Source organism: Tachypleus tridentatus, chromosome 13 (assembly GCF_004210375.1).
Source record: "Tachypleus tridentatus isolate NWPU-2018 chromosome 13, ASM421037v1, whole genome shotgun sequence".
Lineage (NCBI taxonomy): Eukaryota > Metazoa > Arthropoda > Merostomata > Xiphosura > Limulidae > Tachypleus > Tachypleus tridentatus.
The window spans coordinates 75364394-75941109 of NC_134837.1; the positions used below are offsets into that span (position 1 = coordinate 75364394).

At 34.3% G+C, this 576716-nt stretch overlaps 5 protein-coding genes and 1 pseudogene across 19 annotated transcripts; 5 read left to right on the plus strand and 1 right to left on the minus strand.

Moving 5' to 3' along the window:
* Nucleotides 1-96278: 96278 nt before the first annotated feature.
* LOC143240682 (IQ motif and SEC7 domain-containing protein 1-like) lies at nucleotides 96279-168402 on the plus strand (annotated as a pseudogene). The gene is made up of 14 exons (XR_013021878.1): nucleotides 96279-98323; nucleotides 141231-141440; nucleotides 142877-143756; nucleotides 145169-145825; nucleotides 146135-146358; nucleotides 146696-146777; nucleotides 148194-148407; nucleotides 151286-151425; nucleotides 153301-153426; nucleotides 155029-155129; nucleotides 157009-157130; nucleotides 158001-158211; nucleotides 158807-158859; nucleotides 165393-168402. The product of XR_013021878.1 is annotated as an IQ motif and SEC7 domain-containing protein 1-like (transcript).
* Nucleotides 168403-172070: 3668 nt separating this feature from the next.
* LOC143236572 (sodium- and chloride-dependent GABA transporter 2-like) lies at nucleotides 172071-199383 on the plus strand. The gene is made up of 14 exons (XM_076474870.1): nucleotides 172071-172208; nucleotides 172608-172999; nucleotides 173187-173318; nucleotides 179843-180119; nucleotides 181602-181734; nucleotides 183686-183820; nucleotides 186010-186113; nucleotides 186771-186895; nucleotides 188955-189067; nucleotides 190460-190597; nucleotides 194344-194446; nucleotides 194860-194960; nucleotides 198725-198895; nucleotides 199088-199383. The coding sequence occupies exons 2-14, from the start codon at nucleotides 172819-172821 to the stop codon at nucleotides 199208-199210; spliced, it is 1836 nt and encodes a 611-aa protein (XP_076330985.1). The 5' UTR covers nucleotides 172071-172208; nucleotides 172608-172818; the 3' UTR covers nucleotides 199211-199383.
* Nucleotides 199384-205257: 5874 nt separating this feature from the next.
* Nucleotides 205258-440206, plus strand: LOC143237197 (uncharacterized). 5 transcript variants are annotated; one of them, XM_076476179.1, is made up of 7 exons: nucleotides 205258-206345; nucleotides 260334-260416; nucleotides 381594-381807; nucleotides 426611-426865; nucleotides 431612-431815; nucleotides 434460-434796; nucleotides 437089-440206. In XM_076476179.1, the coding sequence occupies exons 1-7, from the start codon at nucleotides 206262-206264 to the stop codon at nucleotides 438342-438344; spliced, it is 2433 nt and encodes an 810-aa protein (XP_076332294.1). In that variant the 5' UTR covers nucleotides 205258-206261; the 3' UTR covers nucleotides 438345-440206. The 5 variants fall into 5 exon arrangements, with proteins under 5 accessions (XP_076332294.1, XP_076332296.1, XP_076332297.1 ...); XM_076476181.1 differs by lacking the exon at nucleotides 205258-206345 and adding an exon at nucleotides 210948-211948; XM_076476182.1 differs by lacking the exons at nucleotides 205258-206345; nucleotides 260334-260416 and adding an exon at nucleotides 300586-300803.
* A 21748-nt stretch (nucleotides 440207-461954) lies between these two features.
* LOC143236746 (transmembrane protein 243-like) lies at nucleotides 461955-481767 on the plus strand. 6 transcript variants are annotated; one of them, XM_076475228.1, is made up of 8 exons: nucleotides 461981-462107; nucleotides 462492-462568; nucleotides 466539-466606; nucleotides 468792-468852; nucleotides 469422-469519; nucleotides 470742-470792; nucleotides 474312-474413; nucleotides 476163-481767. In XM_076475228.1, the coding sequence occupies exons 5-8, from the start codon at nucleotides 469424-469426 to the stop codon at nucleotides 476280-476282; spliced, it is 369 nt and encodes a 122-aa protein (XP_076331343.1). In that variant the 5' UTR covers nucleotides 461981-462107; nucleotides 462492-462568; nucleotides 466539-466606; nucleotides 468792-468852; nucleotides 469422-469423; the 3' UTR covers nucleotides 476283-481767. The 6 variants fall into 6 exon arrangements, with proteins under 6 accessions (XP_076331345.1, XP_076331347.1, XP_076331341.1 ...); XM_076475229.1 differs by lacking the exon at nucleotides 462492-462568 and adding an exon at nucleotides 464292-465868; XM_076475227.1 differs by lacking the exon at nucleotides 462492-462568 and adding an exon at nucleotides 465776-465868 and having other exon boundaries at nucleotides 461990-462107.
* Nucleotides 481768-489911: 8144 nt separating this feature from the next.
* LOC143236588 (succinate--CoA ligase [GDP-forming] subunit beta, mitochondrial-like) lies at nucleotides 489912-520890 on the plus strand. The gene is made up of 11 exons (XM_076474882.1): nucleotides 489912-490020; nucleotides 493653-493797; nucleotides 495766-495865; nucleotides 497314-497404; nucleotides 501491-501643; nucleotides 509160-509249; nucleotides 509842-509938; nucleotides 511029-511190; nucleotides 512026-512168; nucleotides 515807-515927; nucleotides 516873-520890. Exons 1-11 carry the CDS (start codon nucleotides 489949-489951, stop codon nucleotides 516983-516985), a joined length of 1287 nt encoding a protein of 428 aa, XP_076330997.1. The 5' UTR covers nucleotides 489912-489948; the 3' UTR covers nucleotides 516986-520890.
* A 2708-nt stretch (nucleotides 520891-523598) lies between these two features.
* LOC143236761 (TBC1 domain family member 22B-like) lies at nucleotides 523599-572123 on the minus strand. 5 transcript variants are annotated; one of them, XM_076475273.1, is made up of 14 exons: nucleotides 571969-572123; nucleotides 571278-571380; nucleotides 565893-565934; nucleotides 562281-562414; nucleotides 557457-557636; nucleotides 555287-555484; nucleotides 545559-545629; nucleotides 544447-544575; nucleotides 542844-542909; nucleotides 537444-537564; nucleotides 536736-536918; nucleotides 530876-531003; nucleotides 530402-530496; nucleotides 523599-527600 (listed from the first exon to the last, which is right to left on the minus strand). In XM_076475273.1, the coding sequence occupies exons 2-13, from the start codon at nucleotides 571346-571348 to the stop codon at nucleotides 530443-530445; spliced, it is 1377 nt and encodes a 458-aa protein (XP_076331388.1). In that variant the 5' UTR covers nucleotides 571349-571380; nucleotides 571969-572123; the 3' UTR covers nucleotides 523599-527600; nucleotides 530402-530442. The 5 variants fall into 5 exon arrangements, with proteins under 5 accessions (XP_076331388.1, XP_076331384.1, XP_076331385.1 ...); XM_076475269.1 differs by lacking the exon at nucleotides 530876-531003; XM_076475270.1 differs by lacking the exon at nucleotides 530876-531003 and having other exon boundaries at nucleotides 571278-571396; nucleotides 571969-572112.
* Between the last annotated feature and the right edge of the window lie 4593 nt (nucleotides 572124-576716).

The window sequence follows — 576716 nt, forward strand, 5'->3', positions numbered from 1 at the left end:
ACATCTACTATACATTTACGTCTTCGCATTGATATTTACTACACTCTGGCGTCTTCACATTGTCATCTACTACACACTGGCATACACTGAACGCCGACATTTTTACATATTGAAATATACTGAATACCGACATCTTTACACACTAACATATACTGAACGCCGACATCTTTACACACTGACATATACTGAACACCGACATCTTTACACACTAACATATACTGAACGCCGACATCTTTACACACTGACATATACTGAACGCTGACATCTTTACACACTGATATATACTGAACACCGACATCTTTACACACTAACATATACTGAACACCAACATCTTTACACACTGACATATACTGAATACCGACATCTTTACACACTAACATATACTGAACGCCGACATCTTTACACACTGACATATACTGAACACCGACATCTTTACACACTAACATATACTGAACGCCGACATCTTTACACACTGACATATACTGAATACCGACATCTTTACACACTGACGTATACTGAACGCAGACATTTTTTTCACTGCATACTCTTAACAGTGTAATATAATTGAGAACACAAGATTATTTCAACTGTTGAAAAGTTAAACGTGTTCCTCTAACAGTCTAACATTTACATTAGACTGTGTATATTTGTATTAAGACAGGAAATTTTGCTGTTTAATTATATGAAGACAGGAAGTTTTACTGTATACTTACATTAACAAAGGAAATTTTATTTATACTTACATTAACACAGGAAGTTTTACTCTACATTTATATCAAAGCAGAAATTTTTACCGTATAATTACCCTGAAACAGGAAGCTTTATAGTGAATTATAGAACAATTATACAAATAAATCAATACAATCTAAATAATATTGTTATTTTATTGTGTTTAGAAAAATATTTCAGTTGTAAATAACCGACATTTTGACTTCCTGTTGAGGATTATATTATTTATTTTGTGGAAACATTTGGGTTATAAGCAACTGGAATACTCACCAAGTATCGAAAACTGTTATCTCGCTTATTTTGTGGTAATATTTGAATTGAAACTAAATAGTATTCTCACCATGTGTCGAAGACTGCTTATTTTACTTATTTCTTGTACGGTAATATTTAAGTTAAAGGTAGCCAGTATATACATCATGTGTTGAAGACTGTTTATGTTTGTATTTGTTGTACGGTAATATTTAAGTTAAAGGTAGCCAGTATATACATCATGTGTTGAAGACTGTTTATGTTTGTATTTGTTGTACGGTAATATTTAAGTTAAAGGTAGCCAGTATATACATCATGTGTTGAAGACTGTTTATGTTTGTATTTGTTGTACGGTAATATTTAAGTTAAAGGTAGCCAGTATATACATCATGTGTTGAAGACTGTTTATGTTTGTATTTGTTGTATGGTAATATTTCAGCTGTACTTGTGCAACAGTACAATACCTTTATGTAATATCGTGTTTAGGATCTTTGAAATCGTGGTTGTTTAAGAAATGCAATAACATTTAGTGAAATTCCGCAGCTTTGGCAAAAACTCTGGTCATTTGATTGTTTTATCTTGTTTTAAAGCTAATTAGAACATTTAAACGTATATAATTATCTTTAAATATCTGTAAATTTTACATCACCATATATTTTTGTCACTTGAGAAATCGATTTAATTCTGAACAAAAACTGTATTCGTTTAATGTTTATAGCTTACGTATCACGAATCATTATGTAAGAACAAACTCAGCAACACAGTTTGATGCTCACATGAACGTTGTAGTTATATTGTCAGTGTTTAACAGATTGATACTCTTAAGGACGCTTTAACGATTTCGTGAACATCTTGTTACTAAACACACTGGCAGTCTGGTATTGTGACATAAAAACTGAACTGATCTTACCAGGGGTAGCGACATTCAACTAGCTTGAAATTCTTCGATATTACATGTATAGATATGAAAGACATTGTTAGTTGGGCAACTAGTGACAATCTGTAGTAATTATATTAATACACCATATATACGTATTTGGCAACTAGTGACAAACTATAATGATTATACACCATATATATGTATTGGGCAACAAGTGGCAATCTATAATGATTATACGACATATGTATACGTATTTGGCAACTAGACACAAAGAAAGGTGTATATACGCCATATATTCATGTATTTGTTAACTAGTGACAAACTATAATGATTATACTCCATATGTGTGGGTGTGTGTTGAACAACTAGTGAAAAACTATAATGATTATACTCCATATGTGTGGGTGTGTGTTGAACAACTAGTGAAAAACTATAATGATTATACACCATATGTGTGGGTGTGTGTTGAACAACTAGTGAAAAACTATAATGATTATACTCCATATGTGTGGGTGTGTATTGAACAACTAGTGAAAAACTATAATGATTATACATCATGTGTGTGTGTATGTGTATTGAACAACTGGTGACAAAATATAGAGGTTATACTCCATATGTGTGGGTGTGTGTTGAACAACTAGTGAAAAACTATAATGATTATACACCATATGTGTGGGTGTGTGTTGAACAACTAGTGAAAAACTATAATGATTATACTCCATATGTGTGGGTGTGTATTGAACAACTAGTGAAAAACTATAATGATTATACATCATGTGTGTGTGTGTGTGTTGAACAACTAGTGACAAACTATAATGATTATACTCCATATGTGTGGGTGTGTATTGAACAACTAGTGAAAAACTATAATGATTATACATCATGTGTGTGTGTATGTGTATTGAACAACTGGTGACAAAATATAGAGGTTATACATCATATATGTGTATTGGGCAACTAGTAAAAAATATAGTGGTTATACATCATATATGTGTATTGGGCAACTACAGTAGTATCAAAATATAGAGGTAATGCATCATATCTGTGTATTGGGCAACTAGTTACAAAATATAGTGGTTATACATCATATATGTGTATTGGGCAACTACAGTAGTATCAAAATATAGAGGTAATGCATCATATCTGTGTATTGGGCAACTAGTTACAAAATATAGAGGTTATGCATCATATTGGTGTGTATTGGGCAAATGGTGACATACTATGCTGGTGATACACCATATATTCATACATTTGTTAACTACTAACACACTATAGTTGTTATACACCATACATGTGTATTGGGCAAATAGTGAGAAACTGTAGTGATTATACACCATATATGTGTATTTGGCAGTGAGAAACAAAATGTGGTGGTTGTACACCACATATATGTGTTTAGCAACTAGTGAAAAATTCTAGTGGTTATGCACTATAAATATTTATATACGTTCTTAGCAACTAGTAATAAATTATAGTGATTATACACGATATATGTGTATTGGGCAACTAGTGACAAACTATAGTGATTATACACCATAATACATATTATTTTCTTTCTTATAGGATTGTAGAATGAAAGGTCACTACATGTTAAATTCCGTTTGTTTGTTTTTTTGTCTCCATAATAATTTCTCTTCTTGTGGGTGACCGCTGATCCTCCTGCTTTCATTCACTTCCCTCCCCTTCACTCACCCAACTCGTGTGCCATGATGATAGTCATAAGAAAGTTATCGTGAGCTAGCCATCAATTTATTGATATTGTATTAATAGTACTGTAACAATGTTGTAGTGATTTAGTCATCATTTTGTCGCTTGTTGTATTAATAGTAGAACACGATTGTTGTGGTGATTTGGCCATCATTTCGTTGTTGTTGTTATATTAATAGTAGTGTAAGATTATTGTAGTGATTTAGTCACCATTTTGTTGCTTCTTGTATTAATAGTAGTATAAGATTATTATTTTTATTTAGTCATCATTTTGTTGTTGTTGAATTAATAGTAGTATAAGAACGTTGTATTGATTTAGTCACCATTTTGTTGCTTCTTGTATTAATAGTAGTATAAGATTATTATTTTTATTTAGTCATCATTTTGTTGTTGTTGAATTAATAGTAGTATAAGAACGTTGTATTGATTTAGTCATCATTTTGTTGTTGTTGAATTAATAGTAGTATAAGAACGTTGTATTGATTTAGTCACCATTTTGTTGTTGTATTAATAGTGGTACACGAATGTTATGGTGATTTAGTCACCATTTTGTTGTTGTTGTATTAATAGTAGTATAGAACGTTGTATTAATTTAGTCACCATTTTGTTGTTGTTGTTGTATTAATAGTAGTATAAGATTATTATCTTTATTTAGTCATCATTTTGTTGCTTGCTGGATTAATAGTAGTATGACTAATGAATTGTCCTGCATTTTTTACTGGAAGAAGTAATATTTTCAAGAACTGTATAGTGATTCGATCAACTTTGTTTAGTAATACAGTGCTCAAGACGGTTTCGTATGGTCTAAACTTATTCGAATATTTTTGTGATGCAGGATTCAAGACGGTTTCGTGTGGACTAAACCTTTATGACTGTTTTTTTGTGATGCAGGATCCAAGACGGTTTGATACTACTTAAATCTTTATAACCGTCTTTGTGACGCAGCTTTCAAGATGGTTTCACGTGGGTTATTTTCTGGTCCTGAAACTTAGTGTTTAAATATGTGGCAACCAAGACGAACTTTTAACAAACAAAACCACATAAAACAAAGTCGAGATTGGATGTACAGGGAAGTTGTTTTTCCGTTGTTTTCATTAGATTTGTTCTTTTTCGTACAATTAACTCTTCATTTTGATAGTTAACACATTGTAACATAGCCTTTAAATTTCATATTGAGCCATCTACAAATGTTTTTACTTCTTTTACTGTAAACGAGTTTTCTAATATTTAGAATTATTTACAATACTAATATCAAATACAATGTGTAATGTCTTCGCGCCCATTCAGGGATAAAATGCAGTTATTTATGTTAAGAAATGGCACTGACAAATTTATGAAGGTCTAATGCACTAACAACCAGAAACTTTATGCTCGTTTCAACCGTAATACTTCGATGCAGGTGACCAAACTTACACTTGTTAAATACAGGTTGAGCACCGAACACGCAAAATCCTCGTTACTTCGTGTTTAGGCTTAATCACTCACAAACTGTTTTCTGACAAATTGATTTGTATGCACAAAGATTGTACGTTTTTTTCTCCTTTTCTTCTGTTCTGCCTAGAAAATAATATTACCAAATCATTTTGGGCAAATTTCGTGATTAATTTTTCTAAAAAAAAAACAAAAAAAACTGCTTTATACAGGGTTAAGCAGAAATGACTATACAGTTATTTCATTTAGAATACAGTTAAATACTTAGCTATAACTTGGAAATATATAATGATTAAATTGGTGTCATTTGTCTTCGTAATATTCTCTTTAGTGTGAACTGCGTAGTAATATTTCCCCCACCCTCTGTTTGTTTAAGTAGTACAATAAACTACAACCACTCTATGAATTATGGAAGGTGTGTGAAACGATAATAATATTTTATGGTAGTTTGTGGTCAGTGGTTTAAAATTTGTGTTTATAGATATTTGTTTGTTTTGAATTTTTGCGCAAAGCTACATGAAGGCTATCTGCGCTAGCTGTTCCTAATTTAGCAGTGTAAGACCAGAGGAAAGGCAGCTAGTGATCACCACTCACCGTCAGGTCTTGGGCCTCTCTTTTACCAACGAAAAGTTGGATTGATCGTTACATTATAACGACCCCACAGCTGACAGGAAAGGGTGAGCATGTTTGGTATGATGGGGGTTCGAACTTGTGACCCTCAGATTACTAGTCGAGGGTTACTACACATTTATAGAGACAAAAAATATTTAACGTTTTCAACCTGGAAGACCTGGTCAGAACCTCCAAGGTTCATGTATAACAATTCCTAACTTAGGACTGCTGAAAAGAAAGGAATCAGTGAGTATCACCCGCCGCCTCCGTGACTACTTTTAACCGAATTGTATGACTAGTTGGTTATAACGCGTCCACAGACGAAAGTGCGCAACGTGCTCAGTGACATATCACAGACTCGAACCTCAGACCTTCTTGTCTGTAGCCCGAACTATGAAACCCTAACTAGGCTACGGTAGGCTCTGGCAGGGGACAGAGACATGCACAAAATTTCATACGTAAATACTTAGTGAAATGTCGCGAGAAAGCACGGGTAGATACTTTGTGAAATATCATTAGAAAGAATTATATTTGAGGTCAAAGGTTCAAACTTCATAAAAGTTAAACACCTCTGATAGCATATTATTAACCTCAGTATAAAAGTAGTGAAAGAAAATAAACTCGCGAAGTCATACAAAAGTACTGTGGTCGTTTGTAAAGTGCACTTGTTCAAGAACAAGACCTAAGTAATTCTATCGCTTTGCCTTCAACTTTCTTTATCACTTTTTCTATTAACATCCTGTAATCAAAATATAGTGACAGTTTAATGTTCTTCAACAACATAATGTACTTTTCTTTAGTTTGTTTCCCTTTATTAAAATAAAGCTAACACTTATCAACTTACCGCATTATTAAACACGAGAATTTTAGGGTTAGCTCGACCATGTGAATCGGCTGGTATCAGTGACGAAATCCTTACATAGTTTTGAAGCTGTGATCAAGCAAGTTATGTGAAACGACTTCTGGCACATACAAAACAGTTATTATATCAGGTACAACCTTTTGAAGTTTTTTTTTTGTGTGTGTGTGTCGACAACACAACAGTTTGTTTGTTGTTTAAGACAATGGGTTATCTGTAATGTTCCCATAAATGGTATCGAAATCCAGTTTTTAGCATTATAAACCTTTCGACTTACAGCTGGGGGTGGGGATTTACAGCAGAAGAGAATGAATAATGTCAATCAAGAGTTAAGTATCGCGATGTAGGCATTAAAATTTTTTATTTTTTAGTTGCATTGGTGCATGAACTAACAAATTAAAACGTAATTATAATTTTGATGTTTTATTTTTAAATCTTGTTATAATTTTACCATAGAAGCAAATTAACCTTTAGAAGTAAGTATGCTTAGTCAGACAGAGGTAGTTAGGTTGTGTGATAGTGTTGATACACGTTAGACAGCGAAACCTTTCCGCAAAACTCCTTTGTTTTGTATGGAGAGACTTCATGGAAAAAAACAAACAAAAAACGTAGTAACTCGCTCAGCACTGAGAGCTGGTACACGTGTATCTTGCTCCACAGGTTCGTATAAGAACTTCTCTTCGTGAATGTAAGTCGTAAAACCTCGTGATGAATTTCATAGTCTTCGACAACCGTTTCGCTTTATGTTCTTATTGCAGAAAAACTATCTTCAAATTAAATGTTTCTTGACTTTTACTGATTTATTTTCTATGCAAGAACAGTCGCCGACGAATCACTTTTTTTTTTTTTTTTTGGTCAGATGGTTAGGGCGCTAGATTCCCAATCTGATGATCGAACGTACTCACACATTGCGGGAGGATTATAAGCGACGGCTGATCCTTCTTTTCGCTAGTAAAAGCGTAGCTCACAATTTGGCGGTGAGTGGTAATGATGTGTTGCCTCTTCTCTTGCCTTTCGTTGCAAGATTAGAGGCGGCTAGCACAAGTAGCTCTTGTGTAGCTTTGGGTGAAAATTAAACGAAACCTCATTTTGTTTTAGTATACAACAAGTATATACTCCTTCCCATGAGGAATCTGTGTGGGGACATGCCTTCTTTGTCGATTATAAACTTTCTGTGATGTATTTGCTAATAAAAGAGACACACAGGAGAAGACCAATATTCGCCAGGAACGCCAATTGCTGGGGTAACTCTACCCCTCACGAAGATTGGAAGAACGTGACGATAGAGTACCAGTTTTACGCTTTTATTGCGCATGCTGTAGAGGTCAATGTGGGAACTGCATTATTGCATTTTCACGCTAGAAAAAACTATAGTTTCCAGAACTGTTGGCTCCTACATCTCCAGAAGTTTCACACCTTGATATCCTCCCCATATTAAATCTCAAATTGCGTTTCTAAACCTCGCACGTAGTTCAACCGAGGCTAGTTGTCAGTGCGAGTACTCTTTATCGATTTGTATCAAAACATGAGGTCTCGAATCTGAGCTAGGTAGATTTGTTTTATAAGTCCAGACCTTCATTTACCTCCCATAGAATAGAGTAAGACCAGGCCTACATTTCACAATTTTCACTATATTTGTTTTATAAAACAAGATAAAATCTGGCCTATACTTCACATATTTCGCTAGATTTCTTTTATAGAATAGAATGAGACCAGATCTATACTTCAAAATTTTCACTATATTTGTTTTATAAAATATAATAAAATAAGGCCTATACTTCACGTTTCGCTAGATTTCTTTTGTAGAATAGAGTGAGACCAAACCTACTATTAACATTTTTTCACTATATTTATTTTATGAAATAGAATAAAATCAGGCATATACTTCACGTTTCGCTAGATTTCTTTTGTAGAATAGAGTAAGATCCGATTTACACTTCACATTTTTTAGTAAGATCAGACCTACACTTTTCTTTCCTTGCTGTTCCCCGCTGGTACAGCGGTAAGTCTTCGGATTTACAACGCTAAAATCAGGGGTTCGATTTCCTTCGGTGGACATAGCAGATATACCATTGTGGCTCTGCTAGAAGAAAACACACACACTTTCCTTGCTAGAATTTTGTATAGGGTGGAGACAGTGTGAATCACAATGAAACAATCATTATTTCCACCCACAAATGTGATCACAATAGTGTCTGTGTGTGTGTGTTTGGACGAAAGACAGCATCTATTCTGGAGAGGCTGCTCTGTTTTTAGCTTTCAAGAAATCAAGAAAAACATTGAAATTTGCAAAACAATAAAATAGCAGTGCTTACACAAAATATCGTGCCAGGTCTCTCAAAGTGCATGCGCAACCCACGTGATGTCGGTCATTCCCACTGAAAACAAAAGGGAGGGGTTCTCAAGACATAACCTGACCTGACTTCAGATATAATGCTGGTGTCAATGTTGATTTCATACCTTACACTTAGTATGCACATTGTTGCATAAACATTTCCCATGGGAAGGTAAAAAAAAACGGTCCACAACAAAACCAATTTAACTTATTTTTGACCCATTTCCCAGGTTAAAAGTGCGTACACCTGAAGGGGTAACCAACACAATATGCATGCATACCGCAACATAAACATTGCCTGCTGATTAAAGTGCTTGGCTCGCGATCTGAGGATTCGAATCTCCGTTATCGAATATGCTCGCACTTTCATACCTAGGGGCGTTATAATGTTTCGACCAATCCCAATATTCGCTGGTAAAAGAGTAGCTCATTAGTTGGTGGGTGGGTTTTCTTGACTAGTTGCCTTGTCTCTGTAGTCTTACACTGCTAAATTAGGGGCGGCTAGACCAGATAGCCCTCGTGTAGGTTTGCGTTAAGTACAAAACAAACAAATAACAGGTTTATTTTGAATATAATTCAGTACCTCAGAAACTTTTTTACACTACGTAGAAAAATAAATATAATTCCATGGATACACATTAAATGATTCAGCATTACTTCTTCGAAAGAACGGTAACATATCATCCACACTTTGTAATAAATGTGCTTCAGGTCTTCATGATGCCGTTACATTTCCTGACACTGCATTTTCCTATGCAACACGTTTCTTCGAAGAATGAAACAGCAATCTCAAATCACACACCACAACTCAATTTCCACAGACCTTTCACGATATACGTGGTATTTACCTTCCAAGACGACGTTAAAGTAAATAAAATTCACAAGAATTTACTGGAGTTGAACTGGGTGATTTGATAGGTGTTTGGTAGAGTGGATATCTTGTGATTACAGTTTGTTCGACCATCTATCTTTTGGAAACATCTGTTGATTTTGAAATGTGTATTGAAGCTTGTGGTGTTGAATCTTCTTTTGCTGTTATAATAACTGTATCGAGTTTTATCACAATGGCATATTTGGGTCAGAGGATTATCCTTCTTAATCATGGCGCTTAATCTACGGATCTGTGCATCGTTCCGGATTGCCACTGGAACTGATTCGAATCTTGCTACTATTACTGCGCTAAACGGTTTGTGTGTGTATATGCAAGTGTTTCTAATTTCATGGAAAACAATGAAAGCTGCCCTCCTCGAAATTTTGTGGAAAGTCATTTAACTGTCTTGTTACACAGGAATGTCTTTCCCCAGAAATGACCGGACTGTGACACACACACATCTATCTTTCCAGTTCCAAGTCTACTGATTGCATTGTCGAATAATCGATAACTCGTTGCGGTTCAAACACATAGACGCCGAACATGACAAGCGTTGTATTAGTAAAAATATATGTGATTCTTATGAAGTGTGATTAACCCTTTAAAGGAAGCCACTCACTGCAACACCTGTAACCATGATACAATGTTTGCACAAACCATCTTCTTAAGCCTATATTTCATTTGGTGTATGCTGTTATTTTGTAAAATAAAAATCATTTAATAAGCCGTTGATAACTTGTGGATATATCGACCAAAAGTTTGGGCTGTAATGTGTAAAACAGTGCTTGAAGAAGACCTGATGCTTATACAGGGTGTTCGGAAAGTCACTGTGCAATTTAGAAAGCAGCGATAACAGCATTCATTCAGTCTATTTCAAGCCAGCAACTGATAGCGGTGTTTAGAAACAAAATAAGAAGGATCCAGGCCTGTATTGATGCCAACGGGGGTCACTTTCAACATTGTTCCTAATTGTCATTCATATTTACCTCCTGTATTCTATATTGAAACATGTCTGTTAATAAATATATAAGTGCACAGTGACTTTCCGAACACCCTGTATTTCCAACTGTGTTAAAGAGACAATTTTACCCCAAAGAAGAAAAGTCCATCTTTCGAAAGCGCTCGGGTTATAGGGTTTTATTCATTTCTTAAAGACAGGTAAAGCATTATATTAGTAAGCTTAAATTTATATATTCGAATTTTTAAAATGATTAATATAATTTATCTATCAAACAATCAATTGCACCAAATCCTATCAGATGATGTAGTACTGTTGCTGAAACTGAAAGCAGCTAATTTCATGTAATCGAACCTGTTTCCAAGCAAATTACGTGTAGGTTTCCATATGTGTATAAAACACATTTAAAATATGTAAAACTATCCCCAGTAATCATAAAAATTCATAAAAATGAACCATTATCAGTGAAAATGTAAAAAAAACAAACTTTCAAGGGGGTGGTACCCTTGGACCCTTAGTATGATTTTGACATAAAGTTACTTTTCTCTCTAAACGTAGCGTCATCTTTATAGGTTTCTGTTTACGCCTCTCTATTCAAACTTTCATTTATTATAAAGTAAAAAAGTTGTTTAATAACGTAAATGGCGTTTACATTTTTAACTTTTGAGATTCCGTAAAATTCAAAACAAACCAAACCTACGAAAGTGGGGAAGCGGTAAGGCTAGTCAAGTAATGGATTAACTACCTTTTCATGGCTTCAACTTATTCATTAAAACTTGCTTCTTTTAACTCAGTTCATAACGTTGAGTTACAGTATTTGTAGTTAAAATAGGTCAAGATTCAATCTTGATTCATTAGATTTTCATAAATTTTACGCAAATTCATTAAAGTTTCAAATATTATCTGCTAGAACATGCCTCCAGAAACCCTTATAAATGTAAGCCGGTAGTGCGATTTTTAAACATCGTGTGTTACATTGTTTAGCTGTGATAGTGGGTGGCCTGTCCACTCAAAACCTGCTCCCTACAGCAGTCACTGCAGTCTGATGTTTTAAATTAATGCACGTGTGTATGCCAACCGTTTACATTAAGAGGACGAACTATACTGAAAATATCTGTGTAAGTGTGTGACTTAACGTTTTGGCCGCACCTCAGTGACTAACGGTAAGTCTGAGAGCTTACACCTTTAAATATCGGGTTTCGATACCTATGGTGGATTCAGCACAGATAGCTCATTGTGTAGCTTTGCGCTTAATACCAAGGAAATAAAACGTTTGGGTCGCTATATGTATAGTGATTGTAAAATCCAGATTTGTACAGTATTGCTCAAATATCTGCTGTTTTCAGATCGTGCCGCATCTCGTTTAGTCGTATATACAGTAACGAAGCTCGTGGCGGGCGGTGTTTTTATGTTTAATTATAAACTGTGGAACTTTATACATGGTTAAGTGAAAGTGGTTTGGTTTGATTTGAATTTCGCGCAAAGCTACACGAGGGGTATCTGCGCTAGCCGTCCCTAATTTAGCAGTGTAAGACTGGAGGGAAGGCAGCTTGTCATCACCACCCATCACTAACTCTTGGGCTACTCTTTTAACAACGAATAGTGGGATTGACTGTAACATTATAACAACCTCACGGCTGAAAGGACGAGCATGTTTGGTGCGACGGGAAAAGTGAAAGTGTATTTTAAAACTATTCAGTTCTGTAAATAGAGTCGTCATTACCAAGACAGATCTTCATTCCAACATTGTGCGACTGTTAACTTACTGAAACAGTTTTCGGCATACAAATACTGATTATTAGTTTGGGTGCTAAGTTTAGCCTGGGACGTTTCTCTCAATTTAATGATATGTAGGCTTAATATTTGTGTTGGTATCAAAAGCTAGGTACAAGTTCAGCCTTGTTTATAAAAATATTTAAAGACTTATTCTAATATAGATATCAAATATTTAAATCATCTTTTTAAAAAGTCTCCTGAAGAGAGAGAGGTAAGTTTATGGATTTACAACGCTAAGATTTGAGGTTCGATTCCCAGTGGTGGACAAAGAGAAGATAGCGCATTGTGTAGCTCTGCGCTTAGAAAAACGAGAAAATATTTTAAAAAATTTGTTTGTTCTAGAGCAAAGCCACGTTGAACTATCTGTCCCGTTTCGCGTTGTTGCGAAAATCACTTGAGATCTCCCTGGAGGAGTTTACTAGCTCCTATGTATTGCTATCTGTTATTTAATCGTGAGCTTGAAGTATAAAATGAAGATAGATTTTCGTTATTATACTGATCAGTACTCAATGAATAATTTATTAAGCGATAACAATGACCTGAGTGGCGTATATAAATGATTCAGAACCTAAGAGTCACCAAGATATAGCACGTTAATGAATATATATTTTTAGAACAAAAAGAAACCCATCTAACTGTGCCGGTCACGAAGAAGAATGCTTTCATAACACAAGGTCGTCATAAATAAAAATTTGGGAAACTCTGACATACAACACATCAAATTCAAATCTATAATTATTAAGACCGATATTCGTGTTGTATAAGACAACAAGATTTTCTCAGTGGTGGTGCTTCTAGATATATTTGACGCTAGGTGGAGTACCTGTACAGGTGAAATAATTGTTTGTTTTTAAACTTAGCGCAAATCTATATGAGCGCTATATGAGCTGGCTGTTCCTAATTTAGCAGAAAAAGACAAAAGGGAAGACAGCTAATCATCATTACTCGCCCCCAACATTTGAGGTACTCTTTTACCAACGAATAGTGGGATTGAACGTAACAGTACAACGTACACACTGCTGTAAGGGCGAGCATGTTTGGTGTGACAGGTTTTCGAACCCGCGACCATCAGATTACGAGGCGAGAAAATTGCGCTTTTATATTTTTTCTTGACATAATAAACATTAAAATTGCAATAAAAACACATAAAGGTTCCAGTAGTGAAAAGAAAAAAATATTGTTTTCAATAATTCTATAATTAGTAGTTAACATAGTTTATTCTAATGATGAGAGCTCTGCAACATTGGTAGTTGTACCTAAATTGGATATGAAATTAGAGGGGAATCCAACCCTCTTCATCCTGTATCATTGTGTCATATTTCGTTTGACTGGTCAAGAAATATGGAAATGTGTGATGCACACAGAAACTGACGATGACTTGAATAAACGAAGAAAAATTAATAATATCTTGTGTTTTTTTTTCCATTTCAGTAAATTAGGCACTTGATAAGTGAGGTAAGTCTGTATCATGGTGTAGTTCAACTGTTGAATATTTACTTCAGCCAATAATAAGAATAAAGCATCACGTTAGCAACGAATATTTCATTTACATACCATGAATAATTTTAATTATCGTTAATTTCTGATTAAAGCCACCTACCAACATAGGTCAGAACTAAAAGCTAACACAGTAATTAATGTAACTAATATAATATACTATACTATATAGAGGTGTGAAATGTCACAAAACAAAAACTTCTCACGACTAGAATGCACTGAATTATTAGTAGGACGTTCTCGCTGTTAGAGATATTTTCAGACTTATTAAAACTATTTACCCTTACAATATCGAGAAAAGAATGATCAGAAAACGGACAGGAAACAGAAAAATATAAAATGACAGGAAAATACAGAGAAAAATAAAGTTTATAATCGGGAAAAAGAGGAAGAAGAAGAAAAGCATGTGACGTCTTAATACAGATGTAATGTTAATATAGCATGTGACGTCTTAATACAGATGTAATGTTAATATATCATATCACATCTTGATACAGATGTAATGTTTTGTGGTATATGACTCTTAATTCAGATGTAATGTTAATATAGCATATGACATCTTAATAAAGATGTAATGTTAAATAGCATATGACATTTTAATACAGATATAATGTTAAATTGTATGAAACATCTTAATACAGATACCAAGTTAAATAATATGTAACATTTTAATACAGATACCAATTTAAATTGGTATATGATATTTAATTAACTAAACCTGTTAAGAGTTGTTCCTTGTTTGTTTTGAAACGATTTTTATTTACTTTTTCTTTTAATTCTGTGTTTAGATCTTCTGTAATGACGGATTTAAAGTTTGACCAATGACTTTCTTGCCAGAATGGTTTATTGACGTAAAACACAACGACGATCGAACATGTGTGTAATATATTTTCTTACAGACACGCAAAGATAGACTAGAAGAACGTGAAAGTTATTTATAATGCAAATAGAATCCTTACACACTATTTAAATAGGTAAATAGAATAAAGTTATAGATAAGGGCGAAGATCACAGCATTATTCACGTGCAAGAAATGAACAATTATATCTACAAAAACTGTGTTAACACGTACTGAAAATTTAGACTATCATTAGTTGGAACAACCAATGTCTTTATGAAGTCATTTTCTAAAATAAGTGTAAAGGATAATTTATTATTATTTCAAAAAATGGAAACCTTTACTTTAGGCATTTAGTCTTTCACAGCCTATGAAGATTTTGTAGCTGTTAAAAGTCACAGTGGAAAATTTTAGATAACAACTCATCCTCGCGGGCATGCAGAAAATTTGTTCTAGGTTTTTAGCTCGTGAGATCTTCAAGGACGACTGTAGCTCGTTTTGAATAGTTGGAAATGGTAGTGGAGATACAATAGACTTAACATGTGCGATCGATGTTTATTCAAAGCACACACCGAATTCTATACGGAGACACACCCGAACTCAATACAGAAAATTATTGGCACACTGCCAGCTGTGATTGATTTATTAGCTCGAATTTGAAAAGTTTTGTAGAAATGAAACTTTTTCTTTGTTTGATGTTTAGTAAATAAAATCACCTTTTTTATCTAAACAATAATTTTACTTCTATTCTACCATCTTTTTCTTAAAGAGTAATACTGCGAACATACATAATAATAATAATACCATAAAACCTTTCGTGTTTCGACTGTTACCATACAGCTACGTTTCTGATGTTGAAATGTAACTTTCTCGGGTCAACCAGAGGCGAGTTTGTAAGGTAGACTTTTCAAGTTACTTGTATTTGACATATACAACCATACGACACCCATACTTGAATAAGGAAGCATGTTATGCTATTATAATAACAGGTAAGGAAACAACGATTTATAGGCGTGGGGTAAAGTTTTCTTGATGATGGAGCATACTAAATGTTTGAAAAAGTTACTTCATGATCAGCCTTCATCAGGTATGATTCGTACTAAGCAATACAGAGATTGTTTATGAACAATAGATATCACAAAAACAATTGTTCTTTCACTAAACCATGATAATAGTCCTAGCAACATAGCCGTATTTGGCAATGTCTATTTACCTTTACCTGTATCTTGTCAACTGCTGACGTCATTTTCTTCACATCAGTTCCTTGTGTCTCTTTATTTCTAACCATATATAAACCCCGTATTGCTTACCACAGACCATACATGAAGAAGATAGGCCATGTTCTGTTGAAATATGTAGTATGTTCCATCATCAATGACACTTTTCCTTATGTTTGTAAATTGTTGTTTGCCTACTTGCTATCGTGTTAACAAAACTAATAGCTTTCCACAATATATATATATATATATATATATCTTTCTCAATACATTGTACTGAGCATGCGTAGAAAAGTTAAAGCTCAACTAAAATTATGATGTTCTCAGTAGTTTCGGTGTTGATTTTGGTGTTATTGTCGAAGTGTTGAAAGTCATGGTGTGCTCATACTCCATATTTTTGACACCATTTGTTAGATTTTTCATGTATTTCGCTGAACATAACCTTTTGTTCCTCTTAGTGGGAAGCTAAGTTTGCATATTTACATATTTAGAAAAATGAATTTTTCTTCTGAATTGTGAGGATTAAGTCGATAAATATTGAACGTGTTCCTCTTTCAATCAGTTTGTTTGTTGTTAAGTGCAAACGCACACAATGGACTATTCGTGTTGTGCCTATCATGGATATTTGAAACCCAGTTTTTAGCGTTACGAGTTTACGGCTGAGCCCCGTTAGACGGCTGACTTAGGCAGGCTCTAGCCTTGGATGTATTATTCAGCCGTCGGTACTATTTTAGTAAAATTCGAAACGTTTAAGTGCGAGACGGCACCCAACAACAGATTTCATAAGACTACCTCTTGGTGTTCTTTTTTTTTTACTCTAGTACTATATTGATAACAAAGACAACCGCGTGCTCTCGTTATATTTATCTGTGCTAAATTTAGATGCGTGCTTATTGTCTCGTTCATAAAACATGTTAATGAATGAGTTAGATGTGCACAGCTGGTTTAGATAACACAAATAACCCATATTGTGGCGGGAAAAGGGAACACGCTTCCTTGCTTAGCTGCAAAAGTTTTGTGGGGGGTTTCTCACGTGTCAGTTTCAACCAGTGAGCACGTGCCGAAATGTAGAAATGTACATCCGTCGTTGACAACTTGTCTGCACGTGCTGCGAAATTGTCTTTCTTTCTTGCATTCGCAACATTTTGAATTTTGTGTGTGTCGTCTGTAAGAAAGAAGTGAAAAAAAAGCGTTTCCTTAATTATAATTATATAAGCAACATATTCCTGAATATTTGTGTACATATATATATAAAGCTAAAGTTTGCTAAAGTTCACACTCCAAGTTTTTATTTATTTCATTACAGCGAAACGAAACTCATTGAGATCATTCTCAAACATTATCAACTTTTATGTAAACAATAAGACTCTTCAGTTTGTATACAAAGAACTGATACTTTCAGTATAATTTATAATAAAAATATTAATTCGTGTTTTTCAATACCAGGATTTAGTAATGTTTGCAGTTTTGAAATTCGATATTCTACTTTAATTTAGTATATTAAATTAATCCTATTGGGGTTTTTGGCTCTGAAATTTAATAAACTAGGGACAGAGGTAAAAAAGATAGCACGTAAACATAAAGGAGTAGTAATTTATTTGCATGCGTAAAGTATAATTCTGATGCAAAACACAATTATTGTAATTAATTAAGACACTGTAGTCATTCTTTTTTTATATTTTAATTGGCGAGCAGTATTATGGTTGTAGTAGTGTTTCATGCAATATTATGGTACGACATTTAATATTTTATTACTTTTAACTTCGTACTTGACATCTGTAGAGATCGAAGACAGAGAATTAGTTTCAAAGGTTTTGCTTTTAAACTCTTAGAAATGCCATAGTTACGTTTTATCGGTATACAGTTTTATAAAGAAGTGTGCGAACTAATGATTGATCCGGGTTGAAAACGTAGGTTTAATTAAATTGTATGCTAATGTAATATCTTACCGCTCTGTTTGTACGAAGTCTTAAACTTTCCACAAGGGGGGGGCATATGATCGTCACATATCTTTGCATTACAAGCTAAACAATCCTTAAAACCGTTTATAACTGGTGAGGCTAATTAGGATTACGTATAACTTTAATAAGAATATATGGAAACAAAAAAAAGCAGCGAAAATAAAGTGTATAGTTCCCAAGGGCGCCATAAATCATTTAGGCTTACAGTACATAACTCGCTTAACGCAAAATGGCTTACTATTAGTAAATAGGACGTAGAATACATAGAAAAGCGTAAAATGTTTGTAATGCATTAGCCAACTGTAGTGACTCAAGTGGTAAGTCTAAAGGCTTATGACGGTAAAAACTGGGTTTCGATACTTCTGATGGGTACAGCAGATAGCCCATTATGTAGCCTTGTGCTTACCAAATGAACCGTAGTGTATTAAATACAATAAATTGCTATTAACCGTGAAGGATATTCAAGGGTTGGATCACATCAAAATATGTATTTGTTGGTAGGTAGAAAGCAAACAACAACTAGTAATGCTATACATTATTTATATCTCACAATTACGGTTATTCGTGTATATAATTAATTACAAGAACTAGTAATGCTACACATTATTTAACTCTCATAATTACAGTTATTCATGTATATAATTAATTACAAGAACTAGTAATGCTACACATTATTTAAATCTTATAATTACAGTTATTCATGTATATAATTAATTACAAGAACTAGTAATGCTACACATTATTTAAATCTCATAATTACAGTTATTCATGTATATAATTAATTACAAGAACTATTAATGCTACACATTATTTAAATCTCATAATTACAGTTATTCATGTATATAATTAATTATAAGAACTAGTAATGCTACACATTATTTAAATCTCATAATTACAGTTATTCATGTATATAATTAATTATAAGAACTAGTAATGCTACACATTATTTAAATCTCATAATTACAGTTATACATAGACGTCTATAATGAACTGGAGTTTGACAAGCTTTATTGATTCCCATCGGTGGACTCGGCAGATAGTCTGATGTAGCTTTGCTATAAGGAAAAGACTAACATAAGCTATATTTTTCAGTTTGTGTTTGTTTTGTTTTTCTCAAATGTTATGCCACAGGTTCTTTATAACAGTGTGTAAATGTTCTTCTTGGTTTGGTAGCCATGTGGCCAATGTGTCAGTTTGTAAAGTGTGTTAGTGTTGTTGATACGGTAACTACATGGCCGACGTGCAAGTTTATGAACTATGCTAAAGTTGTTGATACGGTAACTATGTAGCCGATATGCAAGTTTATGAACTATGCTAGAGTTGTTGATACGGTAACTATGTAGTCGATGTGTGCGTTTATTTGTTAGTGTTGTTGTTGGCCAGGTGGTTAAAGCACTGGACTCGTAATCCGACGGTAGCGGGTTCGAATCCCCGTCACACCAAACATGCTCGCCCTTTCAGCCGTGGGGGCATTATAATGTGACGGTTAATACCATTATTCATTGGTAAAAGAATAGCCCAAGAGTTGGCTGTGGGTGGGGATAACTGCTACATTAGAAATGGCTACCGCAGATAGCCCTCGTGTAGCTTTGCGCGAAATTCAAAGCAAACAAAACTATATGATATATCTATTTATGCGTAAAAAGTACTTTAATTATTTTTACTGATTATTACTCTATAAATCTTAAAATAATTACTTCTTGCCTAAAATTTTGGAATGAAATTCTTACTCAACAGAACATGAGTGAGGACAGGTTAAAAATAAACAGATTAAAATTACTTATGACTGTTACGTGATATGGACTTCCTGTTTCGCTTTGATGAATTATCTTCATTGCTTAAAAATAGCTCAGATATTTTATACGGTTTTATGTTGTTGTTTTTTATGTAGATGTGACCACAACCATTTGTTCTAAAAATATGTTCCCTGTAAGGACTGTTAATTATGTTACAGTTATATTTATTACGTTTAAAGCCATTAATTCTGTTTTTCCAGCACTAAATCTTCGGTTAAAATTAACTGCCAGCAGGTAAGTGACAAGAGTTGGACGTCTCCCAATCCATCATCGTAAATATCACCGATTTTCTGAAAGGTGGGAGTTGAATTTAACATCTTTTTGAGGAGTTGACGTTAGAAGCAGTTGATCTTCGAAGAAAGAGATTGATGGCCCGTCCATTAAAGTTGTCTTGATTTCGTTTTCGAAGTTGGATACACTAAAGTCTGAGCAGGTTAACTTACCAGTCTGTTGTTAATAGTTTCATAGGACACTATAGAAAAAATTTCTCATATTCAATACCCAAGATTATTGCTTGTAAATTATGAAACTTTGTGAGACTATGGTTTTGTTTTATTCATAGATATCTCTGTGATGTAATATGGAATCCCGTCGCATACATATATTTTATCACGTTAAAAACAATGGACATCTTGTCATCTGTTTAGTTCTACAGATTAACTGACAGTTGTATAAAGGAACACATATTTTCATATCTTGTCCATCATGTGTGTTTCCCATCTCTCTGTTTGTTTGTTTGTTTTTTTGAATTTCGCACAAAGCTACTCGAGGGCTATCTGTGCTAGTCGTCCCTAATTTAGCAGTGTAAGGCAGCTAGTCATCACCACCCACCGCCAACTCTTGGGCTACTCTTTTTACCAACGAATAGTGGGATTGACCGTCACATTATAATGCCCCCACGGCTGAAAGGGTGAGCATGTTTGGCGCGACGGGGATGCGAACTCGCGACCCTCAGATTACGAATCGCACGCCTTAACACGCTTGGCCATGCCACATCTCTCTTCCATCCACTGATCAATGTTATCTTGTCTTTCATCACATTTTTACCCATGTCGTTGTCTAGGTCGTCTTTATTTATTTATTTTTATCTTACTTCAGTGGTTCATCTAATCTTATGTATCTGTAAACTTAGTTTGTTACAGTAATAGATAATATTTACTTTAGTTATGTAGCAAGGTTTCTCACTCCTGTTTCAAACGTCGAGTAGTTACAACAGCTGTGTCTCCAAATCTGTCTTAATAATAATAATAGTAGAATGTTAAATTTCCCTTTAACTACGATGGCATGTACATGAATCTCCGTTGCTTTTTATTAACAATTTACAATTTTTATATTAAATAACGTTAAATAAGAATTTGTCTCTGTTTTTGTTTTGTTTTTTACGTAAGTGATATTTCAAGTGAATAATTCGCAATGTTATCATAACCCTAACTCACTAGATATCTCACTTCGTTATACAACGACTCGGCCGAGAGATCTATAATATATATAGTTTTTCATTTCCTCCTAGCTCCGCCCCCTACAGGTAGTACCTATAAAAACGGTGGCAGAAAGTCTTATGTTTATATTTTTTATCTAAAACCGTATTATCTTCCCTTCCAGTTTCATGGTGTGTTTCAGTCGTTACATGTGATTGAACGTTTCTCCTGTAAAGGATGTTCTCTTTTCTTACACCTAAACTCTATATTTCCACAATTTGTTTTCGAACATGATATTTCCCAAGCAGATAAACTAGATCGATATGAAATTGTCACATGACCACCATTTTGGATTAGGCTAGACTGAGACGTACCAGCGACGAGTGCACGTGAGGAGGAAGTGGTCGCCAAAGTCTATTATATTACCTATTTCTATCCTCTCGCATGAGCTCGCCGTGTACCTAACGAATGATTCACGAAGGGAAGTCTCATTTTCTCCTCGAGTAATCCATCATGTCGTGTAGACTCCAACAGTGAGATTCAACCTTCTTTGAGTGTGTATATTAAAGTGAATATCCGTGCATTGATTTAAAGAGTTTCATTTCTCATTAAGCCTGAAACTGCTTTGCGACATTGGTAAAATATTTCTTTGTCTCGAAAATAATTTGTTTTTGTTACCAGTAGTGAATCTTTAAACCAAGAGATACCAATGGCAGTTTATTTCTTCAAACACTGTGATGTGATACACATTTCTATACGAACTGTATCCTAAAGGACATTCCTATAGGGATTGTACTCTAACAGAATTTCTATAGGATTGTATACTAACAGACATTCCTAGAAGGATTAAACGCTAATAAATATTCCGATAACAATTGTATGTTAATAGACATTCCTATAAGGGTGACATGCCAAAAACGTTTCTGTATGGGTTGTACGCTAATAGACATTCCTATATGGATTACATACTAAAAAACGTTTCTGTAGGAATTGTACGCTAATAGACATTCCTAGAAGAATTAAACGCTAATAAACATTCCGATAACAACTGTATGTTCATAGAAATTTCTATAAGGGTTACATGCTAAAAACGTTTCTGTAGGGATTGTACACTAATAGATATTTCTATATGGCATATATACTAAAAACGTTTCTGTAGGGATTGTACACTAATAGACATTTCTGTATGGTATACATACTAAAAAACGTTTTTGTAGGGATTGTACGCTAATTTACATTCCTATATGGATTACATGTTAAAAACGTTTCTGTATGGATTGTACACTAATAGATATTTCTATATGGCATACATACTAAAAAACGTTTCTGTAGGGATTGTACGCTAATAGACATTCTTATATGGATTACATGTTAAAAACGTTTCTGTATGGATTGTACACTAATAGATATTTCTATATGGCATACATATTAAAAAACGTTTCTGTAGGGATTGTACACTAATAGACATTTCTATATGGTATACATACTAAAAAACGTTTCTGTAGGGATTGTACGCTAAGAGACATTTCTATGTGGAATACATACTAAGAAACGTTTTTGTAGGGTTTGTACGCTAATAGACATTCATAAAGAGACTCATTTTGCCTGTGCCCCAGCATGGCCAGGTGATTAAAGCACTCGACTCGTAATCTGAGGGTTACAGGTTCGAATCCCCATAACACCAAACATGCTCGCCCTTTCAGCCATGAGGTAAAAAGGTAGCCCAAGAGTTGGCGATGGATAGTGATGACTAGTTGTCTTCCCTCTAGTCTTACACTGCAAAATTAGGGATGGTTAGCGCAGATAGCCCTCGTGTAGCTTTGCGCGAAATTAAAAAAACAACAACAACAACGAAACAAACAGTTTGCTAGAAGTATCTATGTACGTCTAGTTTAATTGTCGAATATTAAAAGTAATTCGTGGGCGTAGCTACGAAATGTTAGTGGAGGGGATAAATTCTAACTGATTTAGATAAACGTTCTTTAGGTCGTGTATATTCTAGATATTTCTAAACTCTTAGTTGTTGTTTGAATCCAAATTAATAACAGGTATTAACTACTCGTATAAAAGCCCGTTAAAACTGATGGGAACTAAAGTCGACCAAGTATGAATACTCTAATATGAATTTGAAATTTTGCTGCCCGTAATAAAAGTAAAGGGTCTTCTGGTTTCGGAAAACCAAAACTATCATGACCAATATCTCATTTACTTAAAACAGTGAACTTCCGCTAGTACAGTGGTAAGTCTACGTATTTACAACGCTAAAATCAAGGGCTCGATTCCCCTCGGAGGCCTCAGCAGATAGCTTGATGTGGCTTTGCTCTAAGAAGACACCCAGAAACAGTGTCTTCCCAGCATTCATTGATTACAGTTATTTTCTAATCACATCAACTGAATTATTACAATAGTTCTCTTAAAACTACATTTATTGTAAATAATCGACCATCGTTCAATAAATTCTCTTTATAACAAAGAATAAATTAATTTCATAAGGTGATAAATAAATTATTATAAAAATTCCCCTTTTTAACAGACTTTATATAGCAGAAAAAGTAGAGAAATTTACGCGCTATTTATGGTTATGTTAGCGATTTAACCTGTTCAGTGCCATAGACAAGATAACTCGTTCAAGCCGATCGGTAACACAGTGCCATGGACGAGTTAATTCGTTTTCAATAATACCTAATTTCAATGCTAGATGTTAGCACCATACATGCATTTGACCTACTTGCAAATTGTTTCACTTTCGATCCAAAATGGCGTCACGAAAAAAGTTACAAAATGAAGAAGCATTAGAGTTGTATTGTAGCAGATGAAATACTTGGCAGTTAACAGGTTAATTCAATTAAAGTGGGAATAGGCAATCAAACGAAGGAACATTATAGGAGAAAAAGTGAAACCTGGACACGTATAATGCACGAAATTCAAAGAAACCGAGAGTGACAACTGACTGACTGACCGATCGACACTTGCCTTTTGTGATTATGATTACTTTTTTATTTCAAGAATTATGTAAAACTGGGAACTGAAACCTTCAACCGCATATCCAGTCGCGAACATCCACCTGTAGATGTGAATTTTGTGTCATGCTATTTCATTGACCTTCATAAATAACTATCTGTTGCTCTTTCTAGGCATGGCAAGTTCTGATGGTTAGGGGACTGTGACTCGCAATCTATGGGTCTCGGGTTCGAATCCATATCACGAACATCATTTCAGGCCTGGGGGACGTTATAATCCCAGTATTCGTTGGGAAAAGACCAACCCAACAGTTGGCGGTGGTTGGTGGTAATTATTTATATTCCCTGTATTTTATCACTGCTAACTTAGGAACGGCTAGTGGAGACAGTTTTCAATTAGCTTTGCGCGAAATTCCAAATAAACCAAACCATTGATCTTTCCACATATGGGTTTGTTTTTCGTCATGTGTCAGTTTAGTACACACTTTGACGTTTCTGTCTACCATAACATGTTTCACGCGACTGAGCCTCGCTACATGAAGTATGGGATAGTTTTGAATTCTGTACTTACTGATGTTTACAGAATGAAGACCCAACTTCACCTTTTGCCTGTGTGACTCTGTCATTTGTGATCATGTCCATGTCTCTGTCTACTTGGGATTAAAGGTTTATTTTTGGCATGACGATATTGATCTGAACTGGGTAATATGGTGATGTTCAGAGCGGACGGTGAACCCGATAGATGGTGATCTTACATTTTTCTATGGTTGTCTCATGTACCAAAGTGAGATTGTTTATTGGAGTTTTTTAATTATAGCTATAGTAATATATTATGCGTTTCAAATGTCCTTGTGGAGAAATTTCATAAAGAAAAAGTGCTTTACGTGTTGAGCTTGTTCTTGTTTTCACGTGACATCTTCAATAAGTCAAGTATCTTTGACATACTACAGATGAAAGACGTAATTTAAAAAGGTGGAGATAGGTCTGTAACACTTGACCATTCAGAACAAGTAACATACGTTTAAATACTGAAATGTAAAAACATTACTCCGAATACAAAATTAATTAACTAGTTAATTACACACACATCCAATGAAAAATTAGATCCAGTGCACAATAACGACTTCTATGAAACGAACATTAAGCGATTAGGTACAAATTTGGGACTTTGCATTCTTTTGGTACCATATAACAAACGGTTGATATTACTTCTTCTCAATAAAAGGCTTCGTATAGTCTGGAGGCTAGGGTAATCTGCGGATCACGGGTTTGAGTCCCGTCACCAAACATTCTTATCCTATCAGCCTTGGGGACGTTACAATGTGACAAGTAATCCTTCTTTTTGTTGATAAAAGAATAGTTAAAGAGGAGGTGGTGAGCGGTGTGACACCCTACCTTCCCTCTAGGCTATCACTGGCACTGATAGCCCTTGAGTAGCTTTGCAGGAAATTCAACAAACAAACCTTCTCATTGATATCGCAATATTGTCACGTGTGAAAAAGAGATTACAATAATCGTTTTTCACTTTAATCAAATGTAATATAATTCTTTGTATACTTTGGAGAAACAGGATAGCTAATCAGCTTATGTACTGGTTTACTCTTGTTTTGCGATGCTTAAAATAGAAAACTCTAACGCATCACTCGATGTAAAGTTTTTCTGAGTTAAAAGACCCGTTCGTAAAGCCGGCCAGTTAGTATATCAAGTGACAAGCCTTAAGTGTTGGCGCCTAACGAGTCATATACACCCCCCCCCGTCTCTTCTACCGTTTTGTTGACAAAAACGTGTGTCAAAAATATAAATAAACAAGGATTCGGTAGCTGAAATAGTCGTTATTTGTAATCAGTTTTCTATTGATTAATCAAAGGTGGCGAAATGCCTTTTAATTTAATCTGAGGATTTGTATTCAAGTTAATTAATCAAAGGTTCCATGATTCGTCTTCCATTACAGTAAAAACTATAAGAAATCTTCGGGCCGTGGATGTATTATAAGAGTGACAGTTGTATTCGTTTCAACAAGAGTAGCCCAAGAGTTAGTGGTAAATGGTATTGGCTATCTGTCTTTATACATGGTGTTCGGAAAGTCACTGTGCAGTTTTGTAATCATATTTTATTCAGTCTATTTCAAGCCAGCAACTGATAGTGGTGTTTAGAAACAAAATAAGAAGGATCCAGGCCTGTATTGATCCCAAAGGGGGTCACTTTCAATATTGTTTATAATTGACATTCATATTTACCTCCTGTATTCTATATTGAAACATGTCTGTTAATAAATATATAAGTGCACAGTGACTTTCCGAACATCCTGTATCTAGTTAACCCATTCAAAATTAAGAACGGCTAGCGAATATAGCCCGTGAGTAATTTTGCAAAACATTCAACAAACAGATCATTCCCAGCCAACGTAAGCACATCAAAATTATGCAAAATTTGCACTCTACGCATGACCGATATGTATCATCTTCTGAAAGTACGGAAAAATTTTCACATCTACATTACTTTCGTAAGGTAAGCCTCGTTAACTGTATGGTAATTTGGAGATTAAAAAGAAATATTAGACATTTTATTTCTTAAAGGTCGTCGCATTTGCTTCATATATCGTTATTTATTACATACCTTTAACTCACCCATTGCAGTTCTGATGTCGCGTGATGATATTTGGTTGTTCTCGTGCAGGAATGAACATGTGTGATTCATGTGTATTTCAGCTGTTGTGAGTTTCCTATTCTGCCGAAGTGGATAATATGAAAATGGAACTCAGACACCTGCATTTGAATTACGGAATTTTATCGCAGCATTTGGAAGCCCTCTAGTGTTATTTTGTTGGAGATAGAGTGCTGGATGTTACGGGGCCATTTTCGTATAAAAGAAATTAAACTACTTTGGCTCTTAATTGAAATAAATGCCGTATCTCGAGTTGATGTTATAAAGAAAGCAAGACCTCGAACTATGCAGAAAATATTTTATTTAGTAACTTAATATTAAAAAAACTTAAAATATGCGAGAAAGTTTTAAACAACCCCCTAATTCACTCTTTATGATTTTCCTCACATATCAGATCGATAGTAATTGAAAGAGGTACAATGAACACAACGTTTATCCAAATATAACAACTTGGTTTCTGTCATTCTCTCCTGTCATCGTCCTCTTCCAATGCGTCCGTAAGATCGTAATTTCGTATCCTGCTTCTCAACTGACATTTATTATTGGTCTCTTGAAACCACTGTAACACGTAAAGCGTGCATAACAGCAACTGTGTAGAGGAGGCTCTTGAAGCTAACAAATCATCTAGTATGTGAACTGTGTAATTGTGAAAACTGCTGGACTCGACCGAACATTCAGAGTTTGTTTCTTTTGAATTTTTGCGCAACGCTACACGAGAGCTATCTGCGGTAGCCGTGCCTGATGTAACAGTGTAAGACTAGAGGGAAGGCAGCTAGTCATCACCACCTACCGCCAACTCTTGAGCTACTTTTTTACCAAGGAATAGTGGGATTGACTGTCACATTATAACGTCCCCACGGTAAAAGGACGAGGATGTTTGGTGTGGCGGGGATTTGAACCCGTGACTCTCAGATTACAAGTCGAGTGCTTTATCCACCTGTCCGTGCCGGGCCCCGCGATAAGGAAAGAAAAAAGTATTTTCACGAAAAGCTCTGTGATGAGAAGTATTAACCTCTTGGTGGAAAACTCATGATAAGAGAAATATGAATATATTAGTGAGAAACTCATGATAAGAGAAATATGAATATATTAGTGAGAAACTCATGATAAGAGAAATATGAATATATTAGTGAGAAACTCATGATAAGAGAAATATGAATATATTAGTGAGAAACTCATGATAAGGTAAATATGAATATATTGATGAGAAACTCATGATAAAATAAATATGAATATATTGATAAGAAACTCATGATAAGATAAATATGAATGTATTGGTGAGAAACTCATGATAAGAGAAATATGAATATATTAGTGAGAAACTCATGATAAGAGAAATATGAATATATTGGTGAGAAACTCATGATAAGGTAAATATGAATATATTGATGAGAAACTCATGATAAAATAAATATGAATATATTGATAAGAAACTCATGATAAGATAAATATGAATGTATTGGTGAGAAACTCATGATAAAATAAATATGAATATATTGATGAGAAACTCATGATAAGATAAATATGAATATATTGATGGAAAACCCAATAATAATGGAAGTTGAATTAAAATATTCACGATAAAAAAAGTTTGATTTTTTTCTATGCTACTACGACCGCAAAGTGCAATGCTCGATTTATTAAGGTAACAAAACGAATCGTGGAACCCTGAAACGGCAGTCCGGCACGAAGTCGTTTAAGCCTCATTCGACACCCGGAGGTGACGTGAGTTGGTAATAAAGTGTGGACATGGATCGGATGAATAAAGTTGGTTTTGAGAAAGATTTTCTCTTTTCTTGTGTGTTTTATGCGACCCCCCAAATTGATAAAAATGTGTTTAACAAATTTTGGTTGTTTGTAGTTAAGTGCAAAACTACACAAGGAGCTATTTGTGCTCTGTCCACCACGGGTATCGGAACCCGGTTTCTAGTGGTATAAGTCTGCAGACATACCGCAATGCCATTGGGAGGCATTTGTTAAAAAAGCGTAATAGATGTAGCTACCTGGACATTAGTAGCTAGTGATCGTCTATATACACTATATGGGTTTTATAGACGAAACCTTTTATATGTTTATTCTTAATGATCAGTATAAATGTATCTAGTTTAAGATTATTTGTTTGTTTTTTGAATTTCGCACAAAGCTACTCGAGGGCTATCTGTGCTAGCCGTCCCTAATTTAGCAGTGTAAGACTAGAGGGAAGGCAGCTAGTCATCACCACCCACCGCCAACTCTTGGACTAATCTTTTACCAACGAATATTGGGATTGACCGTCACATTATAACGCCCCCACGGCTGAAAGGGCGAGCATGTTTGGCGCGACGGGGATGCGAACCCGCGGCCCTCAGATTACGAGTTGCACTCATTAACACGCTTGACCATGCCGGGCCAAGGTTGTTTATTTTTGAATTTCGCGCAAAGCTACACGAGGGTTATCTGCGCTAGCAGTTTCTACTTTCGTAGTGTATGACTAGAGGGAAGGCAGCTAGTCATCACCATCCACCGCCAACTCTTGGGCTACTCTTTTACCAACGAATAGTAGGATTGATGGTCACATTATAATCCCCCTACGGCTGAAAAGGCGAGCATGTTTGGTGTTATGGGGATTCTAACCCGCGACCCTCAGATTACCAGTCAAACGCAATAACGACCTGGCCGTATCGGGCCTCTAGTGTAACAAACGATAATTTTTTTTACTGGTATCAACTATTTGTTAGCATTTTGGAGTGTGGATGGAAATAAATTTCTGGCTAGATTCAATATTTTAAGCTTATTAAATACCGTATTTCCCGGCGTCGAAGACGCTATTTAAAATAATTTCCCAAAATAAGTCACAAAAATTTACGCTGCGTCTTCCAGGCCGAAGGTTATGTTTCTCATAGGCCTAAACATAAGCCTGGAGGAATCATTTCGATACTAGACAGTAATCCAAGCCACTCTATGTGACTCAGAATGAAATGTGTAAGTTACTTTGTATTAAATAACAAATAAACTAGATAATCATAAATGATCACAAAATTTATTGACACTTCCACAGTAGACTAATATAAACCAGTCGATGGTCTAATTTGTCTGTTTTCCACCAAATTATGACATTTTTACTCACCTCAAACGAACTTTGTATTAAGGCAGTATCATAAGAATAGAGGAAAAGTAAAACTGTGGAAACACTACCCAGTAACGGTAGCCATTTGCAAAATATCGTTTGTTTTGGTTACGTTCAGACCATTCTGTTGGATTGTTGTGTAACGAGTTCAAACACAGATCTGTTCTCGATAGGAGTTCTCTGTAACAGTTCAGCTGAATCAATTTTTTAACACAGGCCATATTATGGCCGCTTAAAAAGAAGGACACTCCTAGAATAGGCTTAGAATGTCGTTATTACTGGTAATATTACATATATTCCAGTGGTAATTTCAGGTATACACACATAGCGCACACGAGAAGTTGGCAAGAGGATTTAGATGCCGTAAGTCACTAAACAATCCACAAACATCTTGATAAGATTGGTGGAAGTGCTGCGATCTTATTCTTATGTTTTTCCTTTTTTTCGGAATTTAGCCAATCAAAATGGGGGTGTGGCTTCGACGCCGGGAAATACGGTAACCATGGAAGCGAAAACTAATATAGAAAAACAGAACATAATTACAAAAGATAAGGACTAGCTATGAGATTATATCTGGCGGAGCCGTATAACTTCATAGTTATAGTATTGAGAAATACCACAAAATCAAGGTTGAGTAGTAACACTCGTGTTTATGGAAAAACCCAAGTGATGCAGTGTTCTGTATTTAAAACATTTAACTAGGTTCATTTTACATAGAAACAACGTAAGTATTCAAATTGTAAACAAATGGTATTCTGCGGATATACATAGCTTAGAACTGATTCTTTTTGGGAGTGAATGAGCGTCATCAGATGTACAGAATTAGCCTAGAGTTGATTGTTTGAGAAGAATGGCTTCCTGTTATTGACGTAGAAATGATTATGTGAGGCCAGTGACATTATTTACGTGTATATGATATATCTAGAAATTATTTTTTTAGGAGAATGGCCTTCTTCAGATATTTATGATTGATCTAGGGTGATTGTTTGGAACAAATGGCTTTACTTAGGCATGTATATGATTAATCTAGAAATTATGGTTCGAGAAAAAGGACTTCTTTAGGTATATATGATTAGCCTAAAAATGGTTGTTTCGTTGAGTGTGTGTGTTTTTCTTAAAGCAAAGTCACATCAGGCTATCTTCTGAGCCCACCGAGGGGAATCGAAACCCTGATTTTAGAATTGTAAATCCGTAGACTTACCGTTGTACTAGTGGGGGGGGCTGTTTCGTCGACCAATCGACTTTAACTTATATGATAGCTCACTGTTCAAATAGTTTTGTTCAATACACCTAAGCACACTCATTCGCCCGAAATAATCAGCTTTAGGCTAGTCGTATTCCATTACAGCAGGCACATTTAAGATTTAGTAGTTTTGTCTACAGTCTTCAGATTCAAAATTTTGTTTAAGTAACAAGGTGTTCATTTAATACTGACTTAGATTGGCATACAGTCTTGAGATTCAGTAGTTTTGTTTAAGTAAGAAGGTGTTCATTTAATACTGACTTAGATTGTTATACAGTCTTGAGATTCAGTAGTTTTGTTTAAGTAAGAAGGTGTTCATTTAATACTGACTTAGATTATTATACAGTCTTGAGATTCAGTAGTTTTGTTTAAGTAAGAAGGTGTTCATTTAATACTGACTTAGATTGTTATACAGTCTTGAGATTCAGTAGTTTTGTTTAAGTAAGAAGGTGTTCATTTAATACTGACTTAGATTATAATACAGTCTTGAGATTCAGTAGTTTTGTTTAAGTAAGAAGGTGTTCATTTAATACTGACTTAGATTGTTATACAGTCTTGAGATTCAGTAGTTTTGTTTAAGTAAGAAGGTGTTCATTTAATACTGACTTAGATTGGCATACAGTCTTGAGATTCAGTAGTTTTGTTTAAGTAAGAAGGTGTTCATTTAATACCGACTTAGATTGTTATACAGTCTTGAGATTCAGTAGTTTTGTTTAAGTAAGAAGGTGTTCATTTAATACTGACTTAGATTGGCATACAGTCTTGAGATTCAGTAGTTTTGTTTAAGTAAGAAGGTGTTCATTTAATACTGACTTAGATTGGCATACAGTCTTGAGATTCAGTAGTTTTGTTTAAGTAAGAAGGTGTTCATTTAATACTGACTTAGATTGTTATACAGTCTTGAGATTCAGTAGTTTTGTTTAAGTAAGAAGGTGTTCATTTAATACTGACTTAGATTATTATACAGTCTTGAGATTCAGTAGTTTTGTTTAAGTAAGAAGGTGTTCATTTAATACTGACTTAGATTGGCATACAGTCTTGAGATTCAGTAGTTTTGTTTAAGTAAGAAGGTGTTCATTTAATACCGACTTAGATTGTTAAACAGTCTTGAGATTCAGTAGTTTTGTTTAAGTAAGAAGGTGTTCATTTAATACTGACTTAGATTGGCATATAGTCTTGAGATTCAGTAGTTTTGTTTAAGTAAGAAGGTGTTCATTTAATACTGACTTAGATTATTATACAGTCTTGAGATTCAGTAGTTTTGTTTAAGTAAGAAGGTGTTCATTTAATACTGACTTAGATTATTATACAGTCTTGAGATTCAGTAGTTTTGTTTAAGTAAGAAGGTGTTCATTTAATACTGACTTGGATTGTTATACAGTCTTGAGATTTAGTAGTTTTGTTTAAGTAAGAAGGTGTTCATTTAATACTGACTTAGATTATTATACAGTCTTGAGATTCAGTAGTTTTGTTTAAGTAAGAAGGTGTTCATTTAATACTGACTTAGATTATTATACAGTCTTGAGATTCAGTAGTTTTGTTTAAGTAAGAAGGTGTTCATTTAATACTGACTTAGATTGTTATACAGTCTTGAGATTCAGTAGTTTTGTTTAAGTAAGAAGGTGTTCATTTAATACTGACTTAGATTGTTTTGCAATAATACACAATATTTCAGTTTTCAGACATCTCAGAGAGCAGTGTTTTACCTAACAGTACAGTAAAGGTGTGTTAATCAGGTATATATAAAAGTGTTAAATATCAAATTATTCTTCCCCAAACATCGACACATTCTTTCTTTTTAACTTCTTGAAACTGGAATGAGAAATAAATCATATCACCATGCCATATTCTTAACGATATCACAATAGTCACGCAGTAATTAATCCTTTGTAATGATTTTCTAAAAAAACTCACGAAAAGATAAGATGTAGAGATATAAATCTGGAGAAACACAACCAAAAATCTGCACTTCAACAAGTTCTCAGTTTTGATTTTGTAGGTTAAGCCGGACTGAAAGTTACATATTCCTTCCCTGAATTACCATTCCTTCGATTTGATATATTAGATAGTTGTATCAATTAACTAAAGATGTTTTGCATTTTTTCTTCTTAAATAGTAAAAAATAACTTGTCGCGTTTACAAAAAGAATAAGAAACTTAAGAATTTACCTTTGCAAGGATTTTTTAATTAATCCAAAAATGTAAATTCCGACCAACAGATGGCAGCATAGGTGACAGCCTTGATTATGTTTTATATAAATATCTATATTTATACCACTCACCCACGCCCATATATAAGCTATAATTGTTAAAGTTGTTATGAGCAGTTATTACAAACGTCATCTTTTACAGTCATTTGTGCTAATAAAAAACAAACTAAAACACGAAACGTTATTAACTGAGTATAAGCGACACGAATGAAATATAATACAATCTTTAATTACATACATACGTCTCAGTGTTAGTTCAGCAGATAATTTACTGACATATTATATTAAAACGGGATGAAACGAAAAGAAAGTGTCAATGGTCAAATATGGTTTTAACGTAGAATTTGACTGTATTATAACAAAGCCACGTTGGGCTATTTGCGGTGAATCCCTGGGGTAATCGAATTCCAAATTTTTAGTGGTGAGAACTCGTAAACTATCCCTTTTTCCGAGGGGTGTGGCTGGTGAGGAAAGGGTGATTGAAAATTGAGTGTTTAGTAAGCTACTAGATGTAAAGAATATGAAATGTGGCACTATACGCATCAACATGTTCAGACATTTACCATAAACATTATTGTATTAGTTTGATGTTTCGAGGTATGATTCATTTTAGGTTGTGTGTGTATGTGTGTATGCAGAATTATATACCGAAAATAAGGACAACCTCAAACCGATGTATGTAAACCAACAACACAGTTTCATCAGTGACCTGATGAAGGCCTTGTTGTCTTCAATAGTATAGAAAGAAACCTGCGCTGGATAGGTTACAGGTTCTAGCTAAGTAGTGAGTAATCGAGCTGTATTCTGATTAAAAAAAAAGGATTTTTAAAAGTATTTGCGTTTTACTTGGTTTTGCTATAAAGAGGAGGGGTGATGATCATATGTGGCTGTTATTGAGAGTAGTGATGCTGGATAAGTTACGATTAGTGGTTATGGTGATGATAAAGCGTTCCTGTTAAGGGGGTGATGGTGTTAGTGGAAAGGGTTGTTAGTAGTGGTATTGCTATTATTTGAAGGATTAATGGTGTGATGGTGGAAGAGGAAGGAGTGATGGTTGTGGTGCTGTTGCAGGGAAGAGGTGATGACGGAACGTCGGTGTTACTGGAAGTTGTGAGAGTAGAGTCACTGTTACTGGGAAGGTTGATGGCGGAGCATTGGTGTTATTGGAAACAGTGAGAGTACAGTCGTTGTTACTGGGACGGGGTGATGGTGGAACGTTTATGTTATTAGGTGGGAGTGTTTATTTGTTTTTGAATTTCTCGCAAAGCTACACGAGAGCTGTATACGCTAGCCGTCCCTAATTTAGCAGTGTAAGACTAGAGGGAAGGCAGCTTGTCATAACCACCCACCGCCAACTCTTGGGCTACTGTTTTACCAACGAATAGTGGGATTGACCATCATATTATAACGCCCTCACGGCTGAAAGGGCAAACATGTTTGGTGTGACGAGGAGGGGTTAATGGCGGAGTGTTGGTGTTACTGGGAGGGTTGGTGTTACTGTTGCCAGCTCCAACTTTTCTCTCAAGTAATCTCAGTCAACTGGAGATGGTGGATAGCATATTGTGAAATAAGTTTCAATGCTCCAACTAAAAAAAATATGTGATCTTCCTTAACAAATATTTCCCACTTATTCAGAACCACAGGTAAAGGATCAAGTTTGAGATATTAATAATAATAAAAAGAATATTTTCGCGCAGACGTGTACGTCTGGTTGAAACAACGATTCTCTCTCTTTACATTCATCTGTTGGTACGCAGCGAAATAACGTTTGAGCGTCAGATAAATATAAATAAAACCGGTAACGTAAATATAGATAAAACTAGTAACGACCTTGTACACTTCTCTTATGCATTTTTCTTGTAACGATTCGCATTTTCATGAAAAACCGAATTATAGTTTTCAATTACACAAAAGGTGGTATAACGAAAGCGTTGCTTTATACTATGATCATAAAAAACTTTAGTGCAGATTAGATCGGACGAATGAACGAGTTCACAAAAACAACACGAGTTTTTAACGAAAGGGTATGCCGTCATAATGAAACAAGTACGATAAAAATTAAACTTTATTAAGACAAGAAGAGTGAGATATATACGTCACATAGCTTACTATAGTAATGTAGAAAGTTTAAACGCATTGTCTTATTGGAAAGCCACATCTGGATATCTGGTGTGTCCACCGAGGGGAATCGAAGCGCTGATTGTAGCATTGTAAATCCGAAGAATTGTCGTTGTCTTACCGATGGACGTCAATACTATCCAAAGTATTGAAACAAGATAATCTAAACTATAATGTCGTTGTCTTACCGATGGACGTCAATACTATCCAAAGTATTGAAACAAGATAATCTAAACTATAATGTCGTTGTCTTACCGATGGACGTCAATACTATCCAAAGTATTGAAACAAGATAATCTAAACTATAATGTCGTTGTCTTACCGATGGACGTCAATACTATCCAAAGTATTGAAACAAGATAATCTAAACTATAATGTCGTTGTCTTACCGATGGACGTCAATACTATCCAAAGTATTGAAACAAGATAATCTAAACTATAATGTCGTTGTCTTACCGATGGACGTCAATACTATCCAAAGTATTGAAACAAGATAATCTAAACTATAATGTCGTTGTCTTACCGATGGACGTCAATACTATCCAAAGTATTGAAACAAGATAATCTAAACTATAATGTCATTGTCTTACCGATGGACGTCAATACTATCCAAAGTATTGAAACAAGATAATCTAAACTATAATGTCCTTGTCTTACCGATGGACGTCAATACTATCCAAAGTATTAAAACAAGATAATCTAAACTATAATGTCGTTGTCTTACCGATGGACGTCAATACTATCCAAAGTATTAAAACAAGATAATCTAAACTATAATGCCGTTGTCTTACCGATGGACGTCAATACTATCCAAAGTATTGAAACAAGATAATCTAAACTATAATGTCGTTGTCTTACCGATGGACGTCAATACTATCCAAAGTATTGAAACAAGATAATCTAAACTATAAAAATTGGGTTACTTAATATTAAAAACCTTTTTTCTCTGCGTTGGCAAATCACTGTAATTATGTTAGTTTGAGCCAAACTAGGGATATATTTTTAAAAACATAAGTAACTGAGTTTATGTAGTTTTGCCTTCCTTGTTTCAATACCTTTGTAGCATTAAAACTTTCTGTATAACTGTAGCTAGCTAGGTTAGGTATATATCGATTCCTACTTGTCTCTATAAAATTGAAATGTTCCCAGTGGCACAGCGGGATGTCTGCGGATGTAAAACGTTAGAAACCGGGTTTAGATGCCCGTGGGGAGCAGAGCAGATATAGCCCATTGTGTAGCTTTGTGCTCAAATACAAACATGAAAAACTAACAAAGTTTCAGTTTTTTAACTTGTTTGTTTCCTTTTTATTGGCTATATTTTTTAGTGTTATCAGTAACAAGTGGAGGTGTGTACGTGGACTCAATTCGAGTTTATTTCTCATCTCTACCAACTTTGCTCAAATCTAATTATGTGACCTAAGTAGTGCATCGTTTAATAGATATATATATATACTAGTATTTTTTCCGTACAAGAAAGAAATCATTGGGATCCCAGAGGGAAGAATTCTGTGAAAGAATTAAAGGAATAAAATTCGCCTTTTTATTGCAAGCTTGTCTGAAAAAGTCACTTACTTACTAACTATATATATAACGATTTAGGCGGCTTTATATGTACAATAAGCTATGATTTTTCTCAGCCAATACTACGAAACAAGCGTTGTAAATATTCAGACATTTTAAAGGTGGTTTTAAATGGGTGATTTTTGTGGCTGTCATTTTGTTTCGTCACGATCATCAATTATTAAGTCCGACCGTAATTAACGACATGAGAAAATTACATTGCACAGTAGAACTACCCTACAAATTAGCTGCTGAAAATTTTTAAAATATTTGTTAGAACAATACAGTTTCTTTTGTAGAGAGACCAGAAAGCGAGCAGAGTTGAAAGGGTAAAGGTCACTTTTACTAATGGCCCGGTATGGTCAAGCGTGTTAAGGCGTGCGACTCGTAATCTGAGGGTCTCGGGTTTGCATCCCCGTCGCGCCAAACATGCTCGCCCTTTCAGCCGTGGGGCCTTATAATGTTACGATCAATCCCACTATTCGTTGGTAAAAGAGTAGCCCAAGAGTTAGCGGTGGGTGGTGATGACTAACTGCCTTCCCTCTAGTCTTACATTGCTAAATTAGGGACGGCTAGCGCAGATAGCCCTCGAGTAGCTTTGTGCGAATTTTAAAAAACAAACAACAAACAAACAAACAAACATTTTACTACAACATCCGTTAGGCTTCAACAGTTTACTTCATCACATGCATGACCTTGTATTTCATGTAATAATATGAACCAGCTGTGTGATCGAACAAGAATCCCAATTCATAAACTTAACAACTGCGTGTTTGTGGCAATCCTGACACGAAATTAAAACAGTTTCTAGGGGATCATATAAAAGGATTTTATAAGAGGGGGGATCTAAAGCTTTCGAATTGAAACATCGGAAGGCGTTTGTGTTATAAGACAGATAATTATGTTTATTGTATTTGTAATTCTGGATGCATATACCTCTGTTTATGCTTGTATGAAATTAGCAGTATGTATGTATATTTTAATTTTTCTTTTTAGTTCGTTTGTTGTTTTTTCATATCTTGTCACTTCACATCTAGACATACCGAGTCGGCTTACGAAATCATCAGCTACAAAACATCTGATGAAGCCAACAGTTCCACTTCAGAGTCAACTGTTTGTGAGTTTCCGCAGAATAATGCCTCAAGGTAAGTTCACATACTCTTATCAGATATCAAATGGTTATTACGTGCGTTAAAACTGATAAAATGTTTGAAGGTGGTACGACACATTGCCCAAACTCTGCTGTTTACGCGTACCACACTGGCCAAACTTTTACTCTGTAATAGTATAGTGTCAAGCAGCCCTAACTAGCGCTACATTACATTAATTAAACCACCCTGCCCAAACCCTTGCTCTACAGCGGTATCGTGCCACACTGCTTAATCTAGTGCTGTTGTCTTTCTGTGCCCAAACCATTGCTCTTTGGTAGTATCGGTCCGGCTCCCAGTAGCACAGCGGTATGTCTGTGGACTTAAACTGCTAGAAACCGAGTTTCAATACCTGTGATGAGCAAAGCACAGCTAGCTCTTTGTGTAACTTTCTGCTTAATAATCAATACCAACGTTTTAGCCCTGATATAAACACGTAATTAGGGCGCATGACTCACAATCTGAGGGTCGCGGGTTTGAATCCCCGTCACACCAAATATGCTTGCTTTTCAGCCGTTCGAGCGTTATAAATGAAGGCCATTCCCAATTTTCATTGGTAAAAGAGTAGCCCAAGGGTTGGTGGTGGGTGGTGATAACTAGCTGCTTTCCTCTAATCTTATACTACTAAATTAGGGACGGCTAGTGCAGATAGCCCTCGTGTAGTTTTGCGCGAAATTCAAAATAAACAAACAAACGATCATCATTCCACAGTAATAACTATGATGCTTGTGAAAACGTGTCGTATGAAGCATAGAATATGCCCTTTAAGTATTTAACATAAAAATAATGTTTCGTTCCAGCCACGAACACAAAAATAAGAGCCTAATCTAATGGATTATGACGTCACAAAATAAACTTGTGTTAAGATTCAGGTTTTATTTTTTGGTTCCTTATAAAACAGAATGTTTCAACCAAGTGGTACAGTTACGTTGAGAGCAAAATGAAAACTAGTCGAATTATTAGTACAGAACAATCGCAGTGATTTATAAAGATAACAATTGTGTATTAATACAGACCCAGTTATAAAAAAAGTATTAATACCTATACTGTTGTAACAAAGTATAATACCGATACAATTGTAATAAAGTATTAATACCGACCCAGTTATAAAAAACTATTAATACCTATACTGTTGTAACAAAGTATAATACCGATACAATTGTAATAAAGTATTAATACCGACACATTTGTCATAAATTATTAATACCGATACAATCATAATAGTAAATTAATACCGACACAGTCGTAATAAAGCATTAAGCTTGACACAGTTGTAGGAAAGTATTAATACCGACACATTTTATTAAAGTATTCATACCAACACACTTGTGATAAAGTATTAATACGAATACAGTCATAACAAAGTATTAATACCGACACATTTTAATAAAGTATTCATACCAACACACGTGTAATAAAGTATTAATACGAATACAATCATAACAAAGTATTAATACCGACATATTTTAATAAAGTATTCATACCAACACACTTGTAATAAAATATTAATACGAATACAGTCATAACAAAGTATTAATACCGACACAGTCGTAATAAAGTATTAATACAGACACATTTTAGTAAAGTATTCATACCGACACATTTTAGTAAAGTATTCATACCGACACATTTTAATAAAGTATTCATATCAACACACTTGTAATAAAGTATTAATACGAATACAGTCATAACAAAGTATTAATACCGACACATTGTAATAAAGTATTAATACGAATACAGTCATAACAAAGTATTAATACCGACACATTCTAATAAAGTATTCATACCAAGACACTTGTAATAAAGTATTAATACGAATACAGTCATAACAAAGTATTAATACCGACACATTGTAATAAAGTATTAATACGAATACAGTCATAACAAAGTATTAATACCGACACATTTTAATAAAGTATTCATACCAAGACACTTGTAATAAAGTATTAATACGAATACAGTCATAACAAAGTATTAATACCGACACCGTCGTAATAAAGTATTAATACCGACACAATTGTACCAAAGCATGATATCGACACCCTCGAAACAAAGGATAATACGAGTACAATGGTAGTGATAAGAGAAGTACACATTTTAGTAGGTTTGACAACTTTAACAGGCTAGTACAACTAGCTGTTGAATGAAGAAGTGATTCGTTCAACAGGTAGTTGTGGTATCCTGTTAAAGTTGTCAAACCTAACACAGGAACAAGTACGCATTAAACACTCTCAGAAGCAGAGCTCTCTCTTTGATATCAGAAATTTCGTGTTCATTCAGTATTCTCAGTTATATTAGTTTCATGTGCACCTTAAAATTATCTTTGCTGTTCGTTTGTTATCAGGTGGCTAATTAATGAAATAAAACAATTGTTGAGAAGTAATAATTCAGAGAAGATGTAGCTGGTTGATTGAGAGGGAATTAATAGTGTTGATAAAGCCTATGTTTATATATCTAATTGTGAGAATGTTAGGTTTAGTGGGCACAAATATAAATTTTGGAGGGAAATAAAACATCTTTAGCTAAAACAGGGTTATTGACCCTTGGAATGGGTTGCTTTTAAATGTAGTGGAAGCATTTGTTAAAGGATTTTAATGGAGTGTTTGGTAACTATTTGAATGACAAGCGGTGGCTCTGAGATCGTGTTTGTTTAAGTGTTTAATTTTGACAACCTTGTTGTTGTGGAATGCTGTGTTATATTTTTGTTATGTTGGATATTGTAAAACTTGTTGTTAGTGTTGTAGCTTTTGGGTGTTTAATGGTACGATGAAGAATAATTAAGGTAGCGATTATATATTCGTTTCTCACATTGAAATGGTTCACCAAACATACACAGTTTAAAAGTTTATAAAGCCTGAATCTTTTAACTACAAGTCGTTTGTGAGAAGAAAAACTGATTGTACTCTATACAAACATGAAGTTTATTGCATATGCAATTTTTAGACACAATAAAAGCAAACTTAATATTACTTGTGAAATGAGGCATGGAAAAGTGTATTCTCCTTTGAAATCAAACATAATTTGTAACGCACGAATCAGACACAGACTGTAATTATAGCCCCAAGTGACCGATCTCGTGATGTCACGTTTCAAACGTTGATGACCGAATCAGAGGCCAACAACTTCTAGCAAATTAGAGTAAAAATACACTGGTAGCGTACTCGGAATGAATGTCAAAAAATAACACTTTGTTTAAATGATTACGTACGGTGAATGCCATTAACACATATGTTGCGCGTTTTGCTACTGTATGTAATAGAGTAAGCTGTATGCAACATTTCAAGGTTTACCTGTAATTAAACATTTCTTCAACATTTGATTATGTTTCAGTCAGTCATCATTTCCGTTCACTTTCCTTGTTGAAAGGAAATTCCACATGAGTTGCACATAGGTAATCTGAGAAATGTGCGAGAATGTACAATTCACGTTTCGACGACTCATTTTAGTTAACTGTCAATGGGCAAAAAAATACAAAAAGAAGGTGGTATTGTAAGCAAGTGTGTGTGTTTTATTATAGCAAAGGTGGTATTGCAAACACGTGTGTGTGTTTTATTGTAGCAAAGGTGGTATTGTAAGCACGTGTGTGTGTTTTATTGTAGCAAAGGTGGTATTGTAAGCACGTGTGTGTGTTTTATTGTAGCAAAGGTGGTATTGTAAGCACGTGTGTGTGTTTTATTGTAGCAAAAGTGGTATTGTAAGCACGTGTGTGTGTTTTATTGTAGCAAAGGTGGTATTGTAAGCCAGTGTATGTGTTTTATTGTAGCAAAAGTGGTATTGTAAGCACGTGTGTGTGTTTTATTGTAGTAAAGGTGGTATTGTAAAGCACGTGTGTGTGTTTATTATTGTAGCAAAAGTGGTATAAGCACGTGTGTGTGTTTTATTGTAGCAAAGGTGGTATGTAAGCCAGTGTATGTGTTTTATCAGTAGCAAAGGTGGTATCATAAACGCGTGTGTGTTTTATTAGTAGCAAAGGTGGTATTGTAAATAACACGTGTGTGTGTTTTATTGTAGTAAAGGTGGTATTCAGGCTAACGCCGCGTGTGTGTTTTATTGTGCAAAGGTGGTATTGTAACGCACGTGTGTGTGTTTTATTATCAGCAAAAGTGGTATTATAGGCACGTGTGTGTGTTTTATTGTATAAAGGTGGTATTGTAAAGCCAGTGTGTGTGTGTTTTATTGTAGCAAAAGTGGTATTGTAAGCACGTGTGTGTGTTTTATTGTAGCAAAGGTGGTATTGTAAGCACGTGTGTGTGTTATATTGTAATAAAGGTGGTATTGTAAGCACGTGTGTGTGTTTTATTGTAGCAAAAGTGGTATTGTAAGCACGTGTGTGTGTTTTATTGTAGTAAAGGTGGTATTGTAAGCACGTGTGTGTGTTATATTGTAGCAAAGGTGGTATTGTAAGCACGCGTGTGTTTTATTGTAGCAAAGGTGGTATTGTAAACACGTGTGTGTGTTTTATTGTAGCAAAGGTGGTATTGTAAGCACGTGTGTGTGTTTTATTGTAGCAAAGGTGGTATTGTAAGCACGCGTGTGTGTTTTATTGTAGCAAAGGTGGTATTGTAAGCACGTGTGTGTGTTTTATTGTAGCAAAGCCACATCGGGCTATCTGCTGACTCCACCGAGGGGAATCGAACCCCTGATTTTAGCGTTGTAAATCTGTAGACTAGCGGCGGACTGTAAGCAGGTTCTTAGTAATCGGGAAAGTTAGAAATGTAACTCTGCTTACTGGAGAGATTCATTCTTTCCTGTTGGAGGAATTTTATATATTACACAAGCGAGTAATCAGATATACCCAGAACCAAGTAAAAATATAAATAAGTCAGAGCGTAACTTACAACAGCCATGGGATAAAATTCATAAACATGGCCTTGAAAAGGGTAAATATAACAAAACTGAGAGCAAACATTATAGGCCCCTTTTAAAAACAATAGTTCGAGGTCAAAATGAGTCAAAAGTGCATCTGATCCTCCCAGGTCAACACGAGACCAAAATCCCACTGATAGAGAATGGATTTCCACCCATCCGGCACTGAAGGGCCTGTTGTATGAAGCACGGAACAATGACGTTGAGAATAAAACATTTAAATCCGTTTGGTTTTCTTCTGGATATTTTCTCAAGTATTTTCCCAGTGTTCGTTAAAATAATTTTCATCTGAGACTTCTTTTACTTATACTGATATTCTAACGTGTTTATCGTAACGTACCGAGCTGGTGTGTGTATGTGTATGTATATATATTTATATTTAGATATGCTACACACGTAAATGCTGTTGTTGTTGTTTTTAAATTCCGCGCAAAGCTACACGAGGGCTATCTGCACTAGCCATCCCTAATTTAGCAGTGTAAGACAAGCGGGAAGGGAACAAGTCATCACTACCCACCGCCAACTCTTGATCTTCTCTTTTACCAACAAATAGTGGGATTGAGCGTCACATTATAACGCCCCCACGGCTGAAAGGGCGAGCATATTTGGTGTGACGGGGATTCGAACCCGCAACCCTCAGATTACGAGTCGAGTGCTTTAACCACCTGGCCACGTCGGGCACATAAACTATAAAAACCGTCACAACGATGTATTATCACGTGTCCACGATGATGAAAACAAAAACATTCGAATTAAGAAAAAAATGTACATTCACTGCATAAAGCAGAACAAACAAACAAATGTTTGTGGTCAGCAGTCTTACGTTAGTCACTTGGGTGCTACGGTTCAACCCCCCTTTCCAAATTTATTGATACGAAGGCTGCTTAGCAACCTTAGGATATGTAAAAAATTCACTAAACAAGAATGAGCGTGACATAAGTATGTTAGTTGGAGGGGGTGAGGTTACATTACACCTAACATCCCCAAACAAGTTGTCGCCTATAGTTACTTACACCCAGAAGAAAAAATGGTTTTCACATAACACACTGAATGATGAATATCTTTTGTGTTGTAACACTACGTGTACCTTTATCAGTAAATACCGAAGTGCATGGTTTAAAACTGATAACGCCTTACGCTGAATGCAGTGTCAGTGTGTACCTTAGTCCCATATACCTTGAGATGCAATGCCAAATATGCTCGCTGTTCCTGCTCCTCTGTTAGCACAGCGGTATGTTTGTAGACTTACGCTGCTAGAAACCGGATTTTGATACCTGTGATGGGCAGAGCGTAGATAGCCCTCTGTGTAGCTTTGTGTTTAATAATCAACAAAGTTTATCTCCGCATGTACAGAGGTGGTTAGGGCGCACGACTCGCAATCTGAGGGTCACGGGTTCGAGTCTCCGTTACACTAAACATGCTTGCTCTTTCAGCCGTGGGGTCGTTATAATGTGTCGGTCAATCCCATTATTCGTTGGTAAAAGAGTAGCTCAAAAGTTGGCGGTGGGTAGTGATGACTAGCTGCCTTCCCTCTAGTCTTACACTACTAAATTAAAGACGGCTAGCGCAGATAGCCCTTGTGTAGCTATGCACAAAATTAAAAACAAACAAACGAGATGTAATATATACGTATACTTCTGGGAATCAGAAAATCATGGGAAGGGAGGTTCCGTTTATACTGATAAGTCACGACTCCTTAAATGTGTGTCGTGTTTTAAGTAGATCATTTAATAACTTCACATAGAAAATTAATTCATCTACTACGGTTAATGTTAGTATTGTTAAAACTGGTAGGTTCCCGCAATTTCTTCCACGTGACGTTAAAAATACAGTGGGGCCTCTGAACTGTAACATATAGTGAAATAAGCTTTTCCAACGTGAAAAAATGCAGTTGTCTGGGGTCTTATGGAGGTGAAAAAAAAAGAGAAGACTGGTCTTTTTGGCCTTATTACGTAATTTTTATGAAGTATAATTTCATGAAGATGTCAAATACATGTTGCACATCGGTAGCGCAGTGACATGTCTGTCTACGGATTTATACTGCTAAAAACTGGGGTTTCGGTTTCGACATCTCTGGTGGGCAGAGCACAGATAGCCCGTTCTGTAGGTTTGTGCTTAATAAAAACAACACACAAAGGCTTTTTTTAATTATCTTAATTGGGAGTTGATTATTAAGTATGTTATTAATGATGTGGATCTTATGTTAATCAGGTCAAATCATTCTGTACGTATGTGTCTCAAAATTGGGGTTTAAAATTAAATTTTCAGATAGCCTGCTTGTCACAGTCAATAATTATTTTTTTAAAAATAAATTAAATACATCTTCTCGTGAGTCAAATAGATTATTTTCTTGGTTATATTAACATAAAAAAATTCCTAAACGTGACGTGTGTGTGATTTGAAACGCAATGCTTCTTGCACGTGTGGAGTTTATCGCTAAGGGAATTCCCCATCATTCCTCCCGGATGTTGACACATTGCAGTTTCTTTTTCTTTCTGTCTGTGTCTATCTATCTATCGTAAGGGTTATTTTAAGAATAATAATTACTCTACGCTCAGACTAGCAAATGCGTATAATTTATCTTTGTTAGCAAAACATTATCCGTAATGGAAATCGGAATGAGAGATGAAGAAGTTATACAGTTTCTGATTAAAGGTGGAGTTTAAATAAAATGTTTAGGGTGGGGTGGGGTGGGGTGGTCTAGCTCTTATACTATATATTACTATAGGTGCTTGCCTGGCGCGTCTCAACCTGTAACACTAAGTCGTTAAAGAACAAACGGGAACATTATGGAATGACAGGTTAAACACTGGACTCGGTGTACGTTTACTACTAATTTTATGTATTTTCACGTCTTCGTTAATGAGATAATTCAGTTTAAAATCACAATAAGGCCTAGTGATTAGCGAGGCTGGCTTCTGGTCGAAGAGTCCGCAGTTTGATACTTCATGTCATTGGGCATTCTTCGAGGTTTTCAAATGTAAGGACGTTATAAAAGTGCGAGCCAAATTTGTTATTCGGTTCAAACAGCATGACCAAGTCTTTGTGGCGACGAGTATTACTAGCTGGTTGCCTTTCCTACGAATATTTAGTTCAAAATTAGGGACTGCTATACCTGAATCCCGGGATCTTTGACTTGACTGTTTGATTATCGTGCACGTTGTGGGTGGGAGTACCGTATTCAGTTCTACACCACGTTCACTTTTATATACTCATCCCTGCCCCCCGCTAGTACTGCGGTAAGCCTACGGATTTACAACGCTAAAATCAGGGGTTCGATTCCCCTCGGTGGGCTCAGCAGATAACCCCATATGGCTTTGCTATAAGCAAACACACACACATATGATTATCCCTGTACACTCTTACTGTACATGATATTATTGCGGCTCAACCGAACAACTCATTTATCTAGTTTTATTTAATCGAACACCTTAGTAAAAAAAAAACATACAAAATTATCGTTTTCTTACCATTGTCTGTTTTATTCAGGTATTTTTACACTGTTTTACCATATCACCAGCTTCACATTTAACAATGGTTTGCTATGTATATAGCGTGATAATTCTTCTGGTAATCATTTATTTGAAGTTAGTTATCGTAAGGTTTACAGAGAGAGGAGGGTTGGAAACTTTTACAGTAATGAAAATTCAACTACGTAGTTTCCCCTGACTAGTCAAGAAGCAGAGGTAACGGTTTTGCAACACATCTTCCCAGTTACAGTATATTTATGACAGTTACAGAGAATATGTAATTGTATTTCAAACATATTCGTTTTTTATCGCACATCTGCATAAATAGGCTATCTGCTCTGTGCCTACAATAGGGATTGAATCCTGAATTTTAGCATTATATGGTTTCAAACGTATTGCAGTATAATCGTAAGAGACAGTGAATTTAAAGACAGAACCACTAACACCATGTTAAATATAAGTATATAAATTTACGTTAAGTGTAGCAATCGTTGAAGACATAAAGATATATCTGAAGACGTAAAGATAAGCTGAAAACGTAAAGACTTAGTTGAAGACATAAATACATAGCCGAAGACATAACGACTTTGTTGAAGACATAGCTGAAAATATAAAGACATAGTTTAAGACATAAAGACTTAGTTGAAGACATAAATACATAGCTGAAGACATAAAGACTTAGCTAAAGGCATAGCTGAAAACATAAAGACATAGTTGAGGACATACAGCATAGCTGAAAAAATAAACATATTTGAAGACATACAACATAGCTGAAAACATAATCATAGTTGAAGACAAATACATAGCTTGAGACATAAAGACTTAGTTGAAGACATAAATACATAGCTGAAGACATAAAGACTTAGTTGAAGACATACAACATAGCTGAAAACATAGTCATAGTTGAAGACATAAATACATAGCTGAAGACATAAAGACTTAGCTGAAGACATAGCTGAAAACATAAAGACATAGTTGAAGACAGAAATACATAGCTGAAAAGATAAAGACATAGTTGAAGACATACAACATAGCTGAAAACATAAAGACTTAGTTGAAGACATAAATACATAGCTGAAGACATAAAGACTTAGTTGACGACATAGCTGAAAACATCAAGGCATGGTTTAAGACATAAATACATAGCTGAAGGCATAAGACACATCTGAAGAACCAGTTTTCAATAATAAAAGTTTGGATCCTGCACTGTTTAGACTGATAAGTAATAGAAAGGAAAATGACTTTGGGTTATCATATAGGATGGATACAAGTGTATGAAGTTGGTAATAATTTGTTATAAAGATAATGATACAGCTATAAACGAAACTATCGAATTCAGGGTTAGGTTTGAATAGTCGTTTATAGAAAATAGTACCGTATTAATGACAATGTACCCGTATTTATGTTGTGGAAGATAACACCGTAATGTTGATCGGGCTTTGTACTGATGTTGTGGACGGCAATACTGTATTACTAACCAGGTTTTTGTATTAACGTCGCAATTGTGTTTATGAATCAAGGTCAGGTTTTTAATATTAAAGGTGATAATACTTTATTAATGATTAGGACCTTATGTTAACGCTGTGTGTATTAATACCGTGTTCGTGATCAGGTTCTTATAACTCATGTTGTAGGTTATAATGCTGTATGCAGGATCAGGTTTGGTTGTGTAATGTAAACTATGATTGTATTTTCAGGGTAATTCTTCAAGATAAAAATTGTTCTAAATCGGATTATTTGGGTGACAACGTAAATTTAATAGTTTATTTATGACCAAGGGTTTAGGGTTATGATGTGGACAATCACATATATTCACGATCATGTCAGATTCAATGAACTTTCTGATCAAAGAAAACTACGTATATAGATCATAACTAAACACACATACGTAGTAGTGAGCATATCCAATTAACAATGATGATCAACTGACGTTACTTGATATGATTAGAATACATTCTTCCAGTAACTAGGCACGTCGAATATGTAATTTCGTGCTATAATTGCTCATGTATCGCTTCAGACCGTGTAACATATGTGACTCCAAAGGAAAAAAATATATAATGATTGGATTACAAACATACCAAACTGTACTTTCTATTAACCACATGTACTAGAATATCTTCAATAACATTGCTTTTACTTATCGCTATCTCTACAGCCATCCCAGTGGCTGGGAACAGTAAAGATGCTGTGTAGGAGTGCTGTCTTCAGACATGGGCTTCTCTCAGTACACGTTTGGAAGCGAATACGTGTCATTCTCTGTGTATTTCCTTCCCACGTTTTTTTGAGCAACAATGGCTACGCCCTTCTTTGTATTTACCGAAACTGTGAAAGTTCACCCACCCACTTTGGTTTCTTTATTGTCAAGTACGTATTTAATACGTCTGGGACTTGCGACCGGAATAATCGTTTCTTGTTTCTATGAATTTTACTCTTAAACATTATTGTTAACTAACACATACCTTTCAGGAATCCCTAGTGGTCTTACTCCACTACCAGATTGTATGATATCCGTTAGAAGTCTGTAATGCTTTTATTATATTCTCGAATCGTATGTTTGTTTGTTTTAAAATTTTGCGCAAAGATACACGAGAGCTATCTGCGCTAGCCGTCTCTAATTTAGCAGAAAACGACAAGAGGAAGCTATCGTCACTCTTACAGCCATCTTTTGGGCTACTCTTTTACCAGCGCATAGTGGGATTGATCGTCACATAAAGACGCTTCCACGGCTGAAAGGGTGAGCATGTTTGGTGTGACGGGGATTCAAACCCGCAACCCTCAGAATACGAGACGAACATTCTAACCAACTGGCTATCGCGGGTCTCCGAATTGTATGATATCCGTCAGTCAAACATCTTTAATTCTTTTATTGTACTCTCGAATCGTATAACATTCGTCAGACATTTGTAGTGCTGTTTATACACTCTCGAATCGTGTGATATCCGTCAGTCAGACATCTTTAATGCTTTGTTACGTATTATAATTTATTCCAGACGAGCCTCAAATTTATTATGTTACGTACATTACCTATTACGATTTTAAATAACCGGAAATTTTAATTTTAATGTAGAAGTTAATTAAATGTTGATATGTATTAAATTTATGATATTTGCCAACAAGATTTATACACGCAATTTATTTATAACACAATTATATTTTAATATACAATAATACAATTGATAATAATGGCTATTATAAATAATGGTTTATGTACAATACTTTTACATATTTACAAAAAATATTCAGTCTTAAAAGACTGTATGGTCTGGAACTGAATATTTATTGAGGGTCCAGGTCAACGACTAACGAATTACTTCTGAGTAGATATTATTAAATTTCACTTAAGCTTGACTGGTCTCACGCTGCTTACAAGCTGACATTTTACCGACGAAGATATTTTATGTCCTCGGAGAAATACTGGTGTCCGAAGTTAATTCACTGAAGTTAAACGATTTATAATATTCGAAATCTATAAGCGTTTCTCGTCATATTCTGTAGTTTTGGATTAATAAACGTTAATCAGAATTATACCTTCCGAGGCTTATAGTATACTTAATGTAGCTGACCAACAATATTTTGTTACTGTCTCCCGGCGTGTCGATTTATAAACTTTAAGTGTAGCTCTAGAAAGTTCATTTGACCCAATAGTATTCAAAAATACCCTAGTGCTATCGTAAAACATATATTGTCGATTTTTACACTCGAGAATCTAACAATGTAAGTTACATACATTTCCAAATATATATTAAACTGAAACAAACGTGGAACTTAAAATAATATTAAATCCGTTACATTTTTTACTATAATTTCGAATCGAATGATATCTGCCACACTTCTCAAATTGTTTGATATCTGTTACAATCCTGTAATGGTGTTACTCTATTTTTACTCGCATAATAAGTCAAAAATATCTAGTGATTTTGTTCTGCTTCCAGGTCATATACCATCCTTCAGAAAGATGTATTGCAATTTTTAAAAACTCCGTATTATTTCGGGTAACTTATAAAGATTTTTGTTCAGTTATCAAGGGAAATTTAATTTTTTGTATAAGTTTATGTAATACATGGGTTCCCTCGTCACAAGTATTCACTTGTAATGCTTTTATTTTACTCTTAAATCTCATAATACCAGTCAGAAATGTTCATTGCTTTGAAACAGTGTACCTCCAATTTCTGCGATTTTTTTCAGAAGTCACTGCTGTTTTTATTTGACATTAGGGTGTAAGATGTCTTTCAAGTATTCGGCCCTGCATGGCCAGGTGGGTTAAGGCGTTTGACTCGTAATCTCGGTCGCACCAAACATGCTCGCCCTTTCAGCCGTGGGGGCGTTATAATGTGATTGTCAATCCCACTAATCGTTGGTAAAAGAGTATAAGAATTGGCGGTGGGTGGTGATGACTAACTGCCTTTCCTCTAGTCTTACACTGCTAAATTAGGGACGGCTAGCACAGATAGCCCTCGAGTAGCTTTGCGCGAAATTCAAAATCATACAAACAAACTTTCAAGTATTCTACTTTCAAATTGTGATTTCTTTTTAAAATTCTTATATAAAGCAGTAGCTTTAGTATCAATCAGTATAAAATATTTAGAATTTAAATACTATTTTTTATTTAAACTACAAAATTCAATTAATTATCTGTTAGAGAAACTATTTTTTAAGCGCAAAGCTATAGAACAAGTTATGCATGCCCACCAAGGGTATCGAATCTCGATTCATTAAGTACTATAAGCCCGCAAACTGAGCCACTTGGAGAGGAGACTAACGAAAAAAATATATACCATTAATCTATCGTAATTATCTGTAGTTTAAAATAAAATTAATAATTTTTCAACTATTTCAGTTTCGATTTTTCTATAACAGGTGACGTTCTTGTTAAAATTATTAAAATATATAAAAAATTAGAAAAGATATGAAAACACTTTCTATCTTGTTATACAATAGTGCTTGAAGTACAATTTTTAAAAACTGTATTCCTAATCATACTCATTTGTTGGATATCTGTAAGGTTTTTCACCTGCAATTATTTAAAACTTTTTAAGATCAGAATACTTGTGAAAAGCCCCCCACTAGTACAGCGGTATATCTACGGATTTACAACACTAAAATCAGAGGTTTGATTTCCCTCGGTGGGCTTGGCTTGTGAAAATGTACCATGTAAATAAAAGGGAAAAAATGAATGCGGCAGAGTCAAAATAAAACCGAATTTTCTTCGTTTGTTTAATAATATTCTGTGAGTTTAAACAAGAACATTCTCGATTTTGGAAAGCCAATTTCTTTCCTTTTTATACCGTCATCGCTTGTTCTCTTATTGCGACCCTTTGTTTTCCTTTTGTCTTGCATATAATATCGGTCTGGAATGATTTGAAGCAAATAGCAAACAGCAAGATGACTGGATAAATTAACGTATTTAATTTTTTGTTTTCCTTGTTACACCTTCTCCAGAACTTAATTGTAACCATCACAAACATTCCACATTTTCTATCTTGAACATGCTAAAGCAAATAGAACAAAGTGGAACGGTCTCTCTCTCTCATAAACTCTTCTTCTGAACTACCGTTTCTCCGAGATTTGTTTACTCGTAGTAAATTGTCACGTGTGGTATAACTAGTATCTGGTGAAATGCTATCTCTTGTGCGCAGGATATGAGGGGTGCGGAATTTGCAGTTGGACGGTGCGTGTCACGACATTGTATCCTTGACTGCGACAAATGCCTAGTGTGACGGCAGTCTTGTTTGTTCAGTGCAAACCAAGATCTAATTAACTCATTTTTACTCTCACTTTGATTTATAAATATATTCCACGAACAATTTTAACACTAGCCCCCCAGTGGCTCAGCGGTATGTCTGCGGACTTACAATGCTAAAAACCGGGTTTCGATATCCGTGGTGGGCAGAGCACAGATAGCTCATTGTGTAGCTTTGTGCTTAATTCAAAACAACAATTTTAACGCTGTTATATTTATTTTTACCTGTTTTTGCGTCAAGTGACATTTACGTTCTCTCGATTCCGTAATTCATGATTGTGATTTCATAATTTGATTTTCAGTGCGATTTAGCAGCGTGTAATTGTATTTGAACTGTTATTAGCACATTTGCGTAAGCTGAAACAGGCGTCGTTCAAAGCAGTGAATGTTAACCCGGATTTAAGTTATTACTTTCTTATACGGTTATGTTTTTATTGTGTGAAATGGACGTGATGTGGAACCTTTTTCTCCAGCACTTTGGGTTATGAGTAAACATAACGTATTTATTTCTATTATTTGTACATTTGTTACAGTTTTGTATCTCAGTTGTATATCAGTGATATCTTATCGTAACGCTCCTTTTCACATAACGTTTTCTGTCATCTATTAATCAATGGGAGTTCTATAATGCATGTATATATATGAAACCTAGCCTTCCCCATATAATAAATACTCTGTTACATGACATTCTCTGCCATCCATTAATCAATGGAAGTTCTATAATGCATGTGTGTGTATATATATATATATGTGAAACCTGATCCTCACCATCTCTCTTTATATGTATATACACTCATATAATTATCTATTATATGACATTCTCTGTCATCTGTTAATCTACAACATAATTAAAAATTGTCAATTTGAAACAGGGAATAGGGATCGTCAAAAAAGTATAAAAAATAAAATAAAAATGTAAAGATTATACTATCAAGCCTACAACTAGGGATTGTAAAAAAGTAAACAAACTAGGCTGGAAATAGTGTCAAAATAGGGAAAATAATGCATACACTATTTCTAGTCTAATTTGTTTACTCTTTTTAGAACTCCTGGTTTTAGGCGTTTCTGTGCTTTTGGTCGACCCCTATTTCCCATTTCAAATTTTAAAAAAATACTTATCTTGTTTCTTACGTTTCTTATGTTCATTTATGGAGGATAAATTTTAAACTACATACGTGCATATATATTTAGTTGAATGTTGCGTGTTCATTTCAATAGTTTTCTGCTGAATTGGCTTTTTTTTTTCCACCTAACAATTATTTACTGTGCCAGGTGGTTTTATGCTTGGGGGTTGTCTGTAAACACGAGTTTAACAAGCGAAGTACGAAAATCAGTAAAATAAGTCACCACTCACAAGAGTAGATAAATCTACTATGCTGTTAAAAAACTCACTGAAATAGTCGCAGAAAACTACATAGAAAGAAATTACAACAGGATAGTTTCAAGTTAACGCGCATAATAAAATAACGGATTTTTTGAATGTCAAAAAGTGAAGGACTTTGAGAAATTCTACAGGGTGGGAAAACGAAATCGCTTGAACTAATTTTAAAACTAACCTATGATAAACTCAATACTGCAATCATTACTATTGTCTAGATTTCAGTAAAATATTTATAGGCTTTTTTTTTTCACTAGCAGCTTCTGAAACTATGTTCAATAACAAATAAAGCTGGAGACATTGTTATAAATATACAAGTTGTTTACTCTGATAAAACGAAGCGTTTCCGACTAGTTTAAAACAGAGCATTTCCTACTGGTATAACGATGGTTAAACGTCTTCCACATTTCTGCGATGCTTGAATGACTTAAAGGGGTTATGTTGGTAGCGAAGAAGAATTAAGAAAATTTTAGAAGGTTGACATCTCGACTTTCAAGAATCAACTTAGAAATAGCCCTACAACCTTCACAGGAGTTTATTTAGTAGCTGTGCATAGATTTTGAGACATAATATCTAGCTGTTTTTACTGTAGGCTTCAGTGCGTAAATGGTTTGGAAGAGAAACTTGGCCAGTAGCGATGAAAAACTGAACATAGTCTTTTGACCTGCGCAGGAATGTTTTAGTATGTTTGCTCACAAATGTTTCAGTATGTTTGCTCAGGAATGTTTTAGTATGTTTGCTCAGGAATGTTTCAGTGTATTTGCTCAGGAATGTTTTAGTGTGTTTGTTCAGGTTTGAATAAAATAGTTATAGCCGTTTTTTCTGTAGACTTGTGAAACAAGAATAACACGAATAATAATAATATGAATAACAACTGGGTGAAGTTTAAAGTATATCTAACAATTGAAGAATCAATAGTTTTTTGAATTATCAATATTTTATCAGGCTTAGCCATTGAGATAGAAGATCTTGAATGTTGTTTCGTGTACAGTACTGCTTTTTCAGATGGTTTATACCTGTATATTTCATTAGAATTTTTGTGAAATTCCTGGGCGAAATCTATTATGAACCATTATCGTGGTTCATGTTGGAAGTTCTATAATCACATGTGTCTGTTAAACTTAACCTTTTAACACACATATACTCATATAATGGTCATCTTTCACTGTCATCGATTAAACTGTGAAAGTTATATAGTTATGTATATACGTATTTGGTGTACTCTAACATTTTACACATGTGTATATATACGTGATGCAAACATAAACATTATCTAAGTTGTTACGTTAATATTTACGTCAAATTGGAAGTACTGCGTTCAAAAACCTACGATGAAACAAAGCGTCTTTAAAATAAAAAACAAAACACGCTGTACAATAAAACAAAGCCACTAGGACACAGACTATATGGTGTATAAGATATGTCTTAATGTTTCTGGAGGTGACTGCGGAAGTGGGACCTACAGAGGTGGTGATACACAGTCTATCAGTCTTATCCTCTGTCCACAAAGCATCACACATGAAAAATAATAAAGACAGAGTGAAACAATGTGTGTGAATACATACTCGTATAATGCATCGTTGTGTGACATCAGTTGCTATCGATTAATCTGGATTGAATCCAAGTGGGAGTCGACTGAAACACCGATGCTGTCACTCAGTGTAAACTAGAGTGTGTTCCATATTAAATAGAAGTAGTACTTGGTGGAATGCTGCATGGGGAAAGACCTAAATGATAATTTAATTTCTGACTTTCTGAACTCTCTGTTATTGTTTTTTCTTTTGTTTTGGACATGACAAGTTCTATACACCGCAGAACATTTAAAGGGGGACAACAAATTATAAAGCTCAAATTTGTTGATTTGAGTTTTTAATAAAATGGTCATTAAAACAAATTAACTCAAACGTAATAATGTTTATATAAGTTTCATTTTGTATTAAATGATACAAAACGAGTTTATTTTTTATATATATAAATTCAAATAGAATATGTGATCAAAATACCTATATTCCTCCCCTCCCCGATTACGCTTCTGCCAGCGTCACAGCGTTATGTCTGTGTACTTACAACGCTCGGAACCTGGTTTTGATACCCGTGATGGGCAGAGCACGGATAGCCTTCTGTGTGGCTTTGTGCTTAACTACAAATAAACAAAACACACCGAACTCACACTAGCCAGGTGAGTCTTATACCGTATGTTGTTCTCCAACATGTAAAATCATCTTTTCTCCTACCCACAAGTAAACTATTTTCCGATTCTGTTCACATATCATTGTTCTTCAGATAAGTGCTGTGAGACACGTAAAGTAGGTGATTATTTCTTAAGCATTACGAGCACAGTAATTATTACATATAAACCAGTATTCAAAGTTAGGATTTACGATGCGTACAGTCTGGTTGTTTGTGAGAAAATTATATTCTCGATGTTCTTACTACAATAGTGTTTCTAGGTATTAATGCATGTCGTATCCATTGTTTTTTTTCCAGCGTTCCTTTACAGTCACGTTTTCTGGGTACTCAAGTGTGACGTATTTGGCTGTGTAAAAGAACACACGTGTATATACAGCATATAGGGGGTACATGTGGATGATTTGTGGCATAGCTTCGTTTTTGGTCTTTTATTGTCTGCATGGGATCCATTATTACAAGGACAGAAGATTAAAAGACATGCTAATCGTTTAAAGGACAAATTTTAACGACAGAAACTTCTCGAAACAAAACAGCATTAACGTAAGTGTATACACTCTTCGTTCCAGGTTTGTTTGTTTGTTTGGTTTGAATTTCGCGCAAAGCTACACGAGGGCTATTGACGCTAGCCGCCCCTAGTTTAGCAGTGTAAGACTAAAGGGAAGATAGCTAGTCATCACGACCCTCCGCCAACTCTTTTACAAACCAATAGTGGAATTGGCCGACATTTTATAACGCCCTCACGGCTGAAAGGGCGAGCATGTCTGGTGTGATGGGGATTCGAACCCGCGACTCTCAGATTACGAGTCGAGTGCCTTAACCGCCTGGCCATGCCGGGCCTGTCGTTCCAGGTTAGGATAATGAAATTATATTCTGGACGATGAAATGGATGTAACTCAAGTTTGCGCACAGGATGAGTACTTGAGGTATGTTTCACAACTCTAGCAGTTTTTCTCGGATAACCTGGTCTCCCCAAAGGCTCAGTAATAAGGTTATAGGTACATAAAGTTAAAATTTGGAGTTTCATTCCTAAAAATTACACATCACATATTCGTCATCTTTCAGTTGAAGAACAAGCAGGCGGTTTATCCAGATTGTATATCTCAACCCTTTAAAAGAATAAACAGTTCACTTAAATTCACTGTGTAAAATGTAATTGAACTGTAGAAATGCGGTAATAGCTCAGTTGGGTCGTGACTTGTGGAACTCTGGAAAGCCTGTGTCTGTGGAAAGTTTAGAAGTGTGTATCCTATAACTGTGTGATTATTAAAAACAAGCAGAATAAATAATGCATGGTTGTTGTGTAACAGGAACAGTTGATTGGCTATTTTTTGTTTGTGGTTTCTTTTCACTTCTCTTCAAACAGTTCTGAATTTTACCTTCTAATGTATACTGGTCTAGAAGTAAAATTATATCTTTGCTGTTATTTCAAAATGGGTGTTATAAACACTCCGTTCCTAACACAGTAATTGCAATGAAAAAGTAAAATGTGTTAAGCAAATAAGACGTGTTTAAGAGACACGGAAGTAAGTGACACATATATTACCCAACTATTTTGACAGACGTCTTTTTCTTAATGGAGCTTTAGAGACTTTCTCACCTCTGTGTTTTAACCCAGAGAATCGATTAACCAGATTGATTGTGGCTTTTAAAGCTCTCCCATGATTAAAAATACAAAGCATGTTGAGTGGCATTATGTCTTGAACCTTAGAGTTTTCGATCCTCATCCCGGCACGCTAACCACTCAAAATTTTCCCTTGATTTCTATTTACCCCAAAAGGGGGGGAGCCGAGTGCCGTCTGGAGAGGCCACCTGTTTTCATCACCCTCACCCATATTGCTATGTGCGTTATCTGTCAGTCAGTCAGTAGACACAGTTAACATCACATAAAGGACGTTTCACTTTGAGATATATACTGTCGTGACGTCAGTTGAACGTGCACGAAAAGAATTATGTACTTTGAAATATGAACTTCAAAAGCAAGAAATAAAAATTCTTGTCACTTTCTGGGACCGTTTTATGTATGTGTATATTATTTGTATCTTGCGTTTATAATAAAGCTATTAAGGCTATATTTAGTCAACCCTAATTTTGACCTAATTTTCAGAGAGAAAGTAGCCAGCCCATAGAATCCTACCACCCATATCTATGTAGTAGAGCGTTTGGCTGTCACTCTTTCAATGCACCAGGTTGGTTCGCCAGCTCTGAAATCCAGAGTTCTATTTCTCACACAGCCAACCCGCAGCTATTATGTTATTGATTCAGGGTTATTGCCGAAACCTGCATTACTTTAAAACTTGTTTATTTGGGTAGAAATTAAAATAAGTTTCAGGAAGGAAGAACACGAAGCACTACACAGTCAAACGTAGAATAAAACAAAAACTGCCTCAGATATTGACACATATTTGTTTTATTCGGGAATCACCGTGCCCACTCATCTGAAAAATGATTACTTATTTTTTTTTCTGCAAGAATAGTTTAAAATGGACATTTATTTTTAAAACTCGCTGTAATTTAACAAAACCTCTACGCTGTTCACACCGTTTAGGCGGACACACCTATCTTTAGGATTTAACCATTCGTTTGAAAAACATGCTAGTTGATGCTGTTTTTATGTTATGATGCACGTGGTTTTCATTCTCAGATCGATTATGTATGTGGCAGTAGTGGTCTACACGTAAATGTTCGCTTACTTTGTGCCGTCTGTCAACATAAACAGTCGTCAGATGAAAAACGTTGACATTTTTTATACAGTTCTCAGGCATTTATGAACAACAAAAATTCATATAAGTACTACAACTAAACTTCCCGCCCTTTCGATATTACGAGTAGGGCCAAATTAAGGACCTGAGAACCTCGGGGATTTTTTTTTTTGATTTTTTCTGTGGCTTCAGGACTGAACTTTGCAAATAAGTCAAATACAGTTCGGCAGTTAACATGAACAACAGTTTGAGCTATTCATAAACGCAAACAGTGGGTGGATAATATACAAAATACTAGTTCCAGTATTTGTGATAAATATACAGTAATAATGAATTTTTGTAGTAAATATATATAATAACAACGATTTTGTGTAGTAAAAATAAAATAAGGACAACAATTTTTATGGTAAAATTAAAATAATAACGACTTTGTATATCAAAAAGAAAGTAATGACAATGATTCTGTACAGTAAAAATAAAATAATGAAACGATTGTACATGGTAAAAATAAAAAAATATATACCGATCTTGTATAGCAAAAATAATGACAACGATTTGATACAGTAAGTCTAAATAATAAAGGTTTTTTTTCTCTTGAGTGGTCGAACAAACATTTATACTTGTTTATTCAAAGCACTAAGGTGCACGTTATGCTGTCTGCTCTATTCCCACCACAAGTATCTAAACCTAATCTTTGACCCTCTGGTGGCACAATGGAATGTCTGTGGACTTACAACGCTAGAAACCGGGTTTCGATACCCATGTAAGCAGAGCACATATAGCCCATTGTGTATCTTTGAGCTTTACGTCAAATTTAACCCGGTTTTTACAAAAGAATAAGCTGTAAGAATATGTCAGTTAAAAATTACAAAATAACATGTTGGTAACAGACGACTAAAATCGACGTTCTCATAATGGGACAACTACAAACATGATTCTAAAAGAAACATCGAAACTCTGGTTATTCTTATCTTAGTTAGGGGACCACTTCGATCAGGAGTGATCCAGAACAATTACACCCATTGTTATCCTCTTCATTCTGGCCCTGAAGAGGAGTTGTACACTTGGTTCTCTGTTTAACCAACAAAACTTTTGTCCCAACTTACATTGATATTCCATTAAATTAATCTTAACCCTAGGAGTCTGAACTTCACCGTACGTAATAGAGGGCATACAGGTCACCTATTAAATAATTTAGATTCATATTTTCTACCCTTCCGCGTTGAACTGTGGGAAACCTACATATCATTTCAGGTACTGAGATCCTCATATAATTTGAGGTCACATGCTCTATTTCTATTGTTATTTTAATATATTTTTTACCTCACAAGCCTTTAACTGTCAGGGTTTTTTTTTCTTCCTCTCTCTTCTTTTCAAATTGACATACGCATATGCGTTTGTACGTCTAACAATACTAGTACTGTGTGTAATGTTTCATATAGTTGTCTTCCATCTAGAGTGTGTCCATGAAACGTGGGAGCGCGAACCCCACGTCACAGTTCTTCATTCTGTTCTGATGTAAGGGCACGAATTCATGCGTGCACAGCTCGTGTGCTCAAGGAAAGAAAGCACCCGCCTTCTCCTTGTATTACAGATTTAAGTCGCCGGTTATTTAGTCTGCGCTGGTCTTGTTCTCAGAAAGAAGTAGCTGTCGTATTTAAATATCTTTGTGTTTGTGTGATTACAGTATGCGTATATAATTCACTGTTGGTTTAATCACTCATTTTTCGTATTATAAAGGATTTTGGGCCGTTAATGACCTGAATGGTGCACGTGTCTTTTAAAACATGAAACAATGATTATTATGTGGTAAAGTAGTGGATTTTCGAAAAGGTGCCTCTGAGTCATGCTTTTCATGAACACAACGAAAGTTCATTTGGATTCGTGCGTGGCAAGTGTCCTGCTGCATGGTTTGTTTGAGCTAATTGGGAATCGAACCTACCAATTCTAGGGTCTCTATCTACAGTCTTGTATATCGTAACGATGTTTGGTTTGGACAAAGAGCCCGTAGTCTACCAAGAAGCAGTGTTTCTCGCTTTTCAGGATGTTAGCTCGTGTGAAGGGAGCCCGTTAAACATCGGACCTTTCACTCAACCCCGAGATCACGTGATAGGTCAGCCAGCACGTGCCTTAATCCATCCGTTTAGTCCATATGGACGATACTGTTTGCGAGTCAGAGCCGTACAAGGACCATACCACAAGAGGTAGGCCTATAACTACATATTCTTAGTATAAATAAAAAGGCATATTGAGAGTGTCTGAACGTTTCGTAGTGGTTTCGAAATTTGATTTTGAGGACTGCGCATCGGACATATTTTTTAGAAGTTCAAATATATTATTACAAAACTACCCTTTTTTTTTGTAATGCTCATATCCTGATTTAAACAAGTAAATGAAATTTAATCTCAAGAGAGTAATAAACATCCCGAAATCATAGTTTCATACAGTGTTACTTTGGTTAGTAGTCTCTTAATATATCCAGGTATGACTGTAAACGATTTCTATTTATCGAGTTGTGGTAAAGTTTCACACTTGTGGTTTTTCTGTACTCCACTAAACGGTAGAAATAAAAAACTGCATTTCCTTTTGTAGAAGAATTCGCCATATCAATGTTAAAATAAAATGGGAATCGCAAATAACAAGTTTCAAAAGGAAAATACGGTAGTGTGTTTTAATAGCTGTTCTCTGTGTCTGGATGGTGTATTTTAAAATCCAATATATGTGTCTAGATGGTGTGTTTTAAAATCCAATATATGTGTTTAGATGGTGTATTTTAATATCCAATATATGTGTTTAGATGGTGTGTTTTAATATCCAATATATGTGTTTAGATGGTGTATTTTAATATCCAATATATGTGTTTAGATGGTGTGTTTTAATATCCAATATATGTGTTTAGATGGTGTGTTTTAATATCCAGTATCTGTGTTTAGATGATGTGTTTTAATATACAATATATGTGTTTAGATGGTGTATTTTAATAGCCGATTTCAATACTTAGATTTTGTGTTTAATATCACGTATCTGAGTTTAGTTGATGTGTGCTATAATAGCCAATATTTCTGTGATGGGTTTTAACAGCAACAAATATGTGTAAGTGGCAGGATTTAATAGGAAATATCTGTAGGCAGAGGTGTTTACCCGTATGTATGTTTAAATATACCATATCCGTGTATGTAGGTGGTGTGTGTTTTAGTGTACAATACCTGTGTATGTGTAGATTACGCGTTTAAGTCGGAAACGAATCTCTGTGTACAAATGGCGTGTTTCAGTATGCTAAGCCTATGTCGTGTTTCAGTATGCTAAGCCTATGTATGTAGTTAGTGTTTCAATATACTGTGTCTGTGTCCGTAGTTTGTGTGTGTGTGTGTGAGATGGTGCAGTAAAATATGGATGTAGGAGTTTCATCCCTTGAAGAAAAACGTTGTGAAGTGTTACAAGGGTAATGGTCAAGTCCAACTATTTGGTTAGACAGGGGTAACCTAAGAGTTGGCGGTGGGTGCTGTTGACTTCGCTCTAACATATCAATTCAAAATTGGGAAAGAACGGCGTACGCTACCAATTGGTAGCTTTGCTGGAATGTTAGAAAACGTAAAAAAAAAAACCCAACCTGGTAAGTGTTACATTGTAAGTTCACTTACTAAATCTCCTATTTGTAAGCTTCTGACATACGTATGTGTTCCTTTTTTTTTCTCTCTCAGATGAGAGGAAAGCGTAAGGCTAGATAGCTAATATGAATAACTGTACTGAGTAGACATTGTGATTTGAAAGAAGAGGAAATCATGTGAGGATAAGTCACACCTGTAGTCAGTTCAGCTCTATAGATCGCCTTGTAGCAGCTGTCTGGGGCAGGGTTTCCCACGGTTTTGCTACTCTTCACACTGGCTACCTATATTATGTATCATATAATCTAACACTACAATGTTATAACCATGAACGTAACTATGAGTAGGGATAAAAGTTCAAACCGGGAGTCCGAAGTTTAAACCCATTGATTTAGGGTGTGCTTCCAAACATTGGTCATTGTGTAGAAATATGCCGAAAGGTTAAACAAATACATATTTCAAATAAATACTTGAATACAGAATTTCTGTATTATATACATAAAAACATAAGAACATGGAGAAGAAAAGTAAACAGTTTGTTAGTCATTGTTTGTATTGTAAACAGTTTGTTAGTCATTGTTTGTATTATAAACAGTTTGTTAATTATTGGTTATTTGTATAAAAAATCAATAGTTATTGCTTGTTTTTTTAGTAAACAGCCAGTTAATTACTGGCTATTTGCTTAATGAACAGTTTGTTAGTTTCGTTTGTTTAGTAAACAGTTTACTAGTTATTGTTTATTTATTTAATAAATAAATCGTTATTGCTTGTTTGTTGAGTAAACAGTTTGCTAATTATTGGTTATTTCCGTAGTAAACAGATCGTTAGTTATTGTTTATTTGTTTAGTAAACTGTTACTTATTACTTGCTTGTTTAGTAAACAGCTTGTCGTTGCAGTTAAATTCAGAGTCACAATGTTCTATTTGTATTCTGTTCACCACTGTTACCGATACTCGAATTTTTAAAATTCTAAGACCACAGACTTACCGATGAGTTATCGGCGGTTATCAGTTCGTGAACCTCTATAATTATGACGCAAACAAAACAATCTCAAAAACAATTAAATGTGATGAAACCTGCACATAACGACTTCAAACGTAATTCTGTGTAAATGTTCGTTTTAATGTTGAGTGAACGACTGAAGTGAAAACTGTAGATTCGGTGGTAGCCAACGTATTCTTTCTCCCAGTAGTAGTGCTTGTTAGAAAGTTCAAAGTTCAGCACTTGTCTTGTGTAAGAACGGGAAAAGACAAACTGAAAAGGAAAAAAAAAAACGAGTATTGTTTTTAAACAAAAAACAAACTCAAAATTGCGTTTGTACTATATTCTCTGTAAATTGTTGGTTGACGTTTGTGCTCGTTTTATTTCTTTAGTTGTTAATAACATGAACTTGCTAACGAACTGGGTCGCAATGAATAGATGCAATCGAAACAATCACTTTCACGTCTATATGTTTTCTTATTATTATTAACATAATATTTGCACGCCTTGCTTATTACTTTGATAAACAGAATATCCTGTTCTAGTTAATTGTTAAACATTCTGTTACAAGATAAAAAGAGATTCGAAGAGTGAAAAGCCTGGAAGTTTAAACGAGTTGAAACATGTTTTCTCACTGGCACAGTGAAGATTGTTTTCATTACATACTGAAAAAAAAAAGTTCATGTATGTGCAGTTAGTAGGCGGTCCATATGGTTCTTTCATTACTCCTTTCTTAACGCCTAGAAGGTCATCTTAAAAGTATATTGTCATCATAACCTATATTCTTGACATTTAGAAGGTCAAGGTGAAAGAATTTTGTGATCACATTATTTCAATAGTATGACCTCAAAAGTAAAATACTATTATATTCTTACCTAACCTTCAATAACACATCATTATATTCTTACCTAACGTTCAATAACACATCATTATATTCTTACCTAACATTCAATAACACACCATAATATTCTTACCTAGCATTTAATAACACATCATTATATTCTTACCTAACATTCAATAACACATCATTATATTCTTACCTAACATTCAATAACACATCATTATATTCTTACCTAACATTCAATAACACACCATAATATTCTTACCTAGCATTTAATAACACATCATTATATTCTTGCCTAACATTCAATAACACATCATTATATTCTTACCTAACATTCAATAACACATCATTATATTCTTACCTAACATTCAATAACACACCATAATATTCTTACCTAGCATTTAATAACACATCATTATATTCTTACCTAACATTCAATAACACACCATAATATTCTTACCTAGCATTTAATAACACATCATTATATTCTTGCCTAACATTCAATAACACATCATTATATTCTTACCTAACATTCAATAACACACCATAATATTCTTACCTAGCATTTAATAACACATCATTATATTCTTGCCTAACATTCAATAACATATCATTATATTCTTGCCTAACATTTATTAATACAGTTTAAATATTTGTTGCCGCAAATATTTTAATGGTCCTTACTGTGTTATTCTGAAAGTATATTTTTACTGAATATTTTGTTATTGACGTTTAGTATGTTATCCTGTAAGAATGTTGTCACCACATAATTTGTATTGAGTTTAGTAGGTTACTCTGAAATAATATGGTCACCGCACAATTTGTTATTTACATTTACTAGGTTATCCTGAAAGTATAACGTTGTCTTATAGACTGTTATTGACGCTTATTATGTAATACTGAAAGCATATAGTCTATAACTGACATTTAACATATCATCTGAAAGTATATAGTCATTGTACAATCTGTTATTGAACGTAGTATGCCATGCTTAGAATATATTGTCATCGATAGTCTGTTATTGATGTTTAGTATGTTATCCTAATAGTATATTGTCACAGCATACGTTACATATCATAATTTATCCCGGACGAGCCTCCAATTTATTATGTTACGTATTACAATTTGATATATCCTGAAATAGAGTTAAATTATGATTTAAATTTAGAAGTTAATTAAATATAGGGATATATTAAATTTATGATGTTTGCCAAAAAGACTGGCATTCTCAGTTGTGTTTCTTAATACAAGTATATTTTAATATACAAACAATAATACAATTTATAATAATGGTTATTACAAATAATGATTTATATACAAAAGTTTTTACAGACTTACAAGCAATATTGAGTCTTCTATCTGGTATGGAACTTCCTTGATATCCTATCGAGGGTTCACGATGAGTGAATCAATTCTTAGTTGATATCGGTTCAATTCACTTAACGGTAGCTCGCTCTTCGCTGATCATACGTGAGCTTTTCACTGCGGAAGTAAAACAATGTTTTCGTAAAAACACTAATGTATAATGTTAATCAATTGAAGGTAAATAGTTTGTAATGTTAGTAATCTTTGAATGTGCATGGTCTGAAGTTCCCGATTAATAGGCGTTAATCACAGTTATAACTTCGAAGGTTTATGGTGTACCAACTGTAGCAAACTATAAATATGTACTGTCTCTTGCCCCTTCACCGTGGCTACGTTTTATAAGCGTTAAGTGTAATTCAAAAATTTTAACTGGCCCAATAATAAAATATAAATTATATGTATTTTTAAATATATATTTAACCGAAACAAACATTGATATTAAAATAAATATATAATAGTAAATCCGTCACACATAATATTTCCTTAACACCCTGAGAAGGTGAAGTGTTAACCAAGGTTCAACAGAATTTTATCCTAAACACTAAGAACTGTACAAAGTATAAATTTTCAATAAATCTGAAGTAAGAAATAAAGATTAGTTAGAATAATGTATGTCACGATCGTATACAGGATGTACTTGGATGTAGACTATGTCTCTGAAAACTAGAACCCGTCTTAGCCAGGTGGTTAAAGCACTCGACTCGTAATCCGAGCGTCGCGGGTTCGAATCCCCGTCACACCAAACATGCTCGTCCTTTCAGCCGTAGGGGCATTATAGTGTTACGGTCAATCCCACTATTCGTTGGTAAAAGAGTATCCCAAGAGTTGGCGGTGGGTGATGATAACTAGCTACCTTACCTCTAGTCTTACACTACTATATTAGGGACGGCTAGGCACGAAATTCAAAACAAACCAAACTGAAAACTGGTTCAGATCTCCTAGTATTTGTTGAGCTGTAATTGTGTACGTAGTCGCTACTAACTAGAGTTTAATAAAAGATCTATTAGTTTCATTGTGTGATTAATTTAAGTTCGTGACGGTGAGTTTATTATTTAAATTAGTTCATTACTTCAGTATCTCACACTTAGGAATTCCCTAGAGATATACTGATATTTCTGTAACTTCTTCCAAGTAGTTGTTTGCTACAGTGTTTGTACAGGAACAGTGCGGCCTGTCTTTCATATACCTCCTACAATTACACCCACAGGAACATTAATTGTTGAACTTGTGTACTAAACATGGATGAACTTTATGTTCAAATTAATGTGTTCCCAAAGTTAATACAGGATCCTAACAGCTCTGTTGTCTGAAAGGTAAATTAAATTTGGATAAACTATACATGTATCAATGTAGGTGATGTCTATACTCCTGTTAGTAAAGTGTATGTTCTGAGTGCAAACAATATTCTAACTGATACATAGTGTGTGAAATAACATGTGTTCTGAACACAAACAACATTCCAATTGATACATATTGTGTTGGAATAACGTGTTATGAGTGTAGACTGTATTCCAACTGATACAGTGTGTTGAAATAACATGTGTTCTGAACACAAACAACATTCCAACTGATACATATTGTGTTGGAATAACGTGTTATGAGTGCAGACAATATTCCAACTGATACATAGTATATGAATACATGTGTTCTGAACCTAAACAACATTTCAACTGAAATGTAGTGTGTACTAAAATAAGAAAATGACCCAGTTGTTTTGAAGATGATAAAGATTGGTAGTTATCTGTGTGAGAAGTGCTAGACTAAACGATTGTCTTTCACTTTTTGTTTATTTATCCATGTTTGTGTTCAGTTTTAAATATCTTTTAAGATTCGTTTTGGATATCTTTATCGATATGTTAGTTTATACGTTTTAAGAATAACAAACGAAACTGTACGAAATCAATCCTGACTAATTATTTTCTGAAGAAGCCAGAACAACAGTTCAATGGGTGTTTTATTTTTTCGCCAAGGAAGGAGCAACGTTCATCCAATCTGAAATTGGCAGATATAATTTCACATGAAGAGTATTGTTACTAAATAACTACTAACATTATACAATATGTACGTTTCTTAATAATTACTAGCATTATACAATATGTACGTTACTTAATAATTACTAGCATTATACAATATGTACGTTACTTTATAATTACTAACATTATACAATATGTACGTTTCTTAATAATTACTAACATTAAACAATATGTACGTTTCTTAATAATTACTAACATTATACAATATGTACGTTTCTTAATAATTACTAACATTATGCAATATGTACGTTACTTAATAATTACTAACATTATGCAATATGTACGTTTCTTAATAATTACTAACATTATGCAATATGTACGTTTCTTAATAATTACTAACATTATGCAATATGTACGTTTCTTAATAATTACTAACATTATGCAATATGTACGTTTCTTAATAATTACTAACATTATGCAATATGTACGTTTCTTAATAATTACTAACATTATACAATATGTACGTTTCTTAATAATTACTAACATTATACAATATGTACGTTTCTTAATAATTACTAACATTACACAATATGTACGTATCTTACTAATTTTGACGAATGTAAATTTGGAATCTCTAAATGTAAATTTCATTGATGTTTTGGCCCTTCTTGCTCTTTGTACACAAATCTAGATGGAACTACTGTTTCCGGTTCCTGCAGAGTGGCGCAGTAGGGGAACAACTCGCTCGATAGAATGGAGTTATAGAACTTGAAACACGAAAAGATTTGAAACATTAAACAGCGCACCCTGTTAAATATATATATATATATAAAGACACGAAGTCATATAGATTAGAATATGATGTTTTGTGTTCTTGCAACTTTACAATAAAAGGTGTACAAGTACGTGGTAGCTTACATGTGTAAGGGAATTTACAAGGTGTGAATTAGTTTATCTAGATCGGCTATTAAAATGTCACCAATGCGTTAAACTAACTTGCGTGTTATAAATTAGTTTTTTTTCTTCTTCGTAGGTTTTTGTCTTGTTAAACATTTAGTACATGTACGGGTATGTGAGTTAACATGAAAAAGAAAATCGATGGAAGGAAAGTTTGTCTGTTACCCTTTTTGATGTTATACAACTGAAATCAAGAATGGGCATGATCCTTAAAGTGTTATTTCTGTGTTTAACAATGAGATGATACGAACTTATAACTTCTCTTAGTTTTATGTTAATTTAGTTTTATGCTATAATGTTAAATACGATCGGTGATATAATACTAAATTTTATATTGCCGAACCCCTGATGAAAGTTAACTTACACTTGAAACGTCATCATCAGATTAAAGAACTGACAATCAAAACCTTGGTGGATTTAGGTGGTTGAACGTTACAGTACCAATGCTACGTAAAGATTATACAGAGATGTTATGAACTGTGCATAATTTCATTCGCTGATCCTTTAACTTTGCTACCCCCACCCCCCCGTAGAAACCGGTTTTCGATACCCGTAGTGGGAAAAGCACAGATAGCCTATTGTATAATTTTTTGCTGAATTACAAACCTTTATTTTTGTTCAATACGGCCCGTCTTTTAGTCATCACGAGAAAGGTTTGTTGTAGAATGTTCGGACGAAACAAAGAACTGCCACACCTACTTTTGAGCTTATAGATTGAAGGAAAGACAGCTAGTTAATAACGCTCACTTATATTTTTGGATAACAATGTCTAACCGGTTAGTGGAAGGTAACCTTCGCTCTCATAATATTGTTCGGAGTCGCGAACCATGGATTTTCAGATTCACAGCCCAACTATGCTAATCATTAGACTATTAGTTTTATAGCTACAAATTCTGTTTGTAGCCTTTAAAGGTAAAACATAAATAATCGCATAATAATGGAAACAAAAAGAGACTAATATGTCACGAAGTAAACATATATTTTGATAAATAATAGATCACGTGGTAAATTTGTACTTCCCATATTGAATTAATGAGGGGTTACATAGTGGATAGTTAGAAAGTGACTAATGATTACAAGTGTCGCCGAGTGCAACGCATTTCGTGTTTTTAAAAACCTTTCTAGATTTCCAATATTTTCTTGAACACCCCTGCATTCTCCATTCTTTTTATTTATAATTGAAGAATAGAAAAAATGAGAGCTGATTTTTTTATTATGTCCTATATTATAAAGAACAGAATAACACATAACTTTTAGGTTAGTATAAGAACATTTTTTTTATGTTTTGAACTTCGTATGATGTTAATATATTTTGACTGCGAGTGCAAAATGTTCGCCATCATACGTTTTGCTATTTCTCAATACAGATATTTTATGTGATTACGAAATGTTAAATAACCGAATATACAAACTGCTATTAGCTTAAGCTAATTATTAATAAGCTTATTAATAGGGACGATTGAGGATATCGTGGTCCTCAAGCCCGCCTCCATTTACATCTGTGTTTTATGACATGAAAATGTTACTTGATACACTGGTTTTGATATTTCACCAGCAGTTACCTTGACTGGAAGTCTGGGCTCAAGCTCAAGGCGTAACCAGTTCCAAATAGGACTCTCCTTTCAAAGACCTTATGCCTATTGTTAAACAGACATAAACTATACAACTACTAGTAATGCGCTTTCGTTTATTTTATCCTGTTTAGCATATATAAGCAACTTAGTATGTGAACTAGAACCTGTATTTGGCGATACCATTTTTCTAAATTATGGGGGTCAACCTTTATAAGTAGTAAAAGGTGGAGCTCGTGGCTTTAAGTTACCCCTGCCTCCTTTTTCATCTTTAAGGAGCTATTGTTCTTTAAAAGTTTCTAGCATGGGATGGGACTGATTGCATCCTAAGATTTATAACCCACCTATCTTAGCATTGACTCCATCACGTGAAGTTTTGGGTCAGTCACCTGTTGCGACGAAGAAGTTTCTCTGAAGAGTCGTGATTCAAGTAGAATTTGTGAAAGAAATGTTTGGAGTTATTGATTAATGCCCCTTAAATCATCCTGGCACTTTGTAACAGTAGGTTTACTGGTATAGGTGTAACGAAATAGCTACACATGAAAAAGAAATCAGAAAATTTAGTTTAAAAAAGAGGGTTAGCACTAATGCTTATATTTTCCTGTAGTTAGCGTTTCTGTGAATTACTTTTCTAATTTTAAATTAGTTATTCTAAAATATTTATTGTTTAACTTCGAAAGGTAGGTAGTCGTAAGTGTGTGTTTTCTTATAGCAAAGTCACATCAGGCTATCTGCTGAGTCCACCGACGGGGAATCGAATCCCTGATTTTAGCGTTGTAAATCCATAGACTAGCGGGAAACAGGTAGTCATAAGAAAAAAAAATTTCTAAAGCGAAACAGTTGTTAAAGTGGTTTCTGATAAACCATTCTTTGTGAAACAATTATCAACAGTGCACAATGTGCACCAACATTTCATCGTTTGTTTTGGAATTTCGCACAAAGCTATTCGAGGACTATCTATGCTAGCCGTCCCTAATTTAGCAGTGTAAGGCTAGAGGGAAGGCAGCTAGTCATCACCACCCACCGCCAACTCTTGGGCTACTCTTTTACCAACGAATAGTGGGATTGACCGTCACATTATACGCCCTCACGGCTGGGAGAGCGAGCATGTTTAGCGCGACGCGGGCGCGAACCCGCGACCCACGGATTACGAGTCGCACGCCTTACGCGCTTGGCCATGCCAGGCCCGTTTAGGAAGGACTGAAATATTTTAATTAGAATATTAGTGTACAAATTACGGGTTAACCTATGTTACTGACCTGGCATGGCCATGTGGTTAAGGCACTCGACTCTTAATCTGAGGGTCGCGGGTTCGAATCCCCGTCGCACTAAACATGCTTGCCCTTTCAGCCGTGGGGGGCGTTATAAAGTTACGGTCAATCCCACTATTCGTTGGTAAAAGAGTAGCCCAAGAGTTGGCGGTGGGTGGTATGACAATCTGCCTTCCCCGTAGTCTTACACTGCTAAATTAAGGACAGCTAGCGCAGATAGCTCTAAAGTAACTTTGCGCGAAATTCAAACCAAACCCAAATCTTATGTTACTTGTCTGCTAAAATTTTTAATAATTTTTGTGGGTTACATTCTAATCTTTGATTTGAAGGAATGAACGAATACAACACACTAGCCCTCCGCTAATACAGCAGTAAGTCTACGGATTTACAACGCTAAAATTAGGGGTTCGAAACCCCTCGGTGGGCTCAACAGATAGAATGATGTCGCTTTGCTATAAGACACACACACACACGCAACACACTAGTAATGATTTTTTGTTGTTTGTTATTTTAATTTCATGCGAAGCTACACGAGGGCTATCTGCGCTAGCCGTCTTTAATTTAGCAGTGTAAGACTAGAGGGAAGGCAGTTAGTCATTACCACCCACCGCCAACGCTTGGGCTACTCTTTTACCAACAAATAGTGGGATTGGTCGTAACATTATAATGCCCCCACGGCTGAAAGGACGAGCATGTTTGGTGCGACGGGGATTAGAACCTGGGACCCTCAAATTACGAGTTTACCGCCCTAACCACCTAGCCATGCTGGGCGCTAGTAACGAGCTACGAGATAGTTTAACATTTTGGAAATAAGTGTCTGTTATAGCTTCTTAAAACTGTTGCAGTGTTATACTTTGTATCTTGTTAATTTTGCTTCCAATTGTTAAACTGATTGACGTATAACGGAATTTAATCGAGATTGTTCACAAGGTAACCTAGGATGATGGTGCATTAAACTGATTTATTTTTCAATAACGTTGTTGTCACGTATGTCTGGACGCATTTTGATGGCCATCTTAAAAAAAGTTGTTTTTGTTTATTTCCATTAATACAATAATGTTGTCCAGATATTTCCATTTCGTATTTCAAGCTTCCCAGTAAATTTTCCTCACGTCCCAATTCACCAAACACAATGCACAGAAGTCCACTGATGGTGTATAAAAATGGTACAAAGGAATATCTGTACTTGTAGATGGTTTGGGAATTTTTTTTAATTTGCTGTTGAAACCTGAAAGATGACTTATTACGACTTGCTCAAAAGCATTGTGCCCTGGCCATTCAGGTCTCAAGTAAACAAAGAAATTGGACACTTTATATTTTCCCAAAAAAAATTTTAACTTGAAACTAATATTTAATAATTACTTAAACTTTTATTAATTTTATTATTCTGTTTGTATAGATTCCGTAACAATCAGAAAGTCAGGTTGTTGTTTTTTGTTGTTGTTGTAAAATTATGTTAAGAGAAACCTGACTAACAACATTTTTATCAGATGTCATCACAGTTCTTTCAGTGATTTTTACTTCAATCTTTGTCTCTTTAAAATTTCCACTACTTTTTTGTGTGTGTGACGACCTCAAGTTTCTTTTGTATTCAGTTACTTTTGAGTTGCATAAATTGCAGCTTATGAACAAAAACAAAAGAACTACATTTGAGAAATTTATGGAAAGAACTTTTCTTGTAGTCCGTGGGTCTCAAGAATCTGTTTTCACTTCAAAATTGTCAAGTTTCTTTTATCTCCACGATAGCATATCTTGTTACTACGTTCAAAAACTTTTTATTCGACTCAGGAAAAAACCCGATATAATTGTAAAGGTTTACCAGTGTCTAGACATTTATATTCTCTACCATAAAGAAGGGAAACTGCCCCCCTTTCCGTTATACCAGTGACTGATTTAAAGAGGCACATCAAAGAACGACTGACTAGGGCCTGGTGGTTCAGGCGTTCGACTCGTAATCTTGGGTTCGAGGGATCAAAACCCGTTTTGCCCTTTGAGCTGTGAGGGCGTTATGCTCTGTCAGTCAATTACATTATTCTTTGATAGCCCAAGAATTAACAGTGGGTGGTGTTGACCTGCTGTCTTCCTTGTTGTGTGTCTACTCAAAATTAACGACGGTTAGCGTATATAGTACTCGAGTAGCCAGCCTTGCACGGAAAATTTAACAAAGAACTGACTGCGCTGTATATCATCACAATATACCCATTCTTAGCTCAGCAGCTTACAGCTGCATTACAATACCTCTACCGCATTCTACAAGATTATTGTTTTATTTCTTAACTTAAATTTCAAGCAACTTATTACAATTATTAATTTCCTTACCGCTTCAAATATATGTTTCTTATCATGCCATAATTTCTCCAAAACATGTTTTCTAACACATTAGAATAATTTCATATAAAAACGTTCAGAAAAGAATGCCCCTCAACCTCATATCATAGCGATACGTCTGTGGACTTAACAACGCGTACCAGTGGTGGACAGAGCACACAAAGCCCTTTGTTGTAGCTTTGGGCTTCATAACAAATAAATAAACACAAAAAAATATCGCAAAAATTCGTAATGTAATGTTTAATAGCAGCGAATTAAAAGAAATTATCTTATTAAGAGAATTGTAAAGAAAAGAAGTCTTTGATTTACATAATTGGTCTCTGTGTCTTTATTTTGGTTGTAAACGTGAGTAAATGTACACTATGGCTAATAGAATATTTCTCGTTAATTACATTAAAGTATTGCTTTTTTACTTTCATTATATTTATAACCTATCTTTTGTGGAAGCTTTTTTATAACTTGTTGCATTTATTTTATGTATCTAATTAGGCCTAAGTTAAATTGTGTTTCGACTACTACATCTGTCTACCCCTTCACCTTTCGTTAAACCGAAACAATAGAATGTATGTTACATATACAATTTTACTAAATTTTGATTGTGTTCCGGTTTCAGTTTTAGAATAAACTAAGCAACTCACTTCGATTGTTTGTTTTGAATTTCGCGCAAAGCTACTCGAGGGCTATCTGCGCAAGCGGTCCCGAATTTAGCAGTGTAAGGCTCGAGGGAAGACAGGTAATCATCACCACCCACCGCCAACTCTTGGGCTACTCTTTTACCAACAAATAGGGGATTGACTGTCACATTATAACGCGAGCATGTTTCGTGCCACTGGGATTCGAACCCGCGACCTTCGGATTACGAGTCGAACGCCTTAACACGCTTGGCCATGCCTAACTTAATTCGAACAAAATTAATTCAAAACTGAAATAAAAGCTTTTTAATTTCATTTATATATGGCAGCACTTTTTTCTATAAATAGTGATTTTTAGATGTGTGTGGAAGAAATTAAATACATTCACAAGCTAATTGCACGTCTTTGTTAATTTATTTCGAAAGTATGACGTATTTGAAAACTAAAAAAATTTTCCTAATTTATAATATTTTATTATGTAGTTTTTACGCGGTCATACGTCTGTCACAAATCAATGCTTACAGTAATTTTTTCGCAACTCTATATTTCTTTAACATTCATGTCAGTGTGTGATAGTGCCATCTAGTTGTCTTTTATAGAAACACAACCGAGGTAATTACTGTATTAACGAAATTCTTTTATTTTATTTTTGCATATTCAAATTTCTTCGGATTAGTGAATTTTATTAATATTTTCTTACCAAAATTGTATAAATAATGAGAGCTTTTAAACATGTATGAGAACAGTATTTTTTATACAAAAAGTATCCAATCATTTTTTTTAATCTAAGTTTATTCTTCAAATTACATACCTTCGATCAATATTACTTTCTGTTTAACAACAGTTCAAGTTTTCCTGACATCACATCACATCATATTGAGAATTCTTTTTTAGGAATTTTTTTTATTATTTTAGGCTATTATATATACCTATTTTCGTTCACATACAATAATCTAGTAATAATAATAAGTTTCGATTTCGTCATGATTCCTAGAATAAAATATCCAATTAAGATGTTCCAAGCACGCAATTTTACCATTCTTAACTCATTTAAATGTCTTATATTACTCTAATTTACAGAGAGCTGAATGTATTAAATGGAAATGATTTTGAATTCGCAGATCAGCAATTCACGTAACAACCACAGTAGATATAAAGTTCTTTGATAGATTATTTAGGCAGAGTATTCATGATGAAACTTTGTAGAATGGACGGCAACTGCCTGTTGGGGAGACACAAGTGTAGAAGATGACGTTCTAGGTCTTCGGCTTTTCGTCTTCAGAAAGGCGGAAGACTTTCAAAACGTCATCCTCTACACTTTTGTCTCCCCAACAAGCAGTTCCCGTCCATTCTACAAAGTTTCATCAGATATAAAGTTACTTGAAACGACATGTATCATAACTACACTTTGTCATTATTTGATTATTTTAGGTAGTGCGATGTTGCCACAATTACTTTTCTGGGAATGATATGCATTAGCCCTTTTCAGTTCAAAATATCTCTACAATCAAATTGCAAAAAAATGTCTCCAGATAGGAAATTCATAATTTCCAAGAAGGATATATCCATTGTACTCAATGGCATTGGACAAGAAGATAATATGTATTAATATAGAGCAGTAGAACCATCTAGAAAGAAACTTCCAGTTAGTCGTGCCCTAAACAGGGCAAGCAAGGTGCGATGTCTTGTAAGAGGTGAGATTCCATAAACACGTATTTTAGTGGCAAAAACATACCTCAGTCAACAGTATGCAACATAATCAATAGGCATTTCCGTCTGGAAAGGCGACACAAGTCATGTGTACTCAGTATTATTCCACTACATATCTGTCCAGTCATGGCTTGCTTCCAGTAGCTTGAGAATGAAACTGATATTCGTTCTGTTCCACAGAAAGACATATCGATTAAGTCACCAGTCGCAGGCTTCTGTATAAGCGGACTTTTGAAATAGGCGCTGGAAAACCATCGTCCTCGTACAGTTAATGGATTGTGGAAAGACGTCAGGGATGAGGGGTGTACATCAGACACGATCACATTACAGTGGAGCCTTTTGCAATGGAATTTGCGCTGCCGAGTTATTGTCAGGGTGCGCCGTCATGAGTTAGAATATGAAGGAATGTGTCGACATGCACTGTACTTGGCGAGGCTCCGAACTAGTTTCAGTATAACGTACTCAGCCCTCGCATTCACATATGTAAGTATCTTTGGACCAAGCGTGACTTACTAGTCAGCATACCTGTACTTTGCATCCGATTACCTACACTTCACCCGAAGCAGTGGGTGCGTTATAAGAATGAGAGTTACACACTCCTATTCCTATTATTATACACGAGTAGCCCTAAGGTTGGCAGTAGATGCTGTGTTAGGGACTGCTGTGGACAGCTAACCCTCTTGTACCTTTTAAAATAATTCTGAAACAAACAAAAACGTATATATAAATATCTTCTCCATGATGTTTATCATTTGGAATTTTGAGCTTCACTTACTAAAGTTTGCGAAAACGATAAACGTCCCATCTGGTGCAGTTTAAACTGCATTTTTCTTATTGAAGAAATCTACGCACACATTGACTGTAAGGATGTCTTATCGTTACGCATGTAACGCAATGTATACAGTTCTAATGGTTAATTGAATTTCACACCAGATGGCTCGGTTTAGTGTATTTCACTGGAGCAATAACATTTCATTGGTGTTCGCATTTCTCAAAAATGGATTGAATAGAATTCTCGGCCGTCAGAGAAAACTGGATAAATAAACCTTTAAAAGGAGCAAACTTAAATATATATTTTAACAATCGATATAAAAAAATGACCGAAAAAATCTCGCTACGTTAGATTCAGTAACTGAAAAATATGAGACGTATTTTTTGTTCGGACTTCAGTTCTCCAGTGTTATATATATGTATATATAAATGTAATGGATTTTTATAAATGTTTTATATCTTACTTGACATGTGCATCTTTAGAGGTTTTCTAAGTGTGTTCCAAATAACCTTTTGTTATAGAATCTGAAACGCCATTTCGTGAAATAACCACTCATTAAACTTAAACTGACAACAACCGTTTGGTAATTTGTTTAAGGAGAAAAAAACAAATGAAGTTGAGGTCGACAAATTGCCTGAGAAATTATCTTCTAGAACCTGTTGACGAACATTAAGTAGGTAACAGAATGTACTTGCCCAGAAAACGTTTTTAACTAACTATACTTAGTTTGTACACACATTTAGTAAGTGTGGTTTTTGACCAGATAATGGGGTCAGACGTTCATTTAATTAAACAACGTTTGAGTGTCTTGTTCCCAGACTTGTCACCTAGTTTCATTCGAGTGAATGACGTTATCAGATGAATAAACTTGTTGAATTTTTACCGTATTGTCAGTTCAGATAGTTTATCCGCTAAATATGTTTCTGTTGATATATGAATTAAGAAATCCATTACTTCCCATTACAATTAAGTTTTGCTGTCCTTGTGTTTTGTTCGCCCCATGTTATGCTTAAATAATGTTCTACAATTATGTGTTTCGTGCTTTCTCGTGAAGAATTGTCTCAGCGTTGAATGTATCATTATAAGACATAAGCATTCTCAGACGGCGCGACATGAGCAGGTAGTTAGGGCGCTCGATTTGTAATCTGAGGGTCGCGGGTTCGAATTCCTGTCACACCAAATATGCTCGTCCTTTTAGCCGTGGGGGCGTTATAACGTGACGATCAATCCCATTATTCGTTGGTAAAAGAGTAGCCCAAGAGTTGGCGGTGAGTGGTGATGACTGGCTGCCTTCCCTCTAGTCTTACACTGCTAAATTAGGGACGGCTAGCACAGATACCACTCGTGTAGGTTTGCACGAAATTCACAACAAACAAACCCAGCTATTGACCCAAAAGTATGGTGAACGAAATTTGAGAACTTCCTTCTACAATCTGTTATATCTCACTTTACAGGGTATTGTGGGAAAAGCTAGCGATCAAATAAAAAAGATTACGTCTTTATAGTTGTAAGAAATCGAGGGCGTCATGCGTTACAATTCATGCAAGATTTCTCTTCTCTACGATCATGTTACGTTCTTAACCTGAGATCCCACTTAGTAGATGTGTCATAGGATGAATATCGTTTTAGACAAGTCTTGCTTCTGACTGGGATACGTTTCTTGTATTCAATAGCGTGTTCGTTCAGAAGAGAAATTCTTCACTATATTTGACCTTGTTGCTACATTATTACATTATCTTTGATCTTATTGCTCCAATGTTATTTCATTATCCTTGACATTGTTGCTGCAATATTACTTTATATTTGACCTTATTTCTACAATATTAACTTATTTTTGACCTTGTTGCTACAGTATTATTTCATTATCCTTGACCTTGTTGCTACAACAATACTTTACATTTGACCTTATTTCTACAATTTTAACTTATCTTTGATCGTTTTGCTACAATATTATTTCATTATCCTTGACCTTGTTGCTACAACATTACTTTACATTTGACCTTATTTCTACAATTTTAACTTATCTTTGATCTTTTTGCTACAATATTATTTCATTATCCTTGACCTTGTTGCTACAATATTACTTTATATTTGACCCTATTTCTACAATATTAACTTATCTTTGACCTTATTGCTACAATATTACTTTATATTTAACCTTATTTCTACAATATTAACTTATTTTTCACCTTGTTGCTACATTATTATTTCATTATTCTCGACCTTTTTGCTACAACATTACTTTATATTTGACATTATTCTACAATATCAACTTATCATTGACCTTGTTGCTACAACATTACTTTACATTTGACTTTATTTCTACAATATTGACTTATCTTTAACCTTGTTGCTACATTATTATTTTATTATCCGTGACATTGTTGTTATTACTTTATATTTGACCTTATTTCTACAATTTTAACTTATCTTTGATCTTTTTGTTATGATATTATTTCATTATCCTTGACCTTGTTGCTACAATATTACTTTATATTTGATCTTATTTCTACAATTTTAACTTATCTTTGATATTTTTGCTACAATATTATTTCATTATCCTTGACCTTGTTGCTACAACATTACTTTACATTTGACCTTATTTCTACAATTTTAACTTATCTTTGATCGTTTTGCTACAATATTGTTTCATTATCCTTGACCTTGTTGCTACAGTATTATTTCATTATCCTTGACCTTGTAGCTACAACATTACTTTACATTTGACCTTATTTCTACAATTTTAACTTATCTTTGATCTTTTTGCTACAATATTATTTCATTATCCTTGACCTTGTTGCTACAACATTACTTTACATTTAACCTTATTTCTACAATTTTAACTAATCTTTGATCTTTTTGCTACAATATTATTTCATTATCCTTGACCTTGTTGCTACAACATTACTTTACATTTGACCTTATTTCTACAATTTTAACTTATCTTTGATCGTTTTGCTACAATATTATTTCATTATCCTTGACCTTGTTGCTACAGTATTATTTCATTATCCTTGACCTTGTTGCTACAATATTATTTCATTATTCTTGACCTTGTTGCTACAATATTACTTTAGATTTGACCCTATTTCTACAATATTAACTTATCTTTGACCTTATTGCTACAATATTACTTTATATTTGACCCTATTTCTACAATATTAACTTATCTTTGACCTTATTGCTACAATATTACTTTATATTTGACCCTATTTCTACAATATTAACTTATCTTTGACCTTATTGCTACAATATTACTTTATATTTAACCTTATTTCTACAATATTAACTTATTTTTGACCTTGTTGCTACAGTATTATTTCATTATCCTCGACCTGTTTGCTACAACATTACTTTATATTTGACATTATTCTACAATATCAACTTATCTTTGACCTTGTTGCTACAACATTACTTTACATTTGACTTTATTTCTACAATATTAACTTATCTTTGACCTTATTTCTACAATTTTAACTTATCTTTGATCTTTTTGTTATAATATTATTTCATTATCCTTGACCTTGTTGCTACAATATTACTTTATATTTGACCTTATTTCTACAATTTTAACTTATCTTTGATATTTTGCTACAATATTATTTCATTATCCTTGACCTTGTTGCTACAACATTACTTTACATTTGACCTTATTTCTACAATTTTAACTTATCTTTGATCGTTTTGCTACAATATTATTTCATTATCCTTGACCTTGTTACTACAGTATTATTTCATTATCCTTGACCTTGTTGCTACAACATTACTTTACATTTAACCTTATTTCTACAATTTTAACTAATCTTTGATCTTTTTGCTACAATATTATTTCATTATCCTTGACCTTGTTGCTACAACATTACTTTACATTTGACCTTATTTCTACAATTTTAACTTATCTTTGATCGTTTTGCTACAATATTATTTCATTATCCTTGACCTTGTTGCTACAGTATTATTTCATTATCCTTGACCTTGTTGCAACAATATTATTTCATTATCCTTGACCTTGTTGCTACAATATTACTTTATATTTGACCCTATTTCTACAATATTAACTTATTTTTGACCTTATTGCTACAATATTACTTTATATTTGACCCTATTTCTACAATATTAACTTATCTTTGACCTTATTGCTACAATATTACTTTATATTTGACCCTATTTCTACAATATTAACTTATCTTTGACCTTATTGCTACAATATTACTTTATATTTAACCTTATTTCTACAATATTAACTTGTTTTTGACCTTGTTGTTACAGTATTATTTCATTATCCTCGACCTTTTTGCTACAACATTACTTTATATTTGACATTATTCTACAATATCAACTTATCATTGACCTTGTTGCTACAACATTACTTTACATTTGACTTTATTTCTACAATATTAACTTATCTTTGACCTTGTTGCTACATTATTATTTTATTATCCGTGACATTGTTGTTATTATTTTATATTTGACCTTATTTCTACAATTTTAACTCATCTTTGATCTTTTTGTTATAATATTATTTCATTATCCTTGACCTTGTTGCTACAATATTACTTTATATTTAACCTTATTTCTACAATATTAACTTGTTTTTGACCTTGTTGTTACAGTATTATTTCATTATCCTCGACCTTTTTGCTACAACATTACTTTATATTTGACATTATTCTACAATATCAACTTATCATTGACCTTGTTGCTACAACATTACTTTACATTTGACTTTATTTCTACAATATTAACTTATCTTTGACCTTGTTGCTACATTATTATTTTATTATCCGTGACATTGTTGTTATTACTTTATATTTGACCTTATTTCTACAATTTTAACTCATCTTTGATCTTTTTGTTATAATATTATTTCATTATCCTTGACCTTGTTGCTACAATATTACTTTATATTTGACCCTATTTCTACAATATTAACTTGTTTGACCTTGTTGCTACAATATTATTTTATTATCCTTGACCTTGTTGCTACAATATTACTTTACATTTGACCTTATTTCTACAATATTAACTTGTTTGACCTTGTTGCTACAATATTATTTTATTATCCTTGACCTTGTTGCTACAATATTACTTTACATTTGACCTTATTTCTACAATATTAACTTGTTTGACCTTGTTGCTACAATATTATTTTATTATCCTTGACCTTGTTGCAACATTACATTATTTTTCATCTTCTTATTACTTCAATAACTTTGTTTAAATTATTGTGTGAGGCGTGTAATGTATTAAAGGTTTTACAACCAATAAAATTATGGACCTAGAAGTAATTCGACGCATAATTAGTTTAAAAAAATAGTGTTTAGTTTTGAAAATAATTAAGATTTTGGTCTTTCCTTCAAATGTTTTTTTATTAAAAATGCCATAAAGCTCTTTTTTAAAGAACAGTAGATCTGCAAATGAATTGTGATCAGGATGTTTAGTTTCCTTGCCTGGGAAAGTTGTATTTTTCAAAACGAAGAATCTATATAAATATAATTAGTAGTGTTTATTGTATGTTCTACGTATAAGTAACTACTTCGCAGGGTGTTGATAAATTTTTACCAAAATTGGAGAGGAGGTTCATTTGGTCCGTACTGTGGAACATTCAAATTTTTGTTTGTACGGTTTTAATGGGCGTTTAAAAAAAACAAAAAACTACATCGTCCTCTGTAGATGTATCGCCACCAAGTTTGATATGGAGGTTCACTGGATCCATGGAGAGATACAAACAAATTGTCAGTTTTAATTTATGTGTATGTGTGTTTTCTTATAGCGAAGCCACATCGGGCTATCTGCTGAGTCCACCGAGGGTAATCGAACCCCTGACTTTAGAGTTGTAAATCCGTAGACTTACCGCTGTACCAACGGAGAACTTGATTTTGTTTTGGGGTGTTTATGGGCGTTTTAACCACTTCTTTGCCCCCTGTTGATGGATCTTTACCAAATTTGGCATGAAGGTTTCTTGAGTTCGTGCTGAGATATATGCAAATTTGCGTTTCTGGGTTTCTTTTACCATTAAATATAAAGGAAGCAACTTTTCGTATCCCAATATACCCTTTCAATAATTACGAATTTACAAAGTTTCCATCCCTGGGAAGAGTACTCCAGCTAATAAACAAAAAAATACTATTAAAGTTACACTACTGATTTGAGATAAAAAAGGAAGATATTAAATTAATGGACGTTGGGAATTGTGCTAACTATTCTGTAATTTTACAGAGAGGTTTGATGAATGAAGGAGGAAGTTATCTGTGGCACATTATTTAAAGATACGCTTACAGACTTATCTGTGGTGGAGTCAGCAGATAACCCGATATGGCTTTGTTCTAATACAGGCAAAATGATGTGTTGTTGTTGTTAATACTTTTCACTAAGTATGATCTAAATACAGCGTCTGATATTTGTCTTTAATGACATTTTCATTTGTTTTGTTTGTTTGAAATTGAGCACAAACCTACTCAGTACCAAAACCCGGTTTATAGCGGTGAAAATTTTTAGTGATAAAAACTTCACTCCCTTGAGTGAATGACTGACATGCCAGTTGACAGAACTGACATGATAGTTATTAAGTGGTGCGTTTACGGAGGTGCAACGCAAAAATCTGGGACTCGATTCCACGCAGTGGCTAGAGTGAAAATAGTCCGCTGTGTAGCATTGAACTTAAAAGACAATAGCAACAAAATAATGGCTACTTGGGAAGTATAGGGTGACCTCTATCAAGATTTGATTTAAGTGGCCAAACATATGAGCGTTTAAAATTTTTATCTCACAAAACAGAAAGAAACAAATGTGATTACGTGTGTGGATATTTGAGGCAAGATAACTTTAAAATACAGCTGATCAAAAAATGAAAAAAACTAGCACAGGTAACAGCGAGATTACCCGATTCATGAAGTGAGACAAAAGTGGTCATTGAAGCTTTTCTAGTGTTATTTATAATTAAGATTATTTATTGTTAATTATTATTGTAGGTTGTTAGCAACTATTCTGGTAGATGTTATTATGTATTAATGAATATGTTATTTGAGAGGTGTAACCCGGTCATCCCACCAGTGACATAGCGGCATGTCTACGGACTCCCACCGTTAGAAATGGGGTTTCGATACACGTGGTGGTCAGAGCACAGATAGCCCATTGTGAAGCTTAGTGCTTAATTCAAACAAACAAGCAAAACGGTTTTTATCGAGTGCGGTTTAAATTCAGGTGGTCAATGATCACAAACATTCTATCTTGTAAGAACGACAATGACGTAATCGTGCATGTGTTTGAAAAAAAAAAGTTTGATAAACACTGCCTGTCTAATCATATTGTGTGTCTTATTTTAGGAAAAGGTCTCCAATGACTGGATCTAGGTTTGTCTTAAAGTTAAGATTTGTGTTGTACCATAAACTTATGAAACGTGCATTAAATTTTGCACTAAAACAAACCAGAATATATTATTGGAAATTTTCGATAGATGGCGCGAGCTGAAGTCAGTTACTTTGATGACAAGAAACTTTAAATTAAAAATATATCTCAGAACGGCTGGTGTGAGTATTAACACTTTTACTGATAAGCAGAGAATAACGTTTCGACCTCCTTAGGTCATCTTCAGGTTAACAAAGATGGCCTAGGTAGGTCGAAATGTTGTACTCTGCTTATCAATAAAAGTATAATACCCATATCAGCCGTTCTGAGATATATTTGAAGCCAGTTACTGTTAATAGTCATTATATAAATACATCTTAACAACAAAAGTGATTATATAACTTTTTTGTGTGAGTATGGACAATATTCAATTTTTTTTTTTTTTTTTGGTTAAGCCTCATGAATCTTTATGATATTACATGATGGGTTTGCTGTTGAAAGTATAACATTATTAAAATCACCCGTGATTTACACACTTTTATTTATTTTAAGTTGTGTTTGTGTGTGTGTTTTATTATAGTTTAGTTTCTGCCTCATTATTATATTGTTCACGATGCACTAGAAGTTTATGCTGAAACGTGTCAGTGACCTTATTTGGGTAAATTCAAGAAAGCATGCGGGTACATGTTGTTTGCTGCTTTATCCTTCGGAGTTTCTAGAGTGCTGCTGGTTGTGAAGGTGATTTCTGTTTTAAACACGTGGATCAAACTACATTGTATCAAAAACGTCGTTGTGGTCGTAAACATGTCATTAGATATAGATAACATATCATGTTCCAAAAGGGTTGCATAACATTATCTGATAGCTTACTCAGCAGTAGATCTGATGTTGACCAACAGCATATACCATTAATAAATAGGTAACACAGTTGGTTTGCGCTACTACTTCTGTCGTCTTGCGCTAACGACCATGGCTGGTTAAGTCATACACACGTGCTGCCTACGTTTCCTTTTCAAGTTATTTCCCGTCTCTCTGCGCATCCTCGTGTTTTTATTCGTTACACCAGTTCCTGTTATTATTTTTATTTCTAGCTATTTATTATAATTGTTTATATCCACCTTCTTTTATTTGTTTAACGTATGAGTACAACCGAATGGCCTTTAATTTAATTTACCTTACTGTTAGAGATTTCACTCTTTCTACATTTCTCGAGACTGTATCGTCTCTCTCATTATTTTAATTCCCACTGTATCTGTTTTCATTTTTATTAAAACACATATCGACCCGAGAATCGCGAGTTCGAATCCCCGTCGCACCAAACATGCTCGCCCTTTCAGCCGTGGTGGCGTTATAATGTAATGGTTAATCCCGCTATTCGTTGGTAAAAGAGTAGCCCAAAAGTTAGTGGTGATGACTAGTTGCTTATTTAGTCTTACACTGCTAAATTAGGAACGGCTAGCGTAGATAGCCCTCGTGTAACTTTGCGCGAAATTCAAAAACAAACACATATCGACGAAACCCGAAGATACAGAGCTCGTAGCAGCAAAAAAAAAAATTAACCTGGACTGTAATTTTCAGAATGAGATAATTAATTTTTTTCTTTGCCAGTTTAGTTTCATTCCTTGCAACATTATCATGTGGAGTCGTTTAAGTTAATTTGTATCACTATCTCGATTTTTACTGTTCTCACAACTGATTCACTTCTTCTTAGCCCGCTCTCCTGAGACATGGAACCACACTTATGCATTTTTGCAGGCACTTCCGTCCTTCCTATTGACACTTGTACTCCCAATATCCCATTGCCCTGACGTCTGAAACCACGCTATATGTCTTTTCAGGCACTTTCACACTTTATATCTTCCCTTCTGAGGTCTGAAACTACATCATGTGCCTTGTAGACACTCCCACCCCTCATGTCACACTCGTTTGAAATATAAAACCACATTATACATCTTGTCAGACAGTTCCACCTCTCATGTTTCATTCTTCCGAAATCTAAAACTATATATTTGTCAGACAGTTCCACCCCTTATGTCTCACCCCCTTGAGCCTTGCACATTTCTTCACCCTACCTTTATGTTCATCTACTTCCCATCTTTAAGGCACCTTGAATTTTCAAGTTCACCCACCATTTATAACTCGCCTTTTTCACTTGGCACCTGCAAATTCCATAATTTTATATTAATTCATCTTTACACTTATTCCTTGATTCTATATACTTATATTTATTGACTCTTTTGACTTTTAAGTCCTGTGTGTTTTATATTTTCCACACATTTTATGTCACACTCTTTAATTTTTATTTGCTTATCTATTCATCTTTATAACATACCTTCTTTAACTTTAACTTATCACGCCACTAGCCTCTAATCTTTTTCAGTTTATGTACAACATTTTTAGACTTTTATCACTGTATCTACCCTCTCAGACTGTTTTATAATCCATTTTCTATCCTCTGACTTCTCAATCAGTGTAAACGTTTGGAAACTTTCATGATCCATGATTCGTGTTCCGTTATCGCAAAAACACACTCCACATTTTGGGAGTATGAGTGTGCTGTAAGAAGTACGGTAATATCCCACCATCACACAAGAGTAGTGATTGCTGTTGGCTAGTTGTTTTCTAGCCTCTTAATTCAAAATTATGGTTGGACATACGCATATAACCTTTTATATGGACTTGTGCGAAACTTCTAAATATAACAGTCGCGTAAACTCTTGCATTCTTTTATTTACTATGTGTTTGAATGTCTTATTTCATTATCGTGTTCACCAACTCCTTGTCTTTTCTCTGGCCAACAAATGAAAGTAAATATTGAGTCGAAAACCTTAAGAAAAAAGAGAGAGAGAGAAAAAAAAAGAATACCTTTGACAGTAAATAATATAATATACCTTTGTGTGTGTATTTATGCCTTATGCTTGTTGACTGTTAAGCACAAAGCTACACAATGAGCTATCTGTGCTGTGCCCACCATAGGTATCGAACCCGGTTTTTAGCGTTATATATCTTCAGACTCACCGCTGGGAGGCTCTTATGTTATAACTTATCATGCAAGGTTTGATAATAATTACCTCTACAACATGATGTAAAATTACTCTTGAAATTAGAGTAAAATGAAAAATTGTGGCAAATTATTTATTAAGGAAATATATTACAGAAACTGACTGTGTAAATATTTCCTAATATGGAAATAGATGATATTTATAAAAGAGAACATGTGAGAAGTAATGTGATTTAGAAAGTGGATATATACTGCAGAATTAGGTCAATCATGGACTTCCCACCAGGGGGAAAGGGGAAGAAAATCTCTCTTCCATTAACCTTGACGCCTCTGTGTTTGTATTAGTGGGAGAGCTTTACACCTGTTACCTTTACCTTTAACTTTCTCATCTTATCACCCATAAATCCTGTGATCTATAGTATAAAGTTACTATGGTACTAAATTTTTTCGTTGGTATTATTAATTAATACGTTCTTTGAAGTTTAAAGTAATAATTGATTAGTCTTGAGAGGCCTTAAAACAACGAGTTCTATGGTGGGTGGATAAGTAGGTTGCTCGATCGTGTTACGAATGATTGAAATTCAAAGCGTAATTTGCTACCAAATGAAAATAAAACGACTGCAGCGACAGTTAGCTAGTATACATACCGTGTTTCACCGATAATAAGACCTACCCATAAAATAAGACATAGTGTGATTTTTGGGGATAGTTTTAATATAAGCCCTACCCTTAAAATAAGCCCTAGTTAAGAGTGGCAGGAAGAGGAAAGAAATAAAAAAATAATAATTTATGAATTAGTTTAATAGTTAGTTAATTAGTTTGTTTAAGTATTAATCAGTTAGTTTAATAGTTTAATAATAGTTTATTTTAAATGGTTAGTTTAATAGTTTTACAATGAAACTCCGGTGGCTTACAAAAGACTAGTATCGTAACTTAAATACACATATGAGTGAAACTTTAAAAGATAACTAGTTTATGTCCTGTGAAAATAAATACAAAATAAAAATCTCGTGTGTTTACATTTAGGTTGTTGACGATAGTGACACCTAGTGCTGCTTCCCAGTGAAAGGGTTGTTCTTAGGCACTTTCTTGCGTGTGCAAGTATTTTCATCCTACATTTATGGGCCCGACATGGCCAGGTGGTTAAGGCACTCGACTCGTAATCCGAGGGTCGCGAGTTCGAATCCCCCGTCACAACAAACATGCTCGCTCTTTTAGTCATGGGGGCATTATAATGTTACGATCAATCTCATTATTCATTGGTAAAAAGAGTAGCTCAAGAGTTGGCGGTGGGTGGTGATGACTAGCTGCGTTCCCTGTGGTCTTACACTGCTAAATTAGGGACGGCTGGTGCAGATAGCCCTCGAGTGGCTTTGCGCGAAATTAAAAAAAACAAAAAAAAACATACATTTATGCATTATTTTCTTCGTTGTGCATTTTCGCATTTTGAACACGGTGTTTTAAAGGAATAATATTTTTTCAGTGAGTGTATATATATATATCAGTCTATAATCAGTATATATATATATATCAGTCTGTAATCAGCATTTCTTGTATGACGTGCACCTGGGTAATGGATTGTAATATTTTGTCTCCCGATGGGACAGCAGTAAGTTTATAGACGTACAACGCTAAAATCCAGAGTTTGATACACCACGCGGTGGGCACAGCAGAGAGCCAAATGTAGTTTAACTCTAAATCAAATTCGTTGTCCATCAGTGTTACAGCGGTATGTCTGCAGACTCCCCCAGTTAGAAACCAGGTTTCAATATCTGTGCGGGCAGAGCACAGTTATCCCATTGTGTAGACTCGTGCTTAGTTTCAATCTCATCTCTGTATTTTTCTAGTAAGGCTTATGTTTCTCTTAGTTTCTTCTTTTATTGCCCTCCCCCATGTCTAGCGTATTGCTTAGGTGTTTAACAATGTATTCATGTGATTGTTGTCTTATTACTTCATAACGTGACTGTATATTTGTTTAGCAATCAAATGTGTGCTTTGTATGTATGTATGTGGTTTCTACCAACTTTGGTTTTGTTTTGACGTGCCATTATACTGGTGATGTTAACAGAGATTTGGTTTTCTCGATAATTTCCTTTAAATACATTGTTATTCAAATATTTGTTAAACGTGTTTGGATCGTCTTTATAATAGTTGTCCATTATTATCCTTCTGTGCGCTCAGGTAGACAACCTCACGAGTTAAAAAGAGTTCGTGGGAACCCGTCTAGAGGTGACCCACATAGGATAAACGACCTCTAGAGGTAGATTTCTTAACTATATCGCCAACAGTAACATTTTTTAGGTTACACTCAGCTACTGTCAACAGAATTTTGTTTGTGTTTTCTTATATCAAAGCCACATCGGGCTATCTGTTGAGCCTATCGAGGGGAATCGAACCCCCTGATTTAGCGTTGTAAACCCGTAGACTTGCCGCTACACCAGCGGGGAACCAATAGAGTTTCTTTCACACTTAATTGAAAATATACAGATGGATAAAATTGAAAAAAAAAACATAATAAGTTACATAAGACCGACGCCAGGTAATGTGAACACGCGTTTACTTCTCCTGTTAAAAGTAAAGTTTGTGTGATTAGGTCATTTGCTTCACGTTCGCAGATTTGATTTTTTTAAATGTGGTTACTTCAGAAAGGAAAAATCTTTAAAATTTTAAGTTAATTCGAAAAAAAATGCTTACATTACGTTTAAGTCAAGTACTCGTTCTTTTATTTCATATAAACCTTTTAACTTGCACCAAAATATATTTATTACTTCAGCTTAGTAAAGTAGCATATGGGTAAAGTGCATCAAGTTTCTATTACGAAGACTGAAAACATGGAGTACTATAACAGAAACGATATGAAGGAAGGAATAGCTAAATTTATCAGTCAGTTAAACACACTTTACAACATTTTAAAACAATAGAAACAAAAATGGTATTGTGAAGGAAGTAATAGATAAATTTATCAGTAAGTTAAACAGACTTTACGACATTTTAAAACAATAGAAACAGAAATGGTAGTGTGAAGGAAGTAATAGCTAAATTTGTCAGTCAGTGAAACAGATTTTATGACATTTTAAAACAATAGAAACAGATATGGTTGTGTGAAGAAAGTAGTTGCTAAATTTATCAGTTAGTTAAACAGACTTTATGACATTTTAAAACAATAGAAACAGAAATGGTATTGTGAAGGAAGTAATAGCTAAATTTGTCAGTCAGTTAAGCAGATTTGATGACATTTTAAAACAATAGAAACAAAAAATAGTATTGTGAAGGAAGTAGTAGCTAAATTTATCAGTCAGTTAAACAGACTTTACGACATTTTAAAACAATAGAAACAGGTATAGTTGTGTGAAGGAAGTAGTAGCTAAACTTATCAGTCAGTTAAACAGACTTTAAGGCATTTTAAAACAATAGAAACAGAAATGGTGTTGTGAAGGAAGTAATAGCTAAATTTATCAGTCAGTTAAACAGACTTTATGAGTTGTTAATACATTAGAATATGATATTATATATATGATTGTAAGTTGTGTTCTCCATTGGGTCACTATAAGTTTATGGTCTTAGAACGCTAAAATTATTGGTTCGAATCCATAGTGTACAAAGTGCATATAGCATATTACGTTACATACTTTATAAGAAGTCTGTTTGCTTGTACAGTACTGTGCAAAAGTATTAGAACAAGAGAATATTTTCTCATTATTTCCATTTTATGGGACTAATTACCGTGTTTCTCCGAAAATAAGACAGGGCTTATATTAATTTTCACTCCAAAATATGACACTAGGGCTTATTTTCGGGGGATGTCTTATTTTGATATATTAAAAAAATGAAGTTACAAAGTAAAACTATTAAACTAACCATTTAAAATAAACTATTATTAAACTATTAAACTAACTGATTAATACTTAAACAAACTAATTAACTAACTATTAAACTAATTAATAAACTATTTTTTTTTATTTCTTTCCTCTTCCTGCCACTCTTAACTAGGGCTTATTTTAAGGGTAGGGCTTATATTAAAACTATCCCCAAAAATCACACTATGTCTTATTTTATGGGTAGGTCTTATTATCGGAGAAACACGGTACTTTTTTATTCTATTACAGAATATACGTTTCAACACTATGGTAATGCTTACTAATCACTGTTGAGTTATCGTTCTTTAGAATTGCCACATACTTTTGCCAAGGCATGCCATAAGGTTCTGCTTGAATTAACGTACTGATCAAATTTAGGGCCTGAAATAAATCTCATGGTACACCATGTAGTTTCTTAACTACATAGAAAGAAACTAGCATATGGTACCAGTTTATGGTGGAATAAATTAGTTTATTGGAACTCCACATATAAACCTTGACAGAAGCAGTGTCTAACACTATATATTAAGTTTTCGTGTCATGCTACGACCCTAAATCACAGAGAATTGTCAATAGAACAGAAAGTTTGCATAAAAGTTTTACATGATGCTGGTTGGACTCTCCGACAAATTACTACAAAATTAAAATGCTCTCCAAACATTGTCAAGTACACCACATATCATGAGACCAAGACAGGTAAGTTTGAAAACAGGAAAGGAAGAGGCAGAACATCTTCACTCAATGATACTGATGTTAAGTATCTACGTTTATGAAGCCTTAGGGACATAAGGAAGACTGCCACTGATCTCAAGCATGAGATAAACAACCTTGTACCAAATGATACAAAAGTGTTCAGATCTACAGTATCAAGAAGACTCAACGAGAATGGAATATTTGGTCATGTAGCAGTTAAAAAATCCTTTACTTCGATCTCCAAATATTGTCAAGAGATTGAAATTTACTAAAACATACAAAAACTAAATTGTTGATGATTGGAAAAAAGATGTTATGGACGGATGAGTCCAAGTTTGAAATGTTTGATTTTACATCCGGTAGAAGAAAGGTTAAACATACCTCAATGCATAGCACCTTCCATGAAACATGGAAGACGCAGTGTGATAGTTTTGAGGTGTCTGTCTGCTGAGGCACCAGGAGATATATGTGAAATAGATTTGAATAATGGACCAGCGCAAGTACCTTCAGATACTAACCAGTCATGGTATAGGCAGTGGTTAGCGTATTATTGGTAAAGGACACTACTACCAAGACGATAATGACCCCAAATACTTATCCAACCTATGCAGAAGTTACTTAGCTAAGAAAGAAGTTGTTGGAGTCATTCAAATGATGCAATGGCCCCCACAGAATCTCGATCTCAACTCAGTTAAGCAGATCTGGGATTTGATAGATCAGAAATTTAACCAATTAAAAGGTACTCCCCAATAAACTTTATGAGTATGTATTAAAAACATTTAAAGTAAAATCTCAAAGAATATTTTGTTTAAATACGTTGCAATAATGCTTGAAAGGTCTGTAGTTATTAAAACAAAAGGGAAACAAAATATTAACTACTTGCTAAACTTAAGCGCTTCCACTGAGTTTCCTCTACTGTACTAAATATGAAGATTAATAAATTATTGATGTGTCACCTGTGATTTATCTTCCATTGTTTTTAAAGTAGCCTGAAATCTAATTTGTGAGTTTGTCCTAACACTTTTGCACAGTAATGTACGTAATTTTAATTTCATAGGATGTTTTTGGGGAACTTGCGTTTAATTCAACTCAATGTAACCTGTTTTGTTATATAGGAAACATATCGTTAATCTCTTAACTTTATAATAAAGAGACATCTGATTGTACAGATTAAATAAGAAGATACTATTAGACCTTGCAGGAATCTGTGCGTTTTATAAGGTGCGTTGTAGCCGAAATGATCGAATATTGATGTCAATTACTCTTTGTCTTGTATGCGAACAATATATGCTGTTCCATCTTTTAGAAAGGAAAGATGAGATACATTGTAACATGTTTAAAATATACTATTTATTCAGATTTTGTTTTCAAAATTTCAATGTGCGTGTTATGCAGGTTGTACGATATTATTTTAAAACCTGATGTCAGTAGGTCGTAAACATGTTTTTAATTATTTTACTCAGATTGCATATGTCAACTGTTAGAAACATATCCACTTTAGCACTGTGTCTCATCTCCCTGGAGAGTGGCGAGCCTATCTTAGGAGATGACACTGATACTTGTACAAGTTGATATGAGTTGGAGATCTAGAACATTTGATGACGTATACAGCGTCAGACTTTAGTATACTGCACTTTTAACGTTTGCTCTGAATTTTGGGCGGTATGTCAGAATTGCTGTTGTCTTTGTCGTGTGCGGACATCAGTCGAAAAGCATTTCATTTTGATAACATAAATCTTAAGCAAATAAAACACACAGTACGTTATTTTGAATAAATATTGTTTATTTGTTCACTTCTGTTTGTCTCTCTACTTTAGCGTCCAAGTTCGAAATTATTCTGTACAGTAAATTTCTTTAATCTGAGGCCCGGCATGGCCAGATGGTTAAGGTACTCGACTCGTAATCCAAGGGTCGCCCTTTCAGCCGTGGAGACGTTATAATTTGACTGTCAATCTCGCTATTCGTTGGTAAAAGAGTAGCCCAAGAGTTGGCGGTGGGTGGTGATGACTAGTTGCCTTCCCTCTAGTCTTACACTGCTAAATTAGGGATCGCTTGCGCAGATAGCCCTCGTGTAGCTTTGCGCGAAATTCAAAACAATCCTTAATCTGCCTTTTGCGGTTATTTTGAAACTTGCCTGTTCACTTCGAGGAATCAAATTCCGGATTTTATCGTTGTAAGTTATCGCTGCCCGCCTTGGGGATTGCAACAAGTAATATAATGTTCATTCACTCTGAAGATAACATTTATTATACTTTTCGTCATTAATATTTATCTGATAGAAATACACATGAACATTCCTTTTCCCGATTGGTTAGTGGTAAGCTTAACCGCTTTTAACGAACGCTAAAATTCGATGTTAAAAGTCATATAGTGGACTTGATAGAGGAGAGGTAGCTTATTGTGTAACGTTCTACCTCCAATATATCTATGTACATAATGGTACTCTTTGTTTGCTTGTTTGGAATTAAACACAAATCTACACAAGAGCTAACTGTGCTTTGCTCACCACGGGTATCGAAACCCGGTTTCTAGCGGTGTGAGTTCGCAGATATGCCACTGTGTTACTGAGGGGCACTTTTTACTGTGACATTCTGTAGAAATCATTAAGTACTCATGTTATTCATTGTGCTGGTTGAACGAAGACAGTTCCATGTTTCTTGTATTTTAATTTCTGCTGTCTATAATAGTATAGCTTCAGAATAAGTAAGGTGATAATTTCAAGGCACAATTGCAATAATTTCACGGTCGTATTTAGTCACGTGTATGTATATAAAGTAGAGGGCAACAGAAATGGTAAGCACGCGCAAACTGTGACGTCATAGCCACTGCTAAGATAGAGGAGAGAAGAAAAAGTGTTCTATTTAAAAGCCTGGCTATTGGCAAGACGAGACGATAAACAAACCTTATTTGAAATGGGATTGAAGTGTTCACATCAACTAAGAGGAACACGGTTTAACGCCTTTATATGAATATAAAAAAAACAACAAGAAATATATCGTAGAATAATGGCTGAAATACACGAATGAAAACAATCAGACGTATTTCTGTTTCTCATTTCTATAGTATTACCAGTTTATCCAAATATAATCTTTAATTGAAATGCTTATAAGATGACCACAGCTACAACTTAAGGCCTGTTCTAGCCAGGTGGTTAGGGCGCTCGACTCGTAATCCGTGGAACACGGGTTTAAATCCCCCCTGTCTTCCCAAATATGCTCACCCCTCACCCATGGGGATGTTATAAAGCTACGGCCATTCCATTATTCCTTAGCAAAAGAAAAGCTCAAGATTTGGTGGTGATGACTAGCTGCCTTCTCTCAAGTCTTTCACGAGTTAAGGATATTTCAAGTATTTACTGTTTTACTTTTCCTTCGGAAACGTCTAGGAATTAATTAACGAAACCATCGTAGAGTCTACCCTTTTTTTTTTCATCTTGTAATAAACGACTCTCAACTTTTTCTTGCTATAAAGTGGACGTCGAATGACACCAATTTTAGGTAGGCTTCTCAAGTATAACTGTCATAACTGTTATTGGAGACATAAAATCGAAAATTCTAGCAATAAATGGGGGATAGGAGAACGTGAATCTGAAAATGTAGACAGTTTTCTAAACAGATTTCAAACGAAGAAAATAACACTGTTTTATTTTACACTGTTAATGTTCTCTCGTTACTTAGCAACTTGCCCCTCCTCCCCAGTGGCACAACGGTGTCTGTAGACTCACACCGCTAAAAAGCGGGTTTCGATACCCCTGGTAGGCATAACACAGATAACCCATTGTGTAGCTTTGTGCTTAATTCTAAACAAAGAAACAAACTTAGCATCGTCTGACTTTACCATCTTGTGTCAGTAATGTTCTCTTGTAACCTAGCAACGCCTGGCTTTATTCACTGTCGTCAAGGTATTATTTTTATATCCGAGAAAAGTCTGGCTGTGTTATCTCGCGTAATTGAGCTTCTCTCGTAACTTCGAAACTTGAGTCTATATCCACTTTTGACAGCGTGTCACTTATCACTCGCTGTTTGAACTCCACTTATGAATAGTTTTCAATGCACATGCCAATTTAAATGGGTATTTTTCAACCAGTTTCATTTAATAATGCTCCTAATTGAATAGAACTATTATATAAGTCAGGTTGCAACTCCTCAGATAAAATATTTCACTCGTGATTTATCTAATAAACATGATGCGCAAGTTTTCGTTATAATATTCCTACAGTACTGTTTAATGAAACATATTAATAATTTATATCTTACAAACTGTCTGAGATTAGTTTCTATCCATCCGTGTGTCAGTGTTAAGTATATTTACATCGCTAAAATCCAAGACTCGATTATTCGTGGTGGACGGAGTGTAAGTAATCCATGGTGTAGGTTTGCGCAAAAAAAATCAGTTTTAAATTCATGAGGACTTACAATAATACATTTATTTACTTCTATGATGTCAGAAAAAACAACAACACGTGGTTTCATAAAGTCTTGATACAAAAGTGATAAAAATTAACCTACAACCGGAGTGCTTTCAAAAGTGACACAACTTCCAGACTATGAAATTTAATCTGAGAAGTGTATTACGTAAATCTATTCAGTGATAAATGTAAGTCTGTCAATAAAGTGACATATTGTCCCTTATCTATTAGTATCACTTTTTTTTTGTCGTGCATTTTGAGTTGTTTTTGAAGAAAGTCCGCTGTGAAAAGTATTTCAACCTAATTGCCTGACAAATCCGCTTCTGCTAACCCAGCGATGTCTGACGTCAAGTTAGATAGTGGTTGTCAAACGTAGTTAGGAGCCTGTAACAAGGTGTTTGTTTTCCTGTTACACACGTAACCCGTATTGAGGACGTTACGTATAAATAACGACAGCCAGTCTGTTGGACCAGATTTCACGTATTTATATGTTTGCTGCTAGATCGCATGGTGGTTGCACCGTGATGAATTATGGGACATCTGGCGTAAAGTAATGTTACTGTGGTTTGGTGGTTCCTCGAATTTTTCTTATCAAACATCAAATTTGTTGACCGTAACAGAGGACCACTCTCTACAGATTTGAAGTAATAGCCACGTTAAATCATATCACGCATAAAGAGATTCGCGTTGGCTTAAAGGGGAAAAACTGATGTGTCAGTGTAAGCTAGAAGTAGAAATTTGACCCGAGAAAGAACACATGTATATGGACGTTTGAAGAAGAGAACTAGTGTTAACCACAACATACCAGATAACGACAGTGTTGCACGGTTTCGTTGAGAAGGTTGACTCATGTGTACAAACTATTCATGAATGGCAAAGCAATCGGTTACATACGTTTCATGAGCGAAATGACCTGAAAAAAACAAATACAGTTGATGAGATTTAAATGCCAGGTGGATAAAATTGTACGGAAATACTTTGTGAAGTCCTGCTGTATGAGATCTGAATTTGTTGGAAGAAGTTATTAAGTCAGTGGTAAATTAAATAGACATGTATTACTTGAAGAAAAAGTCTCCACAAAAATCCACAACATGTGTAAAGCTGCGGAGCAACGTGGATATTAGGACGTGTAAATAACGACCTAAAGTGTGGAAGTAAGTGTGAAAAAAAAATCGTTTACATTCGGATTTGATGTGATAACTAATAATTAGCTGGACTTAATCAGCTATACTGATGATACGTTATATTAATGTAAGATGTTGCTGTGACTATACTAACCCTAAAGGTGGAGTATTCTTACTGAAAATATATTTATGTACCTGTGACTTAAGAGACTAAAATATAATAAGTATAACAAACATGACCGAAATATTAGGCTAGTAGTAGGAGGGTTTTGAGTACTATCAACATTTTTGTTGTTTTATATGCATCATAATTTACTATCCTAGAGATGGCCACACCTTATCAAGATTGTCACTGGGTTCAGGATGTAGATAGTCAAGGTTCTGAGCAATTACTCGCTGTTATCCAAGAGTTCCCAGACGCAGAATCTACCGATAACGGCAACTCCAGAGGACGGAATCTTTTCGAATCGACATTTTCTCTAAAGTCCTTATACGGAGAGGATAAAAGTAGTGTTAAGAGCAGCGAACGATTACAAAGAAGTTATTCGTTTAGTTCTTCGAACCGTTTTGGAAGTAATCAAGAACTTTTATATTCTGGAAATAAAAAAAGATGTTTTACCAAAGTCCACCTTGGTGGCCAGAAGCCTTATAGAGTTGAGACTGTTTATGTTGATAGCGTAAGTTCGACTTCTAAAGTGCCTGATCTTTATGATTCTTCTCAATCCGCTTCAATAAATAAATTTTACGAAGAAGGTGAAGCACAGAAAGGGATTCTTGGTTCTCAAGAAACAACAGCAGGATCAGACGGTAATAACAGTAGGGTATCCAAACTTGGGAACCAAAAACTTACCAACTGGAGCTTTGGCAAAAGAAATGCTGTTCTCAAAGAGAATTACTATTGGTATGTGTCTCCCTATGGTCAACCAACATGGCGAGACCACTTGGTGGGTGATGCGAATAGATATGAAGATTCTCTGAATATTTGTTATAGACAGCAATGGGCAGTTGGTTTTACCAGTTATCAGTTCGATAAGATATGTTGTAACTTAAGTCCAGTTAAACAGTGCTTCAGTGGTATTCGATCGTCTTCGTCGTCTTCAACAATTTCAGTGACTAGTGCTCCAGGTGGTGGTGTTTCAGAACTTTCTACCAAGCCTTTCGTTCGATCATTGGTTTTGGATGGACAGACAGAAGAGCAGACAACAGATGAATTTTGGCCCGGACAGAGACGAAAAGTGCGATCCTTATCTCCAGAAAGTATTTTCTGGAGAATAACTAACAGGTTTCGAAAAACTAGAGATTCGCGTGCATTCCGGGCTCGGAACTATCGTTCGTTATCCGTAGATCATGTGTTCGGGCTAGAAGAGAAACATAGTTCTCGGAGCATGTTTACAAGGTAAGCTAATAACGGTTTTTACGGCCTAGCATGGGCAGATGGCTAAGGCGATCGACTCGTAATCTGAGGATCGCGGGTTCGAATCTCTATCGCCCTAAAAATGCTCGCCCTTTCAGTCGTATAGGCGTTATAAAGTGACGGTCAATCCTACTATTCGTTGGTAAGAGAGTAGCCCAAGAGTTGGCAATGGGCGATGATGACTAGCTGCCTTCCTCTAATCTTACACTGCTAAATTAGGGACGGCTAGCAAAGATAGCTCTCGAGTAGCTTTGCGCGAAATTCAAAACAAAACAAACAAACAGAATATGGTTATCAGTGTTTGCAAGCTATTATATATATAAGTGAGGTATAAAGAAAGGAAAAATACGTAAATGACTAAACAACTTTTGATATATCAAACAAGTACCAAACATGACGCGGGGACACAAATATCTGGCAATATTTGTTTTTTATTCTAAATTGAGAGGCACGGGTTGGTCCTCTAGTAGACATATAGAATTCGAAGCCGTCGAACTGAGTTTTGATTCATGCGGTAGCACAAAATATCCCTCGCCCTCTCAACTGTGGGTGCGTTATAAGAGTGTCAGTCAATCCCTTAGCTTGAATAGGTGGTAATGAGGGTCTCTGATCAGTAGTTCGAAATTAGAGACTGCGGCAAAATGCCGAATTGTGAAATAATCAGTTTACCGTTTTAAATATTGCTTTACCTTAGAAGGCTTAGCTATTTCAAAATATGGACTATTTCACAATATTACTTGTGGTGTAATAAAAGGTTTCACTGTCACAGTCGTATCATATAGTTTCTTGCCGCTTGGGAAGAAATAATCACTGCTCCATATTTATTTTACTTCTCTATGTTAAAGGAAATCTGTAGTAAATTACAGTATATAATACAGTGTTCTCTTAACAATGTTATTTATTAAACGTGTATGCCGCACGTTTTGTCGTACATTCCATAGTATTGTTACCGTTTAAATCTGTTCTTCCAACTGAGCGCAAAACTCTCTCACTGCTGTTTTTTGCAGTTCAAATATTATGAACTAATTTTTTTGATATATTAACTTTCGTGATGGAATTTAAAGAAATTTAGAAACGTCCCTATTAAAGATGTGTTTTTTTTATATTGCCGTGTTCTTGATATGTATCATAAAACTTATCAACAACGTGATGATTTTGAACTAGTTTGTGTTTTTTTCGAGTTGCATTGTTGAAACTGTAATACTTGGTTTTCCTTCTCTTGTTATTCAGGCACAACAAACGAACTAACGATATATATTGTTATCTTTGTTTAGTATGTTTACAGCTGGTTATTTTACAGATTTTCTCTGACTTTGTTCTGTTGTTGAAACGAGCTAACACTTCCTCTTGTAAATGCGACTGTACTAGAAACACGATAATGGCCCGGCATGGCTAGGTGATAAGGGCGCTCGATTCGTAATCTAAGGGTCACGGGTTTGAATCTCCGTCACACCAAACATACTCACCCTTTCAGCCGTGTGGACGTTATAAAGTTGTAGTCAATCTCACTATTCGTTGGTTAAAGAGTACCCTAAGAGTTGGCGATAGGTAGTGATGACAAGCTGCCTTCCCTATAATCTTAACTGTTAATTAGGGAGAACTGGCGCAAATAGTCTTCCTGTAGCTTTGCGCGAAATTCAAAAGACAAACAAACAAGAAACACGATAGATGCTTATAGAGCTTTTTCAGTGGAAAAGGCCTAGTTACTCGTTCAAGAATAAATATTTATATGTATTCAGATAAGTTATACCTGTGTATTGCGTATATACAATAGAGTCACGGGTATATAATTTTACAGGACAGCAGAGGTTTGTACCACAGCATTAAGTGTTCACGTATTTCTGTACTCACAAACAAATACAGTTACTAAAATTCCAGTTGTGCTCGTGCCAGTTCTGTAGTGACAACTTGGATTTTGCAACACAGGGGGGTGGAGAGACGAATAAATGTTCGTATTGATGGTATCTTTCTCTAAATAGCGAGATTTGGAGACGTCAGAGAAACCTAACAAAGTAATTAACTACTTGAACCGCATTTAAGAGTCGCGTGACGTTCAGCTTTTCATGTTCAATATGTGTGACCTGATATTTAAGTCGACTCCCTTATTCCGTTCGGGACAGAATTAAAGAATCCTGTGGTTGAACAGTTTTCTTCAAGGATTTTTATTTGAAAGAAACACCAGTATCTTGTAATTTCCTGTTCGGGCGGTGCCTTTTTGTTTTTCTACTTTGATTGAATGTCTTTACTAAGTATTACAGTTCACAGTAGGGGTTTTACTTAAGAAAATTCCAGTCATTACAGGAAGTGTCGTTTTTTTCCACGTTAATCTGGATTTATTCAAAGTCGTTTAATAACGGAGAGTTTGTTCAGGAAATAAAAAGGGTATTGAATAGGATGATGTTGATAGGTCTTCAGTCTGCCAAGTTCTTAACATGATATCTACAGAACGACAACAAAAACTTCTAAATCGTCTTATAAGCCTAGTCTGCTCACTAGAATCTAGTGTAATTAGGCTACAGCTACTAACTTGCTTCTGTTTTAAAAGCGAGTCTCTCGAGTCTTTTACTGAAAAAAGCAAAACAAAAACGCACTCGCGTTCTTCTTAACGCAAAACCATGCGATCACATCGTTCACAATTGTGGATAAGTACAGGTTACGTTAAATACTCGCTAGGCGGAGATTCGAAGACGAATAACATTATTCCCAAAATGGCTGCGCCAATAGTAGTCACGTTATACTGTTACTAAAAAATAATTATAAACTAAGCGTTTTCGTACTTTTAAAAAAATCACTTTCATATTACGTTATATATTTTTTTCAATATTGAGAGAAAAAATTACGCGCATATTGATGTAATTATGACTTTGGTTTGAAACGAGTAAAATGACCAAAAATATCTTCATGATGTTAAGAAAGCAAGTAAACTACAATATTATTAACGGAAAAAGAACGAAAGTAAAAAACTCTAATTTGAACACTTTCTAAAGGTAAATCTTTCTCTTTTCGAGGGGCGAAGTGATTAGTTAAACTGGAATATTTTCTTCATATTTCTTGCAATAATTTTTGTGCCCTGGTATGGCCAAGTGGTTAAATCACTCGACTCGTAATCCGAGAATCGCGGGTTCGAATCCTCCGTCACACCAAACGTGCTCGCCCTTTCAGCCGTGGGAGCGTTATAATGTGACGATCAATCCCACTATTCGTTAGTAAAAGAGTAGCCCAAGAGTTGGCGGTGATTGGTGATGACTAGCTGTCTTTTTTCTAGTCTTACACTGCTAAATTAGAGACAGCTAGCGCAGATAGCCCTCAGGTAGTTTTGCGCGAAATTAAAAAACAAACAAACATACATTTTAAATGATTATATGAATACAGATGTACAAGTATAACGTGTGTGTGTGTAGATGAACATGCATACATATGGTCCCACGCTGGCACAGTGGTACGTATACAGATTTATACCGCTAAAATCAGGTACTCGATTCGCCGCTGTGGAGTCAGCAGATAGCCCAATGTGGCTTTGCTATAATAAAACAGACACACGCATACATATGTTTATATATTATTTAATTACAAACTCCGCTGTGTCATGTGATTAAGCATTTCTATCAGTTAAACCATGTACTTGTTCACGTGAACAATGAGAAACCCTACGCGTTCAGCCTGTACATCATGTAATGGTTTAAACATTCTGCCATAGGTTTATTGTGGAATTAGTCCAGCAAATGCAAGGTTAACTGTAAAATGGTGTGTTTTCCGCTGTAAACATTCTGGGCACATATGTTACTACACAACCTACATGTGCGTGTGACATGTAATATACCACTTTACTGATTACGGAACTGATGGATTACAAGAGTTTTAACACGTTTGGGTTGCTTACAGTACTGTGTATTTTACGATTGGTTTAGTTGACAACAAAGTCACATCGGGCTTTCTACTGTGTCTACTACGGAGAATCGTATCCAAACTTTTAGTGTTGTAAGTCCGTAAACTTAACGCCGCATTTCATGAAAAACGAGTTCTTAGTTTGAATATCTATGTTATGTTCATTCAGCATGAACGCGTTTTATTTCCACGAACTCTCAAGAGAGATCTTGTCTAAAAATTAAACCTCTCGACTCTTTACTGGGGTATAGATATCTTGATACATCACTCTTTTTGATCATTTGCTGTTTAGTTAAATATATTTTATGTAAATAGTCAACCAATGGTGAAGAATTGTTAGGCACTATTGTATATGAATTGATCTAATATCAATGTTTGTTTGTTTGTTTTTAAATCTACTTTCAAACCGTTAATCTTTCCACAGACGGTTTGAACAAAGATTAAACTTTCGAAGACTTCAACAACCCTTACATACACGATAGGCGTTTGTTTGTTTTAAGTTTCGCGCAAAGCTGCACGAGGGCTATCTGCGCTAGCCGTCCCTAATTTAGTTGTGTAAGACTAGAGGGAAGGCAGCTAGTCATCACCACCGACCGCCAACTTTTGTCTACTCTTTTACCAAGGAATAGTGGGATTGACTGTCATATTATAACTCCCCCACGCCTGAAAGAGCAAGCATGTTTGGTGTGACGGGGATTCGAACCAGCGACCCTCAGATTACGAGTCGAACGCCTTAACCCATCTGGCCATGCCGGGCCACACTATAGGTACAGTTTGGATTATTTTTCAAAGGATAAATGTGTTTTTTCTGTTGTTGTTCATCATAAATTAAGATTTCCAACATTTTCGTACACGTTTATGGCACTTGAAAAACCATAGCTGAATACGTTTTATTAAAATGGTTTTGGAGCCTCACCGTGTCGTTACAGTCCTTGTCGCCACGTTCTTCATACTGTAACTGACGGTTACGCATTTTCACAGTAGCGTTGTAACATAGTTTACATTCTAAATGCTCCGTTGTAAGGCTGTTATAGGCAAGATGTACCACTCCTTTCTGCATGCTTTCTATAACTCATTTAGTATACAAGGACGATGGTCTCAAATAATCCGTTTTAACAGTCAAATTGCATAGAAATCGCGCTATCTGCGACCGCCAAACAAGATCAAAATACAAGCTGACCCACCGTTACTTTATATCAGATGAAGCTGTCACTTCGTTTGGGGAGTTACTCAACTTTGTTTGTATGTAACATACTCAGTCCTCTTTATAGAAGTCATCGTACACGTTTCGCATGGGATCTGTTAAACTTTGTAAAGTCTTCACTTTACTGCACATTAAGATAATTTACGCATTTAATTCAGTGATTGTCCTATGCTTACAAGAAAACTTGTCTTGTAAATTAATTTCTATTTATGTTATACTCTGTTGTTACAAGAAAAGTTGGTCCAGCATGGCCAGGTGGTTAAGGCACTCGACTCGTAATCTGAGGATCACAGGTTCAAATCCCCATCACACCAAACATATTCACCCTTTCAGCCGTGGTGGTGTTATAATGTGACGGTCAGTTCCACTAATCGTTGGTAAAGGAGTAGCCCAAGAGTTGGCGGTGGGTGGTGATGACTAGCTGCCTTTCCTCTAGTCTTACACTGCTAAATTAGGGACGGCTAGCGCAAATAGCCCTCAAGTAGCTTTACACGAAATTCAAAACAAACCAAACGAGAAAAGTTATTTAAAATATTCCAGAACATTCTATGGGAAGTATTGGAATAACATGAATATTGCAGATATTAATCACGTAGTAAGTAGAAAGATTTTTAGATTGAAACTAAACAAAGAACCAAGACCATGTAATGTTTTCTCAGGTGCTGCACAGGAGTTCTAAGATCAAAGATGTTACGTGAATTTTTCGTTCTTCGTATTTTACTGAAATATTGAATCATAAGAGAAAGTTAATATTGATTTACTGATGTGAAAACTTCTAACCTGTACACTTTTTGTCGATGTTGTTACTTGTTATCTGAATGATAGAAGGAATGTGGACTTAGTGTAATTACACTTTCAAAAACTTACGATAAGTTACCACGCAGAAGGTTAGACATGAAGATAACATTGGTTGGACAGAGGGAATTAAAACGTTGTTATTAACTACATCTAGTGAAACTTGAATCTTGTTTGTACCGGAATATCTTGGTAGTCAGTAGTATTAGGGCGTTTAGGTTTTTCTGCTTTAAGTTATTGATATTCATAGAGCATGATTAATAAACTTGTTCAGTTTCTTGGTGATATTCATAGAACATGATTAGTAAACTTGTTCAGTTTCTTGGTGATATTCATAGAGCATTATTAGTAAACTTGTTCAGTTTCTTGGTGATATTCATAGAGCATTATTAGTAAACTTGTTCAGTTTCTTGGTGGTATTCATAGAGCATTATTAGTAAACTTGTTCTGTTTCTTGGTGGTATTCATAGAACATGATTAGTAAACTTCTTCAGTTTTTTGGTGATATTCATAGAACATTATTAATCCACTTGTTCTGTTTCTTGATGACATCAAACTCTAGCTGTATTCAAGATGTTGAGGTATTACAAGGTGATTTGGAAAATGAGACAAAACTTGCAAGTCACCTTTCATTATATTAAGTGCGAGGAAATACAATTGGATCACACGTGTAATGTAGATATGGACCATCTCGGTTCATTACTGAAAACAAAGATCTTGGCATAGAGGTGGTTAAGTTTTACTCAAGCCATCAAGACAGTGTTTTGTTGCTGGTGATTAATCTAATAGAATTTTTAGTAAGTATTTATAGACACACTTATTACAAAACAAAAGTTGTTGATTGTTTGAAGTCAACCACAAAGCTACACAATGTGCTATCTGTGCTATGCCCACCACTGGTATCGAAACCCGGTTTCTAACAAGATAAAAGAGATAATTGTCTCTCTATACAAATATATGATGGATTTGAATTTTCACTTTTTTGTAAGATTCTGTTTCTTATAAAACACAAAGCTATATAATGGCTTTGTCTGTGCTTTGTCCACCGCGAGTTCCCTAATTTTAGCGTTATAAGAGTTTGTGTAAAGGAACACCCTAGAAAGACCATATGGCCTCTTTATGTTTTGTGTTATTTAGCTAACTTCCCAGTAAGCACTACTTTTACTCTCGGTTTATTACCACGTGCAGTCAAGTTGAATGAAACAGTTTCTTGTAAAAACGTGATGTTACCCCTGTCATACGTCATCTGTACCACTTACGTAAGAGTTCTAAACGTTTTAGCGTTTTCTTGGAGTGCATACGAGAGTACTTTCTTTCAAGTACGTGTTTCCTTGTGTGTATCTGGATTAATGAGCAAATTGCTACAGAATGTTAGTGTGGTTGTGCTTATAACGCGAAAATTACCATAACAAGAGAAGCTTTTACACAGTTTTAGACACTTTAAGTTTATTTACTATCAGTTTAAACTTTTTCCTTCACAAATATAAGTCGTCGCATTTTACCCCACATTGTTCTGAGCACTCGGCAAGTTTAAATTTAAATATGTATAAAAAAAAAAGCTTACCAGTTCAATATATGGAAATCTCGCGCTCTAGCGTAGAAACGGGTTATCTGTCCATCAGCCTGTTTGTACTCGTAAACAGGTAGGAGAAGACATGAAGGCACCTACCTACTTACACAATCGCCTGTAGCAATTAACACAGTTTTGACACTCGACATTAACGTTGTTATATGTAAGTATATATAATGTTAACCGTTTTGGCTGTAATTATGCAGGAAAAAGTATAAATTAAATACACAGTAATGCGCACGCACAGAGTATGAATACACAGTAATGCGTACGCACAGAGTATGAATACACAGTAATGCGTACGCACAAAGTATGAATACACAGTAATGTGCGCGCGCACAGTATGAATACACAGTAATGCGCACGCAAAAAGTATGAATACACAGTAATGCGCGCGCGCACAGTATGAATACACAGCAATGCACACACAGATACTGTTAATAAGAAAATTTGTAGAATCCACGTGTTTGTGTTATATATAAAGGCTGTTATATAAATTGTTGGCGTAATGAAGAAAAAGACTAAAAGTATCGGTGTTGCTAGAAGAAACTTGGTATTTGTAAAATAACTTGAATGTCTAATGTTTCATGTACTAGTTCTTCAGCCTGCGCCCCAGTGGCTCAGTGGTATGTCTGCGGACTTACAACGCAAAAAACCGGGTTTCGATACCTGTGGTGGGCAGAGCACAGATAGTTCATTGTATAGCTTTGTGCTTAATTTAAAACAACAACAACATCTTCAGCCCCTAACGTCACAGAGATAACTTGTAAGACTTATAACGCTACAAACTGGGTTTTAATACCGGTGGTTGGCACAGCACAGACATCACAGTGTGTAGCTTGGAGTCTAACAGCAAACAAAAATAGTTATTTCTGTCCCCCAGTGCTGCCTCAACACCAAGACCGGAGGGCTTATAAGGATGAAAATTAGGTTTCGATACCTGCGGTGGGCGGAGCGTAGATAATCCATCGTGTAGCTTTCTGGTTAACAACAAACAGACAGTTTTTCATCTGAAATTCCTATAACTTTTTAAATTAAATATTTTATATTTTCTCCACTAAATTTGTAGTCTTGTGATAATTTAATATTATTATGCATCACTGTGTACAAATGAAATACACAACATATTTTTTATCTAACTCGATAAAGCATCGCGTTTCTTTAATACTGCTAATATTGACAGCGTATTTAGAGTTAGGGCTTTCAAATTTTGCATTTGTTAAACCGTATGACTATATCACGTTATTGCTTTCAACAGAATTGGTTTAGAAAAATTGATACACTAGATGTCGCTTTATTTTAAATCTGAAATACTTTTAAGAATTGTTTTAGCTGTTGGTTTTTTTGTTGTTGTCAAAATGACACTTTATTACTTTTCACTTTTATGATAAAAATTAAAGCTTAAACTGTTAACAAACATATCAGCGATAGGATCTTAAAATATATATTTCAGTGGTGATAACCTTTGTTTCACCTAAGCCTTCAAAGTGTTTTTTAAACTTAAATATACATTTAAGAATACAAGATGTGGAAAATTATACAGAGCTTACAATGCTATGAATAAGGGTTCAATAAACACAGTGCACACAGCACAGATAGCCTACTGCGTAGCTTTGCTATTATATTTAATGTTTAACATTATACATTTATTCATTTCTACTATATACACTGTCAATAAATTCTGCATTCCAGATAAGTTAATAAAGCTTAGTTATTTTAGTGACATTTCATAAGGTTAAACCATGGATGAATTTGGCGTTTAAATAGTATTAACCCATGATATCATTTTTGTTTTTATAATTAAAAATAAAAATGTGTGTTGATTTAATGTTTGTTTGTAATTAGATAAAAAGTTACACCTCGTATCGAAACCTGGTTTCTAATGTTGTAAACTAGAAGACATACCGCTTTACCACTGGGGGCGTTGATTTGATAAAATATAAGAAATATATACATTGTTGTAAAGTATTAACAAAAATATGTAACTTGTAGCTGTAGTTAGGGCACTCGACTCGCAATATGAGAGTCATGTGTTCGAATCCCCGTCCCATCAAAGAAATCCGCTCCTTCAGCTGCGTGAGAGCGTTATAATGTTATGATCAATTCCACTATTCGTTACCCAAAACTAGCTGTCTTTCCTTTAGTCTCACACTGCTAAATTATGGACGGCTAGCATAGATAGCTCTCACGTAGCTTTGCACGAAATTCAAAATAACCATTTGCGCATATGCTGGTGACATCTGGTTTCATTGTTAGCTACTAAATATTTACTGGTAAAGTTTTTTAGTATACATTGTATCGTACTCTTTTTTTATTCCACCCTCTTTTGTTTATGCATAAGGTATGTAAATTTACCATCAATAAAACAAAATAATGTTAATCAAATGTTTCCTAACTATTTATTTATTATAATAGCAAAGAAGTGGTAATTTTCGAAAAGGAAAAATAAAAGAAAAGGAAAAAACGTTTTGGAAATAGAATTTCAAAAGTAATACGCTTGCTATAAAGCGGTTTAAAAATGAATTTTTACGGTTTACATTGATCTGTATAAAACCTATTTATAGTATAGACTGGTTTCAAGTTGCTAAGTGATCAATGGCGTTATTATTGTTGGAAATGCACACATTAAACTCCGCGGTCTCCTGTTCTAAATTATTGAATATTAAAAACTTTCGTTCATTGACTATTAACACATTAAATGGGTCTCGTAAATTACATTTTGTGTCTGTGATTTAGATTCCCCAGTGCGAACTAGTTTGGCCTGGCGTGGCCAAGTGGTTAAGACGCTCGACTCATAATCTGAGTCCCTTTCAACCATGGGGGCGTTATAACGTGACGGTCAATCCCACTATTCGTTGGTAACAAAAGCACCCCAAGAGTTGGCGGTGGGTGGTAATGACTAGCTGCCCTCCCTCCAGCCTTCACTGCAAAATTAGGGACGGCTAGCGCAGATAGCCCTCGTTTAGCTTTGCGCGAAATTCTAAAACAAACAAACCAAACTAATTTAATTATTTATTGTGTCAATTGTCAACAACATTTATTTATAAACTTTACCTGTTTTGATACAGTCACCGTTTAGCAATAACGGACTGTCTGGAGAAGGTTTAATAAACTTCTAACATTATTTCACTTGATCGTCGGTCTGCTCTATGGCTTCAGCAAATGCCACAAGTTTCAGTTGTTCAACTATCTTTTCTAACATTTTCTTTATGCCAATCAGTATTCGAATATAGTGTGGACTTTTATTTAAAAAGAAAGGTACAAACATTTCGTGTTACTTTCGAATTGTGTGTAACGCAACGGCGATATAACGACACTCTCTTGAAAAATGTTTTAATATCTTTTTTATTGGCTTTTAAGCTATTTTATATATGTTAAATATCAGGCCGTTTGCCGAATCGCTTCCCATTTCAATCTGACTGTCTTTACCTTTTCGAATATAATGGAATAAACCTCTGAGTTCTTTCAGCCTCTTGTGTCCTCTTGTGGTCAGGATAGGAACTATTTAATATTCCACAAATACCTTGAATCTATTCGTTCGGGAAAGTCAATGCGTCGTACCATGGGGTAAAATGTGTTGTTATTTTACTCGTAGTGATGTTTATTTTAACAACTGACTGTATGGTGTTATTCGTACATTATTTTATACTTACAAAACGTACAGTTTACGATTTGTTGTTGTTGTTGGCCAAACACAGAGAAAACCAAGAACTGTTACCGTAAAGTGTGAGATTGTAAGTAATTTTTACGAATTTAGTATTTCTTTGGTTTCAAAATTAAACTTCTAAGTTCTGGTATTTTAAAACCAGTGCAATTTCAGCTTAAATTCTGAATTGGATTTGTATTAAATAATCATGTAAATCAGTTTAATACTGCGGTTGATTAAACTATTTAAAGTCTGCAAAAAGCTGTGTTGTTAATATCGTGTTGTCAGGTGACAGTAACGCTAATGTTAGTAATACCTCTATGAACCATGGAGTTTGGTCTTCAGACTTTTGTATTATGTGAATATAGATAACGTGTTGTTAATAGAACTGTCTGCTGACTAACACTATCTATTTCATACAAGTATTATTAGTGTATTCGTTTATAAGAAGTAAATATCGATTATTTTGGTAATTATGGAATACGTTATGGAACTGTAGTACTGACACCTGGTATGCTACATAACAGTGCAATGTATTTATGAATCCATGATGGAATGAGATTATAGTACTGAATTACCAGTAAGATTAAAGTATGCTCTACGTGGTATAGGGTTTGTTTAATTGTAAAGATTTGTTTTTATAACATTGGATGAAAATTCGTGTAAAAATAGAGATGTAGAGAGAGAGAATGTTTATTTAAATAATACATTTAAATATCTGTTAGAGTTGTTGAAATTAATGATAATATAAATGTGGTTCACAACGCTCAGAAAGTTTACGATTTGTCCCCAAATATTTGTTATTTTGGGGGGTTCAAAAGACAAATGTTTGTTTCCTTCAGGTTTCACTAAGTTGTTCGTGAAAATTGGAAGATTCTATCGCATAAAATTAATTTTTGTGTCAGATTTTATTATGATTTCAAAACCAACATACGAGTTTATTTTTATCTAGACTGTTTTTCAGAACTGTTCGTTTCTGGAATGAAATGAATAACAAGTTGAAGTAAAATGAGCTTTTGGTATGTTTTATGAATACAGTCACGAAACCATTTTCTAGGAAGTTTCTGCGAAAATGAAAGAAGTAAACTTAACCAGAGGCGGACAGAATCATTATACAGTGTAATTAACTTTGGGTTTTTTTTTATAGGTTTGCTTAACGGCGCGTATACACACACATACTGTAACTCACATACACAGAAGTATTTCTTATTGGTGTGACAATTTTCAGGCTTTTTTTTATTTGACACACGCACTTGTGTCACAAACAAATATAGTTTCCAAGTATTAATGACTTATTAAAATGTTAAAAGTGTTTACAAAAACAATGAGAATGTTTGTTTGTAATAACAACTAATATTATAAAATATAACATTCCAGTCGTTATTGTATTAATATCAGTTATAACTAAGTTTGAAAATATTGAACTCAGACGGTCCACGGGTTTTACTTGGTTGTCACGTGATATGCACAGTACATGAATTTCAACTGACCTCTGCCAGCGTTAGGTGAATTACCAGGTTTTTAGTTTTATGAAGACCAGTTTCTCCATCCCCCCCCCCATAGTCGCCCACAGAAATATTTTCAAGGGATAGCAAAACGTATACAAGGGATCCACTTTTACAGTGTAAGTCAGCAGCTTAAAATAATATGTATTATGTGTGCTTAAAAACAAATTTACGATTTTATTAAAAGTTGCTGTAAATATTTAGTTTAACTACGATGCTAAATTTACATCATAATCTGTTCATTTGTTTGTGAAATGTAAGGACAAATCCCACTTCCTGCAGGCTCCCATGCTCTCTTGTGTGGTTCTGTTTTCTACTTGTAATTTTTAAATTGTAGTTTTTCAAGCAGACTCGGTTACTTCGATGAGTTTGTACAAATTTTATTTAGGTACAGCCAAAAACAATCTCTAATAATTTTCGTCGTAAATAAGATTTTTTTTACGAACATTTAGCTCGGTTTCGCGAAACCAGATTTTAAATAAACAATTTATTATTTATATTTTAAGTACATGGCAAATGAGTCGACATCCCATCTTTCTAACCACATTCCTTCCGTTTTAAACTTTAATATGAATTATGATAGCTGCGGTTTGCTTAGTTACGAAGTGTTGCGAAAATTAGTGGCTGAAACCTGTCTATTAAAACAAAGGAGGTTTATTCTCGTCTACTGTACGTTCCATAACTAAGTATGATCCTTTTCTGTAACTTTCGACTTGTCATATTTGTTGCATAGATTGTATTAACTCTTTTGATTTTAACTGTTCTTCAGGGCCTAACTAGATAACCCGCGTCTATATTCGTAGAACACGCGATAATTTGAATATTTCTTCAAGAAAGAATTTCGACAGCATTGCGCTTGGTAGACTTTGCTATACAAGCAGCCTTGAACAGTAGATCAGTGTACATTAAGACAGCGTTTTGGTAACCATACATGGATTCGTTAGTTATGCAGAGTTCAAAAGTCAACACTTAAAATAGTAAATCGGTGGATCGACGTATAGATGGCGGGCCTAAACAGAATTTCTTGCAGTATCATAAAATTGATAAAGTAATTTTTTGCCGACAGTCGCGTTTTATAGCTTAGCAATTAAATGTGTTTTGTAGCTAAGACGAAATGTAACATCAACCATATGTAATTGAGCAGTCGTAATATTTTCTCAATTTTTACCTTTATTGGAAGATGAAACCTAACCGAGATTATTAACGTACAAAGTAATATTTTTGATAAATCAATAATACAGGTACAGAGGTTATCGTTAGGTTAATTCACGTTAAAATGTTTATTTTAATAAATGAAGGAAAATTCATAACATGTATAAAAAATCTGTGATTCTTCTGATAAAGCCCCATCATGGCCAGGTTGTTAGGCGGTCGACTCGTAATCCGAGGGTCGCGGGTTCGAATCCCCATCACACCAAATATGCTCGCCCCTTTCAGCCTTAGGGGCGTTATAATGTTACGGTCAATCCCATTATTTGTTAGTAAAAGAGCAGCCCAAAAGGTGACGATGGGTGGTGATAACTTACACTGCTAAATTAGGGACAGCTAGTGCAGATAGCCCTCGTGTAGCTTTGTGCGAAATTCAAAAACAAACTTCTGAAAATATAACTAGATGCTTGAGAAGTTACAATTGTTTCTACAAAAGTGACTACAGTTGTAAGGAATAGAAGTGAAATTGTGAATTAAAGTTTTAACACCCATACTAACCGTCTTGAGAATACAGAATTGGTGTCATGCCAAAGATAAGAAAGTATCTTGTAAAAGTACATACAGTAAATTACTGTATAGAAATGGATGACACTTTGAATTATCTAAATTATGTTTTGTAATCGGGAAACTGGAACAAATAGTTTTGTTATGGCTTTACTGGACAGCCTTGGGTGAGTTGCGTGCGCTTTTATGTGGACAAACTAAGTTGCCTTACGATCGGTTTGTACTGAAACAAACATTAATTTCTATACTTGTCAGTGTTACCTTTTCGTACTGGTTTTATCACTTGTGTACTGTCTCTAGGTAGGATCTGTCCTAAACGAGCCGAAAGTGTATGTTCATATTACTTGTGCTAATCTGTAGGATCATTTTACTGTCTATTAAAGGTATAATTATACGAAATGCAGGCTGTACCTGTGTATAAGAACTTGTTAAATAGAAAAAGTACAGAAGATTGAAGAATGTGGTTAGATTTACAGGACTTGTGTGTGTGTGTGTGTGTGTGTGTACCCGAATCGATTATGAAGTGTTTTACTTGTTTCTATGAAATTTATGGATTATTTTTAATAGTTTAAACCATGTTAGTGCTAAAAATTGGTGGTATTTTTTTTAACCTGTTGACTGCCAAGTATTTCTAATGTTTCATTTTGTAACTTTTTCGTGACGCCATTTTGGAACGAAAGTGAAACAATTTGTAAGTAGGTCAAATGCATGTATGGTGCTGATATCTAGTGTTGAAGTTAGGTATTATTGAGAACGAATTAATTCGTCCGTGGCACTGTTACCGATCGGCTTCGACGAGTTATCTCGTCTACGGCACTGAACAGGTTAAATATGTTCCTGATTTGATAATTTTTGAAGAATGCAAGTCGATGAAGAACCAAAATGGTTCAATATTTATTTTTTATTGCAAAACAAATAATAAAGGAACACAAAACGTGTTCGAATGGTATTTTACTATTAGCATAGCTAATTTACTGTGAAAATTAAGTATACTGAAGTTCAATATTATGACGTCATAACTACCCGGCATTTTTTCGTTATGTAAGCAACTGTATAAGACCTGAATCATGTTTTAAGAATGATGTGATAAAACGTGCGTGGGCCCTGAATAATTAATTATCCATTAGTAACTTGTATATAATTGTTTGTTCATGTAACGCATGTTCACATGATAATCTGAGAATGGCGGTGGATTCCGTGCTTGGTCCAAGATCTTCTAGCAACACGAACCGTAATTTGTAAGTAATATTTGTTCCCGATACGCGAACTAATCTAAAAGCATTATGCGATTAGATTACTTATCAAAAGAAATGAACTCGGTAAACTTGATATTATGTGTTGAACGATTCTCGACTATACCATAAAAGTATTCGAAATTAAAATTGGACTGTCGAGTGTCAGCGGGTGTTATTTAATAATACCAGAAACGCTGTCAGTGTTACATTAATATATTTTTAAACTGGGAACATAAATCAGTGTGAAGAAAATATTTCCTTTAGAGAAGTAGTTCGGAACCTGATACACATGAAGATAAAAGGAGTAACTTATTACGCCAGTAAATAATCCAGTTTAATTAATGGACATAATGAAAGATAAACTCTTAAATGTTTAACCGTAGAACTTGCCGACATAATGTTATATATATATATAATAAAATATTCGTTCTCGATATATTTAGTTAAATTTTTAGTTAAAGTGCAAGCTGGATTCATTTTTACTGGACATCTTTGTTATGTGTCTGATCATCCAATTTGCAAACTATTTACCTTACTTACTCGGAAAACTCGTGTGATAATCTGAAAAGTTTCTTTGACATGTGATTTTGCCCAGTGGGCATTCAAGAGTGTTTAAAATGCATTTTTAAAAATCATTCCTGCCTCTCGTATCCACATTTTAAACGAGTTTGAAATTTGTTCAAGCGTCATAAGTTAGAAAAGGATACATCTTAATTTGGATAATTTTGTGTGTGTGTGTTGACATTTTGCGTTTAGTTAACACCCTCATGAAAAGAATGGAAACACATATGAACTTGAATTAATCTTCGCTCTGCACTAAGGTTACCTACCAGGGTAGCCACTCCATAGAAATCCCAGTTCTTTAGTTATGTTTCTATTTCGCTCCCATACTCTGAATCGTACCTAAATGTGTGGGCGGTAGAGATATTTGTAGAAGTTAATATAAGCTGTGAGATTTCCTCTCCTTAAATATGTAAAATGGAAATGATGACTGGTGTAAGTAATCTAGAATTGTGGGATACCGCATTAGGACATAGGTGTGATCTATGTATCTATTCTTCCTATTCCCAGCATTCACTTGCACTCTACATTGATTACTTAGAAGCTGTCTTTTCCTTAAAGAAACCAGCACGTTTTGCTTTCCAGGATTAATTTTATGTTCTTTTTCTGTATTTGATGCATGTTTGGATTTGTCTTTTTGTCCAGGGTTACTGATAAGTGGTGACATTCATTGAAACCGTCGTAACTTGGTGACAAGGGGTGAATTGAAAAATAGTTCGGGTTTTAGACTTATTTTCAATAATTATTTTTTTGAATTTCTCTTGATGGATTTTTCCTCCTTTGTTGTTTGAGTTTTTCTCTTTGTTTTTTTGCGGTGTCTACTGGTTTGTTTTTGCGAAGCTTAATTTTTACCTATTGGTTTCAACGTTATAGGAAATATTCGTTATTTTTGTTCGACTCATTTAAACGTTGTTTAAGATTTGACATACATGAGCTGCTCGGATGGTAAGTGGTGTATGGGTACTTCTAGTAACGAGCGATTATATTTGTAGAGAAACTTTGTCCGTATTAAGAAGGAATGTTACAGGGTTAGCACAAGTTCTAGATATTCTGAAAAGTCAACTCTAAACATTTCAATAATGTTAGTACTGGAAAATGTGCTGTTCTGAAGTTGTGTTTTGGAAATTGTGTGAATTAGGAAAAAATTCCCTGTGAAATAATCGACTTCATTTAAACTAAACAGGTTTGACTGTACATTATATCAACCATGACATGATAAAACATTCTTATCGATAGACAGGTCAGGCTAGTCTAGTGGTTAGCATGACTATTTCGGATTGAAGGATCCAGGGTTAGAGAAGTGAAATTGCTAACTGCACTCCACAATGTGACAAAATAATAGTCCTGTTGCCGTTCAACGAGCCGGACAAAGAAAGTCCTGATAACGTTGGGTACCTATTTTCTGGTTAATAGTTCAAATTAAAGGGGGCCTCATCTGACCTCTAGTGATCTCTGATCTAACCTTCAGATTCCCATACATTAGTAATCCGAAATTAAAAGTGTATAATTTGTGCTCCGTCGTTACATAGTTTTACGTCTCGTTCTTTAGAATCGCAGTTAGTTGCTAAGAAAATAAACTGTATTTCAACTAAATAACTAGTGCTTTTTAGATAAGCCTAAGAAGGGAAGCCGCCATGTGGCACCGATATATTTAAAGTTCGAAAAAATGAGTGAATTTTAACAGCATACAACTTTAGTGTGTTGTGTTTTTTTTCCCGATTTCCACACAAGTTGAATACTTGCTATGTTGGAATTAACACAAGTACAACAGTGTGTTGTTTTCATGCAGTGCTATATTTCCATTTAATTCTACAGAGAAGTTGCTGTTAGAACTTTTTACCTGTGACCAGATTTTACGTTTCAAATGTGTTTAAGCTAGGTATTAACAAAATACGCCGTAGTGAAAACTCGAGGATACTTTTGTTTTTAAATTATAATTTCGCTAAGTGTTATATTTGCTACGTATTTTTAACTTTTTTCCTTCGTCCTAATATCGCCGATAGGAGGCCGAAGACTATCAGGAGGGGTCACCTGTTTTTACCACTCACACCAGTATAAATTAGTGTCGGCCGTCAATCAGCAGCCACTAAAATGATATCACGAGGAACATTTAACGTTGCATCTTGTACCGTTGTGACGTTTCTAAAATGTGAGCATGCCACGAATAATGAAAATAATTATGCACTCTGTGAGCTGCTACACAGCATGAGGTAAGAGTGTCAAAAGCAAGAAATAGAAATTTGTTACTCTTGACACAACACTTTTGAGTACCCTGCGGGAGTACATCTAGTGTGTGTGCGTGTGTATTTGTTAATTTACGAAACATTTAAGTTTTGGGTCTTCCTCTCACCTTTGGTCGAACTTGTGAATAATGCTTCTCTCGCGCAGACATGCGCATACGTGGGCGCGGTGTTGCCAAGAGGCTGCAAACGTTGGAATATTAAGTGGTGGTCGTCTTTTTAAGAGTGACAAATGAGTTTCTCTGGCGGGTTTTTAACAAGGTGTAAGTAGTGAAAGTGAAGTGTAGAGGCGCGGTTAATTGATAATGTTTTGTTAAGTTTTAACGCCATTGTTTTAAAGGCGCTGTTCAGTTTTAGCAGCACCGCATTGCAACTGATCAATCCTCTACGAGTTTATTAGATACACGCTGTTTTGTAGCAATGATAAATAAGCGGTTTCTCTGAAGTTGTAAAAAAGTGAAAAACTCGATGGATGTGACCAGGACTGGCTAAAATTTGTCAAATCTGAGGTTGTTACAGCTGCAGTGCATTCTAGTGATGAGCTTGTGAAGGGCAGGGGTGGCTGTGATGTATTCTGGTGGCGAGCTTGTGAAGGGGGTGGCTGTGATGTATTCTGGTGGCGAGCTTGTGGAGGTGGTTATGATGATGTATTCTGTTGTGTACACTAAAAGAGTTAACTGAAAAACAAGAACTTTGTCTTTCCGAGAGTTAAGAGGTTACTGGACGAAGAACAACACGTAACTGGAATTGTGCTTACTATATTATCTAAATAAACACAGTGTTCCACTCATTTATGTTCGAGTTTTTCTACAAAAATTTTCTAATAATTAAAACGCGTAACGATCAATAAGTGGTCAACTATTCCTTCGGTTCTCTAGTTCAGGCCCCCGCTAGTACAGCGGTATGTCTCCGGATTTACAACACTAAAATTAGTGGTTCGATTCCCCTCGGTGGGCTGAGCAGATAGACCTTTGTGGCTTTGCTATAAACAAACACACTCTAGTTCAGAATTAGAGACTATGGTAGTCAGTGTTACTATAAATATACAACCACTAGGTATATGTTCACACTTTTGTCTTCTAGATGCAGCGTACCCGTTCAACCTTTATTTATTACTTACCTGTCTCTATAATTTTGTTTTTTGTGTTTTTATCACTCAATCCACCAGTCTTAGAAGAGTGACGTTTGTGAAATCAAATGGCAGGATTTGTATTGTGTACATAAATTAACCGTGGCTCCAACCGACCTGTACAAATACCTGTTTTACTTAAGGTTTATGGCCAGGTGGTTAAGGCACTCGACTCGTAATCCGAGGGTCGCGGGTCCGAATTTCCTTCACACCAAACATGCTCGCTCTTTCAACCGTGTGGGCGTTATAACGTACGGTCAATTTCACTGTTCGCTTGTAAAAGAGTAGCCCAAGAGTTGACGGTGGGTGGTGATGACTAGCTGCCTTCCCTCTAGTCTTACACTGCTAAATTAGAGACGGCTAGCGCAGATAGCCCTCGAGTAACGTTGCGCGAAATTCAAAAACAAACAAAACTTAAGGCTTAGTTTCAGGTTGTGAATAGTTTGTCAAAATTACCATCGTATACTTCGCTGCGTGTTAAAAAGGATTAAGAACTGAGAGAACTAGTGATCTCTAAAACAAAAACTGGTTTCTCGAAATAAAACAAACAATTTTTAAAAGTTGATCCTCCTGACTTCTGTTAGTAATGTTACAAAATATCCTTTAAGTTATGGAGAGAAGGAAAGGCAGAAACGCGATTGTTTTTTTTTCTAGGATTATATTAAAAGAAGTAATGATAAGTAAAATATTCATTCGAGTGTATTTAAAAGAAATAGCGAGCTTGGTTGTGTTAAACAATTGGATAGTTCCAGTGCCGTAAGCAACAGAGACTGTGTGTGTGTGTGTGTGCGAGTTTGCAGACATATTGCTGGTAAAATAAATAAGTTTAAGTAATATCCACTCCCTCCAGTGAAAGTGCAAAAATCTGCAGCGTTTCATCCCTTGAAGTAACAGGCATCTTAGAAAGAAATAACCCCCTCTTCCCGGGGTAATCTGTTCTGTGTGACGTCATAACTGTTGTATGAAACTTCGTGCTTCTTAAGGTAAACACTGGATGACCACAAGAGTTCTAGTGTCGGAAATTAACGAAAATTAAGTACAAAATGTTGCATCTTTATAACGTATTTCTGAGGGATGATAGTATTATTAGTCCGTGATGATTATAAACCCACTTGATGTAAAAGTGTTTTCTAAAGATGGTTGGTTATGGGTTTTATAAACTATAATTAAAATAAGTATAGGATAACGTTTGGACGTTAATTCATATTCAGGTTGCCAAAGATAGTTTTAAACTGACCGTTATGGCTCGACATGACCCTTCGTAATCTGAGGGTCGCGGGTTCGAATCCCCGTCGCATCAAACATACTTGCCCTTTTAACTGTGAGGGCTTTATAATGTGGCGGTCAATCTTACTATTATTTGGTAAAATAGTAGTCCAACAGTTGTAGGTGGATGGTGAAGACTAGCTGCCTTCCTTCTAGTCTTACACTACTAAATTAGGAACAGCTAGCGTAGATAGCCGTCGTGTAGCTTTGTGCCAAATTCAAAAACGAATAAAAACTGACCGTTACTGTTCTGTACTTTATTTTAATTAAAGTTTTTAACACGCATACCGTCTTTAGAATACAAGATTTTATTAACGTTAGTCAACTTGTGAAGACCACATACGCGCCACCACACGATTTTAAGCAGTTTTCATAATATGCGTTTACGAGTAGTGTACTCACTCAAGGTTATTGCTCGGCCTTGGTCACGTGCTACTACCGGTTCTTTGAATTCTTCGTGGAATGAGAAGTGTGAGCTTTACTTTTGTAAACTTCACCTCATTGTTAACAGAATTGTCCCTAAGCGGATACGGGAAAATCCTTGTGAAACGCACACGCAGGAATTATGTTTGTTTGTGTTTTACAGAGAATGACTGCTGGACAAAGCATTATTTCCTTACGATAATCCTTTTACCTAATGTTTATGACTAAAATCTTTTGTTTAGAACTATGCACAATGGAGTATTTGTGTTCTGTCTTCCACGTGTATTGAAACCCAGTTTCTAGCGATGTGAATCCGCAGACATGCCGCTGTGCCACCGAGGGGCAACACTAAAACCAAGTTTCTGTAATTTAATTATATCGGCTCGCAAATCAATTAGAGGTGACTTATATATTTAAAAGCGCCTCACCTCGGTGGTTCAGCGGTAAGTCTCTGGGCTTGTAATGCTAAAAACCAGGTTTCGACTCAAGTGATGGGCACAATACAGCTAATTGTGTAGCTTCGCGCTCAACAACAAACATTTGAGAAGAATTGTTATGTATTATCAGGGTTTTTGGAGGTTTAGTTTGTTATAGACGTCTGAATCTAAAGATATTAAGTCGGAAAATATGCTGGTTCCTACTGTATGAACAGGAGAGAATAGAATAAGTTCGTGCTTGTAAACGTCTCTTTTTGTGCCATGTACTACAGATGTTCACTTGGCGTTTACAGTGAACAACGCGGCTTACGAAAACAACTGATCTTTGCTATTTCTGAAATAAGCGACATCTATCGTTAAAAATTACTATATTTTATACTCACTAATCACTGTTTATAGGTCGTGACACGCCACTTGTATTATTATTGTATGTATTAGAGAAACATTACAAATGATGAACATGGAAACGCTAATTAAATGTCTTACTACAAATATTTTAAAATTAACCTTGCAAATATACATAATAATAAAAGCAGCAGTTAGGCCTCACTCTGAGTACTGTGTACAGCTCTGACCTCATCTAATGAAAAGATATTGACTTATTGGAAAAGTTCAGAGTTGCCACGATTATCTCGGAGAGGGAAGGGCTATCTTATAAGGAGATGTTAAGGTCGTTTTTTTTCTTTAAATAAAAAGGGGTAAGACGTGATCTTATTAAATATTACAATATTATTTATGCTGCTGATAGGATAAAGGTTTGCAATATCTTGATGTTTTATTCTAAGAACAGTAATAGCACGGCAGGAAATAATTTTAAGATTTGGAAAAGACAGATCAGGCTTCAGTTGAGGTTTTTTTTTTATGAAATAAGTTGTCGTATACCGTAATTTTGCGGATTGAAAAGGGAAATGGGTGATTTAATGAAAATTAACAATGAATTTAATTGTTTGCTTTTTCTCGAAAGTGGGTGAACCTTGAAGAAGGAAGTGGTTTCTATTGTTCGTATCTTTCTAAGAAAAGTGCAAATGAAATCAGTAAGTGAGAAAGGTACACAAAACCGCATAAATAAACTTCATTACTATTTTATGGCAAAAACTCTTGATTTTGACAGGAAACAAATTAATTTCTGTACAGAAATAATGTTGAACCCACCTGGTAGGGGAGTTGATGCATTGAATAACTTATCTTGCTCCGGACCTTTGGTTTTAAGGTACAAGTAGTTAGGCTGGTGGATTATAAAGTGTTACGAAAGTTTTTAACGTGTTTCGTAAATGTACAGCGCATAATGTTTTGAAACGCATAGGGTTTGTTTTTTTTTAATGTAATTTCAGATTGTGCATGTGTGTAATGTTGCTTGGCGTAAAACCATATAAAAATTTATGGGCGTTAAAGAACTGTGCATTATCTTCAAAGGGTGGTTTAGCATGCAGTTGCATTTTAAGATGGTGGCCATAAAACGACGCAGTGAATGTAACTTTGTGAATGTATATAATATAGAAAATACGTCTGAAAAACTAACGTATGGCAACTAGGTAGCTAAATAAAATATGTAAGTAGGACATTTCAACGCCACCTGTTTATTATAAAATAAATCTATAATTACAGTAACTTTCTTCAATATGTCACCTGTATATACCTCGAACTACTACATTACCAGCTTAATTTTCTCCATTATATAAACTGTATAGGTCCAGGTCTTATTTTATTAAAAATTTAAATCTACTCCATTATTTGACCTACATAGAACTAGGTTCATTACTAGTTTAATTTACTTTGTTATTTGACCAGCACGGTAACGGGGTAATTAAGATGTCCGGTTACCCTGGAAACAGGCACTAAATTATTGTATAGCCTGTGTATATTATTTAAGCCTGGATGAACCACAATAGACCATGCTATAGCTGTGTGAATATAGCTAGAACTTTTGATACTTGGAAACCAATGCTAATTAGAAACGACTTGCTGGTACCAGTATTTAGTGGCTCTTGTGGGTGGTCATTGTATCCGTACTAGATTTGAACTTTAACGGTCTTTACGAACTGTACTTAGTTGTTCTCATTGAATGTATTTGGAGTAGAAATTAAGATACACGGTTTATACTGCCAGTAATAATGTCCAAAAATGTAATGTTTTTTTTTTTTTTTTTTTAGCAGAATTAATTATTCATTTTCTGCCATCGGAACGTGTCGTAGTCGAAATCTTAATAGTAATGCTTTAAAGTTATAAATTAAAGAATATTAATGAATTTTAATTAATCGGCGTTATTGTTATTGCTAGTATAACTGAACATACTATGTTAACACTTATTTATGATCCCTGCTAGTAAAATACGAAATTTACGACGACAGCCACGCCCCCTATGAGTTAGTGTCATTGCTATAATTTGCCGACAAGTTGCTTTTGTTGCTGGCTCACCGTGACCAATAACTGGTGTATATTAGCAAAAGTCATTCGCATTCGTTGGCTAAATATGTAACACAAACCCCGCTAGTTGAAATATTAGGAAGGAATCGAACCCGCGACTTGGTATAGTTGTTCTCTGTTTTGGCAAACCGAGTTACTGTCGTGAATGTCACGTGCCCAGTTTTCATTTATGTGCTTATTAAGAACCCTGCTTACCTCTCTTTTCAATTTTGTATTCTAACATAATTTTAATTACGCACATTCTTATATAAACCGAAATAAACTAAACGTATTTTTCTTTCCGTCAGCACGTAGTAAATATTTACAACGCAAAATCTAGGGTTCGATTCTCCACAGTGACTAGATTATAGATAAGCCATTGTACAGTTTTGCGCTACACAAACATTTCTTTTGATAGGATGACAATCGCTTCATTTTCAGGGTAGATGTGGGAAAGAGAAACTAAATACTTATTCCTAAAACCGTTATATGATGTTTATCGTAAGCATACGTATCTAACGTATGTATTCAACAACAGAGATAACTATAATTTGTTTAAGTCAAAGATGAACACGTAATCTTAAAACATGATGTCCCTATGAAGAAATTACAGTCCATCCGTTTATATATTTGTGTTTGTTTAATTACGCTTATTTAGTCATTTCCAGTGGAATAACCACACGGTTTTATTTAAGTTGCATAAAACCAAGTTCGAAACGAAGTCTGATACTGCACTGTTTGGTTATTTCAAAAAAATAAAACCGTAAGTAGGCCCGGCATAGCTTGGTGGTGAGGCGCTCGACTCGTAATCTGAGGGTCCCTGGTTCAAATCTCCATCACACCAAACATGCTCGCCCTTTCAGCCGTGAGGGCATTATAATATCACGGTCAATCCCACTATTCGTTGGTAAAAGAGTGGCTCAAGAGTTGGCGGTTGGTGACGATGACTAGCTGCCTTCCCTCTAGTCTCGCATTGCTAGATTAGAAACGGCTGTTGCAGTTAGCCCTCGTGTAACTTTGCGCCAAATTTTAAAAACAAAGAAATAAAACCATAAAACTTGCGCGGCTTATTATCCCTGTAATCACTAAAAATGGGACAGGCAAGGGGTGTAGGTAGCTCCAAGTAGTGAAATAGCGAATAGTTGAAGGTTTTAAAAGGCAACTTTTCCTTCCTCCATCCTACAAGGTTAAACAGGTGTTTGGAAATTCAGTTCTGTTTTATTTATATAACAAGTTTTTTGTTTTTTTAGGAAATTTATTGTTAGAGGTTTTTTTCAACACATTTTTTTCATTTAGTATCCCTTTAAACAGATAAATTGTTAGAAATTTCACTTTTCTTTATTCTGTTAAAACTAAAACTGCAGAAGTTTCGGCATGATTTATATTGGGTGTTCACTGCTTCCTAAATGGATGAAAAATATTTGCATTACTTTTATTATTTATTTTTTTTATATTCTCTTGTATGCTTCAACTGGATGTTTGTTTTTATTGTTTTTCTAATTTTAACGTGACATCTAATTGATATAACTACAAAACAAACAAACTTACGTCTTCATACTAAAATTATATCATTTAAAACTAACGTTTATATAACAGCGGCATAGTTGGTGGTGAAATAAGTCCCCTTATTTTTAAGACCGGATAATTTTGCCGAAAGTTGTTTTTTGGGTTTAATAAGTTTCAGAACGCTGAACGTTTCCTAAAATGTCACATGACGGTTTGTGTTTGTCTTCCCATGAAATAGTGACTGGATCGTTTACTGTCACTAAAAATATAAGTACATTCTGTCAGGGCGTTAAATCATTTTAATTTTCTTTTGTTTACATATATATTTATCAGTTCAAATGGGGAGGAATATATTTTGGTGATTATGAAGCCGTCAGTTGCGTAATCTTTAATTCCAACGTGATTGTGTTTTCTTGAGCTCGTATTAACAGAAAAAAAAATTCATGGAGTGTTATTCTTCAGAATTTACTGATAGACGTTTCATAATGTGTGTTCTAGAATGTAATGTATAGGGACTTAAGGCTGACGTCACTTGCTCGTGACTTACGTAGTATTGGCATTTTATAAATGTCGAAATACACTCAAGCCTAGATAGAAGCACAACAACAAGTTGGAGATTACTGACCGCTGACCAGTACGAAGCCCATGGGAACTTTAGGTACGTATATAATTATCGAAACATTGTTATTGATTTAAGTTCCCTTGTTGTTTTGTACTTCTGATTGTTATTGGTCAGTTGAAAAATGTACAGATGTGTTCGTGTGTTTTGTACAAGTTTTAAGTAACGAACTTACGGTGGTCTTTAAATTTGGTTGACTTGTTCGTATTACTGTTTGTATTACTGTTCGTATTAAACCATTTTATCGTGTTTATTTAATTTAACTCTATTTAATTTCTGTTCATACAAAAGGGTATTACAGCAAATACATTATTTACTTATTTACTAGGACTACTTAATGTTTGACAGTATTACAGAAAGGGATTAGTTTGATTGTGTGTGTTACAGCAAGATTTAGTTCCACTGCTGAGTTGTAAGGACTTCATGTTGAGAAAGTTAATGAAGAAAAGGGTTAGTTTTATAACATAATAGATGTTACAGCACAGTTTAGTTCTTTGGTTTACTTAGTCACAAGAAGTTGACAGTGTTGCAGAACAAGGTTAGTTTCATTGTGGGACAGCGGTAGTTCTTCGGATTTATACCATTCAAATTAGGGGTTCGATTCCCCTCGGAATACACAGCAGATAACTCGATGTGGCTTTGCTATAAACACACGCACGCACGCATTCTTTGTATAAGAAGTTACGAGAAGTGTTAGAAAAAGGGTTTAGTTCTAGTGTTTACTGATAGGCAAAGAAGGCATTTTTTACATTCTAAACTATGTAATTTTTGTTTTAATCATGATGGGGAGAAGAGAAAGAGAAAAACGTGTTTTTTATTTACCAGTGTGTTAAAGTTTGAAGATATTCTACACAGTCTTGAGTTTGTTGGATGTATCATCAAATGTTTGTGTAAGCAAATGATTCATACTAACCTAAGTATTACTTCGACATAGATGTCGGTTTCATGGGATTGTATATTTGACCTTGCAGTTGTTTCGTTGGGGAAAATTTTAAGGAAGAAAACAGGAAATGACGCTCGCTCATCTAAAACAAACTTGTCCTTCGTGAGAAAAACTGTTGGCTTTCCTTTTCTGTCGACACCATGATGAATTGCATGTTAAAATTTGGCTTCATGTGATTGTAGTAATTGGTTAAAAATACCCTTTGTTCAAAAAAACAACATGAAATTACAAAACCAAAAACATCGGGAAATATCTTTTAAGCATACTAAACAGCACAATAAACTTTTAACTTTAAAGTTCCCTGCTGGTACAGCGGTAAGTCTACGGATTTACAACCCTAAATTCAGGGGTTCAATTCCCCTCGGTGGACTCAGCAGATAACCCGATGTGGCTTTGCTATAACTAAACATTAACATACATTCAACTTTAAAATCAATTAATATCTTGTATGTAAGTACCCAAAAATAAAACTGGAGTTGTGAAGGTCATTTCTTTGAAAATTTCTTAAAAGGTTGACGACTCCTGTTTTGCGAGGTCTCCTCGTAGACAACACGTGAGTAATGACGTCGCTTGTACCTTGTAGGTATAGGGAAATTATTTTGTTACTTTCTTTTCAGAAGAAATGGACAAAGTCAGGACTCCAGTGATTCAGTTGTAGTGGCTTTTTCCTCAAGGAGAGCAAAGGCCAATAAATTGAAATGGATATTTTTAATGATCTCTCTGTTGGACAGCGGAAAGGATTTACAATGCTAAAATCAGGGGTTCGAATTTTCTCGGTATGCACAGCAAATAGCTCGATGTGGCTTTGCTGTAACAAAACACACTCGCACTCTTTCTTACGAAATGTTCATGTTTTTGTGAAATTTGCCACGATTGGAGAGATTTGAAGAGATCTTTGTAAACAAGCAACGAAAGTTGATGAGAGATATGTAGGACTTGGTTAATGTAAGGCCGTGCGTATGTACCACCTACAACTGTATTTAATATATTGTATGTGTGATTCAACACAAGATTTCCAAAGAAAACTAGCAATGTTTGTAACGTACTTACCTAGAAATACACGGGCAAAGTGAATATCACATGCAGGAAAATATACTGGCCTGAAGGGCCTTCATAAACATTCATTTTGGCTAACGTATTCAAATATAGCTAAGTATAACAGTTCAGTTTTTGTCTAAAAATAGATGAAACACCAGGACTAGATAATGTTTTCCCCATTTTGTAAAGGAAGTCAAAGATCAAATATGTCACCTCCTTCTCTTTCTCCCACATGTAAATGTCAACATATACTGTTCGGACACCTGATAATTGATATTTCTTAACATGAACCGTAATTAATTAAGAAAGTGGAGATGGCTAGAGTAGCACTGAAAATGTATAAGCCACTTGTCTTGTTACTGAAATGGAAAATAGTTTACTGAGTCTCGTAAAGGAAAGCCAGTTTGGATGCACAAAAGGGAAAACTTTTCCTTACTCTTTTGATATCATTATTCTTTTCGATATCTTGTTATCTGGATGATAGAAGGGGTTTACTTTTGGTATGATTACATTTATAAAATAGCTTTCGGTGAGATGTCAAATAGGAGATTTGGGTTTTTAAAAAAACCGCTTCGGTAGAGACTGGAGAAAGAATAATTAATTGATTTTGCGCTGACTGACTGACAGACAGAAAGCAGGATTTGTAATGAACCTTGTTATTAGTATCATGTTTAGGGGTCAATGCTCGAGTCTTTTCTCTCTCTTTACATCATTTACATTTATATAGGTATAAGTAATAAATATATGGTATTGTGGTTTGGTACCAGTGTTTGATAAACTGGGATCTTTGTAGCATGACATGAAAATGATCTCTGTATAGTAATAAGTAAGTCACTTAAGTTTTTTAAATTTGTTACGGCAGAAGATTTATCGATTTGTTAGAGTTCGGATGAAGGTTGCAATGATTATTTCGTTGAATAGTTAACTTAAGGGGAAACGAAAGTTTTTCTTTTTAAATTGTTTTTCCTTTAAGATTAGAGGTGATCTAATTAAAGTTTCCAAGATTATTGGGTGTGGAGGGAATTGATAGGATTATTTTTCTGTTGAAGTCTGAACGAAGGAACACTATATTTTAAGGGAATACACGTCTCACTTGAGAAATCTCCAGTGTTGTAATAATTTTTCGTTTATTGTATAGTTTGGTTTCTTGAACAATTTGTTTTATTGCAACACCTCTAATGGATTACCTCGCTCACGTCATTTATTCATTGGCGCTGTGTGTTTGTGAATTTGTCGACGAACTTCTACAGTTTCGATGCTAGCAGGGCAAAGGATAACTTCTACCCTTGTTTACTCAAGATATCGAGGGGGCTTAAACACCATCGAAACGTCATTCAGGTGTTGTAGGACATATTAGTGGGTTTACATTAAAATTTGTATCCCTGGCCATCTCGGGATCGCTAGTTTTGAAACCGTTACTGCCACTTACAAGTATGCACTGATAAAGATCCAGACATCCAAAACTATGTACTGAGAAATGGAGATAACATATTTAAATCGTCTATATTGCAATAGTTTCCTCTATGGGTTTTGCCTTGAGAGGAGTCATCGTAATTTTGCGGACTGCCTCTGACCTCCTTGTAGTAATTAAATTAATATTAGTCCGAACTTATCCACCACGCACAAAGGGAGAGGGAAAGGTCAAATGTACCTGACCCTTTCAGGTTTACAAAGATCTAATAAAGCTCGGCACAGACAAGAAAAGCTAGTGGGAAATGGCCTCTCACACGTGCAACGAACTATTGTAATACTCATGCTGTGCTCGCATAATCTAATAACGGGTTTTCTTGGCTACCAGACCGAACTATATCGGAAAACTAACTTGGGCTTTACCTATGACATTCAATAATTAAACCAACAGTCAGGGTGTATCTGATTTTTCAGGTCGCTCGACCCAAACAACGATCAAAGGAAGGAAGGGTCCATGTTTCGAAAGCGCTCGGGTTATAGTATTTTTACCGTTTTATATTACGGTTTGTTTTCGGGTACGGACCACCTTTGCTGTAGTTTTAGAAGTAACTGGGGATAATGGAGTAACTTGATCCGTACAATGATACCTTATGAATCATGAAAGGGGTGGGATTTTACCTCGTAGGGAAGCGCCGCTATTTTATACTAGTGAGTCTAAATATTGCTACATGTAGTAATGTTTTATAGAAAGACCGGATAGTCAAATAATTGTTGTCATTAGTAAATACTTAAATGTACTAAAACCTTCAATACTAATGAAAATGGTAACAACAAACACGTCTGGTGGTTCTTTTCGATGCAGGTTAACAAATGACGATTTTGAACCTCATCACGTCGTTATATGTTGCCACATCAGATCACACTGACGATCGTGCAGTTGATGACAATCCTGCACAAGGCTGTTTCCTTTGTAAGGTTGTCACGTCCGAAGCACGCCACTCATCCATTCTTTTGTTATTCATTCCATCTGTTACACGAGGACAAGTTCCCAGCGCCAGTTTCGACATTTTGACTGCACATAAGTCCAAAAGGAGCTGTGTTCGTGACTTGACAAGTGTGGTGTCGTTGGTATGGAGTAGCATGAATGTGAAGACCTGTTTCATTCGTCAGCTCTTCAGCTGCTTGAGTGATGCGACTGTTGATCGTGAGATGACTGAAAGCCTTTTCTCGATGAAAAACAGTAACTTGTCAGACTCGTTTCAGACAGAGGTCCTCTCTGGTTATATTGAGTACTGTTGTCTGGGGTTTATCGCTAATTTTTCCTACCACAAACATTTATGTTCGTAGATTCTCACCTGTTACAAGACACCTTGTTCTGTTTACCACTTCTATGGTATGACTTGTTGAAGGTGTCCTTAGGTATAGGTCTGGTTTCTAAAAATGATTCATATTCATTTGTCTCCTAATGCCACTATATACAAAAGATATTCTATTATTGGGTATTCAGATCTTTGATATGTTACCTGCCTTTCCCAAAAGCGATCAGTTTCTAGTGGCATGACTACCTACCTACGTAATTATAAACAGTAGCAAATTATTCTGGTATATTCCTTTTTCAATGTGACTTTGCATCGGCTGTTGTGGTCACCTGATTGGTTGATTTGGCGTATTCAAATTTGTTTAACATAACGTTCTTAAACTTGTATTGCTAAAGAATTCTATAATTTAAAGTTAACAAACCTAAGATAAATGAGAAAAATCTATTTTAGCGCCACCATTTTAGTAAGTGTAGCTTCACTTAATCATTTTCTATATGACTATTTTATTGTACTTTAAATATATTTTTTATTATATAGATGTGTATATATTACTCAGATTTGTTTTTAGTCTCATAATTTACTTACAATATTCTGAATGAATCATTTCCACTTTGTTAATTTCTTCTTTAAGATAGGTAATTTTTATAAAGGTTTTTTTTACTAAATAAATTATTTTCTGGATTAACAGTTCAAAATAATATTTTTGTTAACTAATATGAAGTGGTTACCTAAATACATTAGTAAAGTATTCCATAAGTTAATGAAGGCGACTTTTATAAACAAAGTGATAAAATGACATAATATTGCAAATCGGTGCATAAGGAAATTAAAACCTGTTTATAATGAGTCGTTGATTCATCATCCAGTTGCCCTTATTATTCTATGATATTTTCGGTCATAAGTAGTTAGTTATTATTTTACTCACAAGATGGCAGTAAAATAATTGAAACATTAAATATCAGCTGGGGTTCGTTCATGAGGTAGCATCCATGTTGAACTAGTCCCTAACTTGTCACAAAGGCCTACAGGTGATTTGAGTATAATAATTCTGACGTTTTGATCATTTCTTTTTATTCCCAATGTTCTAAATGTACTGAGAATCTGTAACTAAAATACCACCTTTTAACGATTGTGAGGATTAATTAAAAAGTTTTATATGCTTTGTTTCTGGCGCAGAAATGTAAGAATTTCTTACATATTAATCTGATTTTTGCATCAGAGTTTTGCTGTAGGGTGCCTGAATCGGCCAAGTTCTCAGTGTTGTATGTGTCTGTGTGTAATATACACTGTCAAACGAATCACAACGATGAACAGCATTTGTGTATGTGTGATCGTTACGGACAGAAATATTTCAACTGGTACAAGAAAAAAAAATGTTCCCCGCCGATACAGCGGTAAGTCTACGGATTTACAATGTTAAAATCATGGGTTCGATCCCCTCGGTGGACTCAGATAACCCGATGTGGCTTTGCTATAAGAAGACGCAAACACTTAGTTTCAACACATTGCCTCCAATTTCGAGATTTGGAAAGATTGTTTTATAGTATCCTTAGATATTTATTTTCCTTTTAAGATGACTAAAAAGTCGTTGAAGGATTGTTTCAACTGTTTAATTTTAATAACATTAAATCTGATTTTTGTTAGTATTCCAGGAACGATTTCAAAATTTAATGACGTATGTTTGTATTAGCTGTACTGATCAAAACTTAAGAGATACAGCCTTTGTATAACAACACGTTACAGAGTATCAGCGAGGCTGGATGGACAAAGTTCAGACCACTAATGTAAGCGTTAAATGTCACATTCCATCTGCTAATAGAATATATGTATCTAATTAAAAGTTATTTTGTCCAAAGATTTAACGGGGGTAATGCAACATCTATCAACCCCCCTCTTTATAAATTAATTCGCCCTGTGGTAGAGCTCTGCATTTCGGATATGACGAGCCGGGTTCAAGTCCATGCGATACCACAAAATATTCTCCTTAATTTAAGCTGTGGGTGCATTATAAGAGTGATGATTAGTCCTTTGGCGTGGATGATATGAGGTGCAAAGCGCTGGTTACAGATTTTCCTTTGCATTGGAATTAGGAAGGACAGCAGATAATAGTATAGTAGTAGTCATGCAGTCAATACATCATTTAAATACATTTCTTTGTTATTTTAAAATATTTCCATTTAAGGCCATTTCCTGGCGTCATCTGCTTACAGTAGCCACGTAATTTAGTAGCTCTCTCTCTCTCTTGTTGTTTGTGTGTGTGTGTGTGTGTGTGTGAAATGCTAAGTATATTAATAATTACTACATAAGGGCCTGAATAACCCAAATTTACTCGGGCCCCAATCAAGACAATGTCTATGAATTTTTGCACCATCAGTTCCTTCACTAAAGTCTAGCTCATAGGTGGCATATTTTTATTTTATATATATTTAATTAATGTTTTTACTTATTAGATAATTTTATCTTAATGATCTAATATATAAATTAATCGAGGAGAGGTGCTTAGAATAGTCTCCATCATATATACAGTATCTGTCGAGTTCTCATAACAGTTCACTTTTTTTCCAATTTTTATTAAAATATTTTATTGTACTGTGTAGGAGTCTATCTGCTATTGTTAGTGCGTTTGAATATTTATGCATAAACATTGAAGATATAGTTCTAGGTACTTTATATGCTGTCGCAAGTAGTGTATTATGTAATGACTGTAGTTTGGTTTCCAATTGTTCTTTCCTTACATTAATCCATGCGGGAGCTGTATAGTCTATTACAGGTCTTGTATATGTTTTGTATATTTTGATGATGTTATCAGGTGTTGCTCCACTGTTTTCACCTATTAGACTCTTAGCACAGTTTATTCTTCGCCAAATTTTAGTTTTTTATATTATTTACATGGTTTGTCCAAGTAGGTTTAGAATCGTACGTTAATCTGAGAAATTTTGTTGCAGTCTGGAGAAGTGTTCCATTCATTTAAATCTGTGGTTGTGCTTTATGATGTTTCATTGACTTTGAAAATATCACTAGTTGGGTTTTTGCTGTGTTTATTTTGATTTTATATTTTTGGCAGTATTCACATATACTGTTTAATTGCTGGTGTTGGGGCACTTTACCAGATTGTTTCATCATCAGCCAACTGTGAGTATCCATGATTTGGATCTTCAAGTGGCATAATATTCACATACATGATGAAGAGGACTAACCACCCCTCCTTGAGGGAAGCCGACTTCTGGAGTAAAGAACTCCGAAAACGTTCCCTCTACGTTTACTCTACATTGTTTGTTTTCCAAAAAAGTTAGAAAGCCAGCGAATAATTCCACGCGGTAGTCCCATTTAATTCATACGGAACCGGAGACCATTGTGCCGTACAGTGTCGAATGTCTTCTCAATGTTGAGGAAACAAGCGACAGTACGTTCTTCTTTATTAAAGCTATTTATTATTGTTTCAGTTAACCTAACTAAATGATCTGTCGTTTGTCTAAATTTTCTGAATCCGTTTTGTTCTTCTGGTAATTTTGATGTTGTCTCAAAACATGTAGAGAGCCCTGTTACTTATTATTCTTTCAAGAATTTTACCTACACAGCTGGTCAGGCTGATTGGTCGACAGCTGTTTGGTTTATTGGCTGGCTTACCTTCTTTATGGAACATTAGTTAGTATATTGGCTTGCTTCCAAGAAACTGGGATGTATCCAGAATAAAATGATAAAGATTGCTAATAAATGGTTAAATAATTTCGGAATGCCTTTTTTGATGAGAACTGTTTGTATGTCGTCATTTCCTGGTGATTTGTTCTTTGAGTGTTTGACTGCTTGTTTAAGTTCTGATAGTGTTTTTTTGTTTGTTTGTAAGCAGTAAATTATTATATTCATTTGTGTTATTGGTGTTGATATTGACTGGGAAATATGGTTTGTATAATTCTGGGTTAATTGCTACACGATTGTTTACTGTATTGTAAAAATAGTTCATTTCTGGGTTGTTGTGTATTTTGAAAGTGTTCTGTAGTTGTTGTCTGAAGACTTCTGCTTTTCATTGTTGGTGTGTACTAAGGTGTTTATTATGGTCTAGAGTTGGGTATTTTTTGTTGTGGCGTCATTGATGAGTCTTTTTAGATGTGATCAAAACTTTGTTTTTGAATTTCACGCAAAGCTACACTAGGGCTAGCCGTCTCTAATTTAGCAGTGTAAGACTAGGGGGAAGGCAGCTAGTCATCACCACCCACCGCCAACTTTTGGGCTACTCTTTTGAAACTGGTCTATTTGTCAAATAACGTTGTGCGTAATGTTTGCCTTATTATTAGTTTCAAATCCTCAACGATCTGATGATCAGTTACCTTATCACAAGAGTTGAAATTTAGATAGGCTTACATTATATATACAAAGTTATCTTTAGTGAAACAATTGTCTGTCCGTGATGAAACCGAACCAATATTACATCAGTGCGCTCGAGAAATATAAACATTAATGTAAAACGACTGCTGATCCAGACGAGCAGTTAAAAACTGTTCTTAAGGAACTACAACCCTGAGACGAAATTTGTCGAGATTTCTTTTAAAATCGTTTGATTGGGGCTTAGGTTAAAGACACCGCTAGGGTATCGCTTGGCAAACAGTCCGTGTCGTGAAAGGTCAGCGTCTCACGCCCAAAGTGTAGAGGCAGACAGTTGTTCGTTAAATCTGTCTTACTCAGAGTATGTATCATTATGTGAAAGTATATTTTTCAATTCCTCATATTTTACTGTCTGACCCACTTCATCTTACATTTACAGTGAAGGTTTTTATTTCGCGTGCAGGAGTCTGTTTTATGTTGCTTTACATATCGCATAATTCAAGTTTTGGATACCATACCGTTTCCAAATAATTTTTCCAACGTTATATACCCTTTCTTTTCTCTTTTTTAATCCGCTCATGAATGGCATAATTTAAAGGGGGAGTACGTTTTATGTTCACTGTTAAGTCACTAGGTTTGGCTCTTACTAGTAAAGGCAGTGTACTGAAGTGATCATGCCTTTTAAAGAACCCACGTGTTTCTTAGGACCTACTCTAGTGGCTCGTCTTTTTTTCGTTTTTTTTAAACGTCTGGCTGTGGCGCCGAAATACCTGTTTTGTAAAAGTTTCAATTTGTTGTTGTTGTTGTTGATTACTTTTGCTTTGTTAAGCCGTGTGTTCTGTGCTTGTCGTTAAATACATGAAATATTAAGTTTGTAATTTGATTTAAAATAACCTAACGTTCTTTAAATTGTGCTAAAATGTCGGTTTTAGAAGTCGATATGGGAAGGGAAAAGTTCACGTTCGAACTATACAACTCCTAGAAACTGAAATTACTATATAGATCAGAATGATGTATAGCATGTATTAAAGGTTGTAGTAAAAAATGACTCGAAATTTAGAGTAGAATCGTGAATGATGACTCGAGGCTGGAATCAAACAGGATAAAACTTAAATCTAGTAACTCTGCCATCATTGTGTTAATTTGTTACCCCAAGGTGTAGTTCACGCCAACCATCTGCTGCGACTTGCGTCAGTGGCACGAGCAAGGCTCGTGCTGTCTTGCTTTTCCCAGTTTTCACTCTTAGGTTGGGGTGGCATTCTCTGTGTATTGAATTTAGGAAGCCTTTGTAAACACAATTGAATAACACTGTACATGTAAAACGGTGCATGTTATTATCGGCATTGTTCGTGCATAGAACTCAGTCGACGGTAAATCACACCTGGTCTGCCGTGATAGGTCTGATTTTGTGAACCAACTGGACAATGATTGGACGAATGAAGAGCGTGTCTGAATATCTGCGTTGGTTGGATGACGGGTTTAGCAGATGAAGGAGTTGACTGACAGACTATGTATGTGTGTGTAACTTTGGAACAGTTAAGAACAGTAATGGGTGTTGGTGACAAGTAGCCATCATAATGTATATTTGTTTTAAAACGAACAATAAATCGGAAATGGAAAATTAGTACTTTTTAGTAGCGATGTGTTAATACGAACGATACATTTGTTAAAATACAATGTTGTTCTGCGTATCGGGCTTTATTTGTAGGTAAGTGTTATTTTATACCGTAAACTGAACATCTAATCATAATATATTATGATCAAAAGTTATGCTTGATACAGCGTAGAATCTAATTTCCTATCAACAGTATTACTGGTAATTAACGAGAGATATTTTTTATAATATCGAGTAATTAATTTCTCGTGTATTGTTGTACAGATAGTGTTGGTGTACTTGAATATCGAACGTATACTTCTAGCTGCAATGTTATTTTAGAGAACAAAATCAACTCCGTATTTTATTATACGTTTCAACGACCTCTTAATTTCTTTTGAAGATGGCGTTTAGTTTTTAATTGCCTCTTCGTTAGGATAAAATCTTTCCAAGTCAATAAACCGCATGAGTCGTTCTATCAGCCAATAATATAATGGTGTGTTAGTGACACTTTTAATGTTTTTGTGTCCACTAGATTCGCTAGTGTACTACAAAAGTTCAAAGTTTTCGTATCGAATTATCTCTTCAATACATTTAAAATTATATTACAATTCGAAATTTTTGTTGAGTAAAACCATTTGATCGGCAGGACTGTAAAACCAGTGATTAAATATATTTCCTGTAGGGTTTATGTGATTATAGTACCAATTGGACTGTTTTATTAGGTTAATCGCGTAGATTTTTGTATGTCTTTGAACCCGTTGAAGGTACAGGAAATGTGTATCTTAATAAAATAATACAATTGCCATATGTTTTGTTCATTCGAATAAACGGATGCTGTCAGTTTCATCACTCACAAACACGTGGTTTTCACCGAGTGTGAGAAAGGAACAAGAAAATCTGGAAGTTATAAGTCAGTAGAAAGAAGCTTTTTATTTTAGGAACAGAACATGATTGTGGTTATGTAGACGCACAGACCATTATTGTTCTAGTTGTGCGCAGAACACTATTGTAATTTAAACAAGCGAAAGTAAGAGTTTATTAATGAATTCAGTTGAAAGAATTACACGATGTTGGCAAACTGTAAACTCTCTGAGAACAGTTGAGAATTTAAACAGGCTAGCCTTCAAGAGGGTTTATCGAACAGTAATATTTTTTCTCTCCCATCTTTTGTGTGTTTTGTATATAAACTATAAACGTTCTTGTGGTAGTGACAGAAATATCTTCCTAATGTTCTTCTAGTTCTACAGATTACAATGGCGTAGTTACCTTTTATAAACCTGTTTTTACTCTCTACAATACTAGAGACTCGTAGCTCTGGGCGGCTTGATTTATTGTTTTCGAACAGTTATTGCATTGCTTGGTGTCTCTTAAACTAATCAATTTATTGAAAATAAATAAAAAAAATAAAATAAAAAAATTATTTTCGATTATTTCAATAGTCGATTAACCTAAATTCAGATTATCGATTTTCACGTAAGTAATTAATGAAAATTTTGGTTAATTATTATTTTACGATTATTCAACCTATTGCCACCAAACTTAAAGGGGGCACTGACTGGAAGCACTAGCCGCCAACCGTTTTTTTGTCTCGTTTTATAAATGAAATACTTTTTTCCTGTTTTTATATTAACAGTTTATTTACATTTTAACAAGTTGTATTTTTCTTACTTTGTCTTATTTTCGTAATTTCGAATCCCCGTGCTACCAAACATACTCGTCCTTTCAACCTTTGGAGCGTTGTTATGTGACGGTCAATTCCACTATTCGTTGGTAAGAAAGAGTTGGCAGTGGGTGTTGTTGACTGGTAGCCTTTCCCGAAATTCAAAACAAATCATACCTCCATCTATTTAAAGTAGCGCCAAAACATTGGTGTTTGAACTTTTTTTTTTTTTTTATGGATTGTCTAAGTTGCATCTTGGCAATGAAACTGTTAGAAAGAAATAACAAAAAATAAACACACACACAAACTCGAGTATTGCAGTAATCCGCTAGGTGTATCTACAAAGTTGTGTTGTGGTTATATACCTGAAAGGAAGCCGACGAATGGAGTCATCTGTTTTATCCACACATCACTGTCCACTAGTGAGTTGTCTTTCAGTCAGTTGACCTTCAAATGACGTCACACAAGAGACGCTCAATCCTCCTGTTCCTTCTGTCTTGACGTCTGTAAAACGTGCGTATTCGATGAATCAAGAGAACATTTATGTGAGGTACAGTACAATAGGACATATGAACTTGAAAAATAAGAAACAAAATATATTTGTTACTCTTAATTTAGGTTTCATTCACTATTTAAACAGAACTCTTTCAGGAACACTGCCAAAGTACATCGAGTATATTCAGTGCATAAAAGTTGGTTTCGACAAATATAGTGCACATGCTACGTGCTATGCCGTTTCTCGAGGTTTTCTAGTTTATACTAAAACCCCAGGTCCTTTTGATTTCACGTTTTTACCTTCGTATCATGGTTAAGTACTTCTCTAAAATAACTGCGTCTTCAGCTTAGTGTGTGATATGATATCAGTACTTTATTTCTCTAAATCAGTCGTTTTATTTCGTCCTAACTGCCCTTGTTATGAGTTATAATTATCAGAAATTTCAAGCGAGGTACGAAATGCTTTATACATACGTGTGTGTATATTATCCGGATGATCTATATTGTATGAGTTTGGATGTGTGTATATATATATCTTCATAGAATTGTACCATAGGCACTGACGTTCTGGGTAGTAACAGCAGGTAACGGTTATAAAAGCCTATTGTTATGGAAACCTTGTCGCAACCCTTGACTGTTGTAGTTTTTAGTACTATTTAGAGTCCTGTTCGAGTAAATGGAAGTAAAATCATATATTTATTTACAGAGGAACTAAAACTTAAGCTAGTAATCAGTATAGCTGATTAAATACACTTCCGTTTATACATACAAGAATGCATTGTTTCGTCAGTTAGGTACTCTCAATCTTTTCGGTCGTAATCCCAAAAGTATCTCACGAGACTTGGCGAGCTTAACAGATTTAGGCTGTTCCAAAATAAACATGTTAAGCTAAGAATTCGAAGCACTTTCCATAATAAAATTATAAAATAAGAAATTCGATACAGTGAACAGAGTACTCAGTACTGTTATCGAAAGTGACGGTAACTACTATAACCTTACGAAACACAATAAAAAAAACAACTAACAATTACACACTGTTTTTTCAATTCCCTCTTTAGAGGAGGGTGACATCTATGGGAGATTTGTGATGACACATGTTACAGTTTAAACTGTCGAGTTAGTGGCAGTAACATGTATATAGTACAAAAATAACAGGATATTAAAAATGTAGCTGACATTCCCATCAAAACTTCGTTAAATAATACAAAGGAAACAACACACTAAACATACTGTTGAGTATGTAACACTACCACGCTATTTAACTTCTAACATTCAATAAGTAAAAGGAAGCAAAAGTTAAAGCAGTTTTTTGTTTTCCTGGAATCTTGGCGCGCCATGTTTGAAACAGCTGTTAATTCCTTTATACCCTAAATGTAACCATCATTAAAACTTAGTTTTATACGAGTTTTTACGCGTTAAAAGTAGAACTGCAATATTTACAAAATAAAGCTGCTAACTTCAAATTACAAAATTAATAAGTTGAATGGTAATTAAAATACGATACCAAATTTGGGATTAACGTCCCACGATGATTCCAGCATCTCTTACCATGCTTTTCCTGTTTTAACTCGTTAATTCAGGTGTTTTTTGTTGTTGTTTTTTTAATAGACGGGAGTTGGTTTTAGGTTTTGGACAAACTAGTGGTAACACCCTTTACTTATTCATGTACGCCAGCTCTAATTATTACTGAAACATATACATTTCAGTTCTATAATTTCGGTGTTTTTTTTTTTGTGTCTTTCCTTCCTATTTGAAAATTAATACAAAACAAAATTCAAAGTACAATTACTACGTCGACCAGCCGTCGTGACTTTATCTTTTATGGAATTTCATCAGCGTTTGTAAGACAACTTTTGCTTTCTGTTTCTCATCGAATCATGTGGGCATACTGTAGGAGATCGCCCTTAGTGTAGGCTGTATACTTGATCCGGGACCCAATTAACAACTTTACACACGTGTATCAAGACAATCACTAATGGCCGACCATCTGGGAATATTTAACTTAGTTCATAAGTATTGCACCTTCTAAAGAGTGTGTGTGTATATATACGGTTTTGAAAAATATATTAAAAGTTATTATGCTTAGAATCGGCCAGTGTTAGCTTACTGATGAGACTTCTGTAAGTCGTGTAATATTCACAGTTCTCATAGCTGTATAAAAATTAAACAGAAATACATCATTTTAGCTTCAAAAGGTACAAAAAAACGTATCACTCGCGTGACGACTTTAAGTTGAATGTACATAACGTATCTGTTAATGGTGAAGAAATCCAAACGCGCTTTTTCTGTGTGTTTTTTTTTTGTCAATTTTGTCTTTTTGTTTTCTTTACTAAAACTTTGTCAGAAAAATGGCGTTCATGTTCAACTAACTAAGTTTGTATGCATTTAACCACTGGATAACGTGCTAATCGCCAGACCTGTAGGAACTAATTTTAATCAGATAAAATAAATCAAAAGGGGGGGGGTAGATTTTAAAACTCCATAACTAAGCCTAAGGTACCTTCACTTCCGATTCTTTGTTCAGGAGGAAATTAATATCTCGCAATGAAAGTTGTATATTGAAACATCAACTCGGGTTTTTTGTTTTGTTACGAGTGAGGCCGAAGAAGTTGTATTTATACCGGTCACTGCTAGCGAGATCAACATATTGCACTATATTGATCAACGTATATACAGACACACAAGTACCAATTAATTTTGTTAATTTTACCCACACACATAACAACCAATAACTCATTGGACGTAATTATAGGCCATGATAAATTACTGTTAACAGATCCAGGAATATACTTAACTCCTTTTAATTTTTCCTGTGCTGATACTTACGTATCCAGTTTTAAATCATACAGCCTTTGTGAATTTGTTTGTCCACGAACTCCACCCACGGTTTTGAAGTTAGAGAACAAATTTAGCGGGCGGACTCTAGAAAGCCGTAAGGCTTCGTCCTTGTCTGTATGGCGTAGGCCTCTTACGAAAGAAGGCGCAAACGCGCTTGGAAGGTCATTCAGATGTAATAGGTATCCAGGAGTAGGTTTCCGGACCCGTTGATCCAGAATGTTGTGTATTTTATTTTCTTGGTACCCACTGGGATCTCAGTGTGCCATGTTTGAAACAACTGTTAAATTCCTACATGCGCCAAGTTTTTCCATGATTTCCTCTATCGCAATACAATAGTTGCGGTTAAATAGGATTTTTCTTTTAAAATATCGTTTACGTATCTTAAAGCTTGAAAACTAAGGTTCAATTAGTAAATTGAAAGAAGTTGCTTAAAAGTTCGTGGCGTCTAAACGATATAAAGCCAGTTTATTTAATAATAATAATAATAAAAAAAAAAGCCATGAGCTTAAGAAAGTGGGAAAAAAAATGCCATCAGAATTACGATGAACAAACCGTGAAAATAATTTTACACGTATCTGATACCACGCACATCGCTTGTTTGTTCCGTGTGGCTTCCCAACGTAATTGGTGTAAGACTTAAACAATAACTTGGCGGCAGATTTACTGTGTGCAATTATTTATTGGCGTGTTTTAATAACATGTTTATTTTTTTCCTCGTCTCGTTATATAATCAGCTTTAACGAGTGTACTTTATATTCACGAATCAATTGTGATGTTATTAAATATGTAATATTTACCTCCTCGCCCTCTGAATGATCGCCTAAGAAATTTTTATGATCTTGGAGAGAACTGAAACCAACATGGGATGTATGTATTGTAAAATTACCTTATCAGACCGTGTAAGGCTTGTGCGTAATATTTTCCTGTTTCCACTCATGTATGAAATGTTTTATTTCCTGAAGTAAATTCTTGTGATAAATGATTGCGTAACAAAAATATTTTTAAGCATAAAAAATTGAAAGTTGATTTTGTCAGGTACTTTAAATAGTAAACGTTTGAAGAAAAAAAGAAAAGCTAAGCCCAAAGAATAAGTGATTTCTGAAATTTATTTATTTAAATATTGTTGTTTCAGTCATGGACAGAAACATGGCGACAGACCACCGTATGCAACTGGTTCTCCTCTGAAGCAGCTCAGATCATATTCTGTCGATACTCAAAGCAGTTCTCAATCTTCGCGTAACCTACGACAGAGGGCGTTTAGTGGGAATGTTGGGGCAAAGAAAACTTCAGTAAGACGAGTTGATGATGAAGCACTGAAGAGAAGTCGTTCCCATAGCAACCAGTGAGTTATCGTTATTATTTTATTTGTCATTTTGAGAACAATGTTTCATACTTGTCAAACGGATTCTCCAGGCTGGATACGAGACCAATAGTATTACAGAATTTTGTCGTTTCCAAAGGAAATTTCATTCGTTCAATTTGTGAAAAACATAAAATGTTTATCAGTTAAAGCCGTCAATTGTAAAACGTGATAACAAAATTATTGAATACACTATTTTTGATCGATTTTTCTTCTGTCTGTCTGCATTATTGTTTTCAGTTTATCCTGAAACTCTAACCTGGAGATAATGTTCGGACAAGATATATATAAACAGAACTTTCAGTGTATTAGAAACATGAAGAAAACATAAAAATGTTCATGATTATATCTGAAAATACACAAATTTATAACTGTTTTTAATTTTCTTAGATATTGAAATTTTTTTCCACTATCATAAATTCTTGCATTTTGAACATACCTTAGATGGAGCCAACAAATTATTGTGTTGACATTAGCCCAGGTCTATTAAACTATGTAACTATTTAATGATTTTTATTTTTATTTAGCTCGTTGGATAGCTCTGGGCTGATTGCTTGTCTTCCTGTATTTGCTTGTTTAATATATATTTATTTACCCCAGCGGTTAAGACACTCAACTCGTAATCTGAGGGTCGAGGGTTCGAATCCCTGTTGCACCAAACATACACACTCTTTCAGTTGTGAGGACGTTATTATGTGACAGGCAATCCCACTATTCGTTGGTAAAATAGCAGCACAAGAGTTAGCAGTGGGTGGTGATGACTAGCTGTCCTCCCTCTGGTCTTACACTGCTAAATTAGGGACAGATAGCACAGATAGCCCTCGTGTAGCTTTGCGCGAAATTCAAAACAAACGGATATTTATTTTAATGGAAAAAAAAATTAAGTACTTTTATTTAAATAATTTTCAATGATACCTCATTTATGTATGGAGTTGTGATATTTTGATACAATTAGAACTGGTTTTAAATACAGTGTGATAGTTTTACTTATTTGTCATGTCAAGGTATCTTGTTTTCTAAAACAGTCGTGCATCATATGAATCTAAAGTCTTCCGGTAATGAAAAAGTATATTCGAAAATAAATGTTGTTGTTGTTTTTTAATTCATATTGTACTTTTACTTTTATTGAAACTTAGAATATTGTATTTCCAATAATGCACCTCAAGTATTTAGCAGCAGATTCTTTGTTCTTTTCTTCATTACGATTGTTCATATTGCAAGGAGGGTAGGTTAGTTAATTTGTTTTGACCTCTATTGTACTAAAAAGTATCTTCTCACAAAACCTGAAACTTTTTGTGACATAAAACCTTAGCAGTGTGTTATTTCTGCTGAATTCTTATCTATATTTTGATCTTTCATAATACTTGTGTGATCGCTTGATCTATAATAAGCAATGTGGCATGTTATTTATGACTTAGGTATGAATTGTCTCAAGATCTGTTGGACAAACAGGTCGAGATGCTTGAGAGAAAGTACGGTGGAGTCTGCGCACGTAGGGCAGCTTTAACCATACAAAGAGCCTTTCGAAAATACTGCATGGTGAAGAGATTTCAAGAGCTAGCCCATCCTAACAAGAGTGAAAAGCGTTTGTCGAGGCGGTTTCCCACTTACGATCTTGAAGGGAAGGACTGGATGGTGTATGCGGGATCGGCAACGTCTGGGAATCACATGCCATACACAGCTGGAGTTATCTATAATCCAGGCCAAGAGATGTTGAAGGAAGGTTTTCAAGGCAGTTATTCTACACCACAGAATGTGGATAAAGATGTCAAGTCAAATTTTGCTGCTCTTTTTCGTGAGTTAAGTGAAACTTTAGAAACTGAAAATGGTAGGCCTTTAAAACCAGTGAGGTCAATGAGCATGAGAGAGAAAAGAACGTGCTACTCAACCGATTCTGATCACTGTAGTGAGCCATCAGCCAACTGTGTATACACTAATGGTAATATTTCTTCCTATTCAACTGGTCAAGCTGTTACCGTTCAACGAAACAAAGATGTGCATGTAGTGCCATCTGGTGGTAGATTACGGACTCAAGATTCTCTAGAATCTGGTCTTCCAGACAGAGACAATACAGTAAATGACAAAGTTTACTGCACACCTTATGTAGGTGGTGTGAGATCTCCTCCTTCTATTCCTAGACATTTAACAAGTAATGGTGTCAAACATATCAATTCCTCCCATAGTGCTCATCTTGGACCCACAGTGTATCTGGTTCCTAGTCAAGTACCACCTCCAAGTGAAGAACATTATTGTCCTCCTGGAGAATCACTTTCTTCAGAGGATAGTGGAATTAGTTCTGTAAGTTGCTAATTATTTATCATATTAAATCATTGTGTTTCACAATTTGTTTCATATATTATTTGTATGTTTGTGTTTTATGAAATGTTTCTATTGTAATCAATTTATTCAACTCTATTTCCTTATTATTAACAACTGTGGGAGTAGACATTTGCATCACCGCCAATTTAATATTATTTTACCATTAATTAGGTAAGATATTAAGCTTGTTTTAACTTATAAATGAGAATGTTTTTATTTCAGAAGAAATTTATCTCAAAGGACAATAAAGTCTTATTTGTTCCATAAACCAACTGGCAAATTACGATTTGTATGGGTGTGTTCTACAATAATTCTTGAGAAAATTTTGAGGGAAAACTATTCAGTTAACTTCTGAACTTTGATATAATATCAGTCAGTTATGAGTTCTTGTGGTCTACTGATTTTTATGTGCTGTCTTTGATCATATAGCAGTAAGGCTGTGATAACAGCTGTAAGGAAAGGAAGCTGCCTGCAAGATCAGAACTAAAAGTCAACCTAGTAATGAACATAGATAATTTAATATGTTCATGCATTATTAATTAGTCCCAATAATTTTGCACAAATTTGGATATTTAAGTTGATCTTAAATCCTGTAATAACCTGAGAGTGCAAAATAATACTCATTGTATTGACCAATTACAGATTGTTTTTCTTTCCATTAATAATTAGACTCTAACATTTAGTCATCACTTTATAATCCTGGCTCACCACAAGTGTCTTCCCTGTACTCTAGCTTGTCACATTACTGAATGTCCAGATACATTTGTCTGCACATGTGCAACAGATGTTTGTTCAAGGTTGTTTCTAATTCTTTTAGCTAATCATCTGCAAGCTGTTCAGTTATAGGATTGATTTTTAAACCTAAAAGTAATGTGATATGTTAATTTTATTCCTTTCCATGAGTTATATTCAAGATTTCCATTTAATCGAGCCAATAACAGACAAATAAAAAATAATAAACATAGGTATAACTTTAACACAGACTGTTAACGAAAGTAACATTAAAGAAAGATTAATGTTTGTCTTACTTATGAGAATTAGCTTATCAATTCTTGTAAGTGTTCAAGTACACTTCATTAATTCATTGTAATGTTTTTTTTAGTATATTGTGCAGTGTTTGTTTCTTTAGTAGACTCCCTGATTTTTTTTAAGTTTTGAGTTCACACAACATATCTGTAATATGAATTTCAAATAATATTGTTTAAAGATTTGTACAAGTTTTGGTTATCACCCATTTTTGTGATTATTTTATATTTTTGACATGGCAGTTGTGAATTCAGTATGCAATTTTTTGTGGCAAAATACTGAAAGTTAATTATGAAACGGTTTTTTTTAGATTTCATCTTCTATTTTCATAGCAAATTCCAAAAAATAATTTTCTTAACTCTTAGAGTGGACTGTGTAAAGGATCAGCACCCGTTATGGACAATTTTCTTGGAAACCGAGAATCTCCTACAAGAAGAACGGTCAACGTTCCAGCAGGTTTGACAAAACGACATCAGGAAGGAATGCTTCAAAGAACTCCTATTAGGTCAAGTGATATTGGAAGGAAATGTGGTGTTGAGCAGAAAAAAATTCCTCCCCGGGTGCCTAAACGAACGTCTTCTATTCCAAATCGAGAGCTTAAAAGTCGAGGTGATGGAATTCATTCTCCTACCCACTCAGTCCAGTCTTCTACCTCAAGCTCTGGAACCAGTGAAGGCAGCATGGGATACGATGTAACCCAGCAGTACATACAAAACAGTCCACTTCCTGAAAATAGTGAAAGGGGGAAACTCCCCAGTAGAATGTGTAGTGTGGAAGCATCTCCTATTTGGAAGAGAAAATCTCTAGTCATGGCTGAACAAGCACCAACTGGTGCTCGATTAGAAGACAAACGATTAAGTAACATATCAGAAAATAGTGAAGATAGCTTAGAGAGTACTGGCTACTCTACGTCACCTCCAATATCAACGTCAGATATGTTACAATCATTCACAGGGGTAACTTGCTCAGATACTGTTAACAGGACAACTCATGATTTTTCCTTAAGTCCTCTTCTATACAAAGTAGGTTGTCATTTTACTTTCAAAGTGATGTTAAACATTTTGTAATTGATCCAGACACAATTATTTTGTATTCATAAACTTTTAAAAAGACTTGGTGTTTGTACTTTCTGCAGTGAGAGATTTTTGGTGTAAGACCTCCTCACTTTACTTGAATTGAATGAACTGTGACAACAGTTTTATTTTATAGAACCTGGTTTTAGTTTCCATTATAAACTTTCATAGGAGGATAATGGTCTTACTTTATTTATTACATTTATTTATTTGTTAACTGTTAGTAAACACACTGAAAACCATGTTTCTTTTATTAAGACACAAGTTTCTGAAATTCAAAGGAAGCGACAGTATAGAGTGGGTTTAAATCTTTTCAACAAGAAGCCTGAAAAGGGAATCTGTTACCTTATTCACTGTAGTTTCTTAGAGGCCAGTCCCAAAGCAGTTGCACGATTTTTAATTTCTCGGAAAGGTCTCAGTAAACAAAATATAGGAGAATACCTTGGTAATCTGCAGTGTCCATTCAACATGGCTGTTTTAGGGTAAGATGAAAGACACATTGTATTTTTTAATATTGTCATTATCATATTCAATCAGTCATTGATGATTTGATTTTAAAATTTTATTTTTGCTTCTAATGAAATTTGATTAGTTCTGACTGTAGTTAGTTTTTTACTTGTTCTATTATTTTCTCTTGAGCTGAAATAAGATGTGAATTTCATGCTACTTGACCTAAAACTAACCTTTAAGATTAGTGTTGCATTAATAAACACAAAAATTACATCTATTCAGTGACTTTCATATTTAACATGTTAACTTGATATCAGTAAATAGAACATGATTTTAATAAATTGTTAACAGTTATTGATATCTAAATAGGTGTTTTGTGGAGGAGATGGACTTAGCTGGAATGCAGGTTGATGTTGCACTCCGTAGATTTCAGACTTTTTTTCGCATGCCTGTAAGTACATTTTTTCTCTTGATTTCCTGTGTTGCACATTAGGATTTATTTTTTTTATTCAGACAGTATATCATTAAAACATTTACACAACAAACATTGACTTTTTTGTCCTAGTTAACAGTCTGTATGATCACCTATGTCTTCATTTTTAATTTCACTTTTTTTGTTTTACTATTGTTAAGTGGATTTGTATTTAAAAGTAAGATGTGTAAAACTGAAGCTTATTGTACTTGTAAAGCCACACAAATCTGTACTTACATATTTATGGAGGAAACCAAAATTTCATTATATCTATAAATGTTCACCTAAGTAAGTAAAGTAATGACTTTTCTAAACAAGCATACAAAAACAAACAAACCCTATTGGTTTAATTCTTTCACAGAACCCTCTTGTGTATGATCCCAATGAATCCTTTCTTGTACTGAAATAATAATAGTATTATTTTTGTAACTATGTTAGTTTAGGCCAAAGTAGGAATAATTTCTTTTTTTTTTCATTTTAACTAACTCAGTTTTTCTTGTTTTAATATCTTATGTAGCATTAAAACTTTCTATGTTATGACAGATAGCTAGGTTACATGCATATTGGTTCCTACTTTATAAAAGTTCAAATATTTGTATTGTATTTGTACTATTCACAGTTGCTAACATGCTGCCATTTTCAGGGAAGACCTTTTGTGATGATATGGGCTGGGATTTGAACTTGGGTCTTGTTAGATAGGATTGTGTGCTTGCCTGCTCAAGTGGGTCTTGTCCATTTAGGGCTTGAATAAGTTAATCAACTGAATGATTTCAGGGTGATATCCAGATTTTGTGCTATGTTGATGTGTTATCAGTTAAGTGGAAGTGAAACTTATTTTTCTTCTGTCCTGCTCATCTCTTTTTCTTATTTATTCATTTTACTGTATTGTCTTTTCTCCTATGATTGTCTTCTGTTGGTAAGTTTGATATTAGTCTTTTGCATTGACTGTGCTTTACAATCTGACTTTTGGCCTTTTGTTTGTTTTTCTTTCATGAGCATATTGGAGTTCATATTCATGAAGACGCAAGGAATATTATTGTTGGAATTTAAATTCTCTATTGAGTCTTTGTCATTTGGTGTGTTAATACACAATTATATTGTGTTGTAACTTTTAAATAATGTTAACTTTTTGAAAGAAAAAGTAATTAATTAATTAATATTTGGAATTAGGTGATTATATATAAGCATAATCATGACAATAATTGTTACCTAATTCCCACAAACTCACCATAAATATCTTGATTTTTACTTATTCAAAAGTAAATTTCTTTTATATGCACAAAAAATGTAAGCTACTAAATGTTACACACAATGATTTAGTTAATATTTTGGAGTTCTATAGCTTTTTTTGATATTTTCTCTCTCTTTTCATATAATCTTTTATTTTACACAAAGGGTGAAGCTCAGAAAATAGAAAGACTTGTAGAAGTGTTCAGCCACCACTACATTGAGTGTAATCACGAAATAGTTTCAAAGCTTCAGAATCCTGACACTGTTTTTGTCCTTGCATTTGCCATCATCATGCTGAACACAGACTTGCACACTCCGAACATGAAAGCAGAAAAAAGGATGAAACTGGATGACTTTATAAAGAACTTTACGCTGCGAGGTAAGAACATAAATGTGACTTTTTTTCTACGCTGCATCGAATAAAATAACTTAAAATGAGTAAACTGAATGTATAACTATTTACTCATCCTTAATATATTACGTGGCTTGTTTAATAAAATTGTGTGTAATAACTGGTAGACAAATCGAGCTATTGAATAAATGCGTTTAAACTGGATAAGACTTTAGCTTTACAATGTCTAGTTCTGATAAGCTTGTAACATTGACTCAATGGCTACTTACTGGGAATGTTTGTATGTTTTTGTGTATTCTTCCCTACCTTGTCTCTGTAAATTTTAACATTGTCATACCTACATCATCCTTGTTTCATTTTAAATTTTTGTAATACTCCCACTTCTTTATTTTTAACTAATAATATTAATGTTAATGAATGGCAGTTGCTGTGAAGTCAGCAATTTTAGCCTGGTTTGATGAGTTGTCTTTATGAACATCATGTGTTAAAGTTTGTTAACCCTTTCACAATGGTATAATATACACAAGTTCATCTATGTATTTGAACTATACCTTCCAAAACAGCACATATATCTTCACTAAATTTGGTAGACTTTTAGTAATGATTACAAATATTTAGTAAACAAAAAATCAGATTTTTTTAATGAAATGCTTCTGTTAAAGATTTGTTTATGAAAATAGTTTGTTTTGTTACTACTGAGTGTGAAGTTATTTCATGTTATGATTAAAAAAAAACTATTTGTCCCAAAAATCTTAAATATTATTTGCTTAATATCTAAAACCTTCTAAATACATTTTTAATGTTTTATTTTCAGTAAGACTTTATATTTTGTTATTTTCTATGCTATAACTATGTGGGGTCAGGACACTTGACCAACCTTGTAACATCATAAAAAATTAAGAAATAAATGTACATTATCCTTTTTCCATGCTAGAATGACTACATCTTAACATGAAAATACAAACGTTTAATCTAAGTAGCTTAAGTCTCATAACACTATATATTTACATATTTATTTTTATTATATTGACCTTCTAGTCATGCCTAGCTAACATTACATAGCTTGTATTGACACTGCACATTCATTCATGTTGCATATGTAATAATTTAAACTAACACTTAGTATTTTGCAATATACAGTCACCTTTCAATTATTATAAGTTGTGTGTTATAATAATGTAAGATTATTCTAATCTTAAGAAATAAATTATTACTATTTAGAAATAAATTATTAGTTATTTTTCTTAAAATTGAACAATAAATCGAGAAGTAAAGCAAAAATTATGTCTGCTATAACCTTCATACCTGGTTGTTGCTGAGCATAGGTTACTAAGCCTTTTAAAATTTCACATGCAAAGGATATCAAACAAAATTTGTTTTAGGTTTTGTGTATATAATTGAATAAACAAAAAATCAAATAACTACACTGACACCATAGAATTCCACTTTCATTTATTAAGCTTAATAACTAAGATTTATTTAGATTTTAAAAAATATGAAACTTTGAGCAGACTAAAGACACAACATGCCTTTTTGAAAACTTGGACTGAAAGAACACGATAGCCTTTTTCAAAGATTAAAAAGGCTGAGAAAACAACTCTGGGGACATTGTAAGCAGTTGATTGGTTGTTTACCTGTCATATACTGTAGTAAGAGTATACAAGGGACCATTTCAAAAAAATGGTAAGAGTTGAAAGAGACCACTGTGTTTAATTCAGTACATAAGCCACATCTCAGGGAAATAAAAATATATGGAGTTCCTACTTTATATTCTAGCTTGTCAATATTAGTAATTTGGAATTTCTAATTTGTACAAATTTATAGACTTAGTATTTTGACGTCACAGACACCTAATTTTAAACAGTGCTGCATTCAACATACTAAGTGATTTTCTGAAATCTATATTTAGGTGTGTGCTTTTATTATTTATCTTTAAATTAAGAACTTAACTTGTATGTAATATTGAAGTTTGAATTATAATTACAATTTGATTCCAAACTTATTGACATGAATTTATAAAATAGTAGCTCAATAAAATTTTGAATGCAAGTCAATAAATGCAAAGACATGGGCTTTGAACCCTTACCTGTTGTGAAAGGGTTAAAAACTAGACCGATTATGCACTCCTCAAGTTAAATGAAACATTTGGTTGTGTGAATTGTCACAACATCTTCAAGCATAGATGAGCTAATTGTTCTAATGCTATAATCAGCAAAATAGTTAATTGTTATACTACTCACCAGTTTTCTGCTTTAGTGATGGATATATTGAAAATCTTAATATCTTTTGGAAACCTCAAAACTAAGTTAGGTATTTATGAAAGACTTGTGTTGTTATCAAAGAGATCTGATACTATGATGAGCAGTACATATGTATTAGCGATTATAGTTTTCCATCTCATTCGTACAGACTAAGCTCTACTGGGTTTATTGATACTGAAATAATGTTGGAAACTGATAGATGAGTAGCTAAACAGATGTATGAATCGAACATTGATAAATAACTTCCAGTAAGAAATGAACTTTTAAATAAAGCATATAATGGTATCTGTTGACAAGTTCTGTGATATGATCACACTATAAGCTTTTGCAACATTTCCAAAATGTGTACATTTATCATTTGCACTTAGAATAGTATGAGAAGTATTATAGCAACAGTTCATGAGTTTTTGTCATTACAGTGGAAAATATTAGGCCAAGAATGTGAGATACTGTAACTGGCTGAAAGTTTCAAACATTGATTTTCTTATAAGAATCTGCAGTTGTTTATTTGCATGATGCATAACTAGTTCGTTGTTAGAGCTTTGGATGAAAATATAATCATCTAACAAAATAGTTTATTTACTTTGTTACTCTTATAACTTGTTACCCAGTTTATTTTAACCCAATAAAGTTAAATGTTTCAGGAGTGGATGATGGTAATGACCTTGATCGAGATATGCTGACAGGAATCTATGAAAGAATAAAGGCAAGTGAGTTCAAACCAGGGTCCGATCATGTGACACAGGTGATGAAAGTTCAACAGACCATAGTTGGCAAGAAACCAGTAAGTTTATTTTCTTTGCTTAGAAGATAGTGTTGTCAGGTTAATAACAAATAACCTACAGATAATTTTGTATTGTGGTTACATGCATTTTCACATTTTTATAAGAGAATAATACTAAATTTATTTAAAAATTTTTTTTTCATTTACAGTTTAAGATACAGACTGTCACTTGACATGATATTATGCATTTGATTTTGGAATTATCAACATTTCATGTTACTTTACATTGCTGGTTTCACAACAGTCAGAAAAAATATACCATGTACAGTATGGAGGGATACTGAACAAAACTATATATATATGGGTTTAGAAGATTGTAGAGATTATGCAAGCTCAATTTTCAAAGTCTATAATTGATTAAAGTATTTTTCACATGAACATATCCTTGCATTTGATCTAGTCAGAGTCCGACTCAAACTGACTTCATTATTTCAGTCATATCATTAGCACAGAAACTTTAACACATCTGATTTTTTGTGTATAACAAACTTATACTGTTTACTATTATATTATATTATTACTATGGATAATATTCAATGACTAATGTTTTCACCTAGTGCATTCTGTCATCTATCTGTGGAACAACTACATACTGTGAGCCAGTTGCAAAATGTTAATGTTAATAGCATTGTCTATTTGTAGTCCATTTCTTTCAAGAATCCAGAGGAAAGCTTATTTTATAATTTCTAGTACCAAGTAGATTTAAAGTAGTCATTCTAGCATGAAAAAAGCATAATTTATGTTTATTTCCTAATATTTTTATGTTTTACGAGGTTGGTTAAGTGATAAACCTTACATAATTAGAGTATAGGAAATAAAATATAAAGTTTTACTGAAAACAAATGTTTGAAATGTATTTAGGAGGTTTTAGAGGTTATGCAAATATTTGAGATTTTTGGAATGAAGAATAGTTGTTTTTTTTAATTATAACAAGAAATCATTTTGTACTCAGACTAGTAATGACAGAGGCTATTTTCACAAACAAATCTTTAGTAAAAATATTTCATTAAAAAATTTGATTTTTGTGTACAAAATACTTGTAATCTTTACTAAATGTCTACCAAATTTTGTAAAGATACACATGCTGCATCAATAGAATAGTGCAAATATTTAAATGTGTAGACAAACTCTTGTATATATTATACCAAACTCACAGCAAAAGGGTTAAATGAGGCAGTTTGTTACTATTATGAAATTGAATAATCAAAGTAGAAATGGCCTTATTTTTAGTAATTATGTTTACAATTAAATTGTCATCATTCTCAGCTTTGTATTCTGGCAATTACTTTAGTTGTAATATTTATATTCTGTATATTGTAACATAAAGTTACAAATGTATAATACAAGCTAAAGTATTTGGCCCCAGTGATGGAAAAAGTTCGAACTAATCTAACAATTTAAATCATTTCGTGGACTTTAGTTAGGTTAATTGTGTTACACTCTTGGTTTCACTCAGAACCAAATCTCTGAGCTACTTATACCATTCACTGTGAAAGATAATTGTTTATAATTCCAGTCACATTAAAAGCCACTCAACAATAACATCTGGCAACTCAACATTTTTTTATTTTTTAAGATATGATGCAAACATAAACAATAGTGTGATTAATTCTTAACAATTTATTGTAAATATTCTTCTTGAAAAATTTATCATCAGTATTATTCATGTCTGTTCTCCCACCATTTCAAAAGTCAAGGCTGGTAGTATTGCAAGCAAAATTGAATTTCTATGCCAATTTTGTGTTTAAAAAAAAAGTATTGTGGTACTGTAGTATAGATAGTGGTATTTAAGTCTGTATGGGAGCTTTGATTACAGAGCAAATTATCTCATTACCATTACACTAACCCACAAAATCTCATCTTTGTCTTTTATAGAATCTTGCACTGCCACACAGACGTCTTGTGTGTTATTGCCGACTATATGAAATTTATGATATCAATAAGAAAGAACGACCAGGAGTACATCAGCGAGAAGTTTTTCTTTTCAATGATATGATTATGGTAAGTCACTCAAACTATCAAGAAAAGAATTATGGAGATTTTGTACATTTAGACAGTATTTTGTAAATGTTAGAATGTAAGTAGTTTTTAGATGTTGGAGGGAAGTGAGTGGACATTGTTTTATATTTAAAGTTTGTCAGATGAATTAAAGTATGGCATTTTTAGCTTATTAGGTGGTGTAGGTTTAACCTAAATCTCCTAGCTAACTGATCCTGTGAGATACTACCAAGATTAAACTGAAAATCTTGTTACATGCTAAGTTTAACACTATTTGTAGCAAGAAGTAGTACTTTTAAACTAGTCTCAAGAAAGAAAAAAATACACAATAAGTAAGCCTAATGTGAAATCATCTGTTTTGTTAAGGAATATATTTTGTATGCCAAGTGTGTGTGCGTGTGTGTGTGTGTGTGTTACTTTTGATGTGTCAAGTAAATATATATACAGGGATGGACTGAAAAAGTGGCCCCACTTGAAAATGCTATTAATTTGTGTTATCTAATGTTATCTATTAAAACATGATCTCAAATCCTAATTTTAACACTGGCTTTCATAACTATCTGAACTTCTCATGATCTTAGTTACATATTCCCATATGAAGTACCCCTGCTATAGTTTCCTGAATCCTTTTATTCCAATTAGCCTACAAAATGATCAGACAAGTTTCTCTGCAATAATCAAATGTAAAAATGAAATTAAGAATAACACAAACCAGTTTCACAAGTTAATATTTAGTCAGCATTCCCTTGGATTTCTGTACTCCCTCACATTGACATGGCATGCTTTCAATGAGTTTGTGCAGGTATTCCCGAGTGATTGACTGCCATCCTTTGAATGTTTCAAAACTTTCATCTTCTGTCTTTGGATTGTGATTTTGTTAATCAGTTTAATTCAGACCATAAACTTTCATTCAGATAGATATAAGGTGATTGACCTGGCCCATTATTTCTAAGATATCTTTTAATGACTCCATTATTGCATAAAATCTTGTAGCTAATTGGAATTAGATCTAAGAAACTGCAGCAGATGCACAACACTTCTTATGAGAAAATGTAACTTAAAATCATGAAAAGTTCAGGTATTTATGAAAGCAAGTGTTAAAATTAGGATTTGAGATCATATTTGAAGAGATCTTATCAAGTGCTTTCTAAAGACAGTTTTACATATTTTTTCTATTATATAATAAAAGATAAAACAAATTAACATCATTTTCAGAGAGGGAGTACCTTTTTTTGTCCACCCCATTGTCCACTCATTCTGACCATTCAAAGCATAAATGATTAGGTTGAATATTTTCCTTTTAATTTGCACTTTAAGAAATTTTAGACTTTGTTGATAGTAAAATAAAATCATGCTAACTACTTTTAAAACTATAAATTTTTCATATTTTTGTTTTTATTATGAGACTTAAGTAAAATATTTTTTCCACTTATAAAGCATACTTGTATATTTACAAAACGAGTTTCTTATATTTGTGGTAATATTGTTTTGTTTTACTTCAAAGGTATTTACAAAAAATAACAAATTTTACCATAAAGAGAAAACATTTAATGGCAATAATAAAATTTTAAAACATTTATTTTATTGTTTCAATACTTTATTCAGGCCACCAAAATATTCAATAAGAAGAAAAACAGCATTACATATACATTTCGTCAGTCCTTTTCCTCTTTGTGGCATGAATGTAACTCTATTTGAAGCCCCATGTAAGTACATTGAATGGTGTGTTCCTCTTCAAGCTCTTATTGTATGATGTTAATTTTTCTTTCCTTTTTTTTTTTTTTTGAACGTTTTTTGTTATCTTGGAGCATAAAATATATTTTTCATATAACCATAGTTGTAATGAAACTTTAGAAATTTTAGACCATTGTTTAATGATGCACTTTGAAGTTCATGTATATATTAATGATGTAGTTGTAAAGAAGGTTGTTAAATAGGGGTCTGATCTTGAGACTCCTTTCATGATACTACAATATTTTTATGCTTGTGATATTTATGTCAGTATATCACTCTGTTGTTCAGTAGAACATATTAAGTAATTTCTAATAGAATGATTTTTTTAAATTTCCTTTCAGTATATTGTTAGAATAAAAAGCTTTGAAAAGGTTCTGCTAATCTGATGAATGTTATTGCTATTGGCAGTGAAATAATTATATGAATACCAAGCTCTCCAGTGGCTCGGTGATAAAGGTTGCAGGCTTAAGAATGGGTTCTGATGCTTTTAGTTAGCGGAGAACAATTAGCCAAATGTGTAGAATCGTGCTTAGAATCAAATAAAACAAATCCGAACATCTGAATTTTTGTCTCAAAATCATTTCTGTTTCGACTGAAATAGTTGTCCTCAACATTGTTGCTACTGCAGTAGTTGCATGTTGTGGGAACTGGTGGTTATATCTGTCTAGTTAATTTGTTCGTATATTACTATAATTTGTTGTAAAGAATTGAAAGTCAACTTTGGAAACATAACCACTGACTCCTTCATGTGTAATATCTTCTAATATGTCTGTATTTACCCATTCGTATACAAAATAGCAATGTTTTAACGAAGATCCCTTCATTTTTGCCAAAGCTTATAATAGCCAATATCCTTACTTTATCACCCTGAATATTAGTTACTTTAACTAAGTGTGCTAACTTATGGCATGTAAGTGACAGTACTACTGAATTAACAATTTTTTCAGTTTGCAAATTTACAAGCAAAGAAGAAAACTTTTCAAATATGGAAGTAAATGTGGAAATGTCTTGTTGGTTACACTAGAATTGTTATTGTTTTCAATTACTACTTGTGAATAATGCTTATAAAAGCAGATACTGTTTGTAACCTGTTGTTTTGGTTTTTGAGTTATGTAATGGAAAAAAAAAGGAAAAACAGAAATTCAGATATTTTGTTCTTGTATTTACAGACAATCTTGGAACATATGAATCAGTTGTTTCATAGATATTGTTATAAAAAGGAACACTGTATAGTATATTAAAGTTCTGATGACCTATCAAAGAAATAGTTAAAATGCCATTTCAATGAACAAACAATCCTTACTTACGTGGTGCTACTGCCTGCTTGATAAATTTAACAAGGTGAACAGCACTGTCTCCATTGTAAACTATTGCCATGGTTAGTAGCTTGTAATGATTGGCTTAGTCTAGTTATTTGTTAACAGCTGGTTTTCTATAACTAATTACTAATTAGTTTATATCCTATGTTTAAGCTGCTAACTTTCTATTGTCTTCAGGGAATTTCTGAGAAGGACTGTTTGTGGTGGTAGGTGTTGGGAAGCAACCCTATTTCCATGTTAATAAGTTTCTAATGATTAATGTGACTGTAGCTATTAACTGTGACAATGGTTGATATTTGGTTGATACAGCTATACTACAGTAGTTTCTTCTGTGAATGTGTGACAAAATTGAAGCCTGTTACATTTGATTAAAAATATATTTTTGCAGAAAAGTGTTATGAGACAGATTCAAATACCATTTTGTAATTGTATATGGCATTATAAGATGAAATATTTTCTTAATTTAAAAAAAACAAACAAAAATGGTGCATGAAATTAAGTACTTTTAAAATTATTATTTTTTAATTTGCAGACTATCAATATGGTATTAGGCTTAGTCAAAGAATGGATGACAAAGTACTAATTACTTTCAATGCCAGGAATGAACACGATCGTTCAAAGTTTGTGGAAGATTTAAAAGAATCCATTCTAGAGGTAAGTATTTCCTGTAACTCTTCTCTTTAAGGGAAAACACGTTGTTCAGAAAAGAATGAATGTCAGTTTTGACTAATTGTATTCTAAAGATGGCTTGTATGGGTATTAGCACTTTAATTAAAATAAAGTACAGAACAACGTTTCGACCTTCTTAGGTCATCTTCAGGTTGACAACCTAATGAAGTTAGGTTAGTAAGTTAATAAGTTAGCACTTATTTTAACTTAAGTGCTAACACTCATACCAGCCGTCTTGAGAATACATTTTTACTTGAAGTGGGTTTTTCGTCATCACGAATTTAACTGCTTCATCCAAACACACACAAGCTATAAATGATCTCATGGTTGAAATATATATATATATATATACTAAAATATGTTATAGTGCTGATTTGGACATGGTTCATGAATTTGGAACGGACAAAGGCTTTGGGTTGTATGAACAAGAAACAAATGCTGGAAATCGGTGGTGTAATCAGGATTGGGAATTAGGGGAGAAACTTACCAAAGAACTTCAAAGAATCGGATCACCAGTTGATATTATGTAAACGTGCAAAGGACTATTGAAGTTTTTGATGAAAAGAAGTTTGACAATTCATTAAAATAACTAAGTGCTTTTTTTTAAATGTTGCCAGTTAAATATTGCATTTTATTGAGTGTCAACAACAAATAGAAAATAATGTAAATTGTGGGTTTTATTTCTTTACAGCAGTAATAGAGCAACAGTTTCCAGTTCTTTTTCGCATTTTCATTAAAGAATTTTCCCAAGATTGTGTACTTTGTTCCAACTTTTGTTTCCAAATGAAATTTATGGAAGTCTATTTAAAATATTGATTCTTACTTGAAAAAACCTAATGAAATTTTTCTTTACAGATGGATGAGATGGAAAACATGAGGATTGAAGCAGAGTTGGAGAAACAGAAGACCGTGAGAAATCGTGGAGGGGATAACAGAGACTCTGGAGTAGCTGATATGGAAATTGTTCCAACGTCAAGCAAGGAAGTTCGACAAGCAACCAGTGGTCATTCTTCAAACCTGAAACGTTCCGCTTTGTCCAACTCTCTATTGGACTTGCATGAACAGCGTAAGTCTTCTTGCAAATTGATTTCTTAAAGGATTAACATAATCAATGTGTATTATATTTTCATTTAGAGCTTGAAGCAAACAGTTTTAGTCACTGATTCTTCTTAATATATTCTATTAGAACTTTTTAGTGATTCTCCAGTTAAAATATTAATATACATTTAGCAAAATTCTTTTTTTTCATTAAACTCATTTTAACAAAGTTCTGTTAGAGAATTATTTTTTGCAAGTAAAATTTTAAATGTAGTACATTTCTTAAGCTTCAAGAGTTGAGATAATCATAAGTAAAAAGGGAGGGTCAAATGTAGGGTATAGTGATACAAATGTTATTTTCTGGCTTGCATATATTCTTAAATTACTGGTTATTTTTTATCTTTTTAAAGCTTTAGTAATATTGTTTTGTTATACATGTCATTTAGTTTTTCAAAGCAAGTATATTTATTTTGTTAGGATTGGAAGTGTGTGAATAAATTGGGTGTTAATTATTAAATGTATCTTATAAGAAGGGGAGATGACATTTTAAGATGTTTTGCATTTTTAAATTAGTTTGTTAAAAACCATGGTGACTATAATGCTAATGTTTTTTGCATTTCTAGAGATAAACAAACCAGTACGGCGAGGAAGTGCAGGCTCCCTTGACAGTGGAATGGTTAGTAATACCTCAGTAGAATAGTTTCATTTTTTAGAAAGTTACATTTTTATTACTTGTTTGTGATTGTATTGATTACATTACATATTAAAGCTCAAAAAATTATGCACAAATAAATATTATTGAATATCTTAATATTTATTGCTTTGTAGAAAATGTTTTATAAATTGTCACAGTGTCCAATTTTCAAAAATAACATTTTGAGCAACAACACTTTGTATAGGTATACAAAAGGTTGAATGCATTGTGCTAAAACTATTTTAGAGCCTCGCCTCATTAGTACGGTGTTTGTTGTTACTTCCTGTCATGCTGGCTGATTATCGTGTGAAATGATAATAGGGTTGAAGAGTAAGTTCACATTTTACAGCTGTTGTATACAAAGCACACCATCCATCTTCTTGGATGTACAAGACAGTTTAGTGTAAGTTATTTTTTAGTTGATTTAATATTCATTGATTATTTAAATATCACAACAAGTATATTAAAAGTTGATTATTTTAAAAGCGATAATTGTAATAAATTTTCTTACATAATGGGGTAAGATTTGTGTATGTAGTTCAAAAGTTTTAATATTGTTCACATGTTCTTTCTTGAAACCTATAAAACGTGAAGTTAGCCAAGACGTAAATAATTACCTTAAAGGATGATATCGTGAAGTGAGTTTCAGAGTTCAACACAGATATAGGGAATAAATTGCATTATCAAAGGGTTTTTCTGAAGCAGGCGATTACTGCGATACAGTATCACGCTTAACACACAATACCAAACTTTCCCATTTAGTGCTGCCTTATATTTGCAAATTTTTATAACACATGTCATGAGCCTTCCGTACACCTCCCTTTATTAGAATCGAAGTTTCCAACATGTTTTGCCTATAAATCATCGTAAGTCATCTTTCTGTCAATAGGAGAGTGTTACTGTCACGTGATTCAAGTGACACCTTCTATGATTTACCGTCAAATCACCTCTTCTCGTTTGGCAGTGCGTCAGTTCAGACATGTTTCTTTTGTTCAAATTCTGCCACATAGTAGTTTAGTTACTCAAATATTTATTTTCATTTGAAATCATTTATTTACTGGTGTTTTGTTGCTAAATCGTTTGTTTGCTTGTTCTATGTTAAACACTAATTTTGAAGTTCATAATACCACTTGAGTATCATTAGTCTGATGCCATATTTTAGGTCAGATATCAGTAGCTCATCAAGAGATTTATCTGCACTTATTCACGGGGAGATTGAGCATTATATGGGTCAACCTTTGTCTCCTTCTTTTGCTCCTTTTTCTCTCGAGTTCCCCCCCCACCATATTTCTGAGGATTCTGTTTGGCCCTCATCAACTTTTTCAGGTTTTAATTCACAGGTATGTGATGGTTTATCTATTGCTTTTGTTTCTTTTGACCCAAATCCTCCCTTTTACATGTTTCTACTTCCTAACCTTATTTAGTGTTTCTCCTGTGCCCTGATGTTTGAGTTCATGCTTGAGCATCTTGCCTCCCAGATGAGTGACAGCATTAGTATACCTCATCTTCAATGGTTTTGGATAAGTTCGCTCTACCTTATCACAGGGCTGATTGTCCTTATCTGAATCGGCGATTGTTGGGTTTAGATCTGCCTGTTTCGGGTGGGTGGGTTCTGAATCTCCCATTCATCTTCTAGGTGTCCAGTCTTCCCATCTTTACATTACTGTGACGATGCTGTTGCAGTACCTTTCTTTGATCCATCTCCTGTTCAAGGTTCTTCTCAGGAATCCTTTTGAATTTTTCTGGGAATGTCCTCTCCTTCCTCGCTTTCTTGTTGGTCCCCCATCTTCTTTAGTTCAGGACATGCAAATGTGGTTTCTTCGTTTGCTTAAAACATCTGGATAAGGATGCCATAATGTCATAATGTCACAGACCTGGTTCCTCATCTACAAAACCTTTGCATGGTCCCTTTTATGCAACGTTACATGTCTGACACGATATTGGAGTTGAGGGTCATTTTGGTCCAACAACAGTCTACCCCTTCTCATCTGGAGCTCATTTGTTTCAGTTGGAACCAGGTGCGTCACTGATTCTTATTTCTCTTTCCTTCCTAGTGCTTCCTTGTTTCTTTTTGTAGTGCTACTGTTTGTTGTTTTTCTCTGTGATGCACAATAGATCAACAATGGTTCCAGTGACTACCTGGTAGGTTTGGGTTCAGTTGGAGCTCATCTGGTGGTCCTTGTTCATCAATGGAACCCTTTTGTCTCTAATATTTAAGTTTATAGGATATTTTTAGAAAATTTCATTAATCTTGTTTTCTTACTCCTCCATTACCCAGCATGCCTGTTTCTTTTCCTCCTCCTCAGAGACCCTTGTTGTGCCACTGTCTTTCTGAGGTGGTGCAGGACCTTCTTGCACAACAGACCATTGAACCTGTTCCATGTGGTTTGGGAGGGAGTTTATTCCAGCCTGTTTGTGGTTTCTAAGAAGACTTGGGACTGGAGGCAGGTTATTGGCCTCTCCCCTCTCGATCATTATGTTCACATCCCTCATTTTACCACAAAATCTTACCTTACTCGGGTGTTGAAGATGTGATTCCTTCATCCTATTCAGTATATTGCTCATCTGGATGTCTTCCTCAACACTCATCTCAGTCAACTTTGTTCTATAAAATGGGCACTACAGAACATCCTGTATGTTCCTTCCTTTCAATCTCTTTTGAGGATTGGTCTTTGGTGACCCTTCTTGTACTCTTCAGTTGAGCTTGTATACCATTCAGTTGGTCCTTCACAAACAATGATATCTTGCTCAGGATTCTTTGGATTCTTACATTATGGACAAGTTAAACTGGTGTTGGAGAAGGCTCATTATTTGAGTGGCTTCCCGCTTCCTCCGCTGTGGCCAAGTTTACATCTTTTCGCAAGTGGATCCTTTCAGGATTGTGGTCTGTGGAGGAAAGTTCTCTTTATATTAATATCGTCAAACTTTTTCCTGTTTGTTAAGCCTTGAATAATTTTATTTATGTCTCTAGGGATTGGTTGGTCATAATTCACTTTGACAATTAAACTGCAGTCTCTCATATCAATCATCAAAGGGACACCCAATCGAGATTTTTTTTTTTTACCTTGGATTTCCTCTTCTGGGCCCATGATCATCACATTCGTTTTTTAACATGTTGCATACCAGATGCTTTCAACCTTATAGTGTATCATTTTATCTGATGTAGTCCTTTTATCCTCTTGTTTATGGTAACTATGCTCCCTCAATCACCAGTTGTATTTATATTTGGTCCCCTGTTCACTATCCCTGAGCTTTGGCTATAGATACTTTCAGCTAGGATTTGTCAAATAAGTTTCTTTATGTTTATTGTCCTGTATGATTACTTCATCAGGTAGGTCTCCCTCATCCATACCTAGACATCTATGCCCCATTCATGCCTTTCATTGGTACATTGTCAACATGACTTTCTTCAGGGTTTCCCATCTATTTATTTCAGAGTACCCCTCTTTGTCTTGGGATCTTTATTCCTTTCCCCATACCAAATAGGCTCGTTGTTTAATCCATTTGTCTTCATCTTTGTCTCTTTCCAAACATACCTTATTCTGTGCTACCTCGTCTTTTTTTTTGAGTTGGTCTTTAGGAAATTCTACAGTTGGGTATGTGGAGCACCCTTCAGATGTTCATATTCCGTTATCTCCATAACATCCTGATTTCTGTATTCTTGAAGTATTACCCTTCTACCTGTGGCTGTACTTCAGACTTTGGTATGGCTGTGACACTATGTAAGTCTTCATTAATGATTTTTTTCTTGCAGAGGCCCCTGCTTCAATTTCACTTGGATCTAGCTCTGTGGCAAGCATTGTCTGGCTAGGTATTCTTTCCTTTCCACAAATCCACACTGTATACCATGTTGATGTGCACACACTATCTATGGCTCTGCATGGTTGCCTTTGAGATGGACATTTCACAAGATCATTTGTAAGTGAATAATCTTGCAATAATTTGCTTCATAAATATTCCTGTTTTGGACTGTATCACCATGGACTGCATGGGTAAAGCAGAAGGGGATAGCTACCCATTCCTGCTATGCCTTTATTGAATGAATCATTTTGGTCTGTTTTTCAAAATAGTGCAATGGATGATTATGAAATCCTATCTCAGGTGTAACAGTTCCTCTGTACTCTCTAATACATTTTCACCCCTTTTCTTCTAGTGGTGTATGGGAGTCATTACAAGTTCCAAGCTGCTGGGGTGTTAAACCATGGAGACATCCTTTTGAATGGATTTCATATAGATGGCTGTAACCATCCAGTTGAGAGTAAGGTGGGAATGTTTTCCTGGTGTAGAAGGCATACCATTTTCTGCATTAAATGACACGCACAAAAGATCAAGATGTCTCTGTGCAATTCACCCCTTCGATTAGGTTCCTTCATCCTACACCTGCCTAGATGATTATGAAATCCTATCTCAGGTGTAACAGTTCCTCTGTACTCTCTAATACATTTTCACCCCTTTTCTTCTAGTGGTGTATGGGAGTCATTACACCTGCCTGCAGGGCAGGTTTTGGATATTGAGTGAAACAATAAACACAAGCCCTCACAGAAGTTTGGGTTTGTCTATCTTCTCTCTCTGTCATAGGTCACAGAAGATATACATGGAGTATTTCCTTTTCTGTTTGGGGCATTCCCTTGTTTTTGTATGACAGCGATATCATTGTCCCTTGAATATTTTAGAGCAATCTCACTGTTGTGGGAGTTTATTGCATGTGATGGCCTTTTTCAGATACAGATCAACACTGAATTCCTGGCTCAATGCTACTCCTGTGTCATGCCCTAGAATAGTCATTTCTCATGTGCACAAATTTTGGGCTTGTATGGATGTCAGTACCCAGCGAGGAGATCTAGGATATAGTTGACATACTTAAGTACAGTCAGCTGCACCCTAGCCTTTCTACATTATGAGATGCAGCCTTCTCTACCCATTTTCCTTCTGTGGGCTTGAGTTAATTATTTATCTCATTGAAGATTACTTTCCTGATTTACCCTCTTCTCCTTGGATGTGCTCCTATTCTGCCATGTTTTTTTTCATAATTATCCATGGCAAGGAGATACCTAGTCCAGAAGTTGTGCAGTGCACCCCTCCTTAGATCATTTTATCCATTTTTCTCACATATAGAGGTATCTTTTGGATGATTTAGAGTGGATACATCTGATCTTCTTGCACACTAGTCCCTCCTCCTTTACAGTATAAGATTCTAGCTAACCTTGTGAGGGGAGAGAAGTGCCAAATCAGAAATTATAATTTTCCTGAACTGAAAATGTTATCTGATGATAGGTACTTCATCTCATACTTTCCACCCTCCTTCTTACAATCTTCCAGTGATAACATCTTCTGCCAAAACTTCAAAGTGATGGTTTCATAGTGGCACAGAGAGGGATTCACATGCATCACGTGATAAGTGCTATCCTATTTGTGGAGAGATGATGCATGATGATTTGCAAGAGAAACACATACAGGAATTCAAAAAGTTCTTCCTTGAATTCTCCCTTACTACTGCTTCCACTAGCTCTGAAAGCAGTCTATTCCAAAGAAAGGTGAATTGTAGTATGTGTAGTTAACAAAACTAAAAAGGCTTACATGAATTCATTGTTCCTAGTATTAAAATTGAAATTATCTGAATGAACAACGTGCGACCACACACACCAAAAACTTTCTTATACATCAAATTCATACTTCAGTGTTTAAGCCCATAGTAACTGGTGTTGTGGAGTCACCTTGTGATAAAACTTAAGTAAACTCCTTGTTTGAAATAACATATTAACCAAGTAATTAACGTTTCCTATATCACCATTCTATGTATTGTAGCCTGTATAATGCTTCAATATACATCCAGGTTTGAAAGAGTATCTCAAGTGTAAGTTTGAATGTAATGCAACAAGTTTGTGTGTTTCTTGTACCTTGTTTACTGCTAAGGCAATAATCTTAATATAGAAACAATGCACTTCAGTTGCTTAGGGATATTAAAACTGTCACTTGATGTTGTTTCTAACACTCATTTGGAGTCATTTTTTGCAAATTTAGGACTTTTTGTGCTTATGATCTTATAAGTATGATGCATTAAGAGTGTAGTTAACTTTGCCTTCGTTAATACTGGTATAAATTTATTTTTCTTATCATAAATTTTACATTTACTGCTGTTAACGTTAACTTGAGTATTTAATCATTGTAACAAAGAAAATTGGTATTGCTGATCGTTCTTTCTCCTGTAAAGTTGATTCCATGTTATTTACTGTTGAGATATTAAAAAAAACTAAAATGCATATTCAGAACCATAAAAACTGTTTAGCATTTGTGTTTAATAGTTTTATAAAAGAAATCTTTCTAACAGATTGAGGGCACAGCTCAAGCAATTTAACTTTGATATGCTTTACTAAAGTTTTAAGATCTTGAATATAAAATGTCTTTCTTACAGCATATATATTTTATAGATGTGAATGTTTTTTGTAAGGGTATTGATCTATTAATATGTTTTTGAAACTTGGCTAAAACATGTTTTTTATGTGTATGTATTTCAGTCAATATCATTCCAGTCTTCGGCAGCTAGCACAGTAAGTAGAGACTCTTTGCCTCAGACTGGTTCAGTTACTGGAGTAACCAGAACAATAGTGGAAAGTGGTGCTACCCCAGGATCCTCTGCAGGCAAATCTTCAAACACTCCTGGATTTTTGGGTGGCTTGTTTAGTAAAAAGGGAAAAACTTCGAGTAGATCAAATGTGCGACGAAATGTTGAAAGCACAACTATGTGATAAAGAAGTGTTGTAGGAATTACTTAAAGCCAATGCTTTACCAAAGTGATTAGGAAAGAGCAGCTATTGATGATAGGTAGTTCTTGATTTAATTGAAGGTCTTGGATCAAATACGTTGTATCGACTGATTGATTTAAGAAACATAATGTTATCATCAGCTGCTGTTGTGAACTGAAGAATAAGCTGTCTAAAATTGCTTTGTGCCAAAGGTTAAAAAGTTAGGGCGAAGGATTTTGTACTAGTTACAACGTGCAAGTACCTAATACTCGTTTGTGTCATGTCATTATTTTTTGTTGGTTTAAAAAACAACAGATTCCTTTCAAATTTAAAATTATTAAAATAAAAGTTTCTGTATATAAACATTTACAAATACTGGAAATTAGGGGTAATTTTAATGCCACAAATTTAGTAAAGCTGCAAAAATTAGTTCAAAAACATTAGTTGAATAAATGAAACATTATTCTTATCTGTAAGTGTTATAAAGTTTGCTAATATTTATTTTTCCATCCTGAATTGGGAAGTTGCACTAATATATATGTGATCAACAGCCTATTTGAAGTTCAGAATTTACATTGGTTTTGTTTTTAATAGAAATTCAGGTCTAATTTGTTAAGAGTTTTGCTACATTATTTAAAATTTTGTACCTTAAATAATCAATTTTTTTTAATATTTTGGCTTGTTCTTTAGTATTACATTTTATGTAGCAAAAAATTAATTTCAACATTTCTTGATCTCAAAAATATGTATGTTTTAGTTTCAGAAACATTTTCAAAACCAAATTTTAAGATTAACGTATCTAATAAAAGATGTTCAAGAAACCTAAAGGCACATCCACTTAACTAAATGTTAAGCCTGCAAATGTGATTTTGATATTTGAATACAAATTGTACTGGATATATTTAAGGCTTTTGAAGCAAATTATATTAATTCAGAAATGTGCTCCACTGATTTTTGTTTTGTTTTGTTTTGATTTCTATTTACTTCTTTTTGTAACTTTTTTCTTTGTATTGCTTTTATGTATAATATAAATTTCTTATTGTTTAAACTAAAATATTATATTAAATTCTTAAGATGTTTTAAAATTAATATTAAAGTAAATTATTTTGAATATTTGATAGCAACAGTTAAACCAATAAAATTCAACACATTTAGTGAAGAGTGACATACAAAGTGGAAATGATGTTGTTTGGTAGAACTGAGCTAAGAAACTGTTTGTTTTTTGTTTTTTTTATGAATTTGTTAGCTTACAGGTAAAATGGAATTTTTTGTACATTTGTTACTTATGACAATGTAGAAATGCTAGAAAATAACAGAATTCCTTTAAAATTTTTGCTCGAACCATTGAAAATAATTCCAAAAGAGTATGTCTTTTAAGATGATAGACTTGTTTGGATAAGAAATTGTCTTTGGTAAAAAATGATTGAGTTGACAATTATGCAAAAATCTACCCCGCTTATCAAGAAGGTGGGAGTGGAAGACTGCTTCACAGTTTATTCATAATGTATCTGCACAGATTCAAACATTGAATGTTGGATTTGACCAGAAGATGTAGATGTAACTATTTCCTTTTGTAATAATTAACGTGACCAGCAATAATAACAATATACAAGTGTATAATTCTTGAAATATATTTTGTGTGAAGAAACCATGTAGTATATTTATTCTGTGACACAGTTAAGTAGATACATTTATCTTGTGATATAACTGTTTGCAAAAAATAAAAAATATCCAGTGGTTTAAAAAAATACATACTTTTAATTCTTTAAGGTTCAGTTTCTTATTGTTTACTCAAGGTTTTACATAGATTAGATAAGTTGTGATTTGTGAATATAGAAACTTTTTTTTTCTAATGGGTCATGTTATGCATTATAACAATTTAATAGGAGTTTTCATTGAAGTTTTGACTTTTTAGTGAGGTTTCATTTTGAGCTGGTTAAAGTAATATTTCAACCTGTGTACTATTACCAGTTTTATACATGATTCGGACACATGCAACCAATTTTGTCTGTTGATAAATATTTTGATATAATTTTGTTTATGTACTTAATAGTTCAAATTGTAATCAAAATGTTTGTCTCCCTTACTTAATACATTCCTTTTGACTATAACCCATATCTAAAGGTGAATGTTTAGAATGCATCTTTCTAGCAATATTCATAGCTTAATCAAACAGTTGATGTTAAATTAATATGTTAAGAACTTCTTTATACACACTGACAAAGTGCCTTGTTTTAAAAGTAAGAAAATATTAGCTTAGACAACTCCAGTGAAATTAGTTTGAGTAATGAAAGTATTGTAAATGTTTAAAAAAAATCTGAAAAACAAGTTTATTTTAGAATCAATCGGCCAAAAGATACAATAATACCACTTATATTTGTTTTTGTTTTACATCTAAACAAAGAAGACAAAATCTCTTTTTTTAAATAAAAAAGTCGATGACATATCTGAATAAATTATTACATGAAGTGTATTCTGCTATATAAAAAATTTTGTGTGTGTGTGTGTTTGTAGAAAATGGTACATTGTGTATAAATATGAAATTTTCCTGAACTTCCAACTCGTACATGTGTTTTATCATGATTTTCCTTTCCCTTTAGGTGTTTTAGGTTTGAGGTTTATGTGAAATTGCTGCGAGTCAGTTAATATTCTGTCTGTATAACTTACCTTTTTATTGCACTCATTTCCAGATTTGCTTCCTTAACTCATTGCACTTTGTAAAGTTATATTGTTGCTGTTATTAACTATTATGCAAAATAAAGTGAAGTACATAAATAAAGAAGTTCTGTTTTTTAAGTTATTTTGAACAGAATAAAATTATTGCCAAACTTGCAAACACTTTCAACAAATTTATTTAAAGTGAAAGATGTATATTATTATAAGTACATGTCGTGAAAGTAATATAACAGTAAAATTACATTCCTAACCAGTGTCCATCTGTATCTTCGGCTTTGTTTTCGTTTGAATTTTACGCAAAGCTACACAAGGGCTATCTGCGTTAGCCGTCCGTAATTTAGTAGTATAAGACTAGAGGGAAGGCAGCTAGCCATCACTACCCACCGCCAACTCTTTGGGCTACTCTTTTACCATCGAATAATGGGATAGACCGTCACATTATTACGCCCCCACGGCTGAAAGGGCGAGCATGTTTGGTGTGACGGGGATGCAAAACCGCGATCCTCAGATTACGAGTCGAACGCTTTAACCCACCTGGCCAGGCCGGGCCTGTCTTTTGAAAATGAAAAACATTTTGTTTCATCTACTTGCATGATATTTTTGTATTGCAGAAACCAAGGAAAACTGGGAAATTTTACAAATATCTGGAGGTTTGGCTTGTATAGGCTGGTTGTTTGTTTATAGAAGAAAAATCTGCAGTCCAAATATCATCGAATTCTTGTGAGAAACCTTTATCAGTGTCAATGTAATCAAGAGGATTAATGTAGTTATGAAATTGTTTTAAGAACGAAAAAAACAAAAGGCTGAATCTCTGGCTGATAGAGGTACATAGTCATTTAGCTCTGTAAGGTAAATAAACCATGATGAATACCCGGCATAGTCAGGTGGTTAAGGCATTCGACTCTTAATCTGAGGGTCCCCATCACACCAAACATGCTTGCCCTTTGAATCGTTGGGGCGTTACAATGTGACGGTCAATCCCACTATTCGTTGGTAAAAGAGCAGCCCAAGAGTTGGCGGTGGGTGGTAATGACTAGCTGCCTTCCCTCTAGTCTTACACTGCTAAATTAAGGACGGCTAGCGCAGATAGCTCTCGAGTAGCTTTGCGCGAAATTAAAAAACAAACAGGAGAGAAACGAAAGAGCAGTAGACCTTAACACTTGTCGTTTTCTTTTAATTTCGTGATGATCGAGAGAGAAGTAAAACGATCTATGACATTCACTCGCCACAGATGTCCAGAAGCAACAAATGATATGGCAGCATTTTATGAGGGTTGATGTGCACGATTGTATGTGTGTCAACAAATGATTGAAGCGGTTTCACATCAAAAAAGAAATGTTATGAAAATAATAATCTAGCAAAAGTTTGAGTTTGGTGTCTGGCTTCGATTATACGTTAAATAACCTGATTGTTGCTGAACTAGCCTATTTATCCATTGATAGTTGGATGACGTGAAGTAACAATAGTCATATAGTGCCCGTATGTGCATCAAAAGCATTGATGGATAGATTGAATAGAATGATGAAAACTGCATCGCATAACCTCTCCTCGGCTGATGGGAGGAAGAGGGATGTTTGCGAGAAAACTCCACTAAAAGAACGGGTCTGATGGTCTCTTGATCGATGGCCCAATAATTAAGAGGAAGTAGGCTTTCAGTTTGATAGCTAAAAGGCCATTTAAATCTTAACTCTCCAAGCTACTGGGTGACACTAAGTAGGAAGACATTAATTTGGATTTAGAGCTAAGAAAGATAAGATTGTTAGATAAGATCCTACGAAACTTAGTCTCAATCGCCACTGATAACTACGAACTCTGATGAACCAATATAGTGAAAGGACTTTGTAATCATTAGTTTCAGAGCGCGTATCAAGTTTTGTGGTGAATGTTGTCAAAGTTTGTTATATATCTTTTTGAGCAAACGTGCAAGAAAATCAACTCGGTTTTATGTTATGTCATCATGTAAGAGTGAGTCTGATGAACTGATAGACCTGCACTAGCCTTCTTGAAGTGCAGTAAGATCGTTATATGCTAACCCAACATGACAAAAGAGCCCCAGTTTACAAATTACGTAAAATCTGTGCCAATCTGTTTGCCTTTTTTTTTTTTGTCTGAATTCATTTCTCGTGTTAATTGAATATAGTGGGTTTTTCACGACCCACTAATGTCAATATATTAACAGGATAAATATGACGATAAAGGCTGGTGGCTGTGTTGTGATAACAGAAGTAATATGTTATCACCCACTATACGTCTACCATATTGATATTGATCTGTGTGTATTTGCATGAATTTTGGAGTTGACAATGTAAAATGTGATCTGAGTGGACGATTTTAGCAAAGAGAAGTATTTACATCCATAGCTGTTTTTATTTTTTCAGTTATTCAGGTTGGAAAATTTTTGTGTTCTTTTATGGGGAGGTTTTAGGATGTATTTATAAATGTTCTGGTGGTCGCTTTTAGAAATATCGACCAATACAAGTATCTATTTCACTCCGACTGTGGCATATTTTTCTTTTTAGAACAGAAATGATCCTCAACAATATCCCTTCCTCAGGGTATTATTAAGGATCTTAATCCTATCTACATTTTTTTCTCTTCACCCCATTTGAGACATGATATAGAACAAGAGGGATGAGGAATAGATAGCTTGATATAGAATGGACCATTCTGACATTCCGTGCTTTCGTGGTCTTTGAGATTGCAATAAGCAAAGATTAATGACCCAGAAAAAGATATTTTGATGTTCAAATTGCTGACGATGAAAGCAGCAGAAAGGGTTATAAATATAAGATCAAACTTTGTATCTCAAGATTGGGTGTATTGATATATGTCATTATGAACACCATAATAGAACTTTACCTGAAAAATGATGGCTGAAGATTTCAGCAAGAATATTCAACTATGAGATGCTAAGAAGAGCCTCTCAATAATGGTCCTGCATGGCCAGGTGGTTAAAACGTTTGACTAGTAATCTGAGGGTCACGGGTTCGAATCTCCGTCACGCCAAACATGCTCGCCCTTTCAGCCGTGGGGACGTTAAAATGTGACGGTCAATTCCACTATTCATTGTTAAATGAGTAGCCCGAGAGTTGGCGGTGGGTGGTGATGACTAGCTGCCTTTCCTCTAGCCTTACACTGCTTAATTAGGGCCGGCTAGCGCAGATAGCCCTCGAGTAGCTTTGCGCGAAATTCAAACCAAACCCATTTTTATTTCAGAAAAATAAATTGGGGGGGAGGTAATTTAGACACTGGTAATAATAATCACGCAAAGGAAAAAAAGTCTCATTCGCTCTTTCTCTCTCTCTAACATACACACGTACATATAATTAATGCAGAACGTGAGGGTGATTATTTTCCAGAAATATTTAAAATTGCTTTATGTTTTCACTCGATTAACTTGTCCTGTCCTAGTCAGAAAATTAAACAACCACTAGGTTTCTAGTTATATACATTTATGAATAATATTCAAACCGAAAGCTAAAGCAGCAGTAAATGAAGGGAACCAGAGGTATTTTGGTAGAAATCATTAAAGCAAAATCAACTCGGTTTCTCAGCTTCATGTTCGTGAAGTGACAAATGAAGATTTTGGAGAGCTGGAAACCGAAAATCAACCTCAGGAAAGGAGCACGATTCTTGAGTAGGTTATTATCCTTGTTGATTTGGCACTGTCGTCAGTATTCTATTTTTAGGGTTCTTGAATTTCGTAGTCACTCAGAAATGTTCGGTTTGCCAGTGGACGTTGCCAATGGGAGTCTTACGAAGTAGCCTACAAATTCTAACCGTACATAAACCAGTTTATGTTTGGCTGATAGTATTTTCTCTTGGACGTTTCCAGATTCTTCTCGTAGAGCTTACAAAGCTTACTCTACAGTATCGTATATAGATAGAAGTTCCATTTCAACGTACCGAAAAGTATAAATATTTGTTAATTATTTCCTCTCTGTGTGTGTGTTTTAAGCTTTAATACAAGTAATGTGACAGATCTCTACTACTGTATTTGAATATTGTTTTTGCTTTTGTTTGCACGATGTTAATATAAACACTCATCACTCGTCCCATTTAAATATTTGTTTGGTAATGTGGAATGAAGACTGAATTAGGTGTTGGAATTTCCAAAGTGTTTATTCTATGAACGTTATGAGTTGAAAAGTTAACTAGGACTGAGATCAGAAAAATATTAATCTGGCGAGTTATAAGATCTGGCATTTGATAATATTTTGTATTTTAATGTTATACACCAATATGTATTAATTGAAAAGAACTGAATGTGTATATATAAATATATATATAAATATCTTCCTTTTTTTTCAGTTATTCTGAAATTCATGAATATCATACTTCCGACTGGAAAATACTGGAAAAAGTAAAGCGTTTACAGTCGGTCTTTAGTTTTACTTGTAAAGAAAGAAAAAAAGTTAAGCGAGGAAATGTGTTGATTAGGTCAAGAGACTGGAGATCTCTTTGTAATGTGTGGTTTGTGATTCTAACTCAATTCAACTCAAGTGTTCACGAAACTCCAACTATGAGAGAAGATTCTGCAGATGATTTTGTTGTCCATAAGTCTGCTTTACCCAAGGAAATCAAATTCCGTGGCAGGGAAAGCTGGTCAAATCCAAAACAGTTTGTGCTGTCCTGTATAGGATATGCTGTTGGTTTGGGGAATGTTTGGAGGTTCCCTTACCTCTGTTACAAAAATTGGGGAGGTAAGCCAATAGGGTGGATTGCACGAAATCTTATGGCTTAAGAAAAAATATTTAACGCAGTAATCATATATATTTTATCAGTGATATCTAACACTTAAAATACATGTTACGGTACTACCTTCTATTCCTTGTTTTTATTAATGTAAAATGACTGCTGATTATCATGAAATGTTTCAAACTTCTACAGGTGCCTTTCTTATTCCATACGTTATCAGCATTGTTATCGGCGGAATTCCTGTATTTTTTCTGGAAATAGCTCTTGGACAGTATTCGAGTCAGGGAGGAATAACGGTATGGAACATTTGCCCACTTTTCAAAGGTGAGTAACATATGATTATTTTCCACAGAAATATAAAACATGGAATAAATTACTTCTTCCAATATCATTATTAAGCCTTTCTCAACCGCTGAATTCCAGTTAATTAAATGAAACCAGAAAACGCGCAAACTATTTCAGACTATCCACTTACTGAATGAATACATTGAAATGTTATTTTTGTTTTCTCTACAGCTTAGAAAGTTTACACACCGTCAGTAACCTGGTGAGTAGCGAAGTTACTATCAGATACGTCATTTGTAAAAGCGGTATTTTTATTTTTTTTTATTTCAGAGAGCTGCTTCTGCAAGAGTTTCGTAATTAACGTTTATACTTGTACTTAAAGTGATCGTTCTCTAAATCTGACTAAACAAAACGTGGGAAAACATTTTAAAATGTTAAACGTTAGACCACGATCTCATTGTCACCTCTACTTTTGTAACATAATGAACCATCCAGAAAAGTCTGATAGGCAACGAATATAAATCGAACAAAGACTCTGGTTGTTGTTTGTTATTAAGCACAAAATTACACACAGGGCTACCTGGGCTTTGCTCACCATGGGTATTGAAACGCGGTTTCTTGTGGTATAAGTCTCATGACACACCACAATATTAACACAAGGATATAGTTAGTGTATTGTCTTCCCGTGTTTCATTGATGAGTTCAGAGACCTGTGAAGATCGTTTGTTGTGTAGATTTGTGTTAAAGAAGTACTGTATCTAATGACTAAAAGTTGATGTCTTTAACTTTGAAAACTGTATTACTTGTAGTTTTTTTGCCTTAAATATATAATATACCATGAGCTTCTTGTAAAAAAAAATACCGTAGAATAGTGTTGATGGTATTTGTGTGTAAATTTGTTTTCGTATCATTTAATACCGTAATCATTGTAAACTATTGTTTTTTTTTATGGTTTGGTTTGAATTTCGCGCTATGCTACTCGCGGGCTATTTGCGATAGCCGTCTTTAATTTAGTAGCATAAGACTAGAGGGAAGGCAACTAGTTATCACCATTCACTGCCAACTCTTGGGCTACGTTTTAACCAACAAATAGTGGGACTGACAATTACATTATAACGCCCCCACGACTGAAAGGGCGTTGATATTTGGTGTGACGGAGATTTTTTTTATGAATTACGTTTATGGAAATATAAAATTATCGAACTATAGATGTTCACTCTGATGGTAAAGGTATTAACTCTCAAGAATATTGTCAGCACGTGCAGGCTGTATTAAGATCTCAGTTCACTGTGATTTATAAGGACTTAAGCCTAGAAACAATTAGATCCAAAGGTTGGTGGTTTCAATATTTGTTGTGAAACAACAATACTGTTGAGGTAGATTGTTGTAACTAAAATATCGCGGCAAGTAGTATTATTTATTAATGTATTCTTTACATATTGTTCGAAGTTTAACTTAACAAAAGTCAGTGTTAAACAATGATTGCAATTTAATTGAAAAATGTTACACGTTAATAGTGTATTGATAGCAGGAGTCGTTGATACGCAAACTTCTCTGATTATAAGCGGAGAAAACAATTGAAAACGTACTTTTATAACAGAAATATTGGGGAAAATTTTTTGTTGAGTATTCTCTGAGGAGTAAACTTTTTCTATCATTTATTTTTTATCGAAAATTTGGTAATCAGTAACTGCACTGTCTCACGATATTCCTTATGTCGCGCGCTTTATTACTGCCACAGACTCCGCTCATTTTTAACGCAGTTTGGTTTAGATGTTTGTTATCGAGTGTGCGTTGTTTTGCATGCGCTTTCAAACACATTTTTATTGTGCAACTATCAAGTGTTTAAATATATTTTGTTTTTAATCACATAATAGGGATAAGTGGATAATTTGAAAACGAAACAATCCAGATGATGGTGAACACTGAAAATAAAGACGATATAATTGATTCTGGCTTTACTGACGAAAAGAGAATGGCACGTGACTGGAAAAACGTGAAACAAGAATTTAATGAAAGTTGGGAGTTGAAATTTACAGTGATTGAAGCAAATAATAAGCCAGTGTGTCTTTTGTGTAGTAAAGTCTTTAGGAATAATAAAGTATACAACCTTAAGCAACACTTTAACAATTTTCACAACGAATTTGATGTACAATTTCCAGTTGATAGCAAAAATAATATGAATGAAATTAATCGTTTGAAAGCACAAATTCATGAACAAAAGGGAGACCTAAAAAGATTTTTATCACGATGATAGAACTAGTTACGTTAGCTAGCTATAAAGTAGCTTGGATTTTAGCTCAAATCATTTTCTGATGCTGAACTAGAAATAGAAATGATTATTGTGGTGATTGAAACTCTTTTGGAGAATTATGATTCAAAAATAAAAGATGATATTCTTCCAAAGATAAATAATTTGCAATTAAGTCGAAGAACAATTGTCCGCAGAATGCTGGAGTTAGTGAAAGAATTGGAAAATCAGTTGCTTGGACAGCTAAGAGACTGCTTGTATTTTTCTTTAGCACTGGATGAGTCAACAGATGTTAGTGACACTGCACTGTTGATATTTTGTGTTCGAAATGTAACTTCAGATCTTCAAATGAGGTAAGAAATGTTTGGTATTTGTGGATTACGAGATTGAACATGTGGAAAAAACATCTTTGAAAATTTTCTTAAAATGTCAAAAAAATCCAATCTAGATTTAAAAAACTTGTTTCTATCACAACAGACGGTTCTCCCACCGTGTATGGGGCAAAATTAGGATTTTTTCTCTTTTAAAGCAGCATTTACTTAATAACGTGAAGTCCACGATGCCGTCTTTTCATTGCATTTTGCGTCAGAAAAATTTATCAGATGTCTAAAAGTGATGAATTGAAAAATTTGATGGACATTATTGTAAAAATTGTGTATTATATTAGAAGCGGAAGCTCTCTCATCCATCAACAGTTTGTTGAATTTTTGAAGAAAAGCAGTGACTGTACTTTTGATGATCTTACTGATTTTGCAAATATAAGATGGTTAAATAGAGGAAAAGTCTTGAAACGATTTACTTCCTTATTTCCTCAAATAAAAAAGCATCTTGTTGAAAAAGGTAAGATTGAAAATTTCCCTGAAATTGAAACTTTGTCATGACAGTGTGATTTGTACTTTCTGTGCGACATGATGGCTCACTTGAATAATTTGAATACAAAGCTTCAGGGAAAAGGTAAAATAATAAGCGAGCAATCACAGTCTATTCATGAATTTCAATAAAAGCTAAACCTCTTTGCAGAACAATTACAAAAGAATGATTTGACACATTTTGCAAAGTTGAATAGTTTTCTACAAAATAATAAGGACTATGATTTCTCTGATGCTAAAAATGATCTCTGTGTAAACTGGATCAAAAATCTATTTCAAAAATTTGAATCACGTTTCTCCGAATTTAAAAATTTGAAATTGATATTTGAATTTTTGTATGATCCATTTCAATTTGATTTAGAAAATTTTGGTAAGGAAATTACATCTTTTTGTCTTTGGATAAGTGTGGATTTGAAGACAAGATGCTTACCCTGCAAAGTGTAGAACACATAAAAGGTAAACAAAAATTTTCCATCAGAGAGATGTGGCTCACAATTCTGATAAATGAGAGTCTTCCAAAGTTAAAGATAGCAATTTGAAAATTATTTTCCATGTTTGGATCCACATGGGTATGTTAGTCAATATTTTCTACGCTAGATTTTCTCAGGTCTAGATACAGATCTCGGCTTACTGACATAAATTTGGAGGCAAAGCTAAGATGCTCATTAAGCACAGATATGAAGCCAAATTTTACGAAATGTGTTGATGAAAACCGCTATCAGTTTCACATTGAAGGTTAGTTTAAATGCAAATATTTTGATTAAACTAACATCTTTAAATTTTATTTCATTTTTGAATAGTGTGGCCAACGTTGTTTTCATTAGCCATAGTTGTGGCCACTATGAAAATAAGTTGCACACCCCTAAACTAGGCTATCTGGTATTTTGTATTTGGATATACCAATTTTATAAAACGTAAAAACAGAATTTTAAGTAATTAGAACAGTTAAGTGGGCCGGTGAAACTACTCACGTATGAGGTTAAGTACATGGACGTTTGAACCAATTCAGTGCCCGTGCGGGGCATATCAATTACTGCGACGTTAAATATAGGTTGGTAAAATCCATTCTTTGAATCCTTCAACCGGATGGTTGCATAAAAAATGATAAACTGGTCAAATTCTTTGGTAAGAGACAACATAACAAGCAATCCTTTCCAAACCTGGGTACTCTGGGCAACTACTAAAACTCAACGGGGTGATGGGTGGTTTCGAGTGTCTATAAGGATACTAGATTCACAAACGGAAAAAAGTCACACACAAAACCTTAACACAAAAATACTGCTGTCTGAGGCGGGGCTGTGATTGGCGTCAGATCTATTCCCTAAATACCCTTCACTTTGAAAGGCTTGCTACCACCTACACCCACCCCATCTCTACTCATATAGTGACTTCACTGTGGCTTCCTTCTCCTAATTTAATTTGTGAGTGGTTTAATGAAATTTAAAAATGCTGCCACCTCACACACGCGTTACTCTTTTAATTGTATAGTTAACACTCATTTTGCACGTCTGCGAAACTTAAGCCTAACCATTAGTGATCTAGATTCCTTAGTTAATTTATTAATGAGAATTTAAATTCATTTTAACTTATTTTGATTATTTTGTCTTAAACAATGATAATAAAAATTAATCACGAAACGTTTGACTTTAGATGTTTTAGAAGTACTGTTCAATCATTAGAAAACGTCTGTATAGTGTGGTTGCCTTCTCATTTCTAAGAATCCATCACATACATCTAGATAATATTCTGGATGAAATCTGTTTAATTAATTAAAAAAATTAACGTGAGTTAACTTGATTTCGAAGAACTTTTGCCACAGGTTAACCTTATGACCATATAAGTTTATTAGTCTTATTGCCAGCTAGAAACACAACTCGTTTTTTCAGAGAACACTGATCCATGTGCATAACAGCTTTCGTCTCGTCGCTCTGATGATGTCACAGCGTAAACACCAATTCAGAAAACGCAGTTTTTTTTTAGCATGGAAGTTTTCAGGTCTAAAAAAAGCGTTCTAGCACAAGGACATGAAATAAATTTGTTTCTCTTATAAGTAGCAAAAAAATATCAAGTGTTTTTTCCTTCGAACTTTTAACAAAAGTAAAGGTTTTTTGACGTAGTAAAATACACCGATATATAGAATGGTCTAGGAAAATATACTTAATAGAAAGTTTATTTCTGTTTTAAATAGACAAGACGTGCATTTTCTGATACTTTTACCTTGTTACTGATATAAAAAAAGTTATTTTGACCTTGAAAGTAAAACAACAAACAGTCCAAGGAAACTCGATGAACCTTTTCTCTGGAAGTTTGCCACATTGCACACACACATACAAGACGTTTGAGATTGTGCCAAAAAAATCGAGTCCTGAGGGAGTGGAGGCTCCTAACGCATGCGTCATAACTAAATTAAGCCCGATTCACAACTAATTTTTCAAATCTTTCAAATTTGAAGGTTAAGATTCAAAATTTGGGCAAATTCCTGAAATGTATACAAAATTATATAAAAAAGCTGCACAATGGGCTATCTGGTGATATGCGAAAGATCTCATCGGCAGCTTCATACAATGGAAAAAGTTAATTTGTCAGTTTAAATGTTGTTCTACCATCTACTTTTCACTATGAGAGTTCTCATACTCATCCACTATTTCATAAAATTACAGTTGCCGCTTGCTGCCCTTAGTACCTTATTCGCTAAATTTTGTTCTAAGAAAAATCTTGTGACAATAATGTTGTTAATTATACAACCTGTCTAGGTTGTATAATTTTTATTTACTATATACAGATATGTAATCACACTTTATTTAATTAGACGACGGCATGTCGCCCCAGAAGGCAGTCATAGCGTCACGGACAACATGCTTAATACAATTTTAAGGTGCAATGCCACCTCCCCAAACAAATTACGCCTAAAACACACACAATGTGAATTAATATGCGAATAATTTTTCCAACTCAAAAAGTTACTATTGTTATAAAGCTAGACATATTTCCTGGTACGGTTAGAATATATAATATACAAGGATTTAAAGTTGACGAAGACCCACAATCTTTCAGTTAAAATCAGTGTCTGTTTTCACGAAGAAGGTAGTTATAGAAACTAGATTCACAGTCATCTGATTCGACCACGTGCCTATCAACAGCCTCATTGCTGTCCCTATCTCCCAAAAGTAGTATTGAGATTGACTTCTGTGGAAAGTCTTCAAAGATGTGGAATCTGTGAATCACCTTGTCGTTCTGTGCAGAATGGTGCTACAAGAGAACTGACAGCATTGAGCAATAATGCGTAGTAAAGACCATCAGACTGAACAAGTGCGATGATGGTATAAGTAGCTTCACGAACAGCAAGGGGCGTGGCTACATCGTGCGATTAACCTGGGGTGAAGATTAAACATCTTTCACTCGAATTAAACAGTATTACATTTTCACGTTATTTTCTATTTCAGGAATAGGTTTTGGTACAACAGTTATTTGCTGTTTATCCAACATTTATTATATAATCATAATGGCCTGGGCTCTTCTCTACTTATTTCATTCGTTAACCACTGAGCTACCTTGGTTTTCCTGTCACAATGATTGGAACACTCCAAGGTGTTGGGTGTTTCACAAATACGGAGAAAACAATAGTGTCCTCAACGAGACATCAGCGGTATCTTTCCACTTTCTAAACGTTTCCAATGGCACATCCGACGAAAAAGTGGATCCTGTAACTGAATTCTGGGAGTGAGTTACTGTTACCAAATTATCTTTTTAACATTTGTGTGTGTAACCAAATATGTCTGATATTGAGTATTTCTTTTTCAATAAACATAAGAATGTTCATATTTTGTTTCTTTTTTACTTTGAATAGTTATTATTTGTTTAATGTTAAGCAAATACGCACATTTCTGTAGAGTTATGTTTTGTGTGTATGCATGTTTTCAAGACATCTTACAATATTTTGTGCAGCAGAACATAATGTTAAAAATAAACTTATAATCAGTAGAAGGGCTGCTGCATTCTCTTTGGTCAGTAATTAAAATTTAGAGATAGTTTATTTGTTTGAACTTCGTGCAAAGCTACACGAGGGCTATCTGCGGTAGCTTTCCCAAATTTAGCAGTGTAAGACTAGAGGGAAGGCAGCTAGTCATCACCACCCACTTCCAACTCTTGGGTCACACTTTTACCAGCGAATAGTTGGATTGTCCGTCAGATTATAACGCCTCCACGCCTGAAAGAGCGAGCATGTTTGGTGTGACGGGGATTCGAACCGTCGAATTACGAGTCAGGTGTCTTAACCACCTGGCCATGCCGGGCCGTTAGAAATAGCAGCAAATAGTTTTAGTAAGTTAGGCATACATACAAAGCGTAAAAAACTGATCATTTAGGTGACTTCTATTATAAAGGTATATTCGTCCAATACTATCTCGGAAAGATCCCTCAGAGTAGGAGACTTAGTTTGGTCCTAAATTATAAACTAAACTTAAAGTAATCTTCAATATAAAATAATATACACATAAAAATGTATCTTTAAATTAGCTGTGTTCATTCGATTCTAAATACAGCATAATTGTTATAAATTGTCATTATACTATTCTACAATAATCCCAAAACTCGGAGTAATTGTACAAATACTGATAGTGAACTCATAAAAATATTTTGCAATATGCAGCTTTACGTGTTTTCGAACCTCCACATTTATTCGTAACTAAATCAGCTTGCATATAGAATGTTATCTAAATATTTATTATACACTCTAGTTATTATAGAAAATCCGTATGGACCTTATTTGTCTAAAGATTTAGAGTACAAATTAATGTTTATATCATTTTAAAATTAATTAATATATTTGTGTTTTTTTAAATCTTGGTGATATACGTTAGTTGACACAACTGATTATATGATTTAATTTACTATTTAATAGATAGTGTAAACCTTCTATTTACTCATTAATTATTGATCGAAGTGATTTCGTAACAACGTAAAATACCACAAACAAAATGTATTGTTTCTATGTTATTCAAGCAAGACGGTTAACTGTAGTTGTTCATTAACTGCGTATTCAGTAAGTAACTTATTCTTCGTAGCTTTCAATCATTGGCATTTGGAGAAACCAAAGTGACCTAGTCTTACTTTGTGTTTTCTTGTAAATTGACTAATAACCTTTAGCCCAACGTGATTATATAGAAGACGATTATAGAATAAATTCGGTTTCCTTCTCCACAGGAGGAAGATTTTGAAGATATCCAACGGTATAGACGAAATAGGAGCTGTCAACTGGGACTTGGCTTTATGTCTATTACTGGTGTGGATTTTGTGTTATTTTTGTATCTGGAAGGGTGTGAAGTCCACAGGAAAAGTAAGATAATCACTTTTTTTAAAACTCAAAGGTACTCGAGGGCTATCTTCGCTAGCTGTTCCTAATTTAGAAGTGATAGATTATAGAGAAGGAGACAGGTCAGCACGACCCATCACCAATTCTTGCGCTACTCTTTTGTCAACGGAAAATGAGATCGACTGTCACATTATAACGCCCTCACGGTTGAAAGTGAGATGATGTTCGGTGACAGGGATTCGAACTCGCGACACACAATTTGCAAGTCGAATCCCCTAACCACCAATTAAAAACTAGTTAAAATGTAAGATACATTTATAATTCTTGTGATCCACGTCAAACCAAGCCTGCTCGCCCTATCAGCTATGGGTGCGCTGTATGTTATGATTAATCCTACTATTCGTTGGTAAAGGAGTAGCCCAAGACTTGGCTGTGAGTGGTGATGACTAGCTACCTTTCCTCTAATCTTTGACTGCTAAATTAGGGACTGCTAGCGTAGATAGCCCTCGTGTAATTTTAAAAGAATAAATCAAATGCGGGCTGCAATATGTGTCTGTTTGTTTTCTTATGTCAAAGTATCTACTGAGTCCACCGAGGGGAATCGAATCCATGATTTTAGCGTTATAAATCTTTAAACTTACTGCTGTACTAGCGGATGACGCAATATACGAATAGGAATATTAACTTTTCGTTGCTGTTGTTTAACACAATTAACAACAGGGCTCAACATACTTAGCTGATTTGAAAATTCTGTTTTCTGGGGTAGAAAGATAATAGATTGTTCGACTGCATCTGTACCACAGAGCTAAACCTCACGAAAGTCTTAACACAATCTTGAATTACCTATATCGGCAGTTATTTTCTAATAATACGCAGTCAAGGGGATATTAGCTTCTGGTTTGTAACAACTTATACTAGTGCATTTACTATTCCTTTTGTTGGTTATGACCAATACCACAGAGGAATGATAATTCAGAAGCATGGCCAAACATATATAAGTCTTAAGATGACACTGTAGTACATAACCGTACAGTTTAAGTTAATTTTAATGGAAGTTTATTGTACACATCCTGTTTACAAGAAGGTTAGCTAAATGCACAACACCTACAAAAAATTAAAAGATACATTATTTTCCATACATGAAAGGATAAAATATAGCTGTTTTCCTCCTCCCTTACCTAAGGATCTTCCTCTGCACAAAACAAATTGAAACAGCTACAACAGCCTCGAGACCACGTATGACGACCGTTGACCATGGTCAGGATGCCATGACATATACAGAATTAAAAACTGTATTACAATCAGTTAAAATTAGATTGATTATATAACTGAAATTAAGATTACAAGATTGAATACAAATGAATATGGAAATAATTTTAACCACGATAAACTAAAGATAATTAAACAGAATCATATGAATCTAAACCTAAAATTGTGACAAATCGAATTAGCAATTTCAATAAAGAAGACTAGCATTTGATAGTGACGTTACAGAACAAGCATTTAACTTTTTAGCTTTACAATATTTAAACCTGAATGTGTGTGTGTGATTTTTTTTGTAGCAAAGCCACATCGTATTATCTGCTTTGTCCACCAAGGGGAATCGAAAACCCTAATTTTAGCGTTTTTTAAGTGACCATTCTCTTAATTTCTAAACTTCTGTTTTTAAGAACACTTTTAATACCTAATCTGTGACTTAAATGTTTTATAATCCCAATGGGGCGACAGTGCTAAAATCCAGGATTCGATTCTTCGTAGTGAACACAACACAGCTCAATACGACTTTACTAAATCTATAAAGAAAACGAACCACACTTTGAAAATTGTTCTTTCTTGCAATCAGTTTTATATCGCAACTAATATCTCATGTACCTGGCACAGTTGATTGGAGTTTGAGCTGTATTTGGCATTGCTTACTTGCGTCTTACTTATCACACTCAAAGTGTTTATTCATCGTGAGTTTTTTTTATTTCAGGTCGTTTATATCACTGCTACTACTCCCTACCTTGTGCTCACTGTGTTGTTGATCAGAGGGGTAACACTGCCAGGTGCACTTGACGGAATCATTTTCTTCTTGAAGCCTGATTTTTCACGACTAGCTGAGGGACAGGTAATCTTTCTTTATATTTGATTTATTTCTTTTATGCTGCTTAAACAACTCGCCTGTGAGAAATATGATTTTTAAAATAGGGTTCTATAGTTTTTGAACTCCTAGAAAATCAAATAAAAAATATGGTACTGTAAATCCTGTGATGATGACTGCTTTTAAGATATGGTTCCAGAAAGTTCTTGAAATTTCAGTTATAGTGATAAAATACTCAAGTGAAATATCACCCCATTTCCACTGGCACAGCGGAATGTCTACGGACTTACAATGTTGTTGGTAGCTTAGCAGTAATAGATTAGAGGTCAACATAGCTCATCGTGACATTTTGGGCTACTCTTTTTACCAATACATAATGAGATTCATTGTAGTATTATAATACCATCACGGATAAAAGGGCGAGCATGATCAGTGAAGGGAATTTGAACCTGCGAACTACCGATAGTGATTCGAGCACCCTAACCATTACGCCATTCTTTTAAGAGATTGTTATCAAATATTAGGTTGTCCAGAAATAAATGTTGTTTTTGAACTGCGAAGTTTGGAACAGTATAAACCAGTGTTGTAAAACATGTGTTAATCAATGTAAGCACCATGCTGTTTATGTCCCAGGTGTAAAAATCATGTTTACATGGTCAATGAATCCCCTGAAAGCTTTTTCTGCAGCTGCTTGGTTTTGAAAGCGTTTATTGTTTAAAAAGTTATCAAAGTGCTTGAAAAAATGAAAATATGTGGAGGAAAGGTCTGGGGAATAGGGGGATTAGGTAGAACCTCGATTCCCAATTCGTTCAATTTTTGGAGCGTCATCCTAGCTTTACTGCAAGCTCACGTAAGGTTGTGCGAGGGTCTTTCTCAACTGCTTCCCTTAATGTGTTTTCATCTAAGGTTGGTTTCCCTCTACGAACTTCGTGGTCTTCAAGACTTTCATCTGCATGTAGAAAACCTTTGGAACCAACGCTAAACTGTACGTTCAGTAACAGATCATTGACGAATACCTGGTTGATGTTCCGTGTGGTTTTTATAGGTTTTCGTTCAAGTTTGAAGTCATAGAGGAAAATCAGACGAACGCCCTTCTTGTCCATGCTATGCTTCCTTAGGGGTTGCAAAACTTACTCTCAGTAGAGACGAAAGAGCAGACAATTAAGATACCTTGTAAGTGACAAACGTTGGATTAAACCAACCAACCAACGATAACTTACTCAGTATTCAGCTTCTAGATGCCATCGTGAGAATTCCGACATTTATTTATGTGCACCCAAATATTTAACTTAACTTAGCTATTCTATATTTCAAATATTCTATTAATAACTATTTGTTAATAATAGCAAAACAATATTGCTTAATGTCTTATTTGTCTTCCATGCACTTGCACATTTCTTATTTATATAAACAACCTTAACTTAATCAAAAAAACTTTACCTCATGTGTGTGAAAATGCAGTAATATTGTGGAAACAGGAGGGTTTATGAGTTAAATACATGAATATTCTCAGTGTAATTCAATGATTTTATTATGTTGGTACTCATCCACACTGATGTCCAACAATTGTTTGCCAAGGTTATCAGATTCAGGAATAACTTTAAAACACACAGTACAGGGAGAAAAGTAAACATTTGTGAGTGTATCGAAGAAATATTGTCAGTGTTATTTTATCTTATCTAGTTATAATATTCATTTCATAGACAATGTTTTATTGCTGGAGCTAGAGAAAATACAACTGCCCAAAAGAAGATGGGAACAAAAATCGTGAAGACTGCATCCTTTAAAGTCAGACAAAATGCCTAACTCAGTATCTTACAATTCTATATGCTACAATGATGTTAAAATATACATTAGAATTCCCTATATTTATAAGAGAAATGAACCCCAACACGTATTAACGCGCAGAAGTTTCCGTACCCCTCCTTAATATGAATATGATCTCACTTCATGAGGGCATAACAAAAAAAACAGGGTCAAGTAAGTATAAGGCTCAGTGTGCAATCTTTGTTGTCGTAGCATTTACCTGATTTTAAACTCAACTATACAAAATTTGACATACGATAGTATAGAACATGTTGCGATATACACATTCATAATACTAGCACGAAAAATGTATGTCATTTAAGAGGTGGTTGTCAACCAAAACGAGTCTTGTGAGTATTTAAATATTAGTTGAGATTAGTGATTTTAATTTCGTTCTGTTTTCTTACTAGGTTTGGATTGATGCAGGAACGCAAATCCTTTACTCTTATGCAGTGGCTTTTGGAGCCATGACTGCTTTAGGGAGTTATAACAAGTTCCATAACAACTTTTACAAGTAAGTGATTTAGGGAGTTATAAAAAGTTCCATAACAACTTTTACAAGTAAGTGATTTAGGGAGTTATAAAAAGTTCCATAATAACTTTTACAAGTAAGAGGAACTTGAGAAGCATGAAATTATTATTATTTTAGTAATTGGTACACAGTTTTTCTATATACTTGTCCTTTATCTGACGTTAAGTTTATATCTGTGTATGTGAGTTGTATGTTTTGTATATTTCTGTTAATTGTTCAAACTACGTTCATAATTGTCTTTTACTCTCTACATGTTCCCTAATAAGTTTTCGGATTAGCATAGGTTAAACCAGAGGTTTTGTCCCCCATTGTAGAAAGAGTATAAGTAACTTATTGAATAGTTTCGTTCTAAAATAAGCATTCTGTATTTTCTGTACAGTTTAAAACATTTTTTCCCTCTTCTATCACTATCCATTTATTAAACGATGATTTATTATGATTTAAAAATATACCATTGAAATGTTAACTGATTAAACAAATGTTTTTTTTTAGACAGTATATCTTCATTTACTACTGTAATAGCGTTGCATGTCTTTAGGCAGAGTTTGCCATCTTCTTCGTTCTTTTATTTATGTTAACATGTACAAATAAACAGTTATTGAATTTTCATAATTAACAGCTTCAACAATTAATTTTCAGACAGTGTATCTTCATTTCCTGTTGTAATAGCGGTACTAGCCTCTATGCAGGGTTTGCTATCTTCTCCGTTCTTGGATTCATGGCAAAAGAATCTGGTGTGCCAGTCAGCGAGGTCGCAGAATCTGGTTTGATATATTTTGTATCATTCTTTGAGATGGGCGCCCTATCTAGGTGCAGTTAAAAGAAACATATCATACGCAATGTGTTTGTCTGTGCGTTTCAAAATGTTTATCATTTTGTGTTATAAAAAAATTACATTGGCAGTAAATTTCATATAAAAACTAGGTCTTCAAACCTTTTTATAGTTCTAAGCCTTATAGGAAATCTCATTAAAACAATTAGAAGGTTTCTACAACTAGATGACATTTGAATACCTTGTAACGCCGGCGCGTTACACCTTGTTTAAATAGTAAAATGTGGGTTATTGCTCCATGGGTAGAAGATCTTGCAAGATTTTTACAATTACAAATAATATTAAACTCGGTTAAAAATCTAGAACTAATGCGTGTGTAAACAGATTCTACATGAAAGCCAACTAGCTATTTTAATTCTAGGTTTCTTTGCAAACGTGAAAAGTAATATTCACCAAATGTAAGAAATGTAATTTCACTTATATTTTTGAGCTAAGATTAAAATTTTCTTTAAAAAAGTAAAAACATACTGTTATGTAAATATTTTTCTGTAGTGATATGTTTTGCATTAAAACTGTTATTTTATTTCTGTACCTATGAAATTTATTGGGGACATATTTTTACCTTTTTATCGGCTCTTCTAGAGTTATTAATCATTACATTAAACCTGTGAAGAAAATCTTAGACTTACGAATGAACGGTTTGCTTCAAGAAAAAGTGAAGGAGATAACTTCACTTTACTTATTGAAACAAATAGGTATTAGGTTAATCTTAATATCTTTGCACAATTATATACCAAACGACACGTTAAAAAAGTTACTGAAACTTTTTGTTTTTATTAAACTTTTTTATTATACTTATCGCTGTTTTGAACAAAGTTACGAAGAGTTTGATACTAAGTATCAATATAAATTTGTTATTAGTTAAAATAAATTAAATAGAGCAAATAAAGAAAGTCTTAATTTAAAATAAATAAATATTATCTGAAAAATCTATATTTAGTCATTGATAACAATCAGGGGCGTAGATTTTTTTACACCCGATGGGGGTGATGATTTTAACAACCACTTATGTGGACTGTTCAATTTGCAAATTGGTTATCTCTGATTACGTGAACCTGAAAGCTGTAAAGAAATCAGTCACAGAGTAATCTTGTTGCCACGATACTTGGATGTATACTTAGGCCTACTGACTGATACTTACGAAGTTACGAACTATAACTTAGATCGAAAAGCTTAGAAGCTCGCCTATATTAAAGATGTTCATTTCGGCTACTGAAAAAGCCTACATCTAGGCCTAATTATGTAATTCGATTGGTAAGAACACGAGAATCACAAGAACAAACTCACAATTTGTAGGTCTGTGATGCAATAAAACAATTCAACAGACCAAACTGTAGGGGGGTTGATGATTGTATGCACCATACCCCCCACCTAAAATTAGGGGGGGTGTATACCCTCCATCCCCTCAGGATCTACGCTCCTGATAACAATTATAAGATGAAGAGTCAAACATACTTAAGAAATTTCGTTTTCCTCACACAACCTCGACTTCGAACCTACGTATTTCTGAAACATTCTCTTTAAAAAATGTTAAATTATAGTTTACTTTGTAGCTATTCATTGCATAGTGTCATAGTATTCAAAGTTTCATCCTGTAACATTTTGAAAATAACCTTAGGTTATTAAGATTCATTTAGTTGATATTTATGACTTTTTACAACAATTAATTATTGCATTTTTTCATGTTCTAGACTAGATATACACGACTGTTACGTTTAAGTATAATGTGAGTGTTAAATTTCGTTAATTTTAGAAGTGACAGTTTATTGTATTATTTTGCTTTGGTTATATGCTATACTATTTAACAATCACTCAAATACCTCAAACTACACGCCTTTATATGTGTATTAATTCCCAGAATAAACAATTTTATTAATAGCATTAGCATTTAATATTCTCGCTAATGTTTGGTTTTTAATCTTGACAAATGATTGATTTTTCTTCTACCTTTTGGTTTTTCATCGCTATTGATGTTTCATTATTATCCGTAGGACCTGGTTTAGCATTCATTGTTTATCCTAAAGCAATATCCGAAATGCCTTTATCTCCTTTGTGGTCTGTCATCTTCTTTTTGATGGTACTTATACTTGGATTAGACAGTCAAGTAAGTACTGGGTGATACAGTCTTCGTATAATGTTATCATGAGTTGTCCCTCGAGTTCACTTATGTATGATGTAACCTCACATTTTGTTAGAGTTAACTGTTGCATTATTGTAAAGGGGTAAGAAAATGATATTGAATATTTCGTAAGTTTACTCTTTATGTTAGTGATTCGTTTTGGTTATGAGACTTTTGGATCTCATTGGAAAAACAAAGTTATTATAGAAAAAACATATTTCATGTGAGTTACGAATTCTCTTATCAAATTATTTTCACAACTGAAAATTAAAAACATTAAAACTTTTATGGATTGATTGATTTTTTGTCCAGAATTAAGAACAAAGCTAAACAGTGAGGTGTCTGTGATCTGCTCTCCACGGGTATCGAAACCCGATCTCTAGCAGTGTGAGTCAGCAGACATTTTGCCACTGGGTTGTGTGAAGGATATAGAAGATACTACACTGATTCTCTCATCCATTCGACTTGTACTGACACACCATCAGACCAACAAGAAAATAAAAGATATTATACTATAAAAATTGCACAATACTTACAGAAGACACTGTCACTACATTCCTTTCAAGGACCTACCCATTACTTGATACAGACATGACAAAAACCTAAAAGAAATATTGATACACAGTAACTTTAAACAAAATCAAAATCCTAGTCCAGGCTCTCACACATGTAAATAAAACACACGTGTCACTTCCCACATTTTAACAGCACTACACAAATATGAGGAAAAAACAACAACATAACTTTCGAAATGATACAGTTCTTTATGTGTACCACTGAGTGTATCATTTATTATATAATTTGCAAAAGATGCAACAGCTTATGCATTATACAAACAGGCCACCAACACGGTTGTCGAGCAGGAGAACATCTAAATCATAATAAAGTGGGGAACCGCAATGGACTTTTCTGTTCTTGGACTTGTATAGTGTTCCAAGACACCTTTACAAACGAGAACGACTCGAAAGGAAATTAATCTACAATCTGGTATCCTTACAACTATTTGGTTTAAATGAATACTTAAGTTGTTTGTACATCTTAATTATTCTATAGAAATAAGAGGGTATTATTCTGATCTGACTGATATTTTAACAGGCTACTTATATTCTGGTAATAACTGATACACCACCAGTTCTGGTGTGTTTAGTGTTAAGTAAAAGGCAACATTTGAAATTCACTGCATAGAAATTTAATGTTCGATTTATTTTTTATGTCATAATGTAAGAAACTAAAGATTATCTAGTGGCTGTTGTTGTAATGTAGTTGTTCACATTGAACTTTTATTAATACTTCTTAAAATTTAGTTCTTTATACGTTTTATTATAAAAAATAGAAAAGATGTATGTAAATATATAAGTGTAATTTTTTTCTTTTCAGTTTGTTTGTGTAGAAGGTGTAATTACAGCTGTTGTAGATTCCTTTCCCGAAATACTAAGAAAAGGTTACAGGAGAGAAGTATTTATTGCTGTCTACTGCTTTGCTGCCTATTTGGTTGGGCTGTTTATGGTGACTGAGGTACATTTAATATTTGATTTTCCGTACCTGCGCATGGTGAGTGGGGTAAGTTTAATATTTGATTTTCCGTACCTGGGCATGGTGAGTGGGGTAAGTTTAATATTTGATTTTCCGTACCTGTGCATGGTGACAGAGGTAACTTTAATATGCAATTTTCAGTACCTATGTATGGTGACTGATATAACTTTAATATTTGATTTTCATTACCAGTGTATGGTGAGAGAAGTAACTTTAATATTTGATTTTCAGTACCTTTATAGATAAGTTTAATATTTGATTTTCGGTATCTGCGTATAGTGACTGAGGTAGGTTTAATGTTTGATTTTCAGTACCTGTGGATGGTGATAAGTTTAATATTTGATTTTCAGTACCTTTGTATGGTGACTGAGATGGGCTTAATATCTGATTTTTAGTGCCTGTTTATGGTGACTGAGGTAACTTTAATCTTTGATTTTCAGTACCTGTGTATGGTGAAAGTTTTAAGAACTTTTTAAGCCTTCACAACATTTTTAATGAAGAGAATAAATGTCCCTCATTTTCAAATGATCTTTACTATCGTGATGGTTAGGGATTAAAGTGAAGGTCTTAAACCTACTAAAGTTATTAAACAATTAAGAACTCACTGATTGACTCCATTTCTCCTATAGTTGACACATATATGTAACGAACAATCCTAAGAAACACTTGAACCTGCAAAGGTTAATATCAACATATATCCCATAATGCCTCAAACTAACTTGAACTTTATAATCCTTGTGTCGGTATTTTTGAAAGATGCATGAAACAACAACATGACATTTCAAGATATTCTCAAAAGCCTCAAATGAACAACGTGTTTCTTTCTTGATGACGAGAAACCCACTTGAAATAATAATGTATCTCAGGACGGCTGGTATGGGTATTAATACTTTTATTAATAAGCAAAAAACAACGTTTCGACCTGCCTAAGTCATCTTCAGGTTAACAAAAAGAGTTTGAATGTGACCTTTGACGAACATGTCTTAGGGACGAGAATATAAACGGGTACGGGATGGTAGGGGCGATGCAGGTGGATGTTAGGTTGTTAATTAGTATAGATATAGACGTGTTCTTTTATCTTGGTTTAATTTTGGTTTTAGTTGCTGTATAAGTAGGGCTTCTTTGAATTTGCGTTTGTTTATATTTGTTTCCCTACTTAATGTCTGGATGTTTTCTATGGTTATGTTGTGTTTATTTGAGTTGCAGTGTTCAAAACGTGTGAAGGTGTTCTTTTGTGTTCTTTGAATCTAGTTTCCATTTTTCTACTTGTTTCTTCAATATAGAAGTCGTGTCACCAGTTCTAGCCAACAATTTTATGACACAGATTGAATCACAAGCGATCAATTCAGCCTTACACCCATAACTATACTGGTACAGGTATATTGATGATACAATTGCTGGATTCACATCTACAGAACACACACTTAGTTTTTTTCAATCATGTTAACTCGATACATCCCAACATTAAGTTTACCTGTGAACAGAAAAAACTAACCAAATAGCATTTCTTAACCTCAAGATCACTAGAACTGATACACAATTCAAAACAGAAATCCACATAAAAATCATCCATACTGGATTATACATTGTCTGGGACTCAGCACTTGAAACAAAACAAAACAAAAACTCAACATATTAACAAACCAAATAAACACAGCCACAAAACTATGTTCATCCGATAAAATTAACGATGAAATCAACAAAATAAAACAACATTTCATTAATATAAACAATTGTCCCAAAAAAAAACATTGAAAAAATTATATGCATACACCCAGACCAAAAACAAACAAACAATAATAAATCCCAAAACATACCATATGTTCCCGACATCAGCGAAAAAATAACCAACATTTGGAAAATACTAATAACAAAACACAACATTCCAGTAAACACCAAATGTATTCAAAAACCAGGTACAAAACTAAAGTCCATACTATGTAAAAACTACACTGACAAACACAACACCAACATAATTTATAAAATACAATGCAACAACTGTCACGACTTCTATATTGGAGAAACAAGCAGAAAAATGGAAACTAGATTCAAAGAACACATAAAAACATCTCTACACGTTTTTAACATTGCAAATCAAATAAACACAACATAACCATAGAAAACACCCAGATATGAAGTTGAGAAACAAATATAAACAAACGCAAATTCAAAGAAGCCCTACTTATACAGCAACTAAAACCAAAATTAAACCAAGATAAAGGAACATCTTTATACCTGTACCAATTAGTAACCTGACATCCATCTACAACGTCTCTACAATCCCGTACCTGTTTATACTGTCGTCCTTAAGACATGTGTCCGTCAACATTCAAACTCTCTCCTTCTAAACCTGAAGATGGCCTAAGAAGGTCGAAATGTTGTTCTCTCTTTATCAATAAAAGTGTTAATGTCCATACCAGCCGTTCTGAGATACAAATGTGTTTCCTCGGCTTACACTTGTTCTTTTAAATATAACTTGCTGGAAAAATTTTCTTTGTTACGTGTACAGACGTAATATTCACGGGTAGAATCGATTTCACGACAAATCAGATAGATAATCGCCTTAATGGCAGAGTTCACACAGTAATTAACGTGTTTTCGTTGTTTTAAGAGAAAGCTAATTCAATTGAGATTTGTTTTTAGTGCGTAAAATGATAAAAATGAAAAACTAAACATGTTTTAAACAAGTGAACTGGATATTTATTTATTCAGTAAAACGAAAATCATTGCGTAAACTCACTGTGAACAGACAGACAATCCTCTTCTCTTCAGCTGTGTTGCCTTCTGTCTTGGGATTCAGTGTCCCAAAACCAAACACGGCGAACCTCCAATAAAAAGACAGATAGTTCTTATCGACGGATCACCGTAAAACTGGACCAAGAAAGCGTACTATAATCTAGAATGTATACCTGCTTTCTTTGTCTAATGAAAGGACTCAGTTGCAGGCAGTGGAGACATTACCTACTAAAGAGAACAATGGAAGAAATACCAAGAACAAAGTAACTTTAACAACTCTCTAGATCACGTGTTGCTCTCAGAACAGTACGAAGGTTGAATATAGGAATCACATGGTATGATTGCCTATCGCATTAATACTTTTCGTTTTAAAATTGCAAGGGTTGTACAATACTATAAGTGGTGACATGATTGTCGAAAATAAAGCAGAAAATTACCTAACATCATTTAGTAGCTAGAACAGCTTGTAAAATACATTAATATTTGACTATGAAAATAGGCCCGGCATGGCCAAGAGCGTTAAGGCGTGCGACTCGTAATCTGAGGGACGCGGGTTCGCATCCGCATCGCGCCAAACATGCTCGCCCTCCCAGCCGTGGGGGCGTTATAATGTGACGGTCAATCCCACTATTCGTTGGTAAAAGAGTAGCCCAAGAGTTGGCGGTGGGTGGTGATGACTAGCTGCTAAATTAGGGACGGCTAGCACAGATAGCCCTCGAGTAGCTTTGTGCGAAATTCAAAAACAAAACAAACAAACAGACTATGAAAATAAATTCTGTTTCTTTTTTATAAAATCTTTGAAAGACAATTTTACATGTAATTTAAAACTGCCAATAAGTTGACGTTCTTAATATCATTGTTGTAAACTTTAAGACGACGAAAACTAAAAACTATATATTTATATAGCACCTTCCTAGCGTCGTGGTTTTTATAAGAAAAAAAAATTATATTTGGCATATACACTTAAAAAAAACATTTATTTTTTGTTCTAGGGAGGAATGTATGTCTTCCAAATATTCGACTACTATAGTGCCAGTGGCATGACAATGTTGTGGTTTTGTTTCTTTGAATGTTTCGTCATAGCGTGGATATATGGTAACTATTTACTTCAAGCACTTTGTAACTTTGCTGTGGTAGAAAATTTTTAGAAGACTGTATTTAGGTGACTAATATACCAGTTTTTCTTTTTTTAAAGCTACACTCAAAATACACATGAATATGTCTATTATTTGTAGAGATTCAAATTTCAACAGAAATAAATTTTATTTCCTGTGGAAACTTTAAAACATTTACTGGAATAGTGAACAATAGATCTTGATGACGTTGTAAACGATACATTATACTGAAACATTAAAAACAAAAAATCTTCTTAATGCTATGAAAACAACTGTGTATGTTATAATGAATACAGGTAGGCTTGAGTTTTAATATGTTCAGACCATAAAAATGTGTCTGCTTAAGTCATAAGATTTGAGTGTCGATTCATTCAGAACATTTTTCATAATCAGGTGTGGACCGTTTCTATGAAAACATTCAAGATATGCTTGGATTTCACATCAACCCCTGGTTACGGTGGTGCTGGTGTTTTTTCACCCCTCTCATGACTACAGTAAGTGAAACATTCAAGGTGTTTTACTTATGGTAACATAGGACTTTAGGTTTGCCAGTGATTAATTGCTGACAGAAGTTTGGAGGTTGGTTTGCCAGTGATTAATTCCTGACTGAAGTTTGGAGGTAGGTTTGCCAGTGATTAATTCCTGACAGAACGTTTGGAAGTAGGTTTACCAGTAATTAATTCCTGACAGAAGTTTGGAGGTTGGTTTGCCAGTGATTAATTCCTGACAGAAGTTTGGAGGTTGGTTTGCCAGTGATTAATTCCTGACAGAAGTTTGGAGGTTGGTTTGCCAGTGATTACTTCCTGACAGAAGTTTGGAGGTTGGTTTGCCAGTGATTAATTCCTGACAGAAGTTTGGAGGTAGGTTTGCCAGTGATTAATTCCTGACAGAAGTTTGGAGGTTGGTTTGCCAGTGATTAATTCCTGACAGAAGTTTGGAGGTAGGTTTGCCAGTGATTAATTCCTGACAGAAGTTTGGAGGTTGGTTTGCCAGTGATTAATTCCTGACAGAAGTTTGGAGGTTGGTTTGCCAGTGATTACTTCCTGACAGAAGTTTGGAGGTTGGTTTGCCAGTGATTAATTCCTGACAGAAGTTTGGAGGTAGGTTTGCCAGTGATTAATTCCTGACAGAAGTTTGGAGGTAGGTTTGCCAGTGATTAATTCCTGACAGAAGTTTGGAGGTAGGTTTGCCAGTGATTAATTCCTGACAGAAGTTTGGAGGTAGGTTTGCCAGTGATTAATTCCTGACAGAAGTTTGGAGGTAGGTTTGCCAGTGATTAATTCCTGACAGAAGTTTGGAGGTTAGTTTGCCAGTGATTAATTCCTGACAGAAGTTTGGAGGTTGGTTTGCCAGTGATTACTTCCTGACAGAAGTTTGGAGGTAGGTTTGCCAGTGATTAATTCCTGACAGAAGTTTGGAGGTAGGTTTGCCAGTGATTAATTCCTGACAGAAGTTTGGAGGTTGGTTTGCCAGTGATTAATTCCTGACAGAAGTTTGGAGGTTGGTTTGCCAGTGATTACTTCCTGACAGAAGTTTGGAGGTAGGTTTGCCAGTGATTAATTCCTGACAGAAGTTTGGAGGTAGGTTTGCCAGTGATTAATTCCTGACAGAAGTTTGGAAGTTGGTTTGCCAGTGATTACTTCCTGACAGAAGTTTGGAGGTTGGTTGCCAGTGATTACTTCCTGACAGAAGTTTGGAGGTTGGTTTGCCAGTGATTAATTCCTGACAGAAGTTTGGAGGTTGGTTTGCCAGTGATTACTTCCTGACAGAAGTTTGGAGGTTGGTTTGCCAGTGATTAATTCCTGACAGAAGTTTGGAGGTAGGTTTGCCAGTGATTAATTCCTGACAGAAGTTTGGAGGTAGGTTTGCCAGTGATTAATTCCTGACAGAAGTTTGGAGGTTGGTTTGCCAGTGATTAATTCCTGACAGAAGTTTGGAGGTTGGTTTGCCAGTGATTAATTCCTGACAGAAGTTTGGAGGTAGGTTTGCCAGTGATTAATTCCTGACAGAAGTTTGGAGGTAGGTTTGCCAGTGATTAATTCCTGACAGAAGTTTGGAGGTTGGTTTGCCAGTGATTAATTCCTGACAGAAGTTTGGAGGTAGGTTTGCCAGTGATTAATTCCTGACAGAAGTTTGGAGGTTGGTTTGCCAGTGATTAATTCCTGACAGAAGTTTGGAGGTTGGTTTGCCAGTGAATAATTCCTGACAGAAGTTTGGAGGTAGGTTTGCCAGTAATTAATTCCTGACAGAAGTTTGGAGGTTGGTTTGCCAGTGAATAATTCCTGACAGAAGTTTGGAGGTTGGTTTGCCAGTGATTAATTCCTGACAGAAGTTTGGAGGTTGGTTTGCCAGTGAATAATTCCTGACAGAAGTTTGGAGGTTGGTTTGCCAGTGATTAATTCCTGACAGCATTAGACATTCTCAAAATTTTATCTTCATTATTGTATACAAAAAGAAACATGTAATGTTATTTTCAATGTGACTTATGAAGAAAAATTAAACTTTTCGGCTGGTTAAGTTGAAATATCTCACAACATCACAATTTGCGTGATCACGAGACAGCCTTCCAACAATCACCTGTCTTGACGTAAAGAGTCCACTCACTGTTTGTAATATGAGTTGCCATATGGTGATCTTTGTGATTCTTAAAAATCTGTGTTTTATCTCACACAAGTTTTACAAAACTAAACATCCGCATACGATCGACGTTTAGATTTAATTACGTTAAAACTATTATTTAACAGCATGCAGAAATTAGTATGCATGTGAAGTTAAACAGTATCACGTTTAACTAGTTGGACATCAGTTCGAGATCATGCAGGTTTGTTAATTGTGAAATTGTAATAGAAAGTAGAAGAACAGCGTGTAGAAAATTATATGTGTGTTTCGTGATTGTGTGCTTTCAGTTATAATGACACCAGTTAGAAAAAGCACAGATACATTATAGATACTTATTGAAACTGTGTTTGGAACATGATACACCACGTATGTGATTTAACTCAAAGATTTATAGTACATGTTGTAATTAATAGTATTTTATATATGTAGTAAAATATAAATGTGATAATACGTTACACTAAATAGTGTTTTGACATTGTTCATATGGTGAAGTCTACCCATATAAAACTCGTGTTAGATAATGTAACATGTATAATGTGTAATATTTTGTCAAACATAGAGACAAACTTGTGAAAGTATAAGTTTTAATTACTGCATAACGAACGTTTTATTGACGATGTAACATGTATGAAGTAAAATAAGCAAATGTATAAATTTTAATTATTTCATGAGGTCACCATTTTTAGGGCTATTGAATTAGAAATTTAAGCCTATTAAATCGAGATACTTTGAGACACAAATCAGTGACCCTAATAACACGCCTCTGGTGACGAGTTATAGAACTATTGTGTCATCGTCTTTGACGACATTCTCCCAACTCCTATTGCGTTAAATAAACACAAGAGAGACGCCCTCTGGTAGCATGATACACAAGTGCTCTAACTATTATGACTTATACTTTCCACAACAAAGTATTGGTGCTTCAGAAGAACAAATTTTCCATTTTCCATTACATAATTAATTTTTAAAACACTAATCTTTTTTAAAGTATGGCTATTCAATCTGTAACAGATATATATTCGAGTATCAGAATGTACTTGTTATGTATATATTATATAATTTTTTGTCTTGTTTAAGTCCTGTTACTGCATTATTATATTTACATTGTTGCAATGCCCTTGTCTTTCCAAAATTCATCTGTACTCTTTTGTAATGTTTCCCCGTCACACCAAATATGCTCGCCCTTTCAGCCGTGGGGGCGTTATAATGTGACGGTCAATCTCACTATTCGTTGGTAAAAGAGTAGCCCAAGAGTTGGCGGTGGGTGGTGATGACTAGCTACCTTCTCTCTAGTCTTACACTGCTAAATTAGCGACGGCTAGCGCAGATATCCCTCGAGTAGCTTTGTGCGAAATTAAAAAATACAAAACGGTTGTAATGTTTATAAGTTTTCCGTTTTGAGTTTTGAATGCGAGTTAGCTATACAGAACTAACTCAGGTTCTGGTGTTCACGTTTTGTGTTCATTAAGCAAGTTTTGAACTTCTCTCATTTTCTGCCTGAAAATCGATAGCTCAGGAGTTGAAAGTTTTTTTTAATAAATATTAAATGTTGAAATTAAAACGTGGTTATGTTTTATCTTGGTTATATTATTATCACCAGAGGTCGTGCTAATTTTCATTTAAAATGTTTTGTGTTCAGGGCATTTTCTTCTTCAGTTTGGTAACCAACAAACCGTTGACTTATAACAGAAGTTATCATTATCCTGAGTGGGCTATTGGTTTAGGCTGGAGCCTAGCTTTGTCTTCTATGTTATGTGTACCTCTGTATGCAATCTACAAGTTCAACACAATTAGTGGATCATTACGTCAGGTATGTTAAAACACCAATTTTTCTAGAATGTGTACGAATAAAAGACTAAATAAAACTAATTTGACACTTGCTGGACAAATGGACTTTGAATGTTCTAATATTTTTCGTTTCCTTATGAAACTTTAACCTCATTTAATTATTTCCATAGAATTAGGAAATTATTCAATGTATAACTCTTCTTTCCATTTCCAGAGATGGAAGGTACTAACTACGCCTTCCCTTACCCCTAACCTCCAAGGTTATAAGGAAGATGGTTCTCTTCAATGTCCATCGAGCTGTCACGAAGTCGAAAACAGTTATTCAAACTCTAAGTGATAGCTGTGAAGCGACCTCGACATGGGAAGTGATAACTTTAAAAACTGGAGACGTGCAACAAATCAATAATATGGAGACGAAAGCCTTGTTGTTTTACAATCAAGCTTTAGTGGGTTAAGAAATTATGGGAATTTTGATTGACACTGATTCAAAATAAATCGTTTGAATATTTATATGTTTTCAAGTAACATATGTATTTGAAAACTTTGAAAATCTGCTTTTCACTTTGAGCCATGTTTGAGCCCTAGGACATTGAATAACATTTTATTTATCAAATACTGAACAGTTTGTGGCACTGACATGAGTAATTAACGTGTGTGGTTTCTTATCCATAGAAATTGCACGAATAGAAAAAAAATTAACCTTTAAAACAGTTAATCTGCAGAATACAAATGAAATTAAAGAAACTTAAAATACAGAAAACATTTTTATTAATGGTGCAAACGTTAGACACTATTTACAGCATGTGAAATAAAGCTTTGCTATTTGTCTAATATTTAGTAATGGAAATAATAATCTACTATTTGTATGTTGTTGTTTTGAATTAAGCACAAAGCTAAACAATGGGCTATCTGTGCTCTGCCTACCATGGGTGTCGAAACCCGGTTTTTAGCGTTGTAAGTCCGCAGACATTCCGCTGAACCACTGGGGGTCTACTATTTGCAACATATTATACAATGCAAATAATTCTTTGCTATTGCAAAAGTAACTCTTGTATTTGTAATACATTATGCAATAGTAACAATACCGTTTTGAAATTATTGTCACAGTAAAGATACTCTGCTATTTGAAAGTTATTATACACTGGGTATGATACCATGGCATTTGCAATATATTACGTAACGAAAACAAAACGATTATACAAGGTCTTATTTATTTCCAGTAGGCATGAATGCCACTCCAATCCCTTATTCTTCTCGAAATATGTTTCTCATTTCAATATATTTCTCCAGTTGAGCATGCACCCATTGTCCGGATGCAGGGTGAAGTCCACCTAACCTGGAAAGATAATATTGCTCTACACATGGTTGACTAACTGCTAGTGTTATTCGTGGCATCATTACACTTAAGATATTATGTGTCTTGCTTGAGTGTCTTGTGTTTCACTTGTCGTCTGGCTTACACGTCAGTCTTGTAAAGTATGTTTATGTTCTACAGCAACAAACCAATCAGTTACGATTGTAAACAGTAGATTCAGTTTCGAATAGTTTTTTTTTTTTTGTACAAATACAACGAATCAAAACCAACAGACTGAGTAATGAAACAGAGTTTCATATGAGTAACGGTATTATTATATAGAAATACTGAATAAAGAAACGGAATTTTTCATATGAGTAATGGTTTCATTACATGGAAGGAGTAAGTAACGAAAACGACTTTCATTTTAGTAATTATATTATTATATAGAAATACTTAATAATGAAAATTATTTTCATAATAATAATGGTATTCTTGTATGGAAAGAATGAATAATGAAAATAAGTTCCATATTAGTAATGCTATTATCATATGAAAAGAGTATGTAGTGAAAGAGTGTTTCATATGAGTAATAGTAAATTTAACAAAGAATTTTATAGACCATATAATTACCAACAGGAGTATATATTATTCCCCACGTTTGATCACATTTTTTAAATATAGTTTTCTATATTATTTATGCATCAGGTTCTTGTGTGTTAATTACTTCTCTTCAATAACACGAGAGACACACGAACAAATGTACCATTAATATTGTAATGAAGATCAGTAATTATTACTGGGAACCTATTTAATCTATATACTAAATGAATGGTTTTCCCCTTCTTTCTCTCTCTATTATCCACACCGAGAATTGTAAAAGTTGGTATTAAGTAATAGAGTGAAATTTTAATTATGTAATATTGAAATACTTTATATCGTATACTTCATATCTAAAGGTAACAAAAAAAATGTAATTTTCGTTCCTTTGTTTTAATATACGATAATACTATATTATAATAAAAGCGTTTTCCCGCTTTCTTTTTATTTACTTTGAAAACATTCGTACTAATAACCTGTTTGTTTGTTTACCCCTGAGCCACCAGAAAACATTAGTAAAATTTTGTTTGTTGAATTTCACAAGTTTTACTTATTTTGGAAAATCAAAGCCACACCTTTCTTAAAAAGAAAATAATAGTTTCTTTGTTGTTGTTTTTATCAATGAATCTCAAGTTTGAAGGTGTTACTGTTAGTATTTAACACAATAATGTCAGTGGAATATTCCACGATACATTACGAAGCTTTAGTTTAAGTAACCCAACTTTCACAACAGTTATTTGGTACGTCTAACACTAAATACCCCTGTAAAACTTCTTTTTTTGCGAGCCATAAACTACAACGGTGAAAATCAAAATAAAAAGCTACGTTTGCTTTCTCTCTCTTTTTCAATACTCCCTTTAGATAAAATTGTAAAACTATTAGGTTAATCAGATTTTATCAAAGCGTTTTTAACTTTATATAAGTTTAAGTGTTTATAAATTAGTCTTCTCGAGATATTTTATCTGAAAATGTATGTTCAAAAAAACACATTAAAATTAAAGTACAATATTTTTAGTTTATTTTATTCATGTCTGTAAATGTGTCCAATAATCCTCTATACTGACATTTTAATACTTTATCACTTAAAACTGCTATTTCTAAACAAATATATTATTGCCAAAATACTAACAACTCTTAAAGAAAAATACACAAAATATTATACCTTTTCTGCACTAGATGTCGCTAAAAGCCTACGTCAGTGCATTCTTATTTCAACATTATCGCGACACTAGGATTTAAGATCTCATTACAAGGCTGTATATAAAGGGTAAAGAGTGGAAGTCAATCTTTTATTTAACAATTAATACATTCATTTTCCTGTTTCGTGATTTGGTGTATGATACTTTACTAAAATCGTTTTTCTTGTATGTCATACTACTGAAGTCATTGACTTACATCGAGTTGTGAAATACACGTGAAACCTCGTCGCACCAAACATGCTTGCCCTTTCAGCCGTGGGGGTGTTATAATGTGACGGTCAATCCCACTATTTGTTGGTAAAAGAGTAGCCCAAGAGTTGGCGGTGGGTGGTGACGGTTAACTGCCTTCCCTCTAGTCTTATACTTTTAAATTAGAGACGACTAGCGCGAAATTAAAAAAAAAAACAACGAACTCCTCTTATTTCTAAAAAAAAATTGAGCGTGACGTGACACACACACGCGCGCTTTTTTTGTATGGGTTAGATGTGTGATGTGAGGAAGGAATACCACCGAGTCGGAGTCCCATCACTGGTGGTGATAATCCATGTTGATCCATTAGTTTCAAAGAGCATTTACAAAAATAAGAACACCTCAGGCACAAAATGTAACTGAGGATACAGTTGATAATTATTTTCTAAAACCAATGGTGTCTCTTTGCTCTTGTTTTGGCGCAAAGAGCTGACTAAATGTGCTGTGTCCATCGTGAGGACACCACCTGATGGAGGACCAAAGTTTAAAATGTTAGCAATTGTAAGTGCATTTCATTTAATGCTTCTATCATTTTTCAAGAGAAAAATATTTAATAAACAGCTATTAAAGGACCTGTATGCATTCTTTAATTTGTTTTCATATTTGAATTTGAAGTACGTCACGCTTACAACAACAACAGTCCTAGCTGTTTTTCATTCGAAGTTGATATTAGGTTTAATTGTTGTTCGGCACACGATTACACAATGGATTATTTGTGCTGTAACCATCACGAGTATCGAATCCTTGTTTTAGCGGGTGAGGAGTTTTATTTAGGTACGTTTTTTAAATGGTGGGGCCATCCGTGGTTTACTCACTACGAGGATAGAAACCCAATTTGTAGCCACATGAAGGATGGAAAGGCTTTTAAATTGAAGATTTACAGATTCATTAACATCGTGAAAGAAACTATTTACTTGACAACTGCCATCATGATTCTCCGCTGAATCACTAGGAGACAGTTATTAATTACGTACATATTTATTTATGGTATCTGGACCCTAGTGACCCTCGGAGCCAAAACATTGAGAGAACTGTGTCACACAGATACATTACTTACAACTACAAGTAATACATGACACAAACCTTATTAATGTAACTTAATAACTGTAATCATTTTATAATGTTAAAACAAATCAGTTTAAGCCATACAAAACTGGCCCGGCATGGCCAGGTGGTTAAGGCCCTCGACTCGTAATCCGAGGGTCGTGGGTACGAATTCTCGTTGCACCAAACATGTTCATCCTTTCAGCTATGGGGGCGTTATAATGTTACAGTCAATCCCACTATTTGTTGGTAAAAGAGTAGACCAAAGGTTGGCGGTGGGTAGTGATGTCTTCCTGCCTTCACTCTAGTCTTACACTGCTAAAGGACGGCTAGTGCAGATAGCCCTCGTGCAACTTTGCGCGAAATTCAAACAAACTAGTTAAAAGTTTAGATCTATATAATTTACAACAGAAAATATTAAAGTAAAACATCACATCTTAACCTCTTCTGTAAGTGGTGAAAATTACATTACCTGTAATATACCTAGTGAAAAGTAACTTATCATTTCCTGTTATATACGTTGTGAAGAGCAACTTATCATTTCCTGTTATATACGTTGTGAAGAGCAACTTATCATTTCCTGTTATATACGTTGTGAAGAGCAACTTATCATTTCCTGTTATATACGTTGTGAAGAGCAACTTATCATTTCCTGTTATATACGTTGTGAAGAGTAACTTATCATTTCCTGTTATATACGTTGTGAAGAGTAACTTATCATTTCCTGTTATATACGTTGTGAAGAGCAACTTATCATTTCCTGTTATATACGTTGTGAAGAGCAACTTATCATTTCCTGTTATATACGTTGTGAAGAGCAACTTATCATTTCCTGTTATATACGTTGTGAAGAGTAACTTATCATTTCCTGTTATATACGTTGTGAAGAGCAACTTATCATTTCCTGTTATATACGTTGTGAAGAGTAACTTATCATTTCCTGTTATATACGTTGTGAAGAGCAACTTATCATTTCCTGTTATATACGTTGTGAAGAGCAACTTATCCTTACCTGTTATATACGTTGTGAAGAGCAACTTATCATTTCCTGTTATATACGTTGTGAAGAGCAACTTATCATTTCCTGTTATATACGTTGTGAAGAGCAACTTATCATTTCCTGTTATATGCGTTGTGAAGAGTAACTTATCATTTCCTGTTATATACGTTGTGAAGAGCAACTTATCATTTCCTGTTATATACGTTGTGAAGAGCAACTTATCATTTCCTGTTATATGCGTTGTGAAGAGTAACTTATCATTTCCTGTTATATGCGTTGTGAAGAGCAACTTATCATTTCCTGTTATATGCGTTGTGAAGAGTAACTTATCATTTCCTGTTGAAGAGTAACTTATCATTTCCTGTTATATACGTTGTGAAGAGTAACTTATCCTTACCTGTTGTATACGTTGTGAAGAGCAACTTATCATTTCCTGTTATATACGTTGTGAAGAGCAACTTATCCTTACCTGTTATATACGTTGTGAAGAGCAACTTATCATTTCCTGTTATATACGTTGTGAAGAGCAACTTATCCTTACCTGTTATATACGTTGTGAAGAGCAACTTATCATTTCCTGTTATATACGTTGTGAAGAGTAACTTATCATTTCCTGTTATATACGTTGTGAAGAGTAACTTATCCTTACCTGTTATATACGTTGTGAAGAGTAACTTATCCTTACCTGTTATATACGTTGTGAAGAGTAACTTATCCTTACCTGTTATATACGTTGTGAAGAGTAACTTATCATTTCCTGTTATATACGTTGTGAAGAGTAACTTATCCTTACCTGTTATATACGTTGTGAAGAGCAACTTATCATTTCCTGTTATATACGTTGTGAAGAGCAACTTATCCTTACCTGTTATATACGTTGTGAAGAGTAACTTATCATTTCCTGTTATATACGTTGTGAAGAGTAACTTATCATTTCCTGTTATATACGTTGTGAAGAGTAACTTATCATTTCCTGTTATATACGTTGTGAAGAGTAACTTATCATTTCCTGTTATATATGTTGTGAAGAGTAACTTATCCTTACCTCTACTATACCCGATGTCATGTTTTCCTGTATGGATCCTACACCCACTAAACCGAGTTGATAAACTTAACATGTTAATAAATGGTGTAAACTTATTATTGACAGTTCCGCTCGTGACCGTCGACGTGGTAGCCACAAACAACTCGTGAAAAGTGCACGAGATATATGCCCTCAAATAAAAGTCGCAGAAATTAAACGTATGGAGGAGCGTGCGCATTTTCAACCAGTCACTCGGATCTTCCGTATAAATTACGTCAGCGTAATCCGCATATATTACTTCTGACACTGACAAGTTGGAAACCTGAACATTTCGATTTTAACAGTACCGCCTAGTCCGTGTCTCATGAACGGGGTGATGGAGGCGCAGTCATCGAGTAGCTTCCTGACTTTCTACCCCGCACAAGTCAGAAAGTCTGGGTGCTATGACTTGTACGAACACGTGCGATTCGTCAGTAAGTGGGATGGCTCTGGCAAGTTTCCAAACAAATGATTCCACAGAGGAATTATTAGTCCAGTGACAAAATAAACTGTCATCCTTCTCTGACTTCTAGGCTTCGACGCTACTCTTGTCAACCCTGGTCTCTTTGTGGGCCGTCTTGGAGCACAACAATTGATGGACGGCTACAGGATGAACAAAATTCACTGAATTACCAACTTTCAGATAAACAGCAAGAAAACTGTGCTTTCCTGAAAATGAAAACGCTTTGCGGTAAAAATGGTTCGAAGAAATACGTATAATGACGAAGCTACGAATGCCGCCACATCAGGGCATCCGTTTTGTGTGTATGTTTGTTTGTTTATTAACATCTCCAAACAAACAACAAAAGGATAATGTATTTCACATCTCACGATCGGAAGTGTCTTGACAGCTGATGAGTAAAAGTAAAAATTAAATTCCAGAAACGTACAGGTGTTATGCACTATTATTAAGAAATATTCGCAGATACATTGTTGTAGATGGAAGGATTACAAAGATATTTTGCCTCTTTGGAGCGGTGTCACTCTTTCTTGGGAGACTCTCCAAACCCTCATCTTCAACTGGTACGTGAGTATATATATATATATGTATCTGGAAGATCTTTCTTGTTAAGACCAAATGTCTAATGCTCGAAATTAAGCAATACAACTAATACAACTCTATTTTTATTCAGCCTGAGCGAATAAATAAAGAAAGAATGGACTTATATTATCTATCTACAAATGTTGTAAAAACTAAGGAACAACATATATAACTTTAATCCGGTGGCGTCACTGGTGTAAATGCTAAATTTTTGCTACCCATTTGTCTTCGTGATGTCGTGTCTGATCCTACCACTCAGGCTGTACAGGGTAGTTAAGGATTACGTTGTCACACGTCTTGTCTAATTCTACTACTAAACTACTCATACTGTATAGGGTAGTTAAACATTACGTTGTAACACATCTCTGATCTGATCCTACCACTCAGGTTGTATAGGGTAGTTCAAGATTACGTTGTAACACGTGTCTTGTCAGATTCTACCTCTCAGGTTGTATCGGGTAGTAAATCTAGAATAGTGACAGAAATAACTATGCTCTTAGAAGTAGTTTGTAACCACAGTAACTCACGAGTGTTAACGCCTGGTCATTATAACTGTGAGTCTATCACAAGAAGCAACTAAACACACTGAACAGTTTTTATGTAATAGTAAAACCATGATTATTCAACTCCATCATCTTAGTTACACATCCTGTGCAAAGTCTGGTATAATTTTAACACTTTGCACCCTTAGATACACGGCCCTGCAATAGCTGACACAGCTTTAACACACTACGTTCTTGGAATAATTTGATGCAACCTGAAAACCTTGTACACTCTGATACATGTCAGTGGAATAGTTGAGTACAACCTGAAGATATTGGTTACACTTATGTACACTTTATTACAAACTTTGGCATCGCCTTAACACTTTACACCCTCAGATACACGTTCATGAAATAGCTTACTGCAACCTGAAAACATTGCACCCTCAGATACACGTTCATGGAATACTATTATACAAACTGAAAACCTTGTAATCTTAGATAAACGTTCTTGGTTAAATCTGACACTACCATATACGCTTACTTGGAAGAAAGTTTGAAAACTTAGTAACTTTATATATGCAAACTATCATAATGGTATTAATGTTTCATTTATAGTGTAAGACTAATATTGTTTTTATGGTAGATTATTGTGGTTTAGTTTGTATCTTCTTGGCGTAAAATGTCCATGAAAGTAAAATACTTTGAAGTTTCACAATCACATTCTCTTTTGAAATATTGTTAACCCTATGTCGTCACCAAATTAACTTAAACTCTTATATCTAAATACCTGTATCGTTAACTGTAATACAAAGATAGAAAAATGATTTATTACTGATGCTCACAAAAATAGATTTAAAAAAATATAGCGTAAATCAACAAAAACTAAGGAAATGTTAATTCTGTCATAATTTTATGGGCATTCTGTAGTAAATAATCAATTTATTGTTGCTTCAAAATCTATTGCTATTTGGATATTTTTAGGTTTTGTTGAGTTTTAAGTTCGAAATAAAACACAAGTATATTTAATAAATGTATATAACTGAGAAGAAACTTATTAGTAATAACAGGGGGACAATTACAACTGTTTATTGTGTCAAAATTATTCTAAATATTACCATTTTAATTCATATATACAGAATATAACTAGAAGATGTCTTGTTGTTTTTTAATAAAAATTATTTTTAAATGAAGAAAAGTGAATCTTATTTTTCTAGCAGTACTTACAATCTTCACTAAGTTATCAACAGATGGCGTTGCAAGGAGATGCAGACAACAGTGTTTGTTGTTAAGCGAAAAGCCACATAATGGCTTATCAGTGTTCTCTCTGCTTAACGTAGGAATCAAAATCTAATTTTATACATACCACAGATTTACCACTGAGTCTCCGAGGTTCGAAGCTGAGGGAATAAATTATTAAATATTAATGCAAATCCAGCGTAGAAAACATTCAGTTAATACTCACCATAATGTTATAAATGAGATATTAAAAAAATAATGTACTAAAGCCCGATTACAAACTTAGAGCTATGAAACACATCTGAAGTGTGGTTGAATTGGAAATTTTCTGAGGAAATGAAAATTGTATAATATAATATAGTACACAGGTCAAGAAGAAAACTAAAAACATATTTATATTTCCTGAATATGTAGAATGGTTAATTTTTGTTGCATTGAAAGGATAATCAAACATATATTACCAGCTGGTGCTTTCACCTTTCTACAGTTTCTTGTTTTAGGAAAAGTTTGCATTCTACTTTGGTATAAAATCCTCGATTTCACATGTAGAGACATATATTGTTGTTATAAAGTGTCAAAAAATTCGATCTAAGTCGTATACTTTGTTTTAACTACGTTTTCCTCATGGGACTTTCTGAGGTTTTGTTTCGGTAATAGAGAACTCTTGAGAATTTATATTACAATAAGACACATTAAAAATCATTGCAACACATTTTAACTAACACAGCGGACAATATGGTCGCTTGTAACTACTTGCCAACAGAATGGACAGTACGGCTTCTTGTAGTTACTGTCAACTGTGGGCACTACGGCTTTTTGCAGACATTTGTCAAAAGAGCGGTCAACATGCCTGCTAGAAATCACTTGCCAACAGATCAGACAATATGACCGCCTGTAACTAATTGCCAACAGAACGGACAGTGTGGGCCCTTGTAACCATTTGCCAAAAGAACGGACAATATGGCCGCTTTTAATCATTTGCTAACATAACGGACAATATGAGCACTTATAATTACCTTTCAATAGAACAGACGATATGAACACTTATAACTGCTAAAAACCGGGTTTCGATAGTCGTAGCGGGCAGAGCACAGGTAGCCCATTGTGTAGCTTTGGACTTAATAACAAAATGACAACAAATAAATAATCTAATAGTACTTTCATAAATATTGACCTGCATAACAGTTATCACACACTGATACAAACACTTTACACTTTGGAGCAGGTCTTGGATGCTTCATAAGGGAGACGGTCAAATCATGCTATTCGACAGTTGTCCAAGAGCTGCGGTGAGAAATGTTGACGAGCTGTCTTCTCTCTAATATGTCAGTTCAAAATTAGATTCGGCGCAGATATTTCTTATGTGTTTTTGCGCGAACTTCTGAGACAACCAACAAATAATATTTTCACATTTTATTGGAGAAGCACAAGACGTGGGCTGTAACCTGTTTAACTCCTGCGTATAAAGAAACATAGACATAACGTAACACTTCTGTATTTTTAGTTAACACTTACGAGTAATCAAACTATACTGTATTTCCTTTCCTTAGAAATTTCTCTATATTAGTTGGATGATGTGAAGTGAGTTGTATGACGTCGTAGATGACGTGCTATGAACCTATGTTACTGTTGTTTTATATTAAGTACTAAACTACAAATGGACTGTTTGTGTTGTGCCTGCCAAGCATATCGAAACGCAGGTTCTAGCCACTGGGGGTAGAGGCACCGGAACCTTTCAATTACTACTTTAGAGGCATCGGCCAGACATGGCATGTTGGGGTAAGGTGCTTGACACGTCATCTGAGGGCCGCGGGTTCGAATCCTGATCGCACCAAACATGCTCGTCCTTTCAGCCGTGGGGGCGTTATGATGTTACGGTCAATCCCACTCTTCATGATAAAAGAGTAGCCCAAGAGTTGGCGGTGGGTGGTGATGACTAGCTGCCTTCCCTCTAGTCTTCCACTGCTAAATTAGGGACGGCTAGCACAGATAGCCCTCGAGTAACTTTGTGCGAGATTAAAAACAAACTAACAAACAATACTTTAGAGGTACGTAGCGAGGTCTATCTACCTTAGGCATTTTCTACACAGTGTAAAGAAGGCTATATATAGTGAAATGTAAGACACATTACACTAGAAATTGATTAAATATTAACAAAATTAATAAGCGACGTTCACCAACTTGAAGTTACAACTTTTAAAATCGCATTTGTCTTAGGATCTCTAGTTTAAACAATAGCGTATCCACGTTTTCCACTCGAGGGAGGAGGGCAAAAAATTTTAAAGGGGCTATAAATTAAAAAAAAACTAAAATTGATCTAAATATTTAATAAAATGGTCACTAAGGTCAATGAAATCAAATGTAATAATAGAATTCATAGAAGTTTTATTTGTTTTCTTAAATGGTGCAAAACGAGTTTATTGTACTTTACTGAAAAATAATACGTCGTTATTATGTCTAGATTTCTTAGGGTGATTTTAAACCAATTAAAACTGAAGCATTATGAAAAAGAAAAGATGTTTTTTTATCTTAATGTTTTAGATATTTTTTATGAACGCGTGTAATAACTTTGATGTGTAATAATGATACGACGATAACTCTCTATATATATATATATATATATATATATGTATATTCTTGGATTTATTAACTCCTGCTGTTTGTACTTATTCGAAAGAAGCACAAGTTGTCTACAATAAGGAGTTTTTGCATAAGAACTCATTTCATATTTGTTCCATAGTCACTAAACAATATACTACCTCACAACAAAATTCGTCGAGCGTGACCTCATGTCAGTCAAGTCACGCGCGTCGAATAGCCAGCGAAGAGCGCCCTCCGGCGGCGTCTGCACAAGTCGTAATTGTCAGCGTTTTAGTTCGTATTCAGTGCGATACGACGTCCGCTGCTATCGTCGTGAGTGTCTCGAACGATTGTGTTGCAGTGTGGCGCTGTTACCCAAGTTACGGTGCAGAGTGGACAGCAAAATCAATAAATATCTGCCAGTGCATCTAGATTCAGTGGAAGGTCATAAAATGTAGAATGGCGCGGAGTTTAATACACCTAGTTTGAGAATACATTGTGAGAGGTCCGGTAGGAAGCTTAACTTTGTGGTCGTTTTGTTTTAACCTTATTTTCTCAACATCGTTTTAAGGAAAGTTACGTTTGTTTTTATCGGCATTTTTAAATCAAAGTCAACTCCAGGAGACTGTCGCTTGTGTCTGGCTGTTAAGAAACTGCAAACATAGCCTTCTTTCCATCGAGCTGGAGATATTGATAGAGACAACCCTGTTAAAAAAAACAACAACAACTTAATTATAAATGTGTGTATGCAGGAAAATGTAAAATTATAAACTGTCAGATGGGTAAAATTACAAGGTTTTGACAGGATGTGTTGTTACTTTGCAACTATAACAAAAAGACAAGTTACGTAAAGCAGCGCGATGTGTTGTTTCCAAAACTAGTAAGAAGTTGTGGGTGGCCTGTTTGTTCAAGTGGAAGAATACACCTCTACTACAAGCCCACCTGCTTACCTAACCAGGTCTTACAAGCCAAGAGTGTTTCAGCGTTAGTGAATGTATTAGTCCTGCATCATGGGTTAACGTTAGGGTTAAGTGTTTGATAAAAACACGCACAATCTATTTATAGGCTTTCTTACTTTAATGTCCCGTTAAATAGTCGGTAGTAGATATTTTTTACTGGAGTGTAAGATTATGCTTTGGTGTTTTAACTGGGATATTTTGCATAAGATTTAGATGATATTTTGGTATAACTATGTTCAATGTCTAATGATGTGATACCTTCGTCCTTAAGTCATCGACAATGTTCTACGCTGAATTATAATCGGCACTACGTATTTTATTGAGGTAAGAATATTTTCGATATTCAGAGAGTATCGATTTATAGGTGTCACTACTGTTATAATTTAAATCATATTTTGTTGAAAACTTTCAATATAATGGTTTTTGTAACGCTGAGAGAGAAGTTAATATATTACAGACTAGCTGAGCTAATCGGAATATGAAAAAAGAGAGAAATCTCGGAGAGTTTTAGGGCACTGTTGTACACTGGCCTTTTTTTTTTTCTTGTTAGGGAACATGATAGCTGTTAAAATATCATTCTATGAAGCGTATACAGTGGCGTAATTGAGGTAGTTTTAATAACAAGCAAAGAGAGGAATGGATTACAACTACTAAGTGAGGAATCTGTATAAGTAATTAAAGATACACAATAAAAAATTACTACTACCCAAAAATGTGTCCCCTAAAGGAATTGGTTCTTTATAAACATGTAAAACAAATCATGTGAATAGCCTTATACTAATGTTCAAAAGGTTAAGGAGCAAAGTCTTTGTGTAGAACTAGTGACTTTAACCTTTGGAAAGAAATGTGTTTTAACAACCTTGCTGATTTGAATTCCAATTTTATATAAGCCTCCCCATCAACTGGCACAACAGTATATCTGGGAATTCACAGCACTACAACCCGGGTTTCGATGCCCTTAACAAGCAGAGCACAGATAGCCTATTATATAGCTTTGTGTCTAATTACAAACAAACCAATTTTATGCAAGTAGCGACTGGTTTGTTTGTCTTATGCATCGCCAGGTTAAATATAACCACCATCAGAGCTTCAATCTCATGTGCCAACAACATGATAAAACTTTACACGCCTTAGCTCCACTTGATTATATGTTATGCCAAGACAAAGTGTTGTAATTGGTAGATTATTCATGGCAAATAATTATGCACGGTACAACTCCAAACAATCGCTGTAGATATACATCAGTAGCCTTCGTGTGCCACCATCGTACAATGAAGAAGCACTTCACCTGGTTTTCTCAGCTTAGAACGTTTACAAACTGTGTGTGTTGTATAAATTAAAAGTATATGTGAACAAAATGAAACTAACTTTTGTAGATGTGTCTTTGATTGTGAATATATAACACGCTAAACTTACTTATTTACCGGATGTGCAGAAAACAGTGATTTTGAAATATGAGAATTTGTTCGTCAGTGAAATACACTTTCATGTAAAGATTGTGATATGTGTTTTACTTCAACTATTGCATTAACTAATACATTGTAAGAAATAAATAGAACGTCAACCTGAAGACAGGCGATTGGCTTAGATGGACACGCTCCATAGAAGAAACAACAGACAGGGATTGTCTTGAAGTACAACTGGGCCTAACCTAATCAACAGGTGTTTCGAGACCTTCCACTTTAGAATTCGTTTCTGTAATTTAGTGAAAACAGCAACAAATCGGATAAGCTCTTGCAAACACTGAAACAAGTACTTGCTTTGTTTCGTAAGATTAATGATGTGTCGTGAGATTCTAGGAAATAGTTTCAAGTGTCACTACGTTGTTTGAAGTGCTGAATACCATTGTACCTGTAAGATAGAAGTGCCACTGAACTTTGGACATGTATGATGTTTATCGAATGTTCCAAGACATGCGGGTAGACACATTAATCAAGATGGTTTATTACTTTTTTGTAAATGCCCACAAATGCCACGCCAGCAATTCCAAATGTCCATACAAACGATTAGTGCTTTGTACAAACAACTTCAAGTGTTAGTGCTTTGTATAAAGAAGGCGCTATTTATAAGGTAATTTTCAGAAAAAATATACAATATAAAACGCGTTAAAAGCGTTTAGGGATTTTTATGGCCCCAGAGGGTACAGGAGAGTGTTATAAAAATGTTAGTGAAACGTAATAATTATTAAATGAAAGTGTTTAAAACACGAGTGCTGTTAAATGTTACTGTGTACACTTTAGGCTTACAAAGAAATACTAGTAATACTAATAGTCGTATTTTTCAAGTATCACTCAGTCATGTTCTATCAAATATTGGTAAGTTTACACAAAGCACAGACTTGAGTGATAGTGTACGTTTTCATATTAAGAACATTGTAAAAATTATGACTTATGTGGACTTTTTTCTTCAGCAAAACTAGTTTTTATCTGAAGCAAAAGATATACTACTTAATATATGTTCGAAGACAGTTGGGTTTTATCCATGTAATTAGATAGTTACTCCATTAGGAAGCCCCAGTATTTCTCTCTATCCAATTTAAACCGTTTAGGATCTCAGTGCAATAATTTTTATGATATATGCATAATTCGTTACATTTCTTACACACCACTAGATCATGTGTTAGGATAACAATTACGATGTCATTAGTTAATAATAGTTTACTGTTAGGTCAACAACAAAGGTTAAATTCCTTGTTTTTCTTGAATGTTCTCAAGTTAAACTTAAAAGTATTTTGTTAATCCAAGCGAAACAAGCGATGCAAACAAAAATGTCCACATTATCCGCAACAATGGTTATGGTATGAAATTAGTGATAACACAATTAATTGTGAAGAATTTTGTATAATTATCAGAAACAGTACTTTTATCTATTTATTTGTAGTACAGAAATGAGCTTTCGTTTTCGTCATTATTGGACTTTTAACTATACGTATAGATTTGATGCCAGTATCTGTAAAGATAATGTACTAAAGTAGCAGATGGATGTATTGTTTAATCATACTGTGCACCTCTAGGACTGATATCTGTTCGAAAATAAGGTATACCAAGTTAATGTGTTTTAATCATACTGTGCACCTCTAGGACTGATATCTGTTCGAAAATAAGGTATACCAAGTTAATGTGTTTTAATCATACTGCATACCAGTTTGATGGATTGTTGCTGGATATACATCTTTTTCTTGGATGTCAGTTAGATCATAGTTTATACCAGTTTGACTATTACACTTAGCCTTAATACTAGTGTTCATAAGTACCAGATGTTTAATATAAAAGTATAATTAGCGATCTTGCATCCTTCTCGTTGAAATGGGAGTGTGAAGGTACAAGACCCACTTACTCTTACAAATTGTATTTAATCGACAATGTATCACTACAGTTACTCACCACAGTTGTAAGTGCTAATGTTTCTTGCACAAGATAATTTTTTCGCAATTTAAAAATATTTAGAACTTGTTTATTTCAATTTCGTTCTACAAAACTAAAAGCAATAGTTTATTGTTTATTTTATTATTACAATAGTTTATTGTTTATTTTATTATTACAATAGTTTATTGTTTATTTTATTATTACAATAGTTTATTGTTTATTTTTAAGGGGTTGTGGAGTAGATCTGTTTACATGTAACATATGTTTAAGGATATTGGAAATTCCAAAGTACGTGAAAATATTCCTTTATACAAAGGCTTGGCTTTATCAGTAGCACAGCGGAATATCAGCGGATTTACAACTCTAGTTGGTTGTAGTTGATAAAATAAACTTTAAACGGAGTATTCTCTTCTCCAACTGCCCGTACTAAAACGCAACACACCAGCTGACCAGTCACCAGCTTATCTCCATTAAACTGCCAGCGCAGCATAAATTAATGGTGAGTGTCAAACTGACCGCCAGGTTACAGGTTCTCTATACAGGATGTTCAAAAACGGCGCCTTGTGAGCGAAGCACCACATAGAGCCTGGCCTCTTCAGTGACCACAAATCAAAGGGCCGTTGCTAAATATTTGCAGGACTTGATCACCTGTAATCGTAAACTTGTACAGAAATGTCAGTAAAACACAAGTATTGGCAATGCGTCTAAAGCAACTGTTTTGGGTTATTTTAATGTTTTACCCAAATGGGGGTCGTTGTTCTGATAGTCATACACACCCCACACAAGACAGTTTTTTTTTCTTCCTGTATGAAAGCGGTCTTAGCAACCAGTAACGTGTTTATATGCAGCAACCCATGTATCATACGAACATGGGGAACTAGGAAATCAAAGGGTAAGTACCGATCTCCATGTGTACAGAGTAATTCAGTTTATAAACTTACTGATACCCGCGCCTGATTAATCTCGTTCACGGCAACACGAATCCTCTCCTTACTCATAGAATTTTAAAATTTGTGAGAAGAAAACGTATTTACCTCTTTACCAGAAGAAAATGGAAAAGGTTTGTCCGCTGTAATATATCATTTACAAACGGGTGGATTGACAGGCAGCGTGTCAATCCTGGTGTCACGTGTGATCACGTTCAAGATCCAGTGTTGTTGATGAGAATATTCGCGCAAAGCTGTACAATAGCTGTCTGTGCATAACTGTGAACTTTCACATTAGAGGAATGTCAGTTATTCCACACCACCCATAACTGTTGTTTAACTAAACAAAGCTGTACAACAGCTGTCTGTGCATAACTCTGAACTTTCACATTAGAGGGATGTCAGTTATTCCACACCACCCATAACTCTTGTTTAACTAAACAAAGCTGTACAACAGCTGTCTGTGCATAACTGTGAACTTTCACATTAGAAAGATGTCAGTTATTCCACACCACCCATAACTGTTGTTTAACTAAACAAAGCTGTGCAACAGCTGTCTGTGCATAACTGTGAACTTTCACATTAGAGGGATGTCAGTTATTCCACACCACCCATAACTGTTGTTTAACTAAACAAAGCTGTACAATAGCTGTCTGTGCATAACACTGAACTTTCACATTAGAGGGATGTCAGTTATTCCACACCACCCATAACTGTTGTTTAACTAAACAAAGCTGTACAATAGCTGTCTGTGCATAACTGTGAACTTTCACATTAGAGGGATGTCAGTTATTCCACACCACCCATAACTGTTATTTAACTAAACAAAGCTGTACAACAGCTGTCTGTGCATAACTGTGAACTTTCACATTAGAGGGATGTCAGTTATTCCACACCACCCATAACTCTTGTTTAACTAAACAAAGCTGTACAACAGCTGTCTGTGCATAACTCTGAACTTTCACATTAGAGGGATGTCAGTTATTCCACACCACCCATAACTCTTGTTTAACTAAACAAAGCTGTACAACAGCTGTCTGTGCATAACTGTGAACTTTCACATTAGAGGGATGTCAGTTATTCCACACCACCCATAACTCTTGTTTAACTAAACAAAGCTGTACAATAGCTGTCTGTGCATAACTGTGAACTTTCACATTAGAGGGATGTCAGTTATTCCACACCACCCATAACTGTTGTTTAACTAAACAAAGCTGTACAACAGCTGTCTGTGCATAACTCTGAACTTTCGCATTAGAGGGATGTCAGTTATTCCACACCACCCATAACTCTTGTTTAACTAAACAAAGCTGTACAACAGCTGTCTGTGCATAACTGTGAACTTTCACATTAGAGGGATGTCAGTTATTCCACACCACCCATAACTCTTGTTTAACTAAACAAAGCTGTACAACAGCTGTCTGTGCATAACTGTGAACTTTCACATTAGAGGGATGTCAGTTATTCCACACCACCCATAACTCTTGTTTAACTAAACAAAGCTGTACAACAGCTGTCTGTGCATAACTGTGAACTTTCACATTAGAGGGATGTCAGTTATTCCACACCACCCATAACTGTTGTTTAACTAAACAAAGCTGTACAACAGCTGTCTGTGCATAACTGTGAACTTTCACATTAGAGGGATGTCAGTTATTCCACACCACCCATAACTGTTGTTTAACTAAACAAAGCTGTACAATAGCTGTCTGTGCATAACTGTGAACTTTCACATTAGAGGAATGTCAGTTATTCCACACCACCCATAACTGTTGTTTAACTAAACAAAGCTGTACAATAGCTGTCTGTGCATAACTGTGAACTTTCACATTAGAGGGATGTCAGTTATTCCACACCACCCATAACTCTTGTTTAACTAAACAAAGCTGTACAATAGCTGTCTGTGCATAACTGTGAACTTTCACATTAGAGGGATGTCAGTTATTCCACACCACCCATAACTCTTGTTTAACTAAACAAAGCTGTACAATAGCTGTCTGTGCATAACTGTGAACTTTCACATTAGAGGGATGTCAGTTATTCCACACCACCCATAACTGTTGTTTAACTAAACAAAGCTGTACAATAGCTGTCTGTGCATAACTGTGAACTTTCACATTAGAGGGATGTCAGTTATTCCACACCACCCATAACTCTTGTTTAACTAAACAAAGCTGTACAACAGCTGTCTGTGCATAACTGTGAACTTTCACATTAGAGGGATGTCAGTTATTCCACACCACCCATAACTCTTGTTTAACTAAACAAAGCTGTACAATAGCTGTCTGTGCATAACTGTGAACTTTCACATTAGAGGGATGTCAGTTATTCCACACCACCCATAACTCTTGTTTAACTAAACAAAGCTGTACAATAGCTGTCTGTGCATAACTGTGAACTTTCACATTAGAGGGATGTCAGTTATTCCACACCACCCATAACTCTTGTTTAACTAAACAAAGCTGTACAACAGCTGTCTGTGCATAACTGTGAACTTTCACATTAGAGGGATGTCAGTTATTCCACACCACCCATAACTCTTGTTTAACTAAACAAAGCTGTACAATAGCTGTCTGTGCATAACTGTGAACTTTCACATTAGAGGGATGTCAGTTATTCCACACCACCCATAACTCTTGTTTAACTAAACAAAGCTGTACAACAGCTGTCTGTGCATAACTGTGAACTTTCACATTAGAGGGATGTCAGTTATTCCACACCACCCATAACTCTTGTTTAACTAAACAAAGCTGTACAATAGCTGTCTGTGCATAACTGTGAACTTTCACATTAGAGGGATGTCAGTTATTCCACACCACCCATAACTCTTGTTTAACTAAACAAAGCTGTACAACAGCTGTCTGTGCATAACTGTGAACTTTCACATTAGAGGGATGTCAGTTATTCCACACCACCCATAACTCTTGTTTAACTAAACAAAGCTGTACAACAGCTGTCTGTGCATAACTGTGAACTTTCACATTAGAGGGATGTCAGTTATTCCACACCACCCATCCACACCACCCATAACTCTTGTTTAACTAAACAAAGCTGTACAACAGCTGTCTGTGCATAACTGTGAACTTTCACATTAGAGGGATGTCAGTTATTCCACACCACCCATAACTCTTGTTTAACTAAACAAAGCTGTACAACAGCTGTCTGTGCATAACTGTGAACTTTCACATTAGAGGGATGTCAGTTATTCCACACCACCCATAACTCTTGTTTAACTAAACAAAGCTGTACAATAGCTGTCTGTGCATAACTGTGAACTTTCACATTAGAGGGATGTCAGTTATTCCACACCACCCATAACTCTTGTTTAACTAAACAAAGCTGTACAATAGCTGTCTGTGCATAACTGTGAACTTTCACATTAGAGGGATGTCAGTTATTCCACACCACCCATAACTCTTGTTTAACTAAACAAAGCTGTACAATAGCTGTCTGTGCATAACTGTGAACTTTCACATTAGAGGGATGTCAGTTATTCCACACCACCCATAACTCTTGTTTAACTAAACAAAGCTGTACAACAGCTGTCTGTGCATAACTGTGAACTTTCACATTAGAGGGATGTCAGTTATTCCACACCACCCATAACTCTTGTTTAACTAAACAAAGCTGTACAATAGCTGTCTGTGCATAACTGTGAACTTTCACATTAGAGGGATGTCAGTTATTCCACACCACCCATAACTCTTGTTTAACTAAACAAAGCTGTACAATAGCTGTCTGTGCATAACTGTGAACTTTCACATTAGAGGGATGTCAGTTATTCCACACCACCCATAACTCTTGTTTAACTAAACAAAGCTGTACAATAGCTGTCTGTGCATAACTGTGAACTTTCACATTAGAGGGATGTCAGTTATTCCACACCACCCATAACTCTTGTTTAACTAAACAAAGCTGTACAACAGCTGTCTGTGCATAACTGTGAACTTTCACATTAGAGGGATGTCAGTTATTCCACACCACCCATAACTCTTGTTTAACTAAACAAAGCTGTACAATAGCTGTCTGTGCATAACTGTGAACTTTCACATTAGAGGGATGTCAGTTATTCCACACCACCCATAACTCTTGTTTAACTAAACAAAGCTGTACAACAGCTGTCTGTGCATAACTGTGAACTTTCACATTAGAGGGATGTCAGTTATTCCACACCACCCATAACTCTTGTTTAACTAAACAAAGCTGTACAACAGCTGTCTGTGCATAACTGTGAACTTTCACATTAGAGGGATGTCAGTTATTCCACACCACCCATAACTGTTGTTTAACTAAACAAAGCTGTACAACAGCTGTCTGTGCATAACTGTGAACTTTCACATTAGAGGGATGTCAGTTATTCCACACCACCCATAACTGTTGTTTAACTAAACAAAGCTGTACAACAGCTGTCTGTGCATAACTGTGAACTTTCACATTAGAGGGATGTCAGTTATTCCACACCACCCATAACTGTTGTTTAACTAAACAAAGCTGTACAATAGCTGTCTGTGCATAACTGTGAACTTTCACATTAGAGGGATGTCAGTTATTCCACACCACCCATAACTGTTGTTTAACTAAACAAAGCTGTACAATAGCTGTCTGTGCATAACTGTGAACTTTCACATTAGAGGGATGTCAGTTATTCCACACCACCCATAACTCTTGTTTAACTAAACAAAGCTGTACAACAGCTGTCTGTGCATAACTGTGAACTTTCACATTAGAGGGATGTCAGTTATTCCACACCACCCATAACTCTTGTTTAACTAAACAAAGCTGTACAACAGCTGTCTGTGCATAACTGTGAACTTTCACATTAGAGGGATGTCAGTTATTCCACACCACCCATAACTCTTGTTTAACTAAACAAAGCTGTACAACAGCTGTCTGTGCATAACTGTGAACTTTCACATTAGAGGGATGTCAGTTATTCCACACCACCCATAACTCTTGTTTAACTAAACAAAGCTGTACAATAGCTGTCTGTGCATAACTGTGAACTTTCACATTAGAGGGATGTCAGTTATTCCACACCACCCATAACTCTTGTTTAACTAAACAAAGCTGTACAACAGCTGTCTGTGCATAACTGTGAACTTTCACATTAGAGGGATGTCAGTTATTCCACACCACCCATAACTCTTGTTTAACTAAACAAAGCTGTACAACAGCTGTCTGTGCATAACTGTGAACTTTCACATTAGAGGGATGTCAGTTATTCCACACCACCCATAACTCTTGTTTAACTAAACAAAGCTGTACAACAGCTGTCTGTGCATAACTGTGAACTTTCACATTAGAGGGATGTCAGTTATTCCACACCACCCATAACTGTTGTTTAACTAAACAAAGCTGTACAACAGCTGTCTGTGCATAACTGTGAACTTTCACATTAGAGGGATGTCAGTTATTCCACACCACCCATAACTGTTGTTTAACTAAACAAAGCTGTACAACAGCTGTCTGTGCATAACTGTGAACTTTCACATTAGAGGGATGTCAGTTATTCCACACCACCCATAACTCTTGTTTAACTAAACAAAGCTGTACAATAGCTGTCTGTGCATAACTGTGAACTTTCACATTAGAGGGATGTCAGTTATTCCACACCACCCATAACTCTTGTTTAACTAAACAAAGCTGTACAATAGCTGTCTGTGCATAACTGTGAACTTTCACATTAGAGGGATGTCAGTTATTCCACACCACCCATAACTCTTGTTTAACTAAACAAAGCTGTACAATAGCTGTCTGTGCATAACTGTGAACTTTCACATTAGAGGGATGTCAGTTATTCCACACCACCCATAACTCTTGTTTAACTAAACAAAGCTGTACAATAGCTGTCTGTGCATAACTGTGAACTTTCACATTAGAGGGATGTCAGTTATTCCACACCACCCATAACTCTTGTTTAACTAAACAAAGCTGTACAACAGCTGTCTGTGCATAACTGTGAACTTTCACATTAGAGGGATGTCAGTTATTCCACACCACCCATAACTCTTGTTTAACTAAACAAAGCTGTACAACAGCTGTCTGTGCATAACTGTGAACTTTCACATTAGAGGGATGTCAGTTATTCCACACCACCCATAACTCTTGTTTAACTAAACAAAGCTGTACAACAGCTGTCTGTGCATAACTGTGAACTTTCACATTAGAGGGATGTCAGTTATTCCACACCACCCATAACTCTTGTTTAACTAAACAAAGCTGTACAACAGCTGTCTGTGCATAACTGTGAACTTTCACATTAGAGGGATGTCAGTTATTCCACACCACCCATAACTGTTGTTTAACTAAACAAAGCTGTACAACAGCTGTCTGTGCATAACTGTGAACTTTCACATTAGAGGGATGTCAGTTATTCCACACCACCCATAACTGTTGTTTAACTAAACAAAGCTGTACAATAGCTGTCTGTGCATAACTGTGAACTTTCACATTAGAGGGATGTCAGTTATTCCACACCACCCATAACTCTTGTTTAACTAAACAAAGCTGTACAATAGCTGTCTGTGCATAACTGTGAACTTTCACATTAGAGGGATGTCAGTTATTCCACACCACCCATAACTCTTGTTTAACTAAACAAAGCTGTACAATAGCTGTCTGTGCATAACTGTGAACTTTCACATTAGAGGGATGTCAGTTATTCCACACCACCCATAACTCTTGTTTAACTAAACAAAGCTGTACAACAGCTGTCTGTGCATAACTGTGAACTTTCACATTAGAGGGATGTCAGTTATTCCACACCACCCATAACTCTTGTTTAACTAAACAAAGCTGTACAACAGCTGTCTGTGCATAACTGTGAACTTTCACATTAGAGGGATGTCAGTTATTCCACACCACCCATAACAATAGCTGTCTGTGCATAACTTGTTTAACTAAACAAAGCTGTACAATAGCTGTCTGTGCATAACTGTGAACTTTCACATTAGAGGGATGTCAGTTATTCCACACCACCCATAACTCTTGTTTAACTAAACAAAGCTGTACAATAGCTGTCTGTGCATAACTGTGAACTTTCACATTAGAGGGATGTCAGTTATTCCACACCACCCATAACTCTTGTTTAACTAAACAAAGCTGTACAACAGCTGTCTGTGCATAACTGTGAACTTTCACATTAGAGGGATGTCAGTTATTCCACACCACCCATAACTCTTGTTTAACTAAACAAAGCTGTACAATAGCTGTCTGTGCATAACTGTGAACTTTCACATTAGAGGGATGTCAGTTATTCCACACCACCCATAACTCTTGTTTAACTAAACAAAGCTGTACAATAGCTGTCTGTGCATAACTGTGAACTTTCACATTAGAGGGATGTCAGTTATTCCACACCACCCATAACTCTTGTTTAACTAAACAAAGCTGTACAACAGCTGTCTGTGCATAACTGTGAACTTTCACATTAGAGGGATGTCAGTTATTCCACACCACCCATAACTCTTGTTTAACTAAACAAAGCTGTACAGCAGCTGTCTGTGTTTAACTAAACAAAGCTGTACAATAGCTGTCTGTGCATAACTGTGAACTTTCACATTAGAGGGATGTCAGTTATTCCACACCACCCATAACTGTTGTTTAACTAAACAAAGCTGTACAACAGCTGTCTGTGCATAACTGTGAACTTTCACATTAGAGGGATGTCAGTTATTCCACACCACCCATAACTGTTGTTTAACTAAACAAAGCTGTACAATAGCTGTCTGTGCATAACTGTGAACTTTCACATTAGAGGGATGTCAGTTATTCCACACCACCCATAACTCTTGTTTAACTAAACAAAGCTGTACAATAGCTGTCTGTGCATAACTGTGAACTTTCACATTAGAGGGATGTCAGTTATTCCACACCACCCATAACTCTTGTTTAACTAAACAAAGCTGTACAATAGCTGTCTGTGCATAACTGTGAACTTTCACATTAGAGGGATGTCAGTTATTCCACACCACCCATAACTGTTGTTTAACTAAACAAAGCTGTACAATAGCTGTCTGTGCATAACTGTGAACTTTCACATTAGAGGGATGTCAGTTATTCCACACCACCCATAACTCTTGTTTAACTAAACAAAGCTGTACAACAGCTGTCTGTGCATAACTGTGAACTTTCACATTAGAGGGATGTCAGTTATTCCACACCACCCATAACTCTTGTTTAACTAAACAAAGCTGTACAACAGCTGTCTGTGCATAACTGTGAACTTTCACATTAGAGGGATGTCAGTTATTCCACACCACCCATAACTCTTGTTTAACTAAACAAAGCTGTACAATAGCTGTCTGTGCATAACTGTGAACTTTCACATTAGAGGGATGTCAGTTATTCCACACCACCCATAACTCTTGTTTAACTAAACAAAGCTGTACAACAGCTGTCTGTGCATAACTGTGAACTTTCACATTAGAGGGATGTCAGTTATTCCACACCACCCATAACTCTTGTTTAACTAAACAAAGCTGTACAACAGCTGTCTGTGCATAACTGTGAACTTTCACATTAGAGGGATGTCAGTTATTCCACACCACCCATAACTCTTGTTTAACTAAACAAAGCTGTACAGCAGCTGTCTGTGTTTAACTAAACAAAGCTGTACAATAGCTGTCTGTGCATAACTGTGAACTTTCACATTAGAGGGATGTCAGTTATTCCACACCACCCATAACTCTTGTTTAACTAAACAAAGCTGTACAACAGCTGTCTGTGCATAACTGTGAACTTTCACATTAGAGGGATGTCAGTTATTCCACACCACCCATAACTCTTGTTTAACTAAACAAAGCTGTACAGCAGCTGTCTGTGTTTAACTAAACAAAGCTGTACAATAGCTGTCTGTGCATAACTGTGAACTTTCACATTAGAGGGATGTCAGTTATTCCACACCACCCATAACTCTTGTTTAACTAAACAAAGCTGTACAACAGCTGTCTGTGCATAACTGTGAACTTTCACATTAGAGGGATGTCAGTTATTCCACACCACCCATAACTGTTGTTTAACTAAACAAAGCTGTACAACAGCTGTCTGTGCATAACTGTGAACTTTCACATTAGAGGGATGTCAGTTATTCCACACCACCCATAACTGTTGTTTAACTAAACAAAGCTGTACAATAGCTGTCTGTGCATAACTGTGAACTTTCACATTAGAGGGATGTCAGTTATTCCACACCACCCATAACTCTTGTTTAACTAAACAAAGCTGTACAACAGCTGTCTGTGCATAACTCTGAACTTTCACATTAGAGGGATGTCAGTTATTCCACACCACCCATAACTCTTGTTTAACTAAACAAAGCTGTACAACAGCTGTCTGTGCATAACTGTGAACTTTCACATTAGAGGGATGTCAGTTATTCCACACCACCCATAACTCTTGTTTAACTAAACAAAGCTGTACAACAGCTGTCTGTGCATAACTGTGAACTTTCACATTAGAGGGATGTCAGTTATTCCACACCACCCATAACTCTTGTTTAACTAAACAAAGCTGTACAACAGCTGTCTGTGCATAACTGTGAACTTTCACATTAGAGGGATGTCAGTTATTCCACACCACCCATAACTCTTGTTTAACTAAACAAAGCTGTACAACAGCTGTCTGTGCATAACTGTGAACTTTCACATTAGAGGGATGTCAGTTATTCCACACCACCCATAACTCTTGTTTAACTAAACAAAGCTGTACAGCAGCTGTCTGTGTTTAACTAAACAAAGCTGTACAACAGCTGTCTGTGCATAACTGTGAACTTTCACATTAGAGGGATGTCAGTTATTCCACACCACCCATAACTGTTGTTTAACTAAACAAAGCTGTACAACAGCTGTCTGTGCATAACTCTGAACTTTCACATTAGAGGGATGTCAGTTATTCCACACCACCCATAACTCTTGTTTAACTAAACAAAGCTGTACAATAGCTGTCTGTGCATAACTGTGAACTTTCACATTAGAGGGATGTCAGTTATTCCACACCACCCATAACTCTTGTTTAACTAAACAAAGCTGTACAACAGCTGTCTGTGCATAAGTGAACTTTCACATTAGAGGGATGTCAGTTATTCCACACCACCCATAACTCTTGTTTAACTAAACAAAGCTGTACAACAGCTGTCTGTGCATAACTGTGAACTTTCACATTAGAGGGATGTCAGTTATTCCACACCACCCATAACTCTTGTTTAACTAAACAAAGCTGTACAGCAGCTGTCTGTGTTTAACTAAACAAAGCTGTACAATAGCTGTCTGTGCATAACTGTGAACTTTCACATTAGAGGGATGTCAGTTATTCCACACCACCCATAACTGTTGTTTAACTAAACAAAGCTGTACAACAGCTGTCTGTGCATAACTGTGAACTTTCACATTAGAGGGATGTCAGTTATTCCACACCACCCATAACTCTTGTTTAACTAAACAAAGCTGTACAACAGCTGTCTGTGTTTAACTAAACAAAGCTGTACAACAGCTGTCTGTGCATAACTGTGAACTTTCACATTAGAGGGATGTCAGTTATTCCACACCACCCATAACTCTTGTTTAACTAAACAAAGCTGTATAACAGCTGTCTGTGTTTAACTAAACAAAGCTGTACAACAGCTGTCTGTGCATAACTGTGAACTTTCACATTAGAGGGATGTCAGTTATTCCACACCACCCATAACTCTTGTTTAACTAAACAAAGCTGTATAACAGCTGTCTGTGTTTAACTAAACAAAGCTGTACAACAGCTGTCTGTGCATAACTGTGAACTTTCACATTAGAGGGATGTCAGTTATTCCACACCACCCATAACTCTTGTTTAACTAAACAAAGCTGTACAGCAGCTGTCTGTGTTTAACTAAACAAAGCTGTACAATAGCTGTCTGTGCATAACTGTGAACTTTCACATTAGAGGGATGTCAGTTATTCCACACCACCCATAACTCTTGTTTAACTAAACAAAGCTGTACAACAGCTGTCTGTGCATAACTGTGAACTTTCACATTAGAGGGATGTCAGTTATTCCACACCACCCATAACTCTTGTTTAACTAAACAAAGCTGTACAACAGCTGTCTGTGCATAACTGTGAACTTTCACATTAGAGGGATGTCAGTTATTCCACACCACCCATAACTCTTGTTTAACTAAACAAAGCTGTACAATAGCTGTCTGTGCATAACTGTGAACTTTCACATTAGAGGGATGTCAGTTATTCCACACCACCCATAACTCTTGTTTAACTAAACAAAGCTGTACAACAGCTGTCTGTGCATAACTGTGAACTTTCACATTAGAGGGATGTCAGTTATTCCACACCACCCATAACTCTTGTTTAACTAAACAAAGCTGTACAATAGCTGTCTGTGCATAACTCTGAACTTTCACATTAGAGGGATGTCAGTTATTCCACACCACCCATAACTCTTGTTTAACTAAACAAAGCTGTACAACAGCTGTCTGTGCATAACTGTGAACTTTCACATTAGAGGGATGTCAGTTATTCCACACCACCCATAACTCTTGTTTAACTAAACAAAGCTGTACAACAGCTGTCTGTGCATAACTGTGAACTTTCACATTAGAGGGATGTCAGTTATTCCACACCACCCATAACTCTTGTTTAACTAAACAAAGCTGTACAACAGCTGTCTGTGCATAACTGTGAACTTTCACATTAGAGGGATGTCAGTTATTCCACACCACCCATAACTCTTGTTTAACTAAACAAAGCTGTACAGCAGCTGTCTGTGTTTAACTAAACAAAGCTGTACAAAACAGCTGTCTGTGCATAACTGTGAACTTTCACATTAGAGGGATGTCAGTTATTCCACACCACCCATAACTGTTGTTTAACTAAACAAAGCTGTACAACAGCTGTCTGTGCATAACTCTGAACTTTCACATTAGAGGGATGTCAGTTATTCCACACCACCCATAACTCTTGTTTAACTAAACAAAGCTGTACAACAGCTGTCTGTGCATAACTCTGAACTTTCACATTAGAGGGATGTCAGTTATTCCACACCACCCATAACTCTTGTTTAACTAAACAAAGCTGTACAACAGCTGTCTGTGCATAACAGTGAACTTTCACATTAGAGGGATGTCAGTTATTCCACACCACCCATAACTCTTGTTTAACTAAACAAAGCTGTACAACAGCTGTCTGTGCATAACTGTGAACTTTCACATTAGAGGGATGTCAGTTATTCCACACCACCCATAACTCTTGTTTAACTAAACAAAGCTGTATAACAGCTGTCTGTGTTTAACTAAACAAAGCTGTACAACAGCTGTCTGTGCATAACTGTGTACTTTCACATTAGAGGGATGTCAGTTATTCCACACCACCCATAACTCTTGTTTAACTAAACAAAGCTGTATAACAGCTGTCTGTGTTTAACTAAACAAAGCTGTACAACAGCTGTCTGTGCATAACTGTGAACTTTCACATTAGAGGGATGTCAGTTATTCCACACCACCCATAACTCTTGTTTAACTAAACAAAGCTGTATAACAGCTGTCTGTGTTTAACTAAACAAAGCTGTACAACAGCTGTCTGTGCATAACTGTGAACTTTCACATTAGAGGGATGTCAGTTATTCCACACCACCCATAACTGTTGTTTAACTAAACAAAGCTGTGCAACAGCTGTCTGTGCATAACTGTGAACTTTCACATTAGAGGGATGTCAGTTATTCCACACCACCCATAACTCTTGTTTAACTAAACAAAGCTGTACATCAGCTGTCTGTGTTTAACTAAACAAAGCTATACAACAGCTGTCTGTGCATAACTGTGAACTTTCACATTAGAGGGATGTCAGTTATTCCACACCACCCATAACTCTTGTTTAACTAAACAAAGCTGTACAACAGCTGTCTGTGCATAACTGTGAACTTTCACATTAGAGGGATGTCAGTTATTCCACACCACCCATAACTCTTGTTTAACTAAACAAAGCTGTATAATAGCTGTCTGTGCATAACTGTGAACTTTCACATTAGAGGGATGTCAGTTATTCCACACCACCCATAACTCTTGTTTGTCTAAACAAAGCTGTACAACAGCTGTCTGTGCATAACTGTGAACTTTCACATTAGAGGGATGTCAGTTATTCCACACCACCCATAACTCTTGTTTAACTAAACAAAGCTGTACAACAGCTGTCTGTGCATAACTCTGAACTTTCACATTAGAGGGATGTCAGTTATTCCACACCACCCATAACTCTTGTTTAACTAAACAAAGCTGTACAACAGCTGTCTGTGCATAACTCTGAACTTTCACATTAGAGGGATGTCAGTTATTCCACACCACCCATAACTCTTGTTTAACTAAACAAAGCTGTACAACAGCTGTCTGTGCATAACTGTGAACTTTCACATTAGAGGGATGTCAGTTATTCCACACCACCCATAACTCTTGTTTAACTAAACAAAGCTGTGTAATAGCTGTCTGTGCATAACTGTGAACTTTCACATTAGAGGGATGTCAGTTATTCCACACCACCCATAACTCTTGTTTAACTAAACAAAGCTGTACAACAGCTGTCTGTGCATAACTGTGAACTTTCACATTAGAGGGATGTCAGTTATTCCACACCACCCATAACTCTTGTTTAACTAAACAAAGCTGTACAGCAGCTGTCTGTGTTTAACTAAACAAAGCTGTACAACAGCTGTCTGTGCATAACTGTGAACTTTCACATTAGAGGGATGTCAGTTATTCCACACCACCCATAACTGTTGTTTAACTAAACAAAGCTGTACAACAGCTGTCTGTGCATAACTCTGAACTTTTACATTAGAGGGAAGTCAGTTATTCCACACCACCCATAACTCTTGTTTAACTAAACAAAGCTGTACAATAGCTGTCTGTGCATAACTCTGAACTTTCACATTAGAGGGATGTCAGTTATTCCACACCACCCATAACTCTTGTTTAACTAAACAAAGCTGTACAACAGCTGTCTGTGCATAACTGTGAACTTTCACATTAGAGGGATGTCAGTTATTCCACACCACCCATAACTCTTGTTTAACTAAACAAAGCTGTACAGCAGCTGTCTGTGTTTAACTAAACAAAGCTGTACAATAGCTGTCTGTGCATAACTGTGAACTTTCACATTAGAGGGATGTCAGTTATTCCACACCACCCATAACTCTTGTTTAACTAAACAAAGCTGTACAACAGCTGTCTGTGCATAACTCTGAACTTTCACATTAGAGGGATGTCAGTTATTCCACACCACCCATAACTCTTGTTTAACTAAACAAAGCTGTACAACAGCTGTCTGTGTTTAACTAAACAAAGCTGTACAACAGCTGTCTGTGCATAACTGTGAACTTTCACATTAGAGGGATGTCAGTTATTCCACACCACCCATAACTCTTGTTTAACTAAACAAAGCTGTATAACAGCTGTCTGTGTTTAACTAAACAAAGCTGTACAACAGCTGTCTGTGCATAACTGTGTACTTTCACATTAGAGGGATGTCAGTTATTCCACACCACCCATAACTCTTGTTTAACTAAACAAAGCTGTACAGCAGCTGTCTGTGTTTAACTAAACAAAGCTGTACAATAGCTGTCTGTGCATAACTGTGAACTTTCACATTAGAGGGATGTCAGTTATTCCACACCACCCATAACTCTTGTTTAACTAAACAAAGCTGTACAACAGCTGTCTGTGCATAACTCTGAACTTTCACATTAGAGGGATGTCAGTTATTCCACACCACCCATAACTCTTGTTTAACTAAACAAAGCTGTACAACAGCTGTCTGTGCATAACTGTGAACTTTCACATTAGAGGGATGTCAGTTATTCCACACCACCCATAACTCTTGTTTAACTAAACAAAGCTGTACAACAGCTGTCTGTGCATAACTGTGAACTTTCACATTAGAGGGATGTCAGTTATTCCACACCACCCATAACTCTTGTTTAACTAAACAAAGCTGTACAGCAGCTGTCTGTGTTTAACTAAACAAAGCTGTACAACAGCTGTCTGTGCATAACTGTGAACTTTCACATTAGAGGGATGTCAGTTATTCCACACCACCCATAACTCTTGTTTAACTAAACAAAGCTGTACAACAGCTGTCTGTGCATAACTCTGAACTTTCACATTAGAGGGATGTCAGTTATTCCACACCACCCATAACTCTTGTTTAACTAAACAAAGCTGTACAACAGCTGTCTGTGCATAACTTGAACATTAGAGGGATGTCAGTTATTCCACACCACCCATAACTCTTGTTTAACTAAACAAAGCTGTACAACAGCTGTCTGTGCATAACTGTGAACTTTCACATTAGAGGGATGTCAGTTATTCCACACCACCCATAACTCTTGTTTAACTAAACAAAGCTGTACAAAGCTGTCTGTATAACAGCTGTCTGTGTTTAACTAAACAAAGCTGTACAACAGCTGTCTGTGCATAACTGTGAACTTTCACATTAGAGGGATGTCAGTTATTCCACACCACCCATAACTCTTGTTTAACTAAACAAAGCTGTACAGCAGCTGTCTGTGTTTAACTAAACAAAGCTGTACAATAGCTGTCTGTGCATAACTGTGAACTTTCACATTAGAGGGATGTCAGTTATTCCACACCACCCATAACTCTTGTTTAACTAAACAAAGCTGTACAACAGCTGTCTGTGCATAACTCTGAACTTTCACATTAGAGGGATGTCAGTTATTCCACACCACCCATAACTCTTGTTTAACTAAACAAAGCTGTACAACAGCTGTCTGTGTTTAACTAAACAAAGCTGTACAACAGCTGTCTGTGCATAACTGTGAACTTTCACATTAGAGGGATGTCAGTTATTCCACACCACCCATAACTCTTGTTTAACTAAACAAAGCTGTATAACAGCTGTCTGTGTTTAACTAAACAAAGCTGTACAACAGCTGTCTGTGCATAACTGTGTACTTTCACATTAGAGGGATGTCAGTTATTCCACACCACCCATAACTCTTGTTTAACTAAACAAAGCTGTATAACAGCTGTCTGTGTTTAACTAAACAAAGCTGTACAACAGCTGTCTGTGCATAACTGTGTACTTTCACATTAGAGGGATGTCAGTTATTCCACACCACCCATAACTCTTGTTTAACTAAACAAAGCTGTACAGCAGCTGTCTGTGTTTAACTAAACAAAGCTGTACAATAGCTGTCTGTGCATAACTGTGAACTTTCACATTAGAGGGATGTCAGTTATTCCACACCACCCATAACTCTTGTTTAACTAAACAAAGCTGTACAACAGCTGTCTGTGCATAACTCTGAACTTTCACATTAGAGGGATGTCAGTTATTCCACACCACCCATAACTCTTGTTTAACTAAACAAAGCTGTACAACAGCTGTCTGTGTTTAACTAAACAAAGCTGTACAACAGCTGTCTGTGCATAACTGTGAACTTTCACATTAGAGGGATGTCAGTTATTCCACACCACCCATAACTCTTGTTTAACTAAACAAAGCTGTATAACAGCTGTCTGTGTTTAACTAAACAAAGCTGTAGAACAGCTGTCTGTGCATAACTGTGTACTTTCACATTAGAGGGATGTCAGTTATTCCACACCACCCATAACTCTTGTTTAACTAAACAAAGCTGTATAACAGCTGTCTGTGTTTAACTAAACAAAGCTGTACAACAGCTGTCTGTGCATAACTGTGTACTTTCACATTAGAGGGATGTCAGTTATTCCACACCACCCATAACTGTTGTTTAACTAAACAAAGCTGTGCAACAGCTGTCTGTGCATAACTGTGAACTTTCACATTAGAGGGATGTCAGTTATTCCACACCACCCATAACTCTTGTTTAACTAAACAAAGCTGTACATCAGCTGTCTGTGTTTAACTAAACAAAGCTATACAACAGCTGTCTGTGCATAACTGTGAACTTTCACATTAGAGGGATGTCAGTTATTCCACACCACCCATAACTCTTGTTTAACTAAACAAAGCTGTACAACAGCTGTCTGTGCATAACTGTGAACTTTCACATTAGAGGAATGTCAGTTATTCCACACCACCCATAACTCTTGTTTAACTAAACAAAGCTGTATAATAGCTGTCTGTGCATAACTGTGAACTTTCACATTAGAGGGATGTCAGTTATTCCACACCACCCATAACTCTTGTTTGTCTAAACAAAGCTGTACAACAGCTGTCTGTGCATAACTGTGAACTTTCACATTAGAGGGATGTCAGTTATTCCACACCACCCATAACTCTTGTTTAACTAAACAAAGCTGTACAGCAGCTGTCTGTGCATAACTGTGAACTTTCACATTAGAGGGATGTCTGTTATTCCACGCCACCCATAACTCTTGTTTAACTAAACAAAGCTGTACAACAGCTGTCTGTACATAACTGTGAACTTTCACATTAGAGGGGTGTCAGTTATTCCACATCACCCATAACTCTTGTTTAACTAAACAAAACATTTGACTGCGGTAGATGAAACTTTGGATTCTCAACTCGGGCAAGCTAATACGGGCCACGCCCACTCCTTATTTTGATTCTTTGTTATAATATTACTGTGAAGGACGCCAGGTTTTTGATGTAGATATAAATTCCAGGTCGTCTTTCTTGTTAATAATGCTCTTGCTTCTACAAAAATATAAGAACAGTTTATTATTTATATATTTGTAAATATCACGAATAGAACGTGAGACTGGCCGTGTCGTTGAGGCACTTTCCAGAACCTGTAAAGCACTTTAACACCTTTTAAAGACTTTGAACACAACTTAAAATATCACATTCAAGTTTTTAAAAAAAAATCACACTGGCGTGTAGGAAAATTAATGGTAGGAAGCACACAGGAACAAGCACTTGTGCAAATTATATTTAGTTTTAAAAAGAAAAAAAACACTCACAATGCACACAAGGTTTTATATAGTCTGTAAAGGTTCAAGATTTTATAGCTGAAATGTGTATACGTATCGTTAACCGTTATGATGATGGAATCGTGTAAATTTATTGGCCACTAAAACTATTCAGGGCAGACAAACTCCACGGAATAATGCAAAGTAATTTAAGCATAACTGAAACTATAACGAACGTATTTATATATGTATTTAGATATGAAAAACAGGCGTTTAACTATTGCTAAAATGAACGATTATATTACTAGAACAAAAGATATGAAACAGTAGTTCTGGACAGAATCTTCGTGAGAGATTTTGACACAACGTTGGATATTATGTCGGTTGGCTTGAAACCTTTATAAACATGAACGTGAAGAACACACAACCGGACACGTTTCATTTCATTACATTCCAAATGTAATCTTTCGGAAAACAAACGAATATTCGAATTTAAGATAAAAATGTGTGTGTGTGTGAGTGACAGTTCTAGGTTATTGTATCAAAGTACACAGGAAATCATGAATGTGTTCGATACCCATGAGTAAACGCTGAGTATTTCTTCAAGACCGGTCTCATTCTGTTGATGTATAGTTTTTTTTAATCGGTAGTTTATTAAAAACGAAGAAAATTTTAACTCAGTTTGAAAACGTTACCTGAAACATGAACTAAATTCATTGTCGCCTTTTGTTTCAAATTGTGTGATATAAAAACTGTATCTGCGTATAGCCATCCCTAATTTTGGACTAATGGACAGGATGGAGAGCAGCTATTATAAGTCAGTAACACCGACGGCCAACTCTTGGGCTACTCTTATTTGTCCGAATACTGGAACCGGACTCTTATAATGTACACACGACCTTGGATTCACTATCAGGACGCCATAACCAGTGAACCATCCATGCTCTATCCACTTCATTTAGTTCATTCTCAATTATCATTCGAATTAATTATTTAGTTATTTTCCCATACCATGTTGTTGGGGAAAAAAAAATGTTCGAAACATAGTTCATAACACAACATTGAAACAATTTCAAGTTAGCCCTAACCAACAACAATCTTTTTTTCTTTCTTTTTTTCTTCAAATCTGCGATCGTAATTTGTCTTCTGTTAGTAGTGGTATGAATTAGAATGCAACGGATCTCAGTATTAAATTTCAAGATGTTTGTCGACGTAAACGTAAATCGGCCACTTTTTTTTTTTTGTTTGTAGTAAAGTCATTACATTCCACTGTCAAAGACAGTATTAAAATTAGCAGGTTAACTTAGGTTCCACGTTATCAAAGGTTTAGTGCCAACGGTTCGATTACTCTGAGAGACGTGGTATTTTGCACGCTACAAACATACAAGTCTTCGCTTTCGTCAAGTTCCGTGAAGTCACGCATAACGCTTCAAGATGACAGCTGGGAAACCTCCATTCCAAGACGCGCCTGAGGAGTAGGAAACCTGGTGGTGAAAGCCGTCAACATAGAATCACCAACCGTATATGCCCAGTTAATCAGCAACTGAACTACAATGGAACTTGGCAGATGTAACAATCATCAATGGAATTACAACACAAACCTGGCAAGTGTACCCATCAGCCACAGTATTGTAATGGAACTTAGCATTTCGTCAGCAATACAATGGTACGAGGTGTAATTGTCGTATGCACCATAAATCACTCAAATTACTGTAGAATGTATTATATTTATGAAACAGCATTTCAGATACTCTAAAGCTTGACAGGCGCAGCCGTCAGAAATCGAACAGCAACTTGACAGGTTTAGTCGCCAACAATCAAATTGCAAAATAACTTGGCAGTTGTATTCAACAGTAATTAAATTAAACGTGCCATTCGTATCTCCCATTGATCAAACTACAAGAGGACTTCCCAAGTATATCTACTTTCAATCGAATTGCAAAGAAACTTGGCAAATATATCTGTTATCAATAGACAATCAAGGAAATTTGACAAGTATATCCGCTATCAATCCAATTACAGCGCATTTAGCAACTACACTCGCCAACCATCGAATTGCAGAAATTAGCAACGTAACGTAGCAGTCACATCTACCAGCAATCAAATTGATAAGTAAATTGGCAAGCGTACCTCTAGAACCCATATCAAAACTTGGCACTTGACATGTGTCCATCGGAAGTTGAAGTGCGGCAGAAATGGACAATGTTCACCAGCGATTGCCGTATAACAGAACTAGATCCATCAGCTACAATATTGTAATGTAACTTAGCATCTCGCAAGCAACAGAAATTTAATTGTCGTATCAATCACTCAAATTACTGTACATCCATCAAAGCTTGACGCATATATCCACCCACCAGCAACTGAATTTCTACTACGTAACTTAGCAACTGTGTTGACTTGCTATTGAACTGGAATGGAACTTAGCATGTCTGACTACAAGCAAGTGAAATGCAACCGAGTTTGTCACGTGTATTCACGAGCTTGTTTGTTTGTTTTTAATTTTGCGCAAAGCTTCACAAGGGCTATCTGCCGCTAGCCGTCCCTAATTTAGCAGTTTAGCACTAGAGGGAAGGCAGCTAGTTATCACCACTTACTGTCAACTCTTGGGCTACTCTTTTACTAACGAATAATAGGATTGGCCGTAACATTTTAACACTATGCATGTCTGGTGTTACCGGGATTTGAACCTGCGACCCTCAGATTTCCAGTTGAGTGCCCTGCCACCTGGCCATGCCGGGTAGTATCTAACATCAATCGTATTTCTTAGTAGCTAGGAAAATATGTATCTCTTTTTTTTTTTTTGGCTTTTCGAGCAGGTTGAATAGCCTAACAAGTATAAGTTTTTCAGTTTTTCATCGAAAAATAAAATTCACATAGTTTTACTTGCATAAAACTTTCGTTACATAGTGTAAGAAACGAAACTAGCAAGATATAAAAAAACATTAAAAACTTCTCAATGTGGAAGTATTTCAGTATTCAGAAAAACCTTTTTTTCATAATCAATGACATTTTAGTGCTCAACAAACATTTTTGTAACAAAATATAATATGAAATGTCCTACCATTTACGTATCGTATCGAGGATACAAGTATTTCGGGTTCAAGCCGTGGTGCTACCAAACGCACTTCGCATTTTCAGCTATTGAGGAGTTACAATCAATCTCGTTTCTTCAACCGGTTCAGGTACTGGTGTTGCCAACTGGCCGCCATCTTCCCTGGTCTCCTCTTTTAAAAATTAGGGACGGCTATTCGTGAACCATAGAAGTTTACGACCTGACCTGACCTGACCCTTTAGCTCATTTAGTGCTTACGGTGTCGATCAAGTAAAAGAAGAATTTGTTTTACTAATATTCCTGGGAACTTTTAGTTTATTGTAGATATGCCGACTTTTATATATATATATGTGACTGTAATATAACGAAATTCCTCTGTTAGTTGAGCCATAAAAGTATTTGTTACGCAAATCTTACCTCTTAAATTCTGTGACAAATAGTGTGTTTAATTTGAGTTTTAGTAAATATGGCATTAGTATATGTATAATATATGGTTTAGTATATGTATAATATATGGTTAACAGCAAATATTTTGGTTATTTGAAGAAATTTTTTTATCAAAACACATAAGTAAACCAACCAAATGGTTTGCTCTGTTCGATTGTTCGGAATAGTTTTAGAACGTTTCGAGATTATACAGATAAAACTTATTTTCAGGGCACCGAACAGCGCATCCTTCGGGCAAGAGCGCTGAAGACCGACTCAGTACGAAGCATGGTTGAATAGATAGCGTTATCTAAAGTACTATAAATCATTAACCGAAGAGGGTGGACCGAATGGCTTCGAGTCCACACCCTCACAGTGGGCAAGCAAGCCAACAATACCTTTATCTATGTACCACACTCTGCATACAAAACCTGTTATTTCATACATGCTTATAAATATCATCCAAAAAGTTTTACAATGTACACATGAACATCCAGAGACATGGGCATTGTACTAATTCATGTTACTTCGTTTACGGTTTACCATATTGCTTTGTTTAGAAAGTATTACATATTTCTTTTTCAGACACGACTATCTATGGGCGCAATACGCACCGGTCTAACTTGTGCTGTTTTGTTTAGAAAGTATTACATATTTCTTTTTCAGACACGAGTATCTATGGGCGCAATACGCACCGGTCTAACTTGTGCTGTTTTGTTTAGAAAGTATTACATATTTCTTTTTCAGACACGAGTATCCAGGAGCGCAATACGCACCGGTCTAACTTGTGCTGTTTTGTTTAGAAAGTATTACATATTTCTTTTTTCAGACACGAGTATCCAGACACGAGTATCCAGCGCAATACGCACCGGTCTAACTCGTGCTGTTTTATTTAGAAAGTATTACATATTTCTTTTTCAGACACGAGTATCTATGGGCGCAATACACACCGGTCTAACTTGTGCTGTTTTGTTTAGAAAGTATTACATATTTCTTTTTCAGACACGAGTATCCAAGTACGCAACACGCACCGTTATAACTCGTGTTACTTTGAGTAGAAAAGTTTTATATATTTCTTATATGGAAACGAGTATCCAGGAGCGCATAATCATAAGTTTTCAGAGTTCCGCGTGATAGTTTATCATCAGTGTAATTTAAAGACTTAAGAAATGGTTAAATTAACACAGTTTATATGTGATTTAGTAAATAAAAATATAAACGAATGTAACTTACGAATCAGAGAAGGGAGTAGCGATCCATAACTTATTTTTATTTCGTATTTTGCTTTATTTCTGAAACTGCCCTCCAGCGGCTTAACGTTATGTCTGATGACTTATGTTCAAAACTGGGCTTCGATACTCGTGGAAAGCAGGGTTACAGCAGTCCTTCACGTGTCTATGCGGATAATGACAAATAATCAAATTTTCGGAAAATATGTAACTACTGTGACTCCACCTTTTCAGTAAACCTCCGCCTTCTTGTGATAGCCTTAGTGATAAGCTCGAAGTCTTACAAGAACAAATGTTTGGTTTTGATCCCTACAGCCTACGTAGCATAGATAATTTACTGTACTGGTTTCCTGTTAAACTTCACAGTAATAAGAATTAAAAATAAATACAAATTACTCGAAATTGTTGTGAGGAACAAGAGAGAGAGAGAGAGAGAGAGGAGCACGTGGTCAACATTCGACCTTTTATAATTACGACTGAAACGTTGTACGCATGCTTTTCTTTCACGGACACGTCTTTGTATTTGTTATATAGGTATGTTTGATGTCGTCCTGGTTGAGTGGAGTAACAGCAACGCCTCCTCCCTTGACATGTATAATACAGCGATTTTCTAAGTGGTATATAATACAAGTAAGAATATATTTCTGTTCTTAAGCCTGCTTTATGGGAATCTTGTGATGTTTTCATTCACTTCCCTAGAAGGTACAAAGGATTAATGCTGAACTAGTTTTATGTTTGATACTAATGTCAACGTAGGTAAAGAAATGTTTTTTATAGCAAAGCCACATCGGGCTATCTGCTGAGGGGAATCGAATCCCTGATTTTAGCGTTGTAAATCCGTAGACTTACCGCTGTACCAGCGGGGGACAAAGAAATATGTAAAACCATCCATAATTCTTTCAGTTTTTAAAAATTCCTTTTAAAAATAATTTATATACGTATTTGATAAATTCGTATTCGAAGTGATTAATTGCATCGTCTAGTGGTTAGTTCACTCAACTCACAATCTGTTGATCGCGGGTTTGAATCCTTTCACTTAACATGCACCCCTTTCAGCCGTGAGGGTGTTATTATTTGACGACCAATCCTTCTGGTCGTTGATAAAGAGTGGCGGTGGGTGGTGTTAACTAGTAACTTTACTATTCGTTGGTAAAAGAGTAACCCAAGAGTTGGCGGTGGGTGGTGATGACTAGCTGCCTTCCCACTAGTCTTACACTGCTAAATTAGGGACGGCTAGCACAGATAGCCCTCGAGTAGCTTTGTGCGAAATTCAAAACAAACAAACAAACAAAACTAGCAACTTTCCCTCTAGTTTATCGCTTTAAAGTGAGCGTAGGTAGCTCTCGAATAGCTTTGCGTGAAATTTCAAAAAGCAGAACAAAACCAACAACAATTAATCTCGTAACGAGACTATGTTTGATTTACGTGTTTCAGTATCACGTGGAAAAATCGTTCTTTCTTGGCAGCAAAAAATCACACTTAACTCCAATGTGAAGATGACGTTAAGTATTGTTTTAATCCTGTGTAGCAGAATTTCCGATCTTATGGTCTCCTTCGGTACGTCCTGTTTTAACTAACTGAATTTAGAATTTTAGCTTAATGCTTAATGGAGTGATTGCATTCTATAATAGCAATTTTAGTATGCTGATACAATGATATTTCACCATAGATGTATTTGTATCAATGTATTTGATACACGGCCAATCGACAATGTAATGCTACCAGGATAAACTTATTGCTGGAAGACGTCGCAGTCCTTTCAAAGCAAGGATATACTCATAAAATGAGTTGTTTTTTGTTTTTTAAGGAATTGAACTAAGGGATACGCTGTTTTAAGAAAGGGGAGCCTTCAAATAATATAACTTTTTTATCAGTGTACGCTACCTATTTAGACCCATGTTCTTCATGGGAACAGACTGTAACAGGCTTCTAAGCCATACCCCCAAGTTAATGGGAGCAACGCCCTCATCAGCAAAGTAAAGGCTGTGATTATGAAAGAAAAACTCCATCCTCTTACCCCCCCCCCCATAAAAAACCAAAAAAACACAAGATATAGTTCTAAAACTTAACGTGTTTCTTGGTAACGTTAACAAGATAATGATAAACAAGATATTGATATTGACGAAGGTTCTCATGTCAAAGGTTCACAAGTTTCAGACACACCTCAAAATAAATGGTTGTCTACACGAGAGAGAGAGATGGCAGACGAAACTGGAATTACAACAATCCCATTTCATAACACGTGTCAAATCTTCCGATGCAGGTACAACAGATTTGTATTTTGATCTCTTTGTACATGGTCTTGAAAATCAACGTCTACGTGCAGTGGAAGGAAGGCCTGTAGAAATTTTCAAAAGATGCTTGGCCCGAGATTAATCCTGCCATATCTGAGAACGAGATTATATTCCTGTATTTACGGGCTGAGATTATTCTTCACTTTCTCATGGCTCTACCCAGAAAATGTTTTCAGAATGTGTGTGTGTGCGCATGCGTGCGCACTCAGAAGATGCAGAACAGATATTTTGGTTAAGCCTAAAAAACTGTTTGAAATATTATTTATCTTTTGGAAACTTTCTACAATATTATAAGAGCGATATGAGGAGGAATTGTTTTTTGTTTTGTTTTTTGGAGTGTATTTGGACAAAGTAGAAATTGAAAATAATTTTTGTCATTTGATGAAAACACTGATTCAGTTTAGTCTGTGTTGTTATTAGCATACAGCATCAGTATGGATGTGGTTAGGCATGAAAGTAAATGGTATTGTGTTTTAACCAAAAACATGTCTTATGGACACATGAGCTAAACTGCCAGCTGAGATATCCTAATGGCTCAAGCATAGTCATCCCTAGTTTTTAACTACTAACCACTAAGAGAGAAGTCAGATAGAAACACCTACTTTCACAAAGAGATTGCTTACTTCTTTAAATCGAATAAAGAGACCGACTCTTACAATACTCTTATAGCTTAAAGTGCGAAGCATGTTCAACGGTGTTGTGAATTGGACCTTCGAATCAACAGCCCAGCACGCTTACCATTACATTTACGCTCGACCAAAGCATTGAAGTCGAAATGTTAGTTACCGGAATAGGAAAGGAAAAAAAACGAAGATTACAGTAACTGGTGTTAGGTAAAACTTAATTGGATATTTCGTCGAATTACGAAGGAAGAGGCGGAAAACTCTACAATAAGTAACTAACCAACAGCTCAACTCCAAGTAAAACATGAATCCTTCTTGGCTGTAGATATAATATTAGTGACAACACTGAATGGATGAGTTGGACATTCCATAAGTTTTGGTCGCACGCTTTTCGAAAACGTAGCTTCGAATCTGTGAAACGAATTGTCGTTTCAAATATACACTCACGAACGAATTGCTGCTGGTTTGAGAGTATATTAGTTTGGTTGCGGATAATTCAAAGTGGACAAAAAAGTTTCAATATCATTAAGCATCCATAATATTAGATGTACTTGCGCAGGGTCACCGGCAGTGTCCTGTTTGAAGAGAAAATAAAATATTTTCATTTATTGCTTTTGAAGTTCAAATGTCTACAGACTGCACAATTCCTCTCGTGGCTCATGGCATGCGCACATTTTACTGACGTAACGACAGTACAAATTGCGACGCGAAGCGTCCCTTGCGTGCCTTCATTTTAGTGCCTACTGACTGATACAGATAACACACTACTATACAATGACGTGAGTGGTTAAAACAAATGACCCTTCCAGGTGGCCTTAGGACCTCTTTCGAGGAAATAAGAGAAGTGTTTTAGTATTATTAAACTATGGTATAATGAAACATGCAAGCTGTCTGAGGTTACTCTTAAAAACGTTCAAGTTTAGCATAACTTTTTGTTGTTAGACACAAAGCTATACGATGTGCTCTGGTCAGCCCACCACGGGTATCGAAACCCGATTTTTGAACGTTATGAGCGTACAAAATTACTATTGTCTGTGCGGCATAATCAAACGTAGATTACGACATTTGAATTATTGTAGAAAAATAACGAACATAGGAAATATGTTTGTAAGAAACTGTGAACAACACTGAATGATACCTTTGGAATGTTCTCTCTTTACTTTGAGAAGATTGTTAGTCTGATACACTGATTTCTAGTTACAGAAATACTGGAAATATACAACTTTGCATTTCTAATAAATACTGATGTTATTGTTGTCCTAGTGGGCTATCTGCACTCTGGCCACCGCGGATGTTGGCATTGTAAGTTCTTTTAACGCGCCGCTGACCCTCTCCTAGGGAGGAAAAAAAGAAGATAGAACTTTTCTCGTTTAGTTATTTCTACTCACGGAGAAAACGGACAACCAGAAAGTGTTTTGTCTTTTATTCACTTTTCTCATGGATAAAACTGATGGTAGAAATTGTCCAATTCGCTGATATATTGTCGCAGAGAAGTGAGATAACTAGGATCTTCTCTGACTTAGGATTTGCGTACTTGTGGAGAAATCGGAGAACAAGGATCTTCTTGACTCCATACTTACAATTTCTGTAAAAACGAAAAGCTAGGAATTTGTATGATTTAGTAACGTCTAATCACTCTTAAATATATGTGAAGCAAATAAAAACAACGTAATAGACCAGTGTTGGACTGGATACTAAAATATTAATCTTTACGTATTTTGTCTTCAACAGTTCTTCGTCCGCATTGAAATGGTGTAAATATTGATAGGGTACGTCACCCTCCAAATCTAAAACTTGTTTAAAAACTAACTACTGTCCAGTTGAACCTTAAAGAAAGTTTCGATAGTTCTAATCCTTGGCCCCTATCACGTCACATTACCTGCCGGTCCCTTATCAGAGCTATTGATGTCCCCGGGGTTCTATACGTCTTACCACTTGGTGATAGCTTTTCTCAGAAGGTGGTCTGGAGTCCTGTAGCTTTTGTAATTAGCTTGATAACTTAAGTACATCTGCCGTATGCCATAAATAACACTATAGAATAGGTCGTAAGAATAGCTTATTACTAATACTTGGTTTTATAATAAGTGATTTGACGAATAACCAGTCTCGCAAAGAATTTCAGTTTTCCATTTTATACCTACGGTTATTTTATCATATTGAAACTATTAAATAGAATTACAGGTTAAACCGTATCCTCTAAAGATTGTCCATAAATATGTGATTGATAGTGTGTTATAAAACATTTCCAAAGGTCGTTTGAGTTAAAAAAAAAACAACAACAACAACAACAATAGGGGCGGTACTTGAACTTCATTTAGGCAGAATCAGAGTAAATTAATCTATGAGATACCCCCTTTTTTATATTTATTGTCCATACTTTTATGCACCAGGAACATCGAGAATGGGACACGCGTGTACCCGATTCACTTTTATTACTCATCCGGACCTCTTCCAGTTTACCTACCTACCATCAAGTTCAAATTTTATTAAGCGGGATTAGAGTAAATTAATCTATGAAATCTTGGGCGTGGTTAAGCATATCAATCGAAAGGGTTTGACCTTCTAAGTTCAAAACTGTAATTAGATCTCAAATCGGTCAAGAGATGACGGAACTATTTGGTAAAATTGTGTACTTGAAAAAGACGAAAACAAAAACGCGGATATATAGATTTAAGTTCCTGATTGGCCTCTTGCATCTATCTGAGATGTGGATCTTGGGGTTCATAAGTGTAAGTCAGTTCTTTGTGTATAGTTAGTATGCTAGCGGCAAGGGAATATAAAATAGCAGAATAATTTGATTTCTAGCTGCTACAGAGATATGGGTTATGAACTTGAGTGTGCGTTGTTCTGTATTCGTTAATTTTTATAAATATTTTTTTTTTCTTTTTGCGCGATTCTTCCTCACAAATAATCCAGAAAAAATACCACTTTTCTCTTATTTTTTTCTTTCCCTCATATTTTTTTCCATACTGTTTTGTTTAATTTAACTTCATTGAGACGAAAGCGTACAAGAACGAAACCAAGCACAACGCGATGGTTTTAATAATATACGACTTCTTAATTATTTAAACGCTAAAAATGACAAAATTCCAACACTTATCTTTAGGAACATATTTTGATATACTTGCAAATGTACTGCTGAGAACTAAAATATTGTTAATGAACTTGGAGCATAGTAATGACAAAAATATTCTGGTTTTCCAGGGTGAACCAGGAGCTTCATTATTTCCAAATTATTTCTCGCACCTGCTTTCTTCGTTAGAACACTACAGTTGCATATCGCCTGTTCAATTAGCTCTAATCTCATCATGAAAGAAAAAATCAAGCAAAGTGAAAAGACAAACCAACTCGCATGAGCTCCCAAGCAAATGCGTAATATATAACATATTGTTTGTGTGTATGAGACGATGGGTGGTGACATCGAATTTTAATTGGATCAATTACAAATGTAGCTCTAGCCTTAATCCTATTTGATGCCACGAAATTATACTTACCCAATGGTCAGAGCGAAGATAATAACTAAACATTTGAAAGTACGTTTATAGCAAAAAATGTGGTTTATTAGAAACCTTGTCCTGTTGGCATGGCCAGGTGATTAAGGCACTGGACTCGTAATCTGAGGGTCGCAGCTTCGAATCCCCGTCGCACCAAACATGCTTGCCCTTTCAGCCGTGGGAGCGTTATAAAGTGACGGTCAACCCCACTATTCGTTGGTAAAACAGTAGCCCAACAATGGCGGTAGGTGGTGGTGACTAGCTGCCTTCCCTCTAGGCTTACACTGCTAAATTAAGGACTGCTAGCGCAGATAGCCCTCGAGTAGGTTTGCGCGAAATTCCAAAACAAACAACCTATTTGCTGGCCAACTAAATTTGTATTGTAAGTGACTGCACGTCCATCGTAAACCTTCGACAAAAAGTAACCTGTTACAGACATCCTTTCCAAATTATCATGAAACAAAAAACTGTAAATATAGAATACACAGTATATTTTGTAATTTAATTTACCTTAAAAGTAGGTTCTGTGATTAAGCACGTTCAATGCACTCGTTAGAAAAATCTTTTGAAAAATCTCTTAAAAAAAAGAATACAGCTATTATTTATAGGTCACGTTATTTCTCACTCTCGACGTGAGCATGGTCTTTTACGAGTGCTCGTCTTGCGCTCAGTTCAAGGTTGTTGCTGAAAATGATTCTAACATCGATTGCATTTAAAAAAAGAGGGGTAGGTTGATGCAATTTTACAATCACGAGTGTGCCAAAAAATACAAAAATATTATCACGTGTTTCTTTCCTTTTTCTTCAAAAGCCACAATAAAGGTCTGAAGTAGGCATTTTGCAATAGATTAGTAAAGTAACCTAACAACATGTTAATCTGAATATAAACTATCACGTGCACAACAAACTATACAGTTTCTCTTAATGTGTACAGTTACACAAAAGTGATCGCGTAAAATAAACAAAAACTAAATTGTGCAGTTTTTAATGAAATATTTGTTTCTTTTTCGGTTACTTTCATGTGACTTATATTACCTGTTTCCAGTAAACAGGTTGGACAGGCCACATAATAGAGCTTCATAGCACGTTCTTCGTACAGTTTTTTTAATATTATCTTCATGTGCTTAACGACCAAAATGAAAAATTACCGCAGATAAACATGCAAGTTGGGAAGAATCACGCACATGAAGGTTCGGTTTCAGTTTTTTTTTCTTTTTTTCTGTATTTAACTAAAGCACTTTAATGAAGTGCTAACCAAGAGAGATTACACGAGATACGAATCGCGAATTATTGTGTTTTTGCAGTGATTGATTTCGTGTCAAACTTTAAATTTTTGTGCTAAAATTTCTTCAACACTGTGCTGTTGTTTATTGTGCACTAATTAAAAACTTCAAAAATTCGTAAAACGGAACCAAGGTACGTCGCTAATATTTATACGTTAATATATACATCGTATATCTACATATCTGCTTAAACTTGTAGAAAACAAAAGTGAAAAATAACATATTTGGCCATTCTGCGGAGTTTAAGACCTAGAAGTTTTGTATCCTTGATTATAGATAGATTACAGATAAAAATGTATCTGTAATGTTATTTAACCGATATAAAATACGTAATACTATGATCACCGTCGCTGTTCAGTTTGCAAACAAGTGTGATGTTTACATCGGTATAATGTTGGAGGTTTCTTTATCAGAACGTTAAGACAGATAAATACAATATTAGGTACTACATATTTGGTACACGCAGGATTAGGTACTTTATTTGATAAATACAATATCAGTTGCGAGATATTTCGATTACATCTTCGGTGTACAAGGTCTTTGACGGGGGGGAGGGTAGAAATGCTATATGTAACTTACGACAGTGATGTTTAGTAAGCAAGAGGAAATGGAATATTCAATAGCTGTAGCAGTAATTAGATCGGTTAAGAGCCACGTTGAGCCATTCTAAAAATTCGCTAACGTTGCGGCTAAAATAAACGTAAGTATAGCAACTGGCCTCTTGTTTTACTGAATATTTATTATCTAACATGTTACGTCAGTCTATGAAGATCAAATGTTCGTGCACAGCGAATTGGGAAAGTGTGTGTTTTGATACACAATTTAAAAACAGACTTTTCGATGCTGGACTAGGATGTTCAGCTTAACAGTAAATAGGAGCAGGATACGTTGACCTAATTGTATATGGGGATTGTAATGGAAAAGTAAGATTTTAAAGACTCCGAGGAACAAAACATTTTGAGAAAAAAGTCGGTAAAAGAAACTTAGGTTTAACTTTTAATTACAAACATAAATATATAATGTATGGGTTTCTGATATTAAGACAAACAATAGCAATTACCTCTTGATGACTAGAAACCCACTTGAAATACAACTGAAACCACAATTAAACCAATATAAAGGACCACCTTTATACCTATACTAATTAATAGCCTAACATCAAACTGCAACGCCCCCTATAATCCCGTACCCTTTTATACTCTCGTCCCTAACACATGTCAGGCAACGGTTACTTGCAAACTCTCTTTGTTAACTTGAAGATGACCTAGGAAGGTCGAAACGTCATTCTCTGCTTATCAATAAGTGTTAATAACCATACCAGCCGTTCTGAGATACAATAAGAAATTAGTTCATTCACCTTATACTTTTACTCCAATGGTACTGACTGTTAGCTTGTATACGTGTTATGTTAGTCTTTGGATTATTTTAAGGTTGATTCTCATGAAATCTCTTTCACAATGAGCTATGCTGGGACTAGTGGCTACTGTGTTGGAGCCCGTGGTTCTATGGTTTGCGTCCCGTTTCCGTAGAATAGTCATTCTTGGTCATTTTTAGGCGTAGTTCTATTGTATTTTTTAAGTGGACGGTTATTATAGTTCGTGTAGTTCAGTTTGATCCTTGTTGTCTGAACTTAGATGGAAGAATGGCTCTTTATCTCAAGATGGCCGCTTCTTCTGGTGGCAATCTCATGAGCCTTAGAATTATTCTTAATTTTTTAAATACATTTTCTTTCTAAACTGTGTATGATCGAAATGCATTGTGGGCCCAAATATCCGTTGGTTACAAGATTCTTAGTAACAGAAAGAATTGCATAAAACGCTTTAAATAAACATTCCACCAATATTGCATTTAATTATACCGTACAGGTGGAGCAACGTTTATTCGGTGTTTGGACCATCAGAAGTAATTACAGTCCATTTTGTCATGTCCGGTCACGCTCTATCTAACAACCTTACAGCTTCACAATAGCCCTGTAGCATAGTTTCTACTGAAGTAGGCTCCATGGTAAGGATGTCATCACCAAAGCACATAACTCCTCCCTGCATCGTTCTTATTAATGTACGAGGACAACGTTTTTCCAGCACTTATTCAGTGATGCGATTGCACGAAAAGTCGTAGGTGCTGCGTCTGGCACGGATACTTTCCCAATGCCATTAAGTAAAATGACAACACTTTTTTATCATACTAATGTATGAACACCTTCAGGAAGTTCTGTTCCATACCCTTCCCCAAAGCAATCAGTTTTCCAGCAGAACACCAAACAATGTCAAAATGCAATTCTGACACATCACGTTTCATCACGACGTATGTCAGCTAGGGTTCAGGTCCGTCATGGCCAGGTGGGTTAAGATGTACGACTCGTAATCCGAGGGTTGCGGGTTCACATCCTCGTCGCACCAAACATGCTCGCTCTTTCAGCCGTGGGGGGCGTTATAATGTGACGGTCAATCCCACTATTCGTTGGTAAAAGAGTAGCTCAAGAGTTGGCGGTGGATGGTGATGACTAGCTGCCTTCCCTCTAGTATTGCACTGCTAAATTAGGGACGGCTAGCGCAGATAGCCCTCGAGTAGCTTTGGGCGAAATTAAAAAAACAACAAACAATCGGCTAGGGTTATCACGTGACTTGTTCATTTGTACATTAAAAGCAGTTTTAATTTAACGTATTCAACTCTATGTATATGTGAAATCATCCATGTTCCATGTATTTTACATAGAAAATAAGCGATTTAACCACTTATTTTACTAAGTCAATTCTTTATAAAGACAGTTTTGTAGCAGGAAAATCATACAGTTATTCAGTATAATATAATATGTAAACATGTAATAACAAGTATAAAAACAAAATCGTAATTTGAAGATTAACTTCGTATTATGTTTATTTATTTTTAGGCTTTTAATTTTGTTGGATTTTTATAATACAGCGCCATGTGTTCTTGCGTTATGTTAGCTAAGCCTACTAAGTTATTCTAATGAATTATTTATCAGTATTATATTATTTATTTAATTTCACTGTATGTGAAGTGGATACATAATCACAGTTCGAGTGAACAAGCTGTAGAGATAACTTTAAGTCTTCTACTTCAACCTATTCATCTTCATCCATCATCTTTGATGTAGTTTTTATTGTCAACGGGAGCATACTGGTGGAAGATTACACTGATTAAATAGTCTTTAATAATTTTTCTTTCGCAGCAGTGCAGTTTGTCGATCGGGGCAATGTTTTAAGGTTCTTTTCCCCCAGAGGTCAGGCCTAACCTACTGATTTAGTCTGATCGGACTTCGAGCATTCGTGGTTAACAGGCTCTAGCCGTGAAGACAAACTATGAATTTTGAAGCCATATGCGCGCCATAAGAGTAACAGTCAAAACCCACTATTCATTCGTAAAAGGGCGGTTCGAGAGTTGTCAGTGGGTGATGTTGACTAGCTGTCTTCTATCCACTCTGTCAGTTTAGAATGGGAAATGGCTTTGTGCAACCAATCCTTTGTGCAGGTTTGCACTGAAATTCTGAAACAAGTAAAATTTTCTTCCAATTGTTTGCTTCGAGTCAGCTACAATTCGTAAGTAGATGCGGAAAATGGGACCATCTTTCATAAAGGGTAATTCATCCTTAGTAGCTAGCTTTGCACTGATGTTACAATTTGTTTTTTTTTTAAAAAAAGGTGACCATCTTCGTTACAGCTAGCAATCAACTTATTACTGTTCAGGTTTAAAGCGTCTTCATCAGCATCAGTGATGTCGTGTTTCATGAAACTGTTTTATTTTATTTTATGCTTGGAAAATAATTTTGGATTTTCCATTTTCACTGCCCTCTTTGGATATTTCTTCATTAGTGATTAAGATTATGTGCACAATTCCTTTGCGTCTTTAAAAATTCACATTTTTAAGTCCACAGCAACAGTGGCAATGTTAAGTATGGAAAGGTAACTTTTATTATTAAAATACCAAATTATCAAACAAAGTATTACAAAATTAGCAACAGTAAGTTACTTATGCTCGTTGCAAGTTACTGATGGTAGCACTCGAAGTTACCCTTGTGTAGTGCAACTTACTCATGAGGCACCCCTCCGCCCACGAATGCTTTATTCTAATTTCAAATTTAATCCCAAAACACTTTGAATAGGATAAAAGTATGTACAATTTTCTGTAATTCGAACGCCACAGTAAAGAGCTGAAACTAACAATAGTGAATTTGTTTAATTGTTTGTTAGAAAAATGTAGATTCTTGTTTTGATTTACAATTATTTTAGTAATATAGTTGTGTACACAATATGGATATCGCAGTAAATCTTCCTTCTTTGTTAAACCGAATAGAGTGAAAAGGTTTAGTTTCGGTTTTCCGCATGTTTGTAATACTGTTAATATCTGTAACTCCTCTACAAAATTCCCTTTCCAGTGGCACAACGGTATATTTGCGGACTTACAACGCTAGAAACCAGGTTTCGATACACGTGTTTGGCACAACACAGATAGTCCATTGTGTAGTTTTGCGCTAAATTCAAAACAAACAAACAAACCATTACAAAATATTTAAAAAAAATGGACTGAAACAGAGAAAATAGAATATAACAGTTGGTAGAGAAGATCAGAGATGCCGAAAGGAAGGGAAAAACAGTAGGAGATTGAGAAAACCCTAACAGACAAGGAATCTGAGAGAATGAAAGAAAGGAAACAACTACAGGAGACCTGAGAAAACACATACATATAAGACTAATAAAAAAGAAGAAAATGTAGGCATTGGTTCAGTGTAGTAGTGTGGTTGGTAAAGGGTTAGTTAATATTTCATTCATTTAATAGTAAGTGCAATTATTCAACAATGGGCGGAGCATCCAAAGTACCTGTTTTAAAATGTTGAAAAATATCCAGATTTCAAGGTTTTTATAAAGACATCGGTAGGGGGCCTAAAGAAGCAGTTGTTTTATGGAAATATTGTGTATTAAAATGTCAATTAACATACGAAATAAACTACGTGACAAGATAAATGGACATTTTCGTAGTGCACGTGATATTTCTCTAAAACAGACTGAAAAGTTAAGAGCTCTACAACAGTACAACCAATTATAAGAGGTCAGACAGAGTGATAAAAAGGTAAGAGGTCAGAGTGCAATTCACTTATTTGTTCAAGCACTTTCCAAAGCTGGTTTGTGTTTACATGTGACTGATGGACTTTTAGAATAGTTTATGAAAAAATGCTGTCTATCGACTAAGACAATGCCAAAGTATGCTATTTCGCAAGAAAAGTACTTGCCTCAAGGCTTTCAGAAACTTGAGATAGAAGTGAAAGTACGTATAATTGATGATGGGTCCTCATTTGTACTTGGAAAACCCACAGTTGGCAAATGGGATCATATTACGACACTGTAAAAGGGGATCCTGAAGTTGCAGTAATAATTGTTTCAAAGAGTCTTTTTTTTTTAATGCCTACAAACTGTAGCAGCCGTGCAGTGAAGTGTTTAGTAAAATTGGAATTGAAAAGATTATGAAAATCCGAGTTTTTGTTCCAACTAGATGGTTTAGTTTCTTTGAGAGTCTGCTTGTTGTTATGCACATGTGGACTGGCCTGATGAGAGGAAAGATGTCCCGAACAAAAAAATACCCCTGACCTTAAAGAAATCTTTTCCTCTCACCAACAGTACCAAATAGTTTATACCAAGCTTGTGCTTCTGGAAAAAGAACATAAAAAAGTTTTATTCTTGCAGAAAAATCTAGAGGGATTGTGTTATGTTACACAAAATGTAACACATTATGGAAGTCAAGCTTTTCATTTGTTTTTAACAGAGAATATAGGTTGTACCGACAGAAAAGTGAAGCGTAATCTTAGGAATAACATCACTTAAAGATTCTGTTTATGCGAGGCAATCCTTTCAGGAATTCTCTGTAGCCCTGAATGAAAACAAAACAACGACAAACTGTGGGTATAAGTAAGAATGCTGGATCCTTTCCTGGTATCAGTTCAGAGTAATTACAGCTACAATAATATTTGAAAGATGTAACAGTTGAAGGTCTGCACTGGATAATTCAGTCAATATATAGTAAACCCCTACCTTCTGGAATTTGCAAGATTCTGGAAGGATGTTGCAGCCAATTACAACATCAATTCTACTTTTCATTCCGGTTGGTAGTGTAGCAGACTTCCTTCGGTAAATTACGATACATTTAAAGACCAGACCGAAGTAAAATGTCCAAAAATAAGCACAATATAAGCCAAGGTCATCTGTAACATTAAGTTAGTGTAGTTAGATGATATTTTACGTCTGTTGTGTTATTAAACAATTGAAAGGTAAACTGGTAGGAATTCCAGAATTTTTTTCTGAAAGTTTTTAGTTAGTTAAATTCCTTTTAAACTGAGAGTGTACCCATTTGTTCGTGTTTAAGAATAATACTTTTTTTTTAAGACAATATAAACTGGTGGAAAGAGAGATCGGTATAGTTTTTGTTAGCTACTCATAACTTTAAGACCTGAAAAGTAGTCATTTAAAACTCTCGGTTAATGTTTATTAACTAATGCCATTGCAAAAACCGGACCTGCAAGTATACTTCTTGACATCCAAACTGTAATTTTCGTTTACTTTGTGTTGAGCATTTTTATTTTACTTTTCTTCGAATAAAACCCGATTTCAATCAAAATATTTATTCTTTTTTTGATTATTATATAAAAATACCCGATTAAAAAATATATGAACCCTAATTTAGAAAAAGAAATTATCCGACGATCAAAATCCCTGCTCATTTGTTACTTCGAGTTATACTTTCACAGTTACTAGTAAACTACTCCAATTACCATTGCAGAGTGCAAGCTACTTAAAGGCTCCTCGTGCGTATTATTAGTATAAGCCACGAGTCGACAACGACCGCAATTAACTGCTAGTGCATTAGTTAAAAGTATTGCCATTTAAATAGCAGTCAAATAGACCCACAGAGTTTTGAGGAGGTCGACACCAAAACGTTCACCTTCAAAGAGCAGAACAACTCTGATATTTTATTCTAACCTTTCTTTCTGTATTAATGATAGTGGGTTTTTAGGTTCAGGTCTCGAATAGCACAACGGTATGTTTGCGAACTTTCAACGTTAGAAACAGGGTTTCGCTACGCGTGTTGAGCAGAGCACAGATAGCTCATTATGTAGCATTTTGCCAAATTACAAACAAACAGAACAAGCTTTATAGGTTCAGAGGTATACCTCTAGAAGCTCAATGAACCAAGCATCTATCGTTACTTTTGGTTCAGAAGAACATTCTATACTTATAACTAGATGTACTTCCGCAAGGTCCCCGAAATTCTTCTTTTTCAAGACTGAATGAAACCAAAAGGAAGAGTAAAAAATATTTTTATTTCTTGTTCTTGAAGTTCTTATGTCGTGCTGTGTTGAATCTTACAGAGTAATAATTCTTCTTGTGACTAGTAGTATGCACACGTTTTACGGACGCCACGACAATACGAATTGCTGCGTTAAAAGTCCCTTATGTGACGTCATTTTTGTTCTACTCACTGACTGACTGACTGACAAACAACACAGTAAGTATTGTATAACGGTACGAGTGGTTAAAACAGTTAATCCTACAGACGGTCTTTTGGACTCCTATAGGGGAAATTAAGACAGCAGTCTTTTCAAAAGTTTTTATTTTAAACTTGTAGTACAGACTAAACGTGGCAATGCATTTGGAGGAGGACGATTTCGTTTCTGAAATTTTAACAAGTTGTAATTAAGTATTTTTTTTATTTTCGCTATTAATTTTTCTGGTGGGGGAAAAATGAACCATGTTAAAAAAAAAAGTATAAGTCAATTACTCTGATATTGCATTCCTTGTAAAGCCTTTCTCAACCACATATTAATCTCTGCATGTATTATTACTATAACGAAACTCAGTAATGTGGACTGTAAGAGCTATGCTTGGAAGGTGCTTTAGAATACTATAATGTTTCAAGATGGGTAACAACAAGGTTTTTTTTTTATCAGCTTTAAATGAAAGCAGAATCAAAATCAAAACGTTTGACGTAGCTTTCTTGTTAAATAGAATATATTACATGCTGACGGACATACAGGCAGTAAAAGTTGCTCAGTTAATACAAGTTTACGCACATCATAAAAGCAGAAAAAAAATGGATTCACCAAATGGTGTGCTTGCAAGTCCGTGTTAGACAAAATGTGCAAATTTTCCCCAGTTTATAGATCCTTTGATGGCCGGAGGTTTGAGGCATTAACTCTCGAATTCAATGGATTACAGCTCGGATAACCCAATGTGTAGCTTTGCGCTCAAACAAAATGAAATTTATGAAACCAGAATATAATTTCAATTATCTTTTTATATCACGAACTAATAGCAATATCGTTAACTTTACAAGTTGATGAACCGTGCACATGATGATATAGAAAGTAAATCAAAGTAATTATATATTATATTCATATAAGTAGTTTACAAATTAATTAACTTAATATGTATTATTTTTTGTCGGTTTATTACAAGAGCATAAATTCTCAACATGTAGCAACAAGGTTACAGCTGTTCTGGGTACAATATAAAGGAACGTTTTACTTTTACCTTGTTCTACTACTACTACTATTTTTTTAGCAAACCAGGAAATTATCCGTCACTAGTTTTGCAGTTGTTGCATACTTCCAGCTTTCCATTGGTTCTCCACTAACCAGAATGTTGCCTGTCCACTTACAAAACCACAATCTTGTTCTTTTTCTGCTTGCAATCTTTCTAAAGTTATTTAATGCCAGACAAGTTTTAGAAGAAAATATTTCATTTTGCTTTGTTACTGTCGTAACTGTGGATACAGACTTGTTTCCTATGAAAAGTTAGTTGTGTTTTTATAGTGGGAAGGGCTTATCTAGGAAATATAACTACTGAGAAACTATAATGTGAAACCTATAGAGATAAAACGTAAAAGTTTCAAGACTTTAGTATGTAGAAAAACTGCAGTGAATTGCTTATGAAATTGCTGATTATAGTAATTTGGTCGAGACTCAAATGACTATTTCACCCATTTTCAAGCATTTAAGCCTATGTGTTTATAAATCACATTCTGGGTATTTAAATAACCACACCTGCCAACTCTACGAATTTCAGTGGTAGAATACCAATTTTTACACTATTAAATGGCCTGTCGCTTATTTATCTACTGTAATAATCATTCAGTTGTTTTTGTTTCTTCAATTTTGGAGAATAAATAAGCCGCGCCTGAATTGCGAGCTAGGACTAAATAGATGGTGTGGTTGTACCAAGTACGTTAGGCTTATTAAACCCCGTTATTGTAATATGCAGCTCTTTGATACAGACAATGTTGTTTATATAAACGTTGTTTCAAATGGGGGTAGGTGAAATCTACCTTTTGTTTATCACTAGCCTTGTTTGTTAGATTTTTTGCGCGCAATGAATATTTATAATGATATATAATTAAAATATTAAATAAAAACATCGTTTTCATATTTGGTATTGTAAAGGATGACAGAAAATTTACTTTATTAAAACGACCTCTGTCTTCACCAGCTGCACCTTTACAGAACATTTTAATTAAGATTTTTTTGTATTATTCTAACTCGCATGTCAAGTTTTGATTATTGTAATTTTCTATTCCCATCTAATATATTTTGAAGATGTATAGAGACGGTGTACCACGTGATGCAATTTTACACATGAGTAATATTTCATTACACCCGTATATGCATGATTGAAAATATTAAAATAAATCATCTCTCTCGCAACGAAAGCAGTTCTAGGTATAAGGGTAACAACGTTAAGTTATGGTATTTAACAAACAAGTAGTCATTGTTGCTTATTTTACACTTTTTCAAATTCAGCCAACACGTATTTCTGAAAATCAAATTTCTTATCTCTGATTGTTCCCCCATGCTTTTTGTGGCTCAGCAGTGAGCTTGAGGGCTTAGCGCTAAATGCCGGGCTTCGATCCATGTGATAGGTACAGTGTAAATAGCTCATTTTATAGTTTACTGTTAGAAACAAGACTAAAGCTTTGTTGTTGTTTTTTCTACTTTTCGCGCCAAGTTAAAGAAATTGCTATATACGCCCATAGCTGTCCCTAATTACGAATGTATAGATTAATGTGAAAGAAACTAGCCAAGAGCAACAAATGTTTGTCTACACTTGGACTGTTATAGTCTGACGTAATAGTGGGATTTGACGAAGGACCTCTACGTTTGAAGTGTTTTAGCGCGTGAGGCTGCAAACCACGAATTTTCGAATTCACAATTGAAACAGTTAGGCCACGCCAACTCGCAAAATAAGCAATTAGCTACTGCGCCTTTTACAACACTGAACTAAGAACTGTTTTTGTCGCGTATAAACTCGTATCAGGCCATTCTAGTTTTGTGTTTTGTTATCAGTAAGAGAACTAATGGACTAGCTTGGACAGCGCTTTGGTACCTTTTCCAGTCTCCCATGGTGCTCAGCTGCTAATAATTAGAACTATTTTATATATGCATTTAAAATAATTCCTTGTCTGAATACGTGTAAAAACTATGTAGTCATAATAACAATTAATTCTGGAAGCACATTAACGTCAACTAGTGTACAATTCAAATGTACGTATTTAAGGTGGGAAGACCGATGTCTCAAAAACTTTCCACCATGTGTACTGAAGTTTATTTTATTGTTTTTGCTATTCAACGTTTTTCGTTCTGTTTCTACGATAATATTTTGGAAATTTTGACTTTTTTTTCTCCAAAAGATTAGAAGGTTTTAATTACGGGTAACAATAATATAGGTCTTTAGAATTGTTAGAAATGCACCTCAAATTGTTATCGCCTTGCGTCCCTAATACAATAGTATACACATTCTATGTATGTAATATAAAAATGTGAATCAACATTAGGCCTACATGGTGGAGCTTCAACGTGTTTGAATTGCTATAGAATATGGACAGAAACATCAGTCCACTACCTATTAAACTTAAAATTGTTCTCAAGTGTCCCCGCAATGTAGAAATAAAACAATAAAAAAGGTAAAAACATTTTATTAAATCCATTTTGTAATAACGGAAAACTTGTATTGATACTTATTAAATAGCGTACTTCAGCCATATGAGATCGTAACTATTATATATTTATTCCGAAAGTAAAAAATTATTACTTGATCACCGATACAGCTCCGATATTTATTTTACAGCAACGTCATTGGTTAAAATAAATCGTGATGTGTTCTTGTTATTTGAATTCACTCACAGCATCTTGTTTTAAAATAAAGTAATTCAAAATAAATTATCATGTGATGTTCTATTAATAATTATTTTAATCTACTGCATTAATGGTGTTAATTTCAAAACGATTTGTTGGTGTGCACCAAATTCATTTGAAACTGTGGGGTGTATCCCTTAAGACACCATTAAGACATCAAAACAGTAAACATAAAGTTTTTATTAATGGTGAAATAATCAAATTGTTAACAATTAGAATGTAAAACAGCGGAATAAAACTCAAATGTCTAGTCTTGAAAGATGTGATTGTTGAAGAGTATTATATTATTTAGGAATGTTTTTCGACATTTATGTTAGTTTTATTCGTTACGAAACTTTTACCAACACTCCTAAAATGCACATTTTTCACCTTTAAAACATAAAATGTTAACTGTGAAAAGTTATTTGAATATAACATTGAATAATTACAAGCATAATAATAAATAAAATCAGCTGACAAACTTCGTTAAAAAAGCTTGCCTGGTAATAAAGGAACAGCTAATGAATTTCGTGCGATCTTATAAATTTTTATAAGTAAGCCAAGGTTTTACTCAGATTTTAAAACCTGTTTTAAAACTCTAGCTTCAAGAACTAAATCGGGTGATGAAGCAATGCAGGAATTTGGTACACATGATTGACTCAGTTGTATTTGTGACTGGTCTTATTTTTCTTAATGTAATATGTGATGACTTAAGAAAAGAGCAGGTGCACCTCTATAGGCAGTTTGCCAGTTATTGTATTTATTTTCCAACGTGCACCTGGCCCACGCGCCCCTAAAAACAAATCATGAGTATACGGACTTAAGACCACTGGTTATAAGCCAGTGGAATGATTATTGTATGCTGACGAATGAGATACTCTTACCTTACCACATCTACGAAGCTTACAAGCTTATTAAATAATTGCATCAATGCCATCTCTTCTCAATTTCTTCGTTTCTTCTACATTTTCTTTGAAATAATCGCTGCTTGGCTCGTTGGCATAACCTTGGCGGTCTGTTCAAGGTTGTGTCTAGCACGAAACGGTGGTAGCCGCAGGAAATTTTTGAACGTGATAGCACGTGTTTCTTCTCGTGAGAAAGGACTTTCAAAAGCAGAGATGCGTTAATATTTTGTATTATAGTACTATTATCTTTTAGAGAAAATGCATATTTTTTTTCTTTTACGTGTGAAGTATGTTAAACCTAGAAAATAAGTTATCCCTGTTCATGTGGGGATATCTTAGAATATTCGCGAGTAAATTATATTATGGCAATATTGCAGGAAGCAATGATTTGTCGATTTATTTTCCCTAATAATTGTTTGAAGCAACTGAATCTAAACTAATGTTATGCGCAAGCAAAAACTTTTGAACGTAAAAAAAAACAAAAAATTTTCTCACAGAATTTAGTCTTTAAAGAAAAGAAACTTCCATAAACTGGGGTGTTCATGAGTTACATTTAAGAATTATCTACTTTCTAGCTAAAGAAGCTGGTCATATGTTGTCTTCTGACAATTTAAAAGTCTTAGAGATGAGATGTATGTCCAGTGTGTTCCAGGTCAGAGATACGACCAAGTCGGCAAGAAAAATTAGCATAAAAATTTACAATATTTAATGTTTACCAACAAATGCTGCTTGAATACTGTTTCACAAACGACAAAGGAAACTTCAAACTGGACACACCCGCAGAACCGTACATTGGTATTGCCAGTAGATTTTCTTCGTGTATTAATTCTTTTGTAGAATTTCTTCTTGAAAGTTTGGTACAGCTTCGTTAAATAACATTATAAATACTTAGTTTAACACGCATTTAATGCCATTGGAACCTGCTTTGCCCGTTGACATTTATTTATCAAACCTCAGTCTGCTTATTGGTTAAGGACACGTACAATCGTTATAACAACATATTTCTTTCAGATAATTTTAGAGTTAAAAATAGGTCATAAATCAACAGACTTGAAACGTACAAGTTTCGCTCAGTCATTTGAGAAATTTTGTTTTTAAGAATTAATTAATCTTTACACACTGCAAAAGTTGCCATTGAGTGCGTGTAACGATATGTATGTTTGTTAGTTTGTTTTACAGCAAAGCAACATTGGGTTATCTCGTGTCCATCGCTGGAAATTGAACCCTGGATTTTAGCGTCGTAAACTTAGTACCGTGCCACTGGGAATGACTTTTCGATATGTAGTTTAAAGAAATCATGATAGTAAAGAAACGGTGTTTAGATAGTGAACCAACTTCACCGAAACGTTCAATGTATTTGATAAATGTATAACTTATTCCACCGCTGGCATTCATTCAACAACCAGTTGATTATTACTGATTCCCAAAATCTCGTTTAGCGTCAGAAGTTGTTTTGGAAACATTTTAATTTAGAGAATCTACTTTCATTCAGTGATTCAATAAACTAATTACTGTTAAATTTGTAGCTTCTTGACAAGTGACATTTTCCTTCGTTATTAAATAAAGCTTTTAGCCAATTATAGCAGTACCTCTCATTCCTCCCCTCACAGCCTTCTAGTTTTTTATTACAATCAAGTGACCCTCGGAAAAAAATAATAATTGAGGATAAATGTCATTCTCTTGTTTATAAAAATATATTATCGCATTTATATATATGTATAAATTGGATATGGATTATTATTTGCAGAAAGATATCCTGTCATTAGTCCTGTATATGGTATGATTTAATAAGCGATGAAATTCGATAATTGTTACAAAATGAATATGAAACTTCTTTCTTATAACTGATTACTATAGTATTTCTCTTGCTGTTATATTTAATGATCCATCATATTATAAGTTCGCACCTTAAACAAACATACAGTTAACTTGCAGTATGTTATTTAACATGTCATCAAAATCTTATTACGTAAGCGACTTAGAAAACCCTTTAGCTTTCTTCCTTATTTCAGCGACGTGTAAATAATTAAACTCGTTCATTGTTCATGAAGCTGATTTGTGTTTTGTGTTTGTATCTCAGATTTCTGAAAGATCTAAGAGAATGAATAACTCCTGCACCAAATGTGAAGACCGTTGTCCTGGATATGCTCCTCATTTTTGGAGGTTCGTGAGTATTTGAATTGTTAATTGAAAGAACATTTTTGTACCATTGGTGTACTTGCGTGTTCAATAACGCGGTAAATCGTCTAAGAAACTACATGTAGGTTTTTACAATTCAATTTTGGAAAATGTTTACTTAATTTTAAAAATTTTAATTAAAAATATATTTTGGCATTCATTATTAATAACGTATTTTTTGCCTCAAATGCCGAAACAGTTTGACTGTGAGGCCTAAAAAACGTTTCTTATTTTTCGTTAGGCTTAATATTTTTACTACTGTTGTTTGAAGCTAAATCATGATAATTTCTGTAAATCATATTATTATACATGCAAATTATAAAGAGTAATTACGAAATACTTTATATACTCTTTTATAAAGGAACTTAAGTCTATTCGCTACAGGAATAAGTTATCTAGGAGTTCATTTGTTTTTAAACCCTAATAAGTGTCACATTTTAATAAGGTGTATTATTGCCAGTTCTCTGGCAAATGGTTTGTCATATAGAGGTTTGTTAAAATACTATATACTCAATGTACTAAATTTGGAATTTTTATTTTATTAAACGTGTATATTAAGTTCAGTTTTGAAACTGAAAAAAATGTATTATTCTCACGAGATGTTTTAATTTCTTAACCCGCAGCTTCGGTAATTTGGAGTGTTTTGTTTTAATTTTTCTCCTATGTATATAGAAGTACTCCATATTTGATAGAACCTACCATAATGAATCGTTAAGAAAATTATACCAATCTAAAAAGGTTCACGTTATTTCAGTGGAAAAGTTCGTATGTTCAATTTGATATTGGTTTAATTATTTAAATCAGCCATAACGTTGACACGGAATTAATACCCTTATTTTCTGCAACAAAAAATTTTCGTACTTTTTATTCTTTAACACAAAAAAATAAACCTTTTACATTTTCCCAACGAAATGAATCAAAGAGTACACATTACTAATTCTGTAAAATCTTACCGTGAGCTGTGAATTACAGTATAACGTTAAAAAAATCTGATCAACCGACAAAGTCGACAAATGAAAATTCCGGGTTTTATTCGTTTAAATTGTTCAAATAAGAACTTCTCTAACGGACACGCTAATACCGGTAAAACGTATTTAAAGGCGTATTTTATTTTACTTCCTGATAATTGAAATTCAGTGATATAAAATTCGTGTCTAATTTTGTCGCGATTATATAACGGTATTGATGTAACGTTGTTTTTTTTGGTGACGGGTTCGTAACAATTATCTACGAAATTAATTCAACGTCCAGTCCACGTAAGGATAACAATTAGCTTATCTCTCCTCTAACGTTTTTACAAGTTTTAACGCTGTGATTATAAATTGTTTGAAGTTCGACGTAAAGCTACACAATTGGGCTGTCTTTGCTCTGCTCACTATGGGTATCGAAACCCGGTTTGTAGCGTTGCAAATCCGCAAACACTCCACTGTGCCACAGTGAGGGACATTTGAACACTGTGATAAGCTTTAGGTCACGTTTATAATTGACAGTAATAGTAACTAGCGTAAAGATTCAACTTGTACAAAGTGCATTATAGCTAACAGGCCCGGCATGACCAGGTGGTTAAGGCACTCGACTCATAATCTGAGGGTCGCAGGTTCGAATTCCCGTCACAACAAACATGCTTGCCCTTTCAGCCATTGGAGCGATATAATGTTACAGTCAGTTCCACTATTTGTTGGTGAAAATGTAGCCCAAGAGTTGGCGGTGGGTGGTGATGACTAGCTGCCTTCCCTCTAGTCTTGCACTGCAAAATTAGGGACGACTAGCGTAGATAGCCCTTGTGTAGCTTTGCGCGAAATAAAAAAAACCAACAAAAACAAAAAACAAACATTATAGCTAACACAGATCTAATTACTTCATAATTTTGTTTCAAAAAGGCCTGGCATGGCCTAGCGCGTTAAGGCGTGCGCTTCGTAATCTGAGGGTCGCGGGTTCGCGCCCGAGTCGCGCCAAACATGCTCGCCCTCCCAGCCGTGGGGGCGTTATAATGTGACGGTCAATCCCACTATTCGTTGGTAGAAGAGTAGCCCAAGAGTTGGCGGTGGGTGGTGATGACTAGCTGCCTTCCCTCTAGTCTTGCACTGCAAAATTAGGGACGACTAGCACAGATAGCCCTCGAGTAGCTTTGTGCGAAATTCAAAAACAAAACAATTCAAAATATTCATTAGCCAGCTTATGTTTGTAGTCTATCCTCGAATGTACGAAAATTTGACATTTAGTCCGACTGTAACAACTTGCTTGCTGGTAACGTCATGCCTTCTCTGTGTCAACAATAAAATTACAACATTAAACTTGTAGCTCATAACAATGTGAAAAATGCCTCATTGTTCACGATTTAACGAATACCAATGGCATATCTTCACATTTTCTATTACTCAATGAAGGATAAGTGTAAGTTCGCACATATGAATGGTCGCTAAGCAACGTTAAGTGCAATAATTTTTATGCTACAAATAAGGTTTGAGCATGAATTCACATTGGCTGTAACGTTTCAGTATTTCGTTGATGTTTTACTTTGATGCAAAAGATTTCGCCAAATATCACACAGTTGGCTACAATGTTGATGTTCTATTGGTCTAAAATGATTTTGTTCTGTACTAATGATAATAGCATTTTTTTTTAAGCATATTGGTCGACTTAAAAGTTTAGTTAAATTTACATTAACCCTGAGCTACAACTATTTTTCTAAGACTTATTGGGATTTACTGTAACAAAGTAAATTGAACAAATTTAACAAAGTGATTCAGTACAACTAATGATTTATGGAAATTTCAACTGGAGAATGCTTAGCTTCGTAAAAATAGAAAAGATTACGTATAACTTAATTTTAAGTTGTGAAAACTTAGCTGGTTATGAACAAAAAAGACGAATATAACACCTTCAAATTTCAACTGGTGAAAACTTATTTAGGAAGTAGTAAAAGAGAACTATATAAATAACTTTTTAAGTTGTGAAAACATAGCTTGTAGAAAATAAAACAGACTGTGTAATAACACTTTGAAATTTCAACTGGAGCAAATCTGTCTCGGAGTATATATTATAACTGTACAAATATTATAGCGATCTTGGTCAGTCGGTGGTATACGTTGTTGAACCTAAGTGGATATCTGAACGTTTTATCCCGGTTTATCTGTTATCTCAGTTACAGTTACTGAAAAATATTTTAATTCATAAGATATGATAAGGCCATGAAAATATTTCTGTTTATGGTCTTCGCGCACGTCTTTTCAAATACTTTCGTGTTGTTAAGCCTGTTTTTTTATATTGTTTTTTCGCTGCCATTGAAGAAATGCAATAACGGCGCTGCAAATTGTAGGTCTAGATAAGCACATTTGTTACAACGTCATTCTTTTTATACACTTCTCTACTTCACTGTTTTCCATTTTGACACAAGTTTTGATTCACTTGAATTTTTCTATGCTTCAGAAAATTCTGTCATACTTCTAAATTACACTAAAGTAAGAAAAGATGTCTATTTACTTAGTATTACTTTGTTTTAAGCAGTGTTACTATTATAGCTTATTTTATTTTTGTTAAACTTATTGGAACGTTGTTTCTTGTTTTCAGGTTCTTTTAAATTATTTGGTGTAAATAATTCAGCTTTGTCCACTTTGTAACTTGTTGGTCTAAGAAACTTTACAAATGAATTTCAAACAGAAATACCTTGACTGAAGTAAAGAATAAAAATGACTTGTACAATTGATCGACCAAGTAACTGAAACAAAGGTTAAAACACTGATTGATTAGCTCTGTTTGTGTCTCGCCAATTAATTAGCTAGCCCGTATAATCCAGTCCTTGTTCTTCTGTTGATGGAAAAACTCACTAATTGGATTCACCGTAAGGTTCTCTTTACAAGTTTTTGTATTTAAGCACAAAGCTACATCATGAATCATCTGTGTTGTGCCCACGACGAGTATCGAAACCTGATTTTTAGCGTTATAAGTCTGCAGACTTGCCGCTGTGCCACTGGGGAGAGCTTCTTCAACTGATCCAGAAACTTAGTCCATTGTAAGCATTATCAAAGATTTTCCAATGTGTGATTTTATCATCTAAATGGATGACTGCGACGTTCCATAGTAGTTTAACGCAACACATTTAATTAATCATTGGAATATTGTTGAAGCACTACACATTCTAAATGGTTACACAAAAAATTGACACAATCCATTTCCTGTGGTAAAGAGTATCTTCTCTACTACTTGCTTTATCGACTTGTATTTACCAATATCATTCTTAAACTTAATGTTAATAAGCACTTTGATTCAAGTGTACATTCAAAGTAGAGCCAATCTTGACAGCGAGTAGCTATCCATCTTTGTAATTTCATATAACCTACCTGTAGTCTATGCAGAACTTTGGATCAGTCCCCTTTCTTCAAAGGTGCAATGGATGATGCACAAGGACTAGTACCCAGCTTTGTAACTCCTTGTTCCTTTATAGCTTCTATCTCCTTTAAAAACCTCAATGTGTTTTTGCAAATGGAAGTCGTCTAGCTAACCGACATATTGGGCTGCATCTTCAATATCACTATTGTGACAAATTTTACTTGTTTGTACTTAAGCTATGAAGTCCACTAAAGAAAATGTCTTTATTGTGTGAGCAAGTTATGTAAGCACTGGCGCTGATCAGTTGTAAGACCTTCACAGCTGTAGTCATGTCACTCTTGTAAGGAAGGTTGTAAGCTTTTCTTATGTAAAGGCTTGACACCAGACTTCCTACATCGTTCCTAAAACATAACTATGTCCGATGTTTGTTGATGTGGAAGTACTTACTACCTGTACAGTGTACATTCTTACATATTGAAACCTATCCACTTTTGGTTTTGTTTTTTTTCATGGCTATAATGATGACATCTTAATTCTGTAGATCCACAATTATTCTCCCAACCATTAACAAATCAAGACACACACTAGAGCATTTGGTACTGTTATTACCCAGTCACTAGATATAAATGTATTTTTGACAATTCCTAGTAGAATTGTTGCACATCTATGTGATACGATGACCATTCTTCTTGTTGTCATGGGAATTTTGACAACTTGTGTACTAAGTTTTATATAAAGCACAGACATTTTCAGATTATTGTATGTGAAACTGCTTAAAGCTAGTACAACCTCGCATCTATTTCTTTACATTAATTCAGTTCCAAGTATCTTGTAATAAGAGTAATTTCTAATTTTCCACTTGATGATGCCTTATGCCTATTCATCACCCCTCCTATTTAATTCATATCTGGAATCAATTTTCCGCTTTCCAGTACCAAATTATGTAGCTGTCCAACATACCATAAAGCTTTTCATCAATAAGCCCGTGGACCTTTGAACTGTTTTTGTTTTGTTTCTTTAACAATGGACGTCTTATTTAATTTGGGAAAGATGGATTGTTACTAGCTGAATTTTGCCACATAAGTTCAACTAGTTCCTGTTTCCCAGGTCTGATTAGCCCTTTGTTGTTCCTTTGATTTGGTTAGGCTCGAAGAACCATTTATGAGGCGTTGTTTCTTCGGTTGTTTAACAGTTGTTGATTCCTTGGTGTTAGCTACGTTTCTAACATCGATAAGAATTTCCTCTTTCTGGTATATTTTTGTAAGGAATTTTTATTTTCCACCAAAGTTTATTTGCAGCTTCTGGTAACATGTCTGTTCAAGTATAATATTTGAAACATTATTTTGTATTTTAGTGTCTCCATCCGGTGTACCCACTTGTGTAATTAATCCTTTCAGTTCCTGTAGATTTTCATCAGTTCCATATCATGTGGTTTGGGCGTGTGACTGGTAATCTATGTGTCATGGGTTCGAATCCCCGTCACACCAAACATGATCGCCCTTTCAGCCGTTGAAGCGTTATAAAATGACAGTCAATCCTACTATTTGTTGGTAAAAGAGTAGCTCAAAAGTTGGCGGTGATGATTAGCTGCCTTCCCTCTAATCTTACACTGCTAAATTAGGGATGGCTAGCGCAGATAGCCCTCGTATAGCATTGCGCGAAATGCTTAAACAAGTACTTTCGTCAGTGGGAGTTGAAGTTCGAAAATTATTCGATCTGATGGTCTTCCAACTTCGAGATGCTGTCCTTGGTCATTTATATGCAATCTTAATGGGTGCTAGTTTCATTGCCAACTACAGAGCTTCTAAAGATATTTGCCGACCTTACTTCAGCCTGATCTCCATATCATTGTCCTCCAGAACATCTATTAGTTGGTCTCTAATTTCTTCATTATTCTGTTTTTGAACTTTAATGTGGATACTTCTTGGTTCTTGGAGCGACACTTTGAACCTGTTGAACAAGGTGGTTATTAATACTTGATAGTTTTTTTTATAGCTCTCATCTGAAAAATTCCTTAATATTGTAATAATCACTGACTTTCTTTGTTCATGTTTTTACTTTGCTTTTGGTTTTTTTCAGTTTTGTCATCACAGCTTCTATGTACTATACATCAATCTTATTGTTGTAATTTTCATGTTTGTCTCCCATAGTATCGTCGAACTTATCTTCAATAGTATTTATTTTTGATTTGAATTTCTTGCTTTTTAACATCTCTCTCAAATTGTTATCACCCTAATTTCCTGCGCTGTTTTTCCTGGTATTTTTATAATATTTCTTTTACATTTTCTAATTTTTCTGTCATCAATGTTTCCTTTTAATTTTCTATATTTTCTTCTAATTTATATTTTTCTTCCTATTTTCTGTCTTGTTCTTCCTGATCTTATATTAAAAATTGAAAAACAATTAGTTTTATTTTATTTTCACGAAAGTAATCCCATTCTTGACACCAGATGTTGTAACATTGATCCTTTTTTTGGCAGATTCCTTTAAGAGTTTAAATCATCTGGTGAAAATAATAAGTCCATCTACGTATAGGATAACATATTAGTGTAGTTTATTTCCTTCTTAAAATATCTTTACAAGCTTGTACATTCTGTAACTTGTAAGATGGTATGTACGTCCACGTAGCCCTTCAAATAATGTTCAAATGGAAAAACTTCGACTAATATATAAAAAAAAAAATCACGGTTTACTGATCAAGAACTGAAAACAAAACACTGGCAACAACACTCTCCCATTTAACTTCGTGTTTGCTTCACTCTACCAGCTGATTTTTTGTTAAATATTTAGACCAATTACTTTATTACATTTCGTTAATATTCTAGGACTAACTTGATCTTAGCATGGCGCATTTTCTAGTTAACATCTAAATTACGACGTTAAATAAAACGTATTTAGCTACTGAATGTGAACAGATAAATTATTCCTTCCAGTCCATTCGGGCCTGGCATGGCCTAGCGCGTTAAGGCGTGCTCTTCGTAATCTGAGGGTCGCCGGTTCGCGCTCGAGTCGCGCCAAACATGCTCGCCCTCCCAGCCGTGGGGGCGTTATAATTTGACGGTCAATCCCACTTTTCGTTGGTAAAAGAGTAGCCCAAGAGTTGGCGGTGGGTGGTGATGACTAGCTGCCTTCCCTCTAGTCTTACACTGCTAAATTAGGGACGGCTAGCACAGATAGCCCTCGAGTAGTTTTGTGCGAAATTCCAAAACAAACAAACAAAACAAACCAGTCCATTTATTGTTTTGTTTATTAAATGTTGTTCGGTATCTGTCTGTTAAAATTCATTTAACTGGTTCTGTCTATTGTATATTTAAGGCAAGTTTCATGTAGTTTTTGTGATGAAAAACAGGAGAGGGACAATAACGAATGCATCACCGCAACAATTTTGTTAGCCTATATGATATACAGTATATGAGATGTATATATGGCCTAGTGTTTCACATATGCGAAGTCTTAATGTCAATTTTATGTCAAACATTTTGACTGTTCATTAGATCAACTAACTAAAAATTTATTATCGATAATTGGAGTTGCCTGTAAAATAATGGTTCACGAAATTATTTCTACATAACTCGAAATAAAGATATGCATTAATACATAGTTAAAAAAACAAACAAACAACTGGCATAAGTAAACCTTTCTCCTCGTTGAACGTGGATTAATGGAAGTCTTCAAAGTATAGTTGTAATATACATAATTATGTACATGTTTTAAGAAACTCTTCTAAAGTGTTATCAATGCTCGAACCTTTTTATTATGCAAGGCCTAATCTCTGAGAAATTCGAGCGAAGTATTTCTGGCATTGGGCCAAATCAATTCAGACTAAGGAACATCTTCAGGCATTGGAAAACAATAATAATAATAAAAAAATCCCACTTTTAACTAGCGCCCTCTGGTAGTCTCAATTAAGCCTTATTTAAATCTTCTATGTGTTTAATGAACCTGATACAAGTAACAATGTAAACATTCGTTGTCATCCTTGTTCCACAGCATAATTATTTAAGCCCTAGCCTTCGTCTATAAATTACTTTACAAAGTGCAGAATATCACAACTTAACGGACTACAACGCATATTAGGGCTGAGACTTTATTTTCGTATAAAAGAGTTTGGCACTTACATTATTAGTGTCATCTGGATATTCACTTTAAAGTTCACTGTAGTTGTGTTTAAAAATTGTAGTCGAAATTTAAAAGTTTGTTGCTACAAAAATGTATTGTGACAAAACGCGTAAGCGTGCTGAAAGACGCAGGTGTATCAGACAAGCATTGAATATGTTGTATAAGGAAACATGAAACAAAATTCCATCACGTCTTTTTAAAACCTGATTTACACAGCTTCCAAAGCTTTTTAGTTAGATGTTGCATTGTTCGATATTTTCTTTGCTGTTTATATAAAAGGTTTTGTTGTAACATTTTTATTATGGTGTAGGTTCTTTTATATTATTGTGAAGGAGGGGGGGGGGAAAGAATGCAGGGACTTGTACCACTTCACGATAACTTCAGGTTCTATCGCATGATGTCAGTAGTCCCAGGTTTAATTGTACATTTTTCTGGTACTCAAGGCACTGTCTTGTATCTTCAACAACTCATTGAAACACAAACGCGATATTCATAAACCTTCAGCAATAAACAAACTTTATTATAGTGTGAACGCCTTATTACAAACTGGCAAAGCTTGACAGTAATTAATTATACTCGTAATAAGATATTATATTGGGCTTATTATATTTTTAACCTACATTGACAAGTGTAAACTGTAGATTAACAATATTGATCTCTACGTATGATAGGCATCGCATAATGTCTTATGACACGTATAGTTGATTAAAAGCAAACTTAATAACTCTGTAATCATTCCACTAATATAACAGACTCGCAAATTAATTCTGGTCGATTCTAACCTCACTCGCGTTATATACACCGTTCAAATAATTCTTCAAACTTTCAAGAAAATTCCAAACGTTAAGCCGTGCTCTTATTACGTGATATCAATTTTTACTACTACCAGCAAATGGGGGAGAAAAAAATTTCTAAATTAACAGTCCCAGAAAACTAGTTTATAACAGTATTCTTCAGATGCAGTTCCTTGAGAATTGCACTTATATTTTTGAAACTTCAGTCGTTATGCATGAGGTATTGTTGGCAGGCTTCCCTGTGGGAATATTATTGTCAAAAACAAATAGGCCGAAACAAACTACAACACCGTACATATGTTTTGTACATAAATGAAAATGTATATTTATGACTTGCTAAAGAAAAGCGTCATGTATTGTAAATTATAGTGCGTATGTCAAATTTCATATAGATCCAACAATTGGGTCAGAAATTAAAAGGTCAATACACTCATGGAGCAAAAAAGAAAACCAGGTCATGAGTATTACAATGGGAACAGTGAAGTGAGACGAGTACACAAGATCTGTTAGATGTAGTCATTATTATAATTTAATTAACAACTACTATTTTGAAATTAAACAATTAAACGATTGACTTAGAAAAAAAAACTTCATTCTATAGATTCAACCAGGTGTATGCTTACTCTGTTAGAAAATCGGGTGAAACACCTTTACTATTCTGGTTTTCTTTAAACCTTGTTTACTTTTATTTTTTGTACTCGTGCATACGTATTAGGATAATAGCTGGAGTACTCGCCCTCTGCAGGCCTGGCATAGCCAGGTGGTAAAGGCACTTGACTCGTAATCTGAGGGTCGCGGGTTCGAATCTCCATCACACTATATATGCTCTCCCTTTCAGCCGTGGAAGCGTTATAATGTGGCAGTCAATCCAACTATTGGTAAAAAAGTAGCCCAAGAGTTGGCGGTGCGTGGTGATGACTAGCTGTCTTCCCTCTAGTCTTACATTGCGAAATTTGGGACGGCTAGCGCAGATAACCCTCGTGTAGCTTTGCGCGAAATTAAAAAACAACAAAACAAACAAAAAATTCGCCCTCTGGACGGAAGTTATGTAATACATGATTAATAAAAGGTTGTCGTAAGGCATGGGGGGGAAAGCCCATAAGAACTGCAAAACTGAAATTGTTTTGTGCATTTCCTCATAGACCCAACAAAACTTCATACGAAATTTGTTGAAGATCCACTAACAAGGAGCGAAGTAGAAGTAAAGGAACATCCTAAAAACTGAAAATTTTTGTGTATCTCCCGATGGACCAGATCTACCTCTATACAAAATTTAGTGAAGATCCGTTATATTTACATAGATACAGAGCGGCCCACAAAGTACGTATACAGTTACATAAGTTGAATGTTTTTTAATTTTGTACAGTAGGAAATTTCAAAATATCGATGAAATGAAAGAATACATCGCAGATCTATTTACAGAATTTGATGGACAGATAGACTTTGGTCAGAAAGTTTGCAGAAGTGTGGCAGGCAGACTCTAGAAATGTGTGAACAGCGACGGGTTTCAATTTGAACATCTGCAGGATCAACTTTCCCATCATTCAATGACGTGTGTAAAGTGTCGTTGAATAAATAATCGTGTATCAACTGCATATTTTAATATTAATTAAATGCGTCATTATACACCATTAATAATACATCATTATGTATCAACTGCATACTTTAATGTTAATTGCCGTAATAATACATTTATTATGTATCAACCGTATGCCTTCTTTGGGGCCACTCCGTATATGTGTGTGAATTTAAGTGTAGCAAGAGTGAAACTCGTGTCTAGTGATTATGTCTAACGGATCTGCTGCTGAGACATCTAGGACTAATTTACTGAAAGGCTTAATTCTGTTTGAGTGAAGGAAGTTGTTGAATATGTTAGTTTTGTAGTTGGTTCTAGTAACTCTGACATTTCCAAGTTCTAGCAATATCTTTATTTGTTTTACGTTAATACCAAGAAACTTCAATTCCCCTGTATTTGTCTGTTATTGTAATAAGCTAGATGACTGGTTATTTGTTTGTTTTCTTCTGGAGTAAAGCTACGTTGAGCTATTTGTTGTGTTCACCACGGAAAATCGAACCCCTTGTTTTAGATTTGTAAGTCCGTAGACTGTACCACCTGGAGACAGGTGGCTTTGCACTGCTTGTAATTGAAGAGGTAAAACATTCCAGCTGTATTTTTCCAGTGAGGTCAGTTAGTTTCTGGAAATCGAGGATAAATATTTTGTCTATGCTTAGCCTGTATTATTGCTACTATGTGATGGGTGTTGCCAAAACTTTGTTGTATGCCTTAAGTTATAACATTCGAAAATTAGCAAAGCAGTATTAAAATGCGTTACTTTTGTTGTAAAGGTTTTAGGGTTGGCTTATACTGAAGGGTATGTTTCTGTCACATGCTGTTTGTTTATCTTAGTTGTTAATTATAAGTGTAATTTATTGAAACCTTGTTCTGACATACACAATGGAGTCAAAATAAAAGCTCCCTCTAGCGACAATGAGAAGGTATTCATAGTTTTTCACGGAAGATTCTGAAAAGGAGAAATCAAGACTTTCGTATACATTTAAATAAAATATATAGCCACAAAATTTCTACCTCACTTTTGTCTATAATCGCCATTTTTACCTGTCTCCTGCCTAAACTGTTTGCCACTCATACTTCAAGGACTGCTACTCTACCTGCAGTATCTAGAAAAACCTCAATAGCGTAGCGTTGGCTATGATTCGACGCTCATCATCAGCCATTATCATGACTACCGATCATTTGCCTTAAACTTACCTTGGTATTATCTTTTAAACTCTGATTTAAATATTTCTGTTGTGGAAGACAGTCTAGACGTTGTATATCATGGTCGAAATCGATTATACAGTGATTAAAAAAACAACTGTTATCGTGTCAGTAGCGTCGTGCCCGATAGTACAACAACCCAATACATGAACTAATGATACACCGCATAAATAAAGTTGTAAATTAATATTTACAATTACTATGGTGCATATGTCATGCCTGCCATATAAACATTAAAGTACATGACAGCCTACACGCACATAAATACGTAAACATCTGTGTTAGATAATGAGGTTCCATATAAACCACAGACTACATTAAAATTATTGGGCATCAACAGTTATACAGCTGCTGTTATTTGCTAAGGGGTCAAATAAATTTAACTACTCTAAACAATACACAATCATGCTTTTAGTAATATTGTAAGTTTTGTTAAACACTCGCAGTCATTTTTCTATAAGCTGGCAGTACAATATTAAATAATAATAATAAAGGAAATGGGCGATCCTTATTATGAACCACTATTGTGGTGTATTATATAGCTATACATGTTGTACAATACTTGTAATCTTTTTTTCTCGTATGTCTAATTTCTTTATCAACGTTTTAGGGATAGAATTACGCATTCATCCAACACTTTCACACTGAAATTATGAAAGTTTCATTATAATTTCTCATTACGTGTCGATTTTTTTTTTAATTTTTCATAAGAGTATGGATGCGCTGACAATGACAGTTACGCGCTTCGACCCTATAATTAACGCAGTGCTTACAACGCCGCAAAGTTACACGCAACATAACTGGCAGTATGAGCACTAACGTTGTTATGAAAACTGGACTAATTTCATGCAGTGTTTTTCTATTTATTACAAGTTCGTTTCTTACCGCGTGTTGATTGTAAGCCTCATCAACTTACGCTGTTCAATAATTAAGGAAGAAGCTTCAAAACTTGATTCTCACGTCAGTTGAATGTATGTGTATGAATAATTCACGTGCAAGCCGCGAGAACCTCGTCAACCTCAAGAACATAGTACTAACGCTTGATTATAATATTCTGGATGTCAAATGTGAGGTGTTTGACCATAATTTAACAAGCTCGAAGAATGCGAAGAATTTATCGTTATGAATAGTTGTTAATTGATAACAAAAAACTGGCGTGACTTGCAAGAAACAATTTAAATAATTTTTCTATTTTACCGTTAGAGGAGAACAGTTTCTTCTGAAGGGGGAGGAGTGATTTGTGAGACCAAAAAGCAACGCATTGTGCGAAGTACAATCATCATGAAAAGCATGCTAACACAATGGGGGATCTCTTGGTGCGTACCCCTTTCCACCCACCCGAAAATATGTAAAAAGAAATGGGTGCTATGAGATTAAATTCGAAAGCAATTGAAATACAGATTAAACAACTGCGTGTCTGCTCACGTAAAATCTATAATCATTCGAAACGTTAAATACCGTAACTAGTTACGTCACAGTAATAGAGGGTGCGGTCGAACCCTCTCCATATAGGTGGAGGTACAAATATAGCCCTGTTAAAAGTAAAACAAAATGTAGGGTGTTTGATGCTTAGTAAGAGTTATTAAATAAACACCTAAAGTGGGAATGGACTATCCAAAACAACGTCCACTTAACCTTGACTATTAGGCTTAGGAACAATACAAATATTTAGGGTTTTTCATTCATCCCATAAGATATTTAATAAATGAAATACGAATAAAGATTAAAAAAAAGTACACATTAAGGTTGCATTACTCTGACTTCATGATTTGACAAGGATGTATAATAAGTTGAGGGTTGTATACACAGGACGACGGTTGTTTTAATATATAGATTGATTTTTTTCGGGCTAACAAATGCCAACTTAGGCGTTTTATACCTGCGTATTAGGTTGATGGCTTTGTGAATATGTTGTTATTTATATAGATTATTGTTTTTTAGGCTTAACAAATGCCTATTTAGGCATTCTACACCACCATTAGGTGGATGGTTGTTTGAATAGATTGAGAGTTGCTTGAATTAAGTTCCATTCATATTCTGGTTGCATACTCGGCAAAGGGTGAATTAAGAAATGACTGAGACCTATAAATGTTTTATATTGTTTAATTTAGTCATTCGTTTGATAGTTCACTATAGTTTTGTGGTACGGGAGCTTTGTTCTTTTCTTTATACTGCTGACAGCAGTCTTTTTGTACTGAAAAAAACAAACAACTAATGTAAATATGTTTCTACGCATCTGCAGTAAGTGAATACAGGTGGAGCCCCGTACCGTGGGACCTAAAGCGAAATATTTAGAATTTCAGTGAGGAAGGGGGTTTATCTATGATATGATCTACGTAGGAGAGAAATAAAAGGTTATGTATTATCCACGCGCCCCGTGAGGTACCAATCAATTTGGGATCCGCCTACTTCGTGAGACATGTTTATCTTATCGAGCATTTTTGAAGAAACTGAAAACGAAACTTGTGTTCAAAGCATTGTTAAAAACAGTCTTTGCAGTTTCAAAACACCATATTTGAACTTAAAGTATTAAAATATTGCGTTATAACCCTTCAATTGAGGATACCTTTATGGTATGGATTGTATCATGAACTATATAAGGATGGTCCATGATAGGATCGCAAAGAATTGCACAAAAGCCTAATAGAACGTTGGGGCAAATGGAACCTTAGACAGTAAATATTTAGTTCAAACAACATAAAATCTTTGCTGTTGACGGCTGAGGTTGTGCACGTATAAAAATACATAACACGCATGTTAGACTTGCAAGGAAAACTCGACCCATTTGTTACTCTTCTTCTCTTGCCAGTCTGCAACAAAACCAGCTTGGTATATTATACCCAAATCCTTTGCAGAATACTAAATACGTTGCTACGAAGGTCGTAGGAGTATCGAAAATTTGTTTCTTCTATATTTTATGGCCCGGCATGGCCAGGTAGTTAGGGCGCTCGACTCGTAATCTGAGGGTCGAGGGTTCGAATCCCTGTTGCACCAAACATACACACCCTTTCAGTTGTGAGGACGTTATTATGTGACAGGCAATCCCACTATTCGTTGGTAAAAGAGTAGCTCGAGAGTTGGCGGGGGATGGTGATGACTAGCTGCCTTCCCTCCAGTATTACACTGCTAAATTAGCCCTCGAGTAGCTTTGCGCGAAATTCAAAAACAAACATACACATACTGCTAATGTACGGATGGCTAGTGCAGATGGCCCTAATGTGATCAAGTAGTTAATAGGTACAGTAAATCATCATAAACCGTATTATCTAACTACTAGATTTATTTATTATTGTTACAATGTAAAAAGTTAACTACCATATCAAACAATCCTTTGCCTATAGTTGATCGTTAAAAATGCCACTAAACATTAAAAATAAAATCGAGAATTTATAAACTTGTAAATAGAGATCGTGAAAACCGTAAGGAAACAACGTTGAAGATAGTGTAGACGTTATTCATTCAAATTACAAATTCGTATTTTGGCTCCATGATATTACCTAGAATTACATTTGGAAAGTATCTGCAGCCTTGTTTTCTTACTTTTACACAATTCCTACTTACGTATTTGTAAATTCCCTATTTTTTTATTTTTCAATTAATATATAAGTTGCTTTCCTTATATATGTACTTAACACTCCTACGAAAAGTGGGTCCTAATAGGCCCCAGAGCAACTTGAAAGGTTATTAATATTAGGCTAATAATTTTGTATTTAAATGAAATTGCCATTTAAATCCATCAATGAATGGATTAACGAGATTCCCACTGTCCCAATCTACTATCTAGCGAAACCACAGCCAGGGGAACGGGCTTGGAGAAATCAGGACTAGAAACGTCTTTTCGTAGGAGTGTTAAGAGTATATGACCTCAAAAATCTAGGAAAGATCTAACTCCTTACATCATGACATAAGCTGTGATATTCGCATACACTAAAAAAACAAAGTAAAAAAATGAAATAAAGTGTATACTTACCCACATCAATAAAACTTTTCTCTAGGGATGATCATAAAGCTTTGAGTGTCAGACTTCGGCAGTAAAAGTTCTTGCAACAGTGAAACTAGTGACGCTGAAATGGCGCGTTTCCATCACAACAGCTGAGATGACTTATTTGTGTTTTGTTAAAACAAAACCACATTAGGCTATCTGTTATGTCCACCTAGGAGAATCGATATTCTAATTTTAGCGTTATTAAATCCAAAGACTTACGATTGTCCCACAGAAGACTGAGATGGCTTGTAGAACAATGCTGTTTTGTAGGAAGATTGAGTTTGGTTTGTTTGGAACTTCGCGCAAAGCTACATGAGGATCATCCGCGGTATCCATTCCTAATTTAACACTGAAAGGCTAGAGGGCAGGTAACTAATCGCTACCCACCGCCAACTCCTGGGCTACTCTTTTTACCAACGCATAGTGGGATTGGCCGTCACGTATTAACGTACCCATGGCTGATAGGACGAGCATGTTTAATGGGACAGGGTTTGCATCACAAGTGCCCTAACCACCTGGTCATGCCGGTGCCCTTGTAGGAAGAGCAACTCCGAAAACAAGGTGAAGGAAGCTTTGCGAACGTTACTTTGATAAGATGGTTTGAATGCGACATTTCAACGCCCCCCGCTAGTATAGCGGTAAATCTACGGATTTACAAAGCTAAAATCAGGGATTCGATTCCCCTCAGCAGATAGCTCGATGTGGCTTTGCTATAAGAAAACACACACGCGACATTTCAGTATTTAACTATAAGACCAGCTTCAAATATGTTGTTTTTTCTGTATTTTTGCGCAAAGCTATACAAAGGGCTTTTGCTCATAGTTTTTCATAATTTATTTGTTTGTCACAAACTACAAAACCACACAAGGGGTATCTGCGCTGTACTTAGTACGGTGTTTGAACCGGTTTTTTTTTTGTCATTATTAATCTTCAGACTTATCACTGAGCCACTGGAGGGAGAGGGGCTTTAATTTTTGATTCTTGGACTTTTTTTCTCTTTCTAACTGGGATTTGAGTGTCATTATTTTAGCACAATCAAAGCACCAACTCGCAACACTATACAGTAATGTTGTCTGTCAATCAGTCAGTAGACACTAAAACGACGTCGCATATGGGAACTTAACGTTGCAGTTCATATTGTCATGACATCAGTGAAACGTGCGCATGCTATGAACCATAGAATTATGCCATCTTTAGGTTACAACTTAACATGACATATGAACTTTTGAAAGCAAGAAATGAAATATTTGTTGCCCTTAATTTTGGTTTTATGAACTCTTGGAACAAATACCTTAGGGGACTGTGCGGAAGTACATCTACTTAAGGTCTGGAATGTTCTTTTGAACCAAAAGTAAACAGATGTTTGGTTGAATGAAATTCTAGAGGGAAACCTCTGAATCTGTATAGTTTTTATTTTGATAAAAAATGCATGCAATAGTTCAGAAAACATTTTATGGTGTGTTTTTACAAACAGAATCTGGACTCCATTTTGTAATCGACGTAGATTCTAATTTATGACAAGTTTTTTTTTTTTTTTTACATATAACTGTTGAGTTTATTTTTCACTACATGAAACATGATTGTTGTGTCTGCAATATTGGCCAAATTTCTCATATCACAAATACTTTGTCTCCTACAGAAGTTTCTATATATTGATCTCTACGAAGCTGTCGTATTCCATTTTACGTAACCTGACATCTTTATTGTCGTAGATATAACCTCTCTCTCGCTCTGTGTATGAAAACTAAAATTTATTAATATGAGACGAAGTAAGAAACGAACATAGAGCCAGATCCATCAGACAGATATGGATATTACAATTCGCTCAGCATCAGCTGTAATTCTGTCTTTCGATCTTTACGTATTTATTTATAGAATGAATGACAGTCCAAATTCCTTTATAATTAACAATGACGAGCAGTCAGTCGGCGGGTAGTAATTTTCACCATCACATCAAATCCATCAGTAGAGCGACTGTTTTGTTGACTTACAAGGAAAAGCTGTTATAATTAAGTCTAACAGACGTCTTCAGTACTGGTGTATAAAGTAACTTGTCATATATTTATCCACAGTGTAGGGAAGCAATCAGATGAATCTCGTCCAACTCTTTCACAAGAGATATGTTTACATGACTTAGCTTATTTATAGTTTTTATCCTCATTCACGAGGATTCCTTTTATAATTATTTTATTTACTGGCAAGTTTTTGACAACGAAAATCCTTGAAGAAGCTTATCCTTCCTACTGCATGTCGCCATGTTTTATTCGGAATAACTTTCGCCTCAGGAAACAAATAGCTCACTTTAATTTATCGTACCCGACCTGAACCTGGCAGTAGTGTGTTTCGATGTAATAGTTTCTGTTAGCTGATCCAGTCAGGAAGGGCTGATATTATAAATGAGTTAGCTGATATCCTTGTTCAAAATGTCGGAAACTTTAAGTGATTTGTGAATCTAATTTATTAAAGCTTGACGTATTAAATGAAGACGTCAAAACAAGAATTGTTCTGCAGAACATAAATATAAAACGTAGAGCTTTGCGTGGTGTTATAATAAAATATGGGCCCGGCATGGCTAGGTGGGTTAAAGCGCTCGAATCGTAATTTGAGGGTCGCGGGTTCGAATCCCCTTCATACTAAATATGCTCGGCCTTTCAGCCGTGGGGGTGTTATAATGTTACGGTCAATCCCACTATTCATTGGTAAAAGAGTAGCTCAAGAGTTGGCGGTGTGTGGTGATGACTAGCTGTCTTCCCTCTAGTCTTACACTGCTAAATTAGGGACGGCTAGCGCAGATAGCCATCGTGTAGCTTTGCGCGAAATTCAAAAACAAGACAGACGAATAGCTAGAGATGTTTTTGTATAACGTTTGACTGGACTGCTATGTTTCGCAAAAGCCGAATTTACCACATATGTAAGTATTACATTCACAACGATTGGGGGGGGGGGACACTAGACACTTTCTGCCGCTCTTTAGTCGGTCTAGAACTAGAAACCGCAAACAGGCGTGTTGTTTACGAAGTTGTCGACTTGAAATTACTCAAGAGACCTTACAAGATAGACGCACTAATTTTCTAGAACTTTCAACAGTAGGTATGCAAACCAGAATACCATAGTTAGATAAACCTGTAATTGGTTTTTCTTTGATTAAACAACAAAAAATTATTTAATCAAGTACACTGCGTTTGAAGAAAGTATGATTGGGGAAAAAAGAACAAAAAATTGTCGTTTGCTTCGTTGAAAACAAGTGTAATTTCAACAGATGCCAGAAGATGTCGCACGTGAATCTAGCAGCCTTAGTTGTATAGTATGCCAGGTTGGTTGTGTCTTGTATTTGTTATGAATTTTAATACAGCCCTGAAAATGAGCTCAATCTACATTTGTCATATTTAGATTTTTTTTTCACTTTTCTGACTAAATTATTTTGGTGTCCTCGTCTTTAGAGAGGTTACACTGATTTTAATGGTAATTATGTTGCTGTAAATACGTTAGTTCATCGCTAATCGAAACCTAATCATCCAGTAACACTAACGCTCACGTGTGTGTACTTCTTGAATAATATACACGGTACAGTGAAACCGTATAAGGCTGTGTATCTGGTTTCGACAATAGTCGTTTATCACAAACTCACCCTGGAAAATTTAATAGAAGCATCCAGTGTAATGAGGGCCAACTGCCTATAGTTAACCTCAATTAACCTGCTCCAATTTCAAGATCTTCAACATCAATGAAAATTTTGGCTCAAGATACAGCTCTTCAAGTCTGCTAATGTCAGTATTTAATTTCACAGCTACGCATCATTGTGACGTTTACGTCATGTTATATTCCGTTTATAATAAACAGTGCGAAATGTCTCCTCTAGCAACAACACAAAACGTTTAAATAAAAATAAACACAAAGGAACGTAGATACAACATTATAATAAGACTATTTATTATATTCACTGAAAGTTTTAGTTATCTCTCTAGCGTAATCACCGGGACGGATTTATTCATTTTTGTTCTTTAGCGCAAAGCTACGCAAGAGGGTGTCTGTGTTGTGGCCACAATGGAAATCGAAACTCGGTTTTTAGTGTTCTAAGCCTACATCTTTACCACTGAGCCACTGGGGACATTAAAACACAAAATATTACCTGCGAAATATTAACCGACAAATGGTAATAAAGATTGCAGGTACGGCTTTATTTATTTTTTAAATTAACTGGTTATTTAATAATAACATAGGTTTCAGAAGTCAGATGGTCCACCAAGTCAGATGGTCCAAGTCAGACAGTATTAAGCTTGCACATTTACATCGCTTAAAATCCGGAGTTCGATTATCCGTGGTGGACACAGCAGATGGTGCGACACAGTTTTGTTGAGTTCCTAATATCTGATGTGTGTTTTTATTTGATATTGATACCAAATGTCAGATGATAGTATTTAATAACGTAATTTCTTTCTGCTATTGGACATTTTTTGTTCTGTTTTTTCATTTCGTAGGTGACGTGAAAGATCAGACAGTTCGCGTTATTTGATAACATTACTGGTTTCTAAAATCTGAGTTTATATTTTGTCAAAGATAGTTTTCATTTAATACTATTACTGGATTTTGATATTTTGCATTTTCTTTGTGACTACTGGTTTCAGATGTCAGATGACGTTATATGATAACGTTACAAATTTAAGATGTCAGATGGTATTATTACGTTACTGGTTTCAGACGTCAGTTGGTATTTTGTTTCTGATATCTTAAAAGTTAGAAGAGAAAGACAATTTTTTCTTTAACAATTACAATCGCAAGATCGATTTGATTATATTCATCTTACGCAGTAATTTAAAAATCGGTTTGATATGAAATATCACTTGATTAGTAAAATGAAGTTTGATAATGAGATGACACATATGTGAATTAAATAATTAATAAATAATCTTTATATTGTTAGTGGTCTACTTACTTGATTCAGTAAATTATTCTCGTATACTGGTATCAAATTGTTTTTTTTTTTTTTTATTTGAAGGTTTCTCACTGTTATTCATATATCGACAGTATTCAAACACTTATCTAAAAGTTTATTTTAATTCTTAAGGTATTGCACAGGATTTCCAATATCGCAAACGAAGATATAAAACATTTCTGAGAACCTGATATATCTTTATAATAATTCGCTGAACGTTTATTGTCAATCGAATACAGTTGGGGATTAGATGGAACCATGTAGGTAATTGGCAGCTCTGTATTTTTTTTTACTAGTGAACACGTTATTTTATACTACGTTTTCGATAGTGTGATGGAAATATTTACGATTTTCATTCACTCTTTATGTATATGTTTTTGTTTAGTTTAATGACAGGTTTATTGTCTACCTGATTTACTGTGTATTTTACAGTTAAAATGTAATGATTTTCACATCAAAGTTGTTTGTGTTAGATTTACCTGTTTTACGCTACTGATAATTCGAAGTTCCTCGAATGCATTGTTTTTATACAGTGTGATAATATAATCTATTTGATTTTTAAGAATCGATTTAAAGCAAACCATATACGGAATAGTTAGATTGCAAAATGTGGGAAAACAAATGGCGTCACGGTGGTTGCGTTTCTGGTACCCTGCACGTAATTTAAAATAGCAAACTTAAAAAAGCTACCATTATTTGAATTTTATGACTGATGCATTATGAAAATTTTGACAAGCTTGTTAAATTGCGTGGTCGAAACGTAACAATCACTTAACTATATATTTTCGTGTTTTTATTTGAAATTCCAACAGTTAAAATGAAGGGGTTTTGTAATGTGCCTCCCCTAGTGGTACAGCAGCGTGTCTGCAGACGTATAACGCTCGAAACTGGATTTCGATACCAGTTGTGGTCAGAACACATAGCTCATTGTTTGTCTTAGTTCTCAGTAATAATCTTCTACTTAAACGTGCTACTTTTCTTTGTGAAGTCGTCTCGTAATTTGAGGGTCGCCGGTTCGAATCCCCATCGCACCAAACATGCATGGCCAGGTAGTTAGGGCGCTTGACTCGTAATCCGAGGGTCGCGGGTTCGAATCCCTGTTGCACAAAACATGCACACCCTTTCAACCGTAGGGGTGTTATAATGTACGGTCAATCCCACTATTCGTTGGTAAAAGAGTAGCCCAAGAGTTTGCGGTGGGTGGTGATGACTAGCTGCCTTTCCTCTTGTCTTACGCTGCTAAATTAGGGACGGCTAGCGCAGATAGCCCTCATGTAGCTTTGCGCGAAATTCAAAAAACTAACTAAACCAGCTTCTTCGTGACTCGCTTGCACATTAATTGGTGCGACGTGTTTCTTTTTACGATCTTTACTTGCCCCCTTCCTAATAAAATAATTAATCATCATTTTGTTATAAGTTGTGCTCAGAGACATTCGAGTTTTTGTTCTGCGTGTCGTTTGCCTATTAACGCAAAATCACGCTCACGATAACTTTAAAATGATTTCATTATAATGTAGTAAGTAACTGCCTTTCTCTATAGGTTGTTGTTTATTGTTTTATTTAAGCATAAAGCTTCTCAAGGGGTTTTTGTGTTCTGCCCACCACAGGTATCGAAACTCGGTTTTAGCAGTACAAGTCCGCAAACATATCACGTGTCACTAGGGCCTCTATAGGTTCGCGATATTCATGTTTTGTTGTTTTTTTTCTTTTAGCTCTCGTTTGTTCGTGTACAACAGTAGTAGACGTAAAGGACTGATATTCAAGACGATAACACGTCTTTGATTAATAATACGTTATTAATCAGACATAGAACTTACAGATGACGTAATGTATTCTTAATTTTCCTTTCGAGTATTAAGTCTTAAATTTTAGACTAAAAAGTATATTGGACCATTTTAAATCACGCTGCCACTGTGCCTTCTTGTCGGAAACTGGTTTCAAATATTCGATGCTGTCTTCTCAATTATACATCTCCGTCAACATTACGAACGATAGATAACACTATGTGACAAAATTTTTACTTTTTCTTGTTCCTGGGCAGAAAGTGTTATTTCTCAATTGCTTATGCTTAAAGTAAATGGAAAAGACCTGTTTTTCTCTTCAAACTTTGCTTTTGTGACCTGGGAGCGTATAATGAAAACATGATGGGAGACTATATTTGGGGGATGATACATGAAAGTGATTTACATTACAGTCGCAAATCTCGAAACATTACTCACTTCTAAACATTTTTGTATAACTTTAGTTTAAATACATGTAAATCTTGATTCATATGTTGTTTTATTCAGATCTTATATAAATGAAATTGTGCAAATTTGCTCATTTTTACATAGAAAATAGGTTAATTTCTAAATTTCATTATCCAGGTCACGAAAGCAAAGTTTGAAGGGAATAATGACCATTTTCTGTACTTTTACAACACATACAATAAAGAAATAACACATACTATCCAGGAACAAAATTTATGTTATATAGTGTAATCTGTGTGAGCTTTACTTTTGCAAGAAAGTTCTGAAACGATGCCATATTTGTTTCTTGTATGGTTTATAGTTTTCCGTGTTTTAAGCCTAACGGATATTTATTTTCTACGCGTAATATCCAATCGCTACGCAAACTGACGTCAGTTGTAAATATTTTTGTTTTTATACATAAAAAGACTGTTTCTGTACTGTACAGGCTTAATAAAAATATCAAATAAGCGATTTTTCCGAGAGTTACTTGTTTTATTGTTTTCGAGTGACAAAGGTCATATTTCAAACTAGGATAAACCTACGTATTTGTTAGAAATATATGACTAAAGTGATTATTTTATATTTTTTCATTTCTTCTGCGGAAAGGTCCAGTGTTGGAAGTTTGCATGAAACAGCTATAACCACAGAAATACTTAGAGATAAAATCTTACGTTTCAAATGTAGTGTAAATGTAAAGTTTAAACACCGATAAAATTACTCGTGGAATAACAAATAAATATGTTCAAAATCTGTAGCTTATCAAGTTAGAAATGTAAATGTATTGATCCTTAAAGCTATTAAATATTGTATACTTATCAAATGAGATGGGCGTGAAGTGTACATAAATATTTAACAAAATAATTAACACATTTTCGCTGCTAAAGTGTTGGTACACCATTTGTTATTCATCAATATCAATCTCGGGCTGCGTGTCACTATATACATTAAATCTGTTATTAAAATCCAGCACGTACCACTATATACATTAAATCTATGGTATTAAAATCCAGCACGTACCACTATACACATTAAATCTATGGTATTAAAATCCACTACGTACCACTATACACATTAAATCTATGGTATTAAAATCCAGCACGTACCACTATACACATTAAATCTATGTTATTAAAATACACAAGTGTGTGAGAAGCTTAGTATAACAATATGTCTGTTCTAGAAAATGACTATTCACCATTATTCATTTTTGATGTTTGAATCTAGAGTGGATAATTAACTCTTACCGTGTTCTTCCCGTGACGTTTTTATTAAACTGCTCACAGCTACTATTTCTATTCCATCTTGGCGATACATTATCAAATACTAACCATTGTGATGTCAACTGGAAAGCCGATTCGCGTGATTAGACTCACCAACAATATCTCCCTAATATTGTGTTTTTTATTATTAATTTCATTTTTTTTTCTCGGCGTTAACGTGAAGAATCTCTGAGACTACTAAAGAAAACTTGAAGAGTGGCTTGGAAGCTCGACAGTTGACTGCAGGGAAACAAATTACCAGTAAATGCCTTGACATAAAAACTGTGAACAATAAAGTTGTATTTCTATTTAGCAGATCATTACATAAAGTTGAACTTGTTATTTAAAACTGATATTAGTGTAGAAACAATAAGATCTGAAACCATCCACCCTTGTTCCTTCCTTCATCATTAGATTAATGCTATGCATTAGAAATTCAAAATATTCTTATGCACAAATTATCTCTAAAAGTTGTGGGTTCATCTGCGTTTGTAGAATAATTGTCAAAAACCCACAGTATTTTCTTCTGGATTACGTGACTGTTGTAGATGCACGTGAAATGACTGTCAAGACTCTTATAGGTAATATTTATAAATGTTCTATTCTGAAAATAAATGTTCATTCAAAAATACAGATGTTGACGTAACCAGACAGTTTGGGCACAATAGAAAATTAAACTCTAGATTTGAAAAGGAAAAAATAATAAATGAAGATTAGCTTTCTATATTTCCTTTTGTTGCTGATGAAATGTGGAGGTATCACCTTTTTAACCACTCGCTCTATTATACAGTAGGGTGTTGTCTGTTTGAGTCAGTTAGTAGACATTAAAATGACGTCACATTTTTACTGTCGTGATGTCAGTAAAATGTGCACATGGCATGGATAACAATAAGAATTATGAACTTTGTAGAAAGTAGAGAGATTTTGTTGGAGAACGAGAATTTATATTCCGGTAACTAACTAATGTACTCGTTTGTTGTGAACCGGCCCAGTAACTTGCAGGTTTTTATTCTGTACATAGATGTTTGTCAAATAATGATTAAGACGGCTTAACATAAGTCGTATGTATGTGTAGACGCATACATATTTTTGTTAAGTAAAAAACGCACACCTTATCATTGCATTTCCTCAAAAACCGGATGTGTTTAGAGAATAAGAAACAAAGCTTTGCTACCTGTTGAGAAAGCTGTCGCAGGTGTTTTGAGCCGGTTAACTTAATAGCTGGACGTTATGTTACTCTTCAGAAACGGTCATTTCACAAACTACGAGTTAAGAACTGAATGCTGTTTGCACGCGTAATTCCCACGCGGTTCACATAAGAAAGTTGTAACACGTCATCGCCAAACTGAATACAAAACCAGTTCATGGTTTGTTTTATTGGTTGATCGTACTTGGGGCGAGTGTTTCGCGAGCAATTTTACTTCTTTCGCGTGTAGGGAATACGTTTTGGTAACATTGATATTTTATCGACATAAAAGCTCTCCAAATATATTCATTTTTTTGCGTCAAATAAAAACTACAGAGCTAAAAGCATATAAATAATCAAGTTCAGAGGTCTCTTATAGTCTTTATTTGTATAATAAACAAGCACGTGGATTACTGGTTGATGCTTCTCATGAGTCACTTAACACATTTTGTGCCTTGAAACCAACACTAGAACAACAGAATATTGTTTAGGAGCTTTTTACTTTTTGTTACGTGAGTTCCAGGTAAAATGCAAACCTGATTTCTTTCAAGTTATAAACTTACCTAAAAACAAAAACAAACTACAATCTGATACATTTGTTACTACGAAGGATAAAGAAAAGGTCTGGTCTAGTTACTGGGAGGCAGAAAATCTCCCCCGTCCTGCCCCTTATGATGCTCAACTCGTTTATATCAGACAAGTTGCATATAACGCCGTAACTTAACAGCGTTGAAACTTTTACGTTTAAATATTTGCATAGTAATTATGTACGATGTTCCTTGGGAAACAATGTACATAATATGATTAATTGTCACTTTTTTTATTGAGATTTGAGAGGCTTAGTAACAGAGCTACAAGAGAAATAATTTTTCTCACCTCGTTTTTCATTTCTGGACAGTTTCACTTTAGCGCCCTCGAGCGGTAACACCTTTCAACCATTCGAGATTTATTGGCTGCGCTTTAATGTTAATAACTTGGTCTTTTCAAAGACTGTTCTTTCTATTATCGCGAGTACACTCTGTTTTTGCAAGTGAGGTTTAACAGTTTTGTGCAGAACATGATATAAGCATACAATAGAGAAGTCTTGGACAAACCGGTTCTAGCTTAGTTGATGTGAGATTACGGTCTGTTAGTACGAAAAAATTAGGATGTTAAAATCCAGACCTCGATTCTTTGTGGTAACAACAGTAGATTGTGCGATGTGGCTTTGATCTAAAACAAAATAAACAAATAAAGGTTGCAGACAGCAAATGACGTTTTTGTTTATTGCCAGTATAAACATATTTATAAACATAAAACAAAAACACTGCACAGCCCAAGTATTACCTCGCAAAAGCTTGAGTATTCTACGGAAACGCACTGTTGCCTCCAGGCTGCGCGGCCACACAAAGACCAATCAAGGGCCGCACACTTCATTTGAAAAAAAAAAAAAAAAAAATAGTGGGGACATTTACCCTACGCTACCTTAACATTGACCGTTACAACAAACTATTGGTGCCGTGTGTGGACAAAGGTTTTGGGGTGTTTTGAAAATGAGATGAGCAAGATTATGAGTCTGATTAATCTTTCTTGTTATGAGTACTTAGTAGAAACGAATAACTGACGACAAAAATGAATATTATGATGTGATAAGAAAGAGCAGCTAGAAGATGCTAAAAAGTTGTATTCCACTTGCACAAGGGTTCGTTTAAAGGTCACATTTTGAGTTTCGCGCAAAGCTACACGCGGCCTAACTGCGTAAACCGTTCCTAATTTAACTGTGTAAGACTAAAGGAAAAGCAGCTGGTCATTACCACCCACCACCAACTCTTGTGCTACTCTTTTTACCAACGACTAGTGGGATTGATTGTACCATCATAATCTCCCCATGGCTGAAAGGGCGAGTATGTTTGTGACTGAAATTCGAATCTGCAAGCTTCAAATTACGAAGCGATTGCCTTAACCACGTGGCCATGCCGGGCCTCATGTTTACTAAGTTGCCTTTTATTTGGTATTTTGACGTTACTTTATGATTTCTGAAATTTTATGAACATGTTCTTATGGGCGTAAAATAAAAATTTCGAGTTCTGTTTCATCATTTAACACAAAATGAAATTAGTACACTTTTAACAAAGTATATGTTCGATATTAGCGTTTCTATTCGTTGGTTGTGTTAATTCAGGTTCACGCTTTACTAGCCAATTTGGCAAAGTTTGGCGGACCTGAAATAACTAATGGAGTGTAAACTAAGACTTGTGACATTGGAAACACGATAGTTGAGGTATCTAGGTGTCTACAGGACATATCGACTGAGGAGACTCGAGCGTTAGGACCTCCCACCTGGTCTCAGAATTCACTTCTTCAGAATCATTACCATAACAGTAGAAATATAAGTTGGAGCGTGATAATATTAAAAAAGTTCAAACAATAATCGCTGTAATAAGGAAAGGTAACTTTTGTTGTCAGCGTCCTAGACTTGATAGAATTTCGATGGACCGAAATATAACCCTACAGCTGTTCTTTACCCATTTACCCACGGAGAGTTTTATTTAACATTTCTGTCCTACGTTGAACATAGACAGAATGAACCCATTTACCCACGGAGAGTTTTCTTTAACATTTCTGTCCTACGTTGAACATAGACAGAATGAAGTTTATTTTACGTCTCATTTAGTAGCTCGGAGAAGTGAAATAAATTGATATTTGTTTCTTTAGATGTTTGTTTTGAATTTCGCGCAAAGCTACACGAGGGCTATCTGCGCTACCCATCCCTAATTTAGCAGTGTAAGACTAGAGAGAAGGCAACTAGAAATCACCACCCCCGTCAACTCTTGGTCTACTCATTCACCAACGAATAGTGGGATTGACTGTAACTTTATAACGCCCCCACGGCTGAAAGGGCGAGCATGTTTGGCGCGACGGGGATTCGAACCCACGACCCTCTGATTACGAGTCGAGTGCCTTAACCACCTGGCCATGTCGGGCTGTTTCGGAGAGAATGCGACGTTTTTTAATGACGTCCCCACCCCCTAGCAAACTATTCGTTTTATGTTAACAAAAATCATTATCAAAAGTAGGTTTAGCTTATGCACGTGATCGGTTTTACGTCTTCCAGATATTTTAGTTCAAAACAGTGACTCGTTCCAAGAACAACAACAGGATTAGTAATGTACAGTTACAATTATACTAATGTTTTACACCTAAAACGTTGACGACACATAAAATAAAGATAAGTAACGTTGTAACAAGTCGCAATTCTTTGAAAACATCACGTGGTACTTAGGAAAATAACTTAAGTCAAGTGTTCCAGCTGTTATTTGATTTTATGACAGAAACAAGTCTCAACCACCATATTGGTAAACATTCTTAAAAGCAGGGGTAACCATGATTCTCAGTTATTCTGATTGTGAAAACAAAAAAGCATATATGACCATCTTTCCCCGTCATTGTGATGATAAAATCCTCAAAACATGGATATAAACATGATCTTGGTCATTCTAATGGCAAAAACACCATAGCAGTGATACAAATTATAAATATTAATAATTCAACTGGTAATAACCTTATGGTCTTCAGTTACCTACAGATTATGAAAACCTTAAATCATAAATGTTAAGAACACAGAACAAGTGATAATGTTTTTCTCGTCCTTACTCTCGAACTGAGCGACTAACAGGCAGTGAGTGACTCATGCACGAAGCTTATCACACGGTAGTACGTATTTCTACAGTTACGTCACGTAAAGGTAAAAAGACACAAAGGATAGTTCAACCGTAAACAGCATTTCGTTGTTAACTGCATCAGATATTTCAAACGTATCTTCTATCTTAGTAATTTATTGAACCAGCATGTTAACTATGCATAGTAATATCCTTTTACGCCAAGATTATGTTAAATCGATTTGGGTAAAACTATCGTAGCTTTGTGAGACGTTTAGTTATCTAAGTACAACAGTGTTGATGCTCGAAAACAAATAGTCCAAGCATTACTTTCCACAACATAGTAATTTTGCTTATTTTGTTTCATGTGCATTTTTTATTGTTACTTTTTGAGTTAGAGATTTGGAATTTAAGACATCTTCATGAACACTGTGATTCCAGCTGGTAATATGATCATAATCTAGATTTTTTTTTCATTGTTATAGCTGTTAACATATTTTATTTTTAAATGTTCTGTATTAAAACATCCTGTCGTCATCAAGACGCCACGAACTGTGAAAGTTGTTTTATATATTTTTTTGGTCACAAGAACATTTTTTTCTTTACATTTTCAGAAACGTCACATTTTTACATATTGGTTGGTTTAACTAATTTTTCAAAAAACTTTCATTTGCGTCATTGTTTTACCTTTATAACTAGTCTCTTCGTGTTTTCTTAAAACTTGATGGCTTCACAATGTCCACGTGATGAGTTTTTGTGGATCACAAAAGGCCTTGTATAAAGAGATTCCAGGTGATCAGGTCATACGAGGTCGTGCCCAGGAATATAACGACGGGTGTGTCTTCAGTGTCATAAACTGCCACTGGGTGTGAGATTGTCTTTGATGAATGGTAAGCCATAGGGCGCCTAGGTTTTCTGATTGGCTTGTTGGTCGTTCGGAGATGTTTGATGTTTATCTCTCCCAGGGTCGAATGTCGTTTCAGGGTCTAAAATGTCCTGCCAGAATCTTGAGGGCTAGTTGTTTGTGTCCTTTGTGATGACTCTTTCCAATTACGGATTTGTACGAAAGTTTACGCTATATTATTAATTATCAGCGGTAAAGAATCCACTTGAAAATGAGGGTTTCGATTGAATCATTCAATCACTCAAACATTCACATTGGGATGAACTGTTGCAAATCAAAGTAGATATTTCATTGATGTAGAGATTCACAACTGTAATCCATGTTCACTTTCGTTCGTAAATATCTTATTCGTTCTTTCTTTCATATTGGTAGAAATTGAATTAAGTAATTTCTACAAGTACTGACAAATGACGAAATTAAACAGTGTGAGGCTCGTGAGTTGCGAGTTATATCTGAGTAAGTGACAGTTCTACAAGTATTAAATAATTGCTTCGAACTGGAGCCCCTGAATATCGAATAATCAATAGTAACTGGGAGAAGCAGTCCGTGTAAGCGAATTTAATAATATGATATTTAAACACACAAATTATGTTCCGTAGAACATAAACTTATTTTGGCTTGCTTTCTTAATAAAACCTTATTTTGAAGTTCAAAAATTCATTTGACAGGAATGATTTCTGACTCGCCGATTTTGGTTCAACGTTTTTTCCTCGCCTCACACTTTTTTTTTATATTAACTGCCTACAAAGTTTGTTTAATCATGAAAAGGCTTATTCGAAGAATGATATACTTGTAAATTATACCCAAATGATCTACAATTAAAAAGAATTACTTTTAACAACGTAATAAAAAGAACCTGATTTTATTTTTTATTTTTGGTTAGATGAAGTAACATTTCAAGTTCGCTGTGCCATTAATTACAAACATTAAAACATCTTAGAACTCGAAATATTTAATGATTTCTGTTTAGAAACTTCTTGAATGTAAATTAAGCATTTCTTTATGTTATGGTTTGGAAATTTATTTTGATGCCATCACGACTGCCATCTGTTGTTTAGAATTAACAATAATTAATCAAAAATATAAAAACATTTAAAATTTAAGAAGAGGAAATATATAAGCAAATATAAAAAAGTGTTATACACCATTTAAAAAGAGAGAAAAATCGTTTCAACTCATATTTTCTAAAATAGCACGAGAACTGACCTTTAACGTATTTTCCTATGTTTAAAATATAAGTATATCAAAAATATATTTTGCACTATTTGGATAAATGCTTTATGTCTAGACTGTTTTTAAACCTAAAATGTACTTAATTAAAATTATTTTTAGGGTAACTAGTAGACTTTTGATTCTGTAAGTCAAAACACATTAGGGTTAGTTATTCATATAATTTTGTAATCAAGCGCTATTAATGTGTAAGTATTTATTTCAGCTTTATACTTTACAGCTAATTTCTATTGCTTCTTGAAACGTTTTGAAACTTTGTTACAATGTTTGATGTATATATATTTTTCTCTCTGTATTCTTGAGGTTTCATGATGGTTTGGCACATATCACCAGTTTTTTATCTCTTTATTTTATTTTATAATTTTCCCTAACTAAGCCTAATTAGGGTTTGAACCTTTATTTCTTGCAATCGATTTTAACCTATTTAATACTTGTATCTAGTATGTTGTAATCAATAGCCCTGGAATTTTAGGAATAGTAGTATCATAGATTTGAAAACTTTAATAAACTATAACCATCTGTTGAATGAAAAGGTGACAACGTTTTGTCTTCTAAACCGAGGACTTTGTCCAAATTTTAAAGATCGAAATAAACTTAATTTGTTTTTTCTGCGGTTCTTATGTAACGATATATTTGAAATACTTAATGAATCAAATCAATTTCTTTGAGACAAAAACTTCTTTCTCGATGTTTTATCAACATTTACTTTCCAGTGTTATGATTAATATTAAATATGCCTGATGCATATTTTCCGAGATTTGATTTTGCAACTACAGTCTTCAGGAAACTCGCTTAAACTTATCGGCAAATCAGAAGAACGTTTTAATTTTTTTTTCTTTAACCCAGAGGATTAAATATTAAATTTTCAACCACTTTTTCGCGTTTTATCCACCAAAATGTAGCGTCTCATTCACCACAATTTTAAGTTTCTCGATATATGTGATGTGAGAGACGTTTGTAATCAAGGCTGTTTATTTTGTTATAACAAAATTTTTTCCTCCACGAGAGAAAACAAGGTTGACAACGCCGGTGCTTCCCTCTATGGATTATCTTTTGATTACTGTCTGCTACTTACAGATGACCGACTTTTCCAAAAGTTAATTTAATTCTTTTCTCGACTATTTTATGTCTCCTCCGATAACTCTACGAATTTACAACACTACAATTTTGGGTTCAATTCCCCTCTGTGTACGCAGCAGATAGTCTGATTTGGCTTTGCTATAAAATACACCCTGAGTAATTTTGTACACCATCTGCCTCGCACATCCCTAACTTTGTCAGTTACGGGATCCTTAATATAAGCGTGTGAATCGCGCGCGCGCGCGCACACACACACAAAATGTAAATAAAATTACCGACAATATTGCAATCAATCTTACCAATTACTGTCGCACACACACACAGGCTGGAAAACGAATTCTCTCAGTGTTTTGTCAGATCTTTACAAGGAGGGTTACGACAGGGAATAATGTAAAATACGTAATATATTGCTAAAGTTGACTCACCGGGTAGTAAGTGGTTTGTGAGCAACTCGGTTCATGAACCAATGCTCTATACAAACTTACGAATTCTCTCGCCTTGTAATTTTATACTGTGAGAGATAAGATAACCTAGATATCCTTTGAGAAATACCAGCGATGCGTGAGTCATTTCTTCCATCAACTTAAGTTCCCATAGGAACACAACCGTTTCGCTCTATCGAACAGCATCAGCAATCTTCCTCAACCAAAGCTCTCTTGGGATTAGCACAACCGTTTCGTTCAACTGAATAGTGTCAGTCACTTTTTTACATGCAACCTTTCTCAACCAAAGTTCCCATAGGCTCGGTACAACCGTTTCACTCTATCGAACAGCGTCAGTAATCTGACCAAATACAACCATCATGGTTAGATAAATGTTAAATGTACCACGTATTTTCATTATAGAAATGGCCTGTTATGAAGGAGAGGTCAAATCAGTTTTACTTTTTAAGTGTCACGTGATAGTGTTGACGTAATAGTGTTTGTTTATAATTTCGCACAAAGCTACTCTAGACCTATTCGTTTCTACTTAAAGTTTGTTTTTGGATTTCACGCAAAGCTACACGAGGGCTATCTGCGCTAGTATTAAAATAATATATTAGAGAGAAGGCAGCAAGTCAACACCAGCCATCACCAAGTCTTGAGCTTCTCTTTTCTAACGAGTAGTGGGATTTACCGCCACATTTTGACGCTCCCACGGTTGTAAGGTCCATCATATTCGGAAACGGGATTCGAACGTGCGAGCCAAGTACCCTAACCATTAGGCAAGTGGAAATGTGACGAAGATAACAAGTTAAAATAACTTGTTTTCTGACCTTAAGCAAACATTTAGTAACTGTTGAACTATATATTGACTAGTAACTATGATACCGGATTTTTTAATTTCTTAGAGGTTTGATTTGTTTTGAATTTCGCGCAAAGCTATACCAGTGCTATACCATATGGCGCCAGCCATCCCTTATTTAGCAGTATAAAACTAGAGGAAAGGCAGCTAGTCATCACCACCCACCGCCAACTCTTGGACTACCTTTACCAACAAATAGTGGGATTGACTGTCACTTTATAACGCCCCCACGGTTGAAAGAGCGAGCATGTTAAGTGTGACGGGGATTCGAACCCGCGACCCTCAGATTACGAGTTGATTGCCTTAACCACCTGGTTATGCCGGGCCATCTTAAAGGAATAAACTTTAAGTTATATATTACGGTATCGCCGTACTTTTCTATTGCTTTTAAAGAGTCTGGTTACTATTTATGGTTCACGTGATTTGGAGTTTGTTATTAAGGTGAAATAATCTGTTCGTTATGAATAATACATGTTTTACTTCAGTGATTTATGCTTAAAATAGCTATAATAAAGTGGTGAAATTTATAAAGAACGAGGCTGATCATATTGATAGACGCTAAGTTGTTTCAAATAAAATATGACGTGGTTACTAGTTTTGGAATTTCGATGTCTTATTTGTATTAAGATATACGTGCAAAACTCCTCAAAGTGTATCCGTGCTAGTCGTCTTTAATTTTGAACAGATAGACTAGAGGTAAGACAGTAGGTAAATAGCACCTACCACCTACTTGTATGACTGAATAGTGATCATTGACTCATATCATATAACCTTACTATATGAAGCGCGATATATATATATACATATAATAATATTATTATTATTTTTGTTTTGGTAAGAGGACGCGAACAGTATATCGGTAGGTTTTCAGTACTGCCCGTTATCCACTGAGCCATCGAAAAAATAGTACTGGGACCAAATATTTATATTAGTTAACTAATGTGTTTTTATTAGTTACTTAATGAGAATATAAAATAAAATTAACTGTTGTTACCGTTAACAACTACTCGGCAGTAAACATTTTGACTCTTTTAAAAGTATATTTTAGTTCATGCTTTGTAAAGTTGTTTTCATGCGTTAGTTTGACAGATTTGAGCAGGAAGGAGTCTTAAGTCGTGAACAGTGCAAATAAAGTGGTCAATACCAGACTGGTTAGTGACCAGGGTAGCAGGCTGTACATCGAAAGTTTCATAGTTCGCACTTTTAGTTGAGGGAAGTTATAAGAGTGACACTCAATCTCGTTAACTGGATCAAAGAATTTGACAAGATTTTTATGACAGTAAGTATTTCTGACCAGGCTATTTAGCTCACGTGCGCACAAGGTGCTGTTCCTACAGAAAACAGCTGTAACATACATTTAATAGTTCGCTTTGGTATGATATTGTTCTGGCGAGCAAAACATTTTAAACTTGTATTGTTTTGGAGAGTAAAACGCTCTAGACTGATTATTGTTTTTGGAGAATAAAACGTTCCAGACTATGATTATTGTTTTTGGAGAGTAAAACGCTCTAGACTATGATTATTGTTTTGGAGAGTAAAACGCTCTAGACTATGATTATTGTTTTGGAGAGTAAAACGCTCTAGACTATGATTATTGTTTTTGGAGAGTAAAATGCTCCAGACTATGATTACTGTTTTTGGAGAGTAAAATGCTCCAGACTATGATTATTGTTTTTGGAGAGTAAAACGCTCTAGACTGATTATTGTTTTTGGAGAGTAAAACGTTCCAGACTATGATTATTGTTTTTGGAGAGTAAAACTATCAAACTGAAATTTATGGTGCTCACCGGAAGTCTTTATCATATGTAAATTTCATAGTTTTAAGATAATTTTTAGTCTATCAAAATGTTAACCAGACATTGTAGTTTGCAGGATGACAGTTATAATATTCTCCAAACGGCTTTTCAGAGTGCCGAAGCGCACTCTGTATGAGGAGGGTTAGGATTTATTGTGTGTATCAACAGAAAATGATAAAAAACTCCACATGTTAACTTTGCTTCCTGGTACACGAGTACGGAACGTTATACTGATTGAGGTAGAAGCAACATATTAATTTTTCGACTGTCTTAAGTTTTCTAATCATAGTGTAGCCTGATCCAAATTTGTATAGAAATCTATCTTCATATCCCCCTCTGCTACTTCAATCTGACGTGATAGAACTTGTATTCTCGTTTATTGACACTTCTATATATCTACATATTTCTTCACATCAGTATACGATTGCTGTGGAATTTATTTTGTGTTACAAAAATGATAATTATATTTGCTGTTACCAGGTCTATTCTACTCTCTTGTCTTATTTATTAGTTTTGTTTTACCATTGGCTGGAAGTATTGCGTTTCGTCACTCCTCCACGTCATTGGCTTAGCTAGGCCTGATAATTTTTGAAATTGACTCTTCTATCACGTGTAACTAAGATGAATTTTGTTTTTTTGTCTTTGAATTTCGCCCAAAGCTACACGAGGGCAATCTGCGCTATACGTCCATAATTTTGCAGTGTAATACTAAAGGGAAGGCACCTAGTCATCATCACCCATCACTAACTCTTGGGCTACTTACTCTTTTACCAACGAATAGTGGGATTGACCGTAACATTATAACACCCCGCAGGTGAAATGGCAAGCATGTTTGGTGCGACGGGGATTCAAACCCGCGACCCTCGGATTACGGGTCGAGGGCCATGTCCCGATTAGGTAGTGTCTGGTAAAAGTTCCCCTTAACATATCGATACGTTTGATCGCTAATTTTGGATGAGCAAAATAAAACATGTACGCTTTTTCGGAAGGAAAGTGCAACACAATGGACATTAGAAAACAGACAGACGGCATACAACGCATCCGTGTTCGATTGTCGTCGACAGGTTTACAACCAATAAACCAGTGACAGAAGGCATACCAAAAAAACAAACAAACTTGATCGAACACAGACTTTGTGTTTACAGGTTGGATAGTGAAGTAACCTAATTACTACTTCCGTCTGCTTCACTTAACGACTCTAAACAAGATTACTCTATCATTCCTGCAATGTTTTATTACCATAGATTATCAGGAAATACAGAATTTAATAGCTAAAGTATACCACTGTTCTAAAACTGTTGTAAGGTATCTCAGAAAAATGCAACACAGAGCTCTTGGCCATAACCGTTTAATGGATAATACTAATCTGATTGTACTGACTGATAGATCTAAACTTGTATTCCGAAAATTGTCCTACTCGTAAATTATGTTTCTAATGAACGCACGTTTCGTTGTGGAACGTTTTACCCTTATCACAAAAGTTAAACTGTACTAAACAGGCCATTTTATTTCACAAGCGAATATTCTGTTGAAGGCACAATTAAGTAAACTTGTAATAGAACACTTATGAAAGAAAAATAAAAACACTTGATTAAAGTCATCATGAAATAGAGCGGTGACTCTGGGCTTGTTTGTTTGGTTTGTTTTGAATTTCGCGCAAAGCTATAGGAGGGCTATCTGCCCTATCCGTCCCTAATTTTGCAGTGTAACACTAGAGGGAAGGCAGCTAGTCATCACCACCCACCGCCAACTCTTGAACTACTCTTTTAACCAACGAATAGTGGGATTGACTGTCACATTATAACACCCCCACGGGTGAAAGGGCGAGCATGTTTGGAGCTACGGGGATTCGAACCCACGACCTTTGTATTACGAGTCGTGCGTCTTAACCACCTGGCTTATAACGCCAAAAAATCAGATTTTGGTACTTGCTCAGAGTAGCGCACAGACAATTTTCTATCTGTGTGCTTAAGAACCAACAAAGAAACGTTAGGAAACAGAACGGTACCCCCCGAATAAAAAATATTTCAGTAACCACTTTATGGGTAGGAATAATGTGTAATAATAATAAAAAAAGTATAGTTTGTACAATCAACACTTAGACCATTTCAATATTAATTTTGCGTCATGTTTCTTTCAGGTATACAAGAATAATACACGATCTACTGTTAGTTTACATACAATATTGTGTTATATAGACAGAATTTGCACCAAGACGTGTTTTGACTTGCACGTACTATTGTAAATTCACGTTTCTTTGTCCCGTAAAATTTTCTCTCTTGATCCGTCATTGGAATCTCGAGGATTTTCCTGATTAATTATGTGAATTTTAAAACATTTTAATGTATACGTACCCTTTCTTTCTCCAAGACACGCCACATCGCTTCGCCTCATTGACAAGAAAAAATTGTGGTGGAATGGAGATAAGTTACTCTGTACATATTTTATATATATAATAAAATGATAAGTTTATGATTTTAATCCTCCTAGCGGCATTTTGATACTCCACCGCCCACAGAACAGCATTTTTATCCTTATCATCACCCTGCGGCTGGGTGGCTCGGTGTAACACTTCTTCGCATAAGTCTGAAAGATTGCTCTGTAGTCTTTCTCGTGTTTGACAAAGCTAGAATCATTGTAGTGAGTATGCGCGTCACGCTTAGTGTTAAAACGCCATACTGCCAGTGAACTTGTGGGACACCATAAATAAATTGTATAGTCCTAACATACTATCAACCAACAACTTACATAACTGTGATATAACACCAGTAACTTCTTAAAAAACAACAACAACAACACAACCGTTAATTACTACCAATAACAGCTGTCAATAGCCAATGAAGTTGTGAAATACCAATAACAACTTGTATAGTTTTAACACAACAACAGTAACTCGCAGCGTTGTGAAATATCACCAGTAAATCATTATTGTCGGATACTACTTGTAACATCGTGCAGTGTTACAAATTATAACATTAAGAGATACCACAACTATCCTATACCATTATAGGATGTATCCCCATTATCCCATAACAGTATAGAAAATGCTATTGTGAGATAACATTAAATTATCATATTGTGACGTCATTAACTCGTACAACTGAGATGTTTCTAATGTATACTATCTTGAAATCATCACTAACTTGTCAAAAGTCGAGAATCTTTCGAACATGTGGAGGTTGAAGAGAGCCGCTGAAACAGACACGTTACTCTAGAAGCAGCGAGCGACATGGCTTCATTGACATCGACGTATTTTCTAGCCGGAGACAAATAACTTCACAGGAAACAGATCAATAAAAGTGGTTTTCCGTAGACAAGACGCTGCCGTTCTTTAATTGAGGCAGTCCATAACTTATACAAAGATGATGTACGATATTCGCGTTTTCAATTTTCCTCGAAGGAAAACGAATTAAACCATCTCTCACGCTCGTGCGTCGTGCACGTGACAGGCATCGTTAAGCTCGTTCAGTTAAGGAACGAAGCAGTCTCGATTCTGAAGTTACTTCAAATAACAACGTGACGTAACTTTTGACTATTGTAAACTTCCCGTTTCTAGTAACAATTTTTAACGTTTCGTATTTCGGATACATCGAAAAGAAGGAAGGAAGCGAGAAGGGACATTAGTTGAAGACGTTGATCTGTAATGTGTGTGTATATTAACACTACTTTAGGTTTAGTAGTTTGTCTTAATGATTCTTACCCTTCTACGTTAACTTGTCAACTGGGAGTTTTGTTATGTTTTTTTATGCATTCGTTTACGGTGTGTTTTAAATGCATAAACTTCGATATGTATACATCGTACAATTTACACATTAATGGTTATCCTTATAACCATAATTACATAATTTCACGAGAGCCACGTTCTTATAGGATACATTTTACCGTGATGTCGAAAGAACGTTATTTTCTCGTGGATATGTCATAAAAAAACAAAAATAAAAAACCTGGCTGCAATGGTAGGCTTAACAAGACGTTGCATTCAGTTAGTTCACAGCCGCCAGGTGTTGTCGTGTGAGCGAAAGAATAGTTTAACATTATGCAATACGTTGTATAAAACGAGTATTTTGTTAAAAAGAGGTTCAACAAAGATTATACGTTAAAACGTTCATAAAATGATAAGTCTACCCCGACTGTCACGTGGTATGTTCGTGTCATTTAAATGTACGTTTGAAAGATAAACGTGGTAAAAATGTTAATAAAACAAGTCATGCCGGGTATTTTAATCTAAGTGAGACATTATTCAGCTCAGCTAGTGATCATTTGCACCAGTCGTAGCCGATAATCTAAGTTGCAGCCTGCCGATAAGAAAAGGCTTTGCGCGAATACATGTATAAACGCACGCACATATATGTATTTTACATCTTATATGGACACTTCTGTATGGGTATAGTTTGTGATGAAGATGGAATTGAATTTACATAAATCCTTTTTCTCTAACCAGCTGCTTTCCATGAATGTCAATATACAGAGATGAAGGGGTTGGAATACACGTCACTCCGTAACGAGTGGCGAGGCGCCCATTACTAAAGATTACATGTATATAGGATTAACAAATGGTAAACATTGGTGCCCGGGAAACAAACACCACGTCTTTTGTTGATTGTGTCGACAACTTAGAAAGAATAAAGTGTATCAGGAAAACATTTTCTGCCATTTTTATCCACTTGTTTGACTGTTAAGCTTGGTCTGATTCCTTGAGTTACGGTTATGCAAGTTCCGAGACACCTGGTGAGATGTAGGAGTAACACAAACAACAGTTATTTAACCTTTCGACAACTATACAAAATCTTCAACAAGAACAACAACAACGAATGTTAACTCTTAGGTCAGTACTGTTTGTTTTTCAAACGTTTTTTTTTTGAAATTTCTAGATAAATAAACGCGATATATGTTTATATGATCAAGTCCTTTACTCACCTGAGATGTAATTCTATCCAGTCGGCGTAGATGTGGTTAGCTGCTTTTATCAGATTCTATATGAAAGGCACGTAGTGTATGACAAAGAACGGTTACTGGGAATCTATTATACTATTTACATGCGTACTGGTGAAAGTAGGCATAACAGAGAAATCTGATCCGTGTGCCCGATTCAGCTCGCTTCTGTCTGTTGTATCGCAAGTTCTAAGATTATTGTTCTAAAGATACAAGTTTTACTCCTTGTGGTTTTGGTATCTATGTATCTATGTGGACTTGATATGTTCTTAGGTTTGTTTTTTAAACGTCTGTCGCGGACGAAAGTAATTTCAAGCTCTGAAAGTCACGGTAGTTACCAAAACACTGGAATTTATTTTAAAATACACTTATTTCACAAAACAATGCGTTTTAAGTGTTTGTTTATTCGTTCGTTCGTTTGTAGTTAAACACAAAGCTTCACAGTGGGCTATCTGCGCTCCGCCTACTACGGGTATCGAAACCCGGTTTCTATCTTTATGAAAAAACGTTACTCATTATCAATCGGTGAGATTTATTTTACGAACTTCCCCCGATACGTATTGCACTTTCAAAAATCTGCACTACGCAAAGGTATTGCATCATTTCTTTCATGCACCTGAAAAATCTAATTGAAAATTAACTGGGTTTTCTTCTTTAAAATGTGGGCCCGGCATGGCTAAGCGTGTTAAGGCGTGCGCCTCGTAATCTGAGGGTTGCGGGTTCGAATCCCCGTCGCACCAACCTTGCCCGTCCTATCAGCCGTGAGGCGTTATAACGTGTGGTCAATTCCACTATTCGTTGGTGAAAATGTAGCCCAAGAGTTGGCGGTGGGTGGTGATGACTAGCTGCCTTCCCTCTAGTCTTACACTGCTAAATTAGGGACGGCTAGCGCAGATAGCCCTCGAGTAGCTTTGTGCGAAATTCAAAACAAACAAACTTTAAAATGTAAATGTGGAGGAATGATGAAATCGTTACCGTTTGCTCAAAGATGTTACATTAATCTTTAAAACACAAAACTAAACATTATATCAGTGTGCGTTAAAGGTACGTAATCTGATTGTGAATTAGTTCTCATAAGCTACAATGGATTGAATTAATGTATTGGTTGTTGTAACATTGATTGTGAAAGATTTCTCTCAAGCAACAAGGGATTGAATTAATGTATTGGTTGTTGTAACATTGATTGTGAAACATTTCTCTCAAGCAACAAGGGATTGAATTAATGTATTGGTTGTTGTAGCATTATTTTTTATAATTTTGCATTATGTTTTGTATAGCATTGATTTTGATTTCTGTTGTTACTTCTTATAGTTTAGAATGATGTGTTAAATAAGAATTCTTAACAAGGATTTTAATTTGTTTAAACACTGATTTGCTATGGGGTTTTTGATTTTATAATTATGTCGCAATAAAGCGACATATAAACTTGTATAGAACGCATCTTGCCGAACCTATATCTGTTACGATTGTTTTATACATGAATGATACTAAAACATGATAGTTACCCAGACATGATAGTGACCCAGACACATAGCTAATACCACAGGAGCTTACAGATACGGAGAAACGCTTTCACTGTAAACCAAACCGTTCCAACAGAGTGAATACAGACATCTTAGCATGCATGATTTATATAGTGATAAAGTAGCTAAAGTGATGCAAGAAAAACACAACTACAATCTCTCTCAACAATCGGTTCAAGGAACATTTAATAAAGAAGACAAAAACCAAGAATAAACAAGAAAACTACACACCCTCACAAAACATACCATGTATATAGATATACAGCCATATTCCTCTGTATCAGAAGTCTCTTTAAGAACACACACAGGATATGTAAACAAGGTCAATTCAGAATGTTTCAGATTTCAGAATCCACAGCACAATACAACCACACTTAAGACATTTTAAACCATTTAAGAATCCAATGGAGAGGGAAAACACGATATTGTTTTATGGTTTGTTTTGAATTTCGCGCAAAGCTACACGAGGGCTATATGCGCTAGCCGTCCCTAATTTAGCAGTGTAAGACTACAGGAAAGGCAGTTAGTCATCACCACCTACCGCCAACTCTTGGGCTACTCTTTTTACCAACGAATAGTGGAATTGACCACACGTTATAACGCCTCACGGCTGATAGGACGGGCAAGTTTGGTGCGACGGGGATTCGAACCCGCAACCCTCAGACTACGAATCGAGTGCCTTATCCACATGGCCATGCCGGGCCTGAAACATGACTTACTACATCACCCATGTATGTGTATCCCGATACATTGGTAAAATAAAAGACCAACAAAAGTTTGGTTTAGAAACATGATACGTATACAAGACTTACTGGTATACCGATTTAGCTAGAGTAGTCCATCATGTTGGAGAATACCATAAGTACAGTAGTACCGTTAACAATAGGATATGAACCGCACGTTCTAGAAATAGAAAATTAAAACACCAGGTTTTGATATAGAAGGCACGGGATTGAATCCCTATCATTATTAATACAGAAATATTACTTCTCAAGAGTTCCTAGAAGACGGCAGCATATTAGTAGCTAAAACGTAGGATAAAACTACTTATTGATTACGTTCTAGTTTTAAAGAATTATATTTAAGTACAACACACTAATTAGGTTTAGATTATTGTATGGGCTTGAAGGAATTCTATAAGGTGGAAGTTACAAGTGTTCTTATTTTGAATGTCTAAAAAGGTTAAACAATGTTGTTTAACTTTTTCTAAAGGAAAGTTCATTCTTTACAAGATCAGATGGAACAGAGAAACTTCCAGGACACTACAAACAAGTATTAGAAGACGAACTTGCTGATATTTGTCTGAGAACGAGATTATAGGCGTATACATAGACTGCTTAATGCTCTGTTTTGTATATTTTGATGTGCATTGTGACAAACATTGTTTTAATCTATATTTACAGACGTATAACGCATTGAGCGGTGTCGACATGTTGATGTTTTGAAACTGACAACAGTTTTGTATTAATATTTGAAAAACTTCGTTTTTCATGCAGTTCACGTGGCGCTAGAGCTGCTGTGCAAAATAATCATAATAACGAGAGAAAAATTACCTTGTACAGAAACTGATGCCTTCCCACTTGCATCAAGTGTTTTCGAATCTCGGTATTTTAATCTGTTCTTAAAATAACGATGTTATTTATACATACGCATTTTTTAAACTCGGACACATGTGCTTGACACTCAAATCATGTGGTTTTGATGACCTGCAGTTCCCTGTTTTTAGTACAGTTTATGTGATTTATAGCAGACTAGTGAGATACTTTAAGTATAGTGCGTCACGCAATCTTAGGCTAACGTAGGTTGATATCCATTCTAAGATGAAGTTTGTACCTATGACCTTTAAACGTGAGGTCAGCTCCGTGATTATTATATTCCCAGAATTCCTTATGACAAGGGCCAATAATTATCGGTCATTCTTCCAGCGAGTCTGGAGAATTAACGTTAGCTATGAGTGACAACAAAGTACCTACTGATGTATTAGATATTCGAGTCATCGTTTCGTAGGTGCTCACGACTTTTTCTCTTGCTGGTGAAAAGTCATGCGCTACTCGAGGCGATGCTATTTCTTTCTACACGAGCATTATTGACTGTTGTTATGGTGAAGCACGTGAATCATACAAGACATTGTATAACAGCAATAAGTGTATCGTGAGTGGAATATTGAATGGTGCACTGATTCTCGTGTTTAACTGACTGTTACTGTCGGAAACTGAGGTATATCAGTGGTTAATTTTACACTGTGTTGTGACATGGTTCTTCTTGTACTGGGATTTAGTCGTGAAATAACGTTTCGAACTTTGGGCAGATTTCTCATTAATGTAGTGTTAGAGGTTTGAAAGTAAAATTTACCAATGCTATTCGAGTGTTTACTTGTATGGAAAACATTTTGGTCAAAATCACAAGTGTGACGTGTGCGGACCTCTGATGGGTCGACGGTAAGTTTACGCTAGAATCATGGGTTCGATTCTCCGAGGTGGATAGAGTACAGATAGACCATTATGTAGCTTTGCACTGAGTAAACACAACCACCGCCACCAAGTGTATCTGGTAAACAGAGTGCAGTTATCTCGTGTATCTCTGTTGTAAGTAACCATCATTAGTATCTCTGGTGGGCAGAGTGCAGATAGCCCATTGTGTATATTCGGATGACGTAACTACTACCACCACCTGTACATCTAGTAAACAGGGTGCAGATTGCTCGTGTATCTTTGCACTAAGCAAACATTATTATTACCACCACCAGTATCTCTGGTGGGCAAAGTGCGGATAGTCCATTGTGAAAAAAACAACAACACCAGTACATCTGTAGTTATAGGTTCAGTATTTGCTCTGGTAAAGCTAATTGAGAGAAAGCTTAATGTGTCTAAAAACAATGGACACCGCCTTTAAAACAATTGATAAAATAAGTTTGCAATCTAAAGTTATAAACACTGCCTTTAAAACAATTGAGAAAATAAGCTTGTAACCTAAATTTATATACACAGCCTTTAAAAAACTGAGAAAATAAGTTTGAAACCTCAAGTTATTTTTATTATTCTAAATGTTAAATTGTGTGTATATATTAGCAAACTGTTCGTTTGCATGCACGTGTATGGATATGTATACACGTATATTTATGAGTAAAGCTATATTAACTATTACTCTTCGAACTGTAATTTACAGTAATTAGGTAGAACATTTTAGAATTTATTGTAATGTACTGTTTCTAAGCGACACACACTTTATTCCAGTGCCAATCTGGGATTAAAACACGCGATAAATATGTTCTCTTTATGATTTATCCTCCATAACGTCATAATGTGTATGCGACGCTTATTGGCTACTGTATAGTTACTGTATTACATCACAACTTTTCTTATTATAATTACATATATTTTAAACTTTGTTTTAATTCAGTAATATATATTCCTTCTCACTGTTTTCGGAAAGCTGTGCCTAGAAAGAAAAAAGCAATTTAACATATAATAAAAGGAAAACCATACTGTTGTAACCCACAGGAGTAACAGAACTTGGCAAGTACATCATTTATTAGCTTTTTCAGTGAATAATATGGCTAGCATTATTAATAATTACTGCTCCAGAGCCACGCACTCGTGACCATGGCTGCTATTAAGTTCAGAAAGGAAATTAGTTGTTGTAAACTGTAAAACAGAGCCAATACAATTTTAATAACTTGGAACAGTAAACTACGAGTGTTTCGTTTTATGATCGCTGTATTTCTGAGGAGGAAAGGAGTCCGTTGCGTATTTGTTCGATTTTATTACCGTTTTAGTGCCTGTTCAAATTGAAACAGTCCACGGTAATTAATTAATGTTTGGAAAGGGAGGTTTATTGGAAATTCATGAGGCGTTAATGTTGTCAAGAGGTAGTCTCTCCAATTGCGAATTCAACTCTCCCGTTTAGGAATTGTACTCTACCGCTTAGGTTTAACTTGGTAATAAACCGTTATCTCGTACAGCACAACGTGAATATTCCAGGTGGCTAAAAATATTTCACTGGAAATAATGCAGCGCGAGATAAGAACGTGAACTTGGGAACTTCGTCGTTTCTTTGTTGTGGTGAAATAACGAGGGCCAGTTGCACTCGCCTTCCACCTTACCGTGACGTCATCGCACCTTAACCAAAGATTACAACTAGGAGCCAGTAGACGTACAATTATCTGGAATTACGAAACGCATATCCTGCTGCTATTTAACTTCTCGATCACTTGAAGAATGGTAGATATTTTCAAATCTTTTATCATCATCCCTGTGTCTATAAAATCAAAATCTACATCAGTTGTTTTCCACCAAACACCAGCGTAAAACTCAATAAATAATTTCTATCGTTGGTCCCCAATTCGAATCGTGAGTGTGTGTGTCCTTATAGCAAAGTTACATCGGTCTGTCTGTGGTGTTCAAAGAGGAGAATCGAACCTCTGAATTTAGCTTTGTAAATCCGAAAACTTACCGGTGTCCTACCAGGGGAGTGAACTCGCTTGTTGAGACTCGAAAGTAATCCGAAACTAGAGGCCTCAACTTATCACGATATTTCTTTAAACGGAGAAACGTCAGACCAGTCTAACTCGTATTAAGTACATGGTGGGGGTAAATAAAAAACACTCGCTAGGATTAAAATATGTCATCAGATCAACGTTGGAAGTCGGATACTTATTTATATCTAAGATAGTTCTTGATATTTTTTAAAGTTCATAGAGTTGAACTTTATGAATTTTGAAATTGGAAAATAAAGTTAACGGAATAATTACGCTTTTGTAATTATTTAGATAATTGATTATTTACTTGGTCAGCAATTGCTGTTTCTACTTAACTGTGTACATCAATACAGTGAAGATATTTTCAAAGAATTTCAAGAATGTGTTTAGGGTGCTCGCCCCTTTTCAGCCATGGGGGCGTGATAATGTTACGTTCAATCACACTATTCATTGGTAAAAGAGTAGCTCAAGAGTTGGCTGTGGGTTGTGTTGACTAGTTGATTTTCTCAAGTCTATCTGTGTAAAATTATGGACAACTAGCATGAACAGCTCTCGAATAACTTAACTTTGTGCGAAGTTGAGGGCAAAACAAGGTTTTTATAACTTGGGTAAAAGTATTCAAAACAATAGTTAAGAATTAAGATTATAACTACTGACACCTACTCTCCTTTAACCAGTTATGTCAAAGATAGTCTTATATTTTCATTAGTAATATAAAATTCCAATGAAATGTAATTAATAAGATAAAGTGAGTTTATTATGTAGCTTCAAGTAAAGTTAATCTTGTCCAATGTTTCTTTGAGTTTCAAAGAATAATAAGTTACTTTTTAATTTTTCGAAACCTTGTTGAGTGAACGTGAACAACCTAAAGTAATTGAGAAAGGAATTTTTGTAATAAGCTATGTCAGGTTTAAGAGGTTGACGACCAATTCGTATCTTGTGTTAACTTGTATTTCGAACAGAAATGTTTATGTTCTCTTAAGACGCGTAGTAAATTATTCAACAGTTTATTTCTGTACCTTAGTTAAAGATTCTTAACATACAAAGCAGTAAAATAAAATTGGTATCTTCGGGATTTTTTGTTTTTTACGTGTGGCTTCTTTGAAATTAGACCTAAAGCTACACAACGGGTTAGCTGTGCTCTGCTCACCAAAGGCCCGAAGCCTCGTGTCTAGCGTTTAAGTTCACAGACATGCTGTTGTGTCACTAGGAAGGCCTGAGCTCAGGACATATTATATATTTCATATTCAAATAGATTGAGAATGAAACTTAATTTGAATCTGTAAAAATAAGCCGTTTTTGTTTTAGGCCTGTATACCGATATCAGTACTTTCAGTTTTAAGAAATGACAAAATCCATTTATGGTGCTCGCAATTCAAAAGAACTGGAACACCTGCTGTATAAACTCGTGGCTAAAATATACTTGCATAGTTACGTGGACTAGAGTCTTCGAGAACGCTGTGACCGTCTTCGTTTGTCGCTTAAGTACCTTTATGAAATCTATAGATTTGTCCTCTGACAGCTTGGCTGTACTGTTGTTCTGAACACTCGTGTTAAGCACAGCTGTGTCATCCTTGTTACTGAAACGACAATGAAGACATTATAAAAGCAGAGTTACATACGTGCGCATTATTTGTACAGAAAACGAATAAACACCGAAGAAAATATAAGTACACATCCAATGCTGGTACAGTAGATCGACAATGAAAACGATACTAGAACGTTGACATTCTTTGTACACAAAACAAAGAAGAACTGAAGACAACGTAAGTTGTCTTAACACACATTAACACACATATTTACCCAAAATATGATATTACTACTAGTTTTTCACAATAAATTGTTAATAAATATGCACTAATCTCTTTCATCAATTTGGTTATTGTTTTTTTTAGCTAAAGTGAATTCTTGGGTGGTGAAGAAAAAGGTTTGTTAAAAGAAATCTTGCATCACCATAAGTAATTCGTAACAATAACTTTAAATGTTTATAATATTTGAAATAACAACCAGTTACGACTTTGGATTAGTAATAAGTCAAACATGGTTAAAATTGTGATTAGTGTCTTCTCTCTCTACTCATTCACTTTTCTTCTTAACGTTTCAGTGTTGACTTGTATCGCCATCTAGGGGACAAAGTGATAAAATTGTTCTCGGTTTCAAACCGCAATTATTGAAAAATTAGAATATTTATTTTTAGAATCAAAAACTGTACAAGTAGTTAATTTAGTAGAAACGGGAATATAGATAATAGTAATTTGCAACACAGTCGTAGTTCTATTGTAATAACAGTATAAATTAATGAAAATAAATCTAGAGCAACAGTTGTCAAGCATTGGACCCAAGTTCGATTGCTTACAAAATTTAATGTTACTTTGTGACTGATCGTGCTATTACTTCATAATTTTCAAATTGCGCTGTCTAGTTTTTGCTTTAATTATTGCTCTTCAAACTTTTATCATCTCAAAAATGTATTTTAAAAAAACGTTTCCTTTTGTTTTATTTAAATGTATGAAGCATGTCTCGCTTTAGTGACTTTAGTGTTTTTTACTTTCTTTGTAATTGGAAAATCATATAATTTTAACCGTGAGTTTGAACAACTCAGAGCGTGAGGAATTCGTTTGTTAATATGACAGTTAGGCAATGTGTATAAACAACTCTCCCTAACTTAGTGACGTCAAGAATTTCGATGGTGTTTTACATATTTCGAATTTTTTAATGCGTTCATTTTGTTTGTTTTGTTTTGATCTTTTTTACATTTGGCGTAATTTGGCTAGTTTCTCAATAAAATCTTCAAACCTCTAAGTTTGATCTAGTGATCATTTAGTATCTTACATGTGTTTCCTTGTACCTGCTAGTTTATTGTAGTTTCGGTAGCATATGAAGAGTTCTTGTATTGTAAGAGGTAACTTTGATGTCGATACAATTATTTTAATTCGTTCTTTGGTGAAACTGAGATTTCAAAAGTTACTTTATTGCTAGAAGAAATAACGAAATTATACTATATAGCATATCTTTGAATCAATCAATAAATATTGCTAAATCTAAATGTTTAGACTTAACGCAATAAGGAATCTTCAGAACGTATTTTTAGGTCAAGCTGCAAAGAGAATATGTTGAAGAAACGTCAGAGGGAAACAAATATTGTCTGCATACTTCAACACTCGCAGACATGGTTTGTGTCCTGAGACACTTGGAGAGATTCCTTTATGAAGTACTATCATTTATATCCATTTTCTTCTTTCTTCTAAATAACGCGGCCGTAACATGAAGCTGTGTTTATTTGTCCATCAAAACAAGATTTAACGTTAATTATAGTATTCAAAATCTAGTCAGGTTTGTAAGTTGAGTTGTTAACCGTGGGGTTCCTCTCTTTGGGGGTACGAATATACATTACTTTCTGACTAATGCAATACTACGTTGAATACCAATCGGATTCGTGCAACCTTTCTCGAGCAGCTAATTTTGAAACTATACCCGAATTTGTCTTAGGCCTAAGAAGAATCGTGATTGTAGTTTTCTTAAATAATTATTTTTTTTATCAGTGACTCTATTAGTCAATCTGAATCTGTGCCTTACTTGGAGTTCAAGATTTTATAATTAATTAATTAAAACTTTATTTACCAGTTATTGTTTTTGTTTTAACGCACAGCTACACAATAGGCTACCTGTTCTATCTGCTTCGTGGAATCGAGCGTTGGAATTTGGAGATGTAAGTCCATAAACTCGTAGCTCACGCACAAGAGCACCATAATATTTACTAAATTCTTTGTTAAAGTTTTTAGTTTTTTTTAATTTTTAGATTTATTTTGTTTATTTCCTTAGAATTGTTATGCAAGGCAACAAACGGCAAACTACACGTATCCGTCTCAAATTTTCATCTCATAGGCTAGAAGAAAAACAACTTTTCAACAACATCCGCCGCCATCTATTGAGCTGCTCTTATCTGACTGAGTAGTGAAATGTAACTGACACTCTTATAGTGGTGTAGCCTATTAATTAATATTTTGAACTCGTAGTTGATAAGCCGCGAGTTCGAGGCTTGCTCGTGCTCTGTTATGTCCTGTAGAAAAACGTTTTATTCAAATTACTTCTGTCTTCCCATCTGTGTAGTGTGTACCAGCGTGAGCTAAGGGTTAACCCGCGATGGAGTGATATAAATGGTATTAAACACAGGTTTTGTGTGCCTTTCAGACATGAAAAGGGTAAATTTATTTACTTATCTTACAGCACGCCCCACCTTCCTAACAAGGAAGCTCAAATTTGCGACAACGGTATGCGAATCGCGAATCATTGGTTCCCAAGTTCGAGGACGCTAATCACTAGTTCGTGTGCAGCCTTTGTTAATTATACACTCTATATTGTACAAACAGAGAAACATTAAAACAAGCTGTAGAGTATTTTGTTTCTTATTCATTTCAGTATTATTATCACGACCAGTCGTATATCAAACATTTTACAACGCTGCTAGAAACCAACGGTATTGCGCTTGTTCACTGACTATTGTTGTTATGTAACGGAGTTACCCAGTTCGCCTATATAACTTGAAGCTACAGGCCTCTTCAAGTCTCTGAAAACTTGCGTGATTTATAGAAAAGTCAATATCCTAGTTTGAGTCACAAATGTTATAACCTAAAGAGATACAACAGATTGTGTTTGTTCAAATGTAAAGTTATATAGTAACTAACTGGCCTGTTATATTTTACTTAATGTAAAGTTATATAGTAACTACCTGGCCTGTTATATTTTACTTAATGTAAAGTTATATAGTAACTACCTGGCCTGTTATATTTTACTTAATGTAAAGTTATATAGTAACTTCCTGGCCTGTTATATTTTACTTAATGTAAAGTTATATAGTAACTACCTGGCCTGTTATATTTTACTTAATGTAAAGTTATATAGTAACTTCCTGGCCTGTTATATTTTACTTAATGTAAAGTTATATAGTAACTACCTGGCCTGTTATATTTTACTTAATGTAAAGTTATATAGTAACTAACTGGCCTGTTATATTTTACTTAATGTAAAGTTATATAGTAACTTCCTGGCCTGTTATATTTTACTTAATGTAAAGTTATATAGTAACTAACTGGCCTGTTATATTTTACTTAATGTAAAGTTATGTAGTAACTAACTGGCCTGTTATATTTTACTTAATGTAAAGTTATATAGTAACTAACTGGCCTGTTATATTTTACTTAATGTAAAGTTATGTAGTAACTAACTGGCCTGTTATATTTTACTTAATGTAAAGTTATATAGTAACTAACTGGCCTGTTATATTTTACTTAATGTAAAGTTATATAGTAACTAACTGGCCTGTTATATTTTACTTAATGTAAAGTTATATAGTAACTAACTGGCCTGTTATATTTTACTTAATGTAAAGTTATATAGTAACTAACTGGCCTGTTATATTTTACTTAATGTAAAGTTATATAGTAACTAACTGGCCTGTTATATTTTACTTAATGTAAAGTTATATAGTAACTAACTGGCCTGTTATATTTTACTTAATGTAAAGTTATATAGTAACTAACTGGCCTGTTATATTTTACTTAATGTAAAGTTATATGGTAACTACCTGGCCTGTTATATTTTACTTAATGTAAAGTTATATAGTAACTACCTGGCCTGTTATATTTTACTTAATGTAAAGTTATATAGTAACTACCTGGCCTGTTATATTTTACTTAATGTAAAGTTATATAGTAACTAACTGGCCTGTTATATTTTACTTAATGTAAAGTTTTATAGTAACTACCTGGCCTGTTATATTTTACTTAATGTAAAGTTATATAGTAACTAACTGGCCTGTTATATTTTACTTAATGTAAAGTTATATAGTAACTAACTGGCCTGTTATATTTTAATTAATGTAAAGTTATATAGTAACTAACTGGCCTGTTATATTTTACTTAATGTAAAGTTATATAGTAACTACCTGGCCTGTTATATTTTACTTAATGTAAAGTTATATAGTAACTAACTGGCCTGTTATATTTTACTTAATGTAAAGTTATATAGTAACTAACTGGCCTGTTATATTTTACTTAATGTAAAGTTATATAGTAACTAACTGGCCTGTTATATTTTACTTAATGTAAAGTTATATAGTAACTAACTGGCCTGTTATATTTTACTTATGTTTATTGTCGAACTTTTATTTTGAAAAACATGAAATAACTTGACACATAGAAGTTTCGTTTTTGTTCAGTTTTCCTTTCTGAGCAGTCTGTTTTCAAGCATGTTTTTGAGAAGTTAATATTTTAATACAACACTGCTAAAAGCACACAAATGGGTAGATAAATATTCTGTAACACACACACACACACATTTTAGGTTGTATCCTTAATTACAGAATTGCTGCATGATTGATTAATGTTATTACTGATATGTTACAAAGTGGAATTTGTTTTTGATACCCAGTTATGGACTTCTGTCCTGATTCTATCAACCAGTTTACCATATTTTACTGCTGTATAATTTGAATGTGTTTGTTTTCAATCAAAGAACATGTTTTATAATGTTCTATTCTACCAGTTTCTCACGTTATATTTTACTGTATTTAACCCTAGATTTTATTAAAACGTTTAGTGATCCTGTTTTTTTTTTTTTAATATATACAATCTAAACTTTGTGTATGTCGATTTAACAGAACGAACAGATAGAAATTCTTGTACGTATTCTATTTGGTTACGTATCTGGTTGTTGTGTTGATTGTAAGAATGTGCACTGTTGTAGGGCAGATTTAAAGATAAAGTTTTACAAGGGCTATCTGAAAAAGGAAATACATTTAGATCTTTCAGACGAGTTTGAGACGGTGTGTAATAAAAATAACAAACAAGAGAAACAGGTTTTTTCCTGGTGCAGATGAAGAGACTTCAAGACCAAAGTAACATATTTATTGATCAATCTCGTATGTTTCTGAGTTGTTCCCTGTCTCCACTCAGCGTGTGTCCCGTACCGTCATGTCGTATATAGTTTCAACTTATAGCCACGTGTTTGGACATTACTCGTAGGAGTGCCTAACATGTGGGTGTAATATGGTTGGTTACAATCTGTTACAAAGGCATTTCAAACTCCTGACATTACGACTTCGTCCAAAAAGTAATGCACACTTGCTCTGAAACGTAAACCCAGCTGTTTAGTGATCATGATATGATCTGTGATAATGTACACTTCTTTCAAAGCCTTCAACAGTTATTTGTCGCTGATATCTTATATCATATTTCATACACTGACAATGGAACAAAAAACATACTGATGTAAAACTACAAACTATTATACCCAATTCAGGAATTAATAACTTTTTACAATAAAAATTTTAGTATTTTGGAAGCTTGTTTCTTTTGACACTTCTTTTCAGGTTTGCATCAGCGAAATTACTTCCGTTTATAGTGTATTTTAATTTTACACCAGGAAAATTACTTCCCGTGTTAGTAACTCTTAACCTTTACAAGACTAAAATGGCCTGCCTCGGTACCGCTTTAGAATTTTACATCAGAAACACTCTCTGTCTTAACACTGTTTCTAGTACACCAGAAGAATCGTCAGCAATTCGCCTGTTACAGAACGTTGTATCCATGGTCTCAACAATGAATTGCGTTTTGTTGAAATTAAAGCAACTGTTGCTTGTTGTGTGTTTCAAATTGTTACACATACCTCAGACAATTAATACAATTACTACAGTATTAAGTTTATAAACATCAGGGCAATCAGTAAACGTGTTTTAACAAATGGTGGACCTGTTTAAGTATTTAAGTGAACGTTGTTATTTATTACAGAGATTCCTCGAAACCCTTGAAACGTTAAACGAGAATCTTATCCTCTCTCGAGTCTGCCTTGCGTAGCCTCATTAAACTGAGCAGTTTCCTTTCAGATAAATTGTTATATATTATTTGACTTAAGTGTATGTTCCTTTACTTTATTAGCTATGTTTTTAAATGATATTATACGAATTTGTTTTACCTCAAAATTGTGCAGACAACTAAGTCGTTACACTTTGCCATCCTACTACATTTCCTAAACACAATATGTAAATACGTATCCATATTGGAGTTATTTTACATCTCGAACATCATTATCAATGCGTATCATCTCGTCCTTTCAGCTGTGGGGCGTTATAATGTGAGGTCAATCACACTATTCGTTGGTAAAAAAAAAGTAGTCCAAGAGTTTGTGGTGGGTGGTGATAACTAGCTGCCTTCCCTTTAGTCTTACACTGCTAAATTAGGGACGGCTAGCGCAGATAGCCCTCGTGTAGCTTTGCGTGAAATTCAAAGGAAACCAAACCAATCAGTAAAAACGAACTAGTAGTCGTTTGTCTTGCCACTTCCCTAGGGTACAATATTTTGTTTAGTTACTTCCCTGCTGAACAATAATTTTTTGTCACTTCCCTACACTTTAACAGTTTGTTTCTCTCGACACATATTCTCGTGATTCAACTTAATCTGTTAAAGTTTGTCCGCAAGGACTTGACATAATAGAGAGAACGTTTGGGGGTGGGCTTGGGAGGGGGGTGATGGAATGTGAAGTCTTAGTGTGGGAATTTAATTGGTGTTTTCGGAAACTATACAATTTAGACACTGACTAACTCGGGTCAAGACCAGCTATAACGATTTTAGCCAGCTGTCCTATAAAAAAATTGCTGCCCACAAAGAAACATGCTAAAAGAAATTTAAAACTAAATGAAACGTAAGGAAAGATTGAAAGGGCGATGATGGGTTGACACTTTAGTGTAATTTAATTTTTTTATGATGGGTTGACACTTTAGTGTAATTTAATTTTTTTATGATGGGTTGACACTTTAGTGTAATTTAAATTTTTTAATGACTCTAGAAAATATGTATTATATTTGAATAGTCCCAAAGCAATGATCTGTAGCTTTATGAAAAAAAAAAGTTGATATTTAATCTGTAGCTAAATAAAATGTAGTTTGATCACTCAGTAAAACGTGCGTGATGTGAGTTCGAAGGCTTCTTGATTGGTTCGTCTTGTTCTATTATGTTTTAACCGTTCGGTGAAACGTGCGTGATGTGAGTTCGTAGGTTTTAATGACTGGTTCGGATTGTTCTCTGTGTAAATTGAAATATGGTTGATTTTGAATTAAACGCTAAGTGCAATGTTTTTTAACGAAATGTCTCTAAATTCTTGATTTATAAGTAACTGTAACAATTTTTGTCCACTTTTAAGATGGACCATACTGACACTAGCCTTTTTTAGTCTGATAATTTCTAGGTGTTTTTAAGACTCCATAACAAACTAAAAGTTCCATAGTGTGTCGAAAGATTTTCCATATCTCAAACGGAAAGTTTCATAGTATGACGAAAGACTGTATCCGAAACGCGAAGTTTTAAAGTGTGACGAAAGGCTTTGCATCCGAAACGCGAAGTTTTAAAGTGTGACGAAAGGCTTTCTGTATCCGAAACGGGAATTTTTAAAGTGTGACGAAAGACTTTCTGTATCCGAAACGGGAAGTTTTAAAGTGTGACGAAAGGCTTTCTGTATCCGAAACGGGAAGTTTTAAAGTGTGACGAAATACTTTCTGTATCCGAAACGGGAAGTTTTAAAGTGTGACGAAAGGCTTTCTGTATCCGAAACGCGAAGTTTTAAAGTGTGACGAAAGGCTTTCTGTATCCGAAACGGGAAGTTTTAAAGTGTGACGAAAGACTTTCTGTATCCGAAACGGGAAGTTTTAAAGTGTGACGAAAGGCTTTCTGTATCCGAAACGGGAAGTTTTAAAGTGTGACGAAAGACTTTCTGTATCCGAAACGGGAAGTTTTAAAGTGTGACGAAAGGCTTTCTGTATCCGAAACAGGAAGTTTTATAGTGTGACAAAATATTTTAAGTAAATGAGCCACATTAGAAAGTACAAGTACAAGTTTTTTCTAGAGTCGAATTATACTTTATCTTGTACTAAAATTTCCAAATAGTTACATAGATTATCGTGGAGGTACTATGAGAATAATAAACAGTTAACGGTCGATAGAGCATGTGAAATGTACTACAACTAACAGTTACTTCTTTTATATTATTTTGAACAACCAGACAAGCCTAGAGTTGCTGATAAAAACGTTGCTGTGTCCCAATTCTAGATTAACTGAGAAAAGTGGACTAAAATAAACGACAGCTGAAACTTAAAGTAAAATGTAGGAGAGATTTACTTCGTACAGTGTTTGAAAAGTCGTATTGCTAATTTCTTCCTCCCCAGTGGCACAGAGGTGAGTTTGGGGTTATAACGCTAAAAACTATTTTTCACTACCCATGGTGTGCCCGCAGAGCACTTGATTGCTCCGTTACATATCTTTGTGCTTAACAACAAACAGACTTATTGCTAATTGTAGAATATTAGTCTTCAGAAAGACGATACAGGGTTCTCTGAAATAAATTATATTTTAAAAAAATTAAAGGATGTTTCTTAGTCATGCAAAAAAGGTTAATGTTGTTAGGTATATATGATATTTATTTGGTATTTGTTAGTCTTTCTATTTGCTTAACAGAAACATTCATTGAATTTTAATGTTTTTTTTTATATATATTTGTTTATTTACCTTAGAGGCCCGGCATGGCCAGGTGGTTTAAGGCGTTCGACTCGTAATCTGAAGGTCGAGGGCTCGAATCCCCGCCGCACCAAACATGCTCGCCCTTTCAGCCGTGGGGACGTTATAATGTGTTGGTCACTCCCACTATTCGTTGGTAAAAGAGTAGCCCAAAGAGTTTGCGGTGGGTAGTGATGGCTAGCTGCCTTCCCTCTAGTTTTATACTACTAAATTAGGGACGACTAACGCAGATAGCCCTTGTGTAGCTTTGCGTGAAATTCAGAACAAACAAATAATTCACCTTACACTTTATTGATCTTCCCGGCGTATTTATATTTATTTAATCAGTGGCTTATATCACACTCTTAGACCTCTTCTTATAACTAATTATTATTCCATAAATATTGTAGTTTTGCGTCAGCATTCTGTAGGAAAAAAAAAAGAAAGGAAAACGTACTTTGTGTTCCTTCTGTATAAAACTTAGCTAACGTCCACTTTCAACGCACGGGGGGGGGGCGACATAGGTCTCTCATGAGGGGTGCATGTCAGGTTTGATAACAATCAGTCGAACGGCTCGCCAGTTATAAACGGGTACATATACAAGCTCTGGACAAATAATGGTTTAAGATTAATCAGTCACGAACATCTCCGTCGCTATAAGAAATGAAACTAGTATTATATGTGTACTTATACGTACCGCATATATATATATATCCACAGTTGTATTTTTCTTCAATTTCCGAAACTTTACAGTCGACGAACATTTAATCAAATGTAATTTGGAATGAAGCGTTGCTCCACTGACAATAGAAAGAGATAAAATGATAACGATGACAAATGCTGCATCAGCTGTACCGACACCCAGTTTATAACAGACGTCTGCAGACATACCTTTGTGCCTATGGTGGGTAGGCACACTGTTTAGTGTAAATATATTAATATTCTATTCTCATAGTTATAAAAATCTTTCCAGTTAATTTATCGATGGCCCCTGCTTATAAAGTATAACATTTGCTTGACTTTCCCCGATAAATAAAACTTTGTTATAATCCTTCAATGTGGAAGTATATAAGTAGAATAATATAGATTTTGTTTAAACAGATTCAAATCCGGTTGTTTAAGGATAAGCGGTGTACGTGATGTATTAACATATATGTTTGTTATCATCCACTCTCACAGTTTCATCCTTATAAACATCTATCGCAGAGTTGTTATTAGTCCTACCAACTAGACAGTAGAGTTGTGCACCGTCTGCGTATTAACAGATTGCTAACAGACCACATTAAGTGTCTGATGACGAGATGAGTTTGAAAGTTACGAAAAGAAGTTAATAATTTTCTAATGTACGTTAAGTTTTGATAGAAAACTATACAATTTTATTTGTCAAAGTGAAGTTATAATTTCCTGTGTGATCGCGGAATTTGTTTTTGAAATAGTTGAAAAGTTAACATTTTCAAATAACTACCTGTCACCTGCATCAGTTAAGATTTAAATAACTACCTGTCACCTGCATCAGTTAGGATTTAAATTCGATATATTCCTGTTTACTTATTCATCAAATAAGAATAAACAGATTTTATGGACGTAGTATAGATATTTCAACATATAGTTTAGTATATGATATAAAGTATGCACATGTTTTTTGTGCATTTGTTTTCTTCCATTATAATCATTGTTAAATTTTGATTGGTTGTTTAGTTTGTTGATTAGTTGTTTCAGTTTAGTGATTAATTTTTATGTTCAGATCAAGTTTTCAGGTTTTTTTCGATTTTCTATTAACTAAAGAACTGTAGTTCTTGACTAGGGCTTTATTCACCAACAATAAGTAGTTCACGTGTGTTAGTTGAGATAAAGGCTGATTTTTTTTTATAACTTGTCTGTTTATTTTTCAACTCAGTCAGGCCAGGCTACAAACTTAGTGTAACACGTTTTGACAGTACAGTACTATATACAATGTAAATATCATTATAGTGACAGTATAGTACTGTAAACAGTGTAAATATCATTATAGTGACAGTACAGTACTGTATACAATGTAAATATCATTATAGTGACAGTACAGTACTGTATACAATGTAAATATCATTATAGTGACAGTACAGTACTGTATACAATGTAAATATCATTATAGTGACAGTACAGTACTGTATACAATGTAAATATCATTATAGTGACAGTACAGTACTGTTTACAGTGTAAATATCATTATAGTGACAGTACAGCACCGTATACAATGTAAATATCATTATAGTGACAGTACAGTACTGTATACAATGTAAATATCATTATAGTGACAGTACAGCACTGTATACAATGTAAATATCATTATAGTGACAGTACAGTACTGTATACAATGTAAATATCATTATAGTGACAGTACAGTACTGTATACAGTGTAAATATCATTATAGTGACAGTACAGTACTGTATACAATGTAAATATCATTATAGTGACAGTACAGTACTGTATACAATGTAAATATCATTATAGTGACAGTACAGTACTGTATACAATGTAAATATCATTATAGTGACAGTACAGTACTGTATACAATGTAAATATCATTATAGTGACAGTACAGCACTGTATACAATGTAAATATCATTATAGTGACAGTACAGCACTGTATACAGTGTAAATATCATTATAGTGACAGTACAGCACCGTATACAATGTAAATATCATTATAGTGACAGTACAGTACCGTATACAGTGTAAATATCATTATAGTGACAGTACAGTACTGTATACAATGTAAATATCATTATACTGACAGTACAGCACTGTATACAATGTAAATATCATTATAGTGACAGCACAGCACTGTATACAATGTAAATATCATTATAGTGACAGTACAGCACCGTATACAGTGTAAATATCATTATAGTGACAGTACAGCACTGTATACAGTGTAAATATCATTATAGTGACAGTACAGTACCGTATACAGTGTAAATATCATTATAGTGACAGTACAGCACCATATACAGTGTAAATATCATTATAGTGACAGTACAGTACTGTATACAGTGTAAATATCATTATAGTGACAGTACAGCACTGTATACAGTGTAAATATCATTATAGTGACAGTACTGTACTGTCACATACATGTAAATATCATTATAGTGACAGTACAGTACTGTATACAGTGTAAATATCATTATAGTGACAGTACAGTACTGTATACAGTGTAAATATCATTATAGTGACAGTACAGCACCTATATACAGTGTAAATATCATTATAGTGACAGTACAGCAACTGTATACAGTGTAAATATCATTATAGTGACAGTACAGTACTGTATACAGTGTAAATATCATTATAGTGACAGTACAGTACTATATACAGTGTAAATATCATTATAGTGACAGTACAGTACTGTATACAGTGTAAATATCATTATAGTGACAGTACAGTACTGTATACAGTGTAAATATCATTATAGTGACAGTACAGTACTGTATACAATGTAAATATCATTATAGTGACAGTACAGTACTGTATACAATGTAAATATCATTATAGTGACAGTACAGTACTGTATACAGTGTAAATATCATTATAGTGACAGTACAGTTCTGTATACAGTGTAAATATCATTATAGTGACAGTACAGTACTGTATACAGTGTAAATATCATTATAGTGACAGTACAGTACTGTATACAGTGTAAATATCATTATAGTGACAGTACAGTACTGTATACAGTGTAAATATCATTATAGTGACAGTACAGTACTGTATACAATGTAAATATCATTATAGTGACAGTACAGTACTATATACAGTGTAAATATCATTATAGTGACAGTACAGTACTGTATACAGTGTAAATATCATTATAGTGACAGTACAGTACTGTATACAGTGTAAATATCATTATAGTGACAGTACAGTACTATATACAGTGTAAATATCATTATAGTGACAGTACAGTACTATATACAGTGTAAATATCATTATAGTGACAGTACAGTACTGTATACAGTGTAAATATCATTATAGTGACAGTACAGTACTGTATACAATGTAAATATCATTATAGTGACAGTACAGTACTGTATACAATGTAAATATCATTATAGTGACAGTACAGTACTGTATACAGTGTAAATATCATTATAGTGACAGTACAGTACTGTATACAGTGTAAATATCATTATAGTGACAGTACAGTACTATATACAGTGTAAATATCATTATAGTGACAGTACAGTACTGTATACAGTGTAAATATCATTATAGTGACAGTACAGTACTGTATACAGTGTAAATATCATTATAGTGACAGTACAGCACTGTATACAGTGTAAATATCATTATAGTGACAGTACAGCACTATATACAGTGTAAATATCATTATAGTGACAGTACAGCACTGTATACAGTGTAAATATCATTATAGTGACAGTACAGCACTGTATACAGTGTAAATATCATTATAGTGACAGTACAGTACTGTATACAGTGTAAATATCATTATAGTGACAGTACAGTACTGTATACAATGTAAATATCATTATAGTGACAGTACAGTACTGTATACAGTGTAAATATCATTATAGTGACAGTACAGTACTGTATACAGTGTAAATATCATTATAGTGACAGTACAGTACTGTATACAGTGTAAATATCATTATAGTGACAGTACAGTACTGTATACAGTGTAAATATCATTATAGTGACAGTACAGTACTGTATACAGTGTAAATATCATTATAGTGACAGTACAGTACTGTATACAGTGTAAATATCATTATAGTGACAGTATAGTACTGTATACAATGTAAATATCATTATAGTGACAGTACAGTACTGTATACAGTGTAAATATCATCATTATAGTGACAGTACAGTACTGTATACAGTGTAAATATCATTATAGTGACAGTACAGTACTGTATACAGTGTAAATATCATTATAGTGACAGTACAGTACATTATAGTGACAGTACAGTATACAGTGTAAATATCATTATAGTGACAGTACAGTACTGTATACAGTGTAAATATCACTACAGTGACATAAACTGGAACATTTTGTTTCTTTAATAAATCATGAAACTGTTCAAAGTTTCGAATGTTAACATCCCACGTTTTCAACTGTCAAAAAATAAGAAAAATTATATTCGTGCTTCACATACCCTGCATTGCTTGCTTATTTCGCGCATAACTTCTCTAGGACTGTTTGCTGTAGCCGCCCCCAATTTGGATGTGATACGCCAGAGGGTAGGCAGTTAATCAACACAACCTACAGCTAACTCTTGGACTACTGTTGTCAGACCAAATATCAGGGTTGGTGGTTTTGACCTTTATAACGAATTTACGACTCCAAAGAGCGGAACGCTTTTTTTTCTTTTGACATTTGGGCATTATAACCATTAAGCCTCGCTTGGCAACTGATAGTAATAATAAATCTACAGCCAAAAATAATTGTCGATAGTAAGAATTAGGATACAAAACTGTAAAGAGTACAGAAAATGACAACAAGAAGAATAGTGGATTGCGTTGGAAAGCTGGTGTAATTAGAAAGAAACGTTTGGGCAAAGGATCTGTGGTAAAATAAAGAAAAAACGATATTTGAAGTAAATACTGACACACGTGAAAGGTACGATAAAACTGGGTTAGAAACACAAAGACTGACAGCGCGTGGGAGAAGTGCTTTTGGAAAATGAAGATGAGGAAGTGTTTGGTAAATAGGTGCTGTTGTAAAGAAACGTGAGCGAGGGGAGTTTGAAAGGAAACCGTTCTACAGGTGATAATGTGCTAATGAAGGAAATATTCTATCATATTAAGCTAATGATCCTAGTTTGATTAAGAATCTTTTGAACATGTAACCCTTCGAAAAGCGTTAGAACAGTATTTCCCTCTATTTTTCTTTTTACCCATACATAAGATATGAGGACTAGTGTGTGAAGTTAGGTTTCTGTAAATGTGGAATTCAAGATAATGAGATTATTTCATGTTTTTTGTTTCATAAACATGTCATTATTTGTTGATGTAGGTTTGTAACTTACTAACGATTAGTAAATATTTACAAAAAGTTAACCTCAAAACTGCTGTGTGTACCTCTTAAAATTACAAACAAAACTGTTTGGAATAAAGTAAAAGACATTTTAAACCACCACACATAACTATTTTGCCGTTAGCAGCTGTTGTTTTCTTGCAAACAAACAATTAATGACATGACGCTAGTTTAGGTTCTCAATAACTTGAAAGCCGTTGGTCAGTTATAATTGGACTTGTCAAAGAGACAGTTAAAGTAAGTAACAAAAATAACTCTAGTTTTTGTTGTGTATTCACCATGAATTATTAGGGTAATAATAATGTTAAATACGCACTAAATATATTATCGAATGAACAATAACTGGACTGTATGGGACTGTTAGTGTAATGTAATACCGTGTGCATTCAAAATGAATGCCGGTCCAAATGCCTAACGTTAAATAAATATGGACACGACCGTGATAAAAAAAAAAGTTATTATAGTGACTTTGGATAAATACAGAATCCCAATTTTTAACATGGCTCTTAACTGTGCTGGATTATAACATCAGTGTCTTAGGGAAGAAGAGGTCTATACAGCACTTGACCCTCCCAGGTTCCGACTAGGAAAATAGTAGTGGTACCGAAGGTTCCAAATTGTTGGAATCTCTGGTGTTTCTCTGTCTATTAGTAAAAGCCACCTTAAGCATTTTCAAAACTGATATATTCCATATGTCTGAAGCTATATTTGTTTTGATTCTATACTTTAGCCAGGAAGTAGATAAGAATACTTTTAAAGATAGACTACAAAAAAAATCTCAAAGATAGGTGTTTTTTTTAATTTGTTTCTTCTTAAATTTTTGAAATTGTTTTACAAGTAATATCATAAGCAATACATATAGATACATTATGGAATACTCATAAGAATTTAACTGTATATAAATCTCTTACGGTTATATACTCTCGTCAACTTATTTGATGTGATCTTAAGAATTATTATACTTTTTGGTTATTACTTTTTTGTATGTGTGGGCCGGAGTTTTTAGTGTAGGTATGCGTGACTTGGCTATAAACTTTACTATGAACAAACAGCACATACACTACATATTTTAACATATTTTAAAACAAGTCAAACGTTTGTTATTCAGTTAATTACCATAATTGTATCCAGAATTTTAAATAATCGTTTCTTTATCGTCAAAATTTGCACAGATTGGTTCAGTTGTTTTAGTACACAATTGGCAAGACAAATTGTTTTTCTTTGATCTGTTATTACAATATAGTTCTTGATAATTTCACTTACGTTACACAGTTGGTTAGCACAGTTGTATCCAATTTTAAATAAGTCTCTTTTCTTCGTCAAAAATCTACAAAATTGTATTGAATTACTTTATAACACTATTGACGCAACGAATTATTTTTCTCTACTCTTTTGTTACAATACAGTCGGTGATAATTTCATTTTCGAAGTTTCTAATATATGCTCTTATAGATAAGCTCACAATTGTACCGTCCAGATCCACCTGTCTGTCTAATTTTGTTTTAATTTCTATGTAACTAACTCGAACTGCATTTTATACGTGTATTTATAGTCTGACCGAGGCCTAGAACTTTCTACACACTACGAGATATTATGATGTAATAATATTCGATCAATCCAACGAGAAGAATTTAGAAAGCTTTTGTAACATGACAACAATACAAGCGCGTAATCGCAACAATGGAACCACATCAGGTATGATTCGTATACAGTTATGTAAACAAATTTGCGATAAACTATTGCTTTTAAACATAACTACATTTAACACTTCCATTAAACTTAAGCAAACAGTCGTGTATATCAAACATCTTTTGCAGTTATACTTGGAAATAACTGAAAGTATGCTACATTTCGTGTTTTTAGATATTGTAAATTAAAAGGTGTTGCTCAGTTCGAACGGTGTATTTCATTGTGTTATAAAACATTTTACACAGATGACGTTTTTATAAAATATGTTTTCAAGTAAAACATCGAAAGTTTAACTATGTAAAATAATCTTATTAGACATGTAAACTTTGATAAAATTTAACATGCTTATAAACATGTGACTTTCACATTAACTTGTGCATTAATTTAATATTTTGTACTTGTGTGGTATGTGTTTCTACGAGCCTGTACCTTAAGCCTAAATCTCACTGCATAAATCTACGATTAAAGGTAACTCATTAGCTCGCAGACATGATTTTCAGTGAGAGTGCAGGAAACAAACTAGTTTTTATCCACCATTCATTTATTATATATTTTTATTAGGATTATTTTGCATTCTAATTTTAGAGTATGGGCTTACGACTTACCTAAATCTTCCTCGACTCGTAATATGAGGGTCGCGGGTTCGAATCTCCGTCACACCACACATGCTCTCCCTTTCAGCCGCGGGGGCGTTATAATGTGGCGGTCAATCCAACTATTCGTTGGTAAAAGAATAGCCCAAGAGTTAGCTGTGGGTGGTGATCACTATCTGCCTTCCTTCTGGTCTTACATTTCTAAATTAGGAACGGCTAGCGCAGATAGCACTCGTGTAGTTTTGCGCGAAATTCAAACCACACCAAACCTATATCTTCCATGAGAGCCAAATCTAATGTGGTATTTTTTTAAAATTTACAGCCGAAACTATCGATAACAACGAATATACTCGTTAATTAATCAGTGCGCTGTACTCATTGTACGTTTGTTGTTTCATGGCGTTACGTACTCCAAGATCGCCGGGATACCAAATTATTATTATTTATTAAACTAATTCTTAGTTTTGATTTATGTAGTAAGTTTCTTTGGTCAGAACTAATTAACAAGCTTTTAAATTACTGTACTTTAAATTATACAGAAGACTTGTGTACACACAGTTTGTCTTTATGGGTTTAGTATATCCAACTATTTCCGACTGCACTCACAACAACTGATTAACAGCTGAAAGTAATGTAGCGAAGTACGGTTAAGATCATGCATTGGAAGATGGAGTGAGCGATGACAAATGTTTGTATATACAAGAGTCTCTCGTGCTTAATACGATTGAGCCACAAGTTAGTAAAACAAGTTAAACAGTCAGTTGTTTCACGTGTCTTTCTCTCATTGTAGACTGATCTAAGTGAATTTCGATGCCTCGTGGTGCAGGTTGTATTTGTTTAATGAAATAGACGAGAAGTTTGCTTCGAAAGCGGATAAGAGTTCCGTTTGACGCCAAAATACTGGAACCTCCCTGATTTTCCTTCTGCCGTATTTCTTCACTTAGCTTCTATGTGTCTGTTTACAATTAGGTGTGTTAGTACTTGTATTTCAACCCCCACGGATTTGCTTCAGGTTGATCAAGACTGTAAAGATATCGGAATGTGATCTTCTCTATAAAGTGCTGACGGTGTTTGTGAAGGCTTCTCCCGGGATAATCTCTTTCTTCCGGCTCGCTGAAGTAACACATCGAAGACAGATAAAATACGTCAGAGCCGATGCAGACTTTAAACGTAATAATGTTCTTCTCCGCACGGTGTCTGACAACTTCTTACACGATTCACAAGTTTCCTCTTCCTTTAGATTCTACATTTATTTTACCATGATGTACCGCCCGTGAATATACACAATAAACAATAACCCTTTGTGGTCTAACATGATTTGAAAAAATCATGATTCACTTCCAAGGCTGAATACGTTGAATGGAAGATTATTGTTACCTTACATTGAAAATACTATATCCGGCTAGCAGCGATTGTTCTCGCTTTTTCTTCTCTTGTTTTTATTTTAACACGTGCTTTAAACAATGTGATCAGCAGATCATTATGTATAATGTGTTTGTATTATTTTTAAAACATTTTTCCCCATCCTGAAACTCGTTCCGTTTCATACCTTTCCCCTCGTTTGTAATTTTACTAATTTATAATAAATGTTAGAGGTGGAAAAGGTTTCGTTTTATCTTTAATCTAAAATGATTTGTCTCTTTCAAGTTAAGAACAAAGCTACTCAAGGGGCTGTCTTTCCTCTGCCTACCGCGGGTATCGAAACCCGGCTCCTAATGTTATAAAAACCCGCAAACATACCGCTTTGCTAGGGGAGACCATGTAAAGTGGTAAAAGCAAATAATAATATATCAATACTTGATGTTTCTAAATAATATATTGATAATCAATATTTCACATACATTTAATGAGGAAGATTGAAACGGTATCTGGTAGAAATAGCACCAGAAATAACGTAAAGCGAATGGAATACTATACCTAAAAAAAAGTGAAGTTTTTTTATACCTTTTGATATTGGGGGGGGGGGTATTTTTTACCGCCTTTTCCCATTTTGCATTATTATTGTTGGTGGTTTCATTTTAATATCTTAAAACCCTCTAATTAAGGCAGTGTGCAGGCTAACTTATGTTCTGGTATTCATGCTAAACGAACTTCAGATGGAAAAAGGACTATTTTATGACGTCAGTTTATCGCTGCACGGCTACATTCTGACAGAAAGTTTGGAAGATTTAGCTTGGAATCAAACTGGATAACTACATAAAACAAATCTTATTATTTTATAAGCAGCTCGATTTATGGTAGCACAAAAAATGGTTGTTGAGTTCAACAGTTCGATTGAACCTTTTCTCACAGATCAAAACTTGTAAACTTATTTAATGACCTTGTGCATGAAAAATGGACCGATTGTTTTCACGATCACGTACCATTAACAATTCTGACTGGTTATATAATTTAGTAGCATCTCAGTTCATCTACTCACATTGGTAATAGACTAAGTGGGAGTAAACTTTAAAAAAAAAAGAATACAGTTCTCAAGTTGTCAAATATGAAATAAGGTTTGGATAGAAAAATGACTTGTTCACATTTTTGTAAACAGTATAAATACAAAAATGTTTTGTTTCTGATACGATGCACTAAATAGACTTTAAAAAACATTCACTCATCGATATTTGTTATGTACATGCATATATACACTACAAATATATCACATTTAGAAAAAAACAACTTAAAAACTAGTATTACAACTTCAGAACAGGTTAAGTGTTGTTTTTTTCATTTATAATAAAGCTCATACCAAGTTTACAGAAAAAATATAAAACATTTATTTTGGTATGTAATTGATTACACAAGCGTGGACGAGATGGGGAATAACCCATTTACCCATATTGTTTTTCTTCCCCATCCTTCTGCCAGTTTGTTTGTAGCATCTGTGAAGAGGCTCAAATGTTCTATCACTCATTGTATTAGTGCTTGTTAAATATGAGCTGACTCCTTGCCTCTCGGAATCAAAACTGTTCAAATAATCGTTTAATAAGCTGTCAGGTTTTGTACAACGTTGTGTTCTCAAAATAGAATTAAAATAGTAACTAGTTTACGTTATGTTTAAGGGCCAAATACTGCTGAAAACTTGAACAGTGAAGAGTTCATTTTATTACACCAGAATAATATTGAGTAATATACAAATATTGAATAATCCTTGAAAGCTGCTTTTGACTGCAATTTCTAGTGAAGCCAGCTCTACGGACATATTAATTTGAACTGGATCAACTAATGTATCTCAGAACGTTGTTCTCTCCTTATCAATAAAAGTGTTAATACCCACACCACCCGTCCTGAGATCCATGTTTATTTCAAGTGGTTTCTCGTCATCAAGAATTGGATCAACTAATATTATACATTCACTCACTGTAGCAACGAATCACCCAGGTTAGTCCATTTACTGGTAGAGGGGAGAATAATCACTTACTTAGTTTGAAAACAACAACATCGTCACCTGTGGCGAATAGTTGAAAGTTCATTGTCAAAACTGAAACGGACAACTTGCTTATGCTCTTGGGAAGGTGAACGACGTTTCGGTTCACTTGTTTACTTGAGCTGTTGTTGCTGAAACGAACATCCTACTTGGTAATTTGGTAGTGACACGACATTTCGAACTATTTTCGTTATCTCTGTTACGTACACAGAAATTGAAACGTCGGCAGATGTTGAGGACCACTTGTCATTGATGATGCGCTCTGTAGTTGTACAGAAAACTAACGTTGCTGGATGTTTGGTAAATCAGAAACGTTGGAACCAGGGGTGCTATAGCACACCACCTATACATAATTAACTTATACAGGAACTGTAAATTATATTACTAAAGTTTTGTGGGGCACTCCCTCAGATGATCCCCCTAGATTGAGCTGCCTATGGCACCATGAGAGCTTCTTTCAGCAGCTTCTCGTACTTTCAAACGTCTAACTTTGCAACTTCATTCTATACCACTCTAAAATATATAATTAAAATAATAAAAAAATTGAGTGTTGTCTCTTATGCTGTTCTCACAAGACTTATAAACGTAGGCTTGCCTAGTTTCTTGATGGTCACAAATTTGACATTAAGTTAAAACTACAGTGGTAAACGAACCACACTACAGATCTGTTGATTTAATGTTCGAGTCTCACACTTTGCGACTGCGAGTGCTTCGTAAGGGTGACTATTAAATCCGGGTAGTCGGTTAAAAAAGAGTAGTCCAAGAGTTGTTGATGGGTGCTATTACTAAGTAGCTAACTGCCTTTCTTCTAATTTTTCAGTTCAAAATTAGGTACGGCAGATAGCTATTGAGTATCCGAGAACGAACGAACAACGTATTTTTCACATGCCAGTAACATTTGTACGGATTGCTTATACTATATTGGCCTTGTCTATGATGTTCCCCCTCCTGGTAGGACAGCAATAAGGATTCGAACTTACAACAATAAGATAGGGGTGCGATTCCCCGGTGCGGGTTTCCTTTAAAGACAAAAACTTGATGACGGAGACGGACTGTATTTTCAAGTGTTTTTTTTCCTTCCTCTTTCACACATAAAGAAAACATAACGGTGTAAAGGTAGATTTTATCAAAAATAAATATAATGGATGGTTTATATTGGATATAATACACCTACGATTCCCTTTAATGCTCAACATAAAGTCCATAGCAGTTCGACCCGTTCAGGACTGTACTGCCGATTTCTAATTGCGTCTTCCTAGGAGGCGGGGCGCTGACCCCAAGCACTACATTCTCAAATCTCTGTGTTCAAAAATCCAGCCACGTTCTATTCCAGTGTACATGCCCATGAGGCACGTTCCTAGGATGTATGGATCAACCAGCTTCGCATAACAGTGACGTCATCTCACATTTTCGGTGTAGGGTGAATCGTGTTGGTGTGAATCATAGTTCTGAAGCATTACTGCTATTTTGAAGTTCAGTCTTCCAAGGTTAGCAAGTGGACGGTGTAGGTTTCAGCTCTGTGGCAACAGGATGGATTTTCTATTCGTTGGTTCGTGTGTGTGAGAAGAACTCTCTGTTTCAGAACTCAAAAGTGATTTCGTTTTTCTATTATTATTATTATTAAAAATGATGTATAAACGAGTCATTGTGTGAGTAGACCGGCACAACACTAGTTTCATGTAAATTCGCTGGGTTGTTTGTTTACGATTTATAGTGACCCCAATCGCATTTTCTGTTCAGCAAGACTAGAGACGTTCAACAGGTCAGTGACCATTTATTATGGAACGGCTTCTACTTAAGACGATTTTCTAACTTATATTATACTTTATTTCAGTATACACTGTTGTGAATGATATATCCAGAAATATCGAGGAATGTTATTCTATGTTATGTTCGGTTGTTTGTTTTTTTTTCATTAATATAGGTCGTATGAGTAGAAACATATAGCAATAGATGGCGCTATTATAAGGATTGGAAAACAAATCTTGCGTGTAATGAAATCAAATACAAAGGTCAAGCTGTAATATAACTGCCAATTTCAGTTAAAAACAATTAGACATAACCTATTGAGATATTTTTATATTGAAATATGATTTTTTTAAGCATATAAAATTCACGTAGAACATTTTCAACAAATTTCCATGCATGGATTTCTAGGTTTGCTATAAAAGATTACACTTAGAATAACTTTCATAACTCGCTCACAACGAGTCGTCCCCTCACCCCGCCAGCACCCAAGCTACAGAAAGAAACAAGTGTATGCCCCAGTACCCTCGCCCCGCCAGCACCCAAGCTACAGAAAGAAACAAGTGTATGCCAGGGTACCCTTGCCCCGCCAGCACGCAAGTACCCTTTTCCCCGTTGTTATCTGAAGTTAAAGAAAAGAACAAGTCTATCCCAAAATACTTCTTTTCTGCTAATACTTAAAGAAACACCAGTCAAAGCGCTTTAGTAAAGGATCTCTTTGAAAGTAAGTATTGTTATATCTTAGCCTAACCGAACAGTGTATCATTTTAAGTTTTATAAGCCCTCCCCCCCACATATAATGAGAAAATTCGTATATAAGGGTTCCTAATACCTAATGTACATTCGCAGTTTTTTATCTAATGTATAGGTTTAAATATTTTAGTGAATTGAATCGTGTGGAACTGAAAGTTTGCCGTAGGTGCTGTCCACTGTCTGCCTCTCCTAGTTAAAAAAAACAAAACAAAGAAAAACATTAGGGGGCCAGGCATGGCCAGGTGGTTAGGGCACTCGACTCGTAATCTGAGGGTCGCGGGTTCGAATCCCCGTCACAACAAATATGCCCACCCTTTGAGCCGTGGAAGCGTTAGAATGTTATGATTAATCCCACTGTTCGTTGGTAAAATAGTATCCCAAAAATTGACGGTGGGTTATGATAATTAGTTGCCTTCTCTCTAGCCTTACACTGCTAAACTTGTGACGGCTAGCGCAGATAGCTCTCGTGTTGCTTTGCATGAAATTTAAAAACAATCAATCAAAATTAGGGACAGCTATGCTCAGATAGTCCTTTCGTAGCTTTGCGCACAAGTTCAGAAATAAACAAGCAAACAAGTGTTTAAAACATCAGTATTCCGTATTGCCCCTAATTAACTCCCCCACCGGTATTTTTATCAAAGTAGATTATGTGTTGGATTACCATTGCTTTCACACAAGGTAATCTAACATATAATTCACTTTTATTATCGTAATGTTTATTTAAAAATCAAAAGAATAAACGCACGTTTATTAGCATTGCAGTCAACCAATCATATGTGAACAATAGAATTCTGAACTGCACAAATACTCTAATTGGTGCTACTTTGCAGTTTACAATGCCTCTGGGGCGTTAATTAGGGGCGATGCGGTATACTTAAATTGAATCTGAACTAATTCTTTTGTTGCAAAATTCGATTTTACTTTCTTTTCGGAACAGTCTTCAGGTCTGAACCTGTAATCCTATGCTCTGTTTGTGTACTTCTAACATATTTTAGTTACAAATCATTTACTCTGTCTCATGAATTTCATGTCATTATACCGTGAGTGAAACATGGAACCTCAGGAATGAACAAGACGTGTTGTAATGATACTTCGTGATTTTATAGAGTTAAGTTCAAGAACTATTTATATGTTACTTGTAATGTTGAGGAATAGAACAAAATTTGAAGCAAGTTCGAAGTTCGTACACACGAGCGTTCACCGGCATCTCGTTTCTAACCTCCAACTATTCGGACCGCAAATCAAGAAGCTAACCATAGGCCACGCGCGACCCATGGTTAGACAGTTTTTAGTTGATTTCACTGAGACAGCATAAAAGAAAACTTCATTTTCAGTGTATTTTTAGTTTTCAAGTATGTTAAACGTTCAGTACTATGTCCATATCTCGACCTTCTGTTAGTAACTATAACATTGAAATAATTACGACTGTTTTAAAGTTTAATGTTTGAAAGTGTTATATATCTAATACGATGTCAATAATAAACAACTGTTACTTGTTCAAAAATCTATACATTGTTTGTTAAAATAACAATCTGGGAATAGAATACTTATACAAACAATATCTTTCTCTAGGTCACGCCCCCAGTTGTATAGCCTGCCGACTTAACACTAGAAACCCATTGTGTAGCCTTATGCTTAATTACAAAGAAACAACATATTTGTCTGAAATATACATACTAAAGGTTCAAAAACAAACAAGTCTTTTGTTGCTATTAGAAACTAAATACTTTTTATTGCTTCCTTCTAGCTTGGTATTAGAGGTTCAATAGCTTAACTACAGATGTATAGAACTTAGAATTATGAGCTGAAATAATAAACAAGATAGCATGCAATTTTTAATATGATTGGTTGTTCGACAATAAAAAAGATTCCTTGCTTACTCACAAAAAAGTACTCAAACCTTTTATTATCAGTAATTAGGACACTTAATCTTTCTTAAACCACAGCATATTAAGTTTAAGACTGTTTTATACCCTAGCATATCGCGCAAGGGATACGAAACTGTACGTCAAAACTGAGTAAACATGGATTGCTTCTCTGTTTCTGTACAGATATTTGGTAGCGAAATTTTTCAGGTTTAAGAAGTAGGGTTTAGGACCTCCACCCATTTTTTACCATCTTCAGTTCATCATCATAATCATCATTATTCTTGTCTAGCGTCTCTTCAGGGCGTGAGTCATGAACACAAACTTGTTGAGAATCAATATATATATATATTTTTTTTACTCTACGCTGACAAGACAGTTTCTTAGGGGCCGCTCTCACCAGTTCTGATTACATTTCAACAACACAATCCCCAGGGATTAACACTGCAGACAACCAGCAGCAGGATCTTACCATCGTTAGTCTTAAGACCACCACTGCCTTCTTCAAGCTTCTGTCTTGCTATCTAGCATTATATCCAGCTGCTTTAGCTATTATGCCGAATTTTAGTTGCCATAGCAACACAAAGTCGGTATCTTTATCATCTGTGCGTGGGTTGAATGCAAAATCTAACTTTCTACAACAGTATTCTTTAAAAGCTCATAATTTTCAACACAGAAGTTTCATACTTGTTTTCACACACGCAAAAAAAAATTTAAAAAATTGTGGTTTTAAGCAGGTCTCTATTTTTATTCTTGGTGTAATTGTTACTAAAAATGAGGAATTGCTGTGGAAATTTATTTACGAAATTTATTAATTACGAAATTTTAAGAGGACGTTTGTTTGTTGTTTTTTTCACATCAGAAAAAATATGTGAAAGAAACAACGATTTCTTTAAATTACTTCTAAAGCCAGAATTCCTTAAATAACCAAATGTTTTGTTATCGTCTTTTCGATAAAGTATCGGTACAGGGTGTTATTTGAGTTTCGGATTCTGTAAGGCATCAAATGAACTTTACGAGGATTTTTTTTTTTTTGTGGATAAACAAATAACAATAGCTTTCCATAGACAAGTTCAATAACTTGTACAAGCTATTCAACAAGCTGCAACGTTGCAAGAATACTTCAAGTATGCAACCATCAAGATCATAAGCTAAAAATTTGTAGGATTTTTTAAAAATACATATCCATTAACAGAATCCCAAACTTCTCTGTTATAAAAGGTTTATATCATATCTAGGAACTTCCTTCATCATTTCAAGTTAAGCCTAATATGGAACTCTAGCCACAAAATTGCAGTAAAACGGAAACCAAAACTAACTAGAATATAAAAGGGGACTAATGATCGCCGACAAGAGGCTCCAGTTAAAGCACATGGTATTTTCTTCTCCGTTTTCTTCTTACAGGTTTCCCAGCTATTCGGAGATTACAAAACACAATAAAGGTACTTTAGAGAATTTTAGCCCAGAAGGCAGTTTCTAAGCCTAACTTAAGTTCACAGAATTGACAGTACTTAAAGAACGCCAATTAGATAGTAATGTTGTAATTCTTAAAGCAGATAATAGTAATGTTGTTCTAGTTCTTGACAAAGAAAATGAGCACGAAAAAAAATTATACAAATTGTGTCTGACAAATGAGAAGCTTCTCGTGATAACATGATGCACGAGCTTCATCTTGTTGGTTACTAACTCTACTTTAGTAAGAGAAAAGCAGTTAAGTTATAGCCATTTTACAACCTAAAGAATGCAGGTAAAATAAGATATGATAATTGTACAAATTCTTAAGAAGCACAGATGTAGCTGTTATATTAATTTCTCGTAATTTGTAATTAACGGATTATTATCCGTTACTCCCCATTGTATTAACCTGTGATGGTTTAAGACATATTTACAAGTTTTGTTTAGTTTTCACTCCGCACGCTTGTAGCTGTTCGTCGTTTCCGAATAACTCGCTGGAATTTGTTCGATATTGTAAGAATCTGATACCATAATAGATCTAGTTTCTTATGTGATTTCGTTGCTAATGGATATTGAAATATAATGCGTTAGAAGCCTTAAATGTTCACAACATTGCCAGAAATTATCTTCCCTGAAAAGTATGGGATAGTGTTAACCTTTCCGACTAGTTTCAGTATAATTTTCAGTACGGTATGGCCAAGAGGTCAAGTTCCTCATGTACACTGAGGAACGAAGTACACTATCAACTGCTTTGCACATTCCTATATTTTATCTCTGCAACGAATACAACACTTTGGGGGTATTTCTGACCTAATATCGGTTTATTTTAGAAGATGTTGTTGTTGGTTTTTTTCCTTTCAATTTTAAACATTCTGATTTCAGAATTTAAGCATTATTTTCTTGCATTAGAATCCACGAAAATCACAAATATTGGGAATTATCAAGAACTCTATCATGATTTAAGGTATGGGTTTCAATACGGAAGCTTTTCGTGAATCCCAACTGGCTGGGATTACGTCTTTCAATTACGGTCTATTTTGCTTGAACCGGAACCAATTATGTTGTGTTTTTAAATTTCGCACAAAGCTACTCGAGGGCTATCTGCGCTAGCCGTCCCTAATTTAGCAGTGTAAGACAAGAGGGAAGGCAGCTAGCTATCACCACCCACCGCCAACTCTTGGGCTACTCTTTTACCAACGAAGAGTGGGATTGACCGTCACATTATAAAGCCCCCACGGCTGAAAGGGCGAGCATATTTGGTACGACCGGGGTTCGAACCCGCGATCCTCGGATTACGGGTCGAACGCCTTTACGCGCTTGGCCATGCCGGGCCGGAACCAATTAAGTGAGCTACATTCCTTATCTAACTCAAAGAATTAAAGAATAATGCGTCACAAATACTTAGTAAAACCATAAGAACTTGCACAGTTAGCTTCGCTTTTAAAACTTCTCGTTATAACTGGAATCGAATTCGTTCGTATGTAATTCTATGTCCCCGTCATCCAGTAAGAAGGATTATTGATGATGACGAGAAATTAATAAAGAACACAAGAAAACACTTTTGCACATTTTAAACACTTCAAATAAACACAACATAACAAGAGAAAACACCAAAATACTTAAGTAGGGAAACAAATATGAACAAACGCAAAATCAAAGAAGCCTTACTTATACAAGAACTGAAACCAAGATTAAACCACTATAAAGAAACACCGTTGTACCTATGTTAATTAATAACCTAACATCTAACTGTAAAGCCCCTGAAGATAACCTAAGAAGATAGGAATGTAGTTCTGTAGTTTATTTTTAAATAAAGTTTTGATACCCGTACCGGTCATCTTTTAGAATAAAGGATTATGTAGAATTCAGGGAAGTAATCAGATTTCTGTCAGCTTTCATTGAAGTTTAATAAAGAAACCGTGTTTGTCAGAAATATTTTTGAATACGAGCTGGTAAGAAAACAAGTCAATTTTTGTGCATTTTCTATAAAAAAAACACGAAACAAATGCATACATTCTGGTAAATACTTCGCAAACATGTCTGAGCTTCAAGCCATAAACTGTACTCTGGTGTATCGATCGTATCTTGTAACAAAAGTTTGGAAATTTCACAACAAGATTTTATTTGTTTGTTTTTGAATTTCGCGGAAACCTATCTGCGCTAGCCGTCCCTAATTTAGCAGTGTAAGGCAGCTAGTCATCACCTCCCACCGCCAACTCTTGGGCTACTCTTTACCAACGAATAGTCGCATTATAACATCCCCACGGCTGAAAGGGCGAGCATGTTTGGTGCGACGGGGATTCGAACCCACGACCCTCGGATTACGAGTGCCTTAACCACCTGGCCATGCCGGGTCTTTCACAAGTAAGAAAATAAATAAATATATTATATCGAAACACTAAATCAAACTCTGATTTTTTTAAAAAAGAAAACTAGATACTGTTTAATAAGTTTGCCCGAAGGTTCTTAGAATTTAGTTAAGTATCGCCTCTGTGAGAAAGAAGAAAAATATCGATATTTATCAGTTACACCCTTCCAGTTTGGAAAGGATTTTAATAAAAACCTGAGATTCTCTTCTGTAAGGTTTGGGATCTGGATATTCATATTAGCATATGATATCCCAGGATTACAACCAAAGTCCCTCTGTAATAAAGACAATAAATAGTCTATAATTTACAAATGTTATTTGAAAGTTTGCCCTTTGCGAATTATTTCAAATACGTTAAAGGATTTCCAGATTTATATTTTAAAAAACGCAAAAAATTAGTTTAAAAACTTCGTGTTTTTTTTTCTCTACCATTTTTTCAGTTCTTTAGACTACAGTAAAAAAAAAAGCAACTTTGGACCCGACTTATAAAAGAATACAACTTTTGACAGAAACAGAACTTCCTTGTATTCCTTGTTGTAATCACAAAATTACGATGACAAACACCAACAATGTGATTTGTCAGTTTAAATGTACACAAAATAGTTCTGTTTGTACTGGAGAAACAGGAAGAGACTTAACTACCAAGCTTCGGGGACACAGACTCAGTTCATTACATGTTTTTAATGTTCATATAAACGCCACAATTTCACTATTTTGAACACTTTTCTTTGAAAAAACATCAAATAAGTGTTATAGTAAACGCCTCCAATCATCATTATGGGATCGACACCATATTAAAACAAATGGAGCTGGTCTAACACCATGAATTAGTTCGTTGACCCTTGATATTTGAACCATTGATTGGCTCAGCGGTAACTATGAGTGTTTTTAATGTTATGGACAGAGTAAATATAGTCCATTGTATGTATGACTTTGTGCTTAACAACAACAACAACAACAAAAAAACTAGTGATAAAAGTTGTTTCTTTCATTACAATTCTAAATTAATTTAGAATGGTTGGCCACTTCTGATTTTTAAGTCATCATATTGACACTTGTGCTTAATTGTTCCCAGGTAGAACAATGGTAAGTCTACGGACTTGCAATGCTGAAATCCAGGGTTCGGATACCTCCACACAGCAAATAGCTCAGTGTGGCTTTTCTCTAAAATAAACGTGGTAATTTTAAGTATATATTTTTATTGGTAAATCTATCATCTAATACCTAGTATGATGATTTATGTCACTGTTACTTATCTGAGGGTCGCAGGCTCGAATCCCCGTCACACCAAACATGCTCGCCCTTTCACGTGTGGTGGCGTTATAATGTGATGGTCAATCCCATTATTTGTTGGTAAAAGAGTAGCCCAAGAGTTGGCGGTGGGTGGTGATGACTAGCTGCCTTCCATCTTGTCTTACACTGTTAAATTAGGGATGGCTAGCGCTGATAGCCCACAAGTAGCTTTGTGTGAAACTCAAACCAAACTACACAGCTTTCTGGTTTTGTTTCTAATTCTGTGTTCTTTGTAACGAGACTTGTGGCTCTGATTCCATTTAAGTATTGTTGTTTCTTTCACGAATTGCTATTTTACGAGTTTTCAAAGTGTTTGTTATTTCGCATGATTGGAACATAATGTTATTTCGGGATTTTTTCCCCCCTCGACTTCGCTGAGTTAATGCAGCGAAACGTAGCAGTTAATTGACCTTGAATTTTATTCGTTTTCAACTTTCAAAAATTGGACAAAAAAGTTTGTTACACTTCTCTCCATTGACTTGAAACTTCTGTCAAGGAATTCTCTTTTTTCTATGTACTTCAGTAAAATACTACCTGAATACTGATTCTAATACCGACTCTTGTGACTGACCTTACAACATCATCCATTCTGATGGAACTTGATGATGTAAGTGTGTTTTATAGCATACTTACAGTTGACTGTCTACTTGCTCCACCGCTGAGAAGCGAACACCCAATTTTAGTGTTGTAAGCCCATAAACCTACCGCTGTCTCAACGTGGAGGAACAAATTTAAGCGTGTGTAAATGTGTTAATTAGTCGTGTGTTAACGTATATTCAGTACACTATCGCCAACTACAAACACGTCTTTTTAAAGCTATGTTTATGGTTTTCTGAGATGTACCGGTATAATACTAGACAAATTAGTTTTTTGTTCTTGTGTTTTAAGCCTACGCATGGTAATCAGTTCGGGCTTACAGGCTGCAAAAGTGAAAAAACAAACAAATACGTTTGTAGCTGTGGCGTGATATGGCAATATACGTCTGTCATCTCCTGGTGTTTTTTTTTTCTTTTTTTTGGAGTTTACCACTCGTGTTGTACTGCAGTAACAGTAACATCACGGCATGTAGCGACGTGGTACATCTCACGGTCAAATGATATCTTATTACTTGCCTAACGTGATGTTCATATAAGAACTAAAAAAATATATATATTTACGTACTTATAATAGTCTTGAAAGAGATGGCTGTTGTATTTTCACAAGTTGTTTTTATGTCATGTTTAACATGTTGGTACTAATATTTCCTGTAATCTATGTAATTTTAGGGCGATGTACTGAGGAAAAAAAGATATCCCAAGGGTCTATAGTATTCAGATAAAATAGCTAAAACAGATACAAGTTAAAAGGTTTGAACAGAAGTTCGACGTTTGTTGTATATTGTTTGTACCGTTTATAGCGCAATCTGATTTTGTTCTCTGTAAGTATTTTCGACTTTTCGAAAATATTAACATTTCTGTCATCAGACACGACGTCTGCTGGACGTCATTCACTTACGTTTGTTTTTCATTTTATCCTTTTTTTAGTTATTCCACATGGACTTTCTGATGATAAATATGCTATTTATTAGAATTTGTTTCTAAACTTAAGAAACTTCTGTAGTTGAAGACGCCATGTTATGTACGTAAATAAGTATAGCTTTAATCTGCATAGACCTGTTGAATCGCTTCTTAGAACATTTCATAAGTTTCATCCAAATTACACGTTTTTAGTTTTTGGTAAATATTAGGGGTTGCCATTTCCTTGAACTACGTTTTGTATTATACATCAACGACTACGCTATCGTCTCGCGTTTTTTGATCGTCGGTGGTCATTTCCAATTCTATGTTCCGTTCCACTTCATTGTTGGTCCGCTTACTATATAAGTTGCAACGAAGACTTTCCGAATACAGAATGACTCTTGGTGCATGTGGTATGCGACTCAGTATATTGGTATGTGCATTTTCAGCTCCCATTGAACAACTATTGATTGACATAAGCATATGGAAACCATATGTGTAGAGAGTCAGTCCTGTTTGCTAACGAACGATTTTCTTCTTTCGTCTGACTGTTTCCGCGCAGTTCCTTTACGTCGTTGTACTCGTAGACCTGTCTTTACTTTACTGACTCGAAACATCAGGGTGACGTTTATTGATTTCTTGAACGAGTTGTCACTGCTCCACTGTTTTCTCAAAAGCAAGAAACCAAGAAGTTACATATTTGTATATATTATTTGTATGTGGATATGTATTCAACATAAATAAGTACACGATGCGTTCTTAAATCGTTTCGACTTCCATTTTCGTGATGACAGGAAACCCACTTGAAGTAAAAACGTATTCTCAAGTTAACCTGTAGATGACCTAAGAGGGCCCGGTATGGTTATGTGGTTAAGGCACTTGACTCGTAATCTGAGGATCGTGGGTTCGAATCCCTGTCACACCAAACATGCTCTCCAAACAAAAGTTACGATGGGAGGCAGATGTTTAAGAAACTAAACGAAAGAAATTTGTAAAACAAAATCTTGCTACGATGCACAGTTATATCAAACTATTCTGTTTTGAGGACTCAATTAAGGCAACTTGTGCAATCAATTTTAAAGTAATTTCATCTCAACGTAAAACTGTCGAAGTTTTTACCTTTGACCTTTAGCCAACTAAAATTTTATTGTGTATATTTAAATAGTTATTTTTAAAACTGTGTTTTTGATTTTCGTTTAATCAAAATTACAAAGTCACTGACAAGTGTCAGCGCCCCCCTCCTTCCAGTGGCTCAGCGGCATGTCTGCGGACTTGCAACGCTAAAAACCGGGTTTCGATACACGTGGTTGGCAGAGCGCAGATAGCCCATGATTAACTGGCAACATCACGTGCTCTGTACAGTTTGTTTTTCCGCCTTAAAGACAACACTTCTCAAGGCGCATTCATAACGATCGTATTAAAAATTAAAAGATGGTTATTGACGTGGGAAACGGTTATTACCGGTTCCTCCACTATACGTTGTGGTTTAGTCGCTTAATTTACACTATACATTGTGTTGGATTATTCCAGCTGTTGTCTAAAAATGCGTGTTCTGGTGGTTGTTATAACAATTCGCTCCCTTAGCAACACACAAAATTACAATTGAACCACATGTTCTCTTGATTTAACATATATTTAAAAAAATCAACAAAATACCATAAAACATGCAGTCCGTATATATATATATATATATAATTTTGTTCTTACAATAGTAAATTAGTTTAGTTCCTAGTTAACTTATATCGGGTAGTTTAATGCATTTATTTTGCTGTGCAGCGAATAGAATTTTAACCGGTCTTCATCTTACCGTGTTAATTTACAGGGTGTGTAAGTGTGTAACTTGACGAAACTCGTAACTAGGTTTTACCTCTTAAAACAAATTAAAAGTTGTTGAGCAATAACTGATCTATTGAGTCATACTGCATATTTAAATGAGTTCCCTTGACAACATAGTTACTTCAACCAATGAGCTCTTCGGAAAGTGTGCAGTGGTGACGCCATTACACGTAATCAGCGCCACTGCAGAGAACAGATGAAATTTCTATTCTAACTTCATAACATAATCCCCTAAGTCCACGATTTATGGAATTGGGCTTTACAGTGTTAACGTGTTAACTTTTGTTTGCGATTATAGCCAACATTCTATACTTCATTTATCACAGTCTTAATATCTTGTTTTTATGTGGTGACGAATTTCTCTTACTAAAACTGGCGGAAAGCCTCTGAAATTTTAATTTTAATTTTTAGACTGAGACTACAATGTGTTTGAATTTAAACTCATTAAGAGTGAATAGCTAATCCGTAAACATTTTGTTTGTTATTTATTAATGTTTGTGTCGTAAGGAAGGTGAATTATAATGTTAAAAACTTTAATTTAATTTGTAATCAAGCACAAAGCTGCACACAATGAGCTATCTGTTCCCTGGTCACCACGGGTATTGGAACTCAGTTTCTAGAGCTGGAAACCGCAAACATACCACTGTACCACTGGGGAGCATATACTTGATTGTTGTTATGCGCAAATGGGCTATCTGTGTTTTGCTGATCGCAGATATTAAATCTCGATGTTCAGCGTTATAAGCTCTCAAACTTACTGCTGAGCTATCGGCGGAGGTAAAACTCCACGTTACGTTTATTTATCGCGAAATTGCGAGTATTTTCATTTAACTTTGTCAGGTACTGGTCGAGTCTAAAAATGTTTCTCTCCCGAAGAAGGATTTACGAATAAGCTTGAAAGGTTGCGACAAGCAAATGTCACCATGATATTTGAAAGTTGCCAGGAAGTTTTATTAACTTATTCATAATGTAAATTGACAATAGAAAACTGCTGTAACTGATTGAATTATTTAAAACTATGCTTTGTGAACTTAATAAGAATGCAGACAGTACGTTATTATTAAAACTATTTTAAATTTGAAAACCAGCAAGCCAATCAACAATCACAGACGACATAAAGATCTGTAGAACGGAATATGGGCCTGGCATGGCCAAGCGCGTAAGGCGTGCGACTCGTAATCCGAGGGTCGCGGGTTCGCGCCCGCGTCGCGCTAAACATGCTCGCCCTCCCAGCCGTGGGGGCATATAATGTTACGGTCAATCCCACTATTCGTTGGTAAAAGAGTAGCCCAAGAGTTGGCGGTGGATGGTGATAACTAGCTGCCTTCCCTCTAGTCTTACACTACTAAATTAGGGACGGCTAGCACAGATAGCCCTCAAGTAGCTTTGTGCGAAATTCCAAAACAAACAAACAAACAAACAAACGGAATATGTCAGAACTACATTTTGACTTTGCTATGTAGATAGTGTGATATCACTTTAAATTTTCCGTTTCTGGTTAGAGTACGCTACAGCACTAATCCGACGCAATATATTCATATACTCGGAACAAAAATTGTGTATTTAAATCAAAGAATCATAATTTTCAAAAAGAAAATATCCATTTTGTGTAGTAGTATTGAAAAACGATGAAATACGGTCAGTTTGGGACATCAGAACCGTCCGAAATGGGGCCTCCAACAAGTCGTACACAAGTATCGTAGGTGACAGCACACGACGTAATTCAAAAAAGATCCTTATCCAGCATATCCCTTAATCATAACATACCTCAAGCAGCTGGAGAATGAAATAGGTATTAATTATATTCCAATAAATACATACCGATCAAATTGCTTGTGAATGTCTGTACGATCAGACTATTAAATCAAGCGCTGGGTAGCTGTAAGCGTATACTAGATGGATTGTGGAAAGATAACATGGTGGAGTGGGGTATTTTAGACATGACAGACTTGCAGTCGAAACTTTTGCAGTGAACACTATTATACAGGACTATTAGCAAGACCTACGGTCGTTAAATAGAGCATGACCAGACATGACGTACTTGACTTTTACACTACAGGGTGAAGCCCCAAAATCGTTTTGGTATAATGTATTCAGTCTGATATATTAAAAATAAACAAACAGGAAGTAACTAAACTTAGATCTGACTTAAACCATGCATGTGTACATGGGTTTTAATTTTGTACGTTTAAATTTTACACTATTTAGCATTGACAAAGTACTTTGCATTATACTGATATCATTTCTGCAATTGTCACATGAAGAATGGGTGTGGCCAGTTAGTTAAATTGCCAGAAATGCGAATCCAAAGGTTGGCTCGTGTCTAATTATCTTAAAATCGCTTTGGGACCATGGATGTATTGTAAGTCTATTCCCACTACTTGGTCGGGCAAGAGTAGCCAAACGTCTTGGCGATGGGTAATGTTATCTAGTTGTGATCTCCACTCTATAATTTGATAACTAATGATGACTATGCTCATGTAGCCAGCCCTTTTACTTAGCTTTTCAAGAAAATCTTAACCAAGCGAACAAATTTATTCCATAGAATAATGATCAAAGATCCCTAATTACATAACAAAGTTGTTGTAAACATCGAATTTGTACTCTGTTGAAACTAACCAGTACCAGAGATGAAAGTAAATTACATTCACGTTTCTGAAATAAACAATATCTTATAAATCTTAATACGTATATAAAAACTTAAATTGTTGCTGTTACAACTTCTACATAAACGTGGATTTGTAGTCTTTATCGTTGGTCACAATCATCGAGAGCTGTATCAGATGATTCTAAATTAGAAAGTTATTGTTACTACTGGATTGTACTGACTGTTTCTGAAAGGATGGCAAATCTCAGCTTATTTCTTAAAAACATCCTTCAGTTTTGTGGGGTGAAGCCTTTTCTTTACGGTTGTTTTCCATTGTTTATAAATATCCTGATAGTGTTTTGTGTGACTTTACTTAGAAACCCTAACGGTATATTTGACGTTACAAACCTATAATAGAAACGTTCTTGCTACACGGAACTAGAATATGTTCAGAATTTTCTGTATGGTAATTAGTAGAAAGCTAACATTTTTTTGATCTCGGTGCCCTAGGATTTGTGCAGAGTCTTATCAACACGGTGATAAATAGGATGGTAACATGTTCCTGCTACGCAACAGTGATAATTGTATACATTTATATCATCATGGTGATAAATGTGATGACTATGTTTCTGGCTATGTAACTAACAATAGGATTTGTTTAGAATTCTCTCTAACTAGAATAAAGAAAGATAGTAACAGGATCCTCGCTAGGTATTTTGTAGTAGGATTTCTATACAGTCCTGGTTACAGACTAGCGAGTAAAGCATTGACAGATGCCTTTCTACATAGCCAGCAGTAGGATTTCTATACAGTCCTGGTTACAGACTAGCGAGTAAAGCATTAACAGATGTCTTTCTACATAGCCAGCAGTAGGATTTCTATACAGTCCTGGTTACAGACTAGCGAGTAAAGCATTGACAGACGTCTTTCTCCATAGCCAGCAGTAGGATTTCTATACAGTCCTGGTTACAGACTAGCGAGTAAAGCACTGACAGATGTCTTTCTACATAGCCAGCAGTAGGATTTCTATACAGTCCTGGTTACAGACTAGCGAGTAAAGCACTGACAGATGTCTTTCTACATAGCAAGCAGTAGGATTTCTGTAAGAGTCCTAGTTACAGAGTAGCGAGTAGGAAGATTACATATTATCTGCTACTTGTAATTGTGTTTATTGTGTTGTTTTTGTAGCATTTTAGAGACAAACATACTTCTTCAGTCAGCAGAAACCTTGGAACTAAATATCACTTGGATTTCTTTAGGTTAAGAAATAAAACTGCCTGGTTGTAATAAGATCGCATACAACGCTTCAAGATGTGCTGTTTTTATATCCAAATTGTCAGTCGCATATTAGCTACTAGGGTAACAGAACGTGCTTTTCGTTGAAGTAGTTAACAACACGTTATTTTTTTCGGAAATGGGCGATATAGATGGTAATCTGAACACATTGAATGTGTAGTTATTTTGGCTAATGGATACTGAGTGTTTGAGTGGTCAGTGAATGGCGTTATTATGCAGAGATAAACAAAGGTTTAAGCCTTTCTGGCAGTTCAATAAGTGCTTATTTTCTTTCGTAGATTGTCGTTTAATTCAAGAATATGAATTTTCTTCGCACACAAAAGAGCGCATGTTATAGTGTTACAGTGGAGTCTCTTTCAAAATGTGAAGCCTTATGGGCTTTGTGAATCAGTAGTTTGTTTGAAATATTGAAACAAAAAATAAAGTTTGAGAAATATAACATGCATATTATCTTCCTGGTTAAGTAAATTATTTTGATGACTCGAGACGTAATTTTATGTTTCATCAGTTTTAATCGAAGCTTCAAACAGAGAAAATAATCCAGAAACCTTAAAACAATCTAACTTTCAACCAGTTACGGAACGGCTGTGGTCTTTACTTGACAAGATAAGCAGATGCACCTGGTAAGATGTTATTACATTTCAAGTCGACATTTTAAATCTGTCAGTGTGTCAGTGAAACTCGAATTGATTTTTTCAGATATTTCGGTTTATAAACTTAGTCCTGTATCCTATGTACAAGCAAAAATACTCTTTTCCAGTGATGGGAAAGCTTATCTAACAATTTAAATTATTTCATGTTACTTTAAAAAATTTTAATTGTGTTCCACTCTTGGTTTCACTCAGAATCAAATCTCCCAGCTGCGTATATCCCTAACAGCAAAAAATAATTGTTTATTGTTCAGTCTCTTTAAAAGCCGCTCAACAATAACACTCAGCAACTAAACTTTTCCATTATTTAAGTTACGTCACACTTTGAAACGTGTACAACGGTGTGATTAATTCCTCATAATTCACTGTAAAATATTCTGCTTGCGAAATAAGAAATTCCATCAACAATATTCATGCCTGTTCTACTGTCATTTCGAAAGTGAATGTTAAGCTTTGTCTGCGTGCACAGATTTTTAAACAGGAGACAGACGAACGCTCTAATAGAGAGCACAGTTCGCAATACATATATATACATATAAGATAACTATTTTACTTTCGAGAAAGAACATGATTGCATAACATTTTAAGCTAATTGATAAGAAGTCAGTGAAATTATATTATTATTAATTTTTAGAGAAAGTTTCACAGATCAGTACGTATTACGGTCTGGCATCAACAACTACTACCTGCATAGTCCCCCCTCTTCCCACAGCACAGTTAAGAGCATTAGACCAGTATGTAAGCTTATTTGTAGTACATCAGCGAAATGCACATGACACCATTCTACAGGGTGACCCTACATTTTTATTTTCAGAATCCTTTTGATATCGGATAAGACAAACATCTGCAGTACACACATTTTAAGCTAGTTTGTACAAACCATTCAAGATACATTCGATATGTCTGTGTTATCTAACAATAATGGCCTGGCATGGCCAGGTGGTTAAGACACTCGACTAGTAATCTGAGGGTCGCGGGTTCGAATCCCCGTCACACCAAACATGCTCGCCCTTTCAGCCGTGGAGGCATTATAACGTGACAGTCAATCCCACTTTCGTTGGTTAAAGAGTAGCCCAAGATGGGTGGTGGTGACTAGCTGCTTTCCCTCTTGTCTTACACCGCTAAATTAGGAACGGCTAGCGCAGATAGCCCTCGAGTAGCTTTAACGCGAAATTCAAAACAAACAAACAAATCAAATCTAATAACGAAATATCGCCACTTTTAAATGTTTTACTTTTATGATAATAAAAAATCTATTTTAACATATTCTAATAGTTGTGCTGGTAGGTGGCGAAGAACTCTGGTCAAAAAACGTTATAAGCAATTCGTCTGTAGACATTCAGTGACAACAGAAAATAAACTAGAAATTTTTCAAACGTCGTATTGACAATTGAAGACAATCGACCTTTTTTTTTAAGTACTATTTACACATCAAGTTGCTCGTAAGTCCATGACTGTTGGTTATAAGGTCTCTGATAACACACAACTTACACATAAAAAAATGGAAACGCAATTACTATCAATATTGTGTATAATTCTAGTAATTACTACTAGGAAAATTTTATTTAGCTTTTAGTCAGTTTATTAAACTTTGTCATAACACACGAAAAGATAAAATTACTCATTATGATAGTGTATTTGTAACGGTTTAAAATAACACGCAGCATCAACCAAAGGTAGAAAACAACAATTCATTAAGCTGTAACAATATTTGGAACAAAATTTACACTGACCAAAAACACAGTTAATAAACATGTTCCAGGCCAGGACTTACAGTTAATAAACATGTGCCAGGCCAGGACTTAATACTAGGGTTAATGAACAATGAAGCAAAATATTAATTATTTCAAATAACGGAATCAGGATAGAGAATCAGAAAAAAAACTATTACCAAAAAGCAACACAATATTCTTAAACAAGGACTCGTACCCTGTATATACCTAGGTAACGAAACAAGGACTTATGCACGCGCATTTTAGAGCCACTTTTGCGTATAAGAGTAAAGGTTAGATTTCCACTCTTTGATTTGAGTACCCCAAGAGTGATTGGTAATATTGACTAGCATGGTTTCTGTCTTTTTTTTTTCAGTTTAGGATCAGGGACGCTCAGACCATGTAGCTCTCTGTCTCTTTGCACGATCAGTTCAAAGTTCTGTGTTTCATTTTGTCACCAGATGTCAGTCATAATGCTACCTTGATGTTTTCAACCACCTTTTGTTCTCCATGATAAAAATACTTGAAGTAATTAGCCATCGGAAAACCACCAGAAATCCAATAAGCTTTCAACTAACTAAACTCTTAGTAACATATTAGAAATTGGTGTTAACTGCATCAAACTAGTGGATAACCACTCCAGTTTTGTTTTGTTTTTTAATGTTTATATCGATTGGTTTTTGAACGCATTGAAAGCAGTGTATTTAAATGGAGAAGCGAAAAAAAAATAGCAGGATAAAAACCCGGCTGTGAAGCTTGACAGAGATAGTACTCTTATAATGTCTGCATTAAGTTAAATTAGAAGAAATTAAAAGGTGAAGAAACCACCTGGAATTTATTAAACAGTAATCTAGTTCTGAACTAAAGAAACATGGACGCTTTCAACTCTGCTCCAAAAATGTGAGAAACGCCAAAGCAACGTGCCAAGTAACTTACTACACAAATATATGAAAATCGTAATATCTTGTTGACGGAATCAGGAGGTATGCCCAGTTTCATTGCATTTGTCATGTGGGGCGGATAGGGTTGTTCTGGATTAACCTTGTATTTGAGTTCTAATTCTATTGCTGATTTGATCTGTGTGTATGTTTTTAGTCCCTTGTAGAATAATGAAGGCTCGCTTCGAAATATTGGGTGGTAGTACATCTGTGGCTCTGTGTCACTGTGATTAACACGTGCAAGTCGTTTTTTATGAAGTTCGATGAATCGTCTCCGAGTTGCATCAGAATAACTATTGCTTCCATCACAATATTCTAAATAATTCCTAATTACTTATTGCTAGACATAAGTTAAATATTATACGTCCTTGTACACGCTTCTTAGTACGGATCACATAATTAACCGATATACCTCCTCTGATTAAAGCTAACAGCATTACACCGATAAACCTTGTCCGTGGATTATAACTTACTACTGTTTAAGTGTTTTATAAATTACGGTAAATTATCATTACTTGAACTGTAATTATTCCTAACTGCTTATTGTTAATTTAAACGGGTTTCAACCGCTGTGCCATTATACGTTGTGTACAGCAGCTTGTTTATCAACTATAGAGTTTTTGAGATTAACTGTCGTGGATTACTCCACAAAGCTTCACTATCACTTGCGAGTAAGACTTGGCACCTGTTAAAATTGTATGCATGGAACATGTTAAGGCAAATTTAATGCTGCATTCACTACCCACTAGGCCGTTTTATATGTTACGTTCCATCTTCAGACGTAAAATGTGTATGTATTGATGTAATTCATGGTGTCACTGATGTGTCGTAACTAACTGTAATACCTCCACATTCACTGTTCGTGTGCCTTATTTTGGTTATAAATGTATTTCGAATGCTCGTTAAAAGATCCACTAGTTCGTTTTGTATGAAATTAAACCATTTTAAACTATGGATGTTTTTCATATTAATAAACAAAAAATGTTCTTTGATCTGCTTATGGATAAACTCTAAGTATGTGCGGGAGGGAAGGGAAGATTTTACCAGTGCTTAGTCTGTGAATTCGAAGATTCGTGGTTTGCAGTTCGTGGGTGGGTGCAGTTTAGTTTTGCCACAGACAGAGAAACAACTCTAATAATTTCTATTCTCCAACTTTCAAAGGAAGCTAAGCAAAATTTCATTTATCTTGTAATCCTACACTGGACAATAAAATATACAGAAACCTTTGTTTCCCTCTGTTAATATCTTTTTTTTTTTTAATATATTTCGTCTCGTACGAGAATGAATTGCATGCAGTATTACACAGACAGGCAGCAAGCTGTTATGGACGTCTGTAAAAGCCACACCAGCTGCTTCCACGATATTTATTGTTAAACCGAACATGAATTTATTAACCAGAATCGGATCTGAAAATGGATTTATTAACCGGAAACGTGATCATGAATTTGTTAATTTTAAAAGCAAGTAAAAGCTATAACACTGTGCACGTGAGCTATGAACGAGCGTTTAAACATGAATTTACTTCCAATGAAAACGACCATTACTGCTAATATTAAAATGAGAACAACTGCCGTGAGCCAGGGGAACTGTAAAGAATACAATAGGTTGTGGTAGAACGTTTAAACCAGTGATGCTACACAGATATTAGTTTACTGAATGAGTTGTTTCAGAAGAGAATGGCGCAGAAAGAAACACAATAATGCAACTTCTGAAATCTACGATATATAATATTGCTTTGAATACCACTCTTCCTACACATTTCTCTTTGTCTCAGTTCATCATAAACTCCTTTATATCGTTCCTGTCTTTCTCTCCGTTTTCATACACCACTTCAGTTGTACCTCCACATCCAGTTTTGTACACAGAGACGTTAATCACTCGTCTCTCGGCTCTCTTCACAGCCAGCGACGTAGAATTAAACTGTTGAGTTGACAGGAAATGAAAAAATACAACCAGAGTGGGGAGCTACTCTTATAGGCGATAATCAAAAATTAGCAGTGGAGGAGTCTGTGTGTGAACTTTTTTTGTGACAGCGACACAGCAATGAATTCTTCAGCATTAACTGGAAACATCCTGAAGCCACAAACGAAAATATTTTGGTCATTAGAAGACGATTGTTTTTTAAATATCTGCTTGTTTGTAGTTAAGTACAAAGCTACAAAATGGGCTATCTGTGCTCTGTTCACCGCGGATATCGAAACCGGATTATAGCGACATAAATCCAAAGACATCTTGCTGTGTCACTGGGAGATTGTATAAGGCATATTTTTAAATCGTATATAATTGATACGTTCTCTAGCTTTTTATACGACGTTTACAAGAACATTTTTGAGTTATTTCGTAAAGAAGAAATATTGCTAACAATTTCGTATGATTTGTGTTTGGAAAAACATCGTACATTTCTTTTTTATGAGTGCTTTGAATGGTATTTGTTTGATTTACTGTGAAAATCGTTAACTTTAAGGAAGCTCTGCTGGTACTTCTTTTATTAGACGTGTAAAGTTTCCAGTAATGTTTCTTAGCTTTTATTATATGTTTCAATGTTTTATATTTGTTTATGCAACTTGCTTTTGTTATTTTTCTGATTATTCTCTTTTACAGTCTTTTTATCGATTATATAATTAAAATTTCGTATTACATTTTATTTATATAAACTAAACAATGACGAGCGATAATCTATTGTCTTTCAATTTTAGTTCCAGCGGTAACTATTAAATTTCCTATTGTATTGTTGGTGTAGTGTTGTTAATTTTACAGATAATTTAAGTATGCAGCATTAAAATTGAAGAAAACGACTTAATATTTAAAAATAACCAATATACTTAAAACATCAATATTAATTTTTGTGTGGTAACTTTGAAATATATGCACTAGAGGGCGATACCTGCTACGTATTCTTTTCTTTTTGGTTTTCTGGCTCTTTTCATTCACTCCCGTAAGGTATGTTAATTATTTTACACGTTACGCCGTTCTCGTCAAATTTGCACTACAGTAGCACAGCAGTATGCTGGGGACTTAACGGTAGAAACTGGGCTATGATACCCGTGGTGGGTAGAGAACAGATAGCCCATTATGTAGCTTTGTGCTCAACTACAAACACAGCAACAAACTCATCAAATCTGTTTTTATTTTATAATATAATAAAATATTTGTTATATTGTATGATTTCAGCTGAATAACAACTGTCGTTAAAGTAAGTTTAAATGTATACATGCAGCTCTGAATGCAAGTTTCTACAATGTTAATTTTAAAAGCCTCTTTGTGATTCTCTTATAACTTTTCCCAAGTCTGCACAAAGTCTGGGCATAGCTGCCCTTAATTTTAAACAAATAGGCTTAAAGAAATGTAGCTATTTAATTGCACCTGATGTTTTCCACTAATGGAATAGTGGTATATATGATATAGTGGTATAGTGCACTCACGGCTCCCAAATACGGCAGAGTGCATTTTTTTGATCAAGTGGTTACGAACCATGAACCCTGGGAATCACAGTGCGGGTGTGCTGATTACTATGGAGAAAATTTTAAACAATCATTTTATTATAGGCCATTTACAACGACTATGATAAGTAATGTCATACGTATGATCTGTACAGTGTTAATTTAATTAATTGTGAGTGCGGTTTGATATAACAACTTATTAAATATTAATTTTACTTCAATACACTCTGCAGTAAAAAAAAAAATCGAGATTTTTAAGTGTTTCACGCGTGATATTTATGTTGCGAGATGTATGTGACTATATAAAAGTAACTGACGTCTAGGGCAGTATTTATTCTCCATTAAACAGAGAATTATGGTTATAGACTACCTCACTGGATAAAAATATTTATGATGTGGTTTTGCTTTTCATAGAAACATCTGTGTACATGAATTATAATGAAATGTCTTGCTCGCGTAGTTCACAGTTCGTTAACACATTCTAAATAGTACATTTATTAAATTAAGTATACAAAAAATGTAAATTTTTGTCAAATAAACAAATAATATAAACTACTTGTGAGAACCTAGAGTATAAAAGAATTGTAACCGTAAATGAATTTTTAGAGTAGCAAATGAATGCGTAAGTTATGATTATGTTTAAAGTTTGTCTTTGTCTTGGTACGAAGAACAACTGCATTGTCGAAAACTGGGATTTCAAAATAACAATGAAGATTCTTTTGGACAATAGATTTTAGCAAATTGGGAAATAAATGCAGGATGTCAAAAGCAGGTACCACAAATAAATGAATTTGAGCACAAAACAAAGTTAATTACTTATATTGCAGAAATTACTTGAAATCTAAACAACAACAAAAAAGTGGGGTTCTAGTAATTGGTAGAAAACAAAAATCACACAGACTGGTAGACAATAAATAAGTTAATTTGTTAATCGCAATGCTACATAATAAACTGTTTAAACTGTACCGTCACAGGCGCAGCCCGGCATTGCCAGGTGCATAAGGCACTTGACTCGTAATCCAAGGGTCGCGGGTTCAAATCTCCGTCACACCAAACATGCTCGCCCTTTCAGGCGTTAGGGCGTTATAATGTCCCGGTCAATCCCACTATTCGTTGGTAAAAGAGTAACCAAAGATTTGGTGGTTGGTGGTGATGACTAGCTGCCTTCTCTCTAGTGTTACACTGCAATATTAGGGACGACTAGCGCAGATAGTCCTCGTGTAGCTTTGCGCGAAATTCAAAACAAACCACACCATCACGGTCGAACCATCATTATAAGCCTTCAGACTTACCCGCTCAGCCACAAATAAAACTTGCCACCCTTGTGGCACAGTGGCATATCTTCGGACTTATTCTGCTAGAAACCTGGTTCCGATACCCGTGATGGGCAGAGCACAGATAACTCTTTATGTATCTTTGTACATAATAACAAACCAAACAAACATGTAACACTCGCTGTTCCTACAATACAACGAAGGAACTTGCATTAGTTTCTATCGGACATTATAGGAGTTAGATGAAGTCTGGCAGTGTGTGTAGAAGGCTGTCTGAAGTTAATTCTTTCATGTTAATGGATGTGTCTACCGGGACATTCACTGAGCTGTGTTCAATATGTCTTCTGGGAATGTCATTTTGCTGTTTCAAAAGTGGCTCTGTATCAGATTCAAAAACTCTGATGGCCTAGATATTATTTAAAATGTGGGTATTTGTGGAGTATCTAAAATATAACAAACTAGTGTTTCTTTAGCGTGATTTCTATAGAATAATGCTTTATTTGTTGGTTAGTTCTTTGGATGATTATTTTTCGTACAAATTTACGTTTTTAGCTCTAGACCACCGTGATCATCGCTAGTACTGTTACTGACGTCATAGTTAACAAACCTAATCCAATAAAAGGAAACAAAACATAAAAACGATGAACCTTTTGATAAATCTCAAAATATCTATAAATCGTAGATGGCAGCACCTTCGTATAAAATTGTATGGAGTAAATGTTGGTTTTAATGGCATAAGTCATCATAACACTACCGACCAAACTTTTTTTTTTTTTTTATTAAACGTATAAAAGATTGTTCGGTAATCGTCGCAGCATTCTTTCAGTGCTAATGATAACTTGAAGTAAGTTCATAATGTAAATAGCTTTAGCTTGGGATTCATACATAAACCCGAAGCCTATTTTTTTCTGTATGGCTGTTATCAGGACCTATAGTTACTTCATTATGTTTGTCTGTCTAGCTTTGAACTCTTCTTTCGCCTTGAACTGAATAAAGTCATTCTTTCAAACTTCGAGATCTTGCTTGAAATACTTCTTGTTCATGTTTCGCTTCACATAAAGTAGGAGAAGAATCTGTCCACTATTCCAGTTCATTAGTTTTAACGATAACCATCAGTATTACGTCACGGCAGGAGTCCACAGGGTCTCTCTCTCTCTCTCTTCTTCATTTCACTTAAATTACCATCGAGTAAAGTCTTGGTCGCATAAAGAGAGAGAAGGCAAATATGCCAACTCTGCAATCAGTAATGACTGTAACAATGTTCACGTTCTGACATAAACTTTGTTTGGAATTGTAATCAACAACGAAAAAAAAATTCGATAAAAATCACATTCGTTCAAAATAGCCAGTTTCATTAGTCACGTGCGAGTATCGAAAGCTAACGCTACTAAAAGAGTAGACATGTGCGAAAACTCACGTGGTAACTGATCCCTTCCACCCATCTCCGCTCCATCAACATGTGTTGGTCTGTGTAACCGAATTATATTGAAAACACGTTTGTTTAATACAATACAGCGAAAGTAAAAGAAAGAAAGACATGTATTTTTACTTCTGTTGCCTGTATTTATACATACGTGTGATGTAAACATATCCAAAAGTACGTCGTGGGTTGTAATAAATTTCGTTGTACTGATGAGGGATTATTGACAGGAAGAGATGTCATCTGTTTCTTGGATATAGAAGCAAGAAAAAATCCTGTATAATATATATTTCTAAACCCCAATTACATTAATTGTTAAATGATTTCGATCTGCTGTTGAAACCGTCGCCATGTGCGAAATTGAATGGTAGCTGGTAAACTCTGGCATTTTGAAATTTACGTCAACTCTAAGACACAAATATATACTTCTAAACCCAGAATATTCATGAATCTCATTCATATATCACAGTCTTTGTTTATTTGTTAGTTTTTTTTAATTTGCAGAAAATTTTAGTTGGGTCTGTTTTTACTTTGTTGTTCTTGGCCGTGTTGTATTAAGGAAAACGTTTCAAACAATGCGAAGGCTGTAATCTCTACTAGATTTATTTCATTGATATAAAATAGGTCAAAATCTCTAAGTTCTTAAGTTACACAAAACAGCGATAAAAATATTTTAACATTTTAACACGTGTGTTCGTGGATCAGGAAATTTATTTGCTCGAGTTTTGAAGATTGTGCCGCCCTCTGCCGAACGTAAACAGGCCTCTCCTGCATTTCATTAATTGTTTATAGCCTGGTAGGGTTTGTAGCTTACAGTGATGTATATATATTTGAAAAACGGGGTCTTTAGTTATTTGTAGATTCACAGGTTTTATTTATATATACTCTCATCATATTCTCCTTCAAACCTTATTTCGAGATTTAGATTGTTTTAAAATACGGAGTGAGTATTTGTAGGGTATGGTGTGTGTGTTGTTGAATAACAAAATGTGTAATATTATATAGTACAGTTATTACGCACAAAGCTACACAAAGGCTACTTGTGCTCTGTCTGCTCTCCACAGGTATCGAAACTTGTTTCTAGCGGTATAAGTCCGCAAACATACCACTGAGTACAGAGACAGTGGTGAAGCAAATACTGGAAGAATAGAAAACCATTATGCATTATGAAAAATATAAGATATAACATGTAATGCTGTAGAGTAGAGTAGAGGAACTGTCTCGTTAGAGTATAAAAATCATTACATGTTGTAGAGTAGAGTAGAGGAACTGTATCGTTAGAGTATACAAATCATTACATGTTGTAGAGTAGAGTAGAGGAACTGTCTCGTTAGAGTATACAAATCATTACATGTTGTACAGTAGAGTAGAGTAGAGGAACTGTCTCGTTAGAGTATACAAATCATTACATGTTGTACAGTAGAGTAGAGTAAAGGTCAGATTTTGTAGGGTAGATTAATGATAATAAATATGATATTGGGTCATTTTCAATCAACTTTTCTTTATGGTTAAGAAATATACTAAGTGTAATGTTTCAGAATATAGTGTATGAATAATCTTGCAAGTGAAGTTTGAGCCATAACAACGTGAAAGAAGGACACTCGTTTGATCTCTAGTTTTGTGCTGCTTAAGTTTATAAAATATTTGCTCCTCGGAAAGAGAATACATGGACAGTAGAATTTGTCTGAACAGAAACCACGAACATAAATTTCTATAATTTTCAAGGCGTGTCTAATTTGTACTTAAAGCGCGCCATGCCTTAGAAATGTATCGTAAAATTTATTATATTTAAAGTTAGGTTAAAGAAAGTTTTGTAAACTATGACTTCCTTAAAACTGTGAGGCTCTAAAATTAGATTAGTAGTTACTTTCGCCCCCAGACGTATTGCATTTGGGTCTATATATATGTGTATTTTTTTGGGGGGAAGGAGGGGTAAATGGACTCGATCCACAGAACCTCAGTCTCACATCAGTCCGGCACAATAATTAATGGACTATAATTGGCCCTTAAATTGATGAAAATTCCGACACACTATCGTATTTGTTATTACATTCGAGATAACGAAAAATATGTTACATACTATTATTTCTTAACTTTCAAAACTCACCAGAACACTTGTTTTTAACAGAAATAAGTGAGTTTCGTAAATCTTTTAATTTGTAACAGTATTTGGGGAAAATATAGTATATTTTGTATGTTTTAGAGTAAATTGTGAGTTCTGATGTATTGTTAGCCAGTAACAAGTAATCACTGGTTTCCGCACTTGCCTAGTTCGATATTTTTAAAATACTGAAATTAAAACTCTTTAAAATGTCACGATAATTCTTCTGTTGACATTAAAATACTTGTACAGCTCTCTACTTCGAATGCAGTAATAGAAATCATCTCAAAAATTTTCGAAATAGACTTCATCAGAACCTACGTAGACGCGCAATTCTTTTGTCATGGACAATAGTAATGCCTCCCATTTTTGTAACTTGTTGCCTTACCTTTACCCTAAAGATCACAACAAAGTCTAATTTGAAAGAACTGTTTTGACTTTTAAAAGTAGGGTATGGAAATGTTCAAACGTTGAAGCTTGCATGCACTGTGATATGCTTGTGATTAGTCGTGTGAGAGAAATAAGCACGTATACGTGCAGTGATAGTTATGTAAACATGGACATTTATAGTAACAGAAATACAAAAGGACAGGTATAGTGACATAAATATGAACACGTGTAGTGGACACAACTTTGTGAACAGACAGGTTTTATAACTGTTATCATTGCTGTTCAAAGGGACTGAAAACATGCTTGGAATTACAAGTTTCTTAGAATTTCTGTTAAAGTTTGCAAATTTCGTTTGATTGAAGTTGTATTTATGCACTAAACGAGATAATAATGTGATTATACGTCAAGTTGTATGATTACTAAAACTTCCTCAGAATGATTCGTTTACTGGGTAACAACACATTCCTATTTCAAGAAGTACGCGATCCATAAATTGTAGTAACATTACTCACGGATAGACAAATCGAGTTTACAGTGGAAGATATGGAAAACATCGTTCTTTTTTAAAAGTCGATAATTTTTCTCTTCGTTCCGCCTCTAAACTTTTAATGTGGTGAGTTAAGTACTGCTTAGATATCAAGCCTTAAACATGAGTTTTTTTAGCTTTTCATCACCATCTAGGCCTCAAACTTTCAAAATGGTGAGCTATTTCAAATATTCACCACAACCTAGACCTCAGACCTTCAAGTTGATGAGCTATTTTAAATTTTTTATTATCGTCTTGGCCTCAAGCCTTCGAGATGACGTGTTATTTTAATTTTTTAGTTTACTTCCGGGCCTTGAGCCTTCTAGGCAATGTGTTGTTTTAGCTTTCTAATTATCGTCCTGGCCTCGAGCTTTCCTGATGATGTGTTGTATTAACATTTTCATTAACTTCCGGGCCTCAAAGCTTCTAGGCGATGTGTTGTAGCTTTTTTTAATTATCGTCCAGGCCTCACGTCTTCAGGGTAGTATCTTGTTCCAGATTTTTTATTGCAATCTAACATTAGCCACTCGTAACAATGTACTGAAGTAGATGAAATCGTCTGCTTATTCAGCTTGGCAAAGTGCCAAGCTGAACAGGTGTATCTAGCGTTTTTAATATCACTGACTTGAGACTGTAATTGCTATTGGATCTGTCTATCTTATGTGGTGGGGAAAGATGGGGTAAGGAGACAACCCCAAAAAACTGAAGGTTTGAATATGCACGTGAAGGTAGTAAAACTTCATGGTTGTGTTGTGTTCCACTCAAACACTACTGACCAGCTTTAACTGGATACCAGTCCTATTTTAAAGTACCTGTTTAAGGGTAGGTATGTGTGTTCGAGTTACTGCCTTAGGTCAGGTAGAGTAGGCCTCATCTACTCATTTTGAGCTGTCGGCAGGGGTTTCCGCGTGGCAGCGCCCACGGGACGAGACAAGCTTTTTAAGTCAGACGCGATACCCGCGTCAGGTGTAAGAAAGCTCGTACAGAATTCCTAAACCAACTGCAAAGAGCAGTGACCACTAGAGTTAATCGTTGGAACTGTGTGTGTGTGTGTATATAAGACCAGTGTGTGTATGTGTGTGAGAGAGAGAGAGAGAGAGACTTATGAAGTGACTGCTATTACTTTAGGCGACTATACAGAGCTTTATCTTTACACTTGCGAGCAATCGTCGTCCTTATAAATATTACAAACGACGCGCTAAATGGAACATCAGAAAGCAGCGGCACCTAACCAACCAGAACTGAGAATGTGTTTCTTAGTCTTTTGGAATGATAGCACGTGCGATAAAGATCATTGCTATCATGTGATTTTAGTTCAACGTGTTACTAATTATTTGCTATTTAAACATCGAATATCCTTAGTTTTTTATCACGTGCCAGTGAAAGTAAGAAATTAACAATTAATCATCCACGTGAAATTGTGTAAGATCACGTAAAAACTGTTAATGACTGCATTAGTCTGTCAGAGTGTTTTGTTGGGATGGTTTGAAAGTAAAAAGTTCCTACGTGAAGATGTGGTCTGACATGCTAGTACTTTGGATAAGTAATAAAACCACTGGGCTGTCTTTCAAACAAAGAACCCAATTTGTAGAATGTTTCTCTCTAAATGCGTCACTGTGTTTTGTGTTATTAAAGCGTGTTTTCTCAAGTTCTAATATTGAAGTGAATATTCCACCTAATTCGCTATTGTTACTAACTTGAAGACACTTCAGACAACAAGCGGTAAAGGAAGTGACTGTTCCATCACTGTTATTACTAAGTTGAAAAGACTTCAGACAACGAACTGTAAAGGAAGTGGCTGTTTCATCGCTGTTGTTACTAAGTTGAAGACACTTCAGACAACGAACCGTAAAGGAAGTGGTTGTTTCATCGCTGTTGTTACTAAGTTGAAGACACTTCAGACAACGAACCGTAAAGGAAGTGGTTGTTTCATCGCTGTTGTTACTAAGTTGAAGAGACTTCAGACAACGAACCGTAAAGGAAGTGGTTGTTCTGTTAGCAACATAAAGTTTCGCCTAGCGTCTTGTTTTGCCAGCTAATTTTAAGGAAATTGAGAATTGACTGTATAAAAATCTGTAAACTGTTTTCCGCTGGTGTTTCTACGTTAAATGTGTTCGTAAATTACCTAATGAATCGGTTTAAGGTGAGTAATTATTTGTCCACTCAGGGAATTGAACAAGGTTTTTATTTATCCAGAGGTTTAGTTCTGTTAACGACATTCAACAAGTAAAGGAACAAGAAATCCCAATCTGGAGAAAATACATTATTTAAATTGGGGTTCTTCGGATAAAAATGAAATTTCCAAACAAATTGATTCATCATAAAAAACTGCTTAATGTAGGAATAAGGATCAACTTGTAGCATGTACTTCGTCCACAAGTACCCCGAATAAAGATCAACTTCTAGCAGGTACTTCGTCCACAAGTACCCCGAATAAAGATTAACTTTTAGCAGGTACTTCGTTCGCAAGTACCCCCCACACAACTTTGTGTAAATATGGCGGATACTAAGAAACCGGATGTGCTGGTGTGCAGACAGTGGTGGAAAGTATGTTGGCTCTACGGTGACCAGTACAAAATTTACAGAGAATTATACAGCCGAAAACAAACCACCGTTAAAGTTCATAAAGCCAATGCGTAAGTATAATGTATTGAAAATATTCTTATTGTATCGGTCGTATACACGAGCCTAGTGTAAGTAGTTAGCGATTTGGCCGTTTGTTGACCGTTAAAAGTTATGGGGTTATTCGTTATACAACAAGAGTTATACATTCAATCTGAGATGTGTAAATTTTCAAATGATTATTTAAACACGTCTCACTATTTTACGTTCTGGAAATTAAGTTAGTTGATTTATCAACTTGATACACAGGGACTTTCATAAATAATGAATAGCTTAGGTAAGAATGTTGAAAGTAAAATGTGATATAACGTTCTTATATTTGACAACTTTAAGTAAATATATAAAGTAGTTGCGTGTTACTTACGGTACTAGTGGAAAATCCTGAACCGCAACGACTTAGGCTGTGTGTTATTTAGTTTGATATATGATAATTGGCTTTAAGCTTTGTCATTTCTCTGTTCAATTGAAAAACATACTGTCTGGCCGCCTGGATATGTATCGAATTTCAGGCCCGGCATGGCCAGGTTGGTTAAGGCACCCAACTCGTAATCTGAAGGTCACGGATTCGAATCCCCGTCACACCAAACACGATTGTCCTTTCAGCCGTGGGTACGTTATAATGCGACATTCAATTCCACTGTTCGTTGGTAAAAGAGTAGTCAAAGAGTTGGCGGTGGGTGGTGATGACTAGCTGCCTTCCCTGTAGTCTTACACTACTAAATTAGGGACGGCTAGCGCAGATAGCCCTCGAGCAGCTTTGCGCGAAATTCAAAAACCAATATAACGAATGTTAAATACATCAGAATATTTAATTTTGGAAACGGAAGAATTACTTAGAATTAAAATGTGAACTATGTTAGCGTCGGCGCTGCTCAATGTAATATTGTATGTTAGTACAACCAGTGTCATATGGTTGTTTGTTGCCCTAGGAAGGCTCCGGTAAGACTCTCGCAAATAAACATATTTTAACGTTAATGTGATTTAACATACAACTTAAAGTAATTTTTTATGTTTTTACAATCGTAAAAAAATTCTTAATGTTATTTCCCCCACACCAGCGTTTTAGTGGCAAAGCTACGGCACATAACACTAAAACCTTAGGAACTATAATTGTGCTGGTTGTAAGAACACATTAGTAAACTAAACACTTATATATCACTAGTTCACCCGAACTTTTATTAAAACTCCATTGTTTGATTCATGAAATATTATTGTAGTAATATAGCATACGTTTTTGTGGCTTATAAATCCACCAAGAGAAACTTTCGATATATTTTAATATGCTGCTTGTACAGGACTTAATAGAAGAATGCTAGCCTCGAAAGTGTGTGTTTTCTTATAGCAAAGCCACATTAGGCTATCTGCTGTGAACACCGAATGGAATCGAACCCCTGATTTATAACTTCGAAAGAATTTAGATACGTAACTGTTAATCATTGGTCAAATAGGTGTTTGTTTTCGGCGCAGATGGGTTTTTTTCTTTGGAAGGGGAGTGTTTTATCTTGAACTTCTCAAAAAGAAGAAACTCTACCCAACGGTCTTTGGCAACATCATGTTGGAATACCCAACCTCCTGTATTATTATTTCACATAAAGTATGGTTATCCAGTTTTAGGTTGCCAGTGTATGATGACAAACTTACATAACGAGATAAGATAGTGTGATTTAGCTTGCGTGACTGTATTAGTACATCGGTATGACAAGTGACAAGTATAGAGACAGTTAAGATTTTTTTCCCCCCTATCGATCAGGAGGAGTAAAAAAATTCTTAACTGTCTCCATGTTAACTTCTGTTTGATGTCACTTACAAACACGGATACCACAAAGGTGGTAAACAGTGGCTGAATGCAATAAATTAATATCGCATGGTGTTAATATCCAACTCGTAGAAACAAACGTTTAAAATCCTATTTTATTTTTTTTAGTGCGTTCCGTTATATCATAACCCGAACTTCTTTCTTCTTCTTTATGAAGAAAAACCAGAGAATAGATGAAAAGCTAGAAGTGTATGTTGAAAAATCGGGTTTCCACTCAACATATTTTGAGGACAGTTTTTTTTTTTTTAACCATTTCAAATATTACAGCTTACGTTTCTCATGTCATGAATATGGTAACAAACACTTAAATATTACAGATAGTGGTTTACAGTAAGACTGGATCACGTCTTAGACCTGTTGAAAATCATTTACCATTTTTTATTAATTTAAATTTGAGCTGAATGTGATCCTCAGTTGCCCAAAAAATTTGCTCCACATATTGAATAAGTTATAAGAGTGACAGCACATCACACTTTGATCAGGCAAGAGTGGTCTAAGAATTGGTACTGTTGACTATTTGACAGACCTCTAGTCTGTCAGTCCAAAATTAGAGACGTCTATTAGCAGATATCCTTTTATCTTTGCGCTAACATTCTGTAACAACCTATGTATTTAATGTTCATATTTTGTTTTCTTGTATTTCGTAATCAATACGTATGTAAGTACTCTTTGATATATGACAGCTCGAAGTTTCATGATGACAGAATCAGTGGTCCATGACGTTACTGTTGTCATCAAGTAAGGACGAACAAATTATATTTACGATTTCTGGCTCGGTAATCCGATATACCACATGCTGGACTGGCTAATAATCAGTTCTAATCAAAATATCATCGGGTTTTCCTCACGACTAACATTGAAAACGAACTTATTTTCTGTACAATTACAGGTTATTTGTCCTTATACCGTAGTCTGTGATCAGTTTTATATAGCCAACCTTGATCAGTGTTGCGTAGTATTCATTTACTGAGTTAATTTTAGTTGTGATTATGTAGGTATCTTGATGTGATTTAGAGGTTTAATAGAAGGACAACTTCCAGTCCTATAATAACCGTCTGTATGTATTCTTAACCTTTTTGAAACCACAACTGAAGAACATTCGAAACAGTTGGATAACTTATTTATTTTCAGTCATATCAGTAAACGTTGGCGAAAAACCTTCGAATAAAGATTTATTTGATCAGCATACCGCTCATAAAAATCTTCTGAAGTTAAGCGATTTACCAGTTCAAATATTCTTAAGGACAGAATAAACTATCTGGGAAACTGATGACAGAAAAATAAATCGCTTTCGTTCAACTAGGAAAACTGACGACTGTTCTGATTCAATCAAGAAAAATGATCAACACTGAAAAAGAGATCGCTTGGCTTTAGTTATAAAAACCGACCACAGAGGGAGAAATCGCATGTGGGGTTACCATTAATTAAGAAAATCGACGATAGGGAAAGTTTTTTTTTGTGAGGCATTGGGTTAAAAATAATAAATAAGGTTTTAAATGCATTCTGTCCACCGCGGGATTGCGAAACCACGTTTTTAGTGTTGGTAGTCAGCATATTTAACCGCTCACCCACTGGAGGAAGAAATTGCATTTGGTGTAGTTTTATAAACCATAATATAACGGAAAAATGAAGTATTTCCCAGGGGCATGTGAGAGTTTAGCATTCTAAAAAAAAAAGTATTATTAATTATGAGTCTCCCAGAACATTTTTCTTATTATTATATAAGAATAGATACGAAAATCATCGCTGTAACCTAGACACCAACTAAATGTTTGACGTCATGGTTGTGTTTTATCTCCAATGTGTGTATTATGTGTGTTCTTCCAGTCAATTACAAGTTGTTTTTATTTGTGTTATTTTTGCTGAATTTAAATAAGGCATTAGGTACAACTATTGATGATTCCGCCGTTAAGTAGCGCAGTCGTAATATTCTTTATTCATTTATTTATGAAATTCTCATAAATGTTCATCTTTTATTATCCACACTTTAAGATACGATACTTTACATTCAGTCTTCGTTTATCTTAGTAAACCAGGTTTCGATGTGCCAGCCAGCTCAGCAGTCTTTTGCCGATGTTAGTTGTTTTTTTTTCTCTTAAGTTTGTAGTTATTTAAATTATTGTATTTTATTATGGTTACAGGGGATTTTCCCTCCAACTTATTATCGGTTTATGCTAATAAATGGGTTGTTATAAGTTATCTCATGTGGAATAATTTTCTTTCTACACTCTTCTTGATTGCTTTAAACAATATCAATGAAATTTTATATTCAAGTTTGTTTGTTTTTTGTCTGTGCTAAACGTCTGATTATATGTGTGTGTGTGTAGTTTGGTTGTAATTCGTTGGTTTCGCTTTGCTTGTGAATGTCGAGTTTTTGAAACCTTGTGAATTATTTAATTTCAAATCCTGTAACTTAACAACTCGCCTCATTCTCAGTTAATCAGAAATTCTAAAGTCGGAAGAAGAGAATCTTTTTAAGAAAACTCCAAACGATGTTGTTAATAATTCTTTTTTTTTTTTTTTTAGTATTGCTATACCCAGTGGCAGATTTTGAATACGACAATATATTTCAAGAAATTACTTTTTTTTTCTAATAAAAACAAAATACTTTAGGATCTGTGTTTTAATCAAAAATACCCTGGTAGTTAAAAACAAAATTACGTTTTCATTTTTTGTAGGATTCCAATTATAGCTAGTTTTCTCGGTTTCTTTCAAGACCGAGTGCAGCTTATTAAAAGTACGTGTACCGCTGTGGGAGACTGATGCCTTTCTAACTGGCTTTGTGAGTTTGAGAGATTCGTCTAACGTTTATCTCGACTATGAACATTAAATAAACAAACCTTTTCTTAGAATGATTCTCCGTCATTACCAATTGGTTCCAAGCTCCCATCCTACTTTGTAATGTAATATTAGATGTAAGAATGCAATGTAGGTTCGTCCTGTGACAGCTGATTATTGTACATTGTTCATGATTATTACTTCAGTCGTCTAGATAGACATCTTAATTTCATTTATATTCTTTGTATATAGACTAAAAAAGCCGAGAGCTCTCGGTATGTTAGCTCGACCTTTTATAGCCCGAAACTTACTCTGACATGCAGCCGAGGGTAAAAATGTATAATTATCAACATCGGTTATTCGTCTTCTAGAAAGCAAGGTTTACACAACAGAATTTAAAGTCGAAAATCGTTTGTTTTGTTGTTGTTGTTAGTTTGTGTATTTTTTCTTCAAAATTCTAAAGAAAACGTATCTCATTTTTCTGTTTTAAAATCATATCAACTATAAGGACCAGTTGAATAAAAAATAAGTTTCCATCTTTGTTGCTAGATCTTTCGTATTGCCTGCCATCTAGTGGCGAATCGTTGATATTTTACTTCATTTTCTAGTTTTTTAGTTGGTCTATAGATTAGCACAATAACCGTAAGTAAACAATGCCCACGTGCTTGACATCTTCTGATTGGATATCGGTTTCAAAATTCCGAGTGAACGTGAATGGAAATATCATGATATATTTATGTATTTCACAAATTATTCTCGAGCAAGAGTGTGGAAGAGGGAAAGTCGGCGGTTTTGATAAGTTATCCAGAGTTATGAAAAAAAGGCCTAAAAAATAGGTCGTGTTACCACGAGCTATATACAAAAAATAAAAGCATAATAGCTCGAGACATTCTCACTTTATATATGTTTCTATGTGTAGTGTATGTGCTGCACTCCTTTACTTGAATTTAGCCTGTGTGAAAGTGCAGTATTAAAAATAATAATACGGTTATCGACAGTATTTAACCACGTGACTTTCACCGTATTGCTTTGTATAAATACTTCACCCATACTAGCTAGTTAAACTTAATGTTATAAAATGAATATAACTGTACAGGAAATATCTTTTAATTAAAGACTCATGGATGCTATATTTATTTTGTATTGTATGTTTCAGGATATTCATAAATTACATTTATTTTGGCAAAATGTTTTTAAGTTTTATTTGCAACACACAATTTCATGTGACGAGCGAAATCCTCCATAAACATGAGACTCAATACCGGGAAGTGTTTAAAGTTAGCCTATCAAAAGTACCCGTCCCCAGTGACGGGAAAGTTTATTCTATCAATTTAAATTATTTCATGGTCTTTAAAAAGTTAATTGTGATGATCTCTTGGTTTCACTCAGAGACAAAACTCTGAACTATCTATATCGCTCATCGCGAAAAGTAATTGAGTATTTCAGTCGTTAAGAAAGCCACTCAACAATAACATGTGGTAAAATTACATTTTTGTTATTTAAATTACGTAACATTTTTAAATATAAATAATCATGTAATTAATTTCTAATTTGCTTGAGAAACAAAATTTCTCATCAACATTATTCATTCTTTGATAGATTGTGTAGGCAGAGTATTCATGATGAAACTTTGTAGAATGGACGGTAACTCCCTGTTGTGGAGACACAATTGTAGAGGACGACGTTTCGAAAGTCTTCCGCCTTTCGTCTTCAAGCATCATCCTTTACACTCGTATTTTCACAACAGACAGTTGCCGCCCATTCTACGAAGTTTCAACAATATTTATGCCTGTTCTACTGTCATTTCAAAAGTGAATGTTGAGCTTTGTTGGCGTGCACAGCTTTTTAAACGGGAAACAGACGAACGCTCGGACAGGCACCACGATTTGCAATGTATAAAATAGTTTATCTAATTTTGATTATATCATTTAACTGTTTGTCGACACTCTGATATTGCAACAAGCTCCTACCTTGAAAAACAGGTTTCTAAAATTGGTTTTCATGGTTTAGGGCTGAACATTGCGTCGTTGCTGTTCCAGTGATGGGTTCTTCAGGAGCTTATTGATTGTTGTTCTACCTTCATCTTTTTTCCAATGGGTCAGTGGTATGTCTATGGGCGTGCAGCGCTAAATTCGAGGTTCGATTCCTCGAGATGTAGAGGGGTAAAAAGATCCTTTGTGCAGATATACGCTAAAACATCCTTGATAAACCCAAGTCTTTCTATTACTGCGCCCTGTGGTGTTTGAACGGTAGGTTTAAGAGCTTATGACGTTTAATATCGGAGTTCGATGTCCACACTGGGCACAGCGCAGAAACACTTGTATAGCTAGCTGTCAATGCCGTTCAAGGTCGTACCAGACTTTACCTTTCTTATACTTTAGTTACTGCTTACTGTTAAGATCCACGAAACTTTGTTTTGGTAAAGAGAGTTTCGGAGAATAATATATCGGAATATGGCACTAAAATCCACAAAGTTATTCGAGTATACTAAATTTTACTACGCAAACATAAAAGAAAGTAGCCTAAACCGCATTGGTGGATGATTTTTGATTTGTTTAATTATAATAATTTATTACTTTCATACAAATACATTGTACATCGCAGCACGGATGGATTACAGTTCATCGGTGCTTCTGACACTGTACAGCTGTACATTCAAGACCTGGACCTATCTGTCCGTGCTCAGAGATTCTGTTATACATAGTGGCGTGATTAGTATACCTCAATGGACATAGTTGTGTACACGCAACTATTGGTTCAGCTGCCGTGTTGCCACTAGTCACAGACACTGTTACACTAGCCTATCTATCACGTGCTCAGTAAGAATGTTCTCGAACGTATTTGTTTACTGCTCGTGGAATTATAAGGCAATGTGGATAAGTAGTTCAGTTCAGTTTAAGAAAGCCTTTCTTTCGCATGTGACTTTACAAATACGATTACAGGAAAAAACTTTATATTTCTTTTGCAGCCATTTATTTTGACTTAGTCGCTTAGGTCCATTAAGTTTGTTCGATGGACCGCTTTCTGTCCTCTTTTTGACATTATTATGACGTCATAAAGTTTTGAAGTCTGTGAAAGTTGTTATAGAGACTGCTTATATTATATTTCAGTAGTTACAAGTTGTTAGAGTTTGTAGATTTTTATATCAAAACGAATTTGAAACCAAAAAAAAAAGAAAATATTTTTTCAATCGTATTTTTTTAAATTATGGAATTATAAAGTTGCCTAAAAGTATAAACGTTTGAACTTACACTAAATTTTAGCTTGATAAAGCAAATAAAACAAAAACACAAACGTGTAGTGTTTGTTAAATTTTGTTTTACATCTATAAAAACTAGTTTATCACTAAAAACGATTTACCTGATTAAATTTAAAGTACGCTCTACGGTTTTTGAAAATAAAAAAAACTTATTTTATGTTTAAGAATATTAATTTACAGCTATGACATAATGTTACCTCAAAGTACGGTTAAAATGCATAACTTTTGAAAGGTTATTATTAGAGTTAGGCCTATGGACCTTATACAATTACGACCTGAATATGTTGAGCTGTGAAAGACTTGGTCACGCACGCTTTAGAGACAAGGATGGCAAAAACAAACACTAGGGTGTTTTTGTAAACTTTAAACAATATATAATTAAACTATTTTACCGTCTTCTACAATTACTTAAAATCTACTCTTTCAGTTTTTTTTTTCCCCACAGGATAATTTAACTTTGTCGTACGTGACAAGACCGAATTTATTTAAATAACTGCTCATGTTCGGTGCCATGAGTGTGTATTATGCGTGTCCTATGGTTCGTGTATGTATAACCCAATTTTCCTTAAAATAAAATTATGGTTGGTTATCTTAGGCTTAGGAAGGACAATTGTACATCAACTCCAATGTTTGTGTAAATCATAAGCGCCCGATAACCAATTGTTAAGAGGCGTGTACTTCAATGAAACGTAAATTTTTATGTATTATATAGGTCTTCTGGCACGCTGCTAAGTTAACCTGTTATGGATAGCCGAAGTGTCGTGATAGTTTGCTAATAACATTCATTCTACTGTTACAAAACACGAGATGAAATCGTTTATCTTTCATTCAAATTTCACGTGGAATTTACTTCAAAATCAATACCAATCGTAATTAGTTATATTTTGTTACCGAAGTTCATGTTATACATTTTCTCAGTAAAGTTTATAGTTTGAATATTTTTATTTCTAACAAATATCAAGTTCATTCTGAACAAGTAGTCTTCATATCTTGCGTTTTTCTTATTGGTTTAAAACTAGTTAATCAAAGTTACTACTTTACATTAAACCTATCTCTCTCTACCATTCTGGCTAGTCTGTAGCCACATTAACCACGTTACATTAATCATCTCTCTCTATCTCTCTACCATTCTGGCTAGCCTGTAGCCATATTAACCACTTTACATTAATCATCTCTCTTTCTCTCTCACTACCATTCTAGCTAGTCTGTAGCCACATTAACCACTTTACATTAATCACCTCTCTCTCTCTACTGCAGTGTGCATTCGTTACTAGTTGCTACCTTACTGACAACTCTAGCGTACAATTAATTCATTTATAACTCCTGATGTGTAGTTGTTTGCACAATGCGATCACTTAGGTATAGATCTAGTTAAAATCTCAATTTTAACATAACAGCAAAATAAAAGAGTCAATCTAATTATATTACTGCTTTATATTATTAGAACATTCATTCAAGTCTTCATAAACTCAGGTTATGATCCTCACATCGGACACAACACCAAAACTGACAATTCTGTAAAATGAGAAACTATATTTTTCCACCCTAATGATCAATTCTATTTATAGCAGTCTCTCTTATTATCATTGGAATTTTCAATTTTAATGGACTAAATGAGCAGACAAATGTCCTCTAGGGTTTAAGTATAGTTGTCTTAATTTTTGAAAAGAAAGCACTCGAAACTGGATAATGGAATTGACTCTCACTCTTATAAAGCACCCACAGCTGAAATAATAGAGCGTACTCAGCAATATCGCGGCGCGAACCTTGGGCCTTTCCATACGTGGTCACGCAGGTAAAGCACTATCTATGCCTAGCCTCAGTTTTACCATAAATAAATTTGAATATTTATTTAAATTGGTATACTTGTTTAGACGTCTGACAAATCTGATATATGAGAATTTTTAGAATACGTAATTTTAAAAGAAATATGTAAATCGTTACATAGACAAATGGGGGTGTGGTGAACTTATAATTTAGTTTTATTACTCCAAATACTGCTATGTAGTAGACGTGTGTACTGAATTCCTACCTGAAAAATAGACACAGTTGTCGGGTTTCAAATAAAACAAATAGAACATCCACAAGTTTTTACTGTGCAATGTTGTGTATTTCACTATCCAGTCACAAGGATAAGAACTACGAAAATTGTTTTACAATATAAATATTTTTATTGTGATTTTTTAGTTTTACTTCAGTATTTTTTATAGTTTTATTCAAAGTTTTTCTTTAGTCCTTAAACCATAATAATGTTTTTAAAGGTGCTTAAGAGGCTCGTTAAATATCTATACCGTTTATTATATTGAAGTGTTTTCGCACAGGTTGTTACTAGTAGGATGCATTTTAATAACTTACAACAAGTTAATAGTAACATTCACTATACACAGACAACAACAACGACAACAAAACACAAGGAAAACTTGTCAAAACAAAGAAATAAATGTAGGGATGGCTAGTATAAGTCCTTCAAAAACAATGTAAACAAGATAGAAGTGATGGTATTTCCATCATCCCTACATAACAGCAAAATAAAGAATTAAAATATAGCAATATATGCAATCACAATCGAGTTTAATTTACCCTATTTTTGTCAGTTAATATATATTAACAGCACAGACAAACAGTGTAATAGAATATATTCTATTACACTGTTTGTCTGTGCTGTTGTGTAGGAATGATGCAAATGCCATCTCTACAATCATGTTTCCATTGTTTTTGAAGGATTGTGTCAGGTGCTAATGTTTTCAAAATAATATATTAGAAACTAATTAAACCTTGTGTACAACAAATTCTTTACACTACTGAGAAAGAACACAAGCATTTCATAAACTATATAATTCCCTTCTGCTTGATAAAAGCCCATTTAAACCTGTTCAACTACTTTAAATTGTCAGTTGACAAGTTGAACAACCTTCTCCTATTTCTATCGCACTCGTATTCTGTACATAATTCACTTACAATTGTGGCATGAATTACCCGCTTTTCCAAAACTCGTTTAATCTTTCTTCAAAATATCGTCTGTTCCTTTTGTCAGTTTTTTTTTTCAGCTGATTCAGTCACATCTTGTTTTTGTCCTTTTCTGCTGTTGGTCTTACTCTAATAAATTACACGTCAGAGATGTTACTGCTACCGAAGTTAACTTCACGCTGAATTTTTCCTCAGCAGTGACTTTTCTCTCTCCTGCTATTTTCTGTCTGTCTGCTGTTTCTTGCTTATCTCATACCATTTATCTTTATTACTAAATCGTCTGCTCGCTATATTCTTTACATCACTGTTTGTTTTTGTATTTTTTTTTCTCAAAGCTATACGAGGGCTATTTGCGCCAGCCGCCCCTAATTTTGCAGTGTAAGACTAGAGGAAAGGCAGCTAGTCATCAATACCCACCGCCAACACTTGGGCTACTCTTTTACCAACGAATCATGGGATTGATCGTAACGTTGTAACTCCCTTATGCCGGGCCGTTACATTAATGATTTACAAACACAACTTCAAATAACTTATATTAAAAACTAAACAACCATACAATATTCATTCACAAAATAAATTAAATAATATGTACGCGAAACAGTCTTATTTGATATTAGCCATCCCTATATTTACCTCCGTTTTTTAACGTTTTTTCTTTACTTCTTTGCTTGTTCTTTTTAATGTGGTGTTTCAACAGACACAAGAGTGTATTTATAGCCAAGTTCTAAATGCAATGTGATTCAAACTATAATATTTATTGTTTATCTATTGTTGGTTGATAATTCCTGTTTCACCATAAAATGAAGAGCTCGTTTTTGCGGCTATAGATCGCGAACCATGAAACCTCGAATTCACTGTGCTATCACGCTAAACTCTACCTCCATGTGGCTCATAAACAAAGACATGATAGTAAACAATTTATCTTGTGTACTTCATTAATATCGACAAATGTGATAAAAATCAACAGACTTCAAAACGGTTTCCAATTATGAAAATTTTCTCGCACTTTCTTGCCATCATATAATTGATATTTCATCTCTGGTTAAAATGTTGAATAAAACATTTCATTGCCAAGAGAAGATGAAATGTTATTCACTAATTTAAAAACAAAACATTCGTAATGAAAACGACCGACTACTGGTTTTATTATTAGAGGTGATTGAAACTGGATTCGCTTACAGTGTTCAGCTTGATATATTCTGATGACTGGTGTAGTGAGACAGATTAGAAGTAATCTATGGCCAGGGTATATTGCTGCTACCTGATGGCTGGTGTAGTGAGACAGATTAGAAGTACTCTATGGCCAGGGTATATTGTGTGTACCTAATGACTGGTGTAGTGAGACAGATTAGAAGTACTCTATGGCCAGGGTATATTGTGTGTACCTAATGACTGGTGTAGTGAGACAGATTAGAAGTACTCTATTGCCAGGGTATATTGCTGCTACCTGATGGCTGGTGTAGTGAGACAGATTAGAAGTACTCTATGGCCAGGATATATTGCTACTATCTGATGACTGGTGTAGTCAGAATGTTTAACAGTTCCTTTTTATTTAGTGTTAATCTCTGGTATAAATATAATACTCGTATTTTCAGATGGAATAACATTGCTAGTATTTAAGAACAACTTAGGTTTAGTGGTCAATCATTAGGCTTGATTACCTTTACTCTCATACAATGTATTTAAACTTATTACATTTGTAAGACTAAACATCTAGGTTTAGTCTATAACATTAAATAATGACAACAACATACTAACGACAAATGAACTGACTGGTACAACCACTGAGTAAGTACAGTGTTCAACAACCACAAAAAAGGTGTTTCTAGCTTTTGATTTAATTACGTTTTGTTATCCCTATAACGTTACCTGCTTGTCTAATCTGACGTGATGCTCTTTTCATTAATAACAGTACATGTATTAGGTACAGCGTTTCGATTTTCTGGGTTACGTTCTGAATATTTTAATCTTTCAAGTATCCAGAGATTCATGACTATATAACAACATCCAAGTCAACATTCTTTCAGAAAGTTGAAATATATTCAATTTTAATTTCAAATCATTAAAGTAAAAGACGAATATTGTTCATATGTTGAGTTTCTCAGATATTTGTTAATAATGTTTCCAGACTGAGAACGATGAATCTGCATATATATTACTTCATTTCTCCGTGTTGTACGTCTTTTGTTACATTTCTCTATGGAAGGCTAGTTCTTATAATTTTGATATCGAATATTTGTTGCATTTGTTATCGAATGTCCATCCTTTGGGTTTTATTCTTTTTATAAGCGTTACGTTAATACCCATGTCCTTCCTGACGACAGGTAAGCCTCGTGTGGTTAAACGTTTTACCCTAAACGACTACTTATTAATATAATAGATGCTGTTAAAGGACTTTAATTGTACATAACACTTGTTTTCCCACTAATATTCACATTATAACAATTTTCGGTCTCGGGAGAAAAGTGATTCATGAGGTTAAAATCCACTAATTCATTTTGTGTGGGTGTGTAAACAAAGAAGTGATAATAGTTTCGTTTCTTTAGTAAAATTAATAACTTTTCTAGTGCCCGTCTTTAACATACTCTTATAAATGGACTGATAACTGAAATTTTGTACGAGTAAAACTAGGCTACTAAAACACTTTGTTTGTATGCTGTTAAACACATAGCAACTCAGGGGACTGTTTGTGCTCTACCCACCACAAGAGTATAAACCCAGTTTTTAGCGCTCTAAGTTTATAGACTTACCATTGACCTACTCGGGGGACACTAAAAACGCACGATGAAAAAAATTTTAATTGTAATTCTGTTCACTATAACGTTCTGAGTGTAGTACTTACACTTCATAATTAACATCGAGCGCCATCAGATTTTTTCTAATTAATTTTATTTTTAGTAGTTGCCTACTTTATTTTCCGAAGTAATCCAACCCAGATCACTTCTTCGGGTAATTTATTTCTCCAGTTTGTCAAAGGGAAAGCTTCAGCCAATCTACTTGGTTTCACTTGAGTGAGCCCGTGGAGAGCGACAATGTCAAGCATTTGTTACGTAAATCGTCCTCTCCCACCGAGGACTAGAACGAAATGACTTCATTAGTAGTTCGTAGGACAGTAAAAAAAATGACTTTTCGTCTGACCTTAAAAAGGCGGTTCTAGGTGGTGTCGGAAGGCTTTGAAGTTTGTAAGGGGTTAGGAAGAGTTCTCAGCGTGAGGTATAAAGTCTGTAACGTACAAGTTGGATGGACCAGTAAAGCAATAACAGGAATGTCCAGAAGAAGATGTATTGCAAAGAACAAAAAATCCTTGTAGTTCGTTCTTTTCTCTCTACCTGCTATTCCCAGCCTTATAGATAATGAAGCAACTGAAGTTTATGCACAATTAGAAAAAAATAAATTCTTTTGAAACGATGTTAACCAAACACTGGATCAAAAATAAATAAATGATGGAATTATTTCACCCACACTTGAAGTGAACTTTCTGGTTATTTTGTTTCACACTGCAAATAAAACTAGTAGTTGTTTTTCTTTAATTTCACACCAGAAGTTTGTTCTGTTCTTGAATTTTGCGCAAATCTACACGAGGGCTATCTGTGCTAGCCGTCGATAATTTAGTAGTCCAAGACCAGAGGGAAGGAAGCTAGTCATCACCGCCAACTCTTGGGCTACTCTTTTACCAACGAATAGTGGGATTGACCGTAACATTATAACTCCTCCACGGCTGAAAAGACGAGCATGTTTGGTGCGACGGGGATTGGAACCCGTGACCCTCAAATTATGAGTTAAACGCCTGAACACATCTGGCCATGCAGGGCCTCACACTAGAAGTAACGTTTGTGGTTCTTTAATTTCGCATTGCAAATGAAAATCGTGGTTGTTTCATAAAATTAGGGTTAACATGACATGAGAAAGTAATAAATTATCCAACTTTTTGAATAAAAGTTGGACTTAAACGCTTTTGATATTTTCCTTCTATCACAACTTTGTTCTTTTCTACTTGTTTAAAAGTAACACTAATAATTGTCCGTTATTCAGTTATTCTTAACTAAACATCTAGATTATATCGTTCCAAGAGAGCGACAATGTTTATCTAACCTGTCGCATCTGAAATATGGCGTGCCAGTGATTCCTGCGAATTGCCACATAAACCAAAAGTGTAACTCAGAAAAATCTGTGTATTCAACAGAGTGCCGACATTGTAATTCTTTGTCATATACCGCGGTTACCTTGATCCATATCAGTCAGACGTCACAGCGTGACTGCTTTATTTAATAATGAGTGTTGAATTTTTTATACCCTTATTTTGTTTAATTTGTAGTTAATTTACAGTTATTTTTATCTAATTCTTCATTACTAAAACCGTGAACAACAACGATAATATGAACGTTTTTAATATTATTGTTTGTTTTAAGCGCAAAGTTTCTCAGTAGACTATATCAGCTGTCCCCACTGCATAGATCAAACCCCGAATTTCAGCAATATAAGCCCTCAAACTTACTCCTAAACTACTTTGAGGCGTATAGTGACATAGTTGGGTCTGAACTATAAAATAATATCAGAACGGAAATTTTTGTATTTCTGTAAATGTTACTGAGATTTGGACTTCATTAGGCGAAATCTACGATTTTTACAAATTTCTATGAGCTGTCAGGTTAATGTGGCCAAATTAAATATCTGAGGATTCTAAGTTCACATCCTGATGACTCAGAAACGAGCTTACACATTTTGGTGCTGTGAGTGCTCTATAAGAGTGACAGTCAAATCTCATTAATCGATCAGATACGAGTAGGAGCTACTACTAATTAACTACCTTCAGTCTGTTCTATCAGTCGATTATTAAGGATGAATAGGCACTGATAGCCCATGTGTAGCTCTGCGCGAAATTTCTAAAAACAGACTAATAATATATAAAACAGTGGGCTGTCAATTTCACAAATGTGAGTGGTATGTTTTGTTTTTTTTCCCATATGGACGATGTGCATCATTGATAAACGTTGTTCTCAAGTAATAAATGTTTATTACTATAATAACGACTTAATGTTCAACACCGTCGTTTCCTTCGTCATCTAGCCAGGTGGTTAAGGCACTCGACTTGTAATTCGAGGGTCGAGGGTTCGAATCGCCGTCACACCAAACATACTTGTCCTTTCAGCCGTGAGAGCGTTTAAAGTGACGGTTCATTCCACTATTCTTTGGTAAAAGAGTAGCCCAAGAGTTGGCAGTGGGTGGTTATGACTTGCTACAAATTTAGGGACGACTAGCGCAGATAGCCTTCGTGTAGCTTTGCGCGAAATTCAAACCAAACCTTTGTCATCTAGACCTCTTTTAATAAATATGCTTCCTTCGCCCCTGCTTTTTTTTTTTAGTGAAAGCGCGAGTTAAAGTGACGAGATGTAACACACGGATACACATTAGAATGTTGTGTGTTGTGGTAGTTATTATTTTCATTAATAAAAAATATACACAAACGCTAATTTTAAATTATTGCACTATTAACTTTAAGAATTGATTCCCACCCAAGAGATAATTTGCGCGCCCTTGAGGAGGCTGTTCCCCACATTAGTGGACATTGAAGTTCACAACAAGGGTCATCGGTACCGTCTTTCTGTTACTTGTTTGATTAAAGACTTTATACGAGCTTTTGCACACATGTGGCGCATTACCAAAATAACACTTGTGGTAATATAACTCTTCGTTAGCACGTGGGTGACGAATATGCTCACTGTGAATAAATATTTACACAAGAATGCGATAGGTGGCGAGCGCAAAGTGGATAAACATCTAGTCCTGCTAAACAACTCTAAACGAGTTAACCACACAAGTAGCTCAACAAACATGTTTATATATATAAATCTCCTATAACGTAGAAAAGGTCTAGCACTCTGAGTATATTTTTATCGGGTAGATTTTAAAACATCATTTAAAAAAAACACCCAAAACCCTCAAATTCCATCCCCAGTCGTAACGCGTTTTCCCATTCAGCTCTTTGAAATATGGCACGCTGTGAAATGTAAAATGTCCTTTGTTTTGTAACTGAGAAATTATAAATAGTGTAAAATGTAGATCTTTATCTACTTAATGAAAAACAGAGCAGTATTAATTCACTATATACAAGGAAATATAATGACTTGAAACAGAAACTTGGAAAAAGGAAATGATTGTACAGTTTGTGTCTTTAACTCTTTCCAGTGTCATCTTTAGAGACTTCTGTATGTTTGTTTTTATTAGACTAGGTGTAGAAAAAAGTTGAATTAATTAACTTTCCACTTAATTAACGTCAGGATCTTAAGTTTATTATCTTAATTAAAGGGAATAATTCTTCATTTCGGAGAACATTTTACCTACTTTAATTTATCTTTCAAATTCAATTTAAAATACGTGTGGACTTTAAAATAACACACATTTATTATTCAAGTTTTTTTCTTGAACGTACTATGATCACCCATTGTGAAGAAAAAAATCGAGAACTGATGTGGCAAAATTTACATTTACTACTATACTAGATGTACTCATTAGACATCTTATTGGTTAACATAATTTTAATTTTATACATCAAGTTTTAGCCAGTTTTATTTATTTTATTTATTAAGAGTGTAAAAGGTTTTCACAGCACCAGGCAAAATCTTGCCTGACGTAAACGTAGTTATACCAAAAATGAAAACACGTCATCATTAAGCATGAACGTAATGTTTCTCCTTTCTTCGTATGGCCCGGTATGGCCAGGAGTGGGTTAAGGCACTCGACTCGTAATCCGAGGGTCGCGTGTTCGAATCCCGGTCGTACCAAACATGCCCGCCCTTTCAGCTGTGGGGGCGTTATAATGTGACGGTCAATCCCACTATTTGTTGGTAAAAGAGTAGCCCATAAGTTGGCGGTGGGTTGTGATGACTAGCTGCCTTCCCTCTAGTTTTACACTGTTAAATTAGGGACGGCTAGCGTAAATAACCCTCATGTAGCTTTGCGCGAAATTCAAAAACAATCATTCATATGATTTTGTGATCGGTTGTTTGATATTCATTGATATTTTGAAAGTGTGTAGTTTGTTTATTTCAGTTACACCGAGAAAACGTTTGATCTTTCTTTTTAGTGACACGAGCTATAAGAGTAATATTTTCACAACTGTGTATAAATGTCACTTTAGCTTATTTATAGTTTGTCACACCGGTGTAATCCGTTGTGTTTGAAAATACTATTACAGCCTGGATATAGTTGATGTGTATCGCATGTGTAACGAATGCTCGGTGAATGAATTCCACTGTAGCCACGATATAATTTATATCACTCAGTTGTGTAAACCTCTGTTTATGAATATCGCTATAGCCTTATTGCAGTTTATACAGCACTTGTGTAATCCTCTGTTTATGAATATCGCTATAGTCTTATTACAGTTTATACAGCACCTGTGTAATCCTCTGTTTATGAATATCGCTGTAGCCTTATTACAGTTTATACAGCACTTGTGTAATCCTCTGTTTATGAATATCGCTATAGCCTTATTGCAGTTTATACAGCACTTGTGTAATCCTCTGTTTATGAATATCGCTATAGCCTTATTACAGTTTATACAGCACTTGTGTAATCCTCTGTTTATGAATATCGCTGTAGCCTTATTACAGTTTATACAGCACTGTTTATGAATATCGTAGCCTTATTACAGTTTATACAGCACTTGTGTAATCCTCTGTTTATGAATATCGCTATAGCCTTATTGCAGTTTATACAGCACTTGTGTAATCCTCTGTTTATGAATATCGCTGTAGCCTTATTACAGTTTATACAGCACTTGTGTAATCCTCTGTTTATGAATATCGCTATAGCCTTATTACAGTTTATACAGCACTTGTGTAATCCTCTGTTTATGAATATCGCTGTAGTCTTATTACAGTTTGTACAGCACTTATACTGATATCTCTATAGGAATTACTCAGACATCTACTAATTCAAGCCGATTCTCAGAAGGATTCTTTGCAACGAGGACATGGCCTCTTGGTTCAAATCCCGTCACTAAATATGCTTGTTCTTTCAGCTGTGGAGCGTTATAATGTGAAGGTCAATCTCACTTTTCGTTGGTAAAAGAGTAGTTTGATTAGAATTGGCCGTAGGTTGCGTTGACTGATTGCTTCTCCTCTAATCTGTCGCTTCTAAATAGCCCTCGAGTAGCTTTGCATGAAATTCTAAAAACAAACAGATAAATCATTATACTGATAAGTCTTAAAAAAAATCTGACATTTTTTAGTCCAAGCACATATTCAGAAGGGTTCATCCCAATGGCACACCGAAAAATACAAAATAACAAAGTGATGTGTCGAAAGAGTTTGTTTTTTTAACCTGGAAAAAACACACAAAAAAGACGTTTTCATAATAACACTTAATTTTGGATTCATTAAAACGTACATTACCAATTAAAAGATAAAGATAAATGGTTTGCCGTTCTTCACACCAATCTAAGCATCTGTAATAAATTTTGTATTTATTAGACTATTTGATATGGCAAAGTAAGTTAAATAGCAACTATTGGAAGATATATATATTTATTAATTTTAGTGAAAATAAAAGCATTTTGATAAAGTAAAATCATAAGAAAGAACTGTGTTAAAAACAGCAAATCCAAACACCTGATTAATTATATTAGTTTGTTATAACTTTTAAAACAAGCCGAAACAAAAACAAATTAAACAAAAAACGCCGAATCAACTGAAAAGATCCCAGGATACAAGCTACAATGTGGAATTATAAAATGTACCCTAAGTTTTGGAGGTGAAGTAGGACCCTCATTGCGGTGGGGATACACCGTCTATTAGTCTTAACCTCCATTCGCTAGTCTCACATGAAATATAAAGAAAAGCTATATATATAGAAATTAAGAGAACGAGATGTGAGTGCTCAAGCCCACAACATCCCACATCTAGCGAATGGAGGGTAAGGCTGATAAACGGTGTGTCCCCACCCTAATTTGGGTCCTATTTCCCCAGTCACCTCCAAAACCTAGGGTACATTTTATAATCTCACATTGCAGCTTATACCCTAGGATATTTTAAATTGATGCAGTGTTTCTTGTTAAATTTGTTTTTGAGTTATAACAAACACATATATACACGCACATACATTTAGTTCTCTTCTGTAGTTAATATATCAGCGTTTTGCAAATATTGGCAATAAGTATTGATCGGTTATCAGCAGATCAATAATTTTTTCTCTGTATATCTCCAGTTGATTTTTTAAAATAGAAACTGGTAGCATGTAATATATTCAAACAATATTTAAAAAAGGAAGAAAGAAAATGAGTTCATTTGTTTATCGAACGTTAGAGGGAGCCGGATATATCAACAAATAAGCCAATTGGAAGCGGAAGAAGTAACAGTGATATATTCCATCAAACTCATCACATAGCCTTGTTCGATTACTTTGCATTTCCTGAACGTATTATATTTGCCCTTTGATAGCTTGGCTGCTACTGAATGGATTAGACGTAATATACATGAAAGACGAAGAAGATGTATACTCCGTTCACTTTTTACATTGACGGGTATTATACCCCCTCACATTCTAAAAGCACTAGTTTTGTGTTACAGTACGTGTCTTTACAAAACATTCACCACCAGGTCTTCATTCTCTCCGTTTTCGAAACCAAAGTAAAGTCTCAGCTTTTCTCCAAAGTCTTTTCTTTCGTACTGATGTCTAAGTAGTTGTTAACTACATGGATACATTGCATTTACAAGTAGTTAAAGTATTAGGACTTCGTATTGAAATATATTTTATTCAAAAGAAAGATTTAAGAAAATTGTTCTGAACGTGTTTCTTTTTCTTTTTTTCTATCTTCCACAGAAAGGTTTGTAAGAACTGTAAGTGTCCCAGAGAGGATCATGGCGGCGCAATGACATCTGCCAATATGGCGGAAACTGAACGTATCGCTCATAAGATGGCGCTGCCATTTGGCAGTAGCAATGATGCACAACAACGTCATTCTCAATCTGATGACGACAGCGGCTGTGCATTGGAGGAGTATACCTGGGTACCCTCGGGTTTAAAACCAGAACAGGTAAGGCAAATATTTGGCATTGAAAAATAGTAAAGTCATCAGAAATATTTCTTAGTATAAAATGAGCGTTTTGCTGTGATATGATAATTAACCTACCTGTGATTACACATTAGTATTAAACCTAGTTTATTTTTTAACACTGTATTCTGTAACAAGTACATTAGGGATAAAAATGAAATAGAAACCCGATAAACCGAGCGCTTTTGAAAGCTGGATCTTTCTTCATCAGGGGCAAACTGGTAGAGGCCTAAATATACAGGGTGTTCGGAAAGTCACTGTGCACTTATATTTATTAACAGACGAAACTGCGCAATGATTTTCCGAACACCCTGTAGATTGCAGTGTTAAAAATATAATAGGTCTAATACTAATGTATAGTAACAAATAGGACCTTTTGTTATTAGTATGAATGTTTTAGTGCAAGTTAATGTGGTGTCGTCATTTTTGTGGATAGAAATTAAAACAAATACTTTGTTAAACATTTAACACGTGATTGGTAAATTTTTAATTATTGAACATAAATCATTTCAAAAAGTAAGTGTATTGAAACATATGTTTCATTCATTTACCGAAGTAATTTTTATTTAAAAAATATTCGATGCCGTTTTTTTTTTTATGTAACACCTCAACTGCTATAAAGAGTTAATCACCCTTTGTTATGGTTTCTGTGTGGTATTTAAGTAGAATGTTGTATGGCAGACGCCATTCATAGCGACGTATGTGTGTGTTTTTCGGTATGGCGAATTACTGAGTATCCTATAATCCAATACAGCTACAAATAGACTAGTGTCTGTAAGAATGTATACTACAGCTCTTTATAAGAAATCATATTCATACAAGGGGACTGGTAAGTGACGTAAAGCCAAAGAACGCAACATTTCAAAAGAGGCTATTTTCATTGTTGTCCATAAAAGCGAGAAAATTATATACAGCGGTACCTTGATGCCTCCTAAATAACATCTCTGTCCAGTCCGGAGCAACGCCCTCACCCGTGTGTTTAAAAAACGAACTCTCCAACTTTAACAAACCATTACCATGAAACCGAAATTATATTCTGTCGTTATAATAAACAAGAATCTGAAGAAGGCTTACAAGTCAAAGTTCACAGTTTCCAGCCACGCAATAAAATCAACATCTGTTATCATCTAGATTATCAAAAGAATTATAAACATGGTTATCTTGTTCTACCACGTACTTCCAAAATCCTTCGATGGCTTTTGTGACTTTTGGTGTGTAAAAGTGGTTTTGGAAGCTATTGTCCCCGTACTTTGTATTATGTGTTACTGTATTTATAGCAAAGCTACTAGGGGTGTTACAAAGTTTTTGACTGTGTTTCTATAAATTTATTATCTATATTACTAACATTGTCTTATTTAAGTACTTCATATTTATCAATTTTTTTTCCAGTTTCTCAGGTTTGATGGCAACTGGCAAGGAAAGTAAAACAAGAAACAAAATAGACAATATTTTATATGTAATGTAGTATTCAACTCTTGTCTTCCTTTATCGAAATTCTCCCGATGGGACAACGATAAGTCTATAAGCTTATAACATTAACATCTAGTGTTCGATTCTTCGTGGTGAGCACAGCAAATAGCCCAATATGGCTTTACTTTAAGACAAAAACAAACCAACGTTATAAATACTCGTGTTTTCTCTTGTCTTCTAGTGACACAGTAGTATGTCTGCGGACTTGCAACGCTAAAAAGCGGGTTTCGATACCCGTGGTGGATAGAACACAGATAACCCATTGTGTAGTTTTGTGGTTAATTCAAAACAACAACTTTTATTGAATCATTAATTTTTACCAAAAATACTCTATTATAAATTCTGATTATTTTTGTACAAAAGACTTATAATGTTAGCTAAAAGCTTGCCAAATTTTATAAAGATACATAGATTGTATCGTATCGGACAATTTATCGATACAAACGACTTCTTCATACGACACTCGCCTCGCTTTTAAAAACCACTAAGGATAACTTACCACTGGTCGGTCAGTAATATTCTACCATCCACCATCAACGCTAAGGGATTATCTGTCACTTTTATAACGCACCCAAAGCTTAAAGTATAATATTTTGTCGTATCAAACAGATTCGAACCTAGCTGGTCTCTGAAATCCAGCCTTTATTATAAGACCAACTAACGCCCTTATTTCCATGAAGATGAAAGTCTTTGGAATGTTTTTCAAGATGTTTGATCCAACACTGAACTTGTCATACTTTTAACAATGATATTTGCGATGTCGGACAATAGTGAGCGATCGTGGTCATCGGGTCAAACACAATAAACAGTGGAGGAAGTCGTTTGAAGGGCATTTCAAAGACTTGGAGCATCTTTCTAGTACATCATAATTTAATCCTTGGTACTAACATCATGGAAGAATTGGTTTTGGTTGAAATATTTGGAGGTTCGCATGAAAATGTAAGTGATCTGATTTATAACCCATACGAAACATCTAGTAAATGTTACGATTTCGCTACTCGCCAATTCGAAAATACTAAAGACCTAATCTTAAAACTCAATTACACCCCCCCCGCCTTTTAAATTAATATGGTTTCTTTCTTTTGAAAGAGTGAGTTAAGAAATTTAATATTCGGTTGCGCATTAAAATTATACATGTGTTGCAATAATCATTTATTAATTTCATTAATTAAATGTATTAATTAAAACTTAATTTTGATTTAATGCACTGACTCTACTCTAATCACTAGTCCCCCCCCGAAATAGAATTTTAGATTCGAAGTTGCAAAGTTCTGTTGCTTTAATTGTTGTGTACAAATTATTTTCTGTGACGTTCCCTTACAACTGATACTTTAATGATGGCTTCGAAGGTTATCTAAGCGGCTTTTAACAATCACAGCACAAGTACGTCAAGGTGGGTGTGACTTCTTTCTGGATATACAGAAAGCAGCCCACCTTCGTTATTACTGTCACGTGCTTGATTCATCTTGGATTATAGTTGACAGTTTGATTCCCTTGCTGAGATGGGGATGCATGTAGTAAGTAGACTGGTATTCATATATGTTCTGGTTTTTACACCTGCCGAATACTAAAGCAAGTTTATCTTCTCAAAAAGAAAAAAAGCGCCGCCTAATTTTTTTCATTTTTTTCAAAATATTCTTCTGCAAGATAACGTTGACATTACTTCAGTGGGTGACACTCTTTACGTCATATCTTATATGATAAATGCTAACACTCACAAAATTCGTGATACTGATGTCACGACTGTTAGATTCCACTGAAAACCTGCATGGCCATTACATGTTTAACATTATGATGAACTGCAAAACAAATGTATAAAAACTACTTAAAGAGTACTAAGTAATTAATATTACTTAAAACTATACAATCGAGACTTAAAAAAAACCGGTAAGACTAACTACATCAGTTAAGCCTAATTGTGTTAACTACGCTTTAGAAAAACCGTTTTAGGTTTGCTTATACAAAAAAAAAAAAAACAACAGCAAACTATACGTAATGAAACCTAACTGTAAAGTTTTTCTTTTTTAAATAACATTTATCAAGCCATTTTCAGCGTTTATGATACTTCGTTCATTTTTGTATTTGTTTGTGTGCGTAATTTATAACCAGACTTATCGTTGGTTTAAAAACTAACTGATCTGAAACTACCTGAAGTTATCTGATTGTTTATAGATCGCAAGTAACTTGACTTTTTATCCGTAGTTTCCATGTTAAGTCAGTTTAATCATAGTCGTAAAATCTGTTGAAAGGCACCTAAATCTAACGAGCTGCTTGACTATTAAGAAAACAACAACAACATTGAGCCCTTATTATAAAATATTTAGTGAAAATAATTACATTTTGATGAAATTAAATAGTAAAATAAGTTTTCGTTTCGTCTTGTTTTGGAGTTAAAATGAATGATATATACATATAAAACAAAACTACATTAAAATAGAAGAGTTCGGATTTCACAGGATAAAACATTAGACAAAAATTCGTATTCCAAGTGAACGAATAGTACTGGAATTTCATGCCAGTTTCTTTACTGTTGAGTAATAACTGCTAAAGATGATAATTTGTTTTCTGTGTTTTCATATCGTATGAAATTCGTGATTAGCAGTCAAGTGCCTTGAAAACATTTCATTTCGATACGTGTGAAATAGTATTGTTTATATTTCCATTCCAATATTAAATACACTGGAAATTAAGATACTTTTACGTATATCTGATATTTAATATATTGATAATCTTTTACTATTTTTTTTAGTATAATTGCACAAAAGAATTTTAAGAAAATGGATAATTTTCTTGGTTTTATATTTCTGGCTCACTCGCGTGCTTACCGCTTCTTCCCCGCGCCAGGAATAACGAGAAGGCAAGGGCATTTATCATGAACAAAGGTTGTGTTCTAAGGGTAGTTCGACATTTCCAAGTCATTTTCCGTCTGCAACATATTATTACTGAGAAAGCGAACGAAAAAAGAAGGATCTTCGGTACGCCTTTCTGTCTTTTACCACACGAGGCATATAGAGAGAGGTCTTCTCGGTTTCAACACCCTCGGGGCCGTTTTCAGGGGGTGGGAGATGTGTAATCAATCCTAGTCTTGGAATGTACTCCCTCCCTCCGTCTCACTGTTACCGTCGAAGATGGTCCCCGAATAAATTCAAATTACAGGTTCGAACCACGTTTGTTATAGGCCTAACTGCAGTTGAGATATTTTTACTTGCATATTTATAGAAGTTACCGAGAATTACGCTGTTTTTCCCCACAAAACGAGATGATCCATGTAAATCATGATTATAGCTTTAACAAAAGTCTTTTTTGTTTGGATTTACGATATCATTAACGAACTCAAAGGTATTTAAAAAACAAGATGAAGTACTCGCGTTTTTCAAGTGTTTGAACGTATAATAACAGCTTGTATGAAGATTTTACGTATATCTGGGATATATAAAAAATGAATAAAACAATAAAGTCTGTAAATTCTGTTACGTTTAAAACTAAATTTTACATTCAAAATACGTTTTTCTTTCTTGTAAGATATTGAAAATCTAGTTCACTCCACTATCTGCTGTAGATAATACAGAAAACCATTATTTTGTACGGTATTTTGAGTATCTTGAGTATACATAAGCAGTGTTTCTGAATTTCTGGTCCTCTGACTGTTGGCGGTTCGCTAGCTGGTCGAAAATACAGGTCACTGACACGAGGCCATATGACTGGTAGGTGGTACGGAAGGGCTTTTGCTCTGCCGAAGTGGTCTGCGGATGACAATGTTTTAGAATCACTGGGCAGGTTCAGGTTCTGACTGTGAGTCTGTGAGTTTATGGTTCGTAGCCTGTTGGTGTAAAGACGTGCTCGGCACTTCGGAGCAGTGGGTGCATTCTAAGAATGGCAGTGAAATCCCACTATTTGGCAGAACAGAAGTCAGAGTGGGTGTTGTGGTCTGGTCTATCAGTTTCAAATTAGAAACGTAGACAGCTCTTTGGCTCCGTGCGAGAATTCTGAAACGAACAGGCAGATTACATTTTGAGATGCATTTAACGTGTTTTACAGTGTAGTTATGTTTCACAACCTTTACAAAAGGAACAAAGAGCACTTTTTTCAAGGCCAGGTCTGGTCAGGTGGTTAAGGCTTTCGTCTCGTAATCTGAGGGTCATGGGTTCGAATCCCCGTCTCACCAAACATGCTCGCCCTTTCAACCGTGGGAGCGTTATAATGTAATGGTCAATCCCACTATTCATTGGTAAAATAGTAGCCCAAGAGTTGGCAGTGGGTGGTGATGACTAGCTGCCTTCCCTCTAGTCTTGTATTGCAAAATTAAAGACGGCTAGCGCAAATAGCCCGCAAATCGTGTTGCTTTGCGCGAAATTCAGAAACAAGCAAATACTTTTTTGAAACATCTGTCACATCACTAAGATCGCTACGCAGTTCATTCTAGCAGCGCAACAAAGTTTATTAGTTACGTATAGAAGATACAGTACCTTGAAACGACAGAAATTAAATAAGTTCAATTTTAAGTGTTTGTGAGTCAACTAGGTGTTGTTTGTTTTGCATTAGCACGAAGCTACTTTAGGGTTACCTGCGTTAGCCGTCCATAATTTGGAATTGCTACCAGGGCTATTCTTGTCCAGCGAACAGTAAAATTGACCGTCGCGTTATAATATCCCCACTTTTGAGAGATCGAACATGTTCGATCATAGGATTCGAACCCGTGACCTGCACATTCCACGTGAGCCACCTAATCATAAGGCCATGCCATGGCTCAATTACGTAAAATCAAGATCAAATAAAATTATGTTTAAGCCTAATATACCTCTAAGAATAAGCTATAAATGTGAGTCAATAAAAAAAAAACTGAAAATAAATAGTGTACTTGAACAGTAGCTGTTCTTTGTATTTTAGGTTAATTATATGTAATTATCAATTTGCCCTTGGACAAGATTTAATAGAAAATACAAGCGAGATGACTGTAACTAAGACTCGTTCGTTTGTAAATATTAGAATAGAGAACCAATTAGATTTTAACAAGCTTTTTATTATGTGTCTTTTTCTCATCATGATGCGTCGAGATGTTGGAGCACCCATAAAACAAATACATTCTGTAAGTTTAATGTACTACGTTTTGAGGTGTCATGTTCGAGCGCTTATGATGATAAATAGTCAGAATCGAGGCATGGGATCACTCTATGAAGATCAACCATGTTTCTTAAAAATCATGCCTTCCAATTAATTCAACTAAACATGCGATAGTTTATCTTCACACTTTTCCAGTATAAGTATCAGTACCTTCGCTCAAAAAAATATTTTTAAGATGTAGATTGTACGACCGAAATATTCTGCCATTGTGCATTGTTTTGTTACGATGACCTCGAACAAGGAAAGAACGTCTGGTTAAAGAAAATGATGAGGCTTTCAAGAACTAGACTAGAACTTAACAATAACCAGATGCCAGGCCATGTCCAGGTGGTTAAGATGTTCAACTCGTAATCTGAGGGTCGCAGGTTCGAATCCCCGCTACACTAGATGTGCTCGCCCTTTCAGCCGTGGGGCGTTATAATGTTACGGTCAATCTCACTATTAGTTGGTAAAATAGTAGTCCAAGAGTTGGTAATGACTAGCTGCCTTCACTCCAATCTTACACTGCTAAATTAGGGACGGCTAGCGCAGATAGCCGTCGCGTAGCTTTGCGCGAAATTCAGAAACAAACAATAAGTTGTTCAGACTCTACAATTAAAGTTTTCTGTAAGCTTTATTTTGTCTTTCTCCATTCCTGTTTTACTTTATTGTGGTACGGTACAGAGTACCAGCCTTGATATTCTGATGCAAATGGTACACTGGTACTACGAATGTATTTGTAAACTCCTTCAAAAATCCTAATTTAACTACTATTTAAATAGATGATCTAAACCGGATATACTCGCATCTTGGAGTTGTTGTTTTTTTAATGTGTATTTTTCCACCAGACCAAAGATAATCATCTTTGTGTGATTATAATGATAATATGTTAACAAGAATTAACTGTTCTTCACTTTTACAAGTTTGTTTTGTTAATTCGTAAGTAAGCGCAAAGCTACATAATGGGTTCTCTATGCTCTGCTGATCATGGGTATCGAAACCCAGATTCTAGCTCTGTTATTCCGCATACATACCATTGTGCCGCTGGGGGGCATTTGCAAGTGATAAGTATACAAGATCTAGATTTCCATGTCTTGTTTATTGTTTTTAAGAAAGGACTAAAGCTTAGATTCAAAATACGTTATACATGGATTGCCGTTCAGATGATCAATGAAACCCCGAGTTTTATTTTAAGAAATTTTCAGAAGATACGAATACTCCGCGCATTAGTTGTGTAACACTAAATTTTACGTAGAACATACTTTTTATCTCGTACTAATAATCTGTTTATTGTCAAAAATATACTTTTTACGACATAGTAACAATCATCTTTATTCCAAAAAAACAAAACATACTTCTTATGGTCTAGTAATAAGTTGACGTTATTTGCAAGAATCGTACTTGTTATGGTGTAATAATAAGTTGACGTTATTTGCAAGAATCGTACATTTTATGGTGTAGTAATAAGTTGACGTTATTTGCAAGAATCGTACTTCTTATGGTGTAATAATAAGTTGACGTTATTTGCAAGATCGTACTTTTAATAGCTCGTTACTGATTCATCATTTTTGTCCAAAACATTTTTCTTGATGCATAGTAACAATCTATCTTTATTGTCAAACTGTTCAAGGCTTAAGGAACTTTTTCAGTATTAAAAAAAGTGCTATTAAACTGAAGAATGCATTCCAGATCACAGAAATACCGTCATTCTAAAATAAGACCACCTCCAGCGATAATGTGTTACATTACATTTTCTTAACGTATTGTACTGTTTAACCTTTGAACATAACTAATATTTTCTAGCTTAGAGAGTTTTTGTTACATAAAGTGCTCAGTTTTTTATTTGCTTTAGGATTTCCATCTAGCATCAACACAGTTGTCACTATTATCAACGAACTTGTTTTATTGTACGGCTTTCATTTTCGTTTGGTTCAACTTGTATTTTGTACAATATATGTGAACACGCTTGTATATTCAGTTACTAACGAAGATCGTGGCATAACAGAAAACTTCAAAGTTGTGGTGGACAGAAATGTCTTTAACCATCACCTTGTATTGGTTACTGCACTACTGGACACCAGTGTTATTTTATCGAATCCATGAATGCTACGTATTAGAATTTCAAATAGCCTGAAACTGATTTAAATTGTAATTTAGCTCTTTTACAACAATATTGTTACACACAGTTTCTTTTTGTTAATACAAATACATTTTAATATACAAACAATAATACAATTTCAATAATGGTTCTTACAAATAATGATTTCTCTACAAACGTTTTACACACAAACAATAACGAGTTTTCTGTCTGGACTGTAACTGTATCTTATTGAGGGTTCACGATAAGAAAATTACTTCTGAATTGATATAAGTACAATTCGCTTAACATGGAGCTAGGTAGCGTCGTTTTACACCGATGAAATTGCATAATGTTTTCGTACAAATATTAATGTCCGATATTAATCAACTGAAGTTAAATGGTTTGTAATGTTCGAAACCTATAAACGTTCCTGCTCAGCATATCTGAATTTTCCAATTAATAATTTTTAATCACAGCTATAGTTTCTGAGGTTTATTGTATACCAACTATAGCAAATAAATAACATATACCGTCTTTTGGCGCGTCGAGTTGATTACATTTATAGGCGTGAGGAAGGTTTCTAGAAATTTCACCCTTCACAACAATATAGACTAGTGTTCACGAACACACATTAATTGTTGATTCCTACACTCGAGAATCTTCCACAATCTTGGTGAATAGGCGGGACGTTTGTAATACAAACTTAACAGTATAAACTACGCATGTTTTTTAAATGTAAATTTAACCTAAACAAACATCAGTATTGAAATAGATGTATATTAGTAACTCCGTCACAATGACACAGCGTTCGAAGCTAGCGCAATTTGTGCATGAAGGTATGAAGGATGTCTGATGTAAAGTGATTGTTTCTAGGCTGAGGAATATGTAAGCTAACGTTTGAACATCTCGTTCTCTTGTAATCTTATTAAAATTACTTGATTTCATTATTTAATCTACAGTGATAACTCTATTGGTATTTCAAGATACAACCTTGCTGTGAACGGCGAAAAACAATATTATTCAAAATACCATTAAGTGTTTCTGGTTAAATCCTTAAAACGCTTTAAAAACAGTGTGATATATATTAAGATTTGTTAGCAATAAAAGTGCAGACAGCTTTTAGCTCCGGGCGTCAGTAACGATAGGTTTTAGCTTTTGTAGCTTTTGAAACAAAGATGAAAACTAAAATATAGGTGTCGTTTCTCCGCAACTTTTCGGGATCACTTGTGTGGGTGGCTCACGATATCTCTCAGTATCGGTCATTCGTGGAGTCGGTTACGCAGCGAACTTCCTTGTTTGTTCTAAACCATTAGAATGAAAATTTTTATCCGCGAGATTTTTAAGCCTATAGCTTCAGGTATTTTTATACGCTTTCAAAATTAATTTTCAGCAATGTTATTGAGAAGACAGTTGGGGAGGGTTATAAGACTTTCTTCGAACATTGTAAGAGATATGTGTAGAAAATCGTAAAGGACATGATAGACTAGAAGAAAGGCAGTTGGTGAACAGCACTCACCACTAACACATGGGCTACTTTAATCGAATAGCGATGTCTGATCATCGCTCTTATAACACACTCATGGCTTCAGATTGCGGAGCCCGTTTCTGTGGTAACACGAAGAAAACCATGGACCCTCTGATACACAGTCCGGCACTCTAACCACCAGTCCATGCCTAGCCCTTTTGTTGATTGTACGTTTTATATAGAAATAAAGAAATAACCTGTTGAAATTATCTTAATTCAATGCATAGCTTTAGTGTTACAACGAAACTCTGCGAGGTTAAATTGCTTATAATATATACAAGTATTCTAAAGGTCTTGACAAACCTAAGCAATTTTACAATTTTGACACTAGGTTGACTAAACACGTTTGTTTTGTTCTACGTTTTGGTAATTTCGATTTAGAAACAGTACACATTTTGATTCATACGACCAGCTGATTGTTTGTAAATGTGGTCACTTGAATAACAAAGAATCCTAAATCTATACCTTGCTGGTCTAGAAGCATCTATTTCATTGATATTAAACTGAAAAAAAATCTATAAAATGCTAAACTAACGAGTCGTGGTATAAATAAATAAATAAAATAGCACTAATAGAATAGGTTACTACTTGTCGAACTTCTACCAAGATGGTAATACTTTTCTGAATATCTGTCCCTGGATGTTGTTCCAGTGACAGCTGTTTAATTTATTATACGTGTTAAAGTAGCTGACAGATTAAACGCTACCATTCCATAAAACAAAATCTTGAAACGCTTGTCTCAGTACAACTCTTGTTTTTATACAAGTATTGGATAAAAAGTACACTCGCAGGTCACCTTAGAGGTCTGCTAACTTTGCACCTGCTTATTTCGCAAGAATGTTCCTGGAAAAACTGTATGAAATTAAGCATAGCAATCACCAAATCGTTCCTCTAGTGGGAGTTTTAATTATTACTTTCTCGGTCGCCTATAATTGGAGAGTTAGGACGAACCTTGCCAAGTGAGTGAGTTGATATATTTGGAAACCGCCTGTAGGCTAATTTCGCTGTAAATACTCTGTCGTGCCTATAATTCCTTTTTTTGTAGTTTCAACAATCATTTAAAGCCTCACTCAGGTCATTGCTTTACTGATTTCGAATTACAGTGTACGCTTAAAACGCGCCATATTTTCGTATACTCGAACCTTCGATTATGTGTATATCATTTTCTTCCACTTTAATGGCTAGTGTGTAATCTGTTACAATTTAGCTTTATCTAGTCTTCAAAGACAACTGACGACCTTGGTGACGTTAAAATGATCCTTAAAAAACATTATTTTTCCCAGATTATAACGCTCTTTTGCTTTTCCAGTTGATGACTTCCCCGGGGGAGCTGATTCAGGGTTTCTGTCAGAGAATAACAAACCAGATTTTCTAGTTTTCATTTCAAATCAAGTTTCTGTGAGATACTTACGTTCCACGTGATGTCAAAGAGACCATTAAAACCCAAAAACAAAAACGAGATAAAATGTTTGAAATAAATCTTTTGAGTTGAAATGTCTAATGTCAAAATGATCCAATAAGAAGAACAAAAAGACCTTCACAAATTTATTCGTTTGAATAAACTTTGATTAAAGTTGCGCGAACACAAAGACCGTCCTAGGGAATCGAACCTTGGTGTTTAACGCTATAAGGCCTCCAGTTCACTGCTGAACCTTCGGTGGCGTCACGAAATTAAAAAAGCTACACGAGGACTATTTGCACTAGCTGTCCCTAATTTAGCAGTGTAAGATTATAGAGGGAAGGCAGCTATCCATCACCACCCAACGCCAACTCTTGGGCTACTCTTTTACCAACGAATAGTGTGATTGACTGTCATATTATAACGCCCCATGGCTGAAAGGGAGAGCATGTTTTGGTGCGACGGGGATTCGAATCCGTGATCCTCAGATTACGAGTCGAGTGCCTTAACCATCCAGCCATGCCGGGCCATATGGTAACTTGTAATTCACCAATTTGTAGAATGAAGTACCAAATGCAAATTTGAAAACATTAGAACTGATGATTTTTTAATTTTTTTCGTGTGTGTAAAATTTACGAATTGCGCAAAACTAATATTGCAAAAAAAAAAATTGTTATTCTAATTTATTTTATTTATTTGCCTTGAATAACAGTAACTAAAATTCGGGATTAACTGCTCGTAAAAACATGCTAAAAAATTTAACCCACACATAAAAAAATCTCTCGCAGAACGATACAAAATCATGTTGATTTTAGTTTTCGATTTTCTATGGGACCAAACTTTTATTGTTGCCGTTCTGCCGAGTTGGCGCCATTGTTAAAAATAAGTATGGGTTTATTACAAAGGAACAAACACAAGCTTCAATTCGGCAAACTCAGTGTCATAAAACATAAAAGATGGCCACTATTCTCATCTTTTAATTTCGTAATCTAGCTCACGCTATATACTCATCTGTACTTATCTGGTTTTTTGTATGTTTTTTCATGCGCTTTTCTTCTTATATAACGCTAATGGATTATAGTAAAATGATTTAAATCACGTGACAAAGAAATAATAGCGGGATGAACATATTCGAAATTTGAAATGCTTTTTTTATATACATCAGACTTTCTATGAAGAAGAATCATATTAAAAACTTTCATTTTATTATTTTCTTTATTATTATTAATTGTACATGTTCGTGTTAGTAAGACAATAACAGACGACAAAAAAACAAACCTAAACCGCTTCAGATAAACTGATGACTCCGTTCGACTTGCTTTTTGCATCGGAAATCTCGTGATATTAATATAACATACAAAGGTAGAGATCTGTAGCTTACTTTCTCCTTTTAAGTATTTTTCTCCAAGAGTAACAGATTAATTTCTATTTAAGCTATTCAATAGGTAAAACAAAGAGTATAACACATATTTAAGCCTTGTTTTTTTTCAGGCATTTTCGTTTCTCGACTTTCCTATTCGATTTAATTTTTGCACAATCCAGGAGAATTTTCTGTCCATAGTACAGTATATATTTTTCACTATGTTTAGATGTGTAAAGAGTAGTGAACAGTGTGCAGTGTGATAATGAAGTTTACTTCTAACAACAACAAAAAGCAGATTTTCTCACGAAACGTCCCTCAGTGTCACAATGGTAAGCTTAAGGAATTATAAGGCGTCCCTCGGAGGGACGGCGGTAAGTTTTCGGATTTACAGTGGAAAAATCAGAGGTTCGATTCCCCTCGATGGACACGATAGATATCCCGATGTGGCTTTGCTACAAGGAAAAAAAACGCTTAAGTTTTTAATTCTGGGTCTGATTCCTACAGTGGTTACGCCTCAAATAGGCTCTTTTGAAGCTTTGCATTTAGAACCAGACATCTACAGTCAGTAATTAAAAGTGCTGTTACACTTGGAGTTTTATTGTTTTTTGCCGACGTCTAGAAATGTTGTATTCGTTGCAAATCGTATATCGAAATATGAAATTATTTTGTTACGTTAAAGTTATAGAGAAGTGTTTTAGTTTAATGGCTACAAAAAAGGGATTACATTATCTGCCAAATATGAAACCCTGTTACATATAATTTTTAATTCGCTTACTGAAAAGCATGGAAAACAAATAATAAATAGTAATGTGAGCGCTTGCTACTAGACGGCACTACTCTCATTTTATGCACAAACTTCATATTGTACGGACTTTTAGAAAAAGTTACAATTATTGATTGAAAATATTAAAACGGGAAACAACTCAATGAAAATTGTTTTCTGTACATGTTTAATTTTTCGGCTTTATTAAACATTTCAATACCAAAAAATACTGAGAAAATATCTTCAACTTGTGCTTTAAATATTAAAGTAATATTGTGTAGGTTTTTCTTCGTAAACTTCAAGTTCAAAATAAGATTAATGAGGAGCATGTAAGTAGTTTAACTCCTTCTATTCACACCTCTATTTGTTACTATTTTCGTAACAGAGATTCATACGCACCCCTCAGTATTTTAGCGTGTATAATCTTATAGCACTAAAAATCGGGTTTTCGATACCAGTGGTGGGTAACAGCACAAATAGCCCATTGTGTGTTGCCTTGTGCTTAACAGTAAACAAAAGACATGAATGATCTGTGATTATAGCTATGAACCACTGGATTTAAACTGGATTGGCAGCATTCACTGGATTTAAACTGATTGATCTTTTATAATTCCCAGTTTCTGTATGTTGTTTATGTTGTTTTTCGCCTAGCTACGGATTTTGTACTCTTAATGCAATATATGTAGTTTATATTGGTGCCACTAAAAGAATTACTTATGTCCTAGTATATTTTGTTATATCATTGAAATTCTTCGAAACTCGACGGTAATTTATACCTTGTAAAATAAAACATACTTTTGTTTTATCTTTTTAAAACAAGAAACCTTTATCAGCTAGCATTTTTCGTTAAATTTACCACGATATTTTCATAATTATTATTTTTTCCTGTTATCTGTTTGTACGTTTTTGGTGTTGTAAGACTTTTCTCTCAAACCATTGCATTTTGATTACGTTTCAGTTGTTGATAATTGTATCCATAGCATTTTTCTGTACCCCCAGGAAACACAACTGATCCAAAATACTTTTTTTTTTTACCGTAAGCACCTAGTTTTAATAGTATCACATTGGTTTATAAAAAATACATCTGGGACGTTTATTCATTTTTTGTTTTCTGTTAATTCTAGTTTACGATTTCATTCTACTCGTGCGTCTGTGTGACGTTTTAATGTCGTCACTTCTGTGTATGACGTTTTATGTCGTCAACACCTAGTGGATTTCATTCATCTTTTCATTGCTCTACAATCTGTATGTTCTCATCTGGTGTAAATGGAAAAACCCAAAATGGAAAACTAAAGTTTCATGTAACGATGCTATTTCGCATCTGTTCTTTAAGTTCCCGTTTTGTTTCCAAAACTTTCATTATAAAATTGAATTTCATATAATTGTCTGTGTATATGTTTCAGAAATTTGGCACTAAAGTACATAAACGGCTCTTTGGGCATGGCTGACCCAAAATTTGAAGTACTAAACCGGTCGTCAGCACCACCTGTTGAGCTGCTCTTGTATGACAGAATAATGTATGGAGTACGTACTGCCTTGGAGTAGGAAGTGCACTTTTTGCAGCAACGAATCAATAAATTCGCAGAGTCTCGTGTATTATATAGATATAAATATATATAAAAACGTCAAGTTGTTAACAGTGATTTACAGTATCAAACGAGTGGTTAATATTTTCTTCAGTCTCCCTGTGGAATTTCTTATAACATTCCTAATACTAATAACTTTAATCGGTATATTATGTTCATATGCATATACGAAAGGGTGCTTCGCACATTGTTATAAGGTTGTTCGAGAATCCTTGCTACCTGTGCTTAGCATGATGGTCATGGTTACGTACTACTTAGTGCTCAACACTACGATGCCCAATGTAACAAGGTCCTGCAAAAGACAGCGACGTCAATCGTAAAGAGTATCTTGCAAACATTTCTACAGACCTTGTACTGTACTCGGATCTTGTTGGCTTCCAATTCCAACCGCGATTGATTTGATAGCTTCGTTTGTTTGTGTGGAATCTTGCGAAAAGCCATTAGGGGACCATCTGTGCGAGACACCACTTGGTCGCGTATTAAATGGTGCAGTATTTTTACTAGAATTATTCGAACACTTGCAGTATACTCTTTTTTCTTGTTTGCTTTTAAAAACAAGCAATTTTCATCTAATATATTTTTACGAAATTATCGTTGATATCCACCTAAACACCGTCCAGTTGAACGAAAAAAGCATTCTCTTCTAGGCCATTCACTGACCTGTTAGCCATGTAAGTATTAAGTAATGTAATACTCAACAGTTAAGTCTCTTTGTGATAAAGAAAAGTAAAAATTTGTCCCCTAATGGTCGTTTTTATTATCACATTTGATGGCCTGGTCCAGGCCTCAGATTATTCTCCTTTGTCTCGAAATCGTCCCCAGGAATGTGTGTGATTGTCTTGGATAACAACTTGTTCGTTACAATGGCAGTTGGCGGTTTCCCTTTCGCTGTTGTTAGAAGACATTGTATAACCAATACGTTTGAATACTGTTGTTTGATTAAGTTTTGTTCTTTTCTACTCATAGTAAAGGGCTGTGCTCAAACAGCCCTCGTGTAGTTCTACGAATAAGTTATAAACAATAATCAACAACATCCACCGCTAATTCTTGGAACACTATTGTCTGATCGAATAGTGGGATCTTGTCATCCCAGTAGCTCACTGAATTCATTTTTCAAACCATGTTTTTGTCTTAAACATCTTAATATGTAGTGTGTGTGTAAAGTACTGCTTTCCACCTCACTCTTGTGAATACTAAACGTCTTTTGTAACTTATGTGTAGAGCTGAAACATATCCTTAAATCATCGTTATTTATTATTAACGACGCTGTCTTCTCAGCTGCACTTACTATGATTTGTGATCCTTTATTAGACTTATCTATATAAAAAATAAGACATTTTTATTTAGGATATTATAGTTTCAAAACATTGTGGGCTGAGATAAAATACACATTTGCTGATATTTCAACTAACGTGCACCTTCCATATTTTTTAAGCGTGGTGTTCATATTGACGAATTTAACTTTGTGATAATGGAATTCTCCCTGATTTCAGTTGATTTGTATGTAAGACACTAGTCTTTAGAATAATTCGATTTGACCAAAACACGTATTTCTTTATCTACATAGTGCCAGTCTATTAAGCATTCGGCTTTTCAAAAGGTAAATCGAATCAGAGGACAGCCTCTTCTTTCTGGGTGTTGCTATGGCAACTAGAGATTGCTTTTCTGTCAGGAAACTGGTTCATATCCAGCGGAATTAGCAACGTCTTTTGGATGACCAAGAACATAATTGTATTGAAGTGTCGTGGTATATTCGTAGCCATCTTTGTTATTCTTACTTCTTTACGTAGGATGAATTATTTATTGCTTTCTCACGAAGCTCGGGAGTAACAAAGTGAAATCCTGTGTATTCTGTCAAGAAACGTTAGTATTCATATAGAAAACCAGATTTCCTCTCTGAGTGCATGTGAATATATTTTACTGAAAAACGTTACTTTATTCACTAAATTTTCAAGTTGCTGAAACCGAAGAATATTTACGTCGTAAGACTCGGAAAGCTTTCGAAAATAATCTTGTCGCGTATTTGTTACTTGAATCAAACTTGTTTCAGCCCAAACAAAAGTTTGGGCTATCTGCTGTGTCCACTGGAGGAACCGAATCCTAGGTTTTAACATTGTAATTACGTAAACGTATTGCTGTTCTTCAGGGGAACCACAGAAAATAACGAAAAAAAACAAACAATGCCTGTACACTTATTTGGACAGATACAATCGTCTGTAGCTGCCGTACGTTGTTTCATATAATTTGTAGGAAGTTAAAAAAGGATAGAGCAGGCTTAAGACGTAAAAAATTAAAAACATGGTGACTAAATATGAACTTTCTCAGAATATTGCAGGCTAACTTTGATTGTTAGAAAAATATTTTTAAAATGCCAAGTGTCTTCAGGTTATATAACGACATGATTAAATTGGTTTAATTTTGAGTCGTAAGCTATTTCCCTAGAAAAGTGATATATTGTTATGTAATTTTCAAATTTCTGAAAATTATAACTAATTGGTGATTAGGCTAGGGTGATATAACCTACTAATTTTGACAGTGATTAATATTCAATCTCCAAAACTTTGTCGTAAGTGCATTTTGTTTTAACCATTCTGGCCAGATGTTATTATCTTCAGGGGTCTCGACTGTAAATTCACAGGTTTGTTTCACCTTTCGAGTTCCTTTTCAGCAGAAGCTTACTATGAGATCACGAGTGTGCTATAAGAGTGACAGTCAAAATCTCCTACTCTGTCACAGAATAGTATCTCTCGTCCTTCTAGACAGTCAGCCTGAAATTAGAGATGGTTATGTGCGTATCGATAGCCATTTTACGTATGACTTTGCTCAAAAATGTTATAAAACAAACAATTTAACCTTGAAAGGTTAAGAGCGCTTAATATACATAAGTTTATTAATTTTATTTACCCTTGCTGAAACATACTTCGGAATATGTCTTTATATCTCATCGTAAAAATGAAGTAATATAACCGTGTCCCTAAACAACAAACGTCATTATAGAAAGTAACGCAATATCAACCTGTCTATTGGGATATGGGAAAATATCTAACTTTAAGTTTAATAGCAAATAAGAATTTTCACTGACATCGTTCAACATTTAAGCAATGTAACATTATATGTAGGTGACTGTTTTTCGAGAAATATTAAAACGCTTCCTTTTGCGATAATAGAACAGTGTATATGCTATTGGTGCTGTCAGTGCGATTTTTTTTATTCTTCTTGAAGAACCTAGCACCATCTAGCGAGTATTTGAAGTATTTGTCCCTAACCTTGGAAAAAGTGTGATTGGGCTTTGTTTTATTTTCAAGTACACGTGCCTGGGACCACCAAGTCCGAGGGCTAAAAATGCTGTTTGACACAATTGAAGGCCTGGCTTGGGCAGGTGATTAGGGCGTTCGACTCGTAATCTGAGGGTCGCGGGTTCAAATCCACGTTACACCAAACATCTTCGCCCTTTCAGCCGTGTGGGCGTTATAACGTGACGGTCAATCCCACTATTCGTTGGTAAAAGAGTAGTTCAAGAGTTGGTGGTGGGTAGTGATGACTAGCTTCCTTCTCTCTAGTCTTACACTGCTAAATTAGGAACGACTAGCGCAGATAGCCCTCGTGTAGCTTTGCGCGAAATTCAAAGACAAGCAAAACAGACACAGCTAAACCTAGAGTAACTTTGTATTCAGTTGATATCGATTAGAGAATTAACCAACAATAAACTCTTCACCTATCTAACTTTTTGTCGTATAAGATATGACGTTTGTCATAACATCGTCAGTTATAACTTTTAACTAATTAACTACACATAATTAAGTACCCTCAGGTCGTTTTCGAATTCGCGTTGCTTTCATTTCGTGCTGTCAAATAACGTAAAATTTGAAGTGAAATTAGAATAAGAGACCAGTCTGCATAGAGACGTTAATTATCCATATGTTATGGTCTTAAGAAAATATATATATTGTCAAACACAATGGGTTATCTGCATTTTTCCCACCGCTGATCTCGAATCCCTGTATTTAACATTATAATCCCCCTAGACTTACAGTTGAGGAACTGGTTTGCATATATGTAATAAAATTAAAATATATATTGTATGTTTACATAAAGAAAGAAACACGCAAAAAAATCAGTTATTACTGTTTTTTATCGTTGTGGGAAATACATAAATGAACGTGATTCCTTACCTATTGGACGGATAGAGAAATAGATTTGAAAAAGGCACACGGTAAATAATATTTATGTTTATAAGCCCGGTATAACTTTACGAATTAACAGTGAGATAATACGTCATCAACCTTTACAAGACTGCTATTCTTACTCTTAACATCTAAGTGTATATGTTCCTATCTTGTGCTTTAATCATGGCTAGGCTTTGTTTGTATATTCTATAAGTTAATGTTGAACCTAATCCATTCGTATTTTATTGCGTCTTTAATATCTTTACTTAACTTCTATGTAGAAAGATAATTACGTCGTAAATCTGTTAGTCCTTCGTAATGAACAATTTTTATGATTTACCTTCATTATTCATGTAAGAGTAAAGCGTGCCTAAACCGCAAGTTTCTCGTTTTTATGTAATAGGCTTTACTAAGCCACATTTTGTTCAACCATCCAAACACATATTTTACTACTCATACCCATTGACACTTTAATGTCATATAACTATGGAAAAGTAATTTTGTACAATATTAAACCCTCAGGCTTAAAAGTTTGATCCAGAAAACGGGGTGCCCGGATGTAAGTGTTAATTAACCTTCTTCGAGACATGGGTGAAGTTTTGCAGCTACCATCAATGTTGAAAAACCTGTTTCCTGCTGGGCGAAACGTTAAAGTGGAACTGACAAAAGAAGGCACTTACAAGATACAGTAATGAAACACAGCCTTACGGTCCTTCTTGTGTGTCTGTTTTTAATCTAATATATAACACTAAACATTGATGTGATGATTGTGTCACGCAATTTCATCCTGATGGAAAATAACAAAGAATGCGTTGCCAATTAGTTAAAGTTAAATGTAATAAGTACAGTGTGTTGTGTTTTTTTTTTTTGTAATTCTAATGTGCTTTAAGCCTAATCACGTTTTTTTCCTAACACAGGAAAGAAATTACATACCTTTGTCAGATTGCTTAGGTAAGTGGTTACTTTTAACCTGTCAACTTTGAACAACCGCCTATAGTTTGTTTTCACACGTGTTTGGTGACGCATAAATGTTGGACATCGTTATAACGTTCTTGAGTTCACTTAAAGTAATTTCGTTTTGGAATTTCGCGCAAAGCTACAAGAGGGCTATCTGCGCCAGCCTTCCGTAATTTAGTAGTGTAAGACCAGAGGGAAGGCAGCTAGCTGGTCATCACCACCCTTCACCAACTTTTGGACTACTCTTTTTACCAACGAATAGTGGGGTTGACCGTCACATAATAACACCCCACGGCTGAAAGGGTGAGCATGTTTGGTGTGACGGGGATTCGAACCCTCGAGTCTCAGATTACGGGTCGAGCGCCTTAACCGCCTGGTCATGCCGTGTCCCGCACTTAAAGTGTACTTGGAATTTATACATATGTCAGTTCGAGACTCTTCCAACGCTTCCATTTTATCCATAGAATGTGGCCGTATTAACTGTTTTAATTAAAAATCTTGATTAGAACATGCGAAGAAAGCTAGCAGATTCTCTTTGAAAACAATTGCTGGCCATAATACAAATATTTATATCAGGGCGTCGGTGAAACCGATGTTAACACACACCTTCCTGTATCGTTAACAGGCTTTCCAGCAGCTCGCGTGTGTAATGACAAAAAACTGTCATTTAAAAAGAAAGGCTTTCGAAGTTCAAGTTGAAATATTGTCGAATCGTCAACATTTGAAAATAGGTATGTTCAAAATCATGTTGGAGATGTTTTCTTAGAATTCATTACTAATTACACGAGTCTACTCTATCCACACGTGTTTTATTGATACAAGACAAATTACAAATATTTACTATCACCGAAGTTTGGCGTTTTTGATCATTTACCAGTATCGATACATACAAATTAAGTTTGTCGTTATTAGATTACCTTTTCCACAGAACTTAAAATATATTTTTATCGTATTGTAAAGACTTTGGATCATGCCCATGTCCGTTTATTTTCTACTAATTACATCATGGAAAGTCTAAAAAAACAATATTTAATAGTTCCCCGCTACCTAGGCTGATAACTGTAGAATATCTCGATTCTTTCCCCCAAGCGGAAACAGAACAAACTTCTCCTTATTCCAAAAGCAAACTGACTGAATGTTTACTAAATGTTGAAAGTCGATTATTTTTTACGCAACTTTTTAATAACGTCCTGAACAATTTTAATAAGACGTAACTTCACTTTAAACGTAAACAACTACTGTTGCTCTGCGAGGAATACTTAATGCATTGTTAGCCTTCGATAGATTTCTGCTACAACTTGTTTTTTTATGCCAGGTGATAACATCTGTAAAGGCTGTGGTTTAACCTTTTTAAATGGCCTCTTCAAATGGTTCTAAGATTGTTTTATGTTATTGGAGTCTGGAATTTGCGAAGCCATTCCAATATTATAATCCCAGTCTATTGATATCGTTAAACATTTAGTCATTTACCATTAGAAAAAGAAACTGAAAAAGGTCTGCATATATATCATAGAACATAATCGAAAAACATATTATACTTTTATTTAAAAAAAATAGACGTGAAACACATTCGAATGAAAGTAACAGAGTAAAGAAATGGGACATGTGCATCACATCAATGCACAGTGATTGTTTAAAAACGTTGTGTTGGTGAAACATCACTATCAAACAGATGAATTATGGGTAACAAATTCATCGAAGAAATGAATGAAAAACATGTATGTTCCATTTCTTTTTCTGGTATATTCATTTGAATTTGTTTGTTGTGCTTAGTTTCTATAATGATTTTGGGCACTCACTACCTGTTGAAAGACTTGCCCAACATTATCTTAATTTCAAAGTAAATTTACAGTTTTCCCATCAGCTGTTTTTTTTTTTTTTCAACTGTATCCTACATCATACTCCCCCAACATAATCCTTCAGGTTGACACAATCCAAGAACGTGCGAGTCGTTCCAAACTTTTGTGAACAATCGTTAGGATTTCTAAGAGTGCCTGATTGAGGCCATCCTGTAATTTATGTTTCTGGCCTCTCTTTCTAGTTGGTCACCACTTTGTATCTGTGGTAATCCAACTTCCACGTTTTGCGAAATAAAACCAAGTATATTTCATATACCAAACAATTGCTCTGCCATCTGAACCAAAATCAAAACCCTACAAATTATAATAAGGCATTGACTTTTAGCAGTTCAAAGTACACAGTTACAAAAAGTAAGACCAATACGCTTCCCTAACTTCAGAAGTGTGTACAGTTTTTATTTAGGCACTAGTCATTCCGTAAACCAACATATTTATTTGTCCTAAGAATGAACATGGTGCTTGTAATATTATACTACATGAAGTAAACAGATAGTCATACCTACTGCTAGTAATATACTTTACCACCTAAAATAAAGAGGTAAATGTATCTACTACTAGTAAGATATTTTACCACCTAACGTAGAGATAAGCATACCTACTACTGGTAAGATACTCTACCACCAAAAGTAAAGAGATAAACATACCTACTACTAGTAAGATGCTCTACCACCTAAAGTAAAGAGGTAACCGTATCTACTACTAATAATATACTCTACCACCTAAAGTTAAGAGATAAGCATACCTACTACTAGTAAGATATTTTACCACCTAACGTGGAGATAAGCATACCTACTACTAGTAAGATACTCTACCACCTAAAGTAAAGAGATAACGATACCTACTACTAGTAAGATTCTCTACCACCTGAAGTAAAGAGGTAACCGTATCTACTACTAGTAAGATTCTCTACCGCCTGAAGTAAAGAGGTAACCGTATCTACTACTAGTAAGATTCTCTACCACCTGAAGTAAAGAGGTAACCGTATCTACTACTAGTAAGATTCTCTACCACCTGAAGTAAAGAGGTAACCGTATCTACTACTAGTAAGATTCTCTACCACCTGAAGTAAAGAGGTAACCGTATCTACTACTAGTAAGATATTCTACCACCTAAAGTAAAGAGGTAACCGTATCTACTACTAGTAAGATACTTTACCACCTAAAGTAGAGAGATAATCCTACCTAGTGCTAGTAATATACTTTACCACCTAAAGTAGAGACTTAATCGTACCTACTGCTAGTAAGATACTCTACTACCTAAAGTAAATAGGTAACTATTAGTAGTTAGGTTCATTTTAACGATTCAAGTGATATGGTGGCTGCACTTTGGCAACTCTTTCTAACGTTTTATGTATGGTTCTGGTATTCTAGCGCATTAAAAATATCCGCTTGAATGGAGAGCACACTACTCAAACTTCACAGATAACGTCTAATTACAAGACGCCGTATTCAATGTTGTAAACTCACCGTGAATGTGTCGCATATTATTTCAAGCAATTTTGTCACCTTCTAACAATTTTAGAGTATCAAGCGCAATAACTAAAGTGTGGTCAAACATGGCTATTCCATATACTGGTTATTCACATTTCTAGCAACCTGAAAAGCATCTAATTTACGACATTTTGCACATTCTTTATAGGTGCAAATGTCTCTGTCCAGGAGTCTTTGTATAAATTAATTCTGATAGAATATCCTTATAGAGCGTGCTGGACAGTTCACATCCCGCCTACAAGGGGCGTGTACATATTTTGGTAGGATAAAACTCTGATTCATAAAACTGTTTCAGTAATAATAACTGTTATGTACATACTTTAAATAATTCGTGAACGCGTGCATACATACCTTGCGAGTTCACAGAAAGTACTACTGTATTTCAAGGGGTGAAGGTCTGCGGGGCTAAGTGGAATTCATTAATTACGGTGTCCTATGATGGATCTGGGTTAGTATGCCTTACAATTGATGCAAGGTTTCGTGATTTGCGCCATGTTACTGACGAAAAGACACACAACAAAACCGATTGTGCTTGGCACTTTTGGGGCCGTGGTTCTTTAAAGAGTAACAGTCAAATCTCATTAGTTGATTAGAGCAGCCCACGAGTTAGCGATGGATTTCACTAACTACCTTCCCTTTTGTCTATTATTTCAAATTGGAGACGGCCATCGCAAATAGGCATCAATTAGCGTTTCACAAAATTAAACAAACGGAAAAAAAAATCTGCTGCTTATTGCTTTGGTGTAGTGCTAATTATTTTGCATTATGCTTACCTTTGAGTGGTAGTTCTTTTAAACTTTAGGTGGCGCTAGGTGAGTCCTTGTGTCATTAAATGGATAGAATGATAATCGTCATTCCACAAACTTTATTGTAGGTCGATCGATTCTGTCAAGAATGCCCTTGTTTGTTTTTCTGAACAAAGCCACGTTACACCATTTGTTATGTCCACTACCGAGAATCGAACCTCGAGTTTTAACATTGTAATTTTGTAAACTTACCACTATCCCCTGAGGGGACCAAAATAATGATGCTCTGTCCAGGAAAAATATCACACTATTGTTTTGACTCTTAAAACTTTTGTTCAGCAAGTAGGTAAAAGTTTAATGACAAAAATAAGATAGAACTTGTTTGACCTTTTAAAATAAAAGAAAGGGTGTTCAGTTTTAACTAAATGACGGTGGACTGAAATGGTGAGATTGTTATGTAAATAACGCTGGTATTAGTCGTTGTAATTAAACTTGAATTCGAAAGGCATTAGTAGGAAAAAAACGTTAAGTTGAACAATGTATCCAAAAGTTATATTAGGTTTGACAGAACACTTGGATTAACGCAAGGAACAGGCTAAAAAGCCAAACATAATTAGCCAGATAATTAAACTCATCAGAATTGCTGTACATTCATAGCAGTGTAATGATAATTGGTCAATTAATGTTTATCGGATTCTATGCCTGTTTTACACGTAATGGCTCATCAGGATTTTCAAATCTAATAAACAAAGTGTTCTTTAATTGCATAGCACGATAAAACACAATCAGTTATAACTTCCCATTAAGAGAAAAATGTGTGTCCACATCGCTCTGTGCTGAAAAGGTAGTATTAATTAACAAAGTAACGATCTGCTCATTTTGCTCAAATGTTAATTTTAATTACGAAGCCACGAGTCTGATTTTGAACGTTAATCTGCTTATGACACGTGATTTGTTCGAGTTGATAACACTACACTCGCCTGCTTTATCTTAAGCAGTAAAGTCCACGTTTTATATGAAGTACATATAACATTAATATTTGAAGAAAAAATACTGTCTAGTATTCTTTGTGGATTTGTAGATACTGTTGTGTTAACTTTATATTTTGCTTTTTTAACAGAACCATCTGCTGACTAATATTGTTGCTACTGGAAACTTTGGCCTTATATTTCAGATAACCCATAAGGATAAAGGGAAATGGTGTCCACCAACAGTTATTTATAACCTTGTTGAGAGCTTTTCAATCCTTTTTCAACAGTAGATCTTTGGTTATGGTTTGTTCACTAAGAACAGCCATCATCGACGGATTAAGAATTCGTGGTAATGTCCGGAATAATCCGTAAACGGTGCTAGCCGTCGTTACAAATGCACGCGCTCTACCCCATTATGGTTGAGCAACCAAAGACCCCTCTGTCTTTCTCCTTCTTGGAGTGTTAGCTGCCCCTAAGTAACGAGATCCATTACAGTAAATATCTAACACATCTGTATGCAAGACGTGTTTAATTACCTCGTTCGTCTGAGCACTGAAGACCACGTCTCTGGCTTGAAAGCCAATTGCTCCAAAGCGCTATATATTATAGAAAGTTTACAGCGTAGAAGTCTGCATGTATCTCAAGACGACTGATATGGGTATTAAAATTTTTATTAAAATAAAGTAGGGAACAACGTTTCGACCTTCTTAGGTCATCTTCAGGTTAACCTGATACAATAATAATAGTATCTTAAACTTAAATAATTAATAGTAAAGTCACTATTTCAACTAACAAAATTTATTATTCATAAATAAACATCACAAGTACTAGTTCAATATTAAAATATACAAATCGCGAAATACAGCTTTAATTTTGATCAACAAAGCAATATTTCCCTCTCTTGTTACCCCGAAGATGACTTAGGAAGGTCAAAACGTTGTTCTCTGCTTCTTTAGTAAAAGTGTTATTACCCATACCAGCTGTTCTGAGATACATTAGTATTTCTCTCCCTATTTATTTACGTCTTAATTGTTTTGTCCTCAAAATTTATGATTTTTTCTCTTCTATGACTTATTGTACAAAAACCAGGTGACTTCAAGCCCTGTATTTCGCTATGGCAGGCTCTCTCTAGGTCAAGCGTATTTGCTAATGGCTACATCCCTGTTGTTGGTAAGCTCTCTCTCTGCGTAGATGGTCAAGCAAATCAACTAGTGGCTACATCTCTCTTGATACTTTGACTTGTGAACCTCGGGATCTTCAGTAGGATGACTTATCTCTGGTAAAATATTTGCTGAAGCTGAACAGTTTGCAGTCTTCCTAATGGTCTCCTTTCAAGAACATTCATAACATGTGATCTGTGTTCCAGATTATCCTCTGAAACGCTCCAAGTTAGCTGTCTTCATTACTCGTGAACACATTTTTATTACTTGAAGCTTCTCTTCTGGTTGTCCTTGTCCCCAATGTCAAGTACACACACATCATGTAATGCAAAGAAGTTAGTTACAGTGAGGACGACTTTCATCTTTCTTCTTGCTAAACATTATGTTCGCTCTTTGCTTCATTCCCTCTTCTTTCTCTGTCTCTTGAGATAACTTACCCCCATTCATTACTAGATTAAGCCAACCAAATCGTAGCTGAAGAACCAATGTTGATGAACATGCTACAAGGCTTCGTATAATTTGACGTAGATAGAATATTCTCAGCAGAATTTCATATACAAGTCCAGCTAATTCCTGTTTTTCGAATGTCTGGTTAGCTCTTTGTTGTTCCTTTGATCTGGTTTGTCTCTAAGACTTATTCTTATAGCATTATCTACTTCATTTATTATCATCTGTTGCTTCTTCATAATCTCGGCTGTGACAGCCACCTTTCCCAGTTCTCTTTGGATGACATCTTTTAGGAGGAACTTTTATTTTCTGCAGTTCTTGGCAGTAAGTTAAACATCGAAACACTTACAGTGTTACAGGATTTATTTCATCCACTGCAATTAATCAGTTAATTCCTTCTAGACTTGTATCACAATTAGTTGATGTTTCTTAACTACTTAATGTGACGATCTTTATTTGTTTATCTGCAACTTTTATTAATTCATATTTTATTGCAAATTGGGACAGCTTCCTTTAACAAATTTGCGTGTCTTCAACCACTATACCATCTATGAATCAGTCACCTGCCAACGAATCCATCGCTTTACATGAATCATTCTGGTGCAATAGTTGGGCAAGACGTTCCACATCTTTCGGAAATTCGGCTAATCCTTGTTCCTTTTTCTCGAAACTTTATTCTGGTGTGTATTCCAATAAGGCAGCCATTAATATTTAATAGTTGTTATATCTCTAATCTGAAATATTACTTAATATCTTTAGTGACAGCCATTTTAAATGCAACGAGATGAACGGCCTATTGTTCCTTTTGGAAATTATATCAAACTGAGCGTGGTATGCCTTACGGTACTTTTCCGTCATATTCTGTTGGTATTTCGACTGGGTGATATTATTGAACTGGCTAGCTAAATTCTGTAAGTTTATGATGTAGAGATATAACTAGAGTAGTCCAGGAATGTTCTGCTATCATAGAAGGCACATACGTAAACTAGATGCGTTGATGTATTCTTCTGTTCCATATATCACATTTAATGGTGTTGGGGTTACAGTTCTTAATCAAATGTAGAGAGAGAGGAATGTGGCTGGTTTAATCATTATATTTAGAAACATTCTTTTCCTTTTGTCATGAAGCTCTTTTTTATCTTGTTGATTTTACTGTTGTAATCTTTCTGTATTTAATAGTTGATTTGTGTATTGTATTTTTTACTTATTTGATGTCCTTTTGTACATGTGTTTAGTAAAACCATCCTATACTTCTTCAGTCTTCCTTTTATTACCCTTCTATACGTCTTCAATAACTTCCTTGATCTTTTATTGAATTAAATTTATTTTTATTCCAACTTCTTTAAATTTTACCTCTGTTTCCTCTAGTTTCTTTCTTATGGCTCGGCATGGCCAGGTGGGTTAAGGCGTTCGACTCGTAATCTGTGGGTCGCGGGTTCGAATCCCCGTCGCACCAAACATGCTCGCCTTTTCAGCCGTGGGGGCGTTATAACGTGATGGTTAATCACAATATTGGTAGGTAAAAGAGTAGCCCAAGAGTTGGCGGTGGGTTGTGATGACTAGCTGCCTTCTCTCTTGTCTTACATACACTGCTAAATTGTGGATGGCTAGCGCAGATAGCCCTTTCAAAACAAACAAAGCATTCTCTCTTATTATCTACCTTTTTAATTTCAAGATCTTATCATTTTCTCTCATTTTTTCATGGTATTGTTTTAATTTTTATCTCGCACAGTGGCACAGCGGTATATCTGTGGACTTACAACGCTATAAACCAGATTTCGATACCCGTGGCGGGCAGAACACAAATATTCCTTTGTGCGGCTTTGTGTTTAACTATAAACAAACTAAATTTTCATCTCCACTAGTTCGTCATTTCCAGCAAAGTTTTTATCTCACATCGAGCACGTCATCATCTTGAAGTTCAACATAGATTCTATTTCGTTCTTACGAAAATAGTCCCACTTCTGACACAATTATTTTAACAGTTTCTGTCATGAGAAAGATTCTTCTTTGATCATTGGGTAGAATAATGTTGTCTCGTTTAAAGAAAAGAATAGGTTCTACAAGTTTTATGAGAAATGCACTTACTCTGCAAAAACATGACCAGGTGGATACCGCGCTCGACTCGTAATCTGAGTGTCACGGATTCGAATCCCCGTCACACCAAACACGCTTGCCCTTTCAGCCGTGGGGGCGTTATAATGTGACAGTCAATCCCACTACTCATTGGTAAAGGAGTAGCACAAGAGTTGGCGGTGGGTGGTGATGACTAGCTGCCTTTCCTCTAGTTTTACAGTGCTAAATTATGGACGGCTAGCGCAGATAGCCCTCGTGTAGCTTTGGGCGAAATTCAAAAACAACCCTTACAAAAAAATTAAACGGTCACTTTTGAAAAACAAAACACGAGGAAATCCCAGAATAGAAAATCAGTTTGAATGTGTTGTTGGTTTTTGTTTTAATTTGAAAGTGCGTGAACCTTTTACTGGTTGTTTACTTTGTGTGTTCGTTTAAACGACACAGTTAACGACCTCTTTTGATTTACTAGAAGTAAAAAAGCCCACAGGACAAAATCGGGGACACACAAACATTTGGTTATCTGGAAAAGTGACCTATCAATACTTGGGAGGCCTGAAGGGTAGGAAAGTGAGTGCTGAACTTGAATTTCAAGTTTCAGAGGGAGTTTCATATGAATCGATTGAATTACGAATGATAAATGCCAGTTTATTGTACGACTTAATATCTGTGGACTAAAGTTATAGTTCGGAAATGTGAGTTGCTACTATATTATGTACGTGTGTGTGTGTGTATGCATATATGTATATTATTCAAAACAAAGTACAAACACAATAGTGTGTAATAGTTTCAATGTTGAAAATATTTGCTGTTACAGGAATGATGTATTTCTATATAAAGGACAACATCCTGTGAAATACAAATGATTTTTTTAGTAAAGTTTCAAACAGTTGACTTGTTTCAACTACACAAGGGCCATCTGTGCGTATCTGTCTCTAATTGTAAACTAACAGAATAGAGGGGAAGCAGCTAGTTCAACAATACCCACCAATAACTCCTGGGCCTCTAGCTTGATTATCATGCTTATAGTATGTATACCCACAACTCTAAAATGCAAAGTATGTTTGCAGTAACGGAACGCGAACCGTGAATTCTCAAATTCATAGTCCAGGCATATTTTATCCATTGGGCCAAGACACTGTAAACTCTTACACCTGAATACTATGAAGTATCAGTTTCTTGAAATAAAAACATATTAGCACTTCAAAATTAGAAATGTCTGTCCTCAGATACCGCTGGCTTAGGTTTGAATAAAAGTTCTAAAATAAAAAAAAGAGGCTAAAACTGTTCTGAGTAACGTTTTATTGGTTTGATAGTGCATATTGTGGAAGCTGTGTAGTGGTTAAATTTAAAATTAGTTTGTAGGTTAAATTTTTAAAAGTATATTTGTGTACGTGTCATTTACACCACATTCTGACTTTCTTAAAATCTTGTAAAACTCTCATTTAATAAAGTGTTCAAAGGTAATCAAGAGATATCAATAAGTATTGTCTTAATTTTCATGTTTCTTTAAAAAAAATGGCCTGGCATGGCCCAGGTGGGTTGAGGTGTTCGACTCGTAATCTGAGGGTCGTAGGTTCGAATCCCCGTCGCACCAAACATGCTTGCCCTCTCAGCTGTGGGGGCGTTATGATGTGACGGTCAATCCCACTATTCGTTGGTAAAAGAGTAGCCCACGAGTTGGCGGTGGGTGATGATGACTAGCTGCCTTCCCCCTAGTCTTACACTGCTAAGTCAGGGGCAACTAGCGTTGATAACCCTCGTGTAGTTTTACACGAAGTTCAGAAGAAACCAAATAGTAGATTTACCTGTTCGCACACGTATCGCCGTACATATTCCAGGAACTTAACCAAAACCTACATCATTTGTGATCAGCTACATACACACTTCCATTACAAATTGAAAATGAACTCGCACACACACACACACACACACACACACTAAAAGACTTCTTAAACAGGACACAAAAACTTACAAACGTAAAGTATACATACAGAAAACACAACATATCCAGAGCTTATTGTCAGGGGTTATCGTTCTCTGGTATCACAAACACAGAGTATAACCAAGAAAAACATCAGTAGTAGTTGTTACCTGGTGTTACAACTGTCAATCAACGTGTGGACATGTGACCGCAAACGTGTAAAGCTCTTCGACGCTGTGCAGGTTGTTGAGAGAGCGTATAAATTGTAATTGCCCCAAAGCAAACATAAAACCGCATTGTTGTAACTGCCAACAACAACACACAGCAAGTTACAAAAGAATGTCTTCAAAAAACATGTATAGTTAACATACAAAATAACTCGGACACAAACGACACACACAGTACTCTGAAGCAAACAGAAATAAAAGACGAATATCCTTATTACCAACACCAAAATCTCAAGAAATCCACACAAATGAACAATCTACATCACATACACATGCATAGGCAGCAAGTGAACGCACTCGTACAAAATCCACAAAATCACTATTCCACATTTTGCATCTTTGCCTCTTATAATACAATTAGTGAATAAATTCACAAACACAACTATACAGCTTCAACCAGCTTGTCTAATAACCAAGTTAAAAATAAACAATTAACAATAGTTAAGTAAAATGGTTTTGGTTTATTTTCAATTTCGCGCAAAGCTACACGAGGGCTATATGTGCTAGCCATCCCTAATTTAGCAGTGTAAGACTAGAGGGAAGGTAGCTAGTCATCACCACCCACCGTCAACTCTTGGGCTACTCTTTTACCAACGAATAGTGGGATTGACCGTCACGTTATAACGCCTCCACGGTTGAAAGAGCGAGCATGTTTGGTGTAATGGTGATTTGAACCTGCGACCCTCAGATTACGAGTCGGGTGCTTTTAACCACCTGACCATGCCGCACCTCAGGAGAAAGAAAGAGGTCGAACTAGCACCTGTCCCTCCCAGGTGTATCTCCATAAGACCTGGTTCGCTATGAGATGGCCGCTATCTCATTGGGTGATATTTGGAAGGACACTTAAAGCTATGATGTTTCCAAACCCCGTGTGAACAAATTTCTTTTAAGAAAACTGTATAGGACAGAAAAAGACACTTGAAAGTATCGAAGTTTCTTAGTCTCTGTAGTAATAAATATGGTGTTGTATACTTTAAGACCACCTTACTTAAGCCTATCGGTTCAGTAGTAACTACACGTATATAACCCTCGTGTAGCTTTACGCGAAACATCAACAGCCCCTCCATATTTAAATTCGATTTGTCAGACCTAGTAATAAAATGCTTCCGATGTTGTGTTGAATAAGTGATTAAAGCGGAATTAATAAATGTTCAGCGTAAATTCATTAATAGTCGTTTTGAGGCTTCAAGTAGCTGTCTGTATATTTTTCGGATTATGTGTGTGACCATTTCAAGTCGATACAGCTTCATTAAATATATTTGTGTTAAACCTAATAGAATGATCGCCATCGTCTTGATAATCATTTCGTCCATAACCTAAAATACAAGATGTTTACCCCATAAAGTTTAGTCCGCATCATTAGAAATGAAAAGAATCACTTGTGTTCGTTCAAGCGCTCACTTGGAAAACTCGGGAGATTTCATAGTTACAGAAACAGGAATGACTCCATGAATAATTGTCATTCTGTGTTCACTTTATGAGAACTGTTTATGATGTAACACCGTTTAAATGCTCCTCCAGTGTTCAGCTGTGCATACCAGAACGTCTTTCCTCTAAGTCTGTGTGAACACTTAGCTGTTAAAAGTGAGGTTTTGTCTGGAACAAGTTAGTAAAACCCTGTTGCTGCTGTGGTAGCGCGTGCACAGAATGTAAGATGTTTACTCCTTGAGTGAACATGTTCGCTTCCATCTACTCAAAGATGAAGAGTGAATTTCGACATATTTTCTCTGATGTTTTTCTTCTCTCCCTGTTCTGTTGTGTCCATTAGTTTAAAATAGTGTGTATCTCTCACCTGTCATAACTCGGGATAAACCAAACAAAGAATATCTGATTGAGCTGAAAGTAATTCTGCAAAGAAACATTCTATCGATAGAATACATTTAAGTTTGTTTGTTTGTTTTGAATTTCGCGCAAAGCAACACGAGGGCTGTCTGCGCTAACCGTCCCTAATTTAGCAGCGTAAGATAAAAGGGAGGGCAGCTAATCATTATCACCCACCGCCAACTCTTGGGCTACTCTTTTTACCAACGGATGTTGGGATTGATCTTCACATTCTAACACCCCACGATCTAAAAGAGCGAGCATGTTTGGTGCGACGGGGATTCGAACTAACGACCCTCAGATTACAACATTTAAGTTATAAGAAAAAAATGTATGAATTACCATAATATTATTAAAAATAGTACTTTAGATTTGATTTGTTGAATAATATCGAAATATACGATTTACAATCTATATATCACTTCTGTCTCTCGTTCTAAATTTAATATGTTGTTTTTGGTTATTATAGTAGACTCGTTAAGCCTTGTCTCTAAGAACGAAACTTGAGGACATGATAAAAGTAAGTAAATTACATTAGATCCAAGGTTGTGATTTTTGTTATTTTTAATAACACAAAATTCAATGCATTAATTATTGAACATTACAACGGTTTATCCATTCGAAAAACGAACCAACTAACAATAGTTAAAGTATTGAGACCTCAGCACTAGGACGTCAAGTGACACTTTATCAAGACAGATATTCAGAATAAAGCTTGGAATGAATATGAAAATGATGGTTTATAAGTTTTTATTCTAGAACTTTTTACCGTTTTGTGTAATTTGTTTCCTATAGTTTTCGTTTCATATTTCTTTGTGTATGTCAAACATTACTTATCACACACTTTATTAGAACTTTATTAAACCTACGTTTATTTTCAATATATATATTTTTGTCTTCAATTTCTCACTAAGATTGCTTTGAAATCCTGATTAAACATATAATCAAGTTGGTGTTTAACAATGAATTAGTCGTGCAGCAAATCCACATTAAACTATGTGCTGTTTCCACGAAGGGAATCGAACCCCGAATTATATCGTTTTAAGTTCGTAAATTTACCGCAGTCCCAGCGAGGGACGAACGAGTGATACAAGTGTTGTAAATAAGATCGGACTCGACCACGTGTTTTATCTACACACAACAGGTTATTTCAACGAAGGTCCCCAAAGGTTTTGTTTGTTTTCTTTTAGTCGGTATCTGTTTCACAACAAGTGTAAACCGGGCGTCTACATGTTCAGCCTAGGTTAGTAGGAACTTTTTCAAATACGTACTTGATTACGTGTTTGTTGTTGACTACGGCTGAGAGCTAATTCGGTTATAATATGAAGACATTTAGTAAGCAAGTCATTTCATTTTCTTAGTTCAATTGCCCATATCTACATTACTAGAACTCTATCATTTACATTTTAAGCGAAGTTGGAAACACCACAAGTAGCGAAACAAAGTTTGTTTACTCAGATATGATTATACTCTGTTATCACATGTGGGGAAGTAACATTAAATTGAAATTGACCACTGTTTCCAGATTTATTGGTTATACGAACTTTCCAATGAAATTAATTATCTGATAGACATAATTCTTGGTTGCAAACATCTTTGTAGTCACACTAGACTATCTACAAGTTTGCACTTTTTAATTGTGAAAATAAATTACTATACTAATGCGGAGTTCATTACACAAACATTCAACTTCTATACGTTTTCAACTCCATTAGCTACAATCGACAACTTTAATTCAGTTAGCGCAGCCGAGAATAAACTACAGTTAAGGGTTCTGATTGTAACCATGGTACCTGCTGTAAACTATAAAAAATTAGTTTTTCGTTTTTTTCTCTCCAAATAGAGACTTTTTCTTCTTTCACAGTTATCGCATTTTAAGCACATTGTATTTTACTGAATACAGTTTTATTAAGTGTAACAGAAATGTGTTTTTCGGTTATTTATCTAACCTCTAGCCTAAAGCGTTGTTTTGTACATCGTAACTTTTAATCTTTCATGGAGGAAACACCACTTAGCATTTAGGTTATTTTTGAACTATCGTATGGCCCATCCAAAATGACAGTGCATGTATTACCAACCATATCATATAGTATACCCTAACCTCAAGTATTACCAACCATATCATATAGTATACCCTAACCTCAAGTATTACCAACCATATCATATAGTATACCCTAACCTCAAGTATTACCAACCATATATATAGTATACCCTAACCTCAAGTATTACCAACCATATCATATAGTATACCCTAACCTCAAGTATTACCAACCATATCATATAGTATACCCTAACCTCAAGTATTACCAACCATATCATATAGTATACCCTAACCTCAAGTATTACCAACCATATCATATAGTATACCCTAACCTCAAGTATTACCAACCATATCATATAGTATACTCTAACCTCAAGTATTACCAACCATATCATATAGTATACCCTAACCTCAAGTATTATCACCGCATCATATAGTATACCCTAACCTCAAGTATTATCACCGCATCATATAGTATACCCTAACCTCAAGTATTACCAACCATATCATATAGTATACCCTAACCTCAAGTATTATCACCGCATCATATAGTATACCCTAACCTCAAGTATTATCACCGCATCATATAGTATACCCTAACCTCAAGTATTACCAACCATATCATATAGTATACCCTAACCTCAAGTATTATCAATCGTATCATATAGTATACCCTAACCTCAAGTATTATCAATCGTATCATATAGTATACCCTAACCTCAAGTATTATCAACCGCATCATATAGTATACCCTAACCTCAAGTATTACCAACCATATCATATAGTATACCCTAACCTCAAGTATTATCAATCGTATCATATAGTATACCCTAATCTCGGGTATTATCAACCGCATCATATAGTATACCCTAACCTCAAGTATTACCAACCATATCATATAGTATACCCTAACCTCAAGTATTACCAACCATATCATATAGTATACCCTAACCTCAAGTATTACCAACCATATCATATAGTATGCCCTAACCTCAAGTATTACCAACCGCATCATATAGTATACCCTAACCTCAAGTATTACCAACCGCATCATATAGTATACCCTAACCTCAAGTATTACCAACCATATCATATAGTATACCCTAACCTCAAGTATTACCAACCATATCATAAAGTATACCCTAACCTCAAGTATTACCAACCATATCATATAGTATACCCTAACCTCAAGTATTATCAACCATATCATATAGTATACCCTAACCTCAAGTATTATCAATCGTATCATATAGTATACCCTAATTTCAGGTATTATCAACCGCATCATATAGTATACCCTAACCTCAAGTATTACCAACCATATCATATAGTATGCCCTAACCTCAAGTATTACCATATCATATAGTATACCCTAACCGCAAGTATTATCAACCATATCATATAGTATACCCTAACCTCAAGTATTATCAATCGTATCATATAGTATACCCTAATCTCAGGTATTATCAACCGCATCATATAGTATACCCTAACCTCAAGTATTACCAACCATATCATATAGTATGCCCTAACCTCAAGTATTACCAACCATATCATATAGTATACCCTAACCGCAAGTATTATCAACCATATCATATAGTATACCCTAACCTCAAGTATTACCAACCATATCATATAGTATACCCTAACCTCAAGTATTATCAACCGCATCATATAGTATACCCTAACCTCAAGTATTATCAACCATATCATATAGTATACCCTAACCTCAAGTATTATCAATCGTATCATATAGTATACCCTAACCTCAAGTATTATCAACCGCATCATATAGTATACCCTAACCTCAAGTATTATCAACCATATCATATAGTATACCCTAACCTCAAGTATTATCAATCGTATCATATAGTATACCCTAACCTCAAGTATTATCAATCGTATCATATAGTATACCCTAACCTCAAGTATTATCAACCATATCATATAGTATACCCTAACCTCAAGTATTATCAATCGTATCATATAGCATACCCTAACCTCAAGTATTACCACCCGCATCATATAGTATACCCTAACCTCAAGTATTACCAACCGCATCATATAGTATACCCTAACTCAAGTATTATCAACCGTATCATATAGTATACCCTAACCTCAAGTATTATCAACCGTATCATATAGTATACCCTAACCTCATATATCGTAGCTAAATGAAATAAATAAATGTTGCGAAATCAAGCTTGGTCGACAAAGAGGGAAACGCAGTCGAGCCAATCAAAATTGGTAAATTCCTTTATGAGCCAATCAAAATTAAGATCATTCATAAAATAAAATCGTGGCGTTGTCATTGAATGATTATTAGTTTCTTTGTTGTTTTTTTTTAATTTCGCGCAAAGCTACACGAGGGCTATCTGCGCTAGCCGTCCCTAATCTAGCAGTGTAAGACTAGAGGGAAGGCAACTAGTTATTACCACCCACCGCTAACTCACGGGCTACTCTTTTACCAACGAATAATGGGATTGATCGTCACATTATAACGCTCCCACGGCTGAAAAGGCGAGCATGTTTATTGCGACGGGGATTCGAACCCGTGACCCTCAAGTTACGATTCGAACATCTTTAACGAAGAATACAACACGTTTTCCTCCATTATATGCTGAAACTAATTAGGCTGTTCCTTGTTAAAGCACTTCGGGAAAACGGGAGGAAACAAACATGAGATAGCAAACGACTTGTAGAATATACATAATGTATTTAACTCTGTTTCAAGTTACTACTTCTTACTTCTGAAATCTATGTATTTTGACAAAGAATTGTCATTTTCCTATTGGCACGTCAGATATATATAAATAAAAGTTAATGGATCGAGAATTAGTTAGTAGAATTATATATCAGGGGTAAAGGGTGGGGGTAAAGTGTTAAAACGTGGCATATCACGAACTGTATTACTATGATATAAAACGTTCAACTGACTTCGTGAAGCAGTAGAGAAATGGAAAAATCTGATAACGTCAGAGTGAAGCAACATTTTGAGATACAGTAATATTCACAGTGTATATTGAACCCTGTCTTGGAGGAGCGGTCTGCCATTCTATTAGATGCTCTGTTCAAATGGCAGGACCTTAGTGGCTGTCACGATGTCAGTTACTTTGATATGGAGAAAATTCAATAATGTATAGGACATCTGTATCTCTGCCTGTCAAATCGTAAATGCCTTTCATTTCACATTTCAAGAAGTAGACGAAATACATTTTCCTCGTCTGTGCTGTGATAACTTTGTCGTTGTTTCGGACAGTACTCTGTTACTGTAGTGGTTGTCTTGCTGTGCTTAATTAGTATCAACTTTGTTAACCTGAAGATGACCAAGGAAGGTCGAAACGTTGTTCTTTGCTTATTAATAAAAGTGTCAATACCCATACCAGCCGTTCTGAGATACATTTTATTTAGTATCAGCTGTGCTCTTCAAAATTTCAACCAGCCATGTACTTAACAAGAGATAAATAAATGTCGCTGTGCTCATGTGTCACGCTAATGTTGGAATTCATCTGAAGTTTACCATAGCCTCTTTGTGTTTGTATTTAAGTATATGCCACTCATCTGTTGAAGTGTAATAGTTTTATTTAGGTGTACGTGTGTAATTGATGCAGAAGAGGTCTGTTGTGCATATGACAGAGAATGTGTGTGTGTGTCTGTCATTTGATCTTTACAATGATTGATGTTCATCACTGTGAGGCCCGGCATGGCCAAGCGCGTTAAGGCATGCGCTCGTAATCTGAGGGTCGCGGGTTCGCATCCGAGTCGCGCTAAACATCCTCGCCCTCCCAGCCGTGGGGCGTTATAATGTGACGGTCAATCCCACTTTTCGTTGGTAAAAGAGTAGCCCAAGAGTTGGCGGTGGGTGGTGATGACTAGCTGCCTTACACTGCAAAATTAGGGACGGCTAGCACAGATAGCCCTCGAGCAGCTTTGTGCGAAAATTCAAAACAAACAAACAATCATCACTGTGTCACATGATCTAATGTGTGCCACAGATTTCTCGTAACACTTCTCTTTCTTTATCTGTTTTTATTACATATGAGTTTCGTAAAGATATATATTTGTTCATTTAATGCTATGATATAATGATATATAGGCTACATAAAAAGTAGCAAACGAAAGGTTTACTAAATGCTTTTATAAACCAGTCATTGAAAATGTATTTCTGACAAGTAGTCCTCATGCCAAATGTGCTCAATGTGACAGGGCAGACATTGATTCTGACTGCAAGGTTCTAGGCGCTAATTTGACAAGTTTCCACTGGAATTCGACATGGGAAGCTCTTGGATTGTTCGTGGAGTATTCATGTAGACGTTATCTTTGCAATGAACTCATAGTAAGAAGTCGGGTTTTAATACTGAAGTGACGACGACAGGGTGATTCTTTTTATAGGATTTCATGACGATATAGAACTCGGCCATCTTTGTTCAGTTGCGAACGTTACACTTGTACTTCACAGAATTGAATTCGACAGTTCCATAGATCCTGAGAATATAAAGAATATAATATTAATTACGAAACAGTTATTAGCACAATGCTCGGTTGCATTTTTTATTTGGCACATTAAGTATAAAGGTATATGTGTTTGTCTTCTTAATGTGATATGTTGTAGTAAGTAGCTGTGAGGGCATATGAATACAATCCTACCATTTATCTGATTTTTATGCGTGCCATGTTAGTATTAGGAAGGGAGTAACATGTATAAATGTGACTTTTAATTCTTGTAACGTGATAGAGAGGAGAGCTTATAATTTATGCTAGTTTACTGTTTTACTAGTTGGGGTACCTGTCCCCCTGGATTGAAGGTATGTAAATTCATGATTGAGAGGTTATCCTAGGACGTGAAAGTTGCTTCCCCTTATATGCAATTGTAAAAAGAGCAAAAATGCCCATCAAAACTGCAAAACATAAAATATGAAACGCCAAATTTTTATGTATCTGCGCATGACCCGAAAACATTCACGCTAAATGTGGTGAAAATCAGTCTGCAAGAGGGTAGAGAATTGGTAACAAACGTGAAAACGCCCATTAAAAACTGCAAAATTTGAGTTTTTGTGTATCTTTCAATGGACTTGAAATCCATCCGCAAGGGCGGGGTAGTGGTAAAAAACGCCCTTAAAAACTGCAAAACTGAAAATATGCATGTACCCCCCGTATGGACCTAATGAACCTCTCTAAATTTTGCGGTAGATTCATCCATACCCTGTGAAGTAGTTACATGGGCGTACAACGGACAGTACTGTTATATTTACGTAGATAAGTAATTACATGGATATATAAAACACATCATTGTTATATAGATAAGTAGTGATATGGACATGCATCAGACAACACTATTATATTTATATAGACGAGTAGCTACATGAACATGTAACAGACAATATAGGCCCGGCATGGCCAAGTGTGTTGAGGCGTTCGACTCGTAATCCGAGTTCGAATCTCGGTCGCACCAAACATGCTCACCCTTTCAGCCGTGAGGGCGTTACAACGTTACGATCAATCCCATTATTCGTTGGTAAAAAGAGTAGCCCAAGAGTTGGCGGTGGGTGGTGATGACTAGCTGCCTTCCCTCTAGTCTTACACTGCTAACTTAGGGACGGCTAGCGCAGATAGCTCTCGAGTAGCTTTGCGCGAAATTCAAAAACAAACAAAAAACAAACAGACAGTACTATCAAATTTATATGATAGTGGCAAACAATACTATTATATTTATATAGATTTTTTTTCTTACCCTATTATGGGAGTTCTAGAGGTGTCAAATCCATGCTTTGTAATTGAGGAATGTATCATGTTAGCGACAGTTCGTTGGTGGAATTTCGGTGAAACGAAAAGGCTTATTACAAACATTGAGGTGGTATAACGATATGTCAAAACTCAATCCGCAATATCAGTCAGTTGGGATAAGGATTGCGTAAATATGGAGTCCGTAATTTATTTCGAATGGCAAAAGATGGAAATAAGAATTTGTTGGATTCAACACAAATGTTGGCAGTCTTGATGGAAGTCAAACAATCCTCTAGACGTGTTGTTTGCTCTCACCACGAGTAAAGAACATTAGCCTTGTTCAAATGCAACATGACCTCACTCACTATTTATCAAATTACTTGTAAAATGCATTTTAAGTGCATGATTTTCTGCCCTAAAAATAAGGTTCCACTCTACAAGTTTCAGCGTGGTCTGACTCTGGCATATGTCACTGTTGACTTAATAATTTTCTAATAAGTGTCGTTTACTTTCTTTCAAACACTTGTTACGATGTCGTCACTTTAGCAAACAATCGTGAACAGTTAAAAAAAAAACTAATCACGCACTAAATATCCTGGTTTTATTTACTTTAATAATTCGTTTGTAATCAACTCTTTGATTTCTAAAGCTTATAAAAACAATCTCTTTCACAGTTGTTTTAAATTTATTTTATCAGGTAGATAAAAACGTAAGTGTTGAGAATTTAATGAGGACAGTTTTATTTACCAGATGCAATAAAAAGTTTAATGAAATCTTCATGTGTTGTTATGGACAACAAGGCTTAGCGATAGTTCCAACTCGTATGTCTGAATTGTATTGATTTGTTCTTATGTAACTTTCAACATCTATAGCAATCTGTTAGAGAATTTATAAAGACGTCTAACAAATTAATTGGCTTAATCAACTTCATGCAACCTTACGATTTAATTCATCTATTGGCAACTGTTTGTACGAATAGACAAATAAACACAAGATAGTTACAGCTGCTTGTGTAGTATATCACCTAAAGCAATTTTGCAACTCTGTATAATAACTGTAGAAGTGGCTTCAAATTTTGATTCTTACAGCAATTTCCCTTCTCATTTATGAGAGATTTCAGTTTGCTCTCCCTTTCTTTCCAGAACATTATTAGTTTTCATGAATAGTCACAACGCTAATTTCTCTGGTCTCTTTGAACTCAAGCAAAACAAATCTTTAGATTAAAAATGGGTTGCACGACGAGTTAGGAATGCACCACAAAATATAGTCGCAATTAGTTTTCTCTTCAAATTATAATCACATTACACGTGTGTGTGTGTGTGTTTGTTCACAATGTTTCTTTGTTTATGATTAATTTAATGGGTTGTTTTTCAACTCTACTCGGAACAGCGTTATGTAATCAGCCATTACTGCAATGCTGGTAACAATGAATTGATTGATCTCTAGACTAAGGGGTGGTAATGGTTATAGTTATTCAAGTTACAAATATTCCATGTTCTATTGGAGAATGTTATGTAATTACTTTTTTAATTAAAATAATTCTGGTAAAGGTAGTCGGGAATAAAATATTAAACTATGCATTTTAAATATAACAGAATACTTTGTTTTATCGCTTTTATACGGCCAGAAGTCTCACAACTATGAACAAAAATTTGAATCCTATGTTACAAGGTTTAAGTTAATGAAAGAATACCACATTCAGAAACGGTGGGCTATTTCTCAACGAAGTGTTAACGTGTCTGAAAGGGTAACAGAACTTATGGAGTATTTGTATCTAAGATCATCAATACATTTACTGTCGTATAGCATTAAGACCCGATGTTCGATTTCCGCGATACAGTTCAGATATTATGTACCTCTACACTGAAAATAAGAAAAGCGTTTTCATTCTATGTTACAATTTCAATATCATAAACAAATGTTGATTTACAATGTTAACCCAAAGTCGTATTCAACATAAATAATTGTAATAATTTATTAATATGTTCATAACACAGTTAAGCCTTGTTTTTTCAGTCATGAGAAATTCTAGGCTTTTCTCACCTAGAGGATTTTCTTGTTTTGATCAACCATAATAAATGAATATTTTCTCTATCTCCGGTACACGCCAATAAAAACCAAAATTGTTGAACTTTAAGGGAAGAAACTTAAAAACACGATTCTTTGCTTAACAGTTTTTGGTAGTTCAGCTTTTCGTAGTTGAACGTACTTTTGGTTTCTTGAAAGAGTTAGTCTACGTATATTATTTTATTGACTACTCGTACGGAATGATCTCAGCTGGAGATATCTACCATTATCTTCCTAAACACACAACCCTCAGAGTGACAACAACGAACAGCTTCTCTGTGTGGGTTGTGATGAATACGAACGAGCCAGCTGAATGCTCTGATTAAAGGTTTGCAGGCATGTTGGATATTATAACTCTCGTCAGAGATATTCCTGCTTTATTGAAGCCTTATCTCATAGCCTTCGTTAACGAAATAGCGGATAACTTTATTAGAGCCAATATAAACACCCATAAGGTCACATCTTTGATCGAGGTTCTGTATTTTCGTGGCTTATGTAACTTTATTGTTGAAGCATGGCCCTCTAGATAGAGCCGTAAACTGTGATCTCAAAACAAATACGTGCATCGATGGCTCAGCGGTAAGCTCTTGGGACTTATAACACTAAAACTCTAGGCTCGATTCTCGCTGTTAACGAGGCACGGATAGCACATTATGTGTAACTTTAAGCTAAAACCAACAGCAACTAAATTATGAAAAAAAACTTTCTTATTTATTTCAATTTGCGCCGTTTTAATCCGACTACATTCACTGTGAACGTTATGAAAGTACGTGGAAGAAATGTCAAATGACAGACATTAACCATTTTAAAACTCCATGGCCCGGCATGACCAGGTGGTTAAGGCACTAGACTCGTAATCCGAGGGTCGCGGGTTCGAATCCCCGTCACACCAAACATGCTCGCCCTTCCAGCCGTGGAGGCGTTATAATGTGACAGTCAATCCCATTATTCGTTGGTAAAAGAGTAACTCAAGAGTTGGCGGTGGGTGGTAATGACTAGCTGTCTTTTCTCTAGTCTTACACTGCTAAATTAGGAACGGAAAGCGCAGATAGCTCTCGAGTAGCTTTGCGCGAAATTCAAAAACAAACAAACAAAAAACAAAACTCCATAGTTTGGTATTCTTATCAAGTGGAACCTTAAGTCAAATTGTAGAATACGAACTATTATTATTACATAAACTACGTGTATTGTTGAAACACCAAAATTCTTTTTTCCACGTATGCAGAAATAAAGTAGTAAAACGTTAGAACAGCGATTTCTTTAAGCCTTTAATAAGGGAAGGTTATCGTTTGTTTGAAGTTAAGCACAAAGCTACACAATTAACTATCTGTGGTAGGAAGGTTATTAACCATCAGTTTCATTTGAGGACTTCTAGTGCTTGACTGTCTAATTCTGTTTAACTGGGCCATAAAACATCTTTATGGATCAAACTGGTTTGTTATAGCTGAATCAGTTATAGCTGCAAAGTGGCCCGGGCATGACCAGGTGGTTAGGGCGCTCGGAGGGTATCGAATCCCCATCCCACCAAATATGATCTCCCTTTCAGCCATGGGGTATTATCATGTGTATGGTCAATCTCACTATTAGTTGTTGTGTTTTTTTTTTTAAAAAAAGAGTAGCTCAGGAGTTGACGGAAGGTGGTGAAGATGTTTTGATTTTTTACTACGCCGTGTTGTGGAATAAGTATTAAAACTGTTTTATAGGGTGCGCTGTTACATGGCATCACAACAATTACACGTCGGACATTCCTTACGTTCCTGAATAAATGTCATAAAGTTTGTCGAAGTATGCTAGTTGTTACAAATCCTTAATTTTCTCTGTCCCAGGTGCACCTGTATTTTTCTGCCTTACCAGAAGATAAGGTTCCATACGTCAACAGTATTGGAGAGAAATACCGAATCAAGCAGCTCTTACATCAGTTGCCGCCACACGACAACGAAGTCCGCTACTGTAATGGTCTCAGCGATGAAGAAAAAAGGGAGCTTCGATTATTCTCGGCACAGCGGAAACGAGAGGCATTAGGGAGGGGCACTATACGTCAACTTCCGGTTACCCTTCAGGCATCAATGACTTGTGTAAATGTAAGTTATTCACAAACCTAATATCAACTTTTCCTATTGGACTTTAGGATTTCCCCTCTTTTAAAATTCTTATTATTTGTTTTCTGGTGACGAATATTATTTTCTAGCACTAATATTCATTTTTTGTCGTTTATAAACTCGTCTAATTAAGATATACCCAAGTTTTCAGTACCACAAAATTTTCTGCTTTACAGCTGATATATAATATATACACATTTACACAAAGTTCTGTTCGGATTGGAGATTAGTCTGTTATTCGTATTTTCTGTATATGTATGGATTTCATGTGTGGTGAAATAAAACAGTTGCTCTAACCTGAAATCAAGAAAAGCAACATCCCTAACAGCCTGAAATAGAACTATTAAAAAATACAAAAACTAGGAGGGAACAATTTTTATTTATTTCTGGCTCAAGGAAGGAGAATAGTAACACTCATCGGTTGACACTAGGTTTTTATATATAACGTTTATTAACGGCTGGCCACTAGATGGCGCCCCTTCCCTGCTATTAAATCTGTTTGCTGTACCTAAAATAGAGGTAAGAAATATTTTTTATATTGAAGATAGTTTCTCACCTTAAACACATATTTTCTTTTAGCACATAGCCATTGCTCTGCTTCTATTTGTCTATAAAGTCTATGAAACTTGGTAATAATCTTACGAGATGATTAGTCGTGGGATTCCCTTGGAGTCTTCATCAATACCCTTTTATTTATTGATTTTTATGGTATTTGCTAGAGTCTGATTTCCTCATGAGAGGTCCTCACATAACACTTGAAACTGCTGAAACTCTCTCGTATTTACTGTCCCTTAGCATCAGTTGTTCTTGATTGGAAGCTGATTTATGGCCCTGCCCTTTCCCGAGTCGTTCGTCATTTAAGTTTGTTATTAAATATAACTTTATTCTACTTTCTTTAGTGAGTCGACTTTTTTTATCATGAAATAAAATATTATGTACCTTTATTTAAGTATTACGCGCAAGAGCCGATTAATTATTTCTTGCTGTTTCACTAACTGTACATTTAATTTACCAACAAAATACATGAAGTTGTTTCGAAATACTCGCTATATAAACTGAGATTTCTGTGCACTGTCAGTTTTAAATAAATAATCGAACTTTGATTTCATTCGGCCAATGGCATCTATATGAATTTGAAACTACGTTAAATGAATTCTAGTATTATTGGCCTGCGGGAAATCGAATTTTAATTTAAGAGGACGAAAAGAAAATTTGTGGATTTACTTTGATTAATAGGCATGACTTGTTCAACTAAATTTAATTAACCACCACAGGTTCATTAAGTTCAATATAATTAATTGGTAGTTTATAGTTATTGTATATTTATGAATTTGTTTGATTTAGTTGAAACCGTTCTTCAAATAACAGAATTGAGATGATTATCGAGTAAGTTACAGAGTTGGCTGATTAACTTAATTGAATACCAGTTTCGGTTAACTCGGTCAGGTTGTAGAACCATATTGCGTAAATTAGTTTAATTAAATAATTACGTTCTGTTGTTGATTACTCTTGGATAAATTAGCTTGATTTAAATTCGTTGAACAATAACGTGATACTGTGAATTGAAATTGCGTTACTAGCCTTAAACATATTACTTAAATTGAAATGAAAGGACGTTAACGTTTGTAAAGTAAGTCTGGACAGACATATTCGATAGCTTTGGTACACTAGTCAAATGTAACGATAGCTGTGACGGGAACGTGGTACCTGCTTTGTCCCGCACACTACAAAACAAGCACCAAGCTCACGGCGGTATAGAAGACGAAACAAATACCACACTCCAATCACAGCTGTCGTTACATTTGACTAGTGTACCAAAGCTAGCGAATATGTCTGTCCAGATTTGTTTTACCAACGTCAAGATCCTTTCAATTTAAGTAATATGCTTGAGGACAAGTAAAATCACAGTGGGCGTCATAGAGGTTTACCTAATCAGACATTACTTCAGCATGTATTGGAATATACTGATTTTCTATAACTGTACAATAAATTTGTGGATTACTAGAAAGCATTTTGAAATGTTAGTAGTACACAATTTTATATAAAAAAAAATTGCCAGGAACAAATTTAGTTGAATTTTCTACACATTCGTTAACGTGTCCCATTTAATGGAAGAGATCGAACGATTTGGCACGTGAGCTGCTTTGTTTAGTATTCTTAAAATAAAGATTGTTTTGCAGATAATGTCGGAGAAGCTGACCAAATACGTCCATAGTCAGAATTAAAGTACCAGAGGACAACGTTCCCACATCAATGCCATAAATCACAATGCTTTTCTTTTGAAGCGTTGAAGAATCTGACTTCTATACAAAGAAAGAATACTTCTGCGCAGTCAGCATGTCTCTCGTAAGCAGTCACCTGATGGTCATTAGCTATTGATTTCTTTCAAGACAAAACTCACTGCCTCAATCATCGTTCTATCGGTTGACCTCCACGTGCACGTAGCTGACTGGAATGACACTACAAATTGCTTTTGTGATAGTAGAGGCCAGTCAACTAGATGGTGAAAAGATTGAGAACAGACCAGGAATAAATTGACAAAGTTACTGAAGCGAAAAATTAGATCTTTACTTATGTGAAAACTTCGTGGTTTGTTTAGTGTACCTTCCCAACACTGAGTTGAACTGGAACGCGTGGTTTCGCACACAGACAGATATTTATACTGAAAGATTTATTCTGTGATCAAGTAATCTAATATCATATAAAAAAAATTAACTAATATAATTGTTCAACAGACTTGAAAAATTTAGATATTTCTTAAGTTTGAATATACAGGGTGTTGCAGAATGAATATATCAATGGACATTTGAATGACTTTTATTATTTGAGATAAAAACAGAATTCAAAACGAAACATCTTCTGATGTAAGATTTATTGACGTTAATAATTATTGTTGTTACGTACATTATTTGTCATTATTTATGAAATGCTTCATTGCAAATTTCAAAACTGACTCTATTTTGCGTAAAATGGACTGTTATTTTTGGGGCTTTTTAAAACACAGGTCTGTCATAACAACACAAAGGGCCTTGAAGAACTGAAACTTTGCACACATAATACTGTTTTATCAACCCCTACAGCTGTGTTGGAAAAAAGTTTTTATCGGAATTAGGTTGATAATAGCCAATGTTCGAAAAAATAAAGGTTTGTCAATTACACTAAATTACACTTACAAGTCTTCATAAGACATTTTTGTTTTGAACTTTGCCCTTATCTCAAGTAATACAAATGCTATTCAACTTTCTGTTTTAGTATATGCATTTTGGGACATCCTGTATATGTACAGCTACATTATATGGTTTCTTGTCAATAAAGTAAGCTCTTCTCTTCTCTGACCTCACCCCCTTTTGACACTTCATCCCATAGAAAGAGTTATTCAAACTGTTTTCCACCGTTGAATCATCCTGTCCACAGCTGTCAACGACTAAATGACGATCTTTTGCCGGTCATAAAATTATAATGCTTCATAAAGACTCGCTAGAAAGTTTGATGTTGAAACACAGAGGATTCGAGGGAGGTAAAACTGGCACGCGAGGGTAGAAGTGGCGATTAGTAATTCTTAATGCTGAATCATTTCTCTGTTAGTACTATTGTTTGTATACTAAAAATTAAGTTGTATATAAATCACGTTAGCTGGAGCAGTTTTTTGCTATTTACATAACGGTAGATGATGTAGTGTAGTTACAACCCAGATCACAAGTGTCTGTATTTGTTAACTGCAAAGTGTTGCCCAGAACGTTCCAAGGTATTTCTGTTGCTATGGTTTTATATGTTTGCATCTAATAATGATTGTAACACTTGCATTCATTCACAATGTACCTTACACGTGACATCACTGATATAAAGTACACTTTTTGCCTTACCTGGCCCAGTATGGCCAGGTGGTTAAGACGCTCGACTCGCAACCTGAGAGTCGCGGGATCGAAACCACGTGGCATCAAACATGCTCGCCCTTTCAGCCGTTGAAACGTTATAAAATGACAGTCAATCCCACTATTCCTTGGTAAAAGAGTAGCCCAAGGGTTGGCGCTGGATGGTGATGACTAGCTGTCTTCCCTCTAGTCTTACACTGCTAAATTGGGAACGGCTAGCGTAGATAACCATCGTGTAGCTTACGCGAAATTCAAAACAAACGAAAACTGCCTTACCTTGATTGTATAGAAGTCTTTAAAATAGGTATCATATTGATGTTCCATCGGTTCATTATAAATACAAATGTTATTGTTTAATAAAAGCCAATAGAAGTAGATAGTTATATTGTTACAGTTACAATATGCTTGTCTATGTTAAGAGAGATGAATAATCGTTGATTCAATATATAATTGGTCAAACGTAGTCTGGTGGTTAGTATGAGATGACATGAATCTCGTCCCGTTGTCGCAAATTCGCGCTCCGCACTATGGGGCCTTATGATGCGTTATAAAATTGACAGTCAAATCCCCCTGCTCGAGTATCCCAAGTGTTGGCGGTTGGTGCAGTTCGTTAGCTTTTACTGTCTACTTTCCCAGTTCAATACTAAGAAGTAGAAGCGTAAAAATCCAGTCGAGCTATTTTTCACTGATTTCTATAATAGATAAATACAAGTATTCCTACAAACTTGTGTTCAGAATCGTATATTTTCTTTTATCGTGGATCATGCTGACATTGAACAGGATGCTGTGTTTTTAAAATTTAAGCATTTAATTTGATCAAACTAATTGAAATAATATTTTATTTTCAAATACCTAGTGTGAAGAAGCGATAGGAGGTGGAGACATTTGTGTTTTTGCTTCTCGTGCTGGACCAAACACGTGCTGGCATCCGGCGTGCTTTGTGTGCTCGGTCTGTGGAGAACTGCTCGTTGACTTGATCTATTTCCACAGGGAAAACAAACTGTACTGTGGTCGCCACCACGCGGAGAGTCTGAAGCCGAGATGTGCAGCTTGTGATGAGGTAAGTCCGTGCCTGTGTAAACACGTTCCACGATGTGTGGGCTGTGTTGAAAACCATCATAATTCGGAATGCCCAGAAGAACACAGAAACTGACCGTGTTATAACTGCCAACAGTGAAATACAGCTAATTATAAATGATATTCTAAATATAAAGACATGGGAATTAGAACCTGTAATATATAAAATAAAACAAACATACAGAAACAAACACACCCAGTCCGGAAATAAACATTAAAGAGAAAGAAAGCCAGCCAAAGAAAAAAAAACAACTTAAAACTTAAGCAAACCCCGTCTTTGAAGCAATTACAAATACATTCTTAGAGTTCGTGTAACAGTAAACAGTACAAACGGTTTCACGCTTTTAATAAAAATAGCGAAACAGCACCTTACACTAGTCATTCCACACAACGCACACATTCTGAAAACCATGTAAAAAATAAATAAAAAGTAATCTCTATTCCAGCGCTTTATCAACACCAGCCATAGGATATCATTCACAGACATGGTTCTGGAAAGGAAAAGATTATTAGAAAATAAAAAAAAACCTAAAAGCCTCAAGTAAAATAACAGTGAAAGAGGAAGAAAAAGTTAGTATGGACCTGACCCTTCCAGGTCAAAAAGACCGATGCCGGAATGGATAAGATAAACGTTGTTTAGTTAGCCCGTTAGTTCTGCTTTAGTATTTTAATGTTCATACTCTACAGTTGAGTCATCTAAACTGAATAGTTTATGTTGCATCAGTTGCTCTCTCCATATAACTCGTGTAAATTCGTAAATAAGTTTTAATAATAGGAATAACTTGTAATTGATTTTTGTTGCTGTTGTTATATCTTATGTGATCATTTTGTCACTGAAGTGTCGTTTATGACTTACTTAAAATTATCTATTTTATGGTACCTTAACGAGTTATTGTTTGCTACTGGACTCCACGTAAATAAAAACTAAGCTGACAGTTGTTAGTTTAACACATAATCGCTTTCAGTTCTCGTAATGTGAGATGCGACATTATATTTGATTTTCCAAAAGATTCACTTTATTCTCGTAAATAAGCCAGAAACAAGTCGTTCATTTAAGTTTTAAAAGACGTACAGAGTCATTGTGTCTTTCAAACAAGCTGTGAGCTATATTTTGATCCTCGTCAGTATGTTTTTTTTACAACTAATATAAATTTGGCCCTCATTCTACGCAAAGGAGTGCTAGACATCTGACACGACAATTTGAAACTGGTACTGCATCCAAAACTGACTGTCGATAGATAAATTATCTGGTCCACTATAGGGATTTAAAAACACAATAGTGGCAGCTGTTTCATGTTGGAAATCTATGTAAAAAACACATTACATGTATAAAGATAACATCCAGATATGTGGAATTCTGTTTGAAAACACACGTTACATGTATGACAATAGCATCTACATCTGTGAAAATGCCTTTAAAAAACATATACATTACCTGTATAATTCATTGAAATTATTATACACCGTTATAATAAACATCTTGTTTGCCGTGTGATCTGAAGATGTTTGATTATTACTTACAAGCTGAAGTACTCATTCTTTGTTCAGGTTATAAACGTAAATAAAGATATGGAGGTGAGTGTTATGATAAGGAACACGTCGTTATTACATCAACAAAGGTTTTGTATGAACTGTAAGAACTCACTGTGTATATACTTTAAAACGTGGTATACACTATGCGATGGTAAGGATGACTTTGTAGGAAGAGGTAGAGACAATGAGTATGCTTTTTGTTACTGACCGCAGGAAATGTCACAGATCAGTGTAGGAAGTGGTTATAACTCGAGAAGCGACTTTTCATATCAGCCTTATGGTGGTTCTTGGAGTAGTAACTTCAGCTGGGTTTGTGTTTTATTTCAGTAGTATTGGCCATATGTTTTTCATTGCATTTCTTCATAGATAATGCTGGTGCGCTATCTGAGATATACTAGACATTTGTACGCCCGCACTCCACCCTTTGTGTACGTTGTGTTGTAGGAAATTTAATATATTTTTCTAAGGATGTGGCGCCATCTATGTTTTTATTTAACGTTAACCTACGTCAAAGATAAATGCTCAATAACATCAATAATGGAGGGTAGAGAGATTTGTTAACTTGTATTAACAATCCCCTTTATTTAAACATTATCTTATCATACACACATGTTCTAAAAGTTTTATAAAGTGTCAAAGGTACTGTTGAAACTAGATAGAACCTTTCTACTACTATACTACTAAATAACACTACTTCGAAGTTATTTTTTTTCCGCCTTCCCAGTTGCAGAAATATCCATAAAATAAAGATTCATGATGTTGGCAAACGCTCAAACCAAGTAGGTTAAAAAAAAGTGAAACTCTAAAACCCGAGCACTTTTGAAAAGTGGTCCTATCTTTATCAGGGGCTAACAGAAAAGCAGTTTCGAAAGCGATCTAGTTATAAGATGTTTTTATTTAGATAGAGCAAGTTATATATTTCTTTTGTTGTTGTTTTTTTACAGGCCACCACTTTTTTTGTTTCAGATCTTGATTATCTTATAAAATCGTAAATTTAATAATGGTGGTACATACATTTCCACGTGGTTTTTATAATCTAAGCATCAGACGTTTTGTATAATGATTAGTGAACATCTTTTTTCGGTTTTTGACAGATTGTTTTTGCTGACGAATGTACAGAGGCAGAAGGAAGAGCGTGGCATATGAAACATTTCTGCTGTTTCGAGTGTGATCGACAACTGGGGGGTCAGAGATACATCATGAGAGAAGGGAAGCCATATTGTCTCCACTGTTTCGATGCTATGTTTGCTGAGTACTGCGACACATGCGGAGAGCCAATAGGAGTTGACCAGGGACAAATGTCACATGAGGGTCAGCACTGGCACGCCACAGAAACGTGCTTTCGCTGTTATACTTGTCATATGCCACTACTAGGACGACCATTCCTTCCTCGCCGTGGTCTCATCTATTGTTCTGTTTCTTGTAGTAAAGGTAATACACGATGCTTTGAAGTAACTTATAACATATAAAAAGTTCAAAAATAAAAGTTTACTCTTTACTAATTACATTTTTTCACTAATTAATTTCCACTTTGGTTCATATGTTTGAGGCACTGTTAAACAGAGTTTTTGATCAAATTTGTTGAAACAGTTTGAATTTAAAATCTTCCGTTTACCAGTTTAAAACAATGCATTTCAAGTCCTTGAAACTTAGTTATCGTTTAAGTCCCTTCTAACTATAAAACACTATGACGTTACCTAGCAAGTTTTTGGATATACAACGCTAAAATCTGGGGTTAGATTCAGTGTGGCTTTGCTATAACAAGAACACACACATTGATGATTTTATCATCCACTACCCAGATCATGCTATAACAAGAATATAAGAACATTTATTCAGCAAGACTTCTATTGTTGTTATTGTTTTTTTCAAATTGTCCAAAAACAAGAATCGCTTGATTTTCAGATATTTTTAAGACACCATTTAAACCAGGGACAATGCAACAGTATGTGATCCCAGCTGTGTTTCATTACATGTAAACTAAAGAATGTTCATTAATGTAATTTGGCGTATACTAAAATACCTGAAAACTTGCATATGGTATATTAAAATTAAATTAATCGCCAATCCAATTGAGGACAAATCTCCAAAGACGTATTCTGGAGCTACAGTTAGTTCCACTAATGGATCCTCCTCTAGGCAGTGTGCCTATTTTGATTCTGAAGTTATTGATGATTCATTCTCTGGCTGTGGTACAGACTCCTATGGTGGAACCATATCGCGACATGCCTGTTGTCGAGCTGAACTTGGAAGTGGTTCTAGTTCTTCATCCAGTCTAAATATTTGACTTTCCCGTTTAATGTTCAGCTCTTTAATGGCAGATCTGGCAAATGTTCGACCGCTTCTCGCAGTAGGAGTTATGGGGTCACCATACGTGAGGATAAGTACTGGTAGAGCTTTAGAAACGCTTTGAAGCACAGTGCAAAATTACTCTTCCGTTCTTGGACCACGAGAGTTAAATCTAAGGTACTGCAGCATAATTGAGAGGAAAACTGTGGATAAGTTAACTGAAGAGAGGAACATGGTTATGTCATGGTTAAACCCTCTAACGGGTTATGTTCAGTGACATAATGTGGCTCAAATCTTAGATCATCAATTTGGTTGCTCAGCGCATTATCCACTCTTGACTTCGCATGTTAGGGCGCTCGACTCGTAATCTGAGGATCGCGGGTTCGAATCCCCGTCACGTCGAACATTCTCTCACTTCCAACCGTTACGGCCAATCCCACAATTCGTTGGTAAGAGTAGTCCAAGAGTTGGTGGTGTGTGATGACTACTTGCTTTTCTTCTAGTCTTTCACTACTAAATTAGGGAGCCCCCCCTGCTAGTACAGCGTTAAGTCTACGGATTTACAATGCTAAAATCAGGACTTCGCTTCCCCTCGGTGGGCTCAGCAAATAGCCCAATATGGCTTTGCTATAAGAACACACACACTAAATTGGGGACGGCTAGCACAGATAACCTTTGTGAAACATTGCTCGAAATTCAAAACAAACAAACATTAACAACTTTAATTCCATTTAAATATAGTACATAAATACTAAGGAATATATTGAACACAGATGTTACTGAAATAAAAAAATCCAGTATTGTAGTGCCTATAATTGATGTATTTTGAAATATAAGAAAGTACCTTCTCAATCGAGTATTGCATAATAATCACAAGAAATACAGTGGTTTGGTTTGAATTTCGCACAAACCTACACGAGGGCTATCTGCGCATGCCATCTCTAATTCAGCAGTGTAACACCAGGGGAAAGGTAGCTAGTTATCACCACCCACCACCAACTCTTGGGCTACTATTTTCCCAACAGCTGGAAGGGCGAGCATGTTTGGTGCGACGGGGATTCGAACCCGTGGCCCTCAGATTACGGGTCGAGCGCCTGTTCCACCTGGCCATACCGGGCCTATCATGAAGCTAACTTTAATTCAAGTCTCTGCTGAAATGTCGTCTGGTATTATTACGATACCAAGGTTAAGAATAAAATAATTTGTCCAAATTTAAAAATTATGATGCAACTTTTTAAAAAATTTATATTGACAAAAAATTTTAGCAATGATAGAAATATTTGTATCATGATATTACTTACTTTGCTGATTTTAATCCAAAAGTAATGTTTCACTGATATTTTCGCAGTTTTTTTACTGATAACAAACATAGTGTGGATATATATTTTTACAGACTGTTTTTTATAAATTTGGTTGTTGTTCATCCGTTATTAGGCGAACTACCAACGCCTAAATCGAGCTCAAGAGGAAGCCCAGTAGCGTCATCTCGTGAGCAAAGTGTGAAACAAAGTCCGAGCCAGAGCCCTTCCTTAAGTCGTAAGTCCGGAACCTTGTCTCCTCTATACCAAGGTAGCATCTCGGATCATAGCTCCCTTCGCTCGGAGCAAACAGAAAAAGTTGAAAACGTTTGGAGAGCTCAGACAAATGGAGATATCAGTATTGTTGAGGAAATAAGCAGTAGCGGCCCCCGAGAGTGCAGCACTGTGTGTGGAACGAGTAGCGGTAATGGCCGGAATAGAGAACCACTGAATCTGTCGGACTTTACACTAGACGCCCTGATGGCAAATGCTGAAGTGTTTGTGGAAGTGGTTCAAGAAATCCAACACCGTCAACAGAGACGACAGTTGTCTGTGATCCAAAAACATCAACAACGTCTTTCTGGGGCCCACTTCTCTATGCCAGATCTCACGCGAGATGCCAGTACATCGGCGCAGGGAACGCCACCGCTGACTCCGCCAGCAGTTCGTGATGCGTCAGAAAAAAGCAGTCAGGTTAAAGAGAAATCTCCAGATCCGTATTCAGGAAGTCGAGTTAGTTCCAATAGTGGATCTTCCTCCAGACAATTATGTGTCCATTTTGACCCTGAAATTATTAAAGATCGACCTTCTAGCGGCGGTACGGAGTCCAATGTTGGCGCCAGGTCGCGACATACCAGTTGTCGAGCTGAACCTGGAAGTGGTTCCAGTTCTTCATCCAGTTTAGATACTCTACCATCATGCCATAAAGTTCCTGCGAAAGCTCTGACCTCTAGTAGCAGATCTGCCAAACATTCGTCTTCCCGCGGTGCCATTCCTCGCAGTAGAAGTTATGGGGGTCGCCCTTCTTCGAGAGAAAGCTTTCGAGACGACTTAAACCACAACTCAAGAAAACCCTCCCATTCGCAGCAAACCCCGGGAGTTAAACCTAACGCACACGACAGGGAAATTGAGAGTAAAGTTGTGGATAAGTTTCTTAATTCGCGAGTTGTTAAACCAGAAGATGAAGACTGTTGCAGCACATGTTCAAGTTCAAGTTCCGACGACTATCCCTACCAACTACCACCAAGAAGAGCTTATGGGGGCGTAAGGATCTCCTACGTCAGCAATGATGCCCTTGCTGTGGCTCGTCAGAGAACTCGTACTCTTCCCTTAACTAAAGGATCGAATGATGACAGGAAGAAAGAACAAAATAAAAATTGTATTATTTCGTGACATTATATATACATCTACCTTGGGTATATACAAGCCTTCCTCTAAAGCTTATGGCTCAGTATGTCATACAGTTATATGCAACATTGAGTTTCTGTGTTTCGTTTTGCTGCACACAAATTATAGGATTCTTTTCTTGAATCTTTTACAAAGTTGTTTGAGAAATCGGTACCGAAAACTGTTTGAAGTTTTATATATTTAAAAAAAGTATTAAATCTTATGTTATTGGATAAATAATAATAATAGTTTTACCTAAATGCAGTTAAAATACAAAGTTTTCAATGTTATGAACACACGTGATAACCACGATTTTAAAACATTATTTCCCCATTAGTGAGAGAGAAGTGACGTCACAATGTTAAGTGTTATTTCCAGTGCCAAAGTTTTCGGGTATTGCTTTTCAACATGTATATATCAGTGAAGTACCGTTACAGTAATGCTACGTCAGATTGTATGAATTAGCGAAAACCGTTTTGATGCGACTTAATCGTACTGTTCATTTTTTTAGTCACAAGAATAGTTTAAACCGAAATTCGAACATTAGTGTACTAATATTGTACGGAATGATAGAAGTAATAATATGTAAACCATTCAGATTCTATTGGTAATTTTTGTCTCAGTTCCTGCTCTATGCAGTAGTGGTACATTTCACTAAAAGTACTATATATATAGTCCATTACAAATAAATAATAAAAAATTGTCTTCCTAATAATACAATTAATTGTATTTAAACACCTGGCATCATTGTTTTCTTGATCATATATTCTGATGTCTGACTTAAACATATTTCCATTTGTATTCCAATATTTACCACTTATTAATTTAGCGCATTGTGATTTCCTTTGACTTCAAATGGCACATTGAATTGACTGTGTTAACAAAAAAAAAAACAACTGAAAATACGATTACGAATCATAAGAATTATTTGAGTGCAGTTTTTAACTTTACAGCAAATAACCTAAAGCTTTCATAAAACGCAACTTTGTTTGCACGATGACAGAAAAGTATTTCACATTTGTTTTATTTTGTATTTTATTTCGAATAATGAATGAGCTGATTTATTAAATACCGTACCCTAAAAATCGCTTTGTGAGAAATATCGATTTATAAATGACTTGATAAGCCGCTACTTTGTGGAATACAGATCTTGTTACAAGGATTTTACTTTTTTTTTTTTATTTATTGGCTTCACCTGTTTTCGTCTTTTTAAATAAAATTTAAAATAAAAAAAATAAAATAAAATAATTAGAACTCTCAAAGATTAGTTTTAGGGCCCTTTATGGACTCGTTGAAAATTTTCTTTTGGTCAGAAAAAGAGGAGTTAAGAATATATTTATTTCTAAGATATCATTAATTATATTAACAATATACAAACGTGACCAGTAATGTAATTACTAGAAACAAAATTTCATACAGAAAATGCTTAAACTGGGCTTTTCAAATATACACTTGCTGTGAAGCTTACTGCTATTAGTAAGCATATTTCATGAGTTTTCTGAATAGCTGTTTAATCGCTTTAAATCAAAGTAACAAGCCCAAAGATTTATCGGTGAAATCTACGCCATTTTATATTAGACGAGATTTGATGGATATAATATTCCCCTTCTGCGGTATTTGCTAGTGTGTGACCTATTAAATGTGTTGCGTCAGACCATTGTATGTTGAATTAGGTTTTGTACACAAATTCAAAAGTTATATGTCCTTAGCTATTGAACCAGTATTGATTTTTGTATATTATTTGTGAATATGAAACAAAAAGAGAGAGTAGTGTTATTCATTCTTTAAAAATATGTAGAACTAACCACTAAAATCGTACTTTTCATATATTGTGATAAATGTGTTATTAAAATCCTAATTACAGACCTATATTATATCTAGAGCAGTTACTCATAAATTCGTTTTACTGGTAGCAAATGTTTTCATATTTGAAAATTCTCACAATCTTGATAAAACACGAAGCTTAATGATATTTAAATCATAGACTATTATCATATACATGAAATAATTAACAGCTGATTTACACGTAATTATTGTCTCTATTATTACAGTGTAAACGAACTCTGTTCATTCGTTCCTATCAATATTGTTAATTATTTATTTGGTATTCTGGTTTCCTCAGACGTTTATTGTTGAAGTGTTATGAAATGAATATCGCGAGGCACTTCATATTGTTAAAATATTTTATTGTTTGTTTGTTTTGCTGTTAGTCGCAAAGCTATACAAGGTTTTCCGTCGAATACAGGATTTAAGCGTCACAAGCCTCTTAGCAACATTGTATTACCAGGAGACTAAAGTATCTTATAACGCAGCGTTGTATTAGCAAATCAGAAAGACGCACGTGCTTTTTTGATACGTGAATAATATAAAAATGTTGTACACAATGTTAACGCTTGAATTTCATCTCAGATTAAAACCATATTCTATAAGGTGTGAATAAATAATTAACCATTATTTTATAATGTAAATACTCAACAATATAATTTCCTTAACAGATGGAGCCACCAAACGATAACCAGTGTCACTAAAGGAAACATACCAAATTAAGGTATGTTAAACACGCGAAAGTACACTTCGTAGCTGATGTACAAAACATCAAGGAATACCATAAGGCTATACAGCCTGTGTTATTAAAATAAAAAATATAACTGTTATAAAACAGATGTATATATAATGTTTTAAAGTCATTTTTATCTCACGTGTACTAATTTAACTTAGTTTTGTGAGTGATTTACGATACTTCATTAAATTTATTATTGTATATTACACCCGGACCACTGCCTAATAAATATATTACAAATTTATTTACTTTTTGACAAATGTGAAACTTAGAATATAATCAAATACCAGAGATCTAAGTATTTTCTCTTTTACCGTTATAAAATGTTTATTTGGAATTGCCCCCCGCTAGTGCAGCGGTAAGTCTACGGATTTGCAACGCTAAAATCAGGGGTTCGATTCCTATCGATGGGCTCAGCAGACAGCCCAATGTGGCTTTGTTATAAGAAAACACACTTGTTTTGAATTTCACGCAAAGCTACTCGAGAGCTATCTGCGCTAGCCGTCCCTAATTTAGCAGTGTAAGACTAGAGGGAAGGCAGCTGATCATCACCGCCAACACTTGGGCTACTCTTTTACCAACGAATAGTGGGATTGATCGTACCATCATAACGCCCCACAGGTGAAAGGGCGAGCATGTTTGGTGTGACAGGGTTTCGGACCCGCGACCTCCGGATTACGAATCGAGTGCCTTAACCACCTGGCCATGCCGGGCCGACCCAAACTGGTAATGAGCCTTAAATAAACGAAACTGTAGCTCACATTCAAGCAATGCCTTAGTCTTATACAAACCTACACAATGGGCTATATGTGCCCTGTCCACCATGGGTATCGAAACCCGGCTTGTAGCGTTATGAGTCCGAAAACATGCCACTGGAGGGCATACAAGTTGTGTCGTCAAACCAAATAAGTATAGTAAGACGTTTAGTAAACCAGATGAGCATATAACATGTTAGGTATTAAACTCCTTTCTATCTAATCGTTTATAAACATTAAATAAATATATAAATCTTACTATTTAAGAATTATATCGCTGATTTATTTACATTTCCCCAAACGTAATGTTGAAAATACATTCATATACATGGAGATCCAAGTGATACTTTCTATTTTACTATTGGTGAAAAAAAGAACAATCTCTAGTGTACATATAGAATTATTAAAAGGTGAGCCCGGCATGGCCAGTTGGTTAAAGCGCTCGACTCGTAATCCGAGGGTCAGGGGTTCGAATATATGTCAGAACATTTTATAAACGGCATAAAGATATACGATTGATACACATGTAATTCCAAGAATAACTTCCACCTGGTGATGATTAAACTTAAACTAATGGAACTTCTAATTTAGAATAAATCAGTGACCCCATAATTCCGGAGCTATTAGGCAAAAGCAACTTCTGTACATATGACCTGTATCAATTCCAGATGTAGATCCTTTTCTCTGTTATTTTGCATTATGTTGGCTGGACAGTGGATAACACTCGGTACTGGCATTTGTAGGTTAATGGATTTTCATCTGTTACAAAATGTTGCACTTTGCTTACCATGGCTGGGATGGAGTTTCTTTGCAGGTATCTATCTGGATAGTTCTGATGCTCCAAGTTGACGTATGTTCCTTTGTTTCTCAATTCAACTAAGTTTAAGGACTATCCACATCTTGAAAAGTTCTTAATATGAGCGCATCTTTGTAATCCACGTGTGTGATTATTGTCATGTCTGTTACATACTTTCCCAAATGTGGCAAGGTCTTGGTGATATCACACTACATACGAAATGCCAAATAAATGATGAAATGTAGCTTTGTTGCTGCTGTGCCACTGGAATCTTGTATCAGTTGTGGTTGTCATTCGAAAAGTTGATTTGTGTACTTAACATTATTTTAATATAACCATTTGTATAATATTGAAAAATATAAAATGTGACGGTATTAAATCAACACACATGAACAATTTCAATATTTTAGTGAAAGTAGAAATGTTTCCCTGTTCAGTTTTTGTGAAATCACAATACAGTATTGGATTAATCAGGTAAGATCGCACACATTGTGAAGATTTAAAAGTTGTTTGTTAGAATCTTTTAAACAACCCTATCTAATAAAAAATACAACAATACAAAGATATGATTAAATACAATTTATTTATTAATTTATACTTTCAGTACATGGTTGTATTTCAATTGACAAATGTAAATATATTCATCATTTTGTTTTTAGATTGGTTAAGAACCATTGTAGTGAAAATATTTCACACAAAATGTCTACTAAGTGTAAATGTGCAAATATAGCTTTGATCTGCTATTACAGGTACAACATACAGATGGTAAACATTTTTCATAATGAAAGCCAAATAATTCTACTTTGGAACTTACAAAGAGAAGGATCAATATATAAGTTTATTTTTAGTTATTTATATATACTAAGCATTACATACATAAAGTTTTAATACAATTTTTGTAAGGTCAGTTATCAGCTTTGCCTTACGTTTGTAGTGTCTATGATTTTCAAAGTGAGGATCCAGACGCAACAGGTTGTTATGAGTGGATTGTGAATTTTTCAAAAAATAAAACTTTCTTACACCCTAAATAAGTTTCCAATAAATATCTCTTCTCATATGATAGCTTTGTCGTTCAGTGCTGCTCTCTATAAGCAAAAATGTTTTTGCTCGCCACTAGTCTTGAAAATACCACATACCCCCTGTTTCAACATGGTTCAAGTAAGTTGTAGCATTTCACAATACTCCACTAGCAGGAGCGTAACATTCTCTTTTATCGTAGCTGATTTCAAGAAAAGAAGCGCCAAAACAGGGGAGTGGAAGTCGAGGTAACAATGTAAGAAAATATTACGATATCTTACCTAAAGTCACAGAAAAGCTGAAATCTCACATTGGTTTGGTGGAGGAAATTTACCTAGATCAGCACCATTCGGAAAATGGCCAAATTTATCTCTAATTAGAGAAACACACTCGTGGGAGAATGTACTACATATGAACCAAATACACTATTTGCCCATCTCGATAGTACGCATCATTAAATTGGGTGTTAAAAATAGGATGACATCCTTAGTTATAGATATGCTGGCTGATTCACCTTCCCATGGTAGAATGTGGTATCCCAGCCAACACAATAGACTGGTCTATCTCCTTTCCATACCAAACCCCGCGGGAGTCAACCTGCTGAAGAAGGTTTGACGGATGTTCCTCAGCCAACTAATATTGTTTGGTTGGTCCAATTTCTTTATAAAACCAGTTAACCAACGAAGTAACCAGCAGGATATTGTAGGATGGGGAGTACTCAACCAGTTATAAGTGAAAAGGATGAAAGCTGTATGTGCAGCCAGTAAAAAAAAAAAAAAAAACGTTTGAGGCCAGAAAATGGCGATAAAGGGATGATATATTAGACATTGAGTCTGTTGAAGGTGAGATCATGAAAAGATAAAAAGTAGTAAAAAAGGTATTTCCTGAAGTAGGGTAAGGACTGGAAATTACGTTTGAACTGGACATAAAGGTATTATCAAAAGGACAGATGCTGATGTGTGATGGATAAAACTTTGAGAAGGAGACAGGCAAAAAATTTGGCCCGATTGAGAAATGTGTTGAAAAAACTCCTAGGTGTAATGGATTTACTGTTGTACATTTATTTTAACGTCTGCATTTGTTTCAGTCAGATACATGTGACATATATTGTTGGATATGCATTGCGCAAGTTTCACTTGTTCTCTAAATTTGTATAAGATTCGCGAGAGTAAGAATCAATGATATATGTTTTAAGAAAACAGTAGCGTGTTTTCGAACATTGTTGAACTTTCGACAATCTCGCCTAATGAGTATATAAAAGCAAGCCATCACACATAATTCCAATAGAGAGTAAAATAATAGTTTTTACTTGCTACAATTAGTATACTATAAGCCTGGCCTGGCATGGCCTAGCGCGTTAAGGCGTGGGCTTCGTAATCTGAGGGTCGCGGGTTCGCGCCCGAGTCGCGCCAAATATGCTCGCCCTCCCAGCCGTGGGGGCGTTATAATGTGACGGTCAACCCCACTTTTCGTTGGTAAAAGAGTAGCCCAAGAGTTGGCGGTGGGTGGTGACGACTAGCTGCCTTCCCTCTAGTCTTACACTGCTAAATTAGGGACGGCTACCACAGTAGCTTTGTGCGAAATTCCAAAACAAAAAAACAAACATATACTATAAGCCTCGGAACCTATAAGTTTGTAAACTTTTTAGATATAAATAATTATTTGAATTAGCTGTTTCTAATAACCATTATCATAAGTTGTATTTTTTGTTTGTATATCAAAATATATTTGTGTTAAGAAAGGAAACTGTGTGCATTAATCTTGTTGGCAAATATCATAAATTTGATATATATTAACATTTAATTAACTTCTAAATTAAAATTACACATTAAAATTTACGTTTGAAATCGTAAAACGTAACATAATAAATCGTAGACTCGTCCGAGATAAATTACAATACGCAACACAGGTAAAAGGTGTATTTTGTTGTGAAAGGAATGAATTTTCATACTTGATAAGCCATCTGACAAAAGCTGCTGCTTAAGATGGAGCTAAAAAAGACAGTAATCCTTGTAGTAAAGGGTCCACAGACCTGAAATAAATGCCTACCTAAAAGTAAGAATGGACTCCAGGGGCAAAAAAATGATGAAGGTCGATGGATGAAACTGTTATAATGAGATAGATCTATAACTGAGGGCCAGTCCCTGGTCTTCTGGACAAGCATAAATGACCTTTAATAATATTCTCAAGAAACATGTTTCATAAATTCTGTAGCATCCAAGAGTAGAAGAGTCTAAAGAACCTCGGAGAGACTGGCCAAAAAAAATCTGGGGAGGAGGAAAATATAACACTCAAAATGAGGATAAAGAAAAAAGATTATACTTTTTTGAAGGGATAAACCTTTTGAATAGATTCCAAACTTATTGGTTTCGGAGATGAAAATGTATCATAGTCGCACACTCAACTCAGTGTGCTCCCATTTTGCTTTAGTCCAAGGAAAAGTTACCTGTTTTCTTGGTATCGTTTGATTTGATCAAAGGCGAGAAAACAGGAAAGGAGAGCTGATGAGCAGTCATCACCCTAAAATTCAGACATATTGGAACATCTGTAGAATTGAACTGGAGCCATTATTGAGTCACATAAGCAGTATGTGGGTAAATAAACACTTGTTAGCTAAGAATGTGTTCTTACCCATGATTCCATTGAGTAGAGGATACATTTTAGAAATGCAAGCTTGAAGAGGATAAACACACCAATGGGGAAAACATAAGAAAACCAGGAGCATCCAAATCATTGCTAGGAACTAAAGATAGTGATATGATATTTATAATTCATGTTGAATTTCGAGCTACAGTTACTTAATAACTGTATAAAATAAAGGGGGCATAACATGTAATAAACAGGATGAATAAACGTTAAAGTTAAAGCAAGAAGGAAATTTTAACACATCATAAAATTAGTGTGCCAAATGCAGAGGTGAAGATGGAAGCCCCCATCCTATTATCTCCTGTGGTAACTCGCAAAAGTTAACTTTTTTTCCTACGTGAAAATGTATTTCCAATAGATACTTACAATTTCACTCAGAGCTTTTCTGAGCATCTGCCTTGAATATTTCCATGGCAGTAGCTTTTAAGCAACTCACTGCTAAACTCACGGGATTTCTCGTGATTATATTACTGGATGATGATGCTATTGTGCAGTAAAAACTCTCCAACAGTAGAATGGCGATATCAAGTCCCTATTTTCTAGCTCCCTATATACTGTTTCACTTATGAAACTTCATTATTGACGAGGAAAGAAGTGGTAAGTACCCAAAAGAAAGAAAGAAGTGGTAAGTACCCAAAAGAAAGAAAGAAGTGGTAAGTACCCAAAATAAAGCATACACATTAGAATATGTGTGCATATTCATGGTGCAAAACCACCATGAAATCGCCAGTGTGGATTACAATCAAACAATCCATTAGCAGAGGTAAGAAATGCAAACATGTATGGTGGACAGCACAAAGGTTCAACACATTGATGAGGAGGAACTGCTCATGCTGGTCCATATGCCTGAGGTGAGATTGTTGTTCAGATATATACCCCAACCAGTAAGCAAAGCATCTGTGAAGAGATGTGTGTTCGGTATAGATCAAAGCAAGAGAATAACAATAGCGGTATTGGATTGATCTAGCCTCCAAAAACGTTTCTAGAGTACAGTGGGAGACAAGCAAACTGATAGAGTTAAAGAGTTCCTCGGGAGGTCCTATTGGTCTTCGAAATCACATGTCAGTCATACATAAAAGGATAAACAGCTGTAATGAATGTTATGGTTCCCAAAATTGATAGAGCTTTTCGAAAAGTATGAGAGTTTCATATCTTAGTGACAGAAAGTTACAGAACTTATAAATGAAGGAGAGAAGGCTGTGAATGGCTGAGGATAGAATTGAAGAAATGCAGCAAGTGGATAAGATATTGTGTGAGAGTGAGAAAGGATTTGAACATTTTCACAATTCATTCCAGGTGGATTAACACTCTCAGAAGAATGAACTTATTACTGAGGAACTCTTTACATGGGTATGAAAAGAGAAGCCGATTTTGCACGTAATAATGAAACTATAGACCAAGTCAACTGTAATAATGAGACTATAGACCAAGTCAACTGTAATAATGAGACTATAGACCAAGTCAACTGTAATAATGAAACTATAGACCAAGTCAACTGTAATAATGAGACTATAGACCAAGTCAACTGTAATAATGAAACTATAGACCAAGTCAACTGTAATAATGAAACTATAGATCAAGTCAACTGTAATAATGAAACTATAGACCAAGTCAACTGTAATAATGAGACTATAGACCAAGTCAACTGTAATAATGAAACTATAGATCAAGTCAACTGTAATAATGAAACTATAGACCAAGTCAACTGTAATAATGAGACTATAGACCAAGTCAACTGTAATAATGAAACTATAGATCAAGTCAACTGTAATAATGAAACTATAGACCAAGTCAACTGTTATAATGAAACTATAAACCAAGTCAACAGAAATGTCGAGCAAAAGGCTATGACTACCTGACTGATGTTTGCAACATAAAATATAGCACCAGTAGAAGAAGCAAAGGAACTATCCAGAGGATTCTGCAATGGGAATATAAATAAAGGCATCTGAGAGATAGAACTTAGTCATTAATGTGCCGTGAGTAAAGGTCCAATAAAGGGAAAAGAAATTTTCCAAACAAAAACGTTCTACAGGTTAGTAACTAAATGTCATTCCTGGTTTTTTCAAGGACGACAAGGAAATGCAAGTAAAACCATGTAGGATGGTTGGTAATCCCCTTCTTAGCTAAAGATGATAGAATTGATTGTAAAGAAGATGAAACTGAACAGGTTTAGAACTGATAGTAAGGAAGAACAGAACTGAACTAATAGCCAATGCGAAAGAATAGTGGTAACTCATCCACTGGTTGACATATAGGACCAGAGGTTTGAAAACTACGACAGACACGTATTCACAAGATGTGATTCCTTGAGATTGTAACAAAAGTGACTGACAAAACAGACACCAAACAAAAAGTGTGGGATGAAAAGTAATTTGGAATTAGGTAGTGAAAAGGGAATCTCAGGAGGAGAGTCAAGTACCATGGAGGAATGGTAGGATAGAAAACAACTGAGAGTCGAGTGTAGTAAAAGAAGATTGGTGACGTATAGATTCTTCCCAAGATTGAGCAGTACCTAAAACATCCATAAAAAGTCAGTGCACAGAAATAGAGCGAGGCAAAATATCCCAACAACGAGGCAAAGAGTCCCAATAACAAATTAGCCAAGTGAGTAGAGAGTACAGTATAGTGATTTGTTCAGTACAAAACACCAGGGAACAAGAATCATACCAATAGGAATCAGCATCCCTATGACGTACTTTTGATATGAGGTGAATGTCCCTATGACGTACTTCTGACATGAGGTGAATGGATGAAATCTAAGAAGGTATACAAAGAATGATTGGAGAAGACAGGATAATTGCGTGCTTGATAGTTGGACTGAAGTCAATGGGTCAGCTTTCTAAACATGCAAAATAGATCCAAAGTTTATCAGTCCAGATAGTGCAAATCAGAATAAATATAACATATAATGAAGAAATAAGTAAGACTACGAGGACCAGACATATGGCCTTGGGAAGAGGTGGAACTTTTTTACATTGGAAGGCCACATTTTTTATAACCCAGGTTCTATTAGTCTGCATGTTGATAATTTATCATAAACATCAAAGTGTTATATTTTTGTCCACATATTGACTAATTTTACTTAAGCCTGCTGTTATATGAGATATTTAAACAAAATAAAAATTCAGAAACGACACATTTATTTGTTTGAAAAAGTTGACAATAGAACTTATAACAAGTGGAAAACTTAGACAACAAGCCATTTAACAACATTTTTGTGACTGCTTATTGTGGGATAAGAATCGGACATTTGGTTCCAACATTATTGACCGTAGCTTTAATTGGTTTTCCAGATGAATCTGTCATCTGAGATCTCAAACACATTTTAATTTGCGTTATAAATAAAAATGTTGATTCACAATGTGCCAAAACAAGACAGCATTCGACAAGCACGTTGACGTAGACACGGGTATTCAACAGCATTTTTCAGAATATTATCTTCTAAGAACTCAATCAATTTCATCTGTAAGTCATCATGTGCTTTGGAGACATCAGCCAGAAGTGGTTGAAAAGCTAGTTTAAATATGAGATCATGTTTCTCGAAATCTGCAAACCTCTCATTGTATTCTTCAATCAGGAAGTCTAGAACAGCTGTGTATTTTTTCATGTCACATTTTCTTAATGGTTTGATTGTATTCTTTTCATTAATTACTTTTGTTAGTTCAGGGGAGTGTTCAGCTGAAAGATCTGATTAGACAAGGAGAGTTTTGAAAAAGGTCAGTTTTCTCCGAAATGCCTGAATTTTTAGCCACATATCATATACAGAATTAGTTTCGCCTTGCAAAAAAATATTGAGATTATGTTGCTTTAATACAAAAACGCAGCATTTATGCAGAAATCCTCTTTTGACAATTCCAGTTTAGCATATTTGTGGTCCTTATGAGTTACATAATGCTGATATGCATTGTATTTCTTCGTTGTTTCAATCATAGAGTTGCAGAGCAAAGACGTCATTTTATCTTTCACAGCAACAACGTAATACTGCAATTCTCATTCTTCATTGAATACTATGTTTTCTTCCTTCAGTGTTATTTTCCTATTTTTTGACATGATCGGGTTACCATTAAAACCTTTTAGAAAATGGTACACAAAATGATTGAAGATACAGTTTGAGAGGAAACAGGCACTGGAAAACGATGACAATAGCGGAGAACGGTCATCAACTGGTAGCGAGGTGAGTCGATCGCTGCTAAATAAGGCCACTTCACCAATTACTGAGTTGCCACTGACGCGGTATGGCCAATGGCATGGACGTTTGGCATTACTTCATGAAAAAGACGGACTTAGTATTTTCGGACAAGCACGTAAAAGGCCGCAATTAGTGCCATGAAAGACCGCAGATTCCCCACCCCTGGTCTTGGGAATATTTGGTCTAAAAAAATCAGTATGTATGGAAATATAAGGAAAAGGGGAAAAAATAGATCAGGATTAGCTTTATGAAAGGGATTGAGGAGTGTCATGAGAAAGAAGGAAAACAACCGGAACGGAACATACCTGATAAAATATGTCCGAATAATTAGAAGATGGTCGAATACAGTTCTCAATGGGAAAGGAAGTTCACAAAGACTAGGTAATAGATGGACATTAACAAACAAGCTAATTTCCTCATACGTTTCCCATTGATAACAAGGGAATGAGAAATAGTGAAATCAATAGGAGTGAAGTTGCGGGCTGCGTGACGGAGATTACTAACACATGAAGAGTGGCTGTCACGTCATCAACACGTAATGTTCTTTCTCTAGCCTCTGTTGAAATTTGACTTATCTGAGGAAATTCTTCTCCCACAACGGATAGAGAAATAGTAATATGAACTTATGAGTTCATTAATCGAAGAAAATATGGCGAAAAACAAAGAAATGTCTTTCATTTATAAACTCCTAAATTTTCTATTTCAGAAGTAACAACGAGGAAGTGAATTAACTTTCACGAGTGCAAAATTATAGAGGAAGCTAGCAAATAGGAAAATGATGTTCACTTCAATTGGTGGAAGGCTTTTGCATTATTATACGGTCATTGTGAAGTACTGCAAATAAAGGAAATCTCGTGAGTTAAGGTGGCAGTTGTCTGAAGGCAAGTCTCTAAGACAAACAAACTTAAAAGATAGCTTATCTGTGTGAAAAGATTTGTATTGTTTCAGAAGGAACTGTACCAGCCAAAGTCGGCTGAGAAACCCCCATCATACCATCTCCTGCAGGTTGAATCCTTGGAGATTTGGTATGGAAAGGAGGTGGATCAGTCTAGATGTATTGTGTTGACTAGGATGTCCCTCACCCTATTATGATAGAGAAGGTGAACCAACCAGCATATCTACAGTTAAGAATATCATCCTGATTTTTACTCCTAAGTTAATGACTCCTATTTTGGAGATGGGAGAATAGCATACTTGACTGGTGCGTTTTCTCACCAGTGTGTTTCTCTAACAAGAAAGGTCACACTCCGACCACATTCTTTGGACACTTTCCGATGAGTGCTGATCTAGGAAATTATACACTGGTTTCGTCACAAAGTCAATGCGGGATTCCAGCTAGCATGCGAGTTTGGGTAAGATATCGCATCGGAAGTTAATATTTTCTTACACTGAAAATATACTTCCGATAGATACTTTACTATCTTCACTCTTCCCATTTCAAGTGATTCTTTTCTGTGTAATTTCGAATTTTAGATTGTGTTCCACACTAAAGAAGAAACCAGCTGTGACAGTAGAGTGTGTTTTAGTGGAGGGTTTGGTTTGTTTTGAATTTCGCGCAAAGCTACACAAGGGCTATCTGCGCTAGCCGTCCCTAATTTAGCAGTGTAAGACTAGAGGGAAGGCAGCTAGTCATCACCACCCTCCGCCAACTCGTTGGCTACTCTTTTACCAACGAATAGTGGGATTGACCGTCACAATTATAACGCCTCCACAGCTGAAAGGGCGGGCATGTTTGGTGTGACGGGGATTCGAACCCGCGACCCTCAAATTATGAGTCGAACGCCTTAACCCACCTGGCCATGCCGGGCCTTAGTGGAGGGTTGTGCATGCGTACTTGTGTCCTACAACGCAGCTGATCAAGGTTAAAACGTGGGGTAGGTGGCAGTTTCAAGACTAGTGGCGAGCAAAAATATTCCTGCATATTGAGGGCTGAATTGAACAAGAACAGCTGTTATGTGAGAACAGAAAGATGTCCTGTCAAAAATAGTATGAAAACACATAAATTAGAACATATATAATACTCTGGTATCACTTCTTTTGTATGTATAGTCTTAAATATTTTCAAAACGGTGCCTAACAGAACAATTTTGGGAACTTTATTACCTTGTCGTTTCAAAACAAAATTCGGTCAGCCAATAAAACATATTTACCAAATAACATTTCTAATGTTCTTAATTCATCCAGTTAAAGTGACAAACGAAGAGAAATCCGTTTTCTCCAACGTCTTTTGTTATAAAGTTTCCATCAACAGTTCAGCCAATAAATTTCAAGATATTTTAGCATATTTGGTAGCATGTTCAAAATAAAAATAAACCATTACCTATAACTACAACTATGTAAATAAAACTGAACATGAAACATGGCAAAGCATAATATATGTAATGTTTAAAATCAACGTATAAATAAAACCAGGAATAGCAACTTTATATCAAATACAGAATATCTAAACAAAAAAGTCATTAAATAACTTATTGAAAAAATATATCGAGAAATAAACATTTTTGAAAATATAAAATTAAATGATAATGTGTGTATTATTTTTGTAATAAAGGCACAACTGGCTCTCTGTCGTGTTCACTGATAAAAATGGAAACCTCAATTTCAGCGTTGTAACTCCGTAGAATAAGTGCTGTACCACCTGGAGACTAAATATAATTAGTAGGTTAAAAACATGGTAGATGTTTCATGATGGAAACCTAAATGCTAAAATTAAATATGTTGAAATTATTTGTATGCAACTGAAACCATAAAATGGAAAACAGAGCTCAGCTAGAAATCCAAATAGAATTTTTCAAACACTCTGTTTTTAATGTTCGCTTTATATTATCGTGTGTGGTCTTTCAACAAATGACTTTAATGTTATTAAACAGAAAAATTAATTGTTTATGAGACGCTTGAAAAATGCCTCTCACTTCAGTAAGACAATTTACTGAAATCTTTAAGTTTTTCTTAGAGAAAAGCCACTTGAGGCTATATGCTGAGCCCATCGGGGAAATCGAACCCCTAATTTTAGGGTTATAAATTTATAGACTTACCGCTGTACTAACGGGAAGCAGTTTTTCAATACCCTAAAGTATGTTATTTGTTCTATGAAATGAAAGTACATAACTTACTGACAGTTATAATTAATAAACAATAAACAAATGTTTATTTTATTTCACGCAAAGCTACTTGAGGTTTATCTGTACTAGCCTTTCCTAATTTAGCAGTGTAAGACGAGAGGTAAAGCAACTAGTCATCACCACCCACTGCCAACTCTTGAGCTGCTCTTTTACCAATGAATAGTGGGATTGACCGTCACATTATAACGCCCCCACGGCTGAAAGGGCAAGCATGTTTGGTGCGACGGGGATTCAAACCCGTGACCCACAGATTAGGAGTCGAGTGTCTTAACCACCTGGCCATGCCAGCCCAAGCAAAAAATTAACGTCACATTTTAAAGTGTGAGTAATAATTGTACTGGTTCCTAACAGTTTAGTGTAGAATGTTCTGTTTGTGACAGGGGCGTAGCTAGAAATGGCCATTGGGGGTGTTAGTTAATTTAAGTGCTTGATGCAACCGCCGCAGGCGCGAAGCCATGCAAGGGATTCCGGGGCCATGCCACCCCGGGAAATTTTTAATAAAAACATAAAAGAAATGACTGGATTATGCGATCTGAGACCACCTTTTTGGCAAATTTCAGAATGGCACACTGAGGTGTTTGTCTTATTTCTTAATTATAAATAAATATATAAGCCTATATATATAATATATAACTTAAAGTTATCAGGCTCAGCAAAGTAGGCCTACCGTCCTGTCATCAACATATAAAATATATAGTCACTCAGGAGAGTGCAAAACATATGTATAGTGTCTATAATCTGTATTCAAATGCCAGGCCCTAGTGTGAGGAAGTAGTAAAAATGGCCTAGCGCGTTAAGGCGTGCGCTTCGTAATCTGAGGGTCGCGGGTTCGCGCCCGCGTCGCGCTTAACATGCTCGCCCTCCCAGCCGTGGGGTGTAATAATGTGACGGTCAATTCCACTATTCGTTGGTAAAAGAGTAGCCCAAGAGTTGGCGGTGGGTGGTGATGACTAGTTGCCTTCCCTCTGGTCTTACATTGCTAAATTAGGGACGGCTAGCACAGATAGCCCTCGAGTTGCTTTGTGCGAAATTCCAAAACAACCAAAAAAAAAAGTAGTAAAAACGTTATTTAATTAAAGTTTGAAAATAACACTTGAGAACATCGTGACACGTGCACTTTAACCTACCAATGGCGAAAAGGTTAAATATTAAGTTTCACCTGTCATGAAAAGAATGCAAAATATTGATACAATCGTTAATAATTTGATCTGCTACATAAAACATAATAACAAATTATTATTAATTTAGGTTACTATGTGGTGAATTACAATGGGCTAAAAATCCCATAAACGTTTTATACAAATCTTTGTTATAAGAGACCTAATATATTTTTGGTTTGATGACCAAAGGTTTGCTGATGAGCCTTAGCTAACATGTAAAATTTCACTCTACAGTAGAGGAAGCGGTAAATCAAAAAATGCATTGAACTTGTATGTCACACAAATTATACTTTCTGTTGAAAGAAAGCAAATCTCTTACATAATCATTAAACTGTTGACTCTCTCTGTAACATAGGATTAAGAATTATACAAAATGCTATGTTGTCATTGAATCACCTAAATTAATTTATTGTATTAAACGGCAAATTGAAAAAGACTTAAAACTTCACGACTATTACTTACACATTACAATTTTAACAGACCTAACTGTTTTTCATTGTTTTCTTATTCACATTGTACAGACGATTCTTGAGTAGTCGAAACTGCATTACACAGTAAAGGGAGCGGAAAATAAGATAGTGCATTATATAAATGTAAATAACACTGAATTGGAAGTAACGTGTTTTTAGAAAACGTAAGCAGCCGCCATTACTACTTGTTCAACTTTCAAACGCTCTGGTTGAACTAACAACAGCAAGGTGTCATCTCATAAACCTTATGGCCGTTATCCAGCTAACTAGAAGTTTGGATAATTTTATTTGATTTTAATGAATTTGTCAAACCAAGATGATCTAAACCTGATTTTAACTTAGAAAATTAGTGCAAAAATATTTCACAAAATACACGTATCTGACTTGTTATATGAAGAATAATTTAGCCCAAAGGAAAATGTTAGGATTAAAAACCTGTTATTTTTCCTCGACGTTTATCATGTGGCACAAAAACTATACATTTCAAGGATTGTTCCCAATAAATTATAGGTAGCGTGTCATGTCTTTTTATTGTAAGCTTTAGGGGGATGTTATTTATGTATCTGCACCTCCAAACATTCAACATTGTTAATTGAAATGGATGAAAATAATTAAGAAAATGTATAGTATAAATATGATAAAATTAATATGGATTTATTTGATAATTTGTGCCAAAAATTGATACAAATGCTTAAGTATATATCTATATACAGCACTGTGCAAGGACAAAGTCAGAAATTATAGTTAAGGCTACTTTTAAAGAACAATAGAAGGTAAATCAGAGGTGAAATATCAAAATTTTATTTATATTGATGTTTAGTACAACAGAAACTCAGTGAAAATACTTGAGTTCAGCAAACAGTTAGTATTTAATAACTGCAGGCAATCTTTCAGGCATTGTTGCAACATATTTAGTGATAATATACTTTGGGATGTTTACTGCAAATATCTCTAATACACTCCCATACAGTTTCTTCAGAAGTAACTTTGTTTTGTCAAGTTTTTAATCTATTAAACCCCAGATATGCTCAACTGGGTTGAGATCGAAGCTCTGTGAGGGTCCATTGCATTTAATTTGGATGACTCCAGCAGTTTCTTTCTCATTTAAGTCATTTCTGTATAAGTTGAATGAGCGTTTGGGATCATTATCTTCTTGGTAGTAGAATTGTTTACGCAAATCACTGGGTATGCGGATCATTATCTGATGGTACTTGCATTTGTCCAATATTTCCTGTCACCTCAGCGGTAAAGCACCTCCAAACTACCTTCATGGTAGGTGCTGTGCATTGAAGTAAGTATCTCTCACCTTTCTTCTGCCGAACATACAACCTACGCTTCAAATTAAATATTTTAGTCCTGAACTCATCCTTCCATAGCATCTTTTTCTAACCATTAACGGTCCAATTTTTGTACCTTTTAATCAATTTCAGTCTCTTAACAATATTTGGAAATAGAAGTAAAGGTTTTTAACTGCTACACGACTGAATATTCCATTCTCGTTAAGTCTTCTTGATACTGTATATCTGAACATTTTTCTGTCATTTGGTACATGGTTGTTTATCTCATGCTTCAGATCAGTGATAATCTTCCTTCTGACCTGAAGGCTTCAAAAACGTAGATATTTAATCTCAGTATCATTGAGTTTAGGTGTTCTACCTCTTTCTTTTCTATTTTTAAATTACCTGTCTCGATCTTATGATCTATGATGTACTTGACAGTGTTTGTGGAGCATTTCAAGTTTACAGCAATTTGTCAGAGAGTCCAACCAGCATCATGTAAAGCTTTTATGTGAACTCTCTGCTCTACTTACAATTATATACGCTTTTTTGTCTGTGGCATGACAAAAATCTTAATATATTCTGTTAAATACTGTTTTTATCGAGGTTTAGTTGTGTTGTGCTATTAATGCGATTTCTCCCTGCATATACCAGTACCATATGCCAGCTTCTTTCTACATAGATAAAATACTGCATGGGGTACCATGACAGTTATTTCAGACCCTAAATTTGATCAGTATGTTCATTCAAGCAGAATCCTTATGACATGCCCTTGGTACAAGTGTGTGGGAATTCTAAATAATGATAAGTATTCTCACCCTGTCTCATGTAGTTATCATCATGGATCAATAAAGCATTACCATAGTGTTGAAATTTACATTCTGCAACGGCATGGAAAAAGTAGTCCCATAAAATGGAAAGAATGACATAATATTGTCTTGTCCTAACGTTTTTGCATAGTACCGTAAATATATAACATAAAGCCCAAAATAAGTAACACAAATCATTACGCTTATTTCACCAGTGATGGTTTACATACACTGTACCAGATCTAAAAAACAATACATTTAGCAACGTTACTCTTTTAAAAACACCATTTTTCTCTTTTTACCAAGTTTAACTGACTGGTTATGTCCCTCTCCCCTCCCTTCACCTACTTCTAGATCTTTTTTGAAAAGAACCTCTTCCCTCCAAATGGTCTTTTCAAGATATTATTATTACAGGCTTGAAGTGTCGAAAACCTTTGCTATAACACTCCAAGTTTTATTGCAGCTTGATTCATGTACATAACCAGTCTCTTATTGAAAATATTTAAAAAATGCTAATGATACTACAAATTTATCACATTGATGAAACTTAGTTTAAGATATTTTACTACTAATTTTATTGTTCTGTAATCAGAATAAAATATTTTGGATGATATGCTGACATTTTCCTCATTAAAACAATGGCTCTCAAGATCACCCTGTCATTAAGACCAAATATCATTCACTATAGTGGGATTCACCTTAGAATATCGATTAACTTCAAATAACAACGACAGTATACTGAAATAGTTAAAAACGAGTGAAACTTGTCACTTTTTACTGCCATTTCATTAGTCTAGCGTTGTCTAATCTGCATATCATAATATACGTCTAATAGTTTCTGTATGTACGTGTCTGTTCTACTCTACCATGTGCATACCTGACTTTTCGTAACCAGTGCATTTTCTCATATAGACACTTCAATACATTGCATAGTGATCTTTTTTCAATTTATATAAGTTTAAAGGTGTGTAATAATTTAGTCTACCAGCATTTATAATTGCAAATCAAAATATTTAAATATAAATTCAATTTTCCCTCAATACTCCCTTTTTTATTTAGAAAACAGCTTTGTGGGTAACGTATCCCACAGAGTAATTTCACAAATCTTACAAACTTGATTAAATAGAGAAATATGAAGCAGACAGGCCTAGCTTTTGCAATCGAGTACAATACACTACGGTGAATTAATTTCGAGAACACTACAAAAATGTATTTATCTACAGCATACTGAACAATTTTCACAATTAAATGTGCAATTTATAATTACATACTACCCACCTTCTGTTATTTCACGTGAGAATCATTTTTGAAGTGCTTTGTTCTCCTGTGAATATGCAAATACACGATAGACATTGTGCCAAACATTCATACATCTAATACATGTAATCGATATTTCACTCCTACATTACAATAAAAAGCAGTAAAATAGAAAGGCGTGTACACATATATTGTAACATAACTAGGATCACTTTGTTGCAAGTACTCTTCTATATATACACTGCTGGCCAAAATCTTAAGGCCAATGAACATAAAGAAAAAATATGCATTTTGCGCTGTTAGACTCAATCACTTATTTGAGTAGATCTTCAAAAGATTAAAATAAAAATAAAAAACTTTTTTTAGCATTTAATAGGGAAAATGTGAACACTGTGGATTTAGTCTAAATACCAGCTGGTCAAAAGTTTAAGACCATACCAAAAAGAAGTCCTAAACAGGGTAGAAAATGCCAAACAAGAGGTCTTGGTAGTGAGTTGCGCGGCCGCCATTGCGAATATTTTCAAACATTCACTTTGACATGGTCGATATAAGCATTTGCAGAAGGCTGGCTGAAATGTTATTCCAAGTGGTGAAGATGGCTTTACGAAGATCATGCACTGTTTGGAATTGACATCCATTTCTATAGACTTTCCTTGCAATCCACCCCCAAACATTTTCAATGGGGTTCAGTTCGGGCGAACACACTGGATTGTCCAAAAGAATCACGTTATTCGCCATGAAAAAGTCCTTTGTCCTTCGGGCATTGTGGATTGCAGCGTTGTCCTTTTGAAAGATCCAGTCATTTCCATACAAGCAAGGACCTTCAGTCAATAAGGATGCTCTCTCCAACATGCCAATGTAGCCAGCTGCTGTTTGACGCTCCTGTATAACCTAAAGCTCCATTGTTCCATGGAAGGAGAAAGCACCTCAGATCATGATAGAACATCCTCCACTGTGTCGTGTAGAAAATTACTTCGGTTAGATATCCTTATCGTGCCAGTAACGTTGGAAGCCATCTGGACCTTCCAGGTTAAATTGTTTTTCATCAGAGAACAAAACCTTCTTTCACTTTTCTACTTCCGATGTTTGGTGCTTCTCAGCAAAGTTTAAGCGAGCTGTTTCGTGGTGTGGAAGGAGGCGTGGTCTTTGAAGATGTTTACGATTTTTAAAGCCTTTCTCTCGTAGATGCCATATTATTGTTCTTGAGCTGCATTTTTCGTCCATAAGGGCCTTAATCTGGTTCGACAATCGGCTGGTGTCTTGCCGGACAACTTGTCGAATTCTCCTGCTCAACGCCGGCGAAAATTTCTTGGGCCGACCACTTGAAATTTTCGTTCCTATCCCTAAGTGTCTTTTAAGAAATTTGCAACAGCAGTTTTACTACGCCAAATCTCACCAGCGATGGCACGTTGAGAGAGACCTTGCTTTTGCAGCTCGACAATTCTGCCACGTTAAAACTCTGTCAACTTTTTAGCCTTTGCCATCTTTTTACCTAATGTAACATAGGAGATGTCAGTGGGAGATGTAGACAACTCTAATGCATGAACAAAAATGACTAAATTTCCTTATGTGTTTACCAATTAACGCTTCGTTTCAGTATGGTCTTAAACTTTTGACCAGCTAGTATTTAGGCTAATTTCATAGTGTTCACATTTTCCCTATTAAATGCTAAGAAAGTTTTTTATTTTTATTTTCCCTTTTCTTATTTTCACCTTTCGAAGCTCCACTCAAATAAGTGGTTGAGTCTAACAACGCAAAATGCATATTTTTTCTTTATGTTCATTGGCCTTAAGACTTTGGCCAGCAGTGTATATACACATCACAGTTACATTAACGTGTTTTGGTTTTGTTCAAACAACAAAAATATTTTGAATCACTTGCACTGCTTACTGATTATTTATTATAATGACACTGACAGCTCTAGGGTTTTTGACTGGAAGGGACCACGTGTAAAATGTTAATATCTCATGTAATTCTGAGAATGAATATAGTATTCAACCTTTTTTGAATATTTTCTGTAACAAGTCATAACTTCACTTATCAAACTAGAGTTGTCTTAAGCCATAAAAATTAACCTATATTTCCTCTCTCATCCACCAAGAGAAGTGATGTGTTGAAAAAATTCCTACCTTGACACTCAGCAGTACCAAAGTGAATGTACACAGAACTTGTATTTGTAGGCAAATAATGATTTGGCGACGTCTATGTATAGCCTGACTGGTCAGCAAGCTACATTAGGATGTTGCGGGTGATTATTTTAATATATGTGAGTACTTAATATTGTCAGCATTTCAAATCAAAGGCTGTCAGATTGTCATATGGATCTGTATATGCAGAATGCCTTTAAGAAAAGTTTGGCTGAAAGTGTAAAAATTAACAGTAAGAATTTTTAAAAATACATTAAGCGTAAACGAAATGTTAGAATGAGAGTAGAAACCTTGAGTAATGATAAGAAGGCTTGTATTTGGTGATTATGAGATGATTGGGTTATTAAATTTGTTTTATTCGGTTTTTACTAAGAAGATTTGAGCATTACTCCACATCTTGAATAGTTGATAACTGGAAACAAAGTTGAACAAGATAACTATATCAATTCTGAGCTGATTAAGAACAAATTGGAAACTTTAAAGAACTATAAGGCTTCTGAACCAGATAATATTTCTCCAAAGGTTTTGAAAAAAGTTAAATATTGATATGTGAGCTACTTTTTGTAAGTCCTTGAACAGTGTGCAGATGCTATTGGAAGGTGACTAATGTTATTTCTGTTTTCCAGATAGGTAAAAAATTGTCTCAGCAGTTATAAGCCTATTAGTTTACAACAATTGTTGGAAAAAGTTTTGGAAAGTTTGATAAAAGACGCTTTGTAAAGTCATTTAATAAAGTTTAGAACTTTATTGAATAGTTATCATGGTCTACGTTATCCACTCAATGCAAGCTAAATACTAATTATAAAGATTGCGATATTTAATAAACTGAAAAAAAATTATTTGGCAACGGCAAACGACTCTTAGTTAATGTTTAGTAATAATTTTTCTTTTTTGCTTTATCTATTGAATAGTTATTTTTACACGCTTCCGTTACTTTTTAAACACATTACTTGACAAAATACAACGAAAAAAATGACTGTTTACATCCAAGGGTAAAAAATAATTGTAATTTACAACACTTTCTGAATATAGGGTTTTTTTTCCTAATCGTCATAATAATTTGTGATAACATTTTTGTCTCTATTTTCAGAATTACTCGAAATTGTAAATTATTCCAAGAAGTTTTACATACAGAAATTGATTTGAATTATAATTCTAAAACTGGTTTTGTTTTTGAATATTTGATTCGTTTTTAACTATAAAGTTAAGAGTTGAATCAATAAAATGTTAAAATACTGGAAGATTACAGTGAAAAGCAATCACGGACACTGACTAATTCGTTATAATAAACAAGTCTTAACTTTAAAGTAGTAGTTTTTATTCACATAAAATTACAATTAATTTAATATAGTTGCAACATCAACTTTTTTTTCATAAAAATTGATAAAAAAAAAAGAAGTATATTATTGTGTATCCTTATAACAGATGACGCTATCATTCAGTAAAATAAAATTGTTGCTAATAATCACATGATTCGGATGATGCTTTGTATTTATTTTTAAGTAGTTAACTCGTAACGTGGAAAAATCAAAATAATTTTAAATACGTTTGATAAATTAAGGTAAGTTTTATTCCCAAAAATAGATTTATCTGGCTTATAAAATTACATCTTTATTAGTAGAATTATTAGTATTACTAAGGGCTGAGGTATAGTTTAACGTGTAGACTTCATAAATTAGAGTAAGACCGACTATGACTATTAAAAGTAAATGGTTAGCTCCTATAAGTTTAACAACAGCTTTACTACTGCTTGTATTAAGTATTAAAATTATATATAGCATTTGTCTTTTTAATATTTCGAGTTTTATATCTTAGTATTACTATTAGTAAACTATACAAATCGCTGTTTAATTATTGCTTAGTTTCCGGTAGTTTATTATTGGTACTAATTAATAAGTTACTTATATTATACATTTTGGCTCTTTATCTTCTGGCATAATTTTAGTCCCAGCGACTAGCAACACAAATACAGTACTGCTATAGATGCCAGCAAAGACAGCAGCAGTAGAATAGTGCTGAAATGTAAGATACAAACTTAAGTAGTATTATATGTTCTTATTTCTAAGGCAGATCGATAACCAGTTACTACAGTAAGCACTTTGTTTTTACTATTACTAATAATAATATTAGTGGTAATCAGTAAATTTAACAATGACAGTAAAAGATTTTCTAACATTTTAATAAAAGAGAATTGTGATTGATCAAGTTTCTTTCAGTATAGTTCTGCCATGTGTTATTTTCAAAGAATGTTATTGTGTGAAAGGACAACTTAAGTACATGCTATATTGAGTGAAACTTCACACAATCACTTGTGTAACTGCTTCTTTCTAATGTATATTACACCAGAAAAAGAGCTAAGACATCTGAAACTTGTTAATCTTCAAAAATTTATATTCTAGGAATTAATAAATTTAATATCATCCTTAAAACTTAAACTCAGTTAACTAAAATGTACCATTTTGTTATCTATACTGGAGAGAGTACAGGTTCAATATTTATGTGTTTTAGTAAATTTTGCAAAAAAGGATTTTTATTAGCTATTAAAGGTATGTTTCAAATGGACTATAAAATAAATGCAGATCATGATCATAATTTCAAAAGCATACACAAAGGACAATGAGCTTGGTAGAAGATTTCATTCTGAGTTATAAGCAAAGGCTTCAGCAGTTTCTCATGATCTTGCTTTAACAGAGAATAACTTAGGAATAATTTTGTTCATGTTTTGAGAACAGACCAGGTGTACTGAGTTTTTTAATACCAGTAAATACAACAGTTTGAAGTTTTGTTATGTAATATGAATGAGGTAAATGGAAATGTGTTTTGTTGTGTTTTTGCAAAAGTGATTTTTATGAGAAAAATGGCCTGATGTCATTTCTCTCATTTGAGTAGTAGAGTAATATGAGAGACTCTTTATTTAAAGGTTATAAAAGTCTAATGATAAATGGAGAATGAAATTTAGTGCTTTTTGTTGTTTAATGAGTAGAACTTCAAACATAATATACAATTCTTGGGCCTTTATATTACATCTGTTGTGTTTGGTTGTATCTCACTGGAGTCTTGGCTAAAATCTTACAAGTGAGTTTGTATCATTTATTTGTTAGTAGCATAATTAGGCTAGTTTTGTAGAGTAGAAATGTAAACACTAGCCCATGTTATCTTGATACAAACATACATAAATTTATTAACATTAAAAACACTGAAATACCAGAAGACTTTAAGATTCTGTCTCATCTTGTTACATATGATATTTGAAATTTAAGTGTATTGTTTTTTGTTATTTTTCTACAATTGTGTGTTTTAGCACATGCTAACACGTGTGTATGTGTATATATATCCATACAGTATTTAGACTACTCTTTTTACAATGTAATTTTTTGCATCATTCTATTGTTTCAGTTCAGTTACTCTTATGGGAAATAAATAATTTTATGAAATTATTGTATTGGTTTACAAACAGTATATTTTAAACATTTTGTGAATTAGTTTTAAAAGTGTTTATTACTTTTCTATATGATAATGTTATTAGATTGAATGTGAAACATATCTTTCACAATGTATATTATAAAAGCAGATATATCTAAACATTTCAATTACTTTTGCTGTAAAAAATAAAGGGGTGGCTACACATAACTTTTCAACTTTTGTACTAACTTCAACCATAATAACTTCTAAAAATCACTTATAACAATTAATTATAGTCTTAACAATGAAGTTATAAAAGCTTTCTGTGATTTCATTGTTATAGGCCATCAGCTGGATACCCTTGTTGCTAGTGGTGTTTTGGGCACATAATCCTAGATAACTGGAAGAAGTTGTACCTGCCTAGGAAAATAAATAAGCAAAATAACTGTTGGATTACTTTAATACATTTATTTACCTTAAATAAATGCATATAAACTTGTATCTTTAACATGTAGCAAATTCTGGTTTTATGTTCCCATGATAATGGCATAGCTTTTATGAATAAATGGCTGGTAGCATATCTGGTCTAGTTCTACTTGTTTTAATTCACTGTAATATAAAGAAACTTTTCTAAACAAACAGACTTGAGAGGGGAATTTATGAAAGAAGATCAGTTCTTAAAAGAGGAATGATGATTTAAGAAATGTTTATGTATAATTTAAGTAAAAAGGTAACAGTTTATTTACATCATAATGTTTGGGCATGGTTTGAAGTATGTATGGCTAGGATACTGAAAAGTGTTTACTTCATAAACCAACTGTGTTGATCAAGTACTTAAGGTTAATGGCCACACTATGGTGAATGGTTCCTCCAGGTTAACATTTGGTGGAACTGAATGAAATTATAAGTATGAAAGGTTGAATGCTTAAGTTTGTGTTGGTTTATATATGTTTAGGATAAAGAAAATTATTTTATTTTGTATTAACCATTCTAATTTTGTAAGCTGTTTTAAATGTAATATTAGGTTTAAGCTGAAAGTTCTTATGGAAATGTTTTCTGTACATATTGCTTGTTAGCAAAAAATATTCAGATCTACTTTGAGAAGTGTCTGTGAGGTGAAAATAGATTGAATGTGGAATTAACATGTTAAAAAAACAATGTAGAAAATCTCAAAGTTATTGTAGTACTAATAAGGGGATTAATATACTAGGTTTATTGTGTAACATAATGGAAAGTCAAGAAATCTGGAAGTGCATGTTTCTTCATTACAGCTTATGACTATAATGTACAGATATGATACAGTTAGCATGTTAGATTCCATTTATTTTACCAAATCTTATCTGAATAAAAAGTTTGAAGTTTTGTCCAAAGAATGTTTTAAGCTTCTCAGTAACGACCACAAAATATAAAATATAATGAATTACTTTGTTTGTCTGAAAATGACATTTCTAACACTGAGTAGGGTGTTATATTTAGAGTTTATCTGATATACTACAGGGATCACTTTTACTGTTGAAATATGCTGTGAATAAAAAACAACACTAGTATAAATATGTTTCCTTCTGAAGTTGGAAGATTTTCGTTATTGTGGTTGCGGGTTGTATACAGCAGGAGGATATCTTTATAAATTTTGTTTTACAAAATGTGTGAAAGTCTGTGTTAAAAATGATCAACTTGTGTATGTTATTTTAGTACAAAAGTTAATTTTAAGAAATTTTAAAATTATCTAATCCATGATTCTCAACTGATGAGAGATGTGCAGGTATGGACCACCGTGAGTCTGTCACTTCCTTAAAATAATAAGTACCGTCTTTACTGTTGTGCCAGATAACAAAGTGGGCCTTAAGGTTGAGATATCCTGAACTAAGTGGAAGAAATATAAATAAAATAAGGAGTCCTAACTGGTGTGTAGAAAACTAGGTAAAGAAAGTTCCTTTCTTAGTTATGCTTTCAAACCAAAAGCCCAGTGTTGAGACAAAAATTATATTTTCAATTTAGAATGAATACAAAATTACAAGTGTTAAACCTTCGAGTATATGCTGATTATATTCTACATTTCCACTGTATTATGATATGGTCTGTAGCCATTTACACTAGCCCAGAACTGATGTTATCTTGATACAAACATACATAAATTTATTAACATTAAAAACTGAAATACCAGAAGACTTAGATTCTGTCTCATGTTGTTACATATGATATTTGAAATTTAAGTGTATTGTTTTCTGTTATTTTTCTACAGTTGTGTGTTTTAGCACATGCTAACACGTGTGTATGTGTATATATATCCATACAGTATTTAGACTACTCTTTTTACAATGTAACTTTTTGCATCATTCTATTGTTTCAGTTCAGTTACTCTTTAAGGCTTGGAAAGAAAAGTTTTCAATATTTTAATAATAATTAATCTCTAGCAGAAGGCTTAGGTATAGTTTTTAATAACATTAATAAACATCTAACTTAAAACTTGTACATCCTGTGATAAAGTTGTACTTGAGCAAGATTTGTTTAGATCTCTGACATGTCTGACTTTATTTTGACAAGTTAAGTTAAAACAGTTTTCTTTGATTAATTAGTTTCATATTTTCAGGAGCAAGAAGACTTGAAGAAACATTCAATTAAAAGTGTTACCTACATGGTACTGAGATTTTCTACCTGGTGAGGTCATTCAAGAGAAAAAACACCTATTTTTCATGACTTATACCCTTAGTGATATTTTCTAACTGATAGAGGAGTAAATATTTAGATTGAACTAAGTAATAGAACATTTTTGATAACATTGTAACTAAATTTTTGCTTTTTCTTGTTCCTGGGCAGAAAGTGTTATTTCCCAATTGCTTATGCCTAAAGTAAATGGAAAAGACCTATTTTCTCTTCAAACTTTGCTTTTGTGACCTGGGAGCGTATAATGAAAACATGATGGAAACTATATATGGGGCTGATATGTGAAAGTGATTTACATTACAGTCTCAAATCTTGAAAAACTACTCGCTTCTAAACATTTTTGTACAACTTTAGTATAAATACATGTAAATCTTAAGTCATATCTTGTTTTATTCAGATCTTACTTAAATGAAAATGTACAAATTTGTCCATTTTTACGTAGAAAATAGGGTAATTTCTAAATTCCATTATCCAGGTCACAAAAGCAAAGTTTGAAGGGAATAATGGCCATTTTCTGTACTTTTACAACATAAGCAATTAAGAAATAATGCATACTATCCAGGAATAAAATTTGTGTTACATAGTGTAATCTATAGAAGTCATAACTGTCAAGTTAAACTAAGATTTTGAAAGAAAAAGCTATTGAGTTTATTTTTAAAGCTATAGTACTAGTACTTAACTATGTACATGTTCAATATTGTGTGAAAAATATGCTAAATCTTGTATGCTTACTACCATTCAAGATCAATGCACACATTGTTCAGGATGGATGAAAACAACTTGTGATTAGTGCTCTGTCTTAGTGATTATTATTAACTTCTGATTGATGTAAGCTACTTTCTTAGATCAAACGTAAAATCAACCCAATAGAGAAAGTAAACATAATATAATGTTTTGAGACAACGTGGGACTATTGGCCCTTCTTGACTGCTCCATCCTCTAAACCAAATTGAAGTAATTTTTTTTTAAATTGTAAAGTTTTCCATTATTGCTTATCAAGCTTTTCCTTAAACTCATTTAAATTTACTGCATCCACAACATTTGAAGGCAATTCATTCTAAAGGCCAACCACCCTCTTAAAAAAAATATAACTGTCTTAGCTGAAGATGACTCCTACCCTGCCAAAATTTATACTTTTGTTTTTTAGTCCTATTGTTTAAATTGTTAAGTATGTAAAAAGATGATGCGTCAACACTATTAATTCACTTTACAGTCTTAAACACCTCAATCAGATCTCCCCTAACTCTTCTTTTGAGTTTATTTAATCTACTTTTCTTATGTTCTTACTTATAAGATTATAATGCATTGTTTCATCAATTGAGTACTCTCACTAATGATGTAATTTGGGGCTTTTAAGACCTTATGTCTAATATTAGTTCAGGAGACTTAAGATAGTCCTAAATACATATATTAAGCTAACAGTGCAAAACAATCTATAATGAATAAAAAGATAAAACAGGTACATTACAATACTGTGAATGCAAGTAACATTAAAGAAACAATGTACTTCACTCACTGTGACTCACAGAATACTCAGAGAAGTTGTTTGCTTCAAGTACTGTTGAAAATTTAATCTTTGTTTAACAACGTAACATTAGTGTGATAATGTTTAAACAATACTCTCACAGTTACCCTAAAAAAAAACTTGTGACCAGTAAAATTAAACAACACTTAATGGTGTAGTATTAGAGGAACTTGCTGTGTGGGATAAATTGCCATGTGTTGTTATTTAGGTGTGGAGTCAAGTGGCAAACATAGCTGATAGTGCAGCCTTAAACTAAAACAAATGTAGAACCACTGTGTAGTTAGTATTAATTAAAGTGTATACATGAAAGTGAAAGGACTGTGATATTCTGTTATAAGCAAGAATATTGTTGAATTTCTGATGAAATTGAATGGATGTTTCATTTAAAATGTGATAGAAAAACCATTGTGAAAAATACAAATGAGTTTATGTTAATACAAGTGAATGTTTTAATGTTGAACAAATTCCACTGTTCTTAAAAAGCTGTGAGCAGTAAGCATTAATATTACTTTCAAATGTAAAGTTTATAACACTTTTAAAAGTTGAAAGTATCCTTTTTATTGAAAACTTTGAACTTGAATGTTTGATTAACAATAGTGACCTTAATCCAAGAAAGTTGCTTTTTTGTTGAAGGGATTTTTTTTCATTTTCCAGAATTAGTTCCAGTGGATAAGTTTATCAGCTGTGTGAAAAACAAACAAACGTGGATAATTAGGTATATAACTATTATAAAAAATATATCAATTTTACTGAATTGTGCAAGGACTTATAGTTTGTTTTTATCATGCTAAGATTTGTTACATGTAAAAATTCATGTTCAATTATATAAATCTACAGTTTTGGAGCTCAATTTTTCTATCATTGCAATTTCTTGTAATTGTTGGAAGACATTTTGAACAAATTGTGTAAATGTGTTGTTGAGTAAAAAAATATGTTGCATGTAATAATTTACCTAATGTAAAACAACAGTGATTTTTATGAGTCACAATGTCAATGAAACATCTCTACTTAACATATTTGATAAACAAAGATTAAGTTGTAGGCAACAGTACTGCTTGCAAATTCTCATTTATTAGTTAAAAAAAAGTCATGTAGTTTTACACTCTAAAAAGGCTTAAAAATTTGTATAGAGCTTGCTCAAAGTATATGTAACCAAATACATGTTGTACCTGCATTGTGTATTACAAACTAGTAGGTAACTTACATGGAATGGTTTACCTACCTATCTATAAGGTATAAGTGTTTATTTCAGCCAGTTTTATCCCTGTATTTATTTTTTTACAGGTATGAATCCTTCAGCAGTATCAGTGCCTGCAGAACAAACTCCACTGTTTGGAAATCAGATGCCTGATAGACCACTTTTTGGAGAAACAACCACTAGTGTGAGTTCTTCCTTTAGGTTTCCAACTTGAGATATTGTTAAGATCAAATTAGTTTGCTGTGAAGTTGTTAATCATTTGTACAGTTCAACTAACTATAGAAAACCCTCTATTAATTAACCCTTTTGCTGTGGGCTCTGTATAATCTACATGAGTTCATCTTTACATTTGTGCATGTTAAGTATTTGACTCTAACTTTTAATATGGTATGTGTATCTTTACAAAATTTTGAAGACTTTTGGTAAAGATTACAAGTGGTTTGTACGTGTAAAATCAGATTTTTTAATGAAATATTTTACTAAAGATTTGTTTGCAAATATAGCCTCTTTCATTATTAGTCTGAGTACAAAATGATTTCTTGTTATTATTTTAAAATTTATTATTCATTCCAAAAATCTCAAAATATTTGCATAATCTCTCAAACCTCCTAAATACATTTCAAACATTTGTTTTCAGTAAAACTACATTTATTTTATTTCTTATACTCTAATTATGTGGGGTCTGTCACTTAACCAACCTCGTAAATATAAAACTAGGAAATAAACGTAAATTATGCTTTTTTTCATGCTAGAATGACTACATATTGTAACACAAAAATAGAATTTTTTAGTGTAAATAGCTTAAGTCTCATAATATACATATATATATAAGCAAACAGTTATTTCTTTTTGCTACAACCTTTGTACTCAGCTGCTACTGGATGTGGGTTGCTAAGCTTTTGAAAATTTTGCACATGGAGTATATCAAACAAAATTTTTTTTATGATTTACATATACAGTTGCATAATCAAAAAATCATAAATTGATATTTTGTCTTAACATTTTTCCACAATACTGTATGTTTATTTCTATTGGGTTTCTTGTCATCATGAAGCATGTGGTGAGTATTAGATAACTATTAGATTTTTAACTTTTACAGCAATAACCATTTAAGATGACTAAAAAAATAAATCTGAGATTTCAATAAAACAGAAGTGGAAAGCATGGTGGTAAACATTAAGTAAAAATATATAAAATAACTTGCTAACAGTGCAAGTCAATGTAGATTTAGAAAGTTTAAGTATTTACACATATGAACAGAAAGGTTTTGTTGGATGATAGTTAAATTAAACTCTGTTCTTTTATTAATTTCTGGTATTTTTTATGTTGGATGATAGTTAAATTAAACTCTGTTCTTTTTTAATTTCTGTTTCTACATTTATACATTTATTTTAATTTTTTTGCAGGGACGTTTATTGAACTTAATAGTTGGAACAATAACATGTATATTTGTTGCTGTAAGTATGTTTTAGTGTTATGTTTATGTTTCTCTCATACAACATGAAAGGAACTATTGTTGTTGTTACTTTTAATTTAAGCCTTTGTTTATACACAACCAGCCAAGGTACCTGCAACATGCTTGATATTTATTTCATTTGATTGATTAAAATTACTTTCACTTTAAAATGAATGATTTTCCAGAAATGTCATGTATTATTAAATTCTTCAAAAGGGAAATATAAGAAAATGAATAAAAGTGTGAAGTGCATTTGTACAGTAACAGGATGCAAACCATGAACCATTGTATTTACATACTGTAGTAGTAAGTGTGGTCAAACCGTGAACCATTGTATTTGCATACTGTAGTGGTAAATGTTTCACACACACACTTATCAGAGTCTAGGATTGAGATACTAAAACAGCACCAAGAGAAAATGAAATCACTGTAAGATGGAGGATATGAGTCAAGTAAAGGGTTGTAGAATCTTTTCAGTACAAATTTCATACTAGTTGGGTCAGAAAGTTGCAAAACTCTCATTAAGGACAAATGGACACTCACATAGGCTACTTTAAACCACAATATAGGAGCATACAGAAAGTCACACAGCCAGATATGAAGCTTGAATTTCACATTTATAGCTTTAGCTTACACTGTATAAACGAAGGCCTTGGTTAAAAGTATGTTAAAATGTCTTTGAGTGATTTTTATTTTTAAATGTTTCTAATTATTTATTAAAGTACATGTACAGTAAAACTTGTCTGAGGCAGAATAGCATGGGACTGAGTAAAATTTCCAACTTAGCAAACATGCATTTCATTAATTGTATATAATTTTTGAGTGGAACATTATAGTTGCTTGGCTCAAGGGAAGTAAGATGTTTGTGAATAAAATTATTATGTTCTATTAGAATAAGAACAAAAACAGACATTCAAAATATACATAAGTACACGAAATCTTAAATTTATTTGATGAAAGTATTCAATTTCATCTGTTTCATTTTTTTTAATGGGCTTTCTCATGTGGTTAAAGAGAACTCCAATTCTACGACCTTTTTATGAAGTTTGTTTTCTCCCTTCATTTTTGCATACAGTTTGATAGTGTTAATATAACTTAACACTTGTGATGAAGTAGGAATTTCTATTTCCTCACTATCTTTTCCATTTTGTTCATCTTCTGAACCTCTCACACTGTTACCATCTTACAATTATAGATTTTTAATCAGTTTCATCAGTTACTGTTAAAATATTCGTGTGAACATTCACGAAACTTTCTGTGTTCGCAGAATCATCTACATCAATCTTCTCAATCAGAGTTTGGACTTCACTAGAATCATCATAACAAACAACTTCTCTACAATATCTGCCATTATCAAAAATAAATCCACAGTTTCAAAAGCACTTTATTATGCATTTGACTGAATGACTTAATAATGCAATACCATCTAACCTGTCAATTTTCATGGTCATTTCAGATGCTCTCTTACAGTCGTTCATGTTTGCAATAATATGCTGAAGCATCAATTTTCTGTATTTCAGTTTTATACACTGTATAATTCCGTTATCTAGTGGTTGTAGAACTGATGTTGTACATGGAGGTAGAAAGACTAAACGAACATTTCAAAGTTGAACTTATGGGTGACGAGTTGCATTATCTCGGAAAAGTAGAATATTCCTATTGTCTTGTCCCATTCTTTTGTTTAATTTGTTCAAAAAATTCCTTGAATATAGCACTTGTCATCCACACTTTATAATTCACTTTCCATTGCACAGGAAGTTGATTCTTTTTTAAATGTGTGAAACAGTGCAGATTTTCACTTTTACCTATTACCCATGGTTTCTCTAGTTTTCCATCAGCAAATGCGACCAAAAGTAGAGTTAATCATTCTTTTGAATAGTGTCCTCCAGAATAATGATGGCAGAAAAAAGAACAGAATATATTTAACCAATACTTACTCTAACAAAATGTCTGATAATTTATTAATATTTAAACAAATTATTAATTAAACAAGAAATTATTAATTAAATAAGAAATTAATATTTAATCAAAAACATTTTTTCCCCTCACTCAGGTTATAATCCAACTTGTTGATAGATGAGGTAGGTGAAAGATAGTTTTCCCTCTGCATTACACAGGTTTTGCCATATAGAGAGCCTTCTGTAAGAGAAATCTTAAGATAATGCTGCATAATTGTGATATTTCTGGCTTATACAGGTTTCCACCTTATGCAGTTTCCAGTTTAGACAGGTTTTACTGTATATAGTTTTAACTTCTGAGAAGAAGTCTTCTTAATTTTGCATGGTTCTAGATGAAATTAAATATCTAATTGCAACTACAAAACATATTAACAGTATTTGATATTTTAGATACGGATTTTTTGTATTTTCACAAGTAGACTTGAAAAACTAACACTGACCTTGTATTCCAAAGGTAACAACTACCCATATAGGAAAATTGCACCTCTGCAGCCATATCTTATTAATAGGAAGAAAACACATTTCTTGTGTTTCACAGAACAATAAATTCTTTAAAACTATTTGTGTAAGAGAGAATACCACAGGTTTCATGTTTAGTTTTGTTTATGGTTATGAAAATAAGTAAATAAAACCTCATGACATGTCCAGTAAATGATAGCCAGGGCAAGAGGGCTAAAAGTTTTAGATGATTTGTTATTTTATGAAATATAGTATTTTTACGTATTTTAGTAATATAATAAGATATGGCAGCAGGTCCTACAACCTATACCATATATCTTCAAAATTCTGAAATACCTCTAGTGAGCTCATCATGAGGTTTATTACACTTTATTATTTTTCTGAAGTAATTTATGTTCTGCTACATTTTTGTAGAATATCCACTACTTATTCTTTTCTATTATCATTAACTCTTCTAACCAATGCTCCCTCTAATTTTACTCCATACTGGGTAGCTTACTATACTGGGTAGCCTACAAACTCCTAGAGCACTAATTTTCTGTCCAGCACTTTTTATGAGCAACTGTTAATGATTATACTGCTGGATCATGTTCTGGAGTGTTATTGGTTAAATTGTAGGCTTATTTCTTCTGCATGCAATTGATTAAGATGTGATAAGCCTACTGTCTTCAATGTGTGGCATTGCTGTTCACATGGACATCTTGGAGGGAATGTTGCTCCTGAGGCATATTTTGTAACATTTATAGAAAGTATTGTGATTCAAATGATTGATTTTTGTTGTCTCTGGTAAGACTAGGAGGTAAATTGTTTTAAAAAATTACATTTCTTTTTGTATGCATGTATCTTAAAATTCTTCCTAATTTTCCTTCATGTTTGACTGGTTCACACCATAGTGTCATGGCAACAAATCCAACCATTACTCTACACCTTATTTGTTGTTCTTTTTTTCTCTCTCTATCTATCTTTTTTTTTTTTTTTACAAAATGTTTGCTGACCACGTGTTTGGAGTATTTCTGACCACTTCTTTGGAGTAATATGTGCTATCAAGATATTGGAACTCTGATTTTTGTGTTAAAAGCTTCCTTTATCTTTTTTTTTTTCAGGTCACATTGATATGTGCTTGTGCGACACAGAGTCCCCTCAAAGGAGTGAATATTTATTTCAGTATTTGCATTTGTTTTGTATGTATTTCACACATAATTTTGGTAAGTATTTGTTTATTCATAGAATCTCTTGCTTGTCAGTTGCTTTCTACTATGTTATTGTCCTGAGACAGTGATGTTGTAATAAATGTCATGGTTTTCATATACATTTTCAAATACAAAGATAAGAATGTAAGTTATTAAAAAACAATTGAAAACAATATTTTGTGGCTACAAATTGTTACATTTTGTTATAAAAATTAGGGTTGGTATTTTTAAGATTCTCTGGTTTTTTTTTATGAAACACTTCATGTAATTTATTTTTACTGCCATTATTGATCAATCTTGCCACCTAATTTTACTGCAAAAGGATTATTCATTCATATCATCTGTTGTAGTAAGGTGCAATGTTGATCTTTAAGTATATTAACTATGAAAATATATAAATATTTAAGTGTAAAATGAATGAAAAAAACCATAATCTGTAGTTTATAATTTGTTACATAGTGGAATTTTAATAGAACTAAGTATTTAAACAATTACATCTTGCAATTATAACAATTTTATTTTAAAAGTTTTCTATTAATACCAGTTTCACACATTATCTGGTGCTTTTTTTGTACTGCAATGATTTTATCTAGCAGCTATAGGATTGAAGCAATATAGAAATCATTCCATATCACTTTTTTTAACCTAATACTTGAGGATTTAAAAGTGTATACATTAAAACTGAAAGTAAAAGAGAAAGTAGTGATTCCATCTCTAACTTACAACACACTGCCAAGTGATAAATTAAATCTTAAACCAATTGAGAAAAGTAAGATTGCCAGCTACAAATGAATATTTCATTATCAATGTAAATATATGAACACAACAGTTTCAATTGCATAATGTTTTTGAAGGGTTTATTCCAGTTGATTACTGGCTTCCTGAAGTTCATACAAGTTGTATATTCTTTTAGCATCAGACAACTAATTTTATAACTAATATTATTCAACTTTGCCTTTGTGTAAAGAATGATAGAAGCTAAGACAATTTTTTGTAATTAAAATGTATTCTATGTAGAACTTCCAGAATGTTTTTAAAATGTTAACACACTTGGTAGTTTATTTGTTAGACTATTTTTGACACGGACAGTTTGTTATTTATTCTAGCCTTATTAATCCAAAATGAGTAGAGCTTCCCTGTAGAATAATTGTGTAATTCTTTGAAAACATTTAAAATAGCTTCATTATAAGAAATTACAAAGAATAAATTTACTTAGAAAGATATAATAGCTTTCATTTAAATAACATGTATGTTAAACTGAAATAATGAGAACATTTTAAACAAGTCAAATAAAACAAAACCAACTTTAAGTTTCATCAGTGTTGGTTGTAGTTCAAATTTATCTTTCTTACTGATTTTACAAGAACTTAAATACAGAAAAAGAGTACTTGTATATGTTGCAAAGAAGTTTTACAGTACTGATACCACAGCAGCAATGTTTATGAATTATGTTTGGCAAATAGCCATGGAGACGATTTTCTGTTCGCCTGCTATGGTTACAAAAATCCCTCATAATGAGACTACTGCATACACCTTACAAAAAATCTGCTAGTATTTTGCCAGTGCTACTGTATAGATTGCTTTAATATGGCTTATGAAAACTGAGTGAAATATTTTTGGCTTTAATACTCTTATAGTATTTACTTGCTAAACCTGGGTCATGTGGAAGTTTTTGTGTTTTAAGTGTTGCATACATATATATATATAACATATAACATATATATGTTGTTAGAACTTGAAACAAAGTATTTTTTTCTTCCACAGATTTTTTGGTATAGACAAGGAGACGTGGATCCCAAGTTTCGATACTTGATTTATTTTAATGCTATATCCATTTTTTTGCTCTGTGTCTGTGGAAATATTTATTTCTTCAGAAACTTATAATATAAAAACTAAACTTAGAAGTTTTTCTAGGTTTGATCCAAAACCTGCTATCGACATTAGGATGAAACACACACAAGTGAGAGGGACCAGAACGGAGTACTTGCTGCATTGTCAGTAGAACTTTTGATTCTACTTTATTACTTTATCAGTGGTATCACATGTATAGCTTTAATTATATATAATCAATCTAATTCTGTATCTATTTTGTGAATGCCAATAACACAACAAACATGAGAATTTAATGGGTTAAAAGTTTAGTGCAGAACGTCACCAGTGATCATTCTCGTGCATAAAGAAATTAAACAGTAGATTTAGAAATGCTAAATGTTAAACAAATTTTGAATGGATAATAAGTGATAATATGCATATTTACATCATGAGGTGTAGAATATTTATGGCAAATATGCTACAGAAAGACCCTTTATATTAAAAGAAACAAAAAATAGAATAACTTAATTCACATGAACTAAAACTATGAATAACCCTTGGCCAGCAAGAATTGAAAAACTTTTATAGAATTTTGTATTCTTGAATAAATGTTACAACAATGTTAGTAGAAGGTGTAATACTTGGTGCACTTATTATTATTGTTTTTTAAATATTAACAGTATTTTGTGAATTGATAAAATAATTTCAATATCTGTTTGTACAACCTAGATGCTTATTATTTTCAGATTTTACTTATCTTCTAATATTTTTGATAAAATATCTATTGAACTGTAAATTTATATTGAGTGTTCATATAAAGTTATTTTTGGATTAATAAGTAAATCAAAAGTCTATGAAACGATTAATTACAAAAATCATATTTAATATATTTCAAGAAAGTTAGATACAGTACTGATGTTTTTTTCTATATGTTTTGTATTGAAAAAAGTTAACTTCAACTGTTTGTACAGAATAATTAAAAGAGGCTATACTTCTAAGTCTGTGAAATCTGTAATGCTTGTATAAAAATATAAAAAATTAACTATCTTCAAAACAACTCAATACATCTAATATGTGCTTTCTAGGCTTAACGTTTTAGAGATTAAGAGTTTGTCTAATATTTGGTTTGAATAAATATTTCTCTTGTTTACATCTTAGGTTTATTGTCTTATTGTTCTATATAGTCATAGATATTGTTGAAAGGACTCCATGTTATTTGAAAAGAACTTTCACTAGGAATTTATGAAGTATTTAGTTGAATTAAATGTAGATTAAGTTTTGAGAATTTACCTACAAGTTAATATGTTATTAATTAACTCTGTATAAATTGAAAAATTCTTTTTATCAGTGTTTTGTAAATCACAGTGTAAAAGATGGTAAGTTTTTGTGGTTCTTTTTCACCTGAATTTCAAATCAAAAGTGTTTTGTATTTAAGGCAATAATAATTCTAATAAACTCAACATGGTAACTAGTGTTTTTTACTTTGTTATACTTCAATAGTCTCATTGTTCAGCATATGTATGTATGTAAAGCATACCTGAAATTCATTTGCAAAAGAAATGTATGGCTGTTAGATCTCAACTTCACTGAAGAATACTATATTTAGATATCAAGGTTAAAGTGTACCACATGTATTTTCTTGTTTTGCTAAGATCATGTGTTAGTGTTTTATCCACCATTCGATGTTTTCATGTTGTATTAATCACGATTATCTGTTTTTATGAAACAGTGAATTGTAACACTTTGAAGTGTTTATGGCCATAAATATAAACACAATAGTGTTATTTAAATTATGCCATTAAATAGTTTATCCTTTAGGAAAAATAAAAGAAATTTGTTGTAAATGCATAGAAAATGTTTTAAAATGAAAGTTATTATACAGATTTTTCCCTTTAAATATGTAATGTATAAATTAAAATATTTAACTGGAATATCATGACTGTTGTCAAGACATCTTTAGATGTTGTGGTTCCATATTAAGTCCTGGTGGTGTTCTGCTCATTTTTCTTTGTGTCCACTACCAGAGCTGTAAGCTTCATTTTTGCATTTTTTTATCTCTTTGTTATTCTGTGTTTTTTCCAACATATTGATCATGAGTAATCATATAAAAGAAATGTTTACAAATGCTTTTTGTACTTTTCTTCTGACAAAAGAAAAGTTATTGGCTGGTATAAAATAGCAATCTGTTTATTTGTTGAATGCAGTTTTTTTAAGTCGATTAATATTTTCCTTCCAAACAAAATTAACATACTGCATAATATTAAAGTTTCTAAATTTCCTTAAGGCATATTGAGAAAGTATATGAAGTTAAGATGAAATTAATATTTATGCATTTGTTAGTGTTAATTTTTCACCCCTTGTTTGTGTATTGTCTCTCATGAATCTTCATGTGTGAGATGCGACAAACTAGGAAGTTAAGTAACTACTTTGAAACCTATGTTGTTGTTTTTTATTTCTAGAGTTCTGAAGCAAAACATTAAGTGTGTATGTTATTATAAAGGAAAATCATGCAAATGGTAAAGTGTTGTTAAAATATAAGTACTGGTGAGTTTTGCCTAAAAAAATAGTTATGTCATAATGATAATGAGGTATTATAAGCTTAAGCGATTGGTCTTCAACTTTAGACGTGATAGCATAACCATATAATTAGTACATCACAATTGTTTGAAAGATCTTTCATCAAGGTGGCCTTTTTTATACATTTTGATGTCTCACAAGATTGTATAGTTTGGTTAAGAAAGGTTTGTGTGTGATAATTATATGGAAAGTCTTGTTTGAAGTGAGTACTTCCAAGTTTAACTATTGAATGCATTTTAAGTATATTAAATAAAGTATTAATCATAATGTTTTGCTCGATATAAACTGATGTGTATAAAAAAAAAAAAAGGAAACATTGGAGGAATGTGAAGCTGGGGGTGGAAAGAGTTGAATTCAAGTTTTACAAAATAGAAAATATTGTGCTTCAAGGGAAATCCCAAGTGTACATCCCTTGAATTTAACACTGACTTTAGTACAACCACTATGGAAAAAATGTTTTATTGAATGTATGTGAAAAAGTTTTATTTTTGGTCTTTGTAACTTTTTAACAGATTAACTTCTGTATTCTAAAGATTGCTGGTATGGGTATTAAAACTTTAGTTAAAGTAAATTACAGAACATTGTTTTAACCTTCCTAGGTAATCTTCAGTTTAACAAAGAGAGTTTGCAGCCCTGATCGATGCTGACCACAAGTTTTAGAGTTGCAAAATCTCTGTTAGCTTGAGGTTGACCTAAAACAGTCGAAACATTGCTCTGTACTTTATTTTAATTAAAGTTTTAATACCCATACCAACTGTCTTTAGAATACATATTTACTTCAAGTGGGGTTCTCATTACCATGAGATTAAAATATGAATTCATTTTATATAGATATTGTTTGTTTTTCACTCCAAAGAAGTTTTAGCTCTTTTTCTTTTGAAAATAATATAGCATGCCAACAGTAAAGAAATTAATAAATAAAAAGTTTATTTTATTAATTGTAAGTGCTTAAGTGACTCCTTCTGGTCAGTGTACGTTTTTCATTGTTAACCAGTGCTCTTACTTGTGATTTTAAACTGTCTTCAATCAAAAATATGTTTTCTTTTGTTTTATTAATTCAGGTGGCAGTTTTGTTTTTATATTAATTAAATGAACGTTTATCAACTTGTTTTTTTTAGTAAAACTTATATTTATTTCTTGGGTAACTCAGCAGTAAGTTTGAGGGCTTGGATGCTAAATATTTAGGTTCAGTGCCCATAGTGGGCACAGTGTAGGTAGCTTATTGTGGAAGTTTGTGCATAAACGTAAAGAAACAAAAGAATTGTCTTATGCAAGTTTTTATTTATTTGTTAATTAGTTTTAAAATTAAATATAAACACTTACTGATTATCACTGTAAAATAAGAGAATGTGACATTACCAGTTAAAGTGAATTTGATATTTTAATTTTATTCATATGGTGATTTTCTTGAGATAGTGTGAACCTCAATGTATGTAAAATAAAGTCAACTTGTGTTAAGAAAGTGCAATTCTCAACCAAGTATGTCATTGAGCATCATCACGTGCACTTATAAATACATGCAGGTTATTCCTTAATTAACTTGCCATAAATTGAAATGTGTAGTCTACATACTATTAATATATTGTATTGTTCACTTATACAAAAATTATGGTTTGAACCAAGTCAGCTATTTACGTAAGTGAAACTATGTAATTAAATACATTTTCATCCTAGAGGTGGAGCTGCTAGATACTATATAAACTATTTCATAAGTAACATAGTTCTAATTTATCCATACACAGAAATGTACCATCTATCAGTAGACATGTTGATTATTTCTAAAGAAGTTTCAAAAGCATTAGTAGTTAATAAAACATTTCATATTTACTTCTCTGTTGTTGTAATATGCTTCATAAATAAGTATAGCATAAATTTTTAATTGAAGTTATATCTCTAAGATAAGCTTAAATATCAAAAGTACAAATTACTTTTCATGTGAAAAAAAATTCAAATTGTTCAAAAAATATCTTTGATAGGTAAGGCTATTTGATTTATAAATGAAAAGGTTTTCTTTGATGAATTATATTTTTATAATGCCATCTGCATTTATAGTGTTTGTCCTTTGTTATTATTCCTTTGTTTTTTGTAAACTTTATATTTTGAATTATGGCATATATTTCAAGCAAAGCAGTTACAAATATGGCTTAATTTTTACTTGGGAATTATGTCAATTTTTATTTTACCAAAACATGAAATTTGGTATGATTTATTTAAACTAATGATTTTCTTGTTTATTAATAGTAAAATAAATAACATATTTACATTTTGTACATGCTCTTGAGAAAATATTTTTTACTTCTCAACTCTTAGCTGTATATGCATGTGTGTAGGTTGTCATTGAATTAAAATGTGTAACTTTTCATAACATATATCCCTGTGGAAGATGTTTAATTATATGTTTAAAATGTAACATATTCTGTTGGATATTTGAGTATCAAATGCTTAAAGGTTAAAAACTTATAATGAATCTGTCACTGTGATACTTTTTGTTTCATGACTGTTCAGTAAATTTCTTTATTGATGTTCTGTGATCTTCAGATTAACATTTTAAAAATTGGTATCAAGCTTTTGTCAACATTATGTGAAAATTTCTATATTTTACTCATTTAAGATAGTTGATTTAAAATTTCTTGTAACAAAATGAGAAATATATAAAAGGTTAATTAATATTGCCTGTTTTTCTGTTTCCCTGTAGAATTATTTAAAAGTCTACTTTGTATTGGTAAATAAGCAGAGCACTTAAAAAATATATCCAAAAGTGAACTGTTATAAAAACTAGTTATACCTTAAATGTTTCTTGGGATACAGAATTTTATTTTTCAGAGGCATGGAATCCAACTACAGTATGTGATATTTTACAAATTCCATGACAACTTAGACATGACTTTTTTGTTATATAAAATACATACTAATAAATGAGCAGCAGAAAACTACATTTAACATGAAAAATTGAACAATAAATAGATTTTGCAGTATATTATATGTTAATGGGTGTTTGTGGATTATTTAATTACTCTTAGTATATTTGTGTAAAAACGTTTTGATTCTTTTCTTTCCAAGCAAAGATGTGATAAATGTTTGATACAATTCTATGGCCAAATGGTTAGGAAATTTGACTCAGTTTGTGGATTACAGGTTCAAATCCTCATTTCCCCCCCCCTTAACATACTCACCCTTTCAGGGGGACTTTGTAATGTGATGGTCAATTCCACTGTTCATTGGTAAAAAAAAAAAAAAAAAAGTGGTCCAAGAGTTGGTGGAGGGTGGTGTTGACTAGTTACATTCTCTTTAGTCTTTCACTGATAAATATAAATGGCTAACACATATACCCCTCATTTTTCTTTGAACAAAATTCAAATCAAATGTAATAATATAAATTGTTTATGGATATCATAGTCATTTTTTGGTAGTTACGCCTTTTAATTTTTCATTTCTTGCACTTAGTGTTATAAGGTTAATGAGTTCAGATAATTACAAAATTGAAGAAAAACAAAGGCAATAGTACCTTTCACAAATGCTTCACATATTAACTACCATGACGTTGCCAGTAAGTGCATCATCAGGTACAACCATGTTCATTTGTGAAACGTACTGTAACCCTTGTTTTTATAATTATGAAGTACCAACATTTGAAGTATCAACTGTATAATTCAGTTAACGTTATATTGTACCATAATTTCTAGATGTCTTTAACAAAATAGATTAGTTTCATGGTTAGATAGTATGTTAGATCATTAACTTCGAAGAAAATATAACCAAATAACAGTTTATAATATGAATGTAATGAACTGGAAATAGAGTTATTAATCTTTACACTATTGACAACATTTCTAAATATATTTTTCGTGTGTGGAGTGTGGTTGTATTTTGATTTTTTGGTTATTATTTTTATACTTGTACAGCTTTTACACCTTTATATGGTTTCTCAACATGCAAGATTAATTTTTTTTTGTGAATATAGCTCAGCTAAGAAAAAGAAATTTATGTGAAGGAACAGATGTGTGATACTGATGTGAAAATGAAGATCCTTCTTTCTTTGTTTTTTTACGTTAAACTATTTGGCCCTGTATTGCCAGACGGTTAAGGCCATTCAGCCGTGGGGGCATTATAATATCACAGTCAATCCCGCTATTTGTTGTTAAAACAATATTTAATGTAAATCCAAAACTCATTACTAAACAGTAAACAATAGATTTACACATAATGTCTGACACCACCCGCATACTGGCTGTTCTCGTACGTAGTTGAGGATGTAACGCCTATCATCTACTTAGCCAATGAAAAACACTACTCCATTAACCAATTCTGCACAGTAAAAAATTGCAGATGTATCCTGTTGGGCAAAGTAGGCATTATCTACTAAAAATGCAAAGAAACGGGTAGCTACAATGAAAACAATTCAACAAATTTCTTGACAACACGTTTATGCATGTATTATGACTAAATGAAAAATTTTGAAAATTCTAGTATTAATGAAAAAAGGTGAAAAGGAAGCACATAGTATGTCTGGATATGAGAACCTTCGTTTGATTTTAACAGCAACATGCCACATGGATGATATAACTGTTTCATAAAATATTAGAGACGAAAAGGAACTTTTTAGCCCTTCCACCTCCCAATTATAGCCACTCCTTACTACCAGAGTTTTCGTCCAATCTTTTCTTGATCCCTGTTAATTTCAAAGGATACAAATCTCCCTGTGAGTCTGCAGCATTTTTGATACAGTTAGCCATCCCAAACATCCTAGTGTCATCACCAAACTTCAAAACCTTGTTCGTCATTCCAGAATCAGTATCATTAATATAAATCATAACTACTAGAGAATGCACACCACTTGCAACTGTGATCCAGTTAGGTCCAACTCCATTTATTACTGCTCTCTTCTTTCTATTATCCAGCCAATTTTCTATCCAAATTAATAACAGCCCCCCACATTTGGAGAGTTTATTTTTCTAACAAGCCTTTGGTGAGAAACCTTATTAAATGCTTTATGAAAATCAAGGTAAACCAAATCCACAGTATTTTTTCATCACGTGCGGTAAAAATTTTCAAAGAATGTCGAAATATTTATTAAACAAGATTTTCCTTTAGTGAAACCATGCTGGCACACTGACACTATATAAAACTGTTTTAAGTGCCTCTGCAATGCATCTTTAATCATACTTCAAAATCTTTCCAACTACTGACATAAAACTAGTTGATCTGTAATTTCCTTTAAATATTGGACTAACATTAGCCAACTTTCAACCTTCTAATACTCTTGCTAATACTCTAATACCACTCAATAACCTATAAAAATATTAGAGAGCGGTTTACTAATAAAATCTAAGTTCATTTAAAACTAGGATAAAAGTTATCTGGTCCAAGGGACTTATCTGTTTTTAGGTTTCTCAAATTTTCTCTTACAATTCATTTCCTTCCGTACGTTAAGATCTCTGGTTGAGGAATAATAATACCTGTATCCTCCTTCGTAAAAAACTGAAGAAAGCATGCAATTTAATAAGTTTATAGGTGAGGCATGGCCATGTGGTTAAGGCTCTCGATTCGTAATCTGAGGGTTTGGTGTTCGAATCCCAGTCATGACTGTATGTTAACAATGTGTATGGAGTTAATAGTATTCTCTGTTATACGAGGGCTGTTCAAAAAATACGCGGACTGTTTGAATTGTGCGGCTCCAGTTGGTTCCAGGGGAATCCACTTGGTGTCGCTAGGTTTGCACAGATCAGCTGATTACGACGCCATTTCCCGATTGCAGATATCTTCATTTGTGTATTACCTACGCGGTTTTAGGTGAAGTGCGATTTTTTTCGTTTGGCGGATTTCAGAATGAATGGCCCGAAGGAGCAACGACTTGCTGTGAAATTTTGTGTTAAACTTGGAAAATCTGCGACTGAAACTTTTGCTATGCTTAACATGGCTTACGGTGATGTTGCTATGAAGCGTACGGCATGTTTCAAGTGGCATGAACGTTTTAAGGATGGTCGACAGTCCATTGAAGATGATGAGCGTCCTTCCACGTCAACTGACGACCCACACGTCGACAAAATCAACACCCTGGTGCGAGCAAATCGACGTCTGACTGTCGGGGAGCTTGCTGAAGAGTGTGGGATATCGGATCTTGTTACGAGATTTTGACCAAAAAATGGAAGATGCGCCGCGTTGCTGCGAAATTCGGCCCTCAGAACTCGTGAGTTTTTGGCCAAACACTCGATCACTGTTCTTTCCCACCCCCCCCCCTACTCACCTGACCTTGCTCCTTGCGATCTTTTCTTGTTCCCCAAACTCAAAACACCCTTGAAAGGAAGAAGATTTGAGACGATTCCCGAGATTAAGGCAAATGCGATGAAGGAGCTGGAGGACATTACAAAAGAAGCGTACCAGGACTGTTTCAACAAGTGGAAACACCGTTGGGATACGTGTTGGGGAGGAGAGTACTTTGAAGGGGTCCCAGACCTGTAACTTCTAAATAAAGTACATTTTGTTTTATGACGTCAGTCCGCGTATTTTTTGAACAGACCTCGTAATACGATAATTACACAAAGTTAAGGATCAAGATTCTTCTACTCGGTTTAAGATTATAATTATATTTACAGACTCAGTGCAATAACCTGGTATAATACATTTCATTGCACAAATATATTGAGGACTTAAAAAATAGGCCTGATATGACCGGGTGGTTAGGGCGCTTAGCTCGTTCTGAATCCCCATCACATCAAACATGCTGGCCCTTTCAGTCGTGGGGCCGTTATAATGTAACAGCCAATTCCACTATTCGTTGGTAAAAAAGCAGCCCAAGAGATGGCGGGGGATGGTGATAACTAGCTGCTTTCCTTCTTGCCCTCGGCTACTAAATTAGGGGCGACTAGAGCAGATATCCCTCGTGTAGCTTTGCGCGAAATTCGAAAACAAAGAAACTATAGTCACCAAACAATTTTCTATTACTGTCTCTTGGAGTCTTGTGATATCTTACTTTTATATACTCGACAGTTGACAATGTTCGAAGATATGCTAGTGTTCCGTAAAACATATATTGTTGATTCTTACTCTCGAGAATTTTCTCTACATTTAGAGAACAAGCGGGACTTTAACCAACCCGGTCATTCCATTAACGATGTTGCTCTCATTGCATTGAAACAGGATTCAAAACGAAAACAGGTAGAGAAATAAACATGTTGGATTACTAATCCAAACACTGTTAAACCTCCCGGAAGTAATCTAGATCCTGGAATCAATAATCTCCGTTCATTGATTTCATTTCTGTCAGGAAAACGATCCGAACATGGCCAGGTGGTTAAGTCGCTCGACTCGTAATCCGAGGGTCGCTGGTTCGAACCCCGTCACACTAAACATGCTCGCCTTTTCAGCCGTAGGGACGTTATAATGTTACTGTCAATCCCAGTATTCGTTTTTAAAAGAGTAGTCCAAGAGTTGGTGGTGGATGATGATGATGATTCGCTGTCTTCCCTCTAGTCTTGCACTGCTAAATTAGGGACGGCTAGCGCAGATAGCCCTCGAGAAGCTTTGCGCGAAATTCAAAACAAACCAAACCTGTCAGGAAAATTTTTTTATTATTTGCTTTTTTTTGTAATATAAAAGCTGAATTTCCTTAAACTTACCATTTATTTAAGGTAATTTTCAACTTCATTATAATAACATTTTTAATCAGTCTCCAGGTTTCGCCTTTATTTTGCTTAAACACTTAAATACAGTTTGAAACGTGTATATATTTAACCATTTTAAAAGTAAAATATCCCCATCACCTTTTCACATACAATCTCGCTATTGGCTGCATTGTACCAGAAATGAAACATTTACAACAGTACATTAGAGAAACAGACATTTCCTGGAAAACCAGACGTCCTTCACGATGTCACTGAACTCCCTTATATATATATATATCATTCATTCCATTTCACCACCATTACCAATTTGCTCTTGAAAAAGATCCTCCTTTTGAAAGCGCTCTGGTTGTTTTTTTGTTATTGTTGTTTTGTTTTGTTTTCATTTCCATCAAGACTTCTTGAATTTGCGTTTTCTCATGGGTTTTTTCGAACATCATGAAGTTACTCTAACTAGTCTCTACAAGTTCCCTACCAAAGTAAACTTTCAATTTCTTTGAAGTCAGTACTTCTCTGGTTTGGTTTGTTATGAATTTTGCGCAAAGCTACTCAAGGGCTATCTGCGCTAGCCGTCCCTAATTTAGCAATGTAAGACTAGAGGGAAAGCAGTTAGTCATCACCATCCACCGCCAACTCTTAGACTACTATTTTATCAACGAATAGTGGGATTCACCGTCACATTATAACACCACCACGGCTGAAAGGGGGAGCATGTTTGGTGTGACGGGGATTCGAACCCGCGACCCTTAGATTGCAAGTCGAACGCTTTAACCAACCTGGCCATGCCGGGCCTCACACTGTGTATGAGGTAATATGTAAATGTTACATCTGGAGAGGGGAAAAAAAAGCACTTACTTTGGCTTTGAACCATTTTCTATAAATGTAACGGCTGTTGCAGATATACGAAATTTATATTTTCATGAAATCAGTTTACTTCGAAATACCACAATAGTATATCCACGACTTCAAAATGTAGAATTCATTTTTGTAGCAACGGTTCGAGAGCCATGGGTCTTTTAAATTACACGTTAGCCACTACACCATGCACAAACACAAATTTATTTCTTGCCAGATCACCAAGTTTTATGACAAGATGTTTAGTTTTAACTCTAAGATTATTCGCCTCGTGCAGTATGTCCATTGTTGATGTACCAGCAATTTCTGATAAGATTAATATGTTGTCTATGTTTCTTTTGTAAAAATGTTTTAGTTTCGTATATTACTTCTGCTCTCTAAGATACAGTAGTGTCGTCCTTGTTAATGAAGTGCTACCAATTTCCAATGCTTCCTCGATAAAGAGTTAATTACGGTCAAAATATTTCTTACAAAATATCCCTCTGTGTGTATATATATATATATATATGACATACCCCACCGTCAAATTAGATTTTAAATGTCTAATTGATGGCCTATACCTCTTGGATTTGTTTGTTTGTTTTTAATTTCTCTAGGGATCTTTGCGCTAGCCGTTCCTTGTATAATAGTTTAAGACTAGAGGGAAGATAGTTAGTGATCACCACTCACCGCAAACTCTTGGACTACTCTTTTACCAACGAATAGTAGGATTGACAATCAGATTATAACCCTACCATAGCTGAAAGGGCGAGCATGTTTGGTGCGACCGGGATTCGAATCCACGATCCTCAGATTATGAGTCGAACGTCTTAACCAACCTGGCCATGCCGGGTCATATACTTTTTGGAACTTACGAATATGAATAAATGTATGTATATATATATATATATAAAGTAGAAATTTCCATGTTCTTTTTGTCCTCATGAACAAACGTTGTTATTACAGTTGATACATGAACTTAAAAAAATCCTACATCATCATGCACACATAGAACGAAGCCAAATTAGATGTATTTACTGAAGTGACTTTGTAGATCGAATCAAAAATGAAAGAAAGACGAACATTTCGAGAATTTATACATTAAACGAAAGAGTAGAAAATATATGATATTGTGCTACACCACACAGAAATGTCAAAACTGTTGTTTAGCCTATGTACCAAAAACTGGTGTTAAATTCATTTAGGTTTCATTGTTTTCCCACCTTCTTTTAATTTTCTATTTCAAGTGTCGTACCAGAAGTGTTTAAAATAGAATGAAATATATTTGGTTTCATATTCCAAAATGTACAAATTAAGAATAATGTGGTGGACATATGTGCATTCTAAACTATATTTGCCCCCACCCCAGTGGCTCAGAGGTATGTCTGCGGACTTACAACGCAAAAAAAACGGGTTTCGATACCCGTGGTGAGCAGAGCACAGATAGCCCATTTGTATAGCTTTGTGCTTAACTCAAAACAACAACAATAAACTATATTTATCACAAATATTAAACATAATATTTTTTATAAGCGAGGCATCAGAAAATAATAGGTCAAACATTTGTTATAAAGGACAAATAGTTTGTAGATGTATTCCACTCTTCTCCAATGTTCTTCTTAGTTTGTTTAGGCCCGGCATGGCCACGTAGGTAGGGCACTCGATTTGTAATCTGAGGGTCGCGAGTTCGAATCTCTATCATACCAAACATGCTCGCTCTTTCAGCCATGGGGTTTTATAATGTTGTGGTCGATCCTACTATTCGTTGGTAAAAGAGTAGCCCAAGAGTTTGTGGTGCGTGCTGACGACTAGCTGCCTTCCCACTAGTCTTACACTGCAAAATTAGGGACGGTTAGCGCAGATAGCTCTCGTGAAACTTTGCACAAAGCAATAGTTTGTTCATTCCGGACCCAAAATCAAAGACATTTCAGCACAGCGGTATGTAAGTGGACTCATTACTAAAACCGGGTTTAGGTAACCGTGGTGGGCAGAGCACAGATAGCCCATTGTGTAACGTTATGCAGAATTCCAAGTAATCAATAAATCAATCAACTTTTTTTTGCCTTACATAAGTCACTTCCTAAACAGCTTTTCAATAATAATTAATTTTTGATTTAAACGAGAAGCCTCTTGGGCAGTGATTTGTTGGAAACAAATGATAAATGCTATTTTTTGTAAAATCTCATTTTGAATCGAAAACAGACAATTAAGAGGAATGTGGAAAAATAAACTCATCTGGAATATATGGATTTTCGTCACAAATTTTAGGCCTTTTGTTTTGAATGCTTCGTTAACTTTCGAGTCTTAATCAGGGCCTGGCATGGCCTAGCGCGTTAAGGCATGCGCTTCGTAATCTGAGGGTCGCGGGTTCGCGCCCGAGTCGCGCCAAACATGCTCTCCCTACCAGCCGTGGGGCGTTATAATGTTACGATCAATCCCACTATTCGTTGGTAAAAGAGTAGCCCAAGAGTTGGCGGTGAGTGGTGATGACTAGCTGCCTTCCCTCTAGTCTTACACTGCTAAATTAGGGACGGCTAGCACAGATAGCCCTCGAGTAGCTTTGTGCGAAATTCCCAAACAAACAAAAAATATATATCTGTTTTGTCGATAGATTATAACAATTCTCCCAGTGAATGATATTCTTCAACTCTATTTTGAAGGTCACTTTTTTCTTATATTTTTTTAAATTCCGGCATGCGAGAGTATGGATGTTAAAGATGGCTGCATTAGCTAGGAATTTAAGGATCAGCCAAGGAGCTTTTCAGCTTCTTAGGAAGCAGGTATATTTTGTTTTGATTCTTTCTAACAATTATTTTAAGAAAAAATTTAATTACAAGATCTTTAATCATTTCTGTAGTAGTGTTTATGTGTTTGTGTTACATATTTTGATCTATGATAAATTTATTTTCACGAAGTCTGTTGCACGTGATCACTTGGGCAAGTTCTAATCGTGGGTTGAAGTTATGTTTGTGTTTGGGTGTTTACGAAACGATATGTCCTAAGTGTGTAGTAGTTGGATTATATGAATAAATCATATACAAGTTAAGGGCATGAGATATGACCCTTCATTAATTTTAAACACATAACACATAAATTAAGTCTCAGAATTAAAGTTGTATTTTTAAAATAATATAATTGAAACGTACATAAATATTCCCAAGTATCCGATCTGTGTTCTAAAATACAGGTCTGTGTTTTCTTTATCTTAAAAGAAAATGAACATTTAGTTTACAGCCCCTCGAAATAGTTCTTCAGGAACTTCCGGTTTGAGAAAAACACCCCAACAGAAATGTATAATAGTGCAAATAATCATCGCCACAGGTACAAGAAACTATTTGCACCAAATAAATTACCCATAATTTATAAACAACAAAACTATGTAGTACTTCATCTAAGGGTAATCTCTCACGTCTCCATTTGTATATAACAAGAAAAGTAAAATGTAAATATCCAAACCATCATGTGATAAAACCTGTATTTGTATACTATCATTATAATTGTTATTTTTAAAAGTAAAGTATGTCACAACATATTTATTCCTTTTGAAAACATCTAGTGCTATTCTTTCAGGATTTCCTGCAAACTAGACTCTAATTTTTAAAGTACTGTTAAAAATAATTTATTCTGGGTGAAGTTCTTTAACTAGTTTTAGCCCTTAAAAAGTTCTTAGTTTTTCAAAAGGATATTGTTCTTGTTATATTTTTTATGGTCATTGAACTTGGCCAGCTTGTAATTAATGAAATAAAATGTGACAATTAAGTCTCTGCATAATTAACACAGTATGTCTTGCAATCACTTTGTAGCATCTTTATTGCCATTAGTTGGACATACAGTATCCTTTGCTGTGTATCTTAGTATTTCGAAAAGTCCAATTTGCCAGGAAAATGTGTTTACAATCAGCTGTGGCAAATGTATAGAAATATTCATTTTAAATCATGCCTTGCCACTAATAAATGCTTCTTAAGCTTTGTAATAAATAATTTGACATTTATTTTTAAAAAGAGTTTACATTTTTAAATTTAGCTTTAGTTAGCATGGACAAATATTTGAGCCCTTGTATAAAGTCCCTAAAACCTCCTTAATTTTTAGGAGAGAAAAAGGGAACGTATTAAAATAAGACTTGACACCGATAAAGTTTTTATGATTTGTTGAGTTAACATAGATGTATAAAGAAAAAAAAAAGAGAGGATATTTTTACTGTATCAATCAAGTTGTACTGTGCCACAGCACTGTTTTACTAATAGTAATAAAAAATGTACCTCTGTGGATCATTACTGTAAAACAAAAAAGAAAAAATATATAGAAAAGGAAAATAAGTGTAGAGGTGACTAATATTAGTTCATCCAAAATAATGCAAACAAGATAGTAGGAATAGCATTTGCAGATGTTTCCCTACTATTTTGTTTGCATTGTCTTAGAAGGGTTGATATTTAGCCATGAATTCCTTTTTTTTTAAAGTTTATTCTGTACTTATTTGTGTTTACGTTTTTATTGCAGTGTTTCAATAGACATAGGAAGGTTGTATTTATCACCAAGTTCTAAATACAATGAGATTCCAATTGTAATATTTATTGTTCATATATTATTGGCTCATAATTCCTGTTTCACCCTATACCTAAGTTTTTTTAAAGGAATGTCAGATTTTGTGACAAAGCTAGCTTCAAAGAAAAGTTGTAACATTGTTTACATTAGAATTATGGTTTTATAAAAGTTATTACTGGTTATTAAAAATACTTGTAGAAGTGGATACTCTGTTTGAAACCATGTCACCTCAGTGAAATTGGTTGATACCACTGTTTTGGTTTTTGAGTTACTGTGTAATAAAAAGTGAAACAGAAGAAAGAAGAACAAAAGATTCAATCTTTTTTTTATTGTTGTATATATATTTTTTACAGCCATTTCCAGAACATTTAATACACTCATTACACAGATATTGTTGTAAAACAAAAAGGAAACATTGTATAGTATTGTATTGTTCTGATTACGTGTTGAGGAGGTATTTGAAATACCGTTGATTGAGAAAGCTGAGCTATTCTTATATGGACAATGCTATTGCCTGCCTGATAGGGGCATATATACTTTATTTTGATGTAACTTGCAGTAGTTGAAGGTTGTGATTAATGCAGTCGAGTCAGACTGACCATTTATTACTAGGAGTCAATGCATGGGCTTTTTTTATTTACTTTAATAATATTAATAGGGGCATGATCAGTAAAGTATCCAAACCATTAAACTTTTGGATATTTCTAGCTATATTTAAGATGCTAAAATACTATAGAGTGATTTTGGTCAACTTGTGACTGCTGCAAATATGTGTGAAATAACTATAGTAAGATCAAGGTAAGGTGTTTTGGTTATGTTATGTATTGCATGCATAAATTGGAACCCATTCATTAACATGAACAAAGAAATGTGTCTTGGCACAGGGTGAATAAGCCTCTCAAACCATTGTACCTGTTTGTAAAGCTAAAAGAATGTTAGGATTTATTTATATGTAAGTTTATTACAAATAAAATCAAGTAATTATACATGTATGAATCATTAGGCCTCACTTGGAATACTATATGTGTTTTTTGTCTACTTATCTAAGAAAGGATATTAACGTTGGCTGGGTTTCAGAGTAGAGCTACTCGGATAGTTTCAAGGATATTTTTATATATATAGGTCTAGGTTAAGATCTTTTTTTTTCTTGAGTTAAAAAAAGAGACAGATTTATATCATTGAGTTTTAGAAGATTATCTGGTATATTAATAGTATAATGACCTTTGGTATCTAAATGTAATGCAGTGAGAGAACATAACCTTAAGATTTGGAAGACAGACTGGACTCCATTTAAGACATTTTTATTTTTTAAAAGGGTGTTGGCTTATAGAATGAGTTGCTATTGGAAGTAGTAAAAGCCAGCATCTTATAGGAGTTAAAGAAGGGGAAAGAATGGCTTCCTGAAAATAAAGGGTTGTTTTTGATTATCTTTTTTATGGGTGGGTATGAAAAAACAACCTTTGAGGACCAAATTGTTCATGAGCTATGTGCTATCAAAAGTTTCATGAGATAAAAATGTTTTTTAGTTGTTTCCACAGAGATGGATACTGCACACTGCAAAGGGCAGGATCTAATTATATATGGTTCCTTTTTTTGTAAGAATTAGAAAAAACCAAAAAACTCTTAGGCTAAATGAAACCTAAGAAGGTGAAGGTCTGTTTTGTTTATATTCTTTTCACCTCATGATTGTCACAGTTAAGAAAATTTGAGGCAAAATTCCCCCAAAATAGAAGGCTTCCTTTAGTATGTTTTTTGAATATGAATTAGACTGTTTGGTGGTTAAGTTGTACCCACATTCTATGGTATCGTATGAACTTGCACTGTTTTCTTATTCACCTTTGGGATTGATTTTTTATTTTATTTGATGTAGGCTGCATCTTGCCAGGTGCCAGTACGATGGCTAAACCTCCACGAATACCAAAGTAAACAGTTAATGGCTGATAATAATATCAATGTACAACGTTTTAAAGTTGCTGAAACTAAAGATGAAGCCGAAGAAATTTCAAGAACATTAGGTAAGCATTTAAAAGATATCACCAAAGTCTTTAATACAACCACTGGAAGATGGAGACAAAAGTATTGGATTTATAGTTTCAAAACTTTTAATGTGATGATGTATAATTATGAGACTTTATGTGGGTTAGAAAACAAAACAGTTTGAACATTCTTGTCCCAAAATTTAAATTATTTAAATCATGTCATTTTTTTTACAGACTTTTGTATTTCTCTGTAAAATAAGAGTAAAATATTTGCCTACTAACAGGAGATCTCCCTCACATACTGCACTTATTCTGTTATAGTGTTTCTGAAGTGTGTTTTTTAACTGAATATATGTATCACACATCTTGTATAAAAGCTGGTATTATAGCTTTATATCATGTTACAAATAATGACAGTAAAAAAAAGTACTTATTGTCTAGTCAATTTATCAGTTACATTTTCCTATACAATTCTATTTATGCAAACTCTTCTGTAATGTATATCTTTTGTTGGTGGATTATTTTAAATTATCTGGTGACAATAATTCAAAATCCAGTCCATATATATATCAAATTAGTTTATTTACTCTTTTCACTGTTTCTACAAGCTTGAACAATTGCACATTGTTATATAGCTATGTGATAAATGACATTAACTAATATGAAACATATCAACTAACTTGTATAAAGTAATTTCATTTGTATGATAGCAAATGAAAAGCAAAATATTTTATGAAGACACACTGAATAGTACATCTCCTCACTTTGAAATAAACTCTCTAATTTTCACAACTATATCCTTGATCATCATTGAACTAACTAGCCTGATGATGGTTCATTAACTGTTGTATTTAGAAAGTGTGCTTGTTCTAGTTATTTCTAGGACTTGCTTGATTGTAACATTATGTGCCCACTAAATGACAGCTTACTTAACAATGTCATAAATATACCTTATAAAATTGTCCTTTTCTCAGTTACTTTTTAATTATAAATTCCCCTAATTAGTCTTAACAAATAAATCTACACTAAATTATTCATTAACCAAGTCTTTTTGGTGGTGTTCTCTTCCATGGTTCATAGTATACATGAGATTATATCTTGTTTCATGTGGCTGTTCCATTTCTGGATGGGTTTTTTTTTCTGGTTATGTGGTTTTTTGAATGCATTGGTAGATTCAACTTCCATAGTACAATGTAAGTAGTCTCAATAGGAACCTCAGGCTCCTCCACAGGTTGAAGCTCTGCTGACAAGTTTTTCTCTAGAGTTAACCATCTCTGTACTTCCATGAAAGATTGATGTCTTCTCAGTGTTTCTTCTCATCAAATTTGTCATATCACCATGTCTTTGGCTGCTCATCTTTGCCATTCTTGGGAAGAAATCATTCAGGCCAGAATATGAACTTTGTTGCTTATTATCTGCTGTCTTGCTGTATCTTTCTAAGATGGATATTATCTCTCTCCCATGGTGATTCTACACATGTCCATTTGCCTTTGATGGGGTTTTATGTTTTACAACATTTAATTTGTTTTCTTTTCGGAGGCTTCTCTTACCACCGCTAATGGGATCACACTCTGCAGTGACTGTTGCCTGGTTGGGTGTGTTTCCACTGTAACCCACACTATATACCACCATCACCTTCTTCCCCACTGCTGGTATTATTCATTTTAGATCTTGCTAATTCTAGAAAGTGAGGATTGAGCAGGAGAATCAGAGAGAGATAATTGTGTGAATATAGTTGGTGCAATACTATTGGTGGAGAGTGGTCACTTGCTACATACATTTTCAAAAGTGGCATGAAATTTGAGAGATATATAAACTAGTACACTGAACATTAATATTTTTTAGTAATACTTAGGAGGGATCAGAAAGAAGATTGATATAGGTTTTTATGAGAGGTGGTAGGTATCAATTTAAAATACATTTTCAGTGTCAAAAAATGTTAACTTTAGTTTGGATAGCACTGAAAACAGTTAGTAATGTAATTCATTTACTTTTATTTTATAGATGTGAAAGAGTTTGTGATTAAGGCCCAGATCCTAGCAGGTGGTCGGGGTAAAGGTACTTTTTCCAGTGGCTTGCAGGGTGGGGTAAAACTAACAACCAAGTGAGTAACAGTGTATTTGTTTAAAAACCATTTTTGGTTGTTTAGTAATAATTGTTTAAATACCTTTGTAATTTTGAAACATTTGAGATGATAAATGTACTAGTAAATAGTATTTGAAATGTTTCAAATTACCTAATGCACTGCAAGAGTAATTTATAAACAACAGTAATGGTACCATTTATTTCTTACATACTTTTCTCAAGACATAATTCTCTGTAAAATTCTTTTAATTCTTTTAACATGTACAAATTGTATACCTTTTTAGTAACATGCTTTTGTTTTAAAACTTTTAACATTATCCACTCGCAAATTTTAATATGTTGATATTAAGGGGTTATTTTACTGTGTATAATGTCATGTTTTTTGGGGTTTACTATTTTTTTCTTGTTATCTTAATTTAGGATTTTTTTTTAAATCCATTGACATTGTTTTATTACACATAACACCTTCAGGATCAAAGCTCAGTTGTTAACAGATTTAGGTAGAATTATTTCATTATGTAAGAGTATGGTTGGGTGACTAGTGTAACTTGTTAATAGATTAATTGTTTTTTACTTTAACTGTTTACACTCAACTAAATCTTATGCTGCTAATGTTCCTATTTTTAGTTGTTTAATTTTTTAAAGTGCCCTATCACTTGATATGGTAGACATCTTTAGCTATAATCATTTATTGTCGATGTACATTTTAAATCCTAAATTTTTGTATGTTAAATTGTATCATATACACAATGTAACATGACATGCTGAATATACTATTAATAGTTTTTCCTCAAACATTTCCTTGTGTTTGTTAAATCTACTCTGTAATACTTCACTTCTTACCATTTTTCAAGTGACTTTTTACATAAAGTTGTTAAACTTTATTACAGCAAAAAAAAGTGCTATAAGTGTACAAAAACTATTTCTATATAAAAGTAAATATTCATTTTTTTGCACCTTTTTTTTCAATGTGAAGCTTCAATGTTAATTTTTAGTATATAGTCAAGTGAACAAAATATGGAATAAAATTACCAATTACCCTAGAATCAAAATGTGTGAAAATCTTTTGTAGTTACATGGATATAAAATTATCAAAACAAACATGCATTCACTGCTATTTCTTTCTCAAAGATATTAAGTAAATAGGTTATTTTTATCAACATATATTATTTTAATGAGCTGGAAATATATTGTTCTGCTTTTCCGTAGTTTAGGCTGTCTATTAAATAAATTTATTGCTAATAGGAAATCACTTGGATGTGATAAATGAATTTTGATACATTCATTTGATTGTATAACAGTATTGTATCTTTTGATGTAAGTGTTTAAATTATGTTTTAGTTATAGGTTTTTAACACAATAAAGTATTAGATGACTCTCTGTAATAAATTTTGTGAAAATTTTAATTAAGGTAACAGTTAAAAATTGAAAAGGTAGAAATTTGATTTGCTTTACATTTTCTCGTAGCCCAAAAGAGGTAACACCAATAGTTGAACAAATGCTAGGACATAAACTAGTAACCAAACAAACAATTGGAGATGGAGTATGTGTTAAAAAGGTAATTTATTTGCCCTGTGCTTTTGAAGTAGCTTTGTGGATGAGTGTGTTTAAAATATTAAAATAATTCTAAGTGCAATTTTTTTTGAATCAGTATTTCTTTGCATTTTATATCTGGTTTTGTTTTTGACAAATCATCTCAGTGTTAATATTCATGAAGAAAGAAATTTTATCATTACAGTTGTAGCCTAATAATGTAGATAATGTATCAACTGTGGTAAAGATAAAAGAACTTTCTTGAAACTTGTATTTTTGTAGACTATTATAAGTTTTCTTCACAATAAACATCTGGTTAAACTACCCTTTTTGTAGTCTTATAAAATTTTAATATTCAGGACAAAATCTTGTATCGCTGTATATTTTAAACCTAACAAGATGGGTCTGACAGGTCATCCTGTGGTCATGGTTCAAAAGTCATGTTATAATGTTTGTAGATTTACATTCAAAATTTTATTGAACTACTATTTTATGAATGCATATCAATAAGTTTAGTATCAAATTATAGATTATATATAATTCAGATTTTAATATTATACATTAATTAATTATAGATTAGTTAATTTCTTAGTTTAGAAGTAAATATTAACACTGCTTCCACTGGCCACAATTTTGTAGAACTTAATTTTTCAAGTCATTCTGGATCATCTGCTTATTGGCTAACACTTTTATCAAAACCTAATTGGACAAAAAAGCAGGCAATAGCTACACCCTTTGTGAAAACCAGATCCATGGCTGGTCACAAAATAAATACTGACATGCTCTATACTTTCATTGTACTTGGGGGAAATGCCCTTGATCTCAGTGTAGATGCAACTGTTTAGACCAAGAGGTCACGATAACATTAAAAGAAACTGGAAAATAGCCACAGAGCAAATTAAAGGCAAGAAGAAAGAAAAAAGGAATGATTGATTACACTTTTCTATTGGAGAGTGATGAAGGTGAAATGTGTAGCTATACTTGAGGATCCCTTGTATTTTGTGACACTAAAGAAATGATGCAAAACGTCTAAGAATTGAAGTGTGAAAGCAAGGCATTTAAGGAATTTTTGTAGTATTTAAATAGGGTGCAAGAATGATTTATATTAAATTCAGCAGTTATTTGGTATCAAATCCACAACGACATCAAACTTTCCAAATGAAGAAGCTTGACAGAAAGCATCAAGTTTCAATGCTCTTGACAGGAACAGTCAGTTGCTTTTATTCTGCATGACTGTATTCTGTGCACCATGTTATTCCTAGGAATTCCAGATGGATTTATGAACATGATTAGAAATAACATTTGTTAAGAATTTGATGATACAAAACTATTTTCATCTGCCAACAAGGTGCAACAAGCTCTGCCAGTGAAATGTATTCAGAGAAAAGTTATACTTTCACTGCTGTGTTAGTTGATAACATTCAAAGAATTGAAAGGGAGATTGAAGATTGGACAACATGCTTCAGAAATGGCTAGATGGTACTTTCATTGATGTAATTCTGGGTTTCAGCTAGAACCTACCACACAATCTGTCCAGTGTTACTGTTAGTGATAGGGTACCATTAATCAAGGTGTTGAGAATTATCCCACTGACACCAAGGTCAAGGCCTTCGTATTTACTCTGAAAAAAAACAACAAGAATGTGAACAAAAAGCCAAGAAGACAACAAATTAGGCCTGGCATGGCCAGGTGGTTAAGGCACTTGACTCATAATCCAAGGATCATGGGTTTGAATCCTCGTCATACCACACATGCTTGCCCTTTCAACCATGGGGGCATTATAATGTGACAGTCAATCCCACAATTCGTTGGTAAAAGAGTAGCCCAAGAGTTGACAATGGGTGGTGATGACTAACTGCCTTCCCTCTAGTCTTACACTGCAAAATTAGGGACGGTTAGTGCAGATAGCCCTCATGTAGCTTTGCATGAAATTCAAAACAAACCAAACTGCAACAAATTATTCTTAATATTAGCCATGATTCTAAGCAGGTAAGTTGACAATACAACACACACTTAGTATGGGAGTCAAAAACTTGACTCCAGTATTATTACTAAATTTGCAAATGCTAAAATGAGAGTTTTAACACATTCCAGAATTTATCAAGATCTGCCATACAGTCCAAAACCTAAGTGCCTGACCCTAGAAAGCACTGCTTAAAAAAATCCATCCTAAATATTGATCTTTGTGTGTCACGTGACATGCAAGATTAGATGTCTATGATGTACAAATACAAAACCTATAGTTTCGTACACACTAAGAACTTAAATTACTGATATTGACAAGCTATAATAAAAATAAGAACCTTATCTCTTTTTTATTTACTGAAATATTACTACATTTAGTGAATCAAACACAGTGACCCCCCCTCACACACACACACACACACACACACCTTTTTCCATTTTTAGAAATGCTTATGTACATCTACTTCTATCTGTTATGTATGAATAATCAAATGAAAGCTCAGAATTTCTCTTAAGTGGTTCTCTGAGTCTTGGTGCAGTATTTATGTGAGAAACCCTTTCATTTCATAGTAATATAGTAATTACAAGTTCGAAAACTATGACATTATTGATTAAAAAAATCGTATTCTTTCTTGGCCCAAAATGCTGTGTAGCTACTAAGCCTGATAAATTATAGTGGAATTCTGTGGTAATTATAAAGTAATTTATAACTTTTTGTTATTTCAAAATCCACATATAAAAATCGCAAGAAAAATATTTTGTTTTGCATTTTCCACATGCGAAACTTCTCAAGTCTTAGCAGCAAATGAGTAAAAAGTTTGTAATGAGAAAAGGTGGTTGTTTTCTGTACTTTTTTGTGAAAAATATCTGAAACTTAAGAACTTGTTTGTAAATAGTAATATTATATATGCATATATAATGTATTTTAATTGAAATGTTATCATATTTTATAAAGTACTAGTCTACTAGAAAACAGCTGAGTAACTTTTTAAAGACTAGTTTTATATTATTGAATACAGTAACAGAAGTGTACATGTACTATGTCATTCAACTTCTGTAACTTTAATCATGCACTGTTGAAAGGTCATTAAAATAAAAATAATAAATGTTTATGTATGTAAAATGTTATGACATTTAAGCTGTTTAGACTTAACATTTGTGGTTTTGCATTATAATGTGTAATCATTCTAGAACAAGAAAAGCATAATTTTTATCTGTTTCCTTTTTTATGGTGGTTATGATCAACTGTAAAAATAATAGATACATTTTTTTTTTCTAAAAAATGTTGATAATTATCTAGAGGATATTAGGAGGTTTTGGAAATTTTCCATATGGAATTTGACAGTTATCTTACTTTAATAAGTGTTAATACCCATACCAGCATTCTTAAGATATATTTTTATGGCCTTTTTTTTTGTTGTTGTTATTTCAGAACCCACATGTGCACAGAATCCATGCTACTTATATTTTTCAATTATTGCCTTATTTTAACATAATCTTGGTTGGGTTTGTTGATGTAATATTTTGAAGAAATTTGGAACATTAGCATATCCTTTATGTCTGAACAATCTGAAATTTAGCCTAGAAAGTCAGAGACATTTAAAAAAAAAAGAACATGTTTAATGAACATGCTTCTTTTCTTGAGGGGGGGGGCAGGTGGGAATGGGCCAGGCTAAGAAACACATTTTCATATTTTTTTTATAGAACCATAAACCTAACACCTAGTTTATTTGTTTTTCTTTAACTTGTGACCTTCTATACATATTACTCAATATCTGTATCAGTTTTAAAATGTACTGTCATCAAATGCCTGAAGGTGATGACATAAGGAGGATATTTTTTTTTCACTCTCATATCTGTAGAAAGTATCAAATAAACATATATCTAAACTGCATTACTCCATATTCTCAAGTGAAACTATCTTCATAATTACATTTTTTTGTGTGTGTAATATGGAAATAAGATGCATAGTATTCCTTCAGAAAAGTTGATTGTATAATAAAACTTTTATGGAATAACTGAATTTTTTTTGTTTTAAGTAATTAACTGTATCCTTGTTCGTTCATGTACTTTGTTTTCTCTAAGTTTTGTCTGTGAATTTGTACTATTTACATAAGAGATGACTAAATAGTAAAACAATTTGCAGGTGATGATAGCAGAAGCTTTGGATATTGAGAGAGAGACATATTTGGCAGTTCTGATGGACCGAGAAACAAGTGGTCCAGTAATTGTAGCCAGTCCGGCTGGAGGTATGGACATTGAAGAAGTAGCTCATTCCAATCCTGAACTTATATTTAAGGTCAGTACTTAATTTTTTTTTTCTTGTCCTGTCAGACTGAACGTTTTGATTGTGTTGATAATTTATTTACCTCCACACAGCTAGGAAAACACATACAGGGCTGCAAACACCAAGTAATGACAGTTAAGTAGTGAATTTATTAATGTTACAAAATTAAAGATAGAAATAATGAAATAAAACTACATTCACTCAAGGGATACCAACATTCCCTTGTTAACTGTTTTTTTTTTTTATATATATATTTAATTCATGCAATATGTTCCATTTCATTTGTCATAATAACTAAAATAATATGGATGGACCATGTATTCCTAATTGGGAAAGCAAAAGAAAAAGATGAAAATCATCAAGTGAAGTTAAATCTACACATTCTTGAGGAATTTAATATTTCAATCTTCTGAAAGTATGAAAGGAAAATGTAAAATCACTATAGTGAACTTTGTATATCAACTTATTTTTCTTTATCCAGAACATTACACATTGTTTTATGTTTACATTAGAGCTGAGTGCTTAAATTGATTACTTCATAGAGTCAACTATCTGTGAGGTAAACTAATCAATTGATTAATCAAAATTGGAGTTTCGAATTGCTACTATTTTTAATTTATTCTGTTGCATATTATAATTTATCTCAGACAAGTGTCTGATGTATTATGTTACATATAATAGGTATTAAGATTTAAGATAGCTGGATATTTGAATTTTAACTTAAAAATTAATTGTGTGTTAATAAGTATCAAATATATGTTTTTTTAACAACAAGATTGATACACACGATTTTCTTTCTTAATACAAATGTATTTTAACATGCAAAAAAAAAATTATAACAACAGTTATTACTAATAGTTATTAGAAATGATGGTTTCTATACAGGAGTTTTACAAATTTACAGACAATACTTATTTTTATATTCAGTTTAGAACTGAATATTGTATTGATGATCCAGGTTCATGATAAGCAAATTAGTTCTGAGTTTATATAGTCACACCTCGCTTATGCTAGCTAGCTTGGTTGGCTCATGCCAGTTACAAGCTCATTTTTTATCGAAGAAGATAGTGTCCACATGGAAATAATAACGTTCGAAGTAATTCACTGAAGTTGAATGGTTTTTAATATTCAAAATCTATAAACATTCCTGGTCCAGTTCTGTAGTTTTCCAATTAATAACTATTAATCACAATTATAACTTCCAAGGCCTACAGCACTCTGACTGTAGGTAGCCAATAATATTCTTCTGTTACTGTCTCTTGGCTAGCTGCTTTTATATGACTCATGGGAGTTTCTTGAACTTTCAACAATATTCAAACATGCTGGAATTTTCGTAAAACAAATATTGTTGATTCTTTCTTTCAAGAATCTTCTACAAATTTAAAGAACAGGCAGAACTTGTGCAATACACAGCAAGCAATATATACACTTCAAAAAAAGAAATGCAAAAGGCAAAATTTGAGACATATTGTTAATAAGTTTATTCCGGGTAGTTCTGTATGACATGTGTGAAACTTTGCACATTCACTGCTAAACATCCAAAGTCTGCAAAGTCCGCGCTCACTAGGTGAAGTTTAACGTCACTCAACGTCAATAATGAGTATGCCCCCCGTGAGCATCAATAACTGCTTGGCATCTCCTGCCCATGGAAGCGATGAGATGATGAACCACATCCTGTGGAATGGCTGTCCACTCAGCCTGCAAAGCTGCTGCTAGCTCAGGTAGAGTCTGCGGTTGAGGTTGTTGCCGTTGCAGACGTCGGTCCAACTCGTCCCAAAGATGTTCGATGGGGTTTAAATCTGGTGATCTGGAGGGCCAGGGAAGAACATTGATGTTGTGGTGTCTCAAGAAGACAGTGTGAGGATGGGCGTTGTCATGTTGAAAAACGTCGTTGACGTTCACCATGATGGGTTGCACGTGGAGCCTAAGAATCTCGTTGACGGTTGCGTACGGTCTGATCGGCAATCCTACGCAGCCCTGGTATGGTTGAGGCAGTAGACATCGCAGTGGTGGTCCTATCCCGAAGATGACGTAACTGGATGTAGCGATCTTGTGCGGGCGTGGTCACATGAGGTCTGCCAGATCATGGACGGTCACGAGTTGATCTATGTTGTTGGTGACGATTCCATAGCCTTGTGATGGTGCTTGGGTGAACATTCACAGCTCTGGCAACATCTGATCGAGATTTGCCTGCTTCCAAGCGACCAATGGCGTTGTTGCGTTGTGCTTCAGTCAGTCTTGGCATAACTGTATTATGCGATCGGTGGCTTCACACTGAGCTATGGAAACCGAGAACCCATCACTTTTATAGGATTTTGCACATGTTGCACTTGCAGAACATGCAGATCTCTCAAACAAATTTATTGGACACAAATGCGTTTTGGCTTAAAAATCCAATGTTTTCCTCCGCTTTCAAAGTGCACAACTTTTATTGTCATTTTGGTCTGGCAATCAGTGCCTTAACATGTGTAACATCACATACTCTGAGCTTGTAATGTTATTACATATATTTCTCTTTAAAATAACAAAATATCCCTTTGCATTTCTTTTTTTGAAGAGTATACGTCATTGGCAAAACAAAATTATACTGAAATTGTGCTTAGATATTAAAATAAACATGTAACAGTAAATCCATTACACCAATTACCCAAGAAATTGAAATACTGTTATTTATATGCAAAAACGGCTCGTTTGCGTTGTTCGCTCTTCTATGTAAAATATTTTCTCAACCCAAACGAGCCGTTTTGCATATAAATTTCTCAACAAGTGGGTTTCGACATCACTGAAATACTGTTATATTTGTTGTTAGGCACAAAAGTATATAATGAGCTGTCCATGCTTTTCCTAATTGTACCTTTTAAGTTATTTATTTATTTTTTGCTTCAAGTTTATTCATAACGTATAGAAAGGTTATATACCACTGTTATTAACCTTGAACTGTTGACCTTTTTTTATTATTATTATTAGCCTGTGAAAACAGTGACTAGAGTAACATTGTACCAGTTGATTAATCATCTGATTACCAAGCATTGCTAATCAAGCAACCCTAGTTTGACATACAATTTATCTGTGCATGATTGTTAAATGTGGTCCCAGATCTCTAGAATTACTGCACATAATTCATCCAAATTGTGTGGTTATCTTTTAATCACCTGAGTTTTTAGTGTAGTTCTTAAGTCCTCAAGCATGTTCCTGTCAAGACTTCATGCAGTCCAATCCAAAGTTATATGTTGTATTGGACTCTTTATCATCAAGGTATGTTGTATGCTGGGATTAGTTATTTTGGTAGATGATAAATTTGTTCCTGAGGAAATAAAATTGGTCAGTAAAAATCTTCTGTACTTGTCAGCAGTTAAGTTTTTATCAATCTTGTTAAGATCCATCACAACACTGGCTGAGATGTGGACCCAAATTTGAATTGGTCCAATACCATGTTTTGCTGTATCTCTTTTACATTGACTATGATGCTGTTTTTATCTCCAACATATAGCCTAACTGTTGTATCTTATTACAATAAGTAGTCTTCAGGCTTGCTTATCTGACTGTTTGTAGTTCCATGCACATTTCAGTTTGGTTTGGTTATCTCTTCTTAGCAGCAGTTTTTGAGCAGCTACACATTCAATGAGACAACTTTATGTTCACACACTGTATTTAAAGGAAGACTACTAGCAGATCCATACTTGACCATCATAAGGAATATACTCTGAGATATTTAAAATAGTATTTGGAGAGATTGTTTTCTATATTGATTTATGCCAAGAAAGCCAGTTTCACATATCTTCTTCAGAGTTTTTACATAGAGCTTATACTAAAATATGGAATATTATTGTAGTTTTCCACATGAAGTATTCTTGTCTAACTGAAACTGGTTTCTACTTAAATATTATTAATGGGCATTATAAGATTAGCTTTATAGCCCTTTTAATAATGTCAGTTTCTGACGATTGAGTGACACAAATCAATGTAAACTAACAACAAGACTTTGGTGCAATTTATTTTTACGTGGTGTAATCACATTAATTTTTCCTTTTATAAAATTAAGAGTTAATTACACTTTATAAGAACGATGTTTCATAACATACACTGTTATTTGAATTATTCATTCTATGAATAGTAAACTAACATACCAATATTCTGTTGAAAAGATAGTATGTTCCCCAAAAATGAAATCACTTAATTATGCTTATAAATTGTTGTTTGTCAACACAAAGTTCAGTTTTCTGTTTAAACATGTTTTATGTGTCCTTTCCTAACAAAACTACTACACAGTGTTTGTGAATTGTTGCCTGTCAGTTTACTATCGTATTATATTAGCATATGCTTCAGCATACAAATGTACTTCTTATGTTTCCAATCATGCTGAGCTTGATGGTCTTAATTACCCACTGTTGCTAGACATTTGCATTTCTGTTGTAACGAGCTACTGCAAAAGACAGTGAAGTCAATTTTATGCCACATTTTGACAGATATTCTGCAGACAATTCACCATATGTGGATGTGAATTCCCAAAACAGTGTTTACAAAAGCATGCAAGTCCATCAGAACTGCAACAGACAATTTGACAGTTGTTCAGCCAAATGGAATTGTTATGATTCTAGTTTATTTTGTCATCTACCTAAGGAAAAGAATTGTTCATTTCTAAGTTAGGCTGAAAGCTTTTGAACTGTTACTTGTGAGTCTCATCATCTTTAAATTCTTATTTATTATCTTGTTTGTGGTGTAACGAAATATGTCCAGTTTCAGCACAATAGTTTTTTGGATTGGGGCCACTTTTCATAGATTAGGCATGAAAATTTACCATGGTATTGTTTAATTGATGTTCATATTGTTGTACTATCTTAGAAGTAATCAGTTATTGGCTGAGTCTTTGACTGGATTACTGTAGACTCCAAACATGTTGATATCAGAAAACTTCAAAATTGCTTCTGGTAGTTAATGTAGTAAAACCTGTCTAGGGTGGAATCACATGGGACTAAGTAAAATTTCTGGCTTAAACAGGTTTTCTTACTTAGACATAGTGAAAATGCATTTTCTTAATTATATATAATTTTTGAGTGGAACATTATACTTGCTTGACTCAAGGGAAGTAAGACATTTGTGAATAAAGTTATACTGTTTATGCTATATTTATTATAATAACAAAAATAGACATTAAAAATATACATAAGTACACAAAATCTTAAATTTATTTGAAGAAAGTGTCCAATTTTAACTGTTTCATTTTTTAATGAGCTTCCTCATGCAGTTAAAAGAGAATTCTATGGTCTTTGCATGAAGTTAATTTTCCCCCATCATTTTTGCATACAATTTGATGAAGTAGGAATTTCTATTTCCTCACTATCTTTTCCTTTTGTTCATCTTCTGAATCTCTCACACTGTTACCATCTTGTGATTCTATTATAGATTTTATCAGTTTCTGTTAAAACGTTCTTGTCAGTGTTCACAAAACTTTCCGAGTTCACAGAATTATCTGCATCAATTTTCTCATTCAGAGTTTGAACTTCACTAGAATCATCATAACAAACAACTTCTCTACAATATCTGCCATTATCAAAAATAAATCCACAGTTTCAAAAGCAATTTATTATGCATTTAACTGAATGACTTAAAAATGTAATTGTATCTAACACATCAATTTTCTTGGTCATTTCAGATGCTCTCTTACAGTCCACATTTGCAATAATATGCTGAAGCATCAATTTTTCTGTATTTCAGTTTTATACGCTGTATAATTCCATTATCTGGTGGTTGTAGAATTGATGTTATACATGAAGGTAGAAAGACTAAATGAACATTTGAAAGTTGAACTTTTGGGTGATAAGTTGCATTATCTAGGAAAAGTGGAATATTGCTATTTTCTTGTTCCATTCTTTTGTTTAATTTAACTGCAAAAATAATGATGGCAGAGAAAATAACAGAATATATTTAACCAATATTTGCTGTAACAAAATGTTCAAGAATTTATTAATATTTAAAGAAATTATTAATTAAATAAAAAATTAATATTTAATGAAAAACATTTTTTCCACCTTACTCGGGTCCTAATCCTACTTGTTGATAGATGAGGTAGGTGAAAGATAGTTTTCTGTCCATGTTATGCAGGTTCCACCATATAGAGGGCTTTTTATAAGAGAAATCTTAAGATAATGCTGCAAAATTGTGATATTTACAGCTAGTACAGGTTTCTGGCTTAGACAGGTTTTACTGTAGTAGTGGACACTGTCATCATTTGGTCTAGTCAACAGTTTGAAATTAGTGACAGTGGCAGATAGCCTTATTAGCTCTGCTATAACAAAGACACTAATCAGTTTATGAGAACAAACTTGAAGTAATTAAAAATAATAATGATGAAAAATCATAGTGTCAGTAATTTGATTAGTGGTTTGTTATATAATCAAAAACAGTAATAATAAGAAATACCAGTTGGGGTATCAGTCAATGTAATCATAATTTTGATTACTGGATGATTGGAATAATTGGGAGCACTAGCTGATTTTAATTTCTGATTCTGATTATTTATATGACAGTAACTTATATAATTGGTACTCATAACTATTCAGTTATATTAAGTTAATTAGCCATTTCTAGTTCTGGACTTGTGGGTTTTAGTTAATACTGTAAAAGTGTCCAAAGTTAATTATTTCAGTGATATTCTCAGTGATATGTTTGATAGATATTTGTGTAAAATGCCAAGATAATGTCTGTGAAAAATATCAAGGTTCCATATGTCATACCATAGCTCTAATACCGCACTACACAAAATTAGTTAAGTTTTAGGGTAGAACTAATGTATGTAATGTATTATTGTTAATAGTATTGCCTGTTGCCACACTCTACAAAAACAAAAAATGATTTCAGAACACACTGGTGTCCCTATTGCTCTACTGTGAAAGTGTTTCTCCTTCCAGGAAGAACACTAAAGGCACTATCAAAGTATATGGGATTTTCCATGAATCTTTCAAGAGTTGATTTGTTGCTTAGGGGCTGTGGAGCACTGTGGTTTGCTTTTCTGAAGTAACAAACCAATGCATTAATATGTGCTTCAATTTTTATAAATTGTGATTAGCTCTCCATAATCTTTTAGTTTAGTTTATTGCTTGTATGACTGTACATTTATGTCTCTACCATTAAAGGTCTTTGTAGTTATAGTGTAGATCATAAGAGATGAAAATAATAACATTATGTGATGAACATTTATTAAGTATTGTGTTCTAATATTTTTTTCAAAACAATGTGGATATATAGAATAAACAATTCTTAACTGTGTGATTTACTTGAATTTTTATGGACTTGCAAGTAGGAATATCTTGATCAGTATCGGAAAAGGTTATATACGTATATGCATTTTTAATTGGACATTTTATAAGCCAGTGAAAAGTGCAGATTTTCATCTGTATGTCTTATGTATAAAGGTGTGTTTTTCTTCATGAATTATTTATTTGCAGTAGTTACTTTGATTTGACTTTCACTCAGTTTTGCATGTATTAAGAAGTATTTTCATTTTTTAGAATCTTTATTCTGTTTTTAGGAACAAGTCGATATCATAAATGGTCTGTCTGACGAACAAGCAAAAAGACTTGCTGAAAAGTTAGAGTTTACAGAAGAGCTAAGAGACCAGGTGTGTAAAATACTGAACTCTGTTTAAGAGTTATTTCTGTCTCTCTATCCCTAGCTAGTTGTTTCTTTTATTGCAAAAAAAGTGATGTTAAAATCTCATAAAAATTAGTGGAAGTTTGCTGTGCTTTAAATTGATGAGAAAAATAAGAGCAATTATGTAAATATAATAGTGTTTATTTTTGTGACAAACATACTTAGAAGTTAGTAAGGAAATTAAATTTAACCGCATGATGAAAGAAACAAAAATAGGTAAGTCTTCTGTAAGGAGAAAAATATCCAGCTATGAGGCTTAATAAAATCTGCTTATTATTGTCTAAATGAAGGTTAAATCAATGAATAATATACTGGAGGATCGTGGCTTCAAATTTCATTTGTTCCAGCTTTATTTGGATAATACCTTGAGATAAATTCTAAGTTAGGAACTATAGTGATGTGTTGTTAGTGAATAGTAATTGATAAGTTGATTAGAACAAACAGTTATGGTCAACTTGGCAATCTCAGTAAGATAAATTGTTAGAAGGTAATTATATTTTGGTTTTGATTCAGAAAAGTACATGCATAAAAAAAATCTGTTGTTGTTTTTCTTCTGTTAGGCTGCAAATCAAATAAAGAAACTTTATGAGCTGTTTATCAAAGTTGATGCAACACAAATAGAGATTAATCCTTTTGGGGAGACACCAGATGGTCGAGGTAGTGTTTTTCTTCTTTCTTTTTAAGGTGAATGTTCCTGGTTTATCAGCTGCATATAGAATAATTTGTTAATTATCTAGAATATTTTCTCTTTATATTTTAGATTTAAACTTAATTTTAAATTTTAGTGCATAGTAAATAAACTTAGGATTCTGAAAATTGTTGAATCTTGAAGTCTGAGTTCTAGGAAGGCCCAGTTCAACCTACACTTTGATCAATGTGTGCTATCAGGTTATACTAGTTTGGGAGAATTCCATTCTTCATTAGTAACTCTGAACACAAGTTAACCAAAGAGAGATCAGTTGGACTTATAGTGAAAAGTATGAAACATGTTGAGAATGTGCTTTATAGTCACTATGAGAAAAATATGTACACTAAGTAGTTGAAGTGAAGAAAACGTGGCACTGGTCACTATTCAGTTCTTCACAGTATGTAGGCATTACATAACTCAATAAAACATGTTGATCAAAGTGTAGATTTAACTGGACCTACCTTAAGCTTAGACTTTGAAATTAAACAATTTTAAAATACTAAGTTTTCATATATCTCTTGTTATGTGGCTATATAATGTGAACCGAAATAGTGGCCAATGACACTTTTTTTTCTTTACTTCACCTATTTAGTGTATAGGTTTTTTCTCATAGTAACTACAAAGTGCATTCATGTTAATTTTAATATATGTTATTCAGACCTTTCTTGTAATGCTCCTAGTAATGGTAATATCTAATGGTAGTTATAATTACATTGTAGTAATTCACAACCATTAGTTCTGGATATTTTGATGCTTATATTTCTGTGTTGATTCCTGTTGGATTAAACTGTGCAAAAATTAGAAGTTAAATTTTGAATTAATGATGTGTGAATAACTCCTGGTAACCTTAAAATAGTTGATATTTACAGTTCACTTTTTTCACAGATTGTTCCTTATCACAGAGGTCTTATTCTTCAAACATCTCATTGTCAAATTTTATACGAAATCTGGAACTAATAAAATGTGATGGAATAACTGCTCTTTAAATTTCAATTTGAATTTCAAAGTTTTGTACATATTGGGAAGCACATTGAAAATCTTTATTCATTTCGTTTGTAGTGGTTTGTTTCGATGCGAAAATGAATTTTGATGACAATGCAATGTTTCGGCAGAAAGAAATCTTTGAACAGGAAGACTCTTCAGAGATTGATCCCAGGGAAGTTGAAGCCACTAAGTATAACCTTAACTATATAGGAATGGATGGGAATATAGCTTGCTTAGGTAGAATTGTTTTTAGTTATTAACTGTTCATTACTGATTTGGCTTTTTTATTTGACATGATGGTAGAATGTAAAAAGTAAACTGTGAACAGTTACTTGTGATATATACTTTAGGTATTACTTGTCTGTAAAGAAGGGGGAGAGCTTCCTATTAGATAAATACTTTGAAGGTCAAAATATCTGTACATGCACTTTAATCAAATCTAATTAAGCTATCAGTAGTAGCTTGAACTGATAACAGATTTTAAATGAATAATTTTTTTTTATCGCAGTTTGCTGAGATATAACCATCCATCATCTTTTGAATTTTTCATTACACTATGGCAAAATGACAATTTTTTAAAATTGTAATATTTATTACAAAATTTGAAAATTTTAGAAAGTTTTTGTAAGATATTACATGATACTTTTGCTCTCCAGCAAATTTCAGATTTATTCTATGAAGTTTCATTCACTGAAAAGGTGTGGGGTGTTCTTATCAATTTTCCCACCACTTCTGTGGCTCAGAAAACATTTATCAAAGAAAATGTTTGTTAATATCTATCCTTTGATACAAAAAAAAGTTAAATTTTTTCCAAATTTGTAACATAGACACCAATCAAAAATGAGTAATACAAATTTGAAGTTTGCTGGTAGTTGGAGAAATTACAAAAATTACTGAAAAGATAGTTGAATTTCAAGAACTGAAAATCACTGAAAGTCATACAGTAGAGAGCTATAGTAAATATTAATTTATGACAAAGTTTTATAAATAAAAAAAAGCTTCTCAGAAAGTTGTTTTTCACTTATCTTTCATGATGAAAAAGATGCAGAAATCTGTACATTTGTTTCTACAGTTAATGGTGCTGGGCTTGCCATGGCTACTATGGACATCATTAAACTATATGGAGGGTCTCCAGCCAATTTTCTAGATGTGGGTGGAGCAGTCCAGGAAGATCAAGTTTATCATGCGTTTAGAATCCTCACACAAGACACTAGGGTAATGAAACAGAAATTATAAGTAGTTAGAAACATTTATGTGGAAGCTTTATATATCAAAGTGAAGTATGCAGAATATTTAATTTAGTAATATATATAGTAAATAAATCAATCCATGTAATCGTTAATATATCATTTATAAAGAAACTCCTAACATCTACCTTAGAAATTAAGTTAAATCTTGTACGTGAAAATTTCAAATTTATTCAAAAGGTAATAAATATTCTATGTATCACATATAATATGTAAACAATAGCCATAGTCTTCTTCATTTAAATATAGTAATTGTTTGTGGGGTGTGACAAGTCTATTATGTGGTAAATTAAAAACCGGAAAAGTGATTTCCTTTATTTTTTAAGATGACTGTATAGATATGTTAATGCTGTAGAATTCAGCTTTGATCCATTTAATTTTATTAAAAGAAATTACAGCCTTTAGCTTAGTAAAACTGGTAATATAATCTCATTTCTTTCCAAATTTTCTCAGCTATAAATTTGTTACTCACAAAAGGTAGTAAAAGTTTGAATATTTTGCAAGTTATTTAGGAAACTGGAATTATAAATTTTGTTTTGGTATGTTTGGTTGCTAGATTAATTCCTGGAAAAATTAGTTGGTGTTTCAGTCAAATAATTTTGTGTTCCAAATATGTTTTCTTAAGTTATGAATTTTTGAGTTAAAATGTTACAAAACTTGCTTTAAGTTCTGTCTTTCAAACATCACCAATCTTTGTTATTATTTTTAGTCAAAGTTTCAGTAGAAAACATTGATCATTGCTGATATATGATCCATTGTCATATTTCTCATAAGCTCAATCAAATGTTTTGTTTATACCAGTGGTTCTCAACCTTTTCTGACTTGCTGCACACTATGACAATCTGAAAATGTTCACTGCACACCTGGAAAGCCTTAATGATTTTTTTAGATGCATGTTATATGACAAGCATTAAAAGCCTTAGAACGAAAATCATGGTGAAAGCAAGCGATAATAATGTCATTGTGCATCACGTTAAGATACACGTAACACAGAGCAGGTAACTTAAAAAGCCTTAGAACGAAAATCACAGACAAAGCAAGCAATATTAATGTCATCTGCACATTGACAATACTATCGCTTGCTTTGGCTGTGAGTGCCGTTCTAAGGCTTTTTAACGATTTTGTGGTATAGCAGAAAAATCAAAACTTTTTATTTTTACATATGTTTTTAATGTGACGCTTGTGTCTGCTTCCGAAAGCAAATCAAATTGAAGCGATACTCTAACATAGACAAACAAGCTCACATTTCATCATCAACTGTAAGAAGCCTTTCTCTCTTTCTGACTTTAATTTCAGTCAATGCTGAAAATCCAATTTTGCAAAACCATGAAGATGCAAACGAAACTAGAACTTCAACTGCTTTTGAACTGATTGCAGGATATGAATTTTTAATGGAGATCCAAAACTCATCCAAGCTCTTTTCGGGAAACAATGACTGATAAAAATTTGTTGTTTCTTGGCCTATCGCTGTACTTTTTAAATCTTTGCAAAATAAGTATTTGTTTAGGATTTTTCCATCTTTTATGAATCGAAGAAAAGCCAGAACTTGAGCTTTTCCACTAACACCAGTAGATTCATCAACTTGAAGAGACCATAGCAGAGACAATTCATCTTCAGGCGCTTCGAAGTGTTCGCAAACTTGATCCTTCAAATCCGACGACAAGTCTACAATTCTGCGCAAAGTTGTGTCATTGGACAGTAGAACTTGCTTAACTGCTTTGGCGGCATCCATTCCAAGTATAGTTTTGACAATGATTGCTAATGCTGGTGTAATGACTGATTCAGCCTCCGTATGCGCTTTCTTGCATTTTGCCAACAATTGAGCAACCTTATAACTTGCAATCAATACTTTTTCGGGCAGCTTCATGTAATTCACAAGCTTCCTTGATTGTTCATGTTGTTGAGCTGTGAGATTCTCAAAGTATTCCTTTGGTTTATCCTTCACAGCTGAATGTTTTGTTTCCAAGTGTCTCTTCAGTTTGTTAGGAACAAGTGCCTCGTTTGATAAAGCTGCATTGCAGAGTAGGCAGAATGGTAATTGAGAATGTTCCAATTCCAAAGCGATAAAACCGTATTCGATGTATTCGTTTTTGTACTTTCGTTTGATTCAACACGTTCTCCTTTGCAGCACCAGACTTACTTACATATTTTTCCATGGATAAGTGATAAAGCTAATTCATACAAGATAAGCACGAAGTTCTGCAGTTGATATAAAATTCCTACCTACAGCATAGTAACTGTAGCTTACTGCAGAATGAGAACGTGTTCCAGAAAGCAGTTTGATTGTGTGATGCATCATTTATGACGTATGAAGCGCTTGTTGCACCACAGTTAAACTAACAGTCGAACCGTTGCAGCCGAGAATGAAATTTAAGTGTGAACTTCTCAGTGCTTGAGTTAAATGAAAACCATCGAATGTTTTGGAAGGTTTCAGAGTGTCTCTATAGTAGCTTTTACTAACTGATGTGTTCGACTTGTTTGTAAAATCCCAAGAAAGTTGAATGTGTTTCAAAAACACCACAGCACACCTGCCAATCTCTCGCGGCATACAGGTTGAGAATCACTGGTTTATACTGATATTACAGTTACTCTGAACATGATGGTGAAAGAAAACATTTTAAAAATTTCACTAATTCAAAGTAAACATTATTATTTATAGTCTAACCACTACACTTTGCCTCATTCAAAAGAAAGGAAAATAAATAGAAAAACTATTGTAACACAAGTGGTCATCCTGTGAATGTGAAGTCTGCATTCTCTTACCAAAACTCTATTCTTCACATTATGAGGCTGCTAGTATAAGAAATGACAGTTGGTTCCCACTGTTTTATTAGATAACCCAGGAATTGATAATAGATGCTGTTGGTTATTCAAATGTGAAAAAAAAAAAAGTTTTTTGCCAATGGCACCTGGAAGTTCTCTTTTGTGATTCAACTCTGATAGAAAATCTTCATTAATCATAAAACCTTTTGGAAATTACCAGGATATTAGAAAAAATAGAAATTACATGTAACTCCTATCTTTCATTTGTTTAACTATATGCTGTAGAAAGTAACAACAGTTAAATTTTATAACCATATGAAAACATACTGGTAAAGTTACCAGATGAAGCAAAAATGAAATTTTCTGATAAGAATGAAAAAGATGGTGGGTAATTCTCCTCATGTACTAAATTTATTATGGAAATTAGTAGAGAAGAGTGTTGTGCTTTGAACATGACAACCTTACAGTGGAGTCTTTTGAAGTGGAAAGTGTGGTGCAGGTCTGTCATCAAGATGCATGATCATCAGAAACAGCATGACTAGATGTGGCAATGTAGACTTGAACATTGTAGTAAAACTCAAAATCATTTTTAATATAATGTACTAAGCACTTTTTATAAACTAGCTACAAAACTATCTTAGCTCCATTTAACAAGAGTGAGCTTATTCAAGGGTGTGATAAAAAAAATAAAAACATAGAATATCTTGTTAGGTATTTGAAATCTGGGGTGTATGTATATTATGCATTTTTTTATGTTTTTAACTTAAAGGTTAGTCCAACATTTCCCATATAATTTGTTATCATACTTACAATTTATACTCATAAAGCAAAATATCTTCACAGGTAAATTCAATACTGGTAAACATTTTTGGTGGGATAGTGAACTGTGCTACAATTGCCAATGGCATAACTAATGCTTGTAAAAGCATTGATGTACAAGTCCCTCTAGTGGTGAGATTAGAAGGTGAGAAAATATTGTTTATTAATTTGAAACTGTCATTTGAAGTCTGTATTTTATTATTTTAGTTACTATGATGAGATATTATTTGAAGAATAGATTGTGTTTTTGTTTTTACCACATACAAGTATGTAGTTTTAAAATATATTTCATTTACCTTTATGAAAGTATACAGTATATATTTGACTGATTGACCAGGAGCAGATAGACAAATAAGTAGCTACAAATGACCATTGCATCTTTGAACAGACATTTTTAATCATTTATTTTCTAGTATTTTTTGTAAAATAATATAGAAATTATTAACTTGTGACTAGATATTATTTATAAATGTCTTTGTAAATTGTTTGTTTGTTTTTCTTGCATCAAACAGGTTCTTTTTCTGTAACTGGAAACCTAATCAACAGCCAACATGAATGAAATGAACTCTTAACGTATTGTTAGTAGGGGTATAAACATTATGTATTATGTTAACAAATTAGTTGTCTTAATCAGTTTTCTAGACTAGAGTTTCTCATCCTTTGGCACTTCAGTAAATGCTCACAAATGCATTTGATGACTGGCTACTTTATAATTGCCACAGTTGTTCTGACCTACGGAAGTCAATAACTGCATGACTCGTAGCCCACCAGTTGAGAATAACTGCTATAGATCATCTCAGTGAAATTATTGGTCCTGTTTTTATTAATTTACATTGAAATGTGTAGCTTCCTCCTCTTGACAAATTAATGATGTTTTCTTCTTTCCTTCAGTAAACACTTTGGAAGAGAAGTAAATACTGACAGCTTATGTAATTGTTTTGCATATTGATTTTTAATGACTAGAAATTTCATCATTGTGATTCTTGAGATGAGATAAAATCCTTAACATTGTCTCAGGTACTGTAAAAGACACGTTGTATCACATTTTTATATCAGATTTCAGATTAAAATACCTATTTTGTTTTTCAAGGTACCAATGTAAATGAAGCAAAAACAATCATCTCTAACAGCGGGCTTAAAATTACAACAGCCAGTGATCTTGATGACGCAGCCAAAAAAGCTGTTGACAGCCTTCCTGTGTAGTTGTCGATTGTTTCTACAGTAAACAAACATTTTGATAAGGTTATAACTTGCATCATAAAGTTATTCTATGTATTGTTTTAAATCATTAGTTATACAGTTTAAAATTATTTAGTGATTTTTAATTTTTTCAAATAATAAATAGATAAACTTTAAGTACCTGGTATATATTAAAAAAAACAACTGAAATGTATTTGTTATTTACTAGTTTAGGTAACGATTTGCAGTGGAAGTTTGTGCATAGTATGGTTAATTAGCAAAACTTTAATTTCTTTGAATCAAAAAATGTTTCTCAAAATTTGAAAAAGTGGTTAGATCTCCCAAAATAATGTATTAATTTAAAAGTGTTCTAATCTTAATTATTAATGAAAATATTCTTAAAGCCATGTAAGCTAAGTTTATTTTATATTGGGAAGGGGTGATTACTTCTTCATGTAGCATGGATCAACAGTTATCATTCTTTGAGTTTATTATGCTGGTTTAATGAAAGAAACTCATTATTTTATCCTAATTGCATAGTTACAGATCATTGTAAAAAGCTTTATTACTTATTAGAACATGAAAATAAAACTTGATACATTGTTATAACTTAGAAACTAAACCACAAAGAAATAATAGTAAAAAAAATGAATAATCATTGTGTCCATTAGTAAAATCTCAAAGAATACTTCTAATTGAAAGAGTTATATCTTGAATTTGTATCTTATGTGCATGATGTGGAAATTAATAATATAAACAGTCAGGAATGAAACAATCTAAATGACATGTAAGTAATATTACATATGTTTGTGTGTGTAATCAATTTGAAACATATTTTATTTCTTTATGTAAGACTTTATTTTTTATTTACATGAAAATTAAAGGGCAAAACGAATTGGTTCTTAAGTGTATTTTAAATAATTTTATCACAGTATTTTTTCTATATTTTACAAACATTAATTGAACGTACTGTTTGTAGTAGGTTAATGAGTGTATATGATATGTAAGTTCTTTTATTGTATGTAATGTTTTACCTAAACCAAGTAATATTTGTAATATTTAAGGGAGTTGATGGTAGAAGCTTAACTGGAAAAAAAACTAAGTTTAAAGTACATCGAATAAAAGAATACAAGATGTAGGCAATGTTACAGTTATAGATGTTTCATTATTATTTAGACAAGTTGTGACTTATTGGCACTTGAAATATGGTGGGTGATACACAGTCAACAATTATTTCTCTCTAAACATTAGTGTGCACTATATATATATTAGTTTTTTAAAGTTCTTATAAATTCATCAGAATTCCATCCAATACAATAGAGCATGAGGAATGTTGTTTATAGAAAAGAAAACACTATTAGAGGCAAGAAGTTTGTATGTATTAAAAATATTTGTTTGCTCTTTGTTGATCAGGTAGTCTTAAAAGGAAGAATAAGGTATATTTATTTGTGCCTTAGATATTGGAGGATTAGTGCATCACTATATTATATTTTAATACTGAGTAGATAAGATTTATATAAGCATACTTAAACTAGATAATTTTATTTATAGTTTCCTTTTCTAGTCATGAGGTAAACTTATTATTGAGACCAATGAATATATAATCTGCTATGTAATTATTTAGTTTTAGCTTTTTTTCAAGTGTTTATAGAGTGTAAGTGAATTTGTAGCTTTATAGAAAGATTTATAATTCTTTCCTTCAAAATTTGAGCATTCTTGAGAAGGTAGAATGGAAAAAAAAAACGTTTATAAAATTATTTGTAATAACTAGATTTACCAAAGAAACTAGGGCTTGGGTGTCCCTCAAAAGTTAGTTTGATGAATTCTAGATGCAGAGGTCCAAGACTAGAGCTGTATGCTATGCATTGGTCTACATTTTACTCTGTGGGAAGTGTTATGACTGTAACAGTTAATTTTACTATCCAGTTAACAGTAATCATATAGAAGATAAATGTTACTATTTGGTTTTCCTCCTCATAGTCATAAGTTCAAAATTAAGGATGAATTTTGGGGTCTCTCACCTGGTCACTTATCCCATTTGTCATGTAAAGGTGTTTTAGAGTTAAAAATACCAAATATAGAAAAAACATTTTTAGCCAGTTTAGAGAAGGATGGTATTTAAATAAACAAGTTTCAGTAAAAGATCGATAGGCAACAGAAGATAGTTTTGTTTTTCTCTGCATTTAACATGTTTCCTTTTGAAGATAACTATTGTTATTGTTTCCAGGATGTGAATTTATTTTAATATTGGAATTAGTAAGAATATCACAACATTCCAGACTTAATTTAGTTGTTGTTGTGTTCCACAAAGTAATTTTTTTAGATTGTACTAAAACGTACTTTCAAACCCTTTATTATTAGCAAATATTTACTAGCCTTTGTCTTTGTTTATGTGCATATGTGTATATATATACACACACACACAATTTTGATCTCCATGTTTTAAGTATTAGAATTGCAGAATATTACAATAATAGTGCCAACTTCTGTATTATTTCACTGGTGTGTTAGAAGAAAAAACTTGATACAAACAGCTAGTCTTGGTTAAGAAATGTAATTCACTTTGTGTCATAAGTCAGAAAAAGTAGCCAAGGTCCCATTAATGACCAGGCCACTTATAATATAAAAATAATATGTTGAAGTGTATTATTGTATTTTTGGAATATTGATGAATGTCAAGAGCTTATTAATAGATACTGCATTGGATGGTTGAGTTGTGAATAACAAGTGTTCGTGTGATTATTCTACCTGATTATGTAGCTGGTGAAACATAGTACAGTGGTGACACAATATGTAAAATGAGGAAAGCATTAATTATTATTTATAACAAGTTGAGCTGTAATGTTCCTACTGTTTTTTTTTTAAATATAAATTGGGGGAAATTTGAAATGTGCCACTGATCTGTAGTTCTTTGTTATGAAATTTCAATACTCTTAAAATTTAATTTTCATTAATTTCTATTATTGAATAACTGTTCTCACTTTGAATGGTAATTTAGTATTGAATTGAAATTTAGTATATGTACAGCAAGTTTTGAAGGTTTGATCTCTTAACTGAAGAATTGTGTAATATTTAAGTGCTCAATACATTCTGTGGTGTTTCTAGTTGAAATTTATGTCAGAATTTTTTAAAATATGAAAAACTTTAATGAAAGCTAAAACTTTAATAAATGGTAATAAGCAAATGTATGGAAGATGTAGGTGATTGCACGTTTTAGTTATTTTTTGTTTGTGTCAAATGACCCCCAAAATGAAGTCTCCAGTTGTTTTTTTTTAAAACTGAAAACATGTGCAACCATTATAGATGAACCACTTTATTTTTGTTGCTTTTAAACTTCACGCAGATAATTAAATTCAAAAGCAAATTCCATGTGATGTAATTTATTCTAATTAAATTTCCTAGCAGGTTGTTATTGGAAGCTATACTGTTATAAACTGCCCTTATACTAGTCTTTTATAACTTGTTATAAAATTATGTTCCTAAATTACTGTTGTCCATCAAAACGTACGTTCCTGTTTTGTTTTTTTAATTTTTTGCTATTGTTTAAGGTACTCAATATTCCTATTTCCATACTTTTTTTCCAAAGTAAATTTCCCTCTGTGTGTATAAATAAAGTTACAAAAGATTAGTAAAAACTGTCTAAAATGAGAAATTCAAATTAAAACATTTTATGTGACAAACAGTTATTAGCATAAAATGTGTGATTAATAGCCTTATATCGTGTACAAGTTGTTGAAAGTAACAAAAAGGCTGAGTACTGTGACTATTATTTTTGTGTGTTTTGTAAAATAGGGAAACAAATATAGGCTTGAAGAAACAGTACCTGTGTTATTAAGGATGTTTTGTGTTATTATTAGAAAATTTGTAACTAGAGTAATTTGTAAAAAGAAATTAGTTTTATAAAAAGTAAATAAATCTGTTATGAGCAACCTTCAGTTCTTTTTTCTTTTTTTATTATAACATTAATCTACAAGAGTAAAAAGATTTATCATATGTTCTGACTGATCATTTAAATCAATAGTGAGCAGAAAAAGGCCAATGTACAAAAACATTGTGAATCTGTTATCTGGTCTTTGAACCATATATCTTCTAACAATAGTGAACCAAATGTAGACTATGCATTTTGATGAATGGATTAAAGACAAAAAATAACAATAATTGTTCTCACTTTGAATGGTAATTGAAATCTAGTATATGTACAGCAAGATTTGAAAGTTTGATCTTTTAACTGAAGAATTGTGTAATATTTAAGTGCTCAATACATTCTGTGGTGTTTTTAGTTGAAATTTATGAAAGAATTTTTAAAAATTTACAAATTCTTGATGAAAGCTAAAACTAATAAATGGTGAGAAGCTGGAAGTGTGTCATTTAAGTTTGAGCTGTTATGGAAGACATCTCATCTGAACCAACATGGTAGTTATTTTTGCACTTGTAGTTGGAACTCTAAGTGGCAAGTATCATCCAGAGACCTATCCTGCTCTGACATTCTCAGATCTTTGTTGATCTTCTAGAGGATTCAAACTCTAAAAGGTTTCATTTGGTTTGGAGTTGTAAGTATGTGGTTCTGTTGACACTTTTTAACATCTCCACCCTCTGATAGGACAGTAGGAGCAGACAATGGTGGTTTTTTGAAGGCAGAATTTGATCTGCTTTCATGGGAATCAGCAATGGTGGTGGTATCTGCTGTAGGGCTGTCTAGAGTTTCCTCCAGGGTTGGTGCAGTCATGATCTTCTTTGTGGTTCCCTTCATTTTCAGTACATTCAGTGAAGTAACTTACTACTATGGTACTTACTACAGTTAGTGGAAACTACCTGGCACAGAAAAACTGTAACAAACTAGCACTGGATTCCAAGGATTGACAGAGTAGTCCAATTCTTCATTTTAAAGTTGCAATGGGTGCACTGGATCTAATCAAACTGATTCATTATTCAGCTTAACAATACTTACAGGGGATTGGAAGGTAGAAATATATGGTAAGAGTAGTCAAGAATTTGATTTTAAATACTAAAGTCCAGACTGAAATTTTAAGGTAAGCTAAATTCCTATTGATCGATAATTTCCTCAGGTGTTTATAACCATGAGAGTGGTACTACTTATATCCAAAACCTGAATTTTCATGGATTATGATTATACTTTATGTTGGAACAATGTTCAGAAAACTGGGTGCTTATAAAACATTAACTCTGCATGAGTGAAAGTACTACATCATAACCAAGTAAAATGCTGAATAAACTACATTTACATTTAGTATGACATCCAAGCTGTTGTCTGTGGACTTTATATATTAATGAAAGTTTTGACCACTAATGGCCTGTATTTCAGACAGCTATATGATTTGTGGTACTAGGTTATTATTGTCCTTTATGTATTTCTTGTTGTAGTATAAAATGAAATTTTACTGCATTAGTTTTAAATTATAAAGGTTTTGAGCATCACACTCTAATAATGGTGGATATGTATTTTCAAAATCAAACACAGAAAAAAAAAAAGAGAAAGAGACACGACTGAAACTTTGAAAATTTCAAGTAGTCCAATCAAGAGGCATTAGTTGCATTGATGAATAATAGGAAGTGACCACTTCAATATTAACAGTTCTCTCAATGTAAATCCTAATCAACATGATATTTATAACACCACTGTACTAAAGTACAGTCATAGAATAACCCAACTATGTGTTTGAACCATCTAATATAATAGTTCTAAACCTACAACATTAGATTTATCCAAATATCTTGCAAAGTTAAACTGTTTTCTCTTCCACATATCAGTTTTTTTTTGTTGCTCTTATATTTCCATGAAATTTCACTACTTTTTAAACATTTCAATGTTGAAATTGAAACATTTTCTCAGTGTTAACAAAAATAGCAGCTAAGTGCATTGTACCTTCAAATAATACTTTCCAGGTTAATAATTGGTTACTATCACATAACAAGGTCTCATGATTCACATTAAGTCCTTTATTTACATCCACTTCTGTGTGTGTTTTTGTGTAATTCATTCACTCCAGTTATTGAACATTCATAAGTGACTTTAGGTAATGTTTATACGTGTACTAAATCACACACACATTTGTTTATACACTTGTCATTTATATAAATAATATGCTTGTGTTTGTCACTTTTCTCACAAATTTCTCAATCAAACACTGCAAATCTCACATTGTTAGAAAGGCCTTTGTTTGAGGTGTCTGGACTGCATATTGGCTTTTTCTTTTAACAATCACCTTATCTGTTTTTTGCAGCCAGACCTTTTAATGCAGTAGGTATAGCACAAGATGCCGTTGTGATCTCGTGACAACTGACTTCGATTTGAACTTGTTTTTTTATTTGAAAAGTATTTCACACATAAAACACTTGGCTTGTTAGGTAATTCCCTAAAAATGAAATTTACACTGAAAACAGTTTCAATGAGCTTTTTGACTTATTTAGGTCTAAAATACACCTTGTGCAGTTTGTTTAAAACAATATGGTTGTCACATGTTTTACGTACCCATCTTATGAATGATAATTTAGCATCAGTTTGTTTCCTAGTCTGTTATAAACACCTTTGGGCTACCTTCTTCTTGACTACAGATTTTATTTTTCACTTCTATGAGACTATTTGTAGGGACCTAAATACTAAAAAGCAAGACAATAATGAAAAAACAGATGTCAATTTATTGTTTACCCACAAATCCAAATCTTTTACTTTGGTTATGACAACTTTGGTGAACACCTATTTTTCTATACGTACAATTATTTATATGCCTTTAGTTAAAAAACAAAGGGGAGGGATTCAAATTGATATGTTAGAAGTTATCCAAAAGATCATGATGTAAGTTCTTACTTTAAGAATTTTTTTTTTATAAACACACATGAAATCACTTTTTCAAATCATTTATCAATATATTAACTATGACAGAACCCCAGAGAAAAAAATTCCTGCAATTTAGGCCACTTCATTTTCTGAAAGAAGGGGATTCCAGAAGTATAATAATGTAAAAAAAATTCATTAAATAGATAAGACAAATACCAACAAACACGTATCCTTTAGACAAAAACAAAAGAAATGTAATCTAATTAATGAACTATTATATCTATAACAAAATTATGGTTATCATAGACATACAACCATCATGCAGCTCAGAAAAAAAAATAATCATAGTTATAATGCAGACTCAACATATCACAAATACTCAGCTACAAATAAACCATGTGGTGATTCAGAACAGAATGTAATTTTTTTTAATGTCAAATTTTTTCTTTTGTTAAATGTACAGCAAAATAAGTATTTACCATAACAAAATACTTACTGTATTTTAAAATAAAAATAACTGCATTCTGTGCTGCCAGTTCAATCTGTATCTTCTTAGTAGAAGAAGTGCTTTGAGGATTGAGTGATTCATATACAAATAAACTTGCTTGCACTTTGGGCTCTATTCTTTTAAACAAAATTTAATAATTGTTCATTACAGTTTTAGCTATATCAATTACCAAAAAATTAACATTTTAAATATATTAATACTGTTTTAATTTATGACAACAAAGAAAATATCTGAATGAAGCTAAACATAGTAAACCATTACATTTTGTCAAATCCAATAAACTTACCATCAACTTTGCATAAACAGCTATCAGAGTGAAACAGAACAATGTTTCATTATTATTCATTGAAAATAAATACATATTGAAATGTAAGCTGTCAAATAAAACCCATTTAGATTTGTTGTAAGTCGAGATCTTAAATATTATCAAAGAACATTCACAATACACATTTAAGTTAAGAAACTAAATTCCTGATGAAAAGTATAAGTGATACTTAACATTAACAGAATATTTTATTCATAAAAATATATACTCTTCAAAATAAAAGGTTACTTTACACACCAACAGTGTTGATCCATACATATTTATAAAGTCACCAGTCTTGTTGTAAAATCTTATCATTGTAAAATGAAAGATATGAAGAAAAAAATACATGCATGAACAAATCAAGTTGCAACGAAAACAAAATTGAAAGCAATACAATGACTAAATAATATATGAAGGAAGAACTGTTTCTACAGAGAACCTCTAACAACCAAAGTTGTATGGACCACAGTAAAGAAAGTCTCTATAGCAGGATGTATCCATGGAAAAAAGATATGAAGGAAGAACAGCATCTGCAAAGAAAGAATTGCTAACAATAGATGCTGTATGGATTATCTAGTTAAGAAAGTCTCCACAGCAGGGTGTATCCATGGAAAAAAAGATATGAAGGAAGAACAGCTTCTGCAGAGAAAGAATCTCTAACAATAGATGCTATATGGATTATCTAGTTAAGAAAGTCTCCACAGCAGGGTGTATCCATGGAAAAAAAGATATGAAGGAAGAACAGCTTCTGCAGAAAAAGAATCTCTAATACATGCTGTATGGCTTATATAGTTAAGAAAGTCTCTACAGCAGGTTGTATCCATGGAAATATGACATAAAGGAAATATGATTTCTAACAACTAATGACAGAATGATTTTGTACATCCTCTAAGGTAGAACGTATCCATGGAAAACCAATATGAAGGAAGCATAGCTTATGTAAAGACAGGGCACTTTTAACAGAAAATTACTTTCAATATTTTGTGTACAGATAAGAACTGCAGTTGGTGAGTGCTGTAAACAGAGATGTCTACAAAAAAGTGCATTCAGAGAGTCTTATCTAATAAAATGCAAGAATGATTAACAGTAAATTAATATAATAATTTCTGCAAAAAAAGTATCCACAAATGCACACCACAAAATCAATTTTAACATCAAATAAAATGATACTGAAAAAACAATAATGCAAACAAGAAAATGCACATTTGGACTTGAACTGACTAGATATTCTACCATATTCTTGTATTTGTCTTTAATGTTCAAACACATACTAATCTTATAATAAACCAAAAAAATTCAGTCATTCATATACAATAACAACCTATTCTCCTTTATACCAAACTGTGAGCAAGCAAAACCACCTAGTGCCTGATTTTAGTAAGTACTAATTTTATGTTTCAATTATGATAAAATCAAAATTTAGATACACATGTAACATTACCATATGAAAAACAGTAAATACTGAAGAATTAACCAAATTCTTGTCTTCAACAGTTAACATGAAGAAAATCACATTGTAATGAATGACAGTTTGAGGGGTGAAAACTAACAACATAATGCTATAGGATTGAGTAGAAAATTTATCATGTTTCATATCATCACCTTATGTTATTTGTTAAACTTAGAAAATATACACACATGTATTATGAGGAGGAAGAACAGGACACCAGCTATATAATTATGCTCTTAAAAGGCACTAAATAATCTGTTTGATTTACCTCATTTGCTCATTTAAAATGTGCTGCACGTGAGTACAGAAGTACTTAACAGGACAGTGAAATCACTTCCATATCAAATAGAAACTAGGAGTCAATCATGCAGGCTCTTTGATTTTTGGTGTGTGTATGTTTATTTTCTAAGTTCTGCAAAAACATGTAATAAAGATATTTCAAACTCACCATATACCTGTTTCAGCCAGATCCTCTTATATTTAAAGGTATCCTTTTTTCATTGTTTTCTGTTGAACATTTATGCTAATAATGTTTCTTTCATCGTGATAAAGTGGAAATTACAACACAATTTTTTTTGCTGTTAATGGGTTTATAACAAAGACATGCTGTTAAAATCTATTTAATATTGGGACAAAGAGATCGTGTAGATGTACATATAATCTCTGCGATAAAAGTACAATTCCATAATGCACTGCCTTTTCCAGTTATGTGTTTTTTAAACACTATGACTACAAATATTCTCTTGTACATACACTAACAAAGTGGTAACCATTTTAGTAAACTAACAGATAATTAAACTTACCACTTTACCTGGACGAAAAATAAAAGTTTTGAAAGACAGATACATCAAATCATTAAAAAAATAAATAAAAAAGGTTACATGTATTTTTAATTATGTTATCTTCACTAATCCTAAACAAACACTGATAATTCTGTCACATCTTTTTATAATAATAAATTGGCTAGTATTTTTTGAACAGTCATAAGAACACTGCCAAATAATATAAAGGTAGTATCAATTAATCATATTAATGTTTTACCCACTGTAAACACAATTCACTTACATAGCAAAAACAGAGAGAATGAGAGAAAATGCAATTCAAATTTCCAGAACAGTATTAAATCTTTGTTACTTTCTCAAAAAAAATGTTCAAGTTTGGTAACATCCTTTCTGATTTCATTTCAAAAATTGTCTGTTGTCTTCTAGCAGCTGTTATATAGATGCACCATTATTCTTTAGTTTGTTGATATAAAATAAACATTGAAAAGAGTCGCTAGTATTGTTCAACGTGTATTGATAGAAATCTTAATTTATTTTTCCTGCCAAGCATTTCAAGGTCTGTTTGGCAAACTACAATAAGCAGCAAAAATGATGTAAGCTCCCGAAATCTATCATACAAGATACCAATCAGAAAAATAAACTCCAAAATGTTATTCTTTCACTTCTTTTCAGGTTGGAGATGGTTTGGAGCATCAGCAAATGTAAATTTAAGCTGGTAAGCCTCAGCAACCAACATGTTTATCTCCTCATCTCCCCAGTACATTGTAGGAAGGTTCTGGATTGTTAACATGATACCCTGCATGGAAGATAATCACAACAATTATTAGCCTACTACGTAACTGGAACATTGAAAAAATTAACCTATATATAGCCAAAAAGGAGAAAAAAACTTGACAGTATGGAGTGACAGATTGACTTGTGACAATTCCAACTTTTTAGAAACTTGACAGTATATATTAACTTCATGATTTGTGACAATTCAATTTTTGAATTGCTTGGTGGTGCTGAATTCTAATAGCCTAAATTATAAATCAACAGAAGTGTAAAAAATACCTGTTTGCTGTTTTTACAATATTGTGTTTAAGTTTGTCTTAATTCAAATGCTGCACTATATTAACATAGTTTTTACAGCTCATTTCATATGATATCTATTATGCATAACACCAGCTCATCAAAACTGTGTCTTCACACAATAGTTTCTCTTTAAAAAATATGGAAAAGTTTAAGTAACTTTATATACATACCTGCACACAGAAAATGCAAGATACTGATTTTGTTTTTATTTGAGTCTCACAACATTGGGGCTTTATACAGAAATAAATAAAACTGAAGAAAGTCACAGGTTATATATTCTTAAAACAATAAACTTAAGAGGCTGGTTTCATCAGTTGTTTACTATAAAACTCAAAAATTAATAATCTGTATATCAATATAACTCACTCAAATTAGTTGTTTTATGAAAATTTAGAATGTTACTTAATTATTAAGATCTCTTAATAATAGAATTATAAATTAAACAATCAGATATTTAATTTTTAAAAGAATCTTTATCATAGTTTTGAAATGCAAAGTATAATGAGTTGCAAATTTTGTTTACAAAACACTTGTGTCTTTGCCCTGACCTCTGTAACCTATGCCATGTAACCTCTGTACATGGTACTTTTTGTATAAGTTTAGTCAAACTCCATTCAACCAATTTTGAGATATCCTCTTTAAATGATTAGGGCAGAGAGGTTTTGATTTTTGCACAAAGCTACATGAGGACTACCGGCAATATGCATCCATAATTTAACAGTGATAGACAAGAGGGAAGACGTCTAATCAACACCACTCACCATAAACTCTTAGGCTACTCTTTTATCAACAAATATGGTGGGATGGATTGTCAATGGCTGAACAGGTGAGCATGCTTGGTGACAGGATTCCAACCCACAACCCCCAGGTTACATAACTGAGCTACACAATGGGCTATTTGTGTTCTGCCCACCACAGTTATTGAAACCTGGTTTTTAGCATTGTAAGTTTGCAGACATACCACTGTGCCACTGGGAGGCTTTTTGATAATAGCAGGACAGACACAGAAAAAAGGAATGTTTTCTAAACACTTTGCAAACTTCATTAACACATAGCTGCATCTTTCAAAAGAAACATAACAACAAATAAGACAACAAAATTAAAATGTTATGTACACTGCTGGCCAAAATCTCAAGGCCAATGAACATAAAGAAAAAAATATGCATTTTGCATTGTTAGACTCAACTTATTTGAGTAGATCTTCAAACGATCTTCCCTTGCCATCCACCCCCAAACATTTCCAATGGGGTTCAGTTTGGGCAAACACACTGGATGGTCCAAAAAAATCATGTTATTTGCCATGAAAAGTCCTTTGTCCTGCAGGCATTGTGGATTGCAGTGTTGTCCTACTGAAAGATCCAGTCATTTCCACACAAGCAAGGGCCTTCAGTCAATAAGAATGCTCTTTCCAACAAGCCAAAGTAGCCAGCTGCTGTTTGATGCCCCTGTATAACCTGAAGCTCCATTGTTCCATGAAACCAGAAAGCACCTCAGATCATGATGGAACCTCCTCCCCTGTGTCGTGTAGAAAATGTCTCCAGTGGGATATCCTTATCATGCCAGTAATGTTAGAAGCCATCTGGACCATCCAGGTTAAATTGTTTCTCATCAGAGAACAAAACCTTCTTCCACTTTTCTACGTCCCATGTTTGGTGCTTCTCAGTAAAGTTTAACCGAGCTGTTTCGTGGTGTGGAAGGAGATGTGGCCTTTGAAGACGTTTACAGTTTTTAAAGCCTTTCTCTTGTAGATGCCGTCTTATTGTTCTTGAGCTGCATTCTACGTCTGCAAGGGCGTTAATCTGGTTCGACGATCGGCTGGTTTCTTGCCGGACAACCCGTCGAATCCTCCTGCTCAACGTCGGCAAAATTCTCTTGGGCCGACCACTAGAAATTCTCGTTCCGTATCCCTCAGGGTCTTTTAAGAAATTTGCAACACCAGTTTTACTACACCCAATATCACCAGAGTTGGAACGTTGAGAGAGACCTTGCTTTTGCAGTTCGACAATTTTGCCACGTTCAAACTCTGTCAACTTTTTAGCCTTTGCCATGTTTTTACCCAATGTAACACAGGAGATGTCAGTGGGAAATGTTGACAATGCTAATGCTTGAACACAAATGACTAAATTTTGTTACGTGTTTGCTGATTAATGCTTTGTTTCAGTATGGTCTTAAACTTTTGACCAGCTAGTATTTAGGCTAATTTTATAGCATTCACATTTTCCCTATTAAATGCTAAAAAAGTTTTTTTATTTTTATTTTCCCTTTTCTTATTGTCATCTTTCAAAGCTCTACTCAAATAAGTGAATGAGTCTAACAACGCAAAATTCATATTTTTTCTTTATATTCATTGGCCTTAAGATTTTGGCCAGCACTGTATGTATCACATTTATAGTGCAACAAATTTGTACTATGAGGACACGCTTCTATGTGTTTTCTTTCTCAGGTAAAGATAAGAATGTTTCTAATAATAGCACATATATAAATATTATTTTCAGGCTTTAATAAGTGCAGTAAAAACACTACCTGAAAGTCTTTTTCAGTCAGAAGATCTTTGGACCAATGCTTTAAAAAGGCAGCACACACGTACAAGTGAAAAGTTGAAAACCCTCTGATTCCGACTGTACAGAAAGAAAAAGAAATCTATTTCAGGTGCTTTACTTTACAGACAAGACAATACTCCTCCAGTGTTTTTAAAATGGAAGACCTATATATGTGCAAAAACGGCTCGTTTGGGTTTAGAAAATATTTTACATAGAAGAGCGAACAACGTTTCGACCTGACGATGACCAAAGAAGTTCGAAATGTTGTTCGCTCTTCTATGTAAAATATTTTCTCAACCCAAACGAGCCGTTTTTGCACATATATATTTCTCTACAAGTGGGTTTTCTCGACATCACTGAATGGAAGACCTGATAAAATGAAGTTTTAAGTACAAAATATTATAAAAAAATGGTAAGCATTCCTACATAAACCACTACCAAACATATGAATACTCACCAAGTACGTATCCCACAGTCTAATAGTACATCTTAATGGAAGCTCTCTCATCAGTAGATTATTCATCCATCGAAATGAAAACTGTAAATATTCCACTGTGTGACACTCTAAGTGTTTATGTAATGGTGCTGGAAAAATTGAGAGGATTAAGAAAATATTCAGTGGTTAATAAGCACAAATTACATTCGAAATGTTTATGTAAGAATGCTGGAAAGACAAAGAGAATTGAAGTAAATGTTTAGTGGTTAATTAGCACAAACAACATTCTAAGTATTTATGTAAGAGCACTGGAGGAAAGGAGAGGACTGAAGTAAATAATCAGCATAACATTCTAAGCGTTTATCGACAAATCCAAGGAAAAACAATTGTGACAAAGATACTTACTAGTTGATACTTGCAAATAATATTATAAATATCTGTGTAAGGATGTAGGCAATATAATGCTTGATCAAGATATTCAATGGCTGATAAATAAAAAATATATGTTTTAAAAAAATCATACATAAAGCTGAGTATGAGAAGATATAGATGGAAAAGCTCATAGGTTTGTCCTTGTTTATTTAACGAGTCATTCATTTTGATGTAAATATTAATTTAACTGTCAAATGTTTATGTTTTAAAATATGTATATAGAGAAATATATCTAATTTTTAAGGTTTAATAAAGAAAAATTACAAAATATTAATTTCCAAGATGAGCTATGAGTTTGACAATGTTCAGATATGCCATATATCACGTTTTCTTAAACCTGCAAGTTACATAGAAACATCAATTTAGAAAGAGAACTCTATGGGAAAACCTAAAACTTATAAAGTTAATATTTTTACAATTTGAAATGTACTTCTGGTAGACAATTACCTCTTCACACAGCAAAGTCATCTTTCTTGGGCATCTGCCTATGAAATCTGCATGCCACAAGCCTTGAGGTAGTCCAACTTAAATTCATGTGTTTGATGCAAATTGTCATGGTGCATGATGTTGTCATCATGTGATGAAACTCACCACCAACAGAGTGGCAACACAATGTCCATCTGCAGTAACTCCCCCTATAAATTTATCCTCTGACAAGGCAAAACAAAAACAAAGTGCACTAGAAGTAAAGAAGACAGGTAGGAATGTGTGTGGTGAGAACACATTTTCAGATGACAAAAACGTTAACTTTGGAGGTAACAACTTACCTCCTCACACAGAAATGCTAACATTCCACCTTGAAATGGTGAAGGAACCAATTAAAAAATTTACCTAGATGAGTTTCCTTTAGAAAGAACTTGAAGAGATGCATGTAGAATGTGACACCCAATGGCAGGGGCTCCACTGTGGTACATCTGTGGGAGACAGCATTTTGTGTTGACCATGGAAGATTCTTTGCTTGAAATAAAAGGAGAGAGAGGAAGATGAGCCCCAGGTGTTTCAAGGATGGGATGCCAAAAGTAGTCAGCGAGCCAATAAGGGTTGTGGGATTGGGGTGTGATCTCACCTTACAGTATGTGCTTACCTTGACACTACTAAACAGAAGGAAGTCACATTAATTATGTATCATGTTTGTAAGGGATGACCCACAGTACCTGATAGCATCTCCACCACCCCACTTCTCACAGTATTGTGCAAAGCCTAACCAATGAGGATTCTCTATGATCTACCACTTCAGTGGTTAGGAACTATAAGTAGCAAGACTGTGCTTCACTTGAAGAAGAGGGCAAAGGGAGAATATATGTGTTGGGAAACCCAAAAAAATGACCAGATTCTCCATCAGACCAGCAGCCAGTACTGGATAGTTGACTAGATTTGTATACCACAAGGATACTTGAAGTAGTGTTACAGATCACTCCATATTGCAGTGAGTACTGGCAGAGTGAAGGTAAATGGTTTGAAAACTTTCCATTATTCCAACTTGATATGGATTTTGGGAAATAAGTTATCCTGGGAGGCAAACACAAAGCAACCTGGCAGGACAGAAAAGTAAAGAAATGAAAATGGAAACATAAGTACCTATTTCAAAGAGAGTAGGCAGATTAAAATAAGACAATCAGTGAAAGTCAAAATTCTGTGAGAGATGAAACAGAAACACAATGGAGAAAAGCAAGAGAATGAGAAAAGTGACGTGAGATGTGAATAAATGAGAATAACCTATAAACATCCACATCCACAGCTGAATATGCTAATCAGAGGAGTTAACAGACCCACACAGTAAGGTTAAAAGGAAAGAGAAGTCCCATAGTAGAGATAGATGATGCAGGGCTCCCAAAATGAAAAAGCCTGTGATAAAAGCCTCAAACTAAACAATGAAACTGTTCTAGGCTTGAATAATTACATGTAAGAAAGAGAATAAAGTGAGATAGGAGAAAAAATATAGCTATCTTCTCAAGTAGTAGAAGCTTTAAGAAAGACTAGTCCTGGTAAAGGAGCATATATGTGCTGAGGAAGAGGGTGATGTATTAATATCCTAGACATTTGAACAATTGCAATAACAATGAAATAGGAGAAAATAAGTTTGGATAGAAAGTTGATACATGAAACCAATGGCTTGAACAGGGCATGATGAGTGTATGCAAGGCCACACTACGGTTCGAGTCAGTCACTGGAGAAGGGTTAGGAGGTCAGAAAAAGAGTAGAACAGAGTGAGGGGACAAAGGAAGAAAACATCCTGTGGTACCAGGAAAGGCAAAAATGCAATGGACAAGATTGTTTCATAACTGGCAATGGTAGAAACCAACAATCCATGGATGAACAGCCAGATAAAAAGGTAAAAAAGAGGTTCACAGTAAAATAACCAGGAAGAAAAGGGTGGCAAATGAACCATTGATGAAAACCCACCACATTAGTTGATTTACAGATATGATGGAAGGGCTACAGGAATGTGAGAAGAAGAATGCCACATGATTAGATAATCTGACCTCACAGCTAATGGCATTTGTGTGTGTTTTATTAAAGCAAAGCCACATCGAGCTATCTACAGAGTCCACCGAGGGAAATCAAACCGCTGATTTTAGTGTTGTAAATCTGTAGACTTACCACTGTACCAGTGGGGGAGACACATGCAATGGACTAGACAAATATCACACATGAAGATGGAGAGATGATATATCTTGGTAAAAAAGGGATGTTTGTGTGTGGTTGAAGTAATATGGAAGATACTAGGTATAGGAATGGAGGGATCTGAATGGTAAGTGAAGAAGCAGAAAAAACTAAGGCTTAACTGGTCAAAGAGAGACCAACAATAGGACTTGACAAGAAATGTTATGGATCAAAATGAGAACCCAAGGGAGGAGACAAAGGAAATAGACATACAAAAAGAAGTATGACCAGACCTGGCTGAGAGCATCAACAGCTAGAGCTGAAGAATGAGAACAGAGGACCAAATGAGAGGAAGCCTGGAGCTGAGAAAAGTTGCAAGGGTATCTATGAGAGGCATGCCAAACTGAGAGAAAATCCCCCAAAAAAGACCTAGAAATGTAGAGACCACTCTATCGGTGGAATGCAGATTGGTCAAGAGTGACAGCCTACCAACAAGCTCCTAGCTTCCACAAAAATGATAAACAACAAGACAAACTCAATGTGCATTGGTTCAGAAGAGTAGGTCCTGGTTTGCTTGCCTCTCCTAGATGGTTGATGTAAGAAATGACTGTAGAATTATTAGAAAGGATAAGGGCAAAGTTTTCCACCAGTAAGGGCAGGAAAGGGAATATGTCCTATAAACAGTTATAAGTTCAAACACAAGTGCTAGTCCTGTACTCAGAGGTTAAGTCCTCATCTAGAGGTGCATCACAATTGAAGAAGAAAATTTCAGTGAAGATTCAGGTTGTGAATTGGTAAGAAACTATTGGAAGTATCATGGGCATGGTCCAAGATAAGGAATGCCAGCCCCAGCCAGGAATATGGTGAAAAAAGGCTCTCACAATTCAAAGGAATAAGAAAATAAAAAAGCTGATGTTATGTCAAAGGGAAGAGCAAGAAATTAAAAGAATATGAAGAGCACAGTGTAGTAACCATAAACAGTGTGGGTAAGAAAAGGATAGGAAGGAAAGTGTTCAACACATCAAACACGGCCAACTGCAAACTGAGCGAAAAACACTGTAGTTATGACTGAAGGGAGAAGAGTAGAAGTAAATCCAAACAAAGAACAGAAGTAAAGGACAAGGTTGAGAAAGAAGAAACACTTGGGAAGATAACAAGAACTAAAGTTAACATCAGTCCAAGTCTCCAAAGAGAAATTAACACTGCTGAAGTTATCCAAATGAAGAAAGACAGCCCAACAAAGATCATGTACACATGATGGTGTAAGGTGTGTAGTAAAGATGAATGTAACCCAAGTTCCATCATGAATACAAAAGAATAGAGCAAATGAAGTGAAACAGGCTTAGCTGACAAAGAGAAGGGAACGTACTTCTGCTATAGAGCATGATGAAGTTATCTCAAAAAAAAAAAAAAAAAAGATGGAGGCAGGAGAGAGAAAAAAGGAGGGTGCTATAAAAAATATGAAGAGATAAAAATGAGGAAATACAGAATGAAACAGAAACCAAGGGGCTTGATCCCCAATGAGGACAAACAAATACCAAAAATGAAAAATCAAGAAAGGAAAGGAAAAATGTAAACAAGTTGGGACAAAAAGTGTTGTGAATGTAAGGGGGAAGTGCCATTCAGATGGGAGAGAGAGAGGAGCTATTAGAGAAAGGAAATAGCATAAACTTTAATAACAGCCTTTCACATCTTTTTCACATATTGCCAGTTGTTTTCTCTGATGTTGTTTACAGTATAATTTATAACTCACAGAAAGATAGTCTTAATTTATCAAATTATATATTATATCACTTTATTTCCTGTACACAGAACTAAACATTTCATCCCCAGTTTGAAATACTTTCTCATAGTATTCACACTGACAAGCTTAGCTGAATATTTAAAGACTCTTATCAAAATAGTAAGAAAGCCAAAACATTGAGTTATAGAACATTATTTGCTTTGTGCATTTTATTGTGTTGTTAGGTGCATTATTTATTTAAATAAAAATTATTATTTAGCATAGTAGTACTATTAGTATAAAAAAGTAGGCTCAAGTTTTGCTGACAGCAAAAAAAAAGAGGACCAAGGTATTATATTTCTTGTTTTTCAAGTGTATTCATGATTTATCATTATAAAAGTAACTAAAATGTAAAAATTAAAAACTTGTTGAATTAGATAGAGAAAGATAATGAAAAATGGTAATAATAATAAAAATTTCTTCTCACTAGTAGTTTGTGCATTATGTAATTTGATATGATGCCATGAGCTGCATGTTTGCCAAATGGTTTATAATATAGTGGTATAATAATTAGTTAAGACATAATCCAAAACACAATAAAATATTAATATCAAGTATAAATAGTTGTACACTACATTAGAAGTTTTAAATTGTTTATGATAAACAAATGTTGCAGTCATTCTTGAAAGAGAAAATGGGGTATATATGTTTTATTCCATATTTTTTATGGTGGTCACAAGGTTGGTAAAAGTTATACAGGGTGTTCAGAAAGTCACTTTGCACTTACATATTTATTAACAAAAATGTTTTAATATAGAATACAGGAGGTAAATATGAATGACAATTATAAATAATGTTGAAAGTGACCCCCGTTGGTATCAATACAGGCCTGGATCCTTCTTATTTTGTTTCTAAACACCACTATCAGTTGCTGGCTTGAAATAGACTGAATGAATGCTGTTATTGCTACTTTTAAAACTGCACAGCGACTTTCCAAACACCCTGTAGTATGGAAACTCTTAGAGTCACTTGGAGGTCACATCCCAGTCATATTAATTGAACCTCTAAACGGCGAGTTAACTAATGAAATTATTCACTAACCAGCCAAAGCATTCAACTAACCATCAATACGTTTCATGAGATCTTTTAGTGTGTTTATTTTCCTTTGAATGCCAGGCTGTGCAAATGTATAGTTCTCCTGGATTCCATCCAACAATTTTGAAAGACACCAGTAACTATCTGCCTCGATGACTTCAAGGCATTCTTTACTTAGAAGTGATACTTCATACGTTTCTGCTACTGAGCCTAAAAAACATAAAACTTTAAGGTTAATAACTTTGTAAATGTTTCTTGTTTTCATAGTTTTCCTAGTCTATTGTAAATGAGCTAAACAAATCTGTTTAAAATATAAGTTTAAGAATAATTTTCTACTTACAATTTTGCCCGAATTCATTCATCTACCAAAACAGACTATTCATATGTTAGATTTTTTTTGCACATAAAAATAAGAAATAATTTAACCAAGTTGAATTTTCACTTCAAAGTATTTGTAAATCAGCAAGTTGCTAAGAAGCCTAAAAAGTATTATATTATATTTTAGACTTTCCAGGTTTTAAAAATAAGATTGTGCTGTTTAAATTAAATTGGTCAGAAAAACCTACATATTTAATATTTTCTCACCTGTTTTAGTTGAATTTAATGGTTTAAATATCTTACTTAAACATTTTTCTCATTTTCTAGATAATCAAAATGAAAAGAACACATTTTACAAAAAAAGAAAAGAAAAAATAGTATTTATTATACCAAGAATATATATACTCATTTGCTCACCAGATGGCACTACTTCCTGAAGAAAAACAACAAAAAATGGGGTGAGGAGATCATTCATTCCCTGAACATAGCCACTGGCAGGATGACGAATTGCCCATATATACAGTATTCTCTCAAACATCTGATAACAGTGGACATAGTGTAATTAATAAGGACAAGCTAGTATAACAAAGGTCTTACAATTATAGACTTTACATCTTTAATATGGTTTACACTTACAGAGGACAAAGGTGCAGAGACATCTACTTTTTTAAAATTTTCTTTCAATGCTTTACATGCTTAAGATGTATCATAGGATATGTGCAATCATATCATTATTCTAATGGAAATAAATGGAATTAATACATCACTTATCAAAATAAAATGCATAAATCATGATTAACTTAGTGTTATCATAAAAAGCAAATACCTATTAGTGAAGTATGTATCTGTGATTAACCTAACAAAACTGTGCATACAAATGGAAGAATGGACATAATCCATAACTAATTTTAAGACACGTGACTTCAAAGCATGCTATTAAAATCAGAATGCTGTAATGCCAAGCAACATCCCATTTAGAATTAGCTTTAACCCTTTTACTATTAATGAAACCACATACAAATTTAAATAAGACACCTGACACTAATAGCCTATAAGTACATCAGACTCTTCTAAGTTTCAAAGTGTTCTCAACATCTATGCACACTAGTTTGTTAAGGTTTGTGTGCGTATTGTCATAAATAATTTAAATTAATACAAACATAAGAACAAGGGATCAAATGGTAATTTCAGATGTAGAGGTCCATTTTTCTCATCATTTCTTGCTATGTAAATCATAATCCCCGATTTTCTTTGTTTGTTTCAGATACTTTTATAAAGCTAAATAACAGCTATTAGTTTTAGCTTTTCTTAATTATGAAATGACACACTAGGGAGAAAGTATGTTTGTTTGTTTGTTTTGAATTTTGTGCAAAGCTACTCGAGGGCTATCTGCACTAGCCGTCCCTAATTTAGCAGTGTAAGACTAGAGGGAAAGCAGCTAGTCATCACTACCCATTGCCAACTCTTGGGCTACATTTTCACCAACGAATAGTGGAATTGACCACACGTTATAATGCCTCACGGCTGATAGGACGGGCAAGGTTGGTGCGACCTGGATTTGAACTCTCGACCCTCTGATTACGAATCAAACACCTTAACACGCTTGGCCATGCTGGGCCTAGGAAGAAAGTAATTGCACCCATTGTCAAGTTTTAGCTGCCTAATCATTGTCCATGCTTTACGGTCATGAGTGAGTTATACGAATAACAGTCAAATTCTAATATTCAATTAGACTGCTGGACTGTGAATGTACCATACTGAGCCTTGAAATTAATTTGGTAGTTCAGGCTCATAAATTACAATTAATAGTTAGTATGATATACAAATTAATAAATAGAGATTTATGAAGAATTTATCATGACAAAGAAGTGGGTCCATAATCACATAAACAACATCTGGATTAACACTTCTTTTAACCTTAATTATAAATGGATTCAGTTATAATTACTTTTCAACTAGTATTAAAAATGTAAAATTGTTAATATTATTGATAGTTTTGGTTCATCACAATCATTTTTCAAGATAAGCTAATTTATTAACACGTCCCCTGAAAGTTCAATAACTTTATATTAACACATCTAAGTAATGGTTAAACAAACCTAGATTAATTCATATTAACAGTCTTGTGCTACAATATTTGGACAGGTTTTACACAAACTGTGATAAGAGTAGAATGATGACATGTATGAATCTAAATCACAGTAAATATAGAAAGCTACAAAGTCTGTTGCAGACAAATAAAAAAGCACTTAGAAAGAACTAATATTTAACTGAATAATATATGTAATATATATTTAACTGAAAAATATATGTAAACTATGCAATCAAACAGCCTCTATTACAAACATTACAGAAACCATAAGAGCTACACATATCTACATGGCATACCTTATATGACAAGAATTGTGATAAAGAAAAGTTTTACTTTACAGTCTAATGAGTTCAATAAATAAATGCATCTGTGATGGAAAAGCTACATCTTTCAATTAACAAAATAACTTTATGTATTCCTTCTACACTAAGAAAATACCCCAAGTTTTAATAATCTTATCTTAAGGTTGATATTTTTTTATTTTCTTTGGTTTCATTCAGAATATATTTGAATTCCTATAAAATCATTGATTAGACTCGTACAATAAAAATATAGGTTTATTCTATTAATATACAAATAGTATGTTCTCATGGCCAAACGTGCTGTAGCCTATAAACATTATGAACTACTGATGGGGAAAAAATACTTGGTTTTTACAAACCATAATTAATTAATTACCCTAATTATGAGTCAAACTAATGAATTAATTATTTTATTTTATATAAATAGTTGAGATACTTAAATAAATTGACCAATATGTACACAACTGCTTTTACACAGAACATCTTTTACTATTTCATCACTTTTTTACTATATAACCATGATTAAATTAATTTTACAACTGGCTTACACAAAATAAATTAAAAAAAAACAACTAAATTATCTCCCTTAAATGTTATTGGAATCATATATTAATAAGTGAAAACTAAGTATTAAAAAACATCAGAAATAACATCTGTAAGGATCCAGTCTGAATAGCAAAGATAATTTTGTACTATTTTCTTATCTCAGTCAATAGCTTTGTAGCTTTTACTAGAAACTACAATACATATATATATATAGGGAAGTTAACTGCCACAAGAATTAGTTTACCAGCTATGAATTCTCATATTATATCACTTTCTTCTGACAGTATTGGAATAAAACTACAATAATATTGAAAATAAAAACACAACATCCATTTATATATTTAAAAACGACTCGTTTGGGTTGAGAAAATTTTTTACATAGAGGAGTGAACAACATTTCGACCTTCTTCGGTCATCGTCAGGTTCAAAAAGAAAGAGAGAGGTAACTGACCGGAAGCTGACCACATGTTTGAAAGGGGTTGTGTAATGAATGTCTGAATGTAGAGAGCAGGCTTGGATGTTGAATATACAATTTTATATTATTTTTTTTGTTTATTTATTTTTTTTAATTATTATTTATTATATTATATTTTAATATAGATATAAAGGTGTTCCTTTGTATTGGTTTATTTTGGGTTTAAGTTGTTGTATAAGTAAGGCTTCTTTAATTTTGCGTTTCTTTATGTTTCTTTCTTTATTTAGTATTTGAGTGTTTTCTATGGTTATGTTGTGTTTATTTGACTTACAGTGTTCGAAAACGTGTGAAGGTGACTTCACACGTTCTTTAAATCTGGTTTCCATTTTTCTACTTGTTTCTCCAATATAGAAGTCGTGGCAGTTATCACATTGTATTTTATAATTAATGTTGGAGTGGTGTTTGTCAGTGTAGTTTTTACACAGTATAGACCTTAGTGTTGTGCCTGGTTTTTGAATAAATTTGGTATTAACTGGAATGTCATACTTTGTTATTAGTTTTTGCCAAATGTTCGTTATTTGTCTGCTGATGTTGGGAATATATGGTATGCAACAGTATATGGTTTCGTGATTTTTTGATTCGTGAGATATATTTACTTTTGTTGGTTGATTTTGCTTTATGTCTAGGTGTGTGCGTATAATGTTTTCTACGGTTTGTGGAGGAAACTTATTGATGTTGATGAAGTATTGTTTTATTTTGTCTAATTCATCGTTAATTTTATCTGGTGAGCATAGTTTTATGGCTGTGTTTATTTGGTTTCTTAGTATGTTGAGTTTTTGTTTTGTTTCATGTGCTGAGTCCCAAGGAATGTATAGTCCAGTATGTGTGATTTTTCGGTGGATTTCTGTTTTAATTGTGTATCGGTTCTTGTAATTTTGAGGTTAAGAAATGATATTTGATTGCTTCCTTCTTGTTCACATGTGAAGTTGATGTTGGGATGTATAGCGTTAATGTGACTGAAAAAATTTAGTGTGTGTTCTGTACATGTGAATCCCACAATCATGTCATCTACATATCTGTACCAGTATAGTGGTGGATGTAATGCTGTGTTAATTGCTTATGTTTCAACTTGTGTCATAAAAATATTGGCTAGAACTGGTGATACTGGGTTGCCCATGCTTAGGCCATTTGTTTGTATATAGTTGTGGTTGTTGAACATGAAGTTTGTCTTCATCGTGGTGAATTCTATGAGGGTTGCTAATTAGTTGCTGGGAATGTCTATAGATGGGTTAGGGTCTCCGATATATAGTTCTAAGGCTGTCTTGCAGGCTTCAGCAGTTGGAACTTCTGTAAAGAGGGATATAACATCAAAACTGGCCATTAAGGCTTTATGATTAAGTTGATTAAGATTAGACTTGAAATTAAAAGAGTCTTTGATGAATGAGCTGGCTGATGTTACATATTTGGAGAATGCCCATGCTATGTATTTACTAAGGCTGTAATTAAACGATTCATATGTGCACATTATTGGTCGTAATGGACAATCTGGTTTATGAGGTTTGGGGATGCCGTATATTTGTGGTGTTCGTGAGTCGGTTTTGCGTAGGTAGGAATAAAGTGTTTGTGAAATTGTGTTGGCTTTTTTCATTTTTAGTAGTACTTTGTTTAGTTGCATTTCTTGTGTCTTTGTTAAGATTTGTGTGTATTGGTTTAAAACAAAAACAAGAAAACAACCAACAGAAGGAAGACAACTTAGACAATTTTATTGACATCCAACAGCCAAACTTCCCAGGTAAAATTAAAAATTTATATTTCCCAGAAACACCTAAAAACAACATCTTAAACGATTTTTTCAAAGAATTTACTCACAAAACAGAAAGTTAAAAAATAATCTTACAAAAAGAGACATTAATTCCATTAAAAACCTAAAACAAGACAAAAACATAAAAATTCTAAAAGCAGATAAAGGTAATGCTATAGTCATAATGAATACGAATAAATACATTCAAAAAATTAAGAACATCCTATCAGACACTAACAAATTTAAACCAATTTTAACAAATTTTAATTTGAATAATTCACACATGAATACAGTATGTTGATAAACTGAGCACAGTCTGTTAGCATAGTTATTTTTACAGCTAATAGGCGAGATCAGATATTTTGTTTTATGGAACTAACAGCTATAAACTTAATGAATAACAGGTCATTTAAAAAGCTTGGGAGATTGTTTTGTCCAAGTTTATGTTGGCAACTAAATCATTCATAGACTTTCTTTGTAATGTGTACTTTGATTATACCTTTAACACTTTCACACATTTAAAAGTGCAAGTGTATAAAATATTTATATGAAGAAGTACCATCAAACTTTAAATCAACATTTAAATAACAAATTAAAAACTAAATTCATGTTAATTAAAAAAGTTTCCACTAGAAGGAATAGTTAAAATAAAATAGCAAACCTCTTGTACTATTTGTTGTTGGAAAAGTGGCACTAGGGGACTCATCCTTGGAATGTCAATGTGAATCTGCACAATATATATAAATATATATATATCAACAGGTTTGCATTAATTTTTTTAAACATTTTTTTTTAAATATTGTGGTGGATTCAAAAAGTTGTTGACTACAGGATCTCTAACAACACATAGTACTCTTATTCAATAAAATATGTGGACCCACCCCGCTGGTAGTGAACAGCATAAAAACAAGTTCTTGATACGAGGGTTAACCAGAGTACAACCTACCTACATGTATCATGCTCTGTTTTGAATGTGTAAATATGGTATCACTACAAGAACATATTTAATCTGTTTATATTAAAGATTTTATTTAATACATTCCAGTAAACACTTTCCTTTTTTTTTGAAGGAACCATATTTGGTTAATCTTCCAAAGCACTGCCCTATTTTGAAAAAAACTTTTACAAAGATCCCCATACACAGTGTTACACAGACTGAATAGAAAATCTAGGTTTCCCTATACACACTCTGTTAAAGAGGTGTTTCAATACTAATTTGTGTAAAAAAAAAAGAGTAGATTTTTGTATAAATTACAGGTAAGAATTGTAATTCAGTAAATGAAAACAATTTCTAATTACATAAAGTAATACCAACTAATTATAAAAACTTTTTATCAAACTGGAATGTATGCATTAGTATACCTGTAAAGTGAGCAAACTTAGTATACTAAATCTAATAAAGTTGCAGCAGAACAAACTGTATCAGAACTACTTTTTAACATTGTCTAGCATTTCATAGGTAATAAGGTGCTATTGAAAACTTATCATTTTTGTAAAAGACTTTCTGCAGCAAATATTCATACACTCAAATCACAAATACATAATCAGACCAGGGAATTTAGAACTCTAAGATTGGGATATTCTTTGTATTAACAAGCAATACTCTAGCCACAGTAAGTAAAATGTGACTTCTTATAACAAGCGATAAACAATGAACATAAAGTTTAATGGCAAAAGATGTCCATACACTCCAGAAAACAATAAAAAGAATCAAGAAGGAAGTCTTATTGGAAAAGTGTCATAAGTTATACCCCCCAAGTACATGTTCAAATGTCACAAACATCAAGCATCTGAAGAATGGCATGGGTATTCATGCTGTTCCATACAAAAGCATACTGTTCCAAGTTGCTGAACGCAGCAGTTGTGGATTTTTTGTGTGTTGAGAAAAAAATATCCTTATATATTAGATGGTTAATGAAAAGTTGCAGGGAGAAGTGGTGTGATTTGGACATGACAGCCTTATGCAATAGAAATTATGCAGATAAAACATGCCTGGACATGGCAATATGGACTGCAATAACATGGCAAGGCTTTTAAATCATTTTAATGTATTGTATATACTCAACCTGTGTATCTCCCACTCCAGAAGATGATAAACAAGTGGAAAAAAATATAATACCTTAGGAATCCAGGATACAATAATTTGTACTTAACAGCAAAGGAAAAATATTATAAAAAACTACAAAAACATTGCAATGAAAAGTGTATTAATATAATTGGTAATCATAGTAAGAAAAGTAGCTAAATTAATTCCTGCAGCTTACCTGTCTGTGCGTCTCCTGATGTATATCTTGGAGTCGAGTATTATAATATTGTTTGACATAGTTGAAGTACTCTTCTCGTTTTCTTTCTAATGTTGATTCTCTCCTATCACAGTTGGCAGGAAGGTAGCCCTATAATTTAACAGCTAAGTTACTGATGTGAAACAAGTCTCTAGGCCTATCTACATGTCATATTCTTTTCTTCCATATCACCACAAAGCTCCATTATGCTGGATCGACTACTAAATATTGTTTATTGCAATCTGAGAGTTATGTTAAACTTTTAAAAAAGATTTGACAAATCATTATTATAAATAACCACTAATACAAGACTGTTTTAAAATTACAGTTTTTATATTAGGGGGTCAGGGTTAAATCTACAGAAGTATGAGAAAAACTGCTGATACTTTTGAAGGTGTTAAATTGTAATGTGTCAATACAAATGCTGAAAATTTGGTTTCTCACACACTAAAAAAATATAATCTGAACTCTTATGATTCACTAAACAATAGAATGTTTAATTTGCTTATTTGGTTATTTGTTTCAGTGTATTGTAGCTTTAGTTGTTTGTTCCAGTGTATTGTAGCTATAGTTGATTATTCCAGTTTATTATTGCTCTAGTTGATTGTTTCAATATACTATTACAATAGTTGATTGTTTCAGTGCATTGTAGTTCTAACTGATTGTTTCAAATCATTATTTTTCTAGCTAGCAGTTTGAATAATTGTTCAATGCAAACATTAAATTCATGAATAAAATTCTGTCAATTATATTTAGTGAAATATAATTTGAAAATTACAGAAAAAAACATTGAATTAGCAACTATTACTTTTTTGAAGATTTATTCAGTTTTTACTCTACTTCTTACTTTGTTTGTTCACTTGGTTTAGTACAGAGCTACATAAAGAGTTTATGCTCTGTTCACCATGGGGAATTGAATGTTGTACTTTAGCTCTGTAAGTCCATAAAATTATCACAGATCCTACTGGTGGTGGAAGTTCTTAAGCTGTTACCTACGATACTATAATTAGTAAGGTTTACTAGATTTGTGCTGCAATAACACAACTGATATAACAATTAACCATTTGAGAAAAAGCACTGTCCAACTTACTTACAGCTAACAGTCTCCACGTTATAGGTCTCACTGCTGGTGGAATTCCTGACCAGCTTAATTCTTTTAGTTCTTCTGTGGCAAGATTTAAAGTCAGAAAAATATGTTAAAAATATTTTTACTTGTTATTTAAAAAAAAGACTATGCCTAAAATACAGTAACCATTAATCCAAAGGTTGCAGGTTCGAATCCCCATCACACCAAACATTCTCACCCTTCCAGCCATAGGGGTGTAATAATGCTACAGTCAATCGCACTATTCATTGGTAAAAGAGTACCTCAAGAGTTGGTGGTGAGTGGTGATGACTAGCTGCCTTCCCTCTAGTCTTACACTGCTAAATTAAAGATGGCTAGTGCAGATAGCCCTCGTGTAGCTTTGTGAGAAATTCAAAATAAACAAAAAAACCATTAACACTCATAATTAGTGAACTTACAAATCAGATATTATGGACAATTGAAATCAAGAACAAATTTTAAATTCATGTCAAAATATTATAACCCACATAACATAAATAACAATATTAAGTTTAAATGAGTTTAAACCATTCAGAAAACACAAATTACTTCACTAAATCTAAAAGAAGAAATACCATGTTACCTTAAAGTATCCACTTTATACCTAGAACATAACAGAAGACAGCTAAACACATGCTTGTCACCAAAAATTTCATACCCTAACATTTACATATATATGCACAAACATCTAAATATAAATGGTATTGGTCCAATGGACTGGAGAAGAAATGTCGAATACAATTCAATATTTTGTAGGCATATTTACATGAAATGTTGCATGTAATTCTTTGAATATAATGCTACATATTTACTTTAACAACAAGAAAATAAGCATATTTGTTAATAGAAAGTATACTTAGTACATGACCTGAAAGTAAACTAGAATGGAAAGGCAACTGCATGTTGTGAAAACATAAGTATAGAGGATGACATTTTAGAAGTCTGTCGTCTTTCACCTTCAGGGCAGTGTGTATAAGATGTGGCAGATCTTTATAGTATCCTGTTGGATTGTGGATCATGCATTGTGATTGGTTTGTTTATCCCCAATTCTTACTTGTGGAAAGACTGCATAAAGTTTCAACCAATGATACCCAAAGATTGCTTACTCTAATCCTGAACTGCTGTTTAGTGAAGCCATTTTTGTGTTAATGTAAAAAGATTCTTTGATTTTCTTTTTTCTCTAAAATTTGTCAGTGTCAATTATTCTAGTTTTATACTAGTATATTTTGTGTCCAGTTAACACTGAGTGTTCTGCAATGGCTGAAGTTTGTATTTTCATGAGACTTGGGCTGTCTTGTGTTTTTTTGTTCTTGTTTGGAGTCCTCTCCCCATTTCTCCAATGTATGTTTCTTTGTGGGAGTCTGGACCTTTACAGATCACTTTTTACGTCTTTCATTAGTAAGTTTCTGTTTGGTTTACACTGGAATGAATCTTATTGTCTTGTAAGATATCCACCAGACATCTACACTGAACTTCTTAGCTATGCATTTGAGTTTTTCACTGAACTTAGTAGCAGCATTTTTCTTATCTTTTCTTTCTATTGTAGTCTTCTTTGTTTTTTTTTTGATGAAGGTTAAGGTGGAACCATTCTGTTTAGAATGCTTTCTGCTCTCTTGTTTAGACACTGATTTAATATACCATGTTTTACTGAGGCATTTGACATCCATTCCAGTAAATTCATCATGAATACTCTGCCTAAACAACTTTTATCAAAGAATATCTAAGAGATTTCATAATTAGAAAAATTAATTTATTTCAACATAATGTTTAGGGACAACATTTGGTTCATCTCAGCTATTCGATCCTCTAAGCCGAATTAAAACCATTAAATAAAAAAATTAAAGCCAGCCCTTATCATTCATATATCTATGAACTTTTCTTTTAAACTCACTCAAATTTACTGCCTCCAAAATATCCAAAGAAAACCCATTCCATGGGCCAACTACCCAATTTGAAAAATAAAACTGTCTCAGCTGCAGATGGTTACTATTTTGCTGAAATCTATATTTGTGTCCCTTACCTTTATAAAAATTCTAGCAGTTAAGTATAAAAAATGTTGATGCATCAAAATTATTAATTCTTTTTATAACATTAAACACTTCAATCAGATCTCCTCTAACTCTTCTGTTTTCAAGAGAAAACAATTTTAAGGATCTTAATCTCTCCTCATAACAACCACTCCATCCCAGGTACCATTTTAGTAACCCTCCCCTGAACCACTTACAGCAATTCAGTGTCTTTCCTTAAGTAAGAAGCCCAAGAATGAACACAATACTCCAAATGTGGCCTAACCAGTGATATATACAATGAAATTATAACCTCTTTCGACTTGTATTCAATATTTCTCTAGATACAATCTAAAATCCTATTTGTCCTATAAATAGCAACATCACACTGCTTGAATGGCTAAGAGACATATCAACCATTACAACAAAATCCTTTCATGTGGCACTTTGTCATATGTTTTCTGAAAATCCAGATACACCAAATCTACACCCTTACCCTCATTTACACATGCAGTAATATTTTCAAAGCATGTCAAAGATTTGTAACACAAGAATTTTCCTCAGTAAAACCATGCTAACTTTGTTAAATAACTTTACAAAGTATCTTTTATCAGACTTTCCAAAACTTTTCCCACAACTGATGTAAGACTGATAGACTAATTAGTGGAGCAACTTCTATTGTCTCCCTTGAAGACAGGAGTAACATTAACTAATTTTCAATGTTGGTACTTATCCATTGTTCAAGGACGTACAAAGACTTTTGGAAAGTGGCTCACACATCCAATCCATGATCTCCTTTAAAACCCTTGGGGAAATATAATCTTGCTCAGAAGCCTAATTATTCTTTAAATTTTATTCCATCCAGCTCATAATTAATGCAGTCATCTTCTTTAATCTCATTTATATTTATCATTACTTAAGAATACTGCTTAAGTAAAAACTGAAGAAAAAGTAGAATTTAATAACCATTTCATAATCATCAGACAAAAGCTTTCCTTTATCATCACTTAAGGGTCCTCTCCACATCCTGACATTTTGTTTACCCCTAATGTATTTTTTAAAAAATCCTAAATGTTAATTTTCATGTTTTCAGCCAAAAGTTCATCATACAATCTTCTAGATGTCCTAATTTCCTGTTTCACCAACTTTCTTGATCTTCTATAATACCAGTCAATTTTCTTAAATTTGTGATACTTTTCTTTAATTTTGCCTCTTATACCCTGACTTTGTACTTGTAACTACTCTTTTCTTTTTGTAAGGAATATATATACGTTGTTTTTAATATGGAAACTTTTTTTTAAATATTTTTCAGATTTACTCAGTGTCTCCAAATAACTCAACTGCCCAGTTAACAACAGATAATTCTTGTTGCATCACTTCAAAATCTGCTTTTTTGAAATTCGAAATCAAAATATTATTATTCCTGATTTCCATATGTAGCAAAACTTCAAACCTAATACAGCAAATGATGACATGTAATTTAGGTGTTCCAAAATTTGCACCCGCTCAATCATTTCTATACTAGAAGTTAAAAATAAATATAAAATAACATTATTTCTTGACCAATTGGTGAAGAAATCCGTCTTGAATAGTTTCCCTCTTAAGGTTTGACTCTAGCATTTCCCAATCTGTATGCCTGAAATCACCCATAATTATGACTTCATTAACAGCTGAAATATAAATCTCATTGTAAATTTTCTCAGTAATTTTATGAGTTTCATCTGGTAGTCTGTAACAAATTCCTAAGAGCTTTTCTCCTTGATAATGACTTAGGGAAACCTAAGTGGATTGAATATACTTGCTATTATACTTGATATTTTTAACTTCATCAGGATGCAACTCATAATATACATATAAAGCCACATCTCTTTACTAATCTATCCCTATTAAATAGTCTGTAATCCTGCATTTTAAAGAAACTTCTGTCATCAAAATCATCTACAATTACCCATGATCCAGTTATTTTCATTATATCAATACTTTCTATTCCTACCAGTGCCTTGAACTTCAAGCATTACAATAGTAATAATTAAGCCCATTCTTATAACTACTTTTATACTGATTTCCTATGCTAAACTTTCCTTTGCATCTCAGTTTTGTTTCATTTATTTTAACTTGGCCCTCACCACAAGGGGTGTAGATTTTTTACATCCGATGGGGGGGATGATTTTTGCAACCACCTATGTGGACTGTTTAATTTGCAAATTGGTAATCTCTGGTTACGCAAACCTGAAAGCTGTAAACATGCAGTCACAGAGTAATCTTGTTGCCACAATACTTCAAGGTTTCCATGTAGATTTGTATAAGTGAGGTGTTCTGAATAGTTTTCAAAATGTTAATAGAATAAAGACAAATGTGTCACAAATTAACTGCCACATGAATTTATTCCTGCACACTGCACAGTATAAAAGATGGCCATTATACTTGACAAGGTTACTAATAACTTTCATTGCATGAATTACGTTTTCAAATATTAATAAAATTAGTAATTACCCTTGATAAGTTTATATCTACTGAAAAACTTTTCATGTTGTTTGATAAAAATAATTAAAATGTCTTTGCGAACTCTTGAAAATTACACATCAATACAATGTAGCACATAATTATTCATACTTTTCATTGAAGTAAGATTCATTTAGTCCTCTAGTCTACATGTTCCCAAACGTAGATCTCCTTTGTGATGGCTATCTATTTATGAATTTTTTCATAAGTTCTTCTATATTTATCTTGTCGACCTCATCTTTGTGAGTGTGACAAACTGCCACATGGTTGAGGGGCTACTGAGACATAGTTGACCTTAACCACGTCTTCAACCGTCTTAATGCAGAAAAGCTGCGTTCACATTCACATCTGGATACTGGACATACAATCAAAATTTTCGTGAAAAGAAACACTTCACTAAACATCTGCTGGATTGTTTCATGCATTTTACAGTGAGCATCCTTCGCACCTTTCAGATATACTGCTTTTGTTGTTCCTTTAAACATGGGCAACTGAAACTTGAGCTGTTGTGCAGAGATTTCTGTATAGAAGTTTATAACTGAGTTGTCAATCTTACCAGATGTGATCATGTTCTCAAGTGCCAGATATTGCCTCAAGTCATTATTGTCTGCATTGAAGCTAGTGGTCAGATATTCTATGACTGTGTCCACAAATTCAAAATATCGGTTTCTGTAGTAATCTCTAGCTGTTGCAGAATGGTGTGCTGAGCCATCACCTGTGATCCTTCTGGGGGGTCTGTGAATGTGTGGTAGTTCAATAGGCACCAGATCTAGGGAGGTTACCTTTTTCTCAGCTTCATCAAATATCTTGTTGTAATTTTCCTCAGTTCGCAATACCCGCAATTGCTCAACTGTCATTGCAGATGCTTCAATCATGCCTGATACTGTCGCTGATTTTGTTTGGAATGCACGGTTTAGTTCCTCTAATGCAGCTAATGGATGCTGAGCCATCAACAATCCTGAAACTGTCTTTCCTTTGTCAATTCTGTCCAGCAGACCTCGTGCTTTCACTGCTACATTTGATTTTTCATTTGCTAATTCAGACAAAGAATGAACAATGTCACTGTAGTGATCATTAGCACATGTAATTGCAGATAGGCAACACAACCAGTGTGTTGGACACAGTAGGCAGATGTATTTAACTGGACCATTGTGGCTGTCTGACGATATAATATTTTCAAAGATTGTCTTGTATTTGCTTGACATCTGAAGCAAGACATTAAGTTCATGTACCCACTGGATAGAATCTCGAACACATTCACAAGCTTCAACTGCATGTTGTATTATTAAATTAGCCTTGTTAGCTCTGCAGTGAAAAAACAAAGCTGACGGTTGCTTCTCTTTTATTTTTGCTTGACATCCACTGTACGCACCACTCATGTTAGCAGCTCCATCATAAGTTTGTGCTCTTAATCCTGACAAGAGTAAATTGAGTCTAGTCTGTACATCAAGTACTGTACAAACCAAGAAATGTTTCCTGGACATCAAGGTTCTCATCTATGTATGTACACGTGTTGCTTCCTGTTCAGCACCTGTAACACCTTGAGTGCCATCAACCATTAATGCAAAGATTTTACTTTGCTGCACTTCGTGTGCTATGTTCCTCAGTATTTGATGGCTGAACATCTCCATTATTTCATTCTGAGCCTGGGGTGATGTGAATGTGGTTTTCTTTGACAAGTAGGCTGTCAACTCAAGATCTTCCTCTTCCAGGAGCTTCATTAACTGCAGGAAGTTCCCTTCCGTATCAGTATGCCCACGTAATGCTAAACCTTGACGCACTAAGAAACGTAAACTTCTGAATATTTTGTCTAGACTTCTTTTGCATTCTTCTTGCTGCTTCTTTTTCTCATCATGTAGCTGGACAGTCACTGGAGTTACATCAAGTGAAAATTCTGGAGATGTAGTGAATCTGTGTTGAGAGGAGGATTGGTGTTCGTTGAATTTCTGTTTTGCCTTTTTCCAGTTGCAAAAACCAGTGGATATGAAGGTATACTCTCCACTGGCCTATCCAATTTCCCTGTAAAAAGGCCTCTATTTTCTGCCTTGGCACAATGAAAGCATATGACTTTTTTAGTCTGATTGTCAAAGTGCAACCATAGAAACTCATCAAACCACTTGCCCTGGAAGTTGATATTTTGCTTTCTCTCATGGTATTAGTTGTGCGTCTGGATGATATGGCTTTCCACACTGTATCTATGAAGTCTCAAATTTTTCATTATTGCACAAACATGTTTCACAACTATCTGGTGGTTCATGATGTGCAATAGTTGCACAAGCATTTTCAGACTCGTCCTCTGATGAACATGGTATTTCCTCTATATGGCAAGTTTCTATTCCTTTGCTTGAGGTTGTTGGATTATCTGCATTGTCACTTGTAGTACCAGTAACCGGCTTGCAGAACTGTCTAATATCGGAAAGTTTCAGACACTTGCTTGTCATAATTGGAATCTGTTTACCAGATGATTCAACAGACTAAAATGCAGTCTTTATTGAAAAACTCTAATGTACAACGAACGAAGATAGAACAAAATGGAAGTAGGACTGAACTGTACAATGTATTTAAGTCGAACACGCGAACCTCACAGTGACTACAGAGCCGACTGACAGCCTGGGCATCTCTGGGACAATAACGTGTGCTAGTTACAACACAAGTAACTGCAAGTTTCTCGAAAAATACTTAAACAATCACAAATATATTATATTCCTGTTAAACTCATCAAAAGACAAACACGTGATATAACGTCTATAAGCACGTCTATTAAATAAAAACACCTAAACAAAAACTAGCAATACATTTCGCATAGAGGCTTCAAGCCATTGAAATTGTTCCATTTGTGTTCTAATTATACAAGAAAATACAATATTTTTATTTGATAAGAGGATATATTGTTCTTTTACCATAAAGCACCAGCATTTTGTTACAGGACAGTGATAATCTAAAATTTCATGGATTAATGAGGGCCACAAACACAGGTCTAATGAGCCTTGTTGTAAAATCGAGGCTCAAATTAAAGGGAATGGAGGAGGTGATGTAGGGTGTGTCTGGATCCGAGCAGCCCAAACCTGTCGTTAACTGTACACTAAACGTACACTATGGTCAGCGGCTTTGGCAGTTAAGGAGAGTAAGGCATTTGACAATAAAACTGGCTAGACGTGCATAAGAACAAATGGCATAGGAAAACCGCACAATATACACATAAGATTGATGCAGCTACAAGCTACAAATGGCCTGCCAGATCTAGATCACAGGAGTTTATGCTTGGGAGTAATATTTTCAAATTTCATGCTCTGTTCAATCTGTTGTGATGAAAACTTTACTTAATCTTACACTACATACAAGACGTAGGTAGATTCTGTGATAGTGCTTGCAAGCTATGCATGTATAATTTGGCCTACTGATTGATACTTACGAACTATCGCTTAGATCAAAAAGCTTAGAAGCACGCCTATATTAAAGATGTATATTTTGGCTACTGAAAAAGCCTACATCTAGGCCTAATTATGTAATTCAATTGTTAAACACTCGAGAATCACAAGAACACACACACAATTTGTAGGCCTGTGATGTAATAAAACAATTCAACAGACCAAACTGTAGGGGGGGATGATTGTATGCACCATACCCCCCACCTAAAATGAAGGAGGGATGTGTCCCACCCATCCCCCCAAGATCTACGCTCCTGCTCACCACTATTTAGTCCTGGGTTTCAAACCTTCCTTACAGCTGAGTTAAAACCCTTGCTAAAAGACCCTTTTCTACGTAAATGTAAACTATCCACTCCAAAAAGTTCTCTCCTCCCACTGAACAGATCCAACAAATCCATCCAGTTAACCTTGCATATTAATTTCAGCCTAGCACTTAGCCATAGTGACCAACTCCAAATTTCATCTCCACAACTAATTCTTGGTAGTATCTCTGACACAATTCTCATTTATGGCCTTTATTTTTAAATGCTTTTATCCACCCCTTGTACTTATTAATTAGCTCCTCTGACTTACTCCTACTTATATCATTATCTTATATGTGCACAACCAAAACTGCATCACTGCCAATCCCCTTCATTATATCTAATGTTCTATCAGTTATGTCTTCCACTTGTGCCCCAGAGTAGCATAATCTAACTCTCTTTTTTTTTTCTCCATATTTACCCCAAAGACTATTCTATCCACATGCTGTGTCAAGGAATCCCCTACAATTATAACCCCTTTGAGTTCATAATTTGCATCATTCTCTATTCCTTTTGGTTTTCCTCCCTCTAATAGTTTCTCATCTACATAAGCTAAGGGCCAAAATCTGTTACTCAACAAAATAGAGTCTTTACAATTAAGTTCACTATTTTTGACCCTAATACTATCCCTTCTAACTTCCTGAATACAATTGTTAATCTTAGCTGATCCCTCCCTTGTATGTAGAAGCTTAAACTCCTCTTGAAGTTCTGCTGTCATTTCCTATAGTTTACATTTCTCTTCATCTACTTTCTTAACTTTAGTTTGGATAACCTCCAACTTTTCTTCCAACCTGCAAACTATACATATAAATTGTACATCTTACTGCTAGCTTCTTTAAAAGTGCATAGTAGCCAAGAGTTTCACAAAAAATCCCTTGTTGCTCCTATCACACCTAATATACTAGGAGTGCTTAACACCCCAAAACTAGTCTTAACCATTGTTTTATTTGCAGAATTAAAATAAACACTCGCCACCATGGTTAAATATCAGTAGCTCACTGTTAGCAATGTTAAGCCTAAGTTTGACAGTCAACTAGTTATTAAACTGTATTTGTTAAATAAAAAAAAATATTTGTCTTACAATCTCACCATAAGTTGAATTATAACTAGGCCTAAAGTATCATTACATGCACTAAGCATAATCTAATGTTATACTATACATTGCACTACTAAAAGCTTATACCCACTATTTTAGTCCTGAGTCTTACTAAATCTAGTTATTTTTGTTATTCAATTAATAATTTCTAAAGATGAAAATAAGAAAACCAAATAACATTGAAAAATCCACATTATTATTACAACTTAGCTTTCTAACCACTTATATTTTTAAACAGAGCCCTCTATTTCCCTATTTTCGTTAAAATTTCATGTTTGTTAATTTTTGGTCTGAAATTATGATTTACACCTTCAACAAGATACTGTTTTAAAATAATATTCCAATTATATGCATTAAGTTTGAACATTTAAGTTTCTGCAAACCTAAATCAGTGTTTGGTCCACTCAGCAAAGATCTGAACTTCTGCAGTCTTTGTACTTCCCGTTGCGAAGTTCTGGATTGCAGGTATTTAATGTGGGACCTTGGGTGAGAAGTTGAAGGTATCATACAGTGTCGTATGCCTCGCCCAGGCCCCTGACGTTGCCACGATGATAACTGCTGATGACCACGACAAGAAGATACTGCGAAGGAAAAGAAATGATAGATTATTATATTTTGTCACAACAGTAGCAAAATAAATAAAGGTAACAGTTTTTAAACACTTACTGTAGAATTCTATAGACATTTCTCCCAAAACTAGATGTGATAAACTACAGCATTACAAAACAAAAGTGTTACGAAATTGCCAAGGAGCATTAATACTTTTAAGTATAATGTATTACTTAATCACAAATATTATAAAAACAATAATATTTGACAGACCTAATTACCAAATACTCATGACAAAATTTTTGATTGGTTAATAATACAATAGTGTCAACTTATGCAATATGAATTGCATAGTGATTTAATTCTCATATGAAAAACTATTTCAGACAGTAAAGTGTATATAAGAATGCACTTATGTTTGAAATATAAAAAAAGACATTCCTACTGACTTCACATTAGAAAACACACAGGATTATCAAAATGATGCACTAAAAATAAATGCTGACATTATAAAGTCCTTACTAAAGTGTAATGTTAACAAGACATGTTTTTATCAAAATGGTTATAGTCAGATTAATGAAATGTTCCCATGTTAAAGATAACTAGAGAAACAAGATTGAGTTACAGTTTAGATACATTATTAGACAGTTGTCTACTATACAGACTGGTAGGATACAGTATGCATTTCTTTATCATTTTACTTTAATTAAGGATGGTAGTATAGTGGCATTTTTGTTAAACACATTTTTCATTATTACTATCAAACAATAGTGTGTTAAAATTTTTGTTAACTACAAGAGAAAAATAAATTTCAAGTAAACACAGAAGAAACAGTTGTTATAACTGCCAGCATGCAATGGTTTATTTGATGGAAGTTAAACATAAAGCAACAGAACGGGCTATTTGTGCTCTGCCCACCATGTGTATTGAAACCCAGGTTCTGGCATTCTAAGCCAAGAGACATGCCTCTATGCATTGGAGGGAGCAGCATACAATGAATACTGAAGTACATTAATGAAATATAAGTGGTCAGCATTTTAAACTTTGGTCATATAGTGAAAGATAAATTGATTTCAATGAAACAAGTACTGACAGAGTTATGTGATTAAAGGGAGACTGAAATGACTCGGAAAGCTGGGATTTTTAACTTATCTCACCACATACACACAGAATCAAAATATATTTTGTGTTGCAATCTGCTGTTTAAATGTATTTAGAAACATTTGGTAAAATTCAAAGACCTATAATACTAATCTCAACAATACATAAACTCTTATTATACTTTGATAAAAATGTTTTTGTTTTGTTTATAAATCAAGCTATAAAACAATTCAGGTTTTATTTTATTTTTCAAATAAAACTTTACTAAATTATAATTAATTTAAAAGTTGTCTTGTAACATTTGATAAAGTTCCAAGTGAAACTGCCTCTTTATACAGTCACACACACACACGTTGTTGTTTTTTCCCACATTTTTAGTGTTCTGTCTTTAAGGTCAATAGCTTTTTTTTGTTTATTTGGTCTGAATTTTGCACAAAGCTAATAGGGTTATCTGCAAGATACATCCCTGATTTAGCAGTGAAAGACTAGAGGGAAGACAGTTAATCATTACAATTCAGAACCAATTCTTGGGTTACTCTTTTACCAATGAATATTGGGGATTGACTGTCACATTATAATGCCTGCAAGGCTTAAAAAGCAATTATGTTTGCTGTGATGTTAAGATCAGTAGAATCACACTTAAAAATGTTTTGCTTTAAAAGGAAAAGTTGCTATATAATTTGACCCTTGAGTATAGATAGATATTATACAATAAAATATTTTGAGATAGCTTAGAACACACAACATTAGCCTAACAGAAGCAAGAAATTGTGCAATAAGCTAAAAATCACTCATATGAAGCTGCAGGCTATATGGTAAACTACCACAGCCGTAAGAACTTAAACTAACATAATATGGCTACAACAGCAGTTAAGTTACTTCTACACTGCCTACATTTCATACCTTTCTGTAAAGCAGCGGCCCGAATATCGGACAAGTCTGAATCATCTGCCTTCCTTGTTACGTCTGCTTCTCCAGCAGATGCTGATCGAATATGGACAGCTGTGACAATTCTGCTTCGTCCACTGTGTTTACTTATCACGTTGGTGGCTACTGACTGATTAACTTGGGGATGAACCACGTCTATAGAAATATTTAAATGATTCCAAGAGATTGTATTAAACTTTGTTACTTAAATCAACACTTCCCAAGATTTTAACTTTTACCATAAATAATAATTTGATGTTTCTTCTCTCTAAGTTTCAGAATGCTAATTAGAAACAAAGGCTAACAATACTCTGTTCAATCTCTTTCATGGTAAAAAAAAAATTACCTAAATTTTAATATTCAGAAAAGAATCATATCTTGGTTTTAAAACTGATAAGGAATGGATGGGAACATATCTCATTGTTAAAATAAATATAAATTTCACTCTCCACCCCATTAACAAAATCATTAGAATGAGACATGCTTCAAGAGTAGGATTTCACTGATTGATTAACATTTGATGAATACATGTACAGATACAGTTGTACTGATTCTTCCCAGTTCAAATATTAACATTTGATGAATATATGTACAGATACAGTTGTACTGATTCTTCCCAGTTCAAATATTAACATTTGATGAATATATGTACAGATACAGTTGTACTGATTCTTCCTGGTCCAAATATTATCAACCAGCCACTGACAAATACTTACCTAAAATACCACACACTAAAAAATATTCTTTTCTCTAATATTATAAATAAGTTCCATAGTTTTATAAAAGAAATTAACTTATACAGACATAATTACACTAACTCATGTAACATGTGATATCTCAAGCATAAAAGATATTTTAAATGAGACTTGTTATTAGTTTACGGCACGTACATATATTCTGTAAGGTACAATGCTATTAGTACTCATATATATATATACATAAATGGTGAAGTTACCTACACCAAGGGTTTGGACTCTGAGAGTGAAAGTTAGTTTTAAAAAAATAAAAAATGTTGAAAAAACAGAATACTATATGGGACGGGGGTAAGGACTGAGGAGGTGAAGAATTGAAAGTTTTTGATATAATGCAGTCCCACATTAAACATAGTCCTTTTTGGAACCAACTATTGTATATAACAATGTTCCATTGCATCTGGAGAATAAAGGTTTTTATTCTAACTTCTGTTAACGATATTCTTGGTCAAAATCAATTTATATTTCTTATCTGTACTTTATTCTCTATAAGTTCTTTTATTAATGTGAGTTGTTTAGATGTGATAAACTTAACATTATCCAACAAATAAGGATTTGAGTCACTGGAATATTTTGATCTTACCTGCAAACTATCTAAACCTAACAAGCCTTACCTGATATTTCATCATAAAAATTACTTAACTTTGAAACATAATATAATTTGACACAAGATATTTGTAGGAATGAAAAGAATGTTTCAAGAAATTGTAAAAAAATTCCCAACACTGTGGTTTGTTTCTACACTGTTTAAAATTTGTATTATGACTTTACTGCACATATGTTCTCACTTTACCATGAAATCATAAATTACTTCTCACATCAGTTTATCCCCTCTGCAGTTGAAGTAATTCACTCTATCCAATGACATTTAAATTTTACTTGTACTTATTTCAATAGTTGCATTTCAGTTAGTAGTTCCTAAGAACACACTAAGAAATTATAAAACAGTGTAGACTACTTTCATTATATATGTTTTTCTAAATCCCAAAAGAAGTGTGGAGTTATAATTTGTTCTTATTTTGGTAGATATGTGTTTCTCCATCCATGAAAACTGAAGACCAGAAGTTAAAAATCATTACGACAAATGAGTAAATGTTTTTGGTACATTTAATACACCTCTGAAGCATTTGAAAGAATAAATTCAGCTTCCTCATACTACAATTATATACTATTATAACTTTTATATAAAATTATTTTATCTTATCGTTTATAATATGGTTTTTATTTTATTCTCATCTCCTCATTTTGTTGCAACAAATAAATAATTCTCACCACACTTCACCCATTTTAAATAATATTTAGAAGTTCTCAAAATAGTAGAAAATGTACCTTGTTGCTCAGATTATATCTCCATATTGTAAATGTTCCAGAATATTCTAAATAACTCTAAAAGATTCTAGATTATTTTGGAATGTTCTAACATATTATCATGGGATATTCTAGCACATTCTGAAACATTCAGAATGTTCAAAAACCTTTCATATATAAATAATCCAAGCTTCAACTTCTATTTCTGAAATATTCTTTATAACATGACTGCAGTTTCTAGAACTTCCTTATATATGTACCTAAGCAAATTCTTCTCTATCATTGCAACTGACACTGTACTAGTATGTCACTGCAAATAAATATTGCAACAAGGAGTAATATATACATATAAAGTTAAAGATTTCATTACATTTCACCAAAAGTAAAACTGAAAAAGAGAATCTGTGATGTGGAAACCTAATGCTTTCTTTTGAATGGCCATATCATCTGCTGTGGACTGCAGTTTTGCCTATCCAAGGTTCACCAACACAGCTTGGGTGGCAAATCAAAGAAATACAATTAAGCCTTTTGTACTGGTGTTTTGTATATAACATTAACGGTGATTTTAAGTCCTCAATCACCAATAAAGTAGCCTAAAATAACTTAGGTGTTTGAATGTTAGACTTTGTGCTTAAATCGCTATTCTATACCATATATTAGACACATTATTTTAGAATACTAATTACTTGTGGATTTAAAAGGACTTAAAAACCCCATTAAAATTAAAGAAGACAGTTTGTGAAAGCTTAAAGGTTGTAGCTTTTCAAAACAAGGCACAAATTACAAATTGTCAAAAACATTATGCCACTGTAAAATGGGAGAAACTTTTTGAAAAACAGGAAAAAGTTTAAAAGGTTTCAATAAGAAAAACTGGAATGCAGCAATCTAATGAGGTAAAGTTTATCAATAAACTAAATGACATTTCTGAAATCACTCATAAGGATGCCCTGACCCTAATCCAGGTTCCTTAAGACAAAGAATTTCTTCTTATTCAGAGGTAAAGAGACCATCATGAGTGCATGGGTCAGGTTGATAAGGTTCTTTCTTTTAAAAAAAACATAGGCTTGAAAAAAAAAGAATTGAGGCAAGTATGGACAAGAATTGGTAAGCAGAGCAAAAACAGCAGACCTTGAATGAAACTGTTATATAATGGGAATCATCCCACAGCACTGATGATGAGATTGGTAGGTAGAATACCAATAATAGCTGCTACTATGTACAGAATCAAGTTGAGTGACAGAAAGGCTACATTTGTCCTTACTGCCATAATTCATAGTCTTGGTCATAATATGTATGAGTTAACCATCAGCCATTCCTCGATCCAAAAATATTCAAAAATATTTATGTGAAGAATATGTCAAAAAGTTAAAGAAACAGCTCTAGACAACACTCTCAACTGAAGTTTTCAGCGAGATAACAAGCATTCTAATGATCCCATAGGGAAAGAAAAAGTGAATTATCTGCCAGTGTTCCTGTCTGAAGCAGGAGTAAATCAACTTTGGAACATCTGGCAAGTCAGCATTATATTTTCAAATTTATCCTGGCATATTTGTCAAAGACTGATGCAGATATTGCAATTTTCAATCAATTTCAGCAATCTTGGGAATATATAGACAAGTCCAGTTATGAAACTGCAGCTGATGATGATGAAGTAGTAGAAGTCATAGAGAAAGTTAAGGACAGTGTCATTGAGTTTACTATAAGCCTAGATAATTATCAAGAGCTACTTGAATTAGCCATAGCCTTCCTTGATGGCATCTATCCTCATGTAATGCAATTTGTAACACCTGGAGCACTTTATCATACATGATAAATAACCAAGGCATTACATGATTTCAATATCAGGATATTTAAGACACAATTTCAGTTCTCTGACTGTGAGGAAAGACAACTCAGATGATATCTGTATCTTCATAGTGATCTTAACTTCTTACAATGTCTTGTTAAGCATAAAAGGTGAATTTTGTTTTTTCAAAATCTGTCTGTCCTCAAAAATTTGCTGAACATCTGTGATATCTTAATGAGAAACTCATTGATTTGGCATTCTTTGATTCAGCTGTGTTGAAAAAGACAGAATGAGCAATGGTAAAGTCAATGAATGAGAAGGAAGGCATAGATGAATATCCAATGTCCATCCAGTTGACTATCGAGAAGTATGAGATACATCAAGTGAAGATTTTGTTACAGGGGACACAAGAGACTTCTTCAAGTGCCTTGAAATTTCATCCAAATTTCTGGATTGTGACCCTAAGTCAGGGAAATTCAAAGAGAAAGGAATTATATTCTGTTCAATACTTTAACGTGGTAAATGAGAATTCTGAATTGATGTGGCCATCACCAAAAAGTATAATGCCATTATAACAAAGATGAACAGAAATAGTTCCTCTTTCAAGATCATATAAGGCAATTTCCTAACAATGCAAAGGAAAGAATAGCTATTCAAAAGTAACCAACCACACTAAAATCATATAATGTAATTATACTATTGTACATGCAATAACATAATTGTATATTTTATACAATTATTTATGATTCATAACAGATGTGTTTTTATATCACATAGTAAATACAGTCCCAGATTATTAAAATCTAGAATTTCAATCTCATTAAGAAACATTAAATATGGTACAAAATTATGGGATGAGAATTTTTCAACATTTAATATGAAATTTTACCTGCAAAATAAAAACCACCCTAATCTACAACGTGCTAGACATGTAAAAAAACAACATTTTCTTACGTGGCATAACACAAAAATCATCATCTCCTATATCCCAGGCATCATCTGTATTTTTCTGGAAATTCTGGAATGAGCTTGAAGATGGATTTCTTTTATGACGAGTCTTTGATGGGCCTTTATTTGGATCAGAAGGCCTACAAAACAGAAATAAAATGCATTTAATGCAAATACAAACTAGAACAGAAAAATTACTATGTAAGCATAGAATAAATCACCAAAGTTAAAAGCATATGAATAACCAATACTATTAACCTTCTGCAAATTTAATACAATACAGATTTATCTGTACATCAAGGTTATTACAGAGCTCAATTAAAACTTTTTGTGATGCTTGAAACTCTTCTACGGTAAAATAAATATTCTACATTTAATTGTTTGTTTGTTTTTTGATTTCATGCAAAGTTATACAAGGGCTATCTGCACTAGCCATCCCTAATTTAGTAGTGTAAGACTAGAGAGAAGGCAGCTAGTCATCATCACCCACCACCAACTCTTTAGCTTCTCTTTTACCAATGAATAGTGGGATTGACTGTAACATTATAATGCCCCCATGGCTGAAAAGGCGAGCATGTTTGGTGCAATGGGATTCAAACCCCATTTAATTGTACTTAATAAAAGTTTGCATAAAATTTTAAAAGAAAAAGTAGTGTTCTCAAGGAATAATTTCATTTTCTCAGCACCTTCCGTTATTAAGAACTACAAAGGGAAATGTTATATAATTATAATATGAAATTTGTATAGTTTCCCAATGGTATTCATTTCTTCATTTTGTTTAGGTAAAAGTTCTTTTAACTACTTATAATATTAAAACAAAATAATTTTAGAAAAACAAACTGTTAATAAATTGTTACTTGACATTTTTTTAAATAAATTATTAATAAAATAAATACCAAATATTTAAGATTTTTTTCAAAACTTAAGATTTTCAATTAAAAAAGGATAATTGTTCAATTTATCTTCTAAGACTTAATTAATGAATGGGTCACAACTAGTTCTTAATAGGTGTCAAATTTACAAGCTATTTAATTAACACTGATATGAATTTTAGATAAAAAGAATTATGCTTAAGTGGTGATAATGTGCAGTAACCTATGAGTAATTGGTGTCAGGGGACCTTCAGTGAATATGCATTATTTTTTTAACTAATGTAGAAAAGCAGCCCTAAAAATTGAAGTTAACTACAGCATATTGTGGTCTTAATACAGGTCTGCAGTATAATGTAACTTATATACAGGGACAGTTTGATGCATAAACTGTATCAATTTTGCTCTCTACTTCTGTGGCTAAGAGAAAGATAAAACTTTAACTTTTGTCTCTATTCCAAATATTGTTTAAGTTTTCAAAACTAATCAGCATGATCACTTAACACATTAACCTCTACAATTAATTCCACAATTACCTTCCAATCACACAGCCTTGTTTGTGTTGCCAAAGTCTGCAAGATGATAATATCTTTATTACAATGTACAAAATAGACAAATCTCACTGTGATTTTAAAGGCTTCAGTTGTTTAATCATGAGTTTTAACTTCTTACATGTTATGTCTTTACACCATTAAATAACAAATGATTAGTTTAAATGGTGTAATCTTTTTAACTTCAATAAAAAAAAATGCCATTTCTTACACTTAAAGCCATGGTTTGAAAGCTGAGAAAAGTAATGTTATTTGAGGCACTGTATGATACATTCTGAAATAAACTTTTGAATTTTTAAGCATTTTGAAAAGTTAGTGCCTCACAGACATAAACATCAAGTACTGGAAAGAGGAAGTCATTGAATAACATCTTAACTGTTTAATTACTTCAGTATGCTTATGCCCATGGCTTTTGTCTGTATTTTGCACTTGATAATCTCACCCTAAACAGCTTCAATGAAATATTTGATAAATTGTACAACTGAATGATGATGTAGTTAAAATTTTTAGGATAGAGACATAATAGTTCAATTTTTTTTTTTTTATTCTCCAGTATCATAATGTGTATGATAATACAAATCTTTGTTTTAAAATTAATACCTCCAAGTTCAGGTGTAGGTACAAGTTACATTATTGTAGTAATAGTAAGAAGCTTAATTCTTGTATCAAAGTATAGATATCTAAAAGCAGGTAAATGCACATTTATATAAATTTTCATATGATTTACTTTGTTATGGAAACTCCTCAACAACTGTAAGTCATCACACTATAATGGAACTCTTCCTTACGTGATACTGGAATAACTTTTTATTACGAGATGTGTAACCCCCTCTTATTAAAATTTTTATCCTGTGTGCATGTAAATTTGCAATAGGGGTCATGATTTTCCCCTGTAACCTCCATTTCTCTTCACAGAGAACTTTAGTCTTCTTCACTTTAAGATAGCAGATATGTCGTCATGAATACATCATACCTGGATCTAATGCACTGGCTCCATGGATAATTAACTAGTAACTATAAGATATGTCGTCATGAATACATCATACCTGGATCTAATGCACTGGCTCCATGGATAATTAACTAGTAACTATAAGATATGTCGTCATGAATACATCATACCTGGATCTAATGCACTGGCTCCATGGATAATTAACTAGTAACTATAAGATATGTCGTCATGAATACATCATACCTGGATCTAATGCACTGGCTCCATGGATAATTAACTAGTAACTATAAGATATGTTGTCATGAATACATCATACCTGGATCTAATGCACTGGCTCCATGGATAATTAACTAGTAACTATAAGATATGTCGTCATGAATACATCATACCTGGATCTAATGCACTGGCTCCATGGATAATTAACTAGTAACTATAAGTGATATGTGTGTACTAGATACAATAAGTTATAATTAGAATTAAATAATTAATTCTATTAATTAATTATATCAATTGAGTAATTGAAGTAACAATTAAAATCAACAAATGTCATACACATAAACAAAATTACTGTTTTCAATTACTACTGTTTTTGATAATTCTAACAATCAAAATATTGTGTCAGAACAATAAACTAGTTGAATGTAACTGATTAATGAATCTGGTGATCAACTGATCAGCAAACCCCATTAACCACCCAGCTTTAGTCATGATAACTGCTTCTTTAAACTTTCCACACATGACTTCATACCATTTAAAATAAGCTCCAACTTTAGAGCTACCACAGAGATAACAGGCTAAATATAGCAATTGGCACCATACAGTAAACTGGAAAATATTATCATGTGTTTATAAACACTTGCATTATTTAATGTTTGACAGTTGGGTTAACAACACTATTTTTGCTTTATGAATTTAGACAATGAACATCCAAGCAAGCAAAGTCATTAGTTAATAATTATCTAACTCATACACTTTAATATTAGTGACAAACTGATAGATCAATTCTGAAAAATAATTGATCTACAGTATGAAACAACAGTATAACCATTTTGGAAAAGTTATTTTTATCATAATGAACAATACATATATGAAATAATGGGATTCAATCATCATTGCATTTTGAACAAGCCATATTTGTCTCTGCCTCTTTAAAGCACCTTGAGTGTACATGTAATTACAAAAAGATAATTTATCCAATTAATGAAGCCATGTACAACAATGATCCTTATCCATCAGTTTGTGTACTTACTGTGTAAGTGGAGGGTGAGTTGCTCCATAAACAGGTTTTAGGCTACAGAACAGAACAACAAACAGCAGTAAATGGTGATGTTAAAACAATACACATTGACCCATTTATTCGTTAGCACTAGCAATCACTATAACTGTATACAGTTATATTAGAGCACAAAATCAATGCAAACCCAGTACCAAATACTCCTAAACTATGTTTGGCAAGTTAAAACTTTAAAAAGATGTGCCCAATTAGCACAAAGGATATTGCAATAATAGTTTTATATTACATAAAACAACACTGTCATATAGGTCAGTGTGTACTAGGATTTCACATCCAAAAAAAACATTACAAATGCAGGATTTATGTTGCACTTTAATTTGTGTATCATTTGGCTACATAGGATCAAGTTGTCACAAATGCCCTTATCCAACCAGGGTTCAAATACATATATACACACACACACACACACACAAAAGTATATATATATATATATATATACATATGTATGTAATTATTATAACAACTTGCATTACTGTATCATTTTGGTTTAAACTAATTTGACTGGCAATAACATAATCCAGGGTTTCACTGCCACCAAGAAGGTCTAGATATAAATTTTAATAATACTGACTAAGACTCAAAGTTGGAGATTTAACAATATAATGCTGTAAATTAGTATCACTGCTATAAGAGAAGTGTGGCTTTTTCTTGTGCATAGTTCTATGGATTTACTAAATGTGTATACTAGATTTAGGCTTAAAGTAAGTCACAGCATGTCCACATGCAGCCTAAAGTTTGACCCCTTAAATCCAAATCTAGATTTATCCTTATATTAACTAGCCTAGTAGGACATAGGCATCGACCTTGTGGTGCTATCAACTTATGGTGCAAAGCACACAGACCAAAATATTAAATAACCTAAGAACACTAGCCATTTAGCATGATTATTCATTTATGCAGTGTGATAGGCACGGTACATGAAGCTTCATGTGAAGAAAAATCTCTTTTTGTGCTTCATAATATCACTAAGCAAACAAATCTCAAATCCAAGGTGTTCTTGGATCAAAGGCTGAAATATCACTAGAAGCAAAGATAAGTAACTTGCAACCTAGAACAGAGAAATCATAGCAGATTTTTTACAAACTGCTAATTACTATTAATGAAGACTATTTGTTATTAACTGTAATTATTATTGCAGAATGTCAGAAGCTCATTTGGTTGAAGTTATTACACATTTCAATAGAAAAAACACAACTTAGTAATATATAGCATTATAAGCACAAACTTTCAGACTGAGTTTTTGGTCACCCAACAATCTCTTATAAAAAAGGTAATCTTGCTCCTTCATTAGAGATACTAGTTACTTATCTGTAAATATTTATAATGACAAAATGTAATCGAGTCTTAAATACTTCCTTCCATATTCTTACAAAACCCGACAATATTATGAAACATACACATTGAATAGCCTACAAGGTTCATGGATAAAAAAATATGAAAACTTTTGCATGGATATCAATTTTTATAACTTTTCGGTCAGTCAAGTACAGATACAAAGTTTTAACATACATGAATTAGTCATAACCTCTGATTACCGTTCTATTATCATCAGTGTTACATACTTAGCTTTGCTACAGCTACCAAAGCAACAGTATCTGGACCCTACAATATCTTCATAAACAAATTTAATTTTTTTTCATAAGCAAATAAATTAATTTCAGCTTTTCCTATCAAATAAATTTTCATGTTTTTAGATATCATTACCAAAACACTTCAACAAAGTATAATATACATACAACTGTCATTTTTAATTTTTCACACATCTTACACACACAGTATTTGCTTACACAATTTTTATATTTTTACTACAACTGAGCAATTCAAAGTATAATATACCTACAACTATCATTTTTAATTTCCCACATATCTTACACACATGGTATTTGCTTACACAATTTTTATATTTTTACTACAACTTAGCAATTCAAAGTATAATATACCTACAACTATCATTTTTAATTCTCCACACATCTTACACACATGGTATTTGCTTACACGATTTTTATATTTTTACTACAACTTAGCAATTCAAAGTATAATATACCTACAACTATCATTTTTAATTCTCCGCACATCTTACACACACAGTGTTTGCTTACACATTTTTTATATTTTTACTACAACTGAGCAATTCAAAGTATAATATACCTACAACTATCATTTTTAATTCTCCACACATCTTACACACATGGTATTTGCTTACACGATTTTTATATTTTTACTACAACTTAGCAATTCAAAGTATAATATACCTACAACTATCATTTTTAATTCTCCACACATCTTACATACACAGTATTTGCTTACACAATTTTTATATTTTTACTACAACTGAGCAATTCAAAGTATAATATACCCACAACTATCATTTTTAATTCTCCACACATCTTACACACATGGTATTTGCTTACACAATTTTTATATTTTTACTACAACTGAGCAATTCAAAGTATAATATACCTACAACTATCATTTTTAATTCTCCACATATCTTACACACACAGTGTTTGCTTACACAATTTTATATTTTTTACTACAACTTATATATTCAACTCCATATTTTTTATTATTCACTTGTCTAATTCTATTTGCATCTGTATAAAGGTTAATTTCTTAAATAATGTTCAAGATACAAATACAACTACTAATGCTGAAACCTTGTTTTAAATATTACAATATCGTCAGTTATATTACTGACTGGCCTAACTAGCTTCATTTCTCCTAGCCCGTTCCCTTAACTGTGGTTTTGCTAGACAGTAGTTGGGGACAGTGGGAATCTTGTTAATCCATTCATGCATGTCACTAATTAGATGATGAGATATTTGGCTACTTCAAGAGAGTCATAGTTACAGATTCTAAAATATTTAAGTTTTATAGTATCATCAATTATATTATCAACTAATATTTAATTTCATCCACATAATAACTTTGCCTGTTTTTACCTTCTGCTACTTTTTTACAGAAACATTTAACTCCAACATAATATGCATGATTTTGTAAGTTTAGACAAGAGCAAGAGAATGCCTTCTTTTGATTTAGTCAATACACTCAACACAAAATTAACTGCTGTTGTAATAAAGATCTGTCCATGACATCTCTCAGATATCAAATAATTTTAGCTTCACCTGTTAACGTTACAGTAGCTTTGGTTAGCCCATACTTCCAACATTTCCTATGCTAAATTTTGATTTTTAAAAAAATGAAATTTAATTAATAGGATAAAACAGACATAAGATATTGAGGTTAGTAAGCAATATTACACATAGTTTCAATAATATAAAATGTAATTTGTATCTCATGCTTCATACAGACAATGTAACAGGTATGACAACAGATACTAAGGGTCATGCTGATTGTTTACAGCAACATTCATCTCTTCTGCTTTCACTGTAATTATAATGTTTTAAATTATTTCTCAAATTAAAATTTAGGTTATAATTTATCATTAAAATTTACATATTTTCTCTTTGCATGATAAAATTATTTTGTATAATTACAGTATTGAATCTGGATAAACCAACAATTGTTTGGGAAACAACATTTTAAATAACTTTGAAAAATGTAATTTCAGACATCAATTTTCAAATTAATTCTGTGATGAAGACTTGTATTGTCTAACACGATACATCCCTCTCATGGTGTTTGTGTTTTATAAAAAAAACATCACACTGGGTTATCTATGGTATTCATTGCTGGGAATGAAACTTTGGTTTGTACCATTATATTTCTGTAAATTTACTGATGTCCCACCAGAGGACTGCTTTCAGTGTAAAATATCAATGTTTTTGTGTGAAGAAATAAAATCTTTATCAGTTAACATAAAAGTAAAAAAGTCTCATACAAATATGATAAATATTTATATTTTTGTGATAAAACTAATCAGTAATGAATTACATAACATAAAACTCAATAGTTCAAAAATGTATTGAAATAGTTTTTCTTTTAAAATTTTCTAATTATAAAAATTCAATACATTTGTTTTTACAAATTTTCTATTTGTGAAGTACAAAAACAAGCAATTTACAACTGTACAATCAAGATGTTTGCCCAATGAGTGGATTCATACTTAAAATTAATTTAACTATGTTTAGTCACAGATACTATAGTAACTGTTCCTGAACAGTAACATTTTAGTAGTATATTATGTGTTACAGAAATCCAGTGGACACAATGATATGAAGTGTAATGTTCGAATCTATTTCACCATAAAGATTATTCATGTCATATGGTATATTATGATTATGCCTAAAGGTATATAAACAACTGTCCAAATTCATACCCAAGCAATTTTGAATAAGTCACTACCATATGGAGAAGTGAAATTGAAACATCTGTTACTTTCAGTCATTTAATATCTGATACTGAAATGTTTTTACAGTATTATAGTTTTTGTAGTTTGAGTACTGACTGAAGAATCACTGTTACATAAATACTGTAATTATGTGTGTGTGTGTATAACCAAAGGATATTTGGCAAGGCTTGTCTAAAAGGGTATTAAGTCAAATTATATCATGTCTGACAAATACAGCAGAGAATATATTTTTATTTCTAACAGTTTTTAATGCAAATTGAATAGAAACATCCATGAATAAATTATAAAGACTTAACACTAATAATAGTACAATAAATAATTCAAAGTGGATACAAAAAACAGACTTAGTAAGGTACTGAAATGATAAATTATATGTTACATGCTTAACATCCACACAAAAATGAATACATTTTTGTTTGTATTTCAAGTACAAACCAGTAAGTTTTTCAAAAACTCCTTGAAATGCATCTTAAACTTTTAAAACTAGCCCAGTAGTGGTATTGAAGTGAAATCTAAGCATGATAATTGTAGTGTTCATACATGTAACAGTTTCAAGTCACAATAACTCTTTAAGTTGGAGTATAACACACACATACTCTGTAAATATGCATGTTAGCAAAGATAAGTGTTATATTTCTAAAAGTAAAAGCTATTATGAATATCTAACAAAATAGTAAATACAAATATTTCATATAAACAATATTAACACCAAGAAAATAGCTAAAAAATGTAGTGCAACGTAAACACATTCACACAGTTCACTAAATCTTTTGTTAGAATTTGGGTAAAATTTATTATTACAAACTGAAAATAATGAAACAAACAGCTACATAAATTTATCTCAAGATAACCTTATCCTAGAACTTAGTGCATTCGTATAATGAAAATAAATTGTCTGTGGCATAAAAGCTAAGCCCAAAAACTAAAATTTAGGACTGACTGCACTCTGTGAAAGTATATATGTATATAAGCAACTTGTTAAGGATGAAAAATGGTTTTAATCATGAGACATTTTAATCTTAACATACCTTCCATGTATATTCCTGAAGTTTTTCCAAAATGCAGATTTGCTATCCGTTGTCTTATCATTTCCTTGCATAGTTGACAAGGTAACCTGACATGTACAATTATCTGAAAGAACAATTTACTAATGTTTTAATTAGACGTTAAAAAAAATTATAATATCATTTCAAAGTCTACTAAACATTCATATTAATTTAAGGCAATACAAATACCAATAGGAACATCAGATTTATTACGTAAGCAGTTCTATATTTTTTTAATTCTGGAAGTTACTTCACAGTTGGTATGATATTTGTGTTACTTTCGGCAATTTGTTTGAACAATACTAATGATATTTAATTTTTGCCTGTCATCTTAAGACTCGAGAAACTTCAAAGTTCAACTAAAACACTTACACAGTTAATTTAAGTAGTAGTAGGAGTTTGTGTAAGGGTAATACTAAAAATATGTTTTGTACTAAAACAGTAGCAGAACTAGTAGCAATTATACACTGTCAGTAATACAGTTTGAATACTTAAAAAAATTGATTAAAAGTTATGTTACTTATTAGTGACTAATTACATGTATCCACGATACTAATTATGACTAAATTATTATCTATTATGTGCGTAAAATTTATGAAATATCATAAATAATTCAGTTTCCTGAATATTCACATATCATTTATTTCAATCTATACAACGGTAAGATTTATACCTCGAATCTTTTTAGCTTAGATGTAGCCCACAATTTAAAAATTAACAATAATTATGATAATATTTAACTATTCGTTTACTGACAACAGTAAACACATCACTACCCGACACCATCTTGCCACCTTGGATACTCCCGCTGGATTTTCACGGAAAAAAAAAAAATTAATTGCTTTAAAAGTCATTCTTTTGATCAGGAGTTATCTCGATAGAGAGAAATGCTTTGTGTATGAATTATCACAAGTTGCGATATTTTGAACTAAGGAAACTTTGAAATCGGTCGTTACCGAAGTTTCTGACAATAAAGTGTAAATATAATTTTTGTTTTTCTTTGTCCTTGGCTGGGCATGGTCAGGTGGTTAAGGCACTTGACTCGAACCCCCTTCATAGCAAAGATGTTCGCCCTTTCAGCCGTGGGGGAATTATAATGTAACGGTCAATCCCACTAATTGTTGGTAAAAGAATAGCTCAAGAGTTGGTGGTGGGTAGTGATGACTAGCTGCCTTCCCTCTAGTCTTACACAGTTAAATTAGGGACGGCTATCATAGATAGCTCTCGTGTAGCCTTGCGCGAAATTCAAACCAAATCAATTCTTTTATCCCAATCTTCAATATAGAATATTTTAGTTGATACTTTGTATATGACAGTTTGAAAATCAACTTTATTTAGGAAAACATTTTGGTTCTTATTATTCCGTTTTTGTTTGTTTGTTTGTCTGTTTTTGAATTTCGTACAAAGCTACTCGAGGGCTATCTGCACTAGCCGTCCCTAATTCAGCAGTGTAAGACTAGAGGGAAGGCAACTAGTCATCACGACCCACTGCCAGCTCTAAGGGTTACTCTTGTACCAACGAATAGTGGGATTGACCGTCACATTATATCGCCCCGACGGCTGAAAGGGCGAGCATGTTTGACGCAACGGGGATGTGAACCCGCGACCCTCAGATTACAAGTCGAACGCCTTAATCACCTGGTCATGCCGGGCCATTTTTCTTTAAGTAGACACCCAATGTTTCACTTTACAGCTTCCACAGGAACATTCCGCTAAAACACAAATCGTAACTGACAGTACAATGCTTCAAACAACTATGATCAAACGTGAATAGTTATAATACTTTCCAAATGTATTAATTTATAAAGCTAAATGGTCATATCAATGCGGTAAAGTTAGCCAATGAAATGAAGTATCATCAGGATATAGTTGATTATTGCCGATCAGCTATTTCGTAACAATAACTGCAACTGTCTATATTGTTAAGTAATTAGATATCAGTTCCATGCTTTTATATCACTTTGAAATCATACTGAAACCTGAAACATAAAAATCGAAAACTTTTATGCCTTGATATCTGATGATAAAAGGAATTATTTTTGAAAATATCAAATACCCTGGATTCTCTAGCTTTGATACAGAAAAAAGAACTTCAGAACTTATTGTATAACTCATATATACAGATACTGAATGTACATTTAACCAGTTCATGAGCTAAGATCAATGAATGTTAACAGAGTATTTCAGAGTAGTGCCATTGGAGTTTGTTTGTTCGTTCTGAATTTCGCACAAAGCTACACGAGGGCTATCTGCGTTAGCGATATTTAGAGATTGTGGTCCTATCTATGAGTAAGAGAATGGCTTGTCACATAGTAGCTCGTGTGCTCTGTGTAAATGTAAGTAATTTTAAAAACTTAGAAACCTTGCATTTAGTTAATCTGAATCTTCTATATTCAATCTTCCTTAGATATTGACCAAACCTAGTCGTAACGAAGGAACCTAGAACAATCATTCAAAGTAAGTGCTTTTAAATACACACATAATGTTTGTATTTTGTGTATAATAAAGACTGCTTATTTAATTTGCGTATTGCTTGTGTTTAGTTTCGTTATTTTATTTTGCATCAGCTCAGCCAAGTAAGACTTTTAATTACATTTCTAATCCTATCTTGAACAAATCTCCTATTATTTAATGGATGTATCTGTTAATTCAAACAAATATTAATTCATTTAAATAAATCACAGAGTAGATAGGTAGGAGAAAATCTGGCCCTGTAACCACAGGAAAATATTATTGTGGATTGTGTTAATAGCTATCAAAGTGTAGTACCTTTCACTCGAATTATTATGCTATTTAAGTTTAAAGAAAGCTTCATAGTTAATAAATGACATCTGCTTTGACTAGAAGAGTGTATAATCAATATGAAGAGTTGGTCATCTACAGGGGGGTCTACGAGAAGTACTCTCCTGGACATTGAACATTTCATAATGTTGTGAAGATGCATAACTATGATCTGATTGTGAACTTTGACCCAGGGGAGAGATGTACTGATATCTGGAACATTTAGATCTGTTAGCGAAACTCTCTCCCTAAGAATTTACCTCAGAGCAAGAGAGTCATGAGTTGAGGATATTTATGGTAGTGTGATGACCTGAAGAGTCTGAAATCACGTCCACAGATTTACACTAGCAAGAATGTCTAAGGCCCAGTTCTTATTGAAGCCACCCAAATGCTGATGCTGCTTCTCAACTAGAGAAAACGACAAAAATGAGGCATGGAGACGTGTTGGACTTACCTGATCCAGCGGGTGTACTGCTGAAAAGAATATGACTCATGAAGGAGCACAGGATCAAGCAAAGGTTTCAGATGAAGTGCTTAGAACTCTGGATCAGGACACTAAGATTCATTGAAACATCAGAACAACTGAGAACTCATTCTGTGCTGTACTGACAATGTTGAGGGAATCTCAATTAGAAGATGACTGAAAAGTCACAAAGGAAAGCTTATGGACTATCATGATCATAGGCTATTGTGAGTAAGGCAACGCAGATTTCTCCATTGATATTTAAAGCCAAAGTCAAGAAAAATTGTCCGACCAAGCAGAAAGCTAGAAGTGAGACAGAAAAAAGCATCAAATACTGCAGCTGCAGCTGTGAGAATCTTGAGGTGTTCAAGTCATATCTAGCTACTGACTCTGAGAAATACAATAAACAACTGAATCAAGATATGTCATGATCATCTAAGCTATTTTCAGGCTGAGTAGGTTTTGGTACAGAGAGATAGAGCTCCTAGTTAATTCAAGAGTGGCTAGAGCATTGATAGATCTCGTGGTATATCAGCACTCTGAGCAAACTACTGCCTGGGCCTACTGACATGAACATTATTTTGATAAGAGGAAATAAATTAGACATGAATGGAGAAATCATGTTCCGACTGTGTCCAGAAGGATTCACTCATAGAATAAAAGTAGTTGTCACAATATTGGTTCTTGCATCATGTGGATATTATTGGTCAGTTTTGCTTAGGTTATAGGTGAACTCAGGATCCACAGTAGAATTATCCAATGTCAGTTAATATACTGACCGATGGAACAGTGGTCTGCACAAATGTATATGGGAGAGGAAATCACAATACCCCCATGTACATAAATAATGTTTCTTGGTTTACTGTGGACAATATTTAGTGTGTCAGTGCCGTGTAATGCTGTTATCAAGCCAATGTATGAAATATGCTGTTTTCTATTCAAAAAACAAGTAGCATTAGCTTAGATTATCATTCGTCTAAAGAAGGATGAAGTCCCAGTGCTATTCAGTAATTATGGGTGATAAGCTACCCAGCAACACACTGGAATGGTCACTAGAATGCAGAACAGTGAAAGTAACTATGTAAATTTATGGTTCTAAAGTTGTGTCTGTTGCACTGCATCTAAAAGTAGATACTTCGATACCAACACACCTCAGATCAATAATTGAGTTTTATGCAAACAACCTAATCTCAATGTATTGGCAAACTCTTCGGGACTTGTTGACAAAACATGCTAATATATTTATTGGAATACATGGCTTATTTGGTCGAACCACCATCACATAATATTGCATAGATAAAGGTGACAAGTTCAATTAAAAAAACTATTGTGCAAATTTCCTTGGAGCACTAAGAAAGTTGCTTGCACTGCAATACAGTGGGTCTTAAAAGACAAAATAATAAACCCTTCAGAAAGTATTTAAAAGTCTCCACCAGTAATTGTTAGAAAGAATGAAGGAATTTATGCCTAGGATCTATGTTTATTTTGAAGGGGTAAACATTGATGCTTTTTATTACCACAAGCAAAGAAATGTTACATTGTATTGAAAGAACGCTTGTTGGCTCAAAATATTAGACTTGGTGTTTGTATGTCAAACTGGATGACAAGATCAGATCCAAGACTGCTTTATTGTTGATATATAAGGAGTGTCCACATATCCTGCTAAAATGACAGTGGTCCAAAAATTGTCTTAACCTGGGAATAAATAAGAAATATACAGTTTCCATAATCTGTAAGTCATATTACCAATGCTTTGTGAAAAATTTCTTCAAGACTACTTCAACTTTATTGGCTATTACTAATCCAAAAATGCGCTTCAGATAGAGTGGGGAAGGTGAACAATAATTTTGGTCCCTTAAATATACTTAATCAGAAGCTCTGTGGCTGGAATGTCTATGATATGCTAAACGCCATATTGGACCATATAAACGAAGATGAATGTACGTGACAACGTGAATTTGTAAATAACTGCATTATTATTGTATAACACGTAACATAACACATATAAATGATTAGATAATAAACAAAAGTATTAAGCCACATATGAATGGAAACAAAGAACGTGATCTTGATGTTAAAACTATGGGATGTGAAGTTAGTTGTGATTACTCACTCGCGAGATATTATTGGAGAAAACAGTTTACTTCTTATTTCAATTAATACACGTGATTAAATGA

What these genes read in the sequence shown, in the direction of transcription:
- LOC143236572 (XM_076474870.1), top strand. Translation starts at nt 172,819, where the DNA reads ATGAGAGAAGATTCTGCAGATGATTTTGTTGTCCATAAGTCTGCTTTA. An exon ending in TTCCATAACAACTTTTACAA is followed by an intron (nt 186,114 to 186,770) that starts GTAAGTGATTTA and finishes ATTAATTTTCAG; the next exon opens with ACAGTGTATCTTCATTTCCT. An exon ending in TCACCCCTCTCATGACTACA is followed by an intron (nt 194,961 to 198,724) that starts GTAAGTGAAACA and finishes TTTTGTGTTCAG; the next exon opens with GGCATTTTCTTCTTCAGTTT.
- LOC143237197 (XM_076476179.1), top strand. Translation starts at nt 206,262, where the DNA reads ATGGAAGGATTACAAAGATATTTTGCCTCTTTGGAGCGGTGTCACTCT. An exon ending in TATGCTCCTCATTTTTGGAG is followed by an intron (nt 260,417 to 381,593) that starts GTTCGTGAGTAT and finishes TATCTTCCACAG; the next exon opens with AAAGGTTTGTAAGAACTGTA. An exon ending in GATGTGCAGCTTGTGATGAG is followed by an intron (nt 431,816 to 434,459) that starts GTAAGTCCGTGC and finishes GGTTTTTGACAG; the next exon opens with ATTGTTTTTGCTGACGAATG.
- LOC143236746 (XM_076475230.1), top strand. Translation starts at nt 469,424, where the DNA reads ATGAATCCTTCAGCAGTATCAGTGCCTGCAGAACAAACTCCACTGTTT. An exon ending in TAACATGTATATTTGTTGCT is followed by an intron (nt 470,793 to 474,311) that starts GTAAGTATGTTT and finishes TTTTTTTTTCAG; the next exon opens with GTCACATTGATATGTGCTTG. An exon ending in GTATTTCACACATAATTTTG is followed by an intron (nt 474,414 to 476,162) that starts GTAAGTATTTGT and finishes TTTCTTCCACAG; the next exon opens with ATTTTTTGGTATAGACAAGG.
- LOC143236588 (XM_076474882.1), top strand. Translation starts at nt 489,949, where the DNA reads ATGTTAAAGATGGCTGCATTAGCTAGGAATTTAAGGATCAGCCAAGGA. An exon ending in GGGGTAAAACTAACAACCAA is followed by an intron (nt 495,866 to 497,313) that starts GTGAGTAACAGT and finishes ATTTTCTCGTAG; the next exon opens with CCCAAAAGAGGTAACACCAA. An exon ending in ATGGAGTATGTGTTAAAAAG is followed by an intron (nt 497,405 to 501,490) that starts GTAATTTATTTG and finishes AACAATTTGCAG; the next exon opens with GTGATGATAGCAGAAGCTTT.
- LOC143236761 (XM_076475269.1), bottom strand. Translation starts at nt 571,348, where the DNA reads ATGCAAGGAAATGATAAGACAACGGATAGCAAATCTGCATTTTGGAAA. An exon ending in ACTCACCCTCCACTTACACA is followed by an intron (nt 562,415 to 565,892) that starts GTAAGTACACAA and finishes TCTGTTTTGTAG; the next exon opens with GCCTTCTGATCCAAATAAAG. An exon ending in TGACTGAAAAAGACTTTCAG is followed by an intron (nt 527,601 to 530,401) that starts GTAGTGTTTTTA and finishes TCTTCCATGCAG; the next exon opens with GGTATCATGTTAACAATCCA.